Source organism: Pseudophryne corroboree, chromosome 12, assembly GCF_028390025.1.
Source record: "Pseudophryne corroboree isolate aPseCor3 chromosome 12, aPseCor3.hap2, whole genome shotgun sequence".
Lineage (NCBI taxonomy): Eukaryota > Metazoa > Chordata > Amphibia > Anura > Myobatrachidae > Pseudophryne > Pseudophryne corroboree.
Genome location: NC_086455.1, coordinates 88720664 through 89297379, shown reverse-complemented (window position 1 = coordinate 89297379; position 576716 = coordinate 88720664). Strand labels below are relative to the sequence as shown.

At 47.2% G+C, this 576716-nt stretch overlaps 2 protein-coding genes and 6 pseudogenes across 3 annotated transcripts; 2 read left to right on the top strand and 6 right to left on the bottom strand.

Moving 5' to 3' along the window:
- Positions 1–102624: 102624 nt before the first annotated feature.
- Positions 102625–343914, top strand: PCNX4 (pecanex 4). Of its 2 annotated transcripts, XM_063947761.1 has the most exons (12): positions 102625–102764; positions 136108–136160; positions 136493–137239; positions 143933–144112; positions 170092–170594; positions 188852–188952; positions 238024–238146; positions 283435–283798; positions 288442–288545; positions 290530–291575; positions 310906–311092; positions 343333–343914. In XM_063947761.1, the coding sequence occupies exons 3-12, from the start codon at positions 136551–136553 to the stop codon at positions 343582–343584; spliced, it is 3549 nt and encodes a 1182-aa protein (XP_063803831.1). In that variant the 5' UTR covers positions 102625–102764; positions 136108–136160; positions 136493–136550; the 3' UTR covers positions 343585–343914. The 2 variants fall into 2 exon arrangements, with proteins under 2 accessions (XP_063803831.1, XP_063803832.1); XM_063947762.1 differs by lacking the exon at positions 143933–144112.
- On the bottom strand, positions 275582–275700 carry LOC134981767 (5S ribosomal RNA; annotated as a pseudogene).
- A 59616-nt stretch (positions 343915–403530) lies between the features above and the next one.
- On the bottom strand, positions 403531–492435 carry DHRS7 (dehydrogenase/reductase 7). The gene is made up of 7 exons (XM_063947758.1): positions 492016–492435; positions 475737–475889; positions 459892–459998; positions 438807–439046; positions 431426–431548; positions 406993–407208; positions 403531–405538 (listed from the first exon to the last, which is right to left on the bottom strand). The coding sequence occupies exons 1-7, from the start codon at positions 492146–492148 to the stop codon at positions 405500–405502; spliced, it is 1011 nt and encodes a 336-aa protein (XP_063803828.1). The 5' UTR covers positions 492149–492435; the 3' UTR covers positions 403531–405499.
- Positions 466432–466550, bottom strand: LOC134981824 (5S ribosomal RNA; annotated as a pseudogene).
- LOC134981823 (5S ribosomal RNA) lies at positions 473193–473311 on the top strand (annotated as a pseudogene).
- A 56159-nt stretch (positions 492436–548594) lies between the features above and the next one.
- Positions 548595–548713, bottom strand: LOC134981692 (5S ribosomal RNA; annotated as a pseudogene).
- Positions 548714–554469: 5756 nt separating this feature from the next.
- LOC134981691 (5S ribosomal RNA) lies at positions 554470–554588 on the bottom strand (annotated as a pseudogene).
- Positions 554589–560743: 6155 nt separating this feature from the next.
- LOC134981690 (5S ribosomal RNA) lies at positions 560744–560862 on the bottom strand (annotated as a pseudogene).
- Between the last annotated feature and the right edge of the window lie 15854 nt (positions 560863–576716).

The following is a 576716-nucleotide window of genomic DNA, read 5'->3' as shown; positions in this document are numbered from 1 at the left end:
CACAAACACCGGGCCCATCTAGGAGTGGCACTGCAGTGTCACGCAGGATGTCCCTTCCAAAAAACCCTCCCCAATCAGCACATGATGCAAAGAAAAAGAAAAGAAAAAAGAGGTGCAAGATGGAATTATCCTTGGGCCCTCCCACCCACCCTTATGTTGTATAAACAAAACAGGACATGCACACTTTAACCAACCCATCATTTCAGTGACAGGGTCTGCCACACGACTGTGACTGATATGACGGGTTGGTTTGGACCCCCCCCAAAAAAGAAGCAATTAATCTCTCCTTGCACAAACTGGCTCTACAGAGGCAAGATGTCCACCTCATCTTCACCCTCCGATATATCACCGTGTACATCCCCCTCCTCACAGATTATCAATTCGTCCACACTGGAATCCACCATCTCAGCTCCCTGTGTACTTTGTGGAGGCAATTGCTGCTGGTCAATGTCTCCGCGGAGGAATTGATTATAATTCATTTTAATGAACATCATCTTCTCCACATTTTCTGGATGTAACCTCGTACGCCGATTGCTGACAAGGTGAGCGGCGGCACTAAACACTCTTTCGGAGTACACACTTGTGGGAGGGCAACTTAGGTAGAATAAAGCCAGTTTGTGCAAGGGCCTCCAAATTGCCTCTTTTTCCTGCCAGTATAAGTACGGACTGTGTGACGTGCCTACTTGGATGCGGTCACTCATATAATCCTCCACCATTCTATCAATGTTGAGAGAATCATATGCAGTGACAGTAGACGACATGTCCGTAATCGTTGTCAGGTCCTTCAGTCCGGACCAGATGTCAGCATCAGCAGTCGCTCCAGACTGCCCTGCATCACCGCCAGCGGGTGGGCTCGGAATTCTGAGCCTTTTCCTCGCACCCCCAGTTGCGGGAGAATGTGAAGGAGGAGATGTTGACAGGTCGCGTTCCGCTTGACTTGACAATTTTGTCACCAGCAGGTCTTTCAACCCCAGCAGACCTGTGTCTGCCGGAAAGAGAGATCCAAGGTAGGCTTTAAATCTAGGATCGAGCACGGTGGCCAAAATGTAGTGCTCTGATTTCAACAGATTGACCACCCGTGAATCCTTGTTAAGCGAATTAAGGGCTGCATCCACAAGTCCCACATGCCTAGCGGAATCGCTCCGTGTTAGCTCCTTCTTCAATGCCTCCAGCTTCTTCTGCAAAAGCCTGATGAGGGGAATGACCTGACTCAGGCTGGCAGTGTCTGAACTGACTTCACGTGTGGCAAGTTCAAAGGGCATCAGAACCTTGCACAACGTTGAAATCATTCTCCACTGCACTTGAGACAGGTGCATTCCATCTCCTATATCGTGCTCAATTGTATAGGCTTGAATGGCCTTTTGCTGCTCCTCCAACCTCTGAAGCATATAGAGGGTTGAATTCCACCTCGTTACCACTTCTTGCTTCAGATGATGGCAGGGCAGGTTCAGTAGTTTTTGGTGGTGCTCCAGTCTTCTGTACGTGGTGCCTGTACGCCGAAAGTGTCCCGCAATTTTTCTGGCCACCGACAGCATCTCTTGCACGCCCCTGTCGTTTTTTAAAAAATTCTGCACCACCAAATTCAAGGTATGTGCAAAACATGGGACGTGCTGGAATTTGCCCATATTTAATGCACACACAATATTGCTGGCGTTGTCCGATGCCACAAATCCACAGGAGAGTCCAATTGGGGTAAGCCATTCCGCGATGATCTTCCTCAGTTGCCGTAAGAGGTTTTCAGCTGTGTGCGTATTCTGGAAAGCGGTGATACAAAGCGTAGCCTGCCTAGGAAAGAGTTGGCGTTTGCGAGATGCTGCTACTGGTGCCGCCGCTGCTGTTCTTGCGGCGGGAGTCCATACATCTACCCAGTGGGCTGTCACAGTCATATAGTCCTGACCCTGCCCTGCTCCACTTGTCCACATGTCCGTGGTTAAGTGGACATTGGGTACAACTGCATTTTTTAGGACACTGGTGAGTCTTTTTCTGACGTCCGTGTACATTCTCGGTATCGCCTGCCTAGAGAAGTGGAACCTAGATGGTATTTGGTAACGGGGGCACACTGCCTCAATAAATTGTCTAGTTCCCTGTGAACTAACGGCGGATACCGGACGCACGTCTAACACCAACATAGTTGTCAAGGACTCAGTTATCCGCTTTGCAGTAGGATGACTGCTGTGATATTTCATCTTCCTCGCAAAGGACTGTTGAACAGTCAATTGCTTACTGGAAGTAGTACAAGTGGGCTTACGACTTCCCCTCTGGGATGACCATCGACTCCCAGCGGCAACAACAGCAGCGCCAGCAGCAGTAGGCGTTACACGCAAGGATGCATCGGAGGAATCCCAGGCAGGAGAGGACTCGTCAGACTTGCCAGTGACATGGCCTGCAGGACTATTGGCATTCCTGGGGAAGGAGGAAATTGACACTGAGGGAGTTGGTGGGGTGGTTTGCGTGAGCTTGGTTACAAGAGGAAGGGATTTACTGGTCAGTGGACTGCTTCCGCTGTCACCCAAAGTTTTTGAACTTGTCACTGACTTATTATGAATGCGCTGCAGGTGACGTATAAGGGAGGATGTTCCGAGGTGGTTAACGTCCTTACCCCTACTTATTACAGCTTGACAAAGGGAACACACGGCTTGACACCTGTTGTCCGCATTTCTGGTGAAATACCTCCACACCGAAGAGCTGATTTTTTTGGTATTTTCACCTGGCATGTCAACGGCCATATTCCTCCCACGGACAACAGGTGTCTCCCCGGGTGCCTGACTTAAACAAACCACCTCACCATCAGAATCCTTCTGGTCAATTTCCTCCCCAGCGCCAGCAACACCCATATCCTCCTCATCCTGGTGTACTTCAACACTGACATCTTCAATCTGACTATCAGGAACTGGACTGCGGGTGCTCCTTCCAGCACTTGCAGGGGGCATGCAAATAGTGGAAGGCGCATGCTCTTCACGTCCAGTGTTGGGAAGGTCAGGCATCGCAAACGACACAATTGGACTCTCCTTGTGGATTTGGGATTTCAAAGAACGCACAGTTCTTTGCGGTGCTTTTGCCAGCTTGAGTCTTTTCAGTTTTCTAGCGAGAGGCTGAGTGCTTCCATCCTCATGTGAAGCTGAACCACTAGCCATGAACATAGGCCAGGGCCTCAGCCGTTCCTTGCCACTCCGTGTGGTAAATGGCATATTGGCAAGTTTACGCTTCTCCTCCGACAATTTTATTTTAGGTTTTGGAGTCCTTTTTTTTCTGATATTTGGTGTTTTGGATTTGACATGCTCTGTACTATGACATTGGGCATCGGCCTTGGCAGACGACGTTGCTGGCATTTCATCGTCTCGGCCATGACTAGTGGCAGCAGCTTCAGCACGAGGTGGAAGTGGATCTTGATCTTTCCCTAATTTTGGAACCTCAACTTTTTTGTTCTCCATATTTTATAGGCAGAACTAAAAGGCACCTCAGGTAAACAATGGAGATGGATGGATTGGATACTAGTATACAATTATGGACGGACTGCCACGGTTAGGTGGTATAAAAAAACCACGGTTAGGTGGTATATATTGTAATACAATTATGGATGGACGGACTGCCTGCCGAGTGCCGACACAGAGGTAGCCACAGCCGTGAACTACCGCACTGTACACTGGTTGATAAAGAGATAGTAGTATACTCGTAACAACTAGTATGACTGACTATGACGGTATAAAGAATGAAAAAAAAACCACGGTTAGGTGGTATATATTGTAATACAATTATGGATGGACGGACTGCCTGCCGAGTTCAGACACAGAGGTAGCCACAGCCGTGAACTACCGCACTGTACACTGGTTGATAAAGAGATAGTAGTATACTCGTAACAACTAGTATGACTGACTATGACGGTATAAAGAATGAAAAAAAACCCACGGTTAGGTGGTATATATTATAATACAATTATGGATGGACGGACTGCCTGCCGACTGCCGACACAGAGGTAGCCACAGCCGTGGACTACCGCACTGTACACTGGTTGATAAAGAGATAGTAGTATACTCGTAACAACTAGTATGACACTATGACGGTATAAAGAATGAAAAAAAAACCACGGTTAGGTGGTATATATTATAATAATACAATTATGGATGGACGGACTGCCTGCCGAGTTCCGACACAGAGGTAGCCACAGCCGTGAACTACCGCACTGTACACTGGTTGATAAAGAGATAGTAGTATACTCGTAACAACTAGTATGACTGACTATGACGGTATAAAGAATGAAAAAAAAACCACGGTTAGGTGGTATATATTGTAATACAATTATGGATGGACGGACTGCCTGCCGAGTTCCGACACAGAGGTAGCCACAGCCGTGAACTACCGCACTGTACACTGGTTGATAAAGAGATAGTAGTATACTCGTAACAACTAGTATGACTGACTATGACGGTATAAAGAATGAAAAAAAAACCACGGTTAGGTGGTATATATTGTAATACAATTATGGATGGACGGACTGCCTGCCGAGTTCCGACACAGAGGTAGCCACAGCCGTGAACTACCGCACTGTACACTGGTTGATAAAGAGATAGTAGTATACTCGTAACAACTAGTATGACTGACTATGACGGTATAAAGAATGAAAAAAAAACCACGGTTAGGTGGTATATATTATAATACAATTATGGATGGACGGACTGCCTGCCGACTGCCGACACAGAGGTAGCCTCAGCCGTGAACTACCGCACTGTACACTGGTTGATAAAGAGATAGTAGTATACTCGTAACAACTAGTATGACACTATGACGGTATAAAGAATGAAAAAAAAACCACGGTTAGGTGGTATATATTATAATACAATTATGGATGGACGGACTGCCTGCCGACTGCCGACACAGAGGTAGCCACAGCCGTGAACTACCGCACTGTACACTGGTTGATAAAGAGATAGTAGTATACTCGTAACAACTAGTATGACACTATGACGGTATAAAGAATGAAAAAAAAACCACGGTTAGGTGGTATATATTATAATACAATTATGGATGGACGGACTGCCTGCTGAGTGCCGACACAGAGGTAGCCACAGCCGTGAACTACCGCACTGTACACTGGTTGATAAAGAGATAGTAGTATACTCGTAACAACTAGTATGACTGACTATGACGGTATAAAGAATGAAAAAAAAAACCACGGTTAGGTGGTATATATTATAATACAATTATGGATGGACGGACTGCCTGCCGACTGCCGACACAGAGGTAGCCACAGCCGTGAACTACCGCACTGTACACTGGTTGATAAAGAGATAGTAGTATACTCGTAACAACTAGTATGACACTATGACGGTATAAAGAATGAAAAAAAAACCACGGTTAGGTGGTATATATTATAATACAATTATGGATGGACGGACTGCCTGCCGACTGCCGACACAGAGGTAGCCACAGCCGTGAACTACCGCACTGTACACTGGTTGATAAAGAGATAGTAGTATACTCGTAACAACTAGTATGACACTATGACGGTATAAAGAATGAAAAAAAAACCACGGTTAGGTGGTATATATTATAATAATACAATTATGGATGGACGGACTGCCTGCCGACTGCCGACACAGAGGTAGCCACAGCCGTGAACTACCGCACTGTACACTGGTTGATAAAGAGATAGTAGTATACTCGTAACAACTAGTATGACTATGACGACGGTATAAAGAAAGAAAAAAAAATACCACGGTTAGGTGGTATATAATTATACAATTATGGATGGACGGACTGCCTGCCGAGTGCCGACTGCCGACACAGAGGTAGCCACAGCCGTGAACTACCGCACTGTACTGTGTCTGCTGCTAATATAGACTGGTTGATAAAGAGATAGTATACAACAATATACTACTATACTGGTGGTCAGGCACTGGTCACCACTAGTCACACTGGCAGTGGCACTCCTGCAGCAAAAGTGTGCACTGTTTAATTTTAAATTAATATAATATTATGTACTCCTGGCTCCTGCTATAACAACCTGCAGTGCTCCCCAGTCTCCCCCACAATTATTATAAGCTTTTATACATTGATGTGCAGCACACTGGGCTGAGCTGAGTGCACACAGACTGAGTCACACTGTGTGACTGCTGTGTATCGTTTTTTTCAGGCAGAGAACGGATATAGCAGAGAACGGATATATTAAATAAAAGTTAACTTAACAACAACTGCACTGGTCACTGTGGTAAACTCTGTCTGCACAATCTCTCTCTCTCTCTCTCTCTTCTAATCTATTCTAATGGAGAGGACGCCAGCCACGTCCTCTCCCTATCAATCTCAATGCACGTGTGAAAATGGCGGCGACGCGCGGCTCCTTATATAGAATCCGAGTCTCGCGAGAATCCGACAGCGTCATGATGACGTTCGGGCGCGCTCGGGTTAACCGAGCAAGGCGGGAAGATCCGAGTCGCTCGGACCCGTGAAAAAAAAAGTGAAGTTCGTGCGGGTTCGGATTCAAAGAAACCGAACCCGCTCATCTCTAGTACACAGTATGCCTATGTGAGAGGCTCCAGTCACCCTTTCCTCCCGTTGTCAACCACTACCTCCGCTTGCCTCCCAAAGCCTGACCTTGTCACCCTCTGCCTCCCCTCTGCATTCCCAGTCATCAACTGCCTCCCGCTGTCACCCATTGCTTTTCCCTGTAATCAACTGCCTACCCAAGTCACTGCCTGCCTCTCCCTGTCACATACTGCCTCTCTCTGTCATTCACTGCCTCCTGTTGTCACCCATTGCTTCTCCCTGTCAGCATCTGCCTCCCCAGACATCCATTGCCTCCCCCTGCCATTCCCAGTCACCTACTGCCTCCTCGCTTGGGGCAGAGGAATGGGGTCCAAAGCATTATTTTGCACATGGGCCCATCACTCGCACATTCCACCACTCTCCCCCCTGTCTCCATAGTAATGTACCGGTCCCCTTATGGCCCGGGTGCCAGCTGTGTAGTATGTAATTCATTATCACTATTTTCCTCATCATGGCACCCTGCCTGGAGATGTGGAGGAGGATGCAGAAAGTCAGCCAGCCAGGAACATCTGCTGTGGTTCCTGGAGGAGCTGAGCCCCGGAGGGAGGGAGAATCTGTCTGCATTTACTGATTACTGTGTCCTGGCACTCTGTCTGTTATTATCAACTTCCTGAAGTCAGGAACTAGTGCTGTACCTGAAAATACCAACTACTAAATAAATATACAGTGTAAGGACCTAGGTTGTCATTCCGAGATGATCGCAGCCAGCAACTTTTGCTGTTGGTGCGATCAACTAATCCCCGCCTATGGGGGAGTGTGTTTTAGTTTAGCAGGGCTGCGAACGCTTGTGCAGCCCTGCTTAGCTAAAAAAGTTTTGTGTAAAAGTAGACCTGCCCTGGACATACTTACCCTGTGCGACGATCTCAGCGATGATGGGGCCGGCTTTGACGTCAGACATCCGTCCTCCGTTCTCCTGGACACGCCTGCGTTTTCCTTACCACTCCCAGAAAACGCCCGCCAACGGACAGGAGACCCTGGTCTCTCACCCTCTGTGCCTGATATGTATGTCTCTCCATCTGCCCCTGGTCTTTCTCTCTCTCTCTCTCTCTCTCTCTCTCTCTGCCCCTGGCCTCTTTCAATCTCTCCCTCTGCCCCTGGCCTTTCTCTCTCTCTCTCTCTCTCTCTCTCTCTCTTTCTCATACGTCCTAGAGAACCTATGCATAAAATCACTAAGTCACCTTGCCCCTTGTGCTTGGATCATGCAGCCCTTGTTCCAGAGGAAGCCGCATTGGGATAAGACTTTCCAAGTAGTTTCTACAATGCTGGTTCTCAGCTATGATCTGCGTTGGTCATCTGACCCTATGGACTGTTCTTTACCCTCAGCCTGTCACTTTAATAGTTTACTTTCTTTTTTTATGGGGTCACCATTAGAACCATGGGGTATAGACGGGATCCGCAGGAGACATGGGCACTTTAAGACTTTGAAAGGGTGTGAACTGGCTCCTCCCTCTATGCCCCTCCTTCAGACTCCAGTTTTAGAATTGTGCCCAGGCAGACTGTATGCACTCTGAGGAGCTCTACTGAGTTTCTCTGAAAAAGTCTTTTGTTAGTTTTTTTATTTTCAGGGAGACTGCTGGCAACAGACTCCCTGCTTCGTGGGACTAAGGGGAGAGAAGTATGACCTACTTCCAGTGAGTTCAAAGGCTCTGCTTCTGGCTACAGGACACCATTAGCTTTTGAGGGTTTGATTGCTAGCAGGGGCGGATTGGGAACAAAAAGTGGCCCTGGAAAAATTTGTACTAGTGGCCCCACATGGGCAGCACCAGAGTGGGGCCATGGGCCATGCAACAGCACCCTCCCCCCAAGACTTTCCAGATAGTGGGCATGTCCAGCATCAAGGGGGAAGTTAAAAGGAAATAAAATTAAATATTATGAGCACATTATATGATACACCTTCAGAATTTAGGAAACTATATCATTCTTTTGAAATATACATTTTCTTGCTTATTACACCAACCGTATCCCAATTATTTTGCATCTTATTCATTATGTCTATAAATAGGACCACATGTCCTCAAACAAAACAGGCCCCCATGGGTGCGTCGGCCCACCGGGAATCTTCCCTGTGAACCCTATGGCCAATCCGCCTCTGATCGCTAGGTACGCCTAGATGCTCGTTCCCAGAGCCGGCCGTCACTCCCCTTACAGAGCCAGAAGTCAGAAGACAGGTGAGTAGAAGAAGATCAAGAAGACTTCAGTGACGGCATTCTGGGGTACCGCACAGCGATCGCACGCTGCGCGCCATGCTCCCACACACATAGCAGCACTACAGGGTAAACTGGCAAGAGAGGACATAAGTGCCTAGGCACTGTCCTAGCCGCCGCCAGTATAAATATATATTTAAAAAAAGCGGGACTGAAGCGCGCCATTAAGGGACGGAGCTTCGTCCTCACAGCTCACACAGCTCAGCGCCATTTTCCTCTACACAGGCTGCGGAGACGCTGGTTCCTACCTCACACTTCTGAATAAGTATCAGGGTGCAAAACGGGGAGGGGGGGGGGGGGACGACAGAGATATTGGTACAATATATGTTTAATATAAAAGCGCTGCAGGTCTGGGGCATTCTTTAGTGTTTCAGAACCGGTGATTAGGCGCTGGGTTGTGAGCTGGCAAACTCCCTCTGTGTCTCTCTGACAGACTTTACTGTGGGTCTGTCCCCTATATGCCCGGTGTGTCTGTGGGTGTTTGGTACACGTGTGTCGGCATGTCTGAGGCTGAAGGCTCTTCCCAGGAAGAGACTGTATTAGGGACACAAACGGCTGGGGGACTGATCCTGTCGGCACCGCCGACGCCGGATTGGATAAATGTGTTGAACGCCTTGAATGCTAATGTGACTTTTATTAATAAGAGGCTACATAAGTCTGAGTCTCAGACCCAGGCATGGAAGAAATCTGTAGAAGATATGTTATTGCAAAGTCAGGTCCCCTCAGGGTCACAGAAACGTACGCTGGCCCAGTTGGCAGACACTGATACCGACACGGACTCTGATTCCAGTGTCGACTATAGCGATTCCAGATTAGATCCAAAATTGGCAAAGAGCATTCAGTACATGATTGTGGCGGTTAAAGAGGTACTACATATCACTGGGGACCCGGCTGTCCCTGATAAAAGGGTCTGTATGTATAAGGAAAGGAAACCTGAGGTAACGTTTCCTCCCTCTCATGACCTGAACACGCTATTTGAAAAACTCTGGGAAGCTCCTGACAAAAAGTTTCAGATTCCCAAAAGAATTACGGTAGCTTATCCATTTCCCTTGGCGGATAGGGAAAAGTGGGAGTCACCCCTCACCGTGGACAGGGCCCTGTCACGTTTGTCTAAAAAGGTGGCGCTCCCATCACCTGACACGGCGGCCCTTAAGGATCCTGTGGATCGTAAACAAGAAACTACGTTAAAGTCCATTTATGCGACCACAGGTACGCTACACAGACCTGTCATTGCGTCTGCGTGGGTAAGTAGTGCTATCGAAAAGTGGGCAGACAACTTGTCTTTTGAAATAGATACCCTAGATAGGGATAGCGTCCTCTTGACGCTGGGTTATATCAAGGACGCTGCAGCATACCTTAAGGAAGCTGCGAGAGATTTTGGTCTTTTAGGATCAAAGGCCAATGCCATGGCAGTCTCAGCTAGACGAGAGTTGTGGATTCACCAATGGAATGCTGACGCTGATTCCAAGAAAAGTATGGAATCTCTACCATATAAAGGTAAGGCTTTATTTGGTGATGGCCTTGATGATTTGGTATCTACAGCTACCGCGGGTAAGTCATCCTTTTTGCCTTATGTTCCTCCACAACAAAAGAAAACGCATCACTATCAGATGCAGTCTTTTCGGACCAATAAATACAGAAAGGGCCAAGGTTCTTCCTTCCTTGCTACTAGAGGAAGGGGAAGAGGTAAACGATCACTTGTTAGGCTCCCAGGAGCAGAAGTCCTCCCAGGCTTCTGCCACTTCCACCACATGACGTTGGGGCTCCTATGCGGGAGTCCGCACAGGTGGGGGCACGTCTCAAACTCTTCAGTCAGTTTTGGGTTCGTTCGGACCTAGACCCATGGGTTTAACAAATAGTATCCCAAGGGTACAAGCTGGAGTTTCAAGACGTTCCCCCTCGCCGGTTTTTCAAATCGGCCTTACCAGCTTCTCTTCCGGACAGGGAGGTAGTTTGCGACACAATACAAAAGTTGTGTCAAAATCAAGTTATCGTCAGGGCTCCCCAGTCACAACAGGGAGAAGGCTTTTATTCAAGCCTGTTTGTTGTCCCGAAACCAGACGGCTCGGTCAGACCAATCCTAAACCTGAAATCCCTAAATTTCTACCTAAAGAAATTCAAATTCAAGATGGAGTCTCTCCGAGCAGTGATCTCCAGTCTGGAGGAAGGGGATTGTATGGTGTGGTGGACGTAAAGGATGCCTACTTACATATTCCCATTTATCCTCCGCATCAGGCTTACCTGAGGTTTGCAATTCATGATTGTCATTACCAATTTCAAACGTTGCCGTTTGGTCTGTCCACGGCTCCGAGGATTTTCACCAAAGTGATGGCGGAGATGATGGTTCTCCTTCGCAAGCAAGGAGTCATGATTATTCCTTACTTGGACGATCTCCTGATTGTCACGATCCGGGTATCTGGACGCCATTTCTTACCCATCAGATGCCTCCTAAGGCTGGCTCAGCGCTCCAGGACCGGATCCCATCTGTTATCCTGATGTGTACATTCCTGTATCCTCTCCTGTCACTCTGGGACACTGTCACAGTAAACGCCATATTACACCTGGCATGGCGTCTCCCGCGGCCTCCGCCGCCGTCCCTGAACTTCTGCATGCAGAGTGTCTGAGTGGCGATTACGTCAGCCGCGGCCTCCGCTGTGTCCGCGTGGTTGGATGTGCATCTGTCAGCCTGGCGCCTCCTGTCTCCAGTGGCCGGCGCCGCCATTGCTGTTTTCATTACCACATGGATTACAAACCAAACTTCCCTCCAAGTGTCTGCATGGGCGCAGCCATCTTGGATTCTGTCAGCTGATCATTTACTCCAATCTGTTGTCAGTATTGTTAATCTGCATAATTGCCTAGCCAATCCCTTTCTTGCTGCAGGTATAAATACACTGTGCCTGAGCAAGGAAGGCGTCAGTGCTTTGGTTGTCAAACCTAGTTCCTGTTTGTCTCTCTCCTGTGATTGTCTTCCAGGTTCCAGCTCCTGTCTCAAGACTTCCACCATAGAGACCCGCACCAGCATTCCACCTGCGGTGTAGCCTGACTCTCTGATCCATTGTGGATTCATCTGTTTCCAGCTACAACATTACCTGCTTCCAGCCCAGCTTCCAGCAGAGTACAGCTTCTCTTAAAGGGCCGGTGTCCTTTCTACACTTTACCACTCTCCACCGGTATTATTATTTCTCCGCTCTCAAGTTCTACATTTCATTCATATTGCATCGCTCTCAAGCTTCATTTATTATTTAACTGGTTCCAGCCAGTATCCACTCCGTGCTAACAACAGTCTGGTTCCAGCCAGTATCCACAGCAGCCGTTTTATCTTCAGCAACCCAGCTTTTCCTGGAACACCAGCTGGTACAATCCTGGGTTATCTCCATTGCTACAGTCGGGCCTGGTAAGGACTTTCCATCTAGAAGATTATAAGAACTATCTCACACTACCAGTGCCCTGTGGCTCCTGCCACCCTGTAGTACCCAGGAACTGTATTTATTCTTTGCTGACTTTTATGTTTTCTTTTACTGCTGCTGTGTTGCGGAGTTGTCATAATAAACATCATTGACTTTTATCCAAGTTGTCGTGGTCACGCCTTCGGGCAGTTATTATTCATGTTACTTACATGTCCAGGGGTCTGATACAACCTCCCAGGTTCCGGTACATCTCAGCCCTACAACTGAGGCTGCCTCCCGTCAGCTCAGGCCCTCAGTTGTGACAGTAAGCACTGACCTAATGAATCCAGCCGGAGACCAGGATCAAGCGGCCAGGCCGATGCAAGAACTGGCAGCCCGACTAGAACATCAGGAGGCTGCACAGGGCCACATCATCCGCTGTCTCCAGGATTTCTCTACTCGGCTGGATGGGATTCAGACAACTCTCCGTGGATCAGGCGCGTCTGGTGCGTCAACCACAGTGACTCCAGCTATAACCCCACCCACCTTACCCATTTCTGCTCCACGTCTTCATCTTCCAACGCCAGCAAAATTTGACGGATCTCCAAGATTCTGCAGGGGATTTCTCAACCAGTGTGAGATTCAGTTTGAGCTACAACCTGGCAATTTTCCCAGTGACCGTACAAAAATTGCCTACATTATTTCTCTTCTCAGTGGCTCAGCCCTTGATTGGGCATCACCGTTATGGGAGAGGTCCGACACCCTGCTATCTTCCTACACTGCCTTCGTGTCAACATTCAGGCGCATCTTCGACGAGCCAGGTCTGGTAACCTCAGCTTCATCCGAGATTCTCCGTTTACGCCAGGGGTCACGTACTGTAGGACAATATCTGATACAGTTCCAGATCCTGGCATCCGAACTGGCATGGAACGACGAGGCCCTGTATGCTGCATTCTGGCATGGCTTATCTGAACGTATTAAAGATGAGTTAGCTACCAGAGACTTACCCTCTAAGTTAGATGAGCTAATCTCACTCTGCACAAAAGTTGATTTACGTTTCAGAGAGAGAGCAACTGAGCGTGGAAGATCATCTGCTCCAAAATCTTCTGCTCCGCCTCCTCGCCAACTGTCACCAACTAAAGATGAGCCCATGCAAATTGGCCGTTCCCGTTTAACTCCTGCTGAGCGCCGAAGACGTCTCTCCGAGTCTCTCTGTCTTTATTGTGCAGCTCCGTCTCACACCATTAATGCCTGTCCCAAACGTCCGGGAAACTCCAAATCCTAGCTCGCCAAGGAGAGGGCCGGCTAGGAGTAATGATCTCCTCTCCATCTCCTCAAGATTGTAATCTCCCAGTCTCGCTTCAAGTTGCTCAACGTTATCGGAACGTCATTGCCCTCCTTGATTCCGGAGCAGCTGGGAACTTTATTACCGAAGCCTATGTTAAACGGTGGTCCCTACCCACCGAGAGACTTCCTTCGTCCATTTCTTTAACTGCCGTGGATGGCAGCAAAATTTTTGATGCAGTTATTTCTAGAGATGAGCGCCTGAAATTTTTCGGGTTTTGTGTTTTGGTTTTGGGTTCGGTTCCGCGGCCGTGTTTTGGGTTCGACCGCGTTTTGGCAAAACCTCACCGAATTTTTTTTGTCGGATTCGGGTGTGTTTTGGATTCGGGTGTTTTTTTCAAAAAACCCTAAAAAACAGCTTAAATCATAGAATTTGGGGGTCATTTTGATCCCATATTATTATTAACCTCAAAAACCATAATTTCCACTCATTTTCAGTCTATTCTGAATACCTCACACCTCACAATATTATTTTTAGTCCTAAAATTTGCACCGAGGTCGCTGGATGACTAAGCTAAGCGACCCTAGTGGCCGACACAAACACCTGGCCCATCTAGGAGTGGCACTGCAGTGTCACGCAGGATGTCCCTTCCAAAAAACCCTCCCCAAACAGCACATGACGCAAAGAAAAAAAGAGGCGCAATGAGGTAGCTGTGTGAGTAAGATTAGCGACCCTAGTGGCCGACACAAACACCGGGCCCATCTAGGAGTGGCACTGCAGTGTCACGCAGGATGGCCCTTCCAAAAAACCCTCCCCAAACAGCACATGACGCAAAGAAAAAAAGAGGCGCAATGAGGTAGCTGTGTGAGTAAGATTAGCGACCCTAGTGGCCGACACAAACACCGGGCCCATTTAGGAGTGGCACTGCAGTGTCACGCAGGATGTCCCTTCCAAAAAACCCTCCCCAAACAGCACATGACGCAAAGAAAAAAAGAGGCGCAATGAGGTAGCTGTGTGAGTAAGATTAGCGACCCTAGTGGCCGACACAAACACCGGGCCCATCTAGGAGTGGCACTGCAGTGTCACGCAGGATGGCCCTTCCAAAAAACCCTCCCCAAACAGCACATGACGCAAAGAAAAAAAGAGGCGCAATGAGGTAGCTGTGTGAGTAAGATTAGCGACCCTAGTGGCCGACACAAACACCGGGCCCATTTAGGAGTGGCACTGCAGTGTCACGCAGGATGTCCCTTCCAAAAAACCCTCCCCAAACAGCACATGACGCAAAGAAAAAAAGAGGCGCAATGAGGTAGCTGTGTGAGTAAGATTAGCGACCCTAGTGGCCGACACAAACACCGGGCCCATCTAGGAGTGGCACTGCAGTGTCACGCAGGATGGCCCTTCCAAAAAACACTCCCCAAACAGCACATGACGCAAAGAAAAAAAGAGGCGCAATGAGGTAGCTGACTGTGTGAGTAAGATAAGCGACCCTAGTGGCCGACACAAACACCGGGCCCATTTAGGAGTGGCACTGCAGTGTCACGCAGGATGTCCCTTCCAAAAAACCCTCCCCAAGCAGCACATGACGCAAAGAAAAATAAAAGAAAAAAGAGGTGCAAGATGGAATTGTCCTTGGGCCCTCCCACCCACCCTTATGTTGTATAAACAAAACAGGACATGCACACTTTAACCAACCCATCATTTCAGTGACAGGGTCTGCCACACGACTGTGACTGATATGACGGGTTGGTTTGGACCCCCCCCAAAAAAGAAGCAATTAATCTCTCCTTGCACAAACTGGCTCTACAGAGGCAAGATGTCCACCTCATCATCATCCTCCGATATATCACCGTGTACATCCCCCTCCTCACAGATTATCAATTCGTCCCCACTGGAATCCACCATCTCAGCTCCCTGTGTACTTTGTGGAGGCAATTGCTGCTGGTCAATGTCTCCGCGGAGGAATTGATTATAATTCATTTTAATGAACATCATCTTCTCCACATTTTCTGTGTGTAACCTCGTACGCCGATTGCTGACAAGGTGAGCGGCGGCACTAAACACTCTTTCGGAGTACACACTTGTGGGAGGGCAACTTAGGTAGAATAAAGCCAGTTTGTGCAAGGGCCTCCAAATTGCCTCTTTTTCCTGCCAGTATAAGTACGGACTGTGTGACGTGCCTACTTGGATGCGGTCACTCATATAATCCTCCACCATTCTTTCAATGTTGAGAGAATCATATGCAGTGACAGTAGACGACATGTCCGTAATCGTTGTCAGGTCCTTCAGTCCGGACCAGATGTCAGCATCAGCAGTCGCTCCAGACTGCCCTGCATCACCGCCAGCGGGTGGGCTCGGAATTCTGAGCCTTTTCCTCGCACCCCCAGTTGCGGGAGAATGTGAAGGAGGAGATGTTGACAGGTCGCGTTCCGCTTGACTTGACAATTTTCTCACCAGCAGGTCTTTCAACCCCAGCAGACTTGTGTCTGCCGGAAAGAGAGATCCAAGGTAGGTTTTAAATCTAGGATCGAGCACGGTGGCCAAAATGTAGTGCTCTGATTTCAACAGATTGACCACCCGTGAATCCTTGTTAAGCGAATTAAGGGCTCCATCCACAAGTCCCACATGCCTAGCGGAATCGCTCCGTGTTAGCTCCTCCTTCAATGTCTCCAGCTTCTTCTGCAAAAGCCTGATGAGGGGAATGACCTGACTCAGGCTGGCAGTGTCTGAACTGACTTCACGTGTGGCAAGTTCAAAGGGCATCAGAACCTTGCACAACGTTGAAATCATTCTCCACTGCACTTGAGACAGGTGCATTCCACCTCCTATATCGTGCTCAATTGTATAGGCTTGAATGGCCTTTTGCTGCTCCTCCAACCTCTGAAGCATATAGAGGGTTGAATTCCACCTCGTTACCACTTCTTGCTTCAGATGATGGCAGGGCAGGTTCAGTAGTTTTTGGTGGTGCTCCAGTCTTCTGTACGTGGTGCCTGTACGCCGAAAGTGTCCCGCAATTCTTCTGGCCACCGACAGCATCTCTTGCACGCCCCTGTCGTTTTTTTAAAAATTCTGCACCACCAAATTCAAGGTATGTGCAAAACATGGGACGTGCTGGAATTTGCCCATATTTAATGCACACACAATATTGCTGGCGTTGTCCGATGCCACAAATCCACAGGAGAGTCCAATTGGGGTAAGCCATTCTGCGATGATCTTCCTCAGTTGCCGTAAGAGGGTTTCAGCTGTGTGCGTATTCTGGAAAGCGGTGATACAAAGCGTAGCCTGCCTAGGAAAGAGTTGGCGTTTGCGAGATGCTGCTACTGGTGCCGCCGCTGCTGTTCTTGCGGCGGGAGTCCATACATCTACCCAGTGGGCTGTCACAGTCATATAGTCCTGACCCTGCCCTGCTCCACTTGTCCACATGTCCGTGGTTAAGTGGACATTGGGTACAACTGCATTTTTTAGGACACTGGTGAGTCTTTTTCTGACGTCCGTGTACATTCTCGGTATCGCCTGCCTACAGAAGTGGAACCTAGATGGCATTTGGTAACGGGGGCACACTGCCTCAATAAATTGTCTAGTTCCCTGTGAACTAACGGCGGATACCGGACGCACGTCTAACACCAACATAGTTGTCAAGGACTCAGTTATCCGCTTTGCAACAGGATGACTGCTGTGATATTTCATCTTCCTCGCAAAGGACTGTTGGACAGTCAATTGCTTACTGGAAGTAGTACAAGTGGGCTTACGACTTCCCCTCTGGGATGACCATCGACTCCCAGCAGCAACAACAGCAGCGCCAGCAGCAGTAGGCGTTACACGCAAGGATGCATCGGAGGAATCCCAGGCAGGAGAGGACTCGTCAGAATTGCCAGTGACATGGCCTGCAGGACTATTGGCATTCCTGGGGAAGGAGGAAATTGACACTGAGGGAGTTGGTGGGGTGGTTTGCGTGAGCTTGGTTACAAGAGGAAGGGATTTACTGGTCAGTGGACTGCTTCCGCTGTCGGCCCAAGTTTTTGAACTTGTCACTGACTTATTATGAATGCGCTGCAGGTGACGTATAAGGGAGGATGTTCCGAGGTGGTTAACGTCCTTACCCCTACTTATTACAGCTTGACAAAGGGAACACACGGCTTGACACCTGTTGTCCGCATTTCTGGTGAAATACTTCCACACCGAAGAGCTGATTTTTTTGGTATTTTCACCAGGCATGTCAACGGCCCTATTCCTCCCACGGACAACAGGTGTCTCCCCGGGTGCCTGACTTAAACAAACCACCTCACCATCAGAATCCTCCTGGTCAATTTCCTCCCCAGCGCCAGCAACACCCATATCCTCCTCATCCTGGTGTACTTCAACACTGACATCTTCAATCTGACTATCAGGAACTGGACTGCGGGTGCTCCTTCCAGCACTTGCAGGGGGCGTGCAAATGGTGGAAGGCGCATGCTCTTCACGTCCAGTGTTGGGAAGGTCAGGCATCGCAACCGACACAATTGGACTCTCCTTGTGGATTTGGGATTTCGAAGAACGCACAGTTCTTTGCGGTGCTACTGCTTTTGCCAGCTTGAGTCTTTTCATTTTTCTAGCGAGAGGCTGAGTGCCTCCATCCTCATGTGAAGCTGAACCACTAGCCATGAACATAGGCCAGGGCCTCAGCCGTTCCTTGCCACTCCGTGTGGTAAATGGCATATTGGCAAGTTTACGCTTTTCCTCCGACAATTTTATTTTAGGTTTTGGAGTCCTTTTTTTACTGATATTTGGTGTTTTGGATTTGACATGCTCTGTACTATGACATTGGGCATCGGCCTTGGCAGACGACGTTGCTGGCATTTCATCGTCTCGGCCATGACTAGTGGCAGCAGCTTCAGCACGAGGTGGAAGTGGATCTTGATCTTTCCCTAATTTTGGAACCTCAACATTTTTGTTCTCCATATTTTAATAGGCACAACTAAAAGGCACCTCAGGTAAACAATGGAGATGGATGGATACTAGTATACAATTATGGATGGACTGCCCAGTGCCGACACAGAGGTAGCTACAGCCGTGGACTACCGTACTGTACTGTGTCTGCTGCTAATATAGACTGGTTGATAAAGAGATGTAGTAGTAGTAGTATGTATGTATAAAGAAGAAAGAAAAAAAAACCACGGGTAGGTGGTATACAATTATGGACGGACTGCCCAGTGCCGACACAGAGGTAGCTACAGCCGTGGACTACCGTACTGTACTGTGTCTGCTGCTAATATAGACTGGTTGATAAAGAGATGTAGTAGTAGTAGTATGTATGTATAAAGAAGAAAGAAAAAAAAACCACGGGTAGGTGGTATACAATTATGGACGGACTGCCCAGTGCCGACACAGAGGTAGCTACAGCCGTGGACTACCGTACTGTACTGTGTCTGCTGCTAATATAGACTGGTTGATAAAGAGATGTAGTAGTAGTAGTATGTATGTATAAAGAAGAAAGAAAAAAAAACCACGGGTAGGTGGTATACAATTATGGACGGACTGCCCAGTGCCGACACAGAGGTAGCTACAGCCGTGGACTACCGTACTGTACTGTGTCTGTGTTATGATTCCCGTACTCCAGACCAGAGGAGATCGTATGGCTGAGGTCAGAGTACTGGGAAGATATGCTGGTTGTGGGAGCAGGAAAGCCTAGTAACCCCTGGCGCCCTAACTCCGTTGTCTCGCCCGTGTTATCAGAAATCCCCTGCGAGACTATGGTTGCTTGAGCCCATGGCAGCCGCGTTCGAAGGGCGGATTATGTCTGCCCAACCCCGATGCCCCCTCAGGTCTTAATGGGAGACAAAGGGAAATCCGAGACAGGGTGATAACAAGGGGCCCTCTGACTAAGCAACCAGGCCAGGGGTTACAAGCTAACTTAACTAAATCAAAAGGTATGTGCGGACTAGCCGCCAGGGAAAAGGACAACCAAAGATCCACTGATCCGTTACTCCTATCCAGCACCGCTGGATACCAGAGTGGATCAGGGAGAGCGGAATCCTCCGCAAAAGCTCCAGGACACAAAAATACTAAATAATAAACAGTAAGCGGACAAGCCGCAACACACGGCTGCGCCGTGACTCACGAACACCACAGGATGTTAAAGGTGCTCAGTCAGACTCCAGGAAAAGATGACAAATCTCTGAGTACAGGACCACTGAGGACAGGAACAACCGGCTTGAGCAGGACTGGATACTTTCTGCAACTGACATAGGCAAACAGGAAGCTGCCGACACCGACTTTCAGAACTGGAGGACAGGCAGAATCCACTGGAACTCAGGGTAGGACACGGGATCAGACACAGGGACTGACACAGGAATCAACACAGGGACTGACACAGGAATCCACACAGGGACTGACACAGGAATCCACACAGGGACTGACAGGAACCAGCTCAAACTTAAAGCAGACTGCAAACCAAGGAATATCATCAGCATCTGCTAACTGCAGTGAGCCAGCATATATCAGAGAGGCCTAATTAATTATCTCTTGCAGCTGGCCTGCTGCACGACTAAGCTGACAAGATGCAATCAGCAGCCAGATGAGGCTGAACACATGGGAACAAGCTGCAATTGCACAGACTCACCAGCGGCAGCAGACAAGAGTAATCCAAAACAGAGCAATGGGAAATCCTGGCATGCAAGACAACTAAATAAACATAAAATAGGAATGAACCACTACCTGTGGTTCATAACAGTATCCCCTCCTTAAGGGTGAGCTCCGAGCACCCCATGACACCCACGGGGAACATAAACAGAAGTATAACATGAAATACAGAACAAAACTGCAAAACAGGAATGAGCCACAGCCGTGGCTCATAACAGTACCCCCCCCTTGAGGAGGGGTCAAAAGACCCCAAAATTCAGACTATCCAGAACAAGGGATACAAAAAAAAAACCTGACACATTGGTCTAACAGACACGAAAACAGAAACAAGCTGCAACCACAGCTTGTAACAGTGCCCTCCCCTTGATGGTGGCCACTGGACACAAGACAAGGGAAAAAAAATCTTTTTTTTTTTTTTTTTTTTTTATATCAAGGCAAGAGTCAAAAAATTATTTCTTTTTCTTCTTCTTCTTTTTACAAAGCTCTTTAGGTCTGACCAAGGTAATTCCCCAAACATTGTCTGAACTGATGGTACCACCCAGCAAGGCTGCGTTCAAATCAGAGACAGGTCTCTTACCCTTGGGAGCTGAACTTTCTGGTAAAGTACTATTATTAGAAGAAGTAGTCAGAAAAGCACATCCTGCAGTCACAACAACGGGCTGAGACTCCTGTGCCGAGTTTACAGTATCTTGTGGACTCTCAGCAGACAAGACGGGTGACTTAGAGGAACCTGAACCAATTTCTTTGGAACCATATCTTTTAATAATTGCATCACTGAATGCTGGGGGATCCTGAAGAATGGGATCTTCAGCTTTCATTAGGCTGGTCGCCCACTCAAAAGGCTCTCCTCTAAAAGAATAAATAAGATAGAGCACAAGGTTCTCTGGAGTGATGCCCAGAAATGGTCTAGACAACATAATAATGTAATAGTGTTTGTAAAGCGCCAGAAATTGGGCTAAGTCCCCATCAAAGATTATGGATGTTGAGATATCAGAGTCAGGATCTGTTTCCTTCTCATCTGACTGACTGGAGTGCTTTGCTAGGACCTGGTCACTATTGACCTTACTCGAGGCTGAGACTCTCTGAACCCCACCCGGGGCTGAGACTTTCTGAACCCCACCCGGGGCAGTGACTTTCTGAACCCCACCCGGGGCAGTGACTTTCTGAACCCCACCCGGGGCAGTGACTTTCTGAACCCCACCCGGGGCAGTGACTTTCTGAACCCCACCCGGGGCAGTGGCCTCCGGGAACCCCGCTGGGGCAGTGGCCTCCGGGAACCCCGCTGGGGCAGTGGCCTCCGGGAACCCCGCTGGGGCAGTGGCCTCCGGGAACCCCGCTGGGGCAGTGGCCTCCGGGAACCCCGCTGGGGCCAGCATCTCGGATTCTTTTACTGGGACCGGGTCGTTGGCCTCCCTGACTGGGATCGGGCCATCGGCCTCCCTCTCTGAGTCGATAATAATCGAAAGTTCTCCCGGGACTATGACTTCCGGGACTTTTGCTGAAGCAATAACGTTCAGATCCTCCACTAATGCTATGCTTCTTAAGTTCTTTCCTGGGGAAGCGACTTCTAGACCCTTCTTTGGGGCTGCGTCTCTCGAGACCCCACTTGGGGATATTACTTCAAAGATCCCTTCTGGGGTTTTGCTTCTCGAGTTCCCTTCAAGAACTATGGTTTTAGATACCCTTTCTGAGGTTGCGCTCCTCAAGTCCCTACCTGGGGTAACAGCTTCTGAGACCCCTTCCGGTATGGAAACCTGAGCTACAATATTTGATGTCCCTCTATAAGCTTGGGCATCGGGTACCGCTCCAGCACTCTGGGCATCGGGTACCGCTCCAGCACTCTGGGCATCGGGTACCGCTCCAGCACTCTGGGCATCGGGTACCGCTCCAGCACTCTGGGCATCGGGTACCGCTCCAGCACTCTGGGCATCGGGTACCGCTCCAGCACTCTGGGCATCGGGTACCGCTCCAGCACTCTGGGCATCAGGCACCGCTCCAGGACCCTGGGCTACGGGCACCACTCCAGGACCCTGGGCTACGGGCACCACTCCAGGTCCCTGGGCTACGGGCACCACTCCAGGACCCTGGGCTACGGGCACCACTCCAGGACCCTGGGCTACGGGCACCACTCCAGGACCCTGGGCTACGGGCACCACTCCAGGACCCTGGGCTACGGGCACCACTCCAGGACCCTGGGCTACGGGCACCACTCCAGGACCCTGGGCTACGGGCACCACTCCAGGGACTTGCAACTCCGCTTCCACAGGAACCTCAAGAGAGGAGAGAAACATTCTCTTTTGATTCCTGAATCTATAATGGGGCTCCCTTGCCCAAGGACCCCAATTATAGGACAGAGAGCTTTTTTGTGTGGGTTGTGTGACAAGTACCTCTGCCACAGTAGAGACAGGAGTAGGTCTTGTATCATGACTCAACTTGGCCAGAGGGCAAGACTCGTCACCACACTTTGGCTTGCGCAACTCACAGGTCTGCAGATAATGGCCTAAACCCCCACAATATAGGCATAAGTTTAAGTTTCTGCGACGCAGACGCTCCTCTTCTGAGAGCCTGGGCCGCAGAAAACTTTTAAACTTTTTCTCTTCAATTAAACCAGAGGATTCTCTTGTCACCATACTGTGAACAAGAGTCTCTTTAGAGATAGATGTACTCTCAACGACTTCTGGCAAAATAAGCAAGATTTTAGTCAGAAGGTTTTTCAGTTGCTTTAGGGATTGCTGCAAAACTTCTAGTCGCTCTGGTCTCAAAGCACTGAATACAGAGTTCAGGGCTGCGAGAGATGCCTGCAGGGCTTGCATAGTAGACATAGGAGGATTTAAAACTAGACAAGACAAGGCAAGACAAGGCAAGGCAAGGCAAGGCAAGACAAGACAAGGCAAGGCAAGGCAAGACTAAATTTTGCTAAACAAAACAAGACTTTTTTTTTTTTTTTTTTTTAAACACCGGACTGGATTCTAAACACCGGACTGGATTCTAAACACCGGACTGGATTCTAAACACCGGACTGGATTCTAAACACCGGACTGGATTGGATTCTAAACACCGGACTGGATTGGATTCTAAACACCGGACTGGATTCTAAACACCAAATTCTAGACAGGACTGGATTCTTGACACCGGATTGGATTCTGCACACTGAATTCTAGACAAGACTGGATTCTAGACTAGACACTGGACTGGGCCAAAAAAGAAAAAAAAAAGTTTTATTTCTTTTTTGTGGTATGGCTGATGATAATGTTATGATTCCCGTACTCCAGACCAGAGGAGATCGTATGGCTGAGGTCAGAGTACTGGGAAGATATGCTGGTTGTGGGAGCAGGAAAGCCTAGTAACCCCTGGCGCCCTAACTCCGTTGTCTCGCCCGTGTTATCAGAAATCCCCTGCGAGACTATGGTTGCTTGAGCCCATGGCAGCCGCGTTCGAAGGGCGGATTATGTCTGCCCAACCCCGATGCCCCCTCAGGTCTTAATGGGAGACAAAGGGAAATCCGAGACAGGGTGATAACAAGGGGCCCTCTGACTAAGCAACCAGGCCAGGGGTTACAAGCTAACTTAACTAAATCAAAAGGTATGTGCGGACTAGCCGCCAGGGAAAAGGACAACCAAAGATCCACTGATCCGTTACTCCTATCCAGCACCGCTGGATACCAGAGTGGATCAGGGAGAGCGGAATCCTCCGCAAAAGCTCCAGGACACAAAAATACTAAATAATAAACAGTAAGCGGACAAGCCGCAACACACGGCTGCGCCGTGACTCACGAACACCACAGGATGTTAAAGGTGCTCAGTCAGACTCCAGGAAAAGATGACAAATCTCTGAGTACAGGACCACTGAGGACAGGAACAACCGGCTTGAGCAGGACTGGATACTTTCTGCAACTGACATAGGCAAACAGGAAGCTGCCGACACCGACTTTCAGAACTGGAGGACAGGCAGAATCCACTGGAACTCAGGGTAGGACACGGGATCAGACACAGGGACTGACACAGGAATCAACACAGGGACTGACACAGGAATCCACACAGGGACTGACACAGGAATCCACACAGGGACTGACAGGAACCAGCTCAAACTTAAAGCAGACTGCAAACCAAGGAATATCATCAGCATCTGCTAACTGCAGTGAGCCAGCATATATCAGAGAGGCCTAATTAATTATCTCTTGCAGCTGGCCTGCTGCACGACTAAGCTGACAAGATGCAATCAGCAGCCAGATGAGGCTGAACACATGGGAACAAGCTGCAATTGCACAGACTCACCAGCGGCAGCAGACAAGAGTAATCCAAAACAGAGCAATGGGAAATCCTGGCATGCAAGACAACTAAATAAACATAAAATAGGAATGAACCACTACCTGTGGTTCATAACAGTATCCCCTCCTTAAGGGTGAGCTCCGAGCACCCCATGACACCCACGGGGAACATAAACAGAAGTATAACATGAAATACAGAACAAAACTGCAAAACAGGAATGAGCCACAGCCGTGGCTCATAACAGTCTGCTGCTAATATAGACTGGTTGATAAAGAGATGTAGTAGTAGTAGTATGTATGTATAAAGAAGAAAGAAAAAAAAACCACGGGTAGGTGGTATACAATTATGGACGGACTGCCCAGTGCCGACACAGAGGTAGCTACAGCCGTGGACTACCGTACTGTACTGTGTCTGCTGCTAATATAGACTGGTTGATAAAGAGATGTAGTAGTAGTAGTATGTATGTATAAAGAAGAAAGAAAAAAAAACCACGGGTAGGTGGTATACAATTATGGACGGACTGCCCAGTGCCGACACAGAGGTAGCTACAGCCGTGAACTACCGTACTGTGTCTGCTGCGACTGGATGATAAATAATGATATAAAAAAAATATATATATCACTACTGCAGCCGGACAGGTATATATTATATAATGACGGACCTGCTGGACACTGTCTGTCAGCAGAATGAGTTTTTTATAGAATAAAAAAAAAAACACCACACAAGTGAAGTCACACGACGAGTGTTTAACTTTTTCAGGCAATCACAATATAGTATACTATACTACTAACTATACTGGTGGTCAGTGTGGTCAGGTCACTGGTCAGTCACACTGGCAGTGGCACTCCTGCAGCAAAAGTGTGCACTGTTTAATTTTAATAATAATATGTACTCCTGGCTCCTGCTATAACCTATAACTGGCACTGCAGTGCTCCCCAGTCTCCCCCACAATTATAAGATGTGTGAGCTGAGCACAGTCAGATACGAGTGTTTAACTTTTTCAGGCAATCACAATATAGTATACTATACTACTAACTATACTGGTGGTCAGTGTGGTCAGGTCACTGGTCAGTCACACTGGCAGTGGCACTCCTGCAGCAAAAGTGTGCACTGTTTAATTTTAATAATAATATGTACTCCTGGCTCCTGCTATAACCTATAACTGGCACTGCAGTGCTCCCCAGTCTCCCCCACAATTATAAGATGTGTGAGCTGAGCACAGTCAGATATATACATAGATGATGCAGCACACTGGGCTGAGCAGTGCACACAGATATGGTATGTGACTGAGTCACTGTGTATCGTTTTTTTCAGGCAAAGAACGGATATATTAAATAAAACTGCACTGTCTGGTGGTCACTGTGGTCAGTCACTAGTAAACTCTGCACTCTCTACACAGTTCTACAGTACTCCTAATCTCCAGTAAATCAGGTCAATCTCTCTCTCTTCTAATCTAAATGGAGAGGACGCCAGCCACGTCCTCTCCCTATCAATCTCAATGCACGTGTGAAAATGGCGGCGACGCGCGGCTCCTTATATAGAATCCGAGTCTCGCGATAGAATCCGAGCCTCGCGAGAATCCGACAGCGTCATGATGACGTTCGGGCGCGCTCGGGTTAACCGAGCAAGGCGGGAAGATCCGAGTCGCTTGGACCCGTGAAAAAAAACATGAAGTTCGTGCGGGTTCGGATTCAGAGAAACCGAACCCGCTCATCTCTAGTTATTTCTTTAAGGACTCTACCAGTTCGTCTGAGAGTGGGAGTTCTTCATTCCGAACTTATTTCTTTTTTAGTGATTCCAAGAGCCACACATCCTGTGGTCCTGGGCCTTCCATGGCTCCGTCTTCACAATCCTACAATTGATTGGACGACTACGCAAATCCTGGCATGGGGTTCCTCCTGTGCTGAGACATGTTTGTTTAAAGTATTGCCTGTCTGTTCTTCCTCCCCCAGGTCGTCTGATGTTCCACCTCCTCCATATCAAGATTTCACGGATGTGTTCAGTAAAGCTTCTGCTGATATCCTTCCTCCTCATAGAGAATGGGACTGTCCGATTGATCTCGTTCCAGGGAAGGTTCCACCTCGAGGCCGAACTTATCCGTTGTCTCTGCCTGAGACGCATTCTATGGAGGAATACATTAAAGAGAACCTAGCAAAGGGGTTCATTCGACCTTCTTCTTCCCCAGCCGACGCAGGCTTCTTTTTTGTAAAAAAGAAAGATGGTGGTCTGCGGCCGTGCATCGACTACAGAGGTTTGAACGACATTACCATCAAGAACCGTTATCCTTTACCCCTGATTACTGAGCTCTTTGACAGAGTTAGCGGAGCTACCATCTTTACAAAGCTGGACTTGAGAGGTGCATACAATCTCATCCGGATCCGTGAGGGTGACGAGTGGAAGACCGCCTTTAACACCCGTGACGGACATTATGAGTACCTCGTCATGCCCTTCGGATTGAGCAATGCTCCAGCTGTCTTCCAGCATTTTGTCAATGAGATCTTCAGAGACATTCTATACCGTCATGTCGTGGTCTATCTAGACGATATCCTCATTTTTGCCAACGATTTAGAGGAACATCGTTTTTGGGTTAAAGAGGTTCTGTCCCGTCTCCGTGTCAATCATCTCTATTGCAAATTAGAGAAATGCGTCTTTGAAGTCAAGTCCATTCCGTTTCTAGGGTACATTGTGTCCGGTTCCGGACTAGAGATGGATCCTGAGAAACTACAAGCAATCCAAAATTGGCCGGTACCCTTAACCCTCAAAGGGGTCCAGAGGTTCTTAGGGTTCGCCAACTATTACCGAAAGTTTATACGAGACTTTTCCACCATTGTGGCGCCTATTACTGCTTTCACTAAGAAGGGTGCTAACCCGTCCAAGTGGTCTGAAGAAGCCATGCAAGCATTTCATCTTTTAAAACAAAGGTTCATCTCTGCGCCTGTTCTGAAACAGCCTGACATCGACTCTCCTTTCATCTTAGAGGTGGATGCCTCCTCCGTTGGAGTAGGAGCGGTGTTATCTCAGAGGGCTAAAGATGGCCATTTACACCCTTGCAGTTTCTTCTCCCGGAAGTTCTCTCCAGCTGAGCGCAACTATGCCATTGGCGACCAGGAGTTGCTAGCCATCAAGCTCGCTCTAGAAGAGTGGAGGTATCTGTTGGAGGGAGCTTCTCATTCAATCACCATACTTACAGACCACAAGAACCTTTTATATCTGAAAGGCGCACAATGTCTCAACCCTCGTCAGGCCAGATGGGCACTTTTCTTTTCCAGGTTCGATTTTAAACTCCAGTTCTGTCCGGGCTCTCAGAATCGCAAGGCCGATGCCCTTTCTGGTACCGTGGGTGTACCAGTCAGTGCATGTGTTCCCTCCTCTGCCTCTCATACCCAAGGTACTGAGAATTATAAGATGGAGAGGAGTAAGCACTATATTCGTGGCTCCGGATTGGCCAAGAAGGACTTGGTAACCGGAACTTCAAGAGATGCTCACGGAGGATCCGTGGCCTCTACCTCTAAGAAGGGACCTGCTCCAGCAAGGACCCTGTCTGTTCCAAGACTTACCGCGGCTGCGTTTGACGGCATGGCGGTTGAACGCCGGATCCTGAAGGAAAAAGGCATTCCGGATGAAGTCATCCCTATCCTGATCAAAGCCAGGAAGAATGTAACCGCAAAACATTATCACCGCATTTGGCGAAAATATGTTGCGTGGTGCGAGGCCAGTAAGGCCCGACGGAGGAAATTCAACTGGGTCGATTCCTACATTTCCTGCAAACAGGAGTGTCTATGGGCCTGAAATTGGGGTCCATTAAGGTTCAAATTTCGGCCCTGTCAATTTTCTTCCAAAAAGAACTAGCTTCAGTCCCTGAAGTTCAGACGTTTGTAAAAGGGGTACTGCATATACAGCCTCCTTTTGTGCCTCCAGTGGCACCTTGGGATCTCAATGTAGTTTTTGGGTTCCAAAAGTCACATTGGTTTGAACCACTTAAATATGTGGAGTTAAAATATCTCACATGGAAAGTGGTCATGCTGTTGGCCCTGGCCTGGGCCAGGCGCGTGTCAGAATTGGCGGCTTTATCCTGTAAAAGCCCTTATCTGATTTTCCATTCGGACAGGGCGGAATTGAGGACTCGTCCTCAGTTTCTCCCTAAGGTGGTTTCAGCGTTTCACCTGAAACAACCTATTGTGGTGCCTCCGGCTACTAGGGACTTGGAGGACTCCAAGTTGCTAGACGTTGTCAGGGCCCTGAAAATATATGTTTCCAGGACGGCTGGAGTCAGAAAATCTGACTCGCTGTTTATCCTGTATGCACCCAACAAGCTGGGTGCTCCTGCTTCTAAGCAGATAAGCAGACTATTGCTCGTTGGATTTGTAGTACAATTCAGCTTGCACATTCTGTGGCAGGCCTGCCACAGCCAAAAATCTGTAAATGCCCACTCCACAAGGAAGGTGGGCTCATCTTGGGCGGCTGCCCGAGGGGTCTCGGCTTTACAACTTTGCCGAGCAGCTACTTGGTCAGGAGCAAATACGTTTGTAAAATTCTACAAATTTGATACCCTGGCTGAGGAGGACCTGGAGTTCTCTCATTTGGTGCTGCAGAGTCATCCGCACTCTCCCGCCCGTTTGGGAGCTTTGGTATAATCCCCATGGTCCTTACGGAGTCCCCAGCATCCACTAGGACGTCAGAGAAAATAAGAATTTACTTACCGATAATTCTATTTCTCGTAGTCCGTAGTGGATGCTGGGCGCCCATCCCAAGTGCGGATTGTCTGCAATACTTGTACATAGTTATTGTTACAAAAATCAGGTTATTATTGTTGTGAGCCATCTTTTCAGAGGCTCCTCTGTTATCATGCTGTTAACTGGGTTTAGATCACAAGTTATACGGTGTGATTGGTGTGGCTGGTATGAGTCTTACCCGGGATTCAAAATCCTTCCTTATTGTGTACGCTCGTCCGGGCACAGTATCCTAACTGAGGCTTGGAGGAGGGTCATAGGGGGAGGAGCCAGTGCACACCAGGTAGTCCTAAAGCTTTACTTTTGTGCCCAGTCTCCTGCGGAGCCGCTATTCCCCATGGTCCTTACGGAGTCCCCAGCATCCACTACGGACTACGAGAAATAGAATTATCGGTAAGTAAATTCTTATTTTTCTCTTTCTTATTTTCTTCCTTTCCCCTAACGAAATGGATCGATCACAAGAGACTGCGTTTCGGGTTCTGTTAGTAATTCTGGTTTTGATAAGGACAGTTTGTTTTGGTGAGGGTCCCAGAGAGGTCGAGCAGGGATCTGGAATGGGTTCTGATGGCAAGTATGAATTTGTAGGATCTCAGGATCAGCACATCACTTTAGTAAAGGCTGGCATCAGTAAGCGGTCTGGTAGTCAAGGAGCTCGGAGGCACTGTGAGGGGTTATTGTCTGATGACTATTGTATTTGTAGGAATTGTGAGAATATAGTCGAGGATGGGTGCATCCAGAGATGTCAGTTCAACCTTAATATCGACATGGACCGTCATCCGTTGAGTGATTACCACTCACTAGTGGGTAAGGTCTTAAACCAGACAGAATGCTGGGTGTGCTCACAGGTACCTCAAGGTCAGAGTAAGTCAGAATTAGTAACATACATAGCAATAGATGAGGTACTAGAATTACGGGGTGGGAGACCAGTGGACAAGAAATTCAATATCTCTAGGCCCCCTAGTTTGAAGCTCCACCAGTATCATGTAGACAGGTCCTTATTGTGTTTTAATATTTCCAATTACCGAAAACCGGGAAATTGCGAAGTGACGTGGAATAACCAGACAATGACTTTTTCACACAGAGCTGATAGCATACCCATAGACTCTGAACTTGTACGCCAAATAGCCAAAAGTGGGAGGTTTTTCCGGTATAGGTATACTCGTGGAAGCAAGACCATGTGGGTTGGAAAAGTATCGCTAGGGTATTGTGCTCATATCATCCAGCCCGATACTTGTACTGAGCAGATGGGAGAACTAGGGATTGGTTTCTTTACTTGGAAAATTTGTAATATGGTAATGTTATATTTTGTCCCCTATGTTCTCCCAGATGATACCTATTTCATATGCGGGAGGAATGCGTACAAGTGGCTTGCCCCGAGCTCAGGGGGATTGTGTTATATTGGGAGAGTACTGCCAGAGGTCATGACCATAACCCATGATAAGATGAAAGACTTTCACTGCAGTGCTCAGGCTCCTTATACTCATACTCACTATGAACACATCATCAAGAGACACCTCATAGATAGAGCAGAGCACGCAGCCTCTGATTTGATCCACGAATCCACCGGGATTCAGTTCCTTCTCGCATTAGACATCACCCGTACTGCCAGAGGAACTATAAATTATAGGTATATCCATGCGCTAGCGAACTTGATAGATAATATCACTGAGATGTATGATGACACCTTCAGGTATACGGGAAGGGAGTTACAAGCTTACAAGAAGGAACTGATTCAGCACAGGATGGTCCTTAATTATGTCACAGCCGTGACAGGTGGGTACTGTGTTACTCTGGCAACTCAATATGGTGTGAAGTGCTGTACTTATATTACAAACAGCACCGACGACCCCACGGAGATCATCGATCAAAAGATGGACGCAGTGGCGCACCCAGGGGGGGTTTCCGAGCACCCAGAAACCCCCCTCCACTAAAAAAAAAAAAAAATTTTTTTTTTTTTTAGCTGCATGAGTATTATTAATGGCTGTCTAGCGTCTTCTGCAGCCTGCTGTCTTCCTGGTGGCACTTGTAAGAGCAATAAAAGTTTATTTTAATTATGGTACATATATATATTTCCCTCATGTGCTTATCCATTCTTACTTTAATAATCTTCAACTGCATCAACTCCAGCAGTCTTCGGCCACCTGATACTTATTCCAGTGTCATCTGCTGATGTAACTATGTGTATTTACCCTGTACTTGTCCTATACTGTCATCAACTGTAAGTTGCTGTTTTCCTGTTTGATTATTCATGTACTCTGTAATTGGGCGCTGCGGAACCCTTGTGGCGCCATATAAATAAAGGATAATAATAATAATATATCCATGTGCATACATATATACACATGTATATACATACATATAAACACACACACACACACACACACACACACACACACACACATGATATATATATACATACGTGTGTGTGTGTGTGTATATATATATACATATATATATATATGTACTGTATGTGTGTACACACACACATATATATATATATATATATATGCATGTTTAATATGCTATGTATATGTGTATATGTATGTGTGTCTGTATGTATGTATATATATATATATGTATATGTGTGTAGATATGTGTGTGTGTGTGTATATATATATATACACACACACACACACACTAGTTTTACGGACCCAGCATATGCTGGGTCACCTCAGTCCCCACCCCCGTGATTGGCTCCGCCCAGTTCTGGAAACCCCCCCCATGCAAATCCTACGTTTGCCACTGGGACGATATCTTGCAGTTGAAGTGGGAGTTCAGGAGGAAGCACAACCTTACCTTAGCGACTGTGAGTAATGAACTGACCGGCTGGGTCTCATGGCTGAACCCACGCAAATGGTTCTCAGGTTTAGGAGAGTGGGCTCAGAATGTCATTATGAGCGTGGGGAAGTTTCTCCTTTGTATCCTGGGAGTCGTCATAATTATTGGTTCGATATTTAGGTGTGTTCGAATTCTAATGCGGCGCAAGCACGGCACAACTCTGATGAGTCTAAGGAACGAGGGCGCTGTTATAGCAGCAGATTTAATTTATGACCCATCCATAGAGACAGTGTTATGATAAGGATTGCAAATGAATTTCATGGCCTGCTTCTTTCACCCGTTTTTCTTTTGTTTCCCCCTCTGCCCAGATACATCCATCCGGAAAAAGACATCAGCCCTACCCAAAAATGTTTATGTGAATGTATTTTTAGATATGTGTCTTATCTTCATCTCTGCAACCTCCAGCTAATGGCACACATAGTCGACAGGTGATACCCACATATACTAGCACTCACATATGTTTCCACCTCCATGTATCATCAACTAAATGTGCACCCCATTTGTTGGAACAAGAAGCCGAAAAGAGCTCGGTAGTGTTTGTTGGCCCATTTACAGACCCTTACTACAGGATGAGAAGGATTTAATATATACTTCGCAATACCTCGAAGCTTATGTAGAACATATACGGCACGATGATACATGCCCCTCAGACATGGATTCATACATACATGCTTTTTCTATCCCACTAGGTCATACATTTCCCACCTGCAACTCTCCCCCGACCATCCAAGCTTCTGTAGATATTGTATAGATATTTTACTGTTTATTGATTAGTTAGTGGCAGTTATTGATGACTGCCAAAGGGTGGACTGTCGAAGTCAGAAAATATTTCAACACACACATTACGTACAAACACCACATAGATGGCCTCCGTGTGCGTACGTATTCGGTTGTGCGTGCACATATTCGCAAATTGCATATGGTCGCTCCCGTGGTCCTGTGCATTAGAGCGTGGTATGAGTAATTACAGTGGAATTTGTACTCGCATGGAAAAGCCACAAAGACATATCATAAATCTAATCTATATATTACATAAATCCCACACTGTCTGCTTTTTCTTCTAAATAGCATGAAGATCGGTCACACATAAATTAAAACTCCCAGAGACTAAAATACAATGGCCTTATTTACACTTAGCTTTGAAATTCTATGAAGAAGGCAAACACCTTTGTTTACTAGGGTAGCCGAGTTTCTATTTAAAACAATAAGTACTGGATTGTCATTGTCTCACCTGAAGACAAAACAAACGAAAAGACAATACCCAGGAACCTAAGCTACGAGAAACTCAATTAGCAAATAGCTAATCAAAATACAAACCAGACATTTAGAAATCTAAGATATTAACATTCATAGTCTAAACTATTGGGGATGTATGTGTTTGTATATATATATATATATATATATATATATACATATATATAATTCCTAACAAATTGTAATAGCAGGAGTATGTGTGTGTATGTATATATATATATATATATATATATGAGTATATGGATATATGTGGATATATGTATATCTTGAGGATGGAAATAGATAATCATATCATGTGTGGGATCATATTGTTCAGAGTCACGTAAACATTAATCTGGTGGGAATAAGATTATTATTATATATTACCACATTAAGTTATTAATAATACCAGATTTATGTATGATTAATGTGATGGGTTTAACTGGTCATGGGGCGGGAACTCAGATGCAAACAACAGAAACCACATCTCAAGTCCTAGACATCGCCCACTTCTTGAGCTGACCAATGATCCCCGGTGCACAGGATATGTCCCACCCCCGAACCAATGGAAGAAGAGCACACAGTGTCTATTGTATTATGTTTTGATCTACTGTATAAAGAGCCAGCTGCATGCCAGGTCACTATCACAGACTCTGAAGGTCATCACCCTTGATGACTGAGGACCGGACCGGGAAGCGCAAGCGAAACCAAAAGTATGTACCATTGACTGTAGCCATTATTCTCTTGTATTGTATTGCTTTGTTATTGTAACCCCCTTTCAGTAATAAAACGCTGTGGTGTCGGAACCCAGTAGTTTAATTACAATCTGGTGTCGTGTCTTCCTTTCCCTGCTAAGGTTTAAAGTGTATTATTATCGCATTGCATAGCTGTTAAGGGTTCACGGTGTATCATTGGGAGTGTACGCGCTGTGTGTACTTTGTACAGCCAGCGCGGCGTTTGTACGCAAAGTCCGTACTCGGTACGGGACTCTGTACGCTAACGGTGTAAAAAGTCCGTAGGTTGCGGATTAAGTATAGCGGCCACAGCGGCTTCATTTAAAGTGTATGAAATGTCTTTATAAAGTGTTGCTTTTAGTCCTTTATGAAAATCAGCATTATCAGGAGGTTGGATGTGAAGAACACCTTTCAAGAATATCTGGACCTCATGGAGAGAAGCTAATTGTTTCTGAAACAAAAATAGACAAGGCCGAAATCTAAACTTTAATGGAGCCTAGGTGTAGGCCCACATCAACTGCCGACTGCAGAAAAAGCAGGAAACGTCCCAGATGAAATTCGACCACAGAATATTGTTTGCTCTCACACCAAGAGACATATTTCTTCTAGATACAATGGTAATGTTTAGACATTACCCCCTTTCTGGCTTGGATCGTAGACAGGATGACCTTGTCAGGAATCCCCCTCCTGGCTAGAATCAGCCATTCAACTTCCATGCCGTTAAACGTAGCCGTGGTAAGTCTTGATAGACGAATGGACCCTATTGCAGAAGATCCATGGATCTTCGACCAGCATCTCCAGGGGTTAAAGTGTGTGTGTGTGTGTGTGGGGGGGGGTGTGCTGCATTCCGTCACATGTAACTGGTTCCGCCTCTGCCCACCCTCCTTACCTTGCCAAAGCAACTAAGTACAGGCAGCTCTGGCTGCCTGATTAAGGAGACTTACACACTCTCTGGCTGCTCCGCTTCCCCGGAACTCAGGGGTGCCACCCAGGTCCGCCCACCGACTGATCCTGCAGGCAGCAGCGCTGCGGTAGTGCTCGGCAGACTCAAAAGCCGGCAAGAGGTGAGCTGCAGGCGGCAGGCGGGACGGCCCTGCCAGCCACATATACTTCGGCACTCACAGAGGCACCTGGTCGGCCACAAAAGGGAGCAGTCCCGACGGGCGCCCGCACCTCACCCCATGCACCAGTATTTGTAGTCTTCTTATAGCCCAGGGTCAGAGCTGGGGGAGCAGCCTCTGGAAGCAGCATGTGCCCTGCAGGCATTATCCTGTGAGTGTTCTCTCAGCTCTACAACGCCTGTGGCTGTCATACAGCAGCCAGAACCTGTAAGTAACACAAACTGTACAGTGGCTCAGTGAGAGGGGCTGTCAGTGAGTGTACAGTGGCTCAGTGAGGAGGTGCTGTCAGTGAGTGGGGAAGTGCTGTCAGTGAGTGTACAGTAGTTCAGCGAGGAGGTGCTATTAGTGAGTGAGGAGGTGCTATCAGTGAGTGTACAGTAGCTCAGTGAGGAGGTGCTATTAGTGAGTGAGGAGGTGCTATCAGTGAGCGTACAGTAGCTCAGTGAGGAGGTGCTATCAGTGAGTGGGGAGGCACTGTCAGTGAGTGGGGAAGTGCTATCAGTGAGTGTACAGTAGCTCAGTGAGGAGGTGCTATCAGTGAGTGGGGAGGTGCTGTCAGTGAGTGGGGAAGTGCTATCAGTGAGTGTACAGTAGCTCAGTGAGGAGGTGCTATCAGTCAGTAGGGAGGTACTGTCAGTGAGTGGGGAAGTGCTGTCAGTGAGTGGGGAAGTTCTGTCAGTGAGTGGGGAAGTGCTATCAGTGAGTGGGGAAGTGCTATCAGTGAGTGTACAGTAGCTCAGTGAGGAGGTGCTATCAGTGAGTGGGGAGGTGCTGTCAGTGAGTGGGGAAGTGCTATCAGTGAGTGTACAGTAGCTCAGTAAGGAGGTGCTATCAGTGAGTGGGGAAGTGCTATCAGTGAGTGTACAGTTGCTCAGTGAGGAGGTGCTATCAGTGAGTGGGGAGGTACTGTCAGTGAGTAAGGAAGTTCTGTCAGTGAGTTTACAGTGGCTCAGTCGGGAGGTTCTGTCAGTGAGTGGGGAAGTGCTGTCAGTGAGTGTACAGTGGCTCATTGAGGAGGTGCTGTCAGTGAGTTGGGAGGTGCTGTCAGTGAGTGTACAGTGGCTCAGTGGCGAACACACTACCACCGGCATTGACTCCTAATGACTCGGGGGGGGGGGGGGGGGGGGCATTGTTGGTGGTGGAAAAGAGAGATCCACCACCTCTCCAGGACCTCTTTAAACCCGGAGCATCTCTAGAAGATCTGCATACCAGGCCCTTCGCTGCCAGTCCGGAGCAATGAGGATTGCTTGAACCTTTTCGCTTTTTATTCTTTTTAGAATTCTTGGGATCAGATGAATGGGAGGAAACAAGTACACCAGCTGGTAGACCCACGGAGTTGTCAGGGCGTTTACCGCAACTGCCTGTTGATCCCTCGACCTGGAACTATACTGCTTCAGCTTCTTGTTGAGTTGAGACTCCATCATGTCCATTTGTGGATACCCCCACCGATGTGTTAACCACCGGAACACCTCTGGGTGGAGGCCCCATTCCCCTGGGTGCAGATAGTGTCTGCTGAGGAAGTCTTCCCAGTTGTCTACCCCCGGAATGAAGATCACCGACAATGCCACGGCGTGTCTTTCCACTCAGAGGACAATTCTTGATACCTCTGACATTGCAGCTCTGCTTTTTGTTCCGAACAGTCGGTTTATGTACGTTACTGCTGTAACATTGTCTGACTGGACATGAATGGCCTGGTTCTGAAGAAGAGATGAGGCGTTGTATATTGTCCTTAGTTCCAGGATGTGTACTGGAAGGACGACTTACTGACTTGACCATCTTTCCTGAAACTACACCCCCTGGGTGACTGCTCCCCAACTTCTGAGGCTTGCGTCTGTGGTTAGCAGAATCCAATTCTGAATCCTGAACCTCCGACTTTCGACTAGGTAGAAGTCTGTAACCACCACAGGAGGGAGATCCTGGCTGTTGGTGACAGACGAATCCTCTGGTGCATGTGAAGATGCGATCCGGACCATTTGTCCAACAGATCCAGCTGGAAAGGTCTCGCATGAAACCTTCCATATTGAATTGCTTTGTAAGAAGCCACCATTTTCCCCAGAAGGTGTATGCAGTGATGTACTGAGATCCGGGTCGGCTTCAAGATGGCCCGAACCATCGACTGGATTACATTTGCCTTTTTCAAGGGAAGGAATGCTTTCTGAGACTCTGTGTCCAGTATCATTCCCAGGAACTGAAGCCTCTGCATTGGTTCTAGGTGAGATTTTGGCAGGTTCAGAATCCACCCATGATCCAGGAGTAGACTGGTTGGGAGGGCAATGTTCTCCAACAGCTGTTCCCTGGACGGTGACTTTTTCAGAAGATCATCCAAGTACAGGACTATGTTCACTCCCTGTCTGCGGAGCAACATCATCATCTCGGCCATCCCTTTGGTGAACACCCTCGATGCCGTGGAGAGACCAACTGGTAGAGCCTGAAACTAGTAGTGGCAGTCCTGCAGTGCAAACCATAGATAAGCCTGATGAGTCGGCCAGATCGGAATGTGAAGGTACGCATCCTTCACATACAGAGACACTAGGAATTCCTCCTCCTCCAGACCTGAGATTACCGCTCTCAATGACTTTATCTTGAATTTGAACACACGTAAGTACAGGTTCAATGACTTGAGGTTCAGAATCAGTCTTAACGAACCGTCCGGTTTCGGTACCACCTCCAGGCTGTAGCCCTGGGATATAAGGTCTATGACCCAGGGATCCTGCAACGAACCTGTCCAGATGTGACTGAAGAATTTTAGCCGGGCACCCACCGTCATGCGGAAGGTTTTGAGGAAGCAGAACCTGAGCCCTGTTCGTGTGAACCAGCAGTCGCTGGTTTGCGAGGTTTACCTCTAGCACCTCTGGCGGCGGTAGAAGAACCTCTGGCCTTGCCCCTAAATTTGGCAGTTCGAAAGGACTGTAGATTAGGTCCTAAGTAGGCCTTCCTTGCTGGTGGAGTTGCAGAAGGTAGGTATGTGGACTTACCTGCAGTAGCTCGGGAGATCCATTTGTCGAGTTCATCTCCAAATAAGGCCTCTCCTGTGAAAGGTAGGCCTCCCACTCCTTTCCTAGAGTCTGCGTCAGCAGTCCAATGACGTAGCCATAATCCTCTGCATGCCAACACTGCACAGCTGTAGTGCGTGCATTAAGCAAACCTATTTCTTTTATGGCTTCCACCATAAAATTTGTAGTCTTGTATATATTGCAGGAGCAAAATAATTTCCTATTGAGGTAAGGTGTCTAACCCCTCAAGTAAATTACCTGACCATTTAGCAATGGCTCTTGTAATCCACTCACATGCTATAGTGGGTCTCTGGGCCATCCCGGCAGCAGTATACAAAGATTTGAATGTAGTCTCAATCTTGCAATCAGTCGCATCTTTTAGGGAGGCTGCACCAAGCACAGGTAGTACAATTTTACATGAAAGCCTAGAGACTGATGCATCCACTGTTGGTCGATTTTTCCATTTTTTCCTATCTTCAGGAGGAAAAGGAAAAGATGATTAAAACCACCTGAGAATTAGAAATTTCTTATCTGGTTTAACCCACAGTTCTTCAAACAGGGTATGTAGTTCCTTTGACACAGGAATAGTGGCTGAGGATTTTTTCTTAATATTAAAGTAAGATTCCTCACTCTCCTCTGTAAACTTATCAGGGATATTTAGAAGTTCTCTGATAGCATCTATGAGAGCCTCTATACCCTGCGACAGAATATCCTCCCCTACCCAGGGGCGTCTCTAGAGAGGAGGGGACCCATGTGCAGACTCCATGTGTGGGCCCCCTCCTCTCCCATAGCCATCACACCGCTGCTAGCGCTCTCAGTGCTCTAGACTCTGGCACAGTGCCAAAGACTACAGCGCATGCGCAGGACTATGAAAAATGCCCGCCGCACCATTTTTCCGGAGTCCTGCGCATGAGCAGTAGACTCTGGCACTGTGCCAGAGTCTCTAGTGGTCAGTGCGCTAGCAGCGGCGCGACGGCTACGGGAGAGGAGGGGGCCCAGAAAGGTCAGCAATGGACTCCGGAAAGGTAAGTATAGGAGAAATGGGTGCGGTGTGGGCCCCCCCGGGACTCAGGGGCCCGTGTGCACCGCACACACTGCACCCATTATAGAAAAGCCAATGTCCCTACCTCTGTGTCCACCTCACCTTCCTCCCTATCTGACCCTGTATTATGCAGTATATGGCCAAAGTACGTTTTTGCGGACAAATGGTAGAGGACTGAGACACTGGTCCTTTTTTTATAAACTCATCCATAGACTGCCTTAAGTATTGTGTCTCTTTCTCATTACGAGATAATTTTGTAGAAATGGTGGAAATCATTCCCCTAATGGAGTCCAGCCATGCTGGTTCTGCCCCACTAGCCTGGGAAGGGAACTACACTGAGTACACACTAGTGAACCCCCTGGAGAAGAGGAATACTGTGCCTTACATGAAACACACTCTTTGCCTGACATACTTGTTAGGGTCTCCTGCTCTGTGCTGCCACGTCGTCATGGCAATCAGGAGACAAGTGCTAGCGGAGTAACCTGAGCGTAGCTGATACTCCGGTTCGGGTCTTTTGCTGTGCAGTGGTTACAGGCTCTGTGCACGGCAGGGGATCCGGTGCTGGTTTTTGTGCTCACAGTCTGTGAGGTCTGAGTGGGGCGTGGACAGCACCTGCTATATAAACCCTCTTCTCAGGTTAGGCAGATGCTGCTGAATCTTTGTTGGTTAGTCAGTTCCTGAAAGCTAGCTAGTACTGTGTAAACTTTGTATTTGTTTGTTGCTTACTGCAAATAGGCCTTTCGATTTGGTATTACACTCTGCCAATCCAGACCTAGCAGTAAGACTGGAGTCAGTCGTTTAACCTGCTGGGGTTCTTTTGCTACTCTGTGAACCTAGCAAGTTTGCGGCTGTATTCTCAGACTTGAATGCCAAAATCCTTTCTCACTGTGCAAGGTGTTCAGGTGTCAGTTTAGTGGCAGTAAGCTGAACCAGTGCACTGCAAGTGAGGACTAGGATTGTGGAGACTCTCCTTGTGTCTATTATTCCATCTCTGACCAAGGAGTTTACTGCCACACCCGTTGGTAACCCTTTAGGGTTTTGCTGTTGCCCTTAGCAACAGCATTTCGGGTTCTCTACGTATTAAATCACTACATCTCGCTTCTTTCCATCTGAGCATTTCTAATACTAGGGAGACACCCAGTTTCTTAGCCTTTGGGCTTCTCTGTTCACTTTGTGTTTATTTTGTTACCCTATCACCTTCTGTGTATGTAATGTCATATTCCCCAGTCTGTCTGTGAGTTCATTTGTTTTGCATCCCTCACCGTTCAGACACCAGTACATTCCTGCTGGCACTGGTGTGCATAACATATTCAACAGCCTAATACTCCTGTTGAAATTTTGTGGGAATATGGAGCATACCCCTCAAAATACTTTGCAACAGGTGGTCGATCAGGTGCAGGTCCTGACTCGACAATTTAATGATTTGTCCATTAAAATGCACACCTCGCAGGCTGCTGGCGGAGCTCCCGCAGCAGCAGTACCTTCAGGGGTTAAGGAGCCGAAAGTAAATCTCCCGGATCATTTTTCTGGAGATCGCTCGCAGTTCTTTTGTTTCAAGGAGAGCTGCAAGCTATATTTCCAGCTTAGGCCTCAGTCTTCTGGGTCGGAGATTCAGCGGGTGGGCATAGTGATTTCCTTGCTACAAGGAGACCCACAGGTCTGGGCATATGGGTTGCAGCCTGACTGTCCGTCGCTTAAAAGTGTTGATGCTTTTTTTACGGCACTGGGCATGTTGTATGATGACCCTGACAAGACGGCCTCAGCCGAGGCTCAGATTTCGATCCTTAAGCAAGGGCGAAGGCCAGTTGAGGTTTATTGTACGGAGTTTCGGAGGTTGGCCCATGATACCCAGTGGAATGACCCAGCCCTGAGACACCAGTACCGAAGAGGTCTTTCTAACCAGTTAAAAGACCAACTGGTACAATATCCCTTGCCTGATAGCTTGGATCAGCTCATGCAGTTATCCATTCGGGTGGATAGACGGCTGAGAGAGCGCAGGCTTGAAAGGGAGACCGAGGTTTCCTTCTTTCCCAAGGGAACCTCAGACTCTGAGGAATTTTCCGAGTAGCCTATGCAGATTGGGGCTACCCACCTCTCCTCGCGTGAGAAGACGCGGAGGAGACAGCAGGGGTTATGTTTGTACTGTGGGAATAAAGGTCATGTGGTAGTATCATGCCCAGAAAAGCCGGAAAACTTCAGGGCCTGAGGGTGATGGGAAATATCCTGTCAGGTCAGAAGTCGGAATTTCCCAAGAAGACTTTTATCATTCCGGTGACCTTGAAGATCCTCGGTCAAACTGTCAAGACTGAGGCCTTTGTTGACAGTGGGGCCGACGGGGTTTTTATGGACCGCCAATTCGCCCTGAAACACTCTGTTCCCTTAGTACCCTTGGCATCGGAAATTGAGATTTGTGGGTTAAACGGGGAACCATTATCCCAGGGTAAAATTACCTCTTGCACTTGCCAGATTTCTTTGTTTATTGGAGCCACACACTCTGAAAAATTGTCCTTTTATGTGACTGTCTGTACTTTTGCCCCATTGGTGTTGGGGTTACCCTGGTTAAGGGCCCACAATCCTCAATTTGACTGGGTCTCTGGGGAGATTCTTAGTTGGGGTACTGATTGTTTCAGGAGTTGCTTGAGCCTTCCAGTCAGGCTTTCGCAGCTAAGTTTGCCAGGATTGCCAGGATGTTATGCAGATTTTGCGGACGTGTTCTCCAAAAGAGTTGCAGAGGTACTACCTCCCCATCGCCCCTATGACTGTGCCATTGATTTGTTGCTGAATGCTAAGCTTCCCAAGAGCAGGTTGTACTCCCTGTCACGTCCTGAGACTCAGGCTATGGCAGAGTACATTCAGGAGAACTTGGCTAAGGGATTTATCAGACCTTCACAGTCTCCAGTTGGGTCGGGGTTCTTCTTCGTGGGTAAAAAGGACGGTTCGTTGCGACCCTGCATCGACTTCAGGGAATTGAACCGTATCACGATTAAAAACTCATACCCACTGCCTCTCATTTCGGTCTTGTTTGACCAGCTTCGTACTGCCACCATTTTTTCTAAGATTGACCTACGCGGTGCGTACAATCTAATCCGAATAAGAGAGGGGGATGAATGGAAGACTGCCTTTAATACTCACTCAGGGCATTATGAATATTTGGTGATGCCTTTTGGGCTCTGTAATGCCCCGGCAGTCTTCCAGGACTTCATGAACGATGTGCTCAGGGAATATTTGGATAGATTCTTAGTTGTATACTTAGATGACATCCTAATCTTCTCCCATTCCCTGGAGGAACATCAGAAGCATGTACGCTTAGTCCTCCAGAAACTCAGAGACCACCGGCTTGGGGCGAAGCTGGAGAAGTGCGAATTTGAAGTTCAGCAAATCGCATTTCTAGGATATATTATCTCCCCAGAAGGTTTCCAAATTGAGGGTTCCAAGGTACAGGCAGTCCTGGATTGGGTGCAGCCCACTAGTTTGAAGGCGCTTCAGCGTTTTCTGGGCTTTGCAAATTTTTATAGACGATTTATTGCTGGATTTTCGTCTATAGTGGCGCCCTTGGTGGCACTCACTAAGAAAGGGGCGGATGTTGCTCACTGGTCTTGTGAGGCCAAAGCGGCTTTTGCCCGTCTCAAAAGGGCATTTGTCTCGGCCAAGGTGCTGCGACACCCAGATCCAGAGCGTCCTTTTGTGGTGGAGGTGGATGCCTCTGAGATGGGTATTGGGGCAGTGCTCTCTCAGATGGGGGTGTCTGATAATCGCCTTCATCCCTGTGCTTACTTTTCCCGTAAATTTTCGCCTGCCGAGATGAATTATGACGTGGGTAACCGGGAATTGTTGGCTATTAAGGATGCACTCGAGGAGTGGAGACACTGGCTTGAGGGGGCTAAGTTTGTGGTCTCAATTTTCACCGACCATAAGAATTTGGCATATTTAGAGTCAGCGAAGCGCCTCAATGCCAGGCAGGCACGATGGGCTTTGTTTTTTGCTCGCTTTAATTTTTTGATAACATATCGCCCTGGGTCAAAAAACATCAAGGCTGATGCGCTCTCGCGGAGTTTTGCTCCAATCCAGGAGACCACAGAGGAGCCATTGCCCATTGTGTCCCCATCATGTATTAAAGTGGACATTACCCAGGACCTCTTGTCATTAGTCCTTAGAGCACAGGAGCAGGCTCCTCCAGACCTTCCGGTAGGTCTTTTGTTTGTGCCTCCTAGGTTAAGACAGCGAGTGTTCCTGGAATTCCATGCCAAGAAGTCGGCAGGTCACCCGGGAATTGCCAGAACTCGGTGTCACAACTGAGGGCCTGAGCTGACGGGAGGCAGCCTCAGTTGTAGGGGCTGAGATGTACCGGAACCTGGGAGGTTGTATCAGACCCCTGGACATGTAAGTAACATGAATAATAACTGCCCGAAGGCGTGACCACGACAACTTGGATAAAAGTCAATGATGTTTATTATGACAACTCCGCAACACAGCAGCAGTAAAAGAAAACGTAAAAGTCAGCAAAGAATAAATACAGTTCCTGGGTACTACAGGATGGCAGGAGCCACAGGGCACTGGTAGTGTGAGATAGTTCTTATAATCTTCTAGATGGAAAGTCCTTACCAGGCCCGACTGTAGCAATGGAGATAACCCAGGATTGTGCCAGCTGGTGTTCCAGGAAAAGCTGGGTTGCTGAAGATAAAACAGCTGCTGTGGATACTGGCTGGAACCAGACTGTTGTTAGCACGGAGTGGATACTGGCTGGAACCAGTTAAATAATAAATGAACTTGGGAGCGATGAAATATGAACTGAAATGTAGAACTTGAGAGCGGAGAAATAATAATACCGGTGGAGAGTGGTAAAGTGTAGAAAGGACACCGGCCCTTTAAGAGAAGCTGTACTCTGCTGGAAGCTGAGCTGGAAGCAGGTAATGTTGTAGCTGGAAACAGATGAATCCACAATGGATTGGAGAGTCAGGCTACACCGCAGGTGGAATGCTGGTGCGGATCTCTATGGTGGAAGTCTTGAGACAGGAGCTGGAACCTGGAAGACAATCACAGGAGAGAGACAAACAGGAACTAGGTTTGACAACCAAAGCACTGACGCCTTCCTTGCTCAGGCACAGTGTATTTATACCTGCAGCAAGGAAGGGATTGGCTAGGCAATTATGCAGATTATCAATACTGAGAACAGATTGGTGGAAATGATCAGCTGACAGAATCCAAGATGGCTGCGATCATGCAGACACTTGGAGGGAAGTTTGGTTTGTAATCCATGTGGTAATGAAAACAGTAATGGCGGCGCCGGCCACCGGAGACAGGAGGCGCCAGGCTGACAGATGCACATCCAACCACGCGGACACAGCGGAGGCCGCGGCTGACGTAATCGCCACTCAGACACTCTGCATGCAGAAGTTCAGGGACAGCGGCGGAGGCCGCGGGAGACGCCATGCCAGGTGTAATATGGCGTTTACTGTGACAGCGTCCCAGAGTGACAGGAGAGGATACAGGAATGTACACATCAGGATAACAGATGGAATCCGGTCCTGGAGCGCTGAGCCAGCCTTAGGAGGCATCTGATGGGTAAGAAATGGCGTCCAGATACCCGGATCGTGACAGCACCCCCCCCCCCTTTAGGAGTGGCCCCAGGACACTTCTTTGGCTTTTGAGGAAACTTGGAATGGAATCTCCGGACCAAGGCAGGAGCATGGACATCAGAAGCATTGGTCCATGAACGTTCCTCAGGACCATAACCCTTCCAGTCAATAAGATATTGTAGTTGACCGTAACGGTGACGTGAGTCCAGGATCTTGGCCACTTCATACTCAACGCCTCGTTGAGTTTGGACTTTCGGAGTTGGAGGAAGTGAGGAATGAAACCGATTCAAGATCAGCGGTTTCAACAGGGAAACATGGAATGTCCTGGGTATTTTTAAGAAGGGAGGCAACTGGAGTCTGTAAGCAACAGGATTGATGACTTGTTCAATCTTGAAAGGACCGATATAGCGAGGTGCAAACTTCATACTGGGAACTCTTAACCTCAAATTCTTCGTGGATAACCATACCCGATCACCCACCTTGAGAGCAGGAACTGCTCGACGCTTCTTATCCGCAAACTTCTTGTACCTGAACGATGCCTTGAGCAGAGCTGATCGTACGCTCTTCCAGATATTGGCAAACTGATGCAAGGTGATATCCACTGCGGGAACAGAAGTTGCTGGAAGCGGTTGGAACTCAGGGACTTTAGGGTGGAATCCAAAGTTAGTGAAGAATGGTGTTGAAGCAGATGAAGAATGATACTGGTTGTTATGACAGAACTCGGCCCAGGGAAGTAATTGAACCCAGTCATCTTGAGAGGAGGACACATAGATGCGGAGGAAGGCCTCCAAGTCCTGATTCACCCTCTCGGTTTGACCATTGGTCTGAGGATGGTAAGCCATGGAAAACTTTAGCTTGACTTGGAGGACTTGACATAAACTTCGCCAGAATTTGGCTGTGAATTGAACTCCTCGATCTGAGATAATTTCTTCAGGAAGACCGTGGAGTCGGAAGATCTCTTGTATGAATACTTGAGCCAACTTGGAAGCTGACGGAAGACCGGTGAGAGGAATGAAGTGTGCCATCTTGGTGAACCGGTCAACTACCACCCAGATGGTATTGAACTTGTTGCACATGGGTAAATCTGTAATAAAATCCATCGACAAATGGGTCCAAGGTCGACGGGGAACAGATAGTGGAACCAGTTGCCCCGCAGGCGACTGGCGGGATACCTTATGTTGAGCACACTTTGGGCAAGATGCAATAAACTCCAAGACGTCCTTTTTCAGAGTTGGCCACCAATAGGACCTAGAGATAAACTCCAGGGTTTTTTGGATACCTGTATGTCCGGCAAAACGGGAAGCATGGGCCCAATGCATGAGCTTCTTCCTTAGCATCGGTTTCACAAAACTTTTCCCTGATGGGGGCGTAGAGTCCATCCCTACCGTGGAGAATGCCAACGGATTTATAATAGGATGCTTGTCTGAAGACTCTGACTCATTTTCTTGCTCCCATGAGCGGGAAAGGGCATCGGCCTTGCGATTCTGAGAGCCCGGACAGAACTGGAGTTTAAAGTCGAACCTGGAAAAGAAAAGTGCCCATCTGGCCTGACGAGGGTTGAGACATTGTGCGCCTTTCAGATATAAAAGGTTCTTGTGGTCTGTAAGTATGGTGATTGAATGAGAAGCTCCCTCCAACAGATACCTCCACTCTTCTAGAGCGAGCTTGATGGCTAGCAACTCCTGGTCGCCAATGGCATAGTTGCGCTCAGCTGGGGAGAACTTCCGGGAGAAGAAACTGCAAGGGTGTAAATGGCCATCTTTAGCCCTCTGAGATAACACCGCTCCTACTCCAACGGAGGAGGCATCCACCTCTAAGATGAAAGGAGAGTCGATGTCAGGCTGTTTCAGAACAGGCGCAGAGATGAACCTTTGTTTTAAAAGATGAAATGCTTGCATGGCTTCTTCAGACCACTTGGACGGGTTAGCACCCTTCTTAGTGAAAGCAGTAATAGGCGCCACAATGGTGGAAAAGTCTCGTATAAACTTTCGGTAATAGTTGGCGAACCCTAAGAACCTCTGGACCCCTTTGAGGGTTAAGGGTACCGGCCAATTTTGGATTGCTTGTAGTTTCTCAGGATCCATCTCTAGTCCGGAACCGGACACAATGTACCCTAGAAACGGAATGGACTTGACTTCAAAGACGCATTTTTCTAATTTGCAATAGAGATGATTGACACGGAGACGGGACAGAACCTCTTTAACCCAAAAACGATGTTCCTCTAAATCGTTGGCAAAAATGAGGATATCGTCTAGATAGACCACGACATGATGGTATAGAATGTCTCTGAAGATCTCATTGACAAAATGCTGGAAGACAGCTGGAGCATTGCTCAATCCGAAGGGCATGACGAGGTACTCATAATGTCCGTCACGGGTGTTAAAGGCGGTCTTCCACTCGTCACCCTCACGGATCTGGATGAGATTGTATGCACCTCTCAAGTCCAGCTTTGTAAAGATGGTAGCTCCGCTAACTCTGTCAAAGAGCTCAGTAATCAGGGGTAAAGGATAACGGTTCTTGATGGTAATGTCGTTCAAACCTCTGTAGTCGATGCACGGCCGCAGACCACCATCTTTCTTTTTTACAAAAAAGAAGCCTGCGCCGGCTGGAGAAGAAGAAGGTCGAATGAACCCCTTTGCTAGGTTCTCTTTAATGTATTCCTCCATAGAATGCGTCTCAGGCAGAGACAACGGATAAGTTCGGCCTCGAGGTGGAACCTTCCCTGGAACGAGATCAATCGGGCAGTCCCATTCTCTATGAGGAGGAAGGATATCAGCAGAAGCTTTACTGAACACATCCGTGAAATCTTGATATGGAGGAGGTGGAACATCAGACGACCTGGGGGAGGAAGAACAGACAGGCAATACTTTAAACAAACATGTCTCAGCACAGGAGGAACCCCATGCCAGGATTTGCGTAGTCGTCCAATCAATTGTAGGATTGTGAAGACGGAGCCATGGAAGGCCCAGGACCACAGGATGTGTGGCTCTTGGAATCACTAAAAAAGAAATAAGTTCGGAATGAAGAACTCCCACTCTCAGACGAACTGGTAGAGTCCTTAAAGAAATAACTGCATCAAAAATTTTGCTGCCATCCACGGCAGTTAAAGAAATGGACGAAGGAAGTCTCTCGGTGGGTAGGGACCACCGTTTAACATAGGCTTCGGTAATAAAGTTCCCAGCTGCTCCGGAATCAAGGAGGGCAATGACGTTCCGATAACGTTGAGCAACTTGAAGCGAGACTGGGAGATTACAATCTTGAGGAGATGGAGAGGAGATCATTACTCCTAGCCGGCCCTCTCCTTGGCGAGCTAGGATTTGGAGTTTCTCGGACGTTTGGGACAGGCATTAATGGTGTGAGACGGAGCTGCACAATAGAGACAGAGAGACTCGGAGAGACGTCTTCGGCGCTCAGCAGGAGTTAAACGGGAACGGCCAAGTTGCATGGGCTCATCTTTAGATGGTGACAGTTGACGAGGAGGAGGAGCAGAAGATTTTGGAGCAGATGATCTTCCACGCTCAGTTGCTCTCTCTCTGAAACGTAAATCAACTTTCGTGCAGAGTGAGATTAGCTCATCTAACTTAGAAGGTAAGTCTCTGGTAGCTAACTCATCTTTAATACGCTCAGATAAGCCATGCCAGAATGCAGCATACAGGGCCTCGTCGTTCCATGCCAGTTCGGATGCCAGGATCTGGAACTGTATCAGATATTGTCCTACAGTACGTGACCCCTGGCGTAAACGGAGAATCTCGGATGAAGCTGAGGTTACCCGGCCTGGCTCGTCGAAGATGCGCCTGAATGTTGACACGAAGGCAGTGTAGGAAGATAGCAGGGTGTCGGACCTCTCCCATAACGGTGATGCCCAATCAAGGGCTGAGCCACTGAGAAGAGAAATAATGTAGGCAATTTTTGTATGGTCACTGGGAAAATTGCCAGGTTGTAGCTCAAACTGAATCTCACACTGGTTGAGAAATCCCCTGCAGAATCTTGGAGATCCGTCAAATTTTGCTGGCGTTGGAAGATGAAGACGTGGAGCAGAAATGGGTAAGGTGGGTGGGATTATAGCTGGAGTCACTGTGGTTGACGCACCAGACGCGCCTGATCCACGGAGAGTTGTCTGAATCCCATCCAGCCGAGTAGAGAGATCCTGGAGACAGCGGATGATGTGGCCCTGTGCAGCCTCCTGATGTTCTAGTCGGGCTGCCAGTTCTTGCATCGGCCTGGCCGCTTGATCCTGGTCTCCGGCTGGATTCATTAGGTCAGTGCTTACTGTCACAACTGAGGGCCTGAGCTGACGGGAGGCAGCCTCAGTTGTAGGGGCTGAGATGTACCGGAACCTGGGAGGTTGTATCAGACCCCTGGACATGTAAGTAACATGAATAATAACTGCCCGAAGGCGTGACCACGACAACTTGGATAAAAGTCAATGATGTTTATTATGACAACTCCGCAACACAGCAGCAGTAAAAGAAAACGTAAAAGTCAGCAAAGAATAAATACAGTTCCTGGGTACTACAGGATGGCAGGAGCCACAGGGCACTGGTAGTGTGAGATAGTTCTTATAATCTTCTAGATGGAAAGTCCTTACCAGGCCCGACTGTAGCAATGGAGATAACCCAGGATTGTGCCAGCTGGTGTTCCAGGAAAAGCTGGGTTGCTGAAGATAAAACAGCTGCTGTGGATACTGGCTGGAACCAGACTGTTGTTAGCACGGAGTGGATACTGGCTGGAACCAGTTAAATAATAAATTAACTTGGGAGCGATGAAATATGAACTGAAATGTAGAACTTGAGAGCGGAGAAATAATAATACCGGTGGAGAGTGGTAAAGTGTAGAAAGGACACCGGCCCTTTTAGAGAAGCTGTACTCTGCTGGAAGCTGAGCTGGAAGCAGGTAATGTTGTAGCTGGAAACAGATGAATCCACAATGGATTGGAGAGTCAGGCTACACCGCAGGTGGAATGCTGGTGCGGATCTCTATGGTGGAAGTCTTGAGACAGGAGCTGGAACCTGGAAGACAATCACAGGAGAGAGACAAACAGGAACTAGGTTTGACAACCAAAGCACTGACGCCTTCCTTGCTCAGGCACAGTGTATTTATACCTGCAGCAAGGAAGGGATTGGCTAGGCAATTATGCAGATTATCAATACTGAGAACAGATTGGTGGAAATGATCAGCTGACAGAATCCAAGATGGCTGCGCCCATGCAGACACTTGGAGGGAAGTTTGGTTTGTAATCCATGTGGTAATGAAAACAGTAATGGCGGCGCCGGCCACCGGAGACAGGAGGCGCCAGGCTGACAGATGCACATCCAACCACGCGGACACAGCGGAGGCCGCGGCTGACGTAATCGCCACTCAGACACTCTGCATGCAGAAGTTCAGGGACGGCGGCGGAGGCTGCGGGAGACGCCATGCCAGGTGTAATATGGCGTTTACTGTGACAGCGTCCCAGAGTGACAGGAGAGGATACAGGAATGTACACATCAGGATAACAGATGGAATCCGGTCCTGGAGCGCTGAGCCAGCCTTAGGAGGCATCTGATGGGTAAGAAATTGCTTCCAGATACCCGGATCGTGACACTCGGGAGTTGCTATCTAGGGCGGTGTGGTGGCCCTCGGTGGCTAGGGATGTGGATCAGTGGGTTCGGGCATGTGACATCTGTGCCCGAAATAAGACTCCTAGAGGGGTTCCTGTTGGCCCATTACATCCACTCTCTATTCCATCTAAGCCATGGACCACATTTCAATGGATTTTGTGGTGGACTTGCCCAAATCCTCGGGGATGACAGCCATCTGGGTTGTCGTTGACAGGTTTTCGAAGATGGCGCACTTCGTTCCATTGGTTGGGCTGCCATCGGCCAGACGCCTGTCTGAATTATTTATGCTGCATGTTGTGCGCCTCCACGGGTTGCCACTTGATGTGGTCTCTGACCGCGGATCCCAGTTTGTGGCCAAATTCTGGAGGGCATTTTGTTCCGATCTCCAGATTTCTGTCAGCTTGTCGTCAGGCTACCATCCGCAGTCTAATGGGCAGACTGAGAGGGTGAACCAGTCCTTGGAGCAGTTCCTCAGGTGTTATGTCTCCAAGTGTCAGACTGACTGGGTGGCTCATCTGTCCATGGCGGAGTTTGCCTATAACAACGCGGCTCACTCTGCTACAGGGATCTCTCCCTTCCTTTGTGTGTATGGGCATCATCCTAAGGCCAATTCTTTTGACCCCCTGGACTTCACGCCTGGTGGTTCCTCTGTGGTTTCGGTCCTTAGAGGTATTTGGAGGAAAGTGAAGAAAGCCCTTGTGTCTGTGTCATTAGTGACCAAAAGGGTTTTTGATAAGCGGAGAAGACCCTGCAGCTTCAAATTAGGAGACTTCGTCTGGTTGTCTACCAAGAATTTGAAGTTGAGACAGCCATCTCATAAGTTAGGCCCCCCGTTCATCGGTCCTTATAAGGTCACTAGGGTTATCAATCCGGTGGCATTTCAGTTAGATCTACCCCGTTCTTTGGGTATCCATAAAACATTTCATTGTTCCCTTTTAAAACGGGCGATTAGTAATCCTTCTTCCAGTGGAAGACCTTCCCCTCTTCTGATACGTGGCCAGAGGGAGTTTGTTGTTGAAAGGATTCTTGACTCCAAGATGGTTCGGGGTCGGCTGTCATTTTTGGTGCACTGGAAGGGGTATGGCCCGGAGGAGCGGTCGTGGGTGCGCAGTTGTGATCTTCATGCCCCCAGACTGTTACGCTCTTTCTTCTCGCAGTTCCCCGATAAACCCGGTGGTAGGGGTTCTTTGACCCCTCGTCAGAGGGGGGGTACTGTTAGGGTCTCCTGCTCTGTGCTGCCACGTCGTCATGGCAATCGGGAGACAAGTGCTAGCGGAGTAACCTGAGCGTAGCTGATACTCCGGTTCGGGTCTTTTGCTGTGCAGTGGTTACAGGCTCTGTGCACGGCAGGGGATCCGGTGCTGGTTTTTGTGCTCACAGTCTGTGAGGTCTGAGTGGGGCGTGGACAGCACTTGCTATATAAACCCTCTTCTCAGGTTAGGCAGATGCTGCTGAATCTTTGTTGGTTAGTCAGTTCCTGAAAGCTAGCTAGTACTGTGTAAACTTTGTATTTGTTTGTTGCTTACTGCAAATAGGCCTTGGGATTTGGTATTACACTCTGCCAATCCAGACCTAGCAGTAAGACTGGAGTCAGTCGTTTAACCTGCTGGGGTTCTTTTGCTACTCTGTGAACCTAGCAAGTTTGCGGCTGTATTCTCAGACTTGCCTGCCAAAATCCTTTCTCACTGTGCAAGGTGTTCAGGTGTCAGTTTAGTGGCAGTAAGCTGAACCAGTGCACTGCAAGTGAGGACTAGGATTGTGGAGACTCTCCTTGTGTCTATTATTCCATCTCTGACCAAGGAGTTTACTGCCACACCCGTTGGTAAGCCCTTTAGGGTTTTGCTGTTGCCCTTAGCAACAGCATTTCGGGTTCTCTACGTATTAAATCACTACATCTCGCTTCTTTCCATCTGAGCATTTCTAATACTAGGGAGACACCCAGTTTCTTAGCCTTTGGGCTTCTCTGTTCACTTTGTGTTTATTTTGTTACCCTATCACCTTCTGTGTATGTAATGTCATATTCCCCAGTCTGTCTGTGAGTTCATTTGTTTTGCATCCCTCACTGTTCAGACACCAGTACATTCCTGCTGGCACTGGTGTGCATAACATATTCAACAGCCTAATACTCCTGTTGAAATTTTGTGGGAATATGGAGCATACCCCTCAAAATACTTTGCAACAGGTGGTCGATCAGGTGCAGGTCCTGACTCGACAATTTAATGATTTGTCCATTAAAATGCACACCTCGCAGGCTGCTGGCGGAGCTCCCGCAGCAGCAGTACCTTCAGGGGTTAAGGAGCCGAAAGTAAATCTCCCGGATCGTTTTTCTGGAGATCGCTCGCAGTTCTTTTGTTTCAAGGAGAGCTGCAAGCTATATTTCCAGCTTAGGCCTCAGTCTTCTGGGTCGGAGATTCAGCGGGTGGGCATAGTGATTTCCTTGCTACAAGGAGACCCACAGGTCTGGGCATATGGGTTGCAGCCTGACTGTCCGTCGCTTAAAAGTGTTGATGCTTTTTTTACGGCACTGGGCATGTTGTATGATGACCCTGACAAGACGGCCTCAGCCGAGGCTCAGATTTCAATCCTTAAGCAAGGGCGAAGGCCAGTTGAGGTTTATTGTACGGAGTTTCGGAGGTTGGCCCATGATACCCATTGGAATGACCCAGCCCTGAGACACCAGTACCGAAGAGGTCTTTCTAACCAGTTAAAAGACCAACTGGTACAATATCCCTTGCCTGATAGCTTGGATCAGCTCATGCAGTTATCCATTCGGGTGGATAGACGGCTGAGAGAGCGCAGGCTTGAAAGGGAGACCGAGGTTTCCTTCTTTCCCAAGGGAACCTCAGACTCTGAGGAATTTTCCGAGTAGCCTATGCAGATTGGGGCTACCCACCTCTCCTCGCGTGAGAAGACGCGGAGGAGACAGCAGGGGTTATGTTTGTACTGTGGGAATAAAGGTCATGTGGTAGTATCATGCCCAGAAAAGCCGGAAAACTTCAGGGCCTGAGGGTGATGGGAAATATCCTGTCAGGTCAGAAGTCGGAATTTCCCAAGAAGACTTTTATCATTCCGGTGACCTTGAAGATCCTCGGTCAAACTGTCAAGACTGAGGCCTTTGTTGACAGTGGGGCCGACGGGGTTTTTATGGACCGCCAATTCGCCCTGAAACACTCTGTTCCCTTAGTACCCTTGGCATCGGAAATTGAGATTTGTGGGTTAAACGGGGAACCATTATCCCAGGGTAAAATTACCTCTTGCACTTGCCAGATTTCTTTGTTTATTGGAGCCACACACTCTGAAAAATTGTCCTTTTATGTGACTGTCTGTACTTTTGCCCCATTGGTGTTGGGGTTACCCTGGTTAAGGGCCCACAATCCTCAATTTGACTGGGTATCTGGGGAGATTCTTAGTTGGGGTACTGATTGTTTCAGGAGTTGCTTGAGCCTTCCAGTCAGGCTTTCGCAGCTAAGTTTGCCAGGATTGCCAGGATGTTATGCAGATTTTGCGGACGTGTTCTCCAAAAGAGTTGCAGAGGTACTACCTCCCCATCGCCCCTATGACTGTGCCATTGATTTGTTGCCGAATGCTAAGCTTCCCAAGAGCAGGTTGTACTCCCTGTCACGTCCTGAGACTCAGGCTATGGCAGAGTACATTCAGGAGAACTTGGCTAAGGGATTTATCAGACCTTCACAGTCTCCAGTTGGGTCGGGGTTCTTCTTCGTGGGTAAAAAGGACGGTTCGTTGCGACCCTACATCGACTTTAGGGAATTGAACCGTATCACGATTAAAAACTCATACCCACTGCCTCTCATTTCGGTCTTGTTTGACCAGCTTCGTACTGCCACCATTTTTTCTAAGATTGACCTACGCGGTGCGTACAATCTAATCCGAATAAGAGAGGGGGATGAATGGAAGACTGCCTTTAATACTCACTCAGGGCATTATGAATATTTGGTGATGCCTTTTGGGCTCTGTAATGCCCCGGCAGTCTTCCAGGACTTCATGAACGATGTGCTCAGGGAATATTTGGATAGATTCTTAGTTGTATACTTAGATGACATCCTAATCTTCTCCCATTCCCTGGAGGAACATCAGAAGCATGTACGCTTAGTCCTCCAGAAACTCAGAGACCACCGGCTTGGGGCGAAGCTGGAGAAGTGCGAATTTGAAGTTCAGCAAATCGCATTTCTAGGATATATTATCTCCCCAGAAGGTTTCCAAATGGAGGGTTCCAAGGTACAGGCAGTCCTGGATTGGGTGCAGCCCACTAGTTTGAAGGCGCTTCAGCGTTTTCTGGGCTTTGCAAATTTTTATAGACGATTTATTGCTGGATTTTCGTCTATAGTGGCGCCCTTGGTGGCACTCACTAAGAAAGGGGCGGATGTTGCTCACTGGTCTTGTGAGGCCAAAGCGGCTTTTGCCCGTCTCAAAAGGGCATTTGTCTCGGCCAAGGTGCTGCGACACCCAGATCCAGAGCGTCCTTTTGTGGTGGAGGTGGATGCCTCTGAGATGGGTATTGGGGCAGTGCTCTCTCAGATGGGGGTGTCTGATAATCGCCTTCATCCCTGTGCTTACTTTTCCCGTAAATTTTCGCCTGCCGAGATGAATTATGACGTGGGTAACCGGGAATTGTTGGCTATTAAGGATGCACTCGAGGAGTGGAGACACTGGCTTGAGGGGGCTAAGTTTGTGGTCTCAATTTTCACCGACCATAAGAATTTGGCATATTTAGAGTCAGCGAAGCGCCTCAATGCCAGGGGCTTTGTTTTTTGCTTGCTTTAATTTTTTGATAACATATCGCCCTGGGTCAAAAAACATCAAGGCTGATGCGCTCTCGCGGAGTTTTGCTCCAATCCAGGAGACCACAGAGGAGCCATTCCCCATTGTGTCCCCATCATGTATTAAAGTGGACATTACCCAGGACCTCTTGTCATTAGTCCTTAGAGCACAGGAGCAGGCTCCTCCAGACCTTCCGGTAGGTCTTTTGTTTGTGCCTCCTAGGTTAAGACAGCGAGTGTTCCTGGAATTCCATGCCAAGAAGTCGGCAGGTCACCCGGGAATTGCCAGAACTCGGGAGTTGCTATCTAGGGCGGTGTGGTGGCCCTCGGTGGCTAGGGATGTGGATCAGTGGGTTCGGGCATGTGACATCTGTGCCCGAAATAAGACTCCTAGAGGGGTTCCTGTTGGCCCATTACATCCACTCTCTATTCCATCTAAGCCATGGACCCACATTTCAATGGATTTTGTGGTGGACTTGCCCAAATCCTCGGGGATGACAGCCATCTGGGTTGTCGTTGACAGGTTTTCGAAGATGGCGCACTTCGTTCCATTGGTTGGGCTGCCATCGGCCAGACGCCTGTCTGAATTATTTATGCTGCATGTTGTGCGCCTCCACGGGTTGCCACTTGATGTGGTCTCTGACCGTGGATCCCAGTTTGTGGCCAAATTCTGGAGGGCATTTTGTTCCGATCTCCAGATTTCTGTCAGCTTGTCGTCAGGCTACCATCCGCAGTCTAATGGGCAGACTGAGAGGGTGAACCAGTCCTTGGAGCAGTTCCTCAGGTGTTATGTCTCCAAGTGTCAGACTGACTGGGTGGCTCATCTGTCCATGGCGGAGTTTGCCTATAACAACGCGGCTCACTCTGCTACAGGGATCTCTTCCTTCCTTTGTGTGTATGGGCATCATCCTAAGGCCAATTCTTTTGACCCCCTGGACTCCACGCCTGGTGGTTCCTCTGTGGTTTCGGTCCTTAGAGGTATTTGGAGGAAAATGAAGAAAGCCCTTGTGTCTGTGTCATTAGTGACCAAAAGGGTTTTTGATAAGCGGAGAAGACCCTGCAGCTTCAAATTAGGAGACTTCGTCTGGTTGTCTACCAAGAATTTGAAGTTGAGACAGCCATCTCATAAGTTAGGCCCCCCGTTCATCGGTCCTTATAAGATCACTAGGGTTATCAATCCGGTGGCATTTCAGTTAGATCTACCCCGTTCTTTGGGTATCAATAAAACATTTCATTGTTCCCTTTTAAAACGGGCGATTAGTAATCCTTCTTCCAGTGGAAGACCTTCCCCTCTTCTGATACGTGGCCAGAGGGAGTTTGTTGTTGAAAGGATTCTTGACTCCAAGATGGTTCGGGGTCGGCTGTCATTTTTGGTGCACTGGAAGGGGTATGGCCCGGAGGAGCGGTCGTGGGTGCGCAGTTGTGATCTTCATGCCCCCAGACTGTTACGCTCTTTCTTCTCGCAGTTCCCCGATAAACCCGGTGGTAGGGGTTCTTTGACCCCTCGTCAGAGGGGGGGTACTGTTAGGGTCTCCTGCTCTGTGCTGCCACGTCGTCATGGCAATCGGGAGACAAGTGCTAGCGGAGTAACCTGAGCGTAGCTGATACTCCGGTTCGGGTCTTTTGCTGTGCAGTGGTTACAGGCTCTGTGCACGGCAGGGGATCCGGTGCTGGTTTTTGTGCTCACAGTCTGTGAGGTCTGAGTGGGGCGTGGACAGCACCTGCTATATAAACCCTCTTCTCAGGTTAGGCAGATGCTGCTGAATCTTTGTTGGTTAGTCAGCTCCTGAAAGCTAGCTAGTACTGTGTAAACTTTGTATTTGTTTGTTGCTTACTGCAAATAGGCCTTGGGATTTGGTATTACACTCTGCCAATCCAGACCTAGCAGTAAGACTGGAGTCAGTCGTTTAACCTGCTGGGGTTCTTTTGCTACTCTGTGAACCTAGCAAGTTTGCGGCTGTATTCTCAGACTTGCCTGCCAAAATCCTTTCTCACTGTGCAAGGTGTTCAGGTGTCAGTTTAGTGGCAGTAAGCTGAACCAGTGCACTGCAAGTGAGGACTAGGATTGTGGAGACTCTCCTTGTGTCTATTATTCCATCTCTGACCAAGGAGTTTACTGCCACACCCGTTGGTAAGCCCTTTAGGGTTTTGCTGTTGCCCTTAGCAACAGCATTTCGGGTTCTCTACGTATTAAATCACTACATCTCGCTTCTTTCCATCTGAGCATTTCTAATACTAGGGAGACACCCAGTTTCTTAGCCTTTGGGCTTCTCTGTTCACTTTGTGTTTATTTTGTTACCCTATCACCTTCTGTGTATGTAATGTCATATTCCCCAGTCTGTCTGTGAGTTCATTTGTTTTGCATCCCTCACCGTTCAGACACCAGTACATTCCTGCTGGCACTGGTGTGCATAACAATACTGCAGTAGTGACAGCACACACAGGAAAAGGTTAAAAGCACAATTAACCCACAAAGAGCCCTTCCAGAGATACACAGTGATAGTATGGAACCAGCACACGGCGCCCTTATCGCTAATGCCAAGCTTAGCCAGGTCGCAGAATAAGTACCTAGATTAGGGACTTAGTACACTAGTGATCGCTTCCCCACTGCTATGACCCCCTGGTACTGCTGAGGTAAACTGGAGGCTTTCCGGAGGAGCTGTGCTTCCTTGTCAGTCAGCGTCTGTGTCCGCTGCAGTAGGGAAAGAGGCGCTTGTGAGCTGCTGGGTCTGCTCATAGTGAAGCCCCGCCCCTTCAATGGTACGCGGTCTTCCCCCTCTTATGTATACTGGCTGATGTGTCTGGGTACGTAAAATAGAGACAGACTCCTTTTATGGCTGTGTTGTCTCCGTACCCTCATGCCGCCATAATGGCCGGCGACTCGCTACTAACTGGGACGCCAGATTAGTACGCACCACTCTTATTTCTTCTGGCTCTGTTAGGGGTGGCGGAGTGCTGCGGGAATGTACGCTCGCCGTGGTGGGGCTTGCGAATAGTTCCTTAAGGATCTAGCATCCTGTCAGCGGGGAACGGGACCATTAAAGTCCCATGAAGCAGGCAGGCTGGTGCCACTCAGTCCTGCCTGAAAATAGCAAACTTAGAAAATAAATGCAGGAAACTCATCAGGAGCTTCCAGAGACATGACCGGCTCCTCCGGGCACATTTTCTAAACTGAGTCTGGTAGGAGGGGCATAGAGGGAGGAGCCGGCACACACAATCAAACTTCTATAGTACCCATGGCTCCTAGTGGACCCGTCTATACCCCATGGTACTAAATGTATTCCCAGTATCCCCTAGGACATAAGAGAAATACTGTTATCAACGGTAAGTTCTTACCATAACGTATATTTCTCCTGCAGAGTCCACAGGGTATCCACAGGATACAGTGGGATGTCCCAAAGCAATTTAGTTGTGGGGATGCTCGTGATTGGACAGGAGAATCCTTCGCCCGAATTCAGCATCCTGAGAGGCAAATGTATCCACGGCATAATGTCTAATGCATGTGTTAATGGAAGACCATGTAGTTGCCTTACATATCTGTTCTGCTGAAGCACCACGTTGTGCTGCCCATGATGGACCTACCTTACGAGTAGAGTAAGCAGAGACATTATCCAGAACAGTGAGATCAGCTTCAGAATATGCTTCTGAAATCTTCATCCGAAGCCACCTCGCCAGTGTCTGCTTATCAGCAGACCATCCTCTCTTGTGAAATCCATAGAGAACAAAGAGAGAATCTATCTTTCTGATAACACTGGTACGATCTACGTAGATCCTTAAGGCACGGACTACGTCCAACGATGCATCTCCCGCAGAAAGGTCCGGCCCTTGGAAAGCCGGGACTACAACTTCTTCGTTAAGGTGTAATTCAGACACCACCTTAGGAAGATACCCAGATTTAGTTCTGAGTACTGCTCTATCTGGATAAAAAAAATCAGAAATGCAGGACGACATAACAATGCCCCTGAATCTGAAACTCTTCTAGCTGAAGCCATGACCAATAAAAAGAGAACTTTAGCTGTCAATCATTTAAAATCCACTCTTTTAAGTGGTTCAAATGGGGCAACTTGAAGGACCTTTAGACCTAAACTTAGGTCCCAAGGCACTGTAGGAGGAACAAAAGGAGGTTGAATGCATAGCATTCCCTGGAAAAAAAAGTGCGCACATCCTGTAGGTTGGCAATTTTATTTTGGAACCATACAGTTAGTGCTGACACTTGCACTCTCAAGGAAGCCACCCTTAAACCTTTATCCATTCCTGCCTGAAGGAATGCTAGGATTCTGAAAACTCTGAAAGACCTGGGGTAAATTTTCCGTTCACTGCATCACTGAATATAGGCTTGCCATATTCTGTGATAAATGCGAGCTGAGGAGGGTTTCCTTGCTCTAAGCATTGTTTGAATTACCTGTTGTAAGAATCCTCTTGACTTCAGGATGGAGGTCTCAAGAGCCACGCTGTCAAATACAGTCGATTCAGATGTCTGTGATGACAAGGCCCTTGAATCAATAGATCTGGACGCTGAGGTAGTAGGAATGGAACATCCATAAACATCCTCTGCAGATCAGTGTACCAATGTCTTCTGGGCCAAACCAGAGCTATTAGTATCATGGCACTTTTTCCTTGTTTTACCTTTCTCACCACCCTGGGTAGCAGGGCGATGAGAGGAAACACATAGGCCTGATGAAAGTCCCATCTCACTGACAGGGCATCCACAAAGATCGTTTTGGGATCCTTTGTTCTTGATCCGTGTGCGGGCATCTTGTGGTTCTGACGAGATGCCATGAGATCTACCTCTGGCAACCCCCATCTGACGACCAGGGTCTGGAACATTTCCGGGTGTAGAGCACATTCGTTTGCATGAATGGTGTACCAACTGAGAAAATACGCTTCCCAGTTTAGTACTCCTGGAACGAACACTGCGGACAAGGCTGGAAGATGAAGTTCTGCCCACACTAACGTGTGACTTACTTCTTTCATTGCTTTCCATCTGCGAGTTCCATCCTGATGGTTGTGGTATGCTACTGCCGTTGCATTGTCTGAGCGGATCTGGATTGGTTTCCCCTGAAGAATGTCCTTTGCCTGATTGAATGCCATGTATATGGCTCAAAGTTGCAATATATTTATTGGCAGGCAACTTTCTTCCTTGGTCCACTGCCCCTGGAAGCAATTTCTTCCTGACACTGCTCCCTAGCCCTGAAGGCTGTCATCCATTGTCAGAATTTCCCAATCTGATATCCAAAAGGGTCTCCCTTTGTCCAGATGGGCTGTCTGTAGCCATCAGGCTAATGACCTCCTTACTTTCTGAGTAAGGACCATAGTCTGTGTTTTTATCGTCTGATGAAAACCATTCCATTTGGTAAGGATCAGATGCTGCAGAGGCCTTGAATGGAACTGAGCATACTCTACCATGTTGAATGTTGACACCATCAATCCCATCACCCACATTGCTGCGTGAATGGATACTTTACGACAGTGTAGAATCTCCTGAATCCTTAACTGAAGTCTGGCTATTTTGTTCAAAGGTAAAATTACTCTCTGAAGGCTCAAATCCAATACAGCCCCCAAGTGAGTCATCCGCTGTGACGGAACCAGAGACGATTTTGCCCAATTTATGAGACAGCTGTGCTTCTGCAGACACTCTATTGTCTGCTGCAGATGACACAAAAGCAATTCCTGTGACTGAACCAGGATTAAAAGATCGTCGAGGTATGGAAAAAAATCTTATCCCCTGCTGGCGGAGATAAACTGCGATTACCACAATAATTTTGGTGAATAATCTGAGAGCTGTGGCCAATCGGAATGGTAGAGCCTGAAACTGAAAATGCTGTTGGAGGATAGCGAACCTGAGATAGCGCTGATGGGACAGGTCTATAGGAACATGCAGGTAAGCATCCTGGATATCCAGGGACACCATAAAATCCCCTGGCTCCATGGCCAAAATGATGAGAATGTAAACTCTCCATATGAAAATGAGGTACCCAAATGTACTTGTTCAACATTTTCAGATAGAGTATGGGCCGGAACGACCCATTTGGCTTCTGGACTAGAAACAGGTTGGAATAGAAACCCTGTTCTCGTTGTGCAGGGGGAACTGGAATTATTACTCCTGACTGAAGCAATTTCTGAACTGCTTCTTGCAAAGCCCTGGCCCTCATCTCTACCAAAGAGGGACTGGTACAAAAAAACTTTGAGGAGGGTTTTTTTCCGAAAGCAAACGCATAACTGTGAGATACCGCTTATTGCACCCAGGCATCCTTGGCAGACTGCTGCCAGAGCTGTGCAAAATAAAGAAGTCGGCCTCCCACCCTTGGGTCCCCCAGGTGGAGGCCCGCACCATCAGGCTGAAGGCTTATCTTCTGTTTTAAAAGCTGGTCCTCTGGTAGCCCAATGCTTTTTAGTCTTACCAGACCTGTTGTATTGAGGCTGCTTGCCATCACCCTTTCCTTTTGCTTTTCCTTGAGACCGAAAAGGCCGAAAAGCTGGGATTTTAGGCTTAAATTTGTAAGTGGAAGGAAACTGTACTTTCTTGGAGTCTGCTTTTGACTCCAAAATACTGGTTAACTCTTTACCAAAGAGAATATCTCCAGTAAAAGGTAAAGGCCCCAAAACCTTCTTGGATTCTGAATCAGCTTTCCAAGTGCGTAGCCAAACTGCTCTGCGAGCAGCTACTGCTGAAGCTGATGCTTGAGAGGCAATAGTACCCATATCCAATGCTGCTTCCTCCAAGAATATTGCGGCCTGTTTGATATGTGCAATATGGGATTTCTGCTCTCTAGATATCATTGAAGTTTCCCCTTCCAATGCATCCGCCCAGGCAGCCACTGCTTTAGCCATCCAGGCTGAAGCCATGGCTGGTCTAATGATTGCCCCAGACAGAGGAAATTTTTTTTTTTTAGCAAACCATCTACTCTCCTATCCATGACATAATTTAATGATGTTGAAGGCAGAGGTAATGTAGATTTTCGCACTAATCGAATAACATGAGTATCTACTTTAGGGGCTACCTTCCTAAACAGTCCCCAGCCAGAAGAGGATAACTGGAATTCCATTTCCTAGGAATTCTAAACTTCTTACTGGGCGTAGCCCAAGCCTCTTCCATAATTTCCGTCAGCTGTTCTGATCCAGGAAACCAGTGCCGTAACTAGGCATTTTAGCGTTGTGTGCAAGGAACGGCATTGGCGCCCCCCTGCCCCCATACAGTGGCAGTGCGCGCCGCAGGCGCGCAAAAAATATATAGGGGCGTGGCTTCATGGGGAAGGGGCGTGGCCACAAAATAATACCAATTCATACTACGGTGCACAGTAGTCTCCATTATTCAAATTCACCACTACACCAGGTAGAGCCCCTTTTACACATTATGGCAGACAGCATCCCCCTTTTTACACATTATGCAAGACAGCGTCCCCCTTTTTACACATTACAGCAGACAGCGTCCCCCTTTTTACACATTACGGCAGACAGCATCCCCTTTTTTACACATTATGGCAGACAACGTCCCCCTTTTTACACATTACGGCAGACAGCATCCCCTTTTTACACATTACGGCAGACAGCGTCCCCCTTTTTACACATTACGGCAGACAGCGTCCCCCTTTTTACACATTACGGCAGACAGCGTCCCCCTTTTACACATTACTGCAGACAGCGTCCTCCTTTTTACACATTATGGCAGGCAGTCCCCCTTTTATGGGAGAGAGAGAGAGAGAAAGAAAGAGAAAGAGTTATGGTCACCTGCGACCTGACATCAATGGCAGAGGAGGCAGAGACCCGGGAGCTGGCGGCTACGGCATGATCAGAGGCGGCAGCGGGAGGCAGGCATCAGCGGGACTCGGAGACCAGAGATTGCTCTGGCGGCTGGCGGGAGAGCAGTGGCTGCGGCTTTGGCCCTGCTCAGATCGCGCCAGTGGGGGGGGGCAGCTTCGGCGGCTGGCAGACAGCGCAGGAGCGCTGGTCTGAGAGTAGTGGCTGCTGCTTGGGGGGGGGGGGGGCTGCTGGCAGACAGCGCAGGAGCGCTGGGCTGTGCGTAGTGGCTGCGGCTTTGGGGGGGCGGCTCCGTCGTTGGTGGGAGGCAGAAGGCAGCACTGAAGTGACTGCGGCCATGCGGAGGGGTGGGGAGGTGTGCTGCCGATGGTGCGCCTTCAGTGCATGTGCGCTGTGGGCAAGGCACCATCGGCACACACCTAGTTACGGCACTGAGTGAGGGGACACGGGAGAAGGGGGTGTGGATGTAAATGGCTGGGGACAGGTATCAGTGAGAGGACACGGGAGAAGAGGGTGTGGGTGTGAGTGGCTGGGGACAGGTATTAGTGAGCGTGAAAAACATTGTGTATTGGATAGGTGTGTAAATCATTTACACACCTATCCAATACACATACATTTTCACACTCATACCCATCCTCTCATCCCCTCCCTCTCTCCTTTTCATCACACTCTATCCATTCTGTTCCTTGTGCTTTCTTCCGTTACGAACACCCCCTCCAGTTTCCCCCTTCTCTGAGCTGCCCTGTATCTTATCACATGCTGCACTTTACATACCCCCCACACTTCCTCCATCTTCCCTCTCTCCTTTTCTTCACCCTCTATCCATTTTGTATCTTCTGCTTCCTTCTGTTACCTGCTTCGATCCCCCCCCCCCCAGTTTTCTCCTTTCTATCTGCTATGTATCTTATCCTATATACAATTACCATACCCATCCCCCCCTCCCCCGTTGAGCACAGCACAACTATGATTTTTGTTAACTGACCGGTTGCCTTCAGCAGCGCCAGTCACTCTCCGTCCCGTTTCTCCATTTGACGTCACAAACACGCCCTGCGGTTGGCCAGCCACGCCTGCGTTGTTCCGGGCACGCCTGCGTTTTTTTGATTACTCCCTGAAAACGGTCAGTTGACACCCAGATCCGCCCCCTTCCTGTCAATCATTCTGCGGCCAGCACTGCGACTGAAAAGCTTCGCTAGACCTTGTGTGAAACTACTTCAGCCGTTGTGAAAGTACAGCGCGCGTGCGCATTGCGCCGCATACGCGCCGTTTTTTTGCATCATCGCTGCGCAGCGAACATTTTCAGCTAGCGATCAACTCGGAATGACCCCCTATGACTCCACGCTGAAATATCTCTCCTCAGCACTTCTTCAGGAAGTTCATGTGAAGGTGATATACCATGCAAACATTGCGCAGGGTCAGAGATGCCACATTCTTGCTAATAAAACAGGTCATTGCCCTAAATGTCATGCATCTAATGCTACACTGAGTCACAACTTTTGGGAGTGTGCGAAAATCCGTACATTTTTGAGGAAGGTTCCACAATATGGCAATTCCATGCTTTCTGTACACACACCAACTGACCCTTTGGAACTGCTTTGTGCTAACTTTGATAACTGTGTTTTTTTGGGCCACATTTTTGCTGTTTGCTATTTTGCTCCTGTTGACTACTACAGTCACAGTGGCAAAAATCTATCCTTATTCAATGGACTTCCAGAGTTCCTCCTAGACTGGCAGCAGAAAAAAATTAACTTTTACAACTTCTACATTTTGATCGAAAATCTACTCTAATAGATAGCGAGAAAGGAGTTGCGAAATTTTATAAAACAATAGGAGTTCTTTATTGCGATACTCAGTACCACTGATCAGACGTAACTATTTAAACAGTTTGAAAATACTAAATGGTACCTTTATAGATAGGTGGAATTGGATGCATAAGAGTGTATTTATGATGGCTGGGATACTGGAACCATATTATTGGGATTGTTACCACTGTTGGGGGAATGGATGTGTAGTTACAGTTCTGCTTTGGTGTGCACCGATCTGTCCTCCATTGTGATTAGCCCTCTGCCCTAAATAATTCCTACAGTGACTCGCTAGGGCTTGGTCAATTGGGAAAATGCCTTCCATTTTCTTTGTGTGTGATCTACACCAATGAAGTGCCAGCTTTACCTAACAGAACCCAGCAAATACCAAATGTCTAACTATGGCACTTGTTTAAATCCCTGGCAGGATGAGCTCTGTTGTGTGTATTTTAATACAGAGAATGATGTACTCTTGTATGTTGTTATAATATTAATTAGGAGTAGTAAGGGGAGAAGTCTATGTCAGGAGCCAGATGCCAGGTGGGCCTGTGTGATTTAAATACCAGGGCCTGTTTTTAGTCCCAGTCCGGCCCTGGATAGGGTTCAATCCAGGGCTGTTAGGAGGGGTGTGTGGCCTGTTTAGGTGGGATGGCCTGGGGTGGTACCAGACAGTGTCCTGCTCCTGCAATGTGTGGGGAGTCTTTTATTCTAGTGCATTGGGAGCTGTTCTGCAGCTTGGAGCGTGAGATGCTCTGAGCAGTAGGCTAGTGAGCCAGACCAAAGCGCTCTCACCCCCTCCGGCAGTTATGAGTGCTGTCAGAGTGGGTTCAACGACTGCGAAGGCGCATAATGCGTAAAAGTCGCCAACGCTCTGCTGATCCTATAGCTGAAGAGTTCTGAACTTCACCTGGCATTATTGTAAGCACAAAACTGTGCGGCGAGAGCTTAATAAAATGGGTTTCCATGTCTGAGCAGCTGCATCCAAGCCAGACATCACCAAGTCCAATGTTGAGCGTCGAATGGAGTGGAGTAAAGCCTACCAATACTGGACTGTGGAGCAGTGGAAACATGTTCTGTGGAGTAATTAATCATTCTTCTGTTTTGCAGTCAGATGGGTAAGTCTGGGTTTGGTGGATGCCGGGAGAACGTTACCTGCCTTACTGCATTTTGCCAACTGTGAAGTTTGGTGGAGGAGGAATAATGGTATGGGGCTGTTTTTCAGGTTTTGGGCTAGGCCCCTTATCCTCCAGTGAAGGGTAATCTTAATGCTTCAGCATACCAAGACATTTTGGACAATGCTATGCTTCCAACTTTGTGTCAACAGTTTGGTGAAGGCCCTATTCTATTCCAACATGACTATATTCCAGTGCAAATATGACATGGTTTAAGGCAGATGTTCTCAAACGTGGTCCTCAAGGAACCCCACCAGTCCAGGTTTAAGGTATATCCACAGGATGTAGTTATGTAATTAACGGTCAGGAGACCGCCAGTCACATTTCCTCCCCCTACATTCCGCCCCCTGACAATCCCGACAGTCGGCATGCTGACTAGCAGGGACTATTCCCACCCATACAGTGCAGCGAGCCAGCAAGGGGCTTGCTGCGCTTGCCTCCCACCTACCCCTGCCGGCATTCTGCTGCCGGGATCCCAACAGAAGTACTGTATCTTGACCCAACCCATATCCATGGCTCAGCACAGATGGTTAAATCAAATTGACTGAGATACTAATTAAGTCATCTGTGGCCAAATATGGATACACTTAGAACCTGGACCGTTAGGGTGCCTTGAGGACCTCGTTTGAAAAAGTCTGGTTTAAGGAATTCAGTGTGAAATAACTTGACAGGCCCGCACAGAGCCCTGACCTCAATCCCATTGAGCACCTTTGGGATGAACTGGAACGGAGATTCTCGCCCAACATCAGTTCCTGAACTCATAAATGCTCTACAGGAACATTCCAAAAGCTTGTGGAAAGCCTTCCAAGAAGAGTAAAAGCTGTTATAGCTGCAAAGGGGGGACCAACTCCAGACTAAAGTATATGTATTTGAATACAATGTTATTACAGTCCCTGTTGGTGAAATGGTCAGACATCCGAATACTTTTCTCCATATAGTCTATGTTAGATTCACAGATATGTAGTGTAGGGGGTGTTACAGTAGCGTATCTGTAATGGGTGCAGTGTGTGCGGTGCAGGGTCCATGGGGGCCCACACCACACACCCTGGACTCATTTTTTAAATACCACTCCAGAGTCCCCCACTGGCAGCAGCATCTCTCTATAAATTTCCAGTAAATGGCGAGGAAATCTCTGGGAAAATGGCCATTGCGCCATTTTCCCAGAGATTTGCACATATACAGTAAGGTAATCTCTGGGAAAATGGCCACCGCGCCATTTTCCCAGTGATTTGCACATGCACAATAAAGTCTGTGTGTTTGGAACTCCAGCACTAGGTGTGTGAGAACCCTAGGACCCTCACGAGGGTCTTCTGCCAAAAGTAACCCCCTGCTGTTCCCTTAGTGCAGGGGTTCTCAAAGTCGGTCCTCAGGACCCCACACAGTGCATGTTTTGCAGGTAACCCAGCAGGTGCACAGGTGTATTAATTAGTCACTGACACATTTTAAAAGGTCCACAGGTGGAGCTAATTATTTCACTTGCAATTCTGTGAGGAGACCTGCAAAACATGCACTGTGTGGGGTCCTGAGGACCGAGTTTGAGAACCTGTGCCTTAGTGCATGATATGTACACCGGTATTTGGGGGTGTACATTTGCTCTGCTCCTGGACTTCCCTCTTAATTTATGATTGCCCTCACCTGTGCTGAAACACCTTTCTTATCCATTTACCTATTCAAAACAGGTGCCGGCAATCATAAATTAAGAGAAAAGTCCAGAAGCAGAGCATTTTGCCCCTCCTGGAGAAGGTCATGTTGGGAGGTATGCTTAAACCTACAGCAGTAGGGTCTCACACAATTAGCTGGAGACCACAAGGTGATTAGCCTAGAGTGTAGCATCTGGCAAGGCAAGGGTTAGTTACAGGCAGACTTGACACAGGATGACTTGGCATGGCTGGGTTAATATCAACAGACTTTGGCTGGGTTATGCAGACAAGGCTGGTGTAACTGAAGACAGCAGGACTTGATGAAAACCAAATACACAGCAAAGCAGGAGTTAATTGCAGGTTGGGTTAGCAGGATACAGGAATGGTAACTGCAGACAGGCTTGACAATATATGAAGACAGAAGATTGCAGAACTGAATATGCACTCGCAACTGAACGATGATAACTGAAGTAATGAGGTGGTTAACTGCTGGGAACAACCAGGTGCTGAGTGTGTGTGTTGATTGAAAGCAGAGTACTGGCAGTTTGAACTTTGAAGCAGAGAGACTTGCTAGATGAATAGTGACTAGGCTGCAGTCTGTAATAACACACAGTGGCAAGATTAGCCTGAATTCTGGATAGGCTGCAGGCTTGTGACTTATAGGCACGGCTGGAGTGAATATACTTTATAGCAGAAGGCATCCACAGACACACAGGCTGGATGTGCACGGAACCAGGACTGAAAAAGACTTGGCAGGACTTCACAGAGACCTGACAGGAGCTTGGATATGGATCAGGACCATGTATGAGAATAACTGGAAGGTCACGACAAGACTAGGACATGAATGAATACAGGATGGCAGGTACAGGGCAGGATCCAACAGGGCATGGGTGCAGGACAAGCAGGGACAGCACACTGAGCACAGAGGCAGGATACAAGGAAGCAGGCCACAGACAGACAGACTGGGAACAGTACAGCGACCATGTGACGGGCTTCACTAGGACACAGGGACTAGGGAATATAACCAGCAAGCAGGCGATCCCCAGAATCCCTAAAGAAAGGCAGGCGGACCAATAACAAGAGTCATCAGGCTGGAGTCGTGTAACAAGGTATTCAAAACAGGTATTGCTGCACGTAGCAGCCAGTGTCCAAGTTACTAAGCAAGTTGCTAGGCAGCGGCTGAGAGCCAAACAGACTGAGAGCCGCAGCGGCACACGTTAACACTATGCCCCTCTAGTGCTCAGACTCTACTGCGCAGACGGGTGTCAACTACAGAGGCTTGCCCAGATGGAGACGGATGGACACGGATCTACTCCTCTCTTAATATGCCCCTGGGGTGTTACAGAAAAATAGTCCTAACTTCACAATAAAATACAGCACAATAAACACCTGCTGGCACACTATGTAAAACGTTACTGAATAATAATAATAATAATAATAATAATAATTCACTCCCAATTTTAGTAGGTAGCAGCTCTCCCCTGATATAACAAATGGTGAATCTGGATATTGGACCTATGAAGATGGAGAAGGGGAAAGAGCGCCTACTAGTGCAGTATATTATAAGCCACACTCAAGTGTCACAATGCATAATTACTGTACGTTTCTTGCCATGCATTTGAAGGTAGATGCTAGATCCAAGTGGCCTAAAGGATCTATGGCGGCATGCAGTGAAAGGCTTATCAGCACTGTACGTGCCATCAGGGCAGTCGAGAGCCGGGCTGGGCCCAGGTACTTTTCAAGGGGCATGGCCTAATCACAGGAGGTGTGGTCATGTACCCTTAGAAAAAAATGCTGAAAAAAACCAGGATTTTAATACCTACCGGTAAATCCTTTTCTCCTAGTCCGTAGAGGATGCTGGGGTCCACTTCAGTACCATGGGGTATAGACGGTTCCGCAGGAGCCATGGGCACTTTAAGACTTTTCAAGGGTGTGAACTGGCTCCTCCCTCTATGCCCCTCCTCCAGACCTCAGTATAGGAACTGTGCCCAGGGAGACGGACATTTCGAGGAAAAGATTTACTTTTAAACTAAAGGTGAGATTCATACCAGCTCACACCTCAACCATGCCGCACAACATGGCATTCAACTTAACACACACCAACGGGCATGAACAATTGCAGCAACATGCTGAAAATAATCGTAACAATACACTCGTGTAACAACAACTAACAACTGCAGGTAAAGTACGCACTGGTTTGGGTGCCCAGCATCCTTTACGGACTAGGAGAAAAGGGATTTACTGGTAGGTATTAAAATCCTGTTTTCTCATACGCCCTAGAGAATGCTGGGGTCCACTTCAGTACCATGGGGTTATACCAAAGCTCCAGTATGGGCGGGAGAGTGCGGATGACCCTGCAGCACTGATTGACCAAACTTGAGGTCCTCATCGGCCAAGGTGTCAAACTTGTAAAAGTTTGCAAACGTGTTTGCCCCAGACCAAGTAGCTGCTCGGCAAAGTTGTAATGCCGAGACCCCCCGGGCAGCCGCCCAGGATGAGCCCACCTTTCTAGTAGAATGGGCATTTACCGAATTCGGTATCGGCAATCCTGCCGTGGAATGAGCGTGCTGAATCGTCCCTCTGATCCAGCACGCAATGGTCTGCTTAGAAGCAGGACACCCAATCTTGTTGGGAGCATACAGGACAAACAGAGCCTTTGTTTTCCGTATCCGAGCTGTTCTAGCGACATACATTTTCAAAGCTCTGACCACATCAAGAGACTTTAACGCAGTGAAAGTGTCAGTAGCCACTGGCACCACAATAGATTGGTTTATGTGGAAAGACGAAACCACCTTGGGAAGAAATTGTTGACGAGTTCTTAACTCTGCCCTATCTTCATGGAAGATCAGGTAAGGGCTCTTGTGAGACAAGGCCCCCAACTCAGACACCCGCCTTGTGGAAGCCAAGGCCAACAGCATGACCACTTTCCAAGTGAGAAACTTCAATTCTATCTCCTGTAGAGGTTCAAACCAATCTGATTGAAGGAACTGCAACATCACATTAAAGTCCCATGGTGCCACCGGAGGCACAAATGGAGGTTGAATGTGCAGCACCCTTTTCACGAACATCTGAACTTCTGGAAAGGAGGCCAATTGTTTTTGAAAGAAAACTGATAAGGCCGAAATCTGAACCTTGATTGAACCCAATCTTAGGCCCGCATCCACACCTGCCTGCAGAAAATGGAGAAAACGTCCCAACTGAAACTCTTCCGTAGGAGCCTTCTTGGATTCACACCAAGACACATATTTTCTCCAAATACGGTGGTAATGTTTTGATGTTACTCCTTTCCTGGCATGAACAAGAGTGGGAATGACTTCCTTAGGAATCCCCTTTTGGACTAGGATCCGGCACTCAACAGCCATGCCGTCAGCGGTAAGTCTTGATATACGCACGGCCCCTGCTGTAGCAGGTCCTCACAAGGAGGAAGAGGCAGAGGATCTTCCATGAGTAAACTCCTGAAGATCTGGATACCAAGCCTTCCTTGGCCAGTCTGGGGCAATGAGGATTGCAAGAACCCTTGTTCTTCTTATTTTGAGAACTTTTGGTATTAGTGGAAGAGGAGGGAAGACATATACCGACCGAAACACCCACTGGGTCATCAGTGCATCCCCTGCTACTGCTTGAGGGTCTCTCGACCTGGAACAATATCTCTGAAGCTTCTTGTTGAGACGAGATGCCATCATGTCTACTTGTCACCTCTGCGAAGACTTCTTGGTGGAGGCCCCACTCTCCTGCTGAGGAAGTCTGCTTCCCAGCTGTCCACTCCCGGAATGAAAATTGCCGACAGAGTTTCTGCATGTCTTTCTGCCCAGAGGAGGATCTTTGTCACCTCTGCCATTGCCGCTCTGCTTTTCGTTCCTCCCTGACGGTTTATGTACGCGACTGCTGTTACATTGTCCGACTGGATCTGCACTGGCCGATCTTGTAGAAGATGCACCGCTTGTAGAAGGCCGTTGTAAATGGCTCTCAATTCCAGAACGTTTATGTGAAGACAGGATTCCTGACTTGACCATTTTCCTTGGAAGCTTCTTCCCTGTGTGACTGCTCCCCAGCCTCGGAGACTTGCATCCATGGTTACTAGTACCCAGTCCTGAATCCCGAATTTGCATCCCTCTAATAGGTGAGAACTGTGCAGCCACCACAGGAGTGAAATCCTGGCTTTGGATGACAGGATTATCCTCTGGTGCATGTGTAGGTGGGATCCGGACCACTTGTCCAACAGATCCCACTGGAAAACTCTGGCATGGAATCTGCCAAACTGTGTGGCCTCGTAGGCCGCTACCATCTTTCCCAACAACTGAATGCGTTGGTGTATTGACACTCTTGTCGGTTTCAAATCTTGTTTGACCATTCTCTGGATCTCCAGAGCTTTTTCCACTGGAAGAAATACCCTCTGAACTTCTGTGTCCAGTATCATCCCCAGAAAAGACAATCTTGTCGTTGGTTCCAACTGTGACTTTGGAAAATTCAAAATCCATGTTGTTGGAGCACTGACAGGGAGAGTGCAATGTTCTGCACCAACCATTCCTTGGATCTCGCTTTTATCAGGAGATCGTCCAGGTAAGGAATTATATGGACTCCTTGTTGTCGAAGGAGGACCATCATCTCTGCCATCACCTTGGTGAATACCCTCGGTGCCGTGGAGAGTCCGAACGGCAACGTCTGGAACTGGTAATGGCAATACTGTATCGTGAACCTCAGATAAGCCTGATGCAGAGGATAAATGGGAACATGTAAGTAGGCATCTTTTATGTCTACCGACACCATGACATCTCCTTCCTCCAGACTGGAAATCACTGCCGTCAGAAATTCCATCTTGAACTTGAACCTTTTCAGGTAGCGATTCAGAGATTTTAGGTTCAGAATTGGTCGGACCGAGCCGTCCGGCTTCGGAACTACGAAGAGGCCTGAATAAAAAGCTCCCCCCTGCTGTGACAAGGGTACCAGGACAATGACTTGATCCTGACATAATTTATGAACTGCAGCCTTTACTACTTCTCTGTCTGGAAGAGAAGCTGGCAAGGTCGATTTGAAAAATCGGCATGGGGGGGACGTCTTGAAACTCCAGCTGGTATCCCTGGGACACTATTTGCAAAACCCAAGGGTCCAGGCCAGATTGAGCCCAGATCTGACTGAAAAGTTTGAGACGTGCTCTCACCCGAGCGGACTCCCGCAAGGGAGCCCCAGCGTCATGCTGCAGATTTGGCAGAAGCAAGGGTGGACTTCTGCTCCTGCGATCTGGGAGACGCTGCAGACTTTTTCCCCCCGTCCTCTCCCTGTACCTGCAAAGAAGGGGGAACCTTTGGCCTTTTTATATTTGTTGGGCCGAAAGGACTGCATCTGAGAGTGATGTGTCTTTTTTGTCGGTGCTGGAGCATAAGGCAAGAATGTCGACTTAAAAATGGGAAAGGATAAATAAATATTATCACAAGGGAGCGCTCTTTAATTTATTTATCACAAGGGAGCGTGATTTATTTATCCTTTCCCATTTTTACTTTATTAGTGAGCACCTCAGAGTACTCATATGGGAGCAGCTTCATTGTATGGTTAGCGACCTACTATACGGCATTTATATACAGCAACCTTTTTTTGCACTGAGTAATAATATTTTTAATAGTATTGTAATTAATAATACCATTATTAGTGTGAATGCCAAATTGATTTCTCACAAATATTTAAAATGCCCGCTCTAATATATATTGTAAACGCCTGCACCTCTTATTACCATATCCCATGAATGTGCGCTATACATATCGCAAAACACTGCATCCCATAAGAGAAAACAATACACCCACACATTATCTGAGTTCCAAAGCTCATTGATGTATATATTTGTTATTAAAAGGATATGGATTCAATATATATTACAAAGTACAGTATACCTATAGTTACATGGTTACACTCACACAGTAAGCAGTTAATACATATAGGGGGTAATTCCAAGTTGATCGCAGCAGGATTTTTGTTAGCAATTGGGCAAAACCATGTGCACTGCAGGGGAGGCAGATATAACATGTGCAGAGAGAGTTAGATTTGGGTGTGGTGAGTTCAATCTGCAATCTAAATTGCAGTGTAAAAATAAAGCAGCCAGTATTTACCCTGCACAGAAATAAAATAACCCACCCAAATCTAACTCTTTCTGCACATGTTATATCTGCCTCCCCTGCAGTGCACATGGTTTTGCCAAATTGCTATCAAAAATCCTGCTGCGATCAACTTGGAATTACCCCCATAGTTACATACAGTTACATGCCAGCATACAATACCATTATCCTTAAGTTATATAAATTCATCTTTTCATATCACTCTCTCTCTCTGTAAATAAATACAGGAACTGATCTGCCAGCAAGTCCATCATCGTCTCAGACCTTACAGCCACTAACTTCCTGTGTGGTCAATGTGTTATCTAGTTTCTGGGGGAGGGATTCACGATGAGTCACCAGTTCCTTTGTATATGCTGAACAGGTTCAGCCTTGGGGACGTCCAAAGGGCTGGTCTGAGTTTCCTGTCCACTACCTGTTTGGAACTTCTATTGTTCTAATAAAAGTAATTTTAGCTTTTATACATGTAATCATAACTATTTGTTGAAATGTCCTACAACTTAATAACAAGTATCAAATGAATCTACACACCAATCTGCTTGCTTCAATACCAAACATGACAGGTGTATCTGGTTTCGTTCAAATAATACACATACATGACACCACTTTATTACATAATTCCTAATCACCATGATGTCCGGCGCTTGATATTATTATAATTATGTACTGTATGAAATAAGTGTCGAATCCATCTCTGTGGCATGTCCGTGTAAATGCGTGTGTTACCATATATTGCAGTGCTTGCTGCGCGTATTTGCAAGTACAGGTTGAGTATCCCATATCCAAATATTCCGAAATACAGAATATTCCGAAATACGGACTTTTTTGAGTGAGAGTGAGATAGTGAAACCTTTGTTTTCTGATGGCTCAATGTACACAAACTTTGTTTAATACACAAAGTTATTAAAAATATTGTATTAAATGACCTTCAGGCTGTGTGTATAAGGTGTATATGAAACATAACTGAATTGTGTGAATGTAGAAACACTTTGTTTAATGCACAAAGTTATAAAAAATATTGGCTAAAATGACCATCAGGCTGTGTGTATAAGGTGTATATGTAACACAAATGCATTCTGTGCTTAGATTTAGGTCCCATCACCATGATATCTCATTATGGTATGCAATTATTCCAAAATACGGAAAAATCCGATATCCAAAATACATCTGGTCCCAAGCATTTTGGATAAGGGATACTCAACCTGTATAGCCACTTATATGTGTGTAGTTTGTATGTTCTCTTTATGGAATTTTTTTACTTCGACAGTCCACCCTTTGGCAGCAAACAATAACTGCCATCAATTATTAACATAAGAAAAAAATATTTCATACCATAATCGGTGACCTAGACACAAGTATGTATGCATTTCGCAAATCAGACACTTGACTATATTTGGGGAAGACAGGGAGGAGGACGAGACATCCTCTATATGCACTCGGCGATCAAGGGACCACTGGTTGGGTGTGGGACAACATTCAACCTATAGAGTATGCTGGGACAGTGCTTTGGCCTATAATGTCTGATTTGCGACGAACATTTCACACATACATGTACCTACGTCTTTGTGCACTGATGTTTGGATTCGATTGAGGTTCTGCTGGGTAGGTGAAGACACAAACAAATCGTGACAGTGACATATAAAATTTTCATGATCTACATATTCCTATCATTTTCTGAACATTGGAGGTCATTCCGAGTTGTTCGCTCGCAAGGCGATTTTAGCAGAGTTGCTCACGCTAAGCCGCCGCCTACCGGGAGTGAATCTTAGCATCTTAAAATTGCGAACGAAGTAATCGCAATATTGTGATTACACACCTCGTAGCAGTTTCTGAGTAGCTTCAGACTTACTCGGCATCTGCGATCAGTTCAGTGCTTGTCGTTCCTGGTTTGACGTCACAAACACACCCAGCGTTCGCCCAGACACTCCTCCGTTTCTCCGGCCACTCCTGCGTTTTTTCCGGAAACGGTAGCGTTTTTTCCCACACGCCCATAAAACGGCCTGTTTCCGCCCAGTAACACCCATTTCCTGTCAATCACATTACGATCGCCAGACCGATGAAAAAGCCGTGAGTAAAATTACTAAGTGCATAGCAAATTTACTTGGCGCAGTCGCAGTGCGGACATTGCGCATGCGCATTAAGCGGAAAATCGCTGCGATGCGAAGATTTTTACAGAGCGAACAACTCGGAATGAGGGCCATTGTTTCCATTTCTGGAACGTATGCTAGGTCTGTTTAATCATTGAACAAGGGTTAGTAGTAGTGTCCTTCCTAAATAACATAAACCTTTGGAGTTCGGGGAGAGCCATTTATAAACCTTTCTTCCACATATATTAATGAGCTCTTTATCTGCAATGTGTGAATAGCCATTGTCTGACTGTTCCTGATTACCTCTGAACTCCACAACTACTAGACCTTTGATTTTTCTCTGATTTTAACAAACTGATCGGCTAATCCTGGGATCCTATAAGGAAATCACTCCTTCCTACAGAACCAGTTCCAGTCCCACACTCGACTTCTCATAAAAAAAAAGCTAGCAAAAATAGAATATCCTGAAAGAAAATGTTTGTCAGCGGGAAAGAGAGAAAAGAGAAATAGAACAAAACAACTCTTGTTCATAACAAATCAATTACAATGACTGGTCTTTCTGCAATCCTTTAGTACGCTCAGGTAGGGTTCAACAGTGCCGCCTCTCAGTCTTCATGGAACAGAGTCTCAGGTGATACTTTTGCGATCTCTTTGCCTTGCTCTTTGAAAACACAGTTCACTTGGAACACACAGTTCACTTTGCTCTCCACCTTGCTTTTTGAACACACAGTTCACTTCGAACACACAAACTCGATGAATGTGAGCAATAAACTACTTTGTCACGAATTCTCTCCGACACAGCAACCTTCTTGCAGTGGGACGAGTGGACCCAAATCTCTCTTTCGGTTACTTTCACTGGGATAGTGCTGTCAAGAAAACTTGGTATGGTCCTTCCCACCTGTCTATTAGGCAACCTGAGCGTAAGAGCAATCACACAGTCTCTTGGTTCACAATCAAGACAGTTAGTATTTAGCATACCAGCAATCAACAGTTTCAAGTTCTTTTGTCAAGTTCTCAAATGCTGGCTCATCTCAATAAAGTACTGTACTGTCACCTCATTGTTGTATTTCTGATCATTGTGCGGATCAATATTGACATGAGGTTGTCTTCCAAAAACAACCCAAAAAAATAGGATTTTACTTACCGGTAAATCTATTTCTTGTAGTCCGTAGAGGATGCTGGGGACTCCGTTAGGACCATGGGGAATAGACGGGCTCCGCAGGAGATAGGGCACTTTAAGAAAGCTTTGGATTCTGGGTGTGCACTGGCTCCTCCCTCTATGTCCCTCCTCCAGACCTCAGTTAGAGAAACTGTGCCCAGAGGATATGAACAGTACGAGGAAAGGATTTATGTAACCTAAGGGCGAGATTCATACCAGCCACACCAATCACACCGTATAACTTGTGATAAACTACCCAGTTAACAGTATGAACAAGTAACATAGCCTCGGTTCAAGACCGACCAACTATAACATAACCCTTATGTAAGCAATAACTATATACAAGTCTTGCAGAAGAAGTCCGCACTTGGGACGGGCACCCAGCATCCTCTACGGACTACGAGAAATAGATTTACCGGTAAGTAAAATCCTATTTTCTCTAACGTCCTAGAGAATGCTGGGGACTCCGTAAGGACCATGGGGATTATACCAAAGCTCCCAAACGGGCAGGAGAGTGCAGATGACTCTGCAGCACCGATTGAGCAAACAGGAGGTCCTCCTCAGCCAGGGTATCAAACTTATAGAACTTTGCAAAGGTGTTTGACCCCGACCAAGTAGCAGCTCGGCACAGTTGTAGTGCCGAGACCCCTCGGGCAGCCCTCCAAGAAGAGCCCACCTTCCTAGTGGAATGGGCCTTAACCGATTTAGGCAATGGCAATCCTGCCGTAGAATGCGCCTGCTGAATCGTGTTACAGATCCAGCGAGCAGTTGTCTGCTTTGAAGCAGGAGCGCCAACCTTGTTGGCCGCATACAGAACAAAGAGAGCTTCAGTCTTCCTGATCCTAGCTGTTCTGGTCACGTAAATCTTCAAAGCCCTGACCACATCCAGGGACTCGGAGTCCTCCAAGTCCCGTGTAGCCACAGGCACGACAATAGGTTGGTTCATATGAAAAGATGAGACCACCTTGGGCAGAAATTGAGGACGAGTCCTCAACTCTGCCCTATCCACGTGAAAAATCAGGTATGGGCTTTTATATGATAAAGCCGCTAATTCCGAAACACGCCTTGCAGAAGCCAAGGCCAACAACATGACCACTTTCCAAGTGAGGTATTTCAACTCCACTGTTTTGAATGGTTAAAACCAAGGTGACTTGAGGAAACTTAATACCACGTTAAGATCCCAAGGCGCCACCGGAGGTACAAAGGGAGGCTAAATATGCAGCACACCCTTCACAAAAGTCTGTACTTCAGGAAGAGAAGCCAATTCTCTTTGAAAGAAAATGGATAAGGCCGAAATCTGGACCTTTATGGACCCTAATTTTAGGCCCAAATTCACTCCCGTTTGAAGGAAGTGAAGCAGACGGCCCAAATGGAACTCCTCCGTAGGAGCAGCTCTGGCCTCACACCAAGAAACATATTTCAGCCATATACGGTGATAATGTTTCGATGTCACATCCTTCCTAGCCTTGATCAGGGTAGGAATGACCTCCTCCGGAATCCCTTTTTCAGCTAGGATCCGGCGTTCAACCGCCATGCCGTCAAACGCAGCAGCGGTAAGTCTTGGAACAGACAGGGCCCCTGCTGCAGCAGGTCCTGCCTTAGAGGAAGAGGCCACAGATCTTCTGTGAGCAACGTTTGCAGATCCGGATACCAAGTCCTCCTTGGTCAATCTGGAACAATGAGAATTGTTCTGACCCTTCTTAGTCTTATTAATCTCAACACCTTGGGTATGGGAGGCAGAGGAGGAAACACATAGACCGATCTGAAAACCCATGGGGTCACCAGAGCGTCTACCGCTACCGCCTGAGGGTCTCTTGACCTGGCGCAATACCTCTTAAGCTTTTTGTTGAGACGGGACGCCATCATGTCTATTTGAGGCAGTCCCCACCGATCCACGATCTGTGTGAAGACTTCTTGATGAAGTCCCCACTCTCCCGGATGCAGGTCGTGCCTGCTGAGAAAGTACGCCTCCCAGTTGTCCACCCCCGGGATGAACACTGCTGATAGTGCGCTTACATGGCCTTCCGCCCAGCGCAGAATCCTGGTCGCCTCTGCCATGGCCACTCTGCTCCTTGTGCCGCCTTGGCGGTTTACATGAGCCACTGCCATGATATTGTCCGACTGAATCAGAACCGGTTTGTTCTGAAGCCACTCCTCCGCCTGGCGTAGGGCGTTGTAAATGGCCCTTAACTCCAGGACATTGATGTGGAGACAAGTATCTAGGCTTGACCAGAGACCTTGGAAATTTCTTCCCAGTGCGACAGCCCCCCAACCTCGGAGGCTCGCGTCCGTGGTCACCAGGATCCAGTCCTGAATGCCGAACCTGCGACCCTCTAGGAGGTGAGCACTGTGCAGCCACCACAGGAGAGATACCCTGGCCCTGGGAGACAGGGTGATCCGTTTCTGCATATGTAGATGGGACCCGGACCATTTGTCCAATAGGTCCCATTGGAAAGTCCTCGCATGGAACCCGCCGAAGGGGATGGCCTCGTATGAAGCCACCATCTTCCCCAGAACCTTTGTGCAATGATGCACCGAAACCTTTTTTGGCTTTAAAAGGTTCCTGACCAGGGCTATGAGCTCCTGAGCATTCGCCACCGGAAGAAAAACTCTTTTTTGTTCTGTGTCTAGAATCAGGCCCAAAAAGGTCAGACGCGTTGCAGGTACTAGCTGGGATTTCGGTAAATTGAGAATCCAGCCGTGCATCTGCAACATCTTCACAGATAGAGACACGCTGTCCAGCAACTTCTCCCGAGATCTCGCCTTTATAAGGAGATCGTCCAAGTACGGGATAATTGTGACTCCCTGCTTGCGCAGGACCACCATCATTTCCGCCATTACCTTTGTGAAAATTCTCGGGGCCGTGGAAAGACCAAACGGCAACGTCTGAAATTGGTAGTGACAATCCTGTACTGCAAATCTCAGAAATGCCTGGTGAGGGGGGAAAATCGGAACATGAAGGTACGCATCCTTTATGTCCAGGCTGGCGATGACCATTCTGAGCGATTCCATTTTGAACTTGAACCTCTTCAAGTACAGGTTCAGGGATTTTAGATTTAGAATGGGTCTGACCGAACCGTCCGGTTTTGGTACCACAAACACGGATGAATAATAACCCTCTCCTTGCTGGAGATGAGGAACCTTGATTATCACCTGTTGAATGTACAATTTGTGAATTGCCGATAACACTAGCTCCCTCTCTGACGGGGAAGCCGGCAGAGCCGATTTGAAAAACCGGCGAGGGGGCATGTCTTCGAATTCCAGTCTGTATCCCTGGGAAACAATCTCTATTGCCCAGGGATCCACCTGTGAGTGAACCCAGACGTGGCTGAAAAGACGTGCCCCCACTTGATCTGACCCCCCCCCCCCCCCGGAAAGCCCCAGCGTCATGCTGTGGACTTTGCGGAAGTAGGGGAGGACTTCTGCTCCTGGGAACTAGCTGAGTGCAGCTTTTTTCCCTTGCCTTTACCTCTGGCAATGAAGGACGATCCTCGTACCTTCTTGTTTTTATTGGAACGAAAGGACTGCATTTGATAATGTGGTACCTTCTTAGAATGCTGCGGGGGAACATAAGGTAAAAAATTCGATTTACCGGCCGTAGCAGTAGAGACTAGGTCCGAGAGGCCTTTTCCAAACAACTCCTCCCCCTTGTAAGGCAATGACTCCATATGCCGCTTTGAGTCGGCGTCTCCCGTCCACTGTAGGGTCCACAAGAGCCGCCTAGCAGAAATAGACATAGCGTTTATTCTAGAGCTTAGTAAACAAATGTCTCTCTGAGCATCCCTCATATACAAGGCAGCATCTCTGATATGCTCCATGGTCATTAGAATGGTATCCCTATCTAAGGTGTCCATCTCCGGAGATAAGGAGTCTGCCCATGCCATGACAGCACTACAAACCCAGGCCGACGCCATGGCCGGCCTAACTATAGTTCCTGAATGTGTGTAAATGTGCTTCATTGTAATTTCCTGCTTGCGATCAGCAGGATCCTTGAGGGAAGCAGTATCCGGAGAAGGCAGTGCCACCTTCTTGGATAAGCGTGTCAGCGCCTTGTCTACTTTAGGCGCAGATTCCCATCGTATCCGATCCTTCTGTGGAAAAGAATACGTCATGAGAATACTTTTGGGAACATGGAGTCTGCTATCCGGAGATTCCCAAGCCTTTTCGCATAATTCACTTAGCTCAAATGAGGACGGAAACGTGACCTCAGGCTTTTTCCCTTTATACATGTGAACCCTCGTGGCAGGGACAGGGGGTTCCTCCGTGATATGCAAAACCTCTTTTATGGCAATAATCATGTACCTAATACCTTTTGCCACCTTCGGCTGTAGTTTTGCATCTTCATAGTCGACACTAGAGTCAGCATCTGTGTCAGCGACCTGGGATATGGTGCGCTTTTGAGACCCTGAAGGTCCTGGCACCACAGGGACAGGCACGGACTGGCTACCTGACTGATCCCTAGCTTCAGCCTTGTCTAATCTTTTATGCAGGAGATTTACATTTGCATTCAAGACATTCAGCATATCCACCCAGTCCGGTGTTGGCGTTGCCGACGGCGACCTGACATTCAAGCTCTCCCCCTCCACATTAAGCGAGCCTTCCTCATCAAACATGTCGACACACACGTACCGACACACTGCACACACCCAGGGAAACTTTTTCTGAAGACAGTATCCCCTGAAAGGCCCTTTGGAGAGACAGAGAGAGAGTATGCCAGCACACACCCCAGCGCAACAACCTGGAGACCAACACAGAATGCTTTTCCCCAGCAGCACTGTATTATACTTTATCCGCCAATTATGTGCCCCCCCCCCTCTCTTTTTAAACTCCCTTCACCGTGTGTAAGCAGGGGAGAGTCCGGGGAGCTTCCTCTCAGCATTCTGTGGAGAGAGAAATGGCGCTGGTGAGTGCTGAGGGAGAAGCCCCGCCCCCTCGGCGGCGGGCTTCTGTCCCGCTCAAAATCGTGTAAAATGGCGGGGGCTCAATTATATATATGTACAGTGCCCAGCTGTACATGTATATACCTATTTGCCATCTAAGAGGTGTTATTATTGCTGCCCAGGGCGCCCCCTCTGCGCCCTGCACCCATACAGTGACCGGAGTGTGTGAGGTGATGTGGAGCAATGATGCACAGCTGCAGTGCTGTGCGTTACCTCTGTGAAGCTGAAGGCTTCTGCCGCCTGAGACGTCTTCTTGCTTCTGTTCTTCTGGCTCTGTGAGGAGAACGGCGGCGTGGCTCCGGGGGTGGACGCCCAGGACGAACCTGTGTTCACCCCCTCTGAAGCTAATGGTGTCCAGTAGCCGAGGAAGCAGATCCTATCAGTTAAGTAGGTCTGCCCCTCTCTCCTCAGTCCCTCGATGCAGGGAGCCTGTTGCCAGCAGTGCTCCCTGTGAAAAAGTAAAAATCCAAACAAAAATTCTTTCTGTAGCAAAGAACTCAAGAGAGCTCCCTGCAGTGCGCCCTTCATCCTCTGGGCACAGTGTAAAACTGAGGTCTGGAGGAGGAACATAGAGGGAGGAGCCAGTGCACACCCAGAATCCAAAGCTTTCTTAAAGTGCCCTGTCTCCTGCGGAGCCCGTCTGTTCCCCATGGTCCTTACGGAGTCCCCAGCATCCTCTAGGAAGTTAGAGAAAAACACAAATACCAAAACCAAAACCAAATTTCGAAGAGGGTGATTCGTTAAGTGAAGATCTGGGAGTGGTTCCGAAGCTACATAATACTAGTGGCAGTATCTATGATCACAATAGTACAATTTCAAGCTTTGCTCCTAATTCTAGGGGTACCATTATCTACACACAAATTTCTGCGCAATTTTTCTTAGCGGTAAACACAGCAGCATCCGTGGCGGCAGGAAATGCCTCTACCCAGTTTGAGAAAACATCAGTGCACACCAATACATAACAATAATTCCTAAAGGGTGTTAACTGTACAAAGTCGATTTGTATTTCCTGAAAAGATCCGTCTGCAGGAGGGATATGGGATGGCTCTGTTGGTATTGCATTACCAATATTCTTCCTCAAGCAAGCAAGACAGGTCATTGCTCTCTTTACCTGCATGAGAATAGAATCCTGGCGCACATCAGTAGGCTCTCATCAGCCTGCACCTACCCTCTTTGCCTAGATGAGTCAGACCGTGTGCCACCTCAGCTAGACTTGGAAGGTATGCTCTGGGGGCTACTGGCTTACCGTGTCCACCTGCCCACAGTCCTGAGGACTCCTGGCCATACCCCTTTGTCCTTCAGACTGCCTCTTCCTGCAGGGAACACAAATTTTTGTATCTTAATTTAACTATCGTGTGTTTGCAATGTAGAGTACCATGAGCATAACTCAAAAAAAAAAAAAAAAAAAAGAAACATCTCTAGAGGAGAGAAAGAAGAAAATGAAAAAGAAAATGTCAGGTTTGCCATTCACCAACAGGCATATCAGTGTCTATACAAAATTTCCCTTCACCAGTATTCCCATTCTCCACCCGTTGTGCATGACAAGGCACACTGCAGTAATACTGGTGTCATCGTGCTGTTGAGATACTGGGTGCGGCCAGAACTCTGAAGGACCTAGGCATGTGGAGTTTGAACTGTACTTGGGTCCATGTATTGTACCACCCTGTGTGAACGCAAAAGATGAAGAGGAAAACTGTAGAGAAACAGAATAGAGGTTGGTGACAGATGAGTTTGTAGAGGTGAAGATTTTATAAAAATTTGACAACTGGATTGGGCACTACGGGGAAGTGATACTCTACTTGGTCTACTCCCCTTAAAAAAAATTCTGTGTTTATCGTATCGCTATTGGGACTATCCCAGCCATCAATCCAGTGTCCTGTCCATCCTAAGTTCATAGGGAACCCGGTATCTGTGAGATAATTTCCTCTACCTGTGATGGACATGCATCTAGAACAGTAGAATGCGACATTAGTCTTCAAGTTTGTCAAAGGGTAATGTTGCATTTATTTTGTTCTTCCCATTAGCCGAATCTGTGTTTTCTATATGGCTCATGATTCCTTACTATATGTCCCTTGGTCCCGTCTATGTGTTTAATAATGTGGCTTGTGTTTTCTGTCTAGGGGATCTATATTGACTATGTGTCCTACTACTCCTACAATCTCTGGCAAAATGCCCTTCCTTCCTACAAGTGTAACATATTATTGACCATTAGGGATCTGGGGTTTGGACTGATGGGTCTTTCCTGTATGTGCCAGTAAACTTACCGTCCTCAACCTCTCCACCTGTTGTTCTCTGCACCTAGCACTATTCTGGTGATGTTCAATAGCACACTATCTAAGATTAGCTACTGTGACCTTTCCAATTTTGCAAAGAAGTCTGCACCCTGACACTCAATGCCTTATTGAGCCCGTCCATATGCACAGAGACAGCCACCTCCCATTTGCCGAATTAGTGTTTACCAGTGATCTTATCCAGATGGAGAGTTTTTCTATTACTGCAAGAGACAAAAACAAAAAAAAAGTTTAACAAGCTTCTAGGTCATGTGAAGTATTTCATTCAATCCTTCTCATCCCGTACTAAGGGTCTGTACATGGTCCAACAAACATTTCCAAGCTCATCTTTACTAGGGGCATTACTAGGAACGAATACTTCTTATATGGTAACTGAAAGAAATACCCTGGGTTACCTTGTCTCTGTCCGCTTTCCTACTGGCAAATACTAATGTGCGGACAGGTTTTTTCTCCATTTCTGACGTTACTTTCTTGATTTTTTTGTTTTGTTTCATTTTAAATTTTGTTTGTTTTACTATATATGTACACGAATGATACCATACTTACCTGTTCCACTGTTCACAGCCACTTCCCCCACAGGCTACTGCTATTCTTTTACCGGTTGGATACTCCTCCGGGTACATGAGAAATGGCTGAAAACAATCAGGTCACCTTCTCCTCCTAAATAAAACTTCAACATTCATTAGTACATATATAGGTTACAGTCATATTTTTCATATTTTTATTATTTTCTATAGTTTGTATGCTGGTCGTAACTGCTTCCACATCTACATAAGGCGGTGTACTTGCATTCTCTTTTTTCTTCCTACTTGGTTATTGTTGCTACAAGTTCAAACAGTTCTTATATTTCCATTCTTGTCTTATATGACTTTGGTTAGACATACCACATGCAATACCTTAGGATCAAACTCGCCAACCCCTCTTGCTGTCACAGGTTTAAACAATTTGTATGTCTGACCCTTTGTTTTCGGGATTTTATCAGACACATTCTTATCCTTAAGTTCTGCAATACCTCTGGTTCAAAGCTGCTCACCTTAGGGAATGGTACCCTATCTTTGTCAGTCAAACGTACCCATTCATTGCAAAAAAAGCCTCCGTGTGTGAACCATATTGTTCACACCTAATAAACCTTGCTGACTCTCTTGGTCGCACCTCTTCAACCTGAACCCTGGTTAAACGTCCCTTACAACTGGCTCCCATAATTATAAGCCTTTTCCCACAAACACCAAAATACTCAATATAAGGCGACGGTGAAAGTTCTCCGAGCGCTTCTACCCGCTCTCCGCCCACGTTGGCCAGTACTACCATACACTGTCGATAGCGAAGGCAATGTACCCAACCTAGGGCCCTATCTGACCTATATTTACTGGAAGTTTTTAGGAATAACTTACCCTTTCCAGTAAAGTATCGGTCGTTGGAGATTTTCCTGAGAGAGGCAGCGAAAAATTCCTTTTTGGTATCTTTCAACTGGAATTGTTTGTAGAGTGAAAAACAGAGAAATTAGATAACTATCCTTCACCCTTTCCAGTGAAGCCCACCAGGGAGATTTCCCGACGTTGTCAAAGAAAAACCCCTTTTGTCTATGCAATCACGTCTGCGTATGCTCTCCCACAGCGCATATGACACAATGGTATCACGTTGTGCTGTGCAGAACACACGGACATGCGATGCAATAGCACAGCCTATAGATACTAGTTATCTATATGCCCTACGATTGCTGTAGACCACCTAGCCTAGACCACTCCAGACCACTTTAGTTGTATGGGATACCACTTCAGACCACTTCAGTTCCTAATAACGCAGGGTAGCGAACCCTATGCCACCGGGCCTCTGCTAACCCGGTGTTACCACTTCAGTTTCTGGGTTCAGTTCCACTCGCTCCGCTTTCACTCACTCAAATACACTTTGGTTTTTCTGTACAGAAAATATTTTCATTCAGATAGGCAGCTTTACCCCAGAGGCAATAGTTTTTTCTAAACTAAATTTAGAGTAACCTGCTTTTGAAATCTGATAGTTATGTGCTATTGTATTAAATGTCTACTATCCCACCTTTGAACTAAACAACGCTATTGTGTCATTTGTACTTAGCGCCCAACTCTTACACACTTTGCGTACACACGCGACCGTGCGTGTCTCTTACGCTGCATGCGCAGTCCTTTATTTTGTCCGAGACACGTGTACAAAACCCTGCGTCTGCAATAAAACAAATCACACAGCTTCTATAAATGTGATCAATACTAATTACTATTGCCCACTAGACAGAACTTGTTCTGTATAAACTTTTATGCAGACCTGCGTTTGTGTCTTTACGCTTACTTCCTTAAAATACTGTTATTTCAGTTTTAACTATATAGCAACAAATGTATCCTATTTCACACAGATCTATAATGACTCTAGCAATAATCAATAATTTAAATGATATGATTCAGATTGGATAGCTATCCTGCAGAACATACACTGATATAAATATACACATAATTAAAATTATATTATATATAATATACCATTCACTGGTCTCCTATGAGACACCTTACCCATTCAGTGCTTCTAATTTGCATATCAAAGCTATGTGCTTTTGCCTGCCTGTAAAAGTGGTTTTTCACTGCTAAGAAAAAGCAGTTACACAGGTTAATTAACATTTCAATGGCTATCCTAAACTAGCAAGCAGATTTAACTACATCCTGGAGGAAAAAGAAAAAACTTTGTTTATATCTGTGTGTAATTCTTACATCAAGTATTCATCTCACTATTAACTTTCACTAGGCCCAGCTGAAACTGTTTGTAATTGACTATGGCATGGGTTAAATAAATGCATTGGTAACTCATAAATGGTGTTTGATGTGACCAAGGAAAGCTGATTATTCTGAGCAGTAAAAATCAGCTATTTAGAAAATGACCTTCCCAAAATGGCTGCTGCTCCTCCCCCTTCCACATCCATGAGGGTTACACAAAATGGTGGACAGGCCATGTGGCTAGTCCAAAATGGAGGACAGACCATGCGGCTTCCTTTGTTCCAAAGAAATCACATTATACAGGCACCAGAATTTATTTTAGGCCTGAGTTTAAAATAAAAACTATATCAAGGCTATGCAGCAACTTTTAAATATACTTTTAAACCTACTTAAACAGATAAACAATCCAATCTGAATCAAACACAATATGACTTATTTGAACCTTGTTTTGCAACAATAAAAATACATTTTAGCATCTTAAATATTATGAGAAACGCATTTTCCCTTGAATTTCATATCAGCGTCTTACTAATAACATAACAATACACACGGATATGATTTTCTCCGCTTTTAGGATGCGTCCATCACAAGCTGATCGACCACAGCGTCGCGTTTATAATGTACAGTGCATCATTAAGAACGTGATATCGCGGACCAGCCCCCATCTGTGAATGCCAAATTGATTTCTCACAAATATTTAAAATGCCCGCTCTAATATATATTGTAAACGCCTGCACCTCTTATTACCATATCCCATGAATGTGTGCTATACATATCGCAAAACACTGCATCCCATAAGAGAAAACAATACACCCACACATTATCTGAGTTCCAAAGCTCATTGATGTATATATTTGTTATTAAAAGGATATGGATTCAATATATATTCCAAAGTACAGTATACCTATAGTTACATGGTTACACTCACACAGTAAGCAGTTAATACATATAGTTACATGCCAGCATACAATACCATTATCCTTAAGTTATATAAATTCGTCTTTCCATATCACTCTCTCTCTCTCTGTAAATAAATACAGGAACTGATCTGCCAGCAAGTCCATCATCGTCTCAGACCTTACAGTCACTAACTTCCTGTGTGGTCAATGTGTTATCTAGTTTCTGGGGGAGGGATTCACGATGAGTCACCAGTTCCTTTTATATGCTGAACAGGTTCAGCCTTGGAGACGTCCAAAGGGCTGGCCTGAGTTTCCTATCCACTACCTGTTTGGAACTTCTATTGTTCTAATAAAAGTGATTTTAGCTTTTATACATGTAATCATAACTATTTGTTGCAATGTCCTACAACTTAATAACAAGTATCAAATGAATCTACACACCAATCTGCTTGCTTCAATACCAAACATGACAGGTGTATCTGGTTTCGTTCAAATAATACACATACATGACACCACTTCATTACATAATTCCAAATCACCATGATGTCCGGCGCTTGATATTATTATAATTTTGTACTGTATGAAATAAGTGTCGAATCCATCTCTGTGGCATGTCTGTGTAAATGCGTGTGTTACCATATATTGCTGTGCTCGCTGCGCGTATTTGCAAGTATAGCGACTTATATGTGTGTAGTTTGTATGTTCTCTTTATGTAATATTTTTTTTTACTTCGACATTAGTATTTTATAAGAATGTCGACTCACCTGCGGTAGCCGCAGAGACCAACGCATCCAACCCATCTCCAAACAAGGCCTCACCTTTATATGGGAGAGCCTCCATATTTCTCTTGGAATCTGCGTCAACATTCCACTGGCGAATCCACAACGCCCTCCTAGCCGAGACTGCCATGGTAGCGGCTTTTGAACCTAAAAGCCCAATATCCTTCATGGCCTCTAGCATGTATGCAGCAGCGTCTTTGATATGACCTAACTTTAGGAGAATCTCGTCTCTATCTATCGTGTCAATTTCAGATGACAAGTTATCTGACCATTTTTCGATAGCCCTACTCACCCACGCTCAAGCAATGGTGGGCCCGAGCAGCGTACCATTGGCCACATAAATAGATTATAACGTAGTCTCCAAATTGCGGTCTGCCGGCTCCTTTAGTGAAGCCATCCCAGGTGCAGGGAGAATCACCTTTTTTGTTAACCGTGACAGGGCACTGTCTAAAACTGGGGGTGACTCCCACCTTTTCCTGTCCTCTGCCGGGAAAGGATAAGCAACCTGAATCCTTTTGGGAATCTGAAATTTCTTTTCAGGGTTTACCCAAACTCCCTCAAAAAGAGTATTTAGCTCGTGAAAAGGAGGGAAAGTTACATTAATTTTCTTTTCTTAAAAAAAATAAGCCTTCTCCTGAGGTACCGGAGGGGCTTCCGTAACTTCCAAAACCTCCTTTATAGCAACAATCATGTATTGAATGCTTTTTGCCAATTTAGGATCTATCTCCCTGGAATCACTAGTGTCGACACAGGAATCAGAGTCCGTGTCAGTATCAGTTTGTACTATTTGTGCAAATGGTCTTTTATGTGACCCAGAGGTGACGCCTGTGGATGAAAAAGCAGAACCACTAAAAATCACATCTTCCACTGATTTTCTCCAGCTTTCTGCATGAGACTCAGACTTATCTAATCTCTTACTGACATGATTCACACTATCACGTAATTCTTTCACCCATTCAGGCTCATGGTGTGTCGGCAGTGCCACCACATTACAACTCTGTGTCCCTAAAATGGCTCCCTCAGGGGAAGAGCTCCCTGCCTCAGACATGTCACACACGTGCACAATCACACCACAGAAACTCCGGGACTTATAGGGGACAGACCCACAGTAAAGTCTGTCAGAAGGACACAGATAGGATTTGCCAGTTCACAACCCAGTGCCAGTAATAAAATGTCTGTTTAACACAAAATGCCCACAGACCTGTAGCGCTTTTATAATCACACAATATTATATATGTATAGCACCAAATTTCACTGTGCCCCCCCTGTTTAGTACCCTGATACTTAGTTCAGCAGTGGAGGAGGACCAGCGTTCTTCTCTGCAGCCTGGAGGGAGAAAAAATGGCGCTGAGCAGTGTGCTGGCTGACTGAGGAGGAAGCCCCGCCCCCTTAATGGTGCGTTTCCCCTCAGATCTTTTGAACTAATATTTATACTGGCGGGGGTAGGACTGTGCCTCAGCATCTTATGCCCCTTATTTTTGCCAGTTTTAGTAGGTTTCATGCTGCAGTGCCTGTGTGTGATGGGTAGCATGGCGCGCAGCATTTCCGCCCGCTGCACGGTACCTTTTAGCCGTCACGATGTCTGAAGATCCTTTTCTTCTTACACTCACCTGTCTTCTGGCTCTGTAAGGGGAGTGACGGCGAGCTGTGGGAGTGAGCACATAGCAGCAGCTAGCGTTCAGTACCCTTCAGGAGCTAATGGTGTCCTGTCAGCCAGAAGCAGAGCCATGAAACTATTCAGGAAGTTGGTTGCTACTTCTGCCCCCTAAGTCCCATGAAGCAGGGAGACTGTTGCCAGCAGTCCTCCCTGAAAATAAAAAACCTAACATAAGTCTTTTAGAGAAACTCAGTAGAGCTCCCCTGCAGTGCATCCAGTCTGCCTGGGCACATTTTCTAAACTGAGGTCTGGAGGAGGGGCATAGAGGGAGGAGCCAGTTCACACCCTTGAAAAGTCTTAAAGTGCCCATGGCTCCTGCGGAACTGTCTATACCCCATGGTACTGAAGTGGACCCAAGCATCCTCTAGGATGTATGAGAAATTGTATTTTAAGCACCTCCATGGCCACACTGCAGCCCAGTACACAGCAGAGTGTGCTGGGCTGAGGAGAAGAGCTACAGCTGCTGCTGCCAGGTAAGGGGGAGGGGGCCTGGGCCCCTACTGGACCTTCACTGGGTCCCTCCATCAGACCTGGGCCCGGGTAATTTGTAAGGGTGGTCTTCACTTTGCCGGCGACCAGCATACCGGCGCCGGAATCCCGACCGCCGGCATTCCAACAGTTCTTCTCCCTCTTGGGGGTCCACGACCCCCCTGGAGGGAGAATAGATAGCGTGGCGTGCGTAGCACCGTGCCCGCAGCGTGGCAAGCGCAGCGAGCCCGCAAGGGGCTCATTTGCGCTCGCCCAGCTGTCGGTATGCTGGCGGTCGGGATTCCGGCGCCGGTATGATGGTCGCCGGGAGGCCGACCGCCGGCATACCATACTACACCCAATTTGTACCCTCCCCCCACATTTCTCTGCACCACTGCGTGCCATCCATACTGTGCACTACAGCTGTCCATGGCCTGCGCATTGATGTGACCAGTGTTGCCAACTATTAAATGAAAAACAAGCAACTGATGACTAAAAAAATAAGCCCAAAACAAGCCCAAACCTTTCCTAAAAAGCCGCCAAAAAAGCCCAACTTAAGTTTTTGGCTTCCTAATTACAATACATATAATTATTAGTGCTATGTCTGGCTGCTGGATGGACTGAAGATACAGTAAGTTGTGGAACTTGAAGTCAAGTAGATAGCTTTCAGTTTCTTGAACTTTTTCTTCTGGTATCTAGTTCTCCAGTCGGGATGGTAATGATATCCCGGCAGATGGGATGCCAGCTGTCAATATACCAACAGCGGCATCCCGGTGAGAATGCTGATTTATATACAGGAATTAAAAGCTATACCTTAAACACACTTTAAATACACTTTACCATGGAGGCGCTGCGGCCGCTATACTTAATACACACTCTACGTACTTTTTACGCTATTAGCCGCGCTGACGGTACAAAGTACACACAGCGCGTACACACCCAGAGATACAACGCAAACCCTTAACAACAATGCAAGCGATAGCAATAAACCTTTAAACCTTAGCAGGGAAAGGAAAAACACGACACCGGTTTGCTATTTAAAATGCTGGGTTCCGACACCACAGCGTATTATTACGGAAAGGGGGTTACAATATAAACAATACGATACAATACAACAGAATAATGGCTACAGTCAATGGTACATACTTTTGGTTTCGCCTGCGCTTCCTGGTCCGGTCCTCGGTCATCTAATAGATAACTTTGTGAGTCTTGTGCCTGCAGCAGGCTCTCTTTATACAATTCATCCAAAACTTAACACAATGGATACTATAATCTCTTTGTCCATTGGACACAGGGATGGTCATTTACAGTACAGGAGAGGTCATAGGTCGGTTTGAATAGGTGGGCGATGTCTGTTCCAACTGCTCTTGTGGGTGGTCTCCTCTGGATTCCCGCCGCATACATAATGTACAGTAAATACAGTTTATATCTATATTCTGCTCCTGCACATAACTATCCGCAGGAACATGCGATCTGCTTCAAACCAACACCGGAATGTTACCCTTAAAATACCCTACAGCTGGATACCAAACACCACCTTATAACCTTGTTCTGTCCCCTCCTATCCTGTAAAGGTGAATCCCTTTGTTCTGTTACCATTTAAACTGCTGTTACTTTCTGATGTGGTGCAGGGAGACTATGTGTACATTGTGCACTATTTGGATTAAATATGTAATGTGTTTTGATAGCTTTCCATGCGTTCACAAACTCTACCGTAAATACTCATACCACACGCTAATGCGCAGGACCGCGGGAGCGACCATACGTAAATTGCGGATATGTGCACGCACGGCAGAACAAGTACACGCGCGGAGGCCATCTGTGTGTAGTTTGTACGTGATGTGTGTACTGCAATATTTTTCGACTTTGACAGTCCACCCTTTGGCAGTCACCAATAACTGCCACTATCTAATCACTAAACAGAAAAATATCTACACCATATCTACAGAAGTTTGGATGGTCGGGGAGAGTTGTAGGTGGGAAATGTATGACCTAGTGGGATAGTAAAAAGCATATATGTATGAATCCATGTCTGAGGGGCATGTATCATCGTGCCGTATATGTAATAAGCTTCGAGGTATTGCGAAGTATACATTAAATCCTTCTCATCCCGTATTAAGGGTCTGTAAATGGGCCAACAAACACTACCGAGCTCTTTTCGGCTTCTTGTTCCAACAAATGGGGTGCGCATTTAGAAATATGAAGTTGAAAGAAATCCTGCCGCGCCCTCTGGATTACTGCAAAAGGCGGATAGAAGGAGATATCACACAATCTCCAAAAGGACAAATGAACAGAAAAAGAAAGTACTACCACCTTATCGCGCTATCCAATCACAATGTTGCCTAAATACATACTGTCACAACTGAGGGCCTGAGCTGACGGGAGGCAGCCTCAGTTGTAGGGGCTGAGATGTACCGGAACCTGGGAGGTTGTATCAGACCCCTGGACATGTAAGTAACATGAATAATAACTGCCCGAAGGCGTGACCACGACAACTTGGATAAAAGTCAATGATGTTTATTATGACAACTCCGCAACACAGCAGCAGTAAAAGAAAACGTAAAAGTCAGCAAAGAATAAATACAGTTCCTGGGTACTACAGGATGGCAGGAGCCACAGGGCACTGGTAGTGTGAGATAGTTCTTATAATCTTCTAGATGGAAAGTCCTTACCAGGCCCGACTGTAGCAATGGAGATAACCCAGGATTGTACCAGCTGGTGTTCCAGGAAAAGCTGGGTTGCTGAAGATAAAACGGCTGCTGTGGATACTGGCTGGAACCAGACTGTTGTTAGCACGGAGTGGATACTGGCTGGAACCAGTTAAATAATAAATGAACTTGGGAGCGATGAAATATGAACTGAAATGTAGAACTTGAGAGCGGAGAAATAATAATACCGGTGGAGAGTGGTAAAGTGTAGAAAGGACACCGGCCCTTTAAGAGAAGCTGTACTCTGCTGGAAGCTGGGCTGGAAGCAGGTAATGTTGTAGCTGGAAACAGATGAATCCACAATGGATTGGAGAGTCAGGCTACACCGCAGGTGGAATGCTGGTGCGGGTCTCTATGGTGGAAGTCTTGAGACAGGAGCTGGAACCTGGAAGACAATCACAGGAGAGAGACAAACAGGAACTAGGTTTGACAACCAAAGCACTGACGCCTTCCTTGCTCAGGCACAGTGTATTTATACCTGCAGCAAGGAAGGGATTGGCTAGGCAATTATGCAGATTAACAATACTGACAACAGATTGGAGGAAATGATCAGCTGACAGAATCCAAGATGGCTGCGCCCATGCAGACACTTGGAGGGAAGTTTGGTTTGTAATCCATGTGGTAATGAAAACAGTAATGGCGGCGCCGGCCACTGGAGACAGGAGACGCCAGGCTGACAAGTGCACATCCAACCACGCGGACACAGCGGAGGCCGCGGCTGACGTAATCGCCACTCTGACACTCTGCATGCAGAAGCTCAGGGACGGCGGCGGAGGCCGCGGGAGACGCCATGCCAGATGTAATAAGGCGTTACTGTGACAGCGTCTCAGAGAGACAGGAGAGGATGCAGGAATGTGAACATTAGGATAATAGATGGGATCCGGTCCTGGAGCGCTGAGCCAGCCTTAGGAGGCATCTGATGGGTAAGAAATGGCGTCCAGATACCCGGATCGTGACAGCACCCCCCCCTTTAGGAGTGGCCCCAGGACACTTCTTTGGCTTTTGAGGAAACTTGGAATGGAATCTCCGGACCAAGGCAGGAGCATGGACATCAGAAGCATTGGTCCATGAACGTTCCTCAGGGCCGTAACCCTTCCAGTCAATAAGATACTGTAGTTGACCGTAACGGTGACGTGAGTCCAGGATCTTGGCCACTTCATACTCAACGCCTCGTTGAGTTTGGACTTTCGGAGTTGGAGGAAGTGAGGAATGAAACCGATTCAAGATCAGCGGTTTCAACAGGGAAACATGGAATGTCCTGGGTATTTTTAAGAAGGGAGGCAACTGAAGTCTGTAAGCAACAGGATTGATGACTTGTTCAATCTTGAAAGGACCGATATAGCGAGGTGCAAACTTCATACTGGGAACTCTTAACCTCAAATTCTTCGTGGATAACCATACCCGATCACCCACCTTGAGAGCAGGAACTGCTCGACGCTTCTTATCCGCAAACTTCTTGTACCTGAACGATGCCTTGAGCAGAGCTGATCGTACGCTCTTCCAGATATTGGCAAACTGATGCAAGGTGATATCCACTGCGGGAACAGAAGTTGCTGGAAGCGGTTGGAACTCAGGGACTTTAGGGTGGAATCCAAAGTTAGTGAAGAATGGTGTTGAAGCAGATGAAGAATGATACTGGTTGTTATGACAGAACTCGGCCCAGGGAAGTAATTGAACCCAGTCATCTTGAGAGGAGGACACATAGATGCGGAGGAAGGCCTCCAAGTCCTGATTCACCCTCTCGTTTTGACTATTGGTCTGAGGATGGTAAGCCGTGGAAAACTTTAGCTTGACTTGAAGGACTTGACATAAACTTCGCCAGAATTTGGCTGTGAATTGAACTCCTCGATCTGAGATAATTTCTTCAGGAAGACCGTGGAGTCGGAAGATCTCTTGTATGAATACTTGAGCCAACTTGGAAGCTGACGGAAGACCGGTGAGAGGAATGAAGTGTGCCATCTTGGTGAACCGGTCAACTACCACCCAGATGGTATTGAACTTGTTGCACATGGGTAAATCTGTAATAAAATCCATCGACAAATGGGTCCAAGGTCGACGGGGAACAGATAGTGGAACCAGTTGCCCCGCAGGCGACTGGCGGGATACCTTATGTTGAGCACACTTTGGGCAAGATGCAATAAACTCCAAGACGTCCTTTTTCAGAGTTGGCCACCAATAGGACCTAGAGATAAACTCCAGGGTTTTTTGGATACCTGTATGTCCGGCAAAATGGGAAGCATGGGCCCAATGCATGAGCTTCTTCCTTAGCATCGGTTTCACAAAACTTTTCCCTGATGGGGGCGTAGAGTCCATCCCTACGGTGGAGAATGCCAACGGATTTATAATAGGATGCTTGTCTGAAGACTCTGACTCATTTTCTTGCTCCCATGAGCGGGAAAGGGCATCGGCCTTGCGATTCTGAGAGCCCGGACAGAACTGGAGTTTAAAGTCGAACCTGGAAAAGAAAAGTGCCCATCTGGCCTGACGAGGGTTGAGACATTGTGCGCCTTTCAGATATAAAAGGTTCTTGTGGTCTGTAAGTATGGTGATTGAATGAGAAGCTCCCTCCAACAGATACCTCCACTCTTCTAGAGCGAGCTTGATGGCTAGCAACTCCTGGTCGCCAATGGCATAGTTGCGCTCAGCTGGGGAGAACTTCCGGGAGAAGAAACTGCAAGGGTGTAAATGGCCATCTTTAGCCCTCTGAGATAACACCGCTCCTACTCCAACGGAGGAGGCATCCACCTCTAAGATGAAAGGAGAGTCGATGTCAGGCTGTTTCAGAACAGGCGCAGAGATGAACCTTTGTTTTAAAAGATGAAATGCTTGCATGGCTTCTTCAGACCACTTGGACGGGTTAGCACCCTTCTTAGTGAAAGCAGTAATAGGCGCCACAATGGTGGAAAAGTCTCGTATAACCTTTCGGTAATAGTTGGCGAACCCCAAGAACCTCTGGACCCCTTTGAGGGTTAAGGTATCGGCCAATTTTGGATTGCTTGTAGTTTCTCAGGATCCATCTCTAGTCCGGAACCGGACACAATGTACCCTAGAAACGGAATGGACTTGACTTCAAAGACGCATTTCTCTAATTTGCAATAGAGATGATTGACACGGAGACGGGACAGAACCTCTTTAACCCAAAAACGATGTTCCTCTAAATCGTTGGCAAAAATGAGGATATCGTCTAGATAGACCACGACATGACGGTATAGAATGTCTCTGAAGATCTCATTGACAAAATGCTGGAAGACAGCTGGAGCATTACTCAATCCGAAGGGCATGACGAGGTACTCATAATGTCCGTCACGGGTGTTAAAGGCGGTCTTCCACTCGTCACCCTCACGGATCCGGATGAGATTGTATGCACCTCTCAAGTCCAGCTTTGTAAAGATGGTAGCTCCGCTAACTCTGTCAAAGAGCTCAGTAATCAGGGGTAAAGGATAACGGTTCTTGATGGTAATGTCGTTCAAACCTCTGTAGTCGATGCACGGCCGCAGACCACCATCTTTCTTTTTTACAAAAAAGAAGCCTGCGCCGGCTGGGGAAGAAGAAGGTCGAATGAACCCCTTTGCTAGGTTCTCTTTAATGTATTCCTCCATAGAATGCGTCTCAGGCAGAGACAACGGATAAGTTCGGCCTCGAGGTGGAACCTTCCCTGGAACGAGATCAATCGGGCAGTCCCATTCTCTATGAGGAGGAAGGATATCAGCAGAAGCTTTACTGAACACATCCGTGAAATCTTGATATGGAGGAGGTGGAACATCAGACGACCTGGGGGAGGAAGAACAGACAGGCAATACTTTAAACAAACATGTCTCAGCACAGGAGGAACCCCATGCCAGGATTTGCGTAGTCGTCCAATCAATTGTAGGATTGTGAAGACGGAGCCATGGAAGGCCCAGGACCACAGGATGTGTGGCTCTTGGAATCACTAAAAAAGAAATAAGTTCGGAATGAAGAACTCCCACTCTCAGACGAACTGGTAGAGTCCTTAAAGAAATAACTGCATCAAAAATTTTGCTGCCATCCACGGCAGTTAAAGAAATGGACGAAGGAAGTCTCTCGGTGGGTAGGGACCACCGTTTAACATAGGCTTCGGTAATAAAGTTCCCAGCTGCTCCGGAATCAAGGAGGGCAATGACGTTCCGATAACGTTGAGCAACTTGAAGCGAGACTGGGAGATTACAATCTTGAGGAGATGGAGAGGAGATCATTACTCCTAGCCGGCCCTCTCCTTGGCGAGCTAGGATTTGGAGTTTCCCGGACGTTTGGGACAGGCATTAATGGTGTGAGACGGAGCTGCACAATAGAGACAGAGAGACTCGGAGAGACGTCTTCGGCGCTCAGCAGGAGTTAAACGGGAACGGCCAAGTTGCATGGGCTCATCTTTAGATGGTGACAGTTGACGAGGAGGAGGAGCAGAAGATTTTGGAGCAGATGATCTTCCACGCTCAGTTGCTCTCTCTCTGAAACGTAAATCAACTTTCGTGCAGAGTGAGATTAGCTCATCTAACTTAGAAGGTAAGTCTCTGGTAGCTAACTCATCTTTAATACGCTCAGATAAGCCATGCCAGAATGCAGCATACAGGGCCTCGTCGTTCCATGCCAGTTCGGATGCCAGGATCTGGAACTGTATCAGATATTGTCCTACAGTACGTGACCCCTGGCGTAAACGGAGAATCTCGGATGAAGCTGAGGTTACCCGGCCTGGCTCGTCGAAGATGCGCCTGAATGTTGACACGAAGGCAGTGTAGGAAGATAGCAGGGTGTCGGACCTCTCCCATAACGGTGATGCCCAATCAAGGGCTGAGCCACTGAGAAGAGAAATAATGTAGGCAATTTTTGTACGGTCACTGGGAAAATTGCCAGGTTGTAGCTCAAACTGAATCTCACACTGGTTGAGAAATCCCCTGCAGAATCTTGGAGATCCGTCAAATTTTGCTGGCGTTGGAAGATGAAGACGTGGAGCAGAAATGGGTAAGGTGGGTGGGGTTATAGCTGGAGTCACTGTGGTTGACACACCAGACGCGCCTGATCCACGGAGAGTTGTCTGAATCCCATCCAGCCGAGTAGAGAAATCCTGGAGACAGCGGATGATGTGGCCCTGTGCAGCCTCCTGATGTTCTAGTCGGGCTGCCAGTTCTTGCATCGGCCTGGCCGCTTGATCCTAGTCTCCGGCTGGATTCATTAGGTCAGTGCTTACTGTCACAACTGAGGGCCTGAGCTGACGGGAGGCAGCCTCAGTTGTAGGGGCTGAGATGTACCGGAACCTGGGAGGTTGTATCAGACCCCTGGACATGTAAGTAACATGAATAATAACTGCCCGAAGGCGTGACCACGACAACTTGGATAAAAGTCAATGATGTTTATTATGACAACTCCGCAACACAGCAGCAGTAAAAGAAAACGTAAAAGTCAGCAAAGAATAAATACAGTTCCTGGGTACTACAGGATGGCAGGAGCCACAGGGCACTGGTAGTGTGAGATAGTTCTTATAATCTTCTAGATGGAAAGTCCTTACCAGGCCCGACTGTAGCAATGGAGATAACCCAGGATTGTACCAGCTGGTGTTCCAGGAAAAGCTGGGTTGCTGAAGATAAAACGGCTGCTGTGGATACTGGCTGGAACCAGACTGTTGTTAGCACGGAGTGGATACTGGCTGGAACCAGTTAAATAATAAATGAACTTGGGAGCGATGAAATATGAACTGAAATGTAGAACTTGAGAGCGGAGAAATAATAATACCGGTGGAGAGTGGTAAAGTGTAGAAAGGACACCGGCCCTTTAAGAGAAGCTGTACTCTGCTGGAAGCTGGGCTGGAAGCAGGTAATGTTGTAGCTGGAAACAGATGAATCCACAATGGATTGGAGAGTCAGGCTACACCGCAGGTGGAATGCTGGTGCGGGTCTCTATGGTGGAAGTCTTGAGACAGGAGCTGGAACCTGGAAGACAATCACAGGAGAGAGACAAACAGGAACTAGGTTTGACAACCAAAGCACTGACGCCTTCCTTGCTCAGGCACAGTGTATTTATACCTGCAGCAAGGAAGGGATTGGCTAGGCAATTATGCAGATTAACAATACTGACAACAGATTGGAGGAAATGATCAGCTGACAGAATCCAAGATGGCTGCGCCCATGCAGACACTTGGAGGGAAGTTTGGTTTGTAATCCATGTGGTAATGAAAACAGTAATGGCGGCGCCGGCCACTGGAGACAGGAGACGCCAGGCTGACAAGTGCACATCCAACCACGCGGACACAGCGGAGGCCGCGGCTGACGTAATCGCCACTCTGACACTCTGCATGCAGAAGCTCAGGGACGGCGGCGGAGGCCGCGGGAGACGCCATGCCAGATGTAATAAGGCGTTACTGTGACAGCGTCTCAGAGAGACAGGAGAGGATGCAGGAATGTGAACATTAGGATAACAGATGGGATCCGGTCCTGGAGCGCTAAGCCAGCCTTAGGAGGCATCTGATGGGTAAGAAATGGCGTCCAGATACCCGGATCGTGACAAATACACATGAATGGGAAATGTCCCAGCAATGGGTGATAAGTGAGAAGTGTCCCAAATGATGAAGGAGTCTCTTGTCTTGAAAAAGGAAAGTTCACGGAATGGAGTTCTTGGAAGCGGAGACGGATCCCTGGGGTGAACACCGTACTCACGTGGATAAGGAAAAACCAATGTTCATGAGGGTTTCTTTTCCCATCAGGGGTTCACTGACGAGGTGTCCAGGGAGGGAAGGAAGTTCTTCAAACATGGGTGTGTAATTCCCTCGGAAAAGAAGTGAAGAAACTAATGGTGTAGTATGTTTTAACCAATTTATGAATACTGATGATATGGGATATGGGATGGATTCTGAGTATTTAGGAGGTTTGGCGTACCGAACTCACGTTGCTACGTATGCAAATCCTCATATAAAGGTATTTTTGGTGGATAATTTACAGGAGGGAATGTCCTAAGGTACAGGAGTTAGTGTTTTTTCTTAGTACACACCGTACTCACGTAGATTCTGGGTGGAAAAAGCTCATAAAGGTTTCTTTTTTCGGTCAGTGGTTCGTCTGGTTGGTGTCCTCTTAGTGATACTTTTTCGTGGTGGTGGGTATTCTCTCAGGTGGACCGGAAATAAAAGCGATAGAATAACAATGGTGTGGTATATCTCACTCGTGTGAAAAGGATAAAGGTGGAAAGGTTGAGGCAAACAGGAGAGACGTACCAAACTCACATGGACATAAACAGAGGTCCTCTTATAAAGGTATCTTTAACAGGTTGACAGAAAGTTGAGGAGGGGTCTCAAAATAATGCATACCAAACTCACATGGAAGAAATGGAGGACGAAGCTCATAAAGGTATCTTTAAATGATGTACAGGTGTGCTGTCTTCCTTGGAGCACTATTTGCTTTCCAGCAGGAAAGGTAACTCCAAAGACCTCCTTCTCTCTGCTTTCTCTCGTGGCACCACAGAAAAAAAGTAGAAAAGGGGAACCAGTCGTTGGTGATTATCAATCAGTTCACGTGTCACAGTATATGGGAGGGGGGTGTACTCCCTAAGTTTCACGTATATTTATAATGAAGGGGTTGCCCACAATATCGATAAAAAAACCACAGATTTAATTATAAACCATTAAAATAGCATCTCCAATGAGGTATACAAAAGCACATGTGACTCGGGGGACAGGTGAAAAAAAACAGAACCTGGATGGTGATGATGTCCGGACCGTCACACTCCTAGGGACTTAGCCCTCAAGTAAACAAGTGCCTTCCAAATAAAACCAACGCGTTTCGACATACAGTCGTTCTCAAGGTGAATAGGGGAAAAATAGGGGCGTGGCTTCGTGGGGAAGGGGTGTGACCACAAAATAATACCAATTCATATAACGGTGCACAGTAGTCTCCATTATTCAAATTACGCCGCACGGTACTACCACTACACCAGGTAGAGACCCTTTTACACATTATGGCGGACAGCTTCCCCTTTTTTACACATTACGGCAGACAGCGTCCCCCTTTTTACACATTACGGCAGACAGTGTCCCCTTTTTACACATTACGGCAGACAGCGCGCCCTTTTTACACATTACGACAGACAGCGTCCCCTTTTTTACACATTACGGCAGACAGCGTCCCCTTTTAACACATTACGGCAGACAGTGTCCCTTTTTTTTATACATTACAGCAGACAGCGTCCCCTTTTTACACATTACGGCAGACAGCGTCCCATTTTTTGCACATTACGGCAGACAGCGTCCCATTTATTACACATTACGGCAGACAGCGTCCCATTTTTTGCACATTACGGCAGACAGCGTCCCATTTATTACACATTACGGCAGACAGCGTCCCATTTATTACACATTACGGCAGACAGCGTCCCATTTATTACACATTACGGCAGACAGCGTCCCATTTTTTGCACATTACGGCAGACAGCGTCCCATTTTTTGCACATTACGGCAGACAACGTCCCATTTATTACACATTACGGCAGACAGCGTCCCATTTTTTGCACATTACGGCAGACAGCGTCCCATTTTTTACACATTATGGCAAACAGGATAGATAGATAGATAAAATAGGTATACTTACCGTTTCCGCTGGCTCAGGCTCCTCGGTTGTGTCTGTTGCCTTCCTGCAAAGGACCTGGACGTACGCAACCCAGGCTCCTCTTGCAGCTTCTGGCAGGGGAGAAGAAGGAGGAGGGGGGGTGGAGGAGGAAGCAGCAGCAGCGCTGTGTCATTGGTATAAGCGCTGCTGCTGCTGGCCCTCTCCTTTACCATAGGCTGCCCTCCGCCGCTGTGAATGCTGGGATGCGTTGCGCATCCCAGCATTCACATGGTAAAGGAGAGGGCCAGCAGCAGCAGCGCTTCTACCAATGACACAGCGCTGCTGCGGCTCCCTCCTCCACCCCTCCTCCTCCTCCTCACCCTCCGTAGCCGGTGCGCATCCTCTCCTCGGCGGCGGCACCCAGCGGCATGTAATGAGTCAGTTTGACTCATTACATGCCGCTCTGGCTTTGGGCCCCTTGACAGAGGCGGGCCCCAGTGCAAGGCACTGCCTGCACTGGCGCTAGTTCCGCCTCTGGCTTCTCACCTATGTCTTTGTGGGTATCTGTGTTGAATGACTGTATGAATGACTACCTCTGATGGTCGGTGCCAGTGGTACCTTTAAAAAAATAAAATAAAAAAAGTCCAAAAACAAGCAGCAAAAAAATTTATAAACCCAAAAACAAGCAACCATCAAAAAAATAAAGCAACTTGAAAAAAACAAACAAGCCCAATTTTGCTTGTTATAAGCTGAACTGGCAACTATGGGTGTGACTGTATTCCGCGCATAAGCTCATTTATGATCTCTGCTAACGGAGGGAAGCAGCGTTATACAGTATCTGCTCTGTTTTGTGCAATGGAGTTTGCCTCTGCCTGTGTCTGGATTAAAGCACAGTTATGCGCACTCCCGCGCTCCTCTCAGACGCAAGGGCGCGCTCCTGCTCTCCTCGCGGGGGCGCGCTCTTCCCCACCTCGGATGGGGGATCGGGAGGAGGAGGAGGTGGTGAAGACCAAATGCATCCTATGTCCGCACCACCGGGGCTGGGAGCAGCCTGATGAGCGCCTCGGGCCGCTAGATGAGGGGGGCGGGTGAGTGCAGCCAGGATGAGGGGACAGGGGGGAAGGACGGGGTTCCGATGCTGAGGCCTAAATAATACCTGTACAGGGAAGGAGGGGGCACCAGCCACAGTGCCAGGTCAGGCCGCCATGACTATCCTCGTTTAACCTTATGCATGCCAGAAGAGCCTGCAACGTATTGTCGTGCACAGTCTCCTGGGAGACCGAGACAGCGTATGATGAGGCATTATACATTAATTCTGCATTCACCATGTAAAGTGTGTCCCCCTAATGCAGACCTGACCTGATGTGATTCTATGTGAGACAGTGCTCAGTGGAGCTTGTAACTCACAACACTGATTTATTGTTGTATTCGTTGCTGTTGCCTCCTCAGCTATATTCTTCATGTTTATTCTCTTTTATATTGCCATACACCAAACATACAAGTGCACACATTGTATCCTGATAAGTGTCAGCCATTTGGTTTGTTTCTGGTACCCAAGGGCAGGAGGAAGCAGGGGAGTAAACATTCACTCTAGTGTGAGAGAGAATCATCATTAGGTTCCTATATGACACTGTTCCTGTGGTCGGCATGCTGACCGTAGAGACGGTGAGGGGGCGGGATATAGGTGCCGGTATTGTGGGAGACCGCCGGTCACATATCTACTGTACATCCCACAATATTGTCTTGTTACTTAGCTTTATGTTACAACTGTATCTATGTGGTCGTGCATGGGGAAGGCCAAATTACACTGACTTAAGCCAAACATCTGTATCCTAAATGTTGTAACAGTGCATTAAACCTGCCTACACCAGTGGTTTCCAAACTTTTTTGAATCATGGCGCCCTAGAGTATCAGAATTTTATTTCACGGCACCCCTAGGCCAAAAATTTCTTATTGAGAAGTTTAGTAAGAAATATTACATTAAGTAGATCGCGTTTATATGTCATCCTTAGGGTCAGTTGTGTGGTGAGGGACAAGATTTGCTCCTGTTTGGCCACATATTTTATGACTGGCAGCCACCAGCACTGGTTTTGCCTATTATATTGACCATGAATAATTTGAATTGGTCCTGGACGACCAACCCAGGGCCCCCCTGCAAGTGTCCCGAGGCACCCCAGGGAGCCACGGCACACAGTTTGGGAACCTCTGGCCTACACATTACAGCTGCGATTGTTCTTTATGGTCAGGCTTATTAGCCGTTGGTCGGCTGTTTACTGTACAACTAGAAGGTAGGCAAGTTGTGGTGCCATTGCTGGCATTTCCATGTTGTTGCAACAGCAACTTGCACCTAATAAAGGTGGTCATTCCGAGTTGTTCGCTCGTTGTCGATTTTCGCTATACTGCGATTATCCGCTAACTGCGCATGCGCAAGGTTCGCAGAGCGCATGCGCTTAGTTATTTTACTCAATAGTTAGGTATTTTACTCACGGCATAACGAGGATTTTTCATCGTTCTGGTGATCGTACTGTGATTGACAGGAAGTGGGTGTTTCTGGGCGGAAACTGTCCGTTTTCTGGGCGTGTGCGAAAAAACGCTGGCATTTCTGGGAAAAACGCGGGAGTGTCTGAAGAAACGGGGGAGTGTCTGGGCGAACGCTGGGTGTGTTTGTGACGTCAAACCAGGAACAAAACTGACTGAACTGATCGCAATGGCTGAGTAAGTCTGGAGCTACTCAGAAACTGCTAAGAAATTTCTATTCGCAATTCTGCGAATCTTTCGTTCGCAATTTTGCTGTGCTAAGATACACTCCCAGAGGGCGGCGGCTTAGTGTGTGCAATGCTGCTAAAAGCAGCTAGCGAGCGAACAACTCGGAATGAGGGCCAAAGCCGTGTACACACTAGGTGATGCTGAAATGCCGGCGATGAATGACTATTTCTCTGGCTGGGTCCACAGGTTATCCACAGGATAACATTGGGATATGCCGCAGCGACAGCGGAAATGGCACCAAACGGTCACGAGCTTTCTGGCCTTCACCATATAATCCCGCCCACTGACTCAGTCAAATCAGTTTTTTGTTTGGTGCGGCAGGAGCCAGACCATAGTCACTGGGCTGCTGTTAAAGCAGCCTGAAGCTTTTATTGTTTTATTTTTATAGTCTTACTATGTTTTTTTTTGAGCGACTTTTCTTAACAGCGTCTTAAACGCATATTAGAAAGAGTCGCTCCAACAACTCTAGTGCTGTCTCGACGGGCGTCTGTGTCGGATGATTCTAGCAGGTCCAGCAGACATAACCAGGCTGTGGCCGGAGCATGGGGAGAAGGTAAGTCAATGGATTTCCTCTTACTAGGGGTTCTGGACACAGCTACACTGTATTGGAGGAGACTACAAACAGTGTGTTGATGCGCCGACCACTCTTAGGTGCGACGGCGCTATGCTTTAGGGATCATAGGCACCAGGACTAGGTTGAGGCCGCGATCCTTAGAGTTTAAGTCAACAGGGGGAATTAGACGCTCTCCTGGCCTCCCCTCCCCCAAGTTCATGACCAGTTTCCGCGCGTCTCCCGTCCATGAACTGAATGACCTCACTTCCGGCTCATACGCTACCACGAGGGTACTCGGTCGCAGCTTAGACTCTGCGGTTGTGTACACTAGAGATTGCCGCCTGGACCGAGTCGCAGGCCGTAGCGTCTGCATACACGTAGCATTCACTGAGCGTCTGTGTCCGTTAGTGAGCGTCCGTGTCTCTCATCAGTTATCGGAGCGGCAGTGTACACCAGTAGCGTCTGAATCCACTCAGCATCTTGCGAGCGTATTGATGGATATGGAAGTGTGGTGAGTCTCCCTGTATCCCGCTCTATGGAGGAAGGGTATACAGTACTAAAATTCTCTCTACTTGTTAGTATGAATTGTTAATTTTGGTACCTATTGCATATGAGACCTATATATTACTGTTGTTTCTGCGTGTTATGTTTGAAAAAAAACAGTTAAAAACAGAAATACAATTTTCCTACTTGTAAGTTATTATGATGGTGATTATATTCTCATATGACAATGTTTAATGTTTTAACATGTGACTGACTGCTAGTATGTGTGCTGACTTTTATATGTTGTCAGTTCTGTACTGAATCTCAATTCAGGTGCACGGTTGTGGTCAGATTAATCTCACTTCTATATATATATAGGTGATTTTCAGTCACAAATTGTGTAGTCATAAAAACAGATTATTACCATGTCTGTGAGCGGCAAAAGTGACGAGGAGAATTTATCAGGCACTCCTACATCCTTAACATGTTTATCTTGTAAAACAGGGTTAATTGGAATAGGCCAGCTGGTCACTTATGAGGGGTTATGTGCAAACTGTTTTGCTTTTCAGCAAAGTGAAAAACAGGAATTGGTTCAACAACCAGTAGAACCACCATGGAGTATGTTCACACAGACTTTGTCCTCAATAGCGGACAGATTAACTCCGGCAGTTCCATCCCAGGGGATAGGTTACGCCATTAACCCATACATGCAGCTCCCTTCCTATAGTTTGGTTCCAGTAGCTTCTACAAGTAACCAGGCTGGTAACCAAGGTACAGGTAAGACTAAGACAGATATGTCTATGTTGCAGACTACACAAGATGATACAACAGATGATGATACTCCGTATGATGATTAGTCGCAGAGTTTCAGCTTATTGATGCTATGAGGGTTATTCTCTCTTTGGAGGAATCAGCCAAAACAGTGTCAGAATCTAAAGCACCTGTGTTTAAACGAACAAAAACAGTTAAGACTGAATTCCGTCAGAGGATGTGACGGAAATGATGGAAGAATCTTGAGCGGCGCCCAGTAAGAAATATAAGATTCCGAAGAAATGGGATTCTTATTATCCATTTCCAGCTGCGGATTGTTCAAAAAGAGAAGTTCCTCCTAAAGTAGATGCACATGTACTGCGACTTGTGCATAAATCTGCTTTGCCATTGTCTTTTACCTCATTAAATGATGTCACAGAAAGAAGGGTAGATAGCTTCTTGAAAAATATATTTTTTCTCTCATGAGCAGTGGTAAGGCCTGCTATGGCTTCAGCCTGGATGGCAAAGGCAATGGGAGAATGGATAGAGGAACTAGAGAATGGCCTCTCCCCTCCTAATAGGGAGCAGGAGTATCATTTAGGCCGTTTAAGACAAGCTGCCCAATATTTGGACGAAGCAGCAATTGATATGGGTACGATTGCTTCTAAGCATCAGCCTTGACAGTAGCCGCTCGTAGAGCAGTTTGGCTACGCACTTGGAAAGCAGATGCAGAATCCAAGAAAGAGTTGGAAGCATTGCCTTTCATTGGCAATATATTGTTTGGGAAACAATTGTCAGATATTCTAGAATCGGAAGCTGAATCCAAAAAGGTCAGATTTCCGGCTAGTTATAACCCTAAGACTAGGGGTTCAAAGCTTCGGCCATTTCGATGGCAAGGCAAAGCAAAGGCTAAAGAGGAGTCTAAGCAACCCCAGTTCAATAGATCAGCCAGGTGTAGGAAGCAATAGGCTAGTAGAAAGCCAGCTTCCAAGCCTGAACAGAAACCATCAGCCTGAAGAGACGGGCCTCCGCCTGGAGGATTCGAGGGTTGGGGGTTGACTCCTTCATTTTGCACACATATGGCAACAGTCGATGACAGATGCTTGGGTGCAGAAGGTGGTATCTCGGGGTTATGGGTTCCCATTCAGGAGGCAGCCTCCTCAAAGATTTTTTTGCACCAGCCCGTCTCGTATAGAGTCGAAGGCCAATGCCCTGCAAGAAGCAGTTCAGAAATTGCTTCAGTCGGGTGTGATTGTCCCGGTACCCCCATCACAACGGGGTCAGGGTTTTTACTCCAATCTATTTTTGATTCGGAAACCAAATGGGTCATTCCGACCAATTCTCAATCTCAAAATGTTAAACAAATACATTTGGATTCCAAGGTTCCACATGGAGACGTTACGCTCCATAATGTTGGCTATGGAACCAGGATATTACATGGTATCTCTGGATATACAGGATGCTTACCTACATGTGCCTATAACAAGGTCTCATCAATGTTACCTCAGGTTTGCCATCCTCCAGCAACATTTTCAGTTCCAAGCCTTACCCTTCGGGCTAGCAACAGCACCCAGGGTGTTTACCAAAATTATGGTGGTTATGGCAGCTTATCTCCGCAAGCAGGGGATAAGAATATTTCCATACCTCGATGACCTGTTAATCCTAGCACATTCGCAGGAATTACTTTTGAGCCATCTTCAGCAGACAGTAGTTTATCTACAAAGACACGGGTGGCTCATAAATTGGGAAAAGTCGTCTCTGAATCCGTCACAGCAGATGGTTCATTTGGGGGCCATTTTGGATTCAGGTCTACAGAGAATTTTCTTACCAGAGATAAAGATAGCCAAGGTGCAGGTCATGACTCAGGAAGCGTTGCACACTCAGACAATGTCAGTCCATGCAGCAATGCGACTGTTGGGTCTGATGGTGTCAACCTTCGACATGGTGGAATATGCGCAATTCCACTCCAGACCGCTACAGCACCTCATTCTGACCAAATGGAACGGAAATCATCAGACAATAAAAAGACAGATGATAAAGTTTCCGGTAAACGTAAGAAGGTCTCTAGCTTGGTGGCTACAGAGGGACCATTTAAACAAGTGGAGACCCTTTTGGATAAAAGAATGGCAAGTCCTGACAACAGATGCCAGTCTTCAGGGCTGGAGGGCGGTACTCGAAAGCCTTTGGTTCCAGGGAAAATGGACCATAAGGGAAAGTAGTCTGCCAATAAATCTGTTGGAAATAAAGGCCATTTATATGGCTCTAGTTCAGGCAAAGGACAGTCTGCAAGGAAGACCAGTCAAGATCTGCTCAGACAATGCATACGCGGTAGCGTACCTCAATCATCAGGGAGGAACTCACAGCAAAAGATTGATGGAGGAAGTAACTCCCATACTAAGATGGGCAGAGCTCCATCTTCCAGCATTGTCAGCAGTGTTTGTTCCAGGTGTACTGAACTGGGAAGCGGATTTTCTCAGTCGACACACCATTCAGGAAACCGAATGGGCATTACACCCAGAAGTGTTTCAGACTATGGTGAACAGATGGGGCCTACCAGAGATAGACCTCATGGCGTCTCGTTTAAACAACAAAGTTCCGAGGTACGGATCAAGAACAAAGGACCCCGGAGCGGTCCTTGTAGACGCACTGTCAGTAAAATGGAAGTTTCATCTGGCATATCTGTTCCCTCCAATCTCTCTGTTACCCAGAGTAGTGAGGAAAATAAAGCAAACAAAGGGAGCCATAATTCTGATAGCTCCAGCTTGGCCAAGAAGGCATTGGTATACAGATCTACTAAGGATGTCCGTGGAAGCACCGATACTGCTCCCTCAACGTCCAGATCTGCTAATGCAGGGTCCTTGTTGTCACAGCCATCTGGATCGTCTGTCTTTGACGGCGTGGCTGTTGAATCCTCTATCCTAGAAGCTAGAGGATTTTCAAAACAAGTAATTCAAACTATGCTTAGAGCAAGAAAACCTTCAGCTCATGTTTATCATCGAATATATATTATATATATATATTATAAGCTTATATTCATTGGTGTAGTGAAAAAGTTTGAATCCAAGATCTTTTAAAGTATCCGGGATTTTGGATTTTCTTCAAGCAGGATTGGATAAAGGATTGAAGGTAGCTTCCTTGAGAGTTCAAGTATCAGCATTTACTGTATGGTTTCAGAGAAAGATTGCTGACTTACAGGATGTGCGTACTTTCTTTCAGGGAGTTGTACATATTCAACCTCCATTTGTTCCTCCTGCAGCTCCCTGGGATTTGAATCTAGTTCTTACATTCCTTCAGGGACCTCCGTTTGAACCACTTAAGAGAGCAGATCTTAAATGGTTAACGGCTAAAGTACTCTTTCTACTGGCAATGGTGTCAGCTAGAAGAGTGTCAGATTTAGGAGCACTGTTGTGTAAGTCTCCTTTCCTAAGTTTTTTTCCAGATAAAGCAGTTCTCAGAACTAGATCTGGTTATCTTCCGAAGGTGGTTTCAAAGTTTCACCTTAACGAAGAGATTGTAGTCCCAGCTTTTCAGGTATAGGGACTTTCTGCGGGAGAAGCGTCGCTGGACGTGGTCCGAGCATTAAGAATCAACATAGATCGTACTAGTGCCATCAGAAAAACAGATTCTCTCTTCATCCTCTACGGATTTCATAGAAGAGGATGGCCTGCTAGTAAACAGACGCTGGCAAGATGGCTCCAAATGGTAATTTCAGAAGCTTATTCTCGTGCAGGTCTCCCTACTCCGGCTAATGTCTCTGCGCACTCTACACGTAAGGTAGGTCCTTCATGGGCAGCACAACATGGTGCTTCAGAAGAACAGATTTGTAAGGCAGCCACATGGTCTTCCATTAACACATTCATCAGACATTATGCCTTGGATTCTTTTGCCTCTCATGACGCAGAATTCGGGTGAAAGGTTCTCCTGAGTAATCAGGAGCGTCCCCACCACTAAAACTGGCTTTGGGAATCCCAATGTTATCCTGTGGATAACCTGTGGACCCAGCCAGAGAAATAGACGTTATGGTAAGAACTTACCGTTGATAACGTGATTTCTCTTATGTCCACAGGTATCCACAGGGGTCCCACCCTGACACACCTGATTGGAGGATCTTTACAATCACTAAACCTCTTCCCTCTTGTATGGAAGGGTGTGCATGTGTGTTCTTATCGCCTGAATAGGTTTCTACCTGATGCTCCTGCCTAAATCGCTGTGGAAAGAACTGATTTGACTGAGTCAGTGGGCGGGATTATATGGTGAAGCCCCAATGCATCCTGGGAGGCCAGAAAGCACGTGACCGTTTGGTGCCATTTCTTCTGTCGCTCCGGCATATCCCAATGTTATCCTGTGGATACCTGTGGACATAAGAGAAATTATGTTATCAACGGTAAGTTCTTACCATAACTTCTATATTGTTGAATGTTATAGCATTCAATGATATAGCACGTACACACTGAACGTTTTGACAGGTTGAGCTGCATATCAGCTCAATATTGGTGATCTCTTAACGATGTGCGGGAGCGTGCATCAATCATCAATATCGCCCCCATACACACTGGACCATATAAGCCTAAAAATAAACGATAACTACTTTCATTGTTTAATTTTTTAGGCTGAAATCGCCTAGTGTGTACCTGGCTTAAGACTGACTCCTTTATGTATATGTTCTACCTAAATGACTTGTCATTTTTCATGATTGTGCAAGCATATATAGGACATAATGGAATATTTATCAAAGTAAGTTTGCAGGAAGTTTCCCCTAAAACATATGTTTTCAGGTGTTACCAGCTAAATATATTGAAGATATCTGCTACGGCTACCCCATTTCCGTTTGCAGTAGTTGAACCTAAAGGGATCCCGATCAGCAGAGCAGTGTGTTCCCAGCTTGACCTGCTGACACCTGCACACACTTATACATTACTGACATGAATTGTATATATGTGTACGGGCTTCTGTGGGACAAATACTAAACAGCACAAACAGATGTGACTTCCCGATCGTTACTGAGCGTTATAAGCTGACACTCTTGCATCGGCACTGCACATGCACCTACTGTATACAATAAAACGGGCAGTGATTATATAGGTGTGTACCCAACTTAAAGGTTTCTATGGGGGCTGCTATAGTGAGAGATTTAGCAAGCTCTGGAATGCAATGCACTCTGGGGCTTGTCCTCAGTAGCTAACGCCTATGGGCTGCTCGAACACAATTATCACCCTACTTCCAGCTCTTTGTAAATTTAGTCGTTATCATATCCACGCCACATTGAAATTTTTTTATAATATGATAAAAAGGACTCCTAGTATCATTAATACTGCTTTGTGGTCAATGTAATAGGCAAAACCAGTGCTGATGGCTGACAGTCATAAAATAAGTGGACAAATAGAAGTACATTTTGTCCCTCACCACTCAGTTGAACCTAAGGATGACATCTAAACACAATTGACTTAATTTAATATCTCTTTCCAAATTTCTCAATAAGAAACCTTTGGCTTAGGGGTACCGTGATTCAAAAAAGTTTGGGAACCACTACCGTGGAGTCTCATCTTTTTTTCACATCAGCACCTCCAGGTCTTAAAATAAGAAAATAGTGCTTGCCTGTAATCCATTGGTTTAGATATGTGTTGGCGGACATGGTTGTGCTCCTGTTTGTCCACACAGCCTCTGATTTGCAGCCACTAGCAGAGACAGTGGGTTATGGGAGTAAATTTAGAGAAAAAGAAAGGACAACAGATGGAATGGGGGGACAGCGGGAGACACACACCAAGGTAGGCATGATAAGAGAGAAACTAGCAGAGCTATAGACTGAGTATATGGGGGTAAGGTGGTGTAGGAGGAATTGAGTTAGTGATGGGCTATACAGGTTGAGTATCCCTTATCCAAAATGCTTGGGACCAGACGTATTTTGGATATCGGATTTTTCCGTATTTTGGAATAATTGCATACTATAATGAGATATCATGGTGATGGGACCTAAATCTAAGCACAGAATGCATTTATGTTTCATATACACCTTATACACACAGCCTGATGGTCATTTTAGAGAATATTTTTTATACCTTTGTGCATTAAACAAAGTGTGTGTACATTCACACAATTCATTTATGTTTCATATACACCTTATACACACAGCCTGAAGGTCATTTAATACAATATTTTTAATAACTTTGTGTATTAAACAAAGTTTGTGTACATTGAGCCATCAAAAAACAAAGGTTTCACTATCTCAGTCTCATTCAAAAAAGTCCGTATTTCGGAATATTCCGTATTTCGGAATATTTGGATATGGGATACTCAACCTGTATTTTATGTGATATGCAGATACCCCCATTTCTCTAACGTCCTAGTGGATGCTGGGGACTCCGTAAGGACCATGGGGATAGACGGGCTCCGCAGGAGACATGGGCACTTTAAGAAAGAATTTAGGTTCTGGTGTGCACTGGCTCCTCCCTCCATGCCCCTCCTCCAGACCTCGGTTTGATACTGTGCCCAGACGAGCTGGGTGCTTTTCAGTGAGCTCTCCTGAGTTTGCTGAGAGAAAGTATTTTGTTAGGTTTTTTATTTTCAGGGAGCTCTGCTGGCAACAGACTCCCTGCATCGTGGGACTGAGGGGAGAGAAGCAGCCCTACTCTCTGAAGCTAGGTCCTGCTTCTTAGGCTACTGGACACCATTAGCTCCAGAGGGATCGTACGCAGGATCTCACCCTCGCCGTCCGATCCCAGAGCCGCGCTGCCGTCCCCCTCGCAGAGCCGGAAGACAGAAGCCGGGTGAGTATGAGAAGCAAAGAAGACTTCACAGGCGGCAGAAGACTCCGTTCTTCACTGAGGTAACGCACAGCACTGCAGCTGTGCGCCATTGCTCCCACACACCTCACATACTCCGGTCACTGTAAGGGTGCAGAGCGCAGGGGGGGGCGCCCTGGGCAGCATTTGGGACCTCTTTTGGCAAAAGTTAAACATATATACAGCTGGGCACTGTATATATGTATGAGCCCCCGCCAAACATTGCATATTTAAGCGGGACAGAAACCCGCCGCCGAGGGGGCAGAGCTTCTTCCTCAGCACTCACCAGCGCCATTTCTTCTCCACAGCTCCGCTGAGAGGAAGCTCCCCAGGCTCTCCCCTGCAGATACACGGTAGAAGAGGGTAAAAAGAGAGGGGGGGCACATAATTAGGCGCAAAAAACAATATATAAACAGTAGCTACTGGGTTAACATTAAGTTACTGTGTTATTCCTGGGTTTATAGCGCTGGGGTGTGTGCTGGCATACTCTCTCTCTGTCTCTCCTAAGGGCCTTGTGGGGGAACTGTCTTCAAAAAGGGCATTCCCTGTGTGTGTGGTGTGTCGGTATGCTTGTGTCGACATGTCTGATGAGGAAGGCTATGTGGAAGCAGAGCGGGAGCAAATTAATGTGGTGTCTCCGCCGACGGCGCCGACACCTGATTGGATGGATATGTGGAAGGTTTTAAATGATAAAGTTAATTCCTTGCATAAAAGGTTAGAAAAAGCTGAAGCCTCAGGACAGTCAGGGTCCCAACCCGTGCCTGATCCTATGTCGCAGAGGCCGTCAGGGGGTCAGAAGCGCCCACTATCCCAAATTGTTGACACAGATACCGACATGGATTCTGACTCCAGTGTCGATTACGATGATGCAAAGTTACAGCCAAAATTGGCTAAGTCCATCCGTTATATGATTATAGCAATTAAGGACGTGTTGCACATCACAGAGGAAACCCCAGTCCCTGACAAGAGGGTACATATGTATGGGGAAAATAAGCCGGAGGTAACCTTTCCCCCCCTCACACGAGCTAAATGTGAAAAGGCTTGGGAATCTCCAGATAAAAAACTGCAGATTTCAAAAAGGATTCTTATGGCGTATCCTTTCCCGCCAACGGACAGGTTACGCTGGGAATCCTCCCCTAAGGTGGACAAAGCTTTAACACGCTTATCCAAGAAGGTAGCCCTGCCGTCACAGGATACGGCTACCCTCAAAGATGCTGCGGATCGCAAACAGGAGGTTACCCTGAAGTCCATTTATACACATTCAGGTACCTTACTGAGGCCGGCGATCGCGTCGGCCTGGGTGTGTAGTGCTGTAGCAGCATGGACGGATACCGTGTCTGAGGAAATTGATACCTTAGACAAGGATACTATATTGTTGACCTTGGGGCATATTAAAGACGCTGTCCTATATATGAGAGATGCTCAAAGAGACATTAGTCTAGAATAAATGCTATGTCAATTTCTGCCAGAAGGGTCCTGTGGACTCGGCAATGGACAGGTGATGCAGACTCAAAAAGGCATATGGAGGTTTTACCTTACAAGGGTGAGGAATTGTTTGGAGAGGGTCTCTCGGACCTGGTCTCCACAGCTACTGCTGGAAAGTCAAATTTTTTGCCATATGTTTCCTCACAGCCTCTAAAAGCACCGTATTATCAAATGCAGTCCTTTAGATCACAGAAAAACAAGAAAGTCCGAGGTGCGTTCTTTCTTGCCAGAGGCAGGAGCAGAGGAAAGAAGCTGCACAACACAGCTAGTTCCCAGGAACAGAAGTCCTCCCCGACCTCTACAAAATCCACCGCATGACGCTGGGGCTCCACAGGCGGAGCTAGGCCCGGTGGGGGCACGTCTTCGAAATTTCAGCCACAAGTGGGTTATCTCCAAGTTGGATCCCTGGGCAATAGATATTGTGTCTCAGGATTACAAGCTGGAATTCGAGGAGATGCCCCCTCACCGATACCTCAAATCGGTCCTGCCAGCTTCCCCCCACGAGAGGGAAATAGTGTTAACTGCAATTCACAAATTGTATCTTCAACAGGTGGTGGTCAAGGTTCCCCTCCTTCAACAAGGAAGGGGTTATTATTCGACCATGTTTGTAGTCCCGAAACCGGACGGTTCGGTCAGACCCATATTGAATTTAAAATCCCTGAACATATACCTGAAAAGGTTCAAGTTCAAGATGGAATGGCAGAGAGCGGTCATCGCAAGCCTGGAAGGGGGGGATTTTATGGTGTCTCTGGACATAAAGGATGCATACCTTCATGTCCCCATTTATCCACCTCATCAGGCGTACCTCAGATTTGTGGTACAGGATTGCCATTACCAATTTCAGACGTTGCCGTTTGGTCTCTCCACGGCACCGAGAATATTTACCAAGGTAATGGCGGAAATGATGGTACTCCTGCGGAAGCAAGGAGTCACAATTATCCCATACTTGGACGATCTCCTCATAAAAGCGAGATCAAGAGAGCAGTTGCTGATCAGCGTAGCACTTTCTCTGGAAGTGTTACGGCAACACGGCTGGATTCTAAATATTCCAAAGTCCCAGTTGGTTCCTACGACTCGTCTGCCTTTCCTGGGCATGATTCTAGACACAGACCAGAAAAGGGTTTATCTCCCGATGGAGAAAGCTCAGGAACTCATGATACTGGTCAGGAACCTTTTAAAACCAAAACAGGTGTCAGTGCATCACTGCACTCGTGTCCTGGGAAAGATGGTGGCATCATACGAGGCCATTCCCTTCGGCAGGTTCCATGCAAGGACTTTTCAATGGGACTTACTGGACAAGTGGTCCGGATCACATCTTCAGATGCATCGGTTAATCACCCTATCCCCCAGGGCCAGGGTGTCACTCCTGTGGTGGCTGCAGAGCGCTCACCTTCTCGAGGGCCGCAGATTCGGCATTCAGGACTGGGTCGTGGTGACCACGGCCGCAAGCCTCCGAGGTTGGGGTGCAGTCACACAGGGAAGAAATTTCCAAGGTCTGTGGTCAAGTCAAGAGACTTGCCTTCACATCAACATCCTGGAACTAAGGGCCATATATAACGCCCTACGTCAAGCGGAGACCCTGCTTCGCGACCAACCGGTTCTGATTCAGTCCGACAACATCACCGCAGTGGCTCATGTAAACCGCCAAGGCGGCACAAGGAGCAGAGTGGCGATGGCGGATGCCACCAGAATTCTTCGCTGGGCGGAGAATCACGTAAGCGCACTGTCAGCAGTGTTCGTCCCGGGAGTGGACAACTGGGAAGCAGACTTCCTCAGCAGACACGACCTCCACCCGGGAGAGTGGGGACTTCATCAGGAAGTCTTCGCACAGTTTACAAGTCGGTGGGAACTGCCACAGGTGGACATGATGGCATCCCGCCTCAACAAAAAGCTACAGAGGTATTGCGCCAGGTCATTAGACCCTCAGGCGATAGCTGTAGATGCCCTGGTGACACCGTGGGTGTTCCAGTCGGTCTATGTATTTCCTCCTCTTCCTCTCATACCCAAGGTGCTGAGGATAATAAGAAAAAGAGGAGTGAGAACAATACTCATTGTTCCAGAATGGCCACGAAGGACTTGGTATCCAGATCTGCAAGAAATGCTCACAGAGGACCCGTGGCCTCTTCCTCTAAGATAGGACTTGTTGCAACAGGGGCCCTGTCTGTTCCAAGACTTACCGCGGCTGCGTTTGACGGCATGGCGGTTGAACGCCGGTTCCTAGCAGAGAAAGGCATTCCGGATGAGGTAATTCCTACGCTGATAAAGGCTAGGAAGGACGTGACAGCTCAACATTATCACCGTATATGGCGAAAAATATGTTGCTTGGTGTGAGACCAGGAATGCTCCTACGGAGGAATTCCAACTGGGCCGTTTCCTTCACTTCCTACAGTCCGGAGTGAATTTGGGCCTAAAATTGGGTTCCATTAAGGTCCAGATTTCGGCACCTTGGGATCTTAACGTGGTGTTGAGTTTCCTGAGATCCCACTGGTTTGAACCACTCAAAACGGTGGAGTTGAAATATCTCACGTGGAAGGTGGTCATGCTATTAGCCTTGGCTTCGGCTAGGCATGTGTCAGAGTTGGCGGCTTTGTCGCATAAAATCCCCTATCTGGTTTTCCATGGGGATAGAGCAGAATTGCGGACCCGTCCACAATTTCTGCCGAAAGTGGTTTCATCCTTTCATATAAACCAACCTATTGTGGTGCCTGTGGCTACTACTGACTTGGAGGATTCCGAGTTACTTGATGTGGTCAGGGCTTTGAAGGTTTATGTAGCCAGAACGGCTAGGGTCAGGAAAACAGAGTCTTTGTTTATCCTGTATGCTTCCAACAAGCTTGGTGCTCCTGCTTCAAAGCAAACTATTGCTCGCTGGATCTGTAACACGATTCAGCAGGCTCATTCTGCGGCTGGATTGCCGCTGCCAAAATCAGTTAAGGCCCATTCCACTAGGCATTATAGCTTTGCCGAGCGGCTACTTGGTCAGGTTCAAACACTTTTGCAAAGTTCTACAAGTTTGATACCCTGGCTGAGGAGGACCTTGTGTTTGCTCAGTCGGTGCTGCAGAGTCATCCGCACTCTCCCGCCCGTTTGGGAGCTTTGGTATAATCCCCATGGTCCTTACGGAGTCCCCAGCATCCACTAGGACGTTAGAGAAAATAAGATTTTACTTACCGGTAAATCTATTTCTCGTAGTCCGTAGTGGATGCTGGGCGCCCGTCCCAAGTGCGGACTTCTTCTGCAATACTTGTATATAGTTATTACTTCAATAAGGGTTAAGTTATGGTTGCATCAGGGTTTGACCTGATGCTCTGTTATTTGTCATACTGTTAACTGGTTGTTATCACATGTTATAAGGTGTGATTGGTGTGGCTGGTATGAATCTTGCCCTGGATTACCAAAATCCTTTCCTTTACTGTCAGCTCTTCTGGGCACAGTTTCTCTAACTGAGGTCTGGAGGAGGGGCATAGAGGGAGGAGCCAGTGCACACCAGAACCTTAATTCTTTCTTAAAGTGCCCATCTCTCCTGCGGAGCCCGTCTATCCCCATGGTCCTTACGGAGTCCCCAGCATCCACTACGGACTACGAGAAATAGATTTACCGGTAAGTAAAATCTTATTTTCTGTAAAAGGACTTGTTGTGAACACACATTCAGAGGATGGGGAAGCTATCACTATACTTCCAGTAGATTAGTACAAGCACATGGCTGGTTTTATGCAACATTAATGGACATATTTAATTGGGGGTGAAATATAGAAAATCCATGCAGCGCAAGATTTTTCCTATTCAATTGAATAAGAAAAAATGAGTCACAGTGATTTCTATAGAATTGCAGCTCAAAAGCAAGTCTAATTTTCCCTTAAATTGTTATTTTAAGGAAAAATTGTAGGGACTTGCTCTGGACCCCTAGGATACTGTACTAATGACAAATTAAGTAATTGGAAGTTTCCAGTTAGATTAAGTAGCCCACAATTACTTCCCTTCTGCAGCGCTGTCCTCCTCCGCTTCCACGGAAATGCTGGTCTTCTTCTGCATTGTGTGTGAGATTGCTTGTTATGTGTGTGTGTGTTTGAGAACCCCTGTCAGTGTATGTGACCCAAGGAGTGTAAGAGATGCTGTCAGCCAGTGTGTGCATGACCTGTTAGGTGTATGTCCCCATGTCAGTCGGCAGTGTGCAGCAAGCTGCAGAAAGAACATAACAGTGAGTGCCTGGTGTTTCGTGGCTGCATCTTTTTTTATTCTCTTTCGCTGGATTTTGGCAGCAAAAAAAATTGTGACCATTTTGTTTTGTTTTTTATTAAATACCATTCTCTACCTGCCTCCCAGCCTGCAAGTAGACATTGATTGGCTGTCAGAATGCTGATTGGTGGATGACTGGAGTTATCCACAAATCAGAGTGCTAACAGCCAATCACTGTATGACTGCAGGAGGGGTATGTTATGGTTTTTTTAAATTGGTTTCCATGAATGATTGGTTAGGGGCCCCAGTGCATTGCTTTGACCAGGGCCTGCAATGCTGTTAACACAGCCTTGTCTGTGATAATTCAAAATTGGTTGCGAGAGCCACAATTTTTTTGTGCACAATTGAATATGCTCCTAAGCATGTAACCGCATTTTTCACAATGGAGAATGCCTTTTTGATGGCTGAATGCAGCCTGTCAATTCTTTGGGAACTAGTGTACACTTTGTGGCCCAATTATGTCATTTGTTCCTGTTGAATAGTTCTGCATTACTAGTGTTATTACTTTCTTTTATATATAGTGAGAACATACTGTACTTTCCAACTTTTTTTTTTAACCTCCCCCACCCCCTCCTCCCAGGATAATCATAATCATGCAAGTCATGTCATCGAGCACTAATGCCATGATGCTGTGATTTGATCATCAGGCCCCGCCCACTAGTGTGTGATTACAAGAATCTCATCCTTCTACAGCAGAGGTGGGTCCTGATTATGCTAATTATATAACCAAGGGACTGTGCACTTCATAAAAAGAAAAGCAGGATCCATGAGGGTGTCCTATTCTCCAGGTAGTCCAGGGAGACACCTCAAAATTTGTGAGTGTCCCTAGTCATTCTAGCAGTGAAGGCAAGTAATATACGAGGGGTGTGCAATAAGTTTCCGGATGTTCAGTGTATAGGTATAGTAGACACAATCTGACTGTCTGGTTGTGAACTGTAATCTCTGACTAAAGTTCTTGTGAAACGTCAGTACTACACACTGGAAAAGTCAGCATGTTCACTTCCATCACAAACTCTTTATGGAGCTCAACAGAGACCACTGGAGAGTCATGATCTTCTACGACTACAAGAGTAGTCTGCGACAGGAGAATTTTGACTGAATGTGAGCTGCTTTTGGGGAGGAAGCACGGGAACCACTGTGTTTGAGTGGTTTTGCAGAGTTTCGGTGTCAAAGACGGTACCTGGAAGACAAGTGTTGCGGCCGACCTGTGACCACCATCACTGAGGACAATGTTGCCGTGTGGGCCAAAGTTGAGGTGGACACCAGGGTGACCATGGCCCAGTTAGTGAAGATAGCCATCTCATTGGCATCCATCAGCTTGACACTCCACGAAAAGCATGGCCTGAGCAAGTTTTCTGAACAATAGGTGTGGCATAAGCTGACTCGAGCAAAAGGAGGCTAAAGTGACTTGGTACCACAACATGCTGGCCAGGTTTGATGGCAGTCGCTCAAACTCTGGGAGATCATCAGTGGAAATGAATCCTGAATCTACAGTTTCGATCCCGAGACCAAACAACAGTCAGCCTAGTGGACCCCAGTTGGTGGTGTGCCGCCAGAGAAGTTCCGACGTGAGCGCAGCATTGCCAAGCAGATAGTGGCTGTTTTTTTTGCAAGAATGGTCACGTAACTACCATACCACTCGTGCAGCAGCGCACCGTCGCTGCAAGCTGGTACGCCAACCAATGCCTGTTGCAAGTGCTGGAAACTATTTCTGGGCCATGAACACATCCAGGAGCTTAATCATCCGCTGTACAGTCCAAACCTGGCACTCTGTGACTCCTTTACATTCTCACAAATCAAGTGCAAGATGAGTGGGATTTGTTTTGAGTCACTGGAAGCTGCAGGTGAGTCCTTCATACAGTACGTAGAAGGCATACCCGCTTCGGACTGGTCCAGCTGCTTCACCAAGGGCTTTGAGACCATGCAACTTTGCATAGACTTCTTTGGCGAATACTTTGAAAAAATGTAATGTTCACTTTGTTTGTGAATATAATACTTTTTGTACATCCGGAAATTTATTTGCACACCTCTCGTATAAGACATAAAACAGTATCACATTGGAGCTTGCCATCCAAATTCTACAACGCATTTTCATCTGTATTGATTCAGTCTACAATGTGGCTGTCTCAGCATTAATGTCACGAGGGGTGTGGTTCATCAAATCGACAGTGTCTAGGTCGACAATGTTTAGGTCGACCACTATAGGTCGACAGTCACTAGGTCGACATGGATGGAAGGTCGACAGGGTTTCTAGGTTGACATCTGCTAGGTCGACAGGTCTAAAGGTCGACATGAGGATATTTTTTTTTTTGGTGTCGTTTTCTTCGTAGAGTGACCGGGATCCCAAATTAGTGCACCGCGTCCCCTCGCATGGCTCGCCATGCTTCGGGCATGGTGCCTTCGCTCCGCTACCGCTTCGCTCGGCACACTTTACCGTTCCAATCGTAGTCCACGTGGATCGTTAAGTATGAAAAAATTCAAAAAAAGAAAAAAAAAAAAAGAAAAACTCATGTCGACCTTTAGACCTGTCGACCTAGCACATGTCGATCTAGAAACCCTGTCGACCTTCCATCCATGTCGACCTAGTGACTGTTGACCTATAGTGGTCGACCTAAACATTGTCGACCTAGACACTGTCGATCTTCAGACCGGATCCCGTCACGAGATCCTGGAGAACTAATACACATTTAGGGTTTGCACGCACTGCCAGTGTTGGATGCAATGGAGGTTTTTTTTCTCCTGTGCATGCATCTTAGTGTTCATTCTATGCTGTTTCAGTATGGTGCTGCACCCTGCCCATTTTTGAAATGTGAAAAAGATCCCTGCCTTTTTCAGTGCACCCTGCAGTACCATAAATCGTCCCCTTGTATACAGAATGCAACAGAGTGCATGTAACAATGTAGTTCTCTGCTCCTTGCCCACCTCTGAAATTAGAACACAATTTCTATCCTTAGCAAAATGGATGGAAGAGGAAGGACTGTAAATGGCCTCACTGCTGTGGCTGTCTGCATAACACAGCACTCTGATAAAGAGTGAAAGAACACAGAAAGGCACAGCAGAGAGCATGTACTGCTTACAGTATTTCCCTAGTAGAAGAACAGACTTCTTTTCTCTAACGTCCTAGTGGATGCTGGGGACTCCGTCAGGACCATGGGGAATAGCGGGCTCCGCAGGAGACAGGGCACATCTAAAAAGCTTTTTAGGTCACATGGTGTGTACTGGCTCCTCCCCCTATGACCCTCCTCCAAGCCTCAGTTAGGTTTTTGTGCCCGTCCGAGAAGGGTGCAAACTGGATGGCTCTCTTAAGGAGCTGTTTAGTAAAGTTTTTTTTTAGGTTTCTAATTAGTGATTCCTGCTGGCGACAGGATCACTGCAACGAGGGACTTAGGGGAGAGACTTGCAACTCACCTGCGTGCAGGAGGATTGAAGTCTTAGGCTACTGGACACTGAGCTCCAGAGGGAGTCGGAACACAGGTCAGCCTGGGGTTCGTCCCGGAGCCGCGCCGCCGATCCCCCTTACAGACGCTGAAGAAAGACGGCGGAACGGAGGTCCGGAAACAGGCGGCAGAAGACTTCACAGTCTTCAGAGAGGTAGCGCACAGCACTGCAGCTGTGCGCCATTGTTGTCACACGGCTCACTGACACGGTCACGGAGGGTGCAGGGCGCTGCTGGGGGCGCCCTGGGCAGCAATATAAATACCTATTTGGCAAATAAATACATCACATATAGCCATTAAGGCTATATGTATGTATTTTAACCCAGGCCAGTTATTAAAAAATCGGGAGGAAAAACCCGCCGAAAAGGGGGCGGAGCTTATTCTCCTCAGCACACGGCGCCATTTTCCTGATCAGCTCTGCTGGTGAGGAAGGCTCCCACTCTCCCCTGCACTGCACTACAGAAACAGGGTTAAAAGAGAAGGGGGGCATAAATTGGCGATATAATTATATATTAAGAGCGCATATATAGAAACAACACCTTCTAGGGTTGTTATATACATTATAGCGCTTTTGGTGTGTGCTGGCAAACTCTCCCTCTGTCTCCCCAAAGGGCTAGTGGGTCCTGTCCTCTATCAGAGCATTCCCTGTGTGTGTGCTGTATGTCGGTACGTGTGTGTCGACATGTATGAGGAAAATGTTGGTGAGGAGGCGGAGCAAATTGCCTGTAATGTTGATGTCACTCTCTAGGGAGTCGACACCGGAATGGATGGTCTACTTATGGAATTACGTGATAATGTCAACACGCTGCAAGACGGTTGACGACATGAGATGGCCGGCGGACAAATTAGTACCGGTCCAGGCGTCTCAGACACCGTCAGGGGCTTGTAAAAACGCCCATTTACCTCAGTCGGTCGACAGACACAGACATGGACACTGACCCCAGTGTCGACGGTGAAGAAACATACGTAATTTTCCTTTAGGGCCACGAGTTACATGTTAAGGGCAATGAAGGAGCTGTTACATATTTCTGATACTACAAGTACCACAAATAAGGGTATTTTGTAGGGTGTGAATAAACTACTTGTAGTTTTGCCTGAATCAGATAAATTAAATGAAGTGTGTGATGATACGTGGGGTTCCTCCGATAGAAAGTTATGGGCGGTATACCCTTTCCCGCCAGAAGTAAGGGCGAGTTGGGAAACACACCTTAGGGTGGATAAGGCGCTCACACGCTTATAAAAACAGGGCGTTACCGTCTCTAGATACGGCCGCCCTCAAGAAGCCAGCTGATAGGAAGCTGAAAAATATCATGACAGTATATACACACATACTGGTGTTATACTACGACCAGCAATCGCCTCAGCCTGGATCTGCAGCGCTGAGGGGGCTTGGTCGGATTTCCTGACTGAAAATTTTGATACCCTTGACAGGGACAAGATTTTATTGACTATAGAGCATTTTAAGGATGCATTTCTATATATGCGTGATGCGCAGAGGGATATTTACATTCTGGCATCAAGAGTAAATGTGATGTACATATCTGCCAGACAAAGACACGACAGTGGTCAGGTGAGGCAGATTCCAGACGGCATGTGGAAGTATTGCCGTATAAAGGGGCGGTCCATCGGACCTGGTGGCCATGGCAACAGCTGAAAAATCCACCTTTTGTTACCCCGAATCACATATCGGCAAAAAAAAGGACACAGTCTTTTCAGTCTCAGTCCTTTCGTCCCCATACGGGCAGGCGGGCAAAGGCCAGTCATATCTGCCCAGGGGTAGAGGAAAGGGAAGAAGACTGCAGCAAGCAGCCCATTCCCAGGAACAGAAGCCCCTCACAGCTTCTGCCAAGTCCGCAGCATAACGCTGGGGCCGTACAAGCGGACTCAGGTGCGGTAGGGGGTCATCTCAAGAGTTTCAGTACGCAGGGGGCTCACTCGCAGTCCTGGTAAAAATGGTGGCTTATTACGAAGCAATTCCATTCGGCAGATTTCCCGCAAGAACTCTTCGGTGGGATCTGCTGGACACATGGTCCGGATCGCATCCTCAGATGCATCAGCGGATAACCCTATATCCAAGGACAAGGGTGTCTCTCCTGTGGTGATTACAGAGTGCTCATCTTCTAGAGGGCCGCAGATTTGGCATTCAGGATTGGATGCCGGTGACCACGGAGGCCAGCCTGAGAGGCTGGAGAACAGTCACACAGGGAAAAAATTTCCAGGGAAGTGTGATTAAGTCTGGAGAATTCTCTCTGCATAAATAAGCTTAGAGCAAATTTATAAGGCTCTAAACTTAGCAAGACCTCTGCTTCAAGGTCAGCCGGTATTGATCCAGTGGGATAACATCACGGCAGTCGCCCACGTAAACAGAAAGGGCGGCACAAGAAGCAAGAGGGCAGTGACAAAACTGCAAGGATTTTTCGCTAGGCGGAAAATCATGTGATAGCACTGTCAGCAGTGTTTCTTTCCGGGAGTGGACGACTGGGAAGCAGACTTCCTCAGCAGGCATGACCTCCACCCGGGAGAGTGGAAACTTCATAGGGAAGTTTTTCAGCATGATTGTGGACCGTTGGCAAAGACCAAAGGTGGACATGATGGCATCCCGCCCGAAAAACGGGACAGGTATTCCGCCAGGTCATGAGACCTTCAGGCGATAGCTGTGGATGTTCTGGTAACACCGTGGGTGTACCAGTCAGTGTATGTGTTCCCTCCTCTGTTTCTCATAACCAAGGTATTGAGAATTATAAGACATAGAGGAGTATGAACTATACTAGTGGCTCCGGATGGGCCAAGAGGGACTTGGTACCCGGAGCTTCAAGAGATGCTCACAGAGGACTAAGGGCCTGGGGAGCTAAGAAGGGACTTGCTTCAGCAAGTACCATGTCTTTTCCAAGAATTACCGCGGCTGCGTTTGACGGCATGGCGGTTGAATACCGGATCCTGAAGGGAAAAAGGCATTCCATAAGAGGTCATACCTACCTTGGTCAAAGCCAGGAAGGAGGTGACCGCATAACGTCATCACCACATGTGGTGAAAATGTGTTGCGTGGGTAAGGCCAGAAAGGCTCCACGAAGGAAATTCAACTAGGTCGATTCTGCACTTCCTGAAAACAGGAGTGTTTTGAGCCTCAAATTGGGGTTCATTAAGATTTAAATTTCGGCCCTGTAGATTTTCTTCCAGAAAAAAAAAATTTGACTTCAGTTCCTGAAGTCCAGATTGTAAAGGGTGTATTGCATACACAGTTCTTTTGTGCCTCTAGGGGCACCGTGAGATCTCAACATAGTGTTGGGATTCCTTAAAATCATATTGGTTTGAACCGCTCAAATCGGTGGATTTGAAATATTTCACATGGAAAGTAACCATGCTGTTGACCAATATCTCACATGGAAAGTGACCATGTTGTTAGCCCTGGCCTCGGCCAGGCGATTGTCAGAATGGGCGGCTTTGTTTTACAAAAGCCCATATTAAAACTTTCCATTTGAACAGGGCAGAACTGGGACTCGTCTCCAGTTTCTTCCTAAAGGGGTGTCAGCGTTTTTCACCTGAAACAACCTATTGTGGTGCCTGCGGCTACTGGGGACTTGGAGGACTCCAAGTTACTAGACGTTGTCAGGGCCCTAAAAATATATATATATATATATATATATATATATATAGTTAGGACGGCTGGAGTCAGAAAGTCTGACTTGCTGTTTATATTGTATGCACCCAACAAGCTGGGTGCTCCTGCTTCTAAGCAGTCTATTGCACGCTAGATTTGTAGTACAATTCAGCTTGCACATTCTGTGGCAGGCCTGCCACAGCCGAAATATGTAGATGCCCATTCCACAAGGAAGGTGGCATCATTCCGGGGCGGCTGCCCGAGGAGTCTCGGCATTATAACTTTGCCGAGCAGCTACGTGGTCAGGGGAGAACACGTTTGTAAAATTTTACAAATTTGATACTCTGGCTAAAGAGGACCTGGAGTTCTCTCATTCGGTGCTGCAGAGTCATCCGCACTCTCCCGCCCGTTTGGGAGCTTTGGTATAATCCCCATGGTCCTGACGGAGTCCCCAGCATCCACTAGGACGTTAGAGAAAATAAGAATTTACTTACCGATAATTCTATTTCTCGTAGTCCGTAGTGGATGCTGGGCGCCCATCCCAAGTGCGGATTGTCTGCAATGCTTGTACATAGTTATTGTTACAAAAATCGGGTTATTACTATTGTTGTGAGCCATCTTTTCAGAGGCTACTTCGTTTTGTTATCATACTGTTAACTGGGTTCAGATCACAAGTTGTACGGTGTGATTGGTGTGGCTGGTATGAGTCTTACCCGGGATTCAAGATCCTTCCTTATTGTGTACGCTCGTCCGGGCACAGTACCTAACTGAGGCTTGGAGGAGGGTCATAGGGGGAGGAGCCAGTACACACCATGTGACCTAAAAAGCTTTTTAGATGTGCCCTGTCTCCTGCGGAGCCCGCTATTCCCCATGGTCCTGACGGAGTCCCCAGCATCCACTACGGACTACGAGAAATAGAATTATCGGTAAGTAAATTCTTATTTTTTCCCTATATATTTTAACCCTCTGCTTAACTCAGGTCTTGACAAATCCCAGGGGCTAGGTCGCCATGGCCCCTAGATTTTGCTGCCTGGCAACCAAATTGTGGTGGGAGGCAGGAAGCAGATCCTCTTCAGCTGTCCCAGTGGAGTTTCATGGGAGTGCCTGTATTGCGGTGGCCATTTCATGTACAGGATTGCATGTCCAAACCTGCGCTGACTGATGTGCCTTTCTGTCTCAACCTGCGCTGACTGCTGTGGCTGTCTGTCCCAACCTGCTCTAACTGCTGTGCCTGTCTGTCCCAACCTGTGCTGATTGCTGTGCCTGTCTGTCCTAACCTGCGCTGACTGCTGTGCCTTTCTGTCTCAACCTGCGCTGACTGCTGTGCCTTTCTGTCTCAACCTGCGCTGACTGCTGTGCCTTTCTGTCTCAACCTGCGCTGACTGCTGTGCTTGTCCGACCCAACCTGCGTTGACTGCTGTTTTTAAACCTTAGCATAGAGCTCTCCAATAAGAGGGTCTATGCGTGGCCATGGATTGTGGCTTTGTAGGGGGTAGTGATGTGGCCATAGGAAGGGGGGGCAGTGGTGCAAGTGGGCGGGTACGGGTGAGTACCCATAAGAATTTAGCCGCGGGTACGCCGTACCCACCGCCGACGGGCCGCCGCTCCCTCCCCCCTTCTGCTGCTGCTTGAGGGGAGGGGAGCGCAGCGTGCGCCTCTCCGAGTCCTGCCCCTCAGTGTCTCCCTTCAATTCAGCTCTGGCCTGTGAGCCAATCAGCTCCCGGACCGGCAGCCACGGCTCCTGATTGGCTGCCGGACCGCGAGCTTTGATTGGCTCACGTATCGGCGCTGAATTGAAGGTAGACACCCGCACCGCCGCCGGAGACTGAAGGATGGGAGAGGCGCACGCTACGCTCTCCTCCCCTCACACACAGGATAGCAGCGGTGAGCAGCAGGGGAAGGTGGAAGGGCATGTGTACCTGGCACTGGGGGCATATCTGGCACTGGGGGCATATCTGGCACTGGGGGGACATGTATACCTGGCACTGGGGGCATATCTGGCACTGGGGGGACATGTGTACCTGGCACTGGGGGCATATCTGGCACTGGGGGCATATCTGGCACTGGGGGGACATGTGTACCTGGCACTGGGGGCATATCTGGCACTGGGGGGACATGTGTACCTGGCACTGGGGGCATATCTGGCACTGGGGGGACGTGTATCTGGCACTGGGGGCATATCTGGCACTGGGGGGACATGTGTACCTGGCACTGGGGGCATATCTGGCACTGACTGGGACATGTGTATCTGGCACTGGGGGCATATCTGGCACTGGGGGGACATGTGTACCTGGCACTGGGGGCATATCTGGCACTGGGGGCATATCTGGCACTGAGGGGGACATGTGTATCTGGCACTGGAGACATATCTGGCACTGTGGGGACATGTGTATCTGGCACTGGGGGCATATCTGGCACTGGGGGGTCATGTGTATCTGGCACTGGGAGCATATCTGACACTGGGAGCATATCTGGCACTGTGGGGGCATTTCTGTATCTGGCACTGGGGGTATATCTGGCACTGTGGGGACATGTGTATCTGGCACTGGGGGCATATCTGGCACTGGGGGGACATGTGTATCTGGCACTGGGGGCATATCTGGCACTGGGGGACATGTGTATCTGCACTGGGGGCATTTGTGTATCTGGCACTGTGGGCATATCTGCACTGTGGGGTCATTTATGTATCTGGCACTGGGGGGCAATGTATATCTGACACAGTGGGGGCATTTGTGTATCTGGCACTGTGAGGCAATGTATATCTGGCACTGAGGGGCAATGTGTATCTGGCACAGTGAGGCAATGTTTATCTGGCACTGTGGGGCAATGTGCATCACGCATTTGGCCACACCCATTTTTTGGCGCACGCGCACACAGTACCCATAAGACAATTTTTCTACTTGTACCATTGGAGGGGGGAAGAGTGTGCTTGCCAGTGGGGAGGCTGTTAAGGGGTGGTTTGCCTGGGGGTATGCCCTTAGTTGTGTTGCTATAGGGGCTTCTTGCATGATTATTTATTATTACCAGTTATTTATATAGCGCACACATATTCCGCAGCGCTTTACAGAGAATATTTGCCCATTCACATCAGTCCCTGCCCCAGTGGAGCTTACAATCTGTATTCCCTACCACATGTACACACAGACACATTCAATCTAGGGTTAATTTTGTTGGGAGCCAATTAACCTGCCAGTGTATTTTTGGATTGTGGGAGGAAACCGGAGTACCCGGAGGAAACCCACGCAAGTACGGGGAGAATATACAAACTCCGCACAGTTAGGGCCATGGTGGGAATCGAACCCATGACCTCAGTGCTGTGAGGCAGTAATGCTAACCATTACACCATCCATACTGCCCTGTAAGCCAATCAGCTCCCGGACCGGCAGCCACGGCTCCTGATTGGATGGGGTGAGGGTTAGCTGCTCAGCAGTGTGGCTGAGGAGGCATGGTTTGCTTGGGGCTGGGCGGAAACTGCTCAGTAATGTGGCTGCAGGGAAGAGGGGTTTCTGTTTTTTTTTTTTGGGGGGGGGGGGGGGTCAGTGGTCTGGCTCCTACACTTTCATCCTGGCTCCTAGATTGTTTTAAAAATTGTCAATCCCATGCTTAACTTTTCTGTTTTATACCACATACGGATTATAACTACTTCAGCACTGGAAGAGACATTTATTATTATCTACTTATTATGTATATGCTACAGTCATTCTTTCAAGAAGACTTGACATACAGTATTTTTTTTAGTACAGATGCTGGGTGTTACATGGGTGTTCTACATGTATGTAGGGGTATATGATACAGTAAGAGGAATATGTCAGGAATCGGCGGTCAGCTGCGTCTCACTTACCAGCGCGCTGGTGTGCAGGCCTCCGGAGGTCATGGCCCCAGTCGCGGCTGCATGGATCTCCCGTGTCGCTGAGTACCCCTGAGTCTGGTCCTGCGTATGTGTTCCGCTGTGTGCCGGCATCTGGCCTGTATGGACGCTGCCATGACACCTACACTCAGCTGATCCCGGCATCCAATCCAGCGATGTGTTTCCAGCCAGGGCCCTGTGACCAATCACTGCAGAGCAAGGGGTATAAGTTCCTGTCCGGGGCTCACTCACATCGCCTCGGACAACGAGTCACATACCCTGTGTCTAGTTCTCCCAGTTCCTGTGTTCCTGTTTCCAGCGTTCCCCTGTGGTTATCTTCAATGCTCCAGTTACCATCTCTACAGCTCTCCTGTTACTCCGGACTTCAGCTACATCCAGCTTCAAACCCATCAGCAGTAAGAGACTCTCCTCAGGTGTTCTTTCTCATTACCTTACCTGTGCACTAATTGTCAGCATACCATCTGTGCAACTCAGCAGTAATAACATCTACTTGCTTAGAGACTGTCTCCTGCTTTAGCCTAAGTGTGGCTATATGGACTTGTGCTTTACAGAGACTGTGAGTTTCTAATATATACCGGAGTTCTGCTTTCCAACCATTGTCAGTTTATCTCATCTTGTGTTATTCAGAGACTGTGTATTTTCAGATACTATTGGAGTTCTGTTATTTCACCTGCATTCAATATTATACCATCTGCTTTGCATTAATAAACATCATCGCTTATGCGCAGGACTTTCATATTGCCTCCCCGCTTTGTACATCGCACCAACACTGACCCACTAGCGCCCCCACCGGGGACAGACAAAACCAGAGACCTGACAGTTTGTCCGACGCCCATGGACCCGGACGGTGGTCAGAGTGTGGGGTCAGGGACACTCCAAGGCTTAGTGTCACGACTAGATGGTCAAGAGGCTGCACAGCAGCAGATAATACAATTCCTGCAAGAAATGTCTTCTCGCTTAGATACTCTGCAACAGTCATTTCCAACTTCAGCTCCTCCAGTGTCCTCATCAGTTTCTGCTCCTGTTCCTAGTTCCACAGATTCCAGCTCTCCAGTTGCTTCTGTTCCAATGTCTCGCATCCACCTTCCTACACCAAGTAAATTTGATGGTAATCCTAAAATGTGTCGTGGATTTTTGAATCAATGCGAAGTCCACTTTTAATTGCAACCACAGAACTTTCCAACACCCAGAGCAAAGGTTGCATATATTGTCTCTCTTTTAGCTGGTTCTGCTCTGAACTGGGTCTCTCCGCTGTGGGAGCGAGCAGATGCATTGCTGAATAACTATACAGAGTTTGTTGCTGCATTCCGACTCATCTTTGACGAACCTGGGCGTACGACCTCTGCTTCTTCAGACCTCCTTTAGATCCGCCAGGGAACACGTACTGTGGGTCAGTACGTCATTCAGTTCCAGACATTGGCATCAGTGGTGAAGTGGAACAACCAGGCATTGGTTGCCGCCTTCTAGCATGGTCTGTCTGACCGCATAAAGGATGAGTTGACTACCCGAGATCTACCAGAGCAACTGGAAGCCCTAATCTCTCTATGTGTCAAGTTGGATCTACGTTTACGCGAGCGAGCCTGTGAACGCTCTCGAGGTGATCTACGCAAGCACCGAGTTATGCCTCCTGTACAGTCTCTACCTATTAATGCTGACGAACCCATGCAGGTAAACAAGTTTCGTTTAACACCTGAGGAGCGGTCCAGAAGATTAAAGGAAAGACTGTGTCTCTATTGTGCTGCTGATGGTCATCTGATTGGTTCCTGCCCTGCTCGGTCGGGAAACGCCAGGTCCTAACTTGCAAAGGAGGAGTCAAGTTAGGGACCTTGAATAAAGCTCCTTCATCTCAAGACCTTATATTGCCTGTCACTTTGGAAATGCCAGATGGACTCCAGTCTCTGTCCGCTTTAGTGGATTGTGGTGCTGCTGGGAATTTTATCACACAAGCTGCAGTGGATAGACTTTCTCTCCCAGTGTCAAAGCTGTCTCGTCTGGTTTATCTCACTGCCGGCCGTAGACCGAAGCCGTATTGCTGAAGGTTCCATCACTCAGCAGACCAAGTCGGTAGTTCTAGGAGTGGGCTTCCTGTATTCTGAGCTCATCAAATTCCTGGTCTTACCAAAAGCTACCTATGAGATTGTACTGGGTATGCCTTGGCTTCAATTGCACAATCCACAATTTGACTGGTCTACCTTACAGTTGACGGCGTGGTGTTCCTCCTGTCTTCATTCATGTTTAGCTCAAGTATGTCCAATAAAATCTACAAGTGTAAAACCTCAGTCTGGCCTTCCAGAGGCCTATCAGGAATTCACTGACGTCTTCAGTGAGAAAACTGCGGATGTCTTGCCGCCCCATCGAGAATGGGATTGTCCCATCGATTTGGTTCCAGGGAGCAAGCCACCTAGAGGGCGTACATACCCTCTTTCAGTTCCAGAGACCCAAGCAATGAGTGAATATATAAAGGAGAATTTACAGAAGGGGTTTATCCGTCCATCTTCTTCCCCGGCCGGTGCGGGATTCTTCTTCGTTAAGAAGAAAGATGGAGGACTACGCCCCTGTATTGATTATCGGGGTTTAAATTACATCACGATTAAAAACAGCTACCCGTTACCTCTTATCACAGAGCTGTTTGACAGAGTCAGAGGTGCCTCCATCTTCACGAAACTGGATCTTCGCGGGGCTTACAATCTTATCAGGATTCGAAGTGGCGACGAGTGGAAAACCGCCTTCAATACTCGTGATGGCCACTACGAATATCTAGTGATGCCCTTCGGTTTGAGTAATGCCCCGGCTGTGTTTCAAAACTTTGTCAACGAAGTATTCAGAGATCTCTTGTATAAGTGTGTGGTAGTTTACCTCGATGACATCTTGATATTCTCCCGTGATTTAGTTTCTCATCGCCAACAGGTAAAAGAGGTTCTTCGACGTCTTCAACAGAATCATCTGTATGGCAAACTATCTAAATGCATGTTTGAAGCTTCTTCAATATCTTTCCTGGGATACATCATTTCCGGAACAGACCTTCAAATTAGAAGCCATAGAGAACTGGTCTCTTCCAACAACACTCAAGTCAGTTCAACGTTTTATTGGCTTCGCTAACTACTACAGGAAGTTTATTAAGGGCTTTTCCACATTAATAGCCCCAATTACCTGCCTTACTCGAAAAAGGGGGAAATCCTTCCCAATGGTCTGATGAAGCACTGTCTGCTTTTCATAAAATAAAACAGGCTTTTATTTCAGCTCCCGTGTTACAACAGCCAGATGTCAATAAGGCCTTCATCTTGGTAGTAGACGCCTTAATGGTTGGTGTGGGCACAATCCTGTCCCAGGTGGGCGTTGATGGTAAGACTCACCCTTGCGGGTTTTTCTCTCGTAGATTCTTGCCCGCAGAAATGAACTATACCATCGGTGACCAGGAGCTGTTGGCAATCAAATTGGCCCTTGAAGAATGGAGGTATCTGCTGGAGGGTGCGAGATTCCCTATTACTATCTACACGGATCACAAGAACCTCCTTTACTTGAAGGCAGCGCAGTGCCTGAATCCCCGACAAGCAAGGTGGGCCCTATTTTTTTCTCGTTCTGACTTTAAGTTAATGTTTAGACCTGGTTCACAAAATGTTAAGGCAGATGCATTATCTCGCTCTATGTGTTCAACTGAGGAATCATCAGAACAAGCTGCTCGACCCGTATTAAATCCTGTGGTATTCGCAGCTATAGGGGTGTCCCAAGTTCCACCTCCAGGCAAGATGTTTGTCTCTCCTGAGCTTCGTCCAAATCTTCTGTCCTGGGCTCATACGTCTAAATTTACCGGTCACCCTGGAGTCCTAAAAACTTTCAAGTTCCTATCCCAAAATTATTGGTGGCCTCATATGAAAGTAGATGTTCAAGAATTCATAGCTTCATGTCCCAAATGTGCTCAGCACAAAGTTCCTCGTCAGGCTCCCGCAGGTCAATTGCTACCAAATTCCATTCCCAAGCGCCCCTGGTCTCATTTATCAATGGATTTTATTTCAGATCTTCCTCCCTCTAATGGGTATGATACCATCTGGGTAGTGGTCGATAGGTTTTCAAAAATGGCACATTTCATTCCACTCATGGGGTTACCCTCTGCTCCAAAGCTGGCACAGTTATTTCTTCGTGAAATCTTTAGGTTACATGGACTTCCAACAGAAATAATATCTGACCATGGTGTACAGTTTGTGGCAAAGTTTTGGAGGGCTCTGTGTTCTGCGCTGCAGGATAAACTTAAGTTCTCTACGGCCTATCACCCTCAAACAAATGGGCAGACGGAGAGGGTAAATCAAGAGCTTGAGACCTATCTAAGACTGTATATTTCCTCTTCACAGGATGACTGGGTAGATTTATTTCCTTGGGCGGAGTTTGCTCATAATTTCCGTTATCATACTTCTACAGATACAACTCCTTTTTTCGCAGTTTATGGTCAACATCCTAGAGTACCGGATTTTCAAGATTTACCCGTCATAGACGTGCCTGCGGCTGCTTCTGCTTCTGCTCTTCAGCGGTTCTCTCAATATTGGAAGAAGATTCATCTATCTCTTAAAAAGGTTTCTCAATGGTATAAAATGTTTGCTGATCGAAAGAGACGAGCAGTCCTTAGTTTAAATACAGGCGACAAGGTCTGGTTATCTACTCGGAATCTCCGTCTCAGAGTTCCGTCAATGAAATTTGCTCCACGGTTTATTGGACCATTTCCAGTAGAAAGTGTTATTAATCCGGTGGCTTATAAATTAAAACTGCCTTCCTATTTGAAAGTTCCCAACTCATTCCATATTTCTCTCCTCAGACCACTAATTCTCAATCGTTTCCAGAGAGCGCTTCCAGTAGCTCCAAAGGTACAAACTCATCGGGGCGTGGAATACGAGGTGGAAAAGATCTTGGACTCTAGTCATCCCTATGGTCATTTGCAATACCTGATTGACTGGTCTGGATATGGTCCTGAAGAGAGGAGTTGGGTTAACGCCACGGATGTGCACGCTCCACGGTTGGTACTAGCCTTTCACAGACTCTTCCCTGACAAGCCTCGTGGGTGTTCGGTGCCCACCCATAAAGGAGGGGGTACTGACAGGAATCGGCGGTCAGCTGCGTCTCACCTGTGTTCCTGTTTCCAGCGTTTCCCTGTGGTTATCTTCAATGCTCCAGTTACCATCTCTACAGCTCTCCTGTTACTCCGGACTTCAGCTACATCCAGCTTCAAACCCATCAGCAGTAAGAGACTCTCCTCATGTGTTCTTTCTCATTACCTTACCTGTGCACTAATTGTCAGCATACCATCTGTGCAACTCAGCAGTAATAACATCTACTTGCTTAGAGACTGTCTCCTGCTTTAGCCTAAGTGTGGCTATATGGACTTGTGCTTTACAGAGACTGTGAGTTTCTAATATATACCAGAGTTCTGCTTTCCAACCATTGTCAGTTTATCTCATCTTGTGTTATTCAGAGACTGTGTATTTTCAGATACTATTGGAGTTCTGTTATTTCTCCTGCATTCAATATTATACCATCTGCTTTGCATTAATAAACATCAGCGCTTATGCGCAGGACTTTCATATTGCCTCCCCACTTTGTACATCGCACCAACACTGACCCACTAGGGCCCCCGCCGGGGACAGACAAAACCAGAGACCTGACAGAATAAATATATCTATATCTATCTATATCTATATATATCTATATATCTATATCTATATATATATATATATATATATAAAACCTCCGGCTTCTCGCACCCTATTACATTAACCCCCGGGGGCTAGATTTACTGAGCAGTGGCATTTGCAAAGTTTTCACCCCAAAATGTAAAGCAGCAGTAATATTACATGCAAAATATGCCTGGTTTTGTATCTAATATTCTTGCCGTTTTAAATTTTGGGGTCAAAGCTGCCGAGAAACTGCAGCTTGCAAAAATCACGCTTAGTAAATATATCCCAAAGTGACTTGTCATCTAAAAGTTCTTGTAGTTCAACCATTTGACTCTGCAGACCAATGTGCCTACAGTACAGTATGTGCTCTGACTCACAGACCGGTTACCTGAATGCTTGGTGTACGGTGTCACTGTTTGAGGTTGCTAGGTCTTCAGTTTACAATTACTAGGGGAACGCAATGTCAGACAAAAGATTCAGAAACTTGAAGACAAAATTTGTCTATGCAGCGAAAGGGGAAAAGATTTTTTTTTTTTTTGTTAACAGCTTTTAAATACTTACAAAACAATATATTTCACTTGTATTTCATGTACTAGGTTATTGTGCCTAACCTTCAGGTATGTGTGTTTTTCTGAAATAATGAATTTTTGCCTGTGTTTGAGTGTATATAAATTTAATTCTGTAGTAGTCTTAACTAATCAGTTTTATGTTTGTTTTTTTTATTTATTTTATTTATATGGCTTCCCAATTATGTTTTTCTTTTGGACATTTTATTTACAGTGTTTTGATTTTAATCCCATTTTTTTTTTCCGGCAGGAAATCCAAAACGTGTTATGCAAATGAGAGAAGAAAGTCTTTTTGTTTGGCTGGTAAATACAGAGTCAATTCATGTGTTTATAGTTCTCGCATATTCCCAGAAGATGTAACGTTCCCCCGACTAGGGATTTCCTTACCTGTTGCATCTGTCTGCATTTGTCATGCTAGCTTGTTTTGGCCGCTCGTTTAGGAGTAATCGGAATGAAAATAACATTACCAGTTTTAGCACTTTACTTCTGCTGTTTGATATCATATTTGTTTGTTTGTTTTTGTTTGGCTTATTAGTTGTGTTTTACCATGCATTTATTATATTCCATTTTAAAACCTCTGTTTATTTTTGTGTTACATTATCCTCATGCCTTGCTATGTTTCTTCTACTGTTTAGAGATCATCATTTCACTGCATAAAAAATGAAATCATACTCAGAACTGTGATTAGGAAGAATGGGTCCTGATGTTCCTTTACTAAACGATTACAAGCAAGAATTTTTTTGGAAGCGCTTTCCCCAAACCGTTCTTGGTGGTCCCCGATTCAAATTGGGCTACAGCGCCCCTCCTTACATATACATCAATCAAGTAATCTTATTTCTGACGCCATGGGTCTTAGGCGGTGTGGGCACAGTGCTGAGCGAAGTAAAAATCTTAGAAGACTATTATGCAGCCACAGTCTCTGGAGGATTAATGCTCATTGCTTCCTTTATCATTCAACTTCTAAATCAATATGCCCGGAGGAAAACCTCTACCATAGAGAGGCTGCAGAACCAAAACACCCTCACAGATGAAGATGATTTTGACTTTTCAGGCTGCCTGGGCTCAGAAACTGTGAAATTTATAATACCAGGCAAGAAGTTTATAGCAAACACAATATTTCATTCCATCCTTGCTGGGATTTTGTGTGGTCTGGGGACATGGTACTTGTTACCATACAGAATAGACTTGCTGTATGGCAACATAGGAGGAACAGTTATGATCTTCATATTCGGCTGGGTAACAATCTGTATAGGAGAATATTCTTTAATTGTCAACTCGGCCACGGAGACTGCCACCTTCCACGCTCAAGACACGTATGAAATTACAGCTCTTCTGAGGCCTATCTATATATTTGCGTTCATCGGTGTTGATATTGCACACAGGTAAACTTTAGTTATTTGTGTGCGTTTCATTTGATGTTCACTTTCTTTACCTGTTTTTCATATAGTAGGTTGCATTGAAGAAATATAGAGGTCTCACAGACCACATATGCTTTTTGGATCCTTATGAATAAGACAACATTGGTGGCATATACAGTATAATACAGCTGTGGGTTCTTAGTCCAGTTAAGGTGTTCTTGTTTCCTGCTTATAGTCAAGATACCGGTTGTATGATATCATACTTCGCTTCATCCGCATGGCTGAAAGAAAATGAAAAGCAACGTTGTTGTCGTAACCTTAAATATATACTCTGACCATTTATTTATTATTTATTACCAGTAATTTATATAGTGCGCACACATTCCGCAGCGCTTTACAGAGAATATTTGGCCATTCACATCAGTCCCTGCCCCATTCAAGCTTACAATCTATATTCCCTATCACATGTACACACATTCACGCTAGGGTTAATTTTTGTTGGGAGCCAATTAACCTACCAGTATATTTTTGGATTGTGGGAGGAAACCGGAGTACTCGGAGGAAACCCACGCAAGTACGGGGAGAATATACACAGTGATCGCGCTAAGCCCAAAAAAAAGTGGGTCCCAGGGACCCCTCACTTTTAAAAATTGGGGTCCTATCTGTCCTTTTCTGGGTCCCATCGGAATGAAGGTTCATATTAATCTTATTAATTATTCAAATATAAAAACAGACTTGATTTGGACACTACAAAAGTATTGCGAGGGGGAGGAGGGGGTGACAATGCTGCTGGGCTGTGTAGCATGCAGGACACTGCACCAAAGCTGTAAGTAGACATTTTGGTGTCCTTTCGCCGAAACTGAATTGGTTCTCCCCCACCTACAATGTGTAGAATTGACAGTGCGCGCCTAAGGTGCGCAGCAAAAATTTAGGTTCATGTTTTCGTGGAGAAGGGGCATGGACACATCATAGTAGTGCCGCTTGTACACACTGCACCAGGTAGGACCTCCCATACATGTTATACACATTGCGCCAGGTAGAGCACGTTACAAACATTGCGCCAGGTAGAGCACGTTACACACATTGCGTCAGGTAGAGCACGTTACACACATTGCGCCAGGTAGAGCACGTTACAAACATTGCGCCAGGTAGAGCACGTTACACACATTGCGTCAGGTAGAGCACGTTACACACATTGCGCCAGGTAGAGCACGTTACACACATTGCGCCAGGTAGAGCACGTTACACACATTGCGCCAGGTAGAGCACGTTACACACATTGCGCCAGGCAGAGCACGTTACACACATTGCGCCAGGTAGAGCACGTTACACACATTGCGCCAGGCAGAGCACGTTACACACATTGCGCCAGGTAGAGCACGTTACACACATTGCGCCAGGCAGAGCACGTTACACACATTGCGCCAGGTAGAGCACGTTACACACATTGCGCCAGGCAGAGCACGTTACACCTATTGCGCCAGGTAGAGAAAGTTACAAACATTGCGCCAGGTAGAGCACGTTACAAAAATTGCGACAGGTAGAGCACGTTACAAACATTGCGCCAGGTAGAGCACATTATACAGATTGCGCCAGGTAGAGCACTTATACAAAATAATCCATCTTTCTGGAGATATGAGGTAGTAATGTACATTGATAATATGCTAATGCCATCATTCAATACAGTATGACTAAAATAACATAAAGAAAACAACTTAGATTTCTAGATGACCAGTATTATGTTACATCAGTGATAGTTACGGTAAAGACACTACAACAGCAATGTTTGCAGGAACACAGTGCAATGTATAGGGATTTCATTTGTCACACAACACGTATTCTGCTCTCTCAGAACAACTTTAGCTAAGGCCACATAACAAGGAGGAGGCCATGACCACAGAGCACACTGTCAGTCACAGCAGTCGCGCAGCCAGGAGGACGCTATGAACGGTGCAGACCCCTCCAGGGAACCTGCACACAAACTTTGGAGGGAGGCACTGAGAGAGGGAACCTATGGGCAGGCAGAGGCTCGGCTGTCCCTGCATTACAGGACATCAGCCTCCGGATTTTTGTCTGGGCACAATAGCACATCCTCCAGCATCCTCCATCTGTCACCTGTAGTGCAGGTTCGGGCCAGGTGAAGCTGGGTCTCGCAGAGGAGCGGGTGCGCGGTGGTGTACGGGAGAAGCCTGAGACTACACTGCTGTGCCGCCTCCCGCTGGCTGGTGCTGACCCAGCGCTGTGCTCTCCTCTTACCTTCAGCAGACCTCCTTCTTTCCATCCCCCTGACTTTACGGCGCCATGGAATACTGGGCAGACGCCGCTCACACTGGGACCCGCTGGTGCTCAGACCGGGCTGCCACGGGAGGAGCGCTGATAGACGCCACTGCCCGTTACCATGGAAACGTCATGACCAGAGTGGTTGGATTTTATCAAGAATATGCAGAAACTTTTAGGGGGAAATACATCTGCCGGAATGGCGTGGGAACGCTTAACGTCGGCTCATTGCAGTCATGTCGTTGCTTGTTTTACCTACCAACCCAAAGGGGTTTGCAGTAAAATAAGGGATGTTGCGCTGCCTTAATTATTTGGATTACCCCATAAGTATCCTATATAATAAAATGTTAAAGCTGCTCCTCGCCTCTATGGGGGTTTTGCACACTGGCGGTCACTAGATGGCACCTGACGGCAGACTTCCTGTAATTCATACTGAATTATTTTGTAGAATAGGGAAGGAAATATTATTATTATTATTATTATTATTATGAATACTTTTCAAACAAAAACAACTTTTCTCTTACGTCCTAGTGGATACTGGGGTCTTGTACTTTAGTACAATGGGGGTATAGATCAGGTCCACTGGAGCCTGTCACTTTAAAACTTTTAGTATGTGTGTGCTGGCCCCTCCCCTCTATGCCCCTCCTACTAGACTCAGTTTAGAAAAATGTGCCCAAGGAGCTGTGTGCACTTCTCTGGAGCTCCAGAGATTTTTTTCTTTAAATTTAATTTAGTTTTTGTTTTCAGGTAGCTCTGCTTGGCAGACAGACTACCTGCTTCATGGGACTTAGAGGGGGGACCGAACCAACCTTCTGAGGGTTAATGGTTCGTAATCCCAGCTGACAGGACACTGAGCTCCTGAGGTGCTAATCACTCATCATCAGTATGTGTGCCTACGCCAGCAGCTAGCCACCACCCTCCAACAGATGCCGAAGACCAGGTACATTGAGTGTTACACCGGGGCCCGGTTAGCGGATCCCCGGGGCAGTTTGGCGGCATGTCACGCGGCGGTCACGGGTCTGGAGCTGCGGTGCCAGCCACGGACGAAACTGTGTCCGGGCTATTAGCCCCGCAGTGCTCACTGTCATCGAAGGCTTTGTGTGGACTGTTGAAGACATTTCTGCTGTGTTTTACACTTGTGGCCAGTTTAATTCTTGTGAGGGACATCACGCCATTGCAAGGGGCGGGGCTTCCCGGAGCGGAACCAGCGGCGGGAAGGCGCCATTTTCCGCTTCTGCGGATCATCAAGGCTGCATGCACGCTGCTCCTCCAGGACCCACGCTGTTACAGACTGTTTAAACTGGTACCAGTGGGTTATAGTCAGAGGGGAGCACGCCAGCGGTAGCGCCGCTGCACTGATATTGCATACACTTATTTTCACACATTGTGCTGCTGTGTTCTGTGTGCTGGGTCCGCAACATAGTGTCACTCCAAGGGCTCTCTAGGGTCTGTGTGGGGTGTTGGACAAGGGGGCTGCACTGTGGTTTTCCTGCATAATGTCTGTAGATGCTGCTTGTAATTCTACCCCGTCTTCAGCGGGGTCACTCATGTGTGAGCAATGAGAACATTCTTTATCTCCTCAAGGGCCCAGCTCATAAGCATCTGACTGGTTAGATAGATTTAAGAGCATGATTCAAAATGTAAATTCTGAACTAGCTGCAGCTAAAAGAGAGAGACAGGTGTTGAAACACTCCATTGATTGTGTGACTATGGCAGAAGATTCCAGGAAAGCTACTCAGCCCCTCTAGTGGCTTCCCATAAACGCTCACTGCCACAGGTTTTCCAGTCTTATTCTGACTCTGATCAGCCAGATGTGGATTATGATGATATGGACGAGGACAGCTCTCTGTCCCCTGGGGTGGAGGCTCTAATTTTTGCTGTAAGGGAGGTCCTCCACATACCAGATAAGGAGGCGGAACCAGATCAGGAGTTATAGTTTAATGTTAGACCCAGGAGTTCAGCTACCTTTCCAGTGTCTAAAGAGTTAAACTCCCTGGCCAGGGAGGCCTGGTTAAACCCTGATAAAAAATGTAAGATTCCTCAGAGGTTTTTATCTACCTTTCCCCTTCCAGCTGAGGATAGGAAGGTCTGGGAAAAAACCCTGTTGGTCAATACATCTGTATCCAGACTGTCTAAGAAATTGGTACTACCCGTCCCCAGGGCCGTATCCCTGAAGGAGCCAGCTGACCGTAAAATTGAGATGCTCAAGACAATTTATATGGCGGCAGGTGCAGCACAGCACCCCATAATAGTTTGTGGGTGGATCTCCAGGGCTGTGGTAAAGTGGTCTGATAATGTTATTGATGGTTTAGACTCTCTACCCCGGGATATGGTCGTTACTCTGTTGCAACATATACAGGATGTTGCAAATTTTATGCGCAAAGCTATTAAGGAGTTGTGTTAGATAAATGGCCGCACTACTGCTATGGCTGTCTCAGAATGCAGAGCTCTGTGGTTACGTCAGTGGGCGGCGGACGCTGATTCCAAAGAGGGTGTAGAAAATCTTCCCTTTACAGGTTATGCCTTGTTTGGAGACAAATTAAATAAGTGGATCTCCCAAGTAACGGCGGGTAAGTCTACCTATCTGCCGTCGGCTGCGCCACCTGCTAGACGTTCTTACACCAGACCCTCCATGCAGTCTTTTCATGTGGCAAGGTTCAGAGGCAGAGGTCGAGGGGTCTCCACCACTTCCAGAGGAGCTCGTGGTAAGTCCCGTAAACCTGCACCTGTCGTCTCCCTGGACCAGACCACTGGATTCCCTGCCGCTAAGCCTTCCACGTGAAGGTTGGCCCCAGCAGCAAGGCGACTTTCAGGTAGGTGCTCGCCTTCAACGTTTTGCCCACGCGTGGGCGGAGTCCTGCCGGGATCCTTGGGTGAGGGACCTCGTTTCCCATGGATACCGGCTGGAATTTCCAACACTCCCTTCTCTCAGGTTTTTCAAGTCGGGCTTACCAGCTTTACCGCAGCAAAAGTTGCCCTTACAAGGGGCTATTCAAAAACTTTTGCAGACAGGGGTGGTAGTTCCTGTACCTCCTCCAATACACAACAGGGGTTTTTACTCCAGTCTTTTTGTCGTTCCCAAGCCAGACGGTTCGGTGCATCCCATTTTGAATCTGAAGTCTCTCAACTCGTATGTGCGGGTGTTCAAATTCAAGGTGGAGTCTCTGAGGGCGGTGGTATCCGCTTTGGAGGAGAGGGAGTTTCTGGTGTCTCTGGATGTCAGGGATGCTTATTTACACATTCCCATGTGGCCCCCTCATCAAGCTTACCTCAGGTACACCATCTTGGACGACCATTTCCAGTTTCAGGCCTTACCCTTTGGATTATCCACAGCTCCGATGTTCTTCACTGAGGTCATGGCGGAGGTGATGCTGCAGCTGCGCATGATGAGTGTGAACATAGGCCCTATTTGGACGATCTCCTAATAAGGGCTGTGTCCAGGGAGCATCTACTTCACAGCATTGACCTGACTACTCGCCTACTCACGAATCATGGGTGTATCCTAAATTTTCAGAAATCTCACCTGGAACCGACCCAACATCTTCAGTTCCTGGGAATGATACTGTATCTCAAAAGGTGTTTCTCCTGATGGATATGGTCTTGACTATCCAGGCTATGGTCCGCTCGGTACTCAGTCCTCGCAGGGTGTCTATACATCTTTGCATGAAATTACTGGGCAAGATGGTGGCTGCTTACAAGGTAATTCAATACGGCAGGTTTCATGCCTGCCCGTTTCAGCTGGATCTGCTGGACAAATGGTCGAGTTCTCACCTGCATATGAATCGGGAAGTGACCCTATCTCCGAAAGCCCGGATTTCTCTATTATGATGGCTTCAAATTCCTCACCTGGTAGAGGGCAGAAGTTTCAATATCCACATGTGGATTCTACTGACAACGAATGCCAGCCTCCGGGGTTGGGGAGCGGTGACCCAAGGGGCCCAGTTCCAGGGGTTATGATCGGTTCAGGAATCGGCTTTACCGATAAACATCCTGGAACTCAGGGCGGTTTACAGTGCTTTTCTACAAGCCTCCCATGTCCTGAAGGGTCAGGCAATCCAGGTTCAATCGGACAACGCCACAGCGGAGTGTAGGAGGAGCATAGAGGGAAGGAGCTATCACACACATACACACGCTAAAAGTTTTAAAGTGCCAGGCTCCAGTGGACCCGATCTAGACTCCCATGGTACTAAAGTACAAGACCCCAGTATCCACTACGGACTAGGAGAAAAGGAATTACCGGTAGGTATCAAATTCCTATTTTCTAAACTGTTGCTTATATTAGAAACTGTGTTTTATGTGGGGATGGCACATATTTCAGCTTGACTTTGCTTCCAGTGCATTCTCACATGTATGTACTGTATGTATGTATGTATGTATGTATGTATGTACATTTTGGAATCCATTTTACTATGCTTTAAATGTACCTCTCTTTCTGTGTAGGTTTGTCACGACTGTGCCAGCTTTACTTTGGGCTAACAAAGTCTTGCATGTGTTATTTCTGTTTCTGCCCTTTCTGTGGGCTTTGGGCATCTTACCACCTCTTGATGCACTAGTCCTTTGGGGAATGGAGCAGTTGCTGGAGTTTGTCTTGGGAGGATCACCAATGTCCAGTAATTTACGGTACCCTTTTTTTTGTTATCAGTTTATTTACTCTATTTAAAGCTGTGGCCCTCATTCCGAGTTGTTCGCTCGCTAGCTGCTTTTAGCAGCCGTGAAAACGCTAAGCCGCCGCCCTCTGGGAGTGTATCTTAGCTTAGCAGAAGTGCGAACGAAAGGATCGCAGCGCGGCTACAAAAAAAAGATTGTGCAGTTTCTGAGCAGCTCCAGACCTACTCCTACCTTGCGAACACTTCAAACTATTTAGTTCCTGTTTTGACGTCACGAACACGCCCTGCGTTCGGCCAGCCACGCCTGCGTTTCCCCAGGCACGCCTGCCTTTTTCTACACACTCCCCGAAAACGTTCAGTTTCCTCGCAGAAACGCCCACTTCATGTCAATCACTCTGCAGCCAGCAGTGCGACTGAAAAACGTTGCTAGACCTTGTGTGAAACTACTTCGGTTGTTGTGAAAGTACGTCCCGCATGCACATTGCGCCGCATGCACAGAAGTGCCGCTTTTTTGCCTGATCGCTGCGCAGCGACCGAAAACAGCTAGCGAACAACTCGGAATGACCACCATTATCCTATATCAGCCGAGCCATATAGGTTGTTCCATTTTTGAAAACTTACATGGATTGTCACCTTATTTTTAGTTATCATTCCCCTGTCTCTTTGTAGTACTTTGCTGTCACCTGAATTCTCTACCAGCGCATAGTATTCAAGAGAACTGTGCCGTAGATTCAAACTGTCAGCTACAGTATGCAATTTATAAGGCATCAAAGTGCAACATGGTGCCCCTAATTAAATAGGTTTGTCCAGTACTGTGCAACCGCTTCACGGTCATTTGGGAAGTTGTACCAGGATGATAAACTTGTGCAGACATAAAGCAGGTGTTTTCACACCAATTCAGGGATGATGGAAGCCTGCAGAGAAGTGGAAAAGCTTGCTTTATTTCTCTTACGTCCTAGAGGATGCTGGGGTCCACATTAGTACCATGGGGTATAGACAGGTCCCTTGGGAGCCGTGGGCACTTTAAGAGTTTGAGAGTGTGGGCTGGCTCCTCCCTCTATGCCACTCCCACCAGACTCAGTTTAGAAAATGTGCCCGGTGGAGTCGGTGACAGCTAGGGGAGCTCCTAAGGGCTTTTCTAGTTTTATTATTTTTTAAGAGCTGTTAGGTACAGGGAGGCTGCTGGCAACAGCCTCCCTGCTTCATGGGACTTTGGGGGAAGTAGGATCCAACCCTAGAGGTTAATGGTTCTCTATCTCTGCTGACAGGACACTGAGCTTCTGAGGGTGATGATCGCAAGCCCCCGAGGCGACCGCTCGCTCCTGCAGCACTGTCGCCACCCCCTAACAGAGCCTGAAGATGCGGCGGTGAGTATGACGTCGACGCCACGGGAAGCGGGGCGTCGGCGGGAATGGCGGCACAAGGTTGGGAACGCAGCTCTGAAGCTGGCTCCGGAGGGCTCAGAGGTACACTTTGTGTGGCGCTGTGAGTGGCCCCCTGTGCCAGCGCAATACCCTAACACTGGTCAACTAAGCTAACAGGGGATTACTACTGTTAGCAGCAAGCATACCTCAGGCCAGTATAAAATATTAAATGCGGGAAGACGCGCCATTACAGGGGGCGGGGCTTCTCGTCAGAGCGGATTCAGCACTCACCAGCTCCATTTTCTCCCTGCAGATCACACTACAGAGCCGCTGACAGGGAGCGCTGCCATCCACTAAACTCCAGTTATCCTCTGCGGTACCGGGGTGTTCTAGAAAGGGAGGGGGAGAGTGTTATTAACTGTTTAGTCTATTAAGGTTACTCAATCAGCGCCAGGCATGTATTATAATAACTGCCTACTGGGGCACTGTGTGCTGGCTCCTTATACTCTGTGTCTCTCTGAAGGTACTTTGGGGGAAACTGTGTCTGACATTTTCCTGTGTGTGTGTGTATATGTGTATGTGTATATATGTGTATGTGTATATATCTCACATCACCATGTCTAGGGACTCTGTATCTGGTGCTAAGGAGTGTGTGTCTTCTCCAGAGGAGCCTATTCCATGTACTCAAGAATGCAATATACTGTCTCAGCCTTCTGAATCCGAACCCCCATGGGTGGCTTCTATTAAGGGAATGATATCCCAGATTTCATCTAGGATAGCTCATAATGAGACTGAAACACAGGTTTTGAAAAGATCTGTAGAGGTTTTGTCGTATTCTGCTCCCTCTACCTCATTCAAGACCCCTGATATATATCCTAAAAAGCGTGCTCTTTCCCAAATAATGCAAGCCGACAGGGATACCGATTCTGATACAGGAGACGGTGAGGGGGATATACTTGGGGGTGAGGCATCCCTTGCTTAGGGGGTGCAACTCATGATTGAGGCCATTAGGGTCATTTTACATATTTCTGAGAAAGTACCTGAGCAGGTTGAGGAGGCTTACTTTACTGACAATAAGAAGTCCTCCATTAACTTCCCTGCATCCAAGGAACTAAACGCATTGTTTGAAAAGTACTGGGAAAATCCGGAGAAAAAATTCCAGATCCCTAAAAGGGTTCTCATTGCTTTTCCTTTCCCTGAGGAGGATAGAAAAAAGTGGGAAAACCCGCCGGTAGTAGACGGTACTGTTTCTAGGTTGTCTAAGAAAGTGGTTTAACCTGTCCCTGGTTCCACCGCTTTAAGAGTCGACCGACCGCAAGATTGAGACTACACTGAAATCATTATACACAGCAAATGGCGTAGCTTTAAGACCCACTATTGCTTGTGCACGGATTTCTAAAGCCATAGTAAAGTGGTCAGGCACCTTACTAGAGGAGTTAGATTCTATGGATAGAAATGACATTGAATTGTTTTTACGTCACATACAGGATTTTTACGTCACATACAGGATTCTGCAGGTTTCATGGTGGAAGCCATGAAAGACCTTGGACATCTGAATGCAAGGGCTTCTTCCATGGCTGTCTCGGCACGCAGAGGACTCTGGCTGCGCCAATGGTCTGCAGATGCGGAGTCCAAGAAGAGTGTGGAGGTCAGGCTCTGTTTGGGGAAGTGTTAGATGTGTGGATCTCCACGGCAACTGCGGGTTAGTCAAGTTTTCTTCCCTCTGCTACACCACCGACTAGGAAATCATATTCTACGTCTGCGATGCAGTCCTTTTGGACAGCTAAAGTTAAAAAGTCCAAATTCCCGTCCACTTTCTTTAGAGGTGGTCGGGTGAAATCCTGAAAACCTGCACCCGCAGGTTCCCAGAAACAGAAACCTGGTTCTGTTTCCTCAAAATCCTCGGCATGACGGTGGACATCCCAGCCTGGGCAGGTGGGAGTAAGACTAAGAAATTTCAGTCATGTCTGGGCGTCCTCATGCCTGGATCCCTGGGTACAAGGTATTGATACCCAGGGGTACAGACTGGAGTTTTAAGAACTCCCACCTCACAGATTCTTCAAATCAGGCTTGCCAGCTTTGCTGACAGAAAGTGCTATCCTACAGGAAGCCATTCAAAAATTGCTTAGGTCAAATGTCATTGTTCCAGTTCCACCTCTCCAACAACACAAGGGTTATTACTGAAACCTGTTTGTGGTGCCGAAACCGGACGGTTCGTTAAGACCGATATTAAACCTAAAGTCATTGAACCCCTACTTGAGGGAATTCAAATTCAAGATGGAATCTCTGAGAGCTGTAATCTCAGTTCTGGAGGAGGCGGAATTCCTGGTATCCTTGGATATCATGGATGCGTACCTTTACATCCCGATCTGGCCGCCTCACCAGGCTTATCTCAGATTTGCGCTGCTGGACTGTCACTATCAGTTCCAGGCACTGCCATTTGGCCTCTCCACAGCACCAAGAGTGTTCACCAAGGTAATGGCAGAAATGATGCTACTCCTCCGCAAGCAGGGTGTGAATATAATTCCTTATCTGGACGATCTACTAATAAAAGCATCTTCCAGGGAAAAGCTGTTACAGAGTATTGCTCTCTCCACTCAACTGCTCCAGCCAGGATCATGGATGGATCCTGAATCTCCCAAAGTCGAATTTGGAGCCGACAAGGAGGCTGTCCTTCTTGGGGATGATCCTCGACACGGAAGTTAAGAGGGTGTTTCTGCTGGAAGAGAAGGCGTTGGTGATACAAGCAATGGTCCGGGATGTCTTGAAGCCAACCTGGGTATCGGTTCATCAGTGCATTCGCCTTCTGGGGAAGATGGTAGCCTCCTACGAGGCTCTACAGTACGGAAGATTTCATGCACGGTCTTTTTAACTGGATCTCCTCGACAAATGGTCGGGATCTCACCTTCACATGCACCAGAGGATACGTCTGTCACCGAAGGCCAGAATCTCGCTCTTCTGTGTTATGATCTATGTACTCACCCGAGAGACAGGGTGGCAATAGATGAGCTCCGAATACAGAAACGTGATGCAGCAGTTCAAACTGAGATTTGCAGCAACCCCTAACGGAAATCCCTGACTTCGTTGTCCTTCCCTATTGGTCAGTTAATGCCTGAAAGCGGTCGGGAAGATTCATCTTGGGTTCTGGAGCTACACTCGGGGAAGTTCGCAAAAGATCCTCTTGAGACCTCACCGGAAGGGTAAGATCCTACACCATTTGAGTGAGATTTTGGATCTGACTAGCCAATACCTGGCTGGGATTCTGACCTTGCACCGAAGGAGTCATGAGGACAGAATTTCAAGGCCACCCTGATTTGTTTTGTGGCCGGTGATAATGTTATGATCTATGTACTCGGAACCCGAGAGACAGGGTGGCAATAGATGAGCTCCGAATACAGAAACGTGATGCTGCAGTTCAAACTGAGATTTGCAGCAACCCCTAACGGAAAACCCTGACTCCGTTGTCCTTCCCTTGTGGTCAGTTAACGCCTGCGAGACTATGGTTTCTTGGGCCCACGGCAGCCGCGTTTGAACGGGCGGATTAGGTCTGCCCGAACTCCGATGCCCCCCGGTCTTAGTAGGTGACAAGGCGTTAACCGAGACAGAGAGAGAACAAGGGGAAAACTAACTATGACAGACACACAAGAGAAAGGGGAAACCACAGAAAATAATAAACTAATTTATGTGCGGCGCGGCCGCCAAGAAAAACCGTAACCAAGGTAACGCTGCCCAAAATGCCAAATACGAATCCGTCGTAGTTCGGCAAGGACAACAGTGGCGGAACCTATGCAGAAAACACAACGGCAAGAAGATTAGAATTATACGGCTTCAGCCGTAAGGTGCGGCAGAGCTGCTACTCACGACACCGGAGAAGGTGCACGTAGATGCAACAGGACCTCAAGGCTGAAGATTCAGGATTACTAGGCTGGAAGGCTGGAGCAGATTCCCAGGACCAGGCTCCGGAAACCGGGACACAGGATGCAGGAACGAAATGGCTGAAAGCAGGAACACTCCAGAGGCAGGATACAAGCTCCACAAGAAGCTGTCACCGGCGAGGCTGCAATGTACTGGCTCCCATAAAAAGGCCCTGCTGGCAAATCACAGGAGAGCCAGCAAGACCAGCCCCCAGACCCTAATTGCCCAGCTGTTATGTGGCGCGCTGAGCGCGGCATCCCGGCTGCTTAGTAACAACCTGGACTGCAGTGCAGGGCGTCCGCCCGGTGTCTCCGGTTGCTAGGCAACCGGCAGGGGACAGGGAGTCAGCGGCAGAAGTGATGCACCGGCCCCGTTGCCTAGTAACGGCTGGGCGCCGGTGCGACCTGCCACAGCTGACACTCTGGTGGCTGCAAACCTCTCACCTACTAGAGGCCCGCAGATTCAGGATTCACAATTGGATCCTCCTAACCTCGGATGCAAGTCTCAGAGGTTGGGGGGCAGTCACCCAAGGGGAAAACTTTCAAGGAAGGTGGTCAAATCTGCAATCCATTCTTCCGATAAACATTTTGGAACTAAGGACCTCGTGTACAAAGGTCTTCTGCAAGCGGCACATCTGAAAGATCAGGCCATTCAGGTTCATTCGGACAATGTAACGACAGTGGCCTACATAAACCGACAAGGCGGAACGAAGAGCAGAGCTGCAATGTCAGAGGTAACAAAAATCATCCTCTGGGTGGAAAAGCACGCGGTGGCGCTGTCAGCAATCTTCATTCCGGGAGTGGACAACTGGGAATCGGACTTCCTCAGCAGACACGATCTCTATCCGGGAGAGTGGGGCCTCCAACAGAGGTGTTTGAAGAGCTGACAAGTCCTTGGGGCGTATCTCAAATAGACAGCTCAACAAGAAGCTTCGGAGGTATTGTTCCAGGTCGAGGGATCCACAGGCAGTGGCGGTGGACGCCCTGGTTACTTCGTGGGTGTTCAAGTCAGTGTATGTGTTCCCTCCACTTCCACTCATCCCAAGGATTCTCGAAATAATCAAAAGAACAAGAGTTCAGGCGATCCTCATTGCTCCGGACTGGCCAAGAAGGACTTGGTACGTGGATCTTCTGGAGTTACTGCTCAAAGATCCGAGGCCTCTTCCTCTTCGAGAGGACCTTCTGCAACAGGGGCTGTTCGCCTATGAAGACTTACCATGACTACGTTTGACGGCATGGAGGTTGAACGCCAGATCTTAGCTCGGAAGGGCATTCCGAACAAAGTTATTCCTACCCTGATACCGGCTAGGACAGGAGTAACATCAAAACATTACCATCAGATTTGGAAAAAGTACGTGTCTTGGTTTGAATCCAAGAAGTTTCCTACGGTGGTGTTTCAACTTGGACAGTTTCTACTCTTCCTGCAAGCAGGGGTGGATGTGGGCCTGCGCCTGGGCACCATAAAAGTCCAGATTTCGGCCTTGTCCATTCTCTTCCAGAAACAATTGGCTGCCCTCCCTGAAGTTCAAACTTTATTGAAAGGGGTTCTGCACATCTAACCTCCCTTTGTGCCTCCTACGGCACCTTGGGATCTTAACGTGGTACTGCAGTTCCTGCATTCGGATTGGTTCGAGCCTTTACAGGAGGTTGAGGTCAAGTTTCTTACTTGGAAGACTGTCACACTGTTGGCATTGGCATCTGCTAGACGTGTGTCAGAATTGGGGGCATTGTCCTACAAGAGCCCCTACATGTTTTCCATGAAGATAGAGCTGAGCTCAGGACGCGTCAGCAATTTCTTCTGAAGGTTGTGTCGGATTTTCATATCAACCAACCTATTGTGGTGCCAGTGGCTACTGACTCCCCAATTACCTCAAAGTCCTTGGATGTTGTACGGGCTTTGAAGATTTATGTGAAGAGAACTTCTCGTTACAGAAAGTCGGACGCTCTGTTTGTCCTTTATGATCCCAACAAGGTTGGGTGGCCTGCTTATAAGCAGACGATTTCTCTCTGGATCAGGTTTACTATCCAGCATGCTTATTCTACGGCAGGATTGCCGTGTCCGAAATCCGTTAAGGCCGACTACTCTTAAAGTGGGTTCTTCCTGGGCGGCTACTCGGGGTGTCTTGGGTTTACAGCTTTGCCGAGCAGTTACTTGGTCAGGGTCGAACACATTTGCTAAGTTCTACAAGTTCGATACTTTGGCCTCTGAGGACCTAAAGTTTGGTCAATCAGTTCTGCAGGAGCCTCCGCGCTTTCCCTCCCGTACTGGAGCTTTGGTACATCCCCATGGTACTTATGTGGACCCCAGCATACTCTAGGAAGTAAGAGAAAATAGGATTTTAATTACCTACCGGTAAATCCTTTTCTCGTAGTCCGTAGAGGATGCTGGGCGCCCGCCCAGCGCTTTGTTTTCCTGCAGTTGTTACTTGGATCAGTATTGCCTTGTTACTTGGTTGGGAACTGCATTGTTACCTGGTTAAGTACTGTTGTTCAGCCTTTGCTGACTTGGTTCAAGCTGGTTGCTTGATTTTCTGTTGTTATGTGTGAGCTGGTGTGAATCTCACCACTATCTGTGTATTTCCTTCTCTCGAAGTATGTCTGTCTCCTCGGGCACAATTTCTAGACTGAGTCGGGTAGGAGGTGCATAGAGGGAGGAGCCAGCCCACACTATTAAACTCTTAAAGTGCCCATGGCTCCCAAGGGACCCGTCTATACCCCCATGGTACTAATGTGGACCCCAGCATCCTCTACGGACTACTAGAAAAGGATTTACCGGTAGGTAATTAAAATCCTATTTTCTCTATCGTCCTAGTGGATGCTGGGGTTCCTGAAAGGACCATGGGGAATAGCGGCTCCGCAGGAGACAGGGCACAAAAAGTAAAGCTTTAGGATCAGGTGGTGTGCACTGGCTCCTCCCCCTATGACCCTCCTCCAAGCCTCAGTTAGATTTTTGTGCCCGGCCGAGAAGGGTGCAATCTAGGTGGCTCTCCTAAAGAGCTGCTTAGAAAAGTTTAGCTTAGGTTTTTTATTTTACAGTGAGTCCTGCTGGCAACAGGATCACTGCAACGAGGGACTTAGGGGAGAAGAAGTGAACTCACCTGCGTGCAGGATGGATTGGCTTCTTTGGCTACTGGACATTAGCTCCAGAGGGACGATCACAGGTACAGCCTGGATGGTCACCGGAGCCTCGCCGCCGGCCCCCTTGCAGATGCTGAAAAGAGAAGAAGGTCCAGAATCGGCGGCAGAAGACTCCTCAGTCTTCTTAAGGTAGCGCACAGCACTGCAGCTGTGCGCCATTGCTCTCAGCACACTTCACACGGCAGTCACTGAGGGTGCAGGGCGCTGGGAGGGGGGCGCCCTGGGAGGCAATGTAAACCTATTTTTTGGCAAAAAATACCTCACATATAGCCTCCGGGGGCTATATGGAGATATTTAACCCCTGCCAGAATCCGTTGAAGAGCGGGAGACGAGCCCGCCGAAAAAGGGGCGGGGCCTATCTCCTCAGCACACAGCGCCATTTTCCCTCACAGAAAGGCTGGAGGGAAGGCTCCCAGGCTCTCCCCTGCACTGCACTACAGAAACAGGGTTAAAACAGAGAGGGGGGGCACTAATTTGGCGTTAGAAATATATAAAAAGATGCTATAAGGGAAAACACTTATATAAGGTTGTCCCTATATAATTATAGCGTTTTTTGGTGTGTGCTGGCAAACTCTCCCTCTGTCTCTCCAAAGGGCTAGTGGGTCCTGTCCTCTATCAGAGCATTCCCTGTGTGTGTGCTGTGTGTCGGTACGTGTGTGTCGACATGTATGAGGACGATGTTGGTAAGGAGGCGGAGCAATTGCCTGTAATGGTGATGTCACTCTCTAGGGAGTCGACACCGGAATGGATGGCTTATTTAGGGAATTACGTGATAATGTCAACACGCTGCAAGGTCGGTTGACGACATGAGACGGCCGACAAACAATTAGTACCGGTCCAGACGTCTCAAAAACACCGTCAGGGGTTTTAAAACGCCCGTTTACCTTAGTCGGTCGACACAGACACGGACACTGAATCCAGTGTCGACGGTGAATAAACAAACGTATTCCTTATTAGGGCCACACGTTAAGGGCAATGAAGGAGGTGTTACATATTTCTGATACTACAAGTACCACAAAAGAGGGTATTATGTGGGATGTGAAAAAACTACCTGTAGTTTTTCCTGAATCAGATAAATTAAATGAAGTGTGTGATGATGCGTGGGTTTCCCCCGATAGAAAATTATTGGCGGTATACCCTTTCCCGCCAGAAGTTAGGGCGCGTTGGGAAACACCCCTTAGGGTGGATAAGGCGCTCACACGCTTATCAAAACAAGTGGCGGTACCGTCTATAGATAGGGCCGTCCTCAAGGAGCCAGCTGACAGGAGGCTGGAAAATATCATATAAAAGTATATACACACATACTGGTGTTATACTGCGACCAGCGATCGCCTCAGCCTGGATGTGCAGAGCTGGGGTGGCTTGGTCGGATTCCCTGACTAAAAATATTGATACCCTTGACAGGGACAGTATTTTATTGACTATAGAGCATTTAAAGGATGCATTTCTATATATGCGAGATGCACAGAGGGATATTTGCACTCTGGCATCAAGAGTAAGTGCGATGTCCATATCTGCCAGAAGATGTTTATGGACACGACAGTGGTCAGGTGATGCAGATTCCAAACGGCACAAAGGTGTATTGCCGTATAAAGGAAGAGGAGTTATTTGGGGTCGGTCCATCGGACCTGGTGGCCACGGCAACTGCTGGAAAATCCACCGTTTTTACCCTAAGTCACATCTCTGCAGAAAAAGACACCGTCTTTTCAGCCTCAGTCCTTTCGTCCCTATAAGAGTCATATTTGCCCAGGGATAGAGGAAAGGGAAGAAGACTGCAGCAGGCAGCCCATTCCCAGGAACAGAAGCCTTCCACCGCTTCTGCCAAGCTCTCAGCATGACGCTGGGACCGTACAGGACCCCTGGATCCTACAAGTAGTATCCCAGGGGTACAGATTGGAATGTCGAAACGTTTCCCCCTCGCAGGCTCCTGAAGTCTGCTTTACCAAGGTATCCCTCCGACAAGGAGGCAGTATGGGAAAAAATTCACAAGCTGTATTCCCAGCAGGTGATAATCAAATTACCCCTCCTACAACAAGGAAAGGGGTATTATTCCACACTATATTGTGGTACTGAAGCCAGAAGGCTAGGTGAGACCTATTCTAAATCTAAAAAAATTTGAACACTTACAAAGGTTCAAATCAAGATGGAGTCACTCAGAGCAGTGATAACGAACCAGGAAGAAGGGGACTATATAGTGTCCCGGGACATCAGGGATGCTTACCTCCATGTCCCAAATTTGCCCTTCTCACTAAGGGTACCTCAGGTTCGTGGTATAGAACTGTCACTGTCAGTTTCAGACGCTGCCGTTTGGATTGTCCACGGCACCCCGGGTCTTTACCAAGGTAATGGCCGAAATGATGATTCTTCTTCGAAGAAAAGGCGTCTTAATTACCCCTTACTTGGACGATCTCCTGATAAGGGCAAAGTCCAGGGAACAGTTGGAGGTCGGAGTAGCACTATCTCGGATACTGCTACAACAGCACGGATGGATTCTAAATATTCCAAAATCGCAGCTGATCCTGACGACACGTCTGCTGTGCCTAGGGATGATTCTGGACACAGTCCAGAAAAAGGTGTTTCTCCCGGATGAGAAAGCCAGGGAGTTATCCGAGCTAGTCAAGAACCTCCTAAAACCAGGAAAAGTGTCAGTGCATCATTGCACAAGGGTCCTGGTAAAAATGGTGGCTTCCTACGAAGCAATTCCATTCGGCAGATTTCACGCAAGAACTTTTCAGTGGGATCTGCTGGACAAATGGTCCGGATCGCATCTTCAGATGCATCAGCGGATAACCCTATATCCAAGGACAAGGGTGTCTCTCCTGTGGTGGTTACAGAGTGCTCATCTTCTAGAGGGCCGCAGATTCGGCATTCAGGATTGGATGCTGGTGACCACGGAGGCCAGCCCGAGAGGCTGGGGAGCAGTCACACAAGGAAAAAATTTCCAGGGAGTGTGATCAAGTCTGGAGACTTTTCTCCACATAAATATACTGGAGCTAAGGGTAAATTTATAATGCTCTAAGCTTAGCAAGACCTCTGCTTCAAGGTCAGCCGGTATTGATCCAGTGGGAAAAACATCACGGCAGTCGCCCACGTAAACAGGCACAAGAAGCAGGAGGGCAATGGCAAAAACTGCAAGGACTTTTCGCTGGGCGGAAAATCATGTGATAGCACTGTCAGCAGTGTTTCATTCCGGGAGTGGAAACTGGGAAGCAGACTTCCTCAGCAGGCACGACCTCCACCCGGGAGAGTGGAAACTTCATCGGGAAGTTTTTCCACATGATGGTGAACCGTTGGGAAATACCAAAGGTGGACATGATGGCGTCCCGTCTGAACAAAAAACGGGACAGGTATTGCGCCAGGTCAAGAGACCCTCAGGCAATAGCTGTGGACGTTCTGGTAACACCGTGGGTGTACCAGTCGGTGTATGGGTTCCCTCCTCTGCTTCTCATACCTAAGGTACTGAGAATTATAAGACGTAGAGGAGTAAGAACTATACTCATGGCTCCGGATTGGCCAAGAAGGACTTGGTACCCGGAACTTCAAGAGATGCTCACAGAGGACTTATGGCCTCTGCCGCTAAGAAGGGACTTGCTTCAGCAAGTACCATGTCTGTTCCAAGACTTACCGCAGCTGCGTTTGACGGCATGGCGGTGGAACGCCGGATCCTAAGGGAAAAAGGCATTCCGGAAGAGGTCATTCCTACCCTGGTCAAAGCCAGGAAGGAGGTGACCGCACAACATTATCACCACATGTGGCGAAAATATGTTGCGTGGTGTGAGGCCAGGAAGGCCCCACGAAGAAATTTCAACTCGGTCGATTCCTGCATTTCCTGCAAACAGGAGTGTCTATGGGCCTCAAATTGGGGCCCATTAAGGTTCAAATTTCGGCCCTGTCGATTTTCTTCCAGAAAGAATTGGCTTCAGTTCCTGAAGTCCAGAAGTTTGTCAAGGGAGTATTGCATATACAACCCCCTTTTGTGCCTCCAGTGGCACTGTGGGATCTCAACGTAGTTCTGGGATTCCTCAAATCACATTGGTTTAAAACCAGTCAAATCTGTGGATTTGAAGCATCTCACATGAAAAGTGACCATGCTCTTGGCCCTGGCCTGGGCCAGGCGAGTGTCAAATTGGTGGGTTTTTTCTCAAAAAAGCCCATATCTGTTTGTCCATTCGGACAGGGCAGAGCTGCGGACTCGTCCCCAGTTCTCTCCCTAAGGTGGTGTCAGTGTTTCACCTGAACCAGCTTATTGTGGTGCCTTGCGCCTACTAGGGACTTGGAGGACTCCAAGTTGCTGGATGTTGTCAGGGCCCTGAAAGTATAGGTTCCAGGACGGCTGGAGTCAGGAAAACTGACTTGCTGTTATCCTGTATGCACCCAACAAACTGGGTGCTCTTGCTTCTAAGCAGACTATTGCTAGTTGGATGTGTAATACAATTCAGCTTGCACATTCTGTGGCAGGCCTGCCACAGCCAAAATATGTAAATGCCCATTCCACAAGGAAGGTGGGCTCATCTTGGGCGGCTGCCCGAGGGGTCTCGGCTTTACAACTTTGCCGAGCGGCTATTTAGTCAGGGGCAAACACGTTGGTAAAATCCTACAAATTTGATACCCTGGCTAAGGAGGACCTGGAGTTCTCTCATTCGGTGCTGCAGAGTCATCCGCACTCTCCCGCCCGTTTGGGAGCTTTGGTATAATCCCCATGGTCCTTTCAGGAACCCCAGCATCCACTAGGACGATAGAGAAAATAAGAATTTACTTACCGATAATTCTATTTCTCGGAGTCCGTAGTGGATGCTGGGCGCCCATCCCAAGTGCGGATTATCTGCATTACTTGTACATAGTTACAAAAATCGGGTTATTATTGTTGTGAGCCATCTTTTCAGAGGCTCCGCTGTTATCATACTGTTAACTGGGTTCAGATCACAGGTTGTACAGTGTGATTGGTGTGGCTGGTATGAGTCTTACCCGGGATTCAAAATCCTTCCTTATTGTGTACGCTCGTCCGGGCACAGTATCCTAACTGAGGCTTGGAGGAGGGTCATAGGGGGAGGAGCCAGTGCACACCACCTGATCCTAAAGCTTTACTTTTTGTGCCCTGTCTCCTGCGGAGCCGCTATTCCCCATGGTCCTTTCAGGAACCCCAGCATCCACTACGGACTCCGAGAAATAGAATTATCGGTAAGTAAATTCTTATTATTGCTGTATTACATAACTTAGCAAAAGTCATGTACTTTTAGGTGTGTTGATTTTGAGATATCCTGATTATGTAATTATGGGCTTAATTCAGACCTGATCGCAGCAGCAAATTTAGGGGCAGATTTATTAAGCTTGGTGAAGTGATAAAGTGGAAGGTGATAAAGTATCAGCCAATCAGATCCTTACTGCCATGTCACAGGCTGGGTTTGAAAAATGACAGAAGCTGACTGGCTGGTGTTCTATCTCCTTCCAATTTATCACTTCACCGAGCTTAATAAATCTGCCCCTTATTCTCTAATGAGCAAAACCATGTGCACTGCAGGGAAGGCAAATATAACATGTACAGAGAGTTAGATTTGGGTGGGTTATATTGTTTCTGTGCAGGGTAAATACTGGTTGCTTTATTTTTACACTACAATTTAGATTTAAATTTGAACACACTCCACCCAAATCTAACTCTCTATACACATGTTATATCTGGCCGCCCCCCCAACCCCCTTCCCCCCCTGCATTGCACATAGTTTTCTCTAACGTCCTTGAGGATGCTGGGACTCCGTAAGGACCATGGGGAATAGACTGGCTCCGCAGGAGATAGGGCACTTTAAGAAAGTTTTGGATTCTGGGTGTGCACTGGCTCCTCCCTCTATGCCCCTCCTCCAGACCTCAGTTTTACACTGTGCCCAGAGCAAGATGGGTGCACTGCAGAGAGCTCTCCAGAGTTCTCTGCCTAGAAGCATTTTTGTTTGGATTTTTTCTTTCTACCTTTTACTACTTTTTCAAAGGGAGCACTGCTGGCCACAGGCTCCCTGCATCGTGGGACTGAGGAGAGAGGAGCAGACCTTCTTGTCAAAGATAGGCTCTGCTTCCTCGGCTACTGGACACCATTAGCTCCAGAGGGTATGAACGCAGGTACTTACTGGGCGTCCACCCCCGGAGCCGCGCCGCCGTTCTCCTCACAGAGCTAGAAGTACAGAAGACAGAAGTCGTCAGGCGGCAGAAGCCTTCAGCTTCACTGAGGTAACGCACAGCACTGCAGCTGTGCGTCATTGCTCCCATACACCTCACATACTCCGGTCACTGTAAGGGTGCAGGGCGCAGGGGGGGGGGGGGGGCGCCCTGGGCGGCAATATAAACCTCTGCATGGCATAAAGACTATATACATGTACCGGTGGGCTCTGTACATGTATATAAAAGAGCCCCCGCCATATTTCACTAAGTTTAAGCGGGACAGAAGCCCGCCGCCGGGGGGTCTGGGCTTCTCCCTCAGCACTCACCAGCGCCATTTTCTCTCCACAGCACTGCTGAGAGGAAGCTCCCCGGACTCTCCCCTGCTTACACACGGTGAAAGGGTGCTTAAAAGAGAGGGGGGGGGACACACATAATTGGCGTTTTACATATTATACAGCGCTGCTGGGGAAAAACAATTTGTGTTGGTCTCCATGGTTATTGCGCTGGGGTGTGTGCTGGCATACTCTCTCTCTGTCTCTCCAAAGGGCCTTGACAGGGATACTGTCTTCAGGAAAGGGGTTCCCTGTGTGTGTGTGTGAAGTGTGTCGGTACGCGTGTGTCGACATGTTTGACGAGGAAGGCTCGCTTAATGTGGAGGGGGAGTGCTTGAATGTCAGGTCGCCGTCGGCAACGCCGACACCGGAATGGGTGGATATGCTGAATGTCTTAAATGCAAATGTCAATCTATTGCATAAAAGATTAGACAAAGCAGAAGCTAGGGATCAGTCAGGTAGCCAGTCCATGCCTGTCCCTGGGGCGCCAGGTCCTTCTGGGTCTCAGAAGCTCACCATATCCCAGATCGATGACACAGATACCGACACATGAAGATGCAAAATTACAGCCAAAGGTGGCTAAGGGTATACGGTACATGATTATTGCCATTAAAGAGGTTTTGCATATTACTGAGGAACCCCCTGTCCCTGACACGAGGGTACACATGTATAAAGGGAAAAAGCCTGAAGTCACTTTTCCATCCTCATTTGAATTAAGTGACTTGTGCGAAAAGGCTTGGGAATCTCCGGATAGGAGACCACAAGTTCCCAAAAGGATTCTCATGGCGTATCCTTTTCCACAAACTGATAGGATACGCTGGGAATCTTCGCCAAAAGTTGACAAGGCGCTGACACGTTTGTCCAAAAAGGTGGCACTGCCTTCTCAGAATACGGCTTCCCTCAAGGAACCTGCTGATCGCAGGCAGGAAATTACCTTAAAGCACATTTACAATCATTCCGGTACTATTGCTCGACCGGCTATGGCGTCGGCCTGGGTTTGTAGTGCGGTTGTAGCATGGGCAGATTCCTTAGCTACGGAAATTGACACCTTAGATAGGGACGCCATTCAAATGACCATAGAGCATATCAGAGATGCTGCCTTGTATATGAGGGATGCTCAGAGAGACATTTGTTTATTAAGCTCCAGAATAAATGCTATGTCTATTGCTGCTAGGCGGCTCTTGTGGACCCGACAGTGGACGGGAGATGCCGATTCTAAGCGGCATATGGAGTCCTTGCCTTACAAGGGGGTGGAGTTGTTTGGAGACGGCCTCTCGGATCTTGTCTCTACGGCTACGGCTGGTAAGTCAAATTTCTTACCTTATGTTCCCTCGCAACATACAAAAAAGGCACCTCATTATCAAATGCAGTCCTTTCGTTCCAATAAAAACAAGAAGGTACGTGGATCATCCTTTGTTGCCAGAGGGAAAGGCAGGGGAAAGAAGCTGCACACAGCTAGTTCCCAAGAGCAGAAGTCCTCCCCCGCATCTGCAAAGTCCACCGCATGACGCTGGGGCTTTCCGGGGGGAGGCAGATCTGGTGGGGGCTCGTCTTCGATTTTTCAGCCACGTCTGGGTTCACTCGCAGGTGGATCCCTGGGCATTAGAGATTGTTTCCCAGGGATACAGGCTGGAATTCGAAGACTTGCCTCCTCGCCGATTTTTCAAATCGGCTCTGCCGGCTTCCCCGTCAGAGAGGGAGCTAGTGTTGGCAGCAATCAAAAATTGTATATTCAACAGGTGATTGTCACAGTTCCTCATCGCCAGCAAGGAGAGGGATATTACTCAACCCTGTTTGTGGTCCCGAAACCGGACGGTTCGGTCAGACCCATTTTAAACCTGAAATCTCTGAACCTGTACTTGAAGAGGTTCAAGTTCAAAATGGAATCACTCAGGGCGGTCATCGCCAGCCTGGAGGGGGGGGATTGGATGGTGTCCCTGGACATCAAGGATGCTTACCTTCATGTTCCGATATTCCCCCCGCATCAGGCGTTCCTGAGATTTGCAGTGCAGGACTGTCACTACCAATTTCAGACGTTGCCGTTTGGGCTTTCCCCGGCCCCGAGAATTTTCACCAAGGTAATGGCGGAAATGATGGTGCTCCTGCGCAGGCAGGGGGTCACAATTATCCCATACTTGGACGATCTCATAAAGGCGAGATCTCGGGAGAGGTTGCTGGACAGCGTGTCTCTGTCCATGAAGACGTTGCAGTTACACGGCTGGATTCTCAATATACCGAAGTCCCAGCTAGTCCCTACAACGCGTCTGACCTTTTTGGGGCTGATTCTAGACACAGACCAGAAAAAGGTTTTTCTTCCGATCGAAAAGGTTCAGGAACTCATAGCCATGGTCAGGAACCTATTAAAACCAAAAAAGGTTTCAGTGCATCATTGCACGCGGGTCCTGGGGAAGATGGTGGCTTCCTACGAGGCCATCCCTTTCGGCAGGTTCCATGCGAGGACCTTTCAATGGGACCTTTTGGACAAGTGGTCCGGGTCCCATTTACAAATGCATCAAAGGATCACCCTGTCTCCCAGGACCAGGGTATCTCTCCTGTGGTGGCTACAGTGCTCACCTACTAGAAGGTCGCAGGTTCGGCATTCAGGACTGGGTCCTGGTGACCACGGACGCAAGCCTCCGAGGCTGGGGAGCAGTGACACTGGGAAGAAATTTCCAAGGTCTCTGGTCAAGCCTAGAGTCTTGTCTCCACATCAACGTCCTGGAGTTGAGGGCCATATACAACGCCCTGCGTCTAGCGGAGGAATTGCTTCAGAGAAAACCGGTTCTGATTCAGTCAGACAATGTCACGGCAGTGACTCATATAAACCGCCAAGGCGGAACAAGGAGCAGAATGGCCATGGCAGAAGCGACCAGGATTCTACGCTGGGCGGAAGGCCATGTAAGCGCGCTGTCAGCGGTGTTCATCCCGGGGGTGGACAACTGGGAGGCGGACTTCCTCAGCAGGCACGACCTGCATCCGGGAGAGTGGGGACTTCATCAAGAAGTCTTCGCACAGATCACGGATCGTTGGGGACTGCCTCAAATCGACATGATGGCATCCCGTCTCAACAAAAAGCTAAAGCGGTATTGCGCCAGGTCAAGGGACCCTCAGGCGGTAGCGGTAGACGCTCTGGTGACACCTTGGGTGTTCAGATCGGTCTATGTGTTTCCTCCTCTTACTCTCATACCCAAGGTGTTGAGAATAATACGAAGAAGCAGGGTCAGTACAATACTCATTGTTCCAGATTGGCCACGGAGGACTTGGTATCCGGAGCTGCAAGAGTTGCTCGCAGGGGATCCGTGGCCTCTTCCTCTAAGGCAGGACCTGCTGCGGCAGGGGCCCTGTCTGTTCCAAGACTTACCGCGGCTGCGTTTGACGGCATGGCGGTTGAACGCCGGATCCTAGCGGAAAAAGGGATTCCGGAGGAGGTCATTCCTACCCTGATCAAGGCTAGGAAAGACGTCACGTTAAAACATTATCACCGTATATGACGGAAATATGTTTCTTGGTGTGAGGCCAGAACTGCTCCTACGGAGGAGTTCCATTTGGGCCGTCTACTCCACTTCCTTCAAACAGGAGTGACTTTGGGCCTAAAATTAGGATCCATAAAGGTCCAGATTTCGGCCTTATCCATTTTCTTTCGAAGAGAATTGGCCTCTATTCCTGAAGTACAGACCTTTGTGAAGGGAGTGCTGCATATTCAGCCTCCTTTTGTGCCTCCGGTGGCGCCTTGGGATCTTAACGTGGTGTTACGGTTCCTCAAGTCACCAAAGTTTGAACCACTCAAAACTGTGGAGTTGAAATACCTCACGTGGAAAGTAGTCATGTTGTTGGCGTTAGCTTCGGCAAGACGTGTTTCCGAATTGGCGACTTTATCACATAAAAGCCCATACTTGGTTTTTCACGTGGATAGGGCAGAGTTGAAGACTCGCCCTCACTTTCTGCCAAAAGTGGTCTCATCTTTTCATGTGAACCAACCTATTGTTGTGCCTGTGGCTACACGGGACTTGGAGGATTCCGAGTCCCTGGATGTAGTCAGGGCTTTGAAGATTTATGTGTCCAGAACGGCTAGAATCAGGAAGACTGAAGCTTTGTTCGTTCTGTATGCGGCCAACAAGGTTGGCGCTCCTGCTTCAAAGCAGACTATTGCTCGCTGGATCTGTAACACGATTCAGCATGCGCATTCTACGGCAGGATTGCCGTTACCGAAATCGGTTAAGGCCCACTCCACTAGGAAAGTGGGCTCTTCTTGGGCGGCTGCCCGAGGGGTCTCGGCATTACAGTTGTGCCGAGCAGCTACTTGGTCGGGGACAAACACCTTTGCAAAGTTCTATAAGTTTGATACCCTGGCTGAGGAGGACCTCCTGTTTGCTCAATCGGTGCTGCAGAGTCATTCGCACTCTCCCGCCCGTTTGGGAGCTTTGGTATAATCCCCATGGTCCTTACGGAGTCCCAGCATCCTCAAGGACGTTAGAGAAAATAAGATTTTACTTACCGGTAAATCTATTTCTCGTAGTCCGTAGAGGATGCTGGGCGCCCGTCCTAAGTGCGGACTTCTTCTGCAAGACTTGTATATAGTTATTGCTTACATTAGGGTTATGTTATAGTTTTCGGTGGTACCGTGGCTATGTTGTTGTTCATACTGTTAACTGGGTAAGTTTATCACAAGTTATACGGTGTGATTGGTGTGGCTGGTATGAATCTCGCCCTTAGATTTACAAATATCCTTCCTCGTACTGTCCATCTCCTCTGGGCACAGTTTCCCTAACTGAGGTCTGGAGGAGGGGCATAGAGGGAGGAGCCAGTGCACACCCAGAATCCAAAGCTTTCTTAAAGTGCCCTATCTCCTGCGGAGCCCGTCTATTCCCCATGGTCCTTACGGAGTCCCAGCATCCTCTACGGACTACGAGAAATAGATTTACCGGTAAGTAAAATCTTATTTCTCTAACGTCCTAAGTGGATGCTGGGGACTCCGTAAGGACCATGGGGAATAGCGGCTCCGCAGGAGACTGGGCACAAAAGTAAAGCTTTAGAACTACCTGGTGTGCACTGGCTCCTCCCCCTATGACCCTCCTCCAAGCCTCAGTTAGATTTTTGTGCCCGAACGAGAAGGGTGCACACTAGGTGGCTCTCCTGAGCTGCTTAGTGAAAAGTTTAGTTTTAGGTTTTTTATGTTCAGTGAGACCTGCTGGCAACAGGCTCACTGCATCGAGGGACTAAGGGGAGAAGAAGCGAACTCACCTGCGTGCAGAGTGGATTGGGCTTCTTAGGCTACTGGACATTAGCTCCAGAGGGACCGATCACAGGCCCAGCCATGGATAGGTCCCAGAGCCGCGCCGCCGGCCCCCTTACAGAGCCAGAAGACAGAAGAGGTCCGGAAAATCGGCGGCAGAAGACGTCCTGTCTTCAACAAGGTAGCGCACAGCACTGCAGCTGTGCGCCATTGCTCTCAGCACACTTCACACTCCGGTCACTGAGGGTGCAGGGCGCTGGGGGGGGGCGCCCTGAGACGCAATAAAAACACCTTGGATGGCAAAAAAATGCATCACATATAGCTCCTGGGCTATATGGATGAATTTAACCCCTGCCAGAATACACAGAAAAACGGGAGATAAGGCCGCCGAGAAGGGGGCGGAGCCTATCTCCTCAGCACACTGGCGCCATTTTCCCTCACAGCTCTGTTGGAGGGAAGCTCCCTGGCTCTCCCCTGCAGTCACTACACTACAGAAAGGGTTAAAAAAGAGAGGGGGGAACTAATTACGCGCAGTATTAAAAATACAGCAGCTATAAGGGGAAAAACACTTATATAAGGTTATCCCTGTATATATATAGCGCTCTGGTGTGTGCTGGCAAACTCTCCCTCTGTCTCCCCAAAGGGCTAGTGGGGTCCTGTCCTCTATCAGAGCATTCCCTGTGTGTGTGCGGTGTGTCGGTACGTTTGTATCGACATGTATGAGGAGAAAAATGATGTGGAGACGGAGCAGATTGCCTGTAATAGTGATGTCACCCCCTAGGGGGTCGACACCTGAGTGGATGAACTGTTGGAAAGAATTACGTGACAGTGTCAGCTCTGTATAAAAGACAGTGGTTGACATGAGACTGCCGGCTACTCAGCTTGTGCTTGTCCAGACGTCTCATAGGCCGTCAGGGGCTCTAAAGCGCCCGTTACCTCAGATGGCAGATATAGACGCCGACACGGATACTGACTCCAGTGTCGACGGTGAAGAGACAAATGTGACTTCCAGTAGGGCCACACGTTACATGATTGAGGCAATGAAAAATGTTTTACACATTTCTGATAATACGCGTACCACCAAAAAGGGGTATTATGTTCGGTGAGGAAAAACTACCTGTAGTTTTCCTGAATCTGAGAAATTAAATGAGGTGTGTGATGATGCGTGGTTTCCCCCGATAACAACTGATAATTTCTAAAATGTTATTGGCATTATATCCTTTCCCGCCAGAGGTTAGGGTGCGTTGGGAAACACCCCCTAGGGTGGATAAAGCGCTCACACGCTTGTAAGAACAAGGGCTCTACCCTCTCCTGAGATGGCCGCCCTTAAGGATCCTGCTGATAGAAAGCAGGAGGGTATCCTAAAATGTATTTACACACATACTGGTGTTCTACTGCGACCAGCAATCGCCTCAGCCTGGATGTGCAGTGCTGGGTTGGCGTGGTCGGATTCCCTGACTGAAAATATTGATACCCTAGATAGGGACAGTATATTATTGCCTATAGAGCATTTAAAAGATGCATTTCTATATATGCGTGATGCACAGCGGAATATTTGCCGACTGGCATCAAGTCTAAGTGCGTTGTCCATTTCTGCCAGTAGAGGGTTATGGACACGACAGTGGTCAGGTGATGCGGATTCCAAACGGCATTTGGAAGTATTGCCTTATTAAGGGGAGGAGTTATTTGGGGTCGGTCTTTCAGACCTGGTGGCCACGGCAACAGCTGGGAAATCCACGTTTGTACCCCAGGTCGCCTCTCAACATAAGAAGACGCCGTATTATCAGGCGCAGTCTTTTCGTGGGCAAGCGGGCAAAAGGTTCCTCATTTCTGCCCCGTGACAGAGGGAGAGGAAAAAGGCTGCAGAAATCAGCCAGTTCCCAGGAACAGAAGCCCTCTCCCGCCTCTGCCAAGCCCTCAGTATGACGCTGGGGCTTTACAAGCAGAATCAGGCACGGTGGGGGCCCGTCTCAATGAATTTCAGCGCGCAGTGGGCTCACTCGCAAGTAGACCCCTGGATCCGTCAGGTGATATCTCAGGGGTACAAATTGGAATTCGAGACGTCTCCCCCTCGCCGTTTCCTAAAGTCGGCTTTACCGATGTCTCCTTCTGACAGGGAGGCAGTTTTGGAAGCCATTCACAAGCTGTATTCCCAGCAGGTGATAATCAAGGTACCCCTCCTGCAACAGGGAACGGGGTATTATTCCACACTGTTGTGGTACCGAAGCCGTACGGCTCGGTGAGACCGATTCTAAATCTAAAATCTTGAACACTTACATACGGAGGTTCAAATTCAAGATTGAGTCACTCAGAGCAGTGATTGCGAACCTGGAAGAAGGGGACTACATGATGTCTCGGGACATCAAGGATGCTTACCTTCATGTCCCAATTTACCCTTCTCACCAAGGGTACCTCAGGTTTATGGTACAGAACTGTCACTATCAGTTTCAGACGCTGCCGTATGGATGGTCCACGGCACCCCGGGTCTTTACCAAGGTAATGGCCGAAATGATGATACTCCTTCGAAGGAAGGGAATTTTAGTTATCCCTTACTTGGACGATTCCCTGATAAGGGTAAGATCCAGGGAACAGTTGGAGGTCGGTGTAGCACTATCTCAGGTAGTGTTGCGGCAGCACGATTGGATTCTCAATATTCCAAAATCGCAGCTGATTCCGACGACTCGTCTTCTGTTCCTAGGGATGATCCTGGACACAGTCCAGAAAAAGGTGTTTCTCCCGGAGGAGAAAGTCAGGGAGTTATCCGAGCTAGTCGGGAACCTCCTATAACCGAGCCAAGTCTCAGTACATCAATGAAATGGTTCTGGGAAAAATGGTGGCTTCCTACGAAGCAATCCCATTCGGCAGATTCCACGCGAGAACTTTCCAGTGGGACCTGCTGGACAAATGGTCCGGGTCGCATCTTCAGATGCATCAGCGGATAACCCTGTCACCAAGCACAAGGGTGTCTCTCCTGTGGTGGTTGCAGAGTGCTCATCTTCTAGAGGGCCGCACATTCAGGACTGGGTCCTGGTGACCACGGATGCCAGCCTGGGAGGCTGGGGAGCAGTCACACAGGGAAGGAATTTCCAGAGCTTATGGTCAAGCCTGGAGACATCACTTCACATAAATATCCTGAAGCTAAGGGCCATTTACAATGCTCTAAGCTCAGCAAGACCTCTGCTTCAAGGTCACCCGGAGTTGATTCATTCGGACAACATCACGGCAGTCACCCACGTAAACAGACAGGGTGACACAAGAAGCAGGGGGGCAATGGCAGAAGCTGCAAGGATTCTTCGCTGGGCGGAAAATCATGTGATAGCACTGTCAGCAGTATTCATTCCGGGAGTGGACAACTGGGAAGCAGACTTCCTCAGCAGACACGACCTCCACCCTGGAGAGTGGGGACTTCACCCAGAAGTCTTCCACATGTTTATAAAACTCGACAAGTATTGCGCCAGGTCAAGGGACCCTCAGGCAATAGCTGTGGACGCTCTGGTAACACAGTGGGTGTACCAGTCAGTGTATGTGTTCCCTCCTCTGCCTCTCATACCCAAGGTACTGAGAATTATAAGATGGAGAGGAGTAAGCACTATATTCGTGGCTCCGGATTGGCCAAGAAGGACTTGGTAACCGGAACTTCAAGAGATGCTCACGGAGGATCCGTGGCCTCTACCTCTAAGAAGGGACCTGCTCCAGCAAGGACCCTGTCTGTTCCAAGACTTACCGCGGCTGCGTTTGACGGCATGGCGGTTGAACGCCGGATCCTGAAGGAGAAAGGCATTCCGGATGAAGTCATTCCTATCCTGATCAAAGCCAGGAAAGATATAACCGCAAAACATTATCACCGCATTGGCGAAAATAAGTTGCGTGGTGCGAGGCCAGTAAGGCCCCGACAGAGGAATTTTTCAACTAGGTCGATTCCTACATTTCCTGCAAACAGGAGTGTCTATGGGCTGAAATGGGGGTCCATTAAGGTTCAAATTTCGGCCCTGTCAATTTTCTTCCAAAAAGAACTAGCTTCAGTCCCTGAAGTTCAGACGTTTGTGAAAGGGGTACTGTATATACAGCCTCCTTTTGTGCCTCCAGTGGCACCTTGGGATCTAAATGTAGTTTTTGGGTTCCAAAAGTCACATTGGTTTGAACCACTTAAATATGTGGAGTTAAAATATCTCACATGGAAAGTGGTCATGCTGTTGGCCCTGGCCTGGGCCAGGTGCGTGTCAGAATTGGCGGCTTTATCCTGTAAAAGCCCTCATCTGATTTTCCATTCGGACAGGGCGGAATTGAGGACTTGTCCTCAGTTTCTCCCTAAGGTGGTTTTCAGCGTTTCACCTGAATAAACCTATTGTGGTGCCTGCGGCTACTAGGGACTTGGAGGACTCCAAGTTGCTAGACGTTGTCAGAGCCCTGGAAATATAGGTTTCCAGGACGGCTGGAGTCAGAAAATCTGACTCGTTGTTTATTCTGTATGCACCCAACAAGCTGGGTGCTCCTGCTTCTAAGCAGACTATTGCTCGTTGGATTTGTAGTACAATTCAGCTTGCACATTCTGTGGCAGGCCTGCCACAGCCAAAATCTGTAAAAGCCCATTCCACAAGGAAGGTGGGCTCATCTTGGGCGGCTGCCCGAGGGGTCTCGGCTTTACAACTTTGCCGAGCAGCTACTTGGTCAGGAGCAAATACGTTTGTAAAATTCTACAAATTTGATACCCTGGCTGAGGAGGACCTGGAGTTCTCTCATTTGGTGCTGCAGAGTCATCCGCACTCTCCCGCCCGTTTGGGAGCTTTGGTATAATCCCCATGGTCCTTACGGAGTCCCCAGCATCCACTTAGGACGTTAGAGAAAATAAGAATTTACTTACCGATAATTCTACTTCTCGTAGTCCGTAGTGGATGCTGGGCGCCCATCCCAAGTGCGGATTGTCTGCAATACTGGTACATAGTTATTGTTACCAAAAAATCGGGTTATTGCTGTAGTGAGCCATCTTTTCTAGAGGCTCCTCTGTTATCATGCTGTTAACTGGGTTTAGATCACAAGTTATATGGTGTGATTGGTGTGGCTGGTATGAGTCTTACCCGGGATTCAAAATCCTTCCTTATTGTGTACGCTTGTCCGGGCACAGTATCCTAACTGAGGCTTGGAGGAGGGTCATAGGGGGAGGAGCCAGTGCACACCAGGTAGTTCTAAAGCTTTACTTTTGTGCCCAGTCTCCTGCGGAGCCGCTATTCCCCATGGTCCTTACGGAGTCCCCAGCATCCACTACGGACTACGAGAAATAGAATTATCGGTAAGTAAATTCTTATTTTTTCCCATTAGAGAACAATTTTGCTGCTATAATCAGGTCTGAATTAGGCCCTTTGTTTCTATGTGTGCACAGAATACCGATTCAGGCAGCTGGACACATATATAGGGGTCATATTGGGCAAGATCTGACCATGTTGTGTGCAGGAAGAATTGCTGGATGTGTTTTGGTTTCATCTGGAGCTTGTTGGTATGGTCTAAACATGGCAAGTCATAGAGATCCACCTTCGGTTGCATTTTCTATCATTCCTAATATTTAGCCAACAGATATCACTTAGCTTATAGTAGAGCATCATACTCAATTTTGGAGGCTTCATAGAATGTAATATTGGATCAGGTGTTCAGTATCCTATGGCCAGCGTGGCCAGCATTGCAAACTGTCATTATTGATATCACACACATTTAGGGATGGATAGTTCCACCCACTTACACAATAGCAGCGTCCTATCAGGCGAGCTATCTGTGATGATGTGTAGTCAGATAATGTTTTTTCTTGGATTTGTTTCTATTATTCTTTTTGTAATATGTTTTTTAGATTTTTTTTCTTTTTTTGTGTTTTTTTACAGGTTGCTACTTACATTTATCATATCAGCTGGGGTAACCATATCAGCCTATTTTATTCCCAACTCTATTGGATTAGTTTTATTTATAGCTGGATTTGGCTTCATACTCAGTCTTAATTTAACGGGGATGGGACTTGCCCTCAGGCGTCATTTGAAGAAACGCAGAAAGTCCTCAAATGACTGTGATCCCTTCTACTGGAAGATGACGTGGAGAGAACCTGTATTTTACTGTGTCTTCCTAATATTGGTCTTACTAGAGTCCAGTTTGCTACATAACTATTGTTATTTTACATTTTCCTTACAAAGCCCTCAGGCCATTGTCGGTTATTGCCTCATTATACTCTTAGCCTTTTTATGGATTTTCAAAGAAATTCAAGGTGCTTATATATTGGGAATCATAAGGAATCCATTTTTCCAAAATGACATTCGTATGCTAAATGTCTTCATGAAGAAGCAAAGTCGATTACAGAAAGCAGCTTTTATCAGAAGAATTTTGCTCACTTTGGGTTAGTACTTACATTATTATTCTGCCTTCTAAATAGTAACATCATTACGCACATTTGACACAGTATAAATTGTTTAAATTTTTTTCTGTAGGTGTCTTCTCCCTGCCTACCCCTCCCATTTATAGGTCCATTAGCTGAATACCCGCGCTTCACTACTGAATTTCAAGTATTCCTGTGTATATAACTTTCATTTTGAAGGACTTCCTGGTAAACTAATTAGACTTACAACAGGACATGCTCTGTCTGCCACTGCCAATCTTTGTCAGGCCGCACCTCTGGGCGGGCCTTCCCCGGATTGATGCTGTCAAAAGGCTGGCGCTGAGGAGGATAATCTGCTTCCTTCTCTGCCTCGTACCACCTCTGATGCTTCCTTGCCAGTGGCAGTTTTAGAGCAGTCCATTATTCAAATAGGGGAGCCACACTCAGCAATGTTTGACAGTGTTTAGTGGTGGCAGTTGATGTGGCTCACCTATTTGAATAATAGAGTGCTCTGCAGCTGCCACTGCAAGGAAGTCCAGGAACAGAGCATTATGTCCTCCCCCCCTCTCTGCGACTTGGTATCACCGTCACCATGCATTCTTTAGAGCCCCGACTGGGTGGGCTGTCTTAAATCTGTTCTGTGAAGGGGGGGATTATTTTACCCCTTTTAGCCCCTTTGTGGGTGGAATTTTGAAAAATGCCTTCTTAATGGGTGCCTACGTCACAAAAGCAAGCTACTGTCCAAATGTCAAGTTCCCAGTCCTTATGGTTCACAAGATTTTGTTGAACTGACATGACAGGAGTAAGATATATGGTGCAGCTATAACTGCCTAAAGCGACCCCTGGCGCAGTTACAGAGGCAGCTACTGAAAGGGATGTGCCAAAGAGTTTATATGTCCTATAATGCTGTTTCATTCACCAGCCCTATTAGCTAGGATATGGGCATTTTATTAAATCGGTATTTGATGCCAGCTTAAGTGCCTTCACAATAACAGAATAAAGCTAAAATGTATTTTTCTTACGTCCTCGAGGATGCTGGGGTCCACATTAGTACCATGGGGTATAGACAGGTCCACTAGGAGCCACTGGCACTTTGAGAGTGTGGGCTGGCTCCTCCCTCTATGCCCCTCCTACCAGACTCAGTTTAGAAAATGTGCCCGGAGGAGCCGGTCACAGCTAGGGGAGCTCAATTGGAGTTCTTTTAGTTTTATTATTTTTGTTTGAGTTTAGGCACAGGGAGGCTGCTGGCAACAGCCTCCCTGCTTCGTGGGACTGAGGGGGGGAGTAGTGTCCGCCCTGCGGGGTCTGAGCCACTATCTCCGTTGACAGGACACTGAGCTCCTGAGGGGATTGAACGTTCGCCACCACAGGTGATCGCTCACCCCAGCAGCATGCCGCCACCCCCTTACAGAGCCAGAAGATCAGTGGTGACTTAGTCACCGGCCCCCCTGGCAAGCGAGGAGCCCGTGTGAAGATGGCGGCAACAGGGTAGGGAGCGCAGTACTAACTGCGCTCCGGGGCTCAGCGGTACATGGTGCAGCGCTGTGAGGGGCGCCCTGAGCCAGCGCCTACACTGTCCACCAAGCCTGTCAGGGACCCAGGATCGCTGCCAGCACAATTCCTTAGGCCAGTATAATCTTCAGAAAAGCGGGAAGCAGCGCCATGAAAGGGGGCAGAGCTTCTCAGCGGACCCAGCAGCGTTCAGCGCCATTTTCCTGCCTGCAGAAGCGCTGACAGGGAGAGCTGTCCCTCCAGATCAACTCCAGCTGCCTTGTACGGTATCAGGGGGTTGTAGAAGGGGGGAGGCTGTATATCTATACTGTGTATAACCTATTAAGATGCACAGTAAGCGCTGGATAGGGGTTTCCCTATATCCTGAAGCGCTGTGTGTGGGTTGGCTCCAATCTATTTGTCTCTCTCGGCATTGTTAGGGGGAAAACTCTGTCTGCCCCTTCCCTGTGTGTGTGTGTGTGTGTGTGTGTGTATGGAGTGTTTGTTGTCTCCATAAAACTATATCCAGGGACTCTGTGTCATTATGCTGCAGAGGATAATTCCTCTCAGGATGAGCCCATTCCATGTAATCAGGATTGTACTGTTTTAGCGCAAGGGAGCCTGAGTGGTTAGCCTCTATCAAAAGTATGATTTCTCAGATTTCTACTAGGGTTGCACAAAATGAAACTGCAGCTCAGGTCTTACAGAACTCTATGGCAGTTTGGTCCGGTTCTTTTACCTCAGGGCCCCCTAGCGTACACTCTCATAAACGTACTCTTGCCCAGATTATGCAGTATGACACGGATACCAATTCTGACACGGATGTACTGCGGGGGGCGGCATCTCTTGCAAAAGGGGTGCAGTTGATGATTGAGGCCATTAGAGATGTGTTGAATATTGCAGATACAACACCTGAGCAGGTTGAGGAGGCTTTCTTCACTGACAATAAGAAAACCTTGCTAACCTTCTCTGCGTCTAAGGAATTAAACGCTATATTTGAGAAATCCTGGGAAAACCTGGAGAAAAAATTTCAGATCCCTAGAAAGGTTCTGGTTGCTTTTCCCTTTCTGAGGAGGATAGGGAAAAAATGGGAAATCCCGCCCATTGTTGACGCGTCTGTCTCCAGACTGTCTAAAAAGGTGGTTTTACCCGTTCCAGGATCTACTGCGTTAAAATTACAAGCTGATCGTAAAATTGACACTACACTCAAATCCATGAACATGGCTTCAGGGGCGATATTACGTCCTACTATTGCCTGTGCGTGGTTTTCTAAAGCTATAGTAAAGTGGTCAGGCACGTTACTTGAAGATTCAAATACATTGGATAAAAGTGACATTGAATTATTTTTACGTAACATTCAGGATTCTGCAGGTTTTATGGTGGAATCCATGAAAGACCTGGGTACGATGTCTGCAGGGATATCTTTCATGTCTGTCTCGGCTCGCAGAGGACTTAGGCTGCACCAGTGGTCTGCCGACGCGAATCCAGGAGAAGTGTGGAGAACCTACCCTACACAGGTCAGGCTCTCTTTGGGGAAGTGTTGGATGCGTGGATTTCCACGGCAACCGTGGGTAAGTCACCTTTTCTTCCCTCAGCTGCGCCTGCTACGAAGAAACCCTTTTCTGCAGCTACGTCATAGTCCTTTCGGGCTGTCAAATCAAGAAAGACCAAGCCGTCTAACACCTTCTTTATAGGAGGTCGGGCAAAATCCAAGAAACCTGCGGCTGCAGGTTCCCAGGAACAGAGGACAACACAAACGCTGAAGTGCCCTAGCTGCCAACGCATGGCACCAGCCTTACAGTTGGTCTGGGTGTCGTCAGACATTCCAGACCCAGGGTAAGCTCTGTGTCAGGCACTTCAGGGTGACTATCTCCGGGTGACTGTCCAAAGGGGTTTTGCTGCCAACCGACACCAGTTGCGCAGAAAGTTTCCTGGGGGGACCAGTTGGACATGTTCCCTATCTGATCTATTCCCTCCCACTTTCCTGGCTACCCTGTCCCTTAACCCATCCCGCCAGGTCAAAGTTCCCACCTCAACCCCATCAAGGCAGCTGCCAGCTTGGCACCTCTTGCCTTCCAGGGATTGGTCAGAGAGTTAAGCCTCCCTAAATTCTTGCCTGCAGCCCGCAATCTCTCCTTAAATGGGACACTCTACAGGGGGATCTAGGTTGGGACTACTAGGTTCAGTCACGGAAAGGTCAGTGTGGTTTCTCATACTCACTGCCGGAGTTGGCAAACCACTTGGGTCAGGAGCATCATTGGGCACCCGCACAGGATCAAACGAACTGGAACCAACATCCTCTGCGTTATTAGGGGACGTAGGCATACCAGAGGCAAAAGGCATGCGTGGTTGATGTGCTGATCTAGCCAATTTAATCTTTTTCCTCTGGGCTGGTTAATGTTGTAGTTCGCTATGCTGGCAGTTGTCTAGCAGCTGTAGTCTTTTCCTCTGGGCAGTGCTGTGCTGGAGTAGCTGATGTCAACGGTGGATGTGGAACTTGACTCCGGGGAATAGCGCAAGCAAAAGTGGTGACGATCCCACCACCCAGATAATTTCCTAGGACCACATCAGTTGGGAGACCATGGTGACCTTGGCAGTGCAACCCTGCAATACTGCAGCAGGATCGATAAGGTGCGGGGCTCACTACAGTGATTGAGGCCCCAGAGTCTCCTAGACCTTCCCCCTGCAGGGGTCCCACGTAGACCGGCTGCAGGTGCCTCCACATATTGAGTAGGGGCCGTTTGGCCATGCAGGTGACTCTCTCCGCAGAGTGCACCTGTTTTTTGCCACACTCCATCGGACTGACTGGAGGGGGAACAGTCTCTGTAGGCTCATCTCCACTCGTTAAGCAAGCTGAGCTCCAGCACTCGGATTTGGGACACGAGTCTGGTGTGCTTGGGGTGCGGAACAGTTCATCTTGTGTCCGATTTTCCAGCAGGCGTAGCACTATTCTGCAGTCGTGGCACCGATGATCTCTGATCACTTGAAGCAACGCTGCGTTGCTGTTGCTGGCCAAGAGCACCCGGGCTGGAATACGCTTGTGTTTGGGGGTGATGAGCTGAAGGAGGGGGGGTCCCTCTGGCGGCACAGTCCTTTGGGGCTGGCTACTGGTCGGGTGCTTCTGCCCATGTGGCCTAATTGCCACATACTTGTCTGCCAGCTGGGCAGCCATCTTTAAGCTGGGTGTCTACCGGTCTAGCACCCACTCCTTCACTTCTGGGGCGCAATAGAATTGCTCCCTGCAAATCAGGTCGATCAGTGTGTCCCATGTAGCGGCTTCAGAATCCTTCACCTTCTTTATCACGTACTGCCGTAGCTGGGTGGCAAACTGCTCATGGGTACCTGTTAGGATTCCTGGGCAAGTCCCAGAAGTTTTTCCTGTAGGACTCGGGAATGATGAAGAATCACTGGAGGAGGGCCTTTGCAACTTTGTCGTAATCACCATAGTCCTCCGTGGCCACTCCTCGATAGGCCTCCAAGGCCTCTCCTTGCAGAGTGAGCACAAGGTGTCTCACCCACTCCGACTTGGGTAAATCATGTAGTTTGCAAGTCCTTTCAAAAACTTGTAAATGTCCGTCAATGTCCCGATTACTGTCTGCAAAGTTGGCAAGCTATATACGTCCCGATCTGCTTGCAGCAGCAGACAATGGCTCTCGGGGTACCACGGCCTGTGGTATCCGCTCTTCGCGCCACATCTGAATGATGATCAAGCGCTTTTGCTTCGTTGCCCTTTCCCCCAGTTCCGCTAGTCGATCCGCTAGACTACCCGTGCTACGCCCTCCTGGCACGTTTGGATCCTGGCCCTGCTAGGTATTGCTGGGAAATATGGCTGCTGTGAGAGAGGGCGGGGCTTGTGGGTCTCACCGGTTCCGTACGAAGGTTCACTGGTGAGCCGTCCTCTTCGATGCTGACGCCCTCATCGCTCTCTACCTCTGCCCGGCGGGACTCCTCAAAGCTCACGAAAGCTGCCCTCATGACGCTTCTGGACGCATTGAAAGGGATATCCACACCCTTCTGCTGACACACGATCTCCAGATCGTTCTTAGACATTCCGCTTAAGTCCGCCATCTTGTGCGTTCTCCTGAGTAACTCGGCTTCTACAATCGGGTGACTGAAAAGCCGCCTGGGATTTTCCCACCGCTATGCCACTAATTTCTGTGACCGGATGGCACCGAGAGCCCTCTCCGCCTCGCGTCTCGCCCAGTCACAGAATGGAGTTTAGGTCACATGGGACCTGGCCACTTGCCACACCTAATGTCTGGCGTCAGTTGTCCCCCACTGGTCGTAGATCTAGACCAGATCCAGTATGGTAGCCTGGCAACCTGGAGACGCTAGGTTTCCCTGGACAGACAAAGAACGGGGCTAGGTTTGGCATAGCCCTGCAGGTCACAAGATGAAGCAGTCGTCTTGAGGTGAATGATGTTTATTTGCGATAGTTCTAAAGTGAACTCTTCCCTATTGCTAGTGGAAACAGCATACAGCAAGATGTTCACAGCAGAATGAAAATGGTATAATACACTTTTCATAGGGCAGCAGCCCTCCTTTTATCTTACTCCAGTACACATACCACAGGGAGTAAGCCCACCCTGAGTCTTTTCCATCCAATCAGGATATCTTACAAAATATAAATAAATAACATTTTAAAAGGATATAACTGCATAAAGCAATTTCCTCCTTCCTGTCACACACAAAGTTTAGTGTCATTTAAACTGATTCCTTTACCACCTGGCAGTTGACAATTCACCTTTGATACATTTATCACATAGCTTCAAAATACGGTTTGTATTTGACTTCTCAAACAAATGTTCCTCATCCCTTTCCTGCATATACCATTCAGGATTCGTATATCAGTCACCATTCAGGATTCGTATATCAGTCAAACCAGTTACATAAATAAATACAGGTTCCAAACCCAATCTGACACTTTACATATGGAATACGGAAATCCCCTGTGATTAACACCTTTGTCTAAGGAACTCACACTCCCAGCCATTACCTGTTGTGCACTGTCCCACATGAAAAGGTTTTGTCATTCACCAGATCTGCTAGGAGATGGCAATTAGCATCCCATCTCCTAGTCACAGAAGATAGGGGCTCCTTATTCAGTCATATATAGTAAGTGCATTGTTTCCCTTTTAAAATACACATGAGCACATCTTAAATATAAATACATTTAAACATGCAATCCTACAACTGTGCACAGAGCACTTAAAGATAACATGGTGAAAACACAGTATTAAACATGCATTTGCGCCCAGCGCCATTTCGTCCATTTAAAAATGGCGCCAGGGAACGGAAGCTTAACCCCTTCAGTGCTGCGGTGGCCATTAACCATGTGACCGACAGGTTCTCCGGCCACAGCAGCTAATTGAATACTCCTCTATGTGTAATTAGAAATCCGCACATACACATAGAAATATACAAATGAAAATACTCCCCTGGCAGGCAAAATTATACCCAATAGTAATTTTTCATTTTTAAATTGAGAATTATAATTAAACATTAAAGTTCTCATACAGGCAATCAAAATTCCATTATTTTTCTTTCATAGCCTTTTAAAGTATATTTTAAGGTTCAATTTAAACAAAAAAAGGCACATGATAACTCATTTGCCTTAGGTTGATGATGCTAATTGAACCCACTTTTTTTTTTTTTGCACCAAAAAAATTAAGTATGACACAAAGGAATGTATAATGGGGGTAATTCTGAGTTGATCGCAGCAGGATTTTTGTTAGCAATTGGGCAAAACCATGTGCACTGCAGGGGAGGAAGAAATAACATGTGCAGAGAGAGTTAGATTTGGGTGTGGTGTGTTCAATCTGCAATCTAAATTGCAGTGTAAAAATAAAGCAGCCAGTATTTACCCTGCACAGAAACAAAATAACCCACCCAAATCTAACTCTTTCTGCACATGTTATATCTGCCTCCCCTGCAGTGCACATGGTTTTGCCCAATTGCTATCAAAAATCCTGCTACGATCAACTTGGAATTACCCCCAATGAACTCTCGGAGTTAAGCAAGATTGCTAAAACATTTTTTTCCAAAATCTCCATATTTCAATTGTCAAAGGGTCAAATTTTCAAATTGATAAACGTGGATCAGGCACTGAGATGTGAATATCTTTCCAGATACAACTCAGAAAAAACGGAGCATCTGTAGTGGCATTTATAAGCAATTTTATGAAACTTTGACACCCTATATCTCAAAAACTATGGGGTACATTTACTAAGATTCGTATTTTCCAAATTCATGTCCAAGTTCAATCACGAATGACATCGACAGTGTAAAATTGCAACTTTTTGAATTGATTACGATGGATTTACTAAGCTGTCGTATTCGGGTTTTTCTTTTGTTCCGATGTCGATGTCATTCGTGGTTTTTTACCTATTTTTACGGCAGTGATTAGCAAAACACTGCCGACTTTTTTTACAATCAATCTCGGCCGAATCTGTGTGATCCGTGCTGGGGTTTTTTTTTTTTTTTTAATTAAACACTGTAAAATAATAAAAAAAAATGCGTGGGGTCCCCCCTCCTAAGCATAACCAGCCTCGGGCTCTTTGAGCCGATCCTGGTTGCAAAAATATGGGGAAAAAAATGACAGGGGTTCCCCCATATTTAAGCAACCAGCATCGGGCTCTGCGCCTGGGTCCTGGTCCCAAAAATACGGGGGACAAAAAGAGTAGGGGTCCCCCGTATTTTTAAAACCAGCACCGGGCTCCACTAGCTGGACAGATAATGCCACAGCCGGGGGTCACTTTTATATAGTGCCCTGCGGCCGTGGCATCAAAAATCCAACTAGTCACTCCTGGCCGGGGTACCCTGGGGGAGTGGGGACCCCTTCAATCAAGGGGTCCCCCCCCCCCCAGCCACCCAAGGGCCAGGGGTGAAGCCCGAGGCTGTCCCCCCCATCCAATGGGCTGCGGATGGGGAGGCTGATAGCCTTTGTTGTAAAAGAAAAGATATTGTTTTTAGTAGCAGTACTACAAGGCCCAGCAAGCCTCCCCCGCATGCTGGTACTTGGAGAACCACAAGTACCAGCATGCGACGGAAAAACGGGCCCGCTGGTACCTGTAGTACTGCTACTAAAAAAATACCCAAAAAAAGACAAGACACACACACCGTGAAAGTATAATTTTATTACATACATACACACATACATACATACTTACCTTAAGTTCCCACGCAGGTCGGTCCTCTTCTCCAGTAGAATCCAAGGGGTACCTGTTGAAGAAATTATACTCACGAGATCCAGGGGTCCAGGCTCCTCGGGAAATCCAGGGGTAATCCACGTACTTGACAAAAAAAACAAAACGGTGTCCCGACCACGAACTGAAAGGGGACCCATGTTTGCACATGGGTCACCTTTCCACGAATGCCAGAAAGCCACTCTGACTTCTGTCTAAGTGGGTTTCTTCAGCCAATCAGGGAGCGCCACGTTGTAGCACTCTCCTGATCAGCTGTGTGGTCCTGTCCTCACTGACAGGCAGCACACGGCAGTGTTACAATGTAGCGCCTATGCGCTACATTGTAACCAATGCTGGGAACTTTCTGCTCAGCGGTGACGTCACTTTAGGTCAACCGCAGGGCAGAAAGTTCCCATCATTGGTTACAATGTAGCGCATAGGCGCTACATTGTAACACTGCCGTGTGCTGCCTGTCAGTAAGGACAGGACCACACAGCTGATCAGGAGAGTGCTACAACGTGGCGCTCCCTGATTGGCTGAAGAAACCCACTTAGACAGAAGTCAGAGTGGCTTTCTGGCATTCGTGGAAAGGTGACCCATGTGCAAACATGGGTCCCCTTTCAGTTCGTGGTCGGGACACCGTTTTGTTTTTTTTGTCAAGTACGTGGATTACCCCTGGATTTCCCGAGGAGCCTGGACCCCTGGATCTCGTGAGTATAATTTCTTCAACAGGTACCCCTTGGATTCTACTGGAGAAGAGGACCGACCTGCGTGGGAACTTAAGGTAAGTATGTATGTATGTAATAAAATTATACTTTCACGGTGTGTGTGTCTTGTCTTTTTTTGGGTATTTTTTTAGTAGCAGTACTACAGGTACCAGCGGGCCCGTTTTTCCGTCGCATGCTGGTACTTGTGGTTCTCCAAGTACCAGCATGCGGGGGAGGCTTGCTGGGCCTTGTAGTCCTGCTACTAAAAGCAATATCTTTTCTTTTACAACAAAGGCTATCAGCCTCCCCATCCGCAGCCCATTGGATGGGGGGGGACAGCCTCGGGCTTCACCCCTGGCCCTTGGGTGGCTGGGGGGGGGGACCCCTTGATTGAAGGGGTCCCCACTCCCCCAGGGTACCCCGGCCAGGAGTGACTAGTTGGATTTTTGATGCCACGGCCGCAGGGCACTATATAAAAGTGACCCCCGGCTGTGGCATTATCTGTCCAGCTAGTGGAGCCCGGTGCTGGTTTTAAAAATACGGGGGACCCCTACTCTTTTTGTCCCCCGTATTTTTGGGACCAGGACCAGGCGCAGAGCCCGATGCTGGTTGCTTAAATATGGGGGAACCCCTGTCATTTTTTTCCCCATATTTCTGCAACCAGGATCGGCTCAAAGAGCCCGAGGCTGGTTATGCTTAGGAGGGGGGACCCCACGCAATTTTTTTTGACAAAATAAGCACTTTCCCACCCCTTCCCACTGATATACATGCACGGATCTCATGGATCCGTGCATGCCTATCCAATCACGAATAAAAAAAAAAGGTCTGTTTTTTTTTAGCACTTTTTTACGAGTTGTAATTTCTCTATCGTCCTAGTGGATGCTGGGGTTCCTGAAAGGACCATGGGGAATAGCGGCTCCGCAGGAGACAGGGCACAAAAAGTAAAGCTTTTTCCGATCAGGTGGTGTGCACTGGCTCCTCCCCCTATGACCCTCCTCCAGACTCCAGTTAGATTTTTGTGCCCGGCCGAGAAGGGTGCAATCTAGGTGGCTCTCCTAAAGAGCTGCTTAGAAAAAGTTTAGCTAGGCTTTTTATTTTACAGTGATTCCTGCTGGCAACAGGATCACTGCAGCGAGGGACTGAGGGGAGAAGGAGTCAACTCACCTGCGTGCAGGATGGATTGGCTTCTTGGCTACTGGACATCAAGCTCCAGAGGGACGATCACGGGTACAGCCTGGATGGTCACCGGAGCCACGCCGCCGGCCCCCTTGCAGATGCTGAAGACAGAAGAGGTCCAGAATCGGCGGCTGAAGACTCCTGCAGTCTTCAAAAGGTAGCGCACAGCACTGCAGCTGTGCGCCATTTTCCTCTCAGCACACTTCACACGGCAGTCACTGAGGGTGCAGGGCGCTGGGAGGGGGGCGCCCTGGGAGGCAAAATGATTACCTATAAAGGCTAAAAATACCTCACATATAGCCCTAGAGGCTATATGGAGATATTTAACCCCTGCCTGATTTCTCTAAATAGCGGGAGACGAGCCCGCCAGAAAAGGGGCGGGGCCTATCTCCTCAGCACACGGCGCCATTTCCTCTCACAGTTCCGCTGGTCAGGACGGCTCCCAAGTCTCTCCCCTGCACTGCACTACAGAAACAGGGTAAAACAGAGAGGGGGGGGCACATTTATGGCGATAATTTGATATAACAAAGCAGCTATAAGGGAGCACTTATTATAAGGCTATCCCTGATATATATATAGCGCTTTTGGTGTGTGCTGGCAAACTCTCCCTCTGTCTCCCCAAAGGGCTAGTGGGTCCTGTCTTCGTTAGGAGCATTCCCTGTGTGTCTGCTGTGTGTCGGTACGTGTGTGTCGACATGTATGAGGACGATATTGGTGTGGAGGCGGAGCAATTGCCAAATATGAGGATGTCACCCCCTAGGGAGTCGACACCGGAATGGATGCCTTTATTTTTGGAACTACGGGATAATGTCAACACGCTAAAGCAGTCGTTTGACGACATGAGGCGGCCGGACAATCAATTAGTGCCTGTCCAGGCGACTCAAACACCGTCAGGGGCTGTGAAACGCCCTTTGCCTCAGTCGGTCGACACAGACCCAGACACAGGCGATGACTCCAGTGGTGACGGTGACGAATCAACCGTATTTTCCAGTAGGGCCACACGTTATATGATTTTGGCAATGAAGGAGGCGTTACATTTAGCTGATACTACAGGTACCACTAAACAGGGTATTATGTGGGGTATGAAAAAACTTCCTATAGTTTTTCCTGAATCAGAAGAATTAAATGACGTGTGTAATGAAGCGTGGGTTGCCCCTGATAAAAAACTGATAATTTCAAAGAAATTATTGGCATTATACCCTTTCCCGCCAGAGGTTAGGGAGCGCTGGGAAACACCTCCTAGGGTGGACAAGGCGCTAACACGCTTATCTAAACAAGTGGCGTTACCCTCTCCTGAGACGGCCGCACTTAAAGATCCATCAGATAGGAGGATGGAAAATATCCAAAAAAGTATATACACACATGCAGGTGTTATACTACGACCAGCTGTAGCGACTGCCTGGATGGGCAGTGCTGGGGTAGTTTGGTCAGAGTCCCTGATTGAAAATATTGATACCCTGGACAGGGACAATATTTTACTGTCGTTAGAACAAATAAAGGATGCATTTCTTTATATGCGTAATGCACAGAGGGATATCTGCACACTGGCATCACGGGTAAGTGCTATGTCCATTTCGGCCAGAAGAGCTTTATGGACGCGACAGTGGTCAGGTGATGCGGATTCAAAACGGCATATGGAAGTTTTGCCGTATAAGGGGGAGGAGTTATTTGGAGTCGGTCTATCAGATTTGGTGGCCACGGCTACAGCCGGGAAATCCACCTTTCTACCTCAAGTCACTCCCCCACAGAAAAAGGCACCGACTTTTCAACCGCAGCCCTTTCGATCCTTTAAAAATAAGAGAGCAAAGGGCTATTCATATCTGCCACGAGGCAAAGGTCGAGGGAAGAGACAGCAACACGCAGCTCCTTCCCAGGAACAGAAGCCCTCCCCGGCTTCTACAAAAGCCTCAGCATGACGCTGGGGCTTCTCAAGCGGACTCGGGGATGGTGGGCGGTCGTCTCAAAAATTACAGCGCGCAGTGGGCTCACTCGCAGGTAGATCCCTGGATCCTGCAGATAATATCTCAAGGGTACAGGTTGGAATTAGAGACGGATCCACCTCGCCGTTTCCTGAAGTCTGCTTTACCAACGTCCCCCTCCGAAAGGGAGACGGTTTTGGAAGCCATTCACAAGCTGTACGCTCAGCAGGTGATAGTCAAGGTACCTCTTCTACAACAAGGGAAGGGGTATTATTCCACTCTTTTTGTGGTACCGAAGCCGGATGGCTCGGTAAGGCCTATTCTAAATCTGAAGTCCTTGAACCTGTACATAAAGAAGTTCAAGTTCAAAATGGAGTCACTCAGAGCAGTGATAGCGAACCTGGAAGAGGGGGACTTTATGGTATCCTTGGACATCAAGGATGCGTATCTCCACGTTCCAATTTACCCCTCACACCAGGGGTACCTCAGGTTCGTTGTACAAAACTGTCACTATCAGTTTCAGACGCTGCCGTTCGGATTGTCCACGGCACCTCGGATCTTTACAAAGGTAATGGCCGAGATGATGATTCTTCTTCGAAGAAAAGGCGTATTAATTATCCCATACTTGGACGATCTCCTAATAAGGGCGAGGTCCAGAGAACAGCTAGAGATGGGATTAGCACTGTCTCAAGAAGTGCTAAAACAGCACGGGTGGATTCTAAATATTCCAAAATCCCAGTTAATGCCGACAACTCGTCTGCTGTTCCTAGGGATGATTCTGGACACGGTTCAGAAAAAGGTTTTTCTCCCGGAGGAAAAAGCCAAGGAGTTATCCGAGCTTGTCAGGAACCTCCTAAAACCAGGAAAGGTGTCTGTACATCAATGCACAAGAGTCCTGGGAAAAATGGTGGCTTCTTACGAAGCAATTCCATTCGGCAGATTCCACGCAAGAATTTTCCAAAGGGATCTGTTGGACAAATGGTCAGGGTCGCATCTTCAGATGCACCTACGGATAACCCTGTCTCCAAGGACAAGGGTGTCTCTTCTGTGGTGGTTGCAGAGTCCTCATCTATTGGAGGGCCGCAGATTCGGCATACAGGATTGGATCCTGGTGACCACGGACGCCAGCCTGAGAGGCTGGGGAGCAGTCACACAAGGAAGAAACTTCCAGGGAGTATGGACGAGCCTGGAAACGTCTCTTCACATAAACATTCTGGAACTAAGAGCAATATACAATGCTCTAAGCCAGGCAGAACCTCTGCTTCAGGGAAAACCGGTGTTGATCCAGTCGGACAACATCACGGCAGTCGCCCATGTGAACAGACAGGGCGGCACAAGAAGCAGGAGTGCAATGGCAGAAGCTGCAAGGATTCTTCGCTGGGCAGAGAATCATGTGATAGCGCTATCAGCAGTGTTCATCCCGGGAGTGGACAACTGGGAAGCAGACTTCCTCAGCAGACACGATCTTCACCCGGGAGAGTGGGGACTTCATCCAGAAGTCTTCCACATGCTGGTAACCCGTTGGGAAAGACCAATGGTGGACATGATGGCGTCTCGCCTCAACAAAAAACTGGACAGGTATTGCGCCAGGTCAAGAGATCCGCAGGCAATAGCTGTGGACGCGCTGGTAACGCCTTGGGTGTACCAGTCGGTGTATGTGTTTCCTCCTCTGCCTCTCATACCAAAAGTATTGAGAATTATACGGCAAAGAGGCGTAAGAACGATACTAGTGGTTCCGGATTGGCCAAGAAGGACTTGGTACCCGGAACTTCAAGAGATGATCACGGAAGATCCGTGGCCTCTACCTCTAAGGAGGGACTTGCTTCAGCAGGGTTCCTGTCTGTTTCAAGACTTACCGCGGCTGCGTTTGACGGCATGGCGGTTGAACGCCGGATTCTAATGGAAAAAGGCATGCCGGAAGAAGTCATTCCTACTTTGATTAAAGCAAGGAAAGAAGTAACCGTGCAACATTATCACCGAATTTGGCGAAAATATGTTGCGTGGTGCGAAGATCGGAGTGCTCCGACGGAGGAATTTCAACTGGGTCGATTCCTACATTTCCTGCAATCAGGATTGTCTATGGGTCTCAAATTGGGATCTATTAAGGTTCAAATTTCGGCCCTGTCGATTTTCTTTCAAAAAGAATTGGCTTCAGTCCCTGAAGTCCAGACCTTTGTGAAGGGAGTGCTGCATATACAGCCTCCTGTGGTGCCTCCAGTGGCACCATGGGATCTCAATGTAGTTTTGGATTTTCTAAAATCTCATTGGTTTGAACCACTAAATAAGGTGGATTTGAAATATCTCACTTGGAAAGTGACCATGCTTCTAGCCCTGGCTTCTGCCAGGAGAGTGTCAGAATTGGCAGCTTTATCTTACAAAAGCCCATATCTGATTTTCCATTCGGACAGGGCAGAACTGCGGACTCGTCCGCATTTTCTCCCTAAGGTGGTGTCAGCATTTCATCTGAACCAGCCTATTGTAGTGCCTGCGGCTACAAGTGACTTGGAGGACTCCAAGTTACTGGACGTTGTCAGAGCATTAAAAATATATATTGCAAGAACAGCTGGAGTCAGAAAATCTGACTCGTTGTTTATATTGTATGCACCCAACAAGATGGGTGCTCCTGCGTCTAAGCAGACGATTGCTCGTTGGATCTGTAGCACAATCCAACTGGCACATTCTGTGGCAGGCCTGCCACAGCCTAAATCTGTAAAGGCCCACTCCACAAGGAAGGTGGGCTCATCTTGGGCGGCTGCCCGAGGGGTCTCGGCATTACAACTTTGCCGAGCAGCTACGTGGTCAGGGGAGAACACGTTTGTAAAATTTTACAAATTTGATACTCTGGCTAAGGAGGACCTGGAGTTCTCTCATTCGGTGCTGCAGAGTCATCCGCACTCTCCCGCCCGTTTGGGAGCTTTGGTATAATCCCCATGGTCCTTTCAGGAACCCCAGCATCCACTAGGACGATAGAGAAAATAAGATTTTACTTACCGATAAATCTATTTCTCGGAGTCCGTAGTGGATGCTGGGCGCCCATCCCAAGTGCGGATTATCTGCATAAATTGTACATAGTTATTGTTAACTTATTCGGGTTATTGTTGTTGGAAGCCATCTTTCAGAGGCTCCGCTGTTATCATACAGTTAACTGGGTTTAGATCACAAGTTGTACGGTGTGATTGGTGTGGCTGGTATGAGTCTTACCCGGGATTCAAAATCCTCCCTTATTGTGTACGCTCGTCCGGGCACAGTACCTAACTGGAGTCTGGAGGAGGGTCATAGGGGGAGGGGCCAGTGCACACCACCTGATCGGAAAAAGCTTTACTTTTTGTGCCCTGTCTCCTGCGGAGCCGCTATTCCCCATGGTCCTTTCAGGAACCCCAGCATCCACTACGGACTCCGAGAAATAGATTTATCGGTAAGTAAAATCTTATTTTTTCACGGCAGTGTTTGTTCTTTTTTTGCTTTGCACTTCTTAGTAAATGACCGAGATTCATACTTAAACAGCCGCGTTTTGACCGATGGTGTATTCATTCGTAATTTTTTACCTGAACTTGCAAAAAATTACGAATACCCTCATCACTGCCGTGATTAGTGCTTAGTAAATTACCGAGATGACACTTTGATGAAAAAACGGCATCTCGGTCAAAATCGGGAGCTTAGTAAATTTCCCCCTATGAGGGCTAGAGCAGAAAAATTTGACATGGTTTAAGTAGCTCTGTGGTAGTATCAAGTGTACAAAGTTTCATGAAAATCTGGGTCGGTGGGTGTCATGCCTGTGTGAACTGGCATGGAATGACCCGACAGATTTTCTTTAAAAGTTATACAAGTCCTTTTAAAATCTTTCTTTAGGATAGAGATTGATTAATTTGATCTAAAGTGGAAACCTCATATCATAATACCCCCATAACAGATATTTCTCTTTTCACAGAATAAAAATGTATTGAAAGCAAATCTTAAATCACATATTACACAGAAGTCATGCCCTTCTTGACTATATATAGTTTATATATATATATATATATATATATATATAGAGAGAGAGAGATAGATAGATAGATAGATAGATATACACTGCTCAAAAAAATAAAGGGAACACTTAAACAACACAATGTAACTCCAAGTCAGTCACACTTCTGTGAAATCAAACTGTCCACTTAGGAAGCAACACTGATTGACAATCAATTTCACATGCTGTGGTGCAAATGGAATAGACAACAGGTGGAAATTATAGGCAATTAGCAAGACACCCCCAATAAAGGAGTTGTTCTGCAGGTGGTTAAACATGCATTTGCGCCCAGCGCCATTTCGTCCATTTAAAAATGGCGCCACTTCTCAGCTCCTATGCTTTCTGACTGATGTTTTGATCATTTTTGAAAGCTGGCAGTGCTTTCACTCTAGTGGTAGCATGAGACGGAGTCTACAACCCACACAAGTGGCTCAGGTAGTGCAGCTCATCCAGGATGGCACATCAATGCGAGCTTTGGCAAGAAGGTTTGCTGTGTCTGTCAGCGTAGTGTCCAGAGCATGGAGGCGCTACTAGGAGACAGGCCAGTACATCAGGAGATGTGGAGGAGGCCGTAGGAGGGCAACAACCCAGCAGCAGGACCGCTACCTCCGCCTTTGTGCAAGGAGGAACAGGAGGAGCACTGCCAGAGCCCTGCAAAAGGACCTCCAGCAAGCCACAAATGTGCATGTGTCTACTCAAACGATCAGAAACAGACTCCATGAGGGTGGTATAAGGGCCCAACATCCACAGGTGGGGGTTGTGCTTACAGCCCAACACCGTGCAGGACGTTTGGCATTTGCCAGAGAACACCAAGATTGGCAAATTCGCCACTGGCGCCCTGTGCTCTTCACAGATGAAAGCAGGTTCTCACTGAGCACATGTGACAGTTTGGAGACGCCAAGGAGAACGTTCTGCTTCCTGCAACATCCTCCAGCATTACCGGTTTGGCAGTGGGTCAATAATGGTGTGGGGTGGCATTTTTTTAGGGGGGCTGCACAGCCCTCCATGTGCTCGTCAGAGGTAGCCTGACTGCCATTAGGTACCGAGATGAGATCCTCAGACCCCTTGTGAGACCATATGCTGGTGTGGTTGGCCCTGGGTTCCTCCTAATGCAAGACAATGCTAGACCTCATGTGGCTGGAGTGTGTCAGCAGTTCCTGCAAGACGAAGGCATTGATGCTATGGACTGGCCCTCCCGTTCCCCAGACCTGAATCCAATTGAGCACATCTGGGACATCATGTCTCGCTCCATCCACCAACTGTCCAGGAATTGGCGGATGCTTTAGTCCAGGTCTGGGAGGAGATCCCTCAGGAGACCATCCGCCACCTCATCAGGAGCATGCCCAGGCGTTGTAGGGAGGTCATACAGGCACGTGGAGGCCACACACACTACTGAGCTCATTTTGACTTGTTTTAAGGACATTACATCAAAGTTGGATCAGCCTGTAGTGTGTTTTTCCACTTTAATTTTGAGTGTGAGTCCAAATCCAGGCCTCCGTGGGTTAATAAATTTGATTTCCATTGATAATTTTTGTGTGATTTTGTTGTCAGCACATTCAACTATGTAAAGAACAAAGTATTTAATAAGAATATTTCATTTATTCAGATCTAGGATGTGTTATTTTAGTGTTCCCTTTATTTTTTTGAGCAGTGTATATATAGAATACAATGGCATCAGTCCTTGTCCCAATTTACAGTTCCTAACAAAGGGGCAGAAATGTACATGCTAGCAATCATTCTCTGTTGTTGTAGTCCTGTGTCTCCATATTGAATATGTTGCCTCTTTTATTTCCAGTGTCTCCTCTTGCAATGGTGGCCTACCTCTCTCTGGACACTTCACTGTATAACTTACATTCGGTATCAGTCTGCATCGGATTTACAAGGGCTTACAGGATGGTAATGTATAATTCTGATTATTCTGAGTATGCATTTGTTAAAATAATAACTGATCTAGGACATTTATGATACCTGGTCCACAAGAAAATGGGGTCCAGCGCAATATCGAATAGATATTTGCCTTCGTATTCTAAAGGTGGGTACACACTAGGCGATGCGCTCTATGGAGGTCATTCCGAGTTGTTCGCTCGCAAGGCGATTTTAGCAGAGTTGCTCACGCTAAGCCGCCGCCTACTGGGAGTGAATCTTAGCATCTTAAAATTGCGAACGAAGTATTCGCAATATTGCGATTACACACCTCGTAGCAGTTTCTGAGTAGCTTCAGACTTACTCGGCATCTGCGATCAGTTCAGTGCTTGTCGTTCCTGGTTTGACGTCACAAACACTCCCAGCGTTCGCCCAGACACTCCTCCGTTTCTCCGGCCACTCCTGCGTTTTTTCCGGAAACGGTAGCGTTTTTTCCCACACGCCCATAAAACGGCCTGTTTCCGCCCAGTAACACCCATTTCCTGTCAATCACATTACGATCGCCAGAACGATGAAAAAGCCATGAGTAAAATTACTATGTGCATAGCAAATTTACTTGGCGCAGTCGCAGTGCGGACATTGCGCATGCGCATTAAGCGGAAAATCGCTGCGATGCAAAGATTTTTACCGAGCGAACAACTCGGAATGAGGGCCTATGGGGGAAATTCAGAGTTGATCGCAGCAGCAAATTTGTTAGCAGATGGGCAAAGCCATATGCACTGCAGGGAGGGCAGATGTAACATGTGCAGAGAGAGGTAGGTTTGGGTGGGGTGTGTTCAAACTGAAATCTAAACTGCAGTGTAAAAATAAAGCAGACAGTATTTACCCTGCACAGACATAGTATCACAGCACCCTTTCCATGCTTTATCTTTCTCACCACCCTGGGTTATAGGGTGATTGGAGGAAGTACATAAGCCAGATGAAAGTCCCATCTCACCGACAGGGCATCCACAAAGATCGCTCTGGGATTCTTTGTTCTTGACCCGTATGCAAGAATTTTTTTGTTCAGATGAGACGCCATGAGATCTATTTCTGGCAACCCCCACTTGTCTACCAGAGTCTGGAAGACCTCCGGGTGTAGAGCCCATTCGCTTGCCTAAATGGCGTGTCGACTGAGAAAATCTGCTTCCCAGTTTAGGACTCCCGGAATGAACACTGCGGATAAGGCTGGATGATGAAGTTCTGCCCACTTTAGTATGTTCCATATCTGTTTTCCCTGTGCAATAGCTTTCAGAAATGTTTTCATATGTGTGGTATTTTATCATCTTTATTTCTCTTACATCCTAGAGGATACTGGGGTCCACGTTAGTACCATGGGGTATCGACTGGTTCGCTAGGAGCCATGGGCACTTTAAGAAATTGATAGTGTGGTCTGGCTCCTCCCTCTATGCCCCTCCTACCAGACCCAGTTTAGAAAATGTGCCCGGAGGAGCCGGTCACACTTAGGAAGCTCCTGAAGAGTTTTCTGCATACCATTTCTTTTTTATTGTTTCCGGCAGGTCTGGCTGGCATCAGACGGCCTGCTTCGTGTGACTTAGGGGGGTAACAGCCCAACCACCCTAGGGTTAATGGTCCCGTTCCCTGCTGACAGGACACTGAGCTCCTGAGGGTCCAATTCGCAAGCCCCACCACGCCGAGCATACAGACCCGCAGCACGCCGCCACCCCTAACAGAGCCAGAAGACTGAAGAGTGGTGAGTAAGTAGACGGCATCCCGGCTAACAGGTCACCAGCGGTAATGGCGGCACAAGGGTAGGAGCGCAGCTCTGCATGCACGCTGCGCTCCAGGCACACTGTGAAACCGCTGTGAGGGGCGAGCTGAAGCCACTTCTATTGCCCACACTGGCACTACACTACAGGGGTTTTAACCCACTGTAGACTACATTATTCACCTCAGCCAGTATAAAAAACGGGAATACCAGGGCTTCACTATGAGCGGATCCAGCAGCTCACCAGCACCATTTTCCCTATGCAGCTTGACTCAGGCAGACCGGCAGGGAAGTGCATCTCCTCCACAAGGACTCCAGAGCACCTCAGCGGTACCAGGGGGTCATAGCAAAGGGGGGAAGGGAGCAATATATTGGTGTACTAAACCCTACTAAGGGTACTTAGTTTGCGACCCAGCTAAACTTGCACTTTAGCTGTAGGGGTGCTGTGTGGCTGGCTCCATCTTACTCTGTCTCTCTCACATTTAATATGTCAAAGGAGTGTATATCATGCACAGCAAAGTGTTTTTCTCAATCTGGGGGCTCACTGCCATGTACTGAGGATAGTACACATTCTCAGGCTAGCGGACTGAACCAGTATGGTTAGATTCATTAAAAGGGATGATTTCAAATATTTCAAATAAATTATCCAAAAATGAGAAGGAGACGCAATACTTAAGGCAATCTGTTGATGACCTGATGAATAAAGATTCAGTGGTCATTCCAGCGTCTCAGACCCCTGCCATTTGTCCACAGAAGCGTACTCTGGCCCAAAACATGCAGGCTGATACCGATGATGATGATGATGTATCAGACCCAGGGGAGGTTGAGGTGGACTCGGGAGGGGGGGGATGCAGCTTTGTCACAGGGAATACAGGCCCTGATAGAAGCTATTAGAGACGTCCTGCACATTCCTGATAAGGTGTCAGAGGACGAAGAGGAATCTTATTTTAATGTGAAAAATAAATCCTCAGCTACTTTCCCTGCATCTAAGGAATTAAATTCCCTATTTGAAGCAACTTGGGTAAATCCTGACAAGAAGTTTCAGGTCCCAAAACGGTTACTCACATCCTTCCTGTTCCCTCAGGATGATAGGAAAAAATGGGGAAACCCACCGATAGTAGACGCATCGGTTTCTAGGCTGTCTCGTAAGATATTTTTACTTTTTCCTGGGGCAGCTTCTTTAAAGTATGCTGCAGACCGCAAGATTAAGACCACTCTCAAATCTCTGTACACAGCTGCGGGGGTGGCCCAGAGACCCACTATAGCTTGTGCATGGATCTCTAGGGCCATTGCAAAATGGTCAGGTAATTTAATTGACGGGTTAGATTCCTTATCCAGGGGGGAGATAATTTTACTCCTACAGCATATACAGGATTCTGCTAACTTTATGGTGGAGGCCATACAAAAAATTGGTTTACTCAATGCACGCACCACTGCCATGGCAGTGTCAGCACGCAGGGGCTTGTGGCTACGCCAGTGTACTGCGGATGCGGATTCCAGGATATGATGGAGCCACAGCGGATTGGCACCAAACGATCACAAGCTTTCAGTCCTCCCAGGATGCAACGGGCTCGTCCATATATCCCCGCCCACTGGCTCAGGCAAATCAGTTTTTTTGTTTGGTGCGGCAGGAGCCGGACCATGGTCAGAGGGCTGCTGTTCTTGGCAGCCCTAATCTTCCTTATTTTATTTCTCTAACGTCCTAGTGGAGGCTGGGAACTCCGTAAGGACCATGGGGAATAGACGGGCTCCGCAGGAGACATGGGCACTTTAAGAAAGAATTTAGATTCTGGTGTGCTCTTGCTCCTCCCTCTATGTCTCTCCTCCAGACCTCAGTTTGAATCTGTGCCCGGACGAGCTGGGTGCTGTTCAGTGAGCTCTCCTGAGCTTGCTGTAAGAAAGTATTTTGTAAGGTTTTTTATTTTCAGGAAGCTCTGCTGGCAACAGACTCCCTGCATTGTGGGACAGAGGGGAGAGAAGCAGCCCTACTCTCTGAAGCTAGGTCCTGCTTCTTAGGCTACTGGACACCATTAGCTCCAGAGGGATCGTACACAGGATCTCACCCTCGTCGTCCGATCCCAGAGCCGCGCCGCCGTCCCCCTCGCAGAGCCGGAAGACAGAAGTCGGGTGAGTATGAGAAGCAAGAAGACTTCGAAATCGGCTGCAGAAGACTCCGTTCTTCACATGAGGTAACGCACAGCACTGCAGCTGTGCGCAATTTCTCCAAACACACCTCACATACTCCGGTCACTGTAAGGGTGCAGGGCGCAGGGGGGGGGGGGGTGGGCGCCCTGGGCAGCATATGGACCTCTGTTGGCAAAAGTACTCATATATACAGTTGGGCACTGTATATATGTATGAGCCCCCGCCAAGAAAATGTATATTTAAGCGGGACAGAAGCCCGCCGTCGAGGGGGCGAGGCTTCTTCCTCAGCACTCACCAGCGCCATGTTTTTTCTCCACAGCACCGCTGAGAGGAAGCTCCCCAGCCTCTCCCCTGCAGATAAACGGTAGAAGAGGGTAAAAAGAGAGGGGGGGGGCCACATAATTAGGCGCAAAAATCAATATAAACAGCAGCTACTGGGTTAACATTAAGTTACTGTGTTATTCCTGGGTTAATAGCGCTGGGGTGTGTGCTGGCATACTCTCTCTCTGTCTCTCCAAAGGGCCTTGTGGGGGAATTGTCTTCAGATGAGCATTCCCTGAGTGTGTGGTGTGTCGGTACGTGTGTGTCGACATGTCTGAGGTAAAAGGCTCCCCTAAGGAGGAGATGGAGCAAATGTTTGTGTGAGGGGTGTCTCCGTCGACAACGCCGACACCTGTTTGGATATGTGTAATTAAGTGCTAAGGTGAATTTATTGCACAAAAGATTAGAGAACAGACAGGGAATCTACCCATGTCTGTCCCTATGTCGCAGAGACCTTCAGAGTCTCTCAATGCTCACTATCCAAAATAATAGACACTGATATCGACACGGAGTCTGACTCCAGGGTCGACTACGATAATGCAAAGTTACAGCCAGTATTCAATATATGATTATTGTAATAAAAAATGTTTTGCATATCACTGATGACTCATCTGTCCCTAACACAAGGGTACACATGTTTAAGGGGAAGAAAGCTGAGGTAAATTTCCCTCCTCTCATGATGAAAAAGAGCGGGAATCTCCAGACAAGAGACTGCAGTTTCCCACAAAGAATTCTCAGGGAGTATCCTTTCCCTACTAGGGCCAGGATACGATGGGAATCTTCCCCTAGGGTGTCACGTTTGCCCAAAAGGTAGCGCTGACTTAACAGCTTTCCTCAGGGATCCTGCAGATAGCGTGCACATTCTGATACACTACTCAGACCGGCGATTGTGTCGGCATGGGTTTATAGCGCTGTAGCAGCGTGGACAGGTACCTTATCAGCAGAGATTGAGACCCTAGTATGTATATATATATATATATATATATATATATATATATATGTATATATATAGATATATATATTAAAGATGCTGTCTTAGATATATATATATAAAACATGCCCAAAGAGACATTAGTCTACTGGGTTCTAGAGTCAACGCTATGTCGATTTCTGCTTGACGTGTCCTGTAGAATATGCAATGGACAGGTGATGCCGACTTAAGAGGCATATGGAAGGCTGAGGATTGTGTGGAGAAGGGATCTCGGACCTGGTCTCCACAGCTATAGCTGGTAATTCTGATCTTTTGCCTTATATTCCTGCACAGCCTAGGAAAGCACGACATTATCTAATACAGCCTTTCGATCACAAAGAAACAAGAAAGTCCGAGGTGCGTCCTTTCTTGCCAGAGGCAGGGGCGGAGGAAAGAAGCTGCACAACACAGCTAGTTCCCAGGAACAGAAGTCCTCCCCGGCCTCTACAAAATCCACCGCATGTCGCTGGGGCTTCACAGGCGGAGTTAGGCCCGGTGGGGGCACGTCTTTTCGAAATTTCAGCCACAAGTGGTTTCACTCCCTGTTGGATCCCTGGGCAATAGATATTGTGTCTGAGGGATACAAGCTGGAATTCGAGGAGATGCCCCCTCACCGACGGCCCTGCCGGCTTCCCCCCACGAGAGGGAAATAGTGTTAACTGCAATTCACAAAATTGTATCTTCAACAGGTGGTGGTCAAGGTTCCCCTCCTTCAACAAGGAGGGGGTTATTATTCGACCATGTTGTAGTCCCGAAACCGGACGGTTCAGTCAGACCCATATTGAATTTAAAATCCCTGAACATATACCTGAAAAGGTTCAAGTTCAAGATGGAATCGCTGAGAGCGGTCGTCGCAAGCCTGGAAGGGGGGGATTTTATGGTGTCTGTGGACATAAAGGAGGCATACCTTCATGTCCCCATTTATCCACCTCATTAGGCGTACCTCAGATTTGTGGTACAGGATTGTCATTACCAATTTCAGACGTTGCCGTTTTGTCTCTCCACGGCACCGAGAATATTTTCCAAGGTAATGGCGGAAATGATGGTACTCCTGCGGAAGCAAGGGGTCGCAATTATCCCATACTTGGACGATCTCCTCATAAAAGCGGGATCAAGAGAGCAGTTGCTGATCAGCGTAGCACTTTCTCTGGAAGTGTAGCGGCAACACGGCTGGATTCTAAATATTCCAAAGTCGCAGTTGGTTCCTACGGCTCGTCTGCCTTTCCTAGGCATGATTCTAGACACAGACCAGAAAAGGGTTTATCTCCCGATAGAGAGAGCTCAGGAGCTCATGACACTGGTCAGGAACCTATTAAAACCAAAACAGGTGTCAGTGCATCACTGCACTCGAGTCCTGGGAAGGATGGTGACATCATACGAGGCCATTCCCTTCGGCAGGTTCCATGCGAGGACCTTTCAATGGGACTTACTGAACAAGTGGTCCGGATCACATCTTCAGATGCATCGGTTAATCACCCTATCCCCCAGGGCCAGGGTGTCTCTCCTGTGGTGGCTGCAGAGTGCTCACCTTCTCGAGGGCCGCAGATTCGGCATTCAGGACTGGGTCCTGGTGACCACGGATGCAAGCCTCCGAGGATGGGGAGCAGTCACACAGGGAAGAAATTTCCAAGGTCTGTGGTCAAGTCAGGAGACTTGCCTTCACATCAACATCCTGGAACTAAGGGCCGTATACAACGCCCTACGTCAAGCGGAGACCCTGCTTCGCGACCAACCGGTTCTGATTCAGTCAGACACCATCGCCGCAGTGGCTCATGTCAACCGACAAGGCGGCACAAGGAGCAGGGTAGCGATGGCGGAAGCCACCAGAATTCTTCGCTGGGCGGAAAATCACGTAAGCGCACTGTCAGCAGTGTTCGTCCCGGGAGTGGACAACTGGGAAGCAGACTTCCTCAGCAGACACGACCTCCACCCGAGAGAGTAGAGACTTCATCAGGAAGTCTTCACACAGACTGCAAGTCGGTGGGTACTGCCACAGGTGGACATGATGGCATCCCGCCTCAACAATAAAGCTACAGAGGTATTGCGCCAGGTCATGAGACCCTCAGGCGATAGCTGTAGACGCCTTGGTGACACCGTGGGTGTTCCAGTCGGTCTATGTATTTCCTCCTCTTCCTCTCATACCCAAGGTGATGAAAATAATAAGGGAAAGAGGAGTGAGAACAATGGTGGTCATCCCGAGTTGTTCGCTCGCAAGCTGCTTTTAGCAGCTTTGCACACGCTAAGCCGCCGCCTACTGGGAGTGAATCTTAGCTTATCAAAATTGCGAACGAATGATTAGCAGAATTGCGAATAGCCACTTCTTAGCAGTTTCTGAGTAGCTCCAGACTTACTCGGCATCTGCGATCAGTTCAGTCAGTTTCGTTCCTGGTTTGACGTCACAAACACACCCAGCGTTCGCCCAGACACTCCTCCGTTTCTCCAGCCACTCCCGCGTTTTTCCCAGAAACGGTAGCGTTTTTTCGCACACACCCATAAAACGGCCAGTTTCCGCCCAGAAACACCCACTTCCTGTCAATCACATTACGATCACCAGAACGAAGAAAAAACCTCGTAATGCCGTGAGTAAAATTCCTAACTGCATAGCAAATTTTTTTTTTTTTAATCAAGTAAATTTTTTATTGAAATTTTTTCATTTGGTTACATAAGTGTAATAAAAGAGAGAAAAGCGGTAAAGAAAGGAAAAGGAAGAAGGCAACAAGTCAAAACGTACAACTTACAATACAGTGCATTGTGCTGGTCAATAGGTATTACATTGATTTACATTGTAAATTAAAACATACGGCTTGTGGTGCTTGAAATGAGGGGATTGTGCTCGGAACGCTCGGTCTGGTCTTTAAGACATTGTCGTCATTACTTGCTTAGTATACGTGAGTAGAGGGGAGGTCACATTTACAAGTATAGGGTTGTGTGTGTCTACAATCTCTGCCTATCACCGGGCTACGTCAATTCCGCACTCGGCCGCACCAGAGTCCATCTATCCCACTTACGGTGAAACTTGGACACAGAGTTGCGGGATAAGTACATTAGCCTTTCATGCCCTATGACCAAGGTTACCAGGGCTCTCCACTCCGATACTCTGGGAGGGGTCTCTGCAAACCAGGAGCGTGCAATGATGACCTTGGCAAGCGTGATCAGACACAGGACATACTGATATGTGAGCAATGAGTGGGTTTCTTCCAGGTCCACCCCAAAGAGGCAGGTTCTGGGGTTAATTTGGGGAAGAGATGGGTCAGTAGTTAATATGTCAGACCAAACCCAAGTCCAAAATTCATAGACTTTCAGACAATTCCATAACAGATGCCAAAAACCAGCATCTGCCATCCGACATTTGGGGCATAAAGTGTCAGGTCTTAAACCAGCTCGTTGGAGAAGTAGAGGGGTTAGATAAACCCTGTGTAGGATAAAGAGATGCACCTGTTGATATCTAATGCAAGGAGTGGTAGACCTGGCGGAGCCCAGTATTTGTAACCATTGTTCGTCTGACAGGGGGCCCATATCTTCTTCCCAGCTCAGCCTAAGCGGATCTAAAGAGGCAGGTAGGGTTCTATTGTTTAGTGAGGCATATATTGTTGAAATTTTGCCTGTGGAGGGTAAGCTTTGCAGCATAAGTTTAACTGGAGAAGGGGAGATGGAGGGGGCCGTTTTGAACTGGGTCTGTATGGCATGTCTTAATTGGAAGTATCTAAATAGGGCTGTGTTTGGGAGCTCAAATTCAGCCTGTAGTTGCGCAAATGATTTAAGATAACCATCCACATATAGTTGTCCCAGGGAGATCACCCCACTTTTTATCCAAATATTGTCTATTGACAGCTTCTGAAGTTCCATATACGAACTATTAAACCATAAGGGTGAATCTGTTTCTAGGTCGGCCCAGTCATAGAGGTTGTGTACTTGCTTCCAGACCAACAGAGCCTGTCGCAGGATAGGAGGAAGACCCGTCACTGACATTCCCGAAAGCAAGAAAAGGAGGGGGGTGAAGGGGGGTCCAACCCAGTCTGTCAAATATCCCTGTAGGGTCGAGCCACCCACTCCTGTGATCCAGCCGGAGAGGTGCACCAGCTGCGCTGCCATATAATACAGCCTGAGATTAGGCAGGCTCGCCCCCCCAGTGAGTTTGGTCCTACAAAGTTTTTTTAATGCTATCCTCGCCGGTTTATGACCCCAGATAAAGGAAGATATGAGACTGTCAATGCTAGCAAATATTTTTTTAGGGAGGTAAATGGGGGAGTGTTGCAGGACATATAGGTACTTAGGCTGGATGGACATCTTAAAGAGATTGATGCGTCCCAATACTGTCAGTGGTAGTGCCTTCCATGTGTGGATCTTACTTTTAAAAAGGGCTGTGATAGGGTCTATGTTCCACTTGGCATATTCTGATGCTGGCCCCGTGACCCAAACAACCCAAGTATTTAAATTTCAGAGTCCATTGCAGTGAGTGTGACGTGCATATCCGTTCCGGGATATGTCCTGAAATGGGAAAAATAAAGGACTTGTCCCAGTTTATACATAAGCCAGAGTATTCCCCAAACTCATTAATTGTGTGGAGCATAGCCCGGAGAGAGATATCTGGGTCCCTCAGGAACAGCAACATATCGTCGGCATACAGTGAAATCTTATCCACCGTGGAGCCGGCTGCCAGTCCCTGAATATTCGGGTTGTCCCGTATCATACAAGCCAGTGGTTCTATAGCCAATGCAAACAGGGCCGGGGACAACGGGCAACCCTGTCGTGTGCCCCTGGCCAGAGAGAATGAGGACGAGGTATACCCATTAACAGAGACACGGGCTGCTGGAGAGGAATACAGTAATCGAACCCACCCGATGAACATAGGGCCCAGGCCAAACCCGTGCAGCACCTGCCAAAGGTAGGACCATTCAACCGAGTCGAAGGCCTTGGCGGCGTCGAGAGACACCACCACTGCCCCCGAACCCAGCAAGCCGTCCCCCTGCAGGTGATAGAACAGTTTCCGCAGGTTTTGCATAGTGGACCTTCCCGGCATGAAGCCCGTCTGGTCCTGATGTATAATAGAACCGATGACTGCGTTCAGTCGAATGGCAAGCATTTTTGCAAGAATTTTAACATCTGTGGACAGTAGTGAAATAGGGCGGTAGGAATCGGGAGCCTTGGGATCCTTCCCCGGTTTGGGCAGTACTATAATAGTGGCTTCAGACATGGACGGGGGGAGTTCACCAATTTCAAACAAGGTATTAAATAAATCTAATAAATAAGGACTGAAGTGGGAGTTAAATTTTTTATAAATCTCCACTGGGAGTCCATCCCCACCAGGTGCCTTGGAAGAAGGGAGTGACGACACAGCGCACTCCACCTCCTCCAGGGTGAAAGGAGCCTCAAGTGCTTCAAGCGCCTCCCGCGATAATTTGGGAAAATTCACCCGCGAGAGGTAGGAGTGCAGTTGCTCGTCGGAGTGGGATACTCCTGACGAGTATAGTTTGGAATAAAAATGTTTAAATACCCCAGCTATGTCTTTCCCCGAGTAGCAGATACTGCCATCCCCATCGGCAATACATTGAACAGTGCGAGAGTGGGTTTCATCCCTGGCCAAGAAAGCCAGGTAACTGCCCCCCAGCTCTGCCTGAAAGTACTGCCTGTGACTGGAAAACAGCAGCCTACGCTTGGATTTATCAAAGAGGTAATCGGCCCACTCTCCCTGTGCATGCAGCCACGCCTCCCGATCCGACCGGGAATGTGATTCTATATATACAGATTCCAAATCACGGCAAGCCTGTTCAAGTCTCGCTTCCTCCCTCCTGTTAAACGACTTGATGCCCGCTATTCTTTTAATAAAGGTACCTCTAATATATGCTTTGTATGCATCATGTCGGACAGTGGGGGAGGAGTCTGGGGGGTTGCAATCAAGGAAGACTTTCCAGTCCGAGAGAAGGTCGGAGCCCTCTCCCATTAAATTCAACCAAAATGGGTGCAGTTTCCACTGACTGCTGCCCCCATCGTGCGTCATAGACAGCTTTAGTAAAACCGGTGAGTGGTCCGATATACCCCTAGACAAATATGTTAGTTCAGAAATTCTAGGCGATAATGTCGGGGAAATAAGGCACAAGTCTATCCGTGACAGTGTGTTATGGGTAGCGGAGTGGCAGGAATAGTGCGCTATAGTAGGGTTTCGCATTCTCCAGATATCCATCCAGCCAAGTTCAGCAACAATTCCTGCAAAAGGGGTCGGGGCAGGGGGGAGGGAGGTGGAGTCGCGAGACTCCCGCCAGCGGTCAATAGACAAGTCCATGACGTTGTTGAAGTCACCCACACTAATAACCGGTGTGTCAAGGGACTGGGCTATAAAGTCAGCTGCCTTACGTAGAACTTCACTGTTATAGGGGGGGGGGGGATGTATATAGCCATGATATGATACAGTGCATGATGTATGACGGCACGTAAAAAAACATAACGACCCTGAGGGTCAATGCTGCTATGCTCCAGGTGAAAATTTACCGATTTTTTAACCAATATCGATACCCCTCTGGCGCTGGAGGAGAACGTGGAGTGGTAGGCCCATCCAACCCATGGTCTCTTTATGGCCATGACCTTACTACCATACAGATGAGTCTCAGAGAGGCATGCTATGTCAACTCTGTACTTTTGAAGTTGTTTCAGGACAAGTGAGCGTTTAATTTTATCATTTAAACCACGGACATTCCATCCCATCAGTCTAATCGTGTCCCTCCCCGTGACGTCTGTGTTAGAACCCATATCGTAGAGCGCTTTGCATGGGCACAAGGAGATAAGTCGTGGGAGACGGAAGAAGTATAGTGTGTGAGGTAGGATACCCAGTGAATCGTATCATAGTAAAACCATACTTCCTAACTTGGAAAACCCGATCAGGACTGGGAGGCCGAGGCCGAGCACACTCCATATGTGACATCTGAAAAACCATACATTTCCATAGCGTTAGAGCACCATGATCAGTTGCAGAGAGAAAAAAAAGGGAGGAAAGAATAAAGAAAAGGAAAGTAACAACAACAATAACAATAAAACATCCCATCCCGCACCCACCCTGTATGACCAATAAGCAACCTAGTGTCATACCTATACCCTAACAAAACTAAATTAAACTAGCTGGGTACAGAACAAACCAGCTGAGGAGAACAGAACTGTGGGACTAGATCCCTAAGCTATCTACAGCAGGGAACTCCCGCACATAGAGCTTAGCAGGTGTAGTGGCCCGATGCTAAAAAAGGAGGAAAAAAAAAAAAAACCCCAGAGAAGTAAGTGGCATGCATCAGCCCATAGGGGTAGAGACAATAGAAACCATACGGTTTTCGCTATAATAGTTACCCACGCCAACTACATATGACCAATACGAGTTCATTCAGGAGCTGAAGGTCTGTGTTCCAGCCAGGATTCCACATCTTTCGGGTTTGAGAAAAAGTGCGTGGCGTCGTTGTATATAACCCTCAGACGAGCCGGAAACAACATCGAGTATTGGATATTCCGGTCCCGGAGTTTGCGTTTGACAAGAGCGAATTGGGCACGGGATTTCTGGACTTCAATGGCAAAGTCTGGGAAAATTGAGATCGTGTGATTGTCGAACATCAGCGGGCCCTGGAGACGAGCCAGACGAAGTATAGTGTCTCTGTCTTTAAAGTGAAGAAGACGAGCAATGAACGTTCGAGCAGGAGCGCCTGGTGGAGGAGGACGAGACGGAAGACGATGTGCTCGTTCTACCGCGAATTGTGGGCTGAAGGCTTCACGTGTAAACATCTTAATCAGCCAGTCTTCAAAGAATTTCTCCGGGGCTGTTCCCTCCGCCCTCTCAGGCAGCCCAACCAAGCGGACATTGTTCCGGCGGAGCCTGCCTTCTATATCGGATAGCTTAGCGTGAGCCGATGATAGTTGTGTAGAAAGATCGTCCACCATAGTTTTAAGTGGATAGGTGGTGTCCTCCAGGTCCGAGATGCGGTGCTCAGTCTCACTCACTCTTTCACGAATCTTTTGGAGATCCTGACGGAGTAAAGAAACATCTATCTGAACACGTTCAATTTTATCAGAGACTCGTTGCTCTGAGGCAGCAATAGCCTGTATTATTTGCTGCGTAGAGTGCGTCGAGTCATTCAAGGCCGGGTCCTCGCCTTCAGAGTGCGGAGATTGAGGGTTACGAGCCGCGTTGGAAGTGGATTGGGAGGAGGAGGATTCCCTCGCATATTTTTGTAGTTTCGCGGCTGCACCTGTCTTCCCCATTGTAATATCCAGTATATTGCACAGGAGGCGTGTAGAGTAGGATTACAAGTGTGGAGGAGTATGGAAATTGAGCCGTAGCGGCACACTCCCAAGTGGCCCAAACACAGGATCTGTGTGATGAGCACAGCTTTCACGTGCAGCGGGTAGGGGGGTCAGGGAGGTCGGTGTTTTATATAGAGATGTCAGCACGTTGTATTTAGGCAGAGATGTATAGGCGTAAGCGTGTGCAAACTGGGGTGTAGTGCCCTGTACTGCTCCCAGTAGGTGTACTATCCAGGCAAGGATTTAATGCAGGAATGGGCAGGTAGATATATGCATAGAAATGTGGAAGTCGGAATGGTATATCCTGTCTAGCTTCCAGAGGGGAGTATTGTCCAGGTAGGAGAGTATTGCAGGGAGCACCGCAGGGAGGGTGTATTTACCGTGAGCCACAGGAGCTGATGATCTGCCGCTTAGCCTGTAGTGTTCTCCTGCGGTGGCTTGTGGAAAGCAGGTTGTAGTGCAGGCCGCGCCGTGTCTCCCCGCAGCGGTGAAGAAGGCCTCCCTCCAGGGTGCAGCACGTGGGACGCTGCCCGGGATCAGCGTCGGCCCCGGAGAGCGCCGACCCGGAAGCGCCGCGGATTCCCTGTGTCAGGAGAGCGAGAAGCGGGGGGGCAGCCGTAGGACGTCCAGGCACCGCGGCGGTAAACAGGAGGTACGCGGCCGGGGAGCGGACGGCAGAGTGTCTGGCAGGTGTCTCGCTCCACGCTGGCAAGATGGCCGCCGCGAGCAGCTCCGAGACAGCACCCGCAGTATCCTCCGTCAAACGGCTGTTATATTGGTCCGAGGGGACCGGCAGGTATTTCCAGCGAGGCACCAGCAGTTAGGGCTGAAGTAGAGTCACTTTTTATGTAGATAGCATCGGGCTAAAACGGATTAATGTAGGAGTTTGTGCGGGAGCTTAAAAGCTATGCTCCTACTCCATGCTGTGCCAAGCCACGCCCCCAACTGCATAGCAAATTTACTTGGCGCAGTCGCACTGCGGACATTGCGCATGCGCATTAGCGACTATTCGCTCCGTTGCGACAAAAAAATAACGAGCGAACAACTCGGAATGACCCCCAATACTCATTGTTCCAGATTGGCCACGAAGGACTTGGTATCCAGATCTGCAAGAAATGCTCACAGAGGACCCGTGGCCTCTTCCTCTAAGACAGGACTTGTTGCAACAAGGGCCCTGTCTTCTCCAAGACTTACCGCGGCTGCGAATGACGGCAGGCGGTTGAACGCCGGATCCTAGCGGAGAAAGGCATTCCGGATGAGGTCATTCCTATGCTGATAAAGGCTAGGAAGGACGTGACAGCTCAACATTATCACCGTTATGGTGAAAATATGTTGCTTGGTGTGAGGCCAGGAATGCCCCTACGGAGGAATTCCAGCTGGGCCGTTTCCTTCACTTCCTACAGTCAGGAGTGACTTTGGGCCTAAAATTGGGTTCCATTAAGGTCCAGATTTCGGCCCTATCCATTTTCTTTCAAAAGGAGTTGACTTCTCTACCTGAAGTTCAGACGTTTGTGAAGGGAGTGCTGCATATTCAGCCCCTTTTGTGCCTCCAGTGGCACCTTGGGATCTTAACGTGGTGTTGAGTTTCCTGAAATCCCACTGGTTTGAACCATGCGGATAGAGCAGAGTTGCGGACCCGTCCACAATTCCTGCTGAAAGTGGTTTCATCTTTTCATATAAACCAACCTATTGTGGTGCCTGTGGCTGCTTCTGACTTGGAGGATTCCGAGTTGCTTGATGTGGTCAGGGCTTTGAAGGTTTATGTAGCCAGAACGGCTAGAGTCAGGAAAACAGACTCTTTGTTTATCCTGTATGCTTCCAACAAGCTTGGTGCGCCTGCTTCAAAGCAAACTATTGCTCGCTGGATCTGTAACACGATTCAGCAGGCTCATTCTGCGGCTGGATTGCCGCTGCCAAAATCAGTTAAGGCCCATTCCACTAGGAAGGTGGGCTCTTCTTGGGCGGCTGCCCGAGGGGTCTCGGCACTACAGCTGTGCCGAGCGGCTACTTGGTCAGGTTCAAACACTTTTGCAAAGTTTTACAAGTTTGATACCTTGGCTGAGGGGGACCTTGTGTTTGCTCATTCGGTGCTGCAGAGTCATCAGCACTCTCCCGCCCGTTTGGGAGCTTTGGTATAATCCCCATGGTCCTTACGGAGTCCCCAGCATCCACTAGGACGTTAGAGAAAATAAGATTTTACTTACCGGCAAATCTATTTCTCGTAGTCCGTAGTGGATGCTGGGCGCCCGTCCCAAGTGCGGACTTCTTCTGCAATACTTGTATATAGTTATTGCTGCAATAAAGGCTATGTTATTGTTGCATCAGGGTTGAACTGATGCTCTGTTGTTGTTCATACTGTTGACTGGGTAAGTTTATCTAAGACAGGACTTGTTACTGGGTAAGTTTTGCCCTGGATTTCCAAAATCCTTTCCTGGTACTGTCAGCTCTTCCGGGCACAGTTTCTCTAACTGAGGTCTGGAGGAGGGACATAGAGGGAGGAGCCAGAGCCCACCAGAATCTAAATTCTTTCTTAAAGTGTCCATGTCTCCTGCGGAGCCCGTCTATTCCCCATGGTCCTTACGGAGTCCCCAGCATCCACTACGGACTACGAGAAATTGATTTACCGGTAAGTAAAATCTTATTTTTTATAGTTTTACTATGTTTTTGGGCGATTTTTCTTAACAGCGTCTTATACGCATATTGGAAAGAGTCGCTCCAACAACTCTCCGCCAGGTCGCAACAACGCTTACCCATGCGTACAGTGCTGTATCCACGGGCGTCTGTGTCGGATATACTAGCAGGTCCAGCAGACGTTACCAGGCTGTGGCCGGAGCACGGGGATAAGGTAAGGCATCGGTTCCTTGTAGTCAGGGTATACGGACACAGCCGCACTGTATTGGGAGGAGACCACCAAACAGTAGCTGACGCACCGCCACCACGGGTGCTCCAGCGCTAGGCCTTAGGGATCATAAGGCACCAGGATTAGTATGAGGCTGCGATCCCTAGGGTTGATGCCGGCGGTGGGGAGTTAGATGCTCTCCTGGTCTCCCCTCCCCCCAGTTGATGACCAGTTTCCGCGAGTCTCCCGCCATGAACTGATTGCCTCACTTCCGTCTCAGACGCTACCAAAATGGGGTCTCGGTCGCAGCATAGGCCGCTACGTCTGTGTTCACTAAGCGCTACCGCAAGGAAACCCGGTCGCAGTACAGGCGTCTGTATGACCGGTGCGTCTGTGTCCACTTAAGAGTTCCTGGAGCAGCAGTGTACACTAGTAGCGTCTGGATCCACTCAGCGTTCGCTAACGTATTGATCGATCTTGGAAGTGAGGTGAGTCTCCCTGTATCCCACTCTACTGAGTACGGGTTATACAGCACTAAATTTCTATCTACTTTTTGTCAGTATGAATAGTTAAATTTAAGTGCCTATTGCATGTGAGTCTGTGTACATTACTGTGGTTTTCTTCGCATTGCGTCTGAATACTTTAAGATCTATATAAAACAGAATTCAGTAATATGTACTCCTACATACTTTAAAATGCGTTCGTAGTTGATTATGTGCTCATATGACTAATATATAACATGTGACTGACTGCTAGTGTGATTGCTGACTTTAATATATGTTTGTCAGTTATTTCTTCTGATCCTCAATGCCGGTGCATGGGTAGGGTCAGATTGATATCACTTTAGAAGGTTAAAGTGATTACAGTCACAAATTGTGTAGTACACTGTGAAAGTGCTGAATATTTATCATGTCTAAGAGCGGCAAAAGTGACGAGGGTACACTCACAGCAACACCAACACTCATATCATGTTTGTCTTGCAAAACTGTATTATCCTCTCAGGATCTGGTACAGGATGGTTTATGTGCAAATAGTTTCGCGTTTCAGCAGATTACAAGGCAGATCCCTGTTCAACGTCGGGTACAGATAGATCCACCTTGGGCGATGTATGCACAGACCTTGTCCAGTATAGTTGAACGGGTAATTCCTATAACTTCACTACCAGGAATGGGGTACACTAATAACCCATACATGCAGCTCCCTACTTACGGTATATCATTTCCCTCGCCAGCTTCCCCTAAAAGACAAGCTGATAAACCAAGTGTAAATAAACCGTCAACTTCACAGGCTATACAGGATGATTCATCGGACGATGAAAGCTCTATATACTCTACCTCGGCATATGAAGAACAAGTAGAAGGTTTCAGCTAATTGGATATAGCTGAGCTAATTAGAGAATTAAAGGCCATTCTATCCTTAGAGGATTTAGCAGAGCCTGTGTTAAAAACCAAGGCACCTGTATTTAAATGGCCCAAAGCAGGTAAGACTGAGTTTCCAGGGTCAGACCAGCTTACGGAAATCATGGAAGAGGCTTGAGCTACACCCAGTAAAAAATATAGAATTCCCAAAAAATGGGATTCCTATTATCCTTTTCCAGCTGGGGATTGTTTAAAATGGTAAATGGCTCCCAAAGTAGATACGCACGTCATTCGATTAGTGCGGAAATCTATATTGCCTTTGCCATCAACGTCATTGGATGATGTCACGGATAGGAGAGTGGATGGTTTTATGAAAACCATATTTTCTCTGTCTGGAGCAGTCATAAGGCCAGCCATGGCTTCAGCTTGGATGGCAAAAGCAGTTGCTGCCTGGATAGAGGTACTGGAAGACGGTCTTTCAGCACCTTCAAGGGAGCAAGAATCCTATATAGCTCACATAAAACAGGCTGCAATATTCTTGGAAGAAGCAGCATTAGATATGAGCACTATCGCCTCCAGGGCATCAGCTTCAACAATAGCTGCTCGCAGAGCACTTTGGTTACGTACATGGAAAGCTGATTCAGAATCTAATTTAATTAAAGGCAAATTCCTCAACGAATATTAATTGATTATATGCAATTTTTCTGTGGAACATGGAGTAAATACCCTTTAGAGAAACATAATTACTTGTTAAAACTTTTTATTAATATCTGAAGGACTGTTCGTTTTACACCTAACAAAGGAAAAATACGCCACCTAAATTGGTACTTTGTCACTATATCCAGTTCCATGGAACTACTAGTGGACTATAATCTGGAGGATTTCGTTTAATCTGATTTAACAAGTAATGTCTTTTTCTGTTTTTATATGTATACAAATTATTTTTACTGGTGATTGATATTTTTATCATTAAGTGTTTATCCGTTTGTGGAAGTTTATAGTATAAAATTAAATATTTGGAATTTCTACTGTCTGTTTGCGCTCTCTATATTCTCTTGGTTTGTTCTATTCACAGGGTTTGCTAATACCCTGTTCTCTGAGAGCAGCGAACAGCACATCAGCATAGGTTCTTTTAGGCACCTTTTCCAGTGGTTTGTTAAACCTAACCCTCCCTGCTTGGTGCCTAAGAATTGGGAAACGCGTCCTCCATTGGACTCACATGTGGCTAGGATGGTGGTTTCCTCAGCTCTACCGGTCACCACCGTCACGTCTCTAAAAGAGCCTACGGGTAAACGTGTGGAGGGTTGTCTGAAAGCGATTTACACCCTCACGGGTGCTGCACAAAGGCCCACTATTGCAGCTACTTGGGCTGCAGAGGCCATTGAAGCATGGGCCTTGGAGTTAGAAGCTGAAATCTCTTCTGACCATGCTAGACAATGCTTCTCTTATATTGTCACAGCTTCTCGTTATATTAAAGAGGCGGCTTGTGATGCCGGTATCCTGGCAGCTAAGGCCTCTACTACGTCAGTCCTGGCTCGCCGGATATTGTGGCTGAGATCCTGGTCTGTGGATCTGGACTCTAGAAAAACCTTGGAGGTACTCCCTTTCAAGGGAGATATTCTGTTTGGGGAGGATTTAAATAAGATTGTGGCTGACTTGGCTACTGCCAAAACTGCCTGTCTGCCAAGTACTGCTCCTTCTGTGTCGAAGGCTAAAGGTACTTCCTTTCGCCCCTTTCGTCCTTCAGGTAAAGCAAAAGGTCAGGCGTACAACAAGCAGGCCCGCACTTCCAAACCTAGTAAGCCAAAGCCCAAAAGAGCCTGGGCGGCCCGTCAGCCAGTTTCCAAGACAGATAAGCCTGCCGCATGACGGGGCGGGCCTCCTTCTGGGGGATCCCAGGGTGGGGGGCCGGCTTCTAGGGTATACCTAGGAATGGTTGAAGACCTCTTCAGATGCCTGGGTACGGGAAGTCGTCACTCGAGGTTACGCCATAGCCTTCAAAAACCGACCCCCTTATCTATTTTGCCAGACAGATGTCCCGTTTGACAAGTCAAAGGCAAACACTCTACATTCGGTGGTACAGACCCTCCTGGATACAGGAGTCGTAGTACAGGTGCCTCTTGCGCAGAGGGGCCGGGCGTACTATTCTCCGCTGTTTCTAGTCCCGAAACCGAATGGGTCCTCCCGGCCCATTCTCAACCTCAAGGCATTGAACAGGTTTGTGAAGGTTTCCTAGTTCCGGATGGAAACCCTTCGCTCTATAGTTCTGGCCTTGGAACCTGGGGACTTCATGGTCTCCCTGGATATACAGGATGCATACCTGCAAATTCCTATAGCAGTGTCTCATCAGCAATACCTGAGATTTGTGATTGGCAACTGCCATTACCAGTTTCGGGCGTTACCTTTTGGTTTAAAAACGGCTCCGCGAGTCTTTACAAAAGTCATGGTGGTGATGACGGTGGTACTCCGCCGTCAAGGGGTCAGGATACTGCCGTATTTGGATGACTTGTTAATCCTGGCAAATTTCCCAGAACTTCTCCTGCGTCATCTAGATGTGACGGTCCGGTTTCTGCAAGCCCACGGGTGGCTCATCAACTGGAAGAAGTCATCCCTGATCCCTGCTCAGAGCATGGTGCATCTGGGAGCACTATTGGACAATCATAACCAGCGGTTGTTCCTGTCTCAGGAGAAAGTCCTGAAACTTCAGGACAGGATTCGTTGCTTCCTATCTCGTCCGCAAGTGTCGATACATTCGGCGATGCAGGTGCTGGGCCTCATGGTGTCAGCATTCGACATGGTGGAGTACGCTCAATTTCACTCTCGCCCTCTCCAGAGGCTGATTCTAGCCAAATGGGACGGCCTGCCTCACCGGATCAGGTCTCAAATGATCTCATTGACTCCGGAGGTCCGTCTGTCGCTGCTCTGGTGGCTCCGGGACCAACAACTGTGCAGGGGCCGTCCGTTTTGGATATCCGACTGGGTCCTGTTGACGACAGATGCCAGTCTAAGAGGTTGGGGTGCAGTGCTGGAGCAACACTCCCTTCAGGGGCGGTGGACCAAGGAGGAGTCCCTCCTCTCGATCAATATTCTGGAGTTGCGGGCGGTCTTCAGTGCCTTGAACCTAGCCCAGCATTTAATTCAGAACCGTCCTGTTCAAGTACAGTCGGACAACGCCACCACAGTGGCTTACATAAATCATCAAGGCGGCACTCGAAGCCGCCTAGCAATGAAGGAAGTCTCACGGATTCTACAGTGGGCAGAACGCAATCTACCGGCCATATCGGCAGTATTCATACAGGGAGTCCTGAATTGGGAAGCAGACTTTCTCAGTCGTCAGGACGTGCATGCCGGCGAGGGGGGGCCTCCATCCAGAAGTGTTTCAACTCCTAGTGGAAAGGTGGGGCCTTCCAGACGTAGATCTGATGGCGTCTCGATACAATCACAAGGTTTCGGTCTTCGGAGCAAGGACAAGGGATCATCAAGCAGCATTCGTGGATGCGCTGGCGGTACCGTGGAGGTTTCGGCTGCCGTACGTGTTCCCTCCGGTGTCACTCCTGCCCAGAGTAATTCGGAAGTTCAAGCAAGAAAAAGGAATTCTGCTTCTCATAGCTCCAGCGTGGCCCAGACGGCACTGGTTCTCAGACCTGCAAGGCCTATCGTCAGAGCGTCCAATTCTACTTCCACAACGCCCAGACCTCCTCGTTCAGGGCCCCTGAGTCTACCAGGACCTAGCCAGGCTGTCTTTGACGGCGTGGCTCTTGAAGCTTCCGTCTTAAGGGCTAAAGGGTTTTCTGAGGCGGCCATTCAAACTATGTTGCGGACTCGGAAACCGGCTTCGGCACGGATTTACTATAGGGTCTGGCATTCTTACTTTGTTTGGTGCGCATATAACGATTATGATGCTTCCAAGTTTAGTATAGCCAAGTTGTTGGCTTTTCTTCAGCAGGGCCTGGACTTAGGCCTGCGTTTGGCCTCCCTCAAGGTTCAAATATCTGCCTTGTTGGTGTGGTTTCAGAGAAAAATTGCGACCTTACCTGATGTGCATACCTTTACTCAGGGCGTGTTGCGTATCCAACCTCCCTATGTCCCGCCTGTGGCTCCTTGGGACTTGTCGGTGGTTTTGGAGGCGTTACAAGAGTCTCCGTTTGAACCTCTTGGTTCAGCTGACCTTAAGTGGATTTTCCTTAAGGTGGTGATTTTGCTGGCTATTGCTTCAGCTAGAAGAGTGTCGGATTTGGGTGCCTTGTCCTGTATTTCACCATATCTGATATTTCACCGTGACCGGGCGGTTCTTAGGACTCGTCCCGGCTATCTACCTAAGGTGGTTTCTTCGTTCCACCTTAATCAGGAGATTGTAGTTCCGGCACTTGTTTCTCCTGATCTGTCTCCCAAAGAGCGGTCTTTGGATGTGGTAGGGGCTCTCCGTATCTATGTAAAGAGAACTGCTCCTATTAGGAAATCTGATTCTCTTTTTGTTGTGTTTGGGTTTCACAAACGTGGCTGGCCTGCTCACAAGCAAACTCTGGCCAGATGGATTAGAATGGTGATTGCACATGCTTATGTGAAGGCTGGTCTCTCTGCTCCTGATCACATTAAGGCCCATTCTACTCAGTCTGTTGGACCTTCTTGGGCGGCCTGCCGTGGTGCGACCCTTGAACAATTGTGCAAGGCGGCTACGTGGTTCTCTGTGAACACGCTCATAAGGTTCTATGCCTTCGATACTGCCGCTTCCCAGGATGCTTCCTTTGGACGCCGGGTTCTTGTGCCCGCTACAGTGCTTCCCTTCCCATAAGGAACTGCTTTAGGACATCCCCATTGTCAATTGCTTGTGGAGCCCAGTGTACCCCGCAGCAGAAAACGAGTTTTATGGTAAGAACTTACCTTTGTTAAAACTCTTTCTGCGAGGTACAATGGGCTCCACAAGGCGCCCACCCTGACGCACTTAGCTTCTTTGGGTGGGTATGGCAGTAGCCGCTGACACGTCTCCTGTCGTGAGAATGCGTTGTTGTGGCTACTAACCGTTGTCGTCTCTTTTCCTGCTACTGCATTGGACTGGTTAACTAAAAACTGAGATCCTGTGCAGGGAGGCGGGGTGATATAGGAGGCAGCGCTATGCATTCTGGGAACAGTCAGAGCTTTGAGCCTGTTGGTGCCTCGTATCAAGATCCTACTCTACACCCCATTGTCCATTCCTTGTGGAGCCCAGTGTACCTCGCAGAAAGAGTTTTAACAAAGGTAAGTTCTTACCATAAAACTCGTTATTTAAGTTTTTAATATACTATCTTGACTTATCTGCATAAAATAATTTTCTCATACGTCCTAGAGGATGCTGGAGACTCCGTAAGGACCATGGGGGTATAGATGGGATCCGCAGGAGACATGGGCACACTATAAGACTTTGAATGGGTGTGAACTGGCTCCTCCCTCTATGCCCCTCCCCCAGTTAGACTGAGTTTCTCTGGAAAGACTTTTGTTAGGTTTTTTATTTTCAGGGAGACCTGCTGGCTACAGGCTCCCTGCATCGTGGGAGTGAGGGGAGAGAAGTCAGACCTACTTCTTCTTAGTTCAAAGGCTCTTCTTCTGCTGCTGGACACCATTAGCTCCAGAGGGTCTGATCACTTGGTGCGCCTAGCTGCTTGTTCCCGGAGCCGCGCCGTCACCCCCCTCACAGAAGCCAGAAGAAAGAAGCCGGGTGAGTATTTAGAAGAACAGAAGACTTCAGTGACGGCAGAAGACTTCAGTAACGGAGGTACAGCGCAGCGGTCGCGCTGCGCTTCCATGCTCCCACACACCAACGGCACTCACAGGGTGCAGGGCGCTGGGGGGGATCGCCCTGGGCAGCAAGTTACTGAGGGTCTAGAAGATACCGCTGGCATGAGATGCAGATTCGGTGCCCGTGCACCGTGTACGATACCCCCGTTAGTGTAACGCAGCGGTCGTGCTGCGCGCCATTGCTCCCACACGCCAACGGCTTTACAAGGGTGCAAGGCGCTGGGGGGGGGGGCGCCCTCGGCAGTAATATATATACTCATTGAGGGTGGCAAGACAGGTATACAGTGTGTAGACACTGTATACGGATCCCCGCCAGCATTATAAGATTTATTAATGGTGGGGCTGCAGTGCGCCGAGAAGGGGCGGAGCTTAGTTCTCACAACAGGACTCAGCGCCATTTTCTCCATGTCCCCGCCAAAAGCAATATACAGTGCAAACGAGGGGGGCACAGTGTTTGTAGTGCTATATAGAGAAAGATATAGCACTATTTTTAGAAAATGGGCATGTAATCATTGTTGTGCATATATCTCTGTGTGTTCCCTGCCAGATATACCCACTGTAGCTTTTTTAGTTCACATATGTGGACATGCATGAGTGCTCTGTCACAAACACCTGTGGGGTTCACTGTCGGCATCGCCGACGCCTGTTGGTACTTCATTCAGTAGATGCAGTGTCAGCAGGTCGGTAGTAGTATGCTTGAAAAAAGTAAACACTGTATGGGAAACACAGTAGTGTGTGGGTGACCCTGTCGGTACCGTTATTACTGGGTGTTAATGAACATGCTTAACTGCCTTATACCTGTATATATATTTATATGTATATGTATGGTACGGTTCCGTGGGCCTGTAGCTCGAACACAGACATGGTAGTATACGTGGGGGAGTGTTATTAAAATTATATATGTATACTTCCCGCGGACCCCTCGGGGTTGCTAGAATGTTATTTTGCCTGGTTAATACTCCCTCCTGTTGACGAATACGGGGTTTTTCTGTCGACCATAACGTTTCCTGGTATATCCACAACTGGGGCATTCAGTACATGGTCATACACATTCAAAACACATTAATGTCACTAGGGACCCGACGGTTCCGGACAGTCCGCTTATATGTATGTTTTATATATATATATATATATATATAGGATATGTGTGTGTTTGTGTATTACATTATGGATATTCATATTCTGAATTATAATGAATGCTGGAGTAAAAGTATTCCTTCTCATGTGCTGGTCGCTCTGTTGATAAAGCTCTAGGTCGGCCGTGTTGAGTTGGTCTCAGATCCTCTCAAGGAGCCCGAATGTTTATTCTTTTCTCGCTGCGGATAGAATACTGTGAAAGTCAACTCCTGGTCGACGAGGAGCCCTGTCACAACGGATCGTACACAGGAAGCTAAGTGATATTTTATTTCTATGCTTTGGACTTATCTGCATTACATGCACATGGGGAAGTGGTTATATTCGGAAAGGCATCCGATAGAATTACCCTAAAGCGAGAGGGGATGTTTCTTATGTTGATTCTTCTCTATAACATTGCGGCAGGCTGGCGTACGTATACAGGAGGTGTGGCCGGGGGAATGCTGAGGATAACTCCGAGAGATACTGGAGTGTTTCCCTGGGACGGTGTACTGCTGTTTGGGGATGCCTCAGTTCAGTCAATCTTGGCGGATACCACTGGTAAGCCTAACTTCGTGAGTTAGATTCCCTCGCAAGGGTTGGGGACGCATTCTGTTGTGGGATGCAGTCATTTTAACCGGTTTGATACTGTTCTTTTTTCCCTTTCGGTGCAGATAGTGGAAGGTGAAAAGGTAAGAGTTCTGCAGCCTTGTTAGGTTCGCAGAAGTGGATGTCGTTTCTGTTTCTACCACATACACCGCATGTCGCTGGGGCTTTCGGTGCAGATAGTGGAAGGTGAAAAGGTAAGAGTTCTGCAGCCTTGTTAGGTTCGCAGAAGTGGATGTCGTTTCTGTTTCTACCACATCCACCGCATGTCGCTGGGGCTATCTGGCTGGAGCCCACTCCGGTGGAAACTCGTCTACTACTTCTCAGTCGGTCCGGGAAGGGACTTGGACCTGTGAGTAAATTATAGAATCCAAAGGGGGACATTCTGGCATTTACAGATGTCTCCCCTCACTGTTTTTGTTTTTAATAATAGATCTTGCCATTCCCCTCGGGAAGGGGAGGTAGTTCGCGACGCCATGCCAGAGTTGCGTCAGGTTCAGGGCATTGTCCTGCTGTCCCTGATAAAGATAAAAAAAAAAAAAAGGAAACAAAAACAAAGATTTCTCCTTACGAAGTTGATACCTGGGTTGATATCAACAATTCTCTTTGCTATTTCACCGGAGTGATGACAGTAGGATGGTATTCTTTCAATAGTAAGACCCATTGTTATTCTGTAGTCTCGTGATTAAGGCGAAGTCAAGACACAAGTAGTGCAAATCGTTGTTTTCTCTCTGACTGTTCTTCAACATAGGGGAAGGTTGTTATTCCCAACGACGCAGACGTCGGTGGTGGGTATCACAGTAGATACGTAACGGTTGAAGTTCTGTGTGTTCCTGTGGAAAGAGGTCTGAGGATCCGGAGTCGGATCAGATTTACAGTGACAATCCATCAATATGTCTGTTGATGATGAGGACCTAAGGCTTTTTCGGTGAGCAGGTCAAATGCCAGAGTGGTTTTCACGGGGCCAGTTGGAAATGTGGTCAGGGTCTCACCTGCACATGAGCTGGAATATAATCCTAATGGCCAGGATATCGCTCCTGTGGTGTCTGCTCAGTTCTCACCCCCTAGAAGGGTTCGAATTCCAAGATGAGATCCTGGTGTCCATGCATGCAGATCTCCGAGACTGGGGAGCAGTCCTTGCAAGGGAAGTATTTCCAGAGGAAAAAGGTCAAGTGGGAAAGCTAGTCTGCAATAAGCTTTCTTGAATTAAGAGCTATTTTCAATGAACATATGCTTCGTGATCTGCCCGTGTTAATTCTGTCGGACGACTTGACAGCAGTGGTGTAAGTAAGCCGTTAGGGCGGAACAAGGAGCAAAGCGGCAATGGCAGAAGCCGAAAAAAGTTTTCCGCTGGGTGAAAAGACTGGTAAACGCTGTATTAGCAGTCTTCGTTCCGGATGTGAACGACGGAGAAATAGATTCCTCTGCAGACACTATCTCCATCCGGGAGAAATACAATCGTCATCGAGAAGTTTTCACTGAAGTGACAAGTCTTTGAGGAGTGCCTCAAGTGGACATGTTGGCGTCTCGCCTCAACGAGAGATCTCAGGGATATTGTTCCGGGTCAGGGGACTCTCAAGCTATAGCAGTGAACGTCCTCGGGACACCTTGGGTGTTTTCAGTCGGTCTATATGTCCCCTCCATTTTCACTCTTCGGAAGGTGATAAACGTAAGAAGAACAAAGGTTCAGGGGATCCTCATTGTTCTGGTCTAACCAATGAGGGCTTGGTATCCAGTTCTTCAAGATTTACTCATAGAAGATCCATGGCCTCTTCCTCTACGTGAGGAACTGTTACAGCAAGATCCGGGCGTGTATCAAGACTTACCGCGGCTGCGTTGACGGCGTGGCGGTTGAACGCCATATCCTAGCCAGAAAGGGTGTTCCCTGTGAAGTCATTTCCACACTTCTTACGGTGGTAAGGCAAAGCCTTACCACCGTGTTTGGAGAAAATATGTGTCTTGGTGTGAATCCAAGAAGGCTACTACGGAAGACTTTCAGCTGGGTCGTTCTTCTCCATTCTTTGCAAGCAGGTGTGGGTGCAGGCCTAAAGTTAAGCTCCATTTCTCTAACGTCCTAGTGGATGCTGGGGACTCCGAAAGGACCATGGGGAATAGCGGCTCCGCAGGAGACTGGGCACAAAGTAAAAGCTTTAGGACTAGCTGGTGTGCACTGGCTCCTCCCCCTATGACCCTCCTCCAAGCCTCAGTTAAGATTTTGTGCCCGAACGAGAAGGGTGCAATCTAGGTGGCTCTCCTGAGCTGCTTAGAGTAAAAGTTTAAATAGGTTTTTTATTTTCAGTGAGACCTGCTGGCAACAGGCTCACTGCATCGAGGGACTAAGGGGAGAAGAAGCGAACTCACCTGCGTGCAGAGTGGATTGGGCTTCTTAGGCTACTGGACATTAGCTCCAGAGGGACGATCACAGGCCCAGCCATGGATGGGTCCCGGAGCCGCGCTGCCGGCCCCCTTACAGATGCTGAAGCAAGAAGAGGTCCATAAATCGGCGGCAGAAGACTTTCCTGTCTTCATAAGGTAGCGCACAGCACTGCAGCTGTGCGCCATTGCTCTCAGCACACTTCACACTTCGGTCACTGAGGGTGCAGGGCGCTGGGGGGGGGGCGCCCTGGGAAGCAATGAATTTACCTTATTTGGCAAAAAATACATCACATATAGCTCCTGGGCTATATGGATGTATTTAACCCCTGCCAGTTTTCCAGAAAAAAGCGGGAGAAGAGCCCGCCGTGAAGGGGGCGGGGCCTATCTCCTCAGCACACAGCGCCATTTTTCCCACACAGCTCCGCTGGTAGGAAGGCTCCCAGAATCTCCCCTGCATCCTGCAACTACAGAAACAGGGTAAAAAAGAGAGGGGGGTACTTATTTGGCAAAATAACAGATATAAGCAGCTATAAGGGATAGACACTTATTGTAAGGTTGTCCCTATACATATATAGCGCTCTGGTGTGTGCTGGCAAACTCTCCCTCTGTCTCCCCAAGGGGCTAAGTGGGTCCTGTCCTCTATCAGAGCATTCCCTGTGTGTGTGCTGGGTGTCGGTACGTGTGTGTCGACATGTATGAGGAGGAAAATGATGTGGAGGCGGAGCAATTGCCTACAATGGTGATGTCACCCCCTAGGGAGTCGACACCTGAATGGATGGCCGTAATTAAGGAATTACGTGACAGTGTCGGCACGTTACAGAAAACTGTTGACGACATGAGACAGCCGGCAGCTCAGTTAGTGCCTGTCCAGGCGTCTCAAACACCGTCAGGGGCTATTAAACGCCCGTTACCTCAGTGGGTCGACACGGACCCAGACACAGACACTGACTCAGTGTCGACGGTGAAGAAACAAACGTATTTTCCAGTAGGGCCACGTTACATGATCACGGCAATGAAGGAGGTTTTGCACATCTCTGATACTGCAAGTACCACAAAAAGGGGTATTATGTGGGGTGTGAAAAAACTACCCGTAGTTTTTCCTGAATCAGATGAATTGAATGAAGTGTGTGATGAAGCGTGGGTTACCCCCGACAAAAAACTGCTAATTTCTAAAAAATTATTGGCACTATATCCCTTCCCACCAGAGGTTAGGGCTCGTTGGGAAACACCCCCTAGGGTGGATAAGGCGCTCACACGCTTATCAAAACAAGTGGCGTTACCGTCTCCAGAAACGGCCGCCCTTAAGGAGCCAGCAGATAGGAGGCTGGAAAATATCCTTAAAAGTATATACACTCATACTGGTGTTATACTGCAACCAGCAATCGCCTCAGCCTGGATGTGCAGTGCTGGGGTGGCTTGGTCGGATTCCCTGACTGAAAATATTGATACCCTGGACAGCGACTATATATTATTGACTATAGAGCATTTAAAGGATGCATTCCTATATATGCGAGATGCACAGAGAGACATTTGCACTCTGGCATCAAGAGTAAGTGCGATGTCCATTTCTGCCAGAAGAGGATTATGGACGCGACAGTGGTCAGGGGATGCGGATTCCAAACGGCATATGGAAGTATTGCCGTATAAAGGGGAGGAGTTATTTGGGGGCGGTCTATCGTACCTGGTGGCCACGGCAACGGCTGGGAAATCCACCTTTTTACCCCAAGTCACCTCGCAGCAGAAAAAGATACCGTCTTTTCAGGCTCAGTCCTTTCGTCCCCATAAGGGCAAGCGGGCAAAAGGCCACTCATATCTGCCCCGGGGCAGAGGAAGGGGAAAAAGACTGCAACAGACAGCTTCTTCCCACGAACAGAAGCCCTCCCCAGCTTCTGCCAAGTCCTCAGCATGACGCTGGGGTCTTACAAGCGGACTCAGGCACGGTGGGGGCCCGTCTCAAGAATTTCAGCGCGCAGTGGGCTCACTCGCAAGTGGACCCCTGGATCCTGCAGGTAGTATCTCAGGGGTACAAATTGGAATTCGAGACGTCTCCCCCTCGCCGGTTCCTGAAGTCTGCTTTACCAACGTCTACCCCCGACAGGGAGGCGGTATTGGAAGCCATTCACAAGCTGTATTCCCAGCAAGTGATAATCAAGGTACCCCTCCTACAACAGGGAAAGGGGTATTACTCCACGCTGTTTGTGGTACTGAAGCCGGACGGCTCGGTGAGACCCATTTTAAATCTGAAAGCCTTGAACACTTACATAAAAAGGTTCAAGTTTAAGATGGAGTCACTCAGCAGTGATAGCGAACCTGGAAGAAGGGGACTACATGGTGTCTCTGGACATCAAGGATGCTTACCTCCATGTCCCAATTTGCCCTTCTCACCAAGGGTACCTCAGGTTTGTGGTACAGAACTGTCACTATCAGTTTCAGACGCTGCCGTTTGGATTGTCCACGGCACCCCGGGTCTTTACCAAGGTAACGGCCGAAATGATGATTCTTCTTCGAAGAAAAGGCGTCTTAATTATCCCTTACTTGGACGATCTCCTGATAAGGGCACGGTCCAGAGAACAGTTAGAGGTCGGAGTAGCACTATCTCAAATAGTACTACGACAGCACGGATGGATTCTAAATATTCCAAAATCGCAGCTGATTCCGACGACACGTCTGCTGTTCCTAGGGATGATTCTGGACACAGTACAGAAAAAGGTGTTTCTCCCGGAAGAGAAAGCCAGGGAGTTATCCGACCTAGTCAGGAAACTCCTAAGACCAGGCCAGGTGTCAGTGCATCAGTGCACAAGGGTCCTGGGAAAGATGGTGGCTTCTTACGAAGCGATTCCATTCGGCAGATTCCACGCAAGAACTTTTCAGTTGGATCTGCTAGACAAATGGTCCGGATCGCATCTTCAAATGCATCAGCGGATAACCCTGTCTCCAAGGACAAGGGTGTCTCTCCTGTGGTGGTTACAGAGTGCTCATCTCCTAGAGGGCCGCAGATTCGGCATTCAGGATTGGGTCCTGGTGACCACGGATGCCAGCCCGAGAGGCTGGGGAGCAGTCACACAGGGAAAAAATTTCCAGGGCTTGTGGTCAAGCATGGAAACGTCACGTCACATAAATATCCTGGAACTAAGGGCCATTTACAATGCCCTAAGTCAGGCAAGGCCTCTGCTTCAGGGTCAGCCAGTACTGATCCAGTCGGACAACATCACGGCAGTCGCCCACGTAAACAGACAGGGCGGCACAAGAAGCAGGAGGGCAATGACGGAAGTGGCAAGGATTCTTCGCTGGGCGGAAAATCATGTGATAGCACTGTCAGCAGTGTTCATTCCGGGAGTGGACAACTGGGAAGCAGACTTCCTCAGCAGACACGATCTTCACCCGGGGGAGTGGGGACTTCACCCAGAAGTCTTCCACATGATTGTAAACCGTTGGGAAAAACCAAAGGTGGACATGATGGCGTCTCGCCTCAACAAAAAACTGGACAGATATTGCTCCAGGTCAAGGGACCCTCAGGCAATAGCTGTGGACGCTCTGGTAACACCGTGGGTGTACCGGTCAGTGTATGTGTTCCCTCCTCTTCCTCTCATACCAAAAGTACTGAGAATCATAAGAAGGAGAGGAGTAAAGACTATACTCGTGGCTCCGGATTGGCCAAGAAGGACTTGGTACCCGGAAATTCAAGAGATGCTCACGGAAGACCCGTGGCCTCTACCTCTAAGACAGGACCTGCTCCAGCAGGGACCATGTCTGTTCCAAGACTTACCGCGGCTGCGTTTGACGGCATGGCGGTTGAACGCCGGATCCTGAAGGAAAAAGGCATTCCGGATGAAGTCATCCCTACCCTGATCAAAGCCAGGAAGGATGTAACCGTACAACATTATCACCGTATTTGGCGTAAATATGTTGCGTGGTGCGAGGCCAGGAAGGCCCCTACGGAGGAATTTCAACTGGGTCGATTCCTGCATTTCCTGCAAACAGGACTGTCTATGGGCCTCAAATTAGGGTCCATTAAGGTTCAAATTTCGGCCCTGTCGATATTCTTCCAAAAAGAACTAGCTTCTGTTCCTGAAGTTCAGACGTTTGTCAAGGGAGTACTGCATATACAGCCTCCTTTTGTGCCTCCAGTGGCACCTTGGGATCTCAATGTAGTGTTGGGATTCCTAAAATCACATTGGTTTGAACCACTCACCACTGTGGACTTGAAATATCTCACATGGAAAGTGGTAATGCTGTTAGCCCTGGCTTCAGCCAGGCGTGTATCAGAATTGGCGGCTTTATCCTATAAAAGCCCTTACCTAATTTTTCATACGGACAGGGCAGAATTGAGGACTCGTCCTCAATTTCTCCCTAAGGTGGTTTCAGCATTTCACTTAAACCAACCTATTGTGGTGCCTGCGGCTACTAGGGACTTGGAGGATTCCAAGTTGCTGGACGTAGTCAGGGCCCTGAAAATATATGTTTCCAGGACGGCTGGAGTCAGAAAATCTGACTCGCTGTTTATCCTGTATGCACCCAACAAGCTGGGTGCTCCTGCTTCTAATCAGACGATTGCTCGTTGGATTTGTAGTACAATTCAGCTTGCACATTCTGTGGCAGGCCTGCCACAGCCAAAATCTGTAAAAGCCCATTCCACACGGAAAGTGGGCTCATCTTGGGCGGCTGCCCGAGGGGTCTCGGCTTTACAACTTTGCCGAGCAGCTACTTGGTCAGGGGCAAACACGTTTGCTAAATTCTACAAATTTGATACCCTGGCTGAGGAGGACCTGGAGTTCTCTCATTCGGTGCTGCAGAGTCATCCGCACTCTCCCGCCCGTTTGGGAGCTTTGGTATAATCCCCATGGTCCTTTCGGAGTCCCCAGCATCCACTAGGACGTTAGAGAAAATAAGAATTTACTTACCGATAATTCTATTTCTCATAGTCCGTAGTGGATGCTGGGCGCCCATCCCAAGTGCGGATTGTCTGCATTACTTGTACATAGTTATTGTTACAAAAATCGGGTTATTGTTGTTGTGAGCCATCTTTTCAGAGGCTCCTTCTGTTATCATGCTGTTAACTGGGTTCAGATCACAAGTTGTACGGTGTGATTGGTGTGGCTGGTATGAGTCTTACCCGGGATTCAAAATCCTTCCTTATTGTGTACGCTCGTCCGGGCACAGTATCCTAACTGAGGCTTGGAGGAGGGTCATAGGGGGAGGAGCCAGTGCACACCAGCTAGTCCTAAAGCTTTTACTTTGTGCCCAGTCTCCTGCGGAGCCGCTATTCCCCATGGTCCTTTCGGAGTCCCCAGCATCCACTACGGACTATGAGAAATAGAATTATCGGTAAGTAAATTCTTATTTTAAGTGCGGTTTTGGTCTTATAAATTTTCTTTCAAGAAAGAATTGGCAACCTTTCCGGAAGTTCGGACCTTCGTGAAGGGAGTACTGCACATCCAACCTCCATTTGTGCCCCCGTTGGCACCGTGGGACCTTGACGTGGTGTTGCGTTTTCTTGTGTCACGCTGATTGGAACCTTTGTAAAAGGTTGTGTTAAAGTTTCTCTCTTGGAAAGTGGTCATGCTATTGGCTTTGGCGTCCGCAAGGCGGGTGTCGGAAGTAGCGGCTTTGTATCACAAGAGCCCTGTTTGATCTTCCATGTAGATAGAGAGGAATTGAGAACTCGGATAATAGTTCTGCCAAAAGTGGTTTCTGGATTTTGCAGAAATAAGCCTATCTTGATGCCGGTGGTTACTTAGGCATTAGCTGATTCGAAGTCTCTTGATGTAGTCAGGGCTTTGAGTATTTAGGTCGCCAATTTGGCTCGGATTGGGGAAACTGAGGCTCTGTTTGTCCGGTGTGCTCCCAGCATGATTGGGGCGCCTGCGTCTATGCAGTCTGTTACACGTTGGATCTGTGATACGATTCGGCGTGCTCGTTCTACAGCTGGATTGCCGTTACCGAAGTCGGTGGAGACCCATTCTACTAGGAAGATGGGCTCTTCTTGGGCGGATGCCCGAGGAGTCTCGGCGGTTCAACTTTGCCGAGCGGCTACTTGGTCGGGTTCAAACACTTTTGCTAAGCTCTACAAGTTTGATAATCTGGCTGATGGGGACCTCATGTTTGCTCAATCGGTGCTGCAGAGTCGTCCGCACTCTCCCGTCCGGTCTGGAGCTTTGGTATAAACCCCATGATCCTTACGGAGTCCCCAGCATCCTCTAGGACATATGAGAAAATAGGATTTTAATACATACCGGTAAATCCTTTTCTCTTAGTCCGTAGAGGATGCTGGGCACCCGTCCCAGTGCGTACTGTGTCTGCAGTTATTGGTCATGGTGACACTCTTGTGGTGTTTCTTTTCTGTCAGGCTACTGCTGACGATGTTCATGCCATGGCATGCGGTATCTTATTATGGATTGAGTTGACACACAGGTTGTGGTACATATTTTATCAGCATGTGGCTGTGTATTTTTTCATGCCGTCGGCTGGTGTTCTATTGAATGCCATGTTCTGCGGCATGTTCGTGGTGTGAGCTGGTACGACACTCACCGTGTTTGAACAATAAATTGTTTCCTCGAAATGTCCGTCTCCCTGGGCACAGTTCTCTAACTGGAGTCTGGAGGAGGGGCATAGGGGGAGGAGCCAGTTCACACCCATTCAAAGTCTTATAGTGTGCCCATGTCTCCTGCGGATCCCGTCTATACCCCCATGGTCCTTATGGAGTCCCCAGCATCCTCTACGGACTAAGAGAAAACGATTTACCGGTAGGTATTAAAATCCTATTATATTGTGAAGTATAAATACTCTCTGTTAGTATTCCCTTGAATTGGACAACTTGTGATTCTAAAGAAAAATCTTAACATCAACTTGTGACCATAGATGGTCATAGTTCATTTTTACTAGGGAGGACCAGAACCACTTAACTGGCACGGTCAGATCTCATGCGACTGCACCGTCCCACCCTGTCCCCCCGTTTTTGATGAGGAGATCCATTCTGCAGATGTGCATAATATAATGTTTTAATATTTAGAAAAATACTTTTTAAACTTTATTAAATAAAATACATATTAAAAAAACAATGGCCCTCATTCCGAGTTGTTCGCTCGGTAAAAATCTTCGCATCGCAGCGATTTTCCGCTTAATGCGCATGCGCAATGTTCGAACTGCGACTGTACCAAGTAAATTTGCTGGCGATCGTAATGTGATTGACAGGAAATGGGTGTTACTGGGCGGAAACAGGCCGTTTTATGGGCGTGTGGGAAAAAACGCTACCGTTTCCGGAAAAAACGCAGGAGTGGCCGGAGAAACGGAGGAGTGTCTGGGCGAACGCTGGGGTTTTTTTTTGACGTCAAACCAGGAACGACAAGCACTGAACTGATCGCAGAAGCCGAGTAAGTCTGGAGCTACTCAGAAACTGCTACGAGGTGTGTAATCGCAATATTGCGAATACATCGTTCGCAATTTTAAGATGCTAAGATTCACTCCCAGTAGGCGGCGGCTTAGCGTGAGCAAATCTGCTAAAATCCGCTTGCGAGCGAACAACTCGGAATGAGGGCCAATGTTATTAACAGTTTTGAAGGGAAAAATCGTCAGTTAAGTGGTTGCTGCAAGATGACGTTCATCACTGTGGCGACCCTCTGCAAGGATCCCCAAATATCTGAAGGTTTTGAGAATATCACTAATTTGGTACCTGATGTAGTAAACTATTTTATACTATCATCTAAGGTTTCATAATTAAAGAGGAAAAAAATGAATAACATATAAAATAACAAAACATAGGAAATACATAAAATATATCTTTTTTAAATATGTATTTAGTAATGTTATTTTTCTTATGCATAAGAAGGTAGAGTTTTATATACAGTACATACAGAATGTATTTGCAAATATCTTTTGTTTCTATAAAATTGCTTGCCACCTTGTATCTTTTTTGAGGCTGCATTTTACATGTGAGGATATTGATGTTTAATAATCATTACTCAATCACAAGCACACAGAGAAGCTGTGGATGCTGAAATGAAGGGATGTTGTGGGTAAAAAACTTTTTCCTTTTCATTTTTCTATTTTATTTATTTTTGAAAGTCTTTTCATAGGCTTGCATATACACATGTTACCTGAGTATACGTTGGGTATGGTATGTCGGCAGCCGGGATCCCGGCGGTCAGCATACTGACACCGGGATCCCTGCTGCCAGAATGCCAGCAGGTGGGCATGTGCAATGAATCCCCTTGTGGGCTCGCTGCGCTCGCCATGATGCAGGCTCGGTTGCTCGCTGCTCTCGCCATCGGTTCTAGTCCCACTCTATGGATGTCGTGAACACCCACGAGTGGGAATAGCCCCTGTTAACCGGGATTCCAGCTGTCGGCATTGTTAGAGCTCGGGATTCCGTCATCGGTATCCTGACCGCAGAGATCCCGACTGCCGGCAATGTAACCGGATCCCGTTGCTGTGTATTTGTACAGATATGGGAATAAATATGTTTCAGATAATAAATGAATAAAAGAAGAAAAAGCAAAAAGAATAAAAAATATTATTACTAAGGAAAAAAACTATTACTAAGAAATTATTACCCACATTTTTTTTAATGAGGCTCCTCTTTTATTCATTCTAATACTTTGTACTAAGGGGGTCATTCCGAGTTGTTCGCTCGCAAGTGAATTTTAGCAGATTTGCTCATGCTAAGCCGCCGCCTACTGGGAGTGAATCTTAGCATCTTAAAATTGCGAACGATGTATTCGCAATATTGCGATTACACACCTCGTAGCAGTTTCTGAGTAGCTTCAGACTTACTCGGCATCTGCGATCATTTCACTGCTTGTCGTTCCTGGTTTGACGTCACAAACACACCCAGCGTTCGCCCAGACACTCCTCCGTTTCTCCGGCCACTCCTGCGTTTTTTCCGGAAACGGTAGCGTTTTTTCCCACACGCCCATAAAACGGCCTGTTTCCGCCCAGTAACACCCATTTCCTGTCAATCACATTACGATCGCCAGAACGATGAAAATGCCGTGAGTAAAATTCCTAAGTGCATAGCAAATTTACTTGGCGCAGTCGCAGTGCGAACATTGCGCATGCGCATTAAGCGGAAAATCGCTGCGATGCGAAGATTTTTACCGAGCGAACAACTCGGAATGACCCCCTAAGTTTTTACTTTTGTTAGTACAACATATCTTATAGTTCTAGCTTGCGAGCAGGGCCTTCCTACCCCTATGACTGTGTGTTATTACCCAGTTTTATTTGATCACTGTTGTTTCCAATTGTAAAACGCAACGGAATTTGCTGCACTATATAAGATACTGTTAATAAAAAAATAATAAATAATAACATAAATTAAATATTTTTAAAGTAACTAATGTTTAAATTAGACTGGAAAGCTACAGGTGTATGCTGTCAACTACCTGTAACCCAACTGTTTGTAATGTGCTAATTAAAGTTGCTACTTGCGGTACACCTGAATCTAAGCAGTGACTGCAGACACTTTTAAATTCATCCTACCAATTTACCAGCATCCAAGATTAAGGTGGGGATTGTGCAGGAGCAGAGATATTAGAAAGTCATCGGTGAATTGATCAGGTGGATGAGATCTGACATCTCTGAGTGTACTGCAGAGATAGCATTGTGGAGGTAGCATCCAACCATGGCTCCTACACCTACGTCGATGACCAGGGAACAGACAAAAAGACTGATGATAGTTGAATAGCGCCGGGTATTAGCTCCCGGGGCTATTCAGTACAGCGCCCTGTGACACCCAACGACAGGATTTCTTCTCACACCCCTGGAGTGGTACCAGCAGAAATCTGACAAAAGTGCCTGCGTAATGCTGATTTCTGCCCTTAGTGCGGCAGAAACAACTTTATGCAGGGCATTTAAGTTGGAGAATGCCGGTTCTCCCGACATAACACCCTGTTTAGTCCAGGAGAATGGGCATTCTCTGACTTACACTGCGCTGTATTGAATAGCCCCGGGAGCTCATTCCCGGCGCTATTCAACTGTCATCGAATTAAATTATGCCCATTTTAGTTTATTCCCCTACTTACAGAAGTCTCTGTGCAACCAAGGGCCCTGAAATTGGTGTTAAATGATTAATAGATACCTACCTTTTCAATGAGAACAGTCTATACACTATTATTCCTGTTGGATACAACAACTAATATCTTTTTTTGAAATTCTATAATGTAGATTGTGTATACTAAATTGCGTTCCTGATTGCAGTCTAGGGAGACGGACTGCGATGCTGGCGTGGAGACGGTCACCGAGCAGGGACCCTACTATATTCGCCAGGGCATAGGAGTACAGGTCGAGTGTACTAACGCCCCTATTGGTAAGGCTCCATAGTACCAGCGGTGAGGTCCAGCATAGGGGAACCGGCCCAGGGCTCCATCTCCTCTCAGATTTTCCATCCTTTAGCTGCCTCACACTCTCCCTCAGTTCCTGACAGAGACGCTGGGCGCCATCTTCTGAGCATAGCTGCTGCTGGTCTCTGGGATTGCAGGGCAAGGTCTCCCCTGTAAAGCCGCCTGTACATAGCGCTGAGACTTTACAGACACTTGAGTATTCTACATGTCTTATTACAGACAGCGTTAGTTGAGAAAGAATGTACCTATTGCAGAATATATTGTATGCGTATTCTGATATATATACCTCCGGTCTAGGACCGCTCTGTGTTATTTATATATATATATATATATATATACTAGTCCAGTGCAGTTTTATTGTGCTTATAATAATATCTGCATTGCCTGTGACTGGGTGTTCCTGTATCTGCTGTATGGTTTCATACTCGTGTATCCCGTCTAAGGTAGCATCCTCTGAGGCAGGGTACTGGCAGCCAAAGCGTCATCCACGTCTGTTTTGGCTCGCCGCATTCTGTGGTAAAGGTCGTGGAAAGTGGATTTAGACTCCAAAAAGACCTTGGAGGTACTCCACTTCACCGGGGACATTTTATTTGGAGAGGACCTGAATAAAATAGTGTCTTAAATAGCATCTGATAAGACTGCTTTTCTTCCTCCTACTAATCCTTCTACACAGAAGGTGAAGACTACCACTTTTCGTTCCTTTCGACCTCAAGGGAAAGCCAAGGGTCAGACTTACCTCAGACAATCTCATGCTCCCAAGAACACCAAGCCCAAGACGAAACAGCCCTGGGCAGCCCGTCAGCCTGCTTCAAAACAAGACAAGCCTGCTGCATGACGGGGCGGGCCTCCCCCTGGGGGACCCCAGGGTGGGAGGCTGACTTCTACAGTTCACCCAGGTCTGTTTAAAGACCACTTCAGATGCTTGGGTACTGGAAGTTGTCTTTCACGGGTGTGACGTCCCCCTCACCAGTTCTGCACTACGGTACTCCCTTCGGATCCGTTGAAGGCCCGGGCCGGTACCTCAGTAGCAGCGTAGCAGAGGCTATTATTCGACCCTGTTTCTAGTGCAGAAGCCCAGTGGGTCTTTTCGGCCTATGCTCAACCTCAAGTCACTGAACAAATTTGTGAGGGTAGCCAGATTTCGTATGGAAACATTGCGCTCTATCGTGCTGGCGATGGAACCCGGAGATTACATGGTATCCCTGGATATACAGGATGCTTATCTGCATATTTCTATTGCCATATAGCATCAGCAGTTCCTGCGGTTTGCTATTGGCGACAGTCACTACCAATTCCAGGCTCCGCCCTTTGGACTGGCCTCGACTCCTCGGATCTTCACCAAGGTTATGGCCGTGATGACAGCGCACCTCCGTCGCCAGGGAGTCAGAATCCTGCCGTACTGGGATGACCTGCTGATTCAGGCGAGTTCCCACGATGTCCTCCTAGGTCATCTACAATTGACGGGGAGTTGCTTACAAGCCCACGGATGGCTTGTCAATTGGAAGAAGTCCTCGCTGGTCCCAGCTCAGAGCATGGTGCACCTAGGGGCGCTTCTGGACACACACAGTCAGAGACTGTTCCTGTCACCAGACAAGGTCCTGAACACCAGGGACAGGATAAGACACTTCATCCGTCACCCCAGAGTGTCGATTCACTCGGCGATGCAAGTACATGACCTGATGGTGTTGACATTCGACATGATAGAGTACGCTCAATTTCATTCCCGCCCTCTGCAACAATTAATTCTTGCCAAGCAGGACGGCCTGCCTCATCGGATCAGATCCCAAATGATCTTGTTGACTCCTGAGGTTCGTTTGTCGCTGACCTGGTGGCTCCGGGACCAGAAATTGAGCAGGGGCCATCCCTTCTGGATCCCCAATTGGGTCCTTCTGATGACGGATGCCAGTCTGAGTGGATGGGGAGCGGTGTTGGAGCAAAACTCTTTTTAGGGTCGGTGGACCAAGGAATAATCACTCCTTCCAATAAACATCCTAGAGCTGAGGGCAGTATTCAATGCGTTATCACTTGCCCTGCCTCTGGTATGGAACAGACCGGTTCAAGTACGGTCAGACAACGCCACGACAGTGGCATACATAAACCATCAAGGTGGCACTCGAAGCCGCATGGCTATGACGGAAGTGTTAATAATCCTTTGTTGGGCAGAACGCCATCTGTCAAATATATCGGCAAGTGGACTACCTCAGTCGCCAGGACGTACACGCTGGAGAGTGGAGTCTTCATCCAGAAGTCTTTCAACTCCTAGAGGAAAGGTAGGGTCTACCTGACGTCGATCTCATGGCGTCTCAACACAATCACAAGGTTCCGGTCTTCAGATCTCGGACCAGGGATCCTCAAGCAGCGTTCGTGGACGCACTGGCGGTACCATGAAACTTTCATCTGCCTTACATGTTCCCTCTAGTGTCACTCCTGCCCAGGGTTCTATGGAAGTTCAAACAGGAAGGAGGAATACTGCTACTAGTTGCTCCAGCGTGACCCAGAAGGCATTGGTTCTTATACCTGCAGGGTCTATTGACATGGCGTCCTCTTCTACTTCCTCAACGACCAGACCTCCTCGTACAGGGCCTTTATCTCTACGCAGATCTGGCCAGACTGGCTTTGACGGCATGGCTCTTGAAGCATCACTCCTGAGAGCCAAAGGATTTTCAGAGGAGGTTATTCAAACGATGTTGAAAGCCCGCAAAACGGCATCTGCTCGGATTTATTACAGGGTTTGGAATTCTTACTTCACCAAGTGTGCTGAGAAGAATTATGATGTCCATAGATTCAGAACTTCCAGAATACTGGCTTTTCTGCAAAGAGGCCTGGACTTAAGTCTTCGTCTGGCCTCCCTCAAGGTTCATATATCTGCCTTGTCGGTTTGGTTTCAGAGAAAAATTGCCTCTATACCTGATGTTCAGACGTTCATTCAGGGCGTTATTCGGATTCACCCTCCCTATGTCTCTCCTGTGGCTCCATGGGATTTGTCTGTTGTGCTGAATGCCCTGCAACAGCCTCCATTTGAACCTCTTGATTCAGTGAACCTTAAATGGCTCACAGCCAAGGTCCTGTTCTTGCTGGCCATTGCCTCTGCAAGGCGGGTGTCGGACTTAGGCACTTTGTCCTGTCGTCCACACTTTCTCATATTCCACCGGGACCGGGCGGTTCTGTGAAGTCCCCCCGGTTATTTGCCTATGGTGGTGTCATCTTTTCACCTTAACCAAGAGATTGTGGTTCCGGCCTTTGTCTCTTCGGATTTGTCTCCCAAATAACGTTCTTTGGATGTGGTTAGGGCTCTCCGTGTCTATGTGGAGAGGACTACCTGCATAACTTGAAAAACGAGCAGTGCACGCTCCGAAACGCGTTGTTTGCCGTCTTTCCTGCATCTGAACGACCAGTATCAGAGACACTTCACCAACTATCGGACGAAGGTAACAGCCGGGTAACGTCTGCAGAGTATATCCGGAGATTTCTGCACAATGCTGGTATTTGTACTTACGTCTGTGTCTGCTGATAACTGCATTTTAAAAACTGAACAAATCTACATGCTGTATCGTTTTAAAATGAATGAGGACTTCATTCACTGCTGATTGTAAAGAAACCCTTGATGTGAACTCGAGACAGAATTTAAATGTAAGTTTGTCTCCAATTAGCCTGAAGTTGTTATTGTGTTCCAGTTAAAGAAACTTTTATGTGAATGCGAGACAGAACCAGAAAGTAAGTGTGTTCTGTCTGGCTGCTGTGTGAGCTGATACCTCTTCACAATAGATGTCGTATTAACCCCTTATGTGATAGAGGTATTCACATCAATACTGTTAAAGAGATCACCTGGCGCAGGTGGATGGTTCCTTTTGTTTTTAAAGATTCAAGTATTGGAGTAAGGTGCCCTACTGTTTTTCCATCCACCAGCTGCATCTGTGGTATCCGGGAGCACAGAGAACAAGAAAAAAATCCTCTAAGTGCATCAGGAGGTCGGATTCCCTTTTTGTACTGTTTGGTTTTCACAAACGTGGCTGGCCTGCGAATAAGCAAACCTTGGCCAGATGGATTAGAATGGTGATTGCACAAGCCTATGCGCAGGCTGGACTCCCAGCTCCTGCTGCAGTTAAAGTCCATTCTACTCGGTCTATTGGACCTTCTTGGGCGGTCCGCTGTGGCGCATCACGAGAACAATTGTGCAAGGAGGCTACATGGTCATCACTGACACACGTTCAATAGGTTCTATGCCTTTGATACTTACGACTCCCAGGATGAGTCCTTTTAGACGCCAGGTTCTCTTACCCGCTAGGGCACGTCCCCTCCCTTGAGGAACTGCTTTAGGACATCCCCGATGTTTTCCCTGTGGACATAGTGTACCCCGCTGCAGGAAAGGAGAGTTATGGTAGACTTGCCATAGTTAACTCTCTTTCTGCAAGGTACACTGGGTTCCACAGGGCACCCACCCTGACGCACCTAGCTTCTATGGGTTTATATGGCATATATGGTACCCTCTCCTGTCGTGAGATTGTGGTTCTATGTGACTAACATCTGCCTTCTCTTTTACCTGCTCCTGCATTGTACTGGTTAACGAAACTGAGCTCTCAGTGCCTGGAGGCGGCGATATAGAGGAGGCCCCAATGCATCCTAGGACAGTATAAGCTTTGCCTGTTGGTGCCTGTGGATCAAGATCCCGCACTACACCCCATTGTTTTCCCTGTGGAACCCAGTGTACCTCGCAGAAATAGAGTTAACCATGGTAAGTTTACCATAACTCTCCTATTTTGCCTTAAAGAGAAGCCTAGTTAATATCAACATGCAGATGTTGTATTATTATTAAAGCAATTTATCCTACATGATACCATTAAGCGCAGTCAGATTTTCTTCTTAAAATTGAAAGATACACTTCATATATTATACCCCTTTCACACCGCTTTTGGAGGGTCGCACCTGAGAGCCACACGGATGCTTCCCGGGTGCAACCCGCCTCAGGTCCATTTACACTGGCGTCTCCAGCCCGGCATATTGCCGGGTTGGTGATGTCAGCGGTGACGCATGCAGGGTGATCTCCAAGCTCCTCCCGTCCATTCAGTGTGAATGGGAAATGGGTTGCATCGACCTTGCAACCCGTTCACACGGCACAGCGACCAGGGTTGCAATAATAGGATATTTCCCCTGGGCCCTTTCAAACCGCACAGAAACACGGGTTCTGTGCGCTCATGTGCAATAACTCGTGCTACAAGCTGGCGGTCTGAAAGGGGTATTATATAGGCCTAGTTTTATATTTTTATTTTTTAATTTAGTTTCTTTTATTCTACTGTTTTGATAAAAATAGTCACTTATGTTCTGCTGCTGTACACTTATTTATTTATTAGGGTGCTGATATTCAGTTTTTAATGACTAAAAATTAAATATTTCTCCCGTCCGCTTAATATTAACTTGTACATGCAATTAGTTGCTGCATCTGCAGACCTATGACTAACTTTGTATAGAGCAAAACACGTCCAGCAAGTTCTGTTGTTTATTCATTGTTATTTATTCTGATTCATTTGAGAGTGCTACAGATGGTTTGGTGGTCTAGTTTAGTATTGTATATCTAAAACTATGCATTGGAAATAGAAGCACTATTTATGGAAAAAGAAAGAGCTGTTGCTCGTTATGAAACACTGCTTTAAGAACTTAATTTGACTGTAAAGCTTAATTTTCCGTACAGATCAAATATATGCTTTAATCGGGATCCGGGTAGCATACTGGAGTTTGGGATGCCGGCATTTGGAATCCCGACACTGGTCAGAAGACTGACGCCGGGATCCCGACATCGATCACAATGCCGGCGCCGGAATCCCGATTGTCGGCATCCCGATAGTACGTATACCAGGGAGGAATAGAGTTAAACTTTGGAGAGGTGGGGTTTAGGTTTGGGCTGCGGGTACGGAGATTTAGGGCTAGAAGGGGCAGAGTGGGAGGGTTAGAATACTTGCCTACATTGTGTCGGGATTCTGCGCATGAGGCTGTCGCTGTTAGTCTTCTGACCGCCGGTATCCAAAGCGTTTAAAAAATAAGAAATTGTGATACGCACTGGACATTTGACAGTTAATAATGAATACAGTAAAAGGTTGCTTTGTAATGGCGAGCATGATTATTAGCTATTGGAAATTGTGGAAAACCATGTGTTCTGGTTATTAATCTACCACCTGTTGATAAAAACATAGTCTAAACTATTCCTTTTATGATTCTGAAGCCAGTTATCAAATACAGGTCTACCCTGGGGCATGGATGACTGTATGATTAACATTGATGTATTTATGTATGTATTGTTTTACTGCAACACTTTGATATAGTGGAAATTGAATGAGCAACATCCAGGGTAGAATAGAGGTCATGTGAAACGTATTGAAGAATATATGAAGCCTAATTAAAAGTGGGAGCACTTAGGGCCTGATACAGAGGTGGACGCAAATGTAGCTGTGACTACGTCTCTCTGTGCAGCACCACTGAGAATTTCTATTAATGCAGCAGCCAATGCACTTCCTGCTGAGACACCCAACGGCTGCATCTCTGATCGGCTGCCTGCGTACAAAGACGCACCATCATAGTTGCCCACCAGCTGCATCTCTAATCCACTGCTTGCGTACTAAGACGTACCATCGGAGACGGCCACTGTCTGCATCTCTAATCCACTGCTTGCGTACTAAGACGTACCATCGGAGACGGCCACCGTCTGCATCTCTATACTGCTGCTTGTGTACTAAGGCGTACCATCGGAGACGGCCACCGTCTGCATCTCTATACTGCTGCTTGTGTACTAAGACGTACCATTGGAGATGGCCACCGTCTGCATCTCTATACTGCTGCTTGTGTACTAAGACGTACCATCGGAGACGGCCACCGTCTGCATCTCTATACTGCTGCTTGTGTACTAAGACGTACCATTGGAGATGGCCACCGTCTGCATCTCTATACTGCTGCTTGTGTACTAAGACGTACCATTGGAGATGGCCACCGTCTGCATCTCTATACTGCTGCTTGTGTACTAAGACGTACCATCGGAGACGGCCACCGTCTGCATCTCTATACTGCTGCTTGTGTACTAAGACGTACCATCGGAGACGCCCACCGTTGGCATTTCTAATCTGCTGCTTGTGTACCAAGACGTACCATTGGAGATGGCTACCATCTGCATCTCTGCTTGCGTACTAAGACGTACCATCGGAGTAGCCCACCTCCTGCATCTATAGTAACGCTGCATGCGCACTAAGACGCACCATCTGACTTTATATTCGCCCTATGGTTGCTCAAATCGTCCGGCAGAACGTGGCGCTGGTGCCAGTGCAATTGCTTCTTTGGACACAGTTGCCGATCACGACACATTCTAACACACCCAGATCTAACATGCCACCGTGCTTTTGCCTCCAGTAACACACAACAAAATTTCCTTTCTCTGCGCCCAAATTCATTCTGCGTTCGCCGGTGGTAACTATCGGGATACATTCGCAGAATGAAAACATTGACCACTTGTGTCCAACATCAACGCTGTGTCCCCCACTGAATCAGACTCTGTCTCTGTAATGTTTACGTTCTGTAGGGGAATACAATTTAAATGGTGCAGAAATGCTTGGCTGTTCTAGAGAAAAAGACCTGAGGGTTTTTCTGAATGCAAAGCAGTAATATTAGGCAGTGGCTGTAAAGAAATCAGGAATATTTACATGCTTGAGACAATCCACTTCGAGTAGAAAATGCCTTTTTATTCACTGTATATTTACAAAATAATTTAAAGACACTAGGCAATGCATATGTACTGTAATATGTGTAAAGAAATATTCTCATTTATTTATATAGCACCACCATAATAATACAAAGCATTGTACAAAGAATATTCTCCTTTCCCATCAATAACTGCCCTGCTGAAGCTTACAGCATAAATTCCCTAACACCCCAGCCCTTGGATCTATTTACTCTGCAGCCAAACAACCTACAGTACTAGTATGTCTTTGGGAAGTTGGTTGGAAGGGTAGCAATTGATTTACCGACAGTCATAATCCCGACACCCATTGACCTTCAAAATACTGACATGGTCAAAATGCCGACATGCGTTTTTAAGGAATTTTTGCCCCAAAACATCCCAGTAGACCAGGAGGGGGAATATAATAGTGTGCAGAGTGCAGTGAGGCACCGTGCCCGAAGTGCGAGCCATGCGTGGGGACTGCGGTACACTTAGATGGTGTCCATGTTGACCCATTTCAAATGTCGGTATTCTGACTATGTCGGCATAATGAATGTCGGTATTTTGACCGTGCCTGTATTTTGACTGTAGGCCAATGGCTGTCAGGATTATGGGGGTCATTCCGACCCGATCGCACGTGCAATTGGGTCAGAACTGCGCATGCGCGGCGGGCGCATTGCGCAGGCACGTTGTTGCCCGGCGGCAGCGACTCCACGAACGAAAAAAGCTGTTGCAGCAGCGACTGCAAGAAGTTTGACAGGAGGAAGGTGGATCCGGGCGGCAACTCATCGTTTTTGGGGAGTGGTGAGTCCAACGCAGTCGTGTCCAGGCATTTGGAGGGTGGATGTCTGACGCCAATTCCGGGACCTGCATCGCTGGAACTATCGCACAGGGTAAGTAACTCTTACCCTGGTCTTCTTTTACAGGAATCTTTTTTAGCATAGCAGGGCTTGCCAAGCGTTCGCAGCCCTGCTATGCAGAAATACACTCCTCCATAGGCGGTGTCTAGTTGATCGCATTAGCAGCAAAAAGTTGCTACGTGCGATCAACTCGGAATGACCCCCTATGTCCGTCGGTATTATGTCCGTCGTTAAAAATCATACTGAACCCGGTTGGAAATGACACACAGTGCCCTGGTCAGGAATTTAACTTATGAACCCAGTGCAGCGAGCTACAGAGCTAACCACTGTGCCACTTTGCTGCTTAAATTTGTGATAAGTGCTGACAAGGAATGTGATAAGGAATCTGATATATATAACTGCTTTTTTTGACTAAACACTTTAAGAAAATTACCATCACCTTCACCAGCATGTATTCTAAAATGTCTGGTAAATGTCCTGAAATCTCGTAGACCCGTAGGCAGGACTAGCCACAGATGCCTAGCCCTGCCTACGGGAGGACTATTCTTGATAGTTATTCCTTGCACATATCCACAGTTTCATTATCATCACTGGAAGCTCCTGTTTAATATAGACTGCTTGTGGGCTTAAGAACAGTGGCGGGCTATAATGGTGTCCGAGCTTACCGGAGGTGCTGGAAGATCTCGGGTTCTTTTAAAGCAGCAGTCATTTCCAAAGCAAAACCATGCCTTGAAATTGACTGGTGCTTTAAAAAAAGTTTGGCCAGTTTCCCGCACCTCCAGCAAACTCGGACGCCATTACATCCTGTCGCTGATGTTTGAACGTTATTTGAACTTCTCCAGAGTCCTATGGCACTGTGCTTTACACTATTCCTGCATGGGAATCTGAAGCTTGTACCTGAGTGCAGGTCATGGGATCCCAATCCATGTAGCTCTTAATGAACAGTTGTTGTGTGCATGATTCTTGCAGAGGCATTTTGAGACTCAGTAATGATGATTACTTTTCCATGCTACACAGTTGTGTGCGGTTGTGGAGAGTGGCCCAGCACTTTGCTGCCAAGCTTTTGTGCCCCCTAGACATTTCCGCTTTGCAATAACAGCAGTTACAGGTGACCAGGATGGCTTTATTAAAGCAGACATATGCACTGACTTGTTCAATGTGGCACTCTATGGCAGTGTTACGTGGAAAGTCACTAAGCTCTTCAGTCTGACACACTCTACTCCTAATGGTTGAGTTTAGAGATTACCTGGTAGTATGCTTTATTTTATGCACCAATTAGCAATGGGTGCTGGTGAAATGGCCAAACACAAAAATTAGAAACGGTGTCCATATACAGTAGGCCATATAGTGCAGATGATCTTGCAATGTCATTTATGTACATATGCCCATTGATGTCACTATAAAGGCCCGTACACACTGGCCGATATATCGGCCGTTCTCTTGAACAGCCGATATATCGTGGGTCCGTCGGCCAGAGTGTACGGCTGATACGTCTGTATCGCGTCGGCCCCACAGCACAGCCGACGGCCACTATATCTACCGATATATTGGCGCGTCGCTGTGTGTGTACGGCGGTCGACCGACCGGCCGTATACATGCTGCGGCGGCCGGCGGTGATTACATGCCCGCCCAGTTCATGACGTCAGTCCCTGACGGATCGGGCAGTGTGTATGCACAGCACACTGCCCGATCCGTCCATAGATATATCTGCAGATCAATTGATCTGCAGATATATCTTTCCAGTGTTTACCCACCTTTAGTTTAAACAGTCATGGTTTGTAAACTGAGCTTTTTTGGACCACCCAGAGGTTGACTAATGTATCTAAAATCTAGCAGCCAGGATGAAAGTGTAGGAACCAGACCACCGCTCCCCTCCCCTCCCCCAAAAATAACTGAACCCCTCCCCCACCCCCACCCAGCCACATACTTGAGCAGCTTCCCCCCATGCAAACCAACCCCCACGGCCACATAACTAAGGGCGTACCCCCAGGAAAACTACCCCTCTGCAGCCACCCCTTGGGCAAAAAATCCCCCCCATGGCCACTTCAACGCTCCATCCAAAGCCATAATACCCAGCCATGCATAGACCCTCTTACCGGAGAGCTCTGTGCAGCCGGAGTTTGGAGACAGTAGACAGCGTAGGCTGGGACGGACAGGCACAGCAGTCAGCGCAGGCCGGGACGGACACTCAGCACATGCACTCCTGTGCATGAAATTGTTGCTGCAATACAGGAACGTCTCCAAAAATCTCCGCTAGGGCTGACCTGGATCTGCTTCCTCCCTCCCTGTATAATCTGGTTGACAGGAAAAAAACTGTAGGGGCATGGTGACCTGGCCTCAGGATTTGTCGAGCCCTGCGGTGACCTGGCCCCAGGATTTGTCCAGCCCTGCATGTTTTGTTTAGCTGTGGAATGTTTTTTTTTTATTTGAAGTGCACATGAAATAAAATATTTAGTCACATTTTTTTTTCTCATTGTATAAATTCAGGGCAAAATAAAAGCATTGCTCCATATCAGGAAATGTACTTCTTAGTTTGGTTGTTCTTTAGTAAAAACTGAAAATACGGTAAACAGTATACTATTTTAATCTACTTAAAATAATAAGAGCATTGTCCTTCTACTGCTGTGTCTTCTGGTGATTAATTACCACTTCTGCTCCTTCTTTCCCTTCAGATTTGGCAGAACACAGAGAATGCAATGCTTGAGATGGTTTTTGTATCCATTATACAGCTCTTCGTGTTTAACACAAATGTCTGGTGGAACAGTGGTCTCGATACAGGCATTAGACTTCTACTGGTAAGTCTAATCTGAAACTGCTATGCGAGATGTAATATATGTTTTTCATTCTGAATTTACATTGATTTTGCTATGGAAATGGTCAGTACTGATAGAAAGAGAAAACACTTAATGCTTGTTTCTGCTGCGGGGTACACTGGGCTCCACAAGGATAGACATAGGGGGTGTAGAGTAGGATCTTGATCCTATGCACCAACAGGCTGGAAAGCTTTGACTGTTCCCAGAATGCATAGCGCCGCCTCCTCTATAACCCCGCCTCCCTGCACAGGAGCTCAGTTTTGTAGTTGGTGCCGCAGACAGCAGGCACTTAACAGAGGCAGCCCTAATAAGAGCTTTTTTGAAGAAAAAGTGAAGACTACAAGGGCAGCAGCGGTGTGTAAATGTCAGAGATATTCACTGCTGCAGCTCCAGCTCTCCCCAGCGGCGCTGTACACTCCCGAGCCCTGGTTGCTGGGTAACTACAGCAGGAGGTTCCGATTTTCTTCATGGTCAGGCACACACGACGGCGGCTCTCCGGGATCGCGTGGCCGCGCTTCGGGAGGTGGTGAGTGGGTCCCGTACTTTATCGCGATCCGGCGCGGTCAGTGGGAGGCGGGCCGTGCGCGCTGGCGGTGGACACTGTGGCGATCCCACAAGATCACCAGGGCATGGGCGCAGGTCAGGTTTTCTCTCTAAACCATTTTAAATGTAGCCCACAGTACCCGGTGGTTTTGCCAGCAGGGGGATAAGGCTTAGACCTGAAGCCCCTCCCCCAGCCCCAGGGAGCCATTTCCCGCAAATGTTCCCGCCCTGGAGCTGCATATCTGTCTCTCCCTTACTCCCTGTCAGTGTCTGGGCGCCATTTCTCTCAGCTTCACTGTTCCTGGGACGACTTGGGCAAATCCTCCTGTGTAAGGCCTCCTGGTTGTCAGTGCTGTGACTTTACATGACACTTAAGTATTCTACCTGCCTTTTAGACAGTGATAGTTAAGAAAGAGTGCATTTAGTCAGGGTTTTCTAGTACAATTACCCTGTGATATACATCCAGTTCTTACTGTGCAGTGTTATATCTATTGACTACATAGCTATATATAAGCTAGTCCAGTGCAATATTATAGTTAGTAATAACCTCTGCATTGTACAAACTGTGACTATCTGTGTGTGCATAAGCTCGTTGAGTGGTGTCCATTTCGTGTCTCTCACTCAACTTGCTATCCCTATATTCTATAACCTGAGGGGATTGGTGCGTCAGGTTTTATATTTATATAGGATTTTCACAAAGATATACTTTAATACGTATTTTTCTCTGTGATTTTAGTCACCATATCTCTTCTTTATCTCTGCTAGTGCTGACTACACTGCGCAGGGGTTTGGGTACGAGGTATTGTGCTGCTGCCAATTGTACTGTGTTACCTGATACTGCAAGTTACCTCATGTCTGCTTCTGAGGGTAACGGTTCTGGGGCTGATCACACTGCCGGTGTTGCTGAAGCCACAGATCCCTATGAGGAGAATATAGCAGCTGTGGGCTCTGGTTCTGGGGCTCCTTGCCCCCCAGTGGGACTGTGGCAACGGAGGTACATAATAACCCACTGTGGGCCGCTTTTTCCACGCTTCTACATACGCTAGATAATAAACTAACACCCCCTATGGGACCCCCTATGCCGGTACAACCGTATGTGGTCCTTGCAGCTAACCCGCCGTGGGCGGACGATTTATCTGCTCAATTGAAGAAGTTCAACCAGTCCCTGACTACTAAAAAGTCTGACCCTCGCTCGCCCAAGCCCAAGGCAGAGCCGAAACTAGGGGGGGACTAGGGGGGCATGTGACCCGGGCGCGGGATTTGATAGGGCGCTGGGATCAGCTGCGTCTGACACATCAGAGAATCTAGTGAAGATAAATGGGATTTGTAGTCATGTGTGCTACTGCTTAGACTTTATGCAGTAGCATAGAGACTACAAATCCCATGAGGCATTGCAGAAAGATGGCCACCGCTGCTGGAGCTAGGGAGTCAGGGTAACGTCTAGTTTCCCTTCCTCAGCGGCAAGCCGAAAAAGTATACCGCCCGCCCCCGCCCGCCCTAGCTACGAATGTGGTCAGCTGCTGACCTTTTTCTGGCCCCACACAGCATTGCATTCAGCCCGCTGACAGCACAGTGATGGATGGAAGCAGGACAGCGAGATGACCGGAGGTAAAACACACACACACACACACACACACACACACACACACACACACACACACACATACTCAACTGTGACTGGTGTTAACCCCTGCAGCTCATTTAAACTAGTTTACTTAAGCTTACATGCAGTATATTGCCCTAATCTATAATGCTGAGACTGCTCATTTTCACCACTGTGACAGCTACAGATATACAGATATATATATGTGTGTGTGTGTGTGTGTGTGTGTGTGTGTGTGTGTGTGTGTGTGTGTATGTGGCTGTGTACATATATATATATATATATATATATATATATATATACATAGCATGTGTGTATTACTGGTTTCTGCTGGTCTGAGGGATATCTGTTTTGAATTTGTTTGTTTCTTATTTTTTTATTTTTATTTTATTTTTCTATTTTATTATATATATATATATATATATATATATATATATATTTGTTATTATTTTATTTATTTATTTATTTTGGGGGGGGGGGCGCTAAATTTCTGTCTTGCTGTTAGTCCTAGTTTCGGCCCTGCCCAAGGGGTCCTCTAAGCGAGCTCTTATCTCCTCACAATCCACTGCTGTCACTGACACCTCGTCTGATGAAGACGGCACTTACACTCACCCCACAGATTCTGACACAGATACTGCTGATGGGGAGGGTAGTTCACATGTGGATGTTCCTGATCTTTTGGAGGCTATTAAGTTGATTTTACAGATTACGGATGATCCCGAGCCATCCGTCCCTCCTAAGAAACCAGATAGGTTCAAGCGTCAGAAGGTGGTTAAACAAGTTTTACCTCACTCTGACCACCTAGTGGATATACCTCAGGAACCCTGGGAAAACCCGGGTAAGAAGTTTGTGCCTCAAAAGAAGATGCTGGCTCGCTATCCCCTCGCACCAGAGCTGTCTAAAAATTGGGAAACGCCTCCTCCATTAGATTCACATGTGGCTAGGATGGTGGTTTCTTCAGCTCTACCTCTCACTACCGTCGCGTCTCTAAAAGAGCCTACGGATAAACATGTGGAAGGTTGTCTGAAAGCGATTTACACTCTCACGGGTGCTGCACAAAGGCCCACTATTGCAGCAACATGGGCTGCAGAGGCTATTGAAGCACGGGCCTTGGATTTAGAAGCTGAAATCTCTTCTGACCATGCTAGACAATGCTAGTCATATATTGTCACAGCTTCTCGCTATATTAAAGAGGCGGCTTCTGATGCCAGTATCCTAGCAGCCAAGGCCTCTACTACGTCAGTCCTGGCTTGCCGGATATTGTGGCTGAGATCCTGGTCTGTGGATCTGGACTCTAGAAAAACCCTGGAGGTACTCCCTTTCAAGGGAGATATTCTGTTTGGGGAGGACTTAAATAAGATAGTGGCTGACTTGGCTACTGCCAAAACGGCCTGTCTGCCAAGTACCACTCCTTCTGTGTCGAAGGCTAAAGGTACTTCCTTCCGCCCCTTTCGTCCTTCATGTAAAGCAAAAGGTCAGGTGTACAACAAGCAGACCCGCACTTCCAAACCTGGTAAGCCAAAGCCCAAAAGAGCATGGTGCACCTGGGAGCGCTATTGGACACTCACAACCAGAGGTTGTTCTTGTCTCAGGAGAAAGTCCTGAAGCTTCAGGACAGGATTCGTTGCTTCCTTTCTCGTCCGCAAGTGTCGATACATTCGGCGATGCAGGTGCTGGGCCTCATGGTCTCAGCATTCGACATGGTGGAGTATGCTCAATTCCATTCTCGCCCCCTCCAGAGGTTAATTCTAGCCAAGTGGGAAGGCATGCCTTACCGGATCAGGTCTCACATGATCTCATTGACTCCGGAGGTTTGTCTGTCGCTGCTCTGGTGGCTCCAGGACCAACAATTGTGCAGGGGCCGTCCCTTCTGGATATCCAACTGGGTCCTGTTGACGACGGATGCCAGTATAAGAGGTTGGGGTGCGGTGCTGGAGCAACACTCCCTTCAGGGTCGGTGGACCAAGGAGGAGTCCCTCCTCTCAATCAACATTCTGGAGTTGCGGGCGGTCTTCAATGCATTGAACCTGGCCCAGCATTTAATTCAGAATCGTCCTGTTCAAGTACAGTCGGACAACGCCACCACAGTGGCTTACATAAATCATCAAGGCGGCACTCGAAGCCGTTTGGCAATGAAGGAAGTCTCACGGATTCTACATTGGGCGGAACGCCATCTACCGGCCATATCGGCAATATTCATTCCGGGAGTCCAGAATTGGGAAGCGGACTTTCTCAGTCGTCAGGACGTACATGCCGGCGAGTGGGGCCTCCATCCAGAAGTGTTTCAACTCCTAGTGGAAAAGTGGGGCCTTCCAGACGTAGATCTGATGGCATCTCGACACAATCACAAGGTTCCGGTCCTCGGAGCAAGGACAAGGGATCCTCAAGCAGCATTCGTGGATGCGCTGGCGGTGCTGTGGAGGTTTCGGCTGCCGTACGTGTTCCCTCCGGTGTCACTCCTGCCCAGGGTAATTCGGAAGTTCAAGCAAGAAAAAGGAATTCTGCTCCTCATAGCTCCAGCGTGGCCCAGACGGCACTGGTTCTCAGACCTGCAGGGCCTATCGTCAGAGCGTCCAATTCTACTTCTACAACGCCCAGACCTCCTCGTTCAGGGCCCCTGTGTCTACCAGGACCTAGCCCGGCTGTCTTTGACGGCGTGGCTCTTGAAGCTTCCGTCTTAAGGACTAAAGGGTTTTCTGAGGCGGTCATTCAAACTATGTTGCGGGCCCGGAAACCGGCTTCGGCTCAGATTTACTATAGGGTCTGGCATTCTTACTTTGTTTGGTGCGCATCTAACAATTATGACGCTTCCAAGTTTAGTATAGCCAAGTTGTTGGCTTTTCTTCAGCAGGGCCTGGACTTAGGCCTGCGTCTGGCCTCCCTCAAGGTTCAAATATCTGCCTTGTCGGTGTGGTTTCAGAGAAAGATTGCGACCTTACCTGATGTGCATACCTTTACTCAGGGTGTGTTGCGTATCCAACCTCCCTATGTCCCGCCTGTGGCACCTTGGGACTTGTCAGTGGTATTGGAGGCGTTACAAGAGTCTCCGTTTGAACCTCTTGGTTCAGCTGATCTTAAGTGGCTTTCCCTTAAGGTGGTGTTTCTGCTGGCTTTTGCTTCAGCTAGAAGAGTGTCGGATTTGGGTGCCTTGTCCTGTAGTTCCCCATATCTGATATTTCACCGTGACCGGGCGGTTCTTAGGAGTCGTCCCGGATATTTACCTAAGGTGGTTTCTTCGTTCCACCTTAGCCAGGAGATTGTGGTTCCGGCACTTGTTTCTCCTGATCTGTCTCCCAAAGAGCGGTCTTTGGATGTGGTACGGGCTCTCCGTATCTATGTGAAGAGAACTGCTTCTATTAGAAAATCTGATTCTCTCTTTGTGCTGTTTGGATTTCACAAACGGGGCTGGCCTGCTCACAAGCAAACTTTGGCCAGATGGATTAGAATGGTGATTGCACATGCTTATGTGAGGGCTGGTCTCTCGGCTCCTGCTCACATTACGGCCCATTCTACTCGGTCTGTTGGACCTTCTTGGGCGGCCCGCCGTGGTGCGACCCTTGAACAATTGTGCAAGGCGGCTACGTGGTCCTCTGTGAACACGTTCATAAGGTTCTATGCCTTTGATACTGCCGCTTCCCAGGATGCTTCCAAGGGACACAGGGTTCTTGTCCCCTCCCATAAGGAACTGCTTTAGGACATCCCCTATGTCTATCCTTGTGGAGCCCAGTGTACCCCGCAGCAGAAAACGAGTTTTATGTTAAGAGCTTACCTTTGTTAAAACTCTTTCTGCAAGGTACACTGGGCTCCACAAGGCGCCCACCCTGACGCACTTAGCTTCTTTGGGTTGGTATGGCATTAGCCGCTGACACTTCTCCTGTCGTGAGAGTGTGGTGTATGTGGCTACTAACCGTTGTCGTCTCTTTTCCTGCTACTGCATTGGGATGGTTAACTAAAAACTGAGCTCCTGTGCAGCGAGGCGGGGTTATAGAGGAGGCGGCGCTATTCATTCTGGGAACAGTCAAAGCTTTTGAGCCTGTTGGTGCCTCGGATCAAGATCCTACTCTACACCCCCTATGTCTATCCTTGTGGAGCCAAGTGTACCTCGCAGAAAGAGTTTTAACAAAGGTAAGTTCTTACCATAAATTCGTTTTTTATTGGCTTTTCCAGTTCCACTGTAAAGCCAAGGTATAAAATGATTTATGTAAAATGGAGTATGATCTCTGTAATATGTATCTCCGTCAAAGGGTAAGGTTATATTGGGTTCGGTATGATTTACCGCCGCCCTGGATGCCGAATTTCAGTATCCCGGCATCGCCATTCCGAGTGGTAGAATGCCGTCAAGGGGCAGCGCAACAAAGTCCCTTGTGGGCACGCTGCATTGCCACTTTGTGGGTTCTGTTGCGAACTACACTCGTCATAGGCTCTATTCTCCCTCTGTGGGTGTCATGGACACCCATAGAGGGGGAATCACCTACCTTGCTGGTATACCGGCAGCAGTATGGTGTGACAGCCGGGATCCCAACGAGCGGTATCCTAACCATATATCGTTACATTGCTAATGTCAGCTGGCCAAGTCTAGGAATTGTATAAATCAGCTGTTCTCAGTCTCCAGAACTCAAATCCCCCCAACTGGTCATGTATTCTGCATTTCTTTAATCATGCCCAGGTGAGCTAAATTATTTTGCTGCGTCAGTAATTAGTGGGTGTACTTGAGGACTGGAGTTGATAATCACTGGTGTAAATCATTCCTGTCTAGTGCTCTCCCATCTCTAATATATTGATGATGTATTAGAAAAGACTGGACAAATACTGTGTTTATAGACTTGCAACGGAAGTATGAAGAATGATGCATGCATTGTAGCTTATTTATCGCTAAAAGTCAGTCATTTGGAATGTGGTAAAGATTTTTCTGCTGCGGGGTACACTGGGCTCCACAGGGAATGACATTGGGGTGTAGAGTAGGATCTTGATCCGAGGCACCAACAGGCTAAAAGCTTTGACTGTTCCCAGAATGCATAGCGCCGCCTCCTCTATAACCCTGCCTCCGTGCACCTGAGCTCAGTTTTGTAGTTGGTGACATGAAGTGCAGGCATACAACAGGGGGGCTGCTCCAGCAGCCCTGAGAAGAGCTTTTAAAGTGAAAAATGAAGACTTCAAGGGCTGCAGCAGAGACACTGTGTTAGATGTCTGTCAGACATCTCCTGCTGCAGCTCCATCACCTCCCCCAGCGGCGCTGTACACTCCCGTGCCCTGGTTGGCCTTTCTACAACAGGGCCTGGACTTGGGCCTTCATCTGGCCTCCATCAAGGTTCATATTTCTACCTTGTCGGTTTGGTTCCAGAGAAAAATTGCAACGTTACCTGATGTACATACATTCCCTCAGGGTGTGTTGCGGATTCAACCTCCCTATGTCCCGCCTGTGGCCCCTTGGGACTTGTCGGTGGTTTTGGATGCGTTGCAAGGGTCTCCGTTTGAGCCTCTTGAATCTGCAGACCTTAAGTGGCTTTCTCTTAAGGTGTTGTTTCTGCTGGCTATTGCCTCTGCTAGACAGGTGTTGGATTTGGGTGCCTTGATCGAGCGGTTCTTAGAACACATCCCGGGTATTTGCCTAATGTGGTGTCTACTTTCCACCTTAATCAGGAGATTGTGGTTCCGGCCTTTGCCTCTCCTGAATTGTCTTCGAAAGAGCGGTCTTTGGATGTGGTACGGGCTCTCCGTATCTACGTGAAGAGAACTGCCTCCATCAGGAAGTCGGATTCTCTATTTGTTCTGTTTGGTTTTCACAAACGTGGCTGGCCTGCTCACAAGCAGACCCTAGCCAGATGGATTAGAATGGTGATTGCACATGCTTATGTACAGGCTGGCCTTCCAGCTGCTGCTACCATAAAGGCCCATTCTACTCGGTCGGTTGGACCTTCTTGGGCGGCCCGCCGTGGTGCGACCCTTGAACAATTGTGCAAGGCAGCTACGTGGTCCTCAGTGAACATGTTCATAAGGTTCTATGCCTTTGATACTTCCGCCTCCCAGGATGCTTCCTTTGGACACCGGGTTCTTGTGACCGCTACAGTGCGTCCCCTCCCATAAGGAACTGCTTTAGGACATTCCCAATGTCATTCCCTGTGGATCCCAGTGTACCCCGCAGCAGAAAACAAGATTTATGGTAAGAACTTACTGTTGTTAAATCTCTTTCTGCGAGGTACACTGTGCTCCACAGGGCGCCCACCCTGATGCACTTAGCTTCTTTGGGTTGGCATGGCATTAGCCGCTGACACTTTCTCCTGTCGTGAGAGTGTGGTGTATGTGTCTACTAACAGTTGTCGTCTATTTTGCCTGCTACTGCATTGAACTGGTTAACAATAACTGAGCTCCTGTGCACGGAGGCGGGGTTATAGAGGAGGCGGCGCTATGCATTCTGGGAACAGGCAAAGCTTTTAGCCTGTTGGTGCCTCGGATCAAGATCCTACTCTACACCCCAATGTCATTCCCTGTGGAGCCCAGTGTACCTCGCAGAAAGAGATTTAACAGCGGTAAGTTCTTACCATAAATCTTGTTTTCTTCTTCGTCCACTAGGGGGCACAGGGATAAACGCTGGGTATAGGAAGGCTCCAAGTTACAGAATGGATTCTTCTAAGTAACTATGTGGCATCCCTTGGATGCCTGCATAGTTACTTCTCCGCCCAGTCCCGGCGGCTGCAGCACCCGCGACTGGGTTGGTGACTTCCGCAGCGGTTCTCTATGCAGCCGCACACTCCCGGAGCCTGTAGCCACCACTGGGGACTCGAGGGTAAGTTGACTGGCTCCAGGGAGTCGCGACGAGGCGGTGATCCATCCCGTGGGTGGAAGAGCGCAGGTGCAGTGCAAGGCCATGTTGCTGCGCTTTGTCACTAGACCACCAGGGCATTAGCACAGGCACAATAGCTGCATCCCTGGGGTCCTGTCACGTGAAGGGGAGGGAGTCCTTGCCTGTAGCTCCACTCCCCCCCCCTCACCCATGGGGCTTGCATTTACAATGTATTCTGCCTGCCTGGGGGCTGTCTCCTCCTCCTCAATTCCCCTCCCTCAGGACGCTGGGCAGCCATTTTCAGCACATTACTGATCCAATTTGAGAAGGAGAGGATCCCACAGCTCTTATGTCTCCATTTCCTCGCTCCTGCAGCCTGGTTCTTCGCTGCTACTTGGTGGCTGCGTTGTTCAGTATAATTTATTGCCTCCACACCGTTTTACTGTGCATTGAGAGTTTACTGTGTGCATGTAGAGTGTGTGTCTGTAATTCGCCACTCGCTAATAGGAACAATCTATTGCATTGACATTCAATTACTATATATCTTACCCCATTTATATAGGGAAGGTTGGTTTCCTCATTTGCACTGTTGGTATTCTACTGTTATTTTAATTTCAGTGTGGTGACTGTCTTGTATTCTGCTAACATTTCTGCCAGAAACAAGGCTAGCAAGGAGGTCACTCCTTCACAGTCTCTTACTTGCAGGGTCTGTGTCACTATTATTTCTCCCCAGGACCTAGATAATGATGGCTTATGTGTCCGCTGCTTCACCTCATCTTAGAATGTGACACCGGTACAACCGACACCCTTTCCTGAACCGGTTTGGGCGTTGACGTTGACACAGGTAATGTTTAAGCTAGTTGATCACCTGACGGCTCCGCCTCCTGCTCCACTACTAGCTGCGGCCAGCGAGGGCCCTGCGGGGGGGGCCACTTCTTTCCAACCTCAGATGCCTCCGATTGAGCCACCTTGGATTCTGTCTTTTACGCACTCGGTACAGGGCTTAACACAGATGTCAGCTTCTGTTCAACAGTTCTTAGAATGGGACAGGCCTGCTAGGCGTAGGTTACCGGCCCGTGATAGTTCTACTTCATTGGCCCAGTCTGATCCTGAGTCGGTGTCGGACCCGGAGGACACTTGGTCGGCAAATTCCGACCATGAGTCGTCTTCGGTTACAGAAGAGTCTATGTCTCTGACCAATTGTTGAGGCTTTGGTTCGAGCAGTCATGTCAGTACTGTCAAAGTCGAAAAATATTACAGAGCACACAGCACGTATAAAATACACACACATGCCCACTGCGCGTGCACTTGTTCCGCCGTGCGTGCACATATCCGCAATTTGCGTATGGTCGCTCCCGCGGTCCTGCACGTGGTATGGGTATTTACGGCGGAGTTTGTGAACGCATGGAGGGCTATCAAAACATTACATATTTAATCCAAATAGTGCACATTGTACACATAGTCCCCCTGCACCACATCAGCAAGTATCAACAGTTTAAATGATTCCAGAACGGAGGGATTCACCTTTGCATGATAGGAGGGGACAGACTAAGGTTATTAGGTGGTGTCTGGTATCCAGCTGTAGGGTATTTAAGGGTAACATTCCGGTGTTGGTTTGAGGAAGAATGCATGTTCCTGCGTATAGTTATGTGCAGAAGGAGAATATAGATCTAAACTGTATTTACTGTATATTATGTATGCGGCGGGAACCCAGAGGAGACCACCCACAAGAGCAGTTGAGAAAGACATCGCCCACCTTTTCAAATCAACCTATGACCTCTCCTGTACTGTAAAGATGCATCCCTGTGTCCAATGGACAAAGGGATTACAGTATCCATTGTATTGATTTTGGAAGTATTGTATAAAAAGCCTGTTGCTGCCTGGCCGGATACACAAGACTCTCAACGTTATCTACCTGATAGCGGAGGACCGGACCGGGAAGCGCATGCGAATATTCTCACGTATGTACATTGACTGTAGCCATTTACTCTGTTGTATTGTAGTGCATAATTTGTATTGTTAACCCCCTTTCAGAAATATTACTCTGTGGTGTCGGAACCCAGTGATTAACTACAAATCGGTGTTGTGCCCTCTTTTCCCTGCTAAGGTTTAAAGTGTATTACATTGCCTAACTGTATAAGGTTTTAAAGTGTATTAATTGAGTGTGTACGCGCTGCGTGTACTTTGTACCCCCAGCGCGGCGTTTGTACGCAGAGTCCGTACACGGTACGGGACTCATTACGCAAATAGCGTAAAAGGTACGTAGAGTGCATATTAAGTTTAGCGGCCGTAGCGGCTCCATGATAAAAGTGTGTTTAAAGGTATAGCTTTATGGTTTAAGATAATATCGACATTATCAATTGGGGGCATCGTCCGGTTTTTCCACATACCCGCAGCCTAGCAGGTTAAAGCAGACTTTATCTATCAGCAAAGGGCGGACAGGTATCCTACGTAAACCTTTTCCTGGCCGCAGGATATACTGGAAACCCTATTTTATTGCTGATTAGATGGCGTCTGCTCTGCATGGTTTGTAAGGATGCTGGTGGGACCCGTAGAGTAAATACGCAAAGCTATTTAAAAAGTCTGTGAATATCTGTTTGGCGCCAAATGCGCACACAACACAAGCGTACACCTGTACTCTGTATACCTGCTCACATTGTTGCCATAAGTACTGATTACTAGATTCATTTAGACCTGTGCGGAGAAATTTGTTGCTATTTAGTTAAAATATAGAATAAATATTAAGGAAGTAAACTTAAAACACAAACACAGTCTGGCCTAGTTAAAAAGGTTTATACAGAAAGAAACTGTGTTGTGTTAAGTGAGCGATTATAGGTAATATCGCTTACATTTATAGAAGTGTGGGATTTGTGCTACTGCGGACGTACGGTGTTTGTACACGTGTCTCGGACAAAGGACGGGACTGCGTACACAACGTAAAGACATACACACGGTCGCGTGTTTACGCAACGTGCGTAGGGGTACGACCGCTAAGTACAAATTACACAATAGCATCGTTTAGTTTAGGGGCGGGACAGTAGCCACGCTACATTAGCACAAATTGCTCGGTTTCCAAGATTTAGTTTAAATAAAACCTTTTTTACTGTATTGCCTCTGGTAGTAAAGCTGTTTATCTGAATGAAAGATAATTTTCTGTACAGAAAAACCAAAGTGTATTTGAATGAGCGAACGTGAGTGAGCAAACGTAACAGAGAACGTAGTGGACCCAGGGAATTCGGGATCCCGTCGAGTGGTACATCAAGTGAGTGGAGACTTGGTGGCGTGAGGCAGCTGACTCACGTTAATATAGATTTCTCTAACGTCCTAAGTGGATGCTGGGGACTCCGTAAGGACCATGGGGAATAGCGGCTCCGCAGGAGACTGGGCACAAAAGTAAAAGCTTTAGGACAACCTGGTGTGCACTGGCTCCTCCCCCTATGACCCTCCTCCAAGCCTCAGTTAGATTTTTGTGCCCGAACGAGAAGGGTGCACACTAGGTGGCTCTCCTCAGCTGCTTAGTGAAAAGTTAGTTTTAGGTTTTTTATTTTCAGTGAGACCTGCTGGCAACAGGCTCACTGCACCGAGGGACTAAGGGGAGAAGAAGCGAACTCACCTGCGTGCAGAGTGGATTGGGCTTCTTAGGCTACTGGACATTAGCTCCAGAGGGACGATCACAGGCCCAGCCATGGATGGGTCCCAGAGCCGCGCCGCCGGCCCCCTTACAGAGCCAGAAGACTGAAGAGGTCCGGGAAATCGGCGGCAGAAGACGTCCTGTCTTCAATAAGGTAGCGCACAGCACCGCAGCTGTGCGCCATTGCTCTCAGCACACTTCACACTCCGGTCACTGAGGGTGCAGGGCGCTGGGGGGGGGGCGCCCTGAGACGCAATAAAAACACCTTAGATGGCTAAAAATACATCACATATAGCTCCTGGGCTATATGGATGCATTTAACCCCTGCCAGTTTTTCATTAAAAAAGCGGGAGAAAGGACGCCGAGAAGGGGGCGGAGCCTATCTCCTCAGCACACAAGCGCCATTTTCCCTCACAGCTCCGTTGGAGGGAAGCTCCCTGGCTCTCCCCTGCAGTCCTGCACTACAGAAACAGGGTAAAACAAGAGAGGGGGGGGCACTAAATTTGGCAGATTAATAATACAGCAGCTATATAAGGGAAAAACACTTATATAAGGTTATCCCTGTATATATATAGCGCTCTGGTGTGTGCTGGCAAACTCTCCCTCTGTCTCCCCAAAGGGCTAGTGGGGTCCTGTCCTCTATCAGAGCATTCCCTGTGTGTGTGCTGTGTGTCGGTACGTTGTGTCGACATGTATGAGGAGGAAAATGGTATGGAGGCGGAGCAATTGCCTGTAATAGTGATGTCACCCCCTAGGGAGTCGACACCTGACTGGATGGTCGTATGGAAGGAATTACGTGATAGCGTCAGCACTTTACAAAAGACTGTTGACGACATGAGACAGCCGGAAAAACAGTTAATACCTGTCCAGGCGTCTCAAACACCGTCAGGGGCTCTAAAGCGCCCGTTACCTCAGATGGTCGACACAGACCCAGACACGGACACTGACTCCAGTGTCGACGGTGAGGAAACAAACGTATTTTCCAGTAGGGCCACACGTTACATGATCACGGCAATGAAGGAGGTTTTGAACATTTCTGATACTACAAGTACCACAAAAAGGGGTATTATGTGGGGTGTGAAAAAACTACCCGTAGTTTTTCCTGAATCAGATGAATTAAATGAGGTGTGTGATGAAGCGTGGGTTTCCCCCGATAAAAAACTGCTAATTTCTAAAAAATTATTGGCATTATACCCTTTCCCGCCAGAGGTTAGGGCGCGTTGGGAAACACCCCCTAGGGTAGATAAGGTGCTCACACGCTTATCAAAACAAGTGGCGTTACCGTCTCCGGATACGGCCGCCCTCAAGGAGCCAGCTGATAGAAAGCTGGAAAATATCCTAAAAAGTATATACACACATACTGGTGTTATACTGAGACCAGCAATCGCCTCAGCCTGGATGTGCAGTGCTGGGGTGGCTTGGTCGGATTCCCTGACTGAAAATATTGATACCCTGGACAGGGACAGTATATTATTGACTATAGAGCATTTAAAGGATGCATTTCTATATATGCGAGATGCACAGAGGGATATTTGCACTCTGGCATCAAGAGTAAGTGCGCTGTCCATTTCTGCCAGAAGAGGGTTATGGACGCGACAGTGGTCAGGTGATGCGGATTCCAAACGGCATATGGAAGTATTGCCGTATAAAGGGGAGGAGTTATTTGGGGTCGGTCTATCGGACCTGGTGGCCACGGCAACGGCTGGGAAATCCACCTTTTTACCCCAGGTCACCTCTCAGCAGAAAAAGACACCGTCTTTTCAGGCTCAATCCTTTCGTCCCCATAAGGGCAAGCGGGCAAAAGGCCACTCATATCTGCCCCGGGGCAGAGGTAGGGGAAAAAGACTGCAGCAGGCAGCCTCTTCCCAGGAACAGAAGCCCTCCCCCGCTTCTGCCAAGTCCTCAGCATGACGCTGGGGCCTTACAAGCGGACTCAGGTACGGTGGGGGGTCGTCTCAAGAATTTCAGCGCGCAGTGGGCTCACTCGCAAGTGGACCCCTGGATCCTGCAGGTAGTATCTCAGGGGTACAAATTGGAATTCGAGACGTCTCCCCCTCGCCGGTTCCTGAAGTCTGCTTTACCAACGTCTCCCTCCGACAGGGAGGCGGTATTGGAAGCCATTCACAAGCTGTATTCCCAGCAGGTGATAATCAAGGTACCCCTCCTACAACAGGGAAAGGGGTATTATTCCACGCTGTTTGTGGTACCGAAGCCGGACGGCTCGGTGAGACCTATTTTAAATCTGAAATCCTTGAACACTTACATACAAAGGTTCAAATTCAAGATGGAGTCACTCAGAGCAGTGATAGCGAACCTGGAAGAAGGGGACTATATGGTGTCTCTGGACATCAAGGATGCTTACCTCCATGTCCCAATTTGCCCTTCTCACCAAGGGTACCTCAGGTTTGTGGTACAGAACTGTCACTATCCGTTTCAGACGCTGCCGTTTGGATTGTCCACGGCACCCCGGGTCTTTACCAAGGTAATGGCCGAAATGATGATTCTTCTTCGAAGAAAAGGCGTCTTAATTATCCCTTACTTGGACGATCTCCTGATAAGGGCAAGGTCCAGGGAACAGTTAGAGGTCGGAGTAGCACTATCTCAAGTAGTGCTACGACAGCACGGGTGGATTCTAAATATTCCAAAATCGCAGCTGATTCCGACGACACGTCTGCTGTTCCTAGGGATGATTCTGGACACAGTCCAGAAAAAGGTGTTTCTCCAGGAGGAGAAAGCCAGGGAGTTATCCGAGCTAGTCAGGAACCTCCTAAAACCAGGCCAAGTGTCAGTGCATCAATGCACAAGGGTCCTGGGAAAAATGGTGGCTTCTTACGAAGCGATTCCAATCGGCAGATTCCACGCAATAACTTTTCAGTGGGATCTGCTGGACAAATGGTCCGGATCGCATCTTCAGATGCATCAGCGGATAACCCTGTCTCCAAGGACAAGGGTGTCTCTCCTGTGGTGGTTGCAGAGTGCTCATCTTCTAGAGGGCTGCAGATTCGGCATTCAGGACTGGGTCCTGGTGACCACGGATGCCAGCCTGAGAGGCTGGGGAGCAGTCACACAGGGAAGAAATTTCCAGGGCTTGTGGTCAAGCCTGGAGACATCACTTCACATAAATATCCTGGAGCTAAGAGCCATCTACAATGCTCTGAGCCTAGCAAGACCTCTGCTTCAAGGTCAGCCGGTGCTGATCCAGTCGGACAACATCACGGCAGTCGCCCACGTAAACAGACAGGGCGGCACAAGAAGCAGGAGGGCAATGACAGAAGTTGCAAGGATTCTTCGCTGGGCAGAAAATCATGTGATAGCACTGTCAGCAGTGTTCATTCCGGGTGTGGACAACTGGGAAGCAGACTTCCTCAGCAGACACGACCTCCACCCGGGGGAGTGGGTGTTATGAGCCACGGCTGTGGCTCATTCCTGTTTTGCATTTTTGTTATGTATTTTATGTTATACTTATGTTTATGTTCCCCGTGGGTGTCATGGGGTGCTCGGAACTCACCCTTAAGGAGGGGATACTGTTATGAACCACAGGTAGTGGTTCATTTCTATTTTATGTTTATTTAGTTGTCTTGCATGCCAGGATTTCCCATTGCTCTGTTTTAGATTACTCTTGTCTGCTGCCGCTGGTGAGTCTGTGCAATTGCAGCTTGTTCCCATGTGTTCAGCCTCATCTGGCTGCTAATTGCATCTTGTCAGCTTGGAGTCCTGCAATAGGCCAGCTGCACTGGATTATTAATTAGGCCTCTCTGTTATATGCTGGCTGATTGCAGTTCGCAGATGCTGGTGATATTTCTGGGTTTTCAGTCTGCTTGGTTCCTGCTAGTTCCTGAGCTTCCTGAATGCTGAATCTGTTTGCTGAAAGTGTTTCCAGTCCTGCTGTATCCGGTCGTTCCTGTTCTCAGTTGTCCTGTACTCGGAAGTCGTCATCTGTTCCTGGAGTCCTGACTGAGCACCTTTGAACATCCAGTGGTGTTCGTGAGTCACGGCGTAGCCGTGTGTTGCGGCTTGGGCCGCTTAATTATTTATCTTTTATTATTTGTGGTCCGGAGCTTTTGCGGAGGATTCCGCTCCCACAGATCCACTCTGGTATCCAGCGGTGCTGGGTAGGAGTACGGACTAGTGGATTTTGGTTGTCCTTTTCCCTGGCGGGTTACCGCACATACCTCAGGTTTAGTCAGTTAGCTTGTAGCCCCTGGCCTGGTTGTTTAGTCAGAGGGCCCCTTGTTATCACCCTGTCTCGGATTTCCCTTTGTCTCCCATTAAGACCCGAGGGGGCATCGGAGTTGGGCAGACATAATCCGCCCTTCAAACGCGGCTGCCATGGGCTCAAGCAACCATAGTCTCGCAGGGGATTTCTGACCACACGGGCGAGACAACGGAGTTAGGGCGCCAGGGGCTATTCCCTTTCCATTCCCCTTTCCCAGCATTACGTCCTGGTGCTCTGGACTCGCTTCATAACATCTCCCTTGTTCTGAGCACCAGGAACCTAACAGTGGGGACTTCACCCAGAAGTCTTCCACATGATTGTGAACCGTTGGGAAAAACCAAAGGTGGACATGATGGCGTCCCGCCTCAACAAAAAACTAGACAGATATTGCGCCAGGTCAAGGGACCCTCAGGCAATAGCTGTGGACGCTCTGGTAACACCATGGGTGTACCAGTCAGTGTATGTGTTCCCTCCTCTGCCTCTCATACCCAAGGTACTGAGGATCATAAGAAGGAGAGGAGTAAGGACTATACTCGTGGCTCCGGATTGGCCAAGAAGGACTTGGTACCCGGAACTTCAAGAGATGCTCACAGAGGACCCGTGGCCTCTACCTCTAAGAAAGGACCTGCTCCAGCAGGGACCCTGTCTCTTCCAAGACTTACCGCGGCTGCGTTTGACGGCATGGCGGTTGAACGTCGGATCCTGAAGGAAAAAGGCATTCCGGATGAAGTCATCCCTACCCTGATCAAAGCCAGGAAGGATGTAACCGTACAACATTATCACCGTATTTGGCGTAAATATGTTGCGTGGTGCGAGGCCAGGAAGGCCCCTACAGAGGAATTTCAACTGGGTCGTTTCCTGCATTTCCTACAAACAGGACTGTCTATGGGCCTAAAATTAGGGTCCATTAAGGTTCAGATTTCGGCCCTGTCGATTTTCTTCCAAAAAGAACTGGCTTCAGTTCCTGAAGTACAGACGTTTGTCAAGGGGGTACTGCATATACAACCTCCTTTTGTGCCTCCAGTGGCACCTTGGGATCTAAATGTAGTTTTGGGATTCCTAAAATCACATTGGTTTGAACCACTTTCCACTGTGGGCTTAAAATATCTCACATGGAAGGTGGTAATGCTGTTAGCCCTGGCTTCAGCCAGGCGTGTCTCAGAATTGGCGGCTTTATCCTATAAAAGCCCTTACCTAATTTTTCATACGGACAGGGCAGAATTGAGGACTCGTCCTCAATTTCTCCCTAAGGTGGTTTCAGCATTTCACTTGAACCAGCCTATTGTGGTGCCTGCGGCTACTAGGGACTTGGAGGACTCCAAGTTGCTGGACGTAGTCAGGGCCCTGAAAATATATGTTTCCACGACGGCTGGAGTCAGAAAATCTGACACGCTATTTATCCTGTATGCACCCAACAAGCTGGGTGCTCCTGCTTCTAAGCAGACTATTGCTCGCTGGATTTGTAGTACAATTCAGCTTGCACATTCTGTGGCAGGCCTGCCACAGCCAAAATCTGTAAATGCCCATTCCACAAGGAAGGTGGGCTCATCTTGGGCGGCTGCCCGAGGGGTCTCGGCTTTACAACTTTGCCGAGCAGCTACTTGGTCAGGGGCAAACACGTTTGCTAAATTCTACAAATTTGATACCCTGGCTGAGGAGGACCTGGAGTTCTCTCATTCGGTGCTGCAGAGTCATCCGCACTCTCCCGCCCGTTTGGGAGCTTTGGTATAATCCCCATGGTCCTTTCGGAGTCCCCAGCATCCACTTAGGACGTTAGAGAAAATAAGAATTTACTTACCGATAATTGTATTTCTCATAGTCCGTAGTGGATGCTGGGCGCCCATCCCAAGTGCGGATTGTCTGCAATACTTGTACATAGTTATTGTTACAAAAAAGGGTTATTATTGTTGTGAGCCATCTTTTCAGAGGCTCCTCTGTTATCATGCTGTTAACTGGGTTCAGATCACAGGTTGTACGGTGTGATTGGTGTGGCTGGTATGAGTCTTACCCGGGATTCAATATCCTTCCTTATTGTGTACGCTCGTCCGGGCACAGTATCCTAACTGAGGCTTGGAGGAGGGTCATAGGGGGAGGAGCCAGTGCACACCAGGTTGTCCTAAAGCTTTTACTTTTGTGCCCAGTCTCCTGCGGAGCCGCTATTCCCCATGGTCCTTACGGAGTCCCCAGCATCCACTACGGACTATGAGAAATAGAATTATCGGTAAGTAAATTCTTATTTTAAGTACAAAGGAGCAAGGTAGGCAATTGTGTTAGAGTACCGCGGCCCAGGGGGTTAGCGAAGGTTTACCCATTTAGTTTTTTTTTTTATACGCTCCGGCTGAGGTCTCGCAGCCTGAAAATCGATTCCAGTGGTCGTACGGCAGATAAGTAACAAGTACCTATACGCTGTGCGATTGGACCGCACGTTCCTGGGTGCAATATTTAGCGCAACGTGATACCCTTTTTACGAGCTTTGCGTAATATCGCGGTATCATTAGCGCTGTATATAGCATATGCAAGCGTGATTTGTGTATAATAAAGGTTTAGGGAGTTTTCGCTGGTCTCTCTCTGGAAATCTCCAACAGCCTATATTTACTGGAAAGGGTAAGTTATTCCCAGAAACTTCCAGTAAATAGAGGCACGGAATAGGGCCCTAAGTTGGGTACATTGCCTTCGCTATCGACAGTGTATGGTAGTACTGGCCAACGTGGGCGGTGAGCGGGTGAAGAGCGCTCGGAGAACTTTCACCGTTGCCTTATATTGAGTATTTTGTTTTTTTGTGGGATTAGCCGAAAGGACAATAACTGCAAAATATGGGGGCCAGTTGCTCAAGTAAGGGACGTTCAACTAGGGTTCAGGTTGACATACCGCGGCCCAGGGGGTCAGCGAGGTTCATAATGTGTGAGAAGTATAGACCACACACAGAAGTTTTGTGCAATGAATGGGAACGTATGACTGCGGGAGATAGGGAACCATTCTCTAAGGTAGGCAGTTTTGAACCAGAGGTATTGCAGAATTTAAGGATTAGGATATGTCTGATAAAATCCCGAAAACAAAGGGTCAGGCACACAGATTGTTTAAATTTATGGCAGCAAGAGGGCGATATGCAAAGAGAATTAGCTCACGCAGCAGGTTCCAAACCTAGCAGGAAAATGATGGCAACCGCACCACCACCACCACCGTATATTGAAGGGGAGAAAGTGGCTACAGACAATGGCATATTGGTATCCGATAAGAGTATAGTTGATAAATGTACTAACGCTAACCCTTGCAAGTTGTATCCCATTTTAAACTTTCCTCAGGACTGCGAGCAAGAAGATGAGGCCAGCACGATATCTGCACTCTCTCTAGCAGCCACCATACAGAATACTCAGGTGGGTACGGCCCAACCAGTAAGAGCAGTAGTAAGGCCCCCTAGCGGAGGGATAAGTGAGGTCGTGTCCACAGGTAAGTACGGTACCATACATTATGCAGAGACAATAGCACCTCAGATTGTGGAGTCAACTCAGAATGACGTAATTGAATTAAATCCTGTCAGGGTGATCGCAGTCCCCAATGGGAAGACTGACGCTCAGGGAGTTACTCCCATCAGGAACATTGCTATGCATTGTCCCTGGTCCCGGACAGAATTGAGGGCAATTATGTCAGAATTTCCCAATCCCAGAAAGGATCTAGTCGCATGCCAGAGGTTCATTAAAGAGTTAGGTAACGCCACCGAACCAACAAACAAAGATTGGCGAACAGTGCTAAGGGTATGTTTACCTTCCAATATTGACCCCGCGAAATTCATTACTGATTGTAAATTAGACGCAGAAGTACCTCTCACTGATGAGTACACTCAGGAGAATGTACGACAAATCAATCTACAATTAGGAGTATATTTCCCTACTGTTGTCAAATGGAATAAACTCTTTTCCATAAGACAAAAAGAAGGTGAAATGGCATCTGAATATTTCCATCGAGCACTGCAGGAAATGGCTAGATACACTGGGATCGAGGACATTAAGGACAATGTACATCACAGGGAGGTAGCGGTGTCAGTATTAATGGACGGGTTAAAAGAGACATTAAGAACAAGGGTACAAACCACTCTTCCTAACTGGAGAGGTATCTCGGTGGTTGCATTAAGAGAGTCCGCTATCGAGCACGATCAGAACATCATTAAGCACAGGGAGTCACAGGGGGATAAGCTGATGACAGTAAGTATAAATGCTCTTACAACAAAACCGCATCAGCCAAAACCCCAGACCCCTGATGGTAAGTCACGTGTAGTAGTATGCTATAACTGTCAGAAGGAAGGACATTTTGCACGGAATTGTAGGTATAAAAACACACATAAGGTATACCGACCCCCTAGACCAGGATATGAACCACACTATAATACACATAATTGGGATCAGGGATTGCATAGGAGAAGTTATGAGCCACATGCAGGGGAAACAAGGAGGTACCCACCTAGGAGGGACTGGCAGACCTCCGTAAATAATCAGTTACCCCCCTCACATATTGTAGCTGCCAGTGCGCTGCGGGAGGGTCACAATATACAATAGGAGTTGGGCCACACCTGTAGTCTGCAGCCAGTGAAGTTGATTGCTAGCCTTGGTAGTGAACCTGAGGTCACAGTTGATGTAGCTGGTAGATCATTACGTTTTCTTGTAGATACAGGGGCGGCCAGGTCAGTGTTAAATTCGACGGTAGGTATGAAAACCACGGGTAAAACAATTTCGGCAATGGGAGTAACAGGAGTAGTGCAACACTACCCTTTGAGTAGACCTGCGGAGATTACGGGTCTGGGACTCAGGGTCGACAGCAAAAAGGTCGACACACCTTAGGTCGACGCCAATTGGCCGACACACCGTAGGTTGACATGGACAAAAGGTCGACAGAAACAAGGTCGACATGGAAAAAGGTCGACATGAGTTTTTTATGTTTTTTGGGTATAGTTTTCTCCGTATAGTGACCGGGAACCCCAATTAGTGCACCGCGTCCCCTCGCATGGCTCGCTTCGCTCGCCATGCTTCGGGCATGGTGTCTTTGCTCCGCTACCGCTTCGCTCGGCACAGATTACCGTTCCAATCGTAGTCCACGTGGATCGTTAAGTATGAAAAGGTTCCAAAAAAGAAAAAAATCATAAAAAACTCATGTCGACCTTTTTCCATGGCGACCTTGTTCCTGTCGACCTTTTGTCCATGTCGACCTACGGCGTGTCGACCAATTGGACCTAAGGTGTGTCGACCTGGAGTCCGGATACCGTAGATTACGATAGGGCCTTTGCAGACCAAGCATTCCTTTTTGCTAGCTGCATCAGCTCCGACTAATCTACTTGGGAGAGATTTATTGTGTAAAATGAGGTGTGTCATATATTGTACTCCTGAGGGTGTCTTCTTGGATATACCCGAGAATCACGTTCAGGAAGTGAAGAATATGTTAGACACCCCACAAAGGTTAATGTCACACTCTGCTGTTATAGACAGGTGTCCATCAAAGGTAGAGGAAATGATCTCACAAATACCGGGATCCCTCTGGACCAAAGATGGACAAGACACTGGATTGATGGCGAATGTAGCTCCCGTAGTAGTGCAAATAAAAGATGGTAGGATAGCTCCAAAAATCCCTCAGTATCCTCTGAAGCCAGAGGTTGAATTAGGAGTGTACCTAGTCATAGAGCGCTTGCTACAACAGGGCATCCTAGTCAGGACGTCCAGCACTGCCAATAGTCCCATCTTCCCTGTGAAAAAGAGTGGGGGGAGGGGTTACAGGCTAGTGCAGGATCTAAGAGAGATAAACAAGATAGTTGAGAGCCAATTCCCTGTAGTGCCAAATCCAGCTGTCATCCTCATGCAAATTCCCCCTACTGCAAAATTTTTCACTGTCATTGACCTCTGTTCTGCTTTCTTTTCGGTCCCTCTGCACCCTGACAGCCAATACCTGTTTGCATTCACATACAGGGGAGTACAGTACACCTGGACTCGCCTACCCCAAGGTTTCATTGACAGAAACTGGATCCTAGGGTTCTCCATACTGGCTTTACCTTTGCAAGAAATGGTCTCTTCGAACAAACCAGATCGGATTTTGCACACAGATGAGTCCGAACTGGCATTTGAGAGACTCAAACAGTGCCTATCACAGGCACCTGCATTAGGCATGCCAGATTATGGGAAACCCTTTGAATTGTACGGTACGGAAAGTGCTGGGTGTGCGGCAGGTGTCCTAACCCAGAAACATGGTGATGCCAGCAGGCCGGTAGCTTACTACAGTGCACAGTTGGACACCGTAGCGCGGTCTCTCCCCACATGCTTGCGAAGTGTTGCAGCGATAGCTTTGCTAGTAAGTAAAAGCGAAGACGTAGTGTTAGGACACAACCTGACAATCCATACACCTCATGCAGTATCAGCCTTACTGAACTCCGCCCAAACCAGACATGTCTCATCAGCATGGTTTACAAAGTGGGAATTAGCACTAATGGCCCCTGTAAACATCACCATAAAGAGATGCAGCGCACTAAATCCTGCAACTTATATGCCAAATATGCCTGGACAGGCACAAAGGGTGGAGGATGAGAATGATGGTGAAGGAGGATTTAGTGCAGACACTGACACGCATGATTGTATGGAATACCTGAACCAGACTTTCACTGCAAGACCTGACATTAGTGACAACCCACTGGAAGGCGTAGATTTTACTTTTTACACTGACGGTAGTTGCCACAGACAGACGGACACGGGGGAGACCTGTGTACTGGATACGCAGTCGTAGATGACAGAGGTATCATAGAAGCTGAACCCCTGGGCCCACCACACTCAGCACAAGTTGCTGAGCTGGTCGCCCTAACCAGAGCTTGTGAATTGGCCAGGGGTAAGTCAGCCAATATATACACAGATTCTAGGTATGCCGAGTAGTGCATGATTTCGGGGCCCTATGGCGCCTCAGAAATTTCATGACGGCAGCTGGCACACCTGTAGCGCATGCATCCCACATAAAAAGGCTTCTAACAGCGATACAAGAACCAGACAGAGTGGCTGTTATCAAGTGCAAAGCACACACTTACAACCAAGACCCAATTTCACTTGGTAACAGCCGGGCAGATGAAGCTGCTAAATCAGCAGCCAGCACCCCCATACAAACAGATATCACATCACTGATGACATTCAACACAATCAACACACAAAAATTAATTGAAATGCTAAATTTGTGTTCTCCACAGGAAAAGGCGGTCTGGAGGTCAAAGGGGTATGGCCAGGAGTCTTCAGGACTCTGGACAGATGGACAGGGTAAGCCAGTGGCCCCCAGAGTATATCTTCCAAGGTTAGCTGAGGCGGCACACGGTCTGACTCTTCTGGGTAAAGAGGGAATTTAGGGGTGGGGATTTGCACCCCCCTCCTCTGTCTGTTGTTAAAGAGGGTATGTGTAAGCTGGTGAGAGCCTACTGGTGTGCGCCAGGATTCTCTTCTCATGCGGGTAAGAGAGCAATGACATGTCTCACTTGCTTGAGGAAGAATATTGGAAAGTCAATACCAACAGAACCATCCCATATCCCTCCGACAGACGGCCCTTTTCAGGTAATACAAATTGACTTCATACAGTTACCACCCTGTAGGAATTTAAAATGTGTTAGTCTGTATTGATGTGTTTTCCAATTGGGTAGAAGCGTTCCCTGCTGCCACAAATACTGCTACGTTCACTGCAAAGAAAATTGTGCAGGAATATGTGTGTAGATATGGTATCCCTAGAATAATTGAAAGCGATAGGGGTACCCATTTTACAGGTGAAGTCTTTCAGGTTATGTGCAAACTGATGGGAATTAATAGCAAGCTGCATACTCCGTACCGACCACAGGCAAGTGCGAAGGTGGAGAGAGTGAACAGCACTATTAAGAACAAGCTGAGCAAAGTGATGGCTGAGACTGGATTGTTGTGGCCAGAAGCTTTGCCACTGTTGTTGTACAGCATCAGAACCACTCCCAGGTCCCCCCTTTACCTATCACCCTTTGAGAGTCTTTTTGGCCGACAACCCCATGTAATGATAGACCCCCAGGATGATTTGAAATGCAATAACGAAGTGACTGTAAAATATTTGGTTAAGATAAGCCAGCAGCTGAGGAATCAAAATAGAAATCTAAAGCTGGTGATTCCTGACCTACCGAACAGTAATTGTCATGACACTGAACCTGGGGATTATGTAATGATTCAAAATTTTCTACGCTCAGGTTGCCTCATTGACAGGTGGGAATGACCGTACCTAGTCTTGCTAACCAGCACGACAGCATTGAAGGTTGCCGAAAGAGAGACTTGGGTCCACTCGTCCCACTGTAAGAAGGTCGCTGACCCGGAGAGAACCCGTGACAAAGAGCAGAGTGTAGAGAACATCGTATCACTGGAGTGTCTTTTCCGGGAAGGTTGAGAGGCAGGACTGTTGAGACGGCACCTGAGCGCGGAGAACAACAAGATCAGAGGCGGTTGTCGGACCAGTTTTTCTTTTTTATTATTTTCTCCATCTCCCACTACCCTCCTTCTCTCCTTCTCTTTCTCCCCCCTTCTTGTTTCCCTTCTCTTCCCTTAACAAGATGGACTTACCCCAAGAGACTGTGTTCCGGTTTTTCCGGTTAATCCTGTTGTTGACCAGGACAGTCTGTTTCGGTGAGGGTCCCAGAGAGGTCGAGAAAGGATCTGGAATGGGTTCTGATGGCGAGGATGGATTTGTAGAATCTCAAGAGCAACACATCACTCGAGCAAAGGCGAGTATCAGAAAGCGATCTGGTAGTCAGGGAGCTCGGAGGCACTGTGAAGGGTTATTGGCTGAGGAAAATTGCATTTGTAGGAATTGTAAGAACATAGTCGAGGATGGGTGCATCCAGAGATGTCAGTCCAGTCTTAATATCAACATGGACCGTCATCCATTGAGTGATTACCACTCACTAGTGGGTAAGGTCTTAAACCAGACAGAATGCTGGGTGTGCTTACAAGTACCTCAAGGTCAGAGCAAGTCAGGATTAGTACCGTACCCTTTAGCAATAGATGAGGTACTCGAATTACGGGGTGGGAGACCGGTAGACAAGAAATTCAATATTTCTAGGCCCCCTAGTTTGAAGCTCCACCAGTATCATGTAGATAGATCCTTATTATGTTTCAATATTTCCAATTACCGAAAACCAGGAAATTGGGAGGTGACATGGAATAACCAGACAATGGCCTTTTCGCACAGAGCTGATAGGATACCCATAGACTCTGAACTTGTACGCCAAATAGCCAACAGTGGAAGGTATTTTCGGTATAGGTATACTCGAGGAAGCAAGACCATGTGGGTTGGAGAAGTATCACCAGGGTACTGTGCTCATATCATCCAGCCTGATACTTGTACTGAGCAGATGGGAGAACTAGGGATGGGGTTTTTCACTTGGAAAGTTTGTAATAATGTAATGTCATATTCTGTCCCCTATGTTCTCCCCGATGATGCCTATTTCATATGTGGGAGGAAGGCGTATAAGTGGCTTGCCCCGAACTCAGAGGGATTGTGTTATGTTGGAAGAGTGTTGCCAGAGGTGATGACCATAACCCATGATAAGATGAAAGATGTTCACCGCAGTGCTCAGGCTCCTTATACTCATACTCACTATGAACACATCGTCAAGAGACACCTCATAGATAGGACAGAGCACGTAGCCTCTGATTTGATCCACGAATCCACCGGGATTCAATTCCTTCTCGCATTAGACATCACCCGTACTGCCAGAGGAATTATAAATTATAGGTATATCCATGCGCTAGCGAACTTGATAGATAATATCACTGAGATGTATGACGACACCTTCAGGTATACGGGTAGGGAGTTGCAAGCTTACAAGACAGAACTGATTCAGCACAGGATGGTCCTCAATTATATCACAACCGTGACTGGTGGGTACTGTATCACTTTGGCAACTCAATATGGTGTGAAGTGCTGCACGTATATTACAAACAGCACTGACGACCCCACAGAGATTATCGATCAAAAGATGGATGATATATTGCAGTTGAAGTGGGAGTTCCGGAGGAGACACAATCTTACCCTGACCGCTGTGGGTAATGAGCTGACCAGCTGGGTCTCATGGTTGAACCCACAAAATTGTTTCTCGGGATTAGGAGAGTGGGCTCAAAATGTTATTATGAGTGTAGGAAAGTTTCTCCTTTGTATCCTGGGAGTAGTCATAATTAGTGGCTTGATATTTAGGTGTGTTTGAATTCTAACGCGGCGCAAGCACGGCACAAAGTTGATGAGTTTACGGAGCGGGGGCATTGTTACAGCAGCAGATTTAATTTACGACCCATCCATAGAAACAGTGTAATGATAAGGATTGCAAATGAATTCCATGGCCTGTTTCTTTCACCCGTTTTTCCTTTGTCTCCCCCTCTGCCCAGATACACCGATCCGGAAAAGACATCGACCATACCCAAGAATGATTATGAAAATGTTATGTGAATGTATTTTAGATATGTGTCTTATCTTCATCTCTACAACCTTCAGTTAGTGACACACATAGTCGACAGGTAATATCCACATATACTAGCACTCACATATGTTCCCCCTCCATGTATCATCAACTAAATGTGCACCCCATTTGTTGGAACAAGAAGCCGAAAAGAGCTTGGTAGTGTTTGTTGGCCCACTTACAGACCCTTAATACGGGATAAGAAGGATTTAATGTATACTTCGCAATACCTCGAAGCTTATCTAGAACATATACGGCACGATGATACATGCCCCTCAGACATGGATTCATACATACATGCTTTTTACTATCCCACTAGGTCATACATTTCCCACCTACAACTCTCCTCCTACCATCCAATCGTCTGTAGATATTGTATTGATATTTTTCTGTTTAGTGATTAGATAGTGGCAGTTATTGTTGACTGCCAAAGGGTGGACTGTCAAAGTCGAAAAACATTACAGAACACACAGCACGTATAAAATACACACACATGCCCACTGCGCGTGCACTTGTTCCGCCGTGTGTGCACATATCCGTAATTTGCGTATGGTCGCTCCCGCGGTCCTGCGCGTGGTATGGGTATTTACGGCGGAGTTTGTGAACGCATGGAGGGCTATCAAAACATTACATATTTAATCCAAATAGTGCACATTGTACACATAGTCCCCCTGCACCACATCAGCAAGTATCAACAGTTTAAATGATTCCAGAACGGAGGGATTCACCTTTGCATGATAGGAGGGGACAGACTAAGGTTATAAGGTGGTGTCTGGTATCCAGCTGTAGGGTATTTTAAGGGTAACATTCCGGTGTTGGTTTGAGGAAGATCGCATGTTCCTGCGTATAGTTATGTGCAGAAGCAGAATATAGATCTAAACTGTATTTACTGTATATTATATTTGCGGCGGGAACCCAGAGGAGACCACCCACAAGAGCAGTTGAGAAAGACATCGCCCACCTTTTCAAATCAACCTATGACCTCTCCTGTACTGTAAAGATGCATCCCTGTGTCCAATGGACAAAGGGATTACAGTATCCATTGTATTGCTTTTGGAAGTATTGTATAAAAAGCCTGTTGCTGCCTGGACGGACACACAAGACTCTCAACGTTATCTACCTGATAGCGGAGGACCGGACCGGGAAGCGCATGCAAATATTCTCACGTATGTACATTGACTGTAGCCATTTACTCTGTTGTATGTAGTGCATAATTTGTATTGTTAACCCCCTTTCAGAAATATTACTCTGTGGTGTCGGAACCCAGTGATTAACTACAAATCGGTGTTGTGTCCTCTTTTCCCTGCTAAGGTTTAAAGTGTATTACATTGCCTAACTGTATAAGGTTTTAAAGTGTATTAATTGAGTGTATACGCGCTGCGTGTACTTTGTACCCCCAGCGCGGCGTTTGTACGCAGAGTCCGTACACGGTACGGGACTCATTACGCAAATAGCGTAAAAGGTACGTAGAGTGCATATTAAGTTTAGCGGCCGTAGCGGCTCCATGATAAAAGTGTGTTTTATGGTTTAAGATAATATCGACATTATCAGTACTTCAAATTGAAGACTCCAGCTCCTAAGGATAAGGCGCCATTGTTTAAACGGCAGAAAAAAAGAATCAACCCAGTTTCCTTCCTGCGCTCAATTAGAAGATCTCTTAGAGGTTGCGTGGGCTGAGCCTACCAAACGTTTTCATGTGCCTAAGCACATGGCTTCCTTTTACCCACTACCTCCTAAAGAGCATGCTAAGTGGGAAACTTCTCCTCTGGTGAACACCCAGATTGGTGAGATCTTCAGTCCTTCCCATTCCGGACACGTCTTCCCTAAAGGACCTTATGGATCGGAATTTGGAGGCTTTACTGAGAACAGCTTACTCGCATGCTGGGGCAGTGGCTCGTCTTGCCCTGGCCTCAGCCTGGGTTGCCAAGTCTATCAATAGCTGGGCAGAGCAGTTGGAACAAGGACTTTCATCTGGTACTAGCAGACGGGAATTGCTCGCCCACGTGCTATGTAATAAACAGACTAGCACATATTTGGGGAAGAAGCTATGGATACCGGGGTCCTAACCTCCAATGTATCAGCTGCAACTGTATCTGCTAGATGGGCGTTCTGGCTCCGGTTCTGGTTCTGGCGTGCTGATGCCAACTCAAAAAAGGCTCTGTAGGCTCTTCCCTTTTCTGGAGATACTTGGGGGCCAAGACCACCTTCCTTCCTTCGGCAGCTCTGTCCATGGCCAGAAATACATTTTGTTCCTTTCGCCCGCAGGGAAGAGCTAAGGGTCAGGTTTCCTCATGGTACCAGGCCCCATCCAAGGGAGCCAAGCCCCACGCTATGGGCCACCAGACGCCCAGCTCCCAAGCAGACTGAGAAGCCTGCCGAGTGACTGGGCGGGCCTCCCTCTGGCGGACCCGAGGGTTTGAGGCCGATTTCTGCAGTATGCCCCGTTATGGCTGGAGACCACGTCCGACACTTGGGTCAGGGATATCGTTTCTCAGGTGTATGCAATATCCTTTCGGAAGCATCCTTGTCTCAGGTTCTTTTCCACAGGTCTCCCAGCGGATCCGTGGAATGCAGAAGCTCTACAGGAATCAGTTCGTTCCCTTCTGGCCTCCAATGTGATTATCCTGGTTCCTCAGTCACAGAGAGGACAGGGATTTTATCAACACTGTTTCTGGTGCGGAAGCCGGATGGCTCTTACCGCCCTATAATCAATTTAAAGTCGTTGAACAAGGCTCTGCGAATTTCCAAGTTCCTCATGGAGTCTCTTTGCACGATTATCCTCACCTTGAAGCCAGGGGACTTTCTGGCATCACTGGACATTCAGGATGCCTATTGGCACATTCCAATTCGGACCAGTCATCAGCGGTTCCTTAGGTTTGCCATTCAACCGGACAATTACCAATTTCAGGTGTTGTCATTCGGTTTGTCAACGGCACATTGGGTTTTTACGAAAGTCATGGCGGCCAGACTTCGTTGCAAGTGTGTATGGATCCTTCCTTATTTGCACGACCTGCTCCTTATGGCCCAGTCCCGGGAGGTACTACTTCAGCTTATGGTGAATCTTCTACAATGTCACGGCTGGAAGTTAAATTGGCGCAAATCATCCTTGGTGCCTTCGCAGGAGATGTTACATTTGGGAGCCCTGCTCAATATGCGGCTCCAACGCACCTTTTTCCCAGGGGACAAAATTCAAACTCTTCAATCCAATATTCAACATTTTATCCTTCACCGCGGGGTGTCCATACAGGCTTGTATGTGCGTCCTGGGGTACATGGTGGAGTACGCACAGTTTCATTCGCAACCTCTTCAGTTGGAAGTGCAGGCCAAATGGAATGGATCCCACCTGCACATCGCAGGACAGTCCATTGTCCTGTCCAAAGAAGTGCGGTACTCCCTTTCGTGGTTTCTGTCCTCTTCCAACGTCGGCTGGCTCACTTGCCGGACGTTAGGACCTTTTTGCAGGGTATACTCCATCTACACCCTCCATTTGTGCCTCCGGTTGCTCCATGGGACTTGTCGTTGGTTCTTCAGATCCTTCAGATCAGACTACGCTGGAACCTCTGGACAAGGTCGAGCTTAAATGGCTCATGTGGAAAACTGTATTTCTTCTGGCCATTTCGTCTGCTCGCCATGTTTCTGACCTCAGCGCCTTCTCCTGGCGCTCTCCTTTTCTGTTGTTCCATTCGGATCGTGCAGTCCTGCAGACCCGGTTAGATCACCTGCCTAAGGTGGTCTCCTATTTCCACATCAATTAAGAAATTGTGGTTCCGGCATTTTCTTCCTCCTCAGCTCTGGAGGCTACACTAGACGTGGTGCGGGCTCTCCTTATTTATGTCGACTGGTCTAAGGACTTCCTCAGGTCGGACGCTTTGTTCGTACTCCATGACTCTCACAAGCGAGGATGGCCTGCTACGAAGCAATCTATGGCTCGATGGCTCCATTTGACTGTACACCATGCCTATACGGCAGCCAGTCTTCCGATCCCTGCGGGGGTTACGGCCCATTCCACTCGTTCTGTTGGTCCTTCTTGGGCTGTTAGCCGGGGAGCCTCGGCTGAACAGCTCTGCAGGGCAGCTATGTGGTCCACTGCTGCCACTTTTGTCAGGTTTTATGCCTTTGACACATTTGCGTCTCAGGACACCGCCTTTGGGCGTTCTGTTCTCTGCGCAGTCCAGGAGCTTTCCCACCCTTGAGTGGACAGCTTTTGGACGTCCCAGTGTTTATCCCTGTGCCCCGTAGTGGACGAAGAAGAAAATAAGATTTATGTTCTTACCTGGTTAAATCTTTTTCTTCAAGTCCATAGTGGGGCAAAGTGCGCCCTTCTTTCACGCACCTGTCTTGCTTGACATTGTTCATCTGTTAGTGAGTGTGTACAGTTGATGGCTGTTTATGGCTCTGTCTGTGTGATAGTCTTCCTTCCTCCTTTCCTCACTCCTGCCGGGCTCTTGCTAACTAAAAACTGGCAGGCCGTAGTCAGCGGGCGGGGTATGGGAGAGAGGAGGACTGCTGGGAAGAATTCTGTACCTCTTTAGTGCCCGGACTCAGTCCTCTGCCTTCCTATACACAGCGTTTATCCTTGTGCCCCCTATGGACTCGAAGAAAAAGATTTACCCAGGTAAGAACATAAATCTTATATTCCAGAAATATGGGAACATGCGGTGGAGAACTAACTAAAGATTTTCTGAATAATCAGATCTGTTATATCATTCAGGAAAACATTTTTTAGAGGTTTAATAAGAAATGTACTCCGCTCAATCGCTTGGGTGTTGCAATGTCTTATGGTGTTAATGCTGTGTCAACATGATACCATGGTAAGTCCCATTGGTAAAGTAATTAGCAATGTCAGCAGAACAGTATAAATAACAATGGCTTTACTAAGGAGCGTATAATCTTGAATAGTGTACTGCTGACATGGAAATCACCTCACTTCTGAGATATGACAAAGGATAAAAAATGATACGTTGGATATAATTGTAACTATAAATATGACGTGTATGTTATAGTGTTATTTAGGATAGCCGTCAGTCTGTATAATGCTGTACTGGAATATAGATTAAATGTTCCAAAATATGGTGCATATTGGCTGATGTGCATTTGAAAAATTCTTTTAAATATAATTACTAACAAGTACCTACTAACAAGTATTGCCTGATTATATTGATCGATAATTGTATATGTTTATAATATGAGGTTCTCATTTTTTTATTGACTGCTGCATGACCCTGATCAGTGACATATATGAGGTGGTACCATCTGTTCATTGCTAAGTCTCTTTTCTCTGACGTCCTAGTGGATGCTGGGTACTCCGTAAGGACCATGGGGAATAGACGGGCTCCGCAGGAGACTGGGCACTCTAAAAGAAAGATTAGGTACTATCTGGTGTGCACTGGCTCCTCCCTCTATGCCCCTCCTCCAGACCTCAGTTAGAATCTGTGCCCGGCCCGAGCTGGATGCTCCTAGTGGGCTCTCCTGAGCTTCTAGTAAAGAAAGTATTTGTTAGGTTTTTTATTTTCAGGGAGATCTGCTGGCAACAGACTCACTGCTACGAGGGACTAAGGGGAGAGAAGCGAACCTACCTGCTTGCAGCTAGCTTGGGCTTCTTAGGCTACTGGACACCATTAGCTCCAGAGGGATCGAACACAGGCCCAGCCTCGGTCGTCTGGTCCCGGAGCCGCGCCGCCGTCCCCCTTGCAGAGCCAGAAGCAAGAAGAACATCCTGAAAATCGGCGGCTGAAGACTCCGGTCTTCATTAAGGTAGCGCACAGCACTGCAGTTGCAGTGCTGTGCGCCATTGCTCACTATGCACACCACATACTCCGGTCACTGATGGGTGCAGGGCGCTGGGGGGGGGGGGGGGGGGGGGCGCCCTGGGCTGCAATTAGAGTACCTTACATTGGCAAACAGCACATAATATAGTCTAAAAAACTATATATGTGCAAAAATCCCCCGCCATAATATAAATATAAGAGCGGGAGAAGTCCGCCGAGAAAGGGGCGGGGCTATCTCCCTCAGCACACTGGCGCCATTTCCTCTTCACAGCTCCGCTGGAAGACAGCTCCCCAGGCTCTCCCCTGCAGTTTCCAGGCTCAAAGGGTAACAAAGAGAGGGGGGGGGGCACTAAATTTAGGCGCAAACTGTATATGTAAAGCGGAACAAATAGATTATAGAAACTACTAGGTGCGCAAAACAGCAGCTGAAGAAAGTGTTTTTCTCCTATGAGGTTCCTTTTACCCTCACCACGAGTGCAAATAAAAATAGAGTATGGAGATTTCCACTTAACTAGCGCTATATGTGAATTCTTCTTTGTTCCAAATCATTCCATCGTGTTATCCAGATCGAGTTGACATATAGAATAAAAAAGTTATGTATAGTGTAATACCGTTTTAATTACAATGACACATATACATAACATACATAAAACATGGATAGAATAAATGAGCTATACAAAAAATGTGGGATCAATTATTCAACCAAATCCCTTGGAGAAGCAAGTGAGGCAATAGGTAATTACCAGAATTTTAGGGAACTGTGGTTTAGACAGTCCCTATCAGCGCGTGTGTCCCGTAATGGGTGTTCCGGATCAGCCCATCCACCACACAGATTGTCACTGCTGGATCCCGGATAAATACACTCTCCTCACAAGTGTCCTGAGTGGGAAACTGACGCGTTTCAACTCTTAGCTAGAGTCTTTTTCAAGGTTTAATGAATTATTCATCTTAAAAAAAATCACTTTGTGTTAGTGAAAATCCCTGATTAAATAGCGCTGTGGTGTGTGCTGGCATACTCTCTCTCTGTCTCCTCAAAGGACTTTGTGGGGTCCTGTCCTCAGTCAGAGCATTCCCTGTGTGTGTGCGGTGTGTCGGTACGGCTGTGTCGACATGTTTGATGAGGAGGCTTATGTGGAGGCGGAGCAGGTGCCGATAAGTGTGATGTCACCCCCTGCGGGGCCGACACCAGAGTGGGTGGATATGTGGAAGGTATTAACCGACAGTGTCAACTCCTTACATAAAAGGCTGGATGACGTAACAGCTGTGGGACAGCCGGCTTCCCAGCCCGTGCCTGCCCAAGCGTCTCAAAGACCATCAGGGGCTCACAATCGCCCGCTACCTCAGATGGCAGACACAGATGTCGACACGGAGTCTGACTCCAGTGTCGACGAGGATGAGACATATACACAATCCACAAGGGGCATCCGTTGCATGATTACGGCAATGAAAAATGTGTTACACATTTCTGACATTAACCCAGGTACCACTAAAAAGGGTATTATGTTTGGGGAGAAAAAGCAGCCAGTGTTTTTTCCCCCATCAGATGAGTTGAATGAAGTGTGTGAAGAAGCGTGGGGTTCCCCCGATAAGAAACTGGTAATTTCTAAAAAGTTACTGATGGCGTACCCTTTCCCGCCAGAGGATAGGTCACGTTGGGAGATATCTCCTAGGGTGGATAAGGCGCTCACACGCTTGTCAAAAAAGGTGGCACTGCCGTCTCAGGATACGGCCGCCTTGAAGGAGCCTGCTGATAGAAAGCAGGAGGCTATCCTGAAGTCTGTATATACACACTCAGGTACTATACTGAGAACTGCAATTGCTTCAGCATGGATGTGTAGTGCTGCTGCAGCGTGGTTTGATACCCTGTCAGATAATATTGATACCCTCGACAGGGATACTATTTTGCTAACCATAGAGCATATTAAAGACGTCGTCTTATATATGAGGGATGCACAGAGGGATATTTGCCGGCTGGCATCTAGAATTAATGCAATGTCCATTTCTGCCAGGAGGGTATTATGGACCCGGCAGTGGACAGGTGATGCTGATTCTAAAAGGCACATGGAGGTTTTGCCTTATAAGGGTGAGGAATTGTTTGGGGATGGTCTCTCGGACCTCGTATCCACAGCAACAGCTGGGAAATCGACATTTTTACCTCAGGCTCCCTCACAACCTAAGAAAGCACCGTACTATCAGGTACAGTCCTTTCGGCCTCAGAAAGGCAAGCGGATCAAAGGTGCTTCCTTTCTGCCCAGAGGCAGGGGGAGAGGGAAAAAGCTGCACCAGACAGCCAGTTCCCAGGAACAAAAATCCTCCCCTTCTACTGAGTCCACCGCATGACGCTGGGGCTCCACAGACGGAGCCAGGTGCGGTGGGGGCGCGTCTCCGGAACTTCAGCGACCAGTGGGTTCGCTCACAGGTGGATCTCTGGGTTCTACAAGTGGTATCTCAGGGATACAAGCTGGAATTCGAGGCGTCTCCCCCTCGCCGTTACCTCAAGTCAGCCTTGCCAACTACTCCCCAGGACAGGGAGGTAGTACTGGCGGCAATTCACAAGCTGTAACTCCAGCAGGTGATAATAAAAGTTCCCCTCCTTCAACAGGGACGGGGTTACTATTCCACAATGTTTGTGGTACCGAAACCAGACGGTTCGGTGAGACCCATTCTAAATTTGAAATCCTTGAACAATTATATAAGGAAGTTCAAGTTCAAAATGGAATCGCTCAGGGCAGTTATTGCAAGCCTGGAAGAGGGGGGATTACATGGTATCACTGGACATCATGGATGCTTACCTACATGTCCCCATTTACCCACCTCACCAGGAGTACCTCAAGGTTGTGGTACATAACTGCCATTACCAATTCCAGACGTTGCCGTTTGGTCTGTCCACGGCACCGAGGGTGTGTTCCAAGGTAATAGCCAAAATGATGATACTCCTTCGAAAGAAGGGAGTTATAATTATCCCGTACTTGGACGATCTCCTTATAAAGGCGAGGTCCAAGGAGCAGTCGTTGATCGGAGTAGCACTATCTCAGGAAGTACTACAACAGCACGGCTGGATTCTGAATATCCCAAAGTCGCAGCTGGTTCCTACGACGCGTCTGCTGATATTCGGCATGTTTCTGGACACAGAACAGAAGAAGGTGTTTCTCCCGGAGGAGAAGGCCAAGGAGTTGTCATCTCTGGTCAGAGACCTCCTGAAACCAAAACAGGTGTCGGTGCATCATTGCACGCGAGTCCTGGAAAAGATGGTAGCTTCTTACGAAGCAATTCCCTTCGGCAGGTTCCATGCAAGGAACTTTCAGTGGGACCTGTTAGACAAGTGAGGATCGCATCTTCAGATGCATCGGCTGTTCACCCTGTCCCCGAGGGCCAGGGTGTCTCTGCTGTGGTGGCTGCAGAGTGCGCATCTTCTCGAGGGCCGCAGATTCGGCATTCAGGACTGGGTCCTGGTGACCACGGATGCAAGCCTCCGAGGTTGGGGAGCAGTCACTCAGGGAAGAAATTTCCAAGGACAATGGTCGAGTCAGGAGACTTCCCTACACATAAATATTCTGGACCTAAGGGCCATTTACAATGTCCTAAGGCAAGCAGAACCCCTGCTTCAAAACCAGCCGGTGCTGATTCAGTCAGACAACATCACGGCTGTCGCCCATGTAAACCGACAAGGCGGCACAAGATCTCACAAGGTAGATGTGATTCCGCACCAGTATTCAAAAGGTTCTAAAGGATAATTACCAAAGATAATGTGGTACCAGAATAACGTATGATTATACACGTGTAATTCGTGTTGTGATAATAGGGTCTGGTGGTGCACCCAGAGTCAGAAACAAACTAAGGAAAAAGGGAAATGCAGAAGACTCTTGTGTGGGTGCACTCTTGTTTTATAGATTAGTTAATATGAAGATATTAAAACATAACTTTTATTTACTAATTACTCTAAGAAAAAATCCATATAATCCATCAAATTTGATTCTAAAAAATATATATTGCTACGTATGAGTATAATTCAGCTCACCAGCATCTCTGAGAGAAGCCATATTTATTGACGTGGCTGATTCGACCTAACAGGTTGGGGTATATGTATACCACACCAAGGTTAAAGTTTGTTAAAAAATTGGAAATGTTCTGGTTAGTCTATAATAGTAGACTTCAGGAGGGATGTAGACACTCTTGCTCTACACCCTGTTCCTATCCAACCAGCACAAGCTCTGCTTGTATTAATGGGACCTCTAGGGGTCATTAAACCCAGTTATTATGAGGAATATAGATCCTAATTAGTATTGGACCAATTCCGATCTATGACATATCAGGACAGACGGTACTTAGGAAAAAGAATATAATACAGAAAAAGAAATGATTAAAGAAAAAGTGGTGTTCCTGCTGTTGGCTTAGAGTCGAGCAGGTCACGAATTACAACACCGGGTATTCTCTGGGGGTCACCCTCACAGATACTGACCCAGCCCACCACCGTTTTGCTTCCAAGATCGGACGAGATCGGGCTCAGTCGGTGGGGTATGGTAGTAATTCCTTGTGCCTGCTATGGCCGACTCACCAATGAGAGTGCACCTATGTTAAGTGGGGGAAAAGAGGATGTGTATAATGGGGGGGGGAGACAGAGAAACGAGGCGGATCTGCTGTCTATGTTAGGCACAGGATGAACCTGTGGATCATGGATGAGAGTCCGCAGAAAAGAGGAAAGGAATGAGGGAAGAAGAATGGGAGGGGAAAAAAAAGGGGGAAAGAGAGAGGGGGGAACTGTGAAGGGATAGTGACAGATATCCACTTTTTATACACTACAAGATGCTGTCAATGGGGTAAGAAACTAGGTAGGGGCCAAAATTGGCTGGCAATGTTGGATATGGTCCCTGGTCACTAGAATTAGAATGAGTATATAGGTATCAAAGCCAGAGTGATCAGTAATTAGGCATAGGCCAAATTGACTAAAGCTGATGGATATATTCCGTGATCACTCAATTTAGAAAGATATGTGTGTGGCCACATTGGGGGAACAGGTATACTATAAAGAAAACAGAAGATTTGCTGTTTATAACTTGCAGCACAACTGGAAATTTTAATTAAGAAGGATAACAGTGTGGTATTCTGTCTATGTCCCTAGATAGACGTGATTAGGTCTGAGTGTTTGTGCAGAGCCGCAGATCTATAGTATTAAGCATTATATAGAGATGTTAGGGTAATTACCAAACAAGGTATTTAGGAGAATACTCCTGTTGGTAATATAAGAAGTAAGTGGGTAGACAGACCCCTACAGATACTGATTAGTTAGGTACAATTACCAAATTCAAAGACCAGCATACAAATAACAATAGTGATATAAAATTTTTAGTGCTGGGAAAAGATGGGCTGTTTGAGAGAAAAAGAGGGTAGGGGATATCTGACAAGGAGAAGGGGGGAGGATAATAAGATTCTCATTCAAAATATTGTTCAAAATATCACAATCATAATCCAGAACCCTGGATTGCCCTAGTTAGGGCCAAGAAGAAAATAAATATATATATATATATATATATATATATGCTTAATTGCTGTGTTGATATAGAGAATCTCTTAGAGGTAGACACAAAAGTGTACCGGTCCCTGCCCAGGTCCCTGGGTCAGTCAATAGGAAATAGGATGCAAGATGTAATCCTCAGGTCCTTAATACATGTTGGAGTATTTCATGCTGGAGTACTGAGATAGGTCCTGCTGGAGCTGGAAAACGCGTTTCACCCGTCCTGCGGGCTTGTTCACTTCCAATGCTGCTGGTATGGTGTATAGACTGAGGTTTAAATACCTGTGTAAGCAGTTATTGGCCAATGGCTGCATTATGCTTGATTAGCTTGTAATGAACATCGGACCTCCGCTGTGCTCAGCGGAAGTGATGTATTTGAACAGGTTGCTAGGCAACCTGATATATGCCTTGGCAAGAGGACAACACAAAACACATAGAGGAGGGAATGTGAAATAAGCTCTTAATTAGAGGCCTCATTAGTACAGTGAGTTGATGTGTTAGGGTAGCAGGGACACCGCTTGCCCATTAGAGACGCTCTGTGATCGGAGCCCCGATGTGATACGTCACATCCGGTGGTAAGCTCCAGCGTCGCGTTGCCAGGATACGGGCCGCTCTCGCTGCCATTGGTGACGTCATCGGAGAATGGACGTCGGGATTAGAGCATCCCGGCAACCAAGCGTGCCCCGGCCGGCAGTCTGACTCCCAGAAACCGGTCCGTTTAACTACCTGCTGGGGAGTTAGTTGTTGGAATAAAATTAAGTTGAAGTGAACCCGGGTTTATTTAAGACAGGGCTCATTGTTTTGCTTTTCGTGTTGGGTGCTTCCTCTAGAGAATTGTTCTGATTGGACAATGTCCGGTCAGTGGGATGGTACAGTAACCAGTTTAATGTTTAACCCCTATTGGGTAGGAAAATAGAGAAACCAGGGGGAGAGGGGGGGGGGGGGGGGGGAAGACCTCAGGTTTACTTTTTTTAATGGGTGATCCTGGGTGATGGTGAGTAAGAGAACTATACTGATTAAGAGTTGCTGTTGGAAATATAAAGAGAAAGGAGAAGATATAGAGTAAAATAAGTTGAAAGTGAAATTTTATGATTCGATAATATAGATATGATTGTAAATTAAATTAGAATAGTAGGATGGGTGTGAGAGATAATAAATAAATAAATAAAAGAAAACAGTAAATGACCAAATTTTGACTGGGGATTGGGTGAATATAAATAAATTCTACCCATATGGGTGGGAGTGAGAAATTTTGACTGGGGGTTGAGTGAAAATAAATAAATAAATTCTACCCATATGGGTGGGAGTGAGAAATCGTGGATTGTGTCTGGAAGACATAGAGTATATGTGTATGAGGATGTATTGTTGGGAGTGAAATAGAGTGTATATTATATGTAATTAAGGAATGATGATATTGGAAGGAAGAGGGAGGGGATGATGAGTAAGGTGGTGACACAGGGTGAAGGTGATGGCAAGTGTAGAAATAATTCTTAGGATATTGGTAGTATTGGGTTATTAACTGGAAAAAGAGATAGACGTGTAGTGCAGTGATAGCTTTTTAATTATTATTGGTATGTATGGGTTAATGTGTCAATACTTTCTGGGTGTGGACATGGGGAGTATACTTAGTGGTCATGACATTAAAGAGTCCATGATTGGTGTGTGGTGAAAAGACCTGGGTGAGGTGAATAATTGTGCTGCATGGGACGTGATGCAGAGAGGAAAGGGGGGGGGGGAGGAGGAAGGTGCTGTAGGGGGGGGGGGGAGGGAGGGAAAAAGGGGGAGGGTACTGCTGTGGATAACTTAAGGCAGGTTAGTAGGTATGGTCTAGTGAGTGAATATTAATGTTACTGTGAGAGGGGAGAGCAGTTAGATGACATGAGGAGTAGAGTGACAAGTATAGGCATTGGGTTAAAAGCTCGGTCGTATTTAAAGAAAAGCACTGTAATTTATGCTCTCATTGAGGCCCATTGGTTTATAAGTCGGCACAAGAAGCAGGATGGCGTTGGCAGAAGCCACAAGGATTCTCCGATGGGCGGAGTATCACGTGCTAACACTGTCAGTAGTGTTCATTCCGGGTGTGGAAATCTAGGAAGCAGACTTCCTCAGCAGGCACGACCTCCACCCGGGAGAGTGGGGACTTCATCCAGAAGTCTTCACGCAGATTGTGAACCGTTGGGAACGGCTACAGGTGGACATGATGGCGTCCCGCCTCAACAAAAAGCTAAAAAAGTATTGCGCCAGGTCAAGAGACCCTCAGGCGATAGCTGTGGACGCACTAGTGACACCGTGGGTGTACCAGTCGGTTTATGTGTTCCCTCCTCTTCCTCTCATACCCAAGGTACTGAGGACAGTAAGTAAAAGAGGAGTAAGAACTATACTCGTATTCCGGATTGGCCAAGAAGAACTTGGTACCCAGAACTACAAGAAATGATCTCGGAGGACCCATGGCCTCTATCTCTCAGACAGGACCTGTTACTGCAGGGGACCTGTCTGTTCCAAGACTTACCGCGGCTGCGTTTGAAGGCTTGGCGGATGAACGCCGGATCCTAACGGAAAAGGGCGTTCCAGATGAAGTGATTCCTACGCTGTTAAAGGCTAGGAAAGACGCTGCCTGAAGTTCAGATGTTGTTAAGGGAGTGCTGCATATTCAGCCCCCTTTTGTGCCTCCAGTGGCACCTTGGGATCTCAACGTAGTGTTGGATTTCCTAAAATCACATTGTTTGAGCCACATCAGAACGTGGAGTTGAAGTATCTCACGTGGAAAGTGGTCATATATATTTGGCCTTGGCTTCGGCTAGGCGTGTGTCAGAATTGGCGGCTTTGTCATGTGAAAGCCCTTATCTGATCTTCCATAGGGACAGGGCAGAATTGAGGATTCGTCCCCAATTTCTCCCTAAGGTGGTATCAGCGTTTCATTTGAACCAACCTATTGTGGTGCCTGCGGCTACTCGGGACTTGGAGGCCTCCAAGTTGCTGGATGTAGTCCGGGCCCTGAAAATCTATGTTTCCAGGACGGCTAGAGTCAGAAATACTGACTCGCTGTTTATCCTGTATGCACCCAACAAGCTGGGTGCTCCTGCTTCTAAGCAGACTATTGCTCGCTGGATCTGTAGCACGATTCAACTTACACATTCTGCGGCTGGACTGCCGCATCCTAAATCAGTAAAAGCCCATTCCACGAGGAAGGGGGCTCTTCTTGGGCGGCTGCCCAAGGGGTCTCAGCATTACAACTTTGCCAAGCTGCTACCTGGTCGGGGTCAAACACGTTGGCAAAATTCTACAAGTTTGATACCCTGGCTGAGGAGGACCTTGCGTTTGCTCATGCGGTGCTGCAGAGTTATCCGCACTCTCCCGCCCGTTTGGGAGCTTTGGTATAATCCCCATGGTCCTTACGGAGTACCCAGCATCCACTAGGACGTCAGAGAAAATAAGAATTTACTCACCGGTAATTCTATTTCTCGTAGTCCGTAGTGGATGGTGGGAGCCCGTCCCAAGTGCGGATTTTCTGCAATACTTGTATATAGTTATTGCTTAACTAAAGGGTTATTGTTATGAGCCATCTGTTCAGTGAGGCTCAGTTGTTATTCATACTGTTAACTGGGTATAGTTATCACGAGATGTACGGTGTGATTGGTGTGGCTGGTATGAGTCTTACCCTGGATTCCAAATCCTTTCCTTGTAGTGTCAGCTCTTCCGGGCACAGTTTCCCTAACTGAGGTCTGGAGGAGGGGCATAGAGGGAGGAGCTAGTGCACACCAGATAGTACCTAATCTTTCTTTTAGAGTGCCCAGTCTCCTGCGGAGCCCGTCTATTCCCCATGGTCCTTACGGAGTACCCAGCATCCACTACGGACTACGAGAAATAGAATTACCGGTGAGTAAATTCTTATTTTTGCATTTGTTGTCATTATTCACCTTGTATTGTTGCTTGTGTTCAGTTTTATCTTGTATAGTCACATATTCAATTTTAGTAAAGTCATTGTTATTTAAACTGTTCTGCTGACATTGTTTATTACTTTTACCTATGGAATTTAACATACTAATGCCCTTATTTATCAATGAGTGATACATTTCACTGTGAGTGATAAATTTCACCAACCAATCCACTCCTGTGTCATTTTTCAAACCCAGCCGGTGACATGGAAGTTAGGAGCTGATTGGCTGGTGCAATTTATCACTTACAGTGAAATTTATCACTCATTGATAAGTAAGGGCATATATAATAAAAAGCCAAGACTGCTCCTCACCTCTGCTATGTGTGCTGGTGGCCACTAGAGTCCGCCACACGGAACAAATGATTCCTTTGTGTGCAGGAAGCTGACACAGCTCAAAGTGAAACTAATACTGCAGGGAGATAATGCAGCCTCCTACTCTACTGCTGCTAATATTAATAATACTGCTCTGACTGTTTCACACTTGCTGCATACAGAGAGAGGGGGCTGGTGAGAGAGAGTTGTGGGTAGGAGCAGGGGGTGGAGAGTGGAGTATGGACAGATAGGGACTGGGGAGAAAGAAAGAGGGCAGGAGGTTTGGGGCAGATAGGGCCTGGGGAGAGCGGGGTTATGGCAGATAGGGCATGGGGTAGACTGAGGGGGAGGGGTTGGGTTAGACAGCGACTGTGGAGAGAGTGGAGTGGTAGGGGCAGACAGGGACAGTGGAGAGAGAGATGCAGATGTTTTCAATATAGTCACATCTGTGTGACATGAACACACAAACACACACACTCCCTATGTACACTGCACCCCTAGACCTTGTAATGCCCCTATATACACTGCACCCCCATCCTCTACCATATTCTGTACCCCCCACCATATATTGTCCCTATGTACACACTGCACCCACATACCCCTCCATATAGTGCCCCCTATATACAGGGCACCCCCTCCTCCGTATACTGCTCCCGCCATATACCGCATACTCTGTAACCCCTCCTCCATATACTATGCTGCGACCCCAGGTTACTTGCCATCCCATGACTCGGCAACAAGTAGCAGCAATAACCAGGAAACAGATGCAGTACCCACCAGATGGTCCTACGGTGCCCAGAGTGGTGGCATCCAGGACACGTGTGGCCACTTACCAGTGGATGGAGAAGGTGAATCAGACTGGCAGGAAGAGGAGAAACGCTGTGTCGGGTGAGCAGTGCAGTGACCGGGAGGAAGAGGGGTTGGTGCAGGGTCTTAAGGATAATGAGGAGGAGGAGGCAGATAAATGGCTCACTTGCTTTATATATACTGCGCACTGACGGAGGGGCCTCTGGACTGGCTGGGAACTGTGTGGTGACTGGTGAGCTTTCACGTGCCAGCACTGGTGTATATAGTGCAGCATCATTATAGCCTGCCCATTACAGATATATAGCATCTATATTTATAAAAGGTTAACGCCACACACACACACACTCACACTCAGCATGACATAACACCGGCTCCCAGCAGCAGGACTTCCAAAACCAGGCAGCTCCTGTGTGAGCAGCGACCGCCCTCCTAATATAATCGGGCCCTGGTGTCCGTCATTTTGGGCTTTTAATATTGACACTGCATTAACACCATAAGACATCACAACACCCAAGTGGTTGAGCACAGTATATTTCTTATTTGTCATGTGTGTCATAGGTAGGGTCACCTATAAGTACGGCAGCTCACCCAATTCCTTAGATGAGCCAGATCAGTGCGTAGGTAAAACACCCTTTGTTCACTATATAGGGGTTATCAAACCTACTATGAAGCTTTGTGAGTAATTGAATTGTTCTAACATTTGTATTTATTTAATCAGCACCACTATAGTGTAGTAGCAGCCTATATACCTACTAGTGCACCTTACTTACCATCCTGTTTTACTATTAAAAGTTTATCTTTGTTAATTTCATAACCTAAACCACAAGAGGTTTAGAAATGCAACGGGGAACACAGTAATATGTAATGTAAGATTATTACTCATCTGTTGCCTCATTTGTGCCAGACGTGTGGTTCTCTAGATGTAATACCAACCTCACTGTCCTGCTTCTGGATCCTGAGCTCTTAGTAACATCAGTGTTTGCACTTAAACAAGCATATAATTATATGCCTGTGGTAATGAGTATGTTTGGCGCCGCCCCACAGCTGAAAGGGTTGGGATCAAATAAACTAAATTAGTGGACAAGATTCTCTAGGAGTATTTTGAAATCCTTGAGCACAGTAAGGCTTGATGTATAGATTAAAGTTAAGTGAAAGATTTGACAAATGATCCTGCATAGTATTACGATTTTATGAACCAAGAAACGATCTCAAGAGCGTTTACAGTAGTGAATTATCATTGCACCCAGAATGATGATCTCTCCCAAAGATCATCATGGTGATATCATGTCTCCTTATTATACACTGTAAAATAATCGTGCTACATACAACATTTTCAGCATAATTGCTTATCTTATTCCGACAAAGCAGCAGCCAAATCAGGTGTACAGATCCAACTGGTTTTAGAACGATAGTCGGCCCTGGGTGCTCAGATTACTGAACCCAACGCTTGGAAATCAGCTATTAGGCCCTATTATTGCATAGCTGATAAATTATAAATAAGGTGAGAATAATTATTCAAAAATGGTATAACAAGCAGAGAAGTGGTACACCTTATTATAATTTACCTTTCAATCCCTGTCGCATCAGTTGATCATTGATGTTTACTATTTTTTAATAAATTCATCTGGAAGAGCAATTAATGCAGATTTTGCCACATTGTATATGTGTTATTCTTGCCTTTGTCACCCTTCCCAGGTTGCTATAATTCGAGATCGATTATGTCAGCTAGTGTCAAAACTGCAGTTTGCTATAACTGTTCTGCTGACATCCTGGACTGAGAAGAAACAAAGGCGGAAAATGACCAGCAGCCTAATTACAGTGAACATCATCTTCTTCCCCCTGGTGCTGACCCTCATTATCCTCTCTGCCCTGCTCTCCTCTCCTGTGCTGGCCCTCTTCACTCTCCCTGTGTTCCTGGTTGGATTCCCTCGGCCTATTCGCAGTTGGCCGGGCGCTGTAGGCTCTGCAGCATGTGTCTGTTCTGATACAGTCTATTACCAGCAAATGGTTCCAGGATTTGCTTTTGCTTTGCAGTCTGCATTTGCTTCAGGTAGTCTCGGTAGGTGTGAACACTTTATAAAAAATATGCCACAGTAGTTTTACTGTGTTTCCCAAGAGTCCTCTTATGTAATATATATCCACATTATGCTATACGTAGGGACTGGGTTATTTAACATGTGTGACTTGTCTTTATCGTGCTTACATTAGCTGACCTACCTGGTTCTCCTCTTCTTGGACTTGTGTTCCCTAAGCATTTCCCACATTAAGGGGGTATTCAATTAAGTGCCGTTTTTTCAAATGGTCGAAAAAACAGCACTAATTCAACAAAGGGCATTCAATTGCAGGCATTTTCACCCATGCTGTTTCACTTTTTTTTTTTGTCAAATCGGCATGGGTGAAAATTGTGCCAAAAACGGGTGAAAATGTCTGCAATTTCACCAAAACACGTGTATCAGCGGCAAATTTGCAGATACACGTGGTTTTCGCCAGTACCGGATTTTTCAACCAGTCGAAAAAATGACAGGCATTGAATCGGTCAAATCTAAATTTGACCTAGAAACAGGTGAAAAGTGCAGTTTTTTCGACTGGTCGTAGAAATGTCACTAATTGAATACACCCGTATGAATCTAATACCCTAAACAGAGCCATTCTGGTTAAGTTTCTATGTAACCGGTTACAATACCTTGGCCATGTGGCATTACACCTGGCAAAGTCATCTTGGCAAATTTATATGTTTATAATCAATATGGACTTGATAGCTTTTCGGTACAATGGTGGCAGATGACAGGTGGGAAGCCCTGATCTATAGCAAATGTTATTCTTTTGGTACTATTCCTTCTGGTACAGGTTGAGTATCCCTTATCCAAAATGCTTGGGACCAGAGGTATTTTGGATATCGGATTTTTCCGTATTTTGGAATAATTGCATAGCATAATGAGATATCATGGTGATGGGACATAAATCTAAGCACAGAATACATTTATGTTTCATATACACTTTATACACACAGCCTGAAGGTCATTTTAGCCAATATTTTTTGTAACTTTGTGCATTAAACAAAGTGTGTGTACACTCACACAATTCATTTAGGTTTCATATACACCTTATACACACAGCCTGAAGGTCATTTAATACAATATTTGTAATAACTTTGTGTATTAAACAAAGTTTGTGTACATTGAGCCATCAAAAAACAAAGTTTTCACTATCTCACTCTCATTCAAAAAAGTCTGTATTTCGGAATATTTGGATATGGGATACTCAACCTGTACTGTTTTCAGAGCAGTCACACCTATTCTATTATCATTATCGTACAGTGTTTGCTAGTGTAATATACTGGATATAGCATAAAAAGATAAACCAAACTTAGATGATATTTAATAACTAACTAATCTAATTCCATAAAACGTGCAAGACCTTCCCTTTTTTTATTTTTTATTTAAATATACTTTATCAAGAAAACAAGACATACAAGAATATATTTATACTGCAGTAAGAAAAAGAAGAAAAGTTAACAAAAGCAATACAGTATTAGGAACAGCAAATAGTATTTCCAGGGTACAGATCACGAGTGAACAATCATGAGCACACAATAACATCACGGTCCATAGACACAGAAGTAACCGTCATCTCTAGGATCGGGGATATGATCTGTCCTGGGGTGGAAAAGTAGAAGGTATGGGTCAGCCCATAATAAAGGGGATAACTATAGATTAGTTTGTACTGCGTAAGCAAAAACAAAAACCAGCTGACACAAAGGTCAGGGGCTAGAAGAAAAGGCCCCCTATCAAGGAGCTCAAGATTGTACCATGTGGTAAGTTGAAAACATGTCCGCAGAGAGTCTTTAACAGTTGAGGAAAGTGTATGTACATAGAGCAGCCAGATATCAAAACCAATTTTTGATCAGGCGCTCCTTATGCAGAGATGTTTCAATCATCATGAAAATAAATATAATTCTAGGGTGCACTAATGTTAATGGGAGTGGGTCAGGCGAAAACCCCTGTGATACCGTGGGTTTCTTGGCTGCTGCAGCCAACTTGGCTAATAGCATTTTTTGGCCCTTAGGAAGTTGGGTCCTACTGACCTTGGACTGAATGTTCCATAACCTTCCCTTTTTCTTGCAAGAGCCACTTCGGCAAGTTTTTGTAAAGACTGCGAGCAAGTGATACAGAATGTAGACTTTAATGCTGTGGGAAATGTCAGCATTCACAAATAAGATCTACTGTAGATGCTTTTAACTTACACACTGTGCTGCAAAGGGCCATGGAACCAAATGTAAACTGCTTATATAGAAGTGCTAATGGTAACATTCAGAAATCATATACACAAACATCACAGAAACCATTAACATATGACATGGGGCTTTTTCTCTGCATCCCGGATGTTTTGTCTGTAAGTGCATTGCTGAATAGAACAACAGAATAAAACAGGGAATTGCTTGTCAGGTTCTAATGACTCACTGCAAAGATTGTGTAGCTTTAACTGTTATGGATCAAAGGGTCAACATGGATTAGGTCGACAGTCGATAGGTCGACCACTATTGGTCGACACTGACATGGTCAACATGGGTAAAAGGTCAACACATTAAAATGGTCGATATGGGGGTAGGATGACAAATAAAAGGTAATCGTGACTTTTTAAATCTTTTTTGATCTTGTTTCTTGCATAACAAGACCAGGAACCTCAATTAGTTCATCGTGTCCCCTTGCATGGCTCGCTTCACTCCCCATGCTGCGGACAAGGTGCCTCGCTCTGCATCGCTGCACTCAGCACAGGTTACTATTCCCAATCATAGTCCGCAAGGATGGTAAAGTATGAAAAAGTAATAAAAAAACATTTTATTTTTTTGTTAAGTCATGTCGACATTTGCATGTGTCGACCTGTCCAGCAGCAACCGATTTACTGTGTTGACCTTTTTCCCATGTCGACATGTCCATGTCGACCAATAGTGGTTGGCCTATTGACTGTCGCCCTAATCCATGTCGATCTACCATCCGGATACTCCTTAACTCAACCAATAACCCTACTGGTACTATGAAGTGTCTGGTGCTGTGGCGTGGTAACATAAGCTTATACTGTAGTAATTGTCATGATCATTTTCAGATAGATTACTTTTGTACAGTATGTTACATTTCTTTGCCTTTTTTGCAGTTTGCTTCAACCTAAAATAGGGACAACAGTCACACCAATATCCAAGCAACAAATAGCATTACACAGCACTTATACGCACAAGACATACAATATACAGTACTATACCTCTGACACCACAAGTCAGTATACATGATTAGGCATTTTTCACATAGTGTTTTTTTTTGTAAACTTAACTCCATTTTTAAAAGCCACATACTGTAAATCGACATTCACCCTGGCGTTTGGCAAAAGAGTTTGAGGCTTTTAGACATCTTGTTTTCTAACTGGTTTACTTGCGTCTCCATGGCGCGTTGTCACAGCACATGCAGAAAGTATGACAATCAGGCACGAATGCCACTCTCATCTTTCATGTCCTGTTCTCAATGTTAGGAATGGCAGCTTCATAGATTATATTACACACAGGCCCATTAGAAGTAATGTTGCATTTAAACAGCAATAGGGTTCTATAACCCCTTCCTTCCTGACCTGCTCCTCCGCACCAGTGTCAAAAGAAATAAAATCCTTTGAATGGAAGTCTGTCAGTCCAGCTGTTTTGTCTTTAAAGTGGAAAGGTGCCAGTATAGTCACACGGTTGCTATTTATAGTGAACGGGCTGACAAAGGGAATTTCTCCCCGAAACATTGCACTTATGTTGTGTGTTTGCTGAATAAATATAAAGAATATCTCTATTCATGTATCTTCCTTTCTGATGGATCAGGGTGTAGCAATCACGGCTACTTGACTGAGCCCCTCATACGTTCCAACAAATGCATTGTGAATGTTACACAGTTCCTTTTATATTCTACACAGCGGGCGCTGCTACAGTATTCTAATATACTGTACAATAGAACCTTCTGCTCCTGCTAATATTTTCATTAATAGCACACTGCACTAGGTAAATGATTATGCCACAGGTCACTCTCCGGGTGTAGGAACTACCCCGACCTCGCACTCTGGGGGTAATTCAGACCTGATCGTAGCAGTAAATTTGTTAGCAGTTGCGCAAAACCATGTGCACTGCAGGGGGGGCAGATATAATATTTGCAGAGAGAGTTAGATTTGGGGGGGTTATTTTGTTTCCGTGCAGAGTAAATACTGCCTGCTTTATTTTTATACATAAAGAGTAGCATACAATTTGAAAAGTTACCTTGATTTTAAGCTAATTTAATTATTATTTGACTGGTCTTGTTTTTCCCCTTGGTTCTATCAGTGTTTCTTGGTTAGTGAGTGAGCCACTGAACCAATTTGCCATTTTAGCACTTTGAAATCCGTATTTAGCGTCAGTGGAATGGCTGGTGATTTGCATATTAGTCCTTTTGTGTAAAATTAACAATTTATATGGGTTGGTTTTGCGTGACCGGCGGTTGGGAGGCCGCATGTCTCCATACCGACGACCGGATAAGCATGCCGATCGTCGGGCTGTTCAGTGGTCATTATCCCGGCGTCGGTATAGTGACCGGCGGTAACATAACCGCAATTCCATTTACATAGGTGTAGAATACTGTACTTACCAATACTGTTGTAGGTAAAAATGTTGTGAAATTTTAAAATCTATATATAATCTCATTACAGGAATTGTTACTCCAGGTTCCCACTTCCTTTGCCGTTTTCAAGATCGACTAATATGGCTGCTAGTACTTGAAAGGGGTTACACTTATTGTTGTGTAAACATTAAGGTAAGCCTCATTATGTTTAATTAAAAGTACGATACTGACAGACCAGGATTTCTTTTGCACATAGGAACAACGTTTTCCCCTATTATCTTTGTTTTGTATGGTTTAATTATTTCTGGAGAAATTGATGGTCTGTATAAGAGAGATGAAAGGAACAGAGAGGCAGAAAAAGAAGATGGTGGAGGTGGTGGGAGGGGGGGGGGGGGGGTACAGGCAGAAAAAGGAAATACAATCCAGGCAATGCCAGGCATTACAGCTCATAAATAGATACATAAATCATACCTCACAATATTGTCACACATGGAAGAGGGACCTCTCGTGCGCCTTTGGAGCGCGCTCCCAAAAAGGGGGCGTGGTCTATGGAAAAGGGGGCGTGCAAATTCCCAGAGGTGGGCAAAATACAGGCCCCAGGCTTTGTGCGGATAATCAGGCAATTGGGTCGTGTCCATTGTCTTTTATCCCTCCACAACCTGTATGCGGCCCACCAAGTACTGGAGGATTGCTTGTACTGAGCTGTGTACTCCCGGCTCCATCATTATGCACTGACTACTGGATGAACGTTCTGAGGCAGTGCAGTGCTCTGCAAGAGAACTGTGTACAGACCTTGTGGGTAAGTCAGAGTTGATCGCAGCAGCAAATTTGTAAGCAGTTGGGCAAAACCATGTGCACTGCAGGTGGGGCAGATATAACATTTGCAGAGAGAGGTAGATTTGGGTGGGTTATTTTGTTTCTATGCAGGGTAAATACTGGCTGCTTTATTATTACACTGCAATTTAGATTTCAGTTTGAACACACCCCACCCAAATCCAGCTCTCTCTGCACATATTATATCTGCCCCCCCCTTGCACTGCATATGGTTTGGCCCAACTGCTAACAAATTTGCTCCTGCAATCAACTCTGAATTAGGCCCCATGACCACTTAGTGAAACTTAAGTGGCCCCCAGGCGGATATAATTGGTCTCTTGTACATAATTCTTTCGTGGCGTGGCAAGGTCATAGCAAGCAGTACTGTGATGTTCATGAAACTACAGATGTGTCCGCATACATCTAGCTTCAATGCGCCATGCAGCACAAGATGCCTGGTGTGAGTGAGCTGCCAGGTCTTGTACACCTCTGCTAACTTCGGACGTCTAGGATGCAGAAGGAGACTGTGTTGATTAACTTTATATATGACACTTGTATATTGTGTGTGACTAAGGAGTCTATTTACTAAACCTTGGATGGAGATAAAGTACCATCCAATCAGCGCCTAACTGCCATGCCACAGCCTGGGTTTGAAACATGACAGGAGCTGGTTGGCTGATACTTTATCTCCATCCACTTTATCTCCACCCAAGGCTTAGTAAATAGACCACATAGTCTGTATACGGAGCAGAAGAGGACTTGTATTTCAGAAAAGCTGCGACTGCTACATTGTAGCACTTCGTATGCAGATTCAGAGACTCAGTCACACACAGATGTACATATGTCATATCAAATTAATCAGCACAGCCTCCTTGTACAGATGGAGCCACGATAGTCGTGGTTTCGTCTGTGCCTGGGCGTACAGCGTCTCTGTCCGGGCGGGTGTGTGCGCCCGTGACGGAGATGCGACCCATTCACAAGAATGGGAGACCGTCTCCGGCTAGCCAGGCACGTGTGCCCAGTCAGAAACGCTCTCCCATTCATAGAATGGGAGACCGTCTCTGTGTACTCACGGGATGACTAGGCGGATGGATAGCCTAGTCACGCCGGGAGTGCACGCCTGCGATGGAGCCGCCTCAGACGAGCGCGGCTCCATCTGTACATCCTAGTCGCTTTGCATTGCAAATAAGACACATTTTCTGCAAAAAAAATGCTGACGCAAGAAGATTCTCACGCGACCTGGCGTGCCAAGAGCAGCTGTTTGGTGTGACTGCAGCAAAGATTTATGAGGACATATCTGTAACTGTGTTATGCAATTATCAAGGAAAAGTGATCAACATTCTGTTTTCTTTTCATGTATTAGGGATTAGAGTTACAAGAGACCACTTGCCATACAGCAGAAGCTCGGAGAGTAGATGAAGTTTTTGAAATGGCGTTTGAACAGGCAGAAAACTCTGGACGGTTTGCTCTGAATAACCATTTTGGGAATGTCTTAACACCATGCACTGTTGTTCCAGTCAGAGTGTATTCTGATGCGAGAAACGTCTTGTCTGGCATAATCGACTCACATGAGAACTTGAGACAATTTAAAGATGACTTCATTAAAGTGCTACTATGGGTGCTTATACAAACTTGCTACAAAAAGTCTAAAGCACAAGAGAACACAGATCCAGAACAAAAGGAACCAAGCGAGATTGCCTCATCTGAAAAACACCATGGATCCGTGGATCCACATCCGGTAGAATGTAATGAATCGGCAAAGGAGATGGAAAGTTATAATGAAGACATTGGTGATGAGTGGTCTGATGATGACATATTTGAAATTCTTCCCCATCCAAAGAAAACTGGAATGAAACCAATTGTGGCTGCGACTGCTGATGGGTTTTCTATCCCAGGCAGCATCCAGGCGCCACATGTTGATGTTTATGTAGAGCAAGATGTAGCAGTTGATAAACTTTACTCAGTGGTGGGGTTTGGTCTTCCCGCAAGTGGCAAAGGAAATACAACAAAAGTTGAACATTTCAAAATGGTTGAATTCAACTCCTCCTACTCTAATTTTCTCCGCATACCTCAGGACTGGATTTTTGGTTCTTTACTAAATTTGGAAATGAACGAGATGAAGCACTTGTTTCCAACGGACTGGTATGAGTTTGTTTTGACTCAGTTAGATTTCCACCATTTAAACGAGAAGCCTTCTGTGCTACTCAAGGAAATTATCAGAGACAGATCACTAAGAGACCAGTATATTCAAGCACTGACATCGATTTATTTTGCTTTCTTCATGGAAATTTCATCTCCCAGCTCTGCCTGGCTATTTAGAGCTTATTTGGGTGGTATGCCTTGGTCTGTTTCGCTGGACTGGCTGACTGGAAATGCAGAACTGTTTCAACTCTCACTCAAAGCTTTCAGGTAAAGAGTTTCCGCTCCATAATTATAATTTCTTATGGTGATTAATGTTTGAGTGTTTTTCAATGTATTTTTTTTGTATGCTCACAAACATTTCAGCCTCCGCAAATTGTCCATCTTTTGGGGTTGTATATAGATACAATAAATTCCTCCATTGTTTTCCAAAAAATGTCTGATCTACTGTTGTCAACTCACTGAATGCTAGTCGCGAATGTTGCAACCTGTTCGTGGGAGAGCACGCATCATATGATCCTATGGATTGCAGATGGGTGCTCAGTGTAGGCATTCTAGTCGCAGCAAACAAGTTGCATTTTTGCTAATAGACTCTAGGCTGTACAAGGACACATCTGTAAATGTATTTTTACCTTTCAGTTGTACTTTTGCGGTATTTAGCTACAGTATGTTAAGTAAACTTTTTATTTTATTTACACGTCTCTTATTTAGCTTGTATCTAACCCGTGACCATGAATAGACAAGTGGGTTTTTTTTTTAAAGTGATCCTCATCCCTTCATTTTATTTATATATATGTATATATATATACACACACACACACACACACACACACACACACACCGCAAGTGTGTGTGTGTGTGTGTGTGTGTGTGTGTGTGTGTGTGTGTATATATATATATATATATATATATATATATATAGAGCAAAAGGGATAATCGGCACTCCTTTTCTGTATATAACAGCAACTTGCTCCGGTGCCCTGCTTGCAGATAGCAATGGTAGGAAAACAATGGTAGCCGGCACTCAACGAGACTGAAATAATCACTTGACACAGCAGCTGCTTAAGTCAACGTTTCAGGATTTACTCCTTTTATCAAGACCAACAGCAAAACTGAAAATACAAAACATAAATAGCTTACCTAACACCACGTGAAGATCGTTCACCTCCGCTCTCCGGGACATGCAGTGACGTCATCGGTGCGCGCCGGCGTCCTGCGTCCACAAGGGGCGGTGTAAGTGTGTGTTGTACCCGTCACCATAGAAACACAGCTGTGGATTAAACGCATGTAGACAGTACATACATTAAAGTGTAAAGCGGGTAACTGGAGTCACAACTAAAGCGATATGGTCACTAATGAGTAACCTGGTCAAAAATTATCAGTGTAAATAACAATCGGATCAGTTATATACAGAAGGAAAAAACGGCAGATGGCCATAGGCATATGATTTGTTGCCACGGTGTGGCACTGTCAGGCAGCACGTGCCAAAAGGTAAAAAGGTAAAGGGTTAGTAGACTGCCAAATAAAACAGCACTGGTCAGTGGGACAGAAAGTCTCACTTAAAGTGATAGTGCCCAACCAAAATGCAACAAGTCTAAACCTCATGAATCACAGAAAGCATGTAAACGACAGGATATCATTAAGCCCTAGTGGTTTAACTGTTTGTAACATGTAAATCCAATGTGCTTCTTTCTGCAATAAAATTTTTCCCCGATCACCACCTCTTTTGGATTCTGGTACCCCATCAATGATTTTATAGCGAATTGATGCTAAATTATGATGGTGTTCCTTGAAATGGCGAGCGACCGGCTGGTCGGAGCCTTTTCCCTCCAAGGCAGCTCTGATACTAGAGCGATGGAGGGCAATCCTTTCTTTAAATTGGCGTATCGTTTTACCAATATAGAGGAGTCCGCAGGGGCATTTAATATAGTAGATGACATACCGGCTGGAGCACGTATAGGGAGCTTTGATCAGGTATTTTTTGCCTGATCTAGGATGATGGAAGAACTGTCCTATTTCAAGACAACTGCAAGTGGTGCAGCCCAAGCATCTATAGTTACCCGGTTTACGTGTCAGAAAATGTGTAGTCGTAGATTTCTGAAAATTGGAAATGTCATTATGAACAATAATGTCCTTAATATTCTTGCCCCTGCGGAATGCTGGAAGAATGGACGTCTCTTTGAAGGATGGCAGGGCTCTGTCATTGGATACAATTGGCCATACCCGTTTTGCGGAGTTGACCGTCTGGGCACTATTGGTACTAAAGTCCTGTGGCCAGACTACTCGGTCCCTGGAGTCCCTGCAAGTTTTCTTGTTTAATAGGTCCACACGATTTTTAGACAGGACCTTTTCTTTCGCTTTTTTGAGAAGTTTCAAATTATACCCCCTCGCACGGAACTTGCGTATCATGGTATCAATCTGTGAGCTTGCATCCGTACTGTCGCTGCAGATGCGGAAAATCCTGAGAAATTGGGAATACGGTAAACCCCACTTCATTGCTGGGGGGTGATGACTGTTGGCGTGTAGGGTAGTGTTCCTATCAGTATCTTTGACATAAAGTGTCGTATGTAAACAGTGATTCCGGTCCTGTATAACTGTTACATCATGGTAATGTATAGTGTCAAAACTTGAGGAAAACGTGAATTTGATACACGTATCAAGCAAGTTCACTTGGTGCATAGCACTACTGAATTCCTCTGCTGTACCCGACCACAGGATGAAAATATCATCGATGTAGCGAAGGTATGATTTGATCTTATTTGACATCATAGGGTTAGTCAGGAAAAGGTCTTTTTCTACCTCACACATGAAAAGGTTGGCCAGGCTTGGAGCTACACAAGAACCCATTGCACACCCGGACTGTTGTTGGTACAGTTTACCATCAAAAATGAAGTAATTTCGTTTCAAAGTGAGCTCCAACAATTGGATGAAAAAATTGACATCCGGCCCAATATAACTCTGATTGCCAGTAATACAGCGCCTGATAGCCTCAACTCCCCGATGATGGGGAATGTTAGTGTACAGGCTAACGACGTCTACTGTGCACATAAGATATTTATCAGGCAATGGAGTGAGGGCCCGAATATGTGTCAAAAAAGCGGTGGTGTCTTTAAGACACGGCGTTTGCTCACTCACTATTGGTTGGAGAAACATATCCAAATACTTGGATATAGTGTAGTATAACGAGTCACGTGCCGCGATGATCGGGCGGCCGGGGGGGCATGTGGGGTTCTTGTGTAGCTTTGGAATCGTGTAAAGCACTGGAGTTACCGGCCAATCTTGGGTCAGCGCAATGTGTGTTTTAGAATCTATCACATTGCTATCGGCTGCTTCCTTCAGTATTGCATCTATTTCAGCCTTATATTTAGCAGTCGGATCCTCAAGCAGCAGATGATACGTACGCGTGTCCGCAAGTTGAGTGTAGATCTCAGATTTATAGGCCCTGAGATCTTGAACTACGATCCCACCACCCTTATCCGCCGGGCGGATGACTATATCAGTGTATGCACCTAAGGATTTTAATGCTCTTTGTTCTGCAGCGGAAAGGTTCACGCCGTGCTTGAGGTCAGTGGACTGATTTTCCTCGTATATATTATTCATATAACTGATAAAGCACTTGATATTAGGGTTGTGGGAGACTGGATCGAAGGTAGAGGGTTTAAAAATTGCAGGAACATCAGAGGTCTGTTGTATACTGTCCGAGAAGTGTTCTTTCAGACGTAATCTGCGTCCAAACTTGTAGAGGTCAATTTTATTGCGGAAAGGATCAGGTTTGTGAGTCGGGACATATGAAAGCCCCTTATTCAAAACAGCAACTTCATCCTGAGTGAGGCTCCTGGATGACAGGTTGAAGACTAGGTTTTCTTGCTCGCCGTCCTTTTGGATTTGGCGCGCCCACTGTCCACCACGCCGGGTGTACCTCCTTTTTTGGGGTTTCGTTGGCCCCTGGTAGTAACACCCGCCGGTGGTTTTGAGAAGTTTTTTGACGGTTGGGCGCCTGCACATTCCGCTTCACTGGATGAAATTGCGCTTGAGTTCTCTGTGTCTCGGTTGAACTTTTTATGCCGTCTGAATCTTGGTTTTTGTTGTGTACCACTGGTATTGCGATTGTATGCCCAGCTGTACACCAAATTTTCCTGATAGTCTCTATCAACCGTGTTCCGTTTGGCTTTTTTAAATTCTATGAGGTCCGTCCTATATTTGGACAGGTCTGCCGTGAGTTTATCGACCAAGGGCCCTCATTCCGAGTTGTTCGCTCGGTATTTTTCATCGCATCGCAGTGAAAATCCGCTTAGTACGCATGCGCAAAGTTCGCACTGCGACTGCGCCAAGTAACTTTACTATGAAGAAAGTATTTTTACTCACGGCTTTTTCTTCGCTCCGGCGAACGTAATGTGATTGACAGGAAATGGGTGTTACTGGGCGGAAACACGGCGTTTCAGGGGCGTGTGGCTGAAAACGCTACCGTTTCCGGAAAAAACGCAGGAGTGGCCGGAGAAACGGTGGGAGTGCCTGGGCGAACGCTGGGTGTGTTTGTGACGTCAACCAGGAACGACAAGCACTGAACTGATCGCACAGGCAGAGTAAGTCTGGAGCTACTCTGAAACTGCTAAGTAGTTAGTAATCGCAATATTGCGAATACATCGGTCGCAATTTTAAGAAGCTAAGATTCACTCCCAGTAGGCGGCGGCTTAGCGTGTGTAACTCTGCTAAATTCGCCTTGCGACCGATCAACTCGGAATGAGGGCCAATGTTCGTGATGTTTCCACGCGAATCAAATCGTCATGTTTCAGTTCGAATGCGGCGATTTTTTCTTTGGCACAATTTAATTCCCGACGGGATTCCTCTATTACCAAGAGGATAAGATCGTAAGAACACTTATTCAATACAGCCGCCCACCGTCTGCAAAATTCAGGATTATGGCGGCCTATCGTGGGGGTGTTGCGAATCCGGAAACCTCGTGGGATTTTTTTATCACGGTAATAATCTGATAAAGTCACACCATGAAAATAGAAGTCTATTTCACGTTTCTTAAGTTTGTCCAATTGAAGAAAGACTTGTTCTGCTGTGTCTCCCCCGCAGGAGTCCTGGAATTTGTCCGAAAACAGAATGGTGTCTGCCTCTGAATCGGTCAGGCTCAATGCCTCTCCGACAGGTAAAATAACATTGTGGAATCCAGGCACTACATCCGTGCTTGACATAATCCAACAGCTTAACCCGCAGAATAAAACCAGTGAAGGTCACCACAATTAGTGAAAAAAGGCAAAGGGTGCCCTAATAACTCATACTAGGATGCAATCCGCTTGTATGGTAAATGTAGAGCAAAAGGGATAATCTGCACTCCTTTTCTGTATATAACAGCAACTTGCTCCGGTGCCCTGCTTGCAGATAGCAATGGTAGGAAAACAATGGTAGCCGGCACTCGACGAGACTGAAATAATCACTTGACACAGCAGCTGCTTAAGTCAACGTTTCAGGATTTACTCCTTTTATCAAGACCAACAGCAAAACTGAAAATACAAAACATAAATAGCTTACCTAACACCACGTGAAGATCGTTCACCTCCGCTCTCCGGGACATGCAGTGACGTCATCGGTGCGCGCCGGCGCCGGCGTCCTGCGTCCACAAGGGGCGGTGTAAGTGTGTGTTGTACCCGTCACCATAGAAACACAGCTGTGGATTAAACACATGTAGACAGTACATACATTAAAGTGTAAAGCGGGTAACTGGAGTCACAACTAAAGCGAGTGCCGGCTACCATTGTTTTCCTATATATATATATATATATATATATATATATATATATATATATATATATATATATCTCCTATATAATGGCCCAGATCTGTGACTCTGTGCCTTTGTGTATAACTCTGGGCGTGGCTAGGAGCTCTTATTGGGTTAGCAGCAGGTCTATCACACCCAGTCCACAGCTGATTGGGCAAGAAACGCCTTCCCACACAGGTTACATCCAATGGGATGCTCTGCCCTTTGGCTGCTGTGTGTTCCCAGACCAGGATTAACAATGGGGCTAATGGAGCTGCAGCTCCAGGTGTACACCCCAAAACAGGCCCACTGCATCTGCAGCAACATACCCTCCAACAATTTACACATAAAAATTGCTACAAATTCCAAAAGGGGGCATGGCCACTGGTAAAGTGGCGTGGCCACGTCCTTTTTCCTATACTTTCAATGGAAGTTTGGAGAGCCAAAAATCGGTACAGAGTCTCTGCGCTATACATAGGGGAAAAAAATCCTTTTACTGCAGCGTCCTATTTCTAGCTGCCAGTCCGCCTGCCCCCTCCGGCATCAACTATCCCTACTCCCTAGCCATGGCGCAGGTGGAACAAAAGCTGCTGCGGCCACCGGCATAGATGTGTATGAAAGCGGCGCAGCGGAAGGCTTTCATAGCCCACCCTGCGCCGCATACTCTGAGCCCCGGAGCCTCCTCTGCGCGTGATGTCACAGAAGTGCCTCCCCACCACAGCCGCGCCCAGATCCCCAGAGGCCCCGACTCCGCAACACAGCACCTGGCCTGCCGGCCTGGAAGCCCCGAGATGGGTAATGTAACGGATAGAGTGGTTGATATCGCGGAGGGCAATGTCTGGACGCTGAATCAATGTAAAAGGTGACAGTGAGGTGCAGTGTCACTGACACTGCACTCTCACCTTTTACATTGATTCAGCCAGTCAGTCAGTTCTGCCAGCCAGTCACTATTGTTAGCGCCGGTGTCCCAACGCGCCGCATTAGAGGGAAGTAGACGCACTAACTGGGGCAGTTGTCTGAGGGGGCAGTTTTCTGAGTTTAGGAATATACGAAGTTTAGAAATTACAAAGTTAGGAAATTTCTAAAAGAACAGTTAAACCAACAGTTGAACAAACATTGAAAAACATTGGAAACCAGGTAACTTCACCATTTAACTTGCATTTTCCTTAAGCACTTACATATCTATACTTTTATCTTTGAAAACACCATGTTCCACAAACTGTTTTTCCTAATAGCACTTCATGGTATCCTCTATAAAATGACAACATCCTTTACTATTCCTGTTATTCATCACTCTGTACATATTGCACTAATTAATCCACTCCCCTCTTATTAATACTCATGAGCTTTTAACCTATCTATGTACACTAACTGTAACATCCTCAACCTGTCACCATAAGAAACTATCACACACCTCCCACAGCTATGCATACCTCTTTCTTCTTCTGCTTCTACTAGCTGGTGACATATCCCCAAATCCAGGTCCCATCCACATACCACGCTCACATTCAGCTGATTCACAACGGAATATAAATCCAACAAACCTTATCAATATCACATGTCTCCCATCTCCCTCCAAGTCACTAAACTGTGCTTTATGGAATGCACGCTCTGTTTGCAACAAATTAACATCTATTCATGACCTTTTCAGAGCAAAAAACTCAATCTGCTAGCTATAACCGAAACAGGTATCTGGCTTTAAAGGAGACTGATCCGGACAGATGGATAGGACCAGATTGGAATCGGAGATGATTGGATCAGTAGAAGTGGAACCTGGGTGTTCAGACAGCTCTCCTTGAAGCTGGACCGTGCTGGATGCACTCTTAGAAGATGATGGACGGAAGTTCATGTCCATATCTGGGGCCTTAGCCCTTGATACCTCCCTTGGGGCTGAAATGCTGGAAATTTCTCTTAGAGCATGCAAATCCAGTGCTCCTCCTGGGGTTAACAGACTAGACATTTCTTTTGAGGTAGGAGACTCCGATGCCACTTCTTGAGCCTGAACAAAGGATACCTCACCAGGGGACAGCAGAATAGATACTTCTTCTGAAGCCACTGGGTTGGAAAACCCTTCCAGGGCTAAACCATGGAACACCCCTTCTGGGGTTAGAATATCAGAGGCTGTAGAGTCTATCACCCTACCCGGCGCAGAAAGTTCGGATGCCCCACCTTGGCCTGAACCCTTGGATACCTCTCCTGGGGCTGGACACTCGGAACCCCCTCCTGGGGCTGGACACTCGGGAACCCCCTCCTGGGGCTGGACACTTGGAACCCCCTCCTGGGGCTGGACACTCGGAGCCCCCTCCTGGGGCTGGACACTCGGAGCCCCCTCCTGGGGCTGGACACTTGGAGCCCCCTCCTGGGGCTAGGGAGTCAGAAAACTCTTTAGTGAGAAGTGTTTTTAATGACCTCCTTCGGTGCCCAAATTGAAAATTGGATCTTCCTGTACTAGGACCCCAATCATAGATTTGAGCCTCTTTATGGATGTCTTTCTTGAATTCTCTGTTGGAGGACACTGTAGACGGAGAGAATGCTTGAGCTGATTTGTGGACATAGACACAGCGAGATTGGGATGTGACCTCTTTCTTAGGCTTGCGAAGAGAACAGTCTCTAATGAAATTATCAGAACTCCCACAATAGAAGCAAAGATGGAGCTGCCTGCGACATTTGCGTTCATCTTCGGAAAGTTTAGGCCGCGGGTTACACGCGGGTGCGGAGGGGAGTTTTACGATATCAGAAGGGTCACCAAGAAGTTTAGAAATATTCCGTACAATACTGAAGAGATGGTCTTGTAACTGCTTCAACAATGGAAGAAGAGACTTTAATTGTTCATGTTTATGGGCAAAAGAAATCCGGGTGGTCGGAGAATAAACAAACAAAGGAGTCGACCTCTCTGAAAAAATGCACTATGAAGTTCTTTCAGATCAGGAATCAGAGGTTCAGTTGACGCACCTGAAGTTAATGCTGGAGAATTCGGGCTAGAACTTTTGGAGGAGGCAGGAGGAAATGACGGGGAGCCTCGAACTGCAAACTGTGGTGGCGACGTAGCCAGAGTCGCCTGGAACCAGTCTTGTTGAGCAGAAAGATCCTGGAAGCCTTTAACCGTCTGACACTGTACTAACTCAAGTCCTTCCAGACAAGCTGCTATTGCTTGAAGCAGGTCTGCACTTAACCCAGTACCACTAGCCGGATCCATGTGGTCAGTGCTTACTGTCACGGCTGAGGTTATTTGTGAACCCGAACTAGAACTGGACACTGGGTTTGGTCTTGAGCGCAGTGGACAGGATCGGGCTAGCTTAGTGAATGATCTGCTCATCCAGACGTAGTAGTCAGGCAGTATACTTTATGAGGAAAGGTGACCAACTATGGATACTGGAACACTGGTGGTGGAAGCCACCAGTGCAATGGGTAGCTGGGTTGTCACCTAATGGAGAGTCACGTGAGATCTGGTGGAATACTGGGAGGATCATCAATGCAGGAAAGTCACAGATCACTGGCTGGAACCAGTGTGATAGCTGTCGATGAGGCTGCGGACGACAGCAGTACTTGAAGACGAGGCTGAGGATGTCAGCGATACTTGTACACAAAGCCGAGAATGTCGACAATGCTTGTAGCAGAAGGTGAGGACTCAGCATACTTGTAACCGAAGCTGAGGACGTCGGCAATGCTTGTAGCAGAAGCTGAGGACGTCAGCAATACTTGTAACCGAAGCTGAGGATGTCAGAATCCTCAATGATTTGTATGCAGGCACACCATGCAGAGAATTGCTGAGTTCTGAATTCACACAGAAGGTTACTCAATATAGATGCACTCGTTAGCAGAGAGTGAGCTCAGCACACAGAGAAATCATACTGGTGAGCTGTTTATCCCAGCCAGCAGGAAACATGCTGGTTACAGGACAGATGTCAGAGGTAAGTCACCAAATGATATGATTTTAGTCAGGGTTGTGACAGACATGGCTCAGACAATCAGACACTGCCTCCCCTGCAGCACTGGCACATCGTGGCCTCCACTTCACACACACACACACACACACACACACACACACACACACACACACACACAGGCCTGGTAACTGTAAAGAAGGTGGAGTTGGAATATTACTGTCCAAATCTTACACTCACATTGTTTTACCACCTGTTCCCTCACTCACATTTACATCATTTGAAGTACACTCTATTAGGATTTTCACCACTTTCTCTCTGCGTGTTGCAGCTATCTATCACCCGCCTGGGCAACCCAAAAAGTTTCTGGATGATTTTTCTGCTTGGCTCCCTCACTTTTTATCCTCTGACATCTCCACCATCATTATGGGCGATTTCAATATCTCTATTGACAGTCCACAATCTCCCCATGCCTCTAAACTACTCTCTCTAACCTCCTCTCTTGGCCTCTCCCAATGGACTAACTCCCCTACTCACCAGGAGGGCCACTGCCTTGATCTTGTATTCAACAGACTATGATCTGTTTCTGAACTCACTAACACTCCTTTCCCTCTCTCAGATCACAACATTATCTGCATGCTCTCCTCCATTACTTCAAACTCAATGTCCCTGAAGTCTACCAATCTGCCTCTAAGCCGCAGAAATATTAACGCTATTAATTTTCAACAATTATCTACCTCACTGCAACCACTGCTCTCACCACTTTCTACATTCACCTCTCCTGAGACTGCTGTGTCACACCTTGACCAAACTCTAGAAACAGCACTTGATGAAGTGGCTCCAGCTACCCATCACACTCCACGTAGACTTAGATGTCAACCGTGGCACTCTAAATACACAAGACACATACAAAAACTCTCACATAAAGTAGAACGCCAGTGGCGTAAATCTCATAGTTCAAGTGACTTTCTCACATATAAGACTGTGTACCACTCTTATCGTATTGCTCTGGACACTGCCAAACAAACATATTTCCAATCTCTCATCGCTGCTCAAGCCTCTAACCCAGGGGTGGGCAATTATTTCAGCTGGGGGGCCGCTTAACACTTCCAGCGAATATTCGAGGGCCACATACAAAATATCTTGTATATACAATATCTATCACAAAAATGCTGTTAGATTTTGATTAAAAAATATTTTATTATACGAAGCAAACAGAATAAGAAAATGAACACTGATACAATATAGAACACAGTAAATGTCTAGGTAGGAGTAAAAGGAACAGAAATGGAGGAAGAGGAGGAGAAGACAGAAAGAAGACAGAAAACAAGAGAGAGAAAAAATAACAAACACTCAAGCCTTCGTACAATCAAGTGGAGTGTTCGTTTAAAAAAAAAAGAAACTAACAATCAAAGGTGGAATTAACAATTACATAAAAGAGTCAGTGAGATGATTGAAACCTCTGATGCGCATTAACCAGAGAAGCGAAGTCAGGCATCATCTCTGTTGTCGCAATCCGAAGCACAGCTGCAAGGTGCTCATCATTCATGGAAGATCTGTGTTTTGACTTGTTAAATTTCATCACAGAAAATGCCTGCTCGCATATGTAGGTTGAACCAAATAGCACAAGCATCTTCCGCGCATGAGCCTTGATCTTTGGAAAGTTTTGACCATTGAGAGAGGCATAAAACCGTGGAAGAGGTTCTGATTTGAATTGCTCTTTAAGCAAAGCATCACACTGCAGGTCAATAAGCTCAAGTTGAAGATCACAAGGAGCATTGTCGACATCAAATGTGAAAGGTGAGGAGACCAAAGATAAATCTTTTTCTATTGTTTTGAAATCATTGAATCTCCGTGAAAACTCCCCATGTAAATCGAGTACTGATGATGCATATTTTTCCAGATTTTCATCTGAAACAGCAACTTGATGCAAAGTGCAGAAATGAGTGAACTGCTTGTTCCTTAAATGACGGGAGAAAAGCAGCAATTTGGTCATAAATGACTTCACGCTGAAATGCAGATCATGAGCAAAAAGCCCCTTCCCTTGCAATCTTAGATTTAATTCATTCATGTGGCCCATAACATCAACAGCAAATGCGAAATCAGATAGCCAATCCTTGTTTTTCAGCTGGGGAAAATCGGGTTCTTTTCCTTTCATGTTTAGAAACACCCCAATCTGCTCTCTCAGCTCCCACACTCTTTTCAAAACATTCCCCAAGCTAAGCCATCTCACATTGGTATGATACAGGATATCTGTGTGCTCAGCTTCAGTCTCCTCTAGCAGAGCTACAAATTGTCTGTGATTTAATCCTCTTGCGCGAATGTAGTTGACCACTTTTGTAACTGTGTCCACAACGTTGCTTAATTTTAGAACACTTTTACAAAGGACCTCTTGATGTATGATGCAATGTAGAAAGACAATTTTGAGTTCTGGATTCTTTTCACTGACTTGGTCTTGAATTCTTTTTAGCAATCCAATATTTTTTCCTGTTAGATTGGGGCTTCAGTCAGTTGTCACACCAGCCAATTTTTCCCACTCCACTCCAAGTTTGGATACACACTGATTTACAGCCTCCATTAAATCCTTTCCAGTTGTTGTATCTTTCATGGACTGCATTGATGCCAGTTCTTCTGTAATATCAAAATTTTCATTGATACCTCGAATGAAAATCATCAACTGGGCTGTGTCTTTGACATCACAACTTTCATCCAGTGCTAACGCAAAATATGACATATTGTTGACTTTCTTTTTTAATTGCAGTTCCATATTCTCGGATATGTCCTCGATGCGCCTCACAACAGTTCGCCGTGACAAGCTAATATTTTCAAACATTTTTTTCTTGTCTGGGCACAATATTGCAGCAGAGTCAACCATACATTCCTTTATAAATTCTCCTTCGGTGAACGGCTTACTGTTCTTGGCGATTTTGTGTGCTATTAAATAGCTCACCTTTGTAATTCCATCCTGTGCAGAAGACAATTTTGTAAAAAATGTTTGCTCTTTTTGGATTCGAGCAACCATCTCATTGGCTTTCTCCAATTTGTCTTCAGCAGATAAATTTTTATACTTCAAAGCATGCTTTGTCTCGAAATGGCGATTTAAATTATATTCTTTGAATACTGCCACGGATTCCTTACAAACTAAGCACACTGCTTTTTCACCAACAAGGAAAAAAAAATATTTAGGAGTCCATTCTTTGTTGAATTTTCTGCATTCACCGTCTATCTTTCTTTTCTTTGTGAAACTCATTTCTTAGTCTGTTGATTTTAAATCAAAATCAAAATTTAGGCAATAAATATAAACAAGACTCACACAGTGGTGCGCATTACTGACATCTGTATGATGTTTTTATGTTCTCCGATGTTTGTATGGCTTTCCTCCCACACCACAAAAATATACTGGGAGGTGTTGCGGAATTCATACTGTAATCGTCAAAAGGGAGGGGACTGATATGAATGACAAATATTTGTAGGAGTAAGTCCTGGGCTGCGCAGAGACTGCACAAAGTAGATTTTTGCAGCTCTTCGTACACATACGATCGCACACTTGCATAGGTGAATTTACACTCCCCCTGGGGGCGGCGACTACCCGAACGCAGGACAGCAAAATTAGCAGCACAGTGATCAAGTCTGCATCAGCCCTTTAATCAGCAGTTGCAGCAAAATGCATATGCAACAAACTCAAAATAAGACCCGTTATAGGGCCCAAGTCAGACGCGATCACTGCTGTGCATTTTTGCACAGCAGATGATCGGCTTTGAACTGTGCATACACTGCAATGTGCAGGCACGTCAGTCTGCAGCGCCGGGATGGTGCGAACAAAGCGATCGCACAGGCGATCGCAAGCCGATTGACAGGAAGAGGACGTTTGTGGATGGCAATTGACTGTTTTAGAGGAGTGTCCGGAAAAACGAAGGAGGCACCAGGCATTTCGAGGGAGGGTTTCTGACGTCGGCTCTGGCCCCGATCATCGCAGCGGCTGAGTAAGTCCTGGGCTGCGCAGAGACTGCACAAAGTAGATTTTTGCAGCTCTTCGTACACATACGATCGCACACTTGCATAGGCGAATTTACACTCCCCCTGGGGGCGGCGACTACCCGAACGCAGGACAGCAAAATTAGCAGCACAGTGATCAAGTCTGCATCAGCCCTTTAATCAGCAGTTGCAGCAAAATGCATATGCAACAAACTCAAAATAAGACCCGTTATAGGGCCCAAGTCAGACGCGATCACTGCTGTGCATTTTTGCACAGCAGATGATCGGCTTTGAACTGTGCATACACTGCAATGTGCAGGCACGTCAGTCTGCAGCGCCGGGATGGTGCGAACAAAGCGATTGCACAGGCGATCGCAAGCCGATTGACAGGAAGAGGACGTTTGTGGATGGCAATTGACTGTTTTAGAGGAGTGTCCGGAAAAACGCAGGAGGCACCAGGCATTTCGAGGGAGGGTTTCTGACGTCAGCTCCGGCCCCGATCATCGCAGCGGCTGAGTAAGTCCTGGGCTGCGCAGAGACTGCACAAAGTAGATTTTTGCAGCTCTTCGTACACATACGATCGCACACTTGCATAGGCGAATTTACACTCCCCCTGGGGGCGGCGACTACCCGAACGCAGGACAGCAAAATTAGCAGCACAGTGATCAAGTCTGCATCACTCCTTTAATCAGCAGTTGCAGCAAAATGCATATGCAACAAACTCAAAATAAGACCCGTTATAGGGCCCAAGTCAGACGCGATCACTGCTGTGCATTTTTGCACAGCAGATGATCGGCTTTGAACTGTGCATACACTGCAATGTGCAGGCACGTCAGTCTGCAGCGCCGGGATGGTGCGAACAAAGCGATCGCACAGGCGATCGCAAGCCGATTGACAGGAAGAGGACGTTTGTGGATGGCAATTGACTGTTTTAGAGGAGTGTCCGGAAAAACGAAGGAGGCACCAGGCATTTCGAGGGAGGGTTTCTGACGTCAGCTCCGGCCCCGATCATCGCAGCGGCTGAGTAAGTCCTGGGCTGCGCAGAGACTGCACAAAGTAGATTTTTGCAGCTCTTCGTACACATACGATCGCACACTTGCATAGGCGAATTTACACTCCCCCTGGGGGCGGCGACTACCCGAACGCAGGACAGCAAAATTAGCAGCACAGTGATCAAGTCTGCATCAGCCCTTTAATCAGCAGTTGCAGCAAAATGCATATGCAACCAACTCAAAATAAGACCCGTTATAGGGCCCAAGTCAGACGCGATCACTGCTGTGCATTTTTGCACAGCAGATGATCGGCTTTGAACTGTGCATACACTGCAATGTGCAGGCACGTCAGTCTGCAGCGCCGGGATGGTGCGAACAAAGCGATCGCACAGGCGATCGCAAGCCGATTGACAGGAAGAGGACGTTTGTGGATGGCAATTGACCGTTTTAGAGGAGTGTCCGGAAAAACGCAGGAGGCACCAGGCATTTCGAGGGAGGGTTTCTGACGTCAGCTCCGGCCCCGATCATCGCAGTGGCTGAGTAAGTCCTGTGCTGCGCAGAGACTGCACAAATTTCTGTTTGTGCAGCTCTCTTGCACATGCGATCACAACCCCGGCACAGCGATTACCCCCTCCCCCTGTAGGCGGCGACTACCTGATCGCAGCAGTGCAAAAATCGCCTGCTAGCGATCAGGTCTGAATAAGGCCCATAGATATGTATATAACTATAAAAACATAGTACATATAACTATAAAAACACACACACCACAATACAATATACCATACATACATAGTACATACATACATAGTAGAATACATCGTTTTTTTTACAGGCACAATAAATATGTCCAATAAACACAGTAATCCAGTAATAAAAAAAAAAAAAAACACGGGGCTGAAAACAAACAGCACCCTGTGTAATGCTGCAGCCTATCCCCCCCCCCCCCCCCCTGGACCCATATAGCAGTCTATCTTCCCCTCCTAAACCTATATGGCAGTCCCTACCCCCCTTTCCCCACCCTCCCCTAAGCCTATATAGCAGTCCTTACCCTCCCCCCCCCCCCGCTCCCCTAAACCCATACAACCATTTTTAACTCCCCTCCCCATAACTTATAGGGCAGCTTTAGCTTTATCCAGGGGGTTTACCTGTTTGTCAGTGATGATCCGCGCTGCTGCTGCTGATCGTACTTCTCCCCGCTGGCCGCCGCCGCCGTTTCTTCTCCCCACTGGCCGCTTCGTTCGGCTCTGCAGTGCCTGCCCAGCGTCGCCCCCCGTGACGCCCAGCGCATGAGATTGAGAAAATCCCGGTCAGCTGACCATGTGACCTGACCGGGATTTCCTCAGCGGCGCCGCGTCTGCGAGCAGTGCAATGACAAGCGGCCTGTCGGGCCGCTTGTCATTGCACTCTGGTGGGGCACAAGCGGGCCAGGCAGGATCGGCCCGCGGGCCGCATGTTGCCCACCCCCCTACTCTAACCCCAAGTGACTTTTTAATACATTTAAATCACTTCTTGTCCCTCCCTCACCCAACCCACCAGCCACTGTCAGTGCGCAAGATCTTGCTTCCTATTTCATGACAAGATTGAAAAGATCCGAAATGAAATGGTATGCTCTTACACAGTCAGTGACCTGCTCAATTCCCTGCCTGAACCCTCTAACACCTTCTCTTCATTTGATCCTACAAATGAAGATGAAGTATCTGCACTCTTTTCATCTGGCTACTCTACTACCTCTGCCCTTGACTCTATACCCTTACAAATTAGTAAATCTCTGTCTGCTGTGCTCATCCCAACCTTAACTAAAATCTGTAATCTCTCTCTGACTACTGGTATCTATCCTTCTCTGTACAAGCATGCAGTGATTACTCCCATTCTAAAAAAACAAAACTCTGACCCTAACTCTCTCTCAAACTACCGTCCCATCTCTCAGCTCCTATGCCTCTCCAAGCTACTTGAGAGACTTTCCCACACTCGCCTCACACACTTTCTTAACTCACACAGCCTACTGGACCCACTTCAGTCAGGATTTCGTGCCCAACACTCCACAGAGACAGCACTGCCTAAGGTAGTGAATGATGTGGTCACTGCTGAATCTAAAGGCCATTACTCACTACTTATTCTTCTAGATCTATCTGCTGCTTTTGACACTGTTGACCACTCTCTTCTCATACTAACACTACAATCCCTAGGTATTCAGGACACAGCCCTTTCTTGGTTCTCATCCTACCTATCTAATCGCTTCTTCAGTGTTCGTTTCTCTGATTCCACCTCCTCTTCGCTACCTCTCTCAGTTGGAGTACCGCAGGGCTCAGTCTTAGGTCCTCTGCTTTTTTCTATCTATACCACATCTCTTGGCAAACTAATCAACCCTTTCAGATTTCAGTACCATCTGGATACTAAAATCTACCTATCCTCCCTAGATTTGTCACCATCTGTATTGGGCCGTGTCACTGAATGCCTTTCTGCCATTTCATCTTGGATGACATCTCGCCACCTCAAAATTAATATTTCCAAAACAGAATTAATTATATTTCCACCGGCCAATAGTAGTTACCAACCTGATATCTCATCACTGTTGATAACTCCGCAACCATCCCTACCCCACAAGCTCGCTGCCTAGGTGTCATTCTTGACTCTGAACTGTCCTTTGTTCCCTACATTCAATCTGTCTCAAGATCATGTCACATACATCTAAGAAACATATCCAGAATACGACCATATCTTACACAAGACACAGCAAAAACTTTAATCTATGCTCTCATTATCTCCCACATTGATTATTGTAATAGTCTCCTGACTGGTCTTCCCAAACATAGGCTCTCACCACTACAATCTATTTTGAATGCAGCTGCGACGCCAATCTTCCTCGCTAGACGTTCATCGTCTGCAGATCCGCTCTGTCAGTCCCTCCATTGGTTACCGGTATTCTACAGTATTAAATATAAAATACTTTTACTGACATACAAGGCTATTAACCAATCTGCACCAACATACATCTCTTCACTCATCTTAAAATATCGCCCTACCCGACCTGTCCGCTCTGCACAAGATCTGCGTCTCTCATCCACACGCATTACTTGTTCACACTCAAAATTACAGGACTTTATCCAGGCTTCACCCACTCTGTGGAATGCCCTTCCACGCACAATAAGACTCGCCTCTAGTCTCTAAACCTTTAAATGTTCCCTGAAAACTCACCTCTTCAGACAAGCCTACCAAATTCCAGACCCACCCACATAACCTTCAATGCTTCCCTATCCAATTACATCCTCTCTGTACAGTACACATAACATCACATATCTTGTCTTTCTTTACTCTCACACCCTCCTTACACTTGGCCAACATTGCTGGGTGATCATATCATACAACCCATTAAGAACCTAGCAATCTGGTGGACCATTATGCAATAGGTAGCATCTATCCTTGTGTATCAATGCTATTTCCCTATAGATTGTAAGTTTGCGAGCAGGGCCTTCCTACCTCTATGTCTGTCTGTTTTTACCCAGTTCTGTTCTATTACTGTTGTTCTAATTGTAACGAGCAACGGAATATGCTGCGCTATATAAGAAACTGTTAATAAATAATAAATAAAACAAAATATATATAAAAAAAAGAAAAAAAATATACACACACACACAGACAAAAGTTTGGACACACTTTCTCATTCAAATGAATGAGAAAGTGTTTCCAAACTTTTGACTGATATATGTGTGTGTATATGTATGGTTATACATATATATATATATATATATATATATATATATATACATATATATATATATATATATATATATAAAGCACGCTGACATGGTACGCTGTACAGGAGTGGTAGTCAGTTGGTTTTTGGCCATGATTTTGTATATGCACTAAGTAACACGATGTAGCCCCATCTGACCACTATGCAAGCTAGATATCCATTTAGATGACCAGGATACAATAAATAGCTCCCTATTATGGTGAGCAAAATACAGTGCAGAGTCCCAACATACTTCATAATCTTTTACCAGATTTCTGCTCCTAAACCAACCATCACAAAGCTCTGAATTCTATGTATTGCCCTGTCCAGTCCGTACTGAGGTGTAAGCATAACGGCAGGTCCTAGAGACAAAGAAGACAATTATGTGTTTAGTAGAATGGATTATTTCAATGCAGCAGGAGATGCTGATCAATGAATGATCTAAGAAAATGCAGCAGGAAAAGTGCAAATGTGCAGCAGCCAATTTAGAACCCTCTTAATCTGTGGGTGTGCATCTCTTTTCATTGTGTACAAATGGGTCTGATTGCCTGACCGGGGGCCACACCCACGTTCTATTTTATTATTTTCTTTATTGCCACTCATAATGTGCGGAACTAGGCATATTCACGTTAACTCTGCAAGAGTCAACATAATCTATTCAGTTTTTCTTGTTAGAGATACCACCAACTTGGCCCCTGCACTTTTTCCTTACAGTACATACGGAGATGGACAAGCGTTTGTTATGCCAAATTCCATTACAATCTGAAACCTGTGTTGATTTTGTATATAATGACCCTAAAGCATATCTGGGAGGTGCTGTGTTCAAACAATGGGGCAGATGTATTAAGCCTGGAGAAGTGATAAAGCAGTGATAAGTGCAAGGTGATGATGCACCAGCCAATCAGCTCCAATATGTAAATTGACAATTAGGAACTGATTGGCTGGTGCATTATCACTTTAAACGTATCACTGCATTATAATTTCTCCAGGCTTAATACATCTGCCTCAATATTACTTGTCTGTTGAATTTTACAAGACTTATCTAGTACCCAATAACATAACTCAATATATTCATTATAGATGAATATATATAGACAAATATTTCTCTATAGAAAAGCACCAATGTTGTATCATACTTAAACCTATAAATGAAAATAAAATATATTTTCGCTACACCTTTCCTTTCCATGTAACACTGCATGCATTTAAACCCATACAGACTTTGCACTCTCTGAAACTTATCTTCTAGGTATACGTTTAAGCTTATGGTTGATAAAGCGAGCCTGGGACCTGTGGAAGATTTCAAAGAACTTCTCAATTACCTTGAAGAGTATGATAATGATTGGTACATTGGTCTGGTGTCAGACTCCGAGTGGCAAGAGGCAGTTTTACAAGAGAAACCCTACCTGTTCTCTCTGGGCCATGATCCAAACATGGTACGATATCATTTACTATATTAAGTTTTATCTAAGTAGGGATGGATGTTCCATATAACACACCAGAATTTACAGATGAACCAAGACATATATTTGTGAAGAATCCCCCAGGCAGCGGTCTTAATCTCCATCCAGTGATGAGGTAGATGGTGGTACCTCCTCTTGTTGCAGATGACAGGAGGACATATGGATAGGGTATCATACTTTGTAACCATGAACAGATACAAAAATAGGAAGAAATAATCAGAGATGCCAGTGATATCTGACTCCTTAATGTGACACATTTTATTTATAAAGCACTGACATATTATGCAGTGCTGTACAATGAGGGGATCAAGACGCAGTGACATGAAACAAAAGGTGAGGATGACCTTGCAAAAATGAGCTTACAGTCTAGTAGGTATAAAACACTCATAGGGCCAGATGTATTAAGCCTGGATAAGTGATAAAGCAGTGATAAGTGTAAAGTGAAAACACACCAGCCAATCAGATCCTGTCATTGGTAATGAGTTGGCGTGTGCATTATCACCTTCCACTAATCACTGCTTTATCATTTCTCCAGGCTTAATACATCTGCCCCACTGTATGATAGTAGCTGCGCACGGTAAGAGTGGATATTTCATATATAGAAGAAGTGGAGACCACATAAATTATGTGGCAGCATTAAAGGCTGTGTTACAGTGTGAGTGATAAATGCTTGCTGGCTGCCTACGAGGGCTCTGAGCTGAGTGCAGGGAGAGGGGGAACAGTAAAATTTGCGGCTCTTTCTGTCTATACTTTCAGTGGGCCCCATTTTGCAGGCGTGCTGAAGCCAGGGCCTGTGTCTCCTGGCACAGTTTTCCTGGCTTCTGTTGCGTAATTACACAGATGATCTGATGCTGCATCTTTGGACCGCAGCATTTTGTTTACCCAAGACCAGCAGCATTAGCATATTTTTGCACAGCAGCGGCATACACCTCTGTAGAAGGCGTTGTGTGCTAAAAGATATTCTAGCAATATTATTTGGATATTGAAATACTGTTTTTTTATTGTGACTTATTATTTGCACATAGCTAATAGAACAAGTGAAGCAGCAGTACATATCTATATGCTAGGTGATTCATCATGCCCTACGGGCGCTCTTCACACCGTCGTAATGGGCTACGCCCACGTAATCCAAACAGAAAGGGCAAGGTGTAGAATAGTAGTTGTATATTTTATTGTGGTGGAATGGGACGTTTGCTGTTGGTTAAATATAGCATGGCAACAGGAAATGTGATGGTGAATGGTGTGTAGGGCGTTGTGAGTGGGTGAACAGTGTATGCAGGGTACGATGTGAGGTTGTGTGGGAGATATGGAGTTAATGAGGGTGTGGGATGGGCTTGTGGTGTGCAGGGGTTGTTGGACAGGTGGTTGCGTGGGTGTGGGTTTGTGTGTTAAAAGTACAGGTAGTTGTGTAAGGATTATTTTTTTTGCTGTTGGAATTGGCGAATGAGTGCCTTTAGGATATGGCGGTAGTGTTGTGGGGTCACTGGTGTTGTGATGGGTAGACCGAATTAGTTGGTTGCAGAGGGAGGGAGGTGGGTGTGCGATAGGGTTAGGGTGGTGTTGGGCTGGATTTTGGAAGGTGTTGAAGGGAAGGTGCGTGGTGGAGTGTTACTTGTAAGGGGTACGTAGTTTGGCGTGTGGTGTTCTGAATTGCTGGGGGGAATGATTTATGGTGCTTGGGCAAGTGCGTGGAGTGGGTTCGCTGCCTGTATATGTTGTGGCGTAGTGTGAGGGATGGTGGTGGTGACCGGAGGTGCAGTGTGGGATACCGATGTGGGTGGGAGGGGGATGGGGAGGGGGTTTGAAGTTTGCATGGGTGAAGGAGGTGCACATAGGATGGGTGGGTGGATGGTGGAGTGTTTTGTGGGGTTTGTGGTGTGTACAGGGGAAGGCAGGGGAGGGTGTCAGGATGTTTGAGATGGTTAAGGTTGTACTGTGGTGCAGGGGGTGTTGGACGGGTGTTGTATTTGTGGAGGATGGGTGGGTGGTATGGGGTTTGATAAAGCTGAATATTTATCGTATATAAAACCCTTTATGAGGTCTAAGAACAATGTACGCTATTTACGTATGTAGTACCGTAAGGGTACGCTAGTTGCGTATCGATCGCTTAGCCGTGATCTAGACGCTCAAGCGTCACGTTCACTCACGGCCAAGAGATCACAGGCAGACACGTTATTGGCTGTTGACTATCGTAATGATTCGCTATAGCGTAGCGGCGCTCGGGACCACGAGGAGATCACCAGCGATGCAGACGCTCACAACGTTAAACCTTTATATCTATACCTTTAACAATGAGATACACAGTATACTTTAGTGTAGAGACAGAGTGTAAGTGCAACCTGGTGTAACCTAATTAACTACAAAGCTGCTTTAGCGTCACCGACGCTCTGTGAACACTTAACACTATAAGGAATACACAGATACCTGGGTTTAGGGTCCAAAGCCTATTATATGTATTATGACTATTATACTTGCAAAAAGGAATCACAGTACAAATGATACACTACAATATAACAGAGACTACCTAACCAGATAACTACACAATAAATACAATACAATACAATACAATCTAATCAATGGAAAATACGGGAGAAAAGAGAAGGGAGAGAGAGAGAGAGAGATGGCTCACAGGTAAGACAATATGATTACGGAGAAAACTTACGCACAAGGGGAAACGATCGCAAGCGCCTCGATATCCAGCTCCCGGTTATCAGCAATGAGAACCGTTGATGAGAGAGTGAGAGTTGGATATGGTCGGCCCGCTATTTATGCCCCACACACAATACAATTCAATGGTCCCTACAATCTCATTGTTCATTAGACACAGGAATTCGGCTTCGCATTATAACAAAAGGTCATAGGTTGATTCATACAGGTGGGCTGTCTTGTATCAGTGGCCTTGGTTATGCAAAACAAAGGGTGATGACTAACACATTCCTGTCTTCTGGAGAGCTATTGTTTGGCGAATACAAAACAAAACCCTGTCTCTGGGTTTTGTTCAATATTCATGATGTCCACTTTCAGTTGAGACAATGACATCTCAGCCATCATTCTCCTGGATACAAACCCTAACCCATTCGTAAACACAGGTGTTGGCCCTCCTCATTGAGTCTCAAAGCTCAGCGTAATTAAAGGCTATTGTACTCCGTCTGCGGGAAAGATACTGATTTGGAGTACAATTAATCTTCAATTACTATTCCTGTGCTTACCTTATGCATGTGAAGATGTGAGGCCCTCCCAACATGCAAACTATTGTTTGGGGGATCTCTAAGGTCAAAGAGCCATTTGAGACCCACTGATACCTGTTTCCAACTGTTACTAAGTAAGAACAAATAATAGTAAATGGACATAACTTCTTATGTCCATAACTATTCGCACGAGCGATTAATCCGCTCCAAACCAACACCGGAATATTGCTATTTAAATACTCTTCCGATGGGTACCAAACACCACTGTATGACCCCTGTTAGACCCTTCGCACAATACAAAGAGGAATCCCTCTGTTCAGGAACATGCTATATTAACCAAACTTTCAGAATCTATCAAAGGGACCATGATCTACAAAATACATTATTACTGAAAATATGTAACGATTGAGTCGCACGCTACGACTACACAAACTTTACCGTAAATACGCATACCGTGCACCAGCGGGTGCACGCAACTGCGGGTATGCGCCTTCACGGGAGAGCGCACGCATGCGCAGCGCGGACCAGTGTGAGGTGCAAATATGGCAGTGTGCATAGAGATATTTTTCTGACTTTGACAGTCTACCCTTTGGCAGTCAATAATAACTGCCACCTTCTAAAACATTTCAAAAGGAGAAAAATATATGTCAGGGGTTAATTCATTTCTATGGTTGGGTAAGGGAGGAGAGAGGAGAAGGTGTGAAGAGGGTATGACCTAGTGAGATAGCAGAAGCATGTGTGTATGAGTCCATGTTTGGGGGGTCATGTATCATCGTGCCGTACGTGTTGTAAATCAAGCTTCAAGGTATTGCGAAGTATACATTTGAATTCCTTCTTATCCCGTATTAAGGGTCTGTGGATGGGCTGTCAAACTCTACCGAGCTCATTTCGGCTTTCAGTTGTAACAAAATGGGGAAGCACATTTTAGTTGATGATACATGAATGGGGGAATATGTGATTGCTGATATCTGTGCCTGTATTCCCTATACTATGTGTGTCATTACCTGAGGGTTGTAGAAATGAAGAAAAGACATAATTACGGTAAATGCGGTGGTATTCTATGTCAGGTTAATGTACATCTGTCGGTTGAAGTTTTGTTCGGTATCAGTTGAAAGTCGTCTTCTTTGCGCTGTTTTGCTCATTAGGCGTGAGCAATAAGCTTTGTCAATGCCATTAGATTTACAAAAAATGTTGGGCTAGCGTAATTTTAAGAATTCTAGGGAAACTGGGGATCCATGGCAAAGTTCATCAAGTGTCCATATCTCAAGTGGTCAAAACTTCTCCTTTGGTCTATCCGTTGTCTGTATAGCGTCTCATCAACTTCCTCGTCCAAGGGGGTCTTGTTATCTTGGAGAAAAACCAGAAAAACAGGTGAAAGAAACGGACCGTAGAAATCGCATTTTCATCACATCATTGTTTCTATCGTTGGGTCATAAATCAAATCCAGGTTAATTACAGTTTCCTCACTCCTCAAACTCATCACTCTGGTACTTTGTTTGCACCTCATTAAAGCCTGCCCGCATCTAAATATCAATCCAATCGATATAACGACACCTAAAATACATAGGAGAAACTTCCCAACATCCATTATGACTCCTTGAGCCCAGTCTCCCAAACCGGAGAACCAATTTCGCGGGTTCAACCATGACACCCAACCAGTCAGCTCATTACCTACAGCAGCAAGAGTGAGATTGTGTTTTCGGCAAAATTCCCACTTTAATTGGAGAATATCGTCCATCTTTTGGTCTATGACCTCTACCGGATCCTCGGTGCTATTTGTGATATACGTGCAACACTTCACGCCGTACTGTGTTGCCAATGTAACACAATATCCGCCTGTCACTGCTGTGAGGTAATTAAGAACCATTCTATGCTGTACCAGTTCTGTTTTATAAGCTTGAAGTTCTCTTCCAGTATATCTAAACGTGTCATCATACATTTCAGTGATATTATCTAACAAATTGGCGAGTGCGGAAATGTATCTATAATTCATCACTCCTCGAGCGGTGCGAGTGAGATCTAACGCCACCAGAACCTGAATCCCGGTGGATTCATGGATCAGATCAGAGGCCGGATGCTCTAACCTTTCTGACAGTTGTCTTTTAACGAGGTGCTCGTAATGAGTGTGAGTATAAGGAGCTTGGGCACCACGGTGTATGTCTTTCATTTTATCATGAGTTACAGTCATTACTTCAGGCAATACTCTTCCAATATAACACAATCCTTCAGAGTTTGGGGCAAGCCACTTGTACGCCTTTCTCCCGCATATGAAATATGCATCATCGGGGAGAACATATGGGACGGAGAAAGACATTACCATATTACACACCTTCCAGGTGAAATCTCCTAGCCCTAATTCTTCCATCTGCTTAATGCACGTATCAGGTTGTACGATATGTGCACAGTATCCTGGTGATACTTCTCCAACTCTAGTAATCCTATTTCCTAAGGTGTATCTATACCGGAAGGATTTTCCTCTACTGGCTATGTGGCGTACAAGCTCTGTATCTGTAGGCATTCTATCTGCTCTATGCGAAAAGGTCATGGTGTGGTTACTCCATGACACTTCCCAATTTCCCGGCTTTCTGGGATTGGAGATGTTAAAACATAATAGGGACCTATCCACGTGGTATTGGTGGAGCTTCAAACTAGGAGGGCTGGAGATATTAAACCTCCGGTCCACCGGTCTCCCACCCTTTAGCTCAAGTACCTCCCCTATCGTTAAAGGAAATGGTACTAGCCCTGATTTTGCTATGACCTTGAGGTACTTGAGAGCATACCCAACAATCTGTTTTATTTAACACATTACCCACTAAGGAGTGATAGTCACTCAATGGATGCCGGTCCATATGGATATTAAAACTGGATTGGCATTTCTTTATACACCCATCCTCAATGATATTGTCACAGAGCCTACAGATACAGTTTTTTCTTAAACTAACAATCCTTCAAAACGTTTGCAAATAACAAGGTTGTTAGATCGTGCCCGGTACTCGCCTTTGCTTGGTGATTGGGTTGCTATTGGAAATTTACACCTCCGTCTCAGTCATCAGGACCTTTCTGGATCCTTTCTCGACCTCACTGGTACTCTCACCGAAACAGACTGCTCTGGTCAACATCATGGTTAACGGGAAAATCCATATCACAGTCTCTTGGGGCAAGTCCATCTTACAGGAGGAGAAAAGAAGAATTTTGTAAAGGGGGTATAAGAAAACAGTTTGAGGGGGAGAGAACTTGTTACGATAATAAGTTCTCTCGTCTTGTTGTTCTTCTTGTTCTGCTGTCCTCTCAAAGGTGCCGTCTCTCAGTCTTCCAAACGATCATTTTGGTGACGCAATATTCCTTCCTAACCAGCGATCTTTCTGTAAGGAGCAAAAATCTGGCATTACCATTGGTCCAACTGAGGGGTGACATACCATCTTTAAACCATGAAAACATCAGTGAGAAGAGAGAGAAAATAAAAAACAAAAGAGATAGAGAACAATTCATGTGCATATATACATTACATAACTCGACAATAACCATCAATAAGAGAAGAGAAACAAAGCATTTTTAAACATTGTCAACATTAAGAAAACATTGTTAGCATTAGAAAAACATTGTCAGACTTATTAGGCTGTCATATCTACGTGTCTAATGGTCTCCTTGAGCAGTCCCTCCCCACCAGCACCTGCATTACTCCACTGTTTGTATCTGGCCAGAAATACATTGTGGCGGAGAGGTCCTGCTGGGGTTTGGTAGGCTTCTGCAAGGACCAAGTGGATATGCAAAGTGTGAATTCTTACCACTAATTGTCAGAGATGGGGATAGAGAGAGAGAGAAAAACATTTTTCTTCACAAATACATTTACAACGTTTCACCTGGTCATTCCTGTGTCTTCAGTGAATGACCTCCCAATTTATTAACCGTTACCTCAGGCTTACCGTCAGTCTTAATGATCACCTTCCCTGCCTATGTGATCCCTGATTATAATTGTGTGTGTTTTAATTTTGCTCATTTCTTGGTCTAGGGGGTCTAACTTTATGTGGGTTATTACAGTTGCTGGCATAATGCCCTTCTTTTCTACAATGGTAACAAATCCTTGGCTTTCTCCATGTGCTAGGGGCCTGGGGTTCTGGTCGACTTGAAGCATCCTCTAGTGCTTGGATGTTCAGTGTCATCAACCGCTCTCCCTGCGCTTCCCTGGTTCTTTGGATATTTCGGTCATGCTCGATAGCGGACTCTCTTAATACCGCAACCGAGATACCACTCCAATGAGGTATTGAGGTTTGTACCCTAATTTTTAGTGTGTCTTTTAAGTTGTTCATTAATACGGACACAGCTACCTCTCTGTGGTGTACATTAGTTTCAATGTCATCTATACCAGTGTACCTAGCCATATCCTGCAGAGCCCGGTGAAAATACTCTTCTGCGGATTCAACTTCTTTTTGTTTTATTGTAAAGATTTTATTCCACTTTACTACTGTAGGAAAATATTCTTTCAACTGTAGATTGATTCTTTTTACATTATCTTGGTTATACTCGTTTGTTAGTGGCACTTCCTCATCTAGCTTACAATCAGCGATAAATTTCAATGAATCAACATCGGGGGGTAAACATGCCCTCAAAACTGTCCTCCAATCTTTGTTACTTGGCTCTGCAGTATGTCCTAGCACTCTAATGTATCTTTGACAAGCAACTAAGTCTTTCCTGGGATCAGGAAATTCAGACAGAATTGCTCTTAATTCTGTTCGGGAAAAAGGGCAGTACATGGCGATGTTCCTGACAGGAGTGAATCCTGAAATGTTAGTTTTCCCATTTGGTACTGCGATTACCCTAACAGGATTAAGTCCAGTAACGTCATTCTGAATTGATTTTACGATATAAGGTACATTTGTTTGTGCGTGATGTATAATACCATACGTACCTGTGGACACGACCTCACCTGACCCTCCATTACGGGGTTTGTTTACAGTCTTTACCGATTGGGTCGCGTCCACCTGGATGTCTTGTGTGATGGCTTCTGGAAATGGTGCCGACATCGTTCTGGGCTCACTTTCTTGTTGGTGTTCCTGAGGAAAGTTTAACATGGGGTGCGACTTGCATGGGTTAATAGTTGTACATTCAACAGTATTACAATTATCTTTGTTACATTTATTACACTTATTCTTATCATCTATACTACAGTTGCTAAGAGCGTTTTTATTGTTCACCCTTGTGCTTTTCTCCGCAACCACAATCCCCTCCATTGTCATGTCTCTCCTCTCAAGATGAAAGTTAGGTGAGTAAGTTACATTTCTCTGCATTTCACTCTCCTGTTGCCATATCTGTAAACAATCATAATGCTTGATTCGTCTCTTTGCTGATTTAATGAGACATATCCTTCGCCTTAAATTATGCAACACCTCTGAGTTAAAACTACCTATCCCGGGAAATGGTACCTTATCCCCCGCAGTCATTCGTGTCCATTCATCACAAAAGGTCTCAGAGTGGGGACCATATTTCCCCCACATTACTAACCGAGCAGACCCTCGGGGTCTGCAAGCCTCTGGAGTCTGAATCCTGACCTCCGACCGTCTCTGTGTTGTGCACTTGGCTGCCATTGTGGACCTTTTTAACACAGAAAAACTTCCTAAAATGCACCAAACACAGAACTTCGTTGGAAATCCTTAAAGCTCTTCCACTGAACTTCTTCTGCTCCGGGTATCTCCGTTCCGCCTTCTAGCAGACACGTGTAGCCGTTGCAGGCCCTATCTCTAGAGATTTTCCTGAGAAAATTCCCTTCCTTTTTCTTTTACACAAATCACGCTTGCATGTGCTCCCTACAACACGTATGAGGGCAAGATTTACGCATGGATATACGACCTCATATCACGTTGCATTATTGGTCACACATACAACCGTGCGGTCCAATCGTACCACTTATAGACACTTGTTGCCCATAAATGGTAGGATCATTGGAGTCTCTCTACTGTGCTCCAAAACAGCCAGAGCGTAATACAACGAAAACTTTATCACACTCTGTTGCACGTTTTCACTTCAGACCGTGCTCATAGATCACACAGCCTCACAAAGTCCACAAAGCGGGGTTCAATACCGTTTTATCACACAGATCACAAAGTCCACAAAGCGGGATTCAATACACTCATACCGTTTTCAACCCACTATCATTCTTATAGTTTTCTGATCAGAAAAATCATTTCCCGTAGTCTGATAGCTCTCCCCAGAGGTGTTACAGTAAAGTAAGTTATTTAAACTAAGTTTTGGAAAGCTGAAATCAATTTGTGCTATTTACCGCGTTGCGCTATTTATCGCGTTGCGCTATTTATCGCCTGTTAAAGTCAACTTGTGGTTTGAGTTACGTGGGCGTACACAGACGCTCCGTTGTGTAATATACGCAAGCGTGCGTCGGCCTTTGGATTGTGTACGCAAGTCTTTGTTAGAGACACGTGTACGCAAAGCAAAGATCCACCGTAACACAATTTATACTTTTATCAATGTAGATGATCCTTGATCATCTACCGCGCACCACACTGACAAGCTGTGTGTTTGTCTATACTTTAACTATATTACTTTTACTCAAACTATTGAAATAGCGGCAAATCTCTCTCAGCACGTTTATTAACTATAAAACTGGCAGACAGGAGAGTGATATACGAAAATACACAAATGAAAAAGAAATGCAGATATATATGTGTGTGCGTGTGTCCGCAAGACAGAAAAATAAACAGTTTTAAAAGACTATCGTTTTGTTCTTACCTCCGGTTCCCGGATTCCTTCAGCACCCTTTACTAAGCGAAGCAGACGCTTATCCCGTCAGCACTACGAGGAATATAACCTCCCGCCTTTTGCTGAGGGATAATGTCTGCTGATTCTACCTAGTGCAGATATGTGAAGGACTGGACGGCCCCCAATTGATAAAGCTGAATATTTATCGTATATAAAACCCTTTATGAGGTCTAAGAACAATGTACGCTATTTACGTATGTAGTACCGTAAGGGTACGCTAGTTGCGTATCGATCGCTTAGCCGTGATCTAGACGCTCAAGCGTCACGTTCACTCACGGCCAAGAGATCACAGGCAGACACGTTATTGGCTGTTGACTATCGTAATGATTCGCTATAGCGTAGCGGCGCTCGGGACCACGAGGAGATCACCAGCGATGCAGACGCTCACAACGTTAAACCTTTATATCTATACCTTTAACAATGAGATACACAGTATACTTTAGTGTAGAGACAGAGTGTAAGTGCAACCTGGTGTAACCTAATTAACTACAAAGCTGCTTTAGCGTCACCGACGCTCTGTGAACACTTAACACTATAAGGAATACACAGATACCTGGGTTTAGGGTCCAAAGCCTATTATATGTATTATGACTATTATACTTGCAAAAAGGAATCACAGTACAAATGATACACTACAATATAACAGAGACTACCTAACCAGATAACTACACAATAAATACAATACAATACAATACAATCTAATCAATGGAAAATACGGGAGAAAAGAGAAGGGAGAGAGAGAGAGAGAGATGGCTCACAGGTAAGACAATATGATTACGGAGAAAACTTACGCACAAGGGGAAACGATCGCAAGCGCCTCGATATCCAGCTCCCGGTTATCAGCAATGAGAACCGTTGATGAGAGAGTGAGAGTTGGATATGGTCGGCCCGCTATTTATGCCCCACACACAATACAATTCAATGGTCCCTACAATCTCATTGTTCATTAGACACAGGAATTCGGCTTCGCATTATAACAAAAGGTCATAGGTTGATTCATACAGGTGGGCTGTCTTGTATCAGTGGCCTTGGTTATGCAAAACAAAGGGTGATGACTAACACATTCCTGTCTTCTGGAGAGCTATTGTTTGGCGAATACAAAACAAAACCCTGTCTCTGGGTTTTGTTCAATATTCATGATGTCCACTTTCAGTTGAGACAATGACATCTCAGCCATCATTCTCCTGGATACAAACCCTAACCCATTCGTAAACACAGGTGTTGGCCCTCCTCATTGAGTCTCAAAGCTCAGCGTAATTAAAGGCTATTGTACTCCGTCTGCGGGAAAGATACTGATTTGGAGTACAATTAATCTTCAATTACTATTCCTGTGCTTACCTTATGCATGTGAAGATGTGAGGCCCTCCCAACATGCAAACTATTGTTTGGGGGATCTCTAAGGTCAAAGAGCCATTTGAGACCCACTGATACCTGTTTCCAACTGTTACTAAGTAAGAACAAATAATAGTAAATGGACATAACTTCTTATGTCCATAACTATTCGCACGAGCGATTAATCCGCTCCAAACCAACACCGGAATATTGCTATTTAAATACTCTTCCGATGGGTACCAAACACCACTGTATGACCCCTGTTAGACCCTTCGCACAATACAAAGAGGAATCCCTCTGTTCAGGAACATGCTATATTAACCAAACTTTCAGAATCTATCAAAGGGACCATGATCTACAAAATACATTATTACTGAAAATATGTAACGATTGAGTCGCACGCTACGACTACACAAACTTTACCGTAAATACGCATACCGTGCACCAGCGGGTGCACGCAACTGCGGGTATGCGCCTTCACGGGAGAGCGCACGCATGCGCAGCGCGGACCAGTGTGAGGTGCAAATATGGCAGTGTGCATAGAGATATTTTTCTGACTTTGACAGGTTATTGGGGGTGGGTGATGGGCTTGCGGTGTGCGGGGGGGGGGGGGGTGTAGGACAGGTGGTTGTGGGTTTGTGTGTTAAAGGTAGTGGTGGGTGTGTTGTGTTTTTTGTTTACCCTAGTGGTGTGAGGGTGATGGGGGCAGGAGTGGTTGTTGTTGTTGGGTGGTGGTGTAGCCAAGATGGGTAAAGTGTTTTGTGTGAGGTGGTGTGGGGGGGGGGGGGGGGGAGAGGGAAGGGTGGAGGGTGAGTGTGTGTGTGTGTGTAAGGTAGAAGTGGTAGCTGTGTTTGTGTGCTGATAGTGAGTGTTAGGCTGAAGTGGGAGTACACATTGTGGGATGTTTGCGGTCCGTTGTCCAGCGGGGGTGTTGGGTAAGCCACATGCATTTGTGGGGTGTGGGGGCAGCAGCCAGTGCACGCTGGTAGAGAGGCAGGTGCGGCGTGCTATGGGGTGAAGGTGCACGGCATGTGCAGCAATGCGTTGGTCCGTTCCACATCAGCGTGTGACGGCGGCTCCTGGGCAGCGTGTACATCTGTGAGCTGGTGAGGGGGTGGTGCGGAGGGAGGCTCCTGTCCAGCGGTTACCGTGAGTGGCTGGAGGTGGGAGCTGGGGACGGGGTATTGCAGAGGCAGGGTTGCGTGGTGCGGTCGTCAGCCGGCTCCCGTCCAGCGGTTCCCCTGAGTGGCTTGAGGTGGGAGCTGGGGACGGGGTGTTGTGTTTCTGTGGCGCGGGTGTCAGTGGGCTCCCGGGCAGTGTGTTCCGACAGTGGCTAGATGTGGGAGCTAATAACGGTGTTGGGGTGTGAGGTGTGGGTGTCATTAGGGGTGTGGGTGGCTGTGTGTTGCGGGGAAAGCAAGGGAGGGGTGTATGGGGTGGGTGTGTATTGTGGTACCATGCATGGTGGGGCGTCCGTTCAGTGGTGGTTTCCTCTGATGATGGTGGACGGATTCTGTGGCTGCTACTGCTGCAGCTGTCCACCTCCCTACGTGTAGGTAGTGTAGTGCTGGCACAGGGCAGAAGCAGGTGACTCCACCCAGCGTTACAGGGCCAGGCACAGAGTCACAGATTTTGCCTAATATATAGGCGATTCACTGCATGTGGCAGATATAGGGGAGAATTCAGTCAGCCCGATAACAAAATAAAAATCTGTTTGCAATTCTTTTTTCTGCTGCGGGGTACACTGGGCTCCACAAGGAAAGACATAGGGGTGTAGAGTAGGATCTTGATCCGAGGCACCAACAGGCTCAAAAGCTTTGACTGTTCCCAGAATGCATAGCGCCGCCTCCTCTATAACCCCGCCTCCCTGCACAGGAGCTCAGTTTTGTAGTTGGTGCTGCAGATAGCAGGCACATAACAGAGGGGCTGCTCTGGGCAGCCCTAAGAAGAGCTTTTTTGAGAAGAAAAGTGAAGACTTCAAGGGCTGTGGCAGTGTGTACATGTCTAGTGACATTCAGTGCTGCAGCTCCATCTCTCCCCAGCGGCGCTATACACTCTCGAGCCCTGGTTGCCGGGTAACTACAGCAGGAGGCTCCGGTTTTCTTCTGGTCAGGCACACACGATGGGGGCTCTCCGGGATCGCGTGGCCGCGCTTCGGTAGGTGGTGAGTGGGACCCGCTCGCGGGACCCGTACTTTATCGCGATCCGGCGCGGTCAGTGGGAGGCGGGCCGCGCGCGCTGGCGGTGGACACTGTGGCAGTACAGGCGATCCCACTAGATCACCAGGGCATGGGTGCAGGTCAGGTTTTCCCTGAAAACCTTTTTATGTGTAGCCCGCAGTACCTGGTAGTTATACCTGGAGCCCCTCCCCCAGCCCCAGGGCGCCATTTCCAGCAAATGTTCCCGCCCTGGAGCTGCATATCTGTCTCTCCCTCACTCCCTGTCAGTGTGTGGGCGCCATTTCTCTCAGCTACACTGTTCCTGGGACTGCTTGGGCAAATCCTCCTGTGTAAAGCCGCCTGGTTGTCAGCGCTGTGACTTTACATGACACTTAAGTATTCTACATGTCAATTAGACAGTGTTAGTTAAGAAAGAGTGCATTTAGTCAGGGTTCTCTGGTACAAGTACCCTGTAATATACATCCAGTTCTTACTGTGCAGTGTTATATCTATTGACTACATAGCTATATATATAAGCTGGTCCAGTGCAGTATTATTGTTAGTAATAACCTCTGCATTGTTTAACTGTGACTATATGTGTGTGCATTAGCTTGCTGAGTGGTTTCCATTTCGTGTCTCTCACTCAACTTGCTATCCCTATATTCTATAACCTATGGGGGCTTGGTGCGTCAGGTTTTATATTTATATAGGATTTTCACAAGATATACTTTAATACGTATTTCTCTCTGTGATTTTAGTCACTATATCTCTCCTGTATCTCTGCTTGTGCTGACTACACTGCGCAGGGGTTTGGGTAAGAGGTATTGTGCTGCTGACAATTGTACTGTGTTACCTGATACTGCAAGTCATATCATGTCTGCTTCTGAGGGTAACGGTTCTGGGGCTGAACACACTGCCGGTGTTGCTGAAGCCACAGATCCCTATGAGGAGACTATAGCAGCTGTGGGCTCTGGTTCTGGGGGCTCCTTGCCCCCCAGTGGGACTGTGGCAACGGGGGTACATAATGACCCACTGTGGGCTACTTTCTCCACGCTTTTACATACATACGCTAGTTACTAAACTAACACACCCTATGGGACCTCCTATGCCGGTGCAACCGTATGTGGTCCCCGCAGCTAACCCGCTGTGGGCGGATAATTTGTCTGCTCAATTGAAGAAGTTGAACCAGTCCCTGACTACTAAAAAGTCTGACCCTCGCTCGCCTAAGAGCAAGGGGTCCTCTAAGCGAGCTCTTATCTCCTCACAATCAACTGCTGTCACTGACACCTCGTCTGATGAAGACGGCACTTACACTGACCCCACAGGTTCTGACTCAGATACGGCTGATGGGGAGGGTAGTTCACATGTGGATGTTCATGATCTTTTGGAGGCTATTAAGTTGATTTTACAGATTACGGATGATCCCGAGCCATCCTTCCCTCCTAAGAAACCAGATAGGTTCAAGCGTCAGAAGGTGGTTAAATAAGAATTTACTCACCGGTAATTCTATTTCTCGTAGTCCGTAGTGGATGCTGGGAACTCCGTAAGGACCATGGGGAATAGCGGGCTCCGAAGGAGGCTGGGCACTCTAGAAAGATTTAGGACTACCTGGTGTGCACTGGCTCCTCCCACTATGACCCTCCTCCAAGCCTCAGTTAGGACACCGTGCCCGGACGAGCAGACATAATAAGGAAGGATTTAGAATCCCGGGTAAGACTCTTACCAGCCACACCAATCACACCGTACAACTCGTGATACTATATCCAGTTTGACAGTATGAAAACAACTGAGCCTCTCAACAGATGGCTCAACAATAACCCTTTAGTTAACAATAACTATTTACAAGTATTGCAGACAATCCGCACTTGGGATGGGCGCCCAGCATCCACTACGGACTACGAGAAATAGAATTACCGGTGAGTAAATTCTTATTTTCTCTAACGTCCTAGTGGATGCTGGGAACTCCGTAAGGACCATGGGGATTATACCAAAGCTCCCAAATGGGCGGGAGAGTGCGGATGACTCTGTAGCACCGAATGAGAGAACTCCAGGTCCTCCTCAGCCAGGGTATCAAATTTGTAGAATTTTGCAAATGTGTTTGCCCCTGACCAAGTAGCTGCTCGGCAAAGTTGTAAAGCCGAGACCCCTCGGGCAGCCGCCCAAGATGAGCCCACCTTCCTTGTGGAATGGGCATTTACAGATTTTGGCTGTGGCATGCCTGCCACAGAATGTGCAAGCTGAATTGTACTACAAATCCAGCGAGCAATAGACTGCTTAGAAGCAGGAGCACCCAGCTTGTTGGGTGCATACAGGATAAACAGCGAGTCAGATTTTCTGACTCCAGCCGTCCTGGAAACATATATTTTCAGGGCCCTGACAACGTCTAGCAACTTGGAGTCCTCCAAATCCTTAGTAGCCGCAGGCACCACAATAGGCTGGTTCAGGTGAAACGCTGACACCACCTTAGGGAGAAACTGGGGACGAGTCCTCAATTCTGCCCTATCCATATGGAAAATCAGATAAGGGCTTTTACATGATAAAGCCGCCAATTCTGATACTCGCCTGGCTGAAGCCAAGGCCAATAACATGACCACTTTCCACGTGAGATATTTCAGATCCACGGTTTTTAGTGGCTCAAACCAATGTGATTTTAAGAAACTCAACATCACGTTGAGATCCCAAGGTGCCACAGGAGGCACAAATGGGGGCTGAATATGCAGCACTCCTTTCACAAATGCCTGAACTTCAGGTACTGAAGCTAGTTCTTTTTGAAAGAAAATCGACAGAGCCGAGATCTGTACTTTAATGGAGCCTAGTTTTAGGCCCATATTCACTCCTGCTTGCAGGAAATGCAGAAATCGACCTAGTTGAAATTCCTCTGTTGGGGCCTTTTTGGCCTCGCACCATGCAACATATTTCCGCCATATGCGGTGATAATGCTTTGCCGTAACATCTTTCCTGGCCTTAATAAGCGTAGGAATGACTTCTTCCGGAATACCCTTTTCCTTTAGGATCCGGTGTTCAACCGCCATGCCGTCAAACGCAGCCGCGGTAAGTCTTGGAACAGACAGGGCCCCTGTTGTAGCAGGTCCTGTCTGAGCGGTAGAGGCCACGGGTCCTCTGAGAGCATCTCTTGAAGTTCCGGGTACCACGCTCGTCTTGGCCAATCCGGAACCACGAGAATGGTGTTTACTCCTCGCTTTCTTATTATTCTCAATACCTTTGGTATGAGAGGCAGAGGAGGGAACACATAAACCGACTGGTACACCCACGGTGTCACTAGAGCGTCCACAGCTATCGCCTGAGGGTCTTTTTAACTTTTTGTTGAGGCGGGACGCCATCATGTCCACCTGTGGTTTTTCCCAACGGTTTACCAGCATCTGGAAGACTTCTGGATGAAGTCCCCACTCTCCCGGGTGGAGGTCGTGTCTGCTGAGGAAGTCTGCTTCCCAGTTGTCCACTCCCGGAATGAACACTGCTGACAGTGCTAGTACATGATTCTCCGCCCATCGGAGAATTCTTGTGGCTTCCGCCATCGCCATCCTGCTTCTTGTGCCGCCCTGTCGATTTACATGGGCGACTGCCGTGATGTTGTCTGACTGGATCAGCACCGGCTGGTGTAGGAGCAGGGATTTTGCTTGACTCAGGGCATTGTAGATGGCCCTTAGTTCCAGAATATTTATGTGAAGGGAAGTCTCCTGACTCGACCATAGTCCTTGGAAGTTTCTTCCCTGTGTGACTGCCCCCCAGCCTCGAAGGCTGGCATCCGTGGTCACCAGGACCCAGTCCTGTATGCCGAACCTGCGGCCCTCTAGAAGATGGGCACTCTGCAGCCACCACAGTAACGACACCCTGGTTCTTGGAGACAGGGTTATCAAGCGATGCATCTGAAGATGCGATCCGGACCACTGGTCCAACAGGTCCCACTGAAAGATTCTGGCATGGAACCTGCCGAAGGGAATTGCTTCGTAAGAAGCCACCATCTTTCCCAGGACCCGCGTGCAGCGATGCACTGATACCTGTTTTGGTTTCAGGAGGTCTCTGACTAGAGATGACAACTCCCTGGCTTTCTTCTCCGGGAGAAACACTTTTATCTGGACTGTATCCAGAATCATACCCAGGAACAGTAGCCGTGTTGTCGGAACCAGCTGTGACTTTGGGATATTCAGAATCCAGCCGTGCTGGTGCAGCACCTCCTGAGATAGTGCTACTCCCACCAACAACTGTTCCTTGGACCTCGCTTTTATTAGGAGATCGTCCAAGTACGGGATAATTAAAACTCCCTTTTTTCGAAGGAGTATCATCATTTCCGCCATAACCTTGGTAAATACCCTCGGTGCCGTGGACAGTCCAAACGGCAGCTGGAATTGGTAATGGCAATCCTGTACCACAAATCTGAGGTACTCCTGGTGAGGATGGTAAATGGGGACATGCATGTAAGCATCCTTGATGTCCAGGGATACCATGTAATCCCCCTCGTCCAGGCTCGCAATAACCGCCCTGAGCGATTCCATCTTGAACTTGAATTTTTTTTTTTTTATGTATGTGTTCAAGGATTTCAAATTTAAAATGGGTCTCACCGAACCGTCCGGTTTCGGTACCACGAATAGTGTGGAATAGTAACCCCGGCCTTGTTGAAGTAGGGGTACTTTGATTATCACCTGCTGAGAATACAGCTTGTGAATTGCCGCTAGCACCGCCTCCCTGTCTGAGGGAGCAATCGGCAAGGCAGATTTTAGGAAGCGGTGGGGTGGAGACGCCTCGAATTCCAGTTTGTACCCCTGAGATACTATTTGAAGGATCCAGGGATCCACCTGTGAGCGAGCCCACTGATCGCTGAAATTCTTGAGGCGGCCCCCCACCGTACCTGGCTCCGCCAGGGGAGCCCCACCGTCATGCGGCGGACTTGGAAGAAGAAGCGGGGGAGGATTTTTGCTCCTGGGAACCTGCTGTTTGTTGCAGCCTTTTTCCCCTACCTCTGCCTCTGGACAGAAAAGACCCGCCTTTTCCACGCCTGTTTTTCTGGGTCCGAAAGGACTGAACCTGATAAAACGGCGCCTTCTTAGGCTGTGAGGGGACATGGGGTAAAAATGCTGACTTCCCAGACGTTGCTGTGGAAACTAGGTCCGAGAGACCATCCCCAAATAATTCCTCACCCTTATATGGCAACACTTCCATGTGCTTTTTTGAATCTGCATCTCCTGTCCACTGGCGAGTCCATAAGCCTCTCCTAGCAGAAATGGACAATGCACTTACTTTAGATGCCAGTCGGCAGATTTCCCTCTGTGCATCTCTCATATATAAGACTGAGTCTTTTATATGGTCTATGGTTAACAGGATCGTGTCTCTGTCTAATGTGTCAATATTTTCTGACAGTTTATCTGACCAAGCAGCGGCAGCACTGCACATCCAAGCTGACGCAATAGCTGGCCTAAGTATAATGCCTGTGTGTGTATATACAGACTTCAGGATCGCCTCCTGCTTTCTATCAGCAGGTTCCTTGAGGGCGGCCGTATCCGGAGACGGTAGTGCCACCTTTTTAGACAAACGTGTGAGCGCTTTATCCACTCTAGGGGGTGTTTCCCAACGTGACCTATCCTCTGGCGGGAAAGGGAACGCCATTAGTACCTTCTTAGGAATTACCAATTTTTTATCAGGGAAAGCCCACGCTTCTTCACACACTTCATTTAATTCATCTGATGGGGAAAAAACTACGGGTAGTTTTTTCTCTCCAAACATAATACCCTTTTTAGTGGTACCAATAGTTATATCAGAAATGTTTAACACCTCTTTCATTGCCTCAATCATACAGTGAATGGCCTTAGTGGGCATCAGGTTTGACTCATCGTCGTCGACACTGGTGTCAGTATCAGTGTCGACATCTGGGTCTGCTTGAGGTAGCGGGCGTTTTAGAGCCCCTGACGACCCATGCGACGCCTGGGCAGGCACGAGCTGAGAAGTCGGCTGTCCCACATTTGGCATGTCATCGATTTTCTTATATAAGGAGTCTATACGTGCACTCATTACTTTCCATAAGCCCATCCACTCAGGTGTCTGCCCCGCAGGGGGTGACATCCCTTCTAAAGGCATCTGCTCCGCCTCCACATCATTATCCTCATCAAACATGTCGACACAGCCGTACCGACACACCGCACACACACAAGGAATGCTCCGAATGAGGACAGGACCCACAAAAGCCCTTTGGGGGGACAGAGTGAGAGTATGCCAGCACACACCAGAGCGCTATATAATGCAGGGACTAACTGAGTTATGTCCCCTATAGCTGCTTTTTATATTATATATGTATTGCGCCCAAATTTAGTGCCCCCCCCTCTCTGTTTTTACCCTGTTCTGAAGTGTAGACTGCAGGGGAGAGCCAGGGAGCTTCCTTCCAGCGGATCTGTGAAGGAGAAATGGCGCCAGTGTGTCTGAGGGAGATAGCTCCGCCCCTTTTCCGCAGCCTATTCTCCCGCTTTTTTTTGGATTCTGGCAGGGGAATTTACCACATATATAGCCTCTAGGGCTATATATTGTGGTATTTTTGCCAGCCAAGGTGTTTTTATTGCAGCTCAGGGCGCCCCCCCCCCCAAGCGCCCTGCACCCTCAGTGACCGGAGTGTGAAGTGTGCATGAGGAGCAATGGCGCACAGCTGCAGTGCTGTGCGCTACCTTGGTGAAGACTGGTATCTTCTGCCGCCGTTTTTCCGGACCTCTTCTTGTTTCTGGCTCTGTAAGGGGGACGGCGGCGCGGCTCCGGGACCGAACACCAAGGACTGGGCCTGCGGTCGATCCCTCTGGAGCTAATGGTGTCCAGTAGCCTAAGAAGCCCAATCCGGCTGCAAGCAGGCGAGTTCGCTTCTTCTCCCCTTAGTCCCTCGCTGCAGTGAGCCTGTTGCCAGCAGGTCTCACTGAAAATAAAAAACCTAAAACTATACTTTCTTTCTAAGGGCTCAGGAGAGCCCCTAGTGTGCATCCAACCTCGGCCGGGCACGAAATCTAACTGAGGCTTGGAGGAGGGTCATAGTGGGAGGAGCCAGTGCACACCAGGTAGTCCTAAATCTTTCTAGAGTGCCCAGCCTCCTTCGGAGCCCGCTATTCCCCATGGTCCTTACGGAGTTCCCAGCATCCACTAGGACGTTAGAGAAAACAAGTTTTACCTCACTCTGACCACCTAGTGGATATACCTCAGGAACCCTGGGAAAACCCGGGTAAGAAGTTTGTGCCTCAAAAGAAGATGCTGGCTCGCTATCCCCTCGCGCCAGAGCTGTCTAAAAATTGGGAAACGCCTCCTCCAGTAGACTCACATGTGGCTAGGATGGTGGTTTCCTCAGCTCTACCTGTCACTACCGTCACGTCTCTAAAAGAGCCTACGGATAAACGTGTGGAGGGTTGTCTGAAAGCGATTTACACCCTCACGGGTGCTGTACAAAGGCCCACTATTGCAGTTCATGGGCTGTAGAGGCTATTGACCCTAGAGTTAGAAGCTGAAATCTCTTCTGACCAGGCTAGACAATGCTTGTCATACATTGTCACAGCTTCTCACTATATTAAAGAGGCGGCTTCTGATGCCGGTATCCTAGCAGCCAAGGCCTCTACTACGTCAGTCCTGGCTCGCCGGATATTGTGGCTGAGATCCTGGTCTGTGGATCTGGACTCTAGAAAAACCCTGGAGGTACTCCCTTCCAAGGGAGATATTCTGTTTGGGGAGGACTTAAATAAGATAGTGGCTGACTTGGCTACTGCCAAAACTGCCTGTCTGCCAAGTACCGCTCCTTCTGTGTCAGAGGCTAAAGGTACTTTCTTCCGCCCCCTTCGTCCTTCAGGTAAAGCAAAAGGTCAGGCGTACAACAAGCAGGCCCGCACTTCCAAACCTGGTAAGCCGACCCCAAAGAGCCTGGGCTGCCCGTCAGCCAGCTTCCAAGACGGATAAGCCTGCCGCATGATGGGGTGGGCCTCCCCCTGGGGGATCCCAGGGTGGGGGACCGGCTTCTAGGGTATACCCAGGAATGGTTGAAGACCACTTCAGATGCCTGGGTACGGGAAGTTGTCACTCGAGGTTACGCCATAGCCTTCAAAAACCGACCCCCTCATCGATTTGCCGGACAGATGTCCCGTTGGACCAGACAGAGGCAAACACTCTACATTCGGTGACACAGACCCTCCTGGATACAGGAGTCGTAGTACAGGTGCCTCTTGCTCAAAGGGGCCGGGGGTACTATTCTCCGCTGTTTCTGGTCCCGAAACCGAATGGGTCCTCCCGGCCCATTCTCAACCTCAAGGCATTGAACAGGTTTGTGAAAGTTTCCAAGTTCCGTATGGAAACCCTTCGCTCTATAGTTCTGGCCTTGGAACCTGGGGACTACATGATCTCCCTGGACATACAGGATGCTTACCTGCATATTCCTATAGCAGTGTCACATCAGCAATACCTGAGGTTTGCGATTGACAACCTCCATTACCAGTTTCGGGCATTACCTTTTGGTTTATGTACGGCTCCGTGAGTCTTCACCAAAGTTATGGCGGTGATGACGGTGGTACTCTGCCGTCAAGGGGTCAGGATACTGGCGTATCTGGACGACTTGTTAATCCTAGCAAATTCCCCAGAACTTCTCCTACGTCATCTGGATATGACTGTCCGGTTTCTGCAAGCCCACGGGTGGCTCAGAAATCCTCCCTGGTCCCTGCTCAGAGCATGGTGCACCTGGGAGCGCTATTGGACACTCACAACCAGCGTTTGTTCTTGTCTCAGGAGAAAGTCCTGAAGCTTCAGGATAGGATTCGTTGCTTCCTTTCTCGTCCGCAAGTGTCGATACGTTCGGCGATGCAGGTGCTGGGCCTCATGGTGTCAGCACTCGACATGGTGGAGTATGCTCAATTCCATTATCGCCCCCTCCAGAGGCTGATTCTAGCCAAGTGGGATGGCCTGCCTCACCGGATCAGGTCTCACATGAACTCACTTGACTCCGGAGGTCCGTCTGTCGCTGCTCTGGTGGCTCCAGGACCAACGATTGTGCAGGGGCCGTCCCTTCTGGATATCCGACTGGGTCCTGTTGACAACAGATGCCAGTCTAAGAGGTTGGGGCGCGGTGCTGGAGCAACACTCCCTTCAGGGTCGGTGGACCAAGGAGGAATCTTTCCTCTCGATCAATATTCTGGAATTGCGGGCGGTCTTCAATGCGTTGAACCTGGCCCAGCATTTAATTTAGAACCGTCCTGTTCAAGTACAGTCGGACAACGCCACCACAGTGGCTTACATAAATCATCAAGGCGGCACTCGAAGCCGTTTGGCAATGAAGGAAGTCTCACGGATTCTACATTGGGCGGAACGCCATCTACCGGCCATATCGGCAATATTCATTCCGGGAGTCCTGAATTGGGAAGCGGACTTTCTCAGTCGTCAGGACGTACACGCCGGAGAGTGGGGCCAGTAGTGTTTTAACTCCTAGTGGAAAAGTGGGGCCTTCCTGACGTAGATCTGATGGCGTCTCGACACAATCACAGGGTTCCGGTCTTCGGAGCAAGAACAAGGGATCATAAAGCAGCATTCGTGCGTTGGCGGTGCCGTGGAGGTTTCGGCTGCCGTACGTGTTCCCTCCGGTGTCACTCCTGCCCAGGGTAATTCGGAAGTTCAAGCAAGAAAGAGGAATTCTGCTTCTCATAGCTCCAGCGTGGCCCAGACGGCGCTGGTTCTCAGACCTGCAGGGCCTATCATCAGAGCGTCCAATACTACTTCCACAACGCCCAGATGTCCTCGTTCAGGGCCCCTGTGTCTACCAGGACCTAGCCCGGCTGTCTTTGATGGCGTGGCTCTTGAAGCTTCCGTCTTGAGGGCTAAAGGGTTTTCTGAGGCGGTCATTCAAACTATGTTGCGGGCCCGGAAACCGGCTTCTGCTCGGATTTACTATAGGGTCTGGCATTCTTACTTTGTTTGGTGTGCATCTAACCGTTATGACGCTTCCAAGTTTAGTATAGCCAATCTGTTGGCCTTTCTTCAGCAGGGCCTGGACTTTGGCCTGCGTCTGGCCTCCCTCAAGGTTCAAATATCTGCCTTGTCGGTGTGGTTTCAGAGAAAGATTGCGACCTTACCCGATGTGCATACCTTTACTCAGGGCGTGTTGCGTATCCAACCTCCCTATGTCCCGCCTGTGGCACCTTGGGACTTGTCGGTGGTTTTGGAGGCGTTACAAGAGTCTCCGTTTGAACCTCTTGGTTCAGCTGATCTTAAGTGGCTTTCCCTTAAGGTGGTGTTTCTGCTGGCTATTGCTTCAGCTAGAAGAGTGTCGGATTTGGGTGCCTTGTCTTGTAGTTCCCCATATCTGATATTTCACCGTGACCGGGCGGTTCTTAGGAGTCGTCCCGGATATTTACCTAAGATGGTTTCTTCGTTCCACCTTAACCAGGAGATTGTGGTTCCAGCACTTGTTTCTCCTGATCTGTCTCCCAAAGAGCGGTCTTTGGATGTGGTACGGGCTCTCCGTATCTATATGAAGAGAACTGCTTCTATTAGGAAATCTGATTCTCTCTTTGTGCTGTTTGGATTTCACAAACGGGGCTGGCCTGCTCACAAGCAAACTTTGGCAAGATGGATTAGAATGGTGATTTCACATGCTTATGTGAGGGCTGGTCTATCAGCTCCTGCTCACATTACGGCCCATTCTACTCGGTCTGTTGGACCTTCTTGGGCAGCCCACTATTGTGCGACCCTTGAACAATTGTGCAAGGCGGCTACGTGGTCCTCTGTGAACACGTTCGTAAGGTTCTATGCCTTCGATACTGCCGCTTCCCAGGATGCTTCCTTTGGACGCCGGGTTCTTGTGCCCGCTACAGTGCATCCCCTCCCATAAGGAACTGCTTTAGGACATCCCCTATGTCTTTCCTTGTGGAGCCCAGTGTACCCCGCAGCAAAAAACGAGTTTTATGGTAAAAACTTACCTTTGTTAAAACTTTCTGCGAGGTACACTGGTCTCCAAAAGGCGCCCACCATGACGCACTTAGCTTCTTTGGGTTGGTATGGCATTAGCCGCTGACACTTCTCCTGTCGTGAGAGTGTGGTGTATGTGGCTACTAACCGTTGTCGTCTCTTTTCCTGCTACTGCATTGGGATGGTTAACTAAAAACTGAGCTCCTGTGCAGGGAGGCGGGGTTATAGAGGAGGCGGCGCTATGCATTCTGGGAACAGTCAAAGCTTTTGAGCCTGTTGGTGCCTCGGATCAAGATCCTACTCTACACCCCTATGTCTTTCCTTGTGGAGCCCAGTGTACCTCGCAGAAAGAGTTTTAACAAAGGTAAGTTCTTACCATAAAACTCGTTTTCCGCACAATTCAATTAACCCCCATTTCTCTGACGTCCTAAGTGGATGCTGGGGACTCCGTCAGGACCATGGGGATTAGCGGCTCCGCAGGAGACAGGGCACAAAACTAAAGCTTTAGGATCAGGTGGTGTGCACTGGCTCCTCCCCCTATGACCCTCCTCCAAGCCTCAGTTAGGTTTTTGTGCCCGTCCGAGCAGGGTGCAATCTAGGTGGCTCTCTTAAGGAGCTGCTTAGAAAAAGTTTTTAGGTTTCTTATTTTCAGTGAGTCCTGCTGGCAACAGGCTCACTGCATCGAGGGACTTAGGGGAGAGAAGTTCAACTCACCTGCGTGCAGGATGGATTGGCTTCTTAGGCTACTGGACAGCATTAGCTCCAGAGGGAGTCGGAACACAGGTCTCACCCTGGGGTTCATCCCGGAGCCGCGCCGCCGACCCCCCTTGCAGATGCTGAAGATTGAAGGTCCAGAAACCGGCGGCAGAAGGCTTTTCAGTCTTCATGAAGGTAGCGCACAGCACTGCAGCTGTGCGCCATTGTTGTCACACACTTCACACCAACGGTCACGGAGGGTGCAGGGCGTTGCTGGGGGCGCCCTGGGCAGCAATGTATAATACCTTATTCTGGCTAAAAATACATCACATATAGCCCCTGGAGTCTATATGGATGTATTTAACCCCTGCCAGGTCTCAGAAAAACGGGAGAAGAAGCCCGCCGAAAAGGGGGCGGGGCCTATTCTCCTCAGCACACAGCGCCATTTTCCCTCACAGAAAGGCTGGTGGGAAGGCTCCCAGGCTCTCCCCTGCACTGCACTACAGAAACAGGGTTAAAACAGAGAGGGGGGGCACTTATTTGGCGATATGTATATATATATATTAAAATGCTATAAGGGAAAAACACTTATATAAAGGTTGTCCCTGTATAATATAGCGTTTTTGGTGTGTGCTGGCAAACTCTCCCTCTGTCTCCCCAAAGGGCTAGTGGGGTCCTGTCCTCTATCAGAGCATTCCCTGTGTGTGTGCTGTGTGTCGGTACTTGTGTGTCGACATGTATGAGGACGATGTTGGTGAGGAGGCGGAGCAATTGCCGGTAATGGTGATGTCACTCTCTAGGGAGTCGACACCGGAATGGATGGCTTATTTAAGGAATTACGTGATAATGTCAACACGCTGCAAGGTCGGTTGACGACATGAGACGGCCGGCAAACCAATTAGTACCTGTCCAGGCGTCTAAAACACCGTCAGGGGCGTTAAATCATCTTTTTACCTCAGTCGGTCGACACAGACACGGACACTGACTCCAGTGTCGACGGTGAAGAAACAAACGTATTTTCCTTTAGGGCCACACGTTACTTGTTAAGGGCAATGAAGGAGATGTTACATATTTCTGATACTACAAGTACCACAAAAAAGGGTATTATGTGGAGTGTGAAAAAACTACATGTGGTTTTTCCTGAATCAGATAAATTAAATGAAGTGTGTGATGATGCGTGGGTTTCCCCCGATAGAAAATTATTGGCGGTATACCCTTTCCCGCCAGAAGTTATGGCGCGTTGGGAAACACACCTTAGGGTGGATAAGGCGCTCACACGCTTATAAAAACAAGTGGCGTTACCGTCTCCAGATACGGACGCCCTCAAGGAGCCAACTGATAGGAGGTTGGAAAATATCCTAAAAAGTATATACACACATACTGGTGTTATACTGCGACCAGCGATCGCCTCAGCCTGGATGGGCAGCGCTGGGGTGGCTTGGTCGGATTCCCTGACTGGAAATATTGATACCCTTGACAGGGACAGTATTTTATTGACTATAGAGCATTTAAAAGATGCATTTCTATATATGCGAAACTCTGGCATCAAGAGTAAGTGCGATGTCCATATCTGCCAGACGATGTTTCTGGACACGACAGTGGTCAGGTGATGCAGATTCCAAACGGCACATGGAAGTATTGCCGTATAAAGGGGAGGAGTTATTTGGGGTCGGTCCATCGGACCTGGTGGCCACGGCAACAGCTAGAAAATCCACCTTTTTTACCCCAAGTCACATCTCAGCAGAAAAAGACATAGTCTTTTCAGCCTCAGTCCTTTCGTCCCCATAATATCTGCCCAGGGATAGAGGTAAGGGAAGAAGACTGCAGCAGGCAGCCCATTCCCAGGAACAGAAGCCTTCCACCGCTTCTGCCAAGTCCTCAGCATGACGCTGGGGCCGTACAAACAGGTGCGGTGGGGGGTCGTCTCAAGAGTTTCAGCACGCAGTGGGCTCACTCGCAAGTGGACCCCTGGATCCTACAAGTAGTATCCCAGGGGTACAGATTGGAAATTCGAGACGTCTCCCCCTCGCAGGTTCCTGAAGTTTGCTTTACCAACGTCTACCTCCGACAGGGAGGCAGTATTGGAAACAATTCACAAGCTGTATTCCCAGCAGGTGATAATCAAAATACCCCTCCTACAACAAGTAAAGGGGTATTATTCCACACTATATTGTGGTACTGAAGCCAGACGGCTCGGTGAGACCTATTCTAAATGGAGTCACTCAGAGCAGTGATAGCGAACCAGGAAGAAGGGGACTATATGGTGTCCCTGGACATCAAGGATGCTTACCTCCATGTCCAAATTTGCCCTTCTCACAAAGGGTACCTCAGGTTCGTGGTACAAAACTTTCACTATCAGTTTCAGACGCTGCCGTTTGGATTGTCCACGGCACCCCGGGTCTTTACCAAGGTAATGGCCGAAATGATGATTCTTCTTCAAAGAAAAGGCGTCTTAATTATCCCTTACTTGGACGATCTCCTGATAAGGGCAAGGTCCAGAGAACAGTTGGAGGTCTGAGTAGCACTATCTCAAGTAGTTCTACGACAGCACGGGTGGATTCTAAATATTCCAAAATCGCAGCTGTCTCCGACGACACGTCTGCTGTCCCTAGGGATGATTCTGGACACAGTCCAGAAAAAGGTGTTTCTCCCGGAGGAGAAAGCCAGGGAGTTATCCGAGCTAGTCAGGAACCTCCAAAAACCAGGAAAAGTGTCAGTGCATCATTGCACAAGGGTCCTGGGAAAAATGGTGGCTTCTTACGAAGCGATTCCATTCGGCAGATTTCACGCAAGAACTTTTTTCAGTGGGATCTGCTGGACAAATGGTCCGGATCGCATCTTCAGATGCATCAGCGGATAACCCTGTCTCCAAGGACAAGGGTGTCTCTTCTGTGGTGGCTGCAGAGTGCTCATCTACTAAAGTGCCACAGTTATGCATTCAGGACTGGGTCCTGGTGACCACGGATTCCAGCTTGAAAGGCTGGGGAGCAGTCACACAAGGAAAAAAAAAAAAAAAAATTTCCAGGGAGTGTGATCAAGTCTGGGGACTTCTCTCCGCATAAATATACTGGAGCTAAGAGCAATTTACAATGCTCTAAGCTTAGCAAGACCTCTGCTTCAAGGTCAGCCGGTATTGATCCAGTGGGACAACATCACGGCAGTCGCCCACGTAAACAGACAGGGTGGCACAAGAAGCAGGAGGACAATGGCAGAAACTGCAAGGATTCTAAGCTGGGCGAAAAATCATGTGATAGCACTGTCAGCAGTTTTCATTCCGGGAGTGGACAACTGGGAAGCAGACTTCCTCAGCACGACCTCCACCCGGGAGAGTGGGGACTTCATCGAGAAGTTGTTTCCACATGATTGTGCACCGTTGGGAAAGACCAAAGGTGGACATGATGGCGTCCCGCCTGAACAAAAAACTGGACAGGTATTGCGCCAGGTCAAGAGACCCTCAGGAAATAGCTGTGGACGTTCTGGTAACACCATGGGTGTACCAGTCGGTGTATGTGTTCCCTCCTCTGCTTCTCATACCAAAGGTACTGAGAATTATAAGACGTAGAGGAGTAAGAACTATACTCGTGGCTCCGGATGGGCCAAGAAGGACTTGGTACCCGGAACTTCATGAGATGCTCACAGAGGACACAGGGCCTCTGCCGATAAGAAGGGACTTGCTTCAGCAAGTACCATGACTGTTCCAAGACTTACCGCGGGTGCGTTTGACGGCATGGCGGTTGAACGCCGGATCCTTAGAAAAAAAAAAAAAAAAGGCATTCCGGAAGAGGTCATTCCTACCCTGGTCAAAGCCAGGAAGGAGGTGACCGCACAACATTATCACCACATGTGGCGAAAATATGTTGCGTGGTGTGAGGCCAGGAAGGCCCCACGAAGAAATTTCAACTCGGTCGATTCCTGCATTTCCTGCAAACAGGAGTGTCTATGGGCCTCAAATTGGGGTCCATTAAGGTTCAAATTTCGGCCCTGTCGATTTTCTTCCAGAAAGAATTGGCTTCAGTTCCTGAAGTCCAGAAATTTGACAAGGGAGTACTGCATATACAACCCCCTTTTGTGCCTCCAGTGGCACTGTGGGATCTCAACGTAGTCCTGGGATTCCTCAAATCACGTTGGTTTAAACCGCTCAAATCTGTGGATTTGAAATATCTCACATGGAAAGTGACCATGATGTTGGCCCTGGCCTCGGCCAGGCGAGTGTCAGAATTGGCGGCTTTGTCTCACAAAAGCCCATATCTGATTGTCCATTCGGACAGGGCAGAGCTGCGGACTCGTCCCCAGTTTCTCCCTAAGGTGGTGTCAGCGTTTCATCTGAACCAGCTTATTGTGGTACCTGCGGCTACTAGAGACTTGGAGGACTCCAAGTTGCTAGATGTTGTCAGGGCCCTGAAAATATAGATTTCCAGGACGGCTGGAGTCAGGAAAACTGACTTGCTGTTATCCTGTATGCACCCAAAAAACTGGGTGCTCTTGCTTCTAAGCAGACGATTGCTAGTTGAATGTGTAGTACAATTCAGCTTGCACATTCTGTGGCAGGACTGCCACAGCCAAAATATATAAATGCCCATTCCACAAGGAAGGTGGGCTCATCTTGGGCGACTGCCCGAGGGGTCTCGGCTTTACAACTTTGCCGAGCTGCTACTTGGTCAGGGGCACACCCTGGCTGAGGAGGACCTGGAGTTCTCTCACTCGGTGCTGCAGAGTCATCCGCACTCTCCCGCCCGTTTGGGAGCTTTGGTATAATCCCCATGGTCCTGACGGAGTCCCCAGCATCCACTTAGGACGTCAGAGAAAATAAGATTTTACTTACCGATAAATCTATTTCTCGTAGTCCGTAGTGGATGCTGGGCGCCCATCCCAAGTGCGGATTGTCTGCAATACTTGTACATAGTTATTGTTACAAAAAAATTGGGTTGTTATTGTTGTGAGCCGTCTGTTCAGAGGCTCCTACGTTTGTCATACTGTTAACTGGGTTTAGATCACAAGTTATACGGTGTGATTGGTGTGGCTGGTATGAGTCTTACCCGGGATTCAAGATCCTTGCTTATTGTGTACGCTCGTCCGGGCACAGTATCCTAACTGAGGCTTGGAGGAGGGTCATAGGGGGAGGAGCCAGTGCACACCACCTGATCCTAAAGCTTTAGTTTTGTGCCCTGTCTCCTGCGGAGCCGCTAATCCCCATGGTCCTGACGGAGTCCCCAGCATCCACTACGGACTACGAGAAATAGATTTATCGGTAAGTAAAATCTTATTTTTTTGCACCCGAATACTTTTAAATTTTTGAGCGAAAACACATAGGATCCATGATAAGTTCACTAACCTATTTGTTTTCGCAGTCCATATCAGCCCCGTTTTTGCGGCTGAATTTGATTTTGCTTGCATGTGAAAAAAAATCCCTGACAGGGAAAAAATATTTTTTCACTCGGTGTGCATTAGGGAACACATTGTTTTTTCCTACGAAAAAAAATCCCTGACAGGTTATGGCTTACGCTGCTAATTTGATTAGCTGAGGTAAATTACTGCAGTTGATTGAATTCCCCCCATATTGGCCCTCATTCCGAGTTGTTCGCTCGCTAGCTGCTTTTAGCAGCATTGCACACGCTAGTCCGCCGCCCTCTGGGAGTGTATCTTAGCTTAGCAGAATTGCAAACGAAACAGCAGAATTGCGAATAAATAATTCTTGGCAGTTTCTGAGTAGCTCGAGACTTACTCCTACACTGCGATCAGCTCAGCCCATTTCGTTCCTGGTTTGATGTCACAAACACACCCTGCGTTCGGCTAGCCACTCCCCCGTTTCTCCGCGTTTTATCCTGGCACGCCTGCGTTTTTCCGCACACTCCCAGAAAACGGTCAGTTTCTGCCCAGAAACACCCACTTCCCGTCAATCACACTCCGATCACTTCAACGATGAAAATTCTTTGTTCGGACGCGAGTAAATCTACTAAGTTTTGTGCTAAAATACTTAGCGCATGCGCGCTGCGTACCATGCGCATGCGCATTTTTGCCTTAATCGCTCCGTTGTGAAAATCGGCAACGAGCGAACAACTCGGAATTACCCCCATTGTCCTCAGATAGTACTTCAGGCCTGGCCAACCTATGGCTCTCTAGCTGTTGTGAAACTATACATCCCAGCATGCTCTGCCACAGTTTTTGCATTTCCTAATAGCAAAAGTGTAGGAGGGCATGCTGGGACTTGTAGTTTTACAACAGCTAGAGAGCCACAAGTTGGCCAGGCCTGTTCTATGTAATATGAGGTGAAAAACATATTACACAAAATGCACTAGAGTTCCTTGCCTCTAACCCATATTACACAATAGATTTTTTTACAGTCTATGGTTGTTATGGTTATTACTCTAGATAAAAAGATGACTTCAGCAGCTTCTCATCAATCACCACTGAGTTAATAGAGATTTAAACAATATGTAACTAAAAGACAGTAAAGCAAAGTTTATTCCTGGTTTATAGGGCACAGTACTGAAACCTGTAGGTTAGAATACATTGCTGTGTCTAGATGGAGAGAGTATAGGCGGATGCATTAAGTCCTCTTTACAGTACCCTGTATCCTAATTCCATTTTTTCCACATTGTATATCTCCACTATAATGAAGTTAATAATTAAGTAAATAATGTGTTAAAATATTCTTTTTAAAGGATTTTACCTTATTTCTGGATGATTCTAGTAAGACTGTAAAGGTGACCATTAAGTACAGTCCTATTATTTACTTGCTCTTCCCCCAAATCACCTAATCTCCTCCCAGAGATTACCTGACAACGAAGGACTTGTTGGCTGTATTTCATTTCTTTGTATAATTTGCACACAAAAAAATCAATGGAAAGAGAGCAATAAATGGGTCTTCTCAGTTGCCCTAATTACATTTCTTGTGGCCCGCTTTGTACAACATTATGAATTCTGACAATGACCTGGTAATTGAATGTGCCCATTCCTAGCCAATGCCGCACGTTACAGTGTTTGAGCAAGATGTGTTCTTGTCAGGGAAGACACGTGGCCACATTTACTGCACTTGTCTTATTGGCACTGCTACAACTGCTGAGTGTGTATCGCAGAGGACTTTTGCCTTAGTGTTTTTTAAATGTAAATCCGGTTTTGCACTGCTAACATTATATTGGTTTACATTCAGGGCGTGTACACTGGCAGAGTACTAACCCTACAGGAACAGCTGGTACAGATTGGAAAACTAAACGCAGAAGCTGTCCGAGGGCAGTGGGCAAATCTTTCCTGGGAATTGTTGTACGCTACGAACGATGATGAGGAACGCTACAGTATACAGGCTCACCCAGTGCTACTACGAAACCTAACCGTGCAAGCAGCAGACCCACCTCTTGGATATCCAATCTATTCCTCTGTACCTCTCCATGTGCCTTTGTATTAATCCCTTTGTATCGTGTTTCTGCATGTTCAGTGGAAAACACTCATTTATGATCTAGTTACACAATAATAGATGCTGCTGTTGGACTCATTGGTTTATTTATTTTTTTCATTAAACTGCACGTACAAGATTTGTTATGATGATGTTACCCTTCACATTTACCTCTGAACCAATCAATTTATTTTGTTTTATAATTCCAATAGTAATTTGACAAGTGACAATAGGTCATTGCTTCCTGTGTAAATATGTGCACACTTTTTAAATATGTTTGACCAAAATGTGTATACTGTATAAAATGTATTTTATAAAATGTTCTTTGCGATTGTAGTAAAACAGTTTACTTGCTTTTTAACTGCACTGACGTATAAATTTAAGTTTTGATATTTTGGTGAGCGGCCCCTGCAATCACCACTCTGAGTATGGGGATCTGGCTCCTGCAAACGCCCATCTGCGTCATGGAGATCGGGTGCCTGCAGACACCACTCTGAGTATGAGGATCGGGTGTCTGCTGACACCACTCTGAGTATGGGGATCGGGTGCCTGGAGACACCACTCTGAGTATGGGGATCGGGTGCATGCAGACACCACTCTGAGTATGGGGATCGGGTGCCTGCAGACACCACTCTGAGTATGGGGATCGGGTGCCTGCTGACACCACTCTGAGTATGGGGATCGGGTGCCTGCTGACACCACTCTGAGTATGGGGATCGGGTGCCTGCTGACACCACTCTGAGTATGGGGATTGGGTGCCTGCAGACACCACTCTGAGTATGGGGATCGGGTGCCTGCAGACACCACTCTGAGTATGGGGATCGGGTGCCTGCAGACACCACTCTGAGTATGGGGATCGGGTGCCTGCAGACACCACTCTGAGTATGAGGATCGGGTGCCTACAGACACCACTCTGAATATAGGGATCGGGTGCCTGCAGACACCACTCTGAGTATGAGGATCGGATGCCTGCAAACGCCGGTCTGCGTCATGGGAATCGGGCTCCTGCAAACGCCGGTCTGCGTCATGGGGTTCAGGCAATTGCAGACACAGGTCTGCGTCATGGGCACCTAAGCCGTTGTCAGTGAACGCTGAAGACCACGTCATATATAAACGTAAATGTATTTTTCGGCACAACATACATTTTCACTCCTCCCCAGCTCATGCATTGTTTGCAGCCTTTAAATCAGTCAGTAATATGGGAAGGGGAGACAGCAAAACTCCAGCTACAGCAAATGTCTCTAATTGCTACAGTGGTGTATAAAGTCAGGTTTTGTGGGTTTTATTATGGATGATAGAAAGCACACTTTAATGACTGACTTAGTATAGCTAGTGTGTCAAAGCTGCATAAAGCTCACTGAGAAACTAGATCTTAAATGGAAGGGGAAATGTTTTTGGAAACAAAGCAGCAACACCATGGAAGAATTAGATTTCTCTTTCCCTCATCTGGCGTACACTTCATATCCATGGGGGTTAGTGAGGGATAGAGGTGTCGGCACTTAATGAGCTAATGTTTAATGGTATATAAGCTCCTCCCCCCTAACCCCTCCCCAGTGCTGAAAGGAGTAGGCCAGGTTGTTTTAGACAATAGTGGCGGGAGGTGCTGCTGAATGATATTAGTCAGGATAATAATATTTGTAAAACTGAGGAAATAAAAGGCTGTCACAGTCCTATCTGGGGATTGCTTCCTTGAACCTAGGGCTGAGCCTGTCCAGAAAGAGGAATGCCTTCCAAAATGCAGCAGTGGGGGGGTAAACACCTGATCACAGTCTGCAGGTAACATAGCATTTCCACTGTGTCCCCAGTATCAGTCTGGAAAGGGGTGTACAACTTATTCTCTTATAGTATGTGTAATATAGTACCTGGAATCACCTTATATAGTATCTGTAGTGTAGTGCCTGGGATCAGGGCCAGATTTACTTCAAGGCAACCTAGGCACCCGGCAGGTCCCAAGGGCCCAATGAATGCCGGCCCGACCATCACAGGCTGGTTTCTAGTTGTCTACAGCCACCATCTTGGCTGAGCAGCCTGTAGCCACTGCCTCCTCCTCTGTAACGCAGGACCAGATACCATATCTGAGGCAGAGCAGGACCATATGCATAGTAACATAGTTTCTGAAGTTGAAAAAAGGAGATTTATGGTAAGACCCATTGTTAAATCTCTTTCTGCGAGGTACATTGGATTCCAAAGGGAATAACATTGGGGTGTAGAGTTGGATCTTGATCCGAGGCACGAACAGGCTAAACCTTTGACTGTTCCCAGGATGCACTGCACCGCCTCCTCTATGACCCCACCTCCACGCACTGGAGCGCAGTTTGTAAGTTGGTGCCTGCAGAGCAGGTCACTAACAGGTGGGGCTGCACTAGGCAGCCCTGAAAAGAGCTTTTTAAGAAGACCTAAAGGGCAGCAGCACTGTTTATGTCAGTCTGACATTCTGTGCTGCGACTCCATCACCTCCCCAGCAGCGCTGCATATTCCCGCGGACGGGTTTCCGGGTACTTGCGGCGGAGGCACACCGGTCATCAGGAACACCACCGCTGACGCTCTCCGGGATCGCATGGCTGCACATCAGGGAGGAGGTAAGAGGGTCCCCCAGACGAGACCCGCCGGTAAATCGCGGTCCGGTCCCGGGAGATGGACCGCGCCGCTGGCGTGGACATTGTACTGCACAGGGACCTCACTATATCCACCAGGGCAGGGAGCACAGGTCGGATTTACTACAATCCATTTTACATAGGCATTTTACATAGGCTTCACAGTATCCGGTGGTGAGGTCCAGTGTAGGGGATAAGGTGCTGACCTGTAGCCCCTTCCCCAGCTCCGGGCGCCATCTACTGCTGGCTGTTCCGACCTGGAGCTGCATTTCACGCTCCCTCATTCCCTGACAGATTTTGGCTCCATCTTCACTACTAGCTGAGCTGATCTCTGGGACTGCTGGGCACGGTCTCCTCTGTAAAGCCGCCTGTCTCATCAGCGCTGTGCATTTACAGACACTTAAGTATTCTACATGTCATTTTAGACAGAGTTAGTTAAGAACAAGTGTACTGCTATCTGAATATTTAGTACAAGTATTCTGTGATATAACAATGCACAGTAGATACTGGATGTACATTATATCTATATTCATACATAAATATATATGTAGTTTTACTAGTCCAGTGTAGTTTTATTGTTCATCTGTAATAACTTTGCATTGTACCTGTGACTGAGTGTGCCTGTAGCTGCTGTGTGGATTTCATTCTGTACTTGCTATCACTATATTCTGTACCCTGGGGGCTAGGTGCGTCAGGGTCTCATATATATATATATATATATATATATATATATATATATATATATATATATATATATATATATATATATATAAAAAACCACACACACTTCCACTTCAACATATATCAGGTGCTGAAGTCCCATAATCAATTATATAGTCCACATATGTATAGCACACCACCAAGTAGCCATCCACATAGAGACCAGCACACCATACATTTTTAAATGCTTTAGTATCCAAAAGTTTTCACAAGTTTCCATTAAGAGCAGCAAGGAAAAAAATTACTTCCATCCCAAAAATATTTTTTGAGCTTTAAAACATGTTACTTATCATGCCAAACTTCATGAGGGATATAGTAATTCATCTGGCCCAACAGCTGTTTCGGTGCGTGACCACCTTCCTCAAGGGCTCCACAATCTCTAACCACCAAACTACTCCTATAAGTAGCCAGGGTGCCTGTCATCACTGTCACAATCACCAACACCTGCGTTGCCTATCTCCCCCTTCTCATGACGAGAAGGGGGAGATAGGCAGGAAGTGGTCTATCACGGGTACGCAATCTCTTTCAAGAGACGTACCCCTCACCAGTTCTGCTCAACGGTGATCCCTTCGGATCCGTTGAAAGCGCAAGCTCTACACTTGGTTGTACAATCCCTCCTGGACACAGGAGTGGTAGTGCCGGTATGTCTGTCCCAGAGAGGCAGGGGATACTATTCGACCCTGTTTCTAGTTCCGAAGCCAAATGGGTCCTTCCGGCCTATGCTCAACCTCAAATCATTGAAAAAATTTGTGAGAGTGTCCAAATTCTGCATGGAAACTCTGTGCTCTATTGTACTGGCCATGGAAACCGAAGACTATATGGTATCCCTGGACATACAGGATGCTTACCTGCACATACCTATTGCCATATTGCATCAGCAATATCTGCGATTTGCTATTGGCAACCTACATTATCAATTCCAGACCCTGTCTTTAAGATTGGCCATAGCCCCTCGGATCTTCACCAAGGTCATGGCCATGATGACGGCCCTTCTCCGCCGTCAGGGAATCAGGATCCTGCCGTATCTGGACGACTTGCTGATCCTCCCAAGATGTTTTCCTCAGTCATCTGGAACTGACGGCCCAATTCCTACAAGCCCATGGGTGGCTCATCAACTGGAAAAAGTCCTCGCTGGTCCCTGCTCGGAGCATGGTGCACCTAGGGGCACTGCTGGACACACAGCCAGCGATTGTTTCGGTCTCCAGAGAAAGTTTTGAAACTACGGGACAGGATCAGATGCTTCCTCTCTCGCTCAAGAGTGTCGATACACTCGGCGATGCAGGTACTAGGCCTCATGGTGTCGGCGTTCGACATGGTGGAGTATGCTCAATTTCATTCTCGCCCTCTGAAGAGGTTAATCCTTTCCAAGTGGGACCGCCTGCCTCATCGGATCAGGTCTCAAATGACTTCCTTGACTCCAGAGGTTCGTCTGTCACTGAGCTGGTGGCTACAGGACCAACAGTTGAGCAGGGGCCATCCCTTCTGGATCTCCAACTGGGTCCTACTGACAACGGACGCCAGTCTGCGAGGTTGGGGTGTGGTGTTGGAGCAACACTCTCTCCAGGGTCAGTGGACCAAGGAGGAATCTCCTCCCGATAAACATTGTAGAATTGCAGGCAGTGTTCGGTACAGAACAGACCTGTTCAAGTACAATCAGACAACGCCGCCACAATGGCGTACATAAATCATCAAGGCGGCACTCAAAGCCGCATGGCAATGCTGGAAAAAAATCCTCCATTGGGCAGAACACCATCTGCCGGCAATATCGGCAGTGGTCATTCCCGGAGTCCTCAACTGGGAAGCGGAGTTCCTCAGTCGTCAAGACGTTCACGCCGGAGAGTGGAGTCTTCATCCGGAAGTCTTTCAACTCCTAGTGGACAAGTGGGGCCTACGAGATGTAGACCTGATGTTGACACAATCGCAAGGTTCCAGTCTTCGGATCAAGGGATCCTCAAGCAGCATTTGTGGACGCACTGGCAATTCCATGGAACTGCCGGCTGCCATACGTGTTCCCTCCAGTGTCACTCCTGCCCAGGATACTACGGAAGTTCAAGCAAGAAAGAGGAATGCTACTTCTAGTCGCTCCAGCGTGGCCCAGACGACATTGGTTCTCAGACCTGTAGGGTCTATCTTTTGAGTGTCCTCTTCTACTTCCTCACGCCCACACCTCCTCATTCAGGGCCCTTGTGTCTATCTGGACCTGGCCAGACTGGCTTTGACGGCGTGGCTCTTGAAGCGTCACTCCTGAGGGCCAAGGGATTCTCTGAGGCGCTTATTCAAACTATGTTGAAGGCACGCAAACCGGATTCTGCACGGATTTATTACAGGGTCTGCAACTCTTACTTCACCTGGTGTGCTGCTAAGAATTATGATGCCTATTCATTCAGAAATTCCAGGCTTTTGGCTTTTCTGCAACAAGGTCTAGATTTAGGCCTTCGTCTGGCCTCCCTCCAGGTTCATATATCTGCCTTTTCGTTGTGGTTTCAGAGAAAAATTGCGTCTATTCCTGACGTTCATACTTTCACTCAGGGTGTTTTACGGATTCAGCCTCCCTATGTCTCTCCTGTGGTTCCATGGGATCTGTCTGTTGTCTTAAATGCCATACAAGAGTCTCCATTTGAACCTCTTGAGTCTGTGGACCTTAAATGCCTTACGCTTAAAGTCGTGTTTCTGCCGGCTATTGCCTCTGCTAGGAGGGTGTCGGACTTGGGCGCTTTTGTCCTGTCGTCCACCCTTTTTGATACTTCACCGTGACCGGTAAATTCTTAGAACTCGCCCCGGTTATCTACCTAAGGTGGTTTCATCTTTCCATCTTAACCAAGAGATTGTGGTTCCGGCTTTTATCTGTTTTGTTTTTTCCTCCAAAGAGCGGTCTTTGGATGTGGTAAGGGCTCTCTGTATTTATGTGGAGAGGACTGCCTTTATCAGGAGGTCAGATACCCTTTTTGTACTTTTTAGTTTTCACAAATGTGGCTGGCCTGCGAATAAGTAAACCTTGGCCAGATGGTTTAGAATGGTGATTGCACAAGCCTATGCGCAGGCTGGACTCCCAGCTCCTGCTGCTATCAAAGCCCAGTCTACTCGGTCTGTTGGACCTTCTTGGGCGTCCCGACTAGGCGCGTCCCAATTGTGCAAGGTGGCTACGTGGTCCTCAGTGAACACGTTCATTAGGTTTTATGCCTTTGATACTTCCGCCTCCCAGGATGCTTCCTTTGGACGCAGAGTTCTTGTGCCCGCTACGGTGTATCCCCTCCCATGAGGAACTGCAAATAGGACATCCCCGATGTGGAATCCCAGTGTACCCCGCTGCAGAAAAGGAGATTTATGGTAGACTTACCATGGTTAAATCTCTTTCTGCGAGGTACACTGGATTCCACAGGGCACCCACCCTGACGCACTTAGCTTCTTTGGGTTTGTATGGCATTAGCCGCTGGTCCCTTCTCCTGTCGTAAGAATGCGACTCTATGTGACTAACATCTGCCGTCTCTTTTACCTGCTACTGCATTGGACTGGTTAACGAAACTGAGCTCCAGTGCCTGGAGGCGGGGTTATAGAGGAGGCGGTGCAGTGCATCCTGGGAACAGTCAAAGCTTTAGCCTGTTGGTGCCTCGGATCAAGATCCAACTCTATACCCCGATGTATTCCCTGTGGAATCCAGTGTACCTCGCAGAGATTTAACCATGGTAAATCTACCATAAATCTCCTTATTTTAACTATAGTGCGCGATCTACCCACCGCAACCCTGTATATCCCTATCCATTAAGAATTTATCTAGCCCATTCTTAAAAGTGTTGATAGAATCCGCCATTACCACTCTCTCAGGCAGAGACTTCCAAACACGTATTGTCCTTACTGTGAAACCTTTTCGTCACATTGGGGGTCATTCCGAGTTGATCACTCGCTAGCAACTTTTTTGCAGCGCTGCGATCTGGTCAAAACTCAGCAAAACTGTGCATGCGTATGCACCGCAATGCGCAGGCATGTCGTACGGGTACAAAGCGGATCGTTGCTGAGCAATTGATTTAACAAAGAATCCATTCGCACAGCAGAGAGCACGTAGATTGACAGGAAGAAGGCATTTATGGGTATCAACTGACCATTTTCAGGGAGTGGTTGGAAAAACGCAGGCATGTCCAAGCGTTTGCAGGGCGGGTGTCTGACGTCAATTCCGGGCAAGAACAGGCTGAAGTGATCGCAAGGACTAAGTTCAGACCTACTCAGAAACTACACAAACTGTTTTTGTAGTGCTCGGCTGCAAAAGCATTCGCACACTTGCAAAGCTAAAGTACACTCCCCTGTGGGCAGCGACTATGCGTTTGCATGGCTGCAAAAAGTTGCTAGCGAGCGATCAACTCGGAATGACCCCCATTGTGCGAAATCTCCTCTCTATCCTAAGCGGTTCCTCTGTTGATCTTACCAAAAACAGATCCTCCGCAAGCTGTGTATTGTCCCCTTGGATACTTGTAAATATTGATCATGTCCCCTCTTAATCTCCTCTTTTCCAGTGTAAACATGCCTAGATTAGCTTATCCATCACCTTAATTAGTTTGGTCACCCGCCTCTGAACCTTTTCTAGTTCCAGGATATCCTGGAGCCTAGCTCGGCTGGCACATAACCCTTCCCCACCCACCCAGCGTGTTGTTCCCACCCCAAGGCCAGCACAGGATGAGCTTTGTCACCCAGCGCAACTCTGGCATAGTGCAGTGCTGCACAGAGGCCAACTGCAGCGACCAGAAGAGGACAGCCAAAGGACTGGATGAAGAGCAGGGAGATGAGAACAGAGCCGCCTGGAACAAGGAAGCCAAGCTCACCCTCATGGAGGAGGTGCTGTTGCTGGGGCACAAGGACAGGAAGGTGACTCTTGCTATTATATAAATATACAATGCATTATTGTATGTTAGTATTAGTACTATCATTAGGGCGGCTATAACACTTTTGGGTGTGATGAGCACTGGACATACAATATTATTAATGTTAATGTTTATATTTGTGATATCCTTAATGCATACCATAGGGCAGGGAGATAGTAACATACAATATGGAGCAAGGTTTCTCTATCATAATACACTATTATTCTGTTAGTAATAGCAGCTTCACGAATGAGAGGTGATGGGAGCACTGGGCATTAGTAAGTACCTGGAGCCTGGAGTTCTCACTTCCAGATTTCAAGTACCCCCAGCCTGTCATTTTTTTCCCCTCTAACGTCCTAAGTGGATGCTGGGAACTCCGTAAGGACCATGGGGAATAGCGGCTCCGCAGGAGACTGGGCACAACTAAAGAAAGCTTTAGGACTACCTGGTGTGCACTGGCTCCTCCCTCTATGACCCTCCTCCAGACCTCAGTTAGAATTTTGTGCCCGGCCGAGCTGGATGTACACTAGGGGCTCTCCTGAGCTCCTAGAAAAGAAAGTATATTTTAGGTTTTTTATTTTCAGTGAGATCTGCTGGCAACAGACTCACTGCTACGAGGGACTTAGGGGAGAGAAGCGGACCTACCTGCTTGCAGCTAGCTTGGGCTTCTTAGGCTACTGGACACCATTAGCTCCAGAGGGATCGAACACAGGCCCAGCCTCGGTCGTCCGGTCTCGGAGCCGCGCCGCCGTCCCCCTTGCAGAGCCAGAAGCAAGAAGAACGTCCAGGAAATCGGCGGCAGAAGACTCCGGTCTTCATTAAGGTAGCGCACAGCACTGCAGCTGTGCGCCATTGCTCCCTGTGCACACCACATACTCCGGTCACTGATGGGTGCAGGGCGCTAGGGGGGGGCGCCCTGGGCAGCAATTAGAGTACCTTAAGAGTGGCAAATCACACATAATATAGCCTAATAAGCTATATGTGTGTAAAATACCCCTGCCACATTATGATTATAAGAGTGGGAGAAATCCGCTGAAAAAGGGGCGGGGCTATCTCCCTCAGCACACTGGCGCCATTTTCTCTTCACAGTGCAGCTGGAAGATAGCTCCCCAGGCTCTCCCCTGTAGTTTTCAGGCTCAAAGGGTTAAAAAGAGAGGGGGGGCACTAAGTTTAGGCGCAAATCTGTGTATTATAGCAGCTATAAGGGAAAAATCACTGTGGGTAGGGTGAATCCCTGCATTATATAGCGCTCTGGTGTGTGCTGGCATACTCTCTCTCTGTCTCCCCAAAGGACTTTGTGGGGTCCTGTCCTCAGTCAGAGCATTCCCTGTGTGTGTGCGGTGTGTCGGTACGGCTGTGTTGACATGTTTGATGAGGAGGCTTATGTGGAGGCGGAGCAGATGCCGATAAATGTGATGTCACCCCCTGCGGGGTCGACACCTGAGTGGATGGACATGTGGAAGGAATTACGTGACAGTGTCAACTCCTTACATAAAAGGTTTGACGACATAGCAGATGTGGGACAGCCGGCTTCTCAGCCTGTTCCTGCCCAGGCGTCTCAAAAGCCATCAGGGGCCCTAAAACGCCCACTACCTCAGATGGCAGACACAGATGTCGACACGGATACTGACTCCAGTGTCGACGACGATGAGACTACTGTACATTCCAATAGAGCCACCCGTTACATGATTACGGCAATGAAAAATGTGTTGCACATTTCTGATATTACCCCAGGTACCACAAAAAAGAGTATTATGTTTGGGGAGAAAAAAGCTTCCAGTGGTTTTTCCCCCCATCTGATGAACTAAATGTGTGAAGAAGCGTGAGTTTCCCCCGATAAGAAACTGGTAATTTCTAAAAGGTTACTAATGGCGTACCCTTTCCCGCCAGAGGATAGGTCACGTTGGGAGACATCCCCTAGGGTTGATAAAGCGCTCACACGTCTGTCAAAGAAGGTGGCACTACCGTCTCAGGACACGGCCCCCCTAAAGGAGCCTGCAGATAGAATGCAGGAGGCTATCCTGAAGTCTGTATATACACACTCAGGCATTATACTGAGACCAGCTATTGCTTCAGCATGAATGTGCAGTGCTGCAGCTGCGTGGTCAGATTCTCTGTATCTTAGACAGGGACACTATATTGCTAACCATAGAGCATATTAAAGACGCAGTCTTATACATGAGAGATGCACAGAGGGATAATTGCCGACTGGCATCTAAAATAAACGCAATGTCCATTTCTGCCAGGAACTCGGCAGTGGACAGGTGATGCTGATTCTAAAAGGCACATGGAAGTTTTGCCTTACAAGGGTGAGGAGTTGTTTGGGGATGGTCTCTCGGACCTCGTTTCCACAGCTACAGCTGGGAAACCAACATTTTGCCCCATGTTCCCTCACAGCCAAAGAAAGCACCGTATTATCAGGTACAGTCCTTTCGGCCCCAGAAAGACAAGCGGGTTAAAGGCGCATCCTTTCTGCCCAGAGGCAGAGGTAGAGGGAAAAAGCTGCAGATACAGCCAGTTCCCAGGAACAAAAGTCCTCTCCCGCTTCCTCTAAGTCCACCGCATGACGCTGGGGCTCCACAGGCGGAGCCAGGTATGGTGGGGGCCCGTCTCAAGAATTTCAGCGACCAGTGGGCTCGCTGACGGGTGGATCCCTGGATTCTACAGGTAGTATCTCAGGGGTACAAGCTGGAATTCGAGACGTCTCCCCCTCGCCGTTTCCTCAAATCTGCCTTGCCAACAGCTCCCTCAGACAGGGAGGCAGTGCTGGAGGCAATTCACAAGCTGTATTCGCAGCAGGTGATAGTCAAGGTACCCCTTCTTCAACAGGGACGGGGTTACTATTCCACAATGTTTGTGGTACCGAAACCGGACGGTTCGGTGAGACCCATTTTAAATTTGAAATCCTTGAACACTTATATACGAAGGTTCAAGTTCAAAATGGAATCGCTCAGGGCGGTTATTGCAAGCCTGGACGAAGGGGATTACATGGTATCACTGGACATCAAGGATGCTTACCTGCATGTCCCCATTTACCCCCCTCACCAGGAGTACCTCAGATTTGTGGTACAGGACTGTCATTACCAATTCCAGACGTTGCCGTTTGGTCTGTCCACGGCACCGAGGGTATTTACCAAGGTAATGGCAGAGATGATGATACTCCTTCGAAGGAAGGGAGTTATAATTATCCCGTACTTGGACGATCTCCTTATAAAGGCGAGGTCCAGGGAACAGTTGTTGATCGGAGTAGCACTAGCTGGGGCAGTGCTACAACAGCACGGCTGGATCCTGAACATTCCGAAGTCGCAGCTGGTTCCTACAACGCGTCTACTGTTCCTGGGGATGGTTCTCGACACAGAACAGAAAAAAGTGTTTCTCCCGGAGGAGAAGGCCAAGGAGTTGTCATCTCTAGTCAGAGACCTCCTAAAACCAAAACAGGTGTCGGTGCACCATTGCACGCGAGTCCTGGGAAAGATGGTGGCTTCTTACGAAGCAATTCCATTCAGAGGGTTCCATGCAAGGATCTTTCAGTGGGATCTGTTGGACAAGTGGTCCGGATCGCATCTTCAGATGCATCGGCTGATAACCCTGTCTCCAAGGGCCAGGGTGTCGCTGTTGTGATGGCTGCAGAGTGCTCATCTTCCAGAGGGCCGCAGATTCGGCATACAAGACTGGGTCCTGGTGACCACGGATGCCAGCCTTCGAGGTTGGGGGGCAGTCACACAGGGAAGAAACTTCCAAGGACAATGGTCAAGTCAGGAGACTTCCCTACACATAAATATTCTGGAACTAAGGGCCATTTGCAATGTCCTAAGTCAGGCAAGACCCCTGCTTCAAAACCAGCCGGTGCTGATCTAGTCAGACAACATCACGGCAGTCGCCCATGTAAACCGACAGGGCGGCACAAGATGCAGGATGGCAATGGCAGAAGCCACAAGGATTCTCCGATGGGCGGAAAATCATGTGTTAGCACTGTCAGCAGTGTTCATTCCCGGAGTGGACAACTGGGAAGCAGACTTTCTCAGCAGACACGACCTCCACCCGGGAGAGTGGGGACTTCATCCAGAAGTCTTCCAAATGATTGTACACCATTGGGAAGGGCCACAGGTGGACATGATGGCGTCCCGCCTCAACAAAAAGCTAGGATGTTATTGCGCCAGGTCAAGGGACCCTCAGGCGATAGCTGTGGACGCTCTAGTAACACCGTGGGTGTACCAGTCGGTGTATGTGTTCCTTCCTCTGCCTCTCATACCCAAGGTACTGAGAATATTAAGGAGGAGAGGAGTAAGAACTATACTCGTGGTTCCGGATTGGCCAAGATGATCTTGGTACCCAGACCTTCAAAAAATGATCTCAGAGGACCCATGGCCTCTGCCGCTCAGACAGGACCTGCTGCAGCAGGGGCCCTGTCTGTTCCAAGACTTACCGCCGCTGCGTTTGACGGCATGGCGGTTGAACACCGGATCCTAAAGGAAAAGGGCATTCCGGATAAAGTCATTCCTACGCTGATTAAGGCTAGGAAAGATGTGACCGCAAAATATTATCACCGCATATGGCGAAAATATGTTGCTTAGTGTGAGGCCAGGAAGGCTCCAACGGAGGAATTTCAACTGGGTCGATTCTGCACTTCCTACAGTCAGGAGTGACTATGGGCCTAAAATGGGTTCCATTAAGGTCCAGTTTTCGGCTCTGTCCATTTTCTTCCAAAAAAGAACTGGCTTCATTGCCTGAAGTTCAGACTTTTGTTAAGGGAGGGCTGCATATTCAGCCCCCGTTTGTGCCTCCAGTGGCACCGTGGGATCTCAACGTGGTGTTGGATTTCCTGAAGTCGCATTGGTTTGAACCACTTAAATCCGTGGAGTTAAAATACCTCACGTGGACAGTGGTCATGCTGTTGGCCTTGGCGTCGGCCAGGCGTGTATCAGAATTGGCGGCTTTGTCATGCAAATACCCTTATCTGATTTTTCATAAGGATAGGGCGGAATTGAGGACTCGTTCCCAATTTCTCCCAAAGGTGGTTTCAGCTTTTCATTTGAACCAGCCTATTGTGGTGCCTGCGGCTACTCGTGACTTGGAGGATTCCAAGTTGCTGGACGTAGTCCGGGCCCTAAAAATCTATGTTTCCAGGACAGCTGGAGTCAGAAAGACTGACTCGCTGTTTATCCTGCATGCACCCAACAAGTTGGGTGCGCCTGCTTCAAAGCAGACTATTGCTCGCTGGATCTGTAGCACGATTCAACTTGCACATTCTGCGGCTGGACTGCCGCATCCTAAATCTGTGAAAGCCCATTCCACGAGGAAGGTGGGCTCTTCTTGGGCGGCTGCCCGAGGGGTCTCGGCTTACAACTTTGCCGAGCAGCTACTTGGTCGGGGTCAAGCACATTTGCAAAATTCTACAAGTTTGATACCCTGGCTGAGGAGGACCTAGAGTTCGCTCATTCGGTGCTGCAGAGTCATCCGCACTCTCCCGCCCGTTTGGGAGCTTTGGTATAATCCCCATGGTCCTTACGGAGTTCCCAGCATCCACTTAGGACGTTAGAGAAAATAAGATTTTACTCACCGGTAAATCTATTTCTCGTAGTCCGTAGTGGATGCTGGGCGCCCGTCCCAAGTGCGGATTGTCTGCAATGCTTGTATATAGTTATTGTTTAACTAAAGGGTTTTTGTTGAGCCATCTGTTGGGAGGCTCAGTTATATTTCATACTGTTAACTGGGTATACTATCACGAGTTATACGGTGTGATTGGTGTGGCTGGTATGAGTCTTACCCGGGATTCCAAATCCTTTCCTTATTGTGTCAGCTCTTCCGGGCACAGTATCCTAACTGAGGTCTGGAGGAGGGTCATAGAGGGAGGAGCCAGTGCACACCAGGTAGTCCTAAAGCTTTCTTTAGTTGTGCCCAGTCTCCTGCGGAGCCGCTATTCCCCATGGTCCTTACGGAGTTCCCAGCATTCACTACGGACTACGAGAAATAGATTTACCGGTGAGTAAAATCTTATTTTTTTTTTAGGGTTTCTGTCTGTGGAAACAGGTGGGATAATTACTGACTAAACGTGTTTAAAGAAATCCAGAAAACATGGCCAGTTAGGGGTACTTGAGTGCTGGAGGTGAAACCACTGTCCTATAATATTATTATTGTTATACTTACCAATCAATGGGAGTAATTCAGACCTGATCGCTAGGGTGCGATTTTTGCATCCCTGCGATCAGGTAGTCGCCGCCTACAGGGGGAGGGTATGTGCTGTGTGCAGGTGTGCGATCGCATGTGTTGGAGACCTGCACAAATATCAGTTTGTGCAGTCTCTGCCCACCCCAGGACTTACTCTGCTGCTGCGATGATCGAAGCCGGAACTGATGTCAGAAACCCTCCCTCCAAATGCCTGGTCGCTCCTGCGTTTTACCAGACACTCCTTAAAAACGGTCAGTTGCCACCCACAAACGCCCTCTTCCTGTCAATCTCCTTTCGTGCACCGGTGCATTCGGAATTTTCGCACCATCCCGACACTGACTGGCGATCCCTGTTGCTGCGGTCCATCGCGCCTGCGCATTGTGCTGCATGCGCAGTTCAGACCTGATCGCCCGCTGTGCGAAAAAGTACAGCAGCAGTCAGGTCTGAATTAGGCCCCATGTTAATAGTGGTGGTATTACTAGGGCTTAAGGGCATGGAGATAGAGGTACACTGGGATTTATATACTGTATTAGCCTGTGTTAATATGTGACAGGGATGCCTAAAGCACACTGGATATTATTTATGAAATATACTCTACTACAGTATAAACTATAATGTGGCCTGGTTACTTGTGATCCCATCTAGGTGAATAGATTCATAGACACTTTGCATGTTATTTATTATTAATGGGTGCCATTTATGAAGATTTAATTGTGGTCAGTGTTACTTACATAGCTTTGTGGAGTCAATTTGTCTTGTTATCGACTTAGTGAAATCCTGTGAAATGAAAACTGGTCATAAAATGCGAGATGTGACGAACGTAAAAATAAGAATTTACTCACCGGTAATTCTATTTCTCGTAGTCCGTAGTGGATGCTGGGAACTCCGTAAGGTCCATGGGGAATAGACGGGCTCCGCAGGAGACTGGGCACTCTAAAAGAAAGATTAGGTACTATCTGGTGTGCACTGGCTCCTCCCTCTATGCCCCTCCTCCAGACCTCAGTTAAGGAAACTGTGCCCGGAAGAGCTGACACAACAAGGAAAGGATTTGGAATCCAGGGTAAGACTCATACCAGCCACACCAATCACACTGTACAACTTGTGATAACCATACCCAGTTAACAGTATGAACAACAACTGAGCCTCAGTAACAGATGGCTCATAACAATAACCCTTTAGTTAAGCAATAACTATATACATGTATTGCAGAGAGTCCGCACTTGGGACGGGCGCCCAGCATCCACTACGGACTACGAGAAATAGAATTACCGGTGAGTAAATTCTTATTTTCTCTGACGTCCTAGTGGATGCTGGGAACTCCGTAAGGACCATGGGGATTATACCAAAGCTCCCAAACGGGCGGGAGAGTGCGGATGACTGCAGCACTGCATGAGCAAACTCAAGGTCCTCCTCAGCCAGGGTATCAAACTTGTAGAACTTAGCAAACTTGTTTGACCCCGACCAAGTAGCAGCTCGGCAAAGCTGTAAAGCCGAGACCCCTCAGGCAGCCGCCCAAGAAGAGCCCATCTTCCTTGTGGAATGGGCTTTCACCATTTTGGATGCGGCAATCCAGCCGCAGAGTGAACCAGCTCAATCGTGCTATAGATCCATCGAACAATAGTCTGCTTCGAAGCAGGAGCGCCAACCTTGTTGGCTGCATACAGAATAAACAGCGAGTCAGACTTCCTGACTCCAGCCGTTCTGGAAACATATATTTTCAAAGCCCTGACTACGTCCAGCAACTTGGAATCCTCCAAGTCACTAGTAGCCGCAGGCACCACAATAGGCTGGTTCAAATGAAACGATGATCCACCCTAGGAAGAAATTGGGGACGAGTCCTCAATTCTGCCCTGTCCATATGGAAGATCAGATAAGGGTTTTTACATGACAAAACCGCCAATACTGACACACGCCTAGCCGAAGCCAAGGCCAATAGCATGACCACTTTCCACGTGAGATATTTTAGCTCCATGGTCTTCAGTGGCTCAAACCAGTGGGATTTCAGGAAATCCAACACGTTAAGATCCCAAGGTGCCACCGGTGGCACAAAAGGAGGCTGAATATGCAGCACCCCCGGAACAACGTCTGAACTTCAGTGAAGCCAGTTCATTTTTAGAGAAAATGTATAGGGCCGAAATCTTGACCTTTATGGATTCTAATTTTAGGCCCATAGTCACTCCGGACTGTAGGAAGTGCAGGAATCGACCCCGCTGGAATTCCTCTGTAGGGCCTTCCCGGCCTCACACCAAGCAACCTATTTTCGCCATATACAGTGAAAAAGTCTTGCTGTCACGTCTTTCCTAGCCTTTATCAGCGTAGGAATAACTGCATCCGGAATACCCTTTTCCGCTAGGATCCGGCGTTCAACCGCCATGCCGTCAAATGCAGCCGCAGTAAATTTTGGAACAGACAGGGCCCCTGTTGCAACATGTCCTGTCTGAGAGGCAGAAGCCCTGAGTCCTCTGAGAGCATTTCCTGCAGCTCCGGGTACCGAGTCCTTCTTGGCCAATTCGGAGCAAAGAATATTGTTTTCACTCCTCCTTTTATTACAATTCTCAGCCCTTGGGTATGAGAGGAAGAGGAGGGAATACAGAGACCGACTGGAACATCCACGGTGTTACTAGTGCGACCACAGCTATCACCTGAGGGTCCCTTGACCCGGCGTAAAACCTTTTTTAGCTTTTTATTGAAGTGGGACGCCATCTAGTCCACCTTAGGCAGTTCCCATCAATTTGCAAACTGCGTGAAGACTTCCTGATGAAGTCCCCACTTTCCCGGGTGGAGGTCGTGCCTGCTGAGGAAGTCTGCTTCCCAGAAGTCCACTCCCGGAACGAACACTGCTAACAGTGCGCTTACTTGATTCTCCGCCCAGCTAAGAATTCTGGTGGCTTCTACCCTCGCCACCCTGCTCCTTGTGCCGCCTTGGCGGTTTACATGAACCCCTGCGGTCTGACTGGATCAGAACCGGTTGGTCGCGAAGCAGGATCTCCGCTTGACTTAGGGCGTTGTATATGGCCCTTAGTTCCAGGATATTGATGTGAAGGCAAGTCAGTTGACTTGACCACAGACCTTGGAAATTTCTTCCCTGTGTAACTGCGCCCCACCCTCGGAGGCTTGCATTCGTGGTCACCAGTATCCAGTCCTGAATGCCGAATCTGCGGCCCTCGAGAAGGTGAGCACTCTGCAGCCACCACAGGAGAGACACCCTGGTCCTGGGGGATAGGGTGATTAACCGATGCATCTGAAGAGGTGATCCGGACCACTTGTCCAGTAAGTCCATTGGAAGGTCCTCGCATGGAACCTGCCTAAGGGGATGGCCTCGTATGATGCCACCATCCTTCCCAGGACTCGAGTGCAGTGATGCACTGACACCTGTTTTGGTTTTAATAGATTCCTGACCAGTGTCATGAGCTCCTGAGCTCTCTCTATCGGGAGATAACCCTTTTCTGGTCTGTGTCTAGGATCGTGCCTAGGAGAGGCAGATGAGCTGTAGGAACCAACTGCGACTTTGGAATATATAGAATCCAGCCGTGTTGCCGTTACACTTCCAGAGAAAGTGATACGCTGTTCAGCAGCTGCTCCCTTGATCTCGCTTTTATGAGGAGATCGTCCAAGTACGTGATAATAGTGACACCTTGCTTCCGCAGGAGCACAATCATATCCGCCATTACCATGGTGAATATTCTCGGGGCCGTGGAGAGACCAAACGGCAACACCTGAAATTGGTAATGACAATCCCGTACCGCAATTCTGAGGTACGCCTAATGAGGTGGATAAATGGGGACCTGAAGGCATGCATCCCTTATGTCCCGATTCACGATAAAGTCTCCCCCTTTTTAGGCTTGCACTGACCGCTCTTAGCGATTCCATCTTGAACTTGAACCTTCTCAGGTATCTGTTCAGGGATTTTTAATTCAATATGGGTCTGACTGAACCGTCTGGTTTCGGGATTACAACATGGTCTAATAATAACACCCTCTTGTTGAAGGAGGGGACCCTTGACCACCACCTGTTAAAGATACAATTTGTGAATTGCAGTTAACACTGGCTCCCTCTCTTGGGGGGAAGCCCGCAGGGCCGTCGGTGAGGGGGCATCTTCTCACAGTCCAGCTTGTATCCCTGAGACACAATATCTATTGCCCAGGGATCAAACAGGGAGTGAACCCACTTGTGGCTGAACTTACGAAGGCGTGTCCCCACCGGGCCTAGCTCCGCCTGTGGAGCCCCAGCGACATTGGTGGATTTTTGTAGGGGCCGGGGAGGACTTCTGTTCCTGGGAACAAGCTGCCCGGCTCTGACAAGAAAGGACGCCCCTCAGACTTTCCTGTTTCTTTATACGAAAGGCTGCACTTAATAATGTTGTGCTTTCTTAGGCTGTGCAGGAATATAAGGCAAACTAGCAGAATTACCAGCTATAGCTGTGGAGACCAGGCCCGAGAACCCTTCTCCACACAATCCTCAGCCTTCCATATGCCTCTTAAGTCGGCATCATCTGTCTAATGCATATTCTACAGGACACGTCAAGCAGAGATCGACATAGCTTTGACTCTAGGACCCAGTATACTCATGTCTCTTTGGGCATGCTTTATAACTATATATCTATCACTTAAGACAGCATCTTTAATATATTTATACTAGGGTCTCAATCTCTGCTGATAAAGTACCTGTCCACGCTGCCACAGCGCTATAAACCCATGCCGACACAATCGCCGGTCTGGGTAGTATACTAGAATGTGCACGCTATCTGCAGGATCCCTGAGAATAGCAAGTGCTACCGTCTGTACAAACAGGACACCCCAGGGGAAGATTCTCAACATATCCTGGCCCTAGTGGGGAAAGGATACAGCCTGAAAATTCTCTTGTGGGAAGCTGCCGTCTCTTGTCTGGAGATTCCCGCTCTTTTTCCTCATGAGAGGAGGGAAATTTACCTCAGCATTCTTCCCCTTAAACATGTGTACTCTCGTGTCAGGGACAGATGAGTCATCAGTGATATGCAAATCATCTTTTATTTCAATAATCATATATTGAATACCTTCTAGCCATCTTGGCTGTAACTTTGCAATATCGTAGTCGACAGTGGAGTTAAACTCCGTGTCGATATCAGTGTTTGTTATTTTGGATAGTGAGCATTGAGAGACTCTGAAAGTCTCTGTGACATAGGGACAGACCTAGGTAGATTTCCTGTCTGTTCCCTAACCTTTTGTGCAATAAATTCACCTTAGCACTTACACATATCCAAACAGGTGTCGGCGTTGTCGACTGAGACACCCTATCACACACATATCGGCTCTATCACCTCCTTAGAGGAGCCTTTTACCTCAGACATGTCGACACACGCGTACCGACACCACACACACAGGGGATGCTCTATTTGAAGACAGTTCCCCCACAAGGCCCTTTGGAGAGACAGAGAGAGAGAGTATGCCAGCACACACCCCAGCACTATATAACCTAGGGATTACACTACAACTCAGTGTTTACCCAGTAGCTGCTGTATATACAAATTTTGCGCCTAAATTTATGTGCCCCCCCCCTCTCTTTTCACCCTTTGTGTACCAGGATACTGCCGGGGAGAGCATGGGGAGCTTCCTTCCAGCGGAGCTGTGAAGAGAAAATGGCGCTGGTGTGCTGAGGAAGAAGGCCCGGCCCCCTCAGCGGCGGGCTTCTGTCCTGTTTCTGACTAAAAATGGCGGGGGTTTTACACATATACAGTCACAGACTGTATTATGTGTATTTATTGCCAAAAGGTATTCTTATTGCTGCCCAGGGCGCCCCCAGCGCCCTGCACCCTACAGTGACCGGAGTGTGTGGTGTGCAGTGGGAGCAATGGCGCACAGCTGCATTGCTGTGCGCTACCTTAATGAAGACCGGAGTCTTCTGCCGCCGATTTTATCTCCTTCTTCTGGCTCTGCAAGGGGGACGGCGGCGCGGCTCCGGGAACGGACGATCGAGGTCAGGCCCTGTGTTCGAACCCTCTGGAGCTAATGGTGTCCAGTAGCCTAAGAAGCACAAGCTAGCTGCAAGCAGGTAGGTTTGCTTCTCTCCCCTCAGTCCCACGTAGCAGTGAGTCTGTTGCCAGCAGATCTCACTGAAAATAAAAAACCTAACAAATACTTTCTTTCTAGCAAGCTCAGGAGAGCCCACTAGGTGCATCCAGCCCTGGCCGGGCACAGATTCTAACTGAGGTCTGGAGGAGGGGCATAGAGGGAGGAGCCAGTGCACACCAGATAGTACCTAATCTTTCTTTTAGAGTGCCCAGTCTCCTGCGGAGCCCGTCTATTCCCCATGGTCCTTACGGAGTTCCCAGCATCCACTAGGATGTCAGAGAAATAATGCGATTGTGAGCTCTACTGTCTGCTCAGGCCCGCTTGGGTGATGTTCAGCCAGCGGTCTAACCACTGTCCTGTGTTGTGCCCCCATGAGCTATGTTTTATTCCGCCCAGCTGGCTGTCTTCCTCTTGCTTTCGTTACTGCCCTGCAAACCTGGCTGGGCCATGAATGGAGTGAAGTCCTGGTAAGGGGGATGCACCCTAAACATTAATCCTAATACCCTATCTCTATTACCCTAACCATAAGCCTAATATTACAGATAGGGTATTAGGGAGAAAGGTATTGGCACTGGTATAGCGGTTTGGGTAAGGGCATGAAAGGAACAAAAATACAGTGTTATGTAGTTTGAGGGAGTAGGGGCCCCAAAATCGGTATCTTGCCTAGGTCCCCATGAGGTCTAAATCAGGCTCTGGAGAAACCTCCAGCGCAATGTTTCTCAACACCCTAGGTAAAACTTCAGCTTATTACCCCCTGTAGGGATGGAGGAGACTGGTGAAGCTGTGACGCAGGACTTGGGCATGTGAGGGGTAACATGGGAAAATGAGAGGGGCATGAGGGGGGAGAAGATGCCACGGGACCTGGGGAACATGAGGAGGGGCACAGGACCTAGGGACATCAAGGATCAAGGAGGGAAGCTGAGGAGATACAGGTTCCAGCACTGTGCCAGTGGTCCAGTGTAGCACATTCTGGGAGGAGGAAGAGTCTTTCCTGACCTCGGATTGGTTTCTGCACTGTGGGGGGTAGCTCAGCTCAGGCATGGTTTGCCAGTTTGGCCATGTTTATCCGGCAGTAACCAGGCGGTTGGTGCCAGCAAGGAGCAGACAGTGCTGGCCAGATACAGCTTCGGCCCATGTACAATGTCACCAGCTGGGATGCGTGGGCAACGCTCTGTCCTCACTCTTTGGTGCCTGTATGACTGTCAGATTTGCATCCTCCTCTCTCCCTGGTTTCGATCCCTTTTTACATGGGGCGAGTTTGGTATATAAAATATGTTTGTTTTGTTGCTACTACGAAGGGGATGGGGGATACTGTTATTAGGATATAAGACCACTGGGGAGGGGGGGGGGGGGCGCGTGTAAAGTTATTTTATTATGGTAGCCCCCCAAGATATATTTAAATATTTGATTTAAAAAAAAAACTATTTAAAACGGATTTAAAGCTTTATTAAGTAATTTTAAAAAATGTCAATTTCTGAGCATTTTTGTGGGGGGGGGAAATGGTCAGTTAAAGACAACCCAAATCGTAACTGTGAAAGTACTTAATCACTTAAATCAATTTATATGGCGGCAGTTGCTTGGCTTAGACCTAGTATGGCTTCAGCTCGAGTAGCAAAAGCGACAGAAGTGGACGGACCTGGTGGTAGAAGGAATCCAGACGGATTCATCTATAGTGAGTCTCCATTTTCTATAGCAGAACCACTGAGAGTAGGAGCAGGATGCATAGGTGAGACTGCTTTAGACACTTCATTGATGCAGTATAAAATATCAGGTTTAGCAGTGGTAGCGAGAGGAGTAATGTGGTTGCAATCATGGGAGACTGATACAGAAACAAAAAACTGTTTGGAGAATGTGTCAATTGATGGTAGATTTTTATTTGATACTGAATTAGATAAAAGGATTTCTGAGATATTATAAAATTTAAAAAGTACTGTGACCACGCACAAAAACACAGGTAAACCAATGCAGCAAAATAGCATTAAAAGGAAAGCTCACCAGTATTCCTCTAAATAGTACCATATACTGTATAAGTATTAAAATGCAGTCATTGCACAAGAACTTGAGACCACAGTTCCCCATAGGAAAAGGATAATCACTCGGTTTCCAGAGTTTCTGAAAAAGTTCCACCATCTATAGAAATCAGTTATTGAAAATGAAGAATAATGATCCTTTCCTCATGGGTGAAGTGGTATAATGGATTGGTTACTTTTCATCCAAATTACATTAATGGGCATAATGATCATATATTCAGGTAGGTGTCCGTTTATTGTCATTCAGAGACCAGTGGAGGATGTCTTTCACAGACAAATGGGTAACATACATAACAGAAAGAGGTGATGTTATCAGCATCTCCGCTCTATCTCAGAAGATTTTTATGCAACAAAATGGCTGAACAACAGGCAGAAATGTATAAAGTTAAATCAAGCCATAAAAGGCCTTAAGGATTCAAGGATAATTGTGCCTGTACACCACTGCCAAAGAAAGATGGTTTTACTGCAACCTATATTTGGTCCAAAACCAGATGGGAGTCACAGACCCATCTTTAATTTAAAAGAATCAAATTCAAAGTTAAGGATAAACAAAATCAGAACAGACTCTATAAAGGTCAGTCATAAACAGGATAGAAAAATGAGATGTTGGCATGTACAGACATCAAGGATGCCTATCTTCATATACAGTACCCATTTGGGAGGGCCATCATAGTCTTAAGATTTACGATCAAGGATAAGTCAGAGCTCTGCCTTTTAAGCTCGCAAGAGCTCCTCATGCAATTTCAAAAGTCATGGCAGTTATGTCAAGTATTCTCAGGAAGAAGGGAATCCCTTACTTACAGTAGACTATTTGCTATCAAGATTGATATCCAAGAAAAGATTAGAAACATAACAAAAGATAGTCAAAAATATTTTGGGACTCAGAAACCCAGCAGGTCGCTGTTGCATGAAACTGGTAGGGAAAAATAGGATTTTAATTACCTACCGGTAAATCCTTTTCTCGTAGTCCGTAGAGGATACTGGGGTCTATTTAGTACCATGCGGTATAGACCGGTCCACTAGGAGCCATGGGCACTTTAAGAATTTGATAGTGCGGGCTGGCTCCTCCCTATATACCCCTCCTACCAGCCTCAGTCTAGGAAACTGTGCCCGAGGAGACGGACATTCTTTGAGAGAAGAATAGATAAGGATAGTGGTGAGATTCCGAACCAGCCCACACAACAAATGGAAAGCCATGCTAACCAAACTTGAAACAGGAACAGCAACAGCTGAACCAACATTACTTAACCAAGTAACAGTGCAGGTAGAACAAAGCACTGGGCGGGCACCCAGTATCCTCTACGGACTACGAGAAAAGGATTTACCGGTAGGTAATTAAAATCCCAATTTTCTCTTAAGTCCTAGAGGATACTGAGGTCCATTTAGTACCATGGGGATGTACCAAAGCTCCCAAACTGGGTGGGAGAGTGCTGAGGTTCCTGCAGAAATGATTGACCAAATTGAAGGTCCTCAAAAGGCAAAAGTATCAAACTTGTAGAACTTAGTAAACGTGATCGAACCTGACCAAGTAGCTACTCGGCAGAGCTGTAAAGCCGAGAAACCCCGGGCAGCCGCCCAGGAAGAACCCAACAACCTCGTAGAGTAGGCCTGTACAGATTTTGGGCATGGCAAACTTGCCCTGGAATAAGCATGCTGGATAGTAAGCCTGATCTAGCGTGCAATTGTCTACTTTGAAGCAGGACACCCAATCTTATTTGGATCATAAAGAACAAACAGCGAGTCCGTCTTTCTGTGACAAGCTGTTCTTTTCACATACACCTTCAAAGCCCTCATAAGATCCAAAGACTCTGAAGTAGCAGAGGTGTCGGTGACAACCGGAAACCACAATAGGTTGGTTGATGTGAAAAGCGGACACCACTTTAGGAAGAAATTGCTGACGAGTTCCGAGTTCATCTCTGTCCTCATGGAAAATTAAATAGGGACTTTTGTGAGACAAAGCCCCCAGCTCCGACACACGTCTTGCTGAAGCCAAGGCCAACAGTGTGACGGTCTTCCACGTAAGATATTTTACATCCACCTCCTGTAACGGTTCAAACCAGTCCAATTGGAGGAACTGCAGCACAACATTGAGATCCCAAGGTGCAGTGGGAGGCACAAAGGAAGGTTGGATGCGCAGAACACCTTTCAAGAACGTCTAGACCTCAGGGAGAGAAGCCAATTGTTTCTGAAAGAAGACGGACAAGGCCGAAATCTGGACTTTTATGGAGCCCAGACGCAGGCCCACATCCACGCCTGCCTGCAGAAAAAGCAGGAAATGTCCCAGATTAAATTCCACGGCAGAATAATTTCTGCTCTCACACCAAGATACATATTTCGTCCAAATACAATGGTAATTCTTAGACGTTACCCCCTTCCTGGCTTGGATTATAGTCGGGATAACTTTGATAGGGATCCCTCTCCTGGCTAGAATCAGCCGTTCCACTTCCATGTCGTCAAACGTAGCCGCAGTAAGTCCTGATAGACGAACGGGCCCTATTGCAGAAGATCCTCGCGAAGAGGTAGAGGCCACGGATCTTTGAGAAGCATCTCCAGAAGGTCCGCGTACCAGGCCCTTCTTGGCCAGTGCAGAGCAATGAGTATTGCTTGAACCTTTTCCCTTTTTATTCATTTTAGAATTCTTGGGATCAGAGGAAGTGGAGGAAACACGTACACCATCTGATAGACCCATGGAGTTGTCAGGGCGTCTATCGCCACCGCTTGTGAGACTCTCGACATGGAACAATACCGCCTGAGCTTCTTGTTGAGACGAGGCGCCATCATGTCGATCTGTGGATATCCCCATCAACTTGTCAAGCACCTGAACACTTTCGGATGAAGGCCCCATTCCCCCGGGTGCAGGTCGTGTCTGCTTCCCAGTTGTCTACTACCGGAATTAAGACCGCTGACAATGCCATAGCGTTTCTGCCCAGAGGAGAATTCTTGACACCTCTGACATTGCTGCTGCCTTTCATTCCGCCCTGTCGGTTAATGTACGTTACTGCCGTCACATTGTCCGACTAGACCTGAATTGCCCGAACTTAAAGATGTGAGGCCTGCAGAAGTGCGTTGTATATGGCCCTGAGTTCCAGAATGTTGATTGGAAGGATGACTTCCTGACTTGACCACCTGCGTCCCCTGAGGCTTGAGTCTGTGGTTAACAGAATCCAATTCTGAATTCCGAACCTCCATCCTGTGATGAGGTAAGAAGACTGTAGCCACCACAGAAGGGAGATCCTGGCCTTTGGCGACAGACGGATCCTCTGGTGCATGTGAAGACGCGATCCAGACCATTTGTCTAACAGATCGAGCTGGAAGGGTTTTGCGTAAAACCTTCCGTATTGAAGTGCCTCGTAAGAGGCCACCATTTTCCCCAGGTGGTGTATGCACAGATGCACCAAAACCCGGGTTGGCTTCAGGACATCCCGAACCATCAAGTGGATTACCAATGCCTTTTCCAACGGAAGGAACACCTTTTGTGACTCCGTGTCCAGTATCATTCCTAGGAACGGGAGCCTCCGTGTTGGCTCTAGGTGAGATTTCGGAAAGTTCAGAATCCACCCGTGATCCTGGAGTTTGGTTGAGAGAGCAATGCTGTCCAGCAACCTCTCCCTGGACGGCGCTTTTATCAGGAGATCGTCCAGGTACGGAATTATGTTCACTCCCTGTTTGCAGAGTAGAAACATCATCTCTGCCATCACCTTGGTGAACACCCTCAGTGCCGTGGAGAGACCAAATGGCAGTCCTGCAGTGCAAACCGTAGATAAGCCTGATGAGGCGGCCAGATCAGAATATGAAGTTATGCATCCTTGATAGCCAGAGACACTAGGAATTCCCCCTCCTCCAGACCTGTGATCACAGCTCTCAGAAAGTCCATCTTGAATTTGAACACTCGTAAGTACGGGTTCAAAGACTTGAGGTTCAGAATCAGTCTTACCGAACCGTCCGGCTTCGGTACAACGAACAAGTTGGAATAGTACCCCTTGTTTAGTAGATGAGGTGGAACTGGAACAATGACATGAGTCTGTACCAGTTTTTGGATGGCATGCTGTAAAGTTATACCTGCCTCTTGTGAAACTGGCAAGCCTGATTTGAAGAATCTGTGAGGTGTGAGCTTTTGGAACTCCAGTCTGTAGCCCTGGGAAATAAGATCTATGACCCAGGGATCCTGGCACAAATTTGACTAGATCTGCCTAAAGAATTGTAGTCAGGCTTCCACCTAACTGCCTTCCAGGCATTACGGTACACCGTCATGCTGAAGTCTTTGAGGAAGCAGAGCCTGAGCTCTGTTCCTAAGCACCTGCAGTTGCTGGTTTGCGTGGTTTACCTCTTGCGCCGCTGTAGGTTGTAGAAGCACCTCTGCATTTTCCCTTAACCTTGGCCGTCCGGAAGGAATGTAACCTAGAAGCTGAATAAGTCTTCTTGGTTGGGGGGGGGCTGCGGAAAGAAGATACGTAGACTTACCGGCAGTAGTTGTGCACATCCATTTGTCTAATTCATCCACAAACAAAGCCTCTCCTGTGAATGGTAGGCCTTCCACGCCTTTCCTGGAGTCTGCGTCAGCAGTGCACTGGTGTAGCCACAAGCCCCTGTGTGCCGACACTGCCATAGCGGTGGTGCGTGCATTAAGCACACCTATTTCCTTTTTGGCTTCCCCCATAAAGTTTACAGAGTCCTGTATATGCTGCAGGAGTAAGACAACATCCCCCCTAGATAAGGAATCAAACGCCTCAATTAGGTTACCTGACCATTTCGCAATGGCTTTAGCGATCCACGCACATGCAATAGTGGGTCTTTGGGTCACCCCAGTAGTTGTGTACAATGATTTGAGCGTAGTCTCAATTTTACGATCAGCTGTGTCTTTTAGGGAGGCTGCCCCAGAAACAGGCAATGCAATTTTACGTGACAGCCTAGAGACTGATGCGTCCACTATCGGTGGATTTTCCCATTTTTTCCTATCCTCCAGAGGAAAAGGAAAAGATGAGAGCAACCTTTTAGGGAACTGAAACTTCTTAACAGGATTAACCCATGGTTCTTCAAACAGGGTATTTAATTCCTTTGACACAGGAAAAGTAACTGAGGACTTCTTTTTTACATTAAAATAAGATTCCTCACTGTCCTCTGACACCTTATCAGGAATATGCAGAACATCTCTGATAGCCTCTATAAGAGCCTCTATTCCCTGTGACAGAGCAGCATCCCCCCCCCCCTCCAAATCCACCTCACCCTCCTCCAAGTCTGACCCATCAGCGTCAGACTGCAGGATATGGGCCAGAGATCGCTTTTGCGGACAAATAGTAAGGGACTGAGACGCTTTTTTGGGGATTGAGTCTCTGTTCATAAACTCATCCACAGTTTGTTTTAAGTACCATCTCTCTTTCTCATTGCGGGACAATTTTGTAGTAAAAGAGTGGAAATCATTCCTTTGAGAGAAGTAACCCACCTCTGGTTCAGCCCCGCTAGCTTGTGAACCCCGAGTACCCAGTAGTGAGCCCCCTGGTGAAGAGGAACACTCCGCTGTACAAGAAACACACTCTTTGCCTGACATAATGTAAATGTGACAGCACACACACACACACACACACACACACACACACACAGGAAAAGGTTAACCACAATTAACCCACAAAGAGCACTTCAGGTAGACACAGAGTTGTTTGGAGCCAGCCCCCACCGCGCCCTTATCGCTAATGCCAAGCTTAGCCGGGTCGCAGACTAAGTACCCTGATAGGAGACTTCGTACACTAATAGTCGCTCCCCCCTGCTTTGACCCCCCCGGTACTGCTGAGGTAATCTGGGGTAACACCGGAGGAGCTGCGCCTCCCTGTCCTGTCAGCGTCTGTGTCCACTGCAGAGGGAAAATGGTGCTGGTGAGCTGCTGGATCCTCTCATAGTTAAGCCCCGCCCCTACAATGGCACGCAGTTTTCCCACTTTTTTTATACTGGCTGAAGAATCTGGTGCTTAAAATGGAGAGAAACCGTTTTAAGGCTGCGTTGCCAGTCTGGGTACTGTGTACTGAGATGCAGTTGTGTACTGTGTCTGGAGACGCAATCCGCCCCGTTTAGAAGCCGTGCGTCTCCGTACCATCGTGCCGCCATAATGGCCGGTGACCCGCTAACCAGGACGCTGGCTTAGTACTCACCACTCTTCTTTCTTCTGGCTCTGTTAGGGGTGGAGGTGTGCTGCAGGAATGTACGCTCGGCGTGGTAGGGCTTGCGAATAGTTCCCACAGGAGCTCAGTGTCCTGTCAACGGAGAATGGGACCATTAACCCTTCAAGACTGTGAGAAACGAGTGATGAATAAAAAGTTTCTCAGTCTAAGTCCATCTGGTTATGTAACACAGGGATGGGGGACAGTCATGAGGGCTATGGTCCAGGAAGGAAACAAAGCTTTCCATAAATGTGTTGGAGCCAAGAGTGGTTCAGAACACATTAAAAATGGCAGAAGAGGGGGGCGTGGTCTGGCTGCTGAAGGAGAAGGACGTGCAGCTTGTGAGCTCCTGCAGATTACCCTGATTAAAGCCCGTTTTATAATACTTGGGCTCACCCACCCATATCTGTTCACCTCCCTTACCGCCCTCAGGCCGGCTTGGATTGCCCTGGGGGGATACCGCGGAATCGGGGAGTGCTTTTTAGCGCTCCTGCGGGTTGCGGCCCTCCCCCCAGACTGAAGCCGGGGCCTAGAGTAAGCGCGGGTCCCGACCTGTGCCCCTGGAGCCGCATTGATACCCAGATACCCTCCCCGGCGATCCTGGAACCCTGTGTGGGGCTTGCTGGACACCCACCTTACTCTGATTGCTCCCGTGGACACCCGGCGCCGTTGGCCTTTGGAGCTCCGGACGGCGGGGTCTGCAGTGAAGGCGGCCGCCATATTGCTGGGACTCGGGAGACACGGAGCGGCTGACGGCGGCGCACGGCCCTTGACCCGGCGCTCTCTCCATCAGCGCCACAGCATCCGACGGTCGGGACGCCCGCGGCGGGTCCCTGGTGAACCGAGGCGGGAGCCGGCGGCAGGGAGGTAAGAGGTGTCCTCCCTGACCTCTCGAAGGCCCGGCCTGTGCACCTGCGATTGCCCCTTCCTCACTCCCTCCGGGGCTCTCCGCTCCCCAGCATACACGCCCCGGTCCTCCTGTCCCCACGCTCAGGCATTGGTGGGAGGGAGCCGCGGAATCGGGAGGAGGCTTAGGCCTGCTCTGCGGGTTGCGGCCCTCTCGCCTTGCAGGAGCCGGGGGCTAAATTTTGGTTCTACTCCCGGACGGGAGGGGGAGCTGCGCGTAGGTGACTGGGCTTGCCCCCCTTTTGCCGGCACACGCGCCTGTGCTCCCCTCTCTGTACCCCTTCACCACCTGGGCCCCTATTGTGCGGTCGCAGCCAGCGAAGGCGGGACATTTGAGGCCTCCGGACGGAGGTGGTCTATGGAGGCAGCCATCCTGGTGTTCCGCGGACAGTAGAGGACCTGACGCCCCACGTCGGTGGATCCTTTGAGGTCTGGGATACCCTCCTAAACCCCTGACCTGAAGCCTCCCCGCTGGCCCCCACAGTCTCGGGATTGGGAGACGGCCACACAGACGCTCGCGACCTTTAACCAGGTCACTCAAGGTTTGGCCGAGTCGTGGATTCTATGACCCCCATCCTCCAACTAATTGCTGCGACCCCTAGCGGATCTCCTGCTACCTTGAATCCCTCTATTACCTCCTGAGGACCCCCCCCCAAAGCCGCGACCTATTTGAAAAGTCTAGCTGAGGCACATTATAGGAACTGCCTCCCTTGCTACTTCGCGGCAGCCATTTTCCTAACGGCCACCGGTGCCATCGTGGCCTCCCCACCGGGGCTATGTGAACCCCAAAAGCGGAACATGACCAACTGGGTTCTCTATGCTGCCACACTGCTGACTCCAGTGCTTACAGGCGTTCGCCTGACGTATATTATGCTATAATATGACCATACCACGCAGAGGGGATAGCGGGTTGTACTTCTAATTGGGATATGTCCTAATGTTTTCCACCTCGGGGCCCTGTTCTGGACTCTGTTCTCTTCACTCAGACAAATGACAAGACGGCGCCGCTCTGGTAACGCATCAAAAGCTAAATCCGCAACCACACGAGCTGCAGCCTTTCATACTCTATTTGGCACTCCCGTTCCTGACCCCACCACCTCCACCCCTCTCACTGACTCCTTGCCGTCAACCATCATGGAGGATGCTGGGGCCCCGCCCTCTCCAAAACATCGCCAAGCTGGGCCTGCCAGTAAAGACTCTGCCGATATGGCGGCAGTCCTCATACAGCTACGCTCTCTTCCGACTCGCCAAGACATTCAACAAGATTTATCCAATATGGAAAAAAGAATTCATGATTCCCTACAAGCGAGTCTCTCCACCATCCAGTCTGATCTCACGCATGTAGCAAACAGAGTGGTCGACCTGGAAGATCACAGAGATGAAACGGACTCTAAGCTCGCCGACCTCCATGATCTTGTATCTCGATACTCACGTACCACCACTGATATGAGACGTAGACTGGATGATATAGATAACAGAGGTAGGCGGAATAACTTGAGGGTCAAAGGTCTACCCGAAGATGTGCAGCCCCAGGGCTTGGTTGCGGCATTGACTACAATATTTAACGGCCTTCTTGGTGCCGACCCCAGCTCTCAAATAGTGTTTGACAGAGCACATCGGGCACTACGGCCGAGGGGAGCGCCCACGGAGCAGCCTAGAGATGTCATCTGCCGGCTACATTACTTTCAGGTGAAAGAGACTATCCTACAGAAATCCAGACAGGCCTCGACCATAGATTTTAATGGCCACCACATACAGATTTTCCAGGACCTTTCCTGGGTGACCCTACAGCAGAGGCGTCTTCTCCACCCCCTCACGGAAGCTCTTCGGAAGAAGGGTATCAGATTCCGCTGGGGCTTTCCTTTAAGCGTCCAGGTCACCCGTGATGGAAACCGATACGTTCTTGAGGACTATGATGGTGTCCCATCATTCTGCACTGCACTGGGTCTACCGTTAATCTCACTGCCAAATTGGACGGACCCCCTGCAGCTTCCCACTACGGCACTACCCCACAGGGAACCTTGGAAAAGAGTGGACGCCCCCAGACGACGCAATCGGACTGGCAGAACTGACGGAACATCTGAAATTTCATGACTGCGTTTGCCATCCTAAATTGTGATATCCTTTTTTTTTTTAATGTTACCTCACTGAATGCTCACATTGATCTTTTTACTGGTTATTTAATGTATGAGCTTCAACTGCCCAGAGATTGCCTACTACTCTTTTAATGTTAGAAGTTATTTACGTAACCAACCTGGGAGGTTTGCTGTGGGCTGTGTGGGATTCGGTGGCGAGGTGGGAGGAGGTGGTTGATTGGTTTCCCTCCGCCCATTTCCTTCCTGATCATGATGTATCCCTTTAAAATACCCTTTTACTTAACTATCTAAAGTTGTTGAACCCGGTATCACCCTTTGGACCCCCCTCTCTGCTGTACATTTCTTAGACCATGGGATGCTCACTTTATACCCATGGCTATCAATGCAGAGACTGCTATTATATGTTGTTGTCTATGTTTCTTTTTTGGTTTCTCCTTTTCTTTTTCAATGTTAAAATACCTATGTCTTCCTTTCTTTCCTCATGTGTTTACCCACCTAACCCCCCCCCCCCCCCCCCTCCCGTGCCACTACCAATTTCAGGCTATTTATGATGCGGCACTGTGTCGGAGTCGTAATCAAGGTATATCGTTCAGTCAGTTGATCCATGCTTTCTTTTCTATATGGCTAGCTTAAAAATTGTTTCATACAATGTGAAGGGTTTAAATATCCCTGAAAAGAGATCAGGCCTACTACACACCTTATATACTGATGGAGCAGAGGTTGTTTTCTTACAGGAAACACATTTCAAGCAGGGGGCCTCCCCGGGTCTTCGCTCTCGTCATTTTCCCAATGGTTACTTTAACGATTATTCTGGAGCGAAGGCTAGGGGTGTTGCCATTCTTTTTGCCAAGCATCTGAGACTGCTGGATGTCTCCGAAATGTTGATAGGTGTTGGGAGGGGGATTCTGGTTAGAGCTTCCATAGCCCATCAGACATTCACCTTTGTAAATCTCTACCTTCCTAACTGAGGCCAAACTCTGTTTCTTAGGGAATCATTAGATCTAATAGAGCAAAACCTGATGGGTACTTTGGTAGTGGGAGGAGATCTTAATTGGGTCCTTGAACCCCGCTTGGATTCCTCCTCTGGGTCCCCACGGAATACTCTTAGAGAGTCCAGACGATTTAGAGTTGTTTTACATGATTTTCAACTGGTTGACGCATGGCGTCTTCTGCACCCTTCATATAAAGATTTTACTTTTTACTCACCCCCACATAACTCATATTCTCGGATTGATTGCCTCTGCGTGAGCCATGCCCATCTGGATCTATTGATTGATGCAACTATCGGCCAAATAACAATGTCAGACCATGCCCCAATTACGCTCACACTTTCTCTCCGTCATCCCCCCCCCCCAAACACTGGCGCTTCAATGAACAACTCCTTCGGGACCCTGTTTGCCGAGCCCAAATTGAGACAGCAATAGACGACTACATCTCTTTGAATGCGACTGGTGATGTATCCCCGGTTACATTGTGGGAGGCGCATAAATGTGTGCTTAGAGGCCAGTGCATACAACTAGGCTCGCGCCTGAAAAAACAGAAGGTCGAGTGTAGAAATGCCTTACTAGAGAAAATAAAAAAACTGGAACTGACTCATAAGTCCACATTGGCGTCGGACACCTTTGCCGAACTCCAAACAGCGAGGCAAGCTCTTAATACTTTACTCAGCGACGGTACCCGCAGGGCGTTCCGTAATTGTCGACATAAATATCATAGATGGGGAAACAAACCCGGTAAACTTCTGGCACGTGCCCTTAGAGCTCAGAGATCTTTAACGTACATATCTAAACTCACGGGTGCGGACGGGGTGTCCCGGGCCTCTGATACAGAGATAGCGGAGATTTTCCATAATTATTACTCAGCCTTGTACAACCTGACCTCTACGCGGACATCAACTACACGCAAAGATCACAAACATAACACACAGAAATTTTTGGATGAGATCACTTTCCCGACTCTCCCAACGGACATTGCCCGGGCCCTAGATGACCCTTTTACTGGGGAAGAACTGCAGGCTGCCCTAAAGTCGTCTCCTAACGGTAAAAGCCCAAGACCGGATGGTTTTCCAGTCACATATTATAAGGCCTTTCAGGATAAACTCGGCCCCCTCCTCCTGCAGGCCTGCAATGCCATATCATCAGCGGCCCCTCTATCGAGCCAGTCCGTGAGCGCCCATATTACTGTCATCCCAAAGGATTCTAAAGATCCGACGCTCCCTTCCAGTTATAGGCCGATATCGCTATTAAATGTAGATGTTAAATTATTTGCAAAACTCATGGCTAATCGCCTGAAGCCATTACTGCCAGATATACTACACCCTGATCAGGTCGGCTTTGTTATGGGCAGAGAGGCAAGGGATAATACTATTAGAGTTATTGATCTGATAGCGCACGCGCAGATAACCGATACTCCCCTCATGCTCCTTTCCACAGACGCAGAAAAGGCCTTTGATCGGGTGGATTGAGATTTTATGGAGGCAGTGCTTCGGCGCTTGGGTCTGGGAGATGTTTTCCTGCAGAGGATTCTCTCCTTATATAGAGCTTCGTCAGCTCGGGTTAGGGTGAATGGCGTTCTTTCGGAACCCATATCAATCTCCAACGGCACACGCCAGGGTTGCCCGCTGTCACCCTTAATCTTTGTTCTATGCATGGAGGCCCTGGCCCGTGCGATCAGATGCAACCCTAACATTGCGGGCTTGCAGGTGGGCAAAACTGACCATCGTCTGGCCCTCTTTGCAGACGACTTGTTGGCGGTCATAACGAATCCTTTGATCTCACTACCCAACCTTATGAAAGAATTTGCACGGTTCGGAGACATGTCGAACTTTAAAATTAATTATTCGAAATCCATGGCAATGAATGTCACGCTCCCACCTGCCACGGCATCCCTCTTGTCGCAATCATTCCAATTCACATGGCAAAAATCCCATATTACATATTTAGGAATTCAAATCCCATCGGCACTCACCACTATAGCTAATATTAATCATACCCCTCTACTTCGCAAACTGAGACAGGAGATGAGGCACTGGCTCACGCAGAGGTTCTCATGGCTAGGCCGTATAAATATAGTGAAGATGAACATTCTCCCCAGGTTGCTATACCTTTTTCAAACCGTCCCTTTGAAACTTCCCCCTCAATTCTTAGCTGAAGCACACAAGGCGATAAGCCATTTCATTTGGGGCGGCCGGAAGCCTAGGTTCAAGCATAGCCATTTATCTAGGCTGAAATCTCAAGGCGGACAACAATTACCTATGATTACTACATACTACCATGCCACACTACTACATAGAGTTGTAGACTGGTCCCGCCCCACTTCCCATAGGAAGCAGTGGGTTGACCTGGAGTCTTCTTCCACCAATCTTAACCTACAGCCAGTGCCCTGGTTTCCTAGATTTAGTCGCTCATCACATCCCACTGTGGGGCCCACCTTAGCTTTATGGCGGACGCTTCGCTACAAGATGGGAATCTCGTCTAAACGAACATCCCTTATGCCTATTTTCGATAATCCGTTATTCCCCCCGGGAAGGTCTAATAAGATTGCTTCTAGATGGGGGGAGGCGGGTGTGACTAGGGTAATTCACTTGCTTGCACATGGCAAACTCAAAACGTTCTCTGAAATACAGAAAACGGGCGACATACCCGCTAAAGATTATTGGTTCTACCTTCAGGTATACCACTTTGTTACCTCACGGCGAGAGGCGATAGACCTTTATAAGGCTCTCACTCCCTTTGAATCCATGTGCAGTCAAGAGATAGCCCACTCACATGTAGTGTCGGGTATCTACAAGATTCTTCAACAGGGTTCCTTTCCTACGGTCCCTTCTTTTTGTGACGCCTGGGATAAAGATTTAATACATCGGGGAATCAAGATCCACTGGGACACACACTGCAGGGTTATGGCACAATGCTCCACTAGCCTGGACGTTGTGGAAACACAATATAAATTACTGACGAGATGGTATAGATGCCCGTCTCTTCTACATAAATTTTATCCCTCAGTTTCCCCTCTATGCTGGCGATGTAGTAAAGATACTGGTACACTGATCCACATATGGTGGGACTGCCCGTCAATTGTCCCATTTTGGAATACAATTATGGATCTATCAACACAGATTTTGGGAGGCCCAGTTCCACCGGGTCCGGACTTCTGGCTATTATCACATTCAGATATACCCCTTTCCTGCTACAAGAAGTCCCTTCTTAAGCACTTAAATAATGCGGCAAGAGCTGTACTCCCGGTGCATTGGAGATCCACTAACCCACCGACAATATGGGAGTGGTTCCAACGCATTGACTTTTACATGCATATGGAAGATGTTTATTCTGCCGCCTCAGACAAATACTCAGACTATATAGCTACCTGGTTTCTTTGGATTGACTTTAAAACAACTAAGACCTATGCTGACTATGCACCCTGATACACACTGATGATGGAGGTTGTTAGGGACCCGCATTGCCCTCTAAATGTTTTACGTCTGTGGCCTATCTACTCCCCCCCCCCCCCCCCCCCATTCTTCTCCCTTTTCCCTTCTTCCCCTTGTCCTCCTATCTTTGTTTCCAAATGTCTACTACCTCACACTTTGTTTAAATACTGTGCTACTAAGCAATATTGTTACGGGGTTGCTCTTTATTTCAGATTCTGTAACTTCTGCCGAACGTTACACAGTTTAAGATAACATATATGAATCTGTTAATCTCTCCTTTTCGCAACCACTTACTGATGTTTTATACTTACAGTTGATAAGATATGAGACTGCTGTCTACGTTCTATTTTTGATATGTATGTTGACATATTTGGAAAATGTTCTATATTGCAAAATGAAAAATAAAGAATTAAAAAAAAAAATGGCAGAAGATCTTCTGGGGAAACCACTAAGAACCATCACGCAGCCAGTCCCTCGGCCCTGGCAAAAAAACTTTTCAGATTCTGTCTTGGCTAGAGAGCAGGGTCCTGCCTACATCAGCAGTTTTTATCCCAGGGATAGAAAATTGAAAGGCAGTCTTTTTAAGTCTGCCAGGAGAATGGTCTCTTCACCTGGAGGTTTTCCACAGTCTGGTTGTGAAATGGGGACAATCAGAGATGGATTTGATGGCTTCAACAAGACGGACAGGTTTTGTTGCAAAACCAGTGATCCGTTAGCATTCCTAATAGATGCAATAGTAGTGCTATGGAAAATTCAACTGGCATACATATTTCCACTAATTCCAATGCTTCGGGGGGTTCCAAGGCAACAAAAAGAGGGAAGGGATTCCGGTAACACTAGTAGCATCAAACTGGCCAAGAAGAGTTTGCTACACAGTAGAAATGGCAGTGGGTCCAGGAGTCAAACTCTGTCTACGTAAGGGTCTGCTGTCACAGGGCCAGATACTGTGTCAGGACCTTCAGAGACTAAATTTAATGTCATGGCTCTTGAAGCCAAGATTTTAAAGAAGAAAGGCTTTTCAAATTCAGACTGAGTAAAGCCAGGAAAAAAGGTTTCTACAGATAATTAGAAAGTCTGGGAAAAAAAATACAAAGTTATTAATTGGTGTGAAAAGGAGAAGCTTTTGCATTCTTTTCATTATCTAGAGGCCTTTCTTTCTTATAGATTGGTTTCTCTTTAGGTCTTAAGGGGGGTACTGAGAGATGTGTGCTGAGCGATCTTAACACAGACTGCTCAGCACACATATCTCCCCCCGCTCAGCACGATTGGTGACGACGGGGGGACGCTCACTTCACACAGCGCTGAAGTGAGTGACCTGCTAGATTGAGCCTGCATGCAGGCCAATCTAGCACCAGCGATAGCGATGCGCGGCTATCGCTGGGGGCATACACACGGCAGATCCGTGCTTAAAATCTAAGCAATCTAGTCAGATTGCTTAGATTTTAAACATGGATCTCTCAGTGTGTACCCCCCTTTAGGCTAGGATCCTTGAAGGTAAAGTTGTAAGCTTTCCATAGCTACTTGTTTGGTTTGAAAAAAATACAATTTGTCCACAGAGTTCAACTTGTTAGTGATCTCCTACAGTGTAATTTTTAAGACTAATTTAAGTGTTGTGAATGTTTAGCCTTTATGTCAATTTTTTTTAATATATTTTTTAATACTATAATGCATGATTTACCCACCATAACCCGGTATATCCTTATCCATTAGCAATTTGTCTAGCCCATTCTTAAACGTAATGACCAAGTCCACCATTACTACTCTTTTAGGCAGGGAATTCCAAATACGCATTGTCCTTACTGTGAGGAATCCTTTTCGTCTCTGTGTGCGAAATCTCCTCTCCTCCAACCTAAGTGTGTGTCCACATGTCCTTTGTGATGATCTTACCAAAAACAATTCCCCTGCTAGCTCTGTGTATAGACCCCTTATATATTTGTAAATGTTAATCTCCTTTTTCCAGTGTAAACATGCCTACCAAGCCTTTCCTCATATTCTAGCATCTCCATCCCCTTAATCAATTTGGTCTCCCATCTCTGCACCTTTTCTAGTTCCAGGATATCCTTTTTTTTTTAATATGATGCCCATAATTGTGCACAGTATTCGAGATGTGGCCTCACTAGGGATTTATGTAATGGGAGTATAACACTCATCCCTTGCGTCAATTCCCCGCTTTATGCATGCTAATACTTTGTTGGCTTTATTTTGCTGCATTCCTTCTTTGGGTACTACTGCTCAGATTGTTATCCATGTGAACACCTAAATCTTTTTCCAGTACAAAATCCCCTAGTTTTTCCCCATTTAGTATGTAGGTAGTATTTTTGTTCTTGCTATCAAAGTGCATTACCTTACATTTGTCTATATTGAACCTCATCATCCATTTTGCCACCCATGTTTCCAGTTTAAAATAAATTGTTCCGAAGAGACTCCGCATCCCCCTCTCAATTAATAACCTTACACAGTTTGGCATGGTCTACAAAAATTGACATTGTGCTCTCTAGACCTACTTCTTTATCATTTATGAAAATGTTGAATAGTGGTACAAGTACATACCCTTGTGGCACACCACTTAGTACTTCAGTCCAATTTGAAAAAGTTCAATTTACCACCACTATTTGCTGCTCCCTTTTATCCAACCAGTTTTTAACCCAAGTGCATATTGAGCTCCCTAGCCCAAGTTCTCTTATTTTGTAGCTAAGTCTTGTCGAAGTCAAAAATATTACATACCACATACAAACGCCAAACAGATGAGTCTCTGTTCGTGCGTTTTGCGCATATACGGTAGCATACGCATTCGCACAGAGAAGCCACAAAAACATATACAACATATTCATACAACACAGACAAAACATGTTTAGCATCATTATGTATTAAATTATATAATAGAGTTTAACATCAGATATATATGTATTATTGGAACAGAACAAGATAAACATGTCATGCTTGGTGTCAAAATGATCAGGGAAATGAGTGTGTTAATTTGATAGCAATGAGTAGATTGTAGCACATTGCAACAATTACTTATGACCAAATGTATGAATACAAAGGATTTCCTGAAGACACGAGCCAGCAACCAAGAACAAAAGCCCTCACACTGACCAACAACACATCATGAATGAGAGATCTCCCTCCCCTGGACCAATAACAGAAGACATGTACCTCCCCCAATACACAGTATACAGGTATTTCCCCTCAGCCAAGAAGTTGTTTTTTGTTGCTGTTGGTGCAGATTCTAAAAGATGGAGCGGACTGTGCATTGAGAGACAGGGTGAAGTATGCTGGCTCTAATTGATCCTTATGTAACTACTGCTTCTTGTGTAATTGTAACTATATATATATATATATATATATATATATATATATATATATATATATATACCCATACACACTGTACGTTATATTGTATGCATACCCTTTTAATATCAAATATATACTTCTCTGAGCGTTGGACCTCAGCTTACAATGTGTGCGTGTGCTTGCTTTCTCATAAGGGATATAGTGTTTGCAACGTACAGCGCACTTTTATCGTATATGGTAATAAGATGCACCTTGCGTCCGCAGCATATATTAACGCTGGCATTTTAAATGTTTATTTAGAAATAATCAGAAATTTACAGTCTCATGTGAGGTACTGTATCGAAAGCTTTAGCAAAGTTTAAACACATTACGTCCATCTCTTTACCCTGATCTAGGTTTACACTAACTGTTTCATAAAAGCCTATTAAGTTGGTTTGGCATGATCTATCCTTCACAAATCCATGTTGGTTCCTATTAATGGCCTTCTTGGTTTCAAGGAACTCCTGTATTCTATCCCTTAAAATACCTTCTAGTACTTTACCCACTATAGATTTAAGACTTACTGGTCTATAATTTCCCGGTTCAGATTTACTTCCCTTTTTATATATTGGCACTACTTCTACTATAGAAGACATTAGCTATTATCCCAGAAGTTAAGACTTTTCTGCAGGGTGTTTTACACATACAGCCACCATATAGGCATCCTATTGAGCCATGGTACTTAAATCTTGTATTGACAGCTATTCAGGCACCTCCTTATGAGCCGTTAAGTAGGTAGATCTCAATTAGTTATCTTGGACTTTTGCTTTCCTTCTAGCCATCACATCAACTATCCCTTACTAACCACTATGGTTATAGCATATTCCCCAGATGAAGTCAGAGAAAGAGATTTAACTGGTATGTGTCAAAAAATCTTGTTTTTTATATATTTGTAAATGGCTTTGTTCAGTCACCTTGACAGGACAGTCAAAAACAAGTAGACAAGATGGGGTAAATTTACTAAGATGGGAGTTCTATTTAAGATGGGATATTGCCCATAGCAACCAATCGAATTCTACTTCTCATTTATCTAGCACCTTCTAGAAGAGAATACCTGGAATCTGATTGGTTGCTATGGGCAACATCCCATATTAAATAGAACTCCCATCTTAGTAAATTTACCCCGATGACTTTAAACAAGCAAAAGCGCTATGACAGTCTGCAGGTTCTCTCTCTGAACTTCACTACATGATACACTCCTCCTTTATACTGATGAATGCTAGTGCCTCCTGTAGAAACACAAGAGCCCAGGTAAATTTGAGCAGACTGGGAATCTCCTGTTCAGTTACAAATTATGGGAGAGATGTATTAAGCCTTCGAGATAGATAAAATACCAGCCAATCCACTCCTAACTGCCATGTTACAGTCGGTATTTGAAAAATGACAGTTAGGAACTGATTGATTGGTACTTTATCTCTGACCACTTTCTTTCTCCAAGGCTTAGTACATAGACCCCTTTATCATTCTCGAAGCCTTAGTACATATGCACCTTTGTACTAGTGTGCATGAGCCCATGGAAAAAGAAATGTCCCTCTTTAAACACGATTTCCTTTTTAGGATATGTATTGCAACAGATTGCTTGATTTTGCTTTCACAGTAACAACCCGCATCTTTAGGCCGGAGTTTTTTTCCCCCTCCTTTTCAGATCTTCCAGAAAGCTGTATTAAACAGATTCTTCAGTGGTACTTAACAGTATTAATGTCCATGAGGAATGACAAATCCTGGAGATATATTGCAGACGATTCAATAAAATGTGTTGTAGGGACAATGCAGGCAATGGGACAGTAGCAATGCACCCATGGTAGCAGCGGGTTGGGGAGGAAATGCTGGCTCTCAGGAGACCAACAGCAACATCGCAACAGGTGAAATCTCGACAAAGGGCAGTAAGTAGTTCTAAACCTCTCTCTACCCTAACCCCTCCCTCCTACACACACACACACCCTAAACCTAACCATCCACCCCCTACCGCAGCCTAACCGTAACCCCCAGCTTGTGGTGCCTAATGCTCTCCACACCCTAAACCTAATTCTTCCCCCCACACACCCTAACCTTAAGTCCCCCCGTGGGGCGCCTAACCCCCCCCCCCCCCATCCCCGATGTAATACTTGCCAGTCCGCTTGTAGACAATCGGGATCCTGACGGTTCAGGATCCAGACATCGGCATTATGTCATGTGTCGAGATTCTGGTGGCGGTTTCTCGTACACTGGAATCCCGACAGTCGGGACTGTAGCTGCATCCCGGTAGCAACAGTACCCTATACCGTTTATTTCATCTCGCACCCCCATAGAGATGAGCAGGAATATGCGCAATGTTAGACTATGGGAAATTGCAGAGTCAGGTGCGCCAGATGGACATTTTTGGCTGAAAAAATGGGGATATGATTATAATAACACTCAGGCTAGTTGATTTTAAATAACAATTATGTTTTTTATTTAAACTAAAAATTACATCTGTATATACAAACTGAGATCTTGCACAGTTGTGTCTGGATTGTTGTTAGTAGGTAGGGGAAGGGGATTGTGATATTGGGGGATGAGGACACTTCAGGTTGGTGGCGTCCCACCTCTGTAGTGTCTATGGTTTGTTTGAAATGTTCAGAGCCTATGGTCAGTGCTGGTATGTAAGTCCGTCTGGTAGAGAATGAAAAACAAAACAAAAAGCAAAAACAAAAGATAGGGGTACCCCCGGAGGGTCGGTGCGGCAAGGGATCTTATTGGTGGCTAATCGTTAGGTAGTGAGGGCTCTGGACATACCGTCCGCCCCTGTGCTCTGACAGTTCACTGTGTCGCTTTTCTAAGCGCACAGTGACTGTCTATGCGAATGGGGAAGCGGTCACCGTCTTGGAGAGGAGAGAAGACAACTGCTTCTAGCCCTGATGGGCTGTCTGCTGTGCCTTCTCCTCTCCTACAGAGTCCCTTACCTTATCTTCGTAGCCCCGTCTTGTATCCTCTTGCCGTCGGCCTGCTCCGTTCTCCTGCAGCGTCGCCGTTCTCCTCTCACTTCCGGGTTTGTTCAGGTCACGTGTTCAGGTCACGTGACCGCGGCGTTCTCCTTCTGTGGGGCGGCTGTTCTTCTTCGTCTGTCCTTGTTCCTCTCTCTCTTTAGGCTCTGCGGTTGATGCTAGATTCAAGTGGGCTAAGTGACCTTTTCCGTCAGGGGGAGGAGCTAGGCCAGCGGGTTAGTTCCTCTACTAGTAGAGGAACTAACCCGCTGGCCTAGCTCCTCCCCCTGACGGAAAAGGTCACTTAGCCCACTTGAATCTAGCATCAACCGCAGAGCCTAAAGAGAGAGAGGAACAAGGACAGACGAAGAAGAACAGCCGCCCCACAGAAGGAGAACGCCGCGGTCACGTGACCTGAACACGTGACCTGAACAAACCCGGAAGTGAGAGGAGAACGGCGACGCTGCAGGAGAACGGAGCAGGCCGACGGCAAGAGGATACAAGACGGGGCTACGAAGATAAGGTAAGGGACTCTGTAGGAGAGGAGAAGGCACAGCAGACAGCCCATCAGGGCTAGAAGCAGTTGTCTTCTCTCCTCTCCAAGACGGTGACCGCTTCCCCATTCGCATAGACAGTCACTGTGCGCTTAGAAAAGCGACACAGTGAACTGTCAGAGCACAGGGGCGGACGGTATGTCCAGAGCCCTCACTACCTAACGATTAGCCACCAATAAGATCCCTTGCCGCACCGACCCTCCGGGGGTACCCCTATCTTTTGTTTTTGCTTTTTGTTTTGTTTTTCATTCTATACCAGACGGACTTACATACCAGCACTGACCATAGGCTCTGAACATTTCAAACAAACCATAGACACTACAGAGGTGGGACGCCACCAACCTGAAGTGTCCTCATCCCCCAATATCACAATCCCCTTCCCCTACCTACTAACAACAATCCAGACACAACTGTGCAAGATCTCAGTTTGTATATACAGATGTAATTTTTAGTTTAAATAAAAAACATAATTGTTATTTAAAATCAACTAGCCTGAGTGTTATTATAATCATATCCCCATTTTTTCAGCCAAAATTGTCCATCTGGCGCACCTGACTCTGCAATTTCCCATATCTAGATTGAAGTTAGAGGTACTTCAAAAAAGAGGTTGCAGCCTGAGGACAATTTAAGATACTCTTATATACGAGCGCTGGCCATCCTTCCTTCTAAGCAATGTTAGACTACCCTATGCTCTGCACATTGCCTGTACCTTTTGCCAAAACATGAGATCTTACATCGTATTTAGATACCTTTATGTCCTTTTTTTATTTTGATTCGTCCAGGTTTTTTTTTGTGGTTGCTTATTTAAATTTCTGCTGGAATACACATAATCATCAAATCTCATCAATAAGTAGCAAAATACATGCTCACAATTAAGTTTTTTTTACATTTCATAATGAACATTTTGAAATGTATTCCCGTTTCACCGTCGTCCCAAACTTTAATTATTCATTCAAAAGTAAAATAAAAAAAGTCCAGTTTTCATTGGATTTCTTAGTACCGTCATAACATAATGGGGGGAGGGTCTAAATATTCTGCAATATAACAGAATAATGAATTGTCGAAGGAAATGTGTACTACATATATTTTAATCATATATCATTATTTTTACCCATAATGCTTTGCGCCAGTTCAATTTCCTGTGAAGGGATATAAGTGTCTCACAGCTCAGTATGACAATACACCTTGAAAAAGACCAGAGAAGGTCGAAACGGCATTGGTGCTGTCAGACAGTGAGCTTTTTATATTTATCAGAGGACACTTTGCGCCTTCACATTATTGATTCACCGGTATACAGGTATATCACACACAGGTGGAAGTCCGGAATCCATTTGATGTTTTGTCATATCCATCTGACTATATATACACCTGTATTTATGGTGGCCAATCCTGGGATCGGCGGGATCCCGGGATTTAGGGCCAAAAATGTCCGGGATTCAATCCCGGGATTGGAAGCTCCAATCCCGGGGATTGAGGGATCAGCGTTGAGCGTCAACAGGATGCTCAGACGCTGCCTGGCTTCCTTGTTCCGGCTCCCCCAGCGCAGCGTGAGAGGTCACGCTGCGCCGTCAGCCGCTGCAGGGAGCCGGCTGCAGCGATCAGAGGATGTTCCCCGCCCGCCCCCGGTATATGGTGAGTTATGTGTACGGGACTGGGTGGGGCGATGGGGCGGCCATATAGTAAAAAGCCAATCCCGGGTATCCCAGGAATCCCGGGATTGGCCATTTTTCAATCCCGATACCCGGGATTGAAAAAATGGCCCGGGATTGGCTTCCCTACCTGTATTGTTATACTGTTTGCTGGATCATAAAAAGTTAAGTGTGCCTATGTGTTACTTTTAATTTTTTTTATATAAAATCCTTCTTTGTTGGAAAATAAAAAGTTTTTTTAAACCTACACTACGTGTGGAAAAGAAACCTTTTTATGTGGACTTCACCACACTATCAAAGTGAGTGGGGTACGCATCTGTGCCAATAGAAAAAGTTATAAGTATATGTGAAAACTGAGTGAAACATTAAAGAAACTGCTACGTATATGTTCCTCTCTTTGATTGTGCCAGTCTTGGTACGTTTACAGCTTCTATCAAATTGGTGGCGAGCAACTATCCCTATCTTTATCAAGGAGAACATCACACCAGGATTTCCTTTCCAATTTACTATTTAAACTTTAAAAACAATATTACCCATTGTTCTTTTCATAATTTGTATTTTTCATGTGAACTTGGAGCAATTTCTGTGATTTTCCCATAAAAAGAAAGAATTGAAGATTCCACGTGGACTTATGTGATGTATAAAATTTATTTGTTTTAGTTATCAGTTTTTTTTTTAATTTGTGGCGCCTTTGATCTAGTCTCAATTCATTCATATCTCATTGTTTTCTAATACAGGTTGAGTATCCCATATCCAAATATTCCGAAATACGGAATATTCCGAAATACAGACTTTTTTGCGTGAGAGTGAGATAGTGAAACCTTTGTTTTTTGATGGCTCAATGTACACAAACTTTGTTTAATACACAGTTATTAAAAATAAGAATTTACTTACCGATAATTCTATTTCTCGGAGTCCGTAGTGGATGCTGGGGTTCCTGAAAGGACCATGGGGAATAGCGGCTCCGCAGGAGACAGGGCACAAAAAGTAAAGCTTTTCCAGATCAGGTGGTGTGCACTGGCTCCTCCCCCTATGACCCTCCTCCAGACTCCAGTTAGGTACTGTGCCCGGACGAGCGTACACAATAAGGGAGGATTTTGAATCCCGGGTAAGACTCATACCAGCCACACCAATCACACCGTACAACTTGTGATCTAAACCCAGTTAACAGTATGATAACAGAGGAGCCTCTGAAAGATGGCTCCCTAAACAATAACCCGAATTAGTTAACAATAACTATGTACAAGTATTGCAGATAATCCGCACTTGGGATGGGCGCCCAGCATCCACTACGGACTCCGAGAAATAGAATTATCGGTAAGTAAATTCTTATTTTCTCTATCGTCCTAGTGGATGCTGGGGTTCCTGAAAGGACCATGGGGATTATACCAAAGCTCCCAAACGGGCGGGAGAGTGCGGATGACTCTGCAGCACCGAATGAGAGAACTCCAGGTCCTCTTTTGCCAGGGTATCAAATTTGTAGAATTTTACAAACGTGTTCTCCCCTGACCACGTAGCTGCTCGGCAGAGTTGTAATGCCGAGACCCCTCGGGCAGCCGCCCAAGATGAGCCCACCTTCCTTGTGGAATGGGCCTTAACAGATTTAGGCTGTGGCAGGCCTGCCACAGAATGTGCAAGTTGAATTGTGTTACAAATCCAACGAGCAATCGACTGCTTAGAAGCAGGCGCACCCAACTTGTTGGGTGCATACAGTATAAACAGCGAGTCAGATTTTCTGACTCCAGCCGTCCTTGAAATGTATATTATTAAAGCTCTGACAACGTCCAACAACTTGGAGTCCTCCAAGTCGCTTGTAGCCGCAGGCACTACAATAGGCTGGTTCAGGTGAAACGCTGATACCACCTTAGGGAGAAAATGCGGACGCGTCCGCAGCTCTGCCCTATCCGAATGGAAAATTAAATAAGGGCTTTTATAAGATAAAGCCGCCAGTTCAGATACTCTCCTGGCGGAAGCCAGGGCCAGTAACATAGTCACTTTCCATGTGAGATATTTCAAATCCCCATTTTTTAGTGGTTCAAACCAATGGGATTTGAGGAAATCTAAAACTACATTTAGATCCCACGGTGCCACCGGAGGCACCACAGGAGGCTGTATATGCAGTACTCCTTTGACAAAAGTCTGGACCTCAGGGACTGAGGCCAATTCTTTTTGGAAGAATATTGACAGGGCCGAAATTTGAACCTTAATAGATCCCAATTTGAGACCCATAGACAATCCTGATTGCAGGAAATGTAGGAAACGACCCAGTTGAAATTCCTCCGTCGGAGCACTCCGATCCTCGCACCACGCAACATATTTCCGCCAAATGCGGTGATAATGCTTCGCGGTGACTTCCTTTCTTGCCTTAATCAAGGTAGGAATGACTTCTTCTGGAATGCCTTTTCCTTTTAGGATCTGGCGTTCAACCGCCATGCCGTCAAACGCAGCCGCGGTAAGTCTTGAAAGAGGCAGGGACCCTGTTGAAGCAGGTCCCTTCTCAGAGGTAGAGGCCACGGATCGTCCGTGACCATCTCTTGAAGTTCCGGGTACCAAGACCTTCTTGGCCAATCCGGAGCCACTAGTATCGTTCTTACTCCGCTTTTGAGAGGCAGAGAAGGAAACACATACACCGACTGGTACACCCAAGGTGTTACCAGCGCGTCCACAGCTATTGCCTGCGGATCTCTTGACCTGGCGCAATACCTGTCCAGTTTTTTGTTGAGGCGAGACGCCATCATGTCCACCATTGGTCTTTCCCAACGGTTTATTATCATGTGGAAAACTTCTGGATGAAGTCCCCACTCTCCCGGGTGAAGATAGTGTCTGCTGAGGAAGTCTGCTTCCCAGTTGTCCACGCCCGGGATGAACACTGCTGACAGTGCTATCACGTGATTCTCCGCCCAGCGAAGGATCCTGGCAGCTTCTGCCATTGCACTCCTGCTTCTTGTGCCGCCCTGTCTGTTTACATGGGCGACTGCCGTGATGTTGTCCGACTGGATCAACACCGGTCTTCCTTGAAGCAGAGGTTCCGCCTGGCTTAGAGCATTGTAGATTGCTCTTAGTTCCAGAATGTCTATGTGAAGAGACTTTTCCAGGCTCGACCACACTCCCTGGAAGTTTCTTCCTTGTGTGACTGCTCCCCAGCCTCTCAGGCTGGCGTCCGTGGTCACCAGGATCCAATCCTGTATGCCGAATCTGCGGCCCTCCAATAGATGAGCCCTCTGCAACCACCACAGAAGAGATACCCTTGTCCTTGGAGACAGGGTTATCCGCAGGTGCATCTGAAGATGCGACCCTGACCATTTGTCCAACAGATCCCTTTGGAAAATTCTTGCATGGAATCTGCCGAATGGAATTGCTTCGTAAGAAGCCACCATTTTTCCCAGGACTCTTGTGCATTGATGTACAGACACCTTTCCTGGTATTAGGAGGTTCCTGACCAGGTCGGATAACTCCTTGGCTTTTTCCTCGGGAAGAAAAACCTTTTTCTGAACCGTGTCCAGAATCATCCCTAGGAACAGCAGACGAGTTGTCGGCATTAATTGGGATTTTGGAATATTCAGAATCCATCCGTGCTGCTTTAGCACCTCTTGAGATAGTGCTAATCCCATCTCTAGCTGTTCTCTGGACCTTGCCCTTATTAGGAGATCGTCCAAGTATGGGATAATTAATACGCCTTTTCTTCGAAGAAGAATCATCATCTCGGCCATTACCTTTGTAAAGACCCGAGGTGCCGTGGACAAACCAAACGGCAGCGTCTGAAACTGATAGTGACAGTTTTGTATAGGCCTTACCGAGCCATCCGGCTTCGGTACCACAATAGAGTGGAATAATACCCCTTCCCTTGTTGTAGAAGAGGTACCTTGACTATCACCTGCTGAGAGTACAGCTTGTGAATGGCTTCCAAAACCGTCTCCCTTTCGGAGGGGGACGTTGGTAAAGCAGACTTCAGGAAACGGCGAGGTGGATCTGTCTCTAATTCCAACCTGTACCCCTGAGATATTATCTGCAGGATCCAGGGATCTACCTGCGAGTGAGCCCACTGCGCGCTGTAATTTTTGAGACGACCGCCCACCGTCCCCGAGTCCGCTTGAGAAGCCCCAGCGTCATGCTGAGGCTTTTGTAGAAGCCGGGGAGGGCTTCTGTTCCTGGGAAGGAGCTGCCTGTTGCTGTCTCTTCCCTCGACCTCTGCCTCGTGGCAGATATGAATAGCCCTTTGCTTTCTTATTTTTAAAGGAACGAAAGGGCTGCGGTTGAAAAGTCGGTGCCTTTTTCTGTTGGGGAGTGACTTGAGGTAGAAAGGTGGATTTCCCGGCTGTAGCCGTGGCCACCAAATCTGATAGACCGACTCCAAATAACTCCTCCCCTTTATACGGCAAAACTTCCATATGCCGTTTTGAATCCGCATCGCCTGTCCACTGTCGCGTCCATAAAGCTCTTCTGGCCGAAATGGACATAGCACTTACCCGTGATGCCAGTGTGCAGATATCCCTCTGTGCATCACGCATATAAAGAAATGCATCCTTTATTTGTTCTAACGACAGTAAAATATTGTCCCTGTCCAGGGTATCAATATTTTCAATCAGGGACTCTGACCAAACCACCCCAGCACTGCACATCCAGGCAGTCGCTATAGCTGGTCGTAGTATAACACCTGCATGTGTGTATATACTTTTTTGGATATTTTCCATCCTCCTATCTGATGGATCTTTAAGTGCGGCCGTCTCAGGAGAGGGTAACGCCACTTGTTTAGATAAGCGTGTTAGCGCCTTGTCCACCCTAGGAGGTGTTTCCCAGCGCTCCCTAACCTCTGGCGGGAAAGGGTATAATGCCAATAATTTCTTTGAAATTATCAGCTTTTTATCAGGGGCAACCCACGCTTCATCACACACGTCATTTAATTCTTCTGATTCAGGAAAAACTATAGGTAGTTTTTTCACACCCCACATAATACCCTGTTTAGTGGTACCTGTAGTATCAGCTAAATGTAACGCCTCCTTCATTGCCAAAATCATATAACGTGTGGCCCTACTGGAAAATACGGTTGATTCGTCACCGTCACCACTGGAATCCGTGCCTGTGTCTGGGTCTGTGTCGACCGACTGAGGCAAAGGGCGTTTCACAGCCCCTGACGGTGTTTGAGGCGCCTGGACAGGCACTAATTGATTGTCCGGCCGCCTCATGTCGTCAAACGACTGCTTAAGCGAGTTGACGCTATCCCGTAATTCCACAAATAAAGGCATCCATTCTGGTGTCGACCCCCTAGGAGGTGACATCCCCATATTTGGCAATTGCTCCGCCTCCACACCAATATCGTCCTCATACATGTCGACACACACGTACCGACACACAGCAGACACACAGGGAATGCTCTACACGAAGACAGGACCCACTAGCCCTTTGGGGAGACAGAGGGAGAGTCTGCCAGCACACACCAAAAAAGCGCTATATATGACAGGGATAGCCTTATAATAAGTGTTCCCTTATAGCTGCTTTATATATATCAAAATATTGCCATTAAATTTGCCCCCCCTCTCTGTTTTACCCTGTTTCTGTAGTGCAGTGCAGGGGAGAGACCTGGGAGCCGTCCTGACCAGCGGAGCTGTGAGAGGAAATGGCGCCGTGTGCTGAGGAGATAGGCCCCGCCCCTTTTCCGGCGGGCTCGTCTCCCGCTATTTTGTGAATCCAGGCAGGGGTTAAATATCTCCATATAGCCTCTGGGGGCTATATGTGAGGTATTTTTAGCCTTTTAATAGGTTTTCATTTGCCTCCCAGGGCGCCCCCCCCAGCGCCCTGCACCCTCAGTGACTGCGTGTGAAGTGTGCTGAGAGGAAAATGGCGCACAGCTGCAGTGCTGTGCGCTACCTTTAGAAGACTGCAGGAGTCTTCAGCCGCCGATTCTGGACCTCTTCTTACTTCAGCATCTGCAAGGGGGCCGGCGGCGCGGCTCCGGTGACCATCCAGGCTGTACCTGTGATCGTCCCTCTGGAGCTGATGTCCAGTAGCCAAGAAGCCAATCCATCCTGCACGCAGGTGAGTTCACTTCTTCTCCCCTCTGTCCCTCGTTGCAGTGATCCTGTTGCCAGCAGGAATCACTGTAAAATAAAAAACCTAAGCTAAACTTTCTCTAAGCAGCTCTTTATGAGAGCCACCTAGAATTGCACCCTTCTCGGCCGGGCACAAAAATCTAACTGGAGTCTGGAGGAGGGTCATAGGGGGAGGAGCCAGTGCACACCACCTGATCTGGAAAAGCTTTACTTTTTGTGCCCTGTCTCCTGCGGAGCCGCTATTCCCCATGGTCCTTTCAGGAACCCCAGCATCCACTAGGACGATAGAGAAAATATTGTATTAAATGACCTTCAGGCTGTGTGTATAAGGTGTATATGAAACATAAATGAATTGTGTGACTATAGATACACTTTGTTCAATGCACAAAGTTACAAAAAATATTGCCAAAAATAACCTTCAGGCTGTGTGTATAAAGGGTATATGTAACATAAATGCATTCTGTGCTTAGACTTGGGTTCCATCACCATGATATCTCATTATGGTATGCAATTATTCCAAAATACGGAAAAATCCGATATCCAAAATACCTCTGGTCCCAAGCATTTTGGATAAGGGATACTCAACCTGTATCTGAATTTTGGGCAGATATTCTGAGACTTTAAATTGGGCAGACATTTAATGGTGCCAGAATATAAAAACTTTGTTATATTGTTCAGTTCTTTTTCCCAATTTGTGTATATTTAGGCAGCAGATAGGTTTAGACATTTGCAAGAAAGACAGGAATCTATTAAAGAAGCCTTTAAATTAGATTGCTGTGCTGAAAGTGCAGAAATAACAGATGATGTAGAAACAGCAATGAATAAACTAGGATCTCTTTTGTTAAAAGAAAATGCTTTATGGTGGGAAGTAGCAACCCTTGAAAAATATCTAGCAGATGATATTATACCAAAGGGTCTCAGGATAAAAAAAATCCCCATCTTTCCAAGATTCCAGTGATCATTTCAAAAAAAGAGTGGGAAAAGATTGAGACTTGCTCTCTTTCCCTAATACAGTTGATATTAAAGGAAAGAAGATAAGCTTTTAGATTTAAATGAAAAAATTAAAAACCCTGCAAACACTAGTTCAACCGTATAGTGAATTGCCCAGAATTTATTATATTAGATAAAGAATTAGAACTGAAATAAACATACAAAAGAATTAATTAATAAGAAACAAAGAAAACTAAAGAGATCATACGTTCTACAGAAATGGGGGTGGGTAGATAAATTCAAAAGAAAGAATAAAGAAGATAGACAAGAATTCAAGTCCCCCTCAAAACTGGATAATAAACATCGTAAAAATAAAAAGGTAACTTTTTCAGAAGAACAAGATCAGTATGATAATAGAAGCACTATACGTAATATTCCAATATAAGAAAATGAGGTACAATCACCAAGACCTAATTTATATGGTAGAAATAGAGAGAACAATTCCCCCATAACCGTTGGACTTACCCTAGAAGAAACTTCAGAACAAACTACAGGAATGAGAGATGGAACACAAGACCACCATTATATAACCAAAATAGGTTTGAACCACTCAACCACTTTAGAGAAGAACATAGACCTTTTTTAGGATATCGAGAGAACATCAGGAACAGAAGGTTCTAAATTTAAGAACTCGGGGAAAAAAAGATGAGACGCAAAAAATAAGAATTTACTTACCGATAATTCTATTTCTCGTAGTCCGTAGTGGATGCTGGGGACTCCGTCAGGACCATGGGGAATAGCGGCTCCGGAGGAGACAGGGCACAAAAATAAAGCTTTAGGATTAGGTGGTGTGTACTGGCTCCTCCCCCTATGACCCTCCTCCAAGCCTCAGTTAGGATACTGTGCCTGGACGAGCGTACACAATAAGGAAGGATATTGAATCCCGGGTAAGACTCATACCAGCCACACCAATCACACCGTATAACTTGTGATCTGAACCCAGTTAACAGTATGACAAACGTAGGAGCCTCTGAACAGACGGCTCACAACAATAACAACCCGAATTTGTTTGTAACAATAACTATGTACAAGTATTGCAGACAATCCGCACTTGGGATGGGCGCCCAGCATCCACTACGGACTACGAGAAATAGAATTATCGGTAAGTAAATTCTTATTTTCTCTAACGTCCTAAGTGGATGCTGGGGACTCCGTCAGGACCATGGGGATTATACCAAAGCTCCCAAATGGGCGGGAGAGTGCGGATGACTCTGCAGCACCGAATGAGAGAACTCAAGGTCCTCCTCAGCCAGGGTATCAAATTTGTAGAATTTTGCAAACGTGCTTGCCCCTGAGCAAGTAGCAGCTCGGCAGAGTTGTAATGCCGAGACCCCCCGGGCAGCCGCCCAGGATGAGCCCACTTTCCTTGTGGAATGGGCCTTGACAGATTTAGGTTGTGGCAAGCCTGCCACAGAATGTGCAAGCTGAATTGTGCTACAAATCCAACGAGCAATCGTCTGCTTAGAAGCAGGAGCACCCATCTTGTTGGGTGCATACAATATAAACAGTGAGTCAGACTTTCTGACTCCCGCCGTTCTTGAAATATATATTTTCAATGCCCGGACCACGTCCAACAACTTGGAATCCTCCAAATCGTTAGTAGCCGCAGGCACCACAATAGGCTGGTTCAGGTGAAACGCTGACACCACCTTAGGCAGAAAATGAGGACGCGTCCGCAGTTCTGCCCTGTCCGTATGGAAAATCAAATATGGGCTCTTATATGATAAAGCCGCCAATTCTGATACTCTCCTGGCTGAAGCCAGGGCCAGTAGCATGGTTACTTTCCATGTAAGATACTTCAACTCCACCGATTTGAGCGGCTCAAACCAATGGGATTTGAGAAAATCCAAGACTACATTAAGATCCCACGGTGCCACTGGGGGCACAACCGGGGGCTGTATATGTAGTACTCCTTTTACAAAAGTCTGGACTTCAGGAACTGAAGCCAATTCTTTCTGGAAGAAAATCGACAGGGCCGAAATTTGAACCTTAATGGACCCCAATTTGAGGCCCATAGACAATCCTGTTTGCAGGAAATGTAGGAATCGACCCAGTTGAAATTCCTCCGTGGGGGCCTTCCTGGCCTCACACCACGCAACATATTTCCTCCAAATGCGGTGATAATGTTGTGCAGTCACCTCCTTCCTGGCTTTTACCAGTGTAGGAATGACCTCTTCCGGAATGCCTTTTTCCCTTAGAATTCGGCGTTCAACCGCCATGCCGTCAAACGCAGCCGCGGTAAGTCTTGGAATAGACACGGTCCCTGCTGAAGCAGGTCCCGTCTTAGAGGTAGAGGCCACGGATCCTCCGTGAGCATCTCTTGAAGTTCCGGGTACCAAGTTCTTCTTGGCCAATCCGGAGCCACTAGTATCGTTCTTACTCCCTTTTGCCGTATAATTCTCAGTACTTTTGGTATGAGAGGCAGAGGAGGGAACACATACACTGACTGGAACACCCACGGTGTTACCACAGCGTCCACAGCTATTGCCTGAGGGTCTCTTGACCTGGCGCAATACCTGTCCAGTTTTTTGTTGAGGCGGGACGCCATCATATCCACCATTGGTTTTTCCCAACGGTTCACAATCATGTGGAAGACTTCTGGATGAAGTCCCCACTCTCCCGGGTGTAGATCGTGTCTGCTGCGGAAGTCTGCTTCCCAGTTGTCCACTCCCGGAATGAATACTGCTGACAGTGCTATCACATGATCTTCCGCCCAGCGAAGAATCCTTGCAGCTTCTGCCATTGCTGTCCTGCTTCTTGTGCCGCCCTGTCTGTTTACGTGGGCGACTGCCGTGATGTTGTCCGACTGGATCAACACCGGCTGACCCTGAAGCAGGGGTTTTGCCAGACTTAGAGCATTGTAAATCGCTCTTAGCTCCAGTATATTTATGTGAAGAGACATCTCCAGGCTTGACCATACTCCCTGGAAGTTTCTTCCCTGTGTGACCGCTCCCCAGCCTCTCAGACTGGCATCCGTGGTCACCAGGACCCAGTCCTGTATGCCGAATCTGCGTCCCTCTAACAGATGAGCACTCTGCAACCACCACAGAAGAGACACCCTTGTCCGTGGCGATAAGGTTATCCGCTGATGCATCTGCAGATGTGATCCGGACCATTTGTCCAGCAGATCCCACTGAAAAGTTCGTGCGTGGAATCTGCCGAATGGAATCGCTTCGTAAGAAGCCACCATCTTTCCCAGGACTCTTGTGCATTGATGCACAGACACTTTCCCTGGTTTTAGGAGGTTCCTGACAAGTTCGGATAACTCCCTGGCTTTCTCCTCCGGAAGAAACACCTTTTTCTGAACCGTGTCCAGAATCATTCACAGGAACAGCAGACGTGTCGTCGGGGTCAACTGAGATTTTGGAAAATTCAGAATCCACCCGTGTTGTTGCAGCACTAGTCGGGTTAGTGCTACTCCGTCCTCCAGCTGTTCTCTGGACCTTGCCCTTATCAGGAGATCGTCCAAGTAAGGGATAATTAATACGCCTCTTCTTCGCAGAAGAATCATCATTTCGGCCATTACCTTGGTAAAGTCCCGAGGTGCCGTGGACAATCCAAACGGCAGCGTCTGAAACTGATAATGACAGTTTTGCACCACGAACCTGAGGTACCCTTGATGTGAAGGGCAAATTGGGACATGCAGGTAAGCATCCTTTATGTCCAGGGACACCATAAAGTCCCCTTCTTCCAGATTCGCTATCACTGCTCTGAGTGACTCCATCTTGAACTTGAATTTTTGTATGTACAGGTTCAAAGATTTCAGATTTAGAATAGGTCTTACCGAGCCGTCCGGCTTCGGTTCCACAAATAGCGTGGAGTAATACCCCTTTCCCTGTTGTAGGAGGGGTACCTTGACTATCACCTGCTGAGAAAACAGCTTGTGAATGGCTTCCAATACCGTCGCCCTGTCTGAGGGAGACGTTGGCAAAGCAGACTTTAGGAACCTGCGAGGGGGAGACTTCTCGAATTTCAACCTGTAACCCTGAGATACTACCTGCAGGATCCAGGGGTCCACCTGTGAGCAAGCCCACTGTGCGCTGAAATTCTTGAGTCGACCCCCCACCGCTCCTGAGTCCGCTTGTAAGGCCCCAGCGTCATGCTGAGGGCTTTGCAGAACCCTGAGAGGGCTTCTGTTCCTGGGCAGGGGCTGCTTGCTGCCCTCTCTTACCCCTTCCTCTGCCCCGAGGCAGATATGACTGTCCTTTTGTCCGCTTGTTCTTATAGGACCGAAAGGACTGCGGCTGAAAAGACGGTGTCTTTTTCTGTTGGGAGGGAGTCTGAGGTAAAAAGGTGGATTTTCCGGCAGTTGCCGTGGCCACCAGATCCGATAGACCGACGCCAAATAATTCCTCCCCTTTATACGGCAATACTTCCATATTTCGTTTGGAATCCGCATCACCTGACCACTGTCGCGTCCATAAACTCCTTCTGGCAGATATGGACATCGCATTTACTCTCGATGCCAGAGTGCAAATATCTCTCTGAGCATCTCGCATATAAAGGAAAGCATCCTTTAATTGCTCTATAGTCAATAAAATACTGTCCCTATCCAGGGTATCAATATTTTCAGTCAGGGAATCCAACCAGACGACCCCAGCACTGCACATCCAGGCTGAGGCGATGGCTGGTCGCAGTATAACACCAGTATGTGTGTATATACTTTTTAGGGTAGTTTCCAGTCTCCTATCAGCTGGATCCCTGAGGGCGACCGTATCAGGAGACGGTAACGCCACTTGTTTTGATAAGCGTGTGAGCGCCTTATCCACCCTAGGGGGTGTTTCCCAGCGCACCCTAACCTCTGGCGGGAAAGGGTATAATGCTAATAACTTTTTTGAAATTAGCACTTTTCTATCTGGGTTAACCCACGCTTCATCACATACATCATTTAATTCCTCTGATTCAGGAAAAACTACAGGTAGTTTTTTCACCCCCCACATAATACCCCTTTTTGTGGTACTTGCAGTATCAGAGATATGCAAAGCCTCCTTCATTGCCGTGATCATATAACATGTGGCCCTACTTGAAAATACGTTTGTTTCATCACCGTCGACACTAGATTCAGTGTCTGTGTCTGGGTCTGTGTCGACCGACTGAGGTAAAGGGCGCTTTACAGCCCCTGACGGTGTCTGAGACGCCTGGGCAGGTACTAACTGGTTTGCCGGCCGTCTCATGTCGTCAACTGATTTTTGTAATGTGCTGACATTATCACGTAATTCCATAAACAAAGCCATCCATTCCGGTGTCGACTCCCTGGGGGGTGACATCACCATTATCGGCAATTGCTCTGCCTCCACACCAACATCGTCCTCATACATGTCGACACACACGTACCGACACACAGCAGACACACAGGGAATGCTCTTATCGAAGACAGGACCCCACTAGCCCTTTGGGGAGACAGAGGGAGAGTTTGCCAGCACACACCCAAGCGCTATAATATATATGGGAACAACCTTATATAAGTGTTGTTCCTTATAGCAGCTTAAATATATCAAAATATCGCCAAAAAATGCCCCCCCTCTCTGTTTTACCCTGTTTCTGTAGTGCAGTGCAGGGGAGAGTCCTGGGAGCCTTCCTCACAGCGGAGCTGAGCAGGAAAATGGCGCTGTGTGCTGAGGAGAATAAGCCCCGCCCCCTATTTCGGCGGGCTTTTCTCCCGGAGTCTTAGATATCTGGCATGGGTTAAATACATACATATAGCCTCAATGGCTATATGTGATGTATTCTTTTGCCATAAAGGTATTAAATATTGCTGCCCAGGGCGCCCCCAGCAGCGCCCTGCACCCTCCGTGACCGCTTGGTGTGAAGTGTGTGACAACAATGGCGCACAGCTGCAGTGCTGTGCGCTACCTTCATGAAGACTGAAGAGCCTTCTGCCGCCTGTTTCCGGACCTTCAATCTTCAGCATCTGTAAGGGGGGTCGGCGGCGCGGCTCCGGGACGAACCCCAGGGTGAGACCTGTGTTCCGACTCCCTCTGGAGCTAATGGTGTCCAGTAGCCTAAGAATCCAATCCATCCTGCACGCAAGTGAGTTGAAATTCTCTCCCCTAAGTCCCTCGATGCAGTGAGCCTGTTGCCAGCAGGACTCACTGAAAATAAAAAACCTAAAAACTTTTTCTAAGCAGCTCTTTAGGAGAGCCACCTAGATTGCACCCTGCTCGGACGGGCACAAAAACCTAACTGAGGCTTGGAGGAGGGTCATAGGGGGAGGAGCCAGTACACACCACCTAATCCTAAAGCTTTATTTTTGTGCCCTGTCTCCTCCGGAGCCGCTATTCCCCATGGTCCTGACGGAGTCCCCAGCATCCACTTAGGACGTTAGAGAAATAAAACCAAGAAAAAGTCAACAGATGGTCAAGAAACAAATGAAGAGAGATCCCCAGAAAAAAAAAACCAAGTAAAAATCTTCAACTTAAGCTCAAGGACCCTGACGAAGGATGAAGAGTCCATCCTTCAAAAGGGTTTGAAATTTGCCCCCACATCTAAGACGGATGCTTTTGATGCCCATATTGACATCCATAAATTCTCTAGGAATTAACATTAAAAATATTTTTTGCAACCCACAATTCGGAGTCTAATGTGGAAGAGGTCGAATCAACTCCTTTTAAGAAAAAAATCTTTATTTTTTTCCAACTCATGCCAAAGGCTGCATGATAGAGAGCTTTACGAAATCCGTATTAGACGACGTCAATAAAATGAAGACTAATAAGAAACCTATAAAGAGTCAAAATATAACCAGAAAAGAAAGGTTAGCTATCAAATCACTCAAAGAGGACCAAAATATAGTGATAAAACCCTGCGATAAGGGAGGTGGAATTACCATCCAAAATAAAAAAGATTATGTTAAAGAAATAGGGTTACAACTTGATTCTAACGGGACCTACCAAAAGTTAAGATCAGATCCAATCATGAGGATTAAAACTAATTATTCCAAATTAATTATAAAACATTTTAAAAAAGGAAACCTCACAAAAAAGGATCATCAATTTCTAAAAATTGAACATCCCAAAACACCTACAATATACACCCTCCCGAAGATACATAAGAACCCAGAATGACCCCCGGGGCGTCCTATAGTCTCAGGTATAGGAAGTATAACTACAAATCTGAGATTATAGATTATCACCTTCAACCAATGGTCATTAAGAGCAAGTCTCATGTTTAAGATACAATAGATATCATCAATAAGTTAGAGAAGGTACAATGGAAAGAAGGGTTCTTTTTGGCAAACCCAGATGTGACATCGCTTTACACCATAATCGATCACAACGAGGGCATTAATACCACTAGGTGGCATTTAGAAAAAACAGAAATGAACCCGGAGAAAATAAAATTTAGTTTATACTGGAAAACAATTATTTCTTCTTTAAGAGGAACTATTATCTTCAAAAGATCGGTACCGCCATGGGCACAAAGTTTGCACCAAGCTATGCAAATCTCTTCATGTCCCACTGGGAAGAAGAGTTTGTATGGAACTCTTTAGCTGGTGTGAGCTTGGTGTCATGGCACAGGTACATTGATGATATATTATTTATATGGAGTGGGAGACAACAGGATTTGGAAATTTTTTGTTCCTATCTTAATGCTAATAATTCCAACATTGTATTAACTTACAACATCAGCCAATTGGAAATCAATTTTCTGGACCTGACTATCTACATCAAAGATCAAACTATACACACTAAGGGATATTCTAAACCAACTGACTCAAATAGTACAATACCATTCAATAGCCAACATCATCCCCATTGGCTCAGAGGCATCCCAAAGGGGCAATTTTTAAGATTAAAAAGAAATTGTACAGAAGAACAAAATTACCAAGAGCAGAAAAACATTATGAAGATTAAATTTCATAAAAAAGGTTATAAACCAGAAGTTTTGGAGAAAGCAGAAAAAGAGGTGGATAGTTTTGACAGAAATGAAATATTAAAAAAGACGAAGAAGACCAAAAAGGACAATCCAGAGTTGGCATTCATTTCCAGCTTTAGCGCAGATTATAAGAAACAAGAAAACATCATTAATAAGAGGTGCCATTGATTCTTAAGAGATCCTATATTGAAAGATATTATTCTAGACAAACCTAAATTCATATATAGGAGAAGTACCAATCTGAAAAAATCTCTGGTCAAAAGTGCATTAAATTATGATTTAGGTAATCCAGTACGCACTAAAGGTTTCCACCGTTGTGGAATTTGTATAGTATGTAGATAGATACCTTCTACAACATCTAAAATCACTCATTTTCTGGCTAGTAATACCCAATATGAAATTAAGTACTTTATCACATACCACACAACTAACGCGATTTATTTAATAAAATATGAATGTGGTTTGTCCTATATTGGGAGAACCGGCAGAGCACTAAAACCCCGTATAGCCGAACATATACGGAATATTAAAAAGGGTATATTAACACATACCTTATCCGAACATTTAAAAAAAAAAAAAACATGCTTGTTCAACTTCAAAAATAGATTCTTTTATTGGCATCCAACAAATAAGATCAAATTGGAAAGATCGGGATATAGAGAGCAATCTGGCTAAGGCTGAAATGCAATGGATATTCAAATTAAAAACTCTTATCCCCTCTGGTTTAAACTCTGATTTTGAGTTAAAATGGTTCCTTTAAGAAAATTATATCATTTTTAGATGAACACACTGTTTTTATAAAAGAATTTTAAATTCCTTTTTTGTATAAAGGAATTTTATTATATGTGGTTACTTATTAACTATATGTGGTTAGTATTAAAGATTGTGGATAGTTTTAGGATTAACCATGTTCCAATTTTATTCAGATTTTGTGAATTATTGTTTAGATGTAGATATTATATAGATTGAGTGACTTTGGGGGAGTGAGTCTCATGTGGAACGCATGAGGAGTGGCTCGGGTATTTCATACAGAGCCCCGCCTGTCTGTAAGTAACGCACTGAAATCAGGAAGAAACAGTACGGGACTTCCTGTAGGTGGAACACATGAACTTCCTGTATGTGGAACGCATCGCGGAACGCAGACACTTCCGGTCCGCGAACGCGATACACTACATAGATATTTGTGTACGATACAGGCAGCCATGTACAATAGAAGGGTTCCCAAACACATAATAGAGCCCCACCTGTCTAAGTAACTCATCGAAATCAGGAAGAAACGGTGCGCGACTTCCTGTATGTGGAACGCATCACGGAACGCAGACACTTCCGGTCCGCGAATGCGATGTATTAAATAGATATTTATATATGATACAGGCAGCCTTGTTTAATAGAAGGGTTCCCAATCATAATATATACCGAATACCGTAATGAATTGTTGAAGGAAATGTGTACTACATATATTTTAATCATATATCATTATTTTTACCCATAATGCTTTGCGCCAGTTAAATTTCCTGTGAAGGGGTATAAGTGTCTCACAGCTCACAGTCTGACAATACACCTTGAAAAAGACCAGAGAAGGTTGAAACGGCGTTGGTGCTGTCAGACAGTGAGCTTTTTATATTTATCAGAGGACACTTTGCGCCTTCACATTATTGATTCACCGGTATACAGGTATTTCACACACAGGTGGAAGTCCGGAATCCATTTGATGTTTTGTCATATCCATCCGACTATATACACCTGTATTGTGATACTGTTTGCTGGATCATAAAAAGTGAAGTGTGCCTATGTGTCACTTTTAAATTTTTTTTATATAAAATCCTTTTTTGTTGGAAAAGAAACATTTTTTAAACCTACACTACGTGTGGAAAAGAAACCTTTATAATGTGGACTTCACCACACTATCAAGTGAGTGGGGTACGCATCTGTGCCAATAGAAAAAGTTATAAGTATATGTGAAAACTGAGTGAAACGTTAAAGAAACTGCTACGTATATGTTCCTCTCTTTGATTGTGTGAGTCTTGGTACGTTTACAGCTTCTATCAAATTGGTGGCGAGCAACTATCCCTATCTTTTTATCAAGGAGAACATCACACCAGGATTTCCTTTCCAATTTACATCACGGGACTATTTAAACTTTAAAAACAATATTACCCATTGTTCTTTTCATAATTTGTATTTTTCATGTGAATTTGGAGCAATTTCTGTGATTTTCCCATGGAAAGAAAGAATTGAAGATTCCACGTGGACTTATGTGATGTATAAAATGTATTTGTTTGTTTTAGTTGTCAGTTTTTTTTTAAATTTGTGGCGCCTTTGATCTAGTCTCAATTCATTCATATAACAGAATAAGCGCAAAGGAGAATTATAAACATGTTTTTACCAAAGCTTTCGTGCTCTACATCAGGAACACTGAAAGTCAGTACAGCTAATTTTGAGGCTGAAATATATTTGATCTGTGCGGCTGAACAGTAAGCCATATTAGAAGACATATCTCCGCATACACTTAGTGCTGGCAGACACTTTTGTAGTCCTGTGTACCACGAGCCTGTTAGGAGGTTTTTTTTGTAAAATAGGAAGAATCGGCATCCTGCAAAATAAAGATACACGTTTTGAATAAAAGAATAAAGGGGACGGATGAGTCAAGCTTTCTAAAGGAGAAGAGAAGTAGAGATGTTGCCCTTAGCAACCAATACTCATCTAGCATTTATCAAGTACATTTTATAAAATGATACCTAGTAGCCAAGTTGGTTGCTATGAGCAACTTATCCACTCTTGAAGGCTTGTACTTATCTAGCTTATACAATGCTTCAAAGACTGCTCATTGGATAGTTTTGAGCTTCAACGCACTGGGCAATTCAGTTATAAGTCTGTTTCTTCCCATGGTATACCCTGGGATAACGTGTATTAATACATAGATTCTGGATTAAGTGCCTGTAGCTATGTGTTAACGCGCTCAAGGGCAAAGCGTCCTACTTACCATGGATTTCTGATTGCACATCAGGGCTTACCGCAAGCTGCAACTGAATAGCTCCAGGCACTGCAACCAGCCCACGGTAAGCCCCACAACTAATTGAATATGCCCCATAGAAATACTTGTGGCATGCTGTAAAAAAAATATTTGCCCATATCCCTCTCAACCTTAATATAAATATAAATGTAATGTACACTAGAAAACACAAAATCCTCTCTAATCTCTATGAGAAATAACACAAAGTTAGAAATCAGCCCTTCATACTTTTGTGTACGGATGCGCATCAAATGGTTCAGCATCGATTGTGCCATTGGTACTTTATATATATTTGTCTTGCTCACTGCGACAAGGTGTGTTTAGGACATTGCTTTTAACTGTTCCCTAATATTTCAAGCAGTGTGGAATGACTAACTGGTGGAATGGTGCATTGTGGTCACATGGGCATACCCGGTCGAGTCACAATATTATGACTACCTCCTACATTTGATGTTGGCAGCGCGTAGCCTATGACGTACGTCACGTGTTGTGTGTTGGCTTGGTAGGTATATAAAGGTGTGTGATAGGCCGTCTGCACACATCACTCGTTGCTATCATGGGTAAAAGGGGCGATTTATAAGAGTCGCAAAAAGGGATGATTATCGGCTTTTGGGCCAAGGGTGGCAGTATTTCTGAAACAGCGCAGTTTGTGAACTGTTTGCGTGCTGCTGTGGTGAAGGTGTATCGTGACTGGACAAATGGCACCATTGTGAATAACCAACATGGAAACTCCGAAGCACCACATTCCATTGATGTGAGAGGTGAACGTTGGTTATGAAGGTGCGTGAGGGCCGACCGACACGCTGCAGTGGAGCAGCTCACAATCAAAATGAACCTGGTGGCTACCAGACGTGTCTAAAATGACAGTTCAGCCCGTCTAGCTGCTAGCCTGTCCGTACTGCACACAGTGGTTACTCTGGCTACTAGCTGGTAGTCATAATAATGTGACTCGTCCGTGTAAGTATTGTCATATTCTAATTTATCAGTCTATATGATCCACAGAAAGGGCTATGAATTTCACATATGGTACTTACCAATCCACTTTTAAAGTTTTGTATTCTTTTCTGACCAATTTTCCCTGTCAACCACCACGCCCATGTAGGAGCGTACTGCCAAAGGTAATATATAATTAAATAGGGCTGGTCTGCAATCCAAGACTCATACAGGTTATTTGCAGCTGTAACCAAAATAAGACGAGCACAGCGTTCTGTTGGCATCTTGTGAGTCTGATCTGCAGTAGGACCAACTACCTACAACAGGAAAATAAAATGTTTAATTAGATGTGTGATGTGCAACACTTCTATCCGAAGTAGATAACAGCATAATCTTAAGTATCCTGCAAATAGGATTTTAAATTACCTACCGATAAATTATTTTCTCGTAGTCCGTATGGGATATTGGGGAGACTTTGTACGATGGGGTATAGACTGGGTACAAAGGAACACTTTAAATTTCTTCACTGGGTGTGCTGGCTCCTCCCACAGGCAGTTATAGGTAAAACAGTGCCCGAAGGAGAAAGGACATATATGAGAAAAGGAACATAGGCCCTCATTCCGAGTTGATCGCACGTAGCAACTTTTTGCTGCTCGTGCGATCAACTTGACGCCGCCTATGGGGGAGTGTATTTTAGCAAGCAGGGCTGCGATCGATTGTGCAGCCCTGCTATGCTAAAAAAGTTTCCTGCAAAACAAGACCAGGGTAAGAGTTTACTTACCCTGTGCGACGGATCCAGTGACAAAGGTCCCGGGATTGACGTCAGAAATCTGCCCTCCAAATGTCTGGACACGCCTGCGTTCGGATCTCCACGTCCGAAAAATGGTGATTATCCACCCCGGAACGCCTCCACGCTGTCAATGTTCTTGAGAACGCGTAGTTCCGAACCGTTCCTTTCGCACGCAGCGAAGAACAGTATGCGGTGCGGTCAGAATGACCCCGATAATAACAAAAAAATCTAAATTTATGGTAAGAACTTACCGTTGTTAAATCTCTTTCTGCGAGGTACACTGGGCTCCACAAGGAATAACATCGGGGTGTAGAGTAGAATCTTGATCCGAGGCACCAACAGACTCAAAAGCTTTGACTGTTCCCAAGATGCACAGCGCCACCTCCTCTATAACCCCGCCTCCGTGCACAAGAGCTCGGTTTCGTTAACTATCCCAATGCAGCAGCAGGTACTAAAGACGACAATTGATCGTAGCCAATTACACCACACACTCACCACAGGAGAGGGTGTCAGCGGCTATGCCACACCAACCCAAAGAAGCCAAGTGCGTCAGGGTGGACGCCCTGTGGAGCCCAGTGTACCTCGCAGAAAGAGATTTAACAATGGTAAGTTCTTACCATAAACCTCATTTTCTGCTGTGGGGTACACTGGGCTCCACAAGGAATAACATCGGGGATGTCCTAAAGCAGTTCCTTATGGGAGAGGATGCACTGTAGTGGCCCAAGAACCCGGCGTCCAAAGGAAGCATCCTGGGAGGCGGAAGTATCGAAGGCATAGAACCTTATGAACACGTTCCCTGAGGACCACGTAGCCGCCTTGCACAATTGTTCAAGGGTCACAACACGGTGGGCCGCCCAAGAAGGTCCAACCGACCGAGTAGAATGGGCTTTGATGGTAGCAGAAGCTGAACGACCAGCCTGTACATAAGCATGTGCAATCACCATTCTAATCCATCTGGCCGGGGTCTGCTTGGAAGCAGGCCAGGCACGTTTGTGAAAACCAAACAGAACGAAAAGAGAATAAGATTTCCTAATGGAGGATGTTCTCTTCACATAGATACAGAGAGCCCGTACCACATCCAAAGACCGCTCTTTGGAAGACAACTCAGGAGAATTAAAGGCCGGAACCAGTGTCTCCTGGTTAAGGTGGAAGGAAGACACCACCTTAAGTAAATAAATGACCTGGCCATGTTCTAAGAACCGCCCAGTCATGGTGAAAAATAAAATGGGGAGACTTCCAGGATAATGCACCCAAGTCCGAGACCCTTCTAGCTGAAGCAACAGCCAGCAAAAACAGCACCTTAAGGGAAGGCACTTAAGGTCAGCAGAGGCAAGAGGTTCAAATGGAGACTCTTGCAAGGCCTCCAGTACCACCGACAGATCCCAAGATGCCACAGGAGGTACATAAGGAGGCTGAATTCGCAACACGCCCTGAGTGAATGTATGAACATCAGGTAGGGCAGCAATCTTTCTTTGAAACCAAACCGACAAGGCAGAAATGTGAACCTTGAGGGAGGCCAGACGAAGGCCTAAGTCCAGGCCCTGTTGTAGGAAGGCCAACAGTTTGGGCATGCTAAATTTGAAAATGTCACGATTGTGAGACGCACACCAAGTGAAGTAAGCATTCCAGACCTTATGGTAAATCCGAGCAGAAGCCGGCTTACGGGCCTTCAACATAGTTTGAATGACCGCCTCAGAAAAACCCTTGGCCCTCAGGATGGAAGCTTCAAGAGCCATGCCGTCATAGCCAGACGAGCCAAGTCCTGGTAAACACAAGAGCCCTGAACGAGATAAGGACGTTGTGGAAGTAGAAGGGGACGATCCAACGAGAGGCCCTGTAGATCGGAGAACCAGTCCCGCCTGGGCCACGCTGGAGCGACCAGAAGTAGGTTTCCTCCTTCTTGCTTGAACTTCCGTTTTACTCTGGGCAGGAGTGACACCGGAGGGAACACATACGGCAGCCGAAAGTTCCATGGGATTGATAGAGCATCCACAAATGCTGCTTGAGGATCCCTTGTCCTTGCTCCGAAGACCGAAAACCTTGTGATTGTGTCAAGACGCCATCAGGTCCACATCTGGAAGGCCCCACTTGTCCACGAGAAGTTGAAACACCTCTGGATGGAGGCTCCATTCTCCGGCGTGTACGTCCTGACGACTGAGAAAGTCCGCTTCCCAGTTTAGGACCCCCGGAATGAACTCTGCGGATATGGCGTTCTGCCCACTGAAAAATCCGTGATACTTCCCTCATTGCCATGCGGCTTCGAGTGCTGCCTTGATGATTGATGTACGCCACCGTGGTGGCGTTGTCCGATTGTACTTGAACAGGTCTGTTCTGTATTAAATGCTGGGACATTGTCAACACATTGAACACTGCCCGCAGTTCCAGAATGTTTATCGGGAGTAGAGACTCTTCCTTGGTCCACCAACCCTGAAGAGAGTGTTGCTCCAATACCGTGCCCCAACCTCTCAGACTGGCATCCGTCGTCAGCAGGACCCAGTTGGATATCCAGAAGGGACGGCCCCTGGTCAATCGTTGGTCTTGAAGCCACCAGCTCAATGACAGGCGGACCTCCAAAGACAAGGAGATCATGTGAGATCTGATCCGGTGAGGCAGGCCGTCCCACTTGGTCAGAATTAACTTCTGCAGAGGGCGAGAATGGAATTGAACATACTCCACCATGTTGAAAGCAGACACCTTGAGACCTAGCACTTGCATTGCCGAATGTATCGACACTTGCGGACGAAATAGGAAGCATCGAATCCTGTCCTGAAGCTTCAGGACTTTCTCCTGAGACAAGAACAACCGTTGGTTGTGAGTGTCCAATAACGCTACCAGGTGCACCATGCTCCGAGCAGGAACCAGGGAGGATTTCTTCCAGTTGATTAGCCACCCGTGGGCTATCATGAACTGGCCCGTCAGATCTAGATGACACAGGAGAAGTTCTGGGGAATTTGCCAGGATCAACAAATCGTCCAAGTATGGTAGGATCCTGACCCCTTGACGGCGGAGTGTAGCCGTCATGACCACCATTACTTTGGTTTAACAATGGCTCCCCGAGTTTTCACCAAAGGGTAACACCCGAAATTGGTAATGAAGGTTGCCCACCACAAACCTCAGGTACTGCTGATGAGACACTGCAATAGGAATATGCAGGTAGGCATCCTGTATGTCCAGGGAGACCATATAGTCCCCAGGCTCCAAGGCCAGAGCAATAGAGCTCAGAGTTTTCATACGAAACTTGGAGACCGGCACATGCTTGTTCAAGGACTTCCGATTGAGAATGGGCCGCGAAGACCCGTTCGGTTTCGGGACTAGAAACAGCGGTGAATAGTACCCCTTGCCTCTCTGAGCCAGAGGCACCTGTAATACCACTCCTGTGGTCAGGAGGGAATGTACCACAGAGTGCAACGTGTTTGCTTTTGCCGGATCCAGAGGCACATCTGTCAGGCAAAACCGCTGCGGGGGACGATTCTTGAAGGGTATGGCGTAACCTCGAGCGACGACTTCCCTCGCCCAGGTATCTGAAGTGGTCTTCAACCGTTCCTGGGCAAAACCTAGAAGTTGCCCCCCCATCCCTGGGATCCCCCAGAGGGAGGCCCGCCCCGTCATGCGGCAGGCTTGTTTGTTTTGGAAGCTGGCTAACGGGCGGCCCAGGCACACTTCGGCCTGGGCTTGGCAGGTCTGGAAGCACGAGCTTGCTTTGGGTACGACTGACCTTTTACTTTTCCTGGAGGACGAAAGGGCCAAGGGAAAGTACTTTTAGCCTTCTGCGTTGAAGGAGCCGTACTAGGTAGGCAAGCTATTTTAGCAGTAGCCAGATCAGCCACCATCTTATTGAGGTCTTCTCCAAAGAGAATGTCTCCCTTGAAAGGAAGCACCTCCAGGGTTTTCTTGGAATCCATATCCACCGACCAGGATCTCAACCAAAGGATATGTCTGGCCAAGACGGACGTAGTAGCAGCCTTGGCCGCGAGCACCCCGGCATCGGAGGCCGCCTCCTTAAGGTACAGAGAAGCCGTGGCAATATACGAGAGACATTGTCAAGCATGCTCAGATGCATTGGAAGGCAGTTCCGCCTCAAGTTCCTGAGCCCACGCCTTAACAGCCCAAGTCGCTGCAATTGTTGGCCTATGCACAGCCCTCATTAGGGTATAAATCGCTTTTAAAACAGCCCTCCACACGTCAATCAGTCGGTTTCTTCAGGGAGGTGATGGTAGTTACTGGCAGAGTAGAGGAAACAACCATACGCACCACATGAGAATCTACAGGCAGAGGGGTTTCTCAATTTTTACATACCTCCGCAGAGAGAGGATAGCGAGCCAACAGTCTCTTATTCGGTGTAAATTTTGTCCCCGGATTTTCCCAGGATTCCTGACGCATGTCAACCAGGTGTTCAGAATGGGGTAAAACTTGCTTAACCACTTTCTTACGTTTAAACCTATCCGGTTTCTTGGAGACAGTCTCAGGCTCATCAGCCACCTCAAGAATGAGTCAGATTGCCTCAATCAAATCCGGGATATCCACCAATGACTTCACTTCCCCATCAGAAACATCAGTGTCATTGTCTGTGGGATCAGTATATGCACCGTCCTCGTCAGAATAGCAGTGGATTGGGAGGAAGTAATGGCCCGTTTAGAAGACGACTTAGTCTTAGGCGGGCGAAAGTGACACTTAGATTTAGTCATAGATCGGTTCAAATGCTGTAACTGAGTGGAAAACGATTCCGCCCATGGCGGGTTTACAGCAGGGACCATAAACCGTTGCAGTGGCACAGATGGTCCCACAGGGGGCGTCAATTTAGTCACAAGCGTGTTTAACAATGTGGAAAATGTAGCCCAAGGTGGGTCTTGTGATGCCCCAGGTGCTACCGACCCACTGGGGGGTAAGGAACCCCCTGAACCTGAACTCTCAGCTGCCATATTATACTCCGTTACGTCCGCGGCCTCACTACCACGCAGTGTGGGAGAAGCCCCAGCGTCGTTGCCACGTGTAGCAGACATAACTATGTGCACAATATTGGGCAACAAGGTACAAAGTGTAGCAGCACTATACCTACCAAGAACTCTCAGTAAAGCGTGCCTATGATAGCACAGACCGGGCGTTCAAGAGATCTAGATTAAATGGTGACTATAAATCACAAGTAAAAATACACCGTCAGTATATCTTGTGATACAATCCTACATTAAACAGAAAGAAAAACCTGAAACACTTGGCCCCTCAGGTATAGTAACATAGGAATAGCCCACTGAGTGAAATACCCTTTAATAAGGCAACCACGCAGCAGCTACATGCACACACACATATACAGTCACAGCCGTACCACGCAGAAATGATGTACCATAAAACTGCACTGGACTAGCAATACAAAGTGATACTCAGTATGGCTATATGTGTTAACAATAGATATAACAATGCACAGTAAATACTGGATGTATATCACAGGGTGTTTGTACCACACAACCCTGAATGTATGCACTCTTTCTTAACTAACACTGTCCCAGTTACAGGTAGAATACTTAAGTGTCCTGTAAGAAGCACAGCACTGGCAATCAGGAGATTCTACAGAGGAGGATTTGCCCCAGCAGTCCCAGAAACAGCACAGCTCAGTCTATGATGGCCGCTGGTCAGGAGTGAGGGAGAGAGATATGCAGCTCCACGGCGGGAACATTGCTGAAATGGCGCCCTAGACCTGGGGGTGGGGCCTCAGGTCCGACCTGCTCCCCCTGCTGCCATCCCCACCGGGTACAGCGGGCTAAAAACGGGGTTAATATAGAGGGGAAAAAAACCCTGACCTGTGCCCATGAACGTCCCTGGTGGCTAGTGGAGCGCCCGGTAATCAGTGTCCACGCCAGCGCGTGGCCCACTTCCTACGGCCGCGCTGGATCGTGGCCCCGTGATCCGGGAGGGCGGTGTGTGTGACTGACCTATGAGAAGAAAAAAACGGAGCCTCCGCTGCAGTGACCCGGCAACCAGGGCGCGGGAGTATACAGCTCCGCTGGGGGTGACGGAGCTGCACGCAGGGAAGTCTGTGCGACTATCCCTGCTGCAGCCCTGTAGTATTCTGACAAGAATCTTCTGTCTTTCTTCCACAATGAAGCTCTGAATAGGCTGCCTGAGGCAGCCCCCTGTAAAGTGCCTGCATACTGCATGGCACCAACTTACAAATTGAGCTCCCTGTGCATGGAGGCGGGGTTATAGAGGAGGTGGCGCTGAGCATCTTGGGAACAGTCGAAAACTTTGAGCCTGTTGGTGCCTCGGGTCAAGATCCAACTCTACACCCCGATGTGAATCCATGTGGAGCCCAGTGTACCCCGCAGCAGAAAATCTGTTTGTTGTTTTCTCAGTATTTTCCCCGCTAGTAGTCTAGCTAGTCTTTTCTTTCCTCTTATTTACTCTCAGTCTTGGTTGCTGCCTTGTTATCTTGTAAGACTTGGGGGCATCGGAGTCTGGGCGGACCTAATTCGCCCATTCAAACGCAGCTGCTAAAAGGAGAAGACTAGCCTTGCAGGCGCCAACCGACCACTGGGGGTAATAACAGTCAGTGGCTAGAATAGATATAGCTGCGATCACTCTTTTCCAGCCACAGTGCCACTGGAACTCCCCAGTTGCCACCCAGTCCCCATAGTTCCAGATACTCAGTTCATAACATTATCACCGGCCCATAAAAACAAAATAAAAAGAGACAGGGTGGCCTAGAGTTTTTCCCCATGAATCCTTCTGCGCAAGGTCAGAATCCCAGCCAAATTCTGGCTAGTCAGATCCAGAACCTTACACAAATGGTGCAGGATCTCTCCTTACGAGATAGGTTCAGGAGAAGCACATTAGGAAGTTTGTAAGAGATCCTCCTGAGACCTAAGATGAACCTCCTCGAAAGCTTTTCAGGCAACCGGAGAGACTAACTTTCGGGAGAGTGTAAACTTTACTACCGTTTAAGGCCCTAAACCTCTGGTTCAGAGTCTCAGCGGGTGGGCATAGTGATGTCTTTACTTCAGGGGGATCCACAAACATGGGTCTTTGGTCTCAGTCCAGATGACCCAGCCTTACTCACTGTAGATGCCTTTTTTTTTTTTTTTTAAAGTCTTTAGTTCTTCTGTATGACTATCCTGACAGAGGCGTCTGCAGAAAGCCATTTACGTGCATTAAGACAGGGAAAGAATCCCGCTGAGGTCTATTGTACGTAGTTCCGCGCGTTGGTCGAACGATTATGGCTGGAATGATCCTGCCTTGTGCAGTCAGTTTTGCCTTGGCTTGTCGGAGCATATTAAGGATAGTCTCATTCAGTACTCAGTTCCAGGGATTTTTGATAAGCTCATGGAGCTTGCTATTAAGATCGATAGACGTCTCAGGGAACGGGTAACTGAAAAAAGGGACACTTTTTTGCCTAGTTCATGTGTGCACGGAGGAAGTGGAGGAACCCATGCAAGTGGGTCTATTCAGAATTTCCTCTGAAGAGAGAACTCGGAGATTGAATCTCGGGCTTTGTTTTTATCGAAGTCGAAAAATATTGCAGTACACAAGTCACGTACAAGCTACACACAGATGCCCTCCGTGCGCTTATTTGTTCTGCCGTGCATGCGCATATTCGCAATTTGCGCATGGTCGCTCCTGCGGTCCTGCGTATTAGAGTGTGGTATGAGTAATTACGGTAGAGTTTGTAATCGTATGGAAAAGCCATAAAAATAAGAATTTACTTACCGATAATTCTATTTCTCGGGAGTCCGTAGTGGATGCTGGGGTTCCTGAAAGGACCATGGGGGATAGCGGCTCCGCAGGAGACAGGGCACAAAAAGTAAAGCTTTAGGATCAGGTGGTGTGCACTGGCTCCTCCCCCTATGACCCTCCTCCAAGCCTCAGTTAGGATACTGTGCCCGGACGAGCGTACACAATAAGGAAGGATTTTGAATCCCGGGTAAGACTCATACCAGCCACACCAATCACACTGTACAACCTGTGATCTGAACCCAGTTAACAGTATGATAACAGCGGAGCCTCTGAAAAGATGGCTCACAACAATAATAACCCGATTTTTGTAACTATGTACAAGTAATGCAGATAATCCGCACTTGGGATGGGCGCCCAGCATCCACTACGGACTCCGAGAAATAGAATTATCGGTAAGTAAATTCTTATTTTCTCTATCGTCCTAGTGGATGCTGGGGTTCCTGAAAGGACCATGGGGATTATACCAAAGCTCCCAAACGGGCGGGAGAGTGCGGATGACTCTGCAGCACCGAATGAGAGAACTCCAGGTCCTCCTTAGCCAGGGTATCAAATTTGTAGGATTTTACAAACGTGTTTGCCCCTGACTAAATAGCCGCTCGGCAAAGTTGTAAAGCCGAGACCCCTCGGGCAGCCGCCCAAGATGAGCCCACCTTCCTTGTGGAATGGGCATTTACATATTTTGGCTGTGGCAGGCCTGCCACAGAATGTGCAAGCTGAATTGTATTACACATCCAACTAGCAATAGTCTGCTTAGAAGCAAGAGCACCCAGTTTGTTGGGTGCATACAGGATAACAGCAAGTCAGTTTTCCTGACTCCAGCCGTCCTGGAACCTATACTTTCAGGGCCCTGACAACATCCAGCAACTTGGAGTCCTCCAAGTCCCTAGTAGGCGCAAGGCACCACAATAAGCTGGTTCAGGTGAAACACTGACACCACCTTAGGGAGAGAACTGGGGACGAGTCCGCAGCTCTGCCCTGTCCGAATGGACAAATAGATATGGGCTTTTTTGAGAAAAAACCCACCAATTTGACACTCGCCTGGCCCAGGCCAGAGCCAAGAGCATGGTCACTTTTCATGTGAGATGCTTCAAATCCACAGATTTGACTGGTTTTAAACCAATGTGATTTGAGGAATCCCAGAACTACGTTGAGATCCCACAGTGCCACTGGAGGCACAAAAGGGGGTTGTATATGCAATACTCCCTTGACAAACTTCTGGACTTCAGGAACTGAAGCCAATTCTTTCTGGAAGAAAATCGACAGGGCCGAAATTTGAACCTTAATGGGCCCCAATTTGAGGCCCCTAGACACTCCTGTTTGCAGGAAATGCAGGAATCGACCGAGTTGAAATTTCTTCGTGGGGCCTTCCTGGCCTCACACCACGCAACATATTTTCGCCACATGTGGTGATAATGTTGTGCGGTCACCTCCTTCCTGGCTTTGACCAGGGTAGGAATGACCTCTTCCGGAATGCCTTTTTCCCTTAGGATCCGGCGTTCCACCGCCATGCCGTCAAACGCAGCTGCGGTAAGTCTTGGAACAGACATGGTACTTGCTGAAGCAAGTCCCTTCTTAGCGGCAGAGGCCATAAGTCCTCTGTGAGCATCTCTTGAAGTTCCGGGTACCAAGTCCTTCTTGGCCAATCCGGAGCCATGAGTATAGTTCTTACTCCTCTACGTCTTATAATTTTCAGTACCTTAGGTATGAGAAGCAGAGGAGGGAACACATACACCGACTGGTACACCCACGGTGTTACCAGAACGTCCACAGCTATTGCCTGAGGGTCTCTTGACCTGGCGCAATACCTGTCCCGTTTTTTGTTCAGACGGGACGCCATCATGTCCACCTTTGGTATTTCCCAACGGTTCACAATCATGTGGAAAAACTTCCCGATGAAGTTTCCACTCTCCCGGGTGGAGGTCGTGCCTGCTGAGGAAGTCTGCTTCCCAGTTTCCACTCCCGGAATGAAACACTGCTGACAGTGCTATCACATGATTTTCCGCCCAGCGAAAAGTCCTTGCAGTTTTTGCCATTGCCCTCCTGCTTCTTGTGCCGCCCTGTCTGTTTACGTGGGCGACTGCCGTGATGTTTTTCCCACTGGATCAATACCGGCTGACCTTGAAGCAGAGGTCTTGCTAAGCTTAGAGCATTATAAATTTACCCTTAGCTCCAGTATATTTATGTGGAGAAAAGTCTCCAGACTTGATCACACTCCCTGGAAATTTTTTCCTTGTGTGACTGCTCCCCAGCCTCTCGGGCTGGCCTCCGTGGTCACCAGCATCCAATCCTGAATGCCGAATCTGCGGCCCTCTAGAAGATGAGCACTCTGTAACCACCACAGGAGAGACACCCTTGTCCTTGGATATAGGGTTATCCGCTGATGCATCTGAAGATGCGATCCGGACCATTTGTCCAGCAGATCCCACTGAAAAGTTCTTGCGTGAAATCTGCCGAATGGAATTGCTTCGTAGGAAGCCACCATTTTTACCAGGACCCTTGTGCAATGATGCACTGACACTTTTCCTGGTTTTAGGAGGTTCTTGACTAGCTCGGATAACTCCCTGGCTTTCTCTTCCGGGAGAAACACCTTTTTCTGGACTGTGTCCAGAATCATCCCTAGGCACAGCAGACGTGTCGTCAGGATCAGCTGCGATTTTGGAATATTTAGAATCCATCCGTGCTGTTGTAGCAGTATCCGAGATAGTGCTACTCCGACCTCCAACTGTTCCCTGGACTTTGCCCTTATCAGGAGATCGTCCAAGTAAGGGGTAATTAAGACGCCTTTTCTTCGAAGAAGAATCATCATTTCGGCCATTACCTTGGTAAAGACCCGGGGTGCCGTGGACAATCCAAACGGCAGCGTCTGAAACTGACAGTGACAGTTCTATACCACGAACCTGAGGTACCCTTAGTGAGAAGGGCAAATTTGGGACATGGAGGTAAGCATCCCTGATGTCCCGGGACACTATATAGTCCCCTTCTTCCTGGTTCGTTATCACTGCTCTGAGTGACTCCATCTTGATTTGAACCTTTGTAAGTGTTCAAATTTTTTTAGATTTAGAATAGGTCTCACCTAGCCTTCTGGCTTCAGTACCACAATATAGTGTGGAATAATACCCCTTTCCTTGTTGTAGGAGGGGTAATTTGATTATCACCTGCTGGGAATACAGCTTGTGAATTTTTTTCCATACTGCCTCCTTGTCGGAGGGATACCTTGGTAAAGCAGACTTCAGGAGCCTGCGAGGGGGAAACGTTTCGACACTCCAATCTGTACCCCTGGGATACTACTTGTAGGATCCAGGGGTCCTGTACGGTCCCAGCGTCATGCTGAGAGCTTGGCAGAAGCGGTGGAAGGCTTCTGTTCCTGGGAATGGGCTGCCTGCTGCAGTCTTCTTCCCTTTCCTCTATCCCTGGGCAAATATGACTCTTATAGGGACGAAAGGACTGAGGCTGAAAAGACGGTGTCTTTTTCTGCAGAGATGTGACTTAGGGTAAAAACGGTGGATTTTCCAGCAGTTGCCGTGGCCACCAGGTCCGATGGACCGACCCCAAATAACTCCTCTTCCTTTATACGGCAATACACCTTTGTGCCGTTTGGAATCTGCATCACCTGACCACTGTCGTGTCCATAAACATCTTCTGGCAGATATGGACATCGCACTTACTCTTGATGCCAGAGTGCAAATATCCCTCTGTGCATCTCGTATATATAGAAATGCATCCTTTAAATGCTCTATAGTCAATAAAATACTGTCCCTGTCAAGGGTATCAATATTTTTAGTCAGGGAATCCGACCAAGCCACCCCAGCTCTGCACATCCAGGCTGAGGCGATCGCTGGTCGCAGTATAACACCAGTATGTGTGTATATACTTTTATATGATATTTTCCAGCCTCCTGTCAGCTGGCTCCTTGAGGACGGCCCTATCTATAGACGGTACCGCCACTTGTTTTGATAAGCGTGTGAGCGCCTTATCCACCCTAAGGGGTGTTTCCCAACGCGCCCTAACTTCTGGCGGGAAAGGGTATACCGCCAATAATTTTCTATCGGGGGGAACCCACGCATCATCACACACTTCATTTAATTTATCTGATTCAGGAAAAACTACAGGTAGTTTTTTCACATCCCACATAATACCCTCTTTTGTGGTACTTGTAGTATCAGAAATATGTAACACCTCCTTCATTGCCCTTAACGTGTGGCCCTAATAAGGAATACGTTTGTTTATTCACCGTCGACACTGGATTCAGTGTCCGTGTCTGTGTCTGTGTCGACCGACTAAGGTAAACGGGCGTTTTAAAACCCCTGACGGTGTTTTTGAGACGTCTGGACCGGTACTAATTGTTTGTCGGCCGTCTCATGTCGTCAACCGACCTTGCAGCGTGTTGACATTATCACGTAATTCCCTAAATAAGCCATCCATTCCGGTGTCGACTCCCTAGAGAGTGATATCACCATTACAGGCAATTGCTCCGCCTCCTCACCAACATCGTCCTCATACATGTCGACACACACGTACCGACACACAGCACACACACAGGGAATGCTCTGATAGAGGACAGGACCCACTAGCCCTTTGGAGAGACAGAGGGAGAGTTTGCCAGCACACACCAAAAAACGCTATAATTATATAGGGACAACCTTATATAAGTGTTTTCCCTTATAGCATCTTTTTATATATTTCTAACGCCAAATTAGTGCCCCCCCTCTCTGTTTTAACCCTGTTTCTGTAGTGCAGTGCAGGGGAGAGCCTGGGAGCCTTCCCTCCAGCCTTTCTGTGAGGGAAAATGGCGCTGTGTGCTGAGGAGATAGGCCCCGCCCCTTTTTCGGCGGGCTCGTCTCCCGCTCTTCAACGGATTCTGGCAGGGGTTAAATATCTCCATATAGCCCCCGGAGGCTATATGTGAGGTATTTTTTGCCAAAAAATAGGTTTACATTGCCTCCCAGGGCGCCCCCCTCCCAGCGCCCTGCACCCTCAGTGACTGCCGTGTGAAGTGTGCTGAGAGCAATGGCGCACAGCTGCAGTGCTGTGCGCTACCTTAAGAAGACTGAGGAGTCTTCTGCCGCCGATTCTGGACCTTCTTCTCTTTTCAGCATCTGCAAGGGGGCCGGCGGCGAGGCTCCGGTGACCATCCAGGCTGTACCTGTGATCGTCCCTCTGGAGCTAATGTCCAGTAGCCAAAGAAGCCAATCCATCCTGCACGCAGGTGAGTTCACTTCTTCTCCCCTAAGTCCCTCGTTGCAGTGATCCTGTTGCCAGCAGGACTCACTGTAAAATAAAAAACCTAAGCTAAACTTTTCTAAGCAGCTCTTTAGGAGAGCCACCTAGATTGCACCCTTCTCGGCCGGGCACAAAAATCTAACTGAGGCTTGGAGGAGGGTCATAGGGGGAGGAGCCAGTGCACACCACCTGATCCTAAAGCTTTACTTTTTGTGCCCTGTCTCCTGCGGAGCCGCTATTCCCCATGGTCCTTTCAGGAACCCCAGCATCCACTAGGACGATAGAGAAAAACATATTACACATTTAATCCAAATAGTGCACAATGTACACATAGTCTCCCTGCACCACACCAGCGAGTTACACTTGTTTAAATGGCATAAGAAAAAAGGGATTCACCTTTACAGGATAGGAGGGGACAGAACTAGGTTATAAGGTGGTGTTTGGTATCCAGCTGTAGGGTATTTTAAGAGCAATATTCCGGTGTTAGTTTGCAAAAAATCGTATGCTCCTGAGAATAGTTATGCGCAGGAACAGAATATAAATATTAACTGTATTTACTGGACACTTGATATGCGGCGGGAACCCAGAGGAGTACATCTGCAACTGCACCTGGAACAGACATCGCCCACCTAAACAAACTGACCTATGACCTCTCCGTACTGTAAATGACCATCCCTGTGTCCAATGGACAAAGAGATTACAGTTTCCATTGTGTTAGGTTTTGGACAAATGTATAAATAGTCTGCTGCAGGCCAGGTCACTCTCAGACTCTGAAGGTCATCTACTTTGATGACCGAGGACCGGACCGGGAAGCGCAAGCGAAACCAAAACGTATGTACCATTGACTGTAGCCATTTTTCTTAATGTATTGTATTATTATTGTAACCCCCTGCTAGTAAAGAACAGTTGGTGGGTCAGATCCCAACATAGTCTTTGAAATACAAATTGGTGTTGTGTCTCTCTTTCCCTGCTAGTGTTATACAAGTGTAATCTAGTCACACGTGTAGTTGCAAAGTGCTCACGGCATGTCTTTGTGTGTGTACGTACCGCGTGTACTTTGTACGACCATCGCGGCGTTTGTACGCAAAGTGCGTACACGGTACTGGGCTTTGTACGCTGTGTAAAAAGTACGTAGGCTAAGGATTGATTACAGCGGCTCCATTTTAAAGTGTATTGAATGTATTTTTAAAGTGTTGCTTTTAGTCCTGTAAGTAAATCAACATTTACATTTATACTGCAGAAGAAGGGACATGTGGTGTGTTTCTGCCCTAACAAGCAGCAAAACGCACGGGCCAAGTGATCTTAGTTCACTTAAACCTTCAACTTGTCTCCTCACACGACTGTTAGTTTCTGCTGAGATGTCTTTTGAGGGTCAGAACTCTTCTGTTTCTGCGTTTGTTGATAGTGGATATGCAGGGAATTTTTGGGATATATGACTCAGGATTCCGCAGCTCAACCTTAATAGACCCATTACTATGCAAGGTCTGGATGGTAACCCCCTTTCCACCAGGGTGATTACTCACCAGACTCCACCTCTGCAGATGACTGCTTGTGTGGCACTCCGAAAAGAAAGTGCTCCTTCTCACCCACTGCCCTGCAGTTCCATTAGTCTTGGGTTACCCCTGGCTCACTAACCACAATCCGTCCATCGATTGGAAGTCAGGGGTGATATCACGTTGGGGTTCCGACTGCTCGTAAAGATGTATTACTCGCCCTGTGCGAGTCGCTGTAGTTGCTCCGGGGGAGGGTATTCCTGCCGTTTACCAGGACTTTGCGGATGTATTTTCTAAAGTTAATGCAGATGACCTTCCACCTCATCGTTCGTATGATGGTGCTATAGATCTGGTCCCTGATGCCCGTTTAACTAAGGGGAGACTCTATGCACTATCTGGCCCAGAGACGAAGAAAATGAACGACTACGTGCAAGATAGTCTCAAGAAAGGGTTCATTAGGCCATCTAAATCTCCTCTGAGTGCAGGGTTATTTTTTGTTGGAAAAAAAGGACGGTTCCCCGAGACCCTGCATCCACTACCGGGCCCTGAATAAAATTATGGTTAAAAACACCTACCCTTTACCCCTCATTTCCATGTTGTCTGACCAGATCCGCACCGCAGGGGACCTCAGGGGAGAATACAACCTCATCCGAATAAGATCTGGGAATGAGTGGAAAAAGGCTTTTAGTACACAATCCAGTCACTATGAATACCTCGTGATGCCGTTTGGTCTTTCTAATGCCCCCGCAGTGTTCCAGGATCTGATAAATGATGTCCTCTGCGACTTCCTGAGGAGATTCGTGGTGGTATACTTGGATGACACTTATCTATTCAGAGTCCCCTGAACAACATCATCTCCATGTTCGGCAGGTGCTCCAAAAGTTGTGGGAGAATTATCTGTATGCCAAAGTGCGAATTTGATGTCACAGAGGTGTCCTTCCTTGGATATATCATTTCGCCTGGCGTTTTTTTTTTATGGAACCCAAAAAACTCCAGGCAGTCTTGGATTGGGCCCAACCCACGAACCTAAAGGCACATCAGAGGTTTTTGGGTTTTGCCAACTAATACAGACTCTTTATTCACGCCTTCTCGGAATTGGTCACTCCCTTTGTGGCACTGACGAGAAAGGGTGCTGATCCATCTAAATGGTCACCACAGGCGGAATATGCGTTCCAAGCGTTGAAACAGGTCTTTGTAACTGCTCCCGTTCTGAGACACACTAACCCCGAGCTACCATATATTGTTGAGGTACATGCTTCTGAAGTTGGGGTGGGTGCAGTTCTGACCTGGACCCTCAGCTGGAATATTTTCCTCAGATAAATCCACGGCGTCAGCACTGCATGATGCAGGATAAGCCACTGATCTCCCGCCCTGTGACGGACATTATTGGAGAATGTAGCTCTAGGGTGTAACAGTACAATATAGCCAGACACAGTACCTGACAAATAAAACCCTGTGGAGTGTGACTGCAATGCAGATCACAAACAGAGGATTTAAGTGGTGTATAGAGTGACTGAAATACAAAGGAGAAGGCGCCCAAAGGTTATTTTAACCTATAAATACAGGGAACCCAGTGGGTTTCACAATTAACATTGATTTTAAAACATAAACATGAACTGTTCTTTCATAAAAATGTATTAAAATGTACAGAAGCAAAGAAGCATGTCCATCATATTACACAGACAAAATGATGTAATTTCTCTTCGAATACTCCATCTTTGAAGTTGATAGAGGAATATCGTCAACTTAGTGCAATATCTTTAATCTTCCTCATATGCTATTCAGAGATAACATCAAATATATGTTATCTCTGAATAGCATATGAGGAAGATCACCTAGACGTAGAAAACGTCAGGTGGAACGCACCGGAAGCTCCGAAAAACCCGGAAGTCGCGGTCCGCGACCAAGCGCTCCCTGCTACACCACACGCTACAGCGTCTCGTGCTCAGCCGGAGACAGCTGCACCAAGCCGGTACCCCAAGTCAGGCACAAGACATCAGAACCGCCGCAGTGTGGAGGGGTAAGCATTGCCCGTAGGAGTGTCATGCCGGGGAACAAGTAAACACCAGCATCACATTATGAAATTATATAACTGCTGCTAGCATCATTGCCTGAACAAAACTGCCAAAGTGAACAAGTATCCCAGCAGTAAACAGTACGGGACTGTAACTCTTTTTCTTAATACAAGTCATGGTTATTTAACAGCTTTCCAACGTTGATACTGATAAGTCCCTTGGAGGGAAATAACAGCTATACTAACCAGCAGGACTATACGAAAAGAATTGTGCTGTGTTTTTTCTAACAAACTAATATACCGGTATGCATGCCATTTACGAACATAAAAGTCCAATTGGCTAGAGCGCATATATTTTATATTGTATTTATTTTCCTTTCAGTCTTGATTGTTATCTTATTGAGATGTTTTGATAAAAGTTTATATAATTCATTGTTTTTAGGAGATAAATATTAAGAATTTACTTACCGATAATTCTATTTCTCTAACGTCCTAAGTGGATGCTGGGAACTCCGTAAGGACCATGGGGAATAGCGGCTCCGCAGGAGACTGGGCACAAAAGTAAAGCTTTAGGACTACCTGGTGTGCACTGGCTCCTCCCCCTATGACCCTCCTCCAAGCCTCAGTTAGGATACTGTGCCCGGACGAGCGTACACAAAAAGGAAGGATATTGAATCCCGGGTAAGACTCATACCAGCCACACCAATCACACCGTACAACCTGTGATCTGAACCCAGTTAACAGCATGATAACAGAGGAGCCTCTGGAAAGATGGCTCACAACAACAATAACCCGATTTAGTTAACAATAACTATGTACAAGTATTGCAGACAATCCGCACTTGGGATGGGCGCCCAGCATCCACTACGGACTACGAGAAATAGATTTACCGGTGAGTAAAATCTTATTTTCTCTGACGTCCTAGTGGATGCTGGGAACTCCGTAAGGACCATGGGGATTATACCAAAGCTCCCAAACGGGCGGGAGAGTGCGGATGACTCTGCAGCACCGAATGAGAGAACTCCAGGTCCTCCTCAGCCAGGGTATCAAATTTGTAGAATTTAGCAAACGTGTTTGCTTCTGACCAAGTAGCTGCTCGGCAAAGTTGTAAAGCCGAGACCCCTCGGACAGCCGCCCAAGATGAGCCCACCTTCCTTGTGGAATGGGCTTTTACAGATTTTGGCTGTGGCAGGCCTGCCACAGAATGTGCAAGCTGAATTGTACTACAAATCCAACGAGCAATAGTCTGCTTAGAAGCAGGAGCACCCAGCTTGTTGGGTGCATACAGGATAAACAGCGAGTCAGATTTTCTGACTCCAGCCGTCCTGGAAACATATTTTCAGGGCCTTGACTACGTCCAGCAACTTGGAGTCCTCCAAATCCCTAGTAGCCACAGGCACCACAATAGGCTGGTTCAGGTGAAACGCTGACACCACCTTAGGGAGAAACGGAGTACGAGTCCTCAATTCCGCCCTGTCCGAATGGAAAATCAGATAAGGGCTTTTACAGGATAAAGCCGCCAATTCTGACACGCGCCTGGCCGAAGCCAGGGCTAACACATGACCACTTTCCACGTGAGATATTTCAAATCCACAGATTTAAGTGGTTCAAACCAATGTGATTTTAGGAACCCCAAAACTACATTGAGATCCCAAGGTGCCACTGGAGGCACAAAAGGAGGCTCTATATGCAGCACCCCTTTGACAAACGTCTGAACTTCAGGAACTGAAGCCAGTTCTTTCTGGAAGAAAATCGACAGGGCCGAAATCTGAACCTTAATGGATTCTAATTTTAGGCCCATAGACACTCCTGTTTGCAGGAAATGCAGGAATCGACCCAGTTGAAATTCCTCCGTTGGGGCCTTCCTGGCCTCGCACCATGCAACATATTTCCGCCAAATGCGGTGATAATGCTTTGTGGTCACATCCTTCCTGGCTTTGATCAGGGTAGGACTGACTTCTTCCTGAATGCCTTTTTCCTTCAGGATCCGGCGTTCAACCGCCATGCCGTCAAACGCAGGCGCGATAAGTCTTGGAACAGACAGGGTCCTTGCTGAAGCAGGTCCCTTCTTAGTGGTAGAGGCCACGGGTCCTCTGTGAGCATCTCTTGAAGTTCCGGGTACCAAGTCCATCTTGGCCAATCCGGAGCCACGAGTATAGTTCTTACTCCTCTCCGTCTTATAATTCTCAGTACCTTGGGTGTGAGAGGCAGAGGAGGGAACACATACACTGACTGGTACACCCATGGTGTTACCAGAGCGTCCACAGCTATTGCCTGAGGGTCCCTTGACCTGGTGCAATACCTGTCCAATTTTTTGTTGAGGCGGGACGCCATCATGTCCACCTTTGGTTCTTACCAACGGTTTACAATCATGTGGAAGACTTCTGGGTGAAGTCTCCACTCTCCCGGGTGGAGGTCGTGCCTGCTGAGGAAGTCTGCTTCCCAGTTGTCCACTCCCGGAATGAACACTGCTGACAGTGCTATCACATGATTTTCCGCCCAGCGAAGAATCCTTGCAGCTTCTGCCATTGCCCTCCTGCTTCTTGTGCCACCCTGTCTGTTCACGTGGGCGACTGTCGTGATGTTGTCCGACTGGATCAGCACCGGCTGACCTTGAAGCAGAGGTCTTGCTTGGCTTAGGGCATTGTAAATGGCCCTCAGCTCCAGGATATTTATGTGAAGTGATGTCTCCAGGCTTGACCACAAGCCCTGGAAATTTCTTCCCTGTGTGACTGCTCCCCAGCCTCGCAGGCTGGCATCCGTGGTCACCAGGACCCAGTCCTGAATGCCGAATCTGCGGCCCTCTAGAAGATGAGCACTCTGCAACCACCACAGGAGAGACACCCTTGTCTTTGGTGACAGGGTTATCCGCTGATGCATCTGAAGATGCGATCCGGACCATTTGTCCACCAGGTCCCACTGGAAAGTTCTTGCGTGGAATCTGCCGAATGGGATTGCTTCGTAGGAAGCCACAATTTTTCCCAGGACCCTTGTGCATTGATGCACTGACACTTGGCCTGGCTTTAGGAGGTTTCTGACTAGTTCGGATAACTCCCTGGCTTTCTCCTCCGGGAGAAACACCTTTTTCTGGACTGTGTCCAGGATCATCCCTAGGAATAGAAGACGTGTCGTCGGGATCAGCTGCGATTTTGGAATATTGAGAATCCAACCGTGCTGCCGCAACACTACTTGAGATAGTGCTACCCCGACTACCAATTGTTCCCTGGATCTTGCCCTTATCAGGAGATCGTCCAAGTACGGGATAACAAACTCCCTTCCTTCGAAGGAGTATCATCATTTCGGCCATTACCTTGGTAAGGACCCGGGGTGCCGTGGACAAACCAAACGGCAGCGTCTGAAACTGATAGTGACAGTTCTGTACCAAAAACCTGAGGTACCCTTGGTGAGAAGGGTAAATTGGGACATGGAGGTAAGCATCCTTGATGTCCAAAGACACCATATAATCCCCTTCTTCCAAGTTCGCAATCACCGCTCTGAGTGACTCCATCTTGAATTTGAATCTGTGTATGTAAGTGTTCAAGGATTTCAGATTTAAAATAGGTCTCACCGAGCCGTCCGGCTTCGGTACCACAAACAGCGTGGAATAATACCCCTTTCCCTGTTGCAGGAGGGGTACCTTGATTATCACCTGCTGGGAATACAGCTTGTGAATGGCTTCCAATACCGCCTCCCTGTCGGAGGGAGACGTCATTAAAGCAGACTTTAGGAAACGGCGAGGGGGAGTGCCTGAGTCCGCTTGTAAAGCCCCAGCGTCATGCTGAGGACTTGGCAGAAATGGGAGAGGGCTTCTGTTCTTGGGAACTGGCTGATTTGCTGCAGCCTTTTTCCTCTCCCTCTGCCACGGGGCAGAAATGAGGAGCCTTTTGCCCGCTTGCCCTTATGGGGCCGAAAGGACTGCGCCTGATAATACGGCGTCTTCTTGTGTTGAAAGGCTACCTGGGGTAAAAATGTGGATTTCCCAGCAGTTGCCGTGGCCACCAGGTCTGATAGACCTACTCCAAATAACTCCTCCCCTTTATAAGGCAATACTTCCATATGCCTTTTGGAATCAGCATCACCTGACCACTGCCTCGTCCATAACCCTCTTCTGGCAGAAATGGACAGCGCACTTACTCTTGATGCCAGTCGGCAAATATCCCTCTGTGCATCACGCATATATAGAAATGCATCTTTCAAATGCTCTATAGTCAGTAATATACTGTCCCTATCTAGGGTATCAATATTGTCAGTCAGGGAATCCGACCAAGCCACCCCAGCACTGCACATCCAGGCTGAGGCGATTGTTGGTCGCAGTATAACACCCGTGTGAGTGTATATACATTTTAGGATATTCTCCTGCTTTCTGTCAGCAGGTTCCTTAAGGGCAGCCGTATCAGGAGACGGTAGTGCCACCTGTTTAGACAAACGTGTGAGCGCTTTATCCACCTTATGGGGTGTTTCCCAACGTGCCCTATCCTCTGGCGGGATGGGGTATGAGCTAATAACCTTTTAGGAATTATCAGTTTTTTATCGGGGGAAACCCACGCTTCATCACACACTGCATTTAATTCCTCAGATGCAGGAAAAACTACAGGCATTTTTTACCAACATAATACCCTTTTTAGTGGTACTTGTATTATCAGAAATATGTAAAACATTTTTCATAGCATCAATCCTGTAACGTGTGGCCCTACTGGAAGTCACATTCGTCTCTTCATCGTCGACACTGGAGTCAGTATCCGTGTCGGCGTCTGTATCTGCCATCTGAGGTAACGGGCGTTTTAGAGCCCCTGATGGCTTTTGAGACGCCTGGACAGGCACGAGCTGAGTAGCCGGCTGTCTCATGTCATCTACTGTCTTTTGTAAAGAGCTGACACTGTCACGTAATTCCTTCCATAAGCTCAGCCACTCAGGTGTCGACTCCCTAGGGGGTGACATCTCCATTACAGGCAATTGCTCCGCCTCCACACCATTTTCCTCCTCATACATGTCGACACAATCGTACCGACACACAGCACACACACAGGGAATGCTCTGATAGAGGACAGGACCCCACTAGCCCTTTGGGGAGACAGAGGGAGAGTATGCCAGCACACACCAGAGCGCTATATATATATATATATATATATATATATATATATATACAGGGATAACCTTATAGAAGTGTTTTTCCCCTTATAGCTGGTTTTATTTATACTGCGCCTAATTAGTGCCCCCCCTCTCTTTTTAACCCTTTTCTGTAGTGCAGGACTGCAGGGGAGAGTCAGGGAGACGTCCTTCCAGCGGGGCTGTGAGGGAAAATGGCGCCAGTGTGCTGAGGAGATAGGCTCCGCCCCCTTCTCGGCGGACTTTTCTCCCGCTTTTATCTGTAATCTGGCAGGGGTTAATATACATCCATATAGCCCTGGAGCTATATGTGATGTAATTTTTGCCAGCCAAGGTGTTTTTATTGCTTCTCAGGGCGCCCCCCCCCCCAGCGCCCTGCACCCTCAGTGACCGGAGTGTGAAGTGTGTATGAGGAGCAATGGCGCACAGCTGCAGTGCTGTGCGCTACCTTGGTGAAGACTGATGTCTTCTGCCGCCGATTTTCCGGACCTCTTCTTGCTTCTGGCTCTGTAAGGGGGCCGGCGGCGCGGCTCTGGGACCGGACTCCGAGGCTGGGCCTGTGTTCGGTCCCTCTGGAGCTAATGGTGTCCAGTAGCCAAGAAGCCCAAGCTGGCTGCAAGCAGGCAGGTTCGCTTCTTCTCCCCTTAGTCCCTCGATGCAGTGAGCCTGTTGCAAGCAGGTCTCACTGAAAATAAAAAACCTAAAACTAAACTTTTACTAAGAAACTCAGGAGAGCCTCCTAGAATGCACCCTTCTCGGCCGGGCACAAAAATCTAACTGAGGCTTGGAGGAGGGTCATAGGGGGAGGAGCCAGTGCACACCAGGTAGTCCTAAAGCTTTACTTTTGTGCCCAGTCTCCTGCGGAGCCGCTATTCCCCATGGTCCTTACGGAGTTCCCAGCATCCACTAGGACGTCAGAGAAAAAGGTATTTTTATTAAACCAGCAGCCTTTGATTAAATTAGATGTTCACAATTGTATTAGTGCGCTCACACTTGATATACAAACTCCCTGTTAGCTGCCTGCACTGCAGGCACCAACTTACAAACCGAGCTCCAGTGTCTGAAGGCGGGGTTATAGGAGGAGGCCATGCAATGCATCCTGGGAAAGGTCAAAGCTTTAGCCTGCTGGTGCCTCCGCATCAAGATCCAACTCTACACCCCGATGTATTCCCTGTGGAACACTGTGTTCCCCGCTGCAGAAATATATAAATAATTAGATAGACAGACAGACAGACAGACAGACAGACAGACAGACAGACAATGCATTGAGCGCTTCCTACACAATGCACAACACGATGTTCAACGGTGTATCACTACAGCGTGCATGTAACTGCATGCTGTTGTTCATTACCATGTCCCATATGACGGGCAGCATATCAGATGGGAAGAGGAGAAGAATGATCGCCACACACGCACGTTCGGTTGTACACACTATACAATCCATATGCTATATCATATCAATTCGCCCTGGAACAATATATTGTACAATAAATCTATTTGTGTGTACCCTGCTTGTGTCAACAAGACAAAACACTTAAATTTTTGAAAAGAATGATTGTTGGATGAAAAACCCTTGAAGTACATGAAAAAGGGGGGGGGGGGGGGGGGGGGGGGAGGTGTCAGAATTTCTAAATGTGACGATTTTTGAGAGATTTTTCTGCAGGATTTAAAGCAGCAATTTGTTTTAAACGTAAAACCTGGTCGGTTTGCCAATATAAATCCTGCAGCAAAATCGTTGTTTGTCCTTATTACATTCCCCCCATATTGTTATGTTATATGCTTCCCTTCTTCCCGATAGAACAACTTGGCATATAATCATTTTAACCCAATAATTTGGTCATTTCGGGGGGTCTACTTACTAAGCCGTGAATGGAGATAAAGTCCCAGCCAATCAGCTCCTAACTTATTTTTCAAACACAGCATGACAGGTAGGAGCCGATTGGCTGGTACTTCATCTTCGGCGACTTTATATCCATCCAAGGCTTAGTAAATAGACCCCTTTTTGGTATATGCTACCTTTGAGGCTTAAGGCAAATTGCTCAGTAGTTTGTCCTTGAGATGGCTTTGATCGAAGAAGCAGGACAAGCTTGTGACCTGTTGGAAGTACTGTACTATGGTTAGGTGGAGAATCAGTGACCTGTAAAGTACATTAAAGACATTAGCATGGGGAAGTGTACAAGACAAGTTACCTGATCCCTCTGTTGCGTGAAAGCGTTTTCCACTATTTTGGATTGAACTGGTCCTGGACATATGATGCTAACAGTAATGTCTGGATAACCCCCCAGTTCAATTCGAAGGCTATTGAAAAATCCCTGCAAAACAAGACCCCACAAGATACATTTTTTACATTTTTATTTTTTTTAATGAAAACCTAAACTTAAAGCATCCACACCACTAATTTCAGCTGAGATGAAATAATATTCAATTAACTTAACACGTTCATACATTTATCGCTAAGCAGAATATACATTAAAGGATGGAATCAAAACATTTCAGACATATGTGGATATTGGGGAATTTTAGGCACTTCACTAAAAGGTTGCAGACTTGTATCACCACACACAGAAGTTATCCTTAAGATTCTATGAATTTCCATAAAAAGAGGTTTCGTGGTGTGACCAATGGCGCTACCTAGTTAAACACCTTCTGAATCACAGCAAGTGATGAGATCAACAATGGTACCAGAAACACGATGATGCTTTTCTTATATGGTATGTAGGGATTACTTATCGAAAAAAACATTATTCTAGGACTATCTTGGTTGGAATGTTGACCTTTTATCTGTTGGTTGTCATCATATGCAAAATAAGTGAAGAATACCACAATGTGTGATAAATTCCTTTTAACATAAATAGTTCATTATTTTGTGATGTTTTATGTGCAAAAGTTGTCTCATTACAGTTGTCTGGAGTACAGTATTTACAATCGGGGTGTACCAAAACTCACAGATATACTGTAAGGTGTAGAGGGACTCTTATAAAGATATCTTTCATCTTATGGGGATACGTGAAGTGTACAGTTGCTTACAGTATAATCTGTTTTAGTCAATGATATAAAAGGCATGCTTTCAAAAAGATCACATCTCTTGAAACACGTTGGATCAGGAGATCCTGTCCAGTATGGACGCCATGCTCCCATCTGGAAAAAAATAAGAATTTACTCACCGGTAATTCTATTTCTCGAAGTCCGTAGTGGATGCTGGGAACTCCGTAAGGACCATGGGGAATAGCGGGCTCCGAAGGAGGCTGGGCACTCTAGAAAGATCTTAGACTACCTGGTGTGCACTGGCCCCTCCCACTATGACCCTCCTCCAAGCCTCAGTTAGGTACTGTGCCCGGACGAGCGTACACAATAAGGAAGGATTCTGAATCCCGGGTAAGACTCATACCAGCCACACCAATCACACCGTACAACTCGTGATATGAAACACAGTTAACAGTATGAAACAATAGAGCCTCTCAACAGATGGCTCAACAATAACCCGATTTAGTTAACAATAACTATGTACAAGTATTGCAGATAAACCGCACTTGGGATGGGCGCCCAGCATCCACTACGGACTACGAGAAATAGAATTACCGGTGAGTAAATTCTTATTTTCTCTAACGTCCTAGTGGATGCTGGGAACTCCGTAAGGACCATGGGGATTATACCAAAGCTCCCAAACGGGCGGGAGAGTGCGGATGACTCTGCAGCACTGAATGAGAGAACTCCAGGTCCTCCTCAGCCAGGGTATCAAATTTGTAGAATTTTGCAAACGTGTTTGCCCCTGACCAAGTAGCTGCTCGGCAAAGTTGTAAAGCCGAGACCTCTCGGGCAGCCGCCCAAGATGAGCCCACCTTCCTTGTGGAATGGGCATTGACAGATTTTGGCTGTGGCAGGCCTGCCACAGTATGTGCAAGCTGAATTGTACTACAAATCCAACGAGCAATAGTCTGCTTAGAAGCAGGAGCACCCAGCTTGTTAGGTGCATATAGGATAAACAGCGAGTCAGATTTTCTGACTCTAGCCGTTCTGGAAACATATTTTCAGTGCCCTGACAACGTCTAGCAACTTGGAGTCCTCCAAGTCCCTAGTAGCCTAGGCACCACAATAGGCTGGTTCAGGTGAAACGCTGACACCACCTTTGGGAGAAACTGGGGACGAGTCCTCAATTCTGCCCTATCCATATGGAAAATCAAATAAGGGCTTTTACAAGACAAAGCCGCCAACTTTGATACTCGCCTGGCAGAAGCCAAGGCCAATAACATAACCACCTTCCACGTGAGATATTTCAGATCCACGGTTTTTAGTGGTTCAAACCAATGTGATTTTAAGAAACTCAACACCACGTTGAGATCCCAAGGTGCCACAGGAGGCACAAACGGGGGCTGACTCTGCAGCACTCCTTTTATAAATGTCTGAACTTCAGGTACTGAAGCTAGTTCTTTTTGAAAGAAAATCGACAGAGCCGAGATCTGTACCTTAATGGAACCCAATTTAAGGCCCATAGTCACTCCTGCTTGCAGGAAATGCAGAAATCGACCTAGTTGAAATTCCTCTGTTGGGGCCCTTTCGGCCTCACACCATGCAACATATTTTCGCCATATGCGGTGATAATGAGTTGCTGTAACCTCTTTCCTGGCTTTAGTAAGCGTAGGAATGACTTCCTCCGGAATGCCCTTTTCCTTCAGGATCCGGCGTTCAACCGCCATGCCGACAAACGCAGCCGCGGTAAGTCTTGGAACAGACAGGGCCCCTGCTGCCGCAGGTCCTGTCTGAGTGGCAGAGGCCATGGGTCCTCTGATATAAATTCTTGAAGTTCTGGGTACCAAGCTCTTCTTGGCCATCCACGAGTATCGTTCTTACTCCTCGCCTTCTTATTATTCTCAGTACCTTTGGTATGAGAGCAGAGGGGAGAACACATAAACCGACTGGTACACCCACGGTGTTACCAGAGCGTCCATAGCTATCGCCTGAGGGTCCCTTGACCCGGTGCAATATCTTTCATAGCTTTTTGTTGAGGCGGGACGCCATCATGTCCACCTGTGGCCTTTCCCAATGGTGTACAATCCTATTGGAAGACTTCTGGAGGAAGTCCCCATTCTCCCGGGTGGAGGTCGTGTCTGTTGAGAAGATCTGCTTCCCAGTTGTCCACTCCGGGAATGAACACTGCTGACAGTGCTAACACATGATTTTCCGCCTATCGGAGAATCCTTGTGGCTTCTGCCATCGCCATCCTGCTTCTTGTGCCGCCCTGTTGGTTTACATGGGCGACTGCCGTGATGTTGTCTGATTGGATCAGTACCGGCTGGTTTTGAAGCAGAGGCCTTGCCGGCCTCAGGGCATTGTAAATGGCCCTCAGGTCCAGAATATTTATGTGTAGGGAAATAACCTGACTTGACCAAAGTCCCTGGAAATTTCTTCCCTGTGTGACTGCCTCCCAGCCTCAAAGGCTGGAATCCATGGTCACTAGGACCTAGTCCTGTATGCCGAACCTGCAGCCCTCTTGAAGATGGGCACTCTGCAGCCACCACAGTAGAGATACCCTGGTCCTTGGAGACAGGGTTATCAGCCTATGCATCGGAAGATGCGATCCGGACCACTTGTCCAACAGGTCCCTCTGAAAAGTTCTTGTATGGAACCTGCCTAATGGGATTGCTTCGTAGGAAGCTACCATTTTTCCCAGGACTCGCGTGCAATGATGCACCGCTACCTATTTTGGCTTCAGGAGGTCTCTGACTAGAGATGACAACTCCTTGGCTTTCTCCTCCGGGAGAAACACTATTTCTGGTTTATGTCCAGAACCATCCCCAGGAACAGTAGACGTGTCATAGGAACCAGCTGTGACTTTGGACTGTTTAGAATCCAACCATGCTGTTGTAGCACTTTCCAAAATAGTGCTACCCCGACTACCAACTGCTCCTTGGACCTCGCCCTTATAACGAGATTGTCCAAGTACGGGATAATTACAACTCCCTTTTTTTGAAGGAGTATCAACATTTCGGCCATTACCTTGATAAAACACCCTCGGTGCCATGTACAGTCCAAACGGCAGTGTCTGGACTTGGTAATGGTAATCCTGTACCACAAATCTGAGGTACTCCTGGCGAGGATGGTAAATGGGGACATGCAGGTAAGCATCCTTGATGTCCCAGGATACCATGTAATCCCCCTCGTCCAGGCTTGGAATAACCGCCCTGAGCGATTCCATCTTGAACTTGAATTTTTGTGTTCAAGGATTTTAAATATAAAATGGGTCACACCGAACCATGCGGTTTCGGTACCCCAACCCGTGTGGAATAGTAACCCCGTCCTTGTTGAAGTAGGGGCACCTTGAGTATTACCTGCTGGGAATACCGCTTATTAATTGCCTCTAGCACAGCCTCCCTGCCTGAGGGAGTTGTCAGCAAGGCATATTTTAGGAAACGGCTGGGGGGAGACATCTCGAATTCCAGCTTGTACCCCTGAAATATTACTTGAAAGAAACAGGGATCCACCTGTGAGCGAGCCCACTAATTGCTGAAATTTTTGAGACGGCCCCCCCACCGTACCTGGCTACACCTGTGGAGCACCCGCGTCATGGTGTGGCCTCACAGGAGGCGGGGGAAGAATCTTGATTCTGGGAACAGGCTGACTGGTGCAGCTTTTTTCCCTCTACCCTTGTCTCTGTACAGAAAGGAAGCGCCATTTGACCCGCTTGCTTTTCTGAAGCCGAAAGGACTGTACCTTTGTCTGTGAGGAAACCTGAAGTAAAATTATTTCTTCCCAGCAGTTGCTGTGGATACGAGGTCCCAGAGACCAACCCCAAATAATTCCTCACCCTTATAAGGCTCTCTATGCGTTTTAAGTCAGCATCACCTGTCCAGTGACAGGTCTCTAATACCCTCCTGACAGAATGGACATTACATTTATTTTGGATGCCAGCCGGCAAAATATCCCTCTGTGCATCCCCCATATATAAGACGACGTCTTTAATATGTTTTTATGTTTGCCAACTAGTATCCCTGTTTGACAGGGTCACCGACCACGCTGCAGCAGCACTATCTGCAGGTCTCAGTCTAGTACCTGAGTGTGTAAATACAGACTTCAGGATAGCCTCCTGTTTTTTATCAACAGGTACCTATTAAAGTGGCCGTATCCTAAGACGGCAGTGCCACCTTTTTTGACAAACGTGTGAGCGCCTTATCCACCCTAGGGGATATCTCCCAGCGTAACTTATCCACCTGGCGGGAAAGGGTACGCCATCAGTAACTTTTTATAAATTACCAGTTTCTTAACGGGGGAACCCACGCTTTCACACACTTCATTTATTCATCTGATGGGGGAACAAAACACTGCCTGTTTTTTCTCCCCAAACCTAAAACCCATTTTTAGAGGTGCTTGGGTTAAAGTCAGAAATGTATAACACATTTTTTATTGCCGGGATCACGTCACGGATGTTCCTAGTGGATTGTGTATATGTCTCCACTGGAGTCAGACTCCGTGTCGACATCTGTGTCTGCCATCTGAGAGAGCGGGCGTTTTTGAGCCCCTGATGGCCTTTGAGACGCCTGGGCAGGCGCGGGCTGCGAAGCCGGCTGTCCCACAGCTGTTACGTCATCCACCCTTTTATGTAAGGAGTTGACACTGTCGGTTAATACCTTTCACCTATCCATCCACTCTGGTGTCGGCCCCACAGGGGGCGACATCACATATATCGGCCTCTGTTCTGTCACCATATAAGCCTCCTCATTCAACATGTCGACACAGCCGTACCGACACACCGCAGACACACAGGGAATGCTCTAAACGAGGACAGGACCCACAAAAGCCCTTTGGGGGGACAGAGTAAGAGTATGCCAGCACACACCAGAGCGCTATATATATATATATACAGGGACTAACTGAGTTATGTCCCTAATAGCTTTTATATAATATACTGTATACAGTGCCAATTTTAATGCCCCCCCTCTCTTTTCCCTCTTACTGTACTGTAGAATTGCAGGGAAGAGCCAGGGAGCTTCCCTCCAGCCGAGCTGTGAGGGAAAAATGGCGCCAGTGTGCTGAGGAGATAGGCTCCGCCCCTTTTTCGCGGCCTATTCTCCCGTTTTTTATGGAATTCTGGCAGGGGTATTTACCTCATATATAGCCCCTGGGGCCATATATTGAGGTATTTTAGCCAGCCAAGGTGTTTTTATTGCTGCCTCAGGGCGCCCCCCCCCAGCGCCCTGCACCCTCAGTGACCGGAGTGTGAAGTGTGTGAGAGGAGCAATGGCGCACAGCTGCATTGCTGTGCGCTACCTTGGTGAAGACAGAGTCTTCATGCCGCCGATTTTCCGGACCATCTTCTTGCTTCTGGCTCTGTAAGGGGGACGGCGGCGCGGCTCCTGGACCGAACATCAAGGCTGGGCCTGCGGTCGATCCCTCTGGAGCTAATGGTGTCCAGTAGCCTAAGAAGCCCAATCCGGCTGCAAGCAGGCGAGTTCGCTTCTTCTCCCCTTAGTCCCTCGCTGCAGTGAGCCTGTTGCCAGCAGGTATCACTGAAAATAACAAATTCTAAGACTATAACTTTCTAAGAGCTCAGGAGAGCCCCTAGTGTGCATCCAACCTCGGCCGGGCACGAAATCTAACTGAGGCTTGGAGGAGGGTCATAGTGGGAGGGGCCAGTGCACACCAGGTAGTCTAAGATCTTTCTAGAGTGCCCAGCCTCCTTCGGAGCCCGCTATTCCCCATGGTCCTTATGGAGTTCCCAGCATCCACTAGGACGTTAGAGAAAGACGTTTTTCAACACAAAAAACTTTTATATGAATGGCAAAACACTGTTTTACATGAGTACGGGTATGCATGAGTAACATCCGAACATCTATAAAGATACCTTTATATGACCGACTACATTAGTTCATACTGAGATATGCTACCTCCAGCAACCAAACATTTCACGTATCCACATAAATGACAGATACCTTTATAAGAGTCCCAATCACCTTATATCTGTGAGGTTTGGTACACCCCGAATGACAATACTGTACTCCAGAGAACTGTAATGAGACAACTCTGGCACATAAAACATCACAACACAGTGAACTATTTTCATTATAAAGAATTTATTACACATTGTGGTAGTCTTAACCTATTTGGAATGTACCTACGAGGTCAACTGACAATAAAAAGGTCAACATTCAGCCAAGAGAATCATAGAAGAATCTTTTATCCGTTGAGTATTCCATACTTACCATGTAAGAAAAGCATCATCATGTGTGTCTGGTACAATAGTTGCTCTCATCACTCGCTGTTATTTAGAAGGTGTTTAACTAGGTAGCGCCATTACTCATTTTGATTTTCCAGTACTTGAAAATAAATGTATTGCCGAGTGCACGGCCAGACTGAAGGATCAGAATCTGGTGATCGGTCTTCTGCTTGTATCAACTTTATTAATATCTGAATTGCGTTGTGTGTACAAATTCAATGCAATGATCACTTATAATCTTCTGAACCAAATTCATAAACCTCTTGCATGTGGAGAAAGCTTTACTACTCATTAAACGTATGATTGATCAACACATGACATCTACAGTCTCCAACATACCGCACACAACTTTTAAAATGTACCTGCAGAGCATGCTTACTAGCAGCATATCCAGTAGATAGGGGCACCCCGACAAAGCCTGTGATACTGCTTATTGTCAGAATCTTTCCTTTCCTCCTTCCAATCATATGTGGAACAACATATTTAGTTAGAGAAACCGTTCCCAGATAATTAACTTCCATCAACCCCTGATAAACATCCAATTCTGTATCCACAAACAGTGAGCGCTGGGACCGTCCACCATTATTCACTAAAACATCAATCTGTGGAGAAAAGAAAAAAGAAAATAATAAGGACGTATCTGAGCTGTAACAATTTACATCTAAATCTGACAGAGAAGAGTTGTAACTGTGGATGGAATATCATTGGCAAGATCTGCAAATTGCCTCAATATTGCAGAGTGTGAGAGTGTGAGTGAGAGAGTGTGAGTGAGAGAGTGTGAGTGTGTGAGAGAGAGTGTGAGTGAGAGAGAGAGTGCGTGCGTGAGTCCTCATAATAAGGGCATAATAATGGCTCTACCCCATCTGTGTCACTCCTGTCTGTCTACCCCTCCCCTTTAGAATGTAAGCTCTCACGAGTAGGGCTCTGTGCCCTCATGTGCTTATCCTTTTTCTTACTTTAATAATCCTCAACTGCCCCAAATCCTGCCGTTTTCAGTCACCTCGGTACTTATCTTAGTGTCATCTACTGGTGTAGTTATGCTTAGTTGCCCTGTACTTGTCCTATATTGTCTTCAACTGTAAAGGGCCATACACACTTTAAGTTATTTTTCAAAGATCTGAAAGATAATGACGATTGTGAACGATATAGCGTTCACATCATCTAGTGTGCATGGCCCTCCAATTAAAGATGCGCGCACCTGCGCTCATTGATCGGAGGTTGGCTGCGCTGCCTGCTCCATGTGAGCAATGTCACTTGTGACATCACTCATCTCGGCATGTGTGTACGGAGCCGCGATGAGCGATGTGCACAATGTGACATTGCTCACCTCCCCTCCAGCGGCTCCCTCCACGGCAGCAGCTCCCTCCCCACCAGCGGCTTCATATCTGAACCACTGACCGCTCAGCGTCTCCACTGCCCCACAAACTTAATATAAAATATAATTATATATATATATTATATATATATTGACCATTGTAATTAATTTTATATTAAGTTGGTGGCACAGTGGGTTTATAACTTCATTGGTGGGGCAGTGGACAGACGCTGAGCAGTCAACGTTTCAATGCCTTTATTGCGGCATTGTCATCAGGTCTTTTATGCCGCAATTAAGGCATTGAAACGTTATCTACACGCATGCCCTGCTGTTGTCCTTTATTCAAGCCGCTACGAGTGCCGCACCTTTGGACTTTATGTGATTATTATTTATGGAGGCACACGGCGCAGTAACGCAGTCTATGGGAGAGCCGGGGACTCTGGTCTGTATATATATATATATATATATATATTATAATATAATATAAGATTTTACTCACCGGTAAATCTATTTCTCATAGTCCGTAGTGGATGCTGGGAACTCCGTAAGGACCATGGGGGAATAGCGGCTCCGTAGGAGACTGGGCACAACTAAGAAAGATTTAGGACTACCTGGTGTGCACTGGCTCCTCCGTCTATGCCCCTCCTCCAGACCTCAGTTAGGAAACTGTGCCCGGAAGAGCTGACACAATAAGGAAGGATTTGAAATCCCGGGTAAGACTCATACCAGCCACACCAATCACACCGTACAACTCGTGATACTATATCCAGTCAACAGTATGAATAACAACGGAGCCTCACGAACAGATGGCTCATAACAATAACCCTATAGTTAAGCAATAACTATATACAAGTTTTGCAGACAATCCGCACTTGGGATGGGCGCCCAGCATCCACTACGGACTACGATAAATAGATTTACCGGTGAGTAAAATCTTATTTTCTCTGACGTCCTAGTGGATGCTGGGAACTCCGTAAGGACCATGGGGATTATACCAAAGCTCCCAAACGGGCGGGAGAGTGCGGATGACTCTGCAGCACCGAATGAGCAAACTCAAGGTCCTCCTCAGCCAGGGTATCAAACTTGTAGAATCTTGCAAAAGTGTTTGAACCCGACCAAGTAGCAGCTCGGCAAAGTTGTAAAGCCGAGACCCCTCGGGCAGCCGCCCCCGAAGAAGAGCCTACTTTCCTCGTGGAATGGGCTTTAACAGATTTAGGATGCGGCAGTCCAGCCGCAGAATGTGCAAGTTGAATCGTGCTACAGATCCAGCGAGCAATAGTCTGCTTAGAAGCAGGAGCACCCAGCTTGTTGGGCGCATACAGGATAAATAGCGAGTCAGTTTTCCTGACTCCAGCCGTCCTGGAAATATATATTTTCAGGGCCCTGACTACGTCCAGCAACTTGGAGTCCTCCAAGTCCCGAGTAGCCGCCGGCACCACAATAGGTTGGTTCACATGAAAAGCTGATACCACCTTAGGAAGGAATTGGGAACGAGTCCTCAATTCCGCCCTATCCATATGAAAAATCAGATAAGGGCTTTTGCATGACAAAGCCACCAATTCTGATACACGCCTGGCCGACGCCAAGGCCAACAGCATAACCACTTTCCACGTGAGGTATTTTAGCTCCACGGATTTAAGTGGTTCAAACCAATGCGACTTCAGGAAATCCAACACCACGTTGAGATCCCACGGTGCCACTGGAGGCACAAACGGGGGCTGAATATGCAGCACTCCCTTAACAAAAGTCTGAACTTCAGGCAGTGAAGCCAGTTCTTTTTGAAAGAAAATGGACAGAGCCGAAATCTGGACCTTAATGGAACCCAATTTTAGGCCCATAGTCACTCCTGACTGTAGGAAGTGCAGAAATCGACCCAGTTGAAATTCCTCCGTTGGGGCCTTCCTGGCCTCACACCAAGCAACATATTTTCGCCATATGCGGTGATAATTATTTGCGGTCACATCTTTCCTAGCCGTAATCAGCATAGGAATGACTTACTCCGGAATGCCCTTTTCCTTTAGGATCCGGTGTTCAACCACCATGCCGTCAAACGCAGCTGCGGTAAGTCTTGGAACAGACAGGGCCCCTGCTGCAGCAGGTCCTGTCTGAGCGGCAGAGGCCATGGGTCCTCTGAGATCATTTCTTGAAGTTCTGGGTACCAAGATCTTCTTGGCCAATCCGGAACCACGAGTATAGTTCTTACTCCTCTCAGTACCTTGGGTATGATAGGCAGAGGAGGGAACACATACACCGACTGGTACACCCACGGTGTTACCAGAGCGTCCACAGCTATCGCCTGAGGGTCCCTTGACCTGGCGCAATATCTTTTTAGCTTTTTGTTGAGGCGGGACGCCATCATGTCCACCTGTGGCCTTTCCCAATGGTGTACAATCATTTGGAAGACTTCTGGATGAAGTCCCCACTCTCCCGGGTGGAGGTCGTGTCTGCTGAGAAAGTCTGCTTCCCAGTTGTCCACTCCGGGAATGAACACTGCTGACAGTGCTAACACATGATTTTCCGCCCATCGGAGAATCCTTGTGGCTTCTGCCATCGCCATCTTGCTTCTTGTGCCGCCCTGTCGGTTTACATGGGCGACCGCCGTGATGTTGTCTGACTGGATCAGCACCGGCTGGTTTTGAAGCAGGGGTCTTGCCTGACTTAGGGCATTGTAAATGGCCCTTAGTTCCAGAATATTTATGTGTAGGGAAGTCTCCTGACTTGACCATTGTCCTTGGAAGTTTCTTCCCTGTGTGACTGCCCCCCAACCTCGAAGGCTGGCATCCGTGGTCACCAGGACCCAGTCCTGTATGCCGAATCTGCGGCCCTCTAGAAGATGAGCACTCTGCAGCCACCACAACAGCGACACCCTGGCCCTTGGAGACAGGGTTATCAGCCGATGCATCTGAAGATGCGATCCGGACCACTTGTCCAACAGATCCCACTGAAAGATCCTTGCATGGAACCTTCCGAATGGAATTGCTTCGTAAGAAGCCACCATCTTTCCCAGGACTCGCGTGCAGTGGTGCACCGACACCTGTTTTGGTTTTAGGAGGTCTCTGACTAGAGATGACAACTCCTTGGCCTTCTCCTCCGGGAGAAACCCTTTTCTGTTCTGTGTCGAGAACCATCCCCAGGAACAGTAGACGCGTTGTAGGAACCAGCTGCGACTTCGGAATGTTCAGGATCCAGCCGTGCTGTTGTAGCACTGCCCGAGCTAGTGCTACTTCGATCAACAACTTTTCCCTGGACCTCGCCTTTATAAGGAGATCGTCCAAGTACGGGATAATTATAACTCCCTTCCTTCGAAGGAGTATCATCATCTCTGCCATTACCTTGGTAAATACCCTCGGTGCCGTGGACAGACCAAACGGCAACGTCTGGAATTGGTAATGACAGTCCTGTACCACAAATCTGAGGTACTCCTGGTGAGGGGGGTAAATGGGGACATGCAGGTAAGCATCCTTGATGTCCAGTGATACCATGTAATCCCCTTCTTCCAGGCTTGCAATAACCGCCCTGAGCGATTCCATTTTGAACTTGAACCTTCGTATATAAGTGTTCAAGGATTTCAAATTTAAAATGGGTCTCACCGAACCGTCCGGTTTCGGTACCACAAACATTGTGGAATAGTAACCCCGTCCCTGTTGAAGGAGGGGTACCTTGACTATCACCTGCTGCGAATACAGCTTGTGAATTGCCTCCAGCACTGCCTCCCTGTCCGAGGGAGCTGTCGGCAAGGCAGATTTGAGGAAACGGCGAGGGGGAGACGTCTCGAATTCCAGCTTGTACCCCTGAGATACTACCTGTAGAATCCAGGGATCCACCCGTGAGCGAGCCCACTGGTCGCTGAAGTTCTTGAGACGGGCCCCCACCGTACCTGGCTCCGCCTGTGGAGCCCCAGCGTCATGCGGTGGACTTAGAGGAAGCGGGGGAGGACTTCTGTTCCTGGGAACTGGCTGTATGCTGCAGCTTTTTCCCTCTACCTCTGCCTCTGGGCAGAAAGGACGCGCCTTTAACCCGCTTGCCTTTCTGGGGCCAAAAGGACTGTACCTGATAATACGGTGCTTTCTTTGGCTGTGAGGGAACATGGGGCAAAAATGTTGATTTCCCAGCTGTAGCTGTGGAAACGAGGTCCGAGAGACCATCCCCAAACAACTCCTCACCCTTGTAAGGCAAAACTTCCATGTGCCTTTTAGAATCAGCATCACCTGTCCACTGCCGAGTCCACAATCCTCTCCTGGCAGAAATGGACATTGCGTTTATTTTAGATGCCAGTCGGCAAATATCCCTCTGTGCATCTCTCATGTATAAGACTGCGTCTTTAATATGCTCTATGGTTAGCAATATAGTGTCCCTGTCTAAGGTATCAATGCTATCTGACAGGGAATCTGACCACTGCACATCCATGCTGAAGCAATAGCTGGTCTCAGTATAATGCCTGAGTGTGTATATACAGACTTCAGGATAGCCTCCTGCTTTCTATCTGCAGGCTCCTTTAGGGCGGCCGTGTCCGGAGACGGTAGTGCCACCTTCTTTGACAGACGTGTGAGCGCTTTATCCACCCTAGGGGATGTCTCCCAACGTGACCTATCCTCTGGCGGGAAAGGGTACGCCATTAGTAACCTTTTAGAAATTACCAGTTTCTTATCGGGGGAAACCCACGCTTCTTCACACACTTCATTTAATTCATCAGATGGGGGAAAAACCACTGGAAGCTTTTTCTCCCCAAACATAATACCCTTTTTGTGGTACCTGGGGTAATATCAGAAATGTGCAACACATTTTTCATTGCCGTAATCATGTAACAGGTGGCTCTATTGGAATGTACAGTAGTCTCATCGTCGTCAACACTGGAGTCAGTATCCGTGTCTGCCATCTGAGGTAGTGGGCGTTTTAGGGCCCCTGATGGCTTTTGAGACGCCTGGGCAGGCACGGGCTGAGAAGCCGGCTGTCCCACATCTGCTATGTCGTCAAACCTTTTATGTAAGGAGTTGACACTGTCACGTACTTCCTTCCATATGTCCATCCACTCAGGTGTCGACCCCGCAGGGGGTGACATCACATTTATCGGCATCTGCTCCGCCTCCACATAAGCCTCCTCATCAAACATGTCGACACAGCCGTACCGACACACCGCACACACACAGGGAATGCTCTGACTGAGGACAGGACCCCACAAAGTCCTTTGGGGAGACAGAGAGAGAGTATGCCAGCACACACCAGAGCGCTATATAATGTAGGGATTCACACTACCCACAGTGATTTTTCCTCTATAGCTGCTATTACACAGATTGCGCCTAAATTTAGTGCCCCCCCCCTCTCTTTTTTACCCTATGTAGTCTGGAAACTGCAGGGGAGAGCCTGGGGAGCGTCCTTCCAGCGGAGCTGTGAGGGAAAATGGCGCCAGTGTGCTGAGGGAGATAGCCCCGCCCCTTTTTCGGCGGACTTCTCCCGCTCTTATAATCATAATGTGGCAGGGGTATTTTACACATATATAGCTTATTAGGCTATATTATGTGTGATTTGCCACTTTTAAAGGTACTCTAATTGCTGCCCAGGGCGCCCCCCCCCCAGCACCCATCAGTGACCGGAGTATGTGGTGTGCACAGGGAGCAATGGCGCACAGCTGCAGTGCTGTGCGCTACCTTAATGAAGACCGGAGTCTTCTGCCGCCGATTTCCTGGACGTTCTTCTTGCTTCTGGCTCTGCAAGGGGGACGGCGGCGCGGCTCCGGGACCGGACGACCGAGGCTGGGCCTGTGTTCGATCCCTCTGGAGCCAATGGTGTCCAGTAGCCTAAGAAGCCCAAGCTAGCTGCAAGCAGGTAGTTTCGCTTCTCTCCCCTAAGTCCCTCGTAGCAGTGAGTCTGTTGCCAGCAGATCTCACTGAAAATAAAAAACCTAAAATATACTTTCTTTTCTAGGAGCTCAGGAGAGCCCCTAGTGTGCATCCAGCTCGGCCAGGCACAAAATTCTAACTGAGGTCTGGAGGAGGGGCATAGAGGGAGGAGCCAGTGCACACCAGGTAGTCCTAAATCTTTCATAGTTGTGCCCAGTCTCCTGCGGAGCCGCTATTCCCCATGGTCCTTACGGAGTTCCCAGCATCCACTAGGACGTCAGAGAAATATGTGATTTTACTCACCGGTAAATCTATTTCTCGTAGTCCGTAGTGGATGCTGGGGACTCCGTAAGGACCATGGGGAATAGACTGGCTCCGCAGGAGACTGGGCACTCTAATAAAGATTTAGTACTACTGGTGTGCACTGGCTCCTCCCTCTATGCCCCTCCTCCAGACCTCAGTTAAGGAAACTGTGCCCGGAAGAGCTTACATTACAAGGAAAGGATTTTGGAACCAAGGGTAAGACTCATACCAGCCACACCAATCACACCGTATAACTTGTGATAAACTTACCCAGTTAACAGTATGAACAAACAACAGAGCATCAACCAATGGATGCCAACATAACATAACCCTTTATTAAGCAATAACTATATACACGTATTGCAGAAAGTCCGCACTTGGGACGGGCGCCCAGCATCCACTACGGACTACGAGAAACAGATTTACCGTGAGTAAAATCTTATTTTCTCTAACGTCCTAGTGGATGCTGGGGACTCCGTAAGGACCATGGGGATTATACCAAAGCTCCCAAACGGGCGGGAGAGTGCGGATGACTCTGCAGCACCGAATGGGCAAACACAAGGTCCTCCTCAGCCAGGGTATCAAACTTGTAGAATTTTGCAAATATGTTTGAACCCGACCAAGTAGCAGCTCGGCAAAGCTGTAATGCCGAGACCCCTCGGGCAGCCGCCCAAGAAGAGCCCACCTTCCTTGTGGAATGGGCTTTCACTGATTTTGGATGCGGCAATCCAGCCGCAGAATGAGCCTGCTGAATCGTGTTACAGATCCAGCGAGCAATAGTTTGCTTTGAAGCAGGAGCACCCAGCTTGTTGGATGCATACAGGATAAACAGCGAGTCAGTCTTCCTGACTCCAGCCGTTCTGGTTACCTAAATCTTCAAAGCCCGGACTACGTCAAACAGCTTGGTATCCTCCAAGTCACTAGTAGCCGCAGGCACCACAATAGGTTGGTTTAAATGAAAAGATGACACCACCTTTTGCAGAAATTGCGGACGAGTCCGCAATTCTGCCCTGTCCATATAGAAAACCAGATAGGGGCTTTTACATGACAAAGCCGCCAATTCTGACACACGCCTAGCCGAAGCTAAGGCCAACAGCATGACCACTTTCCACGTGAGATACTTTAGCTCCACAGTCTTAAGTGGCTCAAACCAGTGGGATTTCAGGAAACCCAACACCACGTTAAGATCCCAAGGTGCCACAAAAGGGGGCTGAATATGCAGCACTCCCTTAACAAACGTCTGAACCTCAGGCAGTGAAGCCAGTTCTTTTTGAAAGAAAATGGATAAGGCCGAAATCTGGACCTTTATGGACCCTAATTTTAGGCCCATAGTCACTCTTGACTGTAGGAAGTGCAGGAATCGACCCAGCTGGAATTCCTCTGTAGGGGCCTTCCTGGCCTCACACCAAGCAACATATTTTCACAATATACGGTGATAATGCTTTGCTGTCACGTCCTTCCTAGCCTTTATCAGCGTAAGAATAACTTCATCCGGAATGCCTTTTTCCGCTAGGATCCGGCGTTCAACCGCCATGCCGTCAAACGCAGCCGTGGTAAGTCTTGAAACAGACAGGGCCCTTGTTGCAACAGTTCCTGTCTGAGAGGCAGAGGCCATGGGTCCTCTGTGAGTATTTCTTGCAGTTCCGGGTACCAAGTCCTTCTTGACCAATCCTGAACAATGAGTATTGTTCTCACTCCTCTTTTTCTTACAATTCTCAGCACCTTTGGTATGAGAGGAAGAGGAGGAAACACATAGACCGACTGGAACACCCACGGTGTTACTAGTGCGTCCACAGCTATCGTCTGAGGGTCCCTTGAACTGGCGCAATACCTTTTTAGCTTTTTGTTGAGGCGGGATGCCATCATGTCCACCTGTGGCAGTTCCCATCGATTTGCAATCTGCGTGAAGACTTCCTGATGAAGTCCCCACTCTCCCAGGTGGAGGTCGTGCCTGCTGAGGAAGTCTGCTTCCCAGTTGTCCACTCCCGGAATGAACACTGCTGACAGTGCGCTTACGTGATTCTCCGCCCAGCAAAAAATTCTGGTGGCTTCTACCATCGCCACCCTGCTCCTTGTGCCGCCTTGGCGGTTTACATGAGCCACTGCAGTCTGACTGGATCAGAACCGGTTGGTTGCAAAGCAGGGTCTCCGCTTGACTTAGGGCGTTGTATATGGCCCTTAGTTCCAGGATATTGATGTGAAGGCAAGTCTCCTGCCTTGACCACAGCCCTTGGAAATTTCTTTCCTGTGTGACTGCCCCCCACCCTCGGAGGCTTGCATCCGTGGTCACCAGGACCCAGTCCTGAATGCTGAATCTGCGACCTTCGAGAAGGTGAGCACTCTGCAGTCACCACAGGAGAGACACCCTGGTTCTGGGGGATAGGGTGATTAACCGATGCATCCGAAGATGTGATCCGGACCACTTGTCCAGTAAGTCCCATTGGAAGGTCCTCCTATGGAACCTGCCGAAGGGAATGGCCTCGAATGATGCCACCCTCCTTCCCAGGACTCAAGTGCAGTGATGCACTGACACCTATTTTGGTTTTAATAGATTCCTGACCAGTGTCACGAGCTTCTGAGCTCTCTCTATCGGGAGATAAACCCTTTTCTGGTCTGTGTCTCGGATCATGCCTAGGAGAGGCAGATGAGCTGTAAGAACCAACTGCGACTTTGGAATATATAGAATCCAGCCGTGTTGCAGTTTCACTTCCAGAGAAAGTGATACGCTGTTCAGCAACTGCTCTCTTGATCTCGCTTTTATGAGGAGATCGTCCAAGTACGTGATAATAGTGACACCTTGCTTCCGCAGGAGCACCATCATTTCCGCCATTACCTTGGTGAATATTCTCAAGGCCGTGGAGAGACCAAACGGCAACGTCTGAAATTGGTAATGACCATCCCGTACAGCAATTCTGAGGTACGCCTGATGAGGTGGATAAATGGGGACATGAAGGTATGCATCCTTTATGTCCCGAGTCACCATAAAATCTCCCCCTTTCAGGCTTGCAATAACCGCTCTTAGCGATTCCATCTTGAACTTGAACCCTTTCAGGTATATGTTCAGGGATTTTAAATTCAATATGGGTCCGACCGAACCGTCTGGTTTCGGGACTACAACATGGTCGAATAATAACCCCCTCCTTGTTGAAGGAGGGGAACCTTGACCACCACCTGTTGAAGATACAATTTATGAATTGCAGTTAACACTGTTTCCCTCTCGTGGGGGGGAGCTGGCAGGGCCGTCGGTGAGGGGGCATCTTCTCAAAGTCCAGCTTGTATCCCTGAGACACAATATCTATTGCCCAGGGATCTAACAGGGAGTGAACCCACTTGTGGCTGAAATTTTGAAGACGTACCCCCACCGGGCCTAGCTCCGCCTGTGGAGCCCCAGCGACATGCAGTGGATTTTTGTAGAGGCCGGGGAGGACTTCTGTTCCTGGGAACTAGCTGTGTTGTGCAGCTTCTTTCCTCTGCCCCCGCCTCTGGCAAGAAAGGACGCACCTCGGACTTTCTTGTTTCTTTATTCGAAAGGCTGCATTTGATAATGTCGTGCTTTCCTAGGCTGTGCAGGAATATAAGGCAAAATATCAGAATTACCAGCTATAGCTGTGTAGACCAGGTCCGAGAACCCTTCTCCACACAATCCTCAGCCTTCCACATGCCTCTTAAGTCGGCATCATCTGTCTATTGCATATTCTACAGAACACGTCAAGCAGAAATAGACATAGCTTTGACTCTAGGACCCAGTATACTCATGTCTCTTTGGGCATGTTAGAGAGATATATATATATATCTCTATCACTTAAGACAGCATCTTTAATATATATATATATATATATAAGAATTTACTTACCGATAATTCTATTTCTCGTAGTCCGTAGTGGATGCTGGGGACTCCGTAAGGACCATGGGGAATAGCGGCTCCGCAGGAGACTGGGCACAAAAGTAAAGCTTTAGAACTACCTGGTGTGCACTGGCTCTTCCCCCTATGGCCCTCCTCCAAGCCTCAGTTAGGATACTGTGCCCGGACGAGCGTACACAATAAGGAAGGATTTTGAATCCCGGGTAAGACTCATACCAGCCACACCAATCACACCATATAACTTGTGATCTAAACCCAGTTAACAGCATGATAACAGAGGAGCCTCTAGAAAAGATGGCTCACTACAGCAATAACCCGATTCTTTGGTAACAATAACTATGTACCAGTATTGCAGACAATCCGCACTTGGGATGGGCGCCCAGCATCCACTACGGACTACGAGAAATAGAATTATCGGTAAGTAAATTCTTATTTTCTCTGACGTCCTAGTGGATGCTGGGGACTCCGTAAGGACCATGGGGATTATACCAAAGCTCCCAAACGGGCGGGAGAGTGCGGATGACTCTGCAGCACCAAATGAGAGAACTCCAGGTCCTCCTCAGCCAGGGTATCAAATTTGTAGAATTTTACAAACGTATTTGCTCCTGACCAAGTAGCTGCTCGGCAAAGTTGTAAAGCCGAGACCCCTCGGGCAGCCGCCCAAGATGAGCCCACCTTCCTTGCGGAATGGGCTTTTACAGATTTTGGCTGTGGCAGGCCTGCCACAGAATGTGCAAGCTGAATTGTACTACAAATCCAACGAGCAATAGTCTGCTTAGAAGCAGGAGCACCCAGCTTGTTGGGTGCATACAGAATAAACAACGAGTCAGATTTTCTGACTCCAGCCGTCCTGGAAACCTATATTTCCAGGGCCCTGACAACGTCTAGCAACTTGGAGTCCTCCAAGTCCCTAGTAGCCGCAGGCACCACAATAGGTTGATTCAGGTGAAACGCTGAAAACCACCTTAGGGAGAAACTGAGGACAAGTCCTCAATTCCGCCCTGTCAGAATGGAAAATCAGATGAGGGCTTTTACAGGATAAAGCCGCCAATTCTGACACGCACCTGGCCCAGGCCAGGGCCAACAGCATGACCACTTTCCATGTGAGATATTTTAACTCCACATATTTAAGTGGTTCAAACCAATGTGACTTTTGGAACCCAAAAACTACATTGAGATCCCAAGGTGCCACTGGAGGCACAAAAGGAGGCTGTATATACAGTACCCCTTTTACAAACGTCTGAACTTCAGGGACTGAAGTTAGTTCTTTTTGGAAGAAAATTGACAGGGCCGAAATTTGAACCTTAATGGACCCCAATTTCAGGCCCATAGACACTCCCGTTTGCAGGAAATGTAGGAATCGACCTAGTTGAAAATTCCTCCGTCGGGGCCTTACTGGCCTCGCACCACGCAACATATTTTCGCCAAATGCGGTGATAATGTTTTGCGGTTATATCCTTCCTGGCTTTGATCAGGATAGGAATGACTTCATCCGGAATGCCTTTCTCCTTCAGGATCCGGCGTTCAACCGCCATGCCGTCAAAAGCAGCCGCGGTAAGTCTTGGAACAGACAGGGTCCTTGCTGGAGCAGGTCCCTTCTTAGAGGTAGAGGCCACGGATCCTCCGTGAGCATCTCTTGAAGTTCCGGTTACCAAGTCCTTCTTGGCCAATCCGGAGCCACGAATATAGTGCTTACTCCTCTCCATCTTATGATTCTCAGTACCTTGGGTATGAGAGGTAGAGGAGGGAACACATACACTGACTGGTACACCCACTGTGTTACCAGAGCATCTACAGCTATTGCCTGAGGGTCCCCTTGACCTGGCACAATACTTGTCGAGTTTTATAAACATGTGGAAGACTTCTGGGTGAAGTCCCCACTCTCCCGTTACTGCTGACAGTGCTATCACATGATTTTCCACCCAGCGAAGAATCCTTGCAGCTTCTGCCATTGCCCTCCTGCTTCTTGTGTCACCCTGTCTGTTTACGTGGGTGACTGCCGTGATGTTGTCCGAATGGATCAACTCCGGGTGACCTTGAAGCAGAGGTCTTGCTGAGCTTAGAGCATTGTAAATGGCCCTTAGCTTCAGGATATTTATGTGAAGTGATGTCTCCAGGCTTGACCATAAGCTCTGGAAATCCCTTCCCTATGTGACTGCTCCCCAGCCTCGCAGGCTGGCATCCGTGGTCACCAGGACCCAGTCCTGAATGTCGAATCTGCGGCCCTCTAGAAGATGAGCACTTTGCAACCACCACAGGAGAGACACCCTTGTGCTTGGTGACAGGGTTATCCGCTGATGCATCTGAAGATGCGACCCGGACCATTTGTCCAGCAGGTCCCACTGGAAAGTTCTTGCGTGGAATCTGCCGAATGGGATTGCTTCGTAGGAAGCCACCATTTTTCCCAGAACCCTTTCATTGATGTACTGAGACTTGGCTCGGTTATAGGAGGTTCCCGACTAGCTCGGATAACTCCCTGACTTTCTCCTCCGGGAGAAACACTTTTTTCTGGACTGTGTCCAGGATCATCCCTAGGAACAGAAGACGAGTCGTCGGAATCAGCTGCGATTTTGGAATATTGAGAATCCAATCGTGCTGCCGCAACACTACCTGAGATAGTGCTACACCGACCTCCAACTGTTCCCTGGATCTTACCCTTATCAGGGAATCGTCCAAGTAAGGGATAACTAAAATTCCCTTCCTTCGAAGGAGTATCATCATTTCGGCCATTACCTTGGTAAAGACCCGGGGTGCCGTGGACCATCCATACGGCAGCGTCTGACACTGATAGTGACAGTTCTGTACCACAAACCTGAGGTACCCTTGGTGAGAAGGGTAAATTGGGACATGAAGGTAAGCATCCTTGATGTCCCGAGACATCATGTAGTCCCCTTCTTCCAGGTTCGCAATCACTGCTCTGAGTGACTCAATCTTGAATTTGAACCTCCGTATGTAAGTGTTCAAGATTTTAGATTTAGAATCGGTCTCACCGAGCCGTCCGGCTTCGGTACCACAACAGTGTGGAATAATACCCCGTTCCCTGTTGCAGGAGGGGTACCTTGATTATCACCTGCTGGGAATACAGCTTGTGAATGGCTTCCAAAACTGCCTCCCTGTCAGAGGGAGACATCGGTAAAGCCGACTTTAGGAAACGGCGAGGGGGAGACGTCTCGAATTCCAATTTGTACCCCTGAGATATCACCTGAAGGATCCAGGGGTCTACTTGCGAGTGAGCCCACTGCGCGCTGAAATTCATTGAGACGGGCCCCCACCGTGCCTGATTCTGCTTGTAAAGCCCCAGCGTCATACTGAGGGCTTGGCAGAGGCGGGAGAGGGCTTCTGTTCCTGGGAACTGGCTGATTTCTGCAGCCTTTTTCCTCTCCCTCTGTTACGGGGCAGAAATGAGGAACCTTTTGCCCGCTTGCCCACGAAAGGACTGCGCCTGATAATACGGCGTCTTATGTTGAGAGGTGACCTGGGGTACAAACGTGGATTTCCCAGCTGTTGCCGTGGCCACCAGGTCTGAAAGACCGACCCCAAATAACTCCTCCCCTTAATAAGGTAATACTTCCAAATGCCGTTTGGAATCCGCATCACCTGACCACTGTCGTGTCCATAACCCTCTACTGGCAGAAATGGACAACGCACTTAGACTTGATGCCAGTCGGCAAATATTCCGCTGTGCATCACGCATATATAGAAATGCATCTTTTAAATGCTCTATAGGCAATAATATACTGTCCCTTATCTAGGGTATCAATATTTTCAGTCAGGGAATCCGACCACGCCAACCCAGCACTGCACATCCAGGCTGAGGCGATTGCTGGTCGCAGTATAACACCAGTAAGTGTGTAAATACATTTTAGGATACCCTCCTGCTTTCTATCAGCAGGATCCTTAAGGGCGGCCATCTCAGGAGAGGGTAGAGCCCTTGTTCTTACAAGCGTGTGAGCGCTTTATTCACCCTAGGGGGTGTTTCCCAACGCACCCTAACCTCTGGCGGGAAAGGATATAATGCCAATAACATTTTAGAAATTATCAGTTGTTATCGGGGGAAACCCACGCATCATCACACACCTCATTTAATTTCTCAGATTCAGGAAAACTACAGGTAGTTTTTCCTCACCGAACATAATACCCCTTTTTGGTGGTACTCGTATTATCAGAAATGTGTAAAACATTTTTCATTGCCTCAATCATGTAACGTGTGGCCCTACTGGAAGTCACATTTGTCTCTTCACCGTCGACACTGGAGTCAGTATCCGTGTCGGCATCTATATCTGCCATCTGAGGTAACGGCGCTTTAGAGCCCCTGACGGCCTATGAGACGTCTGGACAGGCACAAGCTGAGTAGCCGGCTGTCTCATGTCAACCACTGTCTTTTATACAAAGCTGACACTGTCACGTAATTCCTTCCAACAGTTCATCCACTCAGGTGTCGACCCCCTAGGGGGTGACATCACTATTACAGGCAATCTGCTCCGTCTCCACATCATTTTTCTACTCATACATGTCGACACAAACGTACCGACACACAGCACACACACAGGGAATGCTCTGATAGAGGACAGGACCCCACTAGCCCTTTGGGGAGACAGAGGGAGAGTTTGCCAGCACACACCAGAGCGCTATATATATATATATATATATATATATATATATATATATATATATATATACACACAGGGATAACCTTATATAAGTGTTTTTCCCCTTATAGCTGCTGTATTTTTAATACTGAGCGTAATTAGTGCCCCCCTCTCTTTTTTAACCCTTTCTGTAGTGTAGTGACTGCAGGGGAGAGCCAGGGAGCTTCCCTCCAACGGAGCTGTGAGGGAAAATGGCGCCAGTGTGCTGAGGAGATAAGGCCGCCGAGAAGGGGGCGGAGCCTATCTCCCGGTTTTCTGTGTATTCTGGCAGGGGTTAAATTCATCCATATAGCCCAGGAGCTATATGTGATGCATTTTTTTGCCATCCAAGGTGTTTTTATTGCGTCTCAGGGCGCCCCCCCACAGCGCCCTGCACCCTCAGTGACCGGAGTGTGAAGTGTGCTGAGAGCAATGGCGCACAGCTGCAGTGCTGTGCGCTACCTTGTTGAAGACAGGACGTCTTCTGCCGCCGATTTTCCGGACCTCTTCTGTCTTCTGGCTCTGTAAGGGGGCCGGCGGCGCGGCTCTGGGACCTATCCATGGCTGGGCCTGTGATCGGTCCCTCTGGAGCTAATGTCCAGTAGCCTAAGAAGCCCAATCCACTCTGCACGCAGGTGAGTTCGCTTCTTCTCCCCTTAGTCCCTCGATGCAGTGAGCCTGTTGCCAGCAGGTCTCACTGAACATAAAAAACCTAAAACTAAACTTTTCACTAAGCAGCTCAGGAGAGCCACCTAGTGTGCACCCTTCTCGTTCGGGCACAAAAATCTAACTGAGGCTTGGAGGAGGGTCATAGGGGGAGGAGCCAGTGCACACCAGGTAGTTCTAAAGCTTTACTTTTGTGCCCAGTCTCCTGCGGAGCCGCTATTCCCCATGGTCCTTATGGAGTCCCCAGCATCCACTAGGACGTCAGAGAAATATATTATATATATATATATATATATATATATATATATATATATATATATATATACACATATATATATACATATATATATATATATATATATATACATACATACATACATACATACATACATATACACACATATATACACATATATACATACATATATATGCATGCTAGGGTCTCAATCTCTGCTGATAAGGTACCTGTCCACGCTGCCACAGCGCTATAAACCCATGCCGACACAATCGCCGGTCTGAGTAGTATACTAGAATGTGCACGCTATCTGCAGGATCCCTGAGAATAGCTAGTGCTACCTTCTGTGCAAACAGGACACCCTAGGGGAAGATTTCCAACACATCCTGGCCCTAGTGGGGAAAGGATACTGCCTGAGAATTTTTTGTGGGAAGCTGCAGTCTCTTGTCTGGAGATTCCCGCTCTTTTTCCTCATGAGAGGAGGGAAATTTACCTCAGCTTTCTTCCCCTTAACATTTGTACCCTTGTGTCAGGGACAATGAGTCATCAGTGATATGCAAATCATCTTTTATTACAATAATCATATATTGAATACCTTTCAGCCATCTTGGCTGTAACTGTGCATTATCGTAGTCGACACTGGAGTCAAACTCCGTGTCGATATCAGTGTTTATTATTTTGGATAGTGAGCATTGTGAGACTCTGAAGGTCTCTGTGACATAGGGACAGACATGGGTAGATTTCCTGTCTGTTCTCTAATCTTTTGTGCAATAAATTCACCTCAGCACTTACACATATCCAAACAGGTGTCGGCGTTGTCGACGGAGACACCCTCTCACACACATATTTGCTCTATCTCCTCCTTATGGGAGCCTTTTACCTCAGACATGTCGACACACACGTACCGACACACCACACACACAGGGGATGCTCTATTTGAAGACAGTTCCCCCACAAGGCCCTTTGGAGAGACAGAGAGAGAGTATGCCAGCACACAGCCCAGCGCTATATGACCCAGGAATCACACAGTAACTTAGTGTTAACCCAGTAGCTGCTGTATATATTGTTTTTACGCCAAATTTATGTGCCCCCCCTCTCTTTTTCACCCTCTCTATCGTGCAGGGGAGAGCCTGGGGAGCTTACTCTCAGCGGAGCTGTGGAGAGAAAATGGCGCTGGTGAGTGCTGAGGAAGAAGGCCCCGCCCCATCAGCGGCGGGCTTCTCCCGCGATTTTGTGTAAAATTAATGGCGGGGGCTCATGCATATAACAGTGTCCAACTGTATATATGCTGCTTTTGCCAGGAGGTACTTAATTGTTGCCCAGGGCGCCCCCCCCTGCGCCCTACAGTGACCGGAGTGTGTGGGTTAGTGTGGGAGCAATGGCACACAGCTGCAGTGCTGTGCGCTACCTCATGTGAAGACAGGAGTCTTCTGCCGCCGATTTCGATGTCTTCTTGCTTCTGCCGGCTTCTGTCTTCTGGCTCTGCGAGGGGTACGGCGGCGCGGCTCCGGGAACGGACGACCAAGGTTAAGATCCTGTGTTCGAACCCTCTGGAGCTAATGGTGTCCAGTAGCCTAAGAAGCGCAACCTAGCCACAGTTAGTAGGTTTGCTTCTCTCCCCTCAGTCCCTCGTAGCAGAGAGTCTGTTGCCAGCAGAAGCTCTCTGAAAATAAAAAACCTAACTAAAATACTTTCTTATTAGCAAGCTCAGGAGAGCCCACTAAAAGCACCCAGCTCTGGCCGGGCACAGATTCTAACTGAGGTCTGGAGGAGGGGCATAGAGGGAGGAGCCAGTGCACACCAGTAGTACTAAATCTTTCTTAGAGTGCCCAGTCTCCTGCGGAGCCCGTCTATTCCCCATGGTCCTTACGGAGTCCCCAGCATCCACTAGGACGTTAGAGAAATATATTATATATATATATATATATATATATACCGTATATACTCGAGTATAAGTCGACCCGAATATAAGCCGAGGCACCTAATTCTACCACAAAAACCTGGGAAAACTTATTGACTCGAGTATAAGCCTAGGGTGGGAAATGCAGCTCTAGCCGTACACAGCCCTCAGTGCCAGATATGCCCTCATAGTGCCAGATATGCCCCCACAGTGCTGCCAGATATGCCCCCACAGTGCTGCCAGATATGCCCCCACAGTGCTGCCAGATATGCCCCCACAGTGCTGCCAGATATGCCCCCACAGTGCTGCCAGATATGCCCCCACAGTGCTGCCAGATATGCCCCCACAGTGCTGCCAGTTATGCCCCCACAGTGCTGCCAGATATGCCCCCACAGTGCTGCCAGATATGCCCCCACAGTGCTGCCAGATATGCCCCCACAGTGCTGCCAGATATGCCCCCACAGTGCTGCCAGATATGCCCCCACAGTGCTGCCAGATATGCCCCCACAGTGCTGCCAGATATGCCCCCACAGTGCTGCCAGATATGCCCCCACAGTGCTGCCAGATATGCCCCCACAGTGCTGCCAGTTATGCCCCCACAGTGCTGCCAGATATGCCCCCACAGTGCTGCCAGATATGCCCCCACAGTGCTGCCAGATATGCCCCCACAGTGCTGCCAGATATGCCCCCACAGTGCTGCCAGATATGCCCCCACAGTGCTGCCAGATATGCCCCCACAGTGCTGCCAGATATGCCCCCACAGTGCTGCCAGTTATGCCCCCACAGTGCTGCCAGATATGCCCCCACAGTGCTGCCAGATATGCCCCCACAGTGCTGCCAGTTATGCCCCCACAGTGCTGCCAGATATGCCCCCACAGTGCTGCCAGATATGCCCCCACAGTGCTGCCAGTTATGCCCCCACAGTGCTGCCAGTTATGCCCCCACAGTGCTGCCAGATATGCCCCCACAGTGCTGCCAGATATGCCCCCACAGTGCTGCCAGATATGCCCCCACAGTGCTGCCAGATATGCCCCCACAGTGCTGCCAGATATGCCCCCACAGTGCTGCCAGATATGCCCCCACAGTGCTGCCAGATATGCCCCCACAGTGCTGCCAGATATGCCCCCACAGTGCTGCCAGATATGCCCCCACAGTGCTGCCAGTTATGCCCCCACAGTGCTGCCAGATATGCCCCCACAGTGCTGCCAGATATGCCCCCACAGTGCTGCCAGTTATGCCCCCACAGTGCTGCCAGATATGCCCCCACAGTGCTGCCAGATATGCCCCCACAGTGCTGCCAGATACGTTCCCTCCCCAAGTGCCAGGTATGCCCCACAGTGCTGTTACTTACCCCTCCGTCGATCCCGCGCTGTCTTCTGGAGGGACACGAAGCACACAGCGTGCGCGGCTCTCCTGTGTCCCTCCTGCATCTTCGGCGGCCGCGGCGGGTCTATTATAGGAAGTGCCGGTTCGTGATCAGAGGTCACGAACGGGTATTTCCTGTAATAGAACCGCCGCTGCTGCCGCCGGAGATGCAGGAGGGACACAGGAGCGCCGCGCGCTGTGCGCTCCATGTCCCTCCTTCACACTGCTCTGCCTCTGCCTGCACTGACTCGAGTATAAGCCGAGGTGGCTTTTTCAGCACAAAAAAAAGTGCTGAAAAAGTCGGCTTATACTCGAGTATATACGGTATATATATATATATATATTTTGAACCCATTATAATGAATTTTTTATTAAGTTGGTGGCACAGTGGAAATTGGTGGGGAGGTGGGTGAAAAAAAAACAAAAAACCTTCATTGGTTCCTTCTACAGCCCTGCCCACGCACCCAGAAATGCCTTCCTAACATTAAAATATGTAAAATAGGTGCCAATTCCAAATATATCTTTCAAAATGCTTAGTGTGTACACTCAATTTCGTGTTTGTCAGGGCTCTGGGAAGTTCAAGGGAAAATTGCTCATCGTCCACATTGTTCATCTTTCACATTGGTCATGTCTTCTAGTGTGCATGTGCCTTTAGTCACTGTTTTCCTCTTTTGATTATGTGCCTATGTACTCTGTAATTGGGCACTGCGGAACCCGTGTGGCGCCACATAAATAAAGGATAATAATAATGCTACCCCAATCCCTTCCAAAAATACCACAAAAACCGAATGATAAGTGACAAGATATACACAACACTCCTTGGCAGTTGTTCAAACTTGGACCTTATTCTGTTTTTCTCTGCTCATGCCAAGCGGAAAGACTGACCCTCTAATTGCCAGGAAGGAGCAATAAAGTTTGTATTTAGTGGTAAAAGGACCCATTATCAGGTTCAAAGCCAATTATCACTGATGGAATTTTGAGAAGGTATGTCAGAAAATGAAGGTGGCTGTGATGAGTGTGATCTCTATACGTGGACAGTGAACAGACATACATATTTTATCTAAAGTGTTCCTCTTTTGTTTTCCCTGACAACACCATTGATCCACTTGGTTGGTCCCAGCCTATCCACTGCTTCATTGACGTGGATGCTTGGTGATCAGGCCACAATAATGGGCTTGTGTGCAACGCAACCGAACATTTATTAACAACACAAAATGTATAGAGTGCAGTACCAAAGTGTAGCTTGTTCGGCGAAAGACGAAGATCTACCATATTTATAGAATCTCTGAATGAATATGGAAGTGGCTGTACTGAAAAGAAAAACAAAAGCACTTACTCTGCCAAAATGTTCAATCACTTGATCCGTTGCTGCTTTGTGTGTACTTAGATTGGTTAGGTCAAGGGGAACAATTAAAACATCTCCATCTTGTAAATGGCTGATTTCTGTTAATAACAAAAAATTATAAATAAATCTTATATGGAATGCCACCTTCGCAGCTAAATTTTGTAAATTATATATATATTATATATATTTAATCAGAACACTGTTGCCTGTGATACTGTGTTGTAATGTGCTTTGTAAATGAACCTAAATCAGAGCACTTAATGCCAAATCAATGGTGCCTTCAGACATATGGTAACATACAGTAAGCAACAAATGAATAAACAAAGCTCTTCTGACACGAAAGAAAAACGAGATTTATGGTAAGAACTTACCGTTGTTAAATCTTTCTGCGAGGTACACTGGGCTGCACAGGGAATGACATTAGGGTGTAGAGTAGGATCTTGATCCGAGGCACCAACAGGCTAAAAGCTTTGACCTTCTTCCCAGAATGCATAGCACCGCCTCCTCTATAACCCCGCCTCCGTGCAAAGGAGCTCAGTTTTTGTTAACCAGTCCAATGGTAAAAGACGACAACCGTTAGTAGCCACATACACCACATTCTCACGACAGGAGGAAGTGTCAGCGGCTAATGCCATACCAACCCAAAGAAGCTAAGTGCGTCAGGGTGGGTGCCCTGTGAAGCCCAGAGTACTTTGCAGAAAGATTTTACAACGGTAAGTTCTTACCATGAATCTCGTTTTCTGCTGCGGCGTACACTGGGCTCCACAGGGAATGACATTTGGGATGTCCTAAAGCAGTTCCTCATGGGAGGGGACGCACTGTAGCAGGCACAAAAATCCAGCATCCAAAGGAAGCATCCTGGGAGGCGGAAGTATCGAAGGCATAGAACCTTATGAACGTGTTCACTGAGGACCACGTAGCCGCCTTCCACAATTGTTCAAGGGACGCACCACGGCGGGCCGCCCAAGAAGGGCCAACAGACCGAGTAGAATGGGCCTTGATGGTAGCAGGAGCTGGAAGGCCAGCCTGTACATAAGCATGTGCAATCACCATTCTAATCCATCTGGCAGGGGTCGGCTTGTGAGCAGGCCAGCCATGTTTGTGAAAGCCAAATGGTACAAAGTGAATCAGACTTCCGAAGGGATGCAGTTCTCTTCACATAGATACGGAGAGCCCGTACCACATCCAAAGACCGCTCTTTAGAAGACAAGTCAGGAGAGGCAAAGGCCGGAACCACGATCTCCTGATTAAGGTGGAAAGAAGACACCACCTTAGGTAAGTACCCGGGACGTGTTCTAAGAACCGCCCGGACACAGTGAAAAATCAGATATGGGGACCTACAAGAAAAGGTACCCAGATCCGACACCCATCTAGCAGAGGCAATAGCCAGCAGAAAAAATACCTTAAGAGAAAGCCACTTGAGGTCTGCAGATTCAAGGGGCTCAAACGGAGACCCTTGCAACGCCTCCAGAACCACCGACAAGTCCCAAGGTGCCACAGGCGGGACATAAGGAGGTTAAATCCACAACACACCCCGAGTGAACGTATGAACATCAGGTAAAGTCGCAATTTTTCTCTGTAACAAAACCGACAAGGCTGAAATATGAGCCTTGATGGAGGCCAAACGAAGGCCCAAGTCCAGGCCCTGTTGTAGAAAGGCCAAAAAGTTTGGCCGTACTAAACTTGTAAGCAACGTGATTGTTAGTGGCGCACCAAGCAAAGTAAGAATTCTAGACCCTATGTTAAATCCGAGCAGAAGCCGTTTTCCGGGCCTTCAACATAATTTGAATGACCGCCTCAGAAATCCTCTGGCCTTCAAGATGGAAGCTTCAACAGCCAACCGGGCTAAATCTGGATATACACAGGGGCCCTGAACGAGGAGATCTGGGTGCTGCGGAAGTAGAAGGGGCCGCTCTATCGAGAGACCCTAAAGGTCTGAGAACCAATGCCGTCTGGGCCACGCGGGAGCGATCAGAAGTAGGAGTCCTCATTCTTGCTTGAACTTCCTTATTACTCTGGGCAGGAGTGACAACGGAGGGAACACGTATGGCAACTGAAAGTTCCATGGAATTGCCAGAGCGTCCACGAACGCTGCTTGAGGATCCCTTGTCCTTGCTCTGAACACCGGAACCTTGTGATTGTGTCGAGACGCCATCAGGTCCACATCTGGGAAACCCACTTGTCCACTAGGAGTTGAAATACTTCTGGATGGAGGCTCCACTCTCCAGCGTGTACGTCCTGAAGCCTGATGAAGTCCGCTTCCCAGTTTAGGACCCCCGGAATGAACACTGCCGATATGGCTAGCAGATGGCGTTCTGCCCACTGAAGAATTCTTGATGCAGCCGCATGGCAATGAGGGAAGTGAGTGCCGCCTTGATGATTTATGTACGCCACTGTGGTGGCGTTGTCCGATTGTACTTGAACAGGTCTGTTCTGTATTAAATGCTGGGCCAAGTTCAGAGCATTGAACACCGCCCGCAGTTCCAGAATGTTTATCGGGAGGAGAGACTCCTCCTTGGTCCACCGACCCTGAAGGGAGTGTTGCTCCAACACCGCGCCCCAACCTCTCAAACTGGTATCAGTCATCAGAAGGACCCAGTTGGAGATCCAGAAGGGACAACCCCTGCTCAATCGTTGGTCCTGAAGCCACCAGCTCAGTGACAGACGGACCTCCGGAGACAAGGAGATCATGTGAGACCTGATCCAGTGAGGCAGGCATTCCCACTGGGAGAATCAATTTCTGTAGAGGGCGGGAATGTAATTGAGCATACTCTACCATGTCGAAAGCAGACACCATGAGACCTAGCACTTGCATCGCCGAATGTATCGACAATTGCAGACGAGATAGGAAGCGTTGAATCCTGTCCTGAAGTTTCAGGACCTTCTCCTGAGACAAGAACAACCGCTGGTTGTGAGTGTCTAACAACGCCCACAGGTGCACCATGCTCTGAGCAGGGACCAGGGAAGATTTCTTCCAGTTGATGAGCCACCCGTGGGCTTGCAGAAACTGGAGCGTCAGATCCAGATGGCGTAGGAGAATTTCTGGGGAATTCGCCAGGATCAACAAGTCGTCCAGATACGGCAGGATCCTGACCCCTTGACGGCATAGTACAGCCGTCATTACCACCATGACCTTGGTGAAGACTCACGGAGCTGTGGTCAAACCAAAAGGTAACGCCCAAAATTGGTAATGGAGGTTGCCAATCGCAAACCTCAGGTACTGCTGATGCGACATTGCAATGGGAATATGCAGGTAAGCATCCTGTATGTCCAGGGAGACCATATAATCCCCAGGTTCCAAGGCCAGAACAATAGAGCGAAGAGTTTCCATACGAAACTTGGAGACCCTCACAAATTTGTTCAAGGACTTGAGGTTGAGAATGGGCTGAGAGGACCCATTCGGTTTCGGGACTAGGAACAGCGGTGAATAGTACCCCTTGCCTCTCTGAGCCAGAGGCACCTGTACTACCACTCCTGTGTCCAGGAGGGACTGTACCACCGAATGAAAAGTCTTTGCCTTCACCTGATCCGAAGGGACGTCTGTCAGGCAAAATCGATGAGGGGGATAATTCTTGAAGGATACGGCGTAACCTTGAGTGACGACTTCCTGTACCCAGGCATCGTAAGTGGTCTTCAACCATTCCTGGGTAAACCCTAGAAGTCAGCCCCCCATTCTGGCATCCCCCAGAGGGAGGCCAGCCCCATCATGCAGCAGGCTTGTCAGTTTTGGAAGCAGGCTGACGGGCAGCCCAGGCCCGTTTAGGTTTGGGCTTAGTGGATTTGAAAGTGCGAGCCTGTTTCGGGTACGCCTGACCCTTTGCTTTCCCTGAAGGATGAAAGGAGCGAAAGGAAGTACTCTTAGCCTTCGGTACCGAAGGAGCAGTAGCAGTACTAGGTAGACAAGCTGTTTTAGCAGAGGCTAAGTCAGCCATTATCTTATTGAGGTCTTCTCTGAAAAGAATGTCTCCCTTAAAAGGAAGCACCTCCAGGGTTTTCTTAGAGTCCAGATCCACAGACCAGTACCGCAACCATAGAATCCGGCAAACCAAAATGGACGTAGTAGAAGCCTTGGCCGCCAGAATACCGGCATCAGAAGCCGCCTCCGTAATATAATGAGAAGCTGTGACAATATACGATAGACATTGTCTAGCATGATCAGAAACGTTGGAAGGCAGCTCAGCTTCCAACTCCTGAGCCAACGCTTCAATAGCCCAAGTCACTGCAATGGTGGGCCGATGCGCAGCACCTGCTAGGGTGTAAATCGCCTTTAGACAGCCCTCCACACGCTTATCCGTCGGTTCTTTCAGAGACGTGACGGTAGTTACAGGCAGAGCTGAGGATACCACCAGCCGCACCACTTGCGAATCCACTGGCGGGGGGTGTCTCCCAATTTTTACTCAGCTCCACCGCGAGGGGAATGCGAGCTAGCTTCTTCTTGTGAGGCGTGAATTTCTTTCCTGGATTTTCCCAGGATTCCTGACATATGTCAACTAAATGGTCAGAGTGAGGCAAAGCCTGTTTAACCACTTTGACGTTTAAATCTGTCCGGTTTCTTAGGGGCAGTATCAGGCTCTGGGTCATCAGTAATTTGAAGAATTATCCTTATAGCCTCCAACAAGTCAGGAACATCCACCTGTGAAACAGATTCCCCATCAGAAATATCAGTATCAGTGTCTGTGGGGTCAGTATAAACGCCATCCTCATCAGACGAAGTGTCTGCGACGTTGGTGGATTGTGAGGAAGTAATAGCCCGCTTAGAGGACCCCTTGGTCTTATGGGGAAGAGGGTGAGATTTCTGTTTAGTCAGTGATTGGTTCAATTGCTGTAACTAGTTACCAGCGTATTCAATAACGTGGAGAAAGTAGCCCAAGGTGGGTCATTATACACCCCCTGTTGCTACGGTCCCACTGTGGGGTAGGGAACCCCCAGAACCTGAACCCTCTGCTGCTATGTTTTCCTCTAATGTGTCTGCAGTGTCACCACCATGCAATGTGGGATCAGCCCCAGCTCAGTCGCCTCTTGTAGCGGACATGTCTGAAAGCTCAATTCAAGGCAACCCAGTACAATATCAGCAGCACAACACCTGACAAGAACCCCCTGTGTAGTATATTAGCACAAAGAGTTCCAGAGGTAAATGGTGACTAAAAAAATCACAGAGAAAAATACACAGTAAGTATATCTTGTGAAACACCTATATTAAGTAATAATCCTGACGCACTTAGGGGGTAATTCAGAGTTGATCGCAGCAGCAAATTTGTTAGCAGTTGGGACAAAACCATGTGCACTGCAGGGGAGGCAGATATTACGTGCAGAGAGAGTTAGATTTGGGTGGAGTGTGATCAAACTGAAATCTAAATTGCAGTGTAAAAATAAAGCAGACAGTATTTACTCTGCAAAGAAACAATATAACATACCCAAATCTAACTCTCTCTCCACATGTTATATCTGCCCCCCCCCCCCCCCCTCAGGTTACAGAATATAGGGATAGCAATCTGAGTGAGATACACGAAATGGAGGTCACACAGCAGCTATATGCACACACACAGTCACAATGTGCAATGCAGAAATTATGACATGCAATAAAACTGCACTGGACTAGCAATACAGTGTAATACTAAGTATAGCTATACACTCAATAGATATAACAATGCACAGTAAAGACTGGATGTATATCACAGGGTACTTGTACTAAATAACCCTGACTAAATGCACTTTTTCTTAACTAACACTGGCAACAGACATGTAGAATACTTGTGTCCTGTAAAATGCACAGCACCGACATGCAGGTGGCTTTACAGAGGAGGATTTGCCCAAACAGTCCCAGGATCAGGTGGGGGTTTTAGGGATCTGCACTGGTCCTGATTGTACAATAATTGTCATTCAATTTGTATATATCATATGTAGCAGAAATATCAACCAACATAAAGCTACCTACTTCGCCAATTAAGGCTTTTAAAGTAGAACAGGGTTGGTGGTGCTCCCAGACATTTGTTCAGTAACAAACTATTAAAGGGTTGTTTTGCAGATGCAAAAAAAAGGGGGACTATTAATTATGTCTCTCAGGGGCACACTTTTGTTTATATAAACTGATAGAAAAATGGATAGGGCTATTACAATTTATGTGAAAGATAGGATAAAACTTAACTTTTAATGTAGTACAGACGAAAGAATGATAAAAATATTGCTGTATGTCAGCAGTATAAGTTAAAACAAGTATTAAACAACAAAAATTCAATGACGATGAAGTAATATGTAACTCACTTAGTATACAGAGGGTGACAGAAAGTTTATCTGTACACCCACTGGTTTGTAAGTGAGTATTAATGTTTGACGTTTGTCAGAAGCGAAAATATGAGATATTCCTGTTATCTCTATGAAATTATGATTTGATATACACTTGTATATTCATAAGAGATAATAGAAAACCGGCTTTTGTGAATCCGGACTCCTGTAGGACTGGTCAGCTGGGGTGAATTAATTGCAAGATTAACTATGATGAAATTTGCTGATCAGCGTGAGGTATGTTCCTTATTGCTACAGTACCCGGTATTCCCAGAGGGTCACCCTTTCTGGTACTGACCAGGCCCAATGCTGCTTGGCTTCCAAGATCAGACGAGATCGGGCATGTCCAGCATGGTATGACTGTAGAGAGTCAAGAAAATACCTATCAGCATGGACGATGGCCACTACTGAAGCAAATTAGGAAAAATAAGATTTTACTCACCGGTAAATCTATTTCTCGTAGTCCGTAGTGGATGCTGGGAACTCCGTAAGGACCATGGGGAATAGCGGCGGCTCCGCAGGAGACTGGGCACAACTAAGAAAGATTTAGGACTACCTGGTGTGCACTGGCTCCTCCCTCTATGCCCCTCCTCCAGACCTCAGTTAGGAAACTGTGCCTGGAAGAGCTGACACAATAAGGAAGGATTTGAAATCCCGGGTAAGACTTATACCAGCCACACCAATCACACCGTACAACTCGTGATACTATATCCAGTCAACAGTATGAATAACAACTGAGCCTCACGAACAGATGGCTCATAACAATAACCCTTTAGTTAAGCAATAACTATATACAAGTTTTGCAGACAATCCGCACTTGGGATGGGCGCCCAGCATCCACTACGGACTACGAGAAATAGATTTACCGGTGAGTAAAATCTTATTTTCTCTAACGTCCTAGTGGATGCTGGGAACTCCGTAAGGACCATAGGGATTATACCAGAGCTCCCAAACGGGCAGGAGAGTGTGGATGAGACTGCAGCACCGAATGAGCAAACTCAAGGTCCTCCTCAGCCAGGGTATCAAACTTGTAGAATCTTGCAAAAGTGTTTGAAACCGACCAAGTAGCAGCTCGGCAAAGTTGTAAAGCCGAGACCCCTCGGGCAGCCGCCCAAGAAGAGCCCACTTTCCTCGTGGAATGGGCTTTAACAGATTTAGGATGCGGCAGTCCAGCCGCAGAATGTGCAAGTTGAATCGTGCTACAGATCCAGCGAGCAATAGTCTGCTTAGAAGCAGGAGCACCCAGCTTGTTGGGTGCATACAGGATAAATAGCGAGTCAGTTTTCCTGATTCCAGCCGTCCTGGAAATATATATTTTCAGGGCCCTGACTACGTCCAGCAACTTGGAGTCCTCCAAGTCCCAAGTAGCCGCAGGCACCACAATAGGTTGGTTCACATGAAAAGCTGATACCACCTTAGGAAGGAATTGGGAACGAGTCCTCAATTCCGCCATATCCATATGAAAAATCAGATAAAGGCTTTTGCATGACAAAACCGCCAATTCTGATACACGCCTGGCCGACGCCAAGGCCAACAGCATGACCACTTTCCACGTGAGGTATTTTAGCTCCACGGATTTAAGTGGTTCAAACCAATGCGACTTCAGGAAATCCAACACCACGTTGAGATCCCACGGTGCCACTGGAGGCACAAACGGGGGCTGAATATGCAGCACTCCCTTAACAAAAGTCTGAACTTCAGGCAGTGAAGCCAGTTCTTTTTGGAAGAAAATGGACAGAGCCGAAATCTGGACCTTAATGGAACCCAATTTTAGGCCCATAGTCGCTCCTGACTGTAGGAAGTGCAGAAATCGACCCAGTTGAAATTCCTCCGTTGGGGCCTTCCTGGCCTCACACCAAGCAACATATTTTCGCCATATGCGGTGATAATGATTTGCGGTCACATCTTTCCTAGCCTTAATCAGCGTAGGAATGACTTCCTCCGGAATGCCCTTTTCCTTTAGGATCCGGTGTTCAACCGCCATGCTGTCAAACGCAGCCGCGGTAAGTCTTGGAACAGACAGGGCCCCTGCTGCAGCAGGTCCTATCCGAGCGGCAGACTCCATGGGTCCTCTGAGATCATTTCTTGAAGTTCTGGGTACCAAGATCTTCTTGGCCAATCCGGAACCACGAGTATAGTTCTTACTCCTCTCCTTCTTATTATTCTCAGTACCTTGGGTATGAGAGGCAGAGGAGGGAACACATACACCGACTGGTACACCCACGGTGTTACCAGAGCGTCCACAGCTATCGCCTGAGGGTCCCTTGACCTGGCGCAATATCTTTTTAGCTTTTTGTTGAGGCGGGACGCCATCATGTCCACCTGTGGCCTTTCCCAATGGTGTACAATCATTTGGAAGACTTCTGTGTCTGCTGAGAAAGTCTGCTTCCCAGTTGTCCACTCCTGGAATGAACACTGCTGACAGTGCCAACACATGATTTTCCGCCCATCGGAGAATCCTTGTGGCTTCTGCCATTGCCATCCTGCTTCTTGTGCCGCCCTGTCGGTTTACATGGGCGACCGCCGTGATGTTGTCTGACTGGATCAGCACCGGCTGGTTTTGAAGCAGGGGTCTTGCCTGACTTAGGGCATTGTAAATGGCCCTTCGTTCCAGAATATTTATGTGTAGGGAAGTCTCCTGACTTGACCATTGTCCTTGGAAGTTTCTTCCCTGTGTGACTGCCCCCCAACCTCGAAGGCTGGCATCCGTGGTCACCAGGACCCAGTCCTGTATGCCGAATCTGCGGCCCTCTAGAAGATGAGCACTCTGCAGCCACCACAACAGCGACACCCTGGCACTAGGAGACAGGGTTATCAGCCGATGCATCTGAAGATGCGATCCGGACCACTTGTCCAACAGATCCCACTGAAAGATCCTTGCATGGAACCTTCCGAATGGAATTGCTTCGTAAGAAGCCACCATCTTTCCCAGGACTCGCGTGCAATGGTGCACAGACACCTGTTTTGGTTTTAGGAGGTCTCTGACTAGAGATGACAACTCCTTGGCCTTCTCCTCCGGGAGAAACCCTTTTTCCTGTTCTGTGTCGAGAACCATCCCCAGGAACAGTAGACGCGTTGTAGGAACCAGCTGCGACTTCGGAATGTTCAGGATCCAGCCGTGCTGTTGTAGCACTGCCCGAGCTAGTGCTACTCCGATCAACAACTGTTCCCTGGACCTCGCCTTTATAAGGAGATCGTCCAAGTACGGGATAATTATAACTCCCTTCCTTCGAAGGAGTATCATCATCTCTGCCATTACCTTGGTAAATACCCTCGGTGCCATGGACAGACCAAACGGCAACGTCTGGAATTGGTAATGACAGTCCTGTACCACAAATCTGAGGTACTCCTGGTGAGGACATGCAGGTAAGCATCCTTGATGTTCAGTGATACCATGTAATCCCCTTCTTCCAGGCTTGCAATAACCGCCCTGAGCGATTCCATTTTGAACTTGAACCTTCGTATATAAGTGTTCAAGGATTTCAAATTTAAAATGGATCTCACCGAACCGTCCGGTTTCGGTACCACAAACATTGTGGAATAGTAACCCCGCCCTGTTGAAGGAGGGGTACCTTGACTATCACCTGCTGCGAATACAGCTTGTGAATTGCCTCCAGCACTGCCTCCCTGTCCGAGGGAGCTGTCAGCAAGGCAGATTTGAGGAAATGGCGAGGGGGAGACGTCTCGAATTCCAGCTTGTACCCCTGAGATACTACCTGTAGAATCCAGGGATCCACCCGTGAGCGAGCCCACTGGTCGCTGCAGTTCATGAGACGGGCCCCCACCGTACCTGGCTCCGCCTGTGGAGCCCCAGCGTCATGCGGTGGACTTAGAGGAAGCGGGGGAGGACTTCTGTTCCTGGGAACTGGCTGTATGCTGCAGCTTTTTCCCTCTACCTCTGCCTCTAGGCAGAAAGGACGCGCCTTTAACCCGCTTGCCTTTCTGGGGCCAAAAGGACTGTACCTGATAATACGGTGCTTTCTTTGGCTGTGAGGGAACATGGGGCAAAAATGTTGATTTCCCAGCTGTAGCTGTGGAAACGAGGTCCGAGAGACCATCCCCAAACAACTCCTCACCCTTGTAAGGCAAAACTTCCATGTGCCTTTTAGAATCAGCATCACCTGTCCACTGCCGAGTCTGGCAGAAATGGACATTGCGTTTATTTTAGATGCCAGTCGTCAAATATCCCTCTGTGCATCTCTCATGTATAAGACTGCGTCTTTAATATGCTCTATGGTTAGCAATATAGTGTCCCTGTCTAAGGTATCAATGTTATCTGACAGGGAATCTGACCACGCAGCTGCAGCACTGCACATCCATGCTGAAGCAATAGCTGGTCTCAGTATAATGCCTGAGTGTGTATATACAGACTTCAGGATAGCCTCCTGCTTTCTATCTGCAGGCTCCTTTAGGGCGGCCGTGTCAGGAGACGGTAGTGCCACCTTCTTTGACAGACGTGTGAGCGCTTTATCCACCCTAGGGGATGTCTCCCAACGTGACCTATCCTCTGGCGGGAAAGGGTACGCCATTAGTAACCTTTTAGAAATTACCAGTTTCTTATCGGGGGAAACCCACGCTTCTTCACACACTTCATTTAATTCATCAGATGGGGGAAAAACCACTGGAAGCTTTTTCTCCCCAAACATAATACCCTTTTTTGTGGTACCTGGGGTAATATCAGAAATGTGCAACACATTTTTCATTGCCGTAATCATGTAACGGGTGGCTCTATTGGAATGTACAGTAGTCTCGTCGTCGACACTGGAGTCAGTATCCGTGTCGACATCTGTGTCTGCCATCTGAGGTAGTGGGCGTTTTAGGGCCCCTGATGGCTTTTGAGACGCCTGGGCAGGCACGGGCTGAGAAGCCGGCTGTCCCACATCTGCTATGTCGTCAAACCTTTTATGTAAAGGAGTTGACACGGTCACGTAATTCCTTCCACATGTCCATCCACTCAGGTGTCGACCCCGCAGGGGGTGACATCACATTTATCGGCATCTGCTCCGCCTCCACATAAGCCTCCTCATCAAACATGTCGACACAGCCGTACCGACACCGCACACACACAGGGAATGCTCTGACTGAGGACAGGACCCCACAAAGTCCTTTGGGGAGACAGAGAGAGAGAGTATGCCAGCACACACCAGAGCGCTATATAATGTAGGGATTCACACTACCCACAGTGATTTTTCCCCTATAGCTGCTGATATTACACAGATTGCGCCTAAATTTAGTGCCCCCCCTCTCTTTTTTACCCTATGTAGTCTGGAAACTGCAGGGGAGAGCCTGGGGAGCTGTCTTCCAGCTGCACTGTGAAGAGAAAATGGCGACAATGTGCTGAGGGAGCTAGCCCCGCCCCTTTTTCGGCTGACTTCTCCCGCTCTTATAATCATAATGTGGCAGGGGTATTTTACACATATATAGCTTATTAGGCTATATTATGTGTGATTTGCCACTTTTAAGGTACTCTTAATTGCTGCCCAGGGCGCCCCCCCCCCCCCCCCATCGCCCTGCACCCATCAGTGACCGGAGTATGTGGTGTGCACAGGGAGCAATGGCGCACAGCTGCAGTGCTGTGCGCTACCTTAATGAAGACCGGAGTCTTCTGCCGCCGATTTCCTGGACGTTCTTCTTGCTTCTGGCTCTGCAAGGGGGACGGCGGCGCGGCTCCGGGACCGGACGACCGAGGCTGGGCCTGTGTTCGATCCCTCTGGAGCAAATGGTGTCCAGTAGCCTAAGAAGCCCAAGCTAGCTGCAAGCAGGTAGGTTCGCTTCTCTCCCCTAAGTCCCTCGTAGCAGTGAGTCTGTTGCCAGCAGATCTCACTGAAAATAAAAAACCTAAAATATACTTTCTTTTCTAGGAGCTCAGGAGAGCCCCTAGTGTGCATCCAGCTCTGGCCGGGCACAAAATTCTAACTGAGGTCTGGAGGAGGGGCATAGAGGGAGGAGCCAGTGCACACCAGGTAGTCCTAAATCTTTCTTAGTTGTGAACAGTCTCCTGCGGAGCCGCCGCTATTCCCCATGGTCCTTACGAAGTTCCCAGCATCCACTAGGACGTCAGAGAAAAATGGTCCGAAGATTGACATTAGTCAAAGGCCAATAGGTCGCCCCCAGAATTAATTATGAATGGATAAGGGGGTCTGAGAGAGATATGGAGAGGTTCATTTCTCTCCCATGGAAAATTTCCCACACTGGGATTATAGTGAGAGCACATGTAAAATATATCACAAATAGTCCATAGTGGAACCTTTATAAGTACAGTGAAATAAAGACTATAGTGAGAGCAGATGCACAGATATATCACAATTACTCCACAAACATGTAACCTGAATTGGTGATGTGGAGATTACAGTGGGAAATAGTGACAGTAATGCACCTGTGCTGAATCATACAGAGCATATAGACTAGAAGATTCCAGCACACAAACTGCCTGGACGGTTATCCATCTGTTGCTGAAATTTATTCTATTTGAATTTATTCTATTTGAAGTCAGGGGTTGCTGTAATGAATCAGCATTTTTGCATTATAGCCATTAGCTCACTTTGGTGATCATTACTGTACTTTTCAGCAACAGATGGATAACCGTCCAGGCAGTTTGTGTGCTGGAATCTTCTAGTCTATATGCTCTGTATGATTCAGCACAGGTGCATTACTGTCACTATTTCCCACTGTAATCTCCACATCACCAATTCAGGTTACATGTTTGTGGAGTAATTGTGATATATCTGTGCATCTGCTCTCACTATAGTCTTTATTTCACTGTACTTATAAAGGTTCCACTATGGACTATTTGTGATATATTTTACATGTGCTCTCACTATAATCCCAGTGTGGGAAATTTTCCATGGGAGAGAAATGAACCTCTCCATTCCTCTCAGACCCCCTTATCCATTCATAATTAATTCTGGGGGCGACCTATTGGCCTTTGACTAATGTCAGTCTTCGGACCATTTTTTCCTAATTTGCTTCAGTAGTGGCCATCGTCCATGCTGATAGGTATTTTCTTGACTCTCTACAGTCATACCATGCTGGACATGCCCGATCTCGTCTGATCTTGGAAGCCAAGCAGCATTGGGCCTGGTCAGTACCAGAAAGGGTGACCCTCTGGGAATACCGGGTACTGTAGCAATAAGGAACATACCTCACGCTGATCAGCAAATTTCATCATAGTTAATCTTGCAATTAATTCACCCCAGCTGACCAGTCCTACAGGAGTCCGGATTCACAAAAGACGGTTTACTATTATCTCTCTTATGAATATACAAGTGTATATCAAATCATAATTTCATAGAGATAACAGGAATATCTCATATTTTCGCTTCTGACAAACGTCAAACATTAATACTCACTTACAAACCAGTGGGTGTACAGATAAACTTTCTGTCACCCTCTGTATACTAAGTGAGTTACATATTACTTCATCGTCATTGAATTTTTGTTGTTTAATACTTGTTTTAACTTATACTGCTGACATACAGCAATATTTTTATCATTCTTTCGTCTGTACTACATTAAAAGTTAAGTTTTATCCTATCTTTCACATAAATTGTAATAGCCCTATCCATTTTTCTATCAGTTTATATAAACAAAGGTGTGCCCCTGAGAGACATAATTAATAGTCCCCCTTTTTTTGCCTCTCTGCAAAACAACCCTTTAATAGTCCCAGGATCAGCTCAGCTTGTCCTAATGGCGCCCAAACGCTGACAGGGAGTGAGGGAGAGAGAGATATGCAGCTCCAGGGCGGGAACATTTACTCTAAATGGCGCCCTGGGGGAGGGGCTGCAGGTCACAGCCTTATCCCCTTGCTGGACTTCACCACCGGGTACTACGGGCCTTAGCAAACGGATTTGAGAGAATCCGACCTGTGCCCTTGTCCTGGTGGTCTAGTGGGGTCCATGTACTGCCACAGTGTACACGCCAGCGCGTGCGGTCCGCCTCCCACCGGACGCGCCGGATCGCGGTTTACAGTGGGTCCCGCCTGGGGGAGCTTTGTTTATTCATTTGTTGCTTACTGTATGTTACCATATGTCTGAAGGCACCATTGAATTGGCATTAAGTGCTCCGGATTTAGGTTCATTTACAAAGCACATTACAACACAGCATCACAGGCAACAGTGTTCTGATTAAACCTGTATTCTAGAATGATTATAACGAGGAGTATTACAGATTATGGTAAAGCATTAGAGCAAAGTTTCCCCAAAGTCTGTCATTACAGTTCAGGTTTTAAGGATAACTACACTTGAGCACAGATAGTTAAATCAAATTGATTGCGGTACTAAATAAGTCCCCTATTTAAGCATGGATATCCTCCAAACCTGGACTGTAATGGCAGCGTTTTGGAAACTCTGCATTATAGGATTACTATAAAGACAATATACTTTATTCGTAAGTAAGATATAAACAACAAGGACATATCAGTGTATAACATGCTTTATCCTTACAGCAAGGATGGGGAACCTTTGGCCCTCCAGCAATTGTTTAACTACACATCCCAGCATGCCCTGCAACAGTTTTAGCATGGCCGAATAGCAAAACTGTAGCAGGGCATGCTGGTATGTGTAGTTCAACAACAGCTGGATGGCCAAAGGCTCCCTATCCCTGCCTTACAGAGAGGTCTGTGGATAGGAAAAAACATCTTACGGCTTTATTTAGAGCACTAGATAAATATATATTTTTTAACAAAGTTCAAAGCACTGCAAAATTGCTCCACAATACTGCACACAACTGTGTAGAACCAAGTGCTATTATAAAGCCAGTCAGGCCTAGTGCCTCCTAGCCGGGTTGGAAATTGGGGGACCGGTGGTCGGTATCCCGTCGGTCAGCATACAGACGCTGGGATCCCGGCCGCCAGAATGCTGACAGAGCGGTAAGCGCAACTATGCTACTTGCGTGCTCAGTGGTTTCCTGCGCTTGCCACAAGTTCTATTCCCATTCTATGGGTGTCGTGGACACCCACGAGTGAGAATAGTCCTGGGCCCCCTGCCGGTATTTTGGCGGGCGGAATGCCAGCGTTGGTATGCTGACAGCCGGGATCATAACTACATCCCCCAAGGATTAACCCTAGCTGCCACCCCCGAGGGTTAGAGTAAATTAGGGGTAGAAATACTTAACCCCTTCCGATGAAGAGATCTTCGATGTTGGGGTGCCGCGGTTGCTCACGTGACCGCCGGCATCCCAACCCCCGGGATACAGTATGTATTCCCTTGAAAGTGGGTATTTCATGATAAAGCAATAAAAAGGAATGGGTAAGCCTGCTACCACATGAATGTGAACAAATTTAATACAATAAAATAAGCACAAGCATAAAGCTTTTTTACTTAAATTTGCGTTCCTATTACTTTCTTCTTATGTATCTACACATAATACAACAGTTGCACATATAAATCATCTATTGCAACTTCCAATCTTTAAAAATATACTACTGTTACATTTTAGTCAGTGAAGTAGCTATATATTACACCTCAATATAGTGAAAAGAGCAAAACTAATAGAAATACAACGCGCACAGATGCATCTAAAACACATTTGTATTACATGTAAGGTAGATAACATACCAAGGCATTTTTGTTTCACTTTTAGCAGCTCAGCTTCTCTTCTGGATGACAGGACTAGTAAGGCCCCTAATTTGGCTAACTGGTAACATAACTCCTCCCCGATACCGCTCGACGCACCAGTCACCCACACAACGCTGCCACAAAGTTTGCTTTCTGCACAGAAACAATAATACAGAAATATTATATAGCAGCACAAACATGATACAGTAGATAGATTTTGAAGGGAAGTCGATAATCGAAAAATACTAAAAGAGGCAATTTATTGCAGCAATGTATCGGGCACATACAGCCCTTTATTGAGCACTCTGCTCTTCCAAACACCTGAATATTTGTTTCTATGTCAACCAGACGTTGGGGTCTATTCATGAAAGGTGTGTAGAAGTGAGCCACCAGAGAAGTTACCTATGGCAATCAGCTGCTCCATACAATTGTATAGTATGCAAATTATAAATGTTTCTTCAATGCTGATTGGTTGCCATTGTCAACTTCTCCACTGGCTCACTTCTCCACACTTTCCACTGCTACATGAATAGACCCCTCTATCATTCTGGAAATAGAAATTTGATACCTACCAGTAATTCCTTTTCTCCTGGTCCGTAGTGGATACTGGGGTCTTGTACTTAAGTACCATGGGGTATAGATCGGGTCCACTGGAGCCTGGCACTTTAAAACTTTTAGTGTGTGTATATGTGTGTGCTGACTCCTCCCCTCTATGCCCCTCCTACCAGACTCAGTCTAGGAAAACTGTGCCAGAGGAGACGGACATACCATGAGAGAAGAACAATACAACTGCGGTGAGGCAACAAGCCAACACACAACCATGAACGTAAGGAGCGCGCTAACCAAAACAGAGGGTAGCAACACCAACCTAACCCAGACAGCACAGCTAGCCCAACATCATAACGGGACCACAACGCTAGTCTAACCATATACTTACACAGGTAAGCAGGAACGAAGCACCAAGGTGGGTGCCCAGTATCCACTACGGACTAGAAGAAAAGGAATTACCAGTAGGTATCAAATTCCTATTTTCTCTTACATCCTAGTGGATACTGGGGTCTTGAACTTTAGTACCATGGGGAAGTCCAAAAGCTCCCAAATGGGTGGGAGAGTGCTGAGACCCCTGTAAAACCGCCTGACCAAACTGAAGGTCATCCTTGGCCAAGGAATCGAACAGATAGACCTTAACAAACGTGTTCGAACCAGACCAAGTCGCAGCTCGGCACAACTGCAGGACCGAAACACTACGGGCAGCCGCCCAGGAAGAGCCCACCGACCTTGTCGAGTGGGCCCGAATAGATGTCGGCAAAGGCAGAGCCACCGAAACATATGCCTGTTGAATGGTCAACCGGAGTCAACGAGCAATAGATTGGGTCGACCAGCTTCTAAGCAATCATGGAGGCATCATAAAGGACAAACAGCAAATCAGATTTCTGATGATGGGCCGTCCTTTTGACATAAATCTTCAAAGCCCTGACCGCATTCAAGGATTCAGGACCAACGGAAGAGTCAGACAACACCGGAACCACAATAGGCTGATTCACATGAAAAGCGGACACCACTTTCGGCAAAACCGAGTACGGGTCCCAAGTTCCGCCCTGTCTGCGTGAAAAATCAAATAAGGGCTCTTTTTGGATAAGGCCCCTAATACAGAGACACGTCTGGCAGCCGCCAAAACCAATAACATCACAGTCTTCCAGGTGAGAAATTTTAACTCCACTTTATTTAAGGGTTCAAACCAATCCGACTGGAGAAAGGACAGAACCACATTGAAGTCCCACAGAGCCGTGGGAGATACAAAGGGCAGTTGCATATGCAGAACACCCTTCAGGAACGTCTGTACTTCAGGCAACATGGCAAGTTATTTCTGGAAGAAAATAGAGCGCGCCATAATCTGGACTTTGATGGAGCCTAAACGTAGGCCCATATCCACTCCCACTTGCAGGAAAAGTAGAAAACGACCAATTCTAAATTCCGCAGGAGAAACCTTCCTACTTTCACACCAGGAAGCATACTTTTTCCAGATTCAATTATAATGTTTCGACATAACCAATTATAATGTTTCGACATAACCATCTTCCTGGCCTGGACGATGGTGGAAATAGCACTGGAGGGAAGACCCTTTCGTGCTAGAATCTCCCTCTCAACTTCCAAGCCGCCAAACGTAGCCGCTGTAAGTCTGGATAGACGAACGGACCTTGCTGAAGAAGATCGTCTTGAAGTGGCAGAGGCCAGGGATCCTCCAGAGCTAAGTACCACGCCCGTCAAGGCCATTCCGGGGCAATTAGAACTGCCAGAACGCTTTCCCTTCTCAGTCTTTTTAGCACCCTTGGATTCAGCGGTAGAGGAGGGAACAGGTACACAAACTGGTACGTCCACGGTGTCGTCAGCGCGTCCACTGCTACAGCCTGCGGATCCCTCGTTCTGGAACAGTAACGGCATAGCTTCTTGTTTAGACGAGAAGCCATCAGATCTATCGGCAGACAGTCCCACCAGTGAAGTAACTGTGGAAACACCTGGGGAATGGGGCCTACATCCCCCAGACGGAGGTCGTGCCTGCTGAGGAACTCTGCTTCCTAGTTGTCCACTCCTGGAATGAATATGGCTGAGATGGCCCTTGCGTTGGCCTCCGTCCAGAGGAGGATTTTTGACACCTCTAGCATCGCCGCTCTGCTTCTTGTTCCCCCTTGTCGGTTCATGTACGCCACTGTCGTGGCGTTGTCCGATTGAACCTGGATCACCTGACCCTTCAGGAGATGGGAGGCTTGTAGAAGAGCATTGTAAACTGCCCTGGGTTCCAGGATGTTTATGAGTAAAGCAGAATCCTGAACTGACCATAACCCTTGGAACTGGGCCCCTTGGGTCACCGCTCCCCAACCCCGGAGGCTGCTATCCGTTGTCAGTAGAATCCACAAGTGGATATTGAAACTTCTGCCCTATACCAGGTGAGGAATTTGAAGCCACTATAATAGAGAAATCCTGGCTTTCGGAGATAGGGTCACTTCCTGATGCATATGCAGGTGAGAACCCAACCATTTGTCCAGCAGATCCAGCAGAAACGGTCAGGCATGAAACCTGGTGTATTGGATTGCCTCGTAAGCAGCCACCATCTTGCCCAGTAATTTGATGCAAAGATGCATAGACACCCTGCGAGGACTGAGTACCGAGCGGACCATAGCCTGGATAGTCAAGGCCTTGTCCACTGGGAGAAACACCTTTAGAGATACCGTATCCAGTATCATTCCCAGGAACTGAAGACGTTGGGTCGCTGCCAGGTGAGATTTCTGAAAATTTAGGATCCACCCATGATCTGTGACTAGGTGAGTAGTCAGATCGATGCTGTGCAGTAGACGCTCCCTGGACACAGCCTTTATTAGATCGTCCAAAAAGGGGTCTATGTTCACACCCATCATGCGCAGCTGCAACATCATCTCCGCCATGACCTTGGTGAAGACCCTCGGAGCTGTGGATATTCCAAAGGGTAAGGCCTGAAACTGGAAATGGTCGTCCAAGATGGCGAACCTGAGGTAAGCCTGATGAGGGGGCCACATGGGAGAGTGTGTAGGTAAGCATCCTTGACATCCAGAGACACCAGCAACTACCCCTCCTCCAGAGCAGATACCACCGCCCTCAGAGACTCCATCTGAATTTGAACACCCGCAGATACAGGTTGAGAGACTTCAGATTCAAGATGGGGTGCACCGAACTGTCTGGCTTGGGAATGATAAAAATAAGAATTTACTCACCGGTAATTCTATTTCTCGTAGTCCGTAGTGGATGCTGGGGACTCCGTCAGGACCATGGGGAATAGCGGCTCCGCAGGAGACAGGGCACAAAATTTAAAAGTTTGACCACTAGGTGGTGTGTACTGGCTCCTCCCCCTATGACCCTCCTCCAAGCCTCAGTTAGGATACTGTGCCCGGACGAGCGTACACAATAAGGAAGGATTTTGAATCCCGGGTAAGACTCATACCAGCCACACCAATCACACCGTACAACTTGTGATCTGAACCCAGTTTACAGTATGATAACGTAGGAGCCTCTGAAAAGATGGCTCACAACAATAAACAACCCGATTTTTTTGTAACAATAACTATGTACAAGTATTGAAGACAATCCGCACTTGGGATGGGCGCCCAGCATCCACTACGGACTACGAGAAATAGAATTACCGGTGAGTAAATTCTTATTTTCTCTGACGTCCTAGTGGATGCTGGGAACTCCGTAAGGACCATGGGGATTATACCAAAGCTCCCAAACGGGCGGGAGAGTGCGGATGACTCTGCAGCACCGAATGAGAGAACTCCAGGTCCTCCTTAGCCAGGGTATCAAATTTGTAGAATTTTACAAACGTGTTCTCCCCTGACCACGTAGCTGCTCGGCAGAGTTGTAAAGCCGAGACCCCTCGGGCAGCCGCCCAAGATGAGCCCACCTTCCTTGTGGAGTGGGCATTGACAGATTTAGGCTGTGGCAGGCCTGCCACAGAATGTGCCAGTTGAATTGTGCTACAAATCCAACGAGCAATCGTCTGCTTAGAAGCAGGAGCACCCAGCTTGTTGGGTGCATACAGTATAAACAGCGAGTCAGATTTTCTGACTCCAGCCGTCCTTGAAATATATATTTTCAATGCTCTGACAACGTCCAGCAACTTGGAATCCTCCAAATCGCTAGTAGCCGCAGGCACCACAATAGGCTGGTTCAGGTGAAACGCTGATACCACCTTAGGCAGAAAATGAGGACGCGTCCTCAATTCTGCCCTGTCCGAATGGAAAATCAGATATGGGCTTTTATACGATAAAGCCGCCAATTCCGACACTCTCCTGGCTGAAGCCAGGGCCAGTAGCATGGTTACTTTCCATGTAAGATATTTCAAATCTACCGATTTGAGTGGCTCAAACCAATGGGATTTGAGAAAATCCAAAACTACATTGAGATCCCACGGTGCCACTGGGGGCACAACCGGGGGCTGTATATGTAGTACTCCTTTTACAAAAGTCTGGACTTCAGGAACTGAAGCCAATTCTTTCTGGAAGAAAATCGACAGGGCCGAAATTTGAACCTTAATGGACCCTAATTTGAGGCCCATAGATAATCCTGTTTGCAGGAAATGTAGGAATCGACCCAGTTGAAATTCCTCTGTCGGGGCCTTCCTGGCCTCACACCATGCAACATATTTTCTCCAAATGCGGTGATAATGTTGTGCAGTCACCTCCTTCCTGGCTTTGACCAGGGTAGGGATGACCTCTTCCGGAATGCCTTTTTCCCTTAGGATCCGGCGTTCAACCGCCATGCCGTCAAACGCAGCCGCGGTAAGTCTTGGAATAGACACGGTCTCTGCTGAAGCAGATCCCTTCTTAGAGGTAGAGGCCACGGATCTTCCGTGAGCATCTCCTGAAGTTTTGGGTACCAAGTCCTTCTTGGCCAGTCCGGAGCCACTAGTATCGTTCTTACTCCCCTTTGCCGTATAATTCTCAGTACCTTGGGTATGAGAGGCAGAGGAGGGAACACATACACTGACTGGTACACCCATGGTGTTACCAGAGCGTCCACAGCTATTGCCTGAGGGTCTCTTGACCTGGCGCAATACCTGTACAGTTTTTTGTTGAGGCGGGACGCCATCATGTCCACCATTGGTCTTTCCCAATGGGCTACAATCATGTGGTGAACACTGCTGACAGTGCTATCACATGATTTTCCGCCCAGCGAAGAATCCTTGCAGCTTCTGCCATTGCCCTCCTGCTTCTTGTGCCGCCCTGTCTGTTTACGTGGGCGACTGCCGTGATGTTGTCCGACTGGATCAACACCGGCTGACCCTGAAGCAGAGGTTTTGCCAGGCTTAGAGCATTGTAGATTGCTCTTAGTTCCAGTATATTTATGTGAAGAGACGTTTCCAGGCTTGACCACACGCCCTGGAAGTTTCTTCCTTGTGTGACCGCTCCCCAGCCTCTCAGGCTGGCATCCGTGGTCACTAGGACCCAGTTCTGTATGCCGAATCTGCGGCCCTCTAACAGATGAGCACTCTGCAACCACCATAGCATAGAGACCCTTGTCCTTGTCGACAATTTTATCCGCTGATGCATCTGCAGATGCGATCCGGACCATTTGTCTAGCAGATCCCACTGAAAAATTCGTGCATGGAATCTGCCGAATGGAATCGCTTCGTAAGAAGCCACCATTTTTCCCAGGACTCTTGTGCATTGATGCACAGACACTGTCCCTGGTTTTAGGAGGTTCCTGACGAGTTCGGATAACTCCCTGGCTTTCTCCTCCGGAAGAAATACCTTTTTCTGAACAGTGTCCAGAATCATCCCTAGGAACAGCAGACGTGTCGTCGGGATCAGTTGGGATTTTGGAAAATTCAGAATCCACCCGTGCTGTTGGAGCACTACTTGAGTTAGTGCTACTCCGACCTCCAGCTGTTCTCTGGATCTTGCCCTTATCAGGAGATCGTCCAAGTAAGGGATAATTAATACGCCTTCTCTTCGAAGAAGGATCATCATTTCGGCCATTACCTTGGTAAAGACCCTGGGTGCCGTGGACAATCCAAACGGCAGCGTCTGAAACTGATAATGACAGTTTTGTACCACGAACCTGAGGTACCCTTGGTGTGAAGGGCAAATTGGGACATGAAGGTAAGCATCCTTGATGTCCAAGGACACCATAAAATCCCCTTCTTCCAGATTCGCTATCACTGCTCTGAGTGACTCCATCTTGAACTTGAATCTTTGTATGTACAGGTTCAGAGATTTCAGATTTAGAATAGGTCTTACCGAGCCGTTCGGCTTCGGTACCACAAATAGCGTGGAGTAATACCCCTTTCCCTGTTGTAGAAGGGGTACCTTGATTATCACCTGCTGAGAATACAGCTTGTGAATGGCTTCCAATACCGTCGCCCTGTCTGAGGGAGACGTTGGCAAAGCAGATTTTAGGAACCGGCGAGGGGGAGACTTCTCGAATTCCAACCTGTAACCCTGAGATACTACCTGCAGGATCCAGGGGTCCACCTGCGAGTGAGCCCACTGTGCGCTGAAATTCTTGAGGCGACCCCCCACCGCCCCTGAGTCCGCTTGTAAGGTCCCAGCGTCTTCCATATGCCGTTTGGAATCCGCATCGCCTGACCACTGTCGTGTCCATAGACTTCTTCTGGCAGATATGGACATCGCACTTACTCTTGATGCAAGAGTGCAGATATCCCTCTGTGCATCTCGCATATAAAGGAATGCATCCTTTAATTGCTCTATAGTCAATAAAATACTGTCCCTATCCAGGGTATCAATATTTTCAGTCAGGGAATCCGACCAAGCCACCCCAGCACTGCACATCCAGGCTGAGGCGATTGCTGGTCGCAGTATAACACCAGTATGTGTGTATATACTTTTTAGAGTATTTTCCAGCCTCCTATCAGCTGGATCCTTGAGGGCGGCCGTATCAGGAGACGGTAACGCCTCTTGTTTGGATAAACGTGTGAGCGCCTTGTCCACCCTAGGGGGTGTTTCCCAGCGCGCCCTAACCTCTGGCGGGAAAAGGTATAACGCCAATAACTTCTTTGAAATTAGCAGTTTTTTATCAGGGGTAACCCACGCTTCATCACACACGTCATTCAATTCCTCCGATTCAGGAAAAACTACAGGTAGTTTTTTCAGACCCCACATAATACCCCTTTTTGTGGTACTTGCAGTATCAGAGATATGCAAAGCCTCCTTCAATGCCGTGATCATATAACGTGTGGCCCTACTGGAAAATACGTTCGTTTCTTCACCGTCGACACTAGATTCGGTGTCCGTGTCTGGGTCTGTGTCGACCGACTGAGGCAAAGGGCGTTTTACAGCCCCTGACGGTGTTTGAGACGCCTGTACAGGTACTAACTGGTTTGCCGGTCGTCTCATGTCGTCAACCGACTTTTGCAGCGTGCTGACATTATCACGTAATTCCATAAACAAAGCCATCCATTCCGGTGTCGACTCCCTAGGGGGTGACATCACCATTACCGGCAATTGCTCCGCCTCCACACCAACATCGTCCTCATACATGTCGACACACACGTACCGACACACAGCAGACACACAGGGAATGCTCTGATAGAAGACAGGACCCCACTAGCCCTTTGGGGAGACAGAGGGAGAGTTTGCCAGCACACACCAAAGCGCTATAATTATATAGGAACAACCTTATATAAGTGTTGTTTCCTTATAGCTGCTTAAATATATATAATATCGCCAAAAAATGCCCCCCCTCTCTGTTTTTTACCCTGTTTCTGTAGTGCAGTGCAGGGGAGAGCCTGGGAGCCTTCCTAGCAGCGGAGCTGTGTAGGAAAATGGCGCTGTGTGCTGAGGAGATAGGCCCCGCCCCCTATTCCGGCGGGCTCTTCTCCTGGTTTTTCTGAGACCTGGCAGGGGTGAAATACATCCATATAGCCTCATGGACTATATGTGATGTATTCTTTTTAGCCAGAAAGGTATTAACATTGCTGCCCAGGGCGCCCCCCCCAGCGCCCTGCACCCTCAGTGACCGCCGGTGTGAAGTGTGCCTGAGCGCAATGGCGCACAGCTGCAGTGCTGTGCGCTACCTCATGAAGACTGAAAAGCCTTCAGCCGCCGGTTTCTGGACCTCTTCTTACTTCGGCATCTGCAAGGGGGTCGGCGGCGCGGCTCCGGTGACCCATCCAGGCTGTACCTGTGATCGTCCCTCTGGAGGTAGTGTCCAGTAGCCTAAGAAGCAAATCCATCCTGCACGCAGGTGAGTTCACTTCTTCTCCCCTAGGTCCCTCGTTGCAGTGAGCCTGTTGCCAGCAGGACTCACTAAAAATAATAAAACTATCAAAACTTTTACTCTAAGCAGCTCTTTATGAGAGCCACCTAGATTGCACCCTGCTCGGACGGGCACAAAAACCTAACTGAGGCTAGGAGGAGGGTCATAGGGGGAGGAGCCAGTACACACCACCTAGTGGTCAAACTTTTACATTTTGTGCCCTGTCTCCTGCGGAGCCGCTATTCCCCATGGTCCTGACGGAGTCCCCAGCATCCACTAGGACGTCCGAGAAAAGACTAGAGTAAAAACCCCTGTTGTGTAACGGAGGAGGTACAGGAACTACCACCCCTGTCTGCAAAAGTTTTTGAATACCCCCTTGTAAGGTAACTTTTGCTGCGGGTAAAGCTGGTAAGCCCGACTTGAAAAACCTGAGAGGATGGAGTGTTTGAAATTCCAGCCGGTATACATGGGAAACAAGGTCCCTCACCCAAGGATCCCGGCAGGACTCACGCGGAAGGCTTAGCGGCAGGGAATACGGTGGTCTGGTCCAGGGAGACGGCAGGTGCAGGTTTACGGGACTTACCACAAGCTCCTCTAGAAGTGGTGGAGACCCCTCGGCCCCTGCCTCTGAACCCTGCCACACAAAAGGACTGCAAGGAGGGTCCTGTGTAAGAACGTCTAGACGGTTGCGCAGCCAACGGCAGATAGGTAGACTTACCCGCCTCTGCTTGGGAGAGCCACTTATTTAATTTGTCTCCAAACAAGGCATCACCTGTAAAGGGAAGATTTTCTACTCCCTTTTTGGAATCAGCGTCTGCCGTCCATTGACGTAACCACAGAGCTCTGCGTGCTGAGACAGCCATTGCAGTAGTGCGGCCATTTATCTTACACAACTCATTATTAGCCTCGCTCATAAGATTTGCAGCATCCTGTATATGTTGCAACAGAGTAACGATCTCATCCCGGGGTAGAGAGTCTAAACAATCAATAATATTATCAGACCACTTTACCACAGCCCTGGAGATCCACCCATAAACTATTGTGGGGCGCTGTGCTGCGCCTGCTGCCATATAAATTGCCTTGAGCTTTGTCTCAATTTTACGGTCAGGTGGCTCCTTCAGGGATACAGCCCTGGGGACAGGTAGTACCAATTTCTTAGACAGTCTGGATACAGATGTATCAACCGACGGGGATTTTTCCCAGACCTTCCTATCCTCAGCTGGAAGGGGAAGGGTAGATAAAAACCTCTGAGGAATCTTACATTTTCTATCAGGGTTTAACCAGGCCTGGGTCTAACATTAAAGTATAACTCCTCATCTGGTTCCGCCTCCTTATCTGGTATGTGGAGGACCTCCCTTACAGCAAAAAAAATGAGAGCATCCACCTCAGGGGACATAGAGCTGTCCTCGTCCATATCATCATCCACATCTGGCTGATCAGAGTCAGAATCAGACTGGAAAACCTGTGGCAGTGAGCATTTATGGGAAGCCACTAGAGGGGGCTGAGAAGCCTTCCTGGAATCTGCTGCCATAGTATCAATGGAGTGTTTCAACACCTGTCTCTCTCTTTTAGCTGCAGCCAATTCAGAATTTACATTTTGAATCATGCTCTTAAAGCTATCTATCCAGTCAGGTGCCTGTGAGCTGGGCCCCTGAGGAGATATGGAACATTTCTCACACAAAAGTGACCACGCTGAAGACTGGGTAGAATTACAAGCAGCACACATAACCAAGTCCACAGACATTATGCAGGAAAACCACAGCGCAGCCCCCTTATCCAAAACCCAACACAGACCCTAGAGAGCCCTTGGAGTGACACTGAGTAGCGGACCCAGCACACAGCAGCACAGATGTATGAAAATAAGTGTATGCAATATCAGTGCAGCAGCGTTACCGCTGGCGTGCTCTCCCCTGATACAAGTTTAAACCATATGCAACAGTATGAGTCCTGGAGCAGCAGCGTACATGCAGCCTTGATGATCCGCAGCAGTAGGAAATGGCGCCTTCCCGCCGCTGGTCACGCTTCGGGAAGCCTCGCCCCTTGCAATGGCACGCAGTCCCTCACAAGACTATACTGGCCACAAGTATACAACACATCACAAATGTCTTCAACAGTCCACACAAAACCTTAGATGACAGTGAGCACTGCGGGGCTAATAGCCCTGAGCCAGTTACGTCCGTGGCCCCGGTATAACACTCACCGCACCTGGTCTTCGGCATCTGTTAGAGGGTGGCAGCTAGCTGCTGGTGTGGGCACACATACGGACGATGAGTGACCAGCACCTCAGAAGCTCAGTGTCCTGTCAGCTTGGATTACAAACCATTAACCCTCAGGAGGTTGGATTGGTCCCCCCTCTAGGTCCCACAAAGCAGAGCTATCGAAAATAAAAACTAAATGAAATTTAAAGAAAAGAAAAAAAAACAAAAAACGGTGGAGCTCCACAGAAGTGCACCCAGCTCCTTGGACACATTTTTCCAGAGTCTGGTAGGAGGGGCATAGAGGGGAGGAGCCAGCATACACATACACTGAAAGTTTTAAAGTGCCAGGCTCCAGTAGACCCCGATCTATACCCCATGGTACTAAAGTACAAGACCCCAGTATCCACTAGGACGTAAGAGAAATATAGCTATACCGTATATCAAGCAGGGAGAACAGCACGCCTATCAAATAACTGGGATAAACTTCAGGAGTATATTGGCAAAATATATAGCAGTGCTTCAGGGGTGTGGTTCGTTTTATCGACAGTATCTAGGTCGACAATGTTTAGGTCGACCACTATAGGTCGACAGTCACTAGGTCGACATGGATGGAAGGTCGACAGGGTTTCTAGGTCGACATGTGCTAGGTCGACAGGTCTAAAGGTCGACATAAGGATTATTATTTCTTGTGTCGTTTTCTTCGTAAAGTGACTGGGATCCCAAATTAGTGCACCGCATTCGCTCGCCATGCTTCGGGCATGGTGCCTTCGCTCCGCTACCGCTTCGCTCGGCACACTTTACCGTTCCAATCGTAGTCCACGTGGATCGTTAAGTATGAAAAAAAAAAAATGTGAAAAACTCATGTCGACCTTTAGACCTTCCATCCATGTCGACCTAGTGACTGTCGACCTATAGTGGTCGACCTAAACATTGTCGATCTTCAGACCGGATCCCGTGCTTCAGATATGGTGTGATCCTTTATCAAACTGTGGCACAGTGTCAGACTGGTGCTTGAAGGGCCCACCAGGGAAATACAGTGGTAGGTGCCCATGAATAGGGGTGTGGTCAGTCTCCAGAGAGGGTGTAGCCTGCTGCCGCAGAGGCTTGGCTAACCAGTTGAGTGTGCGTTTTTTGTCCGCTTCATAAATCTATATATATCAGACTATGTAGCCGAAATTATGAAACAGTTAAAATCAGGCAATACATACAGGAAACTTAAGTCTGATCCCACACAGAAGATCAGCAATGATCTATTAGCATTAATCACCAAAGCATTACAAGATGGAGTAATAAATGAAAAGGAACATGACTTTCTCAATATAAAAGAACCCTCTGTCCCTACCATCTATGTTCTGCCCAAAATTCACAAGGACCCCCTCCACCCTCCCGGTCGTCCCATTATATCGGGCTGTAACAGCCTCACTTCAAATTTGTCAGCACTAATTGATTTTTTTCTTCAGCCCCTAGTACTAGAAACTCCTGCATATCTAAAAGATACTGGTGATGCCTTGAGAATTATTGATAAATTCACTTATACTGACTCCAGTATTTTATGTAGTGCTGATGTCAGCACATTATATACGATTATCACTAAGGAAAAGGGCATTCAAGCTGTGTCCTATTTCCTTGATAAAAGTAATTATGATGAAGCAACTAAGAAATTTATTTTGGATGCCATTTCCTTTATCTTAGATAACAATTATTTTTATTTTGACGGAGCATATTACGTCCAGCAAGTGGGCACTGCCATGGGTACCAGATTCGCCCCCAGTTACGCCAACCTTTACATGGCCTACTGGGAGGACCTCACTATCTTCAGTGGTCATCAACTGGGGACGAGTCTGGTATCCTGGCATCGATATATTGATGACATCATGTTCTTATGGAATGGCAGTGAAGAAAGCCTTACTGTCTTCTCAGATCAACTAAATGCCAATGAGTTTAACATTTGTCTGACTTTTAACAATAGTGTTGAAAAAATTTCATTCCTTGATCTGTGTATCTATGTAGAAAATGGCAGTTTTAAAACAAAGACGTTTAGAAAAATGACCGATTCGAATAGCTATATAGAAAGAGAGAGTTCGCATCATCATAATTGGCTGGAAGGCATCCCCTTCAGCCAATTTATGCGAATAAAAAGAAATTGCACTGATCCAGTGATATGTGATAATCAAATAAAAGAAACCTCTGAAAGACTTTTAGCTAAAGGTTATTCTGAAAAATTACTTGAAAAGGCACAAAATAAAGTTGGCAACATAAAAAGAGAAGATCTACTTATACAGAAGCCGAAACAAGTAACCACTGATGATAATAAAGCTAATTGGGCTTTTATAAGTCAATTTAACCCTTTGTTTAAAGATATTGAAAAAATCTTTAAGAAAAATTGGCACCTTTTAAAAAAGGATCCAATTTTAGGAAAGATAATCCCTGAAGGTCCAACCTTCATATATAGAAAAGCTCCATCACTGCAAGATAAACTGGTTAGAAGTACCTTAGATGACGGCTTTCGAGTCAGTAATAGAACTAAGGGCTTCCATAGGTGGGGCCAGTGCTTAATGTGTCGGACAGTAAAAAGCCCACAAAGCAAAATTGTCAATTTTACTGTAAATGGGGAAACTTTTAACATTCAAGATTTTATTACCTGTCACTCTAAAAATATTATTTATATTATTGAGTGTGCTTGTGGCCTTTTCTATGTCGGCAAGACATGTAGGAATTTAAAAACACGTCTAGCCGAGCATATATACAATATTCGTAAAGGCCTTGAATCTCATTCACTTTCCTACCACTTCAAAAACCATCATGATAAAAAAGAATGCCAAATAAAAAGCTTTTTAGGTATCCAACAGATTAAGCCAACCTGGAAAACTAGGGATATGGAAAGTAGGCTGGCGAAATCTGAAATGAGATGGATTTTTAATTTAGGCACCTTACAACCAAAAGGTTTGAATACAGATTTTGAAATGAAGTGGTTTTTAACTTAATTATCCCATATTTATTCTTTTATACCTGTCTCAATACATTTATTGTATCTTCCCATTCTGCATTTGAGAATTGTTATTTATTTTTCTTTTTTGGGTACCATGTATCTGGATTCAATGGACTGATCAACAAACCTTTGAGATTTTGGTTTTATCATTTAAACCCCTGCCTATTTACCTGTTTGGAACACTTCCTGCATTCTGGAACGCATACAACTGTGATATATGGACATCATTGGAACGCACATTTTATAAGTCTTAAAGTATATTTTATTTGTATCATGTTGTTGTTTTTATCTATCGGAGGTGATGCAATATATAACGAATATACACATTTTTGTTTTTACTGTGCCTTACAAAACACAGCAAGTTACGTGCCGTGCTGGGGAGTGTGACACGCATAGCCGCTGGATGGAACGCATGACTTCCGTCCTCTCTTGAGCAGCGTTGAATTCACTGCACAGGAAGTGACGCGCCGTGTGAAGGAGCGCGTCACGCTGTGTTCTGTCTTCATTCCTCAGTCCGCCGCGTCCTTGTTCTTAACAGACAGGAAGTGACGTATTATGCTGTGGAACGCATATCGCCGCTTCCTGTCTATGGATTAATGAAAAGCTTCATTTGGATGCATCTGTTACTAATTTGCCAAACACCTGAAAATGATTTGGAAATCAAGTGGGGGTATATATATGCCCTCTAAATCAATCTAGCCACTAAACGCTTCTGAGGAAGAACCCTGTTGGTTCGAAATGCATTAAGCAGCTGTGGCTACCCTGGAACTGTTTGGAATTGGAGCACCTTCAAAGAAAATCCCCCTGAGTATCCGGAACCCTGTGGGACATTTGTGGAACTTATCAGTCGATAAGTATATGTGACTCCCTCCATCCAGTCGTTTATTATATGCTTTTTTTCAATCTATGTTTGTGAGTGCATTTTGTGCTTATTAAATTTGTTATACTTGCACATTTGGTATTGCACTATTGCACTTTTCCATTCCAGTCTTCCCTACAAGAAAAGAAGTTTGGGGTTCGCCTGAGTACTTCCATCTGTGAACTATCCCAATTGTGACACGCCTTTTTTAAACCTGTGTTTGTGAGTTGAACTTACAGAATATTAAAGGAAATCTTCTGTTTACTAGCGTATTTGCACTATTGTAGTGTTCTTTTTTACAGTTGTATCCTCTAAGGATTCACTCTCCTACAACTCAGTGTTCCATGCCTTTGACTACATGAGAACTTCTACTTAGAATCGTTTCATCATATACAGTGTAAGCGCAATAATACATTTTTATCTACCCTGTACTGTATTTTCTGAAAAATAAGTGATTTTTTCTTTAAATGTATATGCTGCTTTAAGCACTGTATGTTTTGCGCAGATACCACAATATTTACCTATTAACATGAATATAGAAGAAGAAAAGACAACTCAGTTGTCTTTTCTTCTTCTATATTCATGTGATTTGTTCTTTACAACTTAAGGGAGCACCGCCGGGTTTTTTTCATTTGTGAGTACAGTAATTTGTTTTTGCCCATAAATAGGGGAATATTTATCTTATTATTCATCTGTATTCCGGTCTATCTATATATTATACCTGCAATAGGGTAGCCCTGTGCGCCGTCTTTCCCCCACAACCAATTTAGTGTTGTCTAAATCTATATATAGTAAATACTGCTAGTGCACACAATGTACCAGATTAATAACAGCAATGCACTGTATAAAATACACCATAGTCCTGTGCAATATAAAGGAACACATGCAAACCCTCCAACAATTTACACATAAAAATCAGAACAAATTCAAAAAGGGCCACACCCCTTTTCCTATACTTTCGATGGAAGTTTGGAGAGCCAAAAATCGGTACAGACCATAAAAAAAAAAAAAAAAAAAGTACTGTACCTGCCAAAAAGGTACAGCTGGAGGGTATGCACATGTATAATTCAAGTGCACCATTTGGAACCGCATCCCTAGAGGAAATGGGCCGGTATGTCGTCATGAACCTAACGGTCACAATACCGACGCCAGGATCCCGAATGCCAGAATGCTGGCAGCGCTGCCACAGCTATTCCCACTCCAGGGTGTCAAACTGTTTGCACATACCAGATCCGAAACGCTGCCATTTTGTTAATAAACTCATGCAGTTTATACAATGTACCTGCACAGAGTGCTGTTCTTCCACTCAGAAATGTTGAGAGAGAAGCTATATGCAAGAGAACATCTACAAATGCCTATCTATATTCAGCCTTTTATAACACAGAACTTATATTTTTTTTGTTTTCGGGCTTTTCTGAAAGCACTTCACAGGTAGGCGCAAGTAGTACACGTGTATGGGGGCGCCATAGCCCCTGAGCTAATTACCTGGCGAATGACCAAAGCGTTCTGCCCACAACAGAGTGAGATCTGCATCAGCCCTTATGAGCCTGACGAGCTGTATGAGGCAGTAAGCCAGGCAGAAGACTCCCAGTAATATGCATGAGGTGAGCAGATCCATGGCAGGCGTGAAGAAGCTACGCACACTCGGGTCACGTCACGCGTGGAGTGGATCTGACACTGTGTGACTGTCCAGTGACCCTAGTATTAGTACGGTAGAGTTCCTGGTGGAAGGAATAGGAGGGTTCAGCCCTCGAGTCCTCCTACTTCCCACTATACAGCGGAAACCCGGAAGAACGCCGTGCCTCATGTCATGCATTGCAGCCGCCCAGCATTGTCCTCCGGTAGATGCTAGATCCAAGTGGCTTAAAGGACCTATGATCCCTCCGTCCTCAGGGCTGTTTCACAACTGCATTACGGAGGCGAGATGGCTGCAGGCTCTGCTGTAGTAGGAGATTATATAACGTGTTCAATGCTTGCAATTGATTATGTGTAATATGCCCCTGGCTGGCATAGAAACCCATGTAAGAGTATGGGTAGCACACTCTCCAAATGGACCATTTTAGCTGGGACAGTATCGTTTTTTTAATGTCTATATCAGCTAAAACAGGGGTGTACCTATTGTACCGGATTGATTGACCATCTGGATAAGTACTGCAGCGCTGGTCAGTACCAGGCGGCTCCGTCTGCCCTCCCCGGGGAACAGCCGCCAGTACCCCCTTCTCTCCCTCAGGAACAGCCGCCAGTACCGCAAACAAGTCCCCGCTGACACATTTCACGCCCTATACCACGTCCTATACCATACATGACCACGCCCCCTCTACAAATGGCCGCACCCTATGTACTAATATTTCTGCAGCGGGGTACACTGATTCTACAGGGAATTACATTGGGGTGTAGAGTTGGATCTTGATCCGAGGCACCAACAGGCTAAAAGCTTTGACTGTTCCCAGGAGGTATAGCGCCGCCTCCTCTATGTCCCCGCCTCCAGACACTGGAGCTCAGTTTTGTAAGTTGGTGCCTGCAGTGCAGGCAGCTAACAGGGAGGGCTGCGCTAGGCAGCCCTGAAAAGAGCTTTTAAGAAGATAGAAGACTACATGGGCCGCAGCACAGGCACTTAGAAGTGCTATATGTCATGCTGACCTATCGAGCTGCGGCTATCTCACCTCCCCCAGCGGCACTGTATACTCCCGCGCCCTGGTTGCCGGGTACTAACATCGGAGGTCTCCGGTCTCTTCAGGGCACACACACACTCGTTGCTGCTCTCCAGGATCGCGTGTACGCATCATAGGGAGGAGGTAAGAGGGTCCCCCAGGCGGGACCCGCTGAAAATCGCGATCCGTCGCGGTCTCCAGGAGACGGGCCGCGCGTGCTGGCGTGGACACTCTGGCCGTACAGGGACCCCACTAGACCACCAGGGCAAGGGGCACATTAGGCCCCGCAGTACCCGGTGGTGAAGTCCAGCAAGGGGATAAGGCTCTGACCCGTATCCCCTCCCTCAGCCCCAGGGCGCCATTTACTGCAAATGTTCCCGCCCTGGAGCTGCATCTCTCTGTCTCCATCACTCCGTGTCAGCGTTTGGGCGCCATTACACATGCTGAGCTGATTCTGGGTCTGCTGGGCAATGTCTCCTCTGTAAAGCCACCTGCATCATCAGCGCTGTGCATTTACAGGACACTTAAGTATTCTACATGTCATTTAAACAGTTACTTAGTATTGCTGGTCCAGTGCAGTTTTATTGTTTGTAATCATTTCTGCATTGTATATGTGACTGTGTGTGTGCCCATAGCTGCTGTGTGATCTCTATTCCGTGTATATCACACATATTGCTATCCCTATATTCTGTACCCTGAATGGGGCTAATACCCCATTCTCATTTCCTAGAGGATGCTGGGGATGCTTCAAGAACCATGGGGTATAGACGGGATCCGCAGGAGACATGGGCACTTTAAGACTTTAAATGGGTGTGAACTGGCTCCTCCCTCTATGCACCTCCTCCAGACTCCAGTTAGATTCTGTGCCCAGGGAGATTGGTCACACTCAGGGGAGCTCTCCAGAGTTTCTCTGAAAAAAGACTTATGTTAGGTGTTTTATGTTCAGGGAGCACTGCTGGCAACAGGCTCCCTGCATCGTGGGACTGAGGGGAGAGAAGCAGACCTACTTCTGTGAGTTCAAAGGCTCTGCTTCTTAGGCTACTGGACACCATTAGCTCCAGAGGGTCCGATCACTTGGTGCGTGTAGCTGCTCGTTCCCGGAGCCGCGCCGTCACCACCCTTGCAGAGCCAGAAGAAAGAAGCCGGATGAGTAAAAGAAGAAAAGAAGACTTCAGTGACGGCAGAAGACTTCAGTGTTGAGGTACTGCGCAGAACAGCACACAGCGGCACTGACAGGGTGCAGGGCGCAGGGGGGGCGCCCTGGGCAGCATGAATACTGAAGTTTTGACTGGCAAATAAGTATATTAAAAGTGCCTAGGCACTAAATATAGACCCCCGCCAGTATAATTATGTAGATTTGAGCGGGACTGAAGTGCGCCGGTGAGGGGGCGTGGCTTAGCCCTCACAGCTCTGACCAGCGCCATTTTCTCTCCACAGAAGCTGCAGAGACGCTGGCCCTGACCTCCACACTGCTGTACAAGTAACAGAGTGCAAAACGGGTGGGGGGGGGGGCACAATAGATTTGGTGCTATTATCTTTATTATAAAAGCGCTAGCAGGCCTGAGGCATTGTATGTAAAGTCTCAGTACCGGGTTGGGCGCTGGGATGTGAGCTAGCAAACTCCCTCTGTGTCTTTCTAACAGGCTTTGCTGTGGGTCTGTCCCCTATAGCCCATTGTGTTTGTAGGTGTCGGTGCGTGTGTGTCGACATGTCTGAGGCTGAGTGCTCTTCCCAGGAGGAGGCCGGAGTGGGGACAGAAAAGGAGGTGGGAGTGACCCTGTCGGCACCGCCGACTGCTGAGTGGGTAAATATGTGGAGTGTTTTGAATGCAAATGTGGCTCGGTTGACTAAGAGATTAGATAAATCAGAGTCTAAAAACCAGTCATGGAGGAAATCCATGGAAGATGCATTGTCACAAGTTCAGACCCCTTCGGGGTCACAGAAACGTGCATTTACCCAGATAGCAGATACAGATACCGACACAGACTCTGATTCCAGTGTCGACTATAGTGATGCCAGATTAAATCCAAAACTGGCTAAGAGCATTCAGTACATGATTATGGCGATAAAAGACGTATTACATATCACGAAGGACCCTGCTGTTCCTGATACTAGGGTCTGTATGTTTAAAGGAAAGAAACCTGAGGTAACGTTTCCTCCCTCTCATGAACTGAACGCTCTTTTTGAAAAGGCTTGGGAAAATCCTGACAAGAAGGTACAGATTCCCAAAAGAATTCCAGTGGGATATCCGTTCCCCTCGGGGGACAGGGAAAAGTGGGAGTCAACCCCCACAGTGGACAAAGCTCTATCGCGTCTGTCCAAGAAGGTGGAGCTTCCGTCTCCGAACACGGCAGCCTTAAAGGATCCTGCGGATCGTAAGCAGGAAAATACACTAAAATCCATTTATGTCACTACAGGTTCGCTACTCAGGCCTGCCGTTGCTTCGGCATGGGTGAGTAGCGCTATTGAAAAATGGGCAGATAACTTGTCATCTGAGATAGATATCCTGGACAGGGATAACGTGCTTTTGACTCTGGGTCATATCAGGGTATTTAAAAGAAGCTGCGAGGGATATTGGCCTTTTGGGATCAAGGGCCAATGCCATGGCTGTCTCGGCTAGGAGAGCATTGTGGATTCATCAATGGAATGCTGATGCTGACTCTAAGAAGGCTATGGAGTCTTTACCGTTTAACGGTAGTGTCTTGTTTGGTGACGGCCTCACTGACCTGGTATCTACGGCTACCGCAGGTAAGTCGTCGTTTTTACCTTATGTTCCTGCACAACAGAAGAAAACGCCCCACTATCAGATGCAGTCCTTTCGGCCCAATAAATTCAAAAAAGGACGCGGGTCCTCCTTACTTGCTACAAGGGGAAGGGGAAAGAGGTCACAGGCTGTGGCAAGTTCCCAAGAGTAGAAGTCCTCTCCGGCTTCTACCAAATCCACCGCATGACGCTGGGGCTCCTCTGCGGGAGTCCGCACCGGTGGGGGCACGTCTCAAACTCTTTAGTCAGGTCTGGGTACACTCGGACCTGGATCCTTGGATATTGGAAATAGTAACCCAAGGGTACAAATTGGAGTTTCAAGACGTGCCCCCTCACCGATTTTTCAAATCGGCCTTGCCAGCTTCTCATCTAGAAAGGGAGGTAGTATGCGCGGCAATACTAAAGCTGTGTCAAAATCAAGTCATTGTCACAGTACCCCCGTCACAACGGGGGGAGGGTTTTTATTCGAGTCTGTTCGTGGTCCCGAAGCCGGATGGCTCAGTCAGACCGATTCTGAACCTAAAATCCCTCAATTTCTTTCTAAAAAAATTCAAATTCAAGATGGAATCTCTCCGAGCAGTGATCTCCAGTCTGGAGGAGGGGGATTTTATGGTGTCGGTCGACATAAAGGATGCTTACTTACACGTTCCCATATATCCTCCACATCAGGCATACCTGAGGTTTGCTGTTCAGGATTGTCATTACCAATTTCAGACGTTGCCGTTTGGTCTGTCCACAGCTACAAGGATTTTCACCAAGGTTTTGGCGGAAATGATGGTTCTTCTGCGCAAGCAGGAAATTACAATTATCCCGTACTTGGACGATCTCCTCATAAAGGCGAGATCCAGGGAGCAATTGCTGAAAAATGTTGCGCTCTCACTGAAGATTCTGCAATAACATGGTTGGCTCCTAAACTTGCCAAAATCACAGTTGGTTCTGACGACACGGCTGTCGTTCCGGGGTATGATTCTGGATACAGAATTACAGAGAGTTTTTCTTCCAGTGGAAAAGCCTCTGGAAATACAGAATATGGTAAAACAGATTCTGAAACCAGCAAAAGTGTCAGTTCTTCAATGCACTCGGTTACTGGGGAAGATGGTGGCGGCCTACGAGGCCATTCCGTATGGCAGGTTCCATGCCAGGGTGTTTCAGTGGGACCTGTTGGACAAGTGGTCCTGGTCTCACCTGGACATGCACCGGAAAATAATCCTATCTTTTAGGACCAGGATCTCCCTTCTGTGGTGGCTGCACAGTTCTCACCTTCTGGAGGGACGCAGGTTCGGGATTCAGGATTGGATCCTGGTGACCACAGATGCAAGTCTCCGAGGCTGGGGAGCAGTCACCCAGGGGAGAAACTTTCAGGGAAAATGGTCAAGCCAAGAAGCTTGTCTGCGTATAAACATTCTGGAATTAAGGGCCATTTACAACGGCATTCTGCAAGCGGAACATCTTCGCGCTCTGCCAGTCTTGATTCAGTCAGACAACGTAACAGCAGTGGCGTACAAAAACCGCTAGGGTGTAACAAAGAGCAGAGTGGCGATGGCCGAGGCCACGAAAGTTTTTCGCTGGGCGGAAAGACATGCAAGCGCTCTGTCAGCAGTCTTCATTCCAGGAGTGGACAACTGGGAAGCAGACTTCCTCAGCAGACACGATCTCCATCCAGGAGAGTGGGGTCTTCATCAAGAGGTTTTTGCAGAATTGACAAGTCGTTGGGGAATTCCTCAAATAGACATGATGGCGTCCCGCCTCAACAAGAAACTTCAGAGATATAGTTCCAGGTCGAGGGTCCCTCAAGCAGTAGCGGTGGACGCCCTGGTGACACCGTGGGTGTTTCAGTCGGTCTATGTGTTCCCTCCACTTCCACTCATTCAGAAGGTGATAAAGATCATAAGAAGAACAAAGGTTCAGGCAATCCTCATTGTTCCGGACTGGCCAAGGAGGGCTTGGTATCCAGATCTTCAAGATTTACTCATAGAAGATCCCTGGCCTCTTCCTCTACGAGAGGACCTTTTACAGCAAGGACCGTGCGTGTATCAAGACTTACCGCGGCTGCGTTTGACGGCATGGTGGTTGAACGCCAAATCCTAGCCCGAAAGGGTATTCCCAGTGAAGTCATTCCCACACTGCTTCAGGCTAGAAAAGAAGTAACAGCAAAGCATTACCACCGTATTTGGAGAAAATATGTGTCTTGGTGTGAATCCAAGAAGGCTCCTACGGAAGAATTTCAGCTGGGGCGTTTGCTCCATTTTTTGCAAGCAGGTGTGGATGCGGGCCTAAAGTTAGGCTCCATTAAAGTACAAATTTCGGCCTTATCTATTTTCTTTCAGAAAGAATTGGCCTCCCTTCCAGAAGTTCAGACCTTCGTGAAGAGCGTGCTGCACATCCAACCTCCCTTTGTGCCCCCAGTGGCACCATGGGATCTTAATGTGGTGTTGCAGTTCCTACAATCTCATTGGTTTGAACCTTTGCGTAAGGTTGAGTTGAAATTCCTTAAAGGCGGGTGTCTGAACTGGTGGCTTTGTCTCACAAAAGCCCCTATTTGATCTTCCATGCAGATAGAGCGGAGTTGAGAACTTGTCAGAAATTTCTGCCAAAAGTGGTTTCATCGTTTCACGTAAACCAGCCTATTGTGGTGCCAGAGGCTACTGACGCCTTGGCGGAGTCGAAGTCTCTCGATGTGGTCAGAGCTTTGAAAATCTATGTCGCCAGAACGCTCAGATTAGGAAAACAGAGGCTCTGTTTGTCCTGTGGACTCCCAACAAGATTGGGGCTCCTGCTTCCAAGCAGACTATTGCACGCTGGATCTGTAATACGATTCAGCAGGCTCATTCTACCACAGGATTGTCGTTACCGAAATCTGTGAAAGCCCATTCTACCAGAAAGGTGGGCTCATCCTGGGCGGCTGCCCGAGGGGTCTCAGCATTACAGCTTTGCCGGGCTGCTACTTGGTCGGGATCAAACACCTTTGCAAAGTTTTACAAGGTTGATACCCTGGCTGAGGAGGACCTCTTGTTTGGTCAATCGGTGCTGCAGAGTCATCCGCACTCTCCCGCCCGTTCTAGAGCTTTGGTATAAACCCCATGGTTCTTGAAGCATCCCCAGCATCCTCTAGGACGTATGAGAAAATAGGATTTTAATACCTACCGGTAAATCCTTTTCTCTTAGTCCGTAGAGGATGCTGGGCGCCCGTCCCAGTGCGGACACTATCTGCAGTACTTGTTTTCATAGTTATTGCTTGTGTTACACAAAGGTTGTGTTTCAGTTATGGTCAGCCTGTTGCTGATTTTGTTCATGCCGTTGACTGGACTTCTGTTTAATGCCATGTTGTACGGCGTGTTTGTGGTGTGAGCTGGTATGTATCTCACCCTTAGTTTAACAATAAATCCTTTTCCTCGAAATGTCCGTCTCCCTGGGCACAGTTCCTATAACTGGAGTCTGGAGGAGGGGCATAGAGGGAGGAGCCAGTTCACACCCATTTAAAGTCTTAAAGTGCCCATGTCTCCTGCGGATCCCGTCTATACCCCATGGTTCTTGAAGCATCCCCAGCATCCTGTACGGACTAAGAGAAAAGGATTTACCGGTAGGTATTAAAATCCTATTTTCAGACTGACAGAGCTGGGTCACACCCGGGAATCTGTACCGGGACGCATCCCAGGATTGACCCCTTTCACTTAGACCTGGGATCGACCCAGGACAGCCCCATTCACACTGATCCTGGGAAATCCCTGCAAATACATATGTATGTCATTAGAAATTGACATTTTTCTGGCTCACATACAGTAGATGAGGTCACAATAGGAAAGTTGAGTATATTAGAAAAGTCATCACAACATGTTTGGTTAATTATATTTTGTTTATATTGTTTACCACCTTTGTGTATTCGGTGCAATTTGTAGCCAAAAAAATAAACACATTAACAGCATGTGTATATATGGTGAAACAATAGTTTCTATTAGTTCCCAAACAAGGACCACATGGACTACTGATACGCACATTTGGGTACATTATGCATATAGTTTCACATAACTTTTGAATTCCAAAAATAAAAGCACACTGGTAGGCTTGTAGATACAATACACCAATGTATAGCCACAGCGTCCCTGCAGTATATTACTGTATAAAATACAAAAATAAGTGTTTGTTTGGAGGTTTGTAGACACTATACAAAATAAACATTAGAAACCATTTAAAACATTATAATTTAACATAATGCACAAACAGTTGTGCATAAACACTTTGGGGTATATTTACTAAAATTCGTATTTTTCCGAATGAGGTTAAAGTTCAAACACAATGACATCGAAAGTGTAAATTTGCAACTTTTTGAATTTATTACGACTAATTTACTAAGCTGTCGTATTCTGCATTTTCGTATTTACCGATGTCGATGTCATTCGTATTTTTTGGCAGTGTTTTACGGGAGTAAATTGTAAAACACTGCCGACTTTAACACAATGAATCTCGACCGGATCTGTGAGATCTGTGCTGGGCTTCATTGTGCACCTTTCGTAAAAAATAAAACATTGTTAAAAAAAAAATGCGTGGGGTCCCCCCTCCTAAGCAAAACCAGCCTCGGGCTCATTGAGCCGGTCCTGGTTGGGAAAAAAGTGACAGGGGTTCCCCCATATTTAATCAACCAGCACCGGGCTCTGCGCCTGGTCCTGGTTCCAAAAATACGGGGGACAAAAAGCGTAGGGGTCCCCCGTATTTCTGAAACCAGCACCGGGTTCCACTAGCCAGATACATAATGCTACAGCCGGGGGACACTTTTATATTGGTCCCTGCGGCCCTGGCATTACATACCCAACTAGTCACCCCTGGCCGGGGTACCCTGGAGGAGTGGGAACCCCTTAAATCAAGGGGTCCCCCCCCTCCAGCCACCCAAGGGCCAGGGGTGAAGCCCGAGGCTGTCCCCCCCATCCAAGGGTGGCGGATGGGGGGCTGATAGCCTTTTTGACAAAATGTGAATATTGTTTTTAGTAGCAGTACTACAAGTCCCAGCAAGCCTCCCCCGCAAGCTGGTACTTGGAGAACCACAAGTACCAGCATGCGGAGGAAAACCGGGCCCGCTGGTACCTGTAGTACTACTACTAATTGGCTGTGTGCTCCTGTAGTGTCTGTCAGGCAGCACACGGCAGTGATACAATGTAGCGCCTATGCGCTCCATTGTAACCAATGGTGGGAACATTGTGGTCAGCGGTTGACCAAAAGTAACCTCACCGCAGAGCCCGGTGCTGGTTGATTAAATATGGGGGAACCCCTGTCACTTTTTCCCCCATATTTTTTCAACCAGGACCGGCTCAATGAGCCCAAGGCTGGTTTTGCTTAGGAGGAGGGACCCTACGCATTTTTTTTCAAAAAAATTAAGACTTTCCCACCCCTTCCCACTGATAAACATGCACGGATCTCATGGATCCGTGCATGCCTATCAGAACACGGTAAAAAAAAAGCAGGTCTGTTTTATTTTAGCACTTTTTTACGATTTGTGGAGCTCATTCCGAGTTGTTCGCTCGGTAAAAATCTTTGCATCGCAGCGATTTTCCGCTTAATGCGCATGCGCAATTTCCGCACTGCGACTGCGCCAAGTAAATTTGCTATGCAGTTAGGATTTTTACTCACGGCTTTTTCATCGTTCTGGCGATCGTAATGTGATTGACAGGAAATGGGTGTTACTGGGCGGAAACAGGCCGTTTTATGGGCGTGTGGGAAAAAACGCTACCGTTTCCGGAAAAAACGCAGGAGTGGCCGGAGAAACGGGGGAGTGTCTGGGCGAACGCTGGGTGTGTTTGTGACGTCAAACCAGGAACGACAAGCACTGAAATGATCGCAGATGCCGAGTAAGGTTGAAGTTACTCAGAAACTGCTACGAGGTGTGTAATCGCAATATTGCGATTACTTCGTTCGCAATTTTAAGATGCTAAGATTCACTCCCAGTAGGCGGCGGCTTAGCATGAGCAAATCTGCTAAAATCCGCTTGCGAGCGAACAACTCGGAATGACCTCCTGTATTTTTTCACGGCAGTGTTTGGCTATTGCCGACAGTGTTTGTGAATTACACTTTTTAGTAAATGACCGAGTTCGACCAAATTTCAGGCGTATTTGACCGATGGTGTATTTATTCGTAATTTTCCAAATAATTAGAGTTCCAAAAAAATATGAATGCCCTCATCACTGCCGTGATTTGAGTTTAGTAAATTCCCGAGATGACACTTTGAAGAAAAAACACCATCTCGGTCAAAATCGGGACCTTAGTAAATATACCCCTTTGTTTTTAACCACACTGTGGTTATTTATTAACAAGTGATACATTTCACTGTGAGTGATACTTTGCTCCAGCCAAACAGCTTCTAACTGCCATCTGTAAGAAAAAAGATAAACATCTGAAAATACTTCTATGCTGCGCAGCTCTCTCAGTGTGCACAATGGTTCAACGAGGGCGGGACGGGGAAGGTTTGGGTGAGGATTGAGGCAGGGGAGATTTGTCTGGCCACACTATCCTCCCTATTATGGCTTTGCCGGAACCAGCGCCCCCGTACGGTCCTTTCACATCCCGTGGTATGTCGTTCATTAGCGACATGGGACCTGACAAATAGACGGTTTACTTTGGCCCCACTCCCGTCCCCGCTAATTCCATTGTTCCATAATCCAGCCTTCCCCCGGGGTACGTGTAGATCCTCGTATGCAACCTGGCGCTCGAGCGGTATGTTGTATATTAATGACATTTCTTCTGACGCTTCCTTCCCTCAATTTGCAGATATCCGCGATGGAACAGTAATCCCTTCTTCTGACTTCTTTCGCTATCTGCAAATTAGACACTTCCACTCCACTATTACCACTATCTTTCTCAATAGAAAATGATCCCCCTTCGAATACATTAGCTGGTAACGCACCAACACTAAGGGCCTCATTTCCGATATTTATGCTTTACTTAGCGACAAATCTACTTCATTCCGAGCCCCTCACGAATTGGCGTGGGAAAAGGAGCTGGGATTTACCATAGACAATAAAGACTGGGCAGAGATCTGGGATAATGCAACTTCCAGTTCCATATGTGTTAAAATTAAAGAAAATATCTACAAATTGCTCTACCGCTGGTATTATGTCCCTACCCGCTTACATACTATGTTCCCCGACACCTCGGATAGATGCTGGAGGGGTTGTGCAGACGTAGGCTCGTTTATACACATCTGGTGGACCTGCCCGAAAAATTTTAAAATCTGGGGTGAGCTTATTGCCTTGCTCTCGCGCCTATTCGAAACCTCCATTTCTCCTGACCCCCAATACTTTCTGCTCCCTATGACTCTCCCTACTCTTAACCGACACCAAAACAAGCTATTTCGACATGTAGTTTCGGCTATGACATGCCAAATAGCCACGGACTGGAAGAGCCCGACTCCCTCCCCAATGCCGGTGATAATCTCCCGAATTTGGTATGTACATAAAATGGAATACATGACCGCTGTTATTCGTAACTCCTCTAAACAATTTGATAAAATATGGTCTCCCTGGCTAGCCTTACAACAGGCTTCCTCCCCATTTGTAACTTGATACCCTGCATTGCTGCTCCACCAACCTCTTGTCTTTGGAGGCCACCCCTCCACTTCTCTCTACTCCTTTTCTTTCTTTCTGACTAGACTTGCTCTTTCTCCCCTGTTTCCCTGACTCCTTCTATTTCTCTAACGTCCTAGTGGATGCTGGGGACTCTGTAAGGACCATGGGGATAGACGGGCTCCGCAGGAGACATGGGCACCTTAAGAAAGAATTTAGGTTCTGGTGTGCACTGGCTCCTCCCTCTATGCCCCTCCTCCAGACCCCAGTTTGATACTGTGCCCAGACGAGCTGGGTGCTTTTCAGTGAGCTCTCCTGAGTTCGCTGAGAGAAAGTATTTTGTTAGGTTTTCTATTTACAGGGAGCTCTGCTGGCCACAGACTCCCTGCATCGTGGGACAGAGGGGAGAGAAGCAGCCCTACTCTCTGAATCTATGTCCTGCTTCTTAGGCTACTGTACACCAATAGCTCCAGAGGGATCGTACGCAGGATCTCACCCTCGCCGTCCGATCCCAGAGCCGCGCCCCTCACAGAGCCGGAAGACAGAAGCCGGGTGAGTATGAGTAGCAAGAAGAATGCAAATCGGCGGCAGAAGACTCCGTTCTTCACTGAGGTTACGCACAGCACTGCAGCTGTGCGCCATTGCTTCCACACACCTCACATACTCCGGTCACTGTAAGGGTGCAGGGCGCAGGGGGGGGCGCCCTAGGCAGCATTTGGATCCTCTTTTTGGCAAAAGTAAACATATATACAGTTGGGCACTGTATATATGTATGAGCCCCCGCCAAGAAAATGCATATTTAAGCGGAACAGAAGCCCGCCGTCGAGGGGGCGGGGCTTCTGCCTCAGCACTCACCAGCGCCATTTTTTCTCCACAGATCCGCTGAGAGGAAGCTCCCCAGGCTCTCCCCTGCAGATTCACGGTAGAAGAGGGTAAAAAGAGAGGGGGGGCACATAAATTAGGCGCAAAAACACAATATAAACAGCAGCTACTGGGTTAACATTAAGTTACTGTGCTATTCCTGGGTTATAGCGCTGGGGTGTGTGTTGGCATACTCTCTCTTTGTCTCTCCAAAGGGCCTTGTGGGGGAACTGTCTTCGAAAAGGGCATTCCCTGTGTGTGTGGTGTGTCGGTACGCTTGTGTCGACATGTCTGATGAGGAAGGCTATGTGGAAGCAGAGCGGGAGCAAGTGAATGTGGTGTCTCCGCCGACGGCGCCGACACCTGATTGGATGGATATGTGGAAGGTTTTAAATGATAATGTTAATTCCTTGCATAAGAGGTTAGATAAAGCTGAAGCCTCAGGACAGTCAGGGTCCCAACCCGTGCCTGATCCTATGTCGCAGAGGCCGTCAGGGTCTCAGAAGCGCCCACTATCCCAAATTGTTGACACAGATACCGACATGGATTCTGACTCCAGTGTCGATGACGATGATGCAAAGTTACAGCCAAAGTTGGCTAAATCACTCCGATATATGATTATAGCAATTAAGGATGTTTTGCACATCACAGAGGAAACCCCTGTCCCTGACACAAGGGTTTATATGTATAAGGGAAAGAAACCTGAGGTAACTTTTCCCCCCTCACACGAACTGAATGAGTTATGTGAAAAAGCTTGGGAATCTCCAGATAAAAAAATGCAGATTTCCAAACGGATTCTTATGGCGTATCCTTTCCCGCCAACGGACAGGTTACGATGGGAATCCTCCCCTAGGGTGGACAAAGCTTTAACACGCTTATCCAAAAAGGTAGCCCTGCCGTCCCAGGATACGGCTACCCTCAAGGATTTTGCTGATCGCAAACAGGAGGGTACCCTGAAGTCCATTTATACACATTCAGGTACCTTGCTCAGGCCGGCAATCGCATCGGCCTGGGTCTGTAGTGCAGTAGCGGCATGGACTGATACCTTATCAGAGGAGTTGGATACCCTAGATAGGGATACTGTTTTATTGACCCTGGGGCATATTAAAGACGCTGTCCTTTATATGAGATGCTCAAAGAGACATTAGTCTACTGGGTTCTAGAATAAATGCTCGGCAATGGACAGGTGATGCCGACTCAAAAAGGCATATGGAGGTTTTACCTTATAAGGGTGAGGAATTGTTTGGGGAGGGTCTCTCGGACCTGGTCTCCACAGCTACTGCTGGAAAGTCAAATTTTTTGCCATATGTTTCCTCACAGCCTAAGAGAGCACCGTATTATCAAATGCAGTCCTTTCGATCACAGAAAAACAAGAAAGTCCGAGGTGCATCCTTTCTTGCCAGAGGCAGGGGCAGAGGAAAGAAGCTGCACAACGCAGCTAGCTCCCAGGAACAGAAGTCCTCCCCGGCCTCTACAAAATCCGCCGCATGACGCTGGGGCTCCACAAGTGGGGCTAGGCCCGGTGGGGGCGCGTCTTCGAAATTTCAGCCACAAGTGGGTTCACTCCCAGTTGGATCCCTGGGCAATAGAGATTGTGTCTCAGGGATACAAGCTGGAATTCGAGGAAATGCCACCTCACCGATACCTCAAATCGGGCCTGCCAGCTTCCCCCCACGAGAGGGAAATAGTGTTAACTGCAATTCACAAATTGTATCTTCAACAGGTGGTGGTCAAGGTTCCCCTCCTTCAACAAGGAAGGGGTTATTATTCGACCATGTTTGTAGTCCCGAAACCGGACGGTTCGGTCAGACCCATATTGAATTTAAAATCCATGAACATATACCTGAAAAGGTTCAAGTTCAAGATGGAATCGCTGAGAGCGGTCATCGCAAGCCTGGAAGGGGGGATTTTATGGTGTCTCTGGACATAAAGGATGCATACCTTCATGTCCCCATTTATCCACCTCATCAGGCGTACCTCAGATTTGTGGTACAGGATTGTCATTACCAATTTCAGACGTTGCCGTTTGGTCTCTCCACGGCACTGAGAATATTTACCAAGGTAATGGCGGAAATGATGGTACTCCTGCGGAAGCAAGGAGTCACAATTATCCCATACTTGGACGATCTCCTCATAAAAGCGAGATCAAGAGAGCAGTTGCTGATCAGCGTAGCACTTTCTCTGGAAGTGTTACGGCAACACGGCTGGATTCTAAATATTCCAAAGTCGCAGTTGGTTCCTACGACTCGTCTGCCTTTCCTGGGCATGATTCTAGACACAGACCAGAAAAGGGTTGATCTCCCGAGGGAGAAAGCTCAGGAAGTCATGACACTGGTCAGGAACCTATTAAAACCAATACAGGTGTCAGTGCATCACTGCACTCGGGTCCTGGGAAAGATGGTGGCATCATACGAGGCCATTCCCTTCGGCAGGTTCCATGCGAAGGGCCATATACAACGCCCTACGTCAAGCGGAGACCCTGCTTCGCGACAAACCGGTTCTGATTCAGTCAGACAACATCACTGCAGTAGCTCATGTAAACCGTCAAGGCGGCACAAGGAGCAGAGTGGTGATGGCGGAAGCCACCAAGATTCTTCGCTGGGCAGAGAATCACGTAAGCGCACTGTCAGCAGTGTTCATCCCGGGAGTGGACAACTGGGAAGCAGACTTCCTCAGCAGACACGACCTACACCCGGGAGAGTGGGGACTTCATCAGGAAGTCTTCGCACAGATTACAAGTCGGTGGGAACTGCCACAGGTGGACATGATGGCATCCCGCCTCAACAAAAAGCTACAGAGGTATTGCGCCAGGTCAAGAGACCCTCAGGCGATAGCTGTAGACGCCCTGGTGACACCGTGGGTGTTCCAGTCGGTCTATGTATTTCCTCCTCTTCCTCTCATACCCAAGGTGCTGAGGATAATAAGAAAAAGAGGAGTGAGAACAATACTCATTGTTCCAGATTGGCCACGAAGGACTTGGTATCCAGATCTGCAAGAAATGCTCACAGAGGACCCGTGGCCTCTTCCTCTAAGACAGGACTTGTTGCAACAGGGGCCCTGTCTGTTCCAAGACTTACCGCGGCTGCGTTTGACGGCATGGCATGGCATGATCCTAGCAGAGAAAGGCATTCCGGATGAGGTCATTCCTACGCTGATAAAGGCTAGGAAGGACATGACAGCTCAACATTATCACCGTATATGGCGAAAATATGTTGCTTGGTGTGAGGCCAGGAATGCTCCTACGGAGGAATTCCAGCTGGGCCGTTTCCTTCACTACCTACAGTCCGGAGTGAATTTGGGACTAAAATTGGGTTCCATTAAGGTCCAGATTTCGGCCCTATCCAATTTCTTTCAAAAAGAGTTGGCTTCTCTGCCTGAAGTTCAGACGTTTGTAAAGGGAGTGCTGCATATTCAACCCCCTTTTGTGCCTCCAGTGGCACCTTGGGATCTTAACGTGGTGTTGAGTTTCCTGAAATCCCACTGGTTTGAACCACTCAAAACGGTGGAGTTGAAATATCTCACGTGGAAGGTGGTCATGCTATTAGCCTTGGCTTCGGCTAGGCGTGTGTCAGAGTTGGCGGCTTTGTCACATAAAAGCCCCTATCTGGTTTTCCATGCGGATAGAGCAGAATTGCGGACCCGTCCACAATTCCTACCGAAAGTGGAGGTTTCATCCTTTCATATAAACCAACCTATTGTGGTGCCTGTGGCTACTACTGACTTGGAGGATTCCGAGTAACTTGATGTGGTCAGGGCTTTGAAGGTTTATGTAGCCAGAACGGCTAGGGTCAGGAAAACAAAGTCTTTGTTTATCCTGTATGCTTCCAACAAGCTTGGTGCTCCTGCTTCAAAGCAAACTATTGCTCGCTGGATCTGTAACACGATTCAGCAGGCTCATTCTGCGGCTGGATTGCCACTGCCAAAATCAGTTAAGGCCCATTCCACTAGGAAGGTGGGCTCTTCTTGGGTGGCTGCCCGAGGGGTCTCGGCATTACAGCTTTGCCGAGCGGCTACTTGGTCAGGTTCAAACACTTTTGCAAAGTTCTACAAGTTTGATACCCTGGCTGAGGAGGACCTTGTGTTTGCTCAATCAGTGCTACAGAGTCGTCCGCACTCTCCCGCCCGTTTGGGAGCTTTGGTATAATCCCCATTGTCCTTACGGAGTCCCCAGCATCCACTAGGACATTAGAGAAAATAAGATTTTACTTACCGGTAAATCTATTTCTCGTAGTCCGTAGTGGATGCTGGGCGCCCGTCCCAAGTGCGGACTTCTTCTGCAATACTTGTATATAGTTATTGCTTCAATAAGGGTTAAGTTATGGTTGCATCAGGGTTGGACCTGATGCTCTGTTTTTTGTCATACTGTTAACTGGTTGTTATCACAAGTTATACGGTGTGATTGGTGTGGCTGGTATGAATCTTGCCCTGGATTACCAAAATCCTTTCCTTGTACTGTCAGCTCTTCTGGGCACAGTTTCTCTAACTGGGGTCTGGAGGAGGGGCATAGAGGGAGGAGCCAGTGCACACCAGAACCTAAATTCTTTCTTAAGGTGCCCATGTCTCCTGCGGAGCCCGTCTATCCCCATGGTCCTTACAGAGTCCCCAGCATCCACTACGGACTACGAGAAATAGATTTACCGTTAAGTAAAATCTTATTTTTCCTACCAACTCTCTTTGACGGACGGCTACTCCGTTGCCGAGAGTAACCCTTTAAATTGCCTTAAATTCCAAAATCTGTTGATGTTACAACTCATTGCAGTTACATCTGTACTTTGCCTACCTACTTTGCCTGGTATGTTTTGTTTCTTTTGTAACAATTTTGTGATCCACCCAATAAAAAGTTTTTAAAAAAGAAAAAAGATAAACATCTGGGAGCTGTTTGGATGCTGCAATTTATCACTCACAGTGAAATGTATCACTCGTTGATAAATGTGCCCATAAGTTCAAGTTAAATTGCAGTATACACTAAACCTGAACTTTGGGGGTAATTCTGAGTTGATCGCAGCAGGAACTTTGGCCCTCATTCCGAGTTGTTCGCTCGCTAGCTGCTTTTAGCAGCATTGCACACGCTAGGCCGCCGCCCTCTGGGAGTGTATCTTAGCATAGCAGAATTGCAATCAAAAGATTAGCAGATTTGCGAATAGAAATTTCTTAGCAGTTTCTGAGTAGCTCCAGACTTACTCAGCCATTGCGATCAGTTCAGTCAGTTTCGTTCCTGGTTTGACGTCACAAACACACCCAGCGTTCGCCCAGACACTCCCCCGTTTCTGCAGACACTCCCGCGTTTTTCCCAGAAACGCCAGCGTTTTTTCGCACACTCCCATAAAATGGCCAGTTTCCGCCCAGAAACACCCACTTCCTGTCAATCACACTCCGATCACCAGAACGATGAAAAATCCTCGTTATGCCGTGAGTAAAATACCTAACTTTTGAGTAAAATAAGCGCATGCGCTCTGCGAACCTTGCGCATGCGCTGTAAGCGACTAATCGCAATATAGCGAAACTCGGCAACGAGCGAACAACTCGGAATGAGGGCCTTTGTTAGCAGTTGGGCAAAACCATGTGCACTGCAGGGGAGACAGATATAACATGTGCAGAGAGAGATAGATTTGGGTGTGGTGCAGGCCTGGCCAACCTGTGGCTCTCCAGCTGTTGTAAAACTACAAGTCCCATCATGCTTTGCCACAGTTTTGCTTTTAGTGAATGATAAAATTGTGGTAGGGCATTCTGGTATGTGTAGTTTCACAACATCTGGTTGGCCAGGCCTGGTGTGGTGTGTTCAATCTGCAATCTAAATTGCAGTGTAAAAATAAAGCAGCCAGTATTTACCCTGCACAGAAACAAAATAACCCACCCAAATCTAACTCTCTCTGCACGTTATATCTGCCCCCCCTGCAGTGCACATGGTTTTGCCCAACTGCTAAAAAATTTCCTGCTGCGATCAACTTGGAATTACCCCCTTTGTGCGTTAGATACTGCAGAACTTGGGGCATAGTATGGGCCAGGATTAAATGTGGAAAACCCTGCTCAGGGTATTGTGAGCTGTGGTGTTGGGTTGGAGCTCTCAAAGTATTCATCAAATGTTCAAAGAACGCCATGTTCATTTGTTGCAATTCCCTATGACGCTCTTGCTGCTCTCTATTCATGCGTTTCTGCATTGTCATGACGTGGGTAATAAATGTGTTTTGCATTTGGCGCTCGGCCTCTATGAACCTGTCGAGCCTTGCATCCTCCTGTGTGGACAAAGCAGTGTCCATCTCTCTGAGTTGTTCAACAAGGACATTTGTCATGGATTTAACTACTTACTCGCTTTGTTCAGTTTAACTGTGAAGATAAGATAAAACAAATGAGCGTACATAAAAATAGCAGCGTTAGCAAACGTGTTTGTGTCATCAACCCACCTATACACTAACTTATCTCTGCAACAAGTTACATTGATGTATATATAAAGCAGTGAAAACTATATCCCGTGGTTCTCAATGCAGGCATTCTGAGCGCGGCAATCCTGGTCAGATGTTCAGGATCCTGATTGCCAATATCATCACCACATGTTGTTTAAAAAAATTGGGGAAGTACAGCAGTGGCGAAAACGTTCATCCACCTTTAACACTGGCTTATAGTTAACCCTATGTGTGTTTAAAATTGAAAAAATATACTTACTGTTTTTCTGCACAGTTGGGGTGACGGCGACGGCACTTTGCACATTCCCACTGTCACTGGACTGAGGTTCCACGACCTCATCAATGGCAGGGCCGAAACTAGGATTTCCGTCACCCGGGGCAAGGTAGTGATTTAGCGCCGACACACACAGAAAAAAAGTATATGTGTGTATGTGTGTGTATATATATATATATATATATATATATATATATATATATAATAAAAACTAAATAAATAAATACATTTAAAAAAAAAGAGGACCACCAAAACTGTAGACTCTGGCCTTTCATAATGTGACATAAATACACACACACACACATATATATATATATATATTTCTCTTACGTCCTAGAGGATGCTGGGGACTCCAAAAGGACCATGGGGTATAGACGGGATCCGCAGGAGACATGGGCACACTATAAGACTTTGAATGGGTGTGAACTGGCTCCTCCCTCTATGCCCCTCCTTCAGACCTCAGTTAGATTCTGTGCCCAGAGAGACTGGACACACACTAGGGGAGCTCTCCTGAGTTTCTCTGAAAAGACTTTATGTTAGGTTTTTTATTTTCAGGGAGACCTGCTGGCTACAGGCTCCCTGCTTCGTGGGAGTGAGGGGAGAGAAGCAGGCCTACTTCTTCTGAGTTCAAAGGCCCTGCTTCTTAGGCTACTGGACACCATTAGCTCCAGAGGGTTTGATCACTTGGTGCGCCTAGCTGCTTGTTCCTGGAGCCGCGCCGTCAACCCTCTCACAGAGCCAGAAGAAAGAAGCCGGGTGAGTATAAAGAAGATCAGAAGACTTCAGTGACGGCAGAAGACTTCAGTAATGAGGTACCGCGCAGCGTGCCATGCTCCCACACACACTTCTGGCCGCACTTGCAGGGCGCAGGGGGGGCGCCCTGGGCAGCATGATTACTGGAGTCTTAACAAATAATCTGGCCAAAGTATATATGTCGGGAGTGCATAGGCACTTGATATAGCCCCCGCCAGTATAAATATTTTAAATTCGAGCGGGACTACAGCGCGCCGGTGAGGGGGCGTGGCTTAGCCCTCACAGCTTGCCAGCGCCATTTTCTCTTCACAGGACAGAGACGCTGGCCCGGACCTCCACTCTCCTGCACAAGTAACAGGGAGCAAAACGAGGGGGCACAGTAATTTGGTGCAATTAACCCATTATAATAGCAGCACAAACAGGTCGGAGGCAGTGTGTATTGCTCTCAGTACCGGGATAGGCGCTGGGGTGTGAGCTGGTAAACTCCCTCTGTGTTTCTCTAACAGGTTTTCCTGTGGGTCTGTCCTCTATAGCCAGTATGTTTGTGCGTGTCGGTACGTGTGTCGACATGTCTGAGGCTGAGTGCTCCTCCCCGGAGGAAGTTGCAGTGGGGGCAGATAAGGCGCTGGGAGTGACTCTGTCGGCATCGCCGACTGCTGATTGGGTGGATATGTTGAGTGCAGATGTGGCGTTATTGACTAAAAGGCTGGATAAATCTGATTCTCAGATACAAACATGGAGAAAATCCATGGAGGACGCCTTGTCTCAGGTACAGGCCCCCTCACAAAAGCATTCATTTACACAGATGGCGGATACTGATACCGACACAGACTCTGATTCCAGTGTCGACTATAGTGAGGCCAGTTTAAAACTGGTTAAGAGTATTCAGTACACGATTGTGGCAATTAAAGACGTTTTACATATTTGTGAAGTACCTACTGTTCCTGATACAAGGGTTTGTTTGTATAAGGGAAAAAAGCCTGAGGTGACGTTTCCCCCCTCTCATGAGCTGAACACTCTTTGTGAAAAAGCTTGGGAATCTCCTGACAAAAGGTGGCAGATTCCCAAGAGAATTCTAATGGCATATCCTTTCCCCTCTGACGACAGGGAAAAGTGGGAGTCATCTCCCAATGTGGACAAGGCTCTGTCACGACTGTCCAAGAAGGTGGCGCTTCCGTCTCCTGACACTGCTGCCCTAAAGGACCCTGCGGATCATAAACAGGAAACGACCTTAAAATCCATTTATGTCACTAAGGGTGCACTGCTCAGACCTGCCGTGGCGTCGGCATGGGTGAGTAGTGCTATTGGCAAGTGGGCTGATAATTTGGCATCTGACATGGATACCCTGGATAGGGATAGCATTCTTTTGACTCACGGTTATATCAGGGAAGCTGCGGCTTACCTAAAGGGTGCGGCAAGGGATATTGGCCTCTTGGGATCAAGGGCCAATGCCATGGCAGTCTCAGCCAGGAGAGCGCTGTGGATTCATCAATGGAATGCTGATGCCAACTCTAAGAAAGCTATGGAAGCTCTCCCTTATAAAGGTAGGGTCTTGTTTGGTGACGGCCTCGCTGATCTGGTGTCTACAGCTACAGCGGGTAAGTCATCCTTTCTTCCATATGTTCCTGCACAACAGAAAAAGACGCAGCATTATCAGATGCAGTCCTTTCGGCCTAATAAATACAAGAAAGGAAGAGGGTCGTCCTTCCTTGCCTCTAAAGGTAGAGGAAGAGGAAAAAGGTTGCCTGCTGTGCCAGGATCCCAGGAGCAGAAGTACTCCCCGGCTTCTGCCAAGTCCACCGCATGACGCTGGGGCTCCTCTACGGGAGTCCGTACAGGTGGGGGCGCATCTCCGACTCTTCAGTCAGGTCTGCTTTCACTCGGGCCTGGATCCTTGGGTGTTAGACATAGTGTCCCAAGGGTACAAACTGGAGTTTCAAGAGGTGCCCCCCCACCGATTTTTCAGATCAGCCTTGCCAGTTTCTATCCCAGAAAGGGAAGTGGTGTGTGCTGCGATACAAAAGCTGTGTCAACAACATGTCATTGTCACGGTACCCCCGTCTCAACGGGGAGAAGGGTTTTATCCGAGCCTATTTGTCGTACCAAAGCCGGATGGCTCGGTCAGACCGATCCTGAACCTAAAATCCCTCAATCTGTATTTGAAAACTTTCAAGTTCAATATGGAATCTCTTCGAGCAGTGATCTCCAGTCTGGGAGGGGGGGATTTTATGGCGTCTGTAGACATAAAGGATGCCTACTTACATGTCCCAATATATCCTCCACATCAAGCTTTCCTGAGGTTTGCGGTTCAGGATTGTCATTACCAATTTCAGACGTTGCCGTTTGGTCTTTCCACGGCCCTGAGGGTCTTCACCAAAATAATGTCGGAAATTATGGTACTCCTGCGCAAGCAGAGTGTCACAAATATCCCGTACTTGGACGATCTCCTGATAAAGGCGAGATCAAAGGAGCAGTTGTTAAGAAACGTGGCACTCTCCCTGACAGTTCTGCAACAACATGGTTGGATTCTAAATTTGCCAAAGTCACCGTTGATTCCGACAACTCGGCTGTCTTTCTTGGGCATGATCCTGGACACGGAACTGCAGAGAGTGTTTCTCCCAGTGGAAAAAGCTCTGGAAATCCAGACCATGGTCAAGGAGCTTCTGAAACCAGCAAGAGTGTCGATCCATCAATGCACTCGGGTGCTGGGGAAGATGGTTGCAGCTTACGAAGCCATTCCGTTTGGCAGGTTTCATGCCCGGGTGTTTCAGTGGGACCTGTTGGACAAGTGGTCCGGGTCTCACCTGCACATGCACCGGAAAATAAGTCTATCTTCCAGGACCAGAATATCTCTCCTGTGGTGGCTTCAAAGTTCTCACCTCCTAGAGGGACGCAGGTTCGGAATCCAGGATTGGGTCCTGGTGACCACGGATGCAAGTCTCCGAGGCTGGGGAGCAGTTACACAGGGAAAACATTTCCAGGGAAAATGGTCCAGCCAGGAAGCTTGTCTGCACATAAACGTTCTGGAATTAAGAGCCTTCTGCAAGCGGAACACTTTCTTCGAGGTCTACCTGTCCTGATTCAGTCAGACAACGTAACAGCGGTGGCGTACATAAACCGCCAGGGTGGAACAAAGGGCAGAGCAGTGATGGCGGAGGCCATAAAAGTTCTCCGCTGGGCAAAAAAACATGTAAGCACTCTGTCAGCGGTCTTCCTTCCGGGCGTGGACAACTGGGAAGCGTGGACAACTGGGAAGCAGATTTCCTCAGCAGACACGATCTCCATCCAGGAGAGTGGGGTCTTCATCTAGAGGTTTTTGGGGAGTTCCTCAAGTAGACATGATGGCGTCTCGCCTCAACAAGAAGCTTCAGAGATATAGTTCCAGGTCGAGGGACCCTCAAGCTAGTGCAGTGGACGCCCTGGTGACTCCGTGGGTGTTTCAGTCGGTATATGTGTTCCCTCCACTTCCACTCATTCCAAAAGTGATAAGGTTCATAAGAAGAACAAGGGTTCAGGCGGTACTCATTGTTCCAGATTGGCCACGGAGGGCCTGGTATCCGGATCTTCAGGAATTGCTCATAGAAGATCCCTGGCCTCTTCCTCTCAGAGAGGATCTGTTACTGCAGGGGCCGTGCGTCTTCCAGGACTTACCGCGGTTGCATTTGACGGCGTGGATGTTGAACGCAAAATCCTAGCTCCAAAGGGTATTCCCGGGGAAGTCATCCCCACTCTGCTTAAGGCTAGAAAGGAGGTCACGGCGAACCATTATCACCGTATTTGGAGAAAATATGTCTCTTGGTGTGAAGCCAAGAAAGCTCCTACGGAGGAGTTTCAGCTGGGTCGTTTCCTCCATTTTTTGCAGGCAGGTGTGGATGCAGGCCTGAAATTAGGTTCCATTAAAGTGCGGATTTCGGCTTTATCTATTATTCTTTCAAAAAGAATTGGCCGCCCTTCCAGAGGTTCAGACTTTCGTGAAGGGAGTACTGCACATCCATCCTCCGTTTTTGCCACCCGTGGCACCGTGGGATCTTGACGTGGTGTTGCAATTTCTTATGTCTCATTGGTTTGAACCTTTGCGAAAGGTTGAGTTGAAATTTCTCACTTGGAAGGTGGTCATGCTTTTGGCCTTGGCGTCCGCAAGACGGGTGTCGGAATTGACGGCTTTGTCTCACAAGAGCCCCTGTTTGATTTTCCATGTGGATAGAGCGGAATTGAGAACTCGTCAACAATTTCTGTCGAAGGTGGTTTCTTCGTTTCACATAAACCAGCCTATTGTGGTGCCTGTGGCTACGGATGCCTTGGCTGTTTCAAAATCTCTCGATATAGTCAGAGCTTTGAAAATGTATGTCGCCAGAACGGCTCAAATTAGGAAATCAGAGGCGCTGTTTGTCCTATATGCTCCCAACAAAATTGGGGCTCCTGCTTCCAAGCAGACTATTGCCCGCTGGATCTGTAATACGATTCGGCATGCTCATTCTACAGCTGGATTGTTGTTGCCGAAGTCGGTGAAAGCCCATTCTACCAGGAAGGTGGGCTCGTCTTGGGCGGCTGCCCGAGGAGTCTCGGCGCTTCAACTTTGCTGAGCAGCTACGTGGTCGGGTTCAAACTCTTTTGCTAAGTTCTACAAGTTTGATACCCTGGCTGATGAGGACCTCATGTTTGCTCAATCGGTGCTGCAGAGTCGTCCGCACTCTCCCGCCCGTTCTGGAGCTTTGGTATAGACCCCATGGTCCTTTTGGAGTCCCCAGCATCCTCTAGGACGTAAGAGAAAATAGGATTTTAATACCTACCGGCAAATCCTTTTCTCCTAGTCCGTAGAGGATGCTGGACGCCCGTCCCTGTGCGGACTGTTTTTTTGCAGTAGTATTGATAGTTATTGCTTCTGTTACACGGAGGTTGTGTATCGGTTATGTTCAGCTTGTTGCTGTTTTTAGTTCATGCTGTTAACTGGTATTGCTTAAAAGCCATGTTGTACGGTGTGTTGTGGTGTGAGCTGGTGTGTTTCTCACCCTTGGTTAACAAAAATCCTTTTCCTCGAAATGTCCGTCTCCCTGGGCACAGTTCCTATAACTGAGGTCTGGAGGAGGGGCATAGAGGGAGGAGCCAGTTCACACCCATTCAAAGTCTTATAGTGTGCCCATGTCTCCTGCGGATCCCGTCTATACCCCATGGTCCTTTTGGAGTCCCCAGCATCCTCTACGGACTAGGAGAAAAGGATTTACCGGTAGGTATTAAAATCCTATTGTATATATATAAATATATATATATATACAACAGCAGCAGGACGGCACTCTGGAGACTCTCAATAATCAAAATAAAGTAGGCACTCCAAGAGACCATATAATACTGTGCCGTTTGCTCTCCGAGAATGGCCTTTCTAGGCAGCCTCTCCATGCATGACACCAAACGACAGCATTCCAGTCCAATAACAGCACTGTGCACAGTTTGATTTTTTTTTTTTTTAAGTGCATTAAAAGTGCTGAAACGATGCACTGTGGCAAATTCTGTACAGTGTTGCTATTTGACTGGGGTGCCGCCGTTTGATGTGAGATATATACACTGCTCAAAAAAATAAAGGGAACACTAAAATAACACATCCTAGATCTGAATGAATGAAATATTCTTATTAAATACTTTGTTCTTTACATAGTTGAATGTGCTGACAACAAAATCACACAAAAATTATCAATGGAAATCAAATTTATTAACCCATGGAGGTCTGGATTTGGAGTCACCCTCAAAATTAAAGTGGAAAAACACACTACAGGCTGATCCAACTTTGATGTAATGTCCCTAAAACAAGTCAAAATGAGGCTCAGTAGTGTCTGTGGCCTCCTCGTGCCTGTATGACCTCCCTACAATGCCTGGGCATGCTCCTGATGAGGTGGTGGATGGTCTCCTGAGGGATCTCCTCCCAGACCTGGACTAAAGCATCCGCCAACTCCTGGACAGTCTGTGGTGCAACGTGGCATTGGTGGATGGAGCAAGACATGATGTCCCAGATGTGCTCAATTGGATTCAGGTCTGGGGAACGGGCGGGCCAGTCCATAGCATCAATGCCTTCGTCTTGCAGGAACTGCTGACACACTCCAGCCACATGAGGTCTAGCATTGTCTTGCATTAGGAGGAACCCAGGGCTAACCGCACCAGCATATGGTCTCACAAGGTGTCTGAGGATCTCATCTCGGTACCTAATGGCAGTCAGGCTACCTCTGGCGAGCACATGGAGGGCTGTGCAGACCCCCAAAGAAATGCCACCCCACACCATTACTGACCCACTGCCAAACCGGTCATGCTGGAGGATGTTGCAGGCAGCAGAATGTTCTCCTTGCGTCTCCAGACTCTGTCACGTCTGTCACATGTGCTCAGTGAGAACCTGCTTTCATCTGTGAAGAGCACAGGGCGCCAGTGGCGAATTTGCCAATCTTGGTGTTCTCTGGCAAATGCCAAACGTCCTGCACGGTATTGGGCTGTAAGCACAACCCTCACCTGTGGGCGTCGGGCCCTCATACCGCCCTCATGGAGTCTGTTTCTGATCGTTTGAGTAGACACATGCACATTTGTAGCTTGCTGGAGGTCATTTTGCAGGGCTCTGGCAGTGCTCCTCCTGTTCCCGGTCCTGCTGCTGGGTTGTTGCCCTCCTACGGCCTCCTCCACGTCTCCTGATGTACTGAACTGTCTCCTGGTAGCGCCTCCATGCTCTGGACACTACGCTGACAGACACAGCAAACCTTCTTGCCACAGCTCGCATTGATGTGCCATCCTGGATTAGCTGCACTACCTGAGCCACTTTTGTGGGTTGTAGACTCCGTCTCATGCTACCACTAGAGTGAAAGCACCACCAGCTTTCAAAAGTGACCAAAACATCAGCCAGAAAGCATAGGAGCTGAGAAGTGGTCTGTGGTCACCACCTGCAGAACAACTCCTTTATTGGGGGTGTCTTGCTAATTGCCTATAATTCCCACCTGTTGTCTATTCCATTTGCACAACAGCATGTGAAATTGATTGTCAATCAGTGTTGCTTCCTAAGTGGACAGTTTGATTTCACAGAAGTGTGATTGACTTGGAGTTACATTGTGTTGTTTAAGTGTTCCCTTTATTTTTTTGAGCAGTGTATATATATATATACTATATTATAGCACAGTTAGGCCATGGTTGTAATGATTAGAAGTATATATACAGGATATATTATACACTGCGTGCATAATAGCAGACTCACTGTTGATGGTGGTTATTGATGCCTTGTGAGCCGCGCTGGGACCCCCACCTAGCAAAATGCAGTGCCCCTATCAGTCCTGCGCCAGACACCCGCCAGTGCCTTCTCTCTCCCTTGCCAGTGTGAGTGACGTCACACACAGGATGCGGAAGACTTACGAACCCGGAAGCGTAATCCCTTGTAGCCGGCACCTAACAGGCAGTCAGCTATTAGACAGCTGCTGCCTTGTCGGAGTCTGTGGGCACAGCGCACAGTGCCCTCACATAAGCAGCAATGTATCCTGCCTCCATAATAGCGCCCCTCCTCATTCCAGCGTATGCGTGGACAGGTGGGTGGATGTGTCATGTTCATTGTTCTCAGATGTGTCCTCAATTAACAGCGGTGATGGCAGGCAGACTTCACTGGCTGTCTGTGTATCTTCAGGACCTTGACTGTCTTCTGTAGCAGTGTACTGTGAACTTGAAGACAGACTCACAGGATTGCAGATAGCTGTGTGTCCAAAGACATTTGCGCAGATATCATAGTATTGCCACTCGATCCTGCCAGCCCCACTCTTTTTACGGTTGTTGTCATACACCTTCAAGAACTGCTTCTTTAGAGTCTTCATTTTATTTACAACTTGCTGTTGTGTACGTATAATGCCTTTTGTTTCAAGCAGCTTTGCAATGTTTTTTATAAATGACAGCATCCTACACTGTGCCTGTGATCTGTTTTTTAATCTCCTACTCACCCCTTATGCTGAGCAGCTCTCTCACCTCCTGATCTGTCCAGGTCGCCATGACTGTCTCCTCTGCTTCCAGGACACTTCCTCGGGCTCTGGATGATGACATCATCTTTTCTGAGCCCAAGAAAGCTTCAATGAGAGGCCTTTTAACAGTCCTGGGTACTGAATACCGGGTATGACCCATTCACACTGCATCGCATCCCGGGACGATCCCGGATTCAACCCTGGTTGAGACCTGGGATGAAATGCCGGGATGCTCGTCCGGGATATTGTTCCTGTACCCTTTCACACTGAGCAATTTCCCAGGTTGATGCGTGTTCATGTGCAATAACCTAGGAAATTTTTGTCAGTCTGAAAGGGGTATAAGTGCATCAGGGTTCTCATTTGGTATAGTGTCTCACAGGATATACTACTTTGGTATTTTTCTCTGTGTGTTTCAGTCACCATATACCTCTTAAATTCTCTGTTTACACTACACGGGATATTTGTCAGGTATTTTGTCTGCTTTCATTGTACTATTATGCCCTAAGGTTATGCTTACAAATAATGTCTGCTAAACAAGGTGGTAGATCCATGGCTGATCCTGGACCATGCAGTGCTGATGCCACGGATTGCTCGGAGGAAAACATTGCAGCTGAGGGTTCAGGTACCGGGGATTCTATACTCCTCAGTTAGTCTGCAGCACCAGGAGCACACCAAGACCCACCTTGGGCAGCCATTTCTGATTTACTGACTACGCTGGTAACTAGACTTGCGCACCCTGTGGAACATCCTGTGCCATTACAGCCACATATTGTCCCTGCGGTTAATCCGCCATAGGCAGATAATCTGTCCACTCAGTTACAGCAATTAAATCAGTATTTGGCAAAATGAAAACCTAACCCTCACCCGCCTAAGACCAAGGGGTCCTCTAAGCGGGCCATTACTTCTTCACAATCCACACATGTTTCGGATACTTCATCCGATGAAGATGGCGTATATACTGACCCCTCAGACACTGATGCAGATGCTTATGATGGGGAATTTAGTAACCTTCTGACGCTTGACCTTATCAGGTTTCTTAGAGGTATCTGGAGGTTCTGCATCATCATCATCAGTTTGAAGAATGAGTCTGATAGCCTCCAAGAGGTCAGGAACATCCACCTGTGTAATAGACACAGGTGGATGTTCCTGACCTCTTGGAGGCTATCAGACTCATTCTTCAAACTGATGATGATGCAGAACCTCCAGATACCTCTAAGAAACCTGATAAGGTCAAGCGTCAGAAGGTTACTAAATTAGTTTTACCCATTCTGACCATTTGGTTGACATACGTCAGGAGTCCTGGGAATATCCAGGAAAGGAATTCTCCCTATCTAGGAAGATGCTGGCTCGTTATCCCCTCGCTGCGGAGCTAAGTAAAAATTGGGAAACACCACCTCAGATGGACTCACAGGTCGCGCGTCTGGTGGTGGTCATCTGCTCTGCCTGTCACTACCGTCCGCTCTCTGAAGGAACCGACGGATAAGCGTGTGGAGGGTTGCTTGAAGTCTACTTACACTCTTGCAGGAGCTGTGCATAGACCCACTATTGTGGCCTCTTGGGCTACAAAAGCTTTTGAAGCCTGGGTTCAGGAAGTTGAAGCGGAACTACCATCTGATTTTCCTGATACTGCTAGACAGTGTCTTTCATATATTATTACAGCCTCTCATTATATTCAGAAAGCGGTATCTGATGCTGGTGTCCTGGCGGACAAAGCGTCTACTATGTCCATTCTGGCTCGCCGTATTCTCTGGTTGTAGTCCTGTTCTGTAGATCTGGACTCTAAAAAGACCTTGGAGGTGATCCCCTTTAAGGTAAACATCCTTTTTGGAGAGGATCTCAACAAGATTGTTGCTGACTTAGCATCCACTAAGACTGCCTGTCTGCCTAGTACTAATCCTTCGGCTCCGAAGGCTAAAAGTACTTCCTTTCGCTCCTTTCGACCTCCAAGTAAAGCAAAGGGTCAGGCGTACCCGAAACAGGCTCGCACTTCCAAATCCACTAAGCCCAAACCTAAATGTTCCTGGGCTGCCCGTCAGCCTGCTTCCAAAACAGACAAGACTGCTGCATGACGGGGCGGGCCTTCTCCTGAGGAACCCCAGGGTGGGAGGCCGACTTCTGCGGTTTGCTCAGGTATGGTTACATACCACTTCAGACGCCTGGGTACAGGAAGTCGTCACTCATGGATACGCCATTTCTTTCAAACTCGACAGTTTTGCTCAACAAACATCCCTTCGGATCCGGTAAAAGCAAAAACTCTCCATTTGGTGGTACAATCCCTCCTGGACACAGGGGTGATAGTGCCGGTGGCTCTGGCTCAGAGAGGCAGGGGGTACTGTTCAACGCTGTTCCTAGTTCCGAAACCGAATGGGTCCTCCCGGACCATTCTCAACCTCAAGTCTTTGAACAGATTTGTGAAAGTTTCCAAATTCCGTATGGAAACTCTTCGCACTATTGTTCTGGCTTTGGAACCCAAGGACTATATGGTATCCCTGGACATACAGGATGCTTACCTGCATTTTCCTATTGCCATGTCGCATCAGCAATACCTGCGGTTTGCTATTGGAAACCTACATTTTCAATTCCAGGCCTTACCTTTTGGTATAAAACCACGGCTCCGATAATCTTCACCAAGGTCATGGCGGTCATGACGGCTATGCTCCGACCGTCAGGGTATCAGGATCCTGCCGTATCTGGACGACTTGTTGATCCTGGCAAACTCTCCAGAGGTTCTCCATCATCTGGAACTGACGGACCAATTCCTACAAGCCCACGGGTAGCTCATCAACTGGAAGAAATCCTCACTGGTCCCTGCTCAGAGCATGGCGCACCTGGGGGCATTATTTGACATACACAACCAACGGTTGTTGTTGTCTCCAGAGAAAGTCCTGAAACTTGAGGACAAGATAAGATGCTTCCTATCTTGCCCACATGTGTCGATACACTCGGCGATGCAAGTACTAGGCCTCATGGTGTCGGCTTTCAACATGGTGGAGTATGCTCAATTTCATTCCCGCCCTCTACAGAGGTTAATCCTTTCCAAATGGGACGGCTTGCCACACCAGATCAGGACTCACATGATCTCCTTGACTCCGGAGGTTCACCTGTCACTGACCTGGTGGCTACAGGACCAGTAATAGAGCAGGGGTCGTCCCTTTTGGATCTCCAGCTAGGTCCTTCTAACGACGGATGCCAGTCAGCGGGGTTGGCGCGCAGTGTTCAAGCAACACTCTCTTCAGGGTCAGTGGAGCAGGGAGGAATCACTCCTCCCGATAAACATTCTGGAGTTTCGCGCAGTTTTCAATGCTTTGAAACTGGCCTTGCCTCTGGTACAGAACAGGCCTGTTCAAGTACAGTCGGGCAACGCCACCATGGTGGCGTACATAAATCATCAAGGCGGCACTCAAAGCCGCATGGCAATGATGGAAATGTCAAAGATTCTTCTATGGGCGGAATGCCATCTGCCAGCCATAGCGGCAGCGTTCATTCAGGGCGTCCTCAACTAGGAAGCGGACATCCTCAGTCGGCAGGACGTACACGCCGGAGAGTGGAGCCTTCATCCAGAAGTCTTTCAACTCCTAGTGGACAAGTAAGGCCTACCAGATGTAGACCGGATGGCGTCTCGACACAATCACAAGGCTCCGGTCTTCAGAGCAAGGACAAGGGATCCTCAAGCAGCGTTCATGGATGCCCTGGCAATTCCATGGAACTTTCGGCTGCCATATGTGTTCCCTCCGGTGTCACTCCTGCCCAGGGTAATAAGGAAGTTCAAGCAAGAAGGAGGAATACTACTTCTAATCGCTCCAGCGTGGTCCAGACGGCATTGGTTCTCAGACCTGCAGGGTCTCTCAATAGAGCGTCATCTTCTACTTCCGCAATGCCCAGACCTCCGCGTTCAGGGCCCTTGTGTCTACCAGGATCTGGCCCGACTGGCTTTGACGGTGTCGCTCTTGAAGCTTCAGTTCTGAGGGCCAAAGGATTTTCTGAGGCGGTCATTCAAACTATGTTGAAAGCCCGTAAACCGGTGTGCGGCATAGAATTATGATGCGTATAAGTTCTGTACTGCCAAACTTTTGGCTTTTCTGCAACAGGGACTGGACTTAGGCCTTCATCTGGCCTCCCTCAAGGTTCATATTTCAGCCTTGTCATTGTGGATTCAGAGAAAAATTGCGACTCTGCCTGATGTTCATACTTTCACTCAGAGTGTTTTAAGTATTCAACCTCACTATGTCCTCCTGTGGCTCCTTGGGATTTGTCGGTTGTCCTGGATGCCCTACAAGAGTCTCCATTCAAACCTCTTGAGTTTGTGGACCTTAAGTGGCTTACTCTTAAGGTCTTGTTTTTGCTGGCTGTTGCCTCTGCTAGACAGGTTTCAGACGTGGGTGCCTTGTCCTGTCGGTCATCCTTTCTGATTTTTCACCGTGACCGGGCAGTTCTTAGAACTCGCCCTGGTTATCTGCCTAAGGTGGTGTCATTTATCCACCTTAACCAAGAGATTATGGTTTGTGCCTTTACCTCTCCTGGATTATCCTCCAAAGAGTGGTCTTTGGATGTGGTATGGGCTCTCCGCATTTATGTGAAGAGAACAGCTTTGCTTAGGAGATCTGATTCTCTCTTTGTTCTTTTTGGTTTTCACAAACGTGGCTTGCCTGCTAAGAAGCAGACCTTGGCCAGATGGATTAGAATGGTGATTGCTTATGTACAGGCTGGCCTTCCAGCTCCTGCTACCATCAAAGCCCATTCAACTTGGTCTGTTGGACCTTCTTGGGCAGCCTGACGTGGTGCGACCCTTAAACAATTGTGCAAGGCGGCTACGTGGTCCTTAGTGAACACGTTCATAGGGTTCTATGCCTTCGATACTTACGCCTCCCAGGATGCCTCCTTTGGATGCCAGGTTTTTGTGCCCGCTACAGTGCATCCCCTCCCATGAGGAACTGCTTTAGGACATTCCTGATGTTTCCCTTTGGAATCACAGGGTACCCCGCTGCAGGAAAGGAGATTTATGGTAAGAACTTACCTTTGTTAAATCTCTTTCTGCGAGGTACACTGGATTCCACAGGGCTCCCACCCTGACGCACTTGGCTTCTTTGGGTTTGTATGGCATTAGCCGCTGGTACCTTCTCCTGTTGTGAGAATGTAGTGTATGTGGCTACTAACTGTTGTCGTCTCTTTTACCTGCTACTGCATTGGACTGGTTAACTAACTGAGCTCCAGTGCCCGGAGACGGGGATATAGAGGAGGCGGTGCTATGCATCCTGGGAAGAGTCAAAACTTTTAGCCTGTTGGTGCATCGGATCAAGATCCAACTCTACACCCCAATGTAATTCCCTGTGGAATCTAGTGTAACTCGCAGAAAGAGGTTTAACAAAGGTAAGTTCTTACCATAAATCTCTGTTACGCACACCAGTGCTTACAGGAGTATACCGGTGTATGAACAGAGAGGGAAGCGAAGCAAACGAACTCACAGACAGTATAACATAACATACACAGGAGGTGATGGAATAACTAATAAACACAAAGTGAACAGAGAAGCCCAAAGGCTCAGGAATTGGGTGTCTCCCTAGTGTCAGGAATGCTCAGATGGAATAGAGCAGACAATGAAGCGAGGTGTAGTGATTTAACATGTGGAGCACCTGAAATGATGTTGCTAAGAGCAACAGAAAAAACCCCAAAGGGTTACCAACGGGTGTGGGAATAAACTCCTTGATCAGAGATAGAAATATAGACACAAGGAGAGTATCCACAATCCTAACCCCCACTTGCAGGGCACAGGTTCAGCTTACTGCCACTAAACTGACACCTGGACGCCCTGCACAGTGAGGGAGGATTAAGCAAGCAGGTCTGAGAGTACAGCCGCAAACCTGCTGGGTTCACAGAATAGCAAAAGAACCCCAGCAGGTCAAACAACTGACTCCAGTCTTACTGCTAGGTCCGGATTGGCAGAATGAAGTACCGAATCCCAAGGCCTATTCGCAGTAAGCAACAAGTAAATACAAAGTCACACAGTACTAGCTAACTCTCTGGAACTGACTAACAAACAAAGATTCAGCAGCATTTGCCTAGCCTGAGAGGATGGTTTATATAGCAGGTGCTGTCCACGCCCCACTCAGACCTCACAGACTGTGAGCACAAAACCAGCGCTGGATTCCCTGCCGTGCACAGAGCCTGTAACCACTACACAGTAAAAACCCGGACCGGAGTATCAGCTGCGCTCAGGTTACTTCGCTAACACTTGCCTCCTGGTTGCCATGGCGACGTGGCAGCACAGAGCAGGAGATCCCAACAGTACCCCCCCTCTGACGAGGGGTCAAAGAACCCCTACCACCGGGTTTATTGGGGAACTGCGAGAAGAAAGAGCGTATCAGTCTGGGGGCATGAAGATCACAACTGCGCACCCACGACCGCTCCTCCGGGCTATACCCCTTCCAGTGCACCAAAAATGACAGCCGACCCCGAACCATCTTGGAGTCAAGAACCCTTTCAACCACAAACTGCCTCTGACCCCGTATCAGAAGAGGAGAAGGTCTTCCACTGGAAGAAGGATTACTAACCGCCAGTTTTAAAAGGGAACAATGAAATGTTTTATTGATACCCAATGAACGGGGCAGATCTAACTGAAATGCCACCGGATTGATAACCCTGGTGATCTTATAAGGGCCGATGAACCGGGGGCCTAACTTATGAGATGGCTGTCTCAACTTCAAATTCTTGGTGGACAACCAGACGAAGTCTCCTAATTTGAAGCTGCAGGGTCTTCTCCGCTTATCAAAAACCCTTTTGGTCACTAATGACACAGACACAAGGGCTTTCTTCACTTTCCTCCAAATACCCCTAAGGACCGAGACAACAGAGGAACCACCAGGCGTGGAATCCAGGGGGTCAAAAGAATTGGCCTTAGGATGATGCCCATACACACAAAGGAAGGGAGAGATCCCTGTAGCAGAGTAAGCCGCGTTGTTATAGGCAAACTCCGCCATGGACAGATGAGCAACCCAGTCAGTATGACACTTGGAGACATAACACCTGAGGAACTGCTCCAAGGACTGGTTCACCCTCTCAGTCTGCCCATTAGACGGTGGATGGTAGCCTGACGACAAGCTCACAGAAATCTGGAGATCAGAACAAAATGCCCTCCAGAATTTGGCCACAAACTGGGATCCACGGTCAGAGACCACATCAAGTGGCAACCCGTGGAGGCGCACAACATGCTGCATAAATAACTCAGACAGGCATCTGGCCGATGGCAACCCAACCAGTGGAACGAAATGCGCCATCTTCGAAAACCTGTCAACGACAACCCAAATGGCTGTCATCCCCGAGGATTTGGGCAAGTCCACCACAAAATCCATGGAAATGTGGGTCCATGGCTTATACGGAATAGAGAGTGGATGTAACGGGCCGACAGGAACCCCTCTAGGAGTTTTATTTCGGGCACAAACGTCACATGCCCGAACCCACTGATCCACATCCCTAGCCACCGAGGGCCACCACACCGCCCTAGACAGCAACTCCCGAGTTCTGGCAATACCCGGATGCCCTGCCGACCTCTTGGCATGGAATTCCAGGAACACTCGCTGTCTTAACCTAGGAAGCACAAACAAGAGACCTACCGGAAGGTCTGGAGGAGCCTGCTCCTGTGCTCTAAGGACTAATGACAAGAGGTCCTGGGTAATGCCCACTTTAATACATGATGGGGACACAATGGGCAATGGCTCCTCGGTGGTCTCTTGAACTGGAGCAAAACTCCGCGAGAGCGCATCAGCCTTGATGTTTTTTGACCCAGGGCGATATGTTATCAGAAAATTAAAGCGAGCAAAAAACAAAGCCCATCGTGCCTGCCTGGCATTGAGCCGCTTCGCTGACTCTAAATATGCCAGATTCTTATGGTCGGTGAGAATTGAGACCACAAATTTAGCCCCCTCAAGCCAGTGTCTCCACTCCCCGAGTGCATCCTTTATAGCCAACAATTCCCGGTTACCCACATCATAATTCATCTCGGCAGACGAAAATTTACGGGAAAAGTAAGCACAGGGATGAAGGCGATTATCAGACACCCCCATCTGGGAGAGCACTGCCCCAATACCTATCTCAGAGGCATCCACTTCTACCACAAAAGGACGCTCTGGATCTGGGTGTCGCAGCACCTTGGCCGAGACAAATGCCCTTTTGAGACGGGCAAAGGCCGCTTTGGCCTCACAAGACCAGTGAGCAACATCCGCCCCTTTCTTAGTGAGTGCCACCAAGGGGGCCACTATAGACGAAAATTCAGCGATAAACCGTCTATAAAAATTCGCAAAGCCCAGAAAACGCTGAAGCGCCTTCAAACTAGTGGGCTGCACCCAATCCAGGACTGCCTGTACCTTAGAACCCTCCATTTGGAAACCTTCTGAGGAGATAATATACCCTAGAAATGCGATTTACTGGACTTCAAACTCGCACTTCTCCAGCTTGGCCCCAAGCTGGTGGTCTCTGAGTTTCTGGAGGACTAAGCGTACATGCTTCCGATGTTCTTCCAGGGAATGAGAGAAGATTAGGATGTCATCTAGATAAACAACTAAGAATCTATCCAAATATTCCCTGAGCACATCGTTCATGAATTCCTGGAAGACTGCCGGGGCATTAGAGAGCCCAAAAGGCATCACCAAATATTCATAATGCCCTGAGTGGGTATTAAAGGCAGTCTTCCATTCATCCCCCTCTCTTAGTCGGATTAGATTGTAAGCACCGCGTAGGTCAATCTTAGAAAAAATGGTGGCAGTACGAAGCTGGTCAAACAAAACCGAAATGAGAGGCAGTGGGTACGAGTTTTTAATCGTGATACGGTTCAATTCCCTGAAGTCGATGCAGGGTCGCAACAAACTGTCCTTTTTACCCACGAAGAAGAACCCCGACCCAACTGGGGACTGTGAGGGTCTGATAAATCCCTTAGCCAAGTTCTCCTGAATGTACTCTGCCATAGCCTGAGTCTCAGGACGTGACAGGGAGTACAACCTGCTCTTGGGAAGCTTAGCATCCGGCAACAAATCAATGGCACAGTCATAGGGGCGATGGGGAGGTAGTACCTCCGCAACTTTTTTGGAGAACACATCCGCAAAATCTGCATAACATCCTGGCAATCCTGGCAAATTTAGCTGCGAGAGCCTGACTGGAAGGCTCAAGCAACTCCTGAAACAATCACTACCCCAACTAAGAATCTCCCCAGAGACCCAGTCAAATTGAGGGTTATGGGCCCTTAACCAGGGTAACCCCAAAACCAATGGGGCAAAAGAACAGACAGTCACATAAAAAGACAATTTTTCAGAGTGTGTGGCTCCAATAAACAAAGGAATTTGGCTGGTGCAGGAGGTAATTTTACCCTGGGACAATGGTTCCCCGTTTAACCCACAGATCTCAATCTCTGATGCCAAAGGTACTGAGGGAACAGAGTGTTCCAGGGCGAATTGACGGTCCATGAAAACCCCATCGGCCCCACTGTCAACAAAGGCCTCAGTCTTGACAGTTTGACCGAGGATCTCCAAAGTCACCGGAATGAGAAAAGTCTTTTTGGGAAATTCTGACTTCTGGCCTGACAGGATATTTCCCATCACCCTCAGGCCCTGAAGTTTTCCGGTTTTTCTGGGCATGATACTACAACATGACCTTTATTCCCACAGTACAAACACAAACCCTGCTGTCTCCTCCGCGTCTTCTCACGCGAGGAGAGGCGGGTAGCCCCAATCTGCATAGGCTCCTCGGAATATTCCTCAGAGTCTGAGGTTCCCTTGGGAAAAAAGGAAACTGCGGTCTCCCTTTCAAGCCTACGCTCTCTCAGCCGTCTATCCACCCGGATGGATAACTGCATGAGCTGATCTAAGCTATCAGGCGAGGGATATTGTACCAGTTGGTCCTTTATCTGGTCAGAAAGGCCCCTTCGGTACTGGTTTCTCAGGGCTGGGTCATTCCACTGGGTATCATGAGCCAACCTCCGAAACTCCGTACTATAAACCTCAGCTGGCCGTCGCCCTTGCTTAAGGACCGTAATCTGAGCCTCGGCTGAAGCCATCTTGTCAGGGTCATCATACAAAATGCCCAGTGCCGTAAAAAAAGCATCAACACTTTTAAGCGACGGACAGTCAGGCTGTAACCCATATGCCCAGACCTGTGGGTCTCCTTGTAGCAAGGAAATCACCATGCCCACCCGCTGAATCTCCGACCCAGAAGACTGGGGCCTAAGACTGAAATATAGCTTACAGCTCTCCTTGAAACAAAAGAACTGCGAGCGATCTCCAGAAAAACGATCCGGGAGATTTACTTTCGGCTCCTTAACCCCTGAACTTGCCGCTGCTGCTGCGGGAGCTCCGCTAGCGGCCTGCGGGGTGTTCATTTTAATGGACATCTCATTAAATTGTCGAGTCAGGACCTGCACCTGATCGACCACCTGTTGCAAAGTATTTTGAGGGGTATGCTCCATATTCCCACAAAATTTCAACAGGAGTAGGGCTGCTGAATATGTTACGCACACCAGTGCTTACAGGAGTATACCGGTGTATGAACAGAGAGGGAAGCGAAGCAAACGAACTCACAGACAGTATAACATAACATACACAGGAGGTGATGGAATAACTAATAAACACAAAGTGAACGGAGAAGCCCAAAGGCTCAGGAATTGGGTGTCTCCCTAGTGTCAGGAATGCTCAGATGGAATAGAGCGGACAATGAAGCGAGGTGTAGTGATTTAACATGTGGAGCACCTGAAATGATGTTGCTAAGAGCAACAGAAAAAACCCCAAAGGGTTACCAACGGGTGTGGGAATAAACTCCTTGGTCAGAGATAGAAATATAGACACAAGGAGAGTATCCACAATCCTAACCCCCACTTGCAGGGCACAGGTTCAGCTTACTGCCACTAAACTGACACCTGGACGCCCTGCACAGTGAGGGAGGATTAAGCAAGCAGGTCTGAGAGTACAGCCGCAAACCTGCTGGGTTCACAGAATAGCAAAAGAACCCCAGCAGGTCAAACAACTGACTCCAGTCTTACTGCTAGGTCCGGATTGGCAGAATGAAGTACCGAATCCCAAGGCCTATTCGCAGTAAGCAACAAGTAATTACAAAGTCACACAGCTAACTCTCCTGAACTGACTAACAAACAAAGATTCAGCAGCATTTGCCTAGCCTGAGAGGATGGTTTATATAGCAGGTGCTGTCCACGCCCCACTCAGACCTCACAGACTGTGAGCACAAAACCAGCGCCGGATTCCCTGCCGTGCACAGAGCCTGTAACCACTACACAGTAAAAACCCGGACCGGAGTATCAGCTGCGCTCAGGTTACTTCGCTAACACTTGCCTCCCGGTTGCCATGGCGACGTGGCAGCACAGAGCAGGAGATCCTAACAATCTCCTTTTTACAGCAAAATGTTGGAACAAATGGGATAGGTCTATGCATCTTTATATGGTTTGCGGTTTGTATTTTTAGGTAACTGAGTGAGCCGGAAATGGTTGACAGAAGTTTTGGGAACTTTTTTTCACATTTTTCATACTTTACCATTCAGGTGGACTACGATTGGGAACAGTAACCTGTGCCAAGTGCAGCGGTAGCGTAACATTGCGAGTGTAGCGGTACACTAATTGGGGTTTTATGTGCTGAAACCTACAATTTGACACTAATAAAACTCAAAAACTCATGTCGACCTTTTCATGTGTTGACCATTTTCGTGTCCACCTTTTTCACACATCATCTTGTGCATGTTAACTTTTTATGGTCGACCTGGACATTGTAGACCTTATTACTGTCTACTTTTTTTTTTTTTAACCAATAACCAGTGTTATTAGTAAATTCACTATTACACGCTTTAAAAGTCCTTTCCCGGAGCTGACAAAGGATATTATGGACCATGATTAGGAAGGGTTAAGTTAACCTCACACCACAGAAAGGTGAACATATAGCAAACCTTTAGTTGTGTCATTCATAGTACTAGAGAAAACTTAAACCTCTTTTATATACCTAGTGATAAGGGGTATACTTTTTTCCTTTTCTATTCCCCTCCTTTTCTCTGTCTGATTCTATTGCTTGTATTATATTACTATATTTAATATCTTTGAAGCAAAGGTATAATTTTAACCCTTTAGTGATTTATAATAATTAATCACTAATTGAGTACCTTTTATTAACAAACCCGCAGAGGTTGCATCTAGACATATATATCTTTAAATCATTAGGAATATTCTGTTCATAGAAGAATGTACGCCAGTCATCTCCTATATATTAGCCCAAATCTGACTCTGTGCCTGGCCGTAACGCTGGGTGGAGTCACAGCGGTGGGCGGAGTCACAGAGCCCGCCCACCACATGTGCAGCAAGTCTCTGCTCCTGCTGCATGTCCATCTCACACCCCTTCCCCCCCCCCCCCCCCCCCCAGCGTCTCCGACTCCCCGGCCGCAGCGCCGGGGGAACAACAGCTGCCGCCACAGGGATAGACAATATGAGGGACGGGTGGCGCAGGAGAAGGCTTTCATAGCCCTCCCTGCCCCGCATACACAGACCCGCCGCCTCCTCCGCACACATCCAGCTGTCCGCTCTCCTGCTGTGACAGGAGGCGAGTGCTGCAGTGACGTCATCTCTTGCAGCACTCGCCTCCTGTCACACAGCTGGCACACACACTCCAGTCTCCGGGGGCTGCCAGCATCTACAGGCAAGCTGGAAACACCCCCGGAGCGAGAGAGAAAAGACCCGTGAGGCCACGCCCCTTTCACAGCAGACCACGCCCCCTTTTCAGCCGCGCGGGGGGGGTGCGAGATGTGTGTAACAGTAACATTGACCCGGTGACGCCTCTGGACACTATTGTTTACCAGCCTGCAGCAGCCGCCCACAGCCTCAACGGTGAGTCCCTCCGGCCATCCTACCCACTGATTCTGTGTGTGGGCGCCACTTTACACATGTCTCCCCTTCTGCTGCCCTCCCCCTCCACTACTTTCCCCCCTCTCTTCATCAGCTTCCTCACTGGGGACCCTCCCTGCCGACCCGCGTCTCTATATCCCCTCCCTACCGCCCCGCGTCTCTCTATCCCCTCCCTACCGCCCCGCGTCTCTCTATCCCCTCCCTACCGCCCCGCGTCTTTCTATCCCCTCCCTACCGCCCCGCGTCTCTATATCCCCTCCCTACCGCCCCGCGTCTCTGTATCGCCTCCCTACCGCTCCGCGTCTCTCTATCCCCTCCCTACCGCCCCGCGTCTCTCTATCCCCTCCCTACCGCCCCGCGTCTCTGTATCGCCTCCCTACCACCCCGCGTCTCTCTATCCCCTCCCTACCGCCCCGCGTCTCTGTATCGCCTCCCTACCGCCCTGCGTCTCTCTATCCCTTCCCTACCACCCCGCGTCTCTCTATCCCCTCCCTACCGCCCCGCGTCTCTCTATCCCCTCCCTACCGCCCCGCGTCTCTGTATCACCTCCCTACCGCCCCGCGTCTCTATCACCTCCCTACCGCCCCGCGTCTCTCTATCCCCTCCCTACCGCCCCGCGTCTCTGTATCGCCTCCCTACCGCCCCGCGTCTCTGTATCGCCTCCCTACCGCCCCGCGTCTCTCTATACCCTCCCTACCGCCCTGCGTCTCTCTTTCCCCTCCCTACCACCCCACGTCTCTGTATCCCCTCCCTGCCGCCCAGCGTCTCTCTATCCCCTCCCTGCCGCCCCGCGTCTCTCTTTCTCCTCCTTGCCGTCCCACGTCTGTGTATCCCCTCCCTACCGCCCCGCGTCTCTGTATCACCTCCCTGCCGCCCCACCTCCCTCTATCCCCTCCCTACCGCCCCGCGTCTCTCTTCCCCCTCCCTACACCCCCGCGTCTCTCTATCCCCTCCCTGCCGCCCCGCGTCTCTCTTTCCCCTCCTTGCCGTCCCGCGTCTTTGTATCCCCTCCCTACCGCCCCACGTCTCTCTTTCTCCTCCCTGCCTCCCTGCGTCTCTCTATCCCCTCCCTACCGCCCTGAGTCTCTCTTTCCCCTCCCTACCGCCCCGCCTCTCTCTTTCCCCTCCCTACCGCCCCACGTCTCTCTTTCCCCTCCCTACCGCCCCGCATCTCTCTATCCCCTCCCTACAGCCCCGCGTCTCTCTGTCCGCTCCCTACCGCCCCGCGTCTCTGTATCCCCTCCCTACCGCCACACCTCTCTCTATCCCCTCACTACCGCCACGCCTCTCTCTATCTCCTCCCTACCGCCACGCCTCTCTCTAGCCCCTCCCTACCGCTCTGCGTCTCTGTATCCCCTCCCTACCGCCCCGCGTCTCTGTATCCCCTCCCTATCGCCCTGCGTCTCTGTTTCCCCTCCCTACCCCCCTGTGTCCCATACAGGGTCCATACCACCGGCTCCTTGATACCTCTCTGACAAACCCTCACCAGGAGGACAGGAGCCATAACCCCCTGTGGTGCCCCCCGTAGTTACCGGTATATCGGTGATGCTCCGCTCTGCCTATCCCTCACACAGCAAGCGCAGGGCGCAAGCCCAGCACCGAACACATGACCGCGCTGCCCATGCCCATTGGCCCTGGGAGCAGCACCAGCCTGCGCACCCTCTTCCTACTGCACCTGAGGGGGCAGCGCATATAGCGCATGCACAAGGGACTGGTGCACCTGCGGCCGCATGGAGACCTTGCTTGCGCAACATGTCCGCGTTGCTACACCTGAAGGATCAGGCGGTGTAGAGAGAGGACACAGCTGCCACTGTTCCTCATTGCACCAGCACTCCCCTCTGTGTCTAATAACACCATATACCTCTTCATGCGGGTATGTCTATACCACATACATCCTTATCCGTGTATATATATTGTTACACATACAATCACATAGTTAAAGGTCCCACACCACCACTCCACCCGCAGCATCTACATACTCCCTGCCTCATCTGCGGTCCCCCCCGCACCCACTACATTCTGTACATCGTGCCCTGCAGGCGCTGTTCACGCCGTCGCAAGGGGCTATGCCCCCTTCACCATCGGAAGCCCTTTCGTCGTGCAATATTTAACCAGTAACAAACCTAGGTAATACTCATACAAATATTGAACCCCAGCAAGGCGTGCAGGGGTTAAGGGGGTGTAGCCCCTTTCGACGGTGTGAAGAGCGCCCGTAGGGCACGATGAAGCGCCTAGTATAGAATGTAAATCATAATGATGTATTTCAACAAACAATTGCTACTCATAGAATTCACTTTTATCATTAAACAGTATTGGTTAAAAACAATGCAAGTCACCATATAATAGTTTCACAAGTTCAAACTATATAAGAAACAAAACAGGATGATTATAAGCTTCTTACCATGGTACCTATAAATTGTAACAGAGTTGAATAAATGGGTCTATTATACCCCCCTTCTGCGAGTTTCTTAAACTATTTAAGGAAATCGATATTTTAATGTTCGGTGTTCTATGACTGTATTACTAATTTGTGTGACATCCCTGTTGCCTGCTGCGTGGAAATTAAGTCCTCGATTCTCTATAGAATCGGTGAATTTATCTTGCAGACCTGGAGTCACCCAGCCGAAATCGCTAATAGCGGCCTTTAAAACAGGTATCCAGTGCGCATTGGTCTGCTCAAAATTCTTAATGTGTCGTTAATCACGTACCCACCTAGACAATTTTCAAAGACATATTCAAAGCCTTGTACCACTGCAACCAGGGTATAGTCCCCCAGATGTTACGCTTAATGCGTTACATCTATGAGTCCGTGGGAGCGTCCCACACGGCTCATACCTTGACTGAGTACCACACTCAGATATCACACCCTTGACTAAAACCTGTCAAGTATCCATAATTCCATGGAATCTACACAAACTTATTCTAAGAAGAGGAACATCAACAACAAAAAATAATACTTATTCTTTTCTTCTTCCTAAATAAGGTTCTTATATTCAGTCTTTAACAATCTATTAATTTTAACTAGTTGTATTTTAAGTGCATTGTATGTGTGTGCTCAGTAATGCTACTGTACAGTATGATACAGATCCCTCTTTTATTGGGTCTTGTACACTGTAAACAATACTCCCATTCTGTTGCTGCTAAAATTTTGAGCAAAACAAAAGAAGGTGTGGTAAGCTGAAATAATGCTTCACATTGGTGCTAAAAGCCTTCCTGTGTAAAGTATAATTTCCTTAACAAACATTAGAAAAGTTGCCAATTAAGTAATGTTTGTGTCATTACTTCAGCACAGTACATTGGAATACACTTTCCATACATTTCAGGTAAACAAAAAAACGAATTATTATCGCTATCAATAAATTTTCAGTTCTATTTATTTTGCTTCAAAACTATAAAAAACTTTTAGATTTATCCTAAAAAAAATTACAAATCATATATGGGTTTGTTGCAATTAATTATGTATCTGTTAAGAACAAAACTAAAGCAGTTTGACTTTCATCTGTAAAAAAAAAAAAAATTCTGTCCCATACAAATTCTTTAGTTACTTTAGTATTCAAGGAAACCTATTGGTATGCAAATCTTAGGTCTTAAACCAGCCAGAAAAGGAACTGTTTGTACATCAATTAGAACAATGGTGATAATTCCTGGCTGTATTGGCTGTGAACAAGTTGATCTAAACAGCAAAATGTCTGCTTTATAAACTTGGGGAGAGTGCTACAGTTTATAATACATTTGATAACTGGATTTGCTGTAACAAATAGGAAGTTATAAATTAAAACCATACTTGCTTGGCTAATGTCTTCAGTGTGAATCCTTGGTCTTGAGGAAACTTCTTAGTGCTGAAAAAACCCAAATCTTGCCCGGAGAGAGATAAAGTATATTTTGTATACAAGCGATTTAAACAGAAAAATAATAATAATATGGGTTCTCTGATTTTAAATTGAGACTAAAGCAGTACTGTTGGGTGCCAATGATAAGGGGTAATGATAAGGGGTATATATTTTCCTTCTCTATTCCCCTCCTTTTCTCTATCTGATTCTATTGCTTGTATTATATTACTATATTTCATATCTTTGAAGCAAATGTATAATTTTAACCCTTTAGTGATTTATAATAATTCATCACTAATTGTGAACCTTTTATTAACAAACCCGCAGAGGTTGCATCTAGACATATATATCTTTAAATCATTAGGAATATTCTGTTCATAGAAGAATGCACGCCAGTCATATAGAATGTAAATCATAATGATGTATTTCAACAAACAATTGCTACTCATAGAATTCACTTTTATCATTAAACAGTATTGGTCAAATACAATGCAAGTCACCATATAATAGTTTCACAAGTTCAAACTATATAAGAAACGAAACAGGATGAAAGAAGTGTGAGAGATGTATGTATATATGTGTGTGTGTGTGTGTGTGTGTGTGTGTATATATTTAATACTAGGGAGATATCACTCAAAGCACTCGGCTAAATCCTAGATTTATTGATATATATTGGACAGATATATATCTTAGAGAAATATCTTGGGGGATTGGTTTTGGTTTATGTATGTGTGTGTTTGTGTGTGTGTGTGGGGGGGGGCAGCATGTGGCTGCATTGTCCACAGACCGCATGGGACAGAAGCAAGACTCCATTTTAGGAAAACTCCCATGATTCCAAAGTCTGTAACATATGGTTCAAAAGGGAATGCCAGCAGCCATTTTAAGTTTGCAAGTTCAAACACATGGCATTCTTTGCTAGGCCATAGTCACATAGCAGAAGCCATAAGACTCCACTATATTCCAAAATGTATAAGCTTCAATATAATGCATATGTGCTGATTTCACAATTCCAAGCCATCTAATTACATCACCACATATCTCATGCTGTCCATATGAGCCATCACAAGACCAGATCACCAAGTAACCACAAATATCAGCATGCCATTGCTACAAGCACATGACTACAGTAACAAAAGGAAGTATGTGTTGACTTCTATACTTCAGCAATATGCACCATACAAAACCACTACAATCTGTTATAAATCACCATCCACAAATGTATACCAGGAATGCCATGCTACAGATTGTCTACTGTTCCAATTCATTACAGATTTCCTAGAGTATTATCACAATCACATAATTGCACAAGTACCATTAACCTTAAAGTCAAATGTATTTCCAAATCAACTATGCTATGCCAATCGTTTCACAACTACTTTACCACAAACACATAATTAACTATTCTATATTATTTATCTATGAGATATTGAGAGTATGATACTTAGCTTTCCAGGGGAATGACTCTCAAGCTTCCCAGGCGTATCAAGGTCCATGCTTCTGAGGGCTAGGTAGATTCTGAGTGAGTGAGCTCTGATTTCAAGTGTTCAGGTATATTCAACCTGTGGGTGTGTCTTTCACAGCATGTGGGCTAGCTGTATCAGTGATCTGAGCTAGCCATGTGCTGGGATTGTCTTGTTATTCAAATGCTAATTAGCCAAGGCTACAGTGTAGGGATGTTAATTCGCCTCAGGTCACAGAAGCCAATATTATCAATTCATTCTTTGTATAATAATATATGTCCCTAAAATGGATATATGGCAATTACTCTGTAACACCTGGCATGCAAAGCTATAGGTGTGTTCCAGTTTTTACGGACAGCTGTATTAGGTCAATTCAGGTAACTGTGATGTTGAGACACATGACATCGCCATTACTTACCTCTTTGTCTGTTAATACACCGTATTGTTTTGTTATTGCTTGTTCCCATTTGTAAAGCACAAAAGATTATGCTGGTGCTATATAAGTAACTGCTGGTAATATTTTAGCCCAGTATAGCGTTTTACTGTGCACCACTATGGCATACTTACTCTGGTAGATGAGTAGGCGGCCCTCTTGCATTGCAACCATTTCCTATTGAAATGGGCAAGACGTGGAGTATAATGCTGAGATCCGGCTGTCCAAGAGGAGGGTCCAGGGCAAATATGAGGGCAGACCGGATGGTGTAATGGTGAGCATTACTGCCTCACGCCACTGAGGTCTTGGGTTTGATTCCCACCATGGCCCTAACTGTGTGGAGTTGTATATTCTCCCAGTGCTTGCTTGGTTTTTCTCCGTATACTCCGATTTCCTCCCACAATCCAAAAATATACTGGTATGTTAATTGGCTCCCAACACATTTAACCCTAGCGTGAATGTGTGCATGTACATGTCGTAGGGAATATAGATTGTAAGCTCCATTGGGGTAGGTACTGATGTGAATGGCCGGGATGCGGTCAGGATGCCGCCGGACGGAATCCCGGCGGTCGAAATACCGACGCCGGAATCCCGACCGCCACAATCCCGACATATTCTCCCTCCGTGGGTGTCCACGACACCCATAGAGGGAGAATATAATAGTGTGCCGAGCGTAGCGAGGCACCGTGCCCGCAGCGTGGCGAGCGAAGCGAGCCCGCAAGGGGCTTCGTTCCGCTCACCACCCCTGTCGGGATTGTGTGGTCGGGATTCCGGCGTCGGTATTTCGACCGCCGGGATTCCGACCGGCGGCAATTAGTACTGATCCCGAATGGCCAAATATTCTCTAAAGAGCTGTGGAATATGTGTGCGCTATATAAATAACTGGTAATAAATAATACACTTCTGTGGGATAAACATAATTTTGGTGGGGGCCTAATGATAAGTACTCAGCTCCAACCTCATAAGAAATCCTATGCATCCCCAAAGGGCAAATAAATGTTTGCCCTACAGAGAGAGAGGTAAAATGAGTGATGAGCTGCCATTTTAGGAGTTCCTATGCTCTTGTGAGGGCACATGGCAGTTAACTAAATTGGTTCCTGTGAATGCTATTACTGATAACACTAGTGCTACTAGAATTTAAAACCCTGCTATGTTTACTTCAAACTTACCTACATTTAGATTCTCTTCATGAGATCTGGGAGCGGAGGTAGGAGGCGTAAAGGGGGTTGGCACTGACAGTTGTGGACTGCTAATAATTATGTGATTCAAACCCCAAACCAAACCACTTCCTCAGGAAGGTGGGGACTTGGTGATGAGATTCAGGAGACTGCTGTACTCTCTCGGGTGTGTAGTAGAGCTCCCCAAATTTATATGCCTCCAGGACATTGCACACGAGTAGGCAATTATGAGTTACATTAACATGATAAGTGGGAGATTCTTGTGGCTGTTTATGGATAATCTTTTACACATACGTATTGAAAAGCAAAGACAAAGCCTTGTATAGCAAGTTCTTTAAGCTGCTCTGTAACTGGCACTGATTCAGTTAGCTGCCAGGCTCTAAAGTGTCCTTATGCACTATGGGGTATATGCAATTGCGGTCGAATTCCTGAAAATGTCGAAAAAAACGGGACATTTTCGCCAAATTTTTTTTTCCGGCAATGCAATTCAGTACTTTTCGTCAAAAAAACAGACTTTCAAAATTCGACTTTTTGAAATTCGACATTTATCAAATTCGACATTTATGCAATGGTACAAATGCGGCAATTCGACAAAAGTATATTCAATTGAAGATTGTAAATTCGACAACAGTGCTTTTAGACAGTAAATTCGTCATTTTCAATCCGCCACACTTTGCTGGCGGAATCTAATAAAAAAATTTAAAAACATGTTTTTTTGTGTGTTTTTTTATTGGTAATAGCATATCTATTTATATTAGAAGGGATTAGGTACTTGGTTTGTCTATTTTGGAGGCACAAGTATTATTTATATATTTTAAAAAATATTATTATTATTATTATTATTATTTTTTTTTTAATGGAATGGTAAAAATCAGGAAAAAAAATGCGTGGGGTCCCCCCTCCTAAGCATAACCAGCCTCGGGCTCTTCGAGCCGGTCCTGGTTCTAAAAATCCGGGGGAAAAACTGACATAGGATCCCACGTATTTTTAAAACCAGCACCGGGCTCTGCGCCTGGTGCTGGTGCAAAAAATACGGGGGACAAAAAGCGTAGGGGTCCCCCGTATTTTTAACACCAGCATCGGGCTCCACTAGCTGGGTAGATAATGCCACAGCCGGGGGTCACTTTTATACAGCGCCCTGCGGCCGTGGCATTAAATACGCAACTAGTCACCCCTGGCCAGGGTACCCTGGAGGAGTGGGGACCCCTTCAATCAAGGGGCCCCCCCTCCAGCCACCCAAGGGCCAGGGGTGAAGCCCGAGGCTGTCCCCCCCATCCAAGGGCTGCGGATGGGGGGCTGATAGCCTTTTGAAAAAATGAAAGAATATTGGTTTTTCCAGTAGTACTACAAGTCCCAGCAAGCCTCCCCCGCAAGCTGGTACTTGGAGAACCACAAGTACCAGCATGCGGGAGAAAAATGGGCACGCTGGTACCTGTAGTTCTACTGAAAAAAAAATACCCAAATAAAAACAGGAGACGCACACCGTGAGAGTAAAACTTTATTTCACACATGTCGACACACACATACTTACCTATGTTCACACGCCGACCTCTGTCCACTTGTCCAAGTAGAATCCACGGTGTACCTGAAAATAAAATTATACTCACCTGATCCAGTGTCCTGTGGTCTTTTATTATAATCCACGTACTTGGCAAAAAAAAAAAAAGAACACCCGGACCAGGCGGACTGAAAGGGGTCCCATGTTTACACATGGGACCCTTTTCCCCGAATGTAGAGACCCCCCCGTGACTGCTGTCACAGAGGGTCCCTTCAGCCAATCAGGAAGCGCCACTTCGTGGCACTCTCCTGATTGCTGTATGCGTGTCTGAGCTGGCAGACAGCGCATCGCACAGCTCCCTCCATTAGTTTCATTGGTGGGAACTTTGTGGTCAGGGTTGGGGTTACCCGCGGTCAGCGGCTGACCGCGGGTGACCTCACCGCTGACAGCAAAGTTCCCACCATTGAAAGTAATGGAGGGAGCTGTGCAATGCGCGTCTGAGCTTAGACGCGCAGAGCCAATCAGGTGAGTGCCACGAAGTGGCGCTTCCTGATTGGCTGAAGAGACCTTTCTGTGACAGGAGTCGCGGGGGTCTCTGCATTCGGGGAAAGGGGTCCCATGTGTAAACATGGGACCCCTTTCAGTCCGCCTGGTCCGGGTGTTCGTTGTTTTTTTTTGCCAAGTACGTGGATTATAATCTGGACACTGGATCAGGTGAGTATAATTTTATTCACAGGTACCCCGGATCGTCGGAGACATTGGAGACGTGCCAGTCGGCGGGTCAACATAGGTAAGTATGTGTGTGTCGGCAGGTGTGAAATAAAGTTTTTCTTTCACGGTGTGTGTCTCCTGTTTTTATTTGGGTATTTTTTTTCCAGTAGAACTACAGGTACCAGCGGGCCCATTTTTCTCCCGCATGCTGGTACTTGTGGTTCTCCAAGTACCAGCTTGCTGGGGAGGCTTGCTGGGACTTGTAGTACTACTGGAAAAACCAATATTTTTTCAAAAGGCTATCAGCCCCCCATCTGTAGCCCTTGGATGGGGGGACAGCCTCGGGCTTCACCCCTGGCCCTTGGGTGGCTGGAGGGGGGGGACCCCTTGATTGAAGGGGTCCCCACTCCTCCAGGGTACCCCGGCCAGGGGTGACTAGTTGCATATTTAATGCCACGGCCGCAGGGCGCTGTATAAAAGTGACCCCCGGCTGTGGCATTATCTACCCAGCTAGTGGAGCCCGATGCTGGTGTAAAAAATACGGGGGACCCCTACTCTTTTTGTCCCCCGTATTTTTTGCACCAGCACCAGGCGTAGAGCCCGGTGCTGGTTTTAAAAATACGGTGGATCCCCTGTCAGTTTTTCCCCCGGATTTTTAGAACCAGGACCGGCTCGAAGAGCCCGAGGCTGGTTATGCTTTGGAGGGGGGATCCCACGCATTTTTTTTCGGGTTTTTTACAGTTTTTTCCCGTTTTTAAAAAATCTAATCGAAATCCGTCAAATCGGCCGTTTTTCGACAGCGGGACTGTCTAATCCGTTTTTTATTGAATATGTTGAATTCCGGCACCCACTTGCCAGAATTCGACGGTCGAATTGTGTCGAATTAGAAAACGGGCGGAAAATTGCCGCGATTCGCCGGCAATTGCATATACCCCTATGTCTATTCTTACTGTCAGTTATGGTCATAAAAACATTGCTCATTTGTGCTCAAAGAGAAGACCTAATCACACTGAAACAACGCATGACGCTACTACCTGGATCTCGTAACCAACTGAATCGGCCTCATAGTGTCAGGCTTTCTCCCTGAACTATCCCCAGTTATAAGCCGGCTTACTCTACACATATAGGCAACAAAGAGTTTAGGAGGGATCCGGTCAGGATCCCTGCAATCAAAATACCGATGCCAGAATTCCAACACTCCTCTGAATGCCGGCACCAGAATCCCGACATTCATCCCCATCAGGACGCCAGGATCCCGACCTCTGGGATCTTGTACAATCTTTACATGGGCCGCCGGAGAAGTAAGTCGCAGGAGAGGGGGGAGGTTAGGTTTAGGCTATGGGGGGAGGGTTAGGGTTAGGCTGCAGGGGGGGACACTTAGGTTATGCTGTGGGGAGGGAAGGGTTAGGGTTAGGCACCCCAGGGGAAGGTTAGGGTTAGGCTGCCAGGGAGGGTGGTTTAGGTTTAGCCACCACCGGAGAGGGTTAGGCGCAAGGGGGAGGGCTAAGATTAGGGTCAGGCTGCCAGAAAGGTGGGTTAGGTAGGGTTAAGGATAAGGGTTACCTTGATAAATGTGTCCTTGTTGGTACTGTTACCATCAGGATGCCGCTGTCTGTATTTTGACAGCTGGCACCCCGAACGTTGATCTGCCAATACCAACGCCTAAATTTAGGTCAGTGTGTCGAAATAGGACATCATTTGTGTGGAGTTTGTATGTTTTGATTGCTTGGGTGCTCTCCGATTTTCAACACAGCCCAAAAACATACTGATAGCTTACTTGGCTTCTGATGGCAATTAGACTGTAAGCTCCACTGAGGTAGGTGAATGATTAAACATTTTCTGTAAAGTGCAGTGTGAAAGTGGCCAGCCTAGGGGAGAGCATGGTGAATTAATAGTACACTCCTCTAAAAACTGTTTCTGCAGCGGGTTACATTGGTTTCCACAGGGAAACATCGGGGTGTAGAGATGGATCTTGATCCAGGCACCAACAGGCTAAAGCTTTAGACTGTCCCACAATGCATTGGGGCCTCCTTTATAACCCTGCCTCCAGGCACTGTGAGCTCAGTTTCGAGTTGGTGCCTGCAGAAGCAGGTCACTTAACAGGGGGGCTGCACTGGGCAGCCCTGAAAAAGCTTTTAGAAGACTTCAAGGGCCGCAGCACTTACATGTCAAAGTGACATTCTGTGCTGCGGCTCCGTCACCTCCCCAGCGGCATTGCATACTCCCACTCGCTCTGTTCCGGGTACTTGCGACGGAGACGCTCCGGCTCCAGGCACATGGTCGCAGGCGCTTTCCTGGTTCGTGTGGCTGCTACCGAAGGGAGGAGGTAAGAGGGTCCCCCAGGCGGGACCCGCCATTAAATCACATTATGGTCGCAGTCTAAGGAGACGGACTGCGACGCTGGCGTGGACACTGTAACAGAGCAGGGACCCCACTATATCCACCAGGGCATAGGAGTACAGGTTGGATATATAAATTTCTCATATGTCCTAGAGGATGCTGGGGTCCACTTCAGTACCATGGGGTATAGACGGTTCCGCAGGAGCCATGGGCACTTTAAAACTTTTCAAGGGTGTGAACTGGCTCCTCCCTCTATGCCCCTCCTCCAGACCTCAGTTTAGAAAATGTGCTCAGGCAGACTGGATGCACTCCAGGGGAGCTCTACTGAGTTTCTCTGAAAGACTTATGTTAGGTTTTTTATTTTCAGGGAGGACTGCTGGCAACAGTCTCCCTGCATCGTGGGACTGAGGGGGCAGAAGTAGGAACCAACTTCCTGAATAGTTTCATGGCTCTGCTTCTGGCTGACAGGACACCATTAGCTCCTGAAGGGTGCTGAACGCTAGCTGCGGCTATGTGCTCACTCCCACAGCCCGCCGTCACCCTCCTTACAGAGCCAGAAGTCAGAAGACAGGTGAGTGTAAGAAGAAAAGGATCTTCAGGCATCGTGATGGCTGAAAGGTACCGCGCAGCGGGCGGGAACGCTGCACGCCATGCTACCCACAGACACAGGCACTGCAGGGTGCCGGGGAGGGGGGGGGGGTGGGGGGGCGCCCTGGGCAGCATGAAACCTCCTAAAACTGGCTAAAATAAGGGGCATAAGTTGCTGAGGCACAGTCCTACCCCCTCCAGTATAAATATTAGTTTAAAAAATCTGAGGGAAAACGCGCCATTATGGGGGCGGGGCTTCCTCCTCAGTCAGCCAGCACACTGCTCAGCGCCATTTTCTCTCCCTCAAGGCTGCAGAGAAGAATGCTGGTCCTCCTCCACTGCTGAACTAAGTATCAGGGTGCAAAACGGGGGGCACAGTGAAAATTGGTGCTGTATATATACATATGTAATATATTGTGTGATTATAAAAGCGCTGCAGGTCTGTGGGCATTTTGTGTTACAAAGACATTTTATTACTGGCGCTGGGTTGTGAACTGGCAAATCCTATCTGTGTCCTTCTGACAGACTTTACTGTGGGTCTGTCCCCTATAAGTCCCGGAGTGTCTGTGGTGTGGTTGTGCACGTGTGTGACATGTCTGAGGCAGGGAGCTCTTCCCCTGAGGGAGCCATTTTATGGACACAGAGTTGTAATGTGGTGGCACTGCCGACACACCATGAGCCTGACTGGGTGAAAGAATTACATGATAGTGTGAATGATATCAGTAAGAGATTAGATAAGTCTGAGTCTCAGATGGAGAAAATCAGTGGAAGATGTGATTTTTAGTGGTTCTGCTTTTTCATCCACAGGCGTCACCTCTGGGTCACATAAAAGACCATTTGCACAAATTGTACAAACTGATACCGACACAAACTCTGATTCCTGTGTCGACACTAGTGATTCCAGGGAAATAGATCCTAAATTGTCAAAAAGCATTCAATACATGATTGTTGCTATAAGGGAGGTTTTGGAAGTTACGGAAGCCCCTCCGGTACCTCAGGAGAAGGCTTATTTTTATAAAGAAAAGAAAGTTAATGTAACTTTCCCTACTTCTCACGAGCTAAATACTCTTTTTGAGGGAGTTTGGGCAAACCCTGAAAAGAAATTGCAGATTCCCAAAAGGATTCAGGTTGCTTATCCTTTCCCAGCAGAGGACAGGAAAAGGTGGGAGTCACCCCCAGTTTTAGACAGTGCCCTGTCACGGTTAACAAAAAAGGTGATTCTCCCTGCACCTGGGACTGCCTCACTGAAGGAGCCGGCAGACCGCAAGTTGGAGACTACGTTAACATCTATTTATGTGGCCAATGGTACAGTGCTCAGGCCCACCATTACTTGCGCATGGGTGAGTAGGGCTATCGAAAAATGGTCAGATAACTTGTCATCTGAAATTGACACAATAGATTGAGACGAGATACTCCTAAAATTAGGTCATATCAAAGACGCTGCTGCATACATGCTAGAGGCCATGAAGGATGTTGGGCTCTTAGGTTCAAAAGCCGCTACCAAGGCAGTCTCGGCTAGGAGGGCGTTGTGGATTCGCCAGTGGAATGCTGACGCAGATTCCAAGAGAAATATGGAGGCTCTCCCGTATAAAGGCGAGGCCTTATTTGGAGATGTGCTGGATGCGTTGGCCCCTGTGGCTACCGCAGGTAAGTTGACATTCTTGCCTTATGCTCCAGCAACGACAAAAAAGACACATCACTCTCAGATGCAGTCCTTTCGGCCCAACAAATATAAAAAGGCCAAAGGTTCCCCTTTATTTGCAGGTAGAGGATGAGGAAAAAAGTCTGCAGCGTCTCCCGGCTCGTAGGAGCAGAAGTCCACCCCTACTTCTGCCAAATCTGCAGCATGACGTTGAGGCTCCCTTGCGGGAGTCCGCTCGGGTGGGAGCACATCTGAAACTTTTTAGTCAGATCTAGGCTCAATCTGGCCTGGACCCTTGGGTTTTGCAAATAGTGTCCCAGGGATACCAGCTGGAGTTTCAAGATGTCCCCCCATGCCGATTTTTCAAATCAACCTTGCCAGCTTCTCTTCCAGACAGAGAAGTAGTAAAGGCTGCAATTCAAAAACTATGTCAGGATCAAGTCATTGTCCTGGTACCCTTGTCACAGCAGGGAGGAGGTTTTATTCAAACCTCTTCGTAGTTCCGAAGCCGGACGGCTCGGCCAGACCAATTCTGAACCTAAAATCTCTGAATCTCTACCTGAAAAGGTTCAAGTTCAAGATGGAATCTCTGAGGGCAGTGATTTCCAGTCTGGAGGAAGGAGATGTCATGGTGTCGGTAGACATAAAAGATGCCTACTTACATGTTCCCATTTATCCTCCACATCAGGCTAATCTGAGATTCGCGATACAGGATTGCCATTACCAGTTCCAGACGTTGCCGTTCGGACTCTCCACGGCACCGAGGGTATTCACCAAGGTGATGGCAGAGATGATGGTCCTCCTTCGGCAACAAGGAGTCCATATAATTCCTTACCTGGACGATCTTCTGATAAAAGCGAGATCCAAGGAACGGTTGGTGCAGAACATTGCACTCTCCCTGTCAGCGTTCCAACAACACGGTTGGATTTAAAATTTTCCAAAGTCGCAGTTGGAACCAACAACACAAGATTGTCTTTTCTGGGGATGATACTGGACACAGAAGTACAGAGGGTATTTCTTCCAGTGGAAAAAGCTCTGGAGATCCAGAAAATGGTCAAACAAGTTTTGAAACTGACAAGAGTGTCAATACACCAATGCATTCGGTTGTTGGGAAAGATGGTAGCGGCCTACGAGGCCATACAGTTTGGCAGATTCCATGCCAGAGTTTTCCAGTGGGATCTGTTGGACAAGTGGTCCGGATCCCACCTACACATGCACCAGAGGATAATCCTGTCATCCAAAGCCAGGATTTCACTCCTGTGGTGGCTGCACAGTTCTCACCTATTAGAGGGATGCAGATTCGGGATTCAGGACTGGGTCCTAGTAACCACGGATGCAAGTCTCCGAGGCTGGGGAGCAGTCACACAGGGAAGAAGCTTCCAAGGAAAATGGTCAAGTCAGGAATCCTGTCTTCACATAAACGTTGTGGAATTGAGAGCCATTTACAAGCGGTGCATCTTCTACAAGATCAGCCAGTGCAGATCCAGTTGGACAATGTAACAGCAGTCGCGTACAGGAACCATCAGTGCAGGAACGAAAAGCAGAGCGGCAATGGCAGAGGTGACAAAGATCCTCCTCTGGGCGGAAAGACATGCAAAAGCTCTGTCAGCAATTTTCATTCCGGGAGTGGACAACTGGGAAGCAGACTTCCTCAGCATACACGATCTCCATCCAGGAGAGTGGGGCATCCACCAAGAAGTCTTCGCAGAGGTGACAAGTCTTTGGGGAGTTCCTCAAGTAGCTAAGAAATTGGTAAATCTGCACAGAATACTGTATAAATATTGTCTGTTTTGTTTTAGTAATTTGTTAAACCAACATTATGCTTACTATACAAACAAATAGATTCAGCAATGGGTTGGTGGTGCTCCCGGAAAATAGTTCAGTAAACTATATGAAGAAGGGTGGTCTTAAGAAAGAGCAAAAGACAAAAGCAGCTATATGCCTTTTCCAGGGCACACTTAGAAAAAAATTATAAAAGTGATGAATTATGAAAATATGAGTAAATTAATACTTAACTTTTATTAAGATATACTTGATAAAAGGGAGAAAGCGAATATAAATAATTGCTACAAATTTTGGGGCGATGAAAATATATAGAAAGGCGAAATTATGTTTACTCCCTTAATGATCCAAAAAATTACTCCAATAATGGATTGAAAGAATCTTTGTAGGAGTAGACCTGCTCCATTGGGTTCAGCTATCCCATGTCAGAATATCAGAATTGGATATTAGGGAAAAATTAAATGTCTGGGACTGCACAAATAGCTGGAAAGACTCAAATGGTATGAGAGTAAAATACCTACGGTACCTAGTATTCCCTGGTGGTCTCCCAACCGGGTACTGACCAGGCCCTGCAGTGTATGGCTTCCAAGATCAGACGAGATTGGGCATACTCAGTGCGGTTTGACCGTAGGTGAGTAAATCTCCAACATGTGCAATCAATTCCAGTGTGCAGTTATCCCTGACAGATTTTAAAGATATGATAGTCTGACAGGGAATAATCCCCTGAGTATAATATTAATGATTCAGTGTATTGGAAAAAACCTCCCCGTATTCTGATGGGTGTTTGTTGCCCCCATATAAAAAATGCTATTGTTGTATCACATTTATACAGAGAGCAAAGGATGTATACTCTTAAAGCATATATCAGATGTTCCTATGACTGGATATCAGACAGTTGTATTTTTGTACTGGAACTAATCATATAAATATAGTAATTCGACAGGGAATGATCCCCTTATTTTTTGCAAATGCTGAATGTTCCTATGGTCAGATTTCACTTGGTATTAATACTGAACATTCAGAATGCATATGGGGAGGCCGTTTTGCACAATAAACAAATGATGTTATTTGCACTGAAAATCATATATAAAGAAGAAAAATGGATAAAAAAATAAATTTTTTGAAAAAATGGAAAAAAGAGGGGAGAACAGACACCCTTGTACTAGGCACAAAAGTATTCACAGCTGAATGCAGTTATTTAATCTACATATGAGATGAATGCTGCCTCCCACTGTGCCCCTGAATTTAATGGACACAGTGGATAAATGTTATATTGTGCCTCTGAAGGAATCCCCCCCCCCCCCCGGTGGAAGATGGAAAAAATGCCTCACAGTGTGTGGCTCAAACCTTTTTTGCCTGTAGGCATTGGTGGGCAGTGTAAGGCCTGAAGTGTCCCGCAATTGTAGGAATAGGTATTCCAGCCAGGGAGAGGGTGTGCTGAGCCTGGAGCTGTGGAGCCGATGTCCGCGGTCCGAGCGACCGGAAGTTCGAACACCGGGACCGGAAGTTGACGTACGTTTCGCTCTGGGAGCTTGATCACCTGATCGCCTGCTCCCAGAGCTCTCTGCCGCCTTACTTATGCTGGGGACCAGCCTGGGGGTGTGTATGGAGGCGTGTGTAAACACGGACCAGCTGGGACTGATGTAATGCATTACACTGTCTCCTGCTTTGTTAATACAGAAAAATGCAGGGGATGTTAGGAGAGAATGATAAGGGTGTTAATACCCGTGATTTAACATTGAGAATGAAAAAATGAAAAAAATGATGAAAAGAGTAATGTTAAAAACGCTTGGAGATTTGTAAAGTAAATTAAAATTAATTAATGGAGAATAATGATCAAATGAGGAAATGCTAAGATAGTGCTATGTTAAATGAAAGAAAGGGGGGGTTTTTGAGAGATTTTTAGGTAAGTGAAAGCGATGGAGGGTTGAGGGCATGGGAAAAAGAGGGCATGGGAAAAAGATGAGGAGTGGACGTGTGGGTGGGTGGGTGTGTGTGTGTAAAGTATGTGAGAAAGGGGAAGTGGGCGGAAGAGGATTTGTGTGTGTGTGAGTGTGAGGAAAGGGGGGAGCAAGGAAGGGCCAGGGGAAGGGGAGGGATGTGAAGAAGGGGGGATGAAACTTGGAATATATAAAGGAGGGAGGGAAGGTTTTGTTTAAATGTGGGGGGTTGTGAGGGGGAGGGGGGTGTGTGTGGTATGAAAAATAGTAAGTATGTGAATGTGACTAGCTGAGGAGTTGTGTGTTAATATGTGTGAGAAGAAGAAGGGACTCTGGTAGGAGTGTAATGGGAGAAGTGGGTGTATAGGGGGAAGAGGTCGGAATAGTGGAGGGGTATAACAAGGATGAGGTGCACCCTGTGCTGGGATTGAAAAAACATGAAATCCATATGTGTGTGCACAGTGCTAAAGGAAAGTGAGACAAAGCTTGCTGACCTGTTGTAACTTGGTTGTGTGGGGGTTGGTGCAAGTGGTGATGGGTGAGTATTCATGCAAATATCTGGTTAAGTGTTTGGTTAATCTACTATGAAATTATTCCTGCAAAAAAACACTGAAATTAAGGTATTCATTGAGTCCTTTTGGAGCCACCGTGTTGAGTTTAAAGGTCCATTCACTTTCTTTTCTAAGGAGCATGCGTGTAATATCACCACCTCTTATTCCTGGTCTGATCTGTTCTAGGCCATGTATTCTGAGATCCTGTATTGAGCCGGAATGGTGTGTCAAGAAATGTCTTGATATGGTTGTCAGCTGTTGCATCCTTTGTTGATTCCTTTCAGCATTCCTGATGTTACTCATGTGTTCGAGTGTCCTGATTTTCAACATTCGTGTTGTCATCCCAACATACTTCAAGTCACATGGACAGGAAATACAGTAGACGACATATTTGCTTCTACAGTTAAAGAAGTAATTTATTTTCATGTTTTCACCATATCTGTCCTTTAATTCTTGTTTGTTGGTCACATGCTGACAGATTTTGCAATTGCCACATGGATAACTTCCTTGCTTTATCGGGTCTCTCGCTGATTTATGTACATAATGGCTGTTGACAAGATGGTCCTTCAGGTTAGGTGATCTTCTCGAACTTAAATCAATTTTGGTATTACGTTTTTTGGCTAGATCTTCATTTGAAAGTATGATAGGCCAGTGTTTTTGCAGGATTGATTTGATCTTCCTCCATTCTTCGCTGAAGTCCCCCACAAATCTTATGGTATGGGACTCTTCCGTTGGTACTTTAGTATGAAATATTAAAGATTCTCTCTTGGTATGGATGAGTGTTCTCTTGGCTTTTTTAATTGCCCGCATACTGTAACCACGTTCCTTCAGTCTATGTGTTAGTTCTTGACTTCTTTTTTCAAAGATTTCATCACTGGAGCAATTTCGTTTGAGGCGTAAGAATTCTCCTTTGGGAATATTAGTTATGGTCGGAGGAAAATGTGAACTTGTTTGATGTAATAAGGTGTTAGTAGCTGTATCTTTTCTGTAGATTTCTGTGGAGATCATGTTGTTACTGTCTCTGTAGATTCGGAGATCCAAAAATGATATGCTGTCCCTGTCATTTACACAAGTAAAGGTGAGGTTGAGGGTGTTGTTGTTCAATTTCTTGATGAATTCCAAGAGTTCATCCTGTGTGCCATCCCATATGATGAGGATGTCATCGATATAGCGTGACCAAAGTGTTATATGTTTGGTATATTCTTCTTGGTCATCTGAAAAAACAAATTCCCTCTCCCACCAACCCAGGAAGAGGTTGGCGTAAGTGGGGGCACAGGCTGCCCCCATCGCTGTCCCCCTTACCTGGGTGTAAAAGAGGTTGTTGAAAGTAAAATAATTTTTATTTAATACAAAATGAAGTAATTGTATTAAAAAATTTTGAAAGTCATCCATCCCCTTCATCCTCAAGAAATACTCAACCGATTGGATGCCCAAATTATGTTGTATAGATGTGTATAATGCCTCGACATCGAGGCTGACAAGTAGATGTGTATCTTCAAGTTGTATATTATGAATTTTCTTTAGGACATCAGTCGTGTCCCTCGTATATGATGGAAGTTCTAACACATGGTCTCTAAGATGTGTGTCCAAGAAGATGCAGGCCCTTTCAAGGAGTCCACCATTGCCTGAGACAATTGGTCTACCTGGGGGATCTCTGAGATTCTTATGTACCTTTGGTAAAAGGTAAAATGTTGGTACTCGTGGATTGTTGACTGTAAGATAATCATGTTCTGATTTGGTGATGGTGCCTTCTTGATAGGCCCTATCAATGATATTCATATAGAGTCTTGTATAGTTTTCTGTTGGGTCAAAGAAACTCTTCTGGTAGCATGAATGGTCGTCCAGTTGTTTTTTGGCTTGTTGTAGATATTGGTCTGTTGGCCAAATTACTACGTTTCCGCCTTTATCTGATGGTTTCAGAACTATGTCGGTCCAAGATTTAATCTCCCGGAGTGCTTTGCGTTCGTTCATTGTGAGATTCCCTGTAAATCGACGATGTTTTCTGTTTAAATATAATCTATCTAGGTCCCGAGACACCAGATTCGTAAATACTTTTACCTCTGGGCATGTGATGTCTTTTGGGAAAAAGGTGGATTTTTTCTTTAGCATAGCTCTTTTGCTGTGTGCTGAAGATGTTGGTTCCGAGGATCCTGCAAGTTCTTCTAGTGTCATCAGAGCATCCATCTCTTGTGATGAGAGATTTCTAGGATCAAAGGTTGGCTCTGGTGATTCTGCATTACCAGAGAAAAATTTAGCCAGTAAAAGTTTACGTCCAAATAATTGTAAATTAACCTGCCACTGAAATCTGTTAAGTTTTTTGGTTGGTGAAAATGTTAGACCCTTTTCCAAGACTGCCTTTTGTTCCGCTGTCAGAATGTGATTTGATAGGTTAATTATTTTGAATTTGTTGTGATCTGAGATAATTTCTGGTTCCTGCGGCTGGGATATCGGTTTGGGGACGGTGAGCCCCATTATTTTTCCCTGCCTCTTCTTCTTACTCCGTCGTGTTTTTCTTTTCCTCTTGTGGGGTGGCTTCGTGATCCCCTGGTTTGTTCTAAAAAACCAGTCAATGAATTGCTGTCCAATCTTGATGCTGAGGTGTTTCTGCGGTCATGGGTGTAGCTTTCGTTCTCATCCGTACTGGAAAAATCCACCTCCGATGAGGAGGGAGTATTTGAATGCCCCACGGATCGTTCTTTTCTAATTGGTCTTGTCCAATGGAAAAAATTTTGATTGACAAAGTCCCTTTTGTCCCTTAGGAATTTGTTCTTTTTTCTATTGATTATAGTTTGTTCATATATTTTGAGTTCTTTCTTGATTTTATCAAAATTGCTTTGAAATCTTAGGTCTTGTTCCCAAGGTTCTAGATTTTTAGCTTTTAGGTCAATTTCTTTAGCACAATCGTCCAGGACAAGATTATTGTGTTTAATCAGAATGTTAATTAACTCATGTGAGCATTTTAATAATGTGGTCTCCCATTCCTGTCGGAGACTATCGGTGAATAGTTCAAATGCCGGAAAAAGTTTCGGCCTAAGGCCTCTGGGTACAATTTTTTGTTTTTGATAATTCTCCAAGCTTGTTAAGTCCCAGTTGGTATGAGTTTGTCGTTGTAGGATATACTTTAATTTAGAGATCTCTTCTTCCCAATTTGGGTCTGGGTCACTGGTATTGTCCCCAGTTGGAAAAATATTCTCTAAGTCATCTATTCTGCGTTTTGCGCTTAATTCAGTTTTTAAATTGAAACTGGTCATAGTATGGCGGTAGAGATAGTAAGTATATCTCTGAATGAATCTGGATTCGTGCTAGATTGAGAGCTGAGATAGACCTCAGTAAGATCAACTTGCTAAGAAATTGGTAAATCTGCACAGAATACTGTATAAATATTGTCTGTTTTGTTTTAGTAATTTGTTAAACCAACATTATGCTTACTATACAAACAAATAGATTCAGCAATGGGTTGGTGGTGCTCCCGGAAAATAGTTCAGTAAACTATATGAAGAAGGGTGGTCTTAAGAAAGAGCAAAAGACAAAAGCAGCTATATGCCTTTTCCAGGGCACACTTAGAAAAAAATTATAAAAGTGATGAATTATGAAAATATGAGTAAATTAATACTTAACTTTTATTAAGATATACTTGATAAAAGGGAGAAAGCGAATATAAATAATTGCTACAAATTTTGGGGCGATGAAAATATATAGAAAGGCGAAATTATGTTTACTCCCTTAATGATCCAAAAAATTACTCCAATAATTGATTGAAAGAATCTTTGTAGGAGTAGACCTGCTCCATTGGGTTCAGCTATCCCATGTCAGAATATCAGAATTGGATATTAGGGAAAAATTAAATGTCTGGGACTGCACAAATAGCTGGAAAGACTCAAATGGTATGAGAGTAAAATACCTACGGTACCTAGTATTCCCTGGTGGTCTCCCAACCGGGTACTGACCAGGCCCTGCAGTGTATGGCTTCCAAGATCAGACGAGATTGGGCATACTCAGTGCGGTTTGACCGTAGGTGAGTAAATCTCCAACATGTGCAATCAATTCCAGTGTGCGGTTATCCCTGACAGATTTTAAAGATATGATAGTCTGACAGGGAATAATCCCCTGAGTATAATATTAATGATTCAGTGTATTGGAAAAAACCTCCCCGTATTCTGATGGGTGTTTGTTGCCCCCATATAAAAAATGCTATTGTTGTATCACATTTATACAGAGAGCAAAGGATGTATACTCTTAAAGCATATATCAGATGTTCCTATGACTGGATATCAGACAGTTGTATTTTTGTACTGGAACTAATCATATAAATATAGTAATTCGACAGGGAATGATCCCCTTATTTTTTGCAAATGCTGAATGTTCCTATGGTCAGATATCACTTGGTATTAATACTGAACATTCAGAATGCATATGGGGAGGCCGTTTTGCACAATAAACAAATGATGTTATTTGCACTGAAAATCATATATAAAGAAGAAAAATGGATAAAAAAATAAATTTTTTGAAAAAATGGAAAAAAGAGGGGAGAACAGACACCCTTGTACTAGGCACAAAAGTATTCACAACTGAATGCAGTTATTTAATCTACATATGAGATGAATGCTGCCTCCCACTGTGCCCCTGAATTGTATGGACACAGTGGATAAATGTTATATTGTGCCTCTGAAGGAATCCACCCCCCCCCCCCGGTGGAAGATGGAAAAAATGCCTCACAGTGTGTGGCTCAAACCTTTTTTGCCTGTAGGCATTGGTGGGCAGTGTAAGGCCTGAAGTGTCCCGCAATTGTAGGAAAAGGTATTCCAGCCAGGGAGAGGGTGTGCTGAGCCTGGAGCTGTGGAGCCGATGTCCGCGGTCCGAGCGACCGGAAGTTCGGACACCGGGACCGGAAGTTGACGTACGTTTCGCTCTGGGAGCTTGATCACCTGATCGCCTGCTCCCAGAGCTCTCTGCCGCCTTACTTATGCTGGGGACCAGCCTGGGGGTGTGTATGGAGGCGTGTGTAAACACGGACCAGCTGGGACTGATGTAATGCATTACACTGTCTCCTGCTTTGTTAATACAGAAAAATGCAGGGGATGTTAGGAGAGAATGATAAGGGTGTTAATACCCGTGATTTAACATTGAGAATGAAAAAATGAAAAAAAATGATGAAAAGAGTAATGTTAAAAACGCTTGGAGATTTGTAAAGTAAATTAAAATTAATTAATGGAGAATAATGATCAAATGAGGAAATGCTAAGATAGTGCTATGTTAAATGAAAGAAAGGGGGGGTTTTGGAGTGTTTTTATAAACAAAGGGGGTGGAGCTAAAAAAATGATTGTTGTACATAACCATTTTTGATTAAGAAAAAATTAATTATTTTGGATTTTTAATTTAATGTTTGGAGTCTTGGATGTTGCTTATAATGAATGGTCTTGGTATTATACCAGATGTTTATGTTATAGATGAATGGGTGTTACAGTATAAGTAGGTGTATGGGGCAATGAATTGATGAATCGGTGTTACAGTATAGGTAGGTGTATGGGGCAATGGATGTGAGTGGATCATGAAAAGGATTAAAAATGTGATGTGGAATGTAGTGGTTTGAGGTGATAGAGGTTATGATTGGGTTCAAGAATAGAAGAACAGTGATTAGTCTGCAGGAAAAAATGGGGGGGGGGGAAGGGGGGATAGAGGGGGGAGGGGGAGGGGGGAGAGATTTTTAGGTAAGTGAAAGCGATGGAGGGTTGAGGGCATGGGAAAAAGATGAGGAGTGGACGTGTGGGTGTGTGTGTGTGTGTGTGTAAAGTATGTGAGAAAGGGGAAGTGGGCGGAAGAGGATTTGTGTGTGTGTGAGTGTGAGGAAAGGGGGGAGCAAGGAAGGGCCAGGGGAAGGGGAGGGATGTGAAGAAGGGGGGATGAAACTTGGAATATATAAAGGAGGGAGGGAAGGTTTTGTTTAAATGTGGGGGGTTGTGAGGGGGAGGGGGGTGCGTGTGATATGAAAAATAGTAAGTATGTCAATGTGACTAGCTGAGGAGTTGTGTGTTAATATGTGTGAGAAGAAGAAGGGACTCTTGGTAGGAGTGTAATGGGAGAAGTGGGAGTATAGGGGGAAGAGGTCGGAATAGTGGAGGGGTATAACAAGGATGAGGTGCACCCTGTGCTGGGATTGAAAAAACATGAAATCCATATGTGTGTGCACAGTGCTAAAGGAAAGTGAGACAAAGCTTGCTGACCTGTTGTAACTTGGTTGTGTGGGGGTTGGTGCAAGTGGTGATGGGTGAGTATTCATGCAAATATCTGGTTAAGTGTTTGGTTAATCTACTATGAAATTATTCCTGCAAAAAAACACTGAAATTAAGGTATTCATTGAGTCCTTTTGGAGCCACCGTGTTGAGTTTAAAGGTCCATTTACTTTCTTTTCTAAGGAGCATGCGTGTAATATCACCACCTCTTATTCCTGGTCTGATCTGTTCTAGGCCATGTATTCTGAGATCCTGTATTGAGCCAGAATGGTGTGTCAAGAAATGTCTTGATATGGTTGTCAGCTGTTGCATCCTTTGTTGATTCCTTTCAGCATTCCTGATGTTACTCATGTGTTCGAGTGTCCTGATTTTCAACATTCGTGTTGTCATCCCAACATACTTCAAGTCACATGGACAGGAAATACAGTAGACGACATTTTTGCTTCTACAGTTAAAGAAGTCATTTATTTTCATGTTTTCACCATATCTGTCCTTTAATTCTTGTTTGTTGGTCACATGTTGACAGATTTTGCAATTGCCACATGGATAACTTCCTTGCTTTATCGGGTCTCTCGCTGATTTATGTACATAATGGCTGTTGACAAGATGGTCCTTCAGGTTAGGTGATCTTCTCCAACTTAAATCAATTTTGGTATTAAGTTTTTTGGCTAGATCTTCATCTGAAAGTATGATAGGCCAGTGTTTTTGCAGGATTGATTTGATCTCCCTCCATTCTTCGCAGAAGTCCACCACAAATCTTATGGTATGGGACTCTTCCGTTGGTGCTTTAGTATGAAATATTAAAGATTCTCTCTTGGTATGGATGAGTGTTCTCTTGGCTTTTTTAATTGACCGCATACTGTAACCACGTTCCTTCAGTCTATGTGTTAGTTCTTGACTTCTTTTTTCAAAGATTTCATCACTGGAGCAATTTCGTTTGAGGCGTAAGAATTCTCCTTTGGGAATATTAGTTATGGTCGGAGGAAAATGTGAACTTGTTTGATGTAATAAGGTGTTAGTAGCTGTATCTTTTCTGTAGATTTCTGTGGAGATCATGTTGTTACTGTCTCTGTAGATTCGGAGATCCAAAAATGATATGCTGTCCCTGTCATTTACACAAGTAAAGGTGAGGTTGAGGGTGTTGTTGTTCAATTTCTTGATGAATTCCAAGAGTTCATCCTGTGTGCCATGCCATATGATGAGGATGTCATCGATATAGCGTGACCAAAGTGTTATATGTTTGGTATATTCTTCTTGGTCATCTGAAAAAACAAATTCCCTCTCCCACCAACCCAGGAAGAGGTTGGCGTAAGTGGGGGCACAGGCTGCCCCCATCGCTGTCCCCCTTACCTGGGTGTAAAAGAGGTTGTTGAAAGTAAACTAATTTTTATTTAATACAAAATGAAGTAATTGTATTAAAATTTTTTGAAAGTCATCCATCCCCTTCATCCTCAAGAAATACTCAACCGCTTGGATGCCCAAATTATGTTGTATAGATGTGTATAATGCCTCGACATCGAGGCTGACAAGTAGATGTGTATCTTCAAGTTGTATATCATGAATTTTCTTTAGGACATCAGTCGTGTCCCTCGTATATGATGGCAGTTCTAACACATGGTCTCTAAGATGTGTGTCCAAGAAGATGCAGGCCCTTTCAAGGAGTCCACCATTGCCTGAGACAATTGGTCTACCTGGGGGATCTCTGAGATTCTTATGTACCTTTGGTAAAAGGTAAAATGTTGGTACTCGTGGATTGTTGACTGTAAGATAATCATGTTCTGATTTGGTGATGGTGCCTTCTTGATAGGCCCTATCAATGATATTCATATAGAGTCTTGTATAGTTTTCTGTTGGGTCAAAGAAACTCTTCTGGTAGCATGAATGGTCGTCCAGTTGTTTTTTGGCTTGTTATAGATATTGGTCTGTTGGCCAAATTACTACGTTTCCGCCTTTATCTGATGGTTTCAGAACTATGTCGGTCCAAGATTTAATCTCCCGGAGTGCTTTGCGTTCGTTCATTGTGAGATTCCCTGTAAATCGACGATGTTTTCTGTTTAAATATAATCTATCTAAGTCCCGAGACACCAGATTCGTAAATACTTTTACCTCTGGGCATGTGGTGTCTTTTGGGAAAAAGGTGGATTTTTTCTTTAGCATAGCTCTTTTGCTGTGTGCTGAAGATGTTGGTTCCGAGGATCCTGCAAGTTCTTCTAGTGTCATCAGAGCATCCATCTCTTGTGATGAGAGATTTCCAGGATCAAAGGTTGGCTCTGGTGATTCTGCATTACCAGAGAAAAATTTAGCCAGTAAAAGTTTACGTCCAAATAATTGTAAATTAACCTGCCACTGAAATCTGTTAAGTTTTTTGGTTGGTGAAAATGTTAGACCCTTTTCCAAGATTCCTTTTGTTCCACTGTCAGAATGTGATTTGATAGGTTAATTATTTTGAATTTGTTGTGATCTGAGATCATTTCTGGTTCCTGCGGCTGGGATATCGGTTTGGGGACGGTGAGCCCCATTTTTCCCTGCCTCTTCTTCTTACTCCGTCGTGTTTTTCTTTTCCTCTTATGGGGTGGCCTCGTGATCCCCTGGTTTGTTCTAAAAAACCAGTCAATGAATTGCTGTCCAATATTGATGCTGAGGTGTTTCTGCGGTCATGGGTGTAGCTTTCGTTCTCATCCGTACTGGAAAAATCCACCTCCGATGAGGAGGGAGTATTTGAATGCCCCACGGATCGTTCTTTTCTAATTGGTGTTGTCCAATGGAAAATTTTTTGATTGACAAAGTCCCTTTTGTCCCTTAGGAATTTGTTCTTTTTTCTATCGATTATAGTTTGTTCATATATTTTGAGTTCTTTCTTGATTTTATCAAAATTGCTTTGAAATCTTAGGTCTTGTTCCCAAGGTTCTAGATTTTTAGCTTTTAGGTCAATTTCTTTAGCACAATCGTCCAGGACAAGATTATTGTGTTTAATCAGAATGTTAATTAACTCATGTGAGCATTTTAATAATGTGGTCTCCCATTCCTGTCGGAGACTATCGGTGAATAGTTCAAATGCCGGAAAAAGTTTCGGCCTAAGGCCTCTGGGTACAATTTTTTGTTTTTGATAATTCTCCAAGCTTGTTAAGTCCCAGTTGGTACGAGTTTGTCGTTGTAGGATATACTTTAATTTAGAGATCTCTTCTTCCCAATTTGGGTCTGGGTCACTGGTATTGTCCCCAGTTGGAAAAATATTCTCTAAGTCATCTATTCTGCGTTTTGCGCTTAATTCAGTTTTTAAATTGAAACTGGTCATAGTATGGCGGTAGAGATAGTAAGTATATCTCTGAATGAATCTGGATTCGTGCTAGATTGAGAGCTGAGATAGACCTCAGTAAGATCAACTTGCTAAGAAATTGGTAAATCTGCACAGAATACTGTATAAATATTGTCTGTTTTGTTTTAGTAATTTGTTAAACCAACATTATGCTTACTATACAAACAAATAGATTCAGCAATGGGTTGGTGGTGCTCCCGGAAAATAGTTCAGTAAACTATATGAAGAAGGGTGGTCTTAAGAAAGAGCAAAAGACAAAAGCAGCTATATGCCTTTTCCAGGGCACACTTAGAAAAAAATTATAAAAGTGATGAATTATGAAAATATGAGTAAATTAATACTTAACTTTTATTAAGATATACTTGATAAAAGGGAGAAAGCGAATATAAATAATTGCTACAAATTTTGGGGCGATGAAAATATATAGAAAGGCGAAATTATGTTTACTCCCTTAATAATCAAAAAAATGACTCCAATAATGGATTGAAAGAATCTTTGTAGGAGTAGACCTGCTCCATTGGGTTCAGCTATCCCATGTCAGAATATCAGAATTGGATATTAGGGAAAAATTAAATGTCTGGGACTGCACAAATAGCTGGAAAGACTCAAATGGTATGAGAGTAAAATACCTACGGTACCTAGTATTCCCTGGTGGTCTCCCAACCGGGTACTGACCAGGCCCTGCAGTGTATGGCTTCCAAGATCAGACGAGATTGGGCATACTCAGTGCGGTTTGACCGTAGGTGAGTAAATCTCCAACATGTGCAATCAATTCCAGTGTGCGGTTATCCCTGACAGATTTTAAAGATATGATAGTCTGACAGGGAATAATCCCCTGAGTATAATATTAATGATTCAGTGTATTGAAAAAAACCTCCCCGTATTCTGATGGGTGTTTGTTGCCCCCATATAAAAAATGCTATTGTTGTATCACATTTATACAGAGAGCAAAGGATGTATACTCTTAAAGCATATATTAGATGTTCCTATGACTGGATATCAGACAGTTGTATTTTTGTACTGGAACTAATCATATAAATATAGTAATTCGATAGGGAATGATCCCCTTATTTTTTGCAAATGCTGAATGTTCCTATGGTCAGATATCACTTGGTATTAATACTGAACATTCAGAATGCATATGGGGAGGCCGTTTTGCACAATAAACAAATGGTGTTATTTGCACTGAAAATCATATATAAAGAAGAAAAATGGATTAAAAAATTAATTTTTTGAAAAAAATGGAAAAAAGAGGGGAGAACAGACACCCTTGTACTAGGCACAAAAGTATTCACAGCTGAATGCAGTTATTTAATCTACATATGAGATTCTTTCAATCCATTATTGAAGTAATTTTTTGGATCATTAAGGGAGTAAACATAATTTCGCCTTTCTATATATTTTCATCGCCCCAAAATTTGTAGCAATTATTTATATTCGCTTTCTCCCTTTTATCAAGTATATCTTAATAAAAGTTAAGTATTAATTTACTCATATTTTCATAATTCATCACTTGTATAATTTTTTTCTAAGTGTGCCCTGGAAAAGGCATATAGCTGCTTTTGTCTTTTGCTCTTTCTTAAGACCACCCTTCTTCATAGAGTTCCTCAAGTAGACATGATGGCATCTCGTCTCAACAAAAAGCTTCAGAGATTGTTATAGGTCGAGAGACCCTCAAGCAGTAGCAGTGGATGCACTGGTGACCCAGTGGGTGTTTCGGTCGGTATATGTCTTCCCTCCTCTTCCACTGATACCAAAAATTCTCAAAATAATAAGAAGAACAAGGGTTCGAGCAATCCTCATTGCTCCAGACTGGAGGGCTTGGTATCCAGATCTTCAGGAGTTACTCATGGAAGATCCTTGGCCTCTTCCTCCTCGCGAGGACCTGCTACAGCAGGGGCCGTGCGTATATCTAGACTTACCGTGGCTATGTTTGATGGCATGGCTGTTGAGCGCCGGATCCTAACCCGAAAGGGGATTCCTAAGGAAGTAATTCCCACTCTTGTTCAGGCCAGGAAAGGAGTAACGTCAAAACATTACTGCCGTATTTGGAGAAAATATGTGTCTTGGTGTGAATCCAAGAAGGCTCCTACGGAAGAGTTTCAGTTGGGACGTTTCTCCATTTTCTGCAGGCAGGTGTGGATGCGGGCCTAAGATTGGGTTCAATCAAGGTTCAGATTTCGGCCTTGTCAGTTTTCTTTCAAAAACAATTGGCCTCCTTTCCAGAAGTTCAGACGTTCGTGAAAGGGGTGCTGCACATCCAACCTACATTTGTGCCTCCGGTGGCACCATGGGACCTTAATGTGGTGTTGCAGTACCTTCAATCGGATTGGTTTGAACCTTTACAGGAGATAGAGTTGAAGTTTCTCACTTGGAAAGTGGTCATGCTATTGGCCTTGGCATCCGCAAGGTGGGTGTCTGAGTTGGGGGCCTTTTCTCACAAAAGCCCTTACCTGATCTTCCATGAAGATAGGGCAGAGTTTAGAACTCGTCAGCAATTTCTTCCGAAGGTGGTTTCGTCTTTCCATATAAACCAACCTATTGTGGTGCCAGTGGTTACTGACACCTTCACTGCGTCAAAGTCTCTTGATGTGGTCAGAGCTTTGAAAATTTATGTCGCTAGAACAGCTCGGATATGGAAAACAGAGGCTCTGTTTTTCCTGTATGCTCCCAACAAGATTGGGTGTCCTGCTTCTAAGCAGACCATTGCGCGCTGGATCAGAGGGACGATTCAGCACACTCATTCCACGGCAGGATTGCTGATACCGAATTCGGTAAATGCCCATTCTACTAGAACGGTGGGCTCATCCTGGGCGGCTGCCCGGGGGGTCTCGGCATTACGACTTTGCCGAGCAGCTACTTGGTCAGGGGCAAACACGTTTGCAAAGTTTTACAAGTTTGACACCTTGGCCGATGAGGACCTCAAGTTTGGTCAATCGGTGCTGGAGGGTCATCCGCACTCTCCCGCCCATACTGGAGCTTTGGTATAACCCCATGGTACTGAAGTGGACCCCAGCATCCTCTAGGGCGTATGAGAGAACAGGATTTTAATACCTACCGGTAAATCCTTTTCTCCTAGTCCGTAGAGGATGCTGGGCACTCGACCCAGTGCGTACTTTACCTGCAGTTGTTAGTTTGTTGTTACACGAGTGTTGTGTTACGATTATTTTCAGCATGTTGCTGCAATTTGTTCATGCCCGTTGGTGTGTGTTAAGTTGAATGCCATGTTGTGCAGCATGGTTGAGGTGTGAGCTGGTATGAATCTCACCTTTAGTTTAAAAGTAAATCCTTTCCTTGAAATGTCCGTCTCCCTGGGCACAGTTCCTATACTGAGGTCTGGAGGAGGGGCATAGAGGGAGGAGCCAGTTCACACCGTTGAAAAGTCTTAAAGTGCCTATGGCTCCTGCGGAACCATCTATTTCCTATGGTACTGAAGTGGACCCCGGCATCCTCTACGGACTAGGAGAAAAGGATGTGCCGGTATGTATTAAAATCCTGTTATCCTCTTTATTAAGACTCCATAGTACCAGGTGGTGAGGACCAGCATAGGGAAGAAGGTGCTTGACCTGTAGCCCCTCCCCCAGCTCCAGGCGCCATCTACTGCTGGTGTTCCCGCACTGGAGCTGCCTTACACTCTCCCTCACTCCCTGACTGAGACGCTGGGCGCCAACTTTTATGATTAGCTGCGACTGGTCTCCGGACTGCAGGGCAAGGTCTCCTCTGTAAATCCGCCTGTACATCAGCGCAGTGACTTTACAGACACTTAAGTATTCTACATTTCATTATTAAGACAGCGTTAGTTAAGAACATGTGTACATGTGCCAGAATATTTTGTACGAGTATTCTGATATATACATCTGGTCTCGGACCTGGCACTGTTATATATATACATTTACTAGTCCAGAGCAGTTTTATTGTCTTACTAAAATAATTATCTGCATTGTCACTGTGACTGTGTGTGCCTGTATCTGCTGTGTGGATTTCACTTTCAGTGTATCCCAGCTTTAGCTATCACTGTATTCCGTATCCTAGGGGACTAGGTGCATCTGGGTCACAAATATAGTGCTTCACAGTATTTACCATCAAGTGTATTCTACTGTGTACTCAGTCACATAATACCGGATTTATTCGCTGGTGTTGTGTACTGTGTACGCAGTCACATAGTGCTGAATTTAGACGCTGGTGTTGTGTACTGTGTACGCTGGCACATAATAGGGGATTTATTCGCTGGTATTCTGCTGCGTCTGGCTGTATCGTACTCATAAGCTCTGCGGTTACATTCACTAAAATGTCTAACACAAAGGGCGGGAAATCCACGGACGCTCCTGTATCATTCAGCGCATGCACCAGGGATTTGCCTGAGGGGGAAGCTTTGTCTGACGGTCTGTGTACTGTGTGCCATACATCTCCCAGTCAGTCCGCAGCTCCTGTAACCAGTTAGGAGCCACCATGGGCGGAGTTCTCAACTATGCTCAATACGCTTGTGACACACCTTACGCCCCCTATGGGACCTCCTGCCCCATTGCAACCACATATTGTCCCTATGGTAAATCCGCTTTGGGTGGATAATTTGTCTGCCGAGTTGCAGCAATTGAATCAATCTTTGGTTAGACATAAACCTACCCCAACTCACTCTCATGTCAAGGGGTCATCTAAGTGGGCCACTTCCTCCTCACAATCCACTAATCTCTCGGAAGATTCTTCTGATTATGATGAGGAGTATATTGACCCGTCAGACAGCTGCTTCTGATTAGAAATCTACTATTCAGGTTGATGTCCCTGATTTAGTGGTTTCTATTAACTAGATCCTACAGATCACTGATGATGATGAGGATTCCACTACAATTTCTAAGAAACCTAAGTTTAAACGTCAGAAGGTATCTAAAACATTATTACCACATTCTGACCATTTAGTAGACATACGTCAAGAACCATGGTCTTTGCCAGGAAAGAAATTCTCCCTATCTAAAAAGATAGTAGCTCATTATCCTCTCCCTTCTGAGTTGTGTAACAAGTGGGAAAATTCACCGCCGGTGGATTCCCATGTCACCCGTCTCGTGGTGTCATTTACTCTGACTGTCAACACTGTCACCTCACTGAAGGAACCGACAGATAAGCGTGTGGAGGGATACCTGAAGTCTATTTACTCCCTTACAGGTGCTATACATAGACCCACTATAGCAGCCCCTTGGGCTGCAAAAGGTATTGAAGCATGGGTTCAGGCATTAGAGGAAGAGATGCCTCAGGATATATCTGACATTGCAAGACTGTACCTGTCTCACATTACCACCACTGCCTATTACATTCAGGAGGCATCCTCTGAGACAGGTGTGTTGGCGGCCAAGGCATCGACTACGTCTGTCCTGGCTCGCAGTATTCTGTGGTTGAGGTTGTGGAAGGTGTCGAATACTAATCCTTCTGCACAGAATGCAAAAGGTACCACTTTTTGCTCCTTTCGGCCTCAAGGGAAAGCAAAAGGCCAGGCATTCCCGAGACAATCTCGTGCTCCCAAAACCACGAAGCCAAAGGCAAAACAATCCTTGGCCACCCATCAGCCTGCTTCTAAACACGACAAGCCTGCTGCATGATGGGGCGGGCCTCCCCCTGGGTGACCCCAGGGTGGGAGGCCGACTTCTGCGATTCACCCAGGTCTTGTTAAAGACCACTTCAGATGCATGCGTGCGAGAAGTTTGTCTCTCACGGGTATGCAGTCTCTCTCAAGAGACGTCCCCCCTCGCCAGTTCTGCACAATGGTTATCCTTTCGGAACCGTTTAAGGCGCAAGCTCTACCACTGGTTGTGCGTTCCCTCCTGGATACAGGAGTGGTAGTGCAGGTACCTCTGTCCCAGAGAGGAAGAGGATACTACTCGACCCTGTTTCTAATCCCGAAAAACAAGTTTGTGAGAGTGTCCAAGTTCCGTAAGGAAACACTGCGCTCAGTTGTTCTGGCGATGGAACCTGGAAACTATATGGAATCCCTGGATATACAAGATGCATATTCCTATTGCCATATCGCATCAGCAATATCTGCGGTTTGCTATTGGCAACCTTCCCAATCAATTCCGGCTCTTCCGTTTGGAATGGCAACGGCCCCTCAGATCTTCACCAAGGTTATGGCCGTGATGACGGCTCATCTCTGTCGCCAGGGATTCAGAATCCTGCCGTATCTGGACGACTTGTTGATTCTAGCAAACTCCCAAGATGTCCTCCTCGGTCATCTACAACTGACGGTAAACTTCCTACAAGCCCACGGGTGGCTAATGAACTAGAAGAAGTCCTCGCTGGTCCCTGCTTGGAGCATGGTGCACCTGGGGGCACTTCTGTACACACACAGTCAATGGCTGTTTCTGCCTCCAAAGAAGGTCCTGAAACTACAGGACAGGATCAGATACTTCTTCTCTCGCTCAAGAGTGTCGATACATTCGGTGATGCAAGTACTAAACCTCATGGTGTCGGCTTTCGACATGGTGGATTACCCTCAATTTCATTCCCGCCCTCTGCAGAGGTTAATCCTTTCCAAGTGGGACGGCCTGCCTCATCGGATCAGGTCTCATATGATCTCCTTAACTCCGGAGTGTTATGAGCCACGGCAGTGGCTCATTCCTGTTTGCATTTTGCTCATGTATTTTATGTTAGATTTCTGTTTGCATGCCAGGATTTCTCATGTACTTGTTTAGATTACTGTTGTTGGCCACCTGTGGTGAGTCTGTGTAATTGCAGCCTTTTTCCTATGTGTTCTGTCTCACCTGCCAGTAATTAGGCCATTACCTTGTGCCTGGCTTCCAGCTATCCTGATTGGGGTGTGCTTCCTTTATTACTCAGCTGGCCCTGCATCCAGAGCTGGTGATAGAAGTAGGGTTTTGTACCTGTATGTTCCTGGTTAGCTTCCTGCAAACCTGTTCCTGGTCCCTGTCAGCTTGTTGGAGATCCTGCCTATGTTGTGCTGTGACCTGGATACTTTGCCTGATCGATTCTTGACCAGATCTTGCCAGCCGGTGTTCAGGTTTTTGTGGAGTATATACGCTAACAGTTCTTTGTTTATATTTTTATCTTTAACATCCCTGAGCATTGTTGCTCTCACTGTTTATTTGCTTATAACATCTAAAACCATTGTTAGTCTCATTATCACTTGTGCATTGGTGTTGCAGGGTTAGTTAGGTTTCCCCTTACTCACTCGCAGTCTCGGGTGGTGCATTGTCACTTACTAAGACCGGGGGGCATCGGAGTTTGGACTGAACTAATTCACCCATTCAAACGTGGCTGCCGTGGGCACAAGAACTTTAGCACTGCAGGCATCATCCGAGGGGTAACGGAGTCAGGGGTAGAGCACGAGTTGCTGCCAACCTCAAAGTTTACCGGTGAGTACTGGAACTTCCCAGTGGTCGCATACTCCCCTGAGTTCCAGGTACTCAATTCCTAACACGGAGGTTCGTCTGTCACTAACCTGGTGGCTACAGGACCAGCAGTTAAGCAGGAGGCGTCCCTTCTAGATCCCCAACTGGGTCCTACTGATGATGGATGCCAGTCTGCGGGGTTGGGGTGCGGTGATGGAGCAACACTTCTTCCAGGGTCGGTGGACCAAGGAGGAGTCACTCCTCTCAATAAATATTCTGGAATTGTGGGTGGTGTTTAATGCTTTGTATCTTGCCCTGCCTCTAATACAGAACAGGCCTGTTCAAGTACGGTCAGACAACGTCACCACGGTGGCATACATAAACCATCAAGGAGGCACTCAGCCGCATGGCAATGATGTAAGTATCAAAAATCCTTTGTTGGGAGGAACGCCATCTGCCAGCAATATTGGCAGTGTTCATTCCCGGAGTCCTCAACTGGGAAGCGGATTTCCTCAGTCGTCAGGATGTGCATGCCGGAAAGTGGAGTCTTCATCAGGAAGTCTTAGACCTGATGGCGTCTCGACACAATCACAAAGTTCTGGTCTTCGGATCAAGGACCAGGGATCCTCAGGCAGCATTCATGGATGCACTAGCAATTCCATGGAACTTTCAGCTGCCATACGTGTTCCCTCCAGTGTCACTTCTGCCCAGGGTACTGCGGAAGTTCAAACAGGAAGGAGGAATTCTACTTCTAGTTGCTCCAGCGTGGCCCAGAAGGCATTGGTTCTCAGACCTGTAGGGTCTCACGATAGAGCGTCCTCTTCTATTTCCTTAACACTCAGACCTCTTCTCATTCAGGGCCCTTGTGTGTACCCGGACCTGGCCTGACTGGCTTTGACGGTGTGGCTCTTGAAGCATCACTTCTGAAGGCGAAAGGATTCTGAGGCGGTTATCCAAACTATGCTGGAGGCCCACAAACTGGCATCTGCGCGGATTTATTATAGGGTCTGGCACTTACTTCACCTGGTGTGCTGCTAAGAATTACGATGCATACACATTTAGAACTTCCAGACTTCTGGCTTTTCTGCGACAAGGCCTGGACTTAGGCCTTCATCTGGCCTCCCTCAAGGTTCATATTTCTGCCTTGTCAGTGTGGTTTCAGAGAAAAATTGCGTAAATTCCTGACTTTCAAACTTTCACTCAGGGTGTGTTGTGGATTCAGCCTCCCTATGTCCATCCTGTGGCTCCATGGGATTTGTCTGTTGTCCTGAATGCCCTGCAAGAGTCTCCATTTGACCCCTCTTGAGTCAGTGGACCTCAAATGGCTTACGGTCAAGGTCCTGTTTCTACTGACTATCGCCTCTGCTAGGAGGGTGTCAGACTTAGGCACTTTGTCCTGTCGTCCACCCTTCCTGATATTTCACTGTGACCGGGCAGTTCTTAGAACTCGCATGGGTTATTTACCTAAGGTGGTGTCATTTTTTCACCTTAACCAAGAGATTGTGGTTCCGGCTTTCATCTCTTCTGGTTTGACCTCCAAAGAGCGGTCTTTGGATGTGGTACGGGCTCTCCATATATACGTGGAGAGGACTGCCTCTATCAGGAGGTCGGATACCCTTTTTGCACTTTTTGGTTTTCACAAATGTGGCTGGCCTGCAAATAAGCAAACCTTTGCCAGATGGATTAGAATGGTGATTGCACAAGCCTGTGCACAGGCTGGACTCCTGCTGTTATTAAAGCTCATTCTACTTGGTCTGTTGGACCTTCTTGGGCGGCCCACCGAGGCGTGTCCGCTGAACAATTATGCAAGGCGGCTACATGGTCCTCAGTGAACATGTTCATTAGGTTTTATGCCTTCGATACTTCCACCTCCCAGGATGCTTCCTTTGTATGCAGGGTTCTCATACCCGCCATAGCGCGTCCCCTCCCATGAGGTACTGCTTTAGGACATCCCCGATGGAAACCAATGTACCCCGCTGCAGAAATGGAGATTTATGGTAGACTTACCATTGTTAAATCTCTTTCTGCGAGGTACATTGGGTTCCATAGGGCGCCCACGCTGACGCACCTAGGGTTTGTATGGCATTAGCCACTAGTCCCTTCTCCTGTTGTGAGAACGTGGTTCTGTGTGACTAACATCAACCTTCTCTTTTACCTGCTCCTGCATTGGACTGGTTAACGAAAATGAGCTCGCAGTGTCTGGAGGCGGGGTTATAGAGGAGGCCCCAATGTAACCTGGAACATTCTAAAGCTTTAGCCTGTTGGTGCCTGGATCAGGAGCCATCTCTACACCCCAATGTTTCCCTGTGGAACCAATGTACCTCGCAGAAAGAGCTTTAACAATTTTAAGTCTACCATAAATCTATTTTTTCCAAACTACATATTACAAGCAAGTTGTTAGTAAAGCAAGATTTTAAAGTTTGCTGCTGTATACAGTCTGTGATAAAAATTGCCAGCAATGGCTTAAGCATCAATGGCTACATAGAATTTTGACAGCAGACAAGAACCACTTGTCCCATCTAACCTGCCCTAAACACATATACATGCACACACTTACACACTACGGTTAATTTTTTTGCAGGAGCCAGTATATTTTTGGATTGTGGGAGGAAACCCACACAAGAACCGAAAGAATATACAAACTCAACACATTTAGGTGGGAATCAAACCTAGGACCTCAGTTCTCAGAGGCAGTAATACTAACCATTACACCATCTGTACTGGTTGATGGTTATCAACCATCATGGAGAAACCATCAGTCTCTCTCTAGAGAGACTGCCAGTAAGTGAGCCGCCTGCCTGGTCACAGGGTGCCTCTGATCCCCTAGGGGAATGTCTGACCAGTGGTTACCACTAGGAATCATTTTATCTTTAGTAGAAATATTGGGGCTCCACTGCCTTTGCTTAAGACAGCTCCTCTGGTTAGTGGAGTTTGTAGCTACCTACTGTTTCTGCAGCGGGGTACACTGGTATTCCACAGGGAATAACATCGGGGTGTAGAGTTGGATCTTGATCCGAGGCACCAACAGGCTAAAGCTTTGACTGTTCCCAGGATGCATTGCACTGCCTCCTCTATAGCCCCGCCTCCAGGTACTGGAGCTCAGTTTGTAAGTTGGTGCCTGCAGTGCAGGTCACTACCAGGAGGGGCTGCGCTAGGCAGCCCTGAAAAGAGCTTTTTAAGAAGACTTCAAGGGCTGCAGCACTTTCTATGTCATTCTGACATGCTGTGCTGCGGCTCCATCACCTCTCCCAGCAGCGCTGCATACTCCCGAGGCTTGGTTCCCGGGTACTTGTAGCGGAGGCGAACCGGACTTCAGGCACACACTACTGACGCTCTTCTGGATCGCGTGGCTGCACATCAGGGCGGAGGTAAGAGGGTCCCCCAGCTGGGACCTGCCGGTAAATCGTGGTCCAGTTGCGGTCCCAGGAGATGGACCGCGCCGCTGGTGACTGAGTGTGCCTGTAGCTGTTGTGTTGTATTCCATTCTCCTATATCACATATTGCTATCTCTATATTCTGTAACCTGGGGGGCAGGGCCAGTTCAAGGGCGCTCTGCGACCCGGGCAGGAAAAGGGGCGTGACCTAATACAGGGGGCGTGGTCAGTGATGCCCCCTGTACATTGCTAGCGCCGCTTGAATGCTGAGCGGTGCGCGATGACGTCATCGCGCACCGCTCTGCAAAGTTACTCTCCACGAAGGGAAACTAGACGCATAGCGTCTAGTTCCCTTCACAGGAGGCGGACGCCGGACGGGGACGGCAGCGGAGGCGGACGGGGGACACAGCGGGCAGCAGTGGCGGATCTTGCCACGGTGCGGTGCCCTCCGGATGGCGCCAACGCCCTCCGGAAGGCGGCGCCCCGGGCAAAAGTCCTGCTTGCCCGTGGCAAGATCCGCTACTGCTGGGGGGCTAAGTGCGTCAGGGTACCATATATACATATATAGTGTTACACAGAATATACGCTTAATCCTGTTTTGTGTCTTGTGTTTACTGTCACATAACATAGGGGTTTATTTGCAGGTATTGTGTTTGTCTGGCTATATTGTACTGTTACGCTCTAAGGCTACATTCCTTATAATGTCTGCCACACAGGGCGAGAAATCCGCAGACATTTCTGCATCCTGCAGTACCACCACCACGGATTTACCTGAGAGGGAAGTTTTAGCTGCTGGTTCAGGCACTGAGTGCCATACACCCAGTCAACCTGCAGCACCTGTGGCCAACCAGGACCCACCTTTGGCAGCGTTATCAAGTCTGCTGACTACACTTGTGACACGTCTTACGACCCCTGTGGGACCTCCTGTGCCATTGCAGCCACATATTGTCCCTTTGGTTAATCCGCCCTGGACAGATACTTTATCTACCCAACTACAACAATTAAATCAATCTTTGGTTAGACAAAAGTCTACCCCTCGCTCCTCTGGGACCAAGGGGTCATCTAAACGGGCCATTTCTTCCTCACAATCCACTAATATTTCGGATAATTCTTCTGATGAGGATGGGGAATATACTGATCCGTCAGACACTGATACAGTTGCTTCTGATGAGGAATCTACAACCTAGGTTGATGTTCCTGACCTAGTGGAGGCTATTAAGCTAATTCTTCAAATAGATGATGACATTGAGCCTACTGCTGCGTCTAAGAAACCTGATGAGTTCAAACATCAGAAGGTTGCTAAAGTAGTCTTACTACATTATGACCATTTAATTGACATATGTCAGGAATCCTGGTCGTCTCTAGGAAATACATTTTCCCTGTCTAAAAAGATGCTAGCTCGTTATCCTATCCCTGCGGAGTTGAATAACAAGTGGGAAACTCCACCGCCGGTGGACTCTCATGTCGCCCATCTTGTGGTGTCATCTACTTTGCCTGTCACCACTGTCACCTCACTGAAGGAACCGACGGATAAGCGTGTGGAGGGATGCCTGAAGTCTATTTACTCCCTTACTGTTGGCCAGTTCTCACGCTCGGCAGTCCTTTCAAACGTGGTCAGATAGGCCTCCACATCATCAGCCTCTGTCATTTTCTGCAGGAGGTGACTGGCCCGTATACAACTAGAGCTGGTCAGAGCACTGATGGCAACACCTCCAATCCGGGCTGTGAGGCTCTGCACCACTTCTGCTAAGGCCTCTCTATCCTGACGCTGTTGCTTGTAAAGTTCGTCAATAGCCTCCTTCTGCTGTCTCCTATTTTCCTCCATTGCCACCTGCTGCTGTCTGTTGGCCTCCTGCTGTAGTCTCCAGTTTTCCTCCATTGCCACCTGCTGCTGTCTGTTGGCCTCCTGCTGAGCCGCTGTAGCTTGCAGCAAGGCTTTAAGCAGTTCCTCCATATCAACAGATTTTTCGGACGGCTTTGTAGCTGCTTTCACTTAGGACATCTATCGAATCCTCAGGGGTGAGTCTCAGCAACTTCACACTGGGCTGTATCTGCATAAACCACAGTTTTCCGCAGGCCTCATAAAGCTGCTGCTTTCACTTATGCGCAGAACGGTTTGCTCGCATTCTCCACCAAGTTGTAACACTGTAGGGGAACAGGGCGCCGTTTCCTGGGGTAGATGGCAGCAAGCATCAGCTGAGAAATCATACACATCCAGTTTGTGGTGCAACTGGCCGCAACCAGTTTTATTAAACAGAAAATAAAACATCAAAAGAAAATACCTTGCCTATCCGGCACTAACTAAACACAAGATGTTCCTCACTGTCTCTAAACAAAAACACAGAGTTTTCCAGTCAATACTGTATGGCTCACTTGTATAAGGAAGCATATTTCTCTCACAGAGATTCTGCAGTCTTCCCAGGTAGTCTGCACACACTGATCAGGCTAGTAGCCCTATAAGACTCTTGCACAGCTGAAAGCCCTGATTAGTCCTCTGTGAGACCAAACCAGTTTTATTAAACAGAAAATAAAACAAACATCAAAAGAAAATACCTTGCCTGTCCGGCACTAACTAAACACAAGATGTTCCTAACTGTCTCTAAACAAAAACACAGAGTTTTCCAGTCAATACTGTAGCGCTCACTTGTATAAGGAAGCATATTTCTCTCACAGAGATTCTGCAGGTAGTCTGCACACACTGATCAGGCTAGCAGCCCTATAAGACTCTTGCACAGCTGAAAGCCCTGATAAGTCCTCTGTGAGGCCAAAGACCCAAACTGGGCCCAATGTCTGGAACTTGCCCTCTCTCTCTCTTTCTCAGGGCCCTTATCCAGCTTTTCCAACAAACTTAAAAGGTTCTAACAAAACAAAACATTTTCCTAGAAGTTTTCATTTTTCTAAAACATGTAAGACAAGAACCTGGGACAAACATACCTGCCCTCAAACACTATTCCAGTGTTCTTGTCACAAGTGGAATAGACTCCTCACCTTAACGGTGTGAGCTCAAAGGAGGATACTCAAAGCAAAAGGATAGTGTACAATAATCAATGAACCTACGCGTTTCGTCCTGACGGACTTCTTCAGGGCATAAAATAATGTCTAAAAACTTAACATGCTGGGATCCACAAGGGGGACTACCAGACTTTAGTTGGATTCGTAGAGAGCCGATATGTTACGTATAGCTAAATCTAAAATGTAAATAAAAAATGCTCAGGTTTAATGTGGTCAGTTGTATTACTCAGACCATAATAATTTTAGAAGCTATTTGCCACCTCTAGAATTTGAATAGAGATTGTTCAAAGTTAGTGTGGTCAGTTGTATTACTCAGACCATAATAATTTTAGAGGCAATTTCCACCTCAATAAGTGATCCACAGTGAATGTCACCGAACAAAGGTCTGAATTAGACCAAGTGAAAAATTTGGAAAATTCCTCTTCACAATAGATAATCCAAAGGGGGTAATTCCAAGTTGATCGCAGCAGGATTTTTGTTAGCAATTGGGTAAAACCATGTGCACTGCAGGGGAGGCAGATATAACATGTGCAGAGAGATTAGATTTGGGTGTGGTGTGTTCAATCTGCAATCTAATTTGCAGTGTAAAAATAAAGCAGCCAGTATTTACCCTGCACAGAAACAATATAACCCACCCAAATCTAACTCTCTCTGCACATGTTATATCTGCCTCCCCTGCAGTGCACATGGTTTTGCCCAACTGCTAAAAAAATTCCTGCTTCGATCAACTTGGAATTACCCCCAAAGTCCGTATCAGCAACAAAGGTCAGAACTAGACCCAATGAGAAATCTGAGAAATCCCTCTTCTCACAGCATGAAAAACTGATTTGTATACAGAAGTGTGTACAAAAAAAAGGGTCCAATGGCTAACACTCCACTGCAGCCTATCACCGGATCATCTGTTCATGACAGTCAGGAAGAGAGAAGTCACTATCAGGGGATCTACTGTGAAAAAAGGTGTTTTTTTTAAATATATATATATATATATATATATACAGTATATACACAGTATGTGTGTGTATATATATATATATATATATATATATATACATACAGTATATATATAAATGTGTGTATATGTATGTATGCATGTATGTGTGTTTGAAACAGAAAAATCTCAGCACTTAAATTATTATATTACAATAATTATTTAATTAAGAGTGGAGTAAAAAAGGGGGAAGAACAGTGGAAGATAGGAAGAGCACTGGAGGAAGAACAGGGTCTAGATGGGAGGAAGACGGGAGAGAGACAGGGAGAAGAATTGGGGCTAGATGGGAAGAAGATGGGCTACAGAGGGGAAGAATAGTAGGAGATGGGAAGATGGCAGGAAGAATTGAGGGAGACAGGTGGAAGAATAGGGGAAGATGGGAGGGGAGACAGGTGGAAGAACAGGGAAAGATGGGAAGCATACGGGGGATGGGGGAGAAGAACGGGATAGATGGAAGGAAGATATGGGGAAAGACAATGGAAGATGAGAGGAAGTTAGGGGGAAGAACAATTAACAGCAGACAGAGGGGGGGGTCCTCCCCGCCCCCCACCTCCCCTGTATCCCTCTAGCACACAAAAAAATTACCTGTAACCATACCTGAACCTATCTGGTAATAGAATTTCAGAGAACCGGTCACACGTGTTTGCAAAAACATGTTTAGCTGCTGAGGCCCGTCAAGGCTTCTCCAATATCAGCAGTCCTAACACTACATAATAGCAGTGCCCACATAGGGTCACGTGATTTGTCCAAAATAAGGCCTCATGATAAAGGCTCATACTAAAACACATCCAGACAGAGAGATAACTTACCCGGGAGCCACCCCCACTGTCTCCCATTAGCACTACAAGGAACAGCATGCCTTCCAAATACTGCTCCCATTCAATGCCTTTCTCACACATGCAGACAAACAGTGGCAGTTGCTCTATCATTGATGGAGATAATTATATATCAGGTGCTAGGAATGATAGAGCAACTGCCACTGTTTGCATGTGTTTGAAAGGCATTGAATGGGAGCAGTATTTGGAAGGCATGCTGTTCCTTGTAGTGCTAATGGGAAATCCTGGGGGTGGCTCCCGGGTAAGTTAGCTCTCTGTCTGGATGTGTTTTAGTATGAGCCTACTAAAGAAAAAAACGGCATCAGCAGGTAATGAAGAGGATCTAATAAATCCCTTCTCAAGGTGTTCCCGAATGTATTCCGTCATGGATTGGGTCTCAAGAATAGACAGTGGATAGGTACGCCCTTTAGGAGGAGTTTTTCCTGGAATCAAGTCTATTGGCAATCCCATTCACGATGAGGAGGAAGGATGTCTGCACCTGCCTTGCTGAATACGTCTGCAAATTCTTGATAAGGATGAGTAGGAATATCCAGATGAGACGGACTGGTGGAACGTATTGGTAATACTTGTTGCAGGCAGGACTTGAAACAGGATAACCCCCAAGCAGTAATTTGAGAGGTCTCCCAATCGATTTGGGGATTATGCTGGTGAAGCCAAGGAAGGCCCAGAACAATGGAATGCGATGCCTTGGGGACAATTAGAAAACTTAAAAGTACGGAATGCAAGGCCCCAATTTTGACCCTAAGAGTTGAGAAGAGCTGAAATTTTCTTGAACTGTTGGGCGCAGTGGCTAAACTACTGCCCCCACAGCCACTGCGGTGGCTTTGAGGTGCAGGGCTGCAGGGGCGTCACTGCCACTGATTGCTGCTGTAAGTTTTGGGAAGGAGTCAGAGGGCACAGCATGCGCCTCTCCTGTGTGTCCCTCCTGGGTCTCCAGCGGTGGCAGCGTGTCTTTTAAATGAAGTGCCGGTTCGTGAGCCAATCAGAGCTCGTGGACCGGCAGCTGCCGGTCCGCAAGCTCTGATTGGTTCACAAACCGGCACTTCATTTAAAAG

Excerpts from the sequence above, each read along its gene's own strand:
- PCNX4 (XM_063947761.1), top strand. The coding sequence starts at position 136,551 with ATGGGTCCTGATGTTCCTTTACTAAACGATTACAAGCAAGAATTTTTT. Across the intron at positions 188,953-238,023 it reads TTACAAGGGCTTACAGGATG|ATTTGGCAGAACACAGAGAA; the intron begins GTAATGTATAAT and ends CTTTCCCTTCAG. Across the intron at positions 238,147-283,434 it reads CAGGCATTAGACTTCTACTG|GTTGCTATAATTCGAGATCG; the intron begins GTAAGTCTAATC and ends CACCCTTCCCAG.
- DHRS7 (XM_063947758.1), bottom strand. The coding sequence starts at position 492,148 with ATGGATCTGCTCACCTCATGCATATTACTGGGAGTCTTCTGCCTGGCT. Across the intron at positions 475,890-492,015 it reads ACGCTTTGGTCATTCGCCAG|AAAGCAAACTTTGTGGCAGC; the intron begins GTAATTAGCTCA and ends GTTTCTGTGCAG. Across the intron at positions 431,549-438,806 it reads CTAGTAAGCATGCTCTGCAG|GGATTTTTCAATAGCCTTCG; the intron begins GTACATTTTAAA and ends CTTGTTTTGCAG.